The sequence below is a fragment of the Colletotrichum fioriniae genome, assembly GCF_027942845.1.
Source record: "Colletotrichum fioriniae strain IMI 355084 chromosome Unknown scaffold_7, whole genome shotgun sequence".
NCBI lineage: Eukaryota > Fungi > Ascomycota > Sordariomycetes > Glomerellales > Glomerellaceae > Colletotrichum > Colletotrichum fioriniae.
In genome coordinates, this window is record NW_027076843.1 from 1,035,455 (window position 1) to 1,463,681 (window position 428,227).

General features: G+C 53.0%; 106 protein-coding genes and 4 non-coding genes across 110 annotated transcripts; 65 read left to right on the top strand and 45 right to left on the bottom strand.

Moving 5' to 3' along the window:
• Positions 1-6,968: 6,968 nt before the first annotated feature.
• On the top strand, positions 6,969-10,952 carry N0V96_006456 (uncharacterized protein; the record flags this gene model as incomplete). Its single annotated transcript, XM_053194926.2, has 4 exons — positions 6,969-7,577; positions 7,632-8,926; positions 8,980-9,929; positions 9,982-10,952. 4 exons carry the CDS (start codon positions 6,969-6,971, stop codon positions 10,950-10,952), a joined length of 3,825 nt encoding a protein of 1,274 aa, XP_053047497.2.
• A 722-nt stretch (positions 10,953-11,674) lies between these two features.
• Positions 11,675-14,009, bottom strand: FAA4_2 (long-chain fatty acid-CoA ligase; the record flags this gene model as incomplete). Its single annotated transcript, XM_053194927.1, has 4 exons — positions 11,675-11,761; positions 11,835-12,958; positions 13,014-13,438; positions 13,567-14,009. The coding sequence occupies 4 exons, from the start codon at positions 14,007-14,009 to the stop codon at positions 11,675-11,677; spliced, it is 2,079 nt and encodes a 692-aa protein (XP_053047498.1).
• A 4,145-nt stretch (positions 14,010-18,154) lies between these two features.
• Positions 18,155-19,696, top strand: N0V96_006458 (uncharacterized protein; the record flags this gene model as incomplete). The annotated part of the gene is made up of 1 exon (XM_053194928.2): positions 18,155-19,696. The coding sequence occupies one exon, from the start codon at positions 18,155-18,157 to the stop codon at positions 19,694-19,696; it is 1,542 nt and encodes a 513-aa protein (XP_053047499.2).
• A 1,745-nt stretch (positions 19,697-21,441) lies between these two features.
• Positions 21,442-24,694, bottom strand: DOA4 (ubiquitin-specific protease doa4; the record flags this gene model as incomplete). Its single annotated transcript, XM_065757722.1, has 2 exons — positions 21,442-22,368; positions 22,412-24,694. The coding sequence occupies 2 exons, from the start codon at positions 24,692-24,694 to the stop codon at positions 21,442-21,444; spliced, it is 3,210 nt and encodes a 1,069-aa protein (XP_065613639.1).
• A 1,844-nt stretch (positions 24,695-26,538) lies between these two features.
• Positions 26,539-28,897, top strand: VPS27 (Vacuolar protein-sorting-associated protein 27; the record flags this gene model as incomplete). The annotated part of the gene is made up of 5 exons (XM_053194930.1): positions 26,539-26,612; positions 26,661-26,793; positions 26,847-27,131; positions 27,196-27,988; positions 28,044-28,897. 5 exons carry the CDS (start codon positions 26,539-26,541, stop codon positions 28,895-28,897), a joined length of 2,139 nt encoding a protein of 712 aa, XP_053047501.1.
• Positions 28,898-30,202: 1,305 nt separating this feature from the next.
• Positions 30,203-31,100, top strand: N0V96_006461 (uncharacterized protein; the record flags this gene model as incomplete). Its single annotated transcript, XM_053194931.2, has 2 exons — positions 30,203-30,773; positions 30,880-31,100. 2 exons carry the CDS (start codon positions 30,203-30,205, stop codon positions 31,098-31,100), a joined length of 792 nt encoding a protein of 263 aa, XP_053047502.1.
• Positions 31,101-31,261: 161 nt separating this feature from the next.
• CCT5 (T-complex protein 1 subunit epsilon) lies at positions 31,262-33,154 on the bottom strand (the record flags this gene model as incomplete). Its single annotated transcript, XM_053194932.2, has 5 exons — positions 31,262-31,723; positions 31,778-32,894; positions 32,958-33,006; positions 33,066-33,083; positions 33,145-33,154. 5 exons carry the CDS (start codon positions 33,152-33,154, stop codon positions 31,262-31,264), a joined length of 1,656 nt encoding a protein of 551 aa, XP_053047503.1.
• A 554-nt stretch (positions 33,155-33,708) lies between these two features.
• N0V96_006463 (uncharacterized protein) lies at positions 33,709-36,315 on the top strand (the record flags this gene model as incomplete). Its single annotated transcript, XM_065757723.1, has 4 exons — positions 33,709-34,012; positions 34,340-34,810; positions 34,861-35,058; positions 35,111-36,315. The coding sequence occupies 4 exons, from the start codon at positions 33,709-33,711 to the stop codon at positions 36,313-36,315; spliced, it is 2,178 nt and encodes a 725-aa protein (XP_065613640.1).
• Positions 36,316-38,211: 1,896 nt separating this feature from the next.
• KAR2 (ATPase with role in protein import into the ER) lies at positions 38,212-40,509 on the top strand (the record flags this gene model as incomplete). Its single annotated transcript, XM_053194934.1, has 5 exons — positions 38,212-38,346; positions 38,459-38,531; positions 38,609-38,720; positions 38,779-40,267; positions 40,324-40,509. 5 exons carry the CDS (start codon positions 38,212-38,214, stop codon positions 40,507-40,509), a joined length of 1,995 nt encoding a protein of 664 aa, XP_053047505.1.
• Positions 40,510-42,002: 1,493 nt separating this feature from the next.
• On the top strand, positions 42,003-42,302 carry N0V96_006465 (uncharacterized protein; the record flags this gene model as incomplete). The annotated part of the gene is made up of 1 exon (XM_053194935.1): positions 42,003-42,302. One exon carries the CDS (start codon positions 42,003-42,005, stop codon positions 42,300-42,302), a length of 300 nt encoding a protein of 99 aa, XP_053047506.1.
• Positions 42,303-45,114: 2,812 nt separating this feature from the next.
• N0V96_006466 lies at positions 45,115-45,201 on the top strand. The gene has a single exon. It is a non-coding gene; the product is annotated as a tRNA-Glu (tRNA).
• A 4,176-nt stretch (positions 45,202-49,377) lies between these two features.
• Positions 49,378-51,050, bottom strand: N0V96_006467 (uncharacterized protein; the record flags this gene model as incomplete). The annotated part of the gene is made up of 2 exons (XM_053194936.2): positions 49,378-50,756; positions 50,837-51,050. The coding sequence occupies 2 exons, from the start codon at positions 51,048-51,050 to the stop codon at positions 49,378-49,380; spliced, it is 1,593 nt and encodes a 530-aa protein (XP_053047507.2).
• Positions 51,051-57,036: 5,986 nt separating this feature from the next.
• N0V96_006468 (uncharacterized protein) lies at positions 57,037-64,191 on the top strand (the record flags this gene model as incomplete). Its single annotated transcript, XM_053194937.1, has 3 exons — positions 57,037-57,456; positions 57,518-57,633; positions 57,687-64,191. The coding sequence occupies 3 exons, from the start codon at positions 57,037-57,039 to the stop codon at positions 64,189-64,191; spliced, it is 7,041 nt and encodes a 2,346-aa protein (XP_053047508.1).
• Positions 64,192-65,602: 1,411 nt separating this feature from the next.
• On the top strand, positions 65,603-69,065 carry N0V96_006469 (uncharacterized protein; the record flags this gene model as incomplete). Its single annotated transcript, XM_065757724.1, has 11 exons — positions 65,603-65,749; positions 65,831-66,175; positions 66,262-66,325; positions 66,378-66,483; positions 66,549-66,606; positions 66,664-68,033; positions 68,139-68,248; positions 68,304-68,412; positions 68,468-68,555; positions 68,620-68,870; positions 68,939-69,065. The coding sequence occupies 11 exons, from the start codon at positions 65,603-65,605 to the stop codon at positions 69,063-69,065; spliced, it is 2,775 nt and encodes a 924-aa protein (XP_065613641.1).
• Positions 69,066-69,189: 124 nt separating this feature from the next.
• N0V96_006470 (uncharacterized protein) lies at positions 69,190-70,170 on the bottom strand (the record flags this gene model as incomplete). The annotated part of the gene is made up of 1 exon (XM_053194939.2): positions 69,190-70,170. One exon carries the CDS (start codon positions 70,168-70,170, stop codon positions 69,190-69,192), a length of 981 nt encoding a protein of 326 aa, XP_053047510.1.
• Positions 70,171-71,519: 1,349 nt separating this feature from the next.
• Positions 71,520-72,029, bottom strand: N0V96_006471 (uncharacterized protein; the record flags this gene model as incomplete). The annotated part of the gene is made up of 1 exon (XM_053194940.2): positions 71,520-72,029. The coding sequence occupies one exon, from the start codon at positions 72,027-72,029 to the stop codon at positions 71,520-71,522; it is 510 nt and encodes a 169-aa protein (XP_053047511.2).
• Positions 72,030-73,295: 1,266 nt separating this feature from the next.
• Positions 73,296-73,707, top strand: MRPL27 (mitochondrial 54S ribosomal protein mL41; the record flags this gene model as incomplete). Its single annotated transcript, XM_053194941.1, has 2 exons — positions 73,296-73,487; positions 73,588-73,707. 2 exons carry the CDS (start codon positions 73,296-73,298, stop codon positions 73,705-73,707), a joined length of 312 nt encoding a protein of 103 aa, XP_053047512.1.
• Positions 73,708-74,101: 394 nt separating this feature from the next.
• Positions 74,102-76,874, bottom strand: N0V96_006473 (uncharacterized protein; the record flags this gene model as incomplete). Its single annotated transcript, XM_065757725.1, has 3 exons — positions 74,102-75,706; positions 75,768-76,768; positions 76,829-76,874. 3 exons carry the CDS (start codon positions 76,872-76,874, stop codon positions 74,102-74,104), a joined length of 2,652 nt encoding a protein of 883 aa, XP_065613642.1.
• A 957-nt stretch (positions 76,875-77,831) lies between these two features.
• Positions 77,832-78,528, top strand: TSR2 (rRNA accumulation- protein; the record flags this gene model as incomplete). The annotated part of the gene is made up of 2 exons (XM_053194943.1): positions 77,832-77,863; positions 77,925-78,528. 2 exons carry the CDS (start codon positions 77,832-77,834, stop codon positions 78,526-78,528), a joined length of 636 nt encoding a protein of 211 aa, XP_053047514.1.
• A 244-nt stretch (positions 78,529-78,772) lies between these two features.
• On the bottom strand, positions 78,773-80,173 carry N0V96_006475 (uncharacterized protein; the record flags this gene model as incomplete). The annotated part of the gene is made up of 3 exons (XM_053194944.2): positions 78,773-79,140; positions 79,192-79,906; positions 79,976-80,173. The coding sequence occupies 3 exons, from the start codon at positions 80,171-80,173 to the stop codon at positions 78,773-78,775; spliced, it is 1,281 nt and encodes a 426-aa protein (XP_053047515.1).
• A 3,929-nt stretch (positions 80,174-84,102) lies between these two features.
• YAP1 (DNA-binding transcription factor yap1) lies at positions 84,103-85,932 on the top strand (the record flags this gene model as incomplete). The annotated part of the gene is made up of 1 exon (XM_065757726.1): positions 84,103-85,932. The coding sequence occupies one exon, from the start codon at positions 84,103-84,105 to the stop codon at positions 85,930-85,932; it is 1,830 nt and encodes a 609-aa protein (XP_065613643.1).
• Positions 85,933-90,717: 4,785 nt separating this feature from the next.
• Positions 90,718-92,998, bottom strand: PKC1_1 (Serine/threonine kinase; the record flags this gene model as incomplete). Its single annotated transcript, XM_065757727.1, has 7 exons — positions 90,718-91,243; positions 91,295-91,746; positions 91,808-91,963; positions 92,016-92,220; positions 92,279-92,390; positions 92,501-92,623; positions 92,956-92,998. 7 exons carry the CDS (start codon positions 92,996-92,998, stop codon positions 90,718-90,720), a joined length of 1,617 nt encoding a protein of 538 aa, XP_065613644.1.
• Positions 92,999-102,584: 9,586 nt separating this feature from the next.
• On the top strand, positions 102,585-102,998 carry N0V96_006478 (uncharacterized protein; the record flags this gene model as incomplete). The annotated part of the gene is made up of 1 exon (XM_053194947.2): positions 102,585-102,998. One exon carries the CDS (start codon positions 102,585-102,587, stop codon positions 102,996-102,998), a length of 414 nt encoding a protein of 137 aa, XP_053047518.2.
• Positions 102,999-104,116: 1,118 nt separating this feature from the next.
• On the bottom strand, positions 104,117-104,810 carry N0V96_006479 (uncharacterized protein; the record flags this gene model as incomplete). Its single annotated transcript, XM_053194948.1, has 2 exons — positions 104,117-104,721; positions 104,792-104,810. The coding sequence occupies 2 exons, from the start codon at positions 104,808-104,810 to the stop codon at positions 104,117-104,119; spliced, it is 624 nt and encodes a 207-aa protein (XP_053047519.1).
• A 2,527-nt stretch (positions 104,811-107,337) lies between these two features.
• Positions 107,338-108,057, top strand: FMP52 (Protein fmp52, mitochondrial; the record flags this gene model as incomplete). The annotated part of the gene is made up of 1 exon (XM_053194949.1): positions 107,338-108,057. The coding sequence occupies one exon, from the start codon at positions 107,338-107,340 to the stop codon at positions 108,055-108,057; it is 720 nt and encodes a 239-aa protein (XP_053047520.1).
• Positions 108,058-109,378: 1,321 nt separating this feature from the next.
• Positions 109,379-110,240, top strand: FMN1 (riboflavin kinase; the record flags this gene model as incomplete). Its single annotated transcript, XM_065757728.1, has 2 exons — positions 109,379-109,498; positions 109,920-110,240. 2 exons carry the CDS (start codon positions 109,379-109,381, stop codon positions 110,238-110,240), a joined length of 441 nt encoding a protein of 146 aa, XP_065613645.1.
• Positions 110,241-110,692: 452 nt separating this feature from the next.
• On the bottom strand, positions 110,693-112,985 carry ERT1 (Transcriptional regulator of nonfermentable carbon utilization; the record flags this gene model as incomplete). The annotated part of the gene is made up of 3 exons (XM_065757729.1): positions 110,693-110,743; positions 110,800-112,568; positions 112,739-112,985. 3 exons carry the CDS (start codon positions 112,983-112,985, stop codon positions 110,693-110,695), a joined length of 2,067 nt encoding a protein of 688 aa, XP_065613646.1.
• A 2,888-nt stretch (positions 112,986-115,873) lies between these two features.
• On the bottom strand, positions 115,874-118,108 carry N0V96_006483 (uncharacterized protein; the record flags this gene model as incomplete). The annotated part of the gene is made up of 6 exons (XM_053194952.2): positions 115,874-116,037; positions 116,131-116,200; positions 116,313-116,349; positions 116,622-117,144; positions 117,207-117,709; positions 117,762-118,108. 6 exons carry the CDS (start codon positions 118,106-118,108, stop codon positions 115,874-115,876), a joined length of 1,644 nt encoding a protein of 547 aa, XP_053047523.2.
• Positions 118,109-120,545: 2,437 nt separating this feature from the next.
• Positions 120,546-122,737, bottom strand: N0V96_006484 (uncharacterized protein; the record flags this gene model as incomplete). The annotated part of the gene is made up of 2 exons (XM_053194953.2): positions 120,546-122,119; positions 122,170-122,737. The coding sequence occupies 2 exons, from the start codon at positions 122,735-122,737 to the stop codon at positions 120,546-120,548; spliced, it is 2,142 nt and encodes a 713-aa protein (XP_053047524.2).
• A 568-nt stretch (positions 122,738-123,305) lies between these two features.
• N0V96_006485 (uncharacterized protein) lies at positions 123,306-124,574 on the top strand (the record flags this gene model as incomplete). Its single annotated transcript, XM_053194954.1, has 2 exons — positions 123,306-124,482; positions 124,537-124,574. The coding sequence occupies 2 exons, from the start codon at positions 123,306-123,308 to the stop codon at positions 124,572-124,574; spliced, it is 1,215 nt and encodes a 404-aa protein (XP_053047525.1).
• A 418-nt stretch (positions 124,575-124,992) lies between these two features.
• CAP1 (F-actin-capping protein subunit alpha) lies at positions 124,993-126,143 on the top strand (the record flags this gene model as incomplete). The annotated part of the gene is made up of 5 exons (XM_053194955.1): positions 124,993-125,046; positions 125,131-125,149; positions 125,235-125,493; positions 125,576-125,713; positions 125,801-126,143. 5 exons carry the CDS (start codon positions 124,993-124,995, stop codon positions 126,141-126,143), a joined length of 813 nt encoding a protein of 270 aa, XP_053047526.1.
• Positions 126,144-128,968: 2,825 nt separating this feature from the next.
• N0V96_006487 (uncharacterized protein) lies at positions 128,969-129,583 on the top strand (the record flags this gene model as incomplete). The annotated part of the gene is made up of 3 exons (XM_053194956.1): positions 128,969-129,084; positions 129,204-129,330; positions 129,419-129,583. The coding sequence occupies 3 exons, from the start codon at positions 128,969-128,971 to the stop codon at positions 129,581-129,583; spliced, it is 408 nt and encodes a 135-aa protein (XP_053047527.1).
• A 1,576-nt stretch (positions 129,584-131,159) lies between these two features.
• On the top strand, positions 131,160-132,060 carry tfa2 (transcription factor TFIIE beta subunit, TFIIEB, Tfa2; the record flags this gene model as incomplete). Its single annotated transcript, XM_065757730.1, is given in 2 exon segments — positions 131,160-131,702; positions 131,722-132,060. 2 exon segments carry the CDS (start codon positions 131,160-131,162, stop codon positions 132,058-132,060), a joined length of 882 nt encoding a protein of 293 aa, XP_065613647.1.
• Positions 132,061-132,587: 527 nt separating this feature from the next.
• Positions 132,588-133,517, bottom strand: N0V96_006489 (uncharacterized protein; the record flags this gene model as incomplete). The annotated part of the gene is made up of 2 exons (XM_053194958.1): positions 132,588-133,075; positions 133,349-133,517. 2 exons carry the CDS (start codon positions 133,515-133,517, stop codon positions 132,588-132,590), a joined length of 657 nt encoding a protein of 218 aa, XP_053047529.1.
• Positions 133,518-136,815: 3,298 nt separating this feature from the next.
• Positions 136,816-138,258, bottom strand: N0V96_006490 (uncharacterized protein; the record flags this gene model as incomplete). The annotated part of the gene is made up of 3 exons (XM_053194959.2): positions 136,816-137,577; positions 137,630-137,769; positions 137,823-138,258. The coding sequence occupies 3 exons, from the start codon at positions 138,256-138,258 to the stop codon at positions 136,816-136,818; spliced, it is 1,338 nt and encodes a 445-aa protein (XP_053047530.2).
• A 15,432-nt stretch (positions 138,259-153,690) lies between these two features.
• N0V96_006491 (uncharacterized protein) lies at positions 153,691-154,894 on the top strand (the record flags this gene model as incomplete). The annotated part of the gene is made up of 2 exons (XM_053194960.1): positions 153,691-154,040; positions 154,132-154,894. The coding sequence occupies 2 exons, from the start codon at positions 153,691-153,693 to the stop codon at positions 154,892-154,894; spliced, it is 1,113 nt and encodes a 370-aa protein (XP_053047531.1).
• A 9,648-nt stretch (positions 154,895-164,542) lies between these two features.
• On the top strand, positions 164,543-165,135 carry N0V96_006492 (uncharacterized protein; the record flags this gene model as incomplete). The annotated part of the gene is made up of 2 exons (XM_065757731.1): positions 164,543-164,808; positions 165,081-165,135. 2 exons carry the CDS (start codon positions 164,543-164,545, stop codon positions 165,133-165,135), a joined length of 321 nt encoding a protein of 106 aa, XP_065613648.1.
• Positions 165,136-169,797: 4,662 nt separating this feature from the next.
• On the top strand, positions 169,798-171,289 carry N0V96_006493 (uncharacterized protein; the record flags this gene model as incomplete). The annotated part of the gene is made up of 3 exons (XM_053194962.1): positions 169,798-170,638; positions 170,671-170,932; positions 171,019-171,289. 3 exons carry the CDS (start codon positions 169,798-169,800, stop codon positions 171,287-171,289), a joined length of 1,374 nt encoding a protein of 457 aa, XP_053047533.1.
• Positions 171,290-173,023: 1,734 nt separating this feature from the next.
• Positions 173,024-173,706, bottom strand: RIB3 (3,4-dihydroxy 2-butanone 4-phosphate synthase; the record flags this gene model as incomplete). Its single annotated transcript, XM_065757732.1, has 2 exons — positions 173,024-173,293; positions 173,320-173,706. The coding sequence occupies 2 exons, from the start codon at positions 173,704-173,706 to the stop codon at positions 173,024-173,026; spliced, it is 657 nt and encodes a 218-aa protein (XP_065613649.1).
• Positions 173,707-175,431: 1,725 nt separating this feature from the next.
• On the top strand, positions 175,432-176,385 carry COQ3 (Hexaprenyldihydroxybenzoate methyltransferase, mitochondrial; the record flags this gene model as incomplete). The annotated part of the gene is made up of 1 exon (XM_053194964.2): positions 175,432-176,385. The coding sequence occupies one exon, from the start codon at positions 175,432-175,434 to the stop codon at positions 176,383-176,385; it is 954 nt and encodes a 317-aa protein (XP_053047535.1).
• Positions 176,386-178,106: 1,721 nt separating this feature from the next.
• On the top strand, positions 178,107-181,634 carry NIT6 (Nitrite reductase [NAD(P)H]; the record flags this gene model as incomplete). The annotated part of the gene is made up of 4 exons (XM_053194965.1): positions 178,107-178,165; positions 178,218-178,368; positions 178,420-180,428; positions 180,488-181,634. The coding sequence occupies 4 exons, from the start codon at positions 178,107-178,109 to the stop codon at positions 181,632-181,634; spliced, it is 3,366 nt and encodes a 1,121-aa protein (XP_053047536.1).
• Positions 181,635-184,353: 2,719 nt separating this feature from the next.
• Positions 184,354-185,160, top strand: N0V96_006497 (uncharacterized protein; the record flags this gene model as incomplete). The annotated part of the gene is made up of 1 exon (XM_053194966.2): positions 184,354-185,160. The coding sequence occupies one exon, from the start codon at positions 184,354-184,356 to the stop codon at positions 185,158-185,160; it is 807 nt and encodes a 268-aa protein (XP_053047537.2).
• Positions 185,161-185,468: 308 nt separating this feature from the next.
• On the bottom strand, positions 185,469-187,453 carry N0V96_006498 (uncharacterized protein; the record flags this gene model as incomplete). Its single annotated transcript, XM_053194967.2, has 6 exons — positions 185,469-185,513; positions 185,617-186,014; positions 186,129-186,803; positions 186,878-186,962; positions 187,036-187,127; positions 187,183-187,453. 6 exons carry the CDS (start codon positions 187,451-187,453, stop codon positions 185,469-185,471), a joined length of 1,566 nt encoding a protein of 521 aa, XP_053047538.1.
• A 1,414-nt stretch (positions 187,454-188,867) lies between these two features.
• On the top strand, positions 188,868-193,424 carry N0V96_006499 (uncharacterized protein; the record flags this gene model as incomplete). The annotated part of the gene is made up of 1 exon (XM_053194968.2): positions 188,868-193,424. One exon carries the CDS (start codon positions 188,868-188,870, stop codon positions 193,422-193,424), a length of 4,557 nt encoding a protein of 1,518 aa, XP_053047539.2.
• A 1,254-nt stretch (positions 193,425-194,678) lies between these two features.
• N0V96_006500 (uncharacterized protein) lies at positions 194,679-195,551 on the top strand (the record flags this gene model as incomplete). Its single annotated transcript, XM_053194969.2, has 1 exon — positions 194,679-195,551. One exon carries the CDS (start codon positions 194,679-194,681, stop codon positions 195,549-195,551), a length of 873 nt encoding a protein of 290 aa, XP_053047540.2.
• A 6,831-nt stretch (positions 195,552-202,382) lies between these two features.
• Positions 202,383-204,142, top strand: N0V96_006501 (uncharacterized protein; the record flags this gene model as incomplete). Its single annotated transcript, XM_065757733.1, has 6 exons — positions 202,383-202,450; positions 202,511-202,659; positions 202,754-203,163; positions 203,482-203,772; positions 203,823-203,996; positions 204,104-204,142. 6 exons carry the CDS (start codon positions 202,383-202,385, stop codon positions 204,140-204,142), a joined length of 1,131 nt encoding a protein of 376 aa, XP_065613650.1.
• A 2,844-nt stretch (positions 204,143-206,986) lies between these two features.
• Positions 206,987-209,086, bottom strand: N0V96_006502 (uncharacterized protein; the record flags this gene model as incomplete). The annotated part of the gene is made up of 4 exons (XM_065757734.1): positions 206,987-208,044; positions 208,109-208,602; positions 208,664-208,713; positions 208,799-209,086. 4 exons carry the CDS (start codon positions 209,084-209,086, stop codon positions 206,987-206,989), a joined length of 1,890 nt encoding a protein of 629 aa, XP_065613651.1.
• Positions 209,087-220,130: 11,044 nt separating this feature from the next.
• Positions 220,131-221,799, top strand: YOS9 (Protein OS-9; the record flags this gene model as incomplete). The annotated part of the gene is made up of 2 exons (XM_053194972.2): positions 220,131-220,229; positions 220,345-221,799. The coding sequence occupies 2 exons, from the start codon at positions 220,131-220,133 to the stop codon at positions 221,797-221,799; spliced, it is 1,554 nt and encodes a 517-aa protein (XP_053047543.2).
• A 6,723-nt stretch (positions 221,800-228,522) lies between these two features.
• On the top strand, positions 228,523-230,932 carry N0V96_006504 (uncharacterized protein; the record flags this gene model as incomplete). Its single annotated transcript, XM_053194973.2, has 3 exons — positions 228,523-228,553; positions 228,601-229,270; positions 229,354-230,932. 3 exons carry the CDS (start codon positions 228,523-228,525, stop codon positions 230,930-230,932), a joined length of 2,280 nt encoding a protein of 759 aa, XP_053047544.2.
• A 2,378-nt stretch (positions 230,933-233,310) lies between these two features.
• Positions 233,311-235,068, bottom strand: N0V96_006505 (uncharacterized protein; the record flags this gene model as incomplete). Its single annotated transcript, XM_053194974.2, has 1 exon — positions 233,311-235,068. The coding sequence occupies one exon, from the start codon at positions 235,066-235,068 to the stop codon at positions 233,311-233,313; it is 1,758 nt and encodes a 585-aa protein (XP_053047545.2).
• A 4,867-nt stretch (positions 235,069-239,935) lies between these two features.
• N0V96_006506 (uncharacterized protein) lies at positions 239,936-242,515 on the top strand (the record flags this gene model as incomplete). Its single annotated transcript, XM_065757735.1, has 5 exons — positions 239,936-240,081; positions 240,168-240,332; positions 240,413-241,148; positions 241,223-241,474; positions 241,538-242,515. 5 exons carry the CDS (start codon positions 239,936-239,938, stop codon positions 242,513-242,515), a joined length of 2,277 nt encoding a protein of 758 aa, XP_065613652.1.
• Positions 242,516-242,592: 77 nt separating this feature from the next.
• On the bottom strand, positions 242,593-244,488 carry N0V96_006507 (uncharacterized protein; the record flags this gene model as incomplete). The annotated part of the gene is made up of 5 exons (XM_053194976.2): positions 242,593-243,409; positions 243,464-243,632; positions 243,690-243,965; positions 244,086-244,162; positions 244,238-244,488. The coding sequence occupies 5 exons, from the start codon at positions 244,486-244,488 to the stop codon at positions 242,593-242,595; spliced, it is 1,590 nt and encodes a 529-aa protein (XP_053047547.2).
• Positions 244,489-245,258: 770 nt separating this feature from the next.
• N0V96_006508 (uncharacterized protein) lies at positions 245,259-247,572 on the top strand (the record flags this gene model as incomplete). Its single annotated transcript, XM_065757736.1, is given in 6 exon segments — positions 245,259-245,596; positions 245,679-246,255; positions 246,324-246,449; positions 246,505-247,125; positions 247,139-247,350; positions 247,413-247,572. The coding sequence occupies 6 exon segments, from the start codon at positions 245,259-245,261 to the stop codon at positions 247,570-247,572; spliced, it is 2,034 nt and encodes a 677-aa protein (XP_065613653.1).
• A 2,028-nt stretch (positions 247,573-249,600) lies between these two features.
• Positions 249,601-250,353, bottom strand: XYL1 (NAD(P)H-dependent D-xylose reductase (XR); the record flags this gene model as incomplete). The annotated part of the gene is made up of 2 exons (XM_053194978.2): positions 249,601-249,936; positions 250,000-250,353. 2 exons carry the CDS (start codon positions 250,351-250,353, stop codon positions 249,601-249,603), a joined length of 690 nt encoding a protein of 229 aa, XP_053047549.1.
• A 2,250-nt stretch (positions 250,354-252,603) lies between these two features.
• On the top strand, positions 252,604-253,482 carry N0V96_006510 (uncharacterized protein; the record flags this gene model as incomplete). The annotated part of the gene is made up of 2 exons (XM_065757737.1): positions 252,604-252,821; positions 252,876-253,482. 2 exons carry the CDS (start codon positions 252,604-252,606, stop codon positions 253,480-253,482), a joined length of 825 nt encoding a protein of 274 aa, XP_065613654.1.
• Positions 253,483-254,794: 1,312 nt separating this feature from the next.
• On the bottom strand, positions 254,795-255,850 carry N0V96_006511 (uncharacterized protein; the record flags this gene model as incomplete). The annotated part of the gene is made up of 1 exon (XM_053194980.2): positions 254,795-255,850. One exon carries the CDS (start codon positions 255,848-255,850, stop codon positions 254,795-254,797), a length of 1,056 nt encoding a protein of 351 aa, XP_053047551.2.
• Positions 255,851-258,110: 2,260 nt separating this feature from the next.
• On the bottom strand, positions 258,111-259,004 carry N0V96_006512 (uncharacterized protein; the record flags this gene model as incomplete). The annotated part of the gene is made up of 2 exons (XM_065757738.1): positions 258,111-258,934; positions 258,998-259,004. 2 exons carry the CDS (start codon positions 259,002-259,004, stop codon positions 258,111-258,113), a joined length of 831 nt encoding a protein of 276 aa, XP_065613655.1.
• Positions 259,005-259,942: 938 nt separating this feature from the next.
• On the bottom strand, positions 259,943-260,620 carry N0V96_006513 (uncharacterized protein; the record flags this gene model as incomplete). The annotated part of the gene is made up of 2 exons (XM_053194982.2): positions 259,943-260,385; positions 260,440-260,620. The coding sequence occupies 2 exons, from the start codon at positions 260,618-260,620 to the stop codon at positions 259,943-259,945; spliced, it is 624 nt and encodes a 207-aa protein (XP_053047553.2).
• Positions 260,621-262,577: 1,957 nt separating this feature from the next.
• Positions 262,578-263,962, bottom strand: N0V96_006514 (uncharacterized protein; the record flags this gene model as incomplete). The annotated part of the gene is made up of 2 exons (XM_053194983.2): positions 262,578-262,689; positions 262,746-263,962. The coding sequence occupies 2 exons, from the start codon at positions 263,960-263,962 to the stop codon at positions 262,578-262,580; spliced, it is 1,329 nt and encodes a 442-aa protein (XP_053047554.2).
• A 1,484-nt stretch (positions 263,963-265,446) lies between these two features.
• Positions 265,447-267,365, top strand: N0V96_006515 (uncharacterized protein; the record flags this gene model as incomplete). Its single annotated transcript, XM_053194984.2, has 5 exons — positions 265,447-266,208; positions 266,276-266,374; positions 266,428-266,777; positions 266,831-266,982; positions 267,061-267,365. 5 exons carry the CDS (start codon positions 265,447-265,449, stop codon positions 267,363-267,365), a joined length of 1,668 nt encoding a protein of 555 aa, XP_053047555.2.
• A 349-nt stretch (positions 267,366-267,714) lies between these two features.
• N0V96_006516 lies at positions 267,715-267,801 on the top strand. The gene has a single exon. It is a non-coding gene; the product is annotated as a tRNA-Pro (tRNA).
• An 859-nt stretch (positions 267,802-268,660) lies between these two features.
• On the top strand, positions 268,661-269,401 carry N0V96_006517 (uncharacterized protein; the record flags this gene model as incomplete). The annotated part of the gene is made up of 1 exon (XM_053194985.2): positions 268,661-269,401. The coding sequence occupies one exon, from the start codon at positions 268,661-268,663 to the stop codon at positions 269,399-269,401; it is 741 nt and encodes a 246-aa protein (XP_053047556.2).
• A 2,009-nt stretch (positions 269,402-271,410) lies between these two features.
• On the top strand, positions 271,411-272,513 carry N0V96_006518 (uncharacterized protein; the record flags this gene model as incomplete). Its single annotated transcript, XM_053194986.1, has 2 exons — positions 271,411-272,029; positions 272,119-272,513. 2 exons carry the CDS (start codon positions 271,411-271,413, stop codon positions 272,511-272,513), a joined length of 1,014 nt encoding a protein of 337 aa, XP_053047557.1.
• A 236-nt stretch (positions 272,514-272,749) lies between these two features.
• Positions 272,750-275,047, bottom strand: N0V96_006519 (uncharacterized protein; the record flags this gene model as incomplete). The annotated part of the gene is made up of 3 exons (XM_065757739.1): positions 272,750-273,728; positions 273,804-274,898; positions 275,016-275,047. 3 exons carry the CDS (start codon positions 275,045-275,047, stop codon positions 272,750-272,752), a joined length of 2,106 nt encoding a protein of 701 aa, XP_065613656.1.
• Positions 275,048-278,072: 3,025 nt separating this feature from the next.
• On the top strand, positions 278,073-279,180 carry N0V96_006520 (uncharacterized protein; the record flags this gene model as incomplete). Its single annotated transcript, XM_065757740.1, has 3 exons — positions 278,073-278,175; positions 278,657-278,742; positions 278,785-279,180. The coding sequence occupies 3 exons, from the start codon at positions 278,073-278,075 to the stop codon at positions 279,178-279,180; spliced, it is 585 nt and encodes a 194-aa protein (XP_065613657.1).
• Positions 279,181-279,318: 138 nt separating this feature from the next.
• N0V96_006521 (uncharacterized protein) lies at positions 279,319-280,060 on the top strand (the record flags this gene model as incomplete). Its single annotated transcript, XM_053194988.2, has 2 exons — positions 279,319-279,402; positions 279,464-280,060. 2 exons carry the CDS (start codon positions 279,319-279,321, stop codon positions 280,058-280,060), a joined length of 681 nt encoding a protein of 226 aa, XP_053047559.2.
• Positions 280,061-282,901: 2,841 nt separating this feature from the next.
• N0V96_006522 (uncharacterized protein) lies at positions 282,902-284,142 on the top strand (the record flags this gene model as incomplete). The annotated part of the gene is made up of 3 exons (XM_053194989.2): positions 282,902-283,019; positions 283,092-283,499; positions 283,556-284,142. The coding sequence occupies 3 exons, from the start codon at positions 282,902-282,904 to the stop codon at positions 284,140-284,142; spliced, it is 1,113 nt and encodes a 370-aa protein (XP_053047560.2).
• Positions 284,143-288,792: 4,650 nt separating this feature from the next.
• On the top strand, positions 288,793-290,294 carry CBH1_1 (Exoglucanase 1; the record flags this gene model as incomplete). The annotated part of the gene is made up of 4 exons (XM_065757741.1): positions 288,793-289,257; positions 289,327-289,386; positions 289,442-290,233; positions 290,292-290,294. 4 exons carry the CDS (start codon positions 288,793-288,795, stop codon positions 290,292-290,294), a joined length of 1,320 nt encoding a protein of 439 aa, XP_065613658.1.
• Positions 290,295-291,596: 1,302 nt separating this feature from the next.
• SDT1_2 (putative suppressor of disruption of TFIIS) lies at positions 291,597-292,302 on the top strand (the record flags this gene model as incomplete). The annotated part of the gene is made up of 2 exons (XM_053194991.2): positions 291,597-292,038; positions 292,127-292,302. The coding sequence occupies 2 exons, from the start codon at positions 291,597-291,599 to the stop codon at positions 292,300-292,302; spliced, it is 618 nt and encodes a 205-aa protein (XP_053047562.2).
• Positions 292,303-293,027: 725 nt separating this feature from the next.
• Positions 293,028-293,137, top strand: N0V96_006525. Its single transcript has one exon. It is a non-coding gene; the product is annotated as a tRNA-Ser (tRNA).
• Positions 293,138-294,593: 1,456 nt separating this feature from the next.
• On the top strand, positions 294,594-295,088 carry NIS1 (neck protein interacting with septins; the record flags this gene model as incomplete). Its single annotated transcript, XM_053194992.2, has 2 exons — positions 294,594-294,837; positions 294,895-295,088. 2 exons carry the CDS (start codon positions 294,594-294,596, stop codon positions 295,086-295,088), a joined length of 438 nt encoding a protein of 145 aa, XP_053047563.2.
• Positions 295,089-299,603: 4,515 nt separating this feature from the next.
• Positions 299,604-300,839, top strand: N0V96_006527 (uncharacterized protein; the record flags this gene model as incomplete). Its single annotated transcript, XM_065757742.1, has 1 exon — positions 299,604-300,839. The coding sequence occupies one exon, from the start codon at positions 299,604-299,606 to the stop codon at positions 300,837-300,839; it is 1,236 nt and encodes a 411-aa protein (XP_065613659.1).
• A 224-nt stretch (positions 300,840-301,063) lies between these two features.
• N0V96_006528 (uncharacterized protein) lies at positions 301,064-302,594 on the top strand (the record flags this gene model as incomplete). The annotated part of the gene is made up of 4 exons (XM_065757743.1): positions 301,064-301,365; positions 301,576-301,712; positions 302,013-302,188; positions 302,256-302,594. 4 exons carry the CDS (start codon positions 301,064-301,066, stop codon positions 302,592-302,594), a joined length of 954 nt encoding a protein of 317 aa, XP_065613660.1.
• Positions 302,595-304,106: 1,512 nt separating this feature from the next.
• N0V96_006529 (uncharacterized protein) lies at positions 304,107-304,502 on the top strand (the record flags this gene model as incomplete). The annotated part of the gene is made up of 1 exon (XM_053194994.2): positions 304,107-304,502. The coding sequence occupies one exon, from the start codon at positions 304,107-304,109 to the stop codon at positions 304,500-304,502; it is 396 nt and encodes a 131-aa protein (XP_053047565.1).
• Positions 304,503-306,762: 2,260 nt separating this feature from the next.
• On the top strand, positions 306,763-308,136 carry N0V96_006530 (uncharacterized protein; the record flags this gene model as incomplete). The annotated part of the gene is made up of 1 exon (XM_053194995.2): positions 306,763-308,136. The coding sequence occupies one exon, from the start codon at positions 306,763-306,765 to the stop codon at positions 308,134-308,136; it is 1,374 nt and encodes a 457-aa protein (XP_053047566.2).
• A 3,301-nt stretch (positions 308,137-311,437) lies between these two features.
• On the top strand, positions 311,438-311,756 carry N0V96_006531 (uncharacterized protein; the record flags this gene model as incomplete). Its single annotated transcript, XM_065757744.1, has 2 exons — positions 311,438-311,519; positions 311,584-311,756. The coding sequence occupies 2 exons, from the start codon at positions 311,438-311,440 to the stop codon at positions 311,754-311,756; spliced, it is 255 nt and encodes an 84-aa protein (XP_065613661.1).
• Positions 311,757-312,701: 945 nt separating this feature from the next.
• PRB1_2 (proteinase B) lies at positions 312,702-314,056 on the bottom strand (the record flags this gene model as incomplete). Its single annotated transcript, XM_053194997.2, has 3 exons — positions 312,702-313,301; positions 313,357-313,686; positions 313,751-314,056. 3 exons carry the CDS (start codon positions 314,054-314,056, stop codon positions 312,702-312,704), a joined length of 1,236 nt encoding a protein of 411 aa, XP_053047568.2.
• A 4,239-nt stretch (positions 314,057-318,295) lies between these two features.
• On the bottom strand, positions 318,296-318,884 carry N0V96_006533 (uncharacterized protein; the record flags this gene model as incomplete). Its single annotated transcript, XM_065757745.1, has 2 exons — positions 318,296-318,834; positions 318,878-318,884. The coding sequence occupies 2 exons, from the start codon at positions 318,882-318,884 to the stop codon at positions 318,296-318,298; spliced, it is 546 nt and encodes a 181-aa protein (XP_065613662.1).
• Positions 318,885-319,711: 827 nt separating this feature from the next.
• Positions 319,712-320,092, bottom strand: N0V96_006534 (uncharacterized protein; the record flags this gene model as incomplete). Its single annotated transcript, XM_065757746.1, has 2 exons — positions 319,712-319,921; positions 320,087-320,092. 2 exons carry the CDS (start codon positions 320,090-320,092, stop codon positions 319,712-319,714), a joined length of 216 nt encoding a protein of 71 aa, XP_065613663.1.
• Positions 320,093-322,253: 2,161 nt separating this feature from the next.
• On the bottom strand, positions 322,254-323,956 carry N0V96_006535 (uncharacterized protein; the record flags this gene model as incomplete). The annotated part of the gene is made up of 3 exons (XM_053194999.2): positions 322,254-322,935; positions 322,994-323,653; positions 323,703-323,956. 3 exons carry the CDS (start codon positions 323,954-323,956, stop codon positions 322,254-322,256), a joined length of 1,596 nt encoding a protein of 531 aa, XP_053047570.2.
• Positions 323,957-325,026: 1,070 nt separating this feature from the next.
• On the top strand, positions 325,027-326,982 carry N0V96_006536 (uncharacterized protein; the record flags this gene model as incomplete). Its single annotated transcript, XM_053195000.2, has 5 exons — positions 325,027-325,114; positions 325,192-325,378; positions 325,453-325,567; positions 325,629-325,663; positions 325,752-326,982. 5 exons carry the CDS (start codon positions 325,027-325,029, stop codon positions 326,980-326,982), a joined length of 1,656 nt encoding a protein of 551 aa, XP_053047571.2.
• A 1,632-nt stretch (positions 326,983-328,614) lies between these two features.
• Positions 328,615-330,489, top strand: N0V96_006537 (uncharacterized protein; the record flags this gene model as incomplete). The annotated part of the gene is made up of 1 exon (XM_053195001.2): positions 328,615-330,489. One exon carries the CDS (start codon positions 328,615-328,617, stop codon positions 330,487-330,489), a length of 1,875 nt encoding a protein of 624 aa, XP_053047572.2.
• Positions 330,490-331,372: 883 nt separating this feature from the next.
• On the top strand, positions 331,373-332,093 carry N0V96_006538 (uncharacterized protein; the record flags this gene model as incomplete). The annotated part of the gene is made up of 3 exons (XM_053195002.2): positions 331,373-331,468; positions 331,606-331,671; positions 331,740-332,093. The coding sequence occupies 3 exons, from the start codon at positions 331,373-331,375 to the stop codon at positions 332,091-332,093; spliced, it is 516 nt and encodes a 171-aa protein (XP_053047573.2).
• Positions 332,094-332,376: 283 nt separating this feature from the next.
• Positions 332,377-332,940, bottom strand: N0V96_006539 (uncharacterized protein; the record flags this gene model as incomplete). The annotated part of the gene is made up of 1 exon (XM_053195003.1): positions 332,377-332,940. The coding sequence occupies one exon, from the start codon at positions 332,938-332,940 to the stop codon at positions 332,377-332,379; it is 564 nt and encodes a 187-aa protein (XP_053047574.1).
• Positions 332,941-333,615: 675 nt separating this feature from the next.
• On the bottom strand, positions 333,616-334,522 carry N0V96_006540 (uncharacterized protein; the record flags this gene model as incomplete). The annotated part of the gene is made up of 2 exons (XM_065757747.1): positions 333,616-333,927; positions 334,241-334,522. The coding sequence occupies 2 exons, from the start codon at positions 334,520-334,522 to the stop codon at positions 333,616-333,618; spliced, it is 594 nt and encodes a 197-aa protein (XP_065613664.1).
• A 1,995-nt stretch (positions 334,523-336,517) lies between these two features.
• Positions 336,518-339,247, top strand: N0V96_006541 (uncharacterized protein; the record flags this gene model as incomplete). Its single annotated transcript, XM_053195005.2, has 1 exon — positions 336,518-339,247. One exon carries the CDS (start codon positions 336,518-336,520, stop codon positions 339,245-339,247), a length of 2,730 nt encoding a protein of 909 aa, XP_053047576.2.
• Positions 339,248-340,238: 991 nt separating this feature from the next.
• Positions 340,239-341,448, top strand: N0V96_006542 (uncharacterized protein; the record flags this gene model as incomplete). Its single annotated transcript, XM_065757748.1, has 2 exons — positions 340,239-340,246; positions 340,509-341,448. The coding sequence occupies 2 exons, from the start codon at positions 340,239-340,241 to the stop codon at positions 341,446-341,448; spliced, it is 948 nt and encodes a 315-aa protein (XP_065613665.1).
• A 1,055-nt stretch (positions 341,449-342,503) lies between these two features.
• N0V96_006543 (uncharacterized protein) lies at positions 342,504-344,903 on the top strand (the record flags this gene model as incomplete). Its single annotated transcript, XM_065757749.1, has 4 exons — positions 342,504-342,653; positions 342,717-342,832; positions 342,891-342,992; positions 343,052-344,903. The coding sequence occupies 4 exons, from the start codon at positions 342,504-342,506 to the stop codon at positions 344,901-344,903; spliced, it is 2,220 nt and encodes a 739-aa protein (XP_065613666.1).
• A 341-nt stretch (positions 344,904-345,244) lies between these two features.
• Positions 345,245-345,318, bottom strand: N0V96_006544. Its single transcript has one exon. It is a non-coding gene; the product is annotated as a tRNA-Val (tRNA).
• Positions 345,319-347,615: 2,297 nt separating this feature from the next.
• N0V96_006545 (uncharacterized protein) lies at positions 347,616-350,381 on the top strand (the record flags this gene model as incomplete). Its single annotated transcript, XM_053195008.2, has 1 exon — positions 347,616-350,381. One exon carries the CDS (start codon positions 347,616-347,618, stop codon positions 350,379-350,381), a length of 2,766 nt encoding a protein of 921 aa, XP_053047579.2.
• A 4,388-nt stretch (positions 350,382-354,769) lies between these two features.
• Positions 354,770-355,372, top strand: N0V96_006546 (uncharacterized protein; the record flags this gene model as incomplete). Its single annotated transcript, XM_053195009.2, has 1 exon — positions 354,770-355,372. One exon carries the CDS (start codon positions 354,770-354,772, stop codon positions 355,370-355,372), a length of 603 nt encoding a protein of 200 aa, XP_053047580.2.
• Positions 355,373-356,000: 628 nt separating this feature from the next.
• N0V96_006547 (uncharacterized protein) lies at positions 356,001-357,189 on the bottom strand (the record flags this gene model as incomplete). Its single annotated transcript, XM_065757750.1, has 2 exons — positions 356,001-356,494; positions 356,562-357,189. The coding sequence occupies 2 exons, from the start codon at positions 357,187-357,189 to the stop codon at positions 356,001-356,003; spliced, it is 1,122 nt and encodes a 373-aa protein (XP_065613667.1).
• Positions 357,190-359,997: 2,808 nt separating this feature from the next.
• Positions 359,998-361,202, bottom strand: N0V96_006548 (uncharacterized protein; the record flags this gene model as incomplete). The annotated part of the gene is made up of 4 exons (XM_065757751.1): positions 359,998-360,440; positions 360,612-360,686; positions 360,747-361,008; positions 361,062-361,202. The coding sequence occupies 4 exons, from the start codon at positions 361,200-361,202 to the stop codon at positions 359,998-360,000; spliced, it is 921 nt and encodes a 306-aa protein (XP_065613668.1).
• A 1,084-nt stretch (positions 361,203-362,286) lies between these two features.
• On the bottom strand, positions 362,287-363,064 carry N0V96_006549 (uncharacterized protein; the record flags this gene model as incomplete). Its single annotated transcript, XM_065757752.1, has 4 exons — positions 362,287-362,444; positions 362,508-362,604; positions 362,744-362,842; positions 362,924-363,064. The coding sequence occupies 4 exons, from the start codon at positions 363,062-363,064 to the stop codon at positions 362,287-362,289; spliced, it is 495 nt and encodes a 164-aa protein (XP_065613669.1).
• A 2,794-nt stretch (positions 363,065-365,858) lies between these two features.
• On the bottom strand, positions 365,859-367,959 carry N0V96_006550 (uncharacterized protein; the record flags this gene model as incomplete). The annotated part of the gene is made up of 2 exons (XM_053195013.2): positions 365,859-367,358; positions 367,951-367,959. The coding sequence occupies 2 exons, from the start codon at positions 367,957-367,959 to the stop codon at positions 365,859-365,861; spliced, it is 1,509 nt and encodes a 502-aa protein (XP_053047584.2).
• Positions 367,960-368,343: 384 nt separating this feature from the next.
• N0V96_006551 (uncharacterized protein) lies at positions 368,344-370,225 on the top strand (the record flags this gene model as incomplete). The annotated part of the gene is made up of 5 exons (XM_065757753.1): positions 368,344-368,497; positions 368,597-368,876; positions 368,931-369,196; positions 369,281-369,732; positions 369,800-370,225. The coding sequence occupies 5 exons, from the start codon at positions 368,344-368,346 to the stop codon at positions 370,223-370,225; spliced, it is 1,578 nt and encodes a 525-aa protein (XP_065613670.1).
• Positions 370,226-370,901: 676 nt separating this feature from the next.
• On the bottom strand, positions 370,902-372,076 carry N0V96_006552 (uncharacterized protein; the record flags this gene model as incomplete). The annotated part of the gene is made up of 2 exons (XM_053195015.1): positions 370,902-371,751; positions 371,814-372,076. 2 exons carry the CDS (start codon positions 372,074-372,076, stop codon positions 370,902-370,904), a joined length of 1,113 nt encoding a protein of 370 aa, XP_053047586.1.
• Positions 372,077-372,798: 722 nt separating this feature from the next.
• Positions 372,799-374,580, top strand: N0V96_006553 (uncharacterized protein; the record flags this gene model as incomplete). Its single annotated transcript, XM_053195016.2, has 1 exon — positions 372,799-374,580. The coding sequence occupies one exon, from the start codon at positions 372,799-372,801 to the stop codon at positions 374,578-374,580; it is 1,782 nt and encodes a 593-aa protein (XP_053047587.2).
• A 5,756-nt stretch (positions 374,581-380,336) lies between these two features.
• On the top strand, positions 380,337-382,770 carry N0V96_006554 (uncharacterized protein; the record flags this gene model as incomplete). Its single annotated transcript, XM_053195017.2, has 2 exons — positions 380,337-380,483; positions 380,542-382,770. The coding sequence occupies 2 exons, from the start codon at positions 380,337-380,339 to the stop codon at positions 382,768-382,770; spliced, it is 2,376 nt and encodes a 791-aa protein (XP_053047588.2).
• A 462-nt stretch (positions 382,771-383,232) lies between these two features.
• Positions 383,233-385,372, bottom strand: N0V96_006555 (uncharacterized protein; the record flags this gene model as incomplete). The annotated part of the gene is made up of 3 exons (XM_065757754.1): positions 383,233-383,565; positions 384,006-384,920; positions 385,058-385,372. 3 exons carry the CDS (start codon positions 385,370-385,372, stop codon positions 383,233-383,235), a joined length of 1,563 nt encoding a protein of 520 aa, XP_065613671.1.
• A 6,480-nt stretch (positions 385,373-391,852) lies between these two features.
• N0V96_006556 (uncharacterized protein) lies at positions 391,853-392,960 on the bottom strand (the record flags this gene model as incomplete). Its single annotated transcript, XM_053195020.2, has 3 exons — positions 391,853-392,026; positions 392,091-392,444; positions 392,595-392,960. The coding sequence occupies 3 exons, from the start codon at positions 392,958-392,960 to the stop codon at positions 391,853-391,855; spliced, it is 894 nt and encodes a 297-aa protein (XP_053047591.2).
• A 2,641-nt stretch (positions 392,961-395,601) lies between these two features.
• Positions 395,602-396,979, top strand: N0V96_006557 (uncharacterized protein; the record flags this gene model as incomplete). Its single annotated transcript, XM_053195019.2, has 3 exons — positions 395,602-395,796; positions 395,873-396,351; positions 396,409-396,979. 3 exons carry the CDS (start codon positions 395,602-395,604, stop codon positions 396,977-396,979), a joined length of 1,245 nt encoding a protein of 414 aa, XP_053047590.2.
• A 593-nt stretch (positions 396,980-397,572) lies between these two features.
• On the bottom strand, positions 397,573-398,379 carry N0V96_006558 (uncharacterized protein; the record flags this gene model as incomplete). Its single annotated transcript, XM_065757755.1, has 3 exons — positions 397,573-398,172; positions 398,256-398,263; positions 398,376-398,379. The coding sequence occupies 3 exons, from the start codon at positions 398,377-398,379 to the stop codon at positions 397,573-397,575; spliced, it is 612 nt and encodes a 203-aa protein (XP_065613672.1).
• Positions 398,380-400,341: 1,962 nt separating this feature from the next.
• On the bottom strand, positions 400,342-402,001 carry N0V96_006559 (uncharacterized protein; the record flags this gene model as incomplete). Its single annotated transcript, XM_053195022.2, has 3 exons — positions 400,342-401,673; positions 401,732-401,899; positions 401,966-402,001. The coding sequence occupies 3 exons, from the start codon at positions 401,999-402,001 to the stop codon at positions 400,342-400,344; spliced, it is 1,536 nt and encodes a 511-aa protein (XP_053047593.2).
• Positions 402,002-402,532: 531 nt separating this feature from the next.
• Positions 402,533-404,353, top strand: N0V96_006560 (uncharacterized protein; the record flags this gene model as incomplete). Its single annotated transcript, XM_053195023.2, has 1 exon — positions 402,533-404,353. The coding sequence occupies one exon, from the start codon at positions 402,533-402,535 to the stop codon at positions 404,351-404,353; it is 1,821 nt and encodes a 606-aa protein (XP_053047594.2).
• Positions 404,354-405,480: 1,127 nt separating this feature from the next.
• Positions 405,481-406,771, top strand: N0V96_006561 (uncharacterized protein; the record flags this gene model as incomplete). The annotated part of the gene is made up of 4 exons (XM_065757756.1): positions 405,481-405,936; positions 406,018-406,034; positions 406,095-406,441; positions 406,518-406,771. The coding sequence occupies 4 exons, from the start codon at positions 405,481-405,483 to the stop codon at positions 406,769-406,771; spliced, it is 1,074 nt and encodes a 357-aa protein (XP_065613673.1).
• Positions 406,772-406,939: 168 nt separating this feature from the next.
• Positions 406,940-408,739, bottom strand: N0V96_006562 (uncharacterized protein; the record flags this gene model as incomplete). Its single annotated transcript, XM_065757757.1, has 4 exons — positions 406,940-407,390; positions 407,456-407,945; positions 408,001-408,474; positions 408,556-408,739. 4 exons carry the CDS (start codon positions 408,737-408,739, stop codon positions 406,940-406,942), a joined length of 1,599 nt encoding a protein of 532 aa, XP_065613674.1.
• A 1,378-nt stretch (positions 408,740-410,117) lies between these two features.
• N0V96_006563 (uncharacterized protein) lies at positions 410,118-415,081 on the top strand (the record flags this gene model as incomplete). The annotated part of the gene is made up of 5 exons (XM_065757758.1): positions 410,118-410,131; positions 410,401-412,028; positions 412,085-412,302; positions 413,132-413,163; positions 413,503-415,081. 5 exons carry the CDS (start codon positions 410,118-410,120, stop codon positions 415,079-415,081), a joined length of 3,471 nt encoding a protein of 1,156 aa, XP_065613675.1.
• Positions 415,082-421,678: 6,597 nt separating this feature from the next.
• N0V96_006564 (uncharacterized protein) lies at positions 421,679-423,733 on the bottom strand (the record flags this gene model as incomplete). The annotated part of the gene is made up of 11 exons (XM_065757759.1): positions 421,679-422,082; positions 422,134-422,250; positions 422,311-422,324; positions 422,382-422,472; positions 422,613-422,680; positions 422,735-422,761; positions 422,849-422,932; positions 422,986-423,056; positions 423,110-423,217; positions 423,267-423,428; positions 423,491-423,733. The coding sequence occupies 11 exons, from the start codon at positions 423,731-423,733 to the stop codon at positions 421,679-421,681; spliced, it is 1,389 nt and encodes a 462-aa protein (XP_065613676.1).
• A 1,668-nt stretch (positions 423,734-425,401) lies between these two features.
• On the bottom strand, positions 425,402-426,554 carry N0V96_006565 (uncharacterized protein; the record flags this gene model as incomplete). The annotated part of the gene is made up of 2 exons (XM_053195030.2): positions 425,402-426,289; positions 426,378-426,554. The coding sequence occupies 2 exons, from the start codon at positions 426,552-426,554 to the stop codon at positions 425,402-425,404; spliced, it is 1,065 nt and encodes a 354-aa protein (XP_053047601.2).
• Positions 426,555-428,227: the final 1,673 nt, after the last annotated feature.

Here is a 428,227-nt window from a genome sequence, read left to right on the forward strand (position 1 = left end):
ACTCGCACTTGCAGGTCCCTATATCAAAGACAGGAGATGGGAATGGTGTCTACTATAGAAGCAGCTGGGGGCGTGTTCGTAGTTGTGGCAGATGTGCATCGCACAACACCTCGTACCCCAGAATAGAATGCAAAGTATTTTGGCAACAACAACCCCCGAGTCTGAGCTTTCCTCGCCCTGCTGGTGGGCTAAAAATGATAATGCAGACAACCGAGAGACAGGTTGCCTGTCTTTCACTTACCTAACTATCATCTGTGTGTTTCCCCCATAGGCTCGACGTCGAATCGCTGGCGTGTTTGGGAGGGTAGGAGAGAGAGCCGGCGCAGAGACACCGGCGCGGGCCCCTGGGCCGCGTCTGTGGTTCAAACTGATTGCTTTCGGGAAGAAGCACAGCAGGCTCCAGTTGAGGAGTAACAGCAACCGGGAGCAAGCAACCAACAGAGAGCTCGAGAGCAGAGCTACGGCAACTACCACCAGCAACATCCGCGAGGTAAGGTAGCTTGCTGGTTGCTTGCTGTGCTTCCTCACATAGTTGCAGTTCCACCGTGCCGTGGAGTTGGGGGTTGCTTTAGGCCAACGTCGGTGCTGTGCGTCTCCAGCCTGCGCCCGTGCCCCATTCAGTCGACTCAACTGTGCTTGCTCGTGTGCTTGTCTTGTTTGGAGCCTTAGACCTGACGGTCGATCCTTGGTCAATCTCAGGTTTGTGATGGATGTCTCTGGTCAGTGGTCAACGGGACTCGCTGATCGCACGGCGGCTCTAGCCTAACGGGCTGCTTAGTTGCAAAGGTAGTGCGGGCATGCAATGTGGTAGGGAGAAGCCAGGGTATTCGGGAGTCAGGGATTGGGGTCGCCGTCGTGTTCACTGGTCAGGTCAGTGAGGAGAGGGAGAGGAGAAAGCTGAAGCACCAGGGGTCTTGAACCCAAACCTGGAGCAAGAGAAACTAGAGGGAAAAGGTCGACAGGTCGTCTCGGTATGGAAGGGCTAGGTATGCATTGCATTGCTGCAAATCCAGTTCCGTACATAACAGATGCTGTCTGACCCGGCAAGTTGGTGTGGCAAAACAGGAACTCGGAAGCTGGGCGAGCGACGTTGCCTGCAGCTCCCGTTCTGGCAGTCTTGGAAGCTCGAAAAGCTACCTGCTTTGCCATTGCTTACGAAAAAGCTCTCGTATGGGCTGACTGACGTAAGTAATGCATACAGCAATGCATGTCAGGCTGGCGCAGAATGATGTGTAGTCTGTAGATAGAGCGTTGTATGTATGCGACGGTGTCGACAGGAGCGTATAAGGTTAGGTGAACATGCAATGCTGGATTGTAATATAGAGGGAAATGCCTGCTTCGATGCCAGGTTTGATGGAAGATAATGTGAGGGTTGTTCCCGTCTGCAATGCCTTGGCCCGTGGTGGCCGGCGGCTCGGCTTCCCCTGGCGGCTACGTCTTCGAGAAAAGTGGACTTCAAACGAGGAGGTTCGAAATTGAGAAGGAGGGGGAAGGGGAAAGGGCTGGAAGGGAGGGACGGGGCAGAGGGGAAGGCAAGGCGGGAGCAAATTGGAGTCGAAAGTCGAAAGGCGAAAAAAGGAGAGACTAGATGATGGCGTTTGCTTTCTTTTTTTGCCCGAGCTTCTTTCCTGAGGTGCTTGAGCCTTGGGTTGTTTTGTTTGAACTGACGTTATTTCGCGCCGGCAGGGAGATGCTTTCTTGTTGCGTCGGGAATGTCCCAGTGATTGCGACCGTATGGACAGAGATTTTGTCGTACTGGGCTGACATGACATTGGCACCCAAAAAGTAGGAACCGGGAATAAAAAATCATCATGGAGATGAAAAAGTCAGATGAGGCCATCTGTTCGAATAGAGGAAGGCCATTAACCGTGACTTCCAGTTGATTGACACCTTTGTGATGTAGGTACGTACAGCCCTTCATGATGATGTCGGCAGGTAAGGTAGGTAGCGAAATACTTCAGTAAAGGTAGTACCTACCACACTCGGACGTGGGCATTTGGTGGTTTGGTCTCTTCCTTCCGGATAGCCTCTTTTCATCCGTATCGTCCAGCAGGGGTATGCCAACGAGAACTCTCACAACCTATGCGTTGTCTCTGATCATTAATACCTTGAGAAACCTTACGGTCATCTAATTCAACTACCTACCCACGATGGAAATGAGATGCTCTCATGAGGAGGGTCGCCTTACATGGCGATGCGACACCTCATCTCAGGCGAATACTTGCCCAAAGTTGGGGTGCTGAGAATGAGACCCTTCCGACGAAGAATTCTCGCCCACTCATCGGTAACCTTCAAAGCGACCAGGTCTCACTTGGTTTGGCAAGCCACGGGCCGGTCCAATTAACCGCGGGAATGACCGTCATCTTGCGCCCTTCTCCCGCGCATCAGGACATCTTGCTGTCATCTGACGAATGGACGGCGGCCTAGAGTATCGGTACATGCCTCACGGGTCAGAACGAGCACTGCGAAAATGTACAGGTAAGCTTCGGCCACCCGCTCCGTCCGCTCCTAGGTTCCTTGCATCTTCTTTGGAGTTTCCAGCCTGCCAAAAGGTAAGGCACGAATACATTGTCGTCCATCCGCTGCGACGATCTATGCTACTTCTGTAAACTACAATCCCTCGTTTTTGATCGGATTGAGCCGCCGGGCCCTCGTGTAATAATATCTAGGGACCGACTGGTATTATCGCACTGCGAGGCACGACGCTACCACCTTAGGTAAGATCAGGACCAAACTTCCATGTAGGTACAGCCTACAGAGTATGTAATTTGTCTGAGATGCTCTCACGCCAGCCTGAATTTTACGACGGGGCTTCGCTGGCCAATGCGCTTTCCTGGCTTCCTAGGGAATTTGAATCTTTGTTTCAAACCATCGGGGACTTGGGCTTCCTGCTCCACAAAAGGTCCCGGCATTAATGCTTCATCTCTTTGGGTCTCTTTCCGTGGCGTCTCTCTCTCACATTGCAAATGATATATCTTTCAACTCTGTTCTTTCCTCAGTATCCAATCTGCCAGTCACAAGTGTATGCATAGACACCTAGTCCATGAGAACCAATATCATCCCCGGCTGGCTGCACGAATCCTTGAAGAATCACGACAATTGTCCTAATTACCTCCGTCTTCCCGCCCGCCCGCCCGCCCTCCCGTTCAGCGCCGCTCCTGGGCCCTCGCTGATTGGGAAATGATCACACTCCTTGCTCAACCGAGTGATTATCTTGGGCGCGACCCATACTCAACGGATACACCACCACCACCACCACCACCATTTTTCTGTCCATCCCTATTCCATCGTCAACGTCCGTGCGACCTGGTGGTGTGCACCAGCGATAGTGCGCTGGGCCGGGAGGTCGTCTTAGATCTGCTAACGAGGCGTTGAAATGGAGAGGAGGATTTCGAAACCGAACCGTGGCTGGCTCCATCTCCCTTCCAAGAGTAGCGCGGCCGTTGTGATCTTATTTTTAACCCCCCAATCTCTATCTCTCTTGCTTCTGTTTGTAATCAAAAAGCCGTTACACCATCAAGCAAGGTCCCGTTTGCCGCGTACTAGTGTTGACGAAGAGACGGCGGGGGATGCCGAGAAATGCCCACCAAAGCAAACAGGTGGTGCCTGGAGAAATCACTGCAGCTGCTCTGATGATTACCCGCCGCGCCCTGCTCGTCCAATTCATTTGATTGCATCTTGGAGGACATTCAATTGTCTGGAGACAGAAGTCCTTCATCTACACTTGCCAATCTCTTGTGATTGCTTTGGCTCCATACGGATATCGTGCCTTGAAAGTCGAGCAACCCGCAATTTGGTCGTGATATTGCTTCCATTCCCTAACAGTCTTGGTGAAGCTGAGCGGGTTGGGCCTACCGGTTCGAGGAAGGCTATTGTAAGACAACCTCATTGCTGATGTCACGCATTCACGCAATTGTGTGCGGTGGCTTGGTCTCGCATGTGTTCGATATGCAGACTAAGGTGAAGATACACACGAGTGACGATTGGCTTTGTTGTAGCTTACCCCTTTGAGCCTTCAAAGGATCCCAGGTCAGGCCGTACTGTGCTCCAAATGCCGCCTGGCTCAGAATACCCCGCGATTGGGCTTGACAGTCAGGCCGAGGAGACTCATGGATCATCCCTCTCATAACGCGAACTCAAGTGCTCGGGTTTCGGCGGGGTAGTTGACTACCTACCAGCAAAAATGACTGCGATCTCCATATCTACATCCTGAGCAGGGTGCGTCGTGGTCATAGTAAAGAGCCGTCAGGCCGACATCTCCAAGCTGACTGCCGTATTAGACGTGAGTAATTCGGCACTGGAAACTCTTTACGAGTCTAATCGTTTAATGTTTCCTGACCAGGGGAAAGGGAAAGGGAAAGGTATAAGGTATAAGGTTGTGTAGATCCTGGTAAACTCGTCCATACACAGCAAACTTCATCATGCCCCGAACTCTCGGGTGCATGAAGGGTCCAACTCACACGTTCATCTAAGGTATTGGTCATCTGGGGAGTAAAGCCTGAGTCTAAAGGAAACTTTCCCCTTCACAATGCTTTTGTGGGAATAGTCAGTCATCGTTTGTTAGGTGATGAGGACCTTGCCGAGTGGGTAACAACTTGGTGTACCCCCAGTCAACATGTAGATGATTCCCCTCTATGTCAGCATTTCCTATTTTGACAGATCGTCGTTAATACTTTCGAAGGGACTATCTGAAAGGACCATGGAGAGAGTGGGCTTGCAGTTTCTGGCGACGATTGTGACGGCAGTAAGAAGAGGAATCTTGGCCAAGGTGAGATACGGATCCTATCGTCACCCACTTTGCCCACCTTTCGCATAGACTCTTGCTTACTCGCTACAGCGTTATGTTTGTTAACGAGAAATTCGCACCTTTCGCGCTGAAATACCTCACTATATAAAGATTTTTCATCGAATCATGTTCTCCTTGCTGGCAATGTCTCTCCAGTCATTTCGGACAGAAGGAGGCATGATTATTTGTTTGTACCTGGAACTACACAAACCAAAAGCTCTCTGGCGATCGTCACTGCACAATGCAGCTTACCCTTTGATAAGCACTCGATCTTTTGCGTTTGATAACCAGGCGAAGAGAGGCGAGGGTTCAACAAGATTGGGCAAACCATGCTGTCGGTTGAAGATCAAAGAGGTAGAGGTCAGATATCTCAGCTAGAGGTGATTTCTGACGAGAGGCGATTCGGGTATCACCCTTCCATGTGCCAGGCGGGTGGACTGATGTTAATGGAGTCTAGAGTTGCTTGATGTTGTTTTGATTTCTTACAAACCCCGTGCTTGAGGGGTTTGAGCGTTTGATGAGTCCACATACAGCTCCTCATGCTGGAAACTTCGTCAATTTGCCCGATTGGATTTCCCTGCATAGGTCTTCCACTTACAAGCACTTGTGGTCCAACGCTGTCCAGCCATATGACAAAGAAGGACGTACAGATGAGCAAAAAGGATCTCATGACTCTCACTGTTTCTGCTTGTTGGTCAAACCAACACAGGCTTGTTGGCTTGCCATAGTATTTGAAGTCAGGCGTATCATGTACATTGAGGATGTAACGAGGATGGCTACATCTATTTGGCAACCCTTGGTCAACTTACGACGGGCAGTAACAGAGTAATGAATGATCTAGAGAGCTAAGGCTAGTCAGATGTCTGAATTAATGGCTTTTCCTTGTATTACTTGACTCCAAGTTCGTCACCCAAGCCTCATAAGTTTGCATATTCGGACTCCGATAGTGAAAAGTGAGATGGAACGACAACGTCTGCCTCGAGGATATCAGATGGATTATCACAAGGACATTTCTCTCTGCGTCAGCTAAAATTTCCGTTGGCGGCTTCTCAACTCTCACTTTGTCAATTTGAGGAAATGACTTTCTTGCGATTTCCTGAGACATGACCATATTTCCTATCAACGACATCTGAAGGATTACTTGTTCTTGCCTTGTAAATTGTTTGGATAGTTAGATATACGAGACGAGCTGGATACGAGTTAAACCAAGAGCATTGCCAAGCAGAGAGGTCGTTCTACTATTGAAACGTAGGCCACTGAACGTTACCAGCCTCGAAATCCGGCATGGACATCTCAGCTTCGGAATGGGCATGTTCATGAGACGGACCATGCTCCGCGGTGTAAATGCTTGACGGCACTCTTGACGACTCGGTCCTTGACAGCTTCAACGTTCAGAAATTTCACGAATCATCGCTGTCCAAGCGCCGGAGGCCGGAGATATATGCGGACACCCGACCCCGGGCTCAAGTCGGCAGGCGGCCCCACGTAACGCCGGAGCTCTTACCCGGCCATCGTGCCTCCCGGGCACTCTAACAATTTAGGTTGTGGCTGAGGCTAAGTGTGGGGTCATCAAGAGTGGAGTCGATTGGAGCACTGGACCTCTGGCAGGCGGAACCTTTCTGGAAGTAGCACCCCTGCCCGCGCCAGAAATTCCACTTTCCAATTGAACAGCTCGACCATCGTGGAGTCGAGAATCTTCCACCTCACCCTTATTCCCCCCCGAATCCTCAAATCCATCTCCGTAACCTATTCTCCCACCTCTCAAACCATCAATTGGTTGGCCTGTTCCCTTCGCCAACTCCCTCTTCCCCGATTCAACTTCCTGGATACGATTATTGTTGCCGGTTAGGGTCACAATGTTCTAAGCCAGCATCAAAATCCATCTTCCCATCGGTTACTCGCTGCTCTACGGTTTCTCACGCTTCAGTCTTCTTTCATCGGAGGTCTGATTCTACTGGTCTTGTCCCACTGCCGTATATACCATCAGTTGTGAGTGTTTTTATCTTTTTCTTCTCTTCCGGCTTCCTTCCTTCAATGAGCGCTCCTGCCGTAACTGCGTTTTCAGCAGAACACATCAGCTAACTAAGTATCGCTACCCCTTGCAGATATACCGATCTTCTCCTATTCCCATCACACCATCGAACCCTTCTCTCTACCACGAAGACTACAGTCAACTCGCCTCATGGCCTCTACCGATTCCACTGTTGCCAACGGCGCTGAGACTTCAGCTGCCCAGCGCCTCCTCCAAACCCATGCCGACCTGCACCCCACTGTTGAGGACGTCCCCGATGAGGATCTCCCCGTAAAGTCCGGCGACGCTCCTTCCTGGGCCGAGCCCAGCTCGAGCAGAGCTGCGAACAAGCAAAAGGAAGCCTCGGCCTCTGGAAAGAAGATCGACACCCACTCCCATGAGCTTTTCCCCGAGCTCGGAACCTCGAAGGGTAAGAGTGCTGGCCCCAACGTCACCCCCATCTGGGGAGCCAAGAGCAACGCCTCTACCCCCGCCAACGGTGTTTCTCGCTCCTCGACTCCCGCCTCAGGAGCTGCCACCCCCAAGATGTCGATTCCTGGTCGTAACGTCGAGACGGTTGTCCTGGATCCCCAGTTCATCCTCCCGCGCAACCAGCTTAAGCGCCCCATCCCTGATATCATGAAGGACATCAACCGCAAGTCGCGCGCCAACATCACTCTGTCAAACGGACCCAACGGAAAACTCAAGTTCGAGGCCACGGGCCCCCAGGACGTTGCTCAGCAGGCCCTCAAGGACCTCGTCCAGCAAATTGGCACCAAGGTAAGTGGCCAATCCTTTCTCCACCGAGCGCCCATGCTGACGTCCCATTTCCAGACTACCATCAAGGTCCCGATCCCCCAATCTGCCCGTGCCCACATCATTGGAAAAGGTGGCTCTGTCATCAAGTCTATTCAGGAGAAGTCTGGCGCCCGAGTCCAACTCCCTAAGGCGGAGGAGGGCGGCGCTCCCATCGATGAGGATGATGACTCTACCATTGATGTTCTCGTCGAGGGCAATGCTTTATCCGCCGCTTCTGCTCGCAACGAGATCCTGAAGATTGCCGGAGATCGTACTGCCAACCTCAACAGCAAGCTTCGCGGCATCCCGGCTGAGTTCTACCCCTTTATTGCGGGCCCTGGAAACAGCCATATCGGTCGCTACGAGAACAACGGTGTCACGGTCCGCGTTCCTGCACACCAGATCTGGGCTCCTCGTGGCCGCAGCCTTGTAGCAAACGAGGGTGAGCGCCCCGTGTTCGTTCCTGCCGCCGACAACCACATTCAGCTTCAGGGTGACCGCGCTGCCGTCCAGGCTGCGCGCGCTGAGATCGAGCGCCGTGTTCAGGAGCTCCAGAACCAGCTTGCTATCGACCAGTTCAGTCTGCAGAAGGGTCGTCACCAGTTCATTGCTGGCCGCCGCGGCGAGACACTCGACGATTTCTTCAACCAGACTGGCTGCACCATTCTTTTGCCGACTGACGAGGATGACGACTCTGTCACCGTCATTGGTCCCGCAGCTCAGCTCACTAAGGGTGTCGAGACTGCTATGGACAGAGCCATGAACATGCAGTTCTCCACCTTCGACATCGGCAGATTCCACAAGAACGCCCCTGGAGGTGTTAACACGCACGCCCGCAATGTCACCCGTTACCTGCGTCACCGCGATCTGTTCGACGACATTGAGAGTGCTCACAACACTCACATCAACACTCCATTCACCTCTGCTGGCGCTTCGCCCTATGAGCTGTACGCTCGTGACGGTAAGAGCGTTCTCCAGGCTCAGTCGGCCATTGAGAAGCTTGTGCATGCCATTCCTCCTGCCAGAATTGCCCCGATTCCTGTTGACCCCTTCTACCACAACTACCTGGTGAAGGATGTCAGCCCTCGCATGAGAAACAGCCACGGCGTTCACGTCATCCTTCCTGAGTCTGGCGAGCCTGAGGCTCCTGTTCTTCTGGTCTTCGAGGGACCCTCTGCCTCTGAGCCCAAGCCTGAGATCAAGACCGGTCGTCCCTCTCAGGATGAGATCCAGGCCTTCCAGAAGGGCCTGGAGGAGGCCCGCAAGCAGATTTTGGATATCATCAACAAGCAGGAGCAGATCGCCTCTGCCTCAGTTGACGTGCCCCAGAAGTGAGTGTGTCAAACCCATTCGCATGAGCATCTTCGCTAACTGCATTTTACAGGTTCCACGAGCGTCTCCGTCGCTTCATCAAGAAGGAACAGGCCAACCGGGCTGACGACCAGATTCCCATCCGCGTTTCCTCGGTTGGCACCGTTGTCAACCTGCGTGGTCCCGCCTCTGCTGTCAAGAACCTCGAGGCCAAGGTCATCGCCTTTGTCGAGCAAGAGAAGGAGGACGAGAAGGAACGTGGTTTCACCATGTCCTTCGACTTCCCCCAGAAGTACGCCAACCACCTTATCGGAAAGGGCGGCTCCAACATCAAGGAGCTCCGTGATCGTTTCGACGTCGAGATCCAGGTTCAGGATGGCCAGGTCGAGCTGAAGGGCCCCAAGGCCAAGGCTGAGGCCGCCAAGGCGCACATCAGCTCTCTGGGCCGCACTCTGGCCGACGAGGTCACCCACATCCTCAAGGTCGATCCCAAGTTCCACCGCGAGCTCATTGGTGCGGGTGGCAGCGTCACGAACCGCCTCCAAAGCAAGTACAAGGTCTTGATCTTCTTCCCCCGATCCGGCAAGAACACGAAGGACGAGGAGAACGCCGATGCCAGCAGCGATGCTGGCAAGCCTAAGCGTCAGCAGGAGCCCGACGAGGTCATTGTCCGTGGTCCCAAGAAGGGAGCGGATGAGGCCCGCGACGAGATCCTCTCTCTCCTCCAGTACCTCAAGGACACTTCCTTCACTGCGACTGTGTCTGTTCAGCAGAAGCAAGTTCCGTCCATTATCGGACAGGGTGGTGCTGCCCTGGAGGAGCTCCGCGTGGCAACTGGTGCCAAGATTGATATCCCTAGTGCTCGCGACGCCGAGACTGTGGAGATTTTGATCAAGGGTACCAAGCCTCAGGTTGCTGCCGCTAAGAAGGCTCTCGAAGAGAAGCGAGATGTCTTCAACGACACCGTTGTGCAGACTATTGAGGTGGATAAGAAGCACCATAAGTCTCTCATCGGTTCTGGAGGTAAGATCACTTGAACCATTCGGATTTTGTAGCTTCAACTAACAATACTCAGGCGCCAACCTCCGCGACCTCGTTGTCAAGGCTGGTGGATCCGATGACCGCCGCGAGCTTGCGCGCACCATCCAGTTCCCCAAGCAGGAGGCTGATGGCAACACCATCAAGGTTGAGGGCCGCTCCGACATTGTCAACAAGATCGTTGCACGGATCCAGGAGATTGTGGCAGAGAAGGAGAGCCAGGTCACTGAGGTTCTTGAGGTTCCCATCGAGAAGCACAGAACCCTGATCGGTCGTGGCGGAGACGCAAAGCGTCAGCTTGAGTCCCAGTTCACCGTCTCCATTGACATTCCCCGTCAGGGTGATGGCAAGACTGGTGTCAAGATCACTGGTCGTCCCGAGAACGTTGAGAAGGCCAAGGAGCACATCGCCTCGCTCGTCAAGGAGCAGGAGGGAGAGACCCTCCAGGTGCCGCGCAGCCTTCACCACTCCATCTCCAACAACGGCCAGTTCTTCCGCCAGCTCCGCAACAACCACCAGGTTTCGGTCGACCACGCTGGACAGGCCCTTCCTCCCAAGCCCAGCGCTGCCGCCAGCCGCAGCAACGGTGGTGCTTTGCCCTTGATCACCGATGACGAGGATGCCACCGCTGACGCCCACTCCTGGAAGGTTGTGGACAGCGCTGCTGGCGAGGATGGCGAGATTGCCTGGGTGCTTCGCGGCTCTCCCGAGAACCTTGAGAAGGCCAAGGCTGCGATCGCTTCTGCTATTGAGCAGGCAAAGAAGAACACCCACACCGGTTACCTAGTCCTGCCCGACCCCAAGACCTACCGCTATGTCATCGGTCAGGGTGGCAGCAAGGTCAACTCCATCCGCAAGCAGAGCGGTTGCAAGATTAATGTCCCCCGTAACGATGCTAAGGAGGATGCGATCGAGGTTATCGGTAACGCCGATGGCGTTGAGAAGGCCAAGGACTTGATTCTTGAGGCTGTGAGAGAGGGACTTAGCTCCCGTGCGCCCCGGGACTAGAAGTCTGGACGTGATTCTCCAGCGGCAGCAACAGAGGAGGGGTCTTACCAACACTTCAGGGACCAATTAAGCGCCCTTGCTGCTGAATGGTTTGGCGATCCTCCGGAAGCAGAGCCACTTGAGTGGTAGGAAAGAACGAAAAAGGAAGCAAGGCGGCAATAGTATCATGAGATATATGTCGCCTGTCTTCCAAGTGTATGGGGCGAATAGGAAGATGTAGTTATGCGTGAACAAAGTGATATATACACAACCATCAACGGAATAAAAATCTGGATCAAAGTTATCTGCTGCTCCTCAATATGCCGCGCAATGAATCCTATGAGTGAACGTAAGGAGGTGCTCCGTCGACTTATGCGAGAAGGGCAAAAGGGGCAACGATTTTTTTGAGTTTCTTTTTTATTTTTAAAAAAGTTGAATAATGGAACCGGATATGCTCTCCGTCCTGGGCTTTGATTCCAGTTCGCAAAATCACCTACTAAAGCAGCTCAAGGAGGACAAGGCAGAAGTTTTGCAATAGTAATTGGGTAATAGTGTACAGACATATCCAGATAGAATCATTTGGTACGTTGATAGGACAATGACCGATTTATGCCTTTACTTTCCACCTCATCCCCCCCCCCCGACGCCGCTTCACTTCGCTTCCTTTCCATTACTACTGCATTCCCAAGCAGTATTTGCCAACGAAGAAAATTTGCCATCAGTACTTCCAAGCATCGCCCACTTTAGTTGCCAAAGGCCTTGTCCATCTGCTTCTTGTACTTGTCCTTGATCACTCTTCTGTTGACCTTTTGTGTCGCAGTGACGAGACCCTAAGAAACCAGCTTGTTAAATGCTGATGAATGGGACGAGGGGGGATCTGAGGAGGGGGGGGACGAGACTTACACTATCGGGTGTCCATTCCTCCTCGCAAAGGACTACGCCGCCGACAATCTCAAGACCAGAGAGTCCAGCCTTCTTTCCGTTGGAGATGAGATCCTTGAGAACGGCGTCGACGACTTTGCTGTCAGTGTGCATGCTATGCTCATCAACACCAAGCTTCTTCGCTTCCTCAGCGAGGACCTTTTCGTTGGGAGCCACAACGGCGATGGCGCGGGAGTGCTCGCCGTCGCCGTAGACCATGATGTTGGCGACAAAGGGGCTGCCGCGGTAGACGGATTCCATCTTCTCGAGGGCAATGTACTCTCCACCCTGCATCTTGACGAGGTTCTTGACGCGGTCAATGACCTTGACGTGGCCGACCTTGTCGAACTCGCCAATGTCACCCGTCTTGAACCAGCCGTCCTCGGTGATGGCCTTGGCCGTTTCCTCGGGGTTCTTGTAGTATTCCTTCAGCACGGCGGGACCCTTGACCCAGATTTCACCCTGGGGAGGGTTGGAGTCGGCGTAGTAGTTCAAATCGGGGATGGACACGAGCTTCAAGTCAACAGCGGCGGGAATAGAACCAATGGCATCGGAGGTGTACTCCAGGGGGTCACCGAGGGCACCGTTGGCGGCTGTCTCGGTCAATCCGTAACCTGTCAACATAGGCGCCAGAGTCATGGACAGGAAGTGCTTCGTCCCATCCGAGATACCGCTCGCGCCATTCATAATGAAGCGGAGACGGCCACCCGTCAACTCGCGAACCTTCTTGAAGACGACACTGTCAAAGATGGTAGCGCCGGGAAGGCCGTGCTTGACCATAAAGGTCTTATAGTTGAAGGCTCCCCAGAAGAGGGCCTTGATGAGAGGGCCAGAACTGTTGACCTTGGCAATGACACCCTTCTTGACCGTCTCCCAAATTTGCGGCACACCAACCAGGGCCGTCGGCCGGAACTCGCGCATGTCACCAGCGCAGTTCTTGACCGACGTGTCGGAGAGGGTTCTCGGGTTACCATAACCAAGGGTGCCACCCACGAACAAGACGAGGTTTTCCAGCACGAGCTCAAAGATGTGGGCCAAGGGCAAGTATGCCAGGACATATTCCTTATTACTGACACACTCTTCGACGCAGGTCCAGAGACCAGTAACTGAGCGTAACATTTAGCATCTGTAGAACAGTTGGGCTCACGGAAAATGACTTACTCGCAGCCACAGTTCCAGCGTGAGTCATGGGCACACCTTTCGGCGGACCTGTGGAACCAGAAGTGTACATGATGCAGAACAAGTCCTCAGGCTTTGCCTCTACGGTCTCAACGGGGTTCTCCTCGCCCAATGCGCGCACCTCCTCGATACTGACAAGTTTGATATCAGGGTTGGCCTTCTTGAAGGCGTCGACTTCAGAGCCATCGGAAAAGAGGGAGCTGTTGTTGTAAATGACAAACTTGACATTTTCGGCCTTCTTCAGAGCACCGCTTGCCGTCTTGAGGAGTTGAGGGTCGATGTACATAGCATCGGCATTGGACTGGAGCAGCGAATGCTCGACGCCGCTGGCGCCGAGGGTATCGTAAGCGGTGACAATAGAGATGGACTGGGAGCCGCAGGCGTGGGACATGGCCATCCAGTTTGCACTAGATTCCAGAAGGTTGGGTTAGCTTCTTCTCGGCAGGCCCAGACTTTGGGGGTTCGAGTGCGGAGTGCTCGGAACTTGGGACCGGGAGGATAGGTAGGACAAAGAGGGTTCTGCTCTCAGACGTACGTTGTGGTAGCGAATAGGTGGACTCTGCTTCCTTTGCTCAGACCCAGCTTCCGCAGGCCTGAGCCAATCTGGTTGATATAGGTGAGGAGGTCAGCATAGGTCAGGTAGGAGTAACGGGACAGCTCGAAATACTGCCACTCCTTTTCGACCTCTATGACCTCTCCATCGACGTTCTTGGGGACCTTCTTTTTCTCCTTGTGAAGGTGCACGAGCTTCCTGGTGCCAACGGCAGGCTCATTAGGGTAGACCTGGGCACTTCGCTTGACAATGTCGTATACGGTGTGAACGTCGGGATGGGGTTGGGTTCGGAGGCCATTCTTGGCTTTCCAATGGCGACGGGGAAGAGTCTCGCCCTCAACGCGCTCGTATCCAGGCGACTCGACAGAGAAGGGAGGTTTGTGCACCTGATACAAGGGCATAACGCCCGTCGTGTAGTCTGGCATATCGGCGGCGGTGGGGTTCGTAGGGGATCTGGTGTAGAATAGGGCGGTGAGGAGGGCGACGAAGAGGACGAGGACGGCGGTGATGTTGGACGGAATGATGGCAAAGTTCACGGAAGCACCTAGAGATGATGATGACGAACGGACACGGAATTGGCGGATGGGCCGAGGCGGGGGAGGGACTCTGAGGTAAAGCTACGGGTTCCGAGGTGAGCTAGGTGAATGAGGGCAGTAAGTGTGAAATTTGAGGTGGTCGAAGAGGTTGGCCGGAAGGGTTGTAGGGTCGGAGCTTTTTTTTCTCGCAAAGATTTGGCAAAGATGAGGGGGGTTGTTGGACTTTGACAGAGCCGGAGAGGAGGAGCTTCTTCGATATGCTGGCTGTCGGCTGGGTTACGTAGCTGTATCCGTAGCTGTAGCTGCTGGCACACGAGACTCGGGAGCAGTGCGTTGAGTGCGTAAGGTAGGTAGGTATGTGCGTGTGCGGGCAGGAGGCGCAAAAGTTAGGTGCGCAGCAAAGATGGGCGACGGGACTTTGATTGCGTCACGGTTGAAAGCTGGGGAGCATGGGGCATCCAATGGAATGGGGTCTAGAGCTGATAGACAGGCAAACAGCACCCGACTGCAGCAGTGCAGCAGCAGCAGCTGGCAGGGACTGCACTACAGGGTACTGAGGGTAGGGATACCGCAGGTAGGTAGATCCGCCACCGGCCGATGCTTGGGTGGGTCTCCCGCGCACCAAGGAGGGTACGTATCTTACATGCTGTTCCTAATTCCGAATTTCTGAGGTAATTCCCCTTCTCTCATTGCACATTGTCTGGGCACATCTCAAGCACACCTGTCCCTGGGGTGGGAATGCTGAGCCACTAGTCAAGCTCCCTGCGAGGCCGGGCTGCATTTGTCTTGGTGGCCGCAGACATGAGAGCTAATTAGAGCTACCTCTGTCGATTATTATCAGCCTCTAGGTTACCTTGCTTGCAACGTACGACGACAACGGAAATATGGATTGTGGACAGCCACGATAGCTTGGCTGCTTGGCTGCAGCAATGTGGTACAGAATCTGGTTATCAGATCTTGCTCCGGCGATTCCAGAGAGTCTCAACATAGGGCCATATGACCTTTTTTTTTTTTTTTTTGGTCAGCCCTTGAGCAATGGAAGCTGGAAGCTGGAAGAGCCGGAGTGGCATACGTACGCCAGTGGCACAGCACTACGGAGTAGACAGCTCTTCCTCCTCCTCAACCACCACCACACCTTACATCTGCAATGTGAGGCGCAAATCTGGAGAAGAATTTTACTTGCCTCGGCCTCACGAGTTTCAACGGCAGCAAAGACCGAGTGAAATGGCAGCTTCTCGTGGACCAGATGCAACCCGCCAGTCGCTGCTCAGTCAGGACCATTAACCAGCACCAGGGCCGTTGCTAGCGTGCGGATAAAAAAGAGGGGAGGAGACTGGGCTGCTCCTGCTCGGCTTGGCACGTTCCTTGGGCGAGATGCAAGATGCGAGATCGCTCTTGCCTATGATGTACCTTTCTCATTACCTAGTCTCGTGCTTTCCTACAGAGAATATGACAAGACCAATTGCTCAAGTTACAACTCTTTCCTGCCTAGGTATTCCATTTGCACTTAGGTACCTTACTCTGAGTCTGAGTGATGAATCTTACTCGTTCTCAACACTTCATCAGTCAGTCTTTGGAACTCTCCAGATGACCTTCATTCCCCGCCTATGCTGACAACTTGGCAACTTATTCTCTCCAACAATTATCCCCAACGCTCAACAATGCTACACTCCATCAATAATTAGGCACAAATACTGGATAATGAACAAGCACATGACAGAGGCTTCGGTGTCGGCGGCAGCCCACGCTCGAGTCCGAGCAGGGAAGGTCGGAAAATGGACATGATCAAAGGCTGCAGTCTGCAGACAGGATGCAGAGAACTTCCGACGAAGACGGCGTACCCGTACCGCCCGAGGAAAGGCTTTGTTTGGTCCACATCTCGATATCGAAATGGGGTCTTGTTAAATTGTTTTCTGCAGGCCTTTTGACTCGAAAAAAACCGGGACCGAACCACTCGCGCCACGACGCCTATCCAGAGTACATATGAATACTCCGTAGATAACCCCGACCGCCACGGAACACGGCTTCTTTGGTCTCGGAGCTCCTCTTGTCAAACCTCGCCTATCTACGCGACTCTGCTGACAACTGACAATGGCTGGGTTCTTCATCCGCTCACGTGCAAATTCCAGCCTCAATTGCTGACACATGCGGCGGGCATGCACCGACAGCCGAGGCCAGAGCAAACCAAAAAGAGGCTCCCCCCAGTGGGCTCCCTAGGTTCTAGGTGCCACTGTGCCACTGTCTCTATCCACCTGTAGACAAACCCTGCTTTGCTCCTACGATCCTACTCTATACGGGCAGCGTCTTGGGCATATTCCCAAACGACAACCCGTTCGTTATCCGAATTCCGTCCAAGACAGAGTTCGGTTCATCGCACAATTTCAACCAATCGTCCGAGCTTCTTGTCTGCGATCCTTTTGCCTCTGCCTTGCTACTCGCATCTCATCACTTCTGAGGCTATCCCCACGTTGCGAAACTGCCGACATATGTCGTGCTGACGCTCTGCTCAATCCTGCCGAATCGTGCGCCTGAGTCAGATTTGGTCGTCGTCATAAGAAAAGTCCACGGCCAGCCTGCATGAATGTCGCTTGAACGTTGGGGAAGCTATGGCCACAGTGAGCCACCAGTAGCTGAAGCCCGGCTCAGGAGTTTGTAACGTCTTCAGCTTGTTGTTCCAGCTTGATACTGGGAGGAGACCAGAAACCATCAAACCCCTCCTTTACACCATGGCGACGGCGTGCTTTGCGGTGGCCAAGAGAACTGTCGCGGAAACCACAGAAACAAAACAAAGCGGTCGAACACGGCTCAGGTCAAGGTCCGGACCGCACGCGGTGAGAGTTCATCGTGTGGCAGCCGGTCAAAGAGCAATTAATAGCAGCACTTCGTCCATCTCAATCTTGCACACACACTTTATCTCTCTCTTTCGATGCGGGCCGAGCGTTCAGACGGACCCGACCAAAAATCCGGCCCTCGAGGGAACCCGTCTCCTAGTCGGAGATCCATTCGGGCCCCTCATCCCGGTGCAGCAAACGGTCAGCTTTGCCAACCTCGAAATAAGTGTGGGCTAGGTAGGACGTTCGGACAAAAGCAATCACATAGCCAGAGACGTCCAGACACCATAATGCATCCCAATATGCCAGCCCTGTGCCTCATTCACGCACGTGTCCTGCATCGTCAGCTTTGATAAACATGCCTCCCCAGCGTCGAGCCCGTCATTGTGCTAGCGAGATCTACGCTGGTCTAATGGCTTACACTTTGGAACTAAAACAGCACCGCTCGGCACTCCCTCGTACCACAGGGCCGTGTGTTTAGCCTCATCCTCTACAAACAGGAACGCCGCACTCATGTAAACATGCAGCAATCTAGTGGCCCTGCCGTGGTGTAGGCAAGCCAGATGGTGTCCTCTGCTGCAACTAACGGCCATCGCAGTTCTAGAATGGACTTCCCCCATCGGACTGTTACCTCCACCATCGTGTCTCTCCCGTCCCTCGCGCGGGCCAATCAGCTAACACCAGCGGCAGGGCCGCTCGACCTCTGACCTTGCTGCACAGTTCTCGAAATATACTCGTCGTCACCAGTGTCACAACAATGAAACGCCCCTTTTGCAAGCCCCGAGCGTGCGCCTACACAACGTGCCCCAAGAGCCACAAGCACAGAGTTGCCCAAGGGAGGCCTGGGTCCTGTCGCCTGGCGGAAACTCTGGAAGGAGGCGGCGGGGAGGCGCACCTCCGAGACGTGTTGTCGGCACGGCATTGATGATATTAAGATAGAGTTATGTCGCAGCTGTTTCCTTCTCTTTCGAGATGAACTCCTGTCCTGTTTCCCGCCGATCTAGAGCTGCTGACTGGCTCCCAACACAGCCCCCCCCTACTTCCTTTCTCGCGGTAGCCAGCCATCATGTCGCGATTGTGTGGTATGCGCCCTGAAGGGCTGGTGAGTTGCTTCCATCTCCCTGGTCCTTTGCCAGCGTCCTGCAGTTTTGTAGCTAATGCTCGGCCCAGACGGTAGACTCGAGGTTCAGCCCTCTTCCGTCGATGTGTTTCTTCGATACCATCATTATTCCTTTACCGGCGTGGATTCGTCTTACAGTCACTTTCGCCCTTTTCCACTTCATTGTGCCGGTTCTTATCGTCGACAAGATCAAGCGATATACCGTGAAGAAGGAATGGCAGAGGCACGCTCAGTTATCCGTCTATTTCTTCTCCATACTAGTCGTCTTCCTAATGGAGATTATGGAAATGGCTAGACTCGCAGAGATTCGCTATGCTATTGGCCTTCTTCCCTTCGTCTTCGCAGGCTGCGGTGTATGCGCAGTCATGCAGGCCACCCGCGGCATCAAGGGCAAGATTCGCAACTGGCAGGTGGCTAACATCATTTTCTGGATCATGAGCGTCGCTGTCACCATTATCAAGATCCTCACGATTCAGCGCTCCAGTATGCGCTTCCCAGAGTTTCGACGAATGGGAACTGACTATCCGACGACGCATCAGGTGCAGGATTTGGCCGTCATCGCCGGATTCTACGTCCTTCTCTTGATCAACGAGATTGCGCTCTTCTTCCAGAAAACCTGGGAAGAGACTGTCGACGCTGAGAACATCAAGAAGCTCCGTCTCACCAGGTCGATCAGCGACCAGGCCCGCTACGATCTCACCCGGGCTATTGAGGAGGGCTACTACCCCTCAGGCGTCACGTATCTGACCCTAAGACTCGAAGGTGAATCCCAAAGCGAGAAGGCCGTCAGCAAGGACGACATTCTCAAGAAGACGGCCAGCAAGGACGTCTCTATCGCAGGGTCGTCCTCCAGCGAGAAGACGGCTGGGAAGAGGCTCATGGATGAGGATTCCATCGAACCAGTACCCATGATACCCCCTAGCTTCAGACGCAACAGCGAGCGGTGGTCGTCAGCCATGACGCTCAAGGACGCTGCCGGAGACGACATGAACGAGAAGGTTGGTGGCAAGGACAGCAACAAGAAGCGCGGCAGCGAGAGGTGGTCAAATGCCATGACGATTAAGGAGCCCACGGCTCTCCGTGACGGTCATGACAAGCGTGTTTCAAGCTTCGCCTCCCCGATGGTCGCCGACATTGACGAGATCACACCCCTGGAACCCCCTTCGACCTCATCATCCAGATACGAAGACGAGCATGCCGCGCAGAAAGCCATGCTACTCGACAGCCCCTTCCCCATGAAGGAACTTCCCGACAGACGCTCCTTCATGCTTAAGCCATCGCGACCTAACACCGAGAGATGGTCCAACGCCATGACCCTGCGCGGCGAGCCGTCGTCCGGCAGCGGCAGCCAGGAGCCCTCGCCCAAGGAGCATAAAGAGTACATGCCCTCGGCACCACCGGCCGCGGCAACGGCTCCGACCACGCCGGAGCGCCGGGCTTCGGCTAGCGAGCGTAACATGATGAGGAGATACTCTGACGCCTCCACGCGGTCTATCAGAAGGTTCTCTGCACGCAGTGACCTTCGCGAGGCTGCGGCCACGGCGGCAGCATTTGTGGACGGCGATGAGCCGCTCACTTCGCCCACGGAAGCGCATCCTCTGCAGCCGAATCACCACACGCCATAAATGAGTCCAGCGATGACACTACATCGATTCTCTTACTACCTTGACGCAAATTGTTATCCATCATTCTCGACTAGATGAGATGAGGGAGGCTAGTGTATAATGAAAAATATGTAAATCCAATCATCGAATAGGGACCCGGGTAAAGGCGTCAATCGATTGGGATTCAGGGCGCCGCCTGGCGAGGAGGCGTTTGGATATGGGTTCCAGTTTCTTCCTTTGTCGGTCCCCCCCATTTCACCCGACTTTCCTTTTTTTTTATGTAAAACCACAACACTATTTAATGAGGCAATGGATCAAAGTCTCAAAAGATTATTTCTTCTTTTTCGCAATATAGATCGACCATGAGAAAATATAGGGGAAATATTGGATGACGAGTAGCTTATGTTCCAAATATTGTGATGTGCTTAACCTATGCGACGCCACGAGGACGCACTACGGACGTCAATCGATGTTTTCCCCCCGGCGCTAGACCCAGTGTGAGGCTCCTTTCGGTGTGGGATTAGGGCGTCCTGCATTACAGGCGTGTTCGGGACGACGGCAAGACGGGTGGGCGTAGCGGGTAGGTTAGGTAGCGTAGGATGTGAGTGGTTGGCTTGCGTGGCTTACACGGCTTTGACTGATGGGATATTTTTGTTGTGGTCGGTATCCGCCCAGGAGATTGAAAGCGTTCATCCCGGACAGAGGTGAATATACACAAATGGAGTCTGGCTTGGGAATTTTTAGACATCGGGGTTGTGATTTCATTTGTCATGTTCCTTTTCTATTGGTGATGATTCATGGGTATCCAAAATCGCCATGGGTAGTTATCCAGAAACCGATCCGTGGGGGACCCGAACTCATGGGGAATCAAACCCAATGGTACCCAAACTGCCCAAGGTGACCCAAATCGCGATTCCAGCTAAGGAGGAATCAAAAACCCAAACTTCCCACGGGAAATTTCGAATCCATTGGGCACTGTCGTGCTAACGACACCGAGCATGCCTGACTGAAATAGCCGGATCGATAGTCGCTTTACAACCAGTCAACAGCGCGCCTCGGCCCTTCTCCTCAGACCCCACTTACAATCCTGCCTTACTTTACGTCCATCAGATTGCTTATATATAGTCTTACACAGCTCAGGCTACCTCAGACACATATTAACGGAACACTTGATACTTATACAACAATCGCCAGGCAAGACAATACAGCTCTCAAGCATATAAGTATGTTTCATAGTGTTAGTAAATCATTCATTCTCAAAGTCACTCCGATATGCGACTTCTTTCATGTTATGATAAAAGGTTCGCCTCGTGGACAATGATTTCGGTGTCAATAGTTCACTTCCAAACCGACCTCGACAGACAAGCACAATCCAGAATGGCTATTCGGTTATACTGGTTACCCGTAGAAACCGAACCACAACTCGGTCTCGTAACCAAAGTCACTCTAGCTTGCTCATTTCTTAATCAACATAAGCACTTAGAACTCTTTTATTGTATAAACTATATTGTCGTGGCCTCATAGCGAATCCCATTCCCCCACACAAACAAAGGGGCTTTCGACGAACCGCCCAGACGCCATGCTTGTAAAGCGCTCGAAACACATAGCCCCCCTGTTGACTAATACACATCCACACGCACATCCCCGTTCTATACGTGAAAGAAGGAAGAAGAGAAGCACTTTCGAGATAATCCAGAATCTTCCAGTACCTCGCCATGCTACATTCTTCTCCCCTACTCCAATCCTCTATTACCAACACCTACTACTCATCTCCCTGTTGACCGACCGCCTTTCCTTCGGAAGAAGATGAGATACGGCACGTCACTGCTGCCGTTTCTAAACACCGTATCGCTAACGTCAGACCCGCGGCCCGTCCCATCGATTCGAATGCTAGTGACTTTGGAATCGTTGAGCTTGAACCAAGCCGCCGGATCGGGGGTATTGGAGTCTCTGACATAGGCGTAATAGTGTCCAGTACTGATGGATGATCCCGAGTGGACAATCACAGCGTAGCACTCGTAGTCGAATGGGAGCTCAAACTTCTGGTCCGGTGGAGGGCCAACCGTCTGGCGTTCTTCAGGTGGTATAAAGAATTCGTCGAGGTTGAATTTGTTGAAGTCCCACGTAATCTTGCTGTTGTCCTTTGATGCTCTGCCGTAATCCGTGTAACTGAATCGTTTCAAAGAGAGACAAAATAGTTCAGGCATCCGTGCAAGCCTAGACTGCTTTCTGCCCTGTACCTGCTTGTTGCAGTTATCGCACTGATAGTCTGCAAGAATTTCAGGTTCGAGTAACGACCTCACGCAGTCTTCAAGGGTGTGTAGCTTTGAGTTGACGGGCACCGAAAGAAAGTCGTAGTGGGACCAGGTGTATGTGCGGTTGTTGCACTGCGAGCAGACCACAGTTGAAAGCTCCAAGCCTCGCCAGTATTTGTCGACGATGGATAAGTTCTTCTTCTGATATTGGCCCCACCACTCGTAACTGCCTTGCAACATCGATTTGCCGCCCCCCATTTGAGGTGGAGGGATCTTGTCAGGCTCAGCACGGTCTCGACGTTGGTTTGTCTCGTCGTGGAGGTAGGTCAGGAGCCATGACATGAATTCTTGAGCATCCTGTTGTCGACTGCCACCAAACTCATCACCCTTATCCTTTATGCGGCTCTTCTCGCAAACTGATCGAGAATAGTCCTGTTGCTAGTTAGCATTTGTTATACGAACAAGGGCGAGGAAGACAAACCATTAGCGTTTGAGCCTTCATGACGTCAAACTTGCCAGAGTCTAGCCAGTGGAACAAGTTGGATAAGATCCGAGACATCAACTGCGGGTGATCATTCTTCTCGTCGGCCTTCCTTGGCACCTTGTACATGTTTTGCCACTCAAACGAGGCGAGGTCTTTGCCGAACCCAGGCGACATTCGAAGGACTTGGATTGTGCTGTTGGCATAGCACCACACACCGGGGTTGTTGAGACCTGTGATGTGTAAATGATCCTTGGCGGCGTTTGTGACCGAGGGAGAATCTGGACGAGCAAGGGGACCCTGCTTCAGATTCCGGCCTTGGACAGCCATGGCAATACCAGCGTGGGCCTCATGGTCATCCTGGGTCTGTGATAATCCACTGTAACTCGGACGGGGCACAGCCGGTGCGGGTCGAGTAGGCGGTGATGGTAGCTCGGAGTAGATATCGCCATGATTCTGGGGGTAGCCATGATTCGGCCGATCGGGGCTGATTGGCGACTGCATGGATTCCTGCTCTGTGGCTACCGCAGGGAATCTTCTCAAGAATTCCTCTGTACTGCGCACATGCATGAAACCGGGAGACCGCGCCGTCTCAATCTCAGCGTTGTGCAGGGTTTCCTCCCAAAGCTTAACCTCCTCAGGCCTCAATGGCGTCACCTTGTACTTCCTGCTAGGCTTAGAGATGGAGATGGTAGGTTTCAACGGAGATCGAGCTATGGGTGCTCTAACAGCACCGGCAGTTTGTGAAGTGGCGAGGGCACTTCTGCCCATGAGGTCAGTCCAAGCATCCAAGCCCCCTTGCAGCAGCTTAGGGGGGTTCTTCAAGTCTTTGCCGTAGTTGAAGTACGTTAATGCGCGTTGAAGAGACAACAAAGCAGCAGCGTCCATATCGGGAGAGATGTATCGCGGTATTGAGTCCGAATCCTGGTCGTGAAACACCACAAGATCAAAAGCATCCCGCCTTTCGAAATGGTGGTATTCCTGAGGCGGCGAGAGAACCATACTCTCGGCTATTTGCTCCGCTGTGATATTTTCTCGCAGGAGAATGCTCGGTTCGATGCAGATGACCGCTTGCGAAAGTATGTGGCCTTCGTCAAAGTCCTCTCGACCTCGAACATCGATGATTAAGACTTGTAGGGTTGCGGAGCCCCTTTTGATGTAGTTCATTAGATCTTCAGCAGTAATGGAATCGCCCTCGGGTATCGAAATACTAGAGGTCCTGGGAGTAGCGGCAGCATTGGAGGCATTAAAGTAGTCGGCGGATGATCTGCTAGCCGCAACGACGGTATTGATAGAAGCTGAAGAGCCTGTCCGACTGAATAGGCCCCTTGGTGTGCTGGAAGGCAGTGAAGCCGCTTCGTTGGATACAGTCCCCCTAGCCGGGCTGTAGATCGCATCCGGCATCTTGGGCAAATCCGGCAGGCTTGTCACGACAGCCACCTTTGGCTTTTCGGGCGAATCTGGCATCGCTCTCGGTCCTGCCGGTCTCGGGGGCATAATGGGGTGCGTCCGTATGCGGGGGTCCTGACCGGGCAATGCCACCGGTCCTCGCAGATTGGCGAAGCGTGCAGCTAGGTCCTCGGCGGCCTTGCTCTTAGGAAGACCAGGGCCGCCGGCCCCGGAACGTATCACATTTCCATGCAGCGACTGGGGTTTCGGTTGTACCGCCGGCTTCGATTTCGTTGCCGGCGACCCATGGACTTGCGTCCCGGCTTCGGCTCGTGTGGGGCTCAGGACCGGGGGGCTTTGCGGTGTCCGCGGGCGGATGGCATCCCCGTTGCTGATGGAGGTTGGTCTTGATGTGGTGGGTCTGACGCCCGTTTTGTGGTTATCCGCAATGATGTCGGCCTTGATCTTTTCAAAGTTTCCATGCTGTGAATCTATCTTCTTCATGAGGGCGGTGTAAATACGGTTCAGATCCCCGCGGCCGCCCTTGACGGACACGGACTCGGTGTGCATAGGCACGTATTTGACAGCGATCAGGGAGGCCTTGATGTACTCTTTGAAGGCCATATCGGGTCGACCAAAGTCACGAAAGGTCTCGGCTTGTCTCATGGCGTTGTCGGCCATCTCGAGGATTTTGCGCAAGGGTAGGTTCATGTCGATGTGGGGAGCAGTGGATGTGAGGTCATCTATGTGTGGTAGCGGGGGCTTGCCGCCGCGGCCGGCAGAGCCCCCATCTCCGCCCATAGCGAAGGTATGTAATCCGGAGCCGTTGGATAAGGCCGGACCGCCGCCGCCGCCGAGGACGGTTCTGGTGGCTGAAGAGGCCGTGGAGCTCATGTGAACGGAAATGGATGTCTTGGAATCGGGTATGGAGCTTGAATCATGTCGTTGTAAGCTTGGTGACTCGGATGCAGGGAAAGGAAGCTATCGCAGGTGATGTCGAGAAAGTGTGGGAATCGGAGGAGTCGAGGTAGGTAGGACGAGAACGAGGATGGGACGCGGACGCAACGATAGTCGGCGACGGGTTCGTCATGAGTGGCAGTGACGCAGACTGGTTTTGTAGACGTTTGTGTTTGGCCGCAGGACGGTTTATTCGGATACTGCAGGGCGAGGTTGAATAGACATTGTTCTCTAGATTGAGACGAAGCTCGAAAAGAAGGGTCGTGGTGTGGTTGGGTAGGATGGGCGGAAGGAAAGAATGTCAAGTCTTTGATGGATGGAGTTGGATTGGCAGGTGCGCAGCGGTCCTGTGAAAGCCAGATGGTCCGTGGTGGAGGGACAGCCTCGCTCGCTGGCGCTAACAGTTTCAACAATAGCAAGACATTGTGGAGAGGAAACGATACCGTTGCGGCGGCTGTGCTGTGGAGGGGTGACTCGGTACCTTTTCCGACAGGGCCCGTACTCTTTTCCCAGGGCGTTGCGCTGCAGAGCAGGGGAATAAACCACCTTCCACCACAGTGGAGGCCATCTCACTGACGCATCCGGACTGAACAGCGGTTCGGGCACTGGAACTGGCGGGCAGTGCCCTGCTTCTCGTCCACCTCAAGTCACCCGCCCCCGAGTTTTGAGCGGCGACTTGCACTGACGGAGATGATCCACGTCCTTGGCCTTGACAACTCACATATCATGCAGCGCCCCAACCAATATAACTTGGCTTATGAATGCCCACTTTAGGCAGTCGGATTGTTTATTGCCTTTGATGAGAGCATCTGCTCCGAAAGTAAATTACATTGTTTATTGCTCAAGGCCTGCCGAAGAACCATAAATTGGAAGTTGATGACCATACCTTCCGGTAGGCAACGTCAGGCCAAAGGTACACCTACTGTGTACGCGCAGTAAGGTGATGAGGTCCCTTGATTACGTAGCTGCCCACCCGCATGCCCAGTAGTGGAAAGCACCTCAGGTCAAGCCTCAAGAGTCTCCTTCCCACCTCGAAGCAGTTCAGTTCAGCCTCAAATGGCACGCGCCACAGATGCTCCACCGCCATCGTCATAGAGGATACGTACTCCGTACCTGCTCTGGGGGGAACGGGAACGAGCTGAGGTGGGCAGCTGGCCTTGCCAAAATCCCATTCCCTCCCCCCATTCTCAATAATACACTGTTTCTTTTGGGTTTAGCGCGAGACCTCCGTTCGTCACAGGGCCGTGTTCCAAGCGGAGCAGCCACGAGTCCGCGACGACAGCAACCTGAAGATGGTACTGCGGTAGAGTTAGACTCCTCCAACCCAAGGCAGCGACTCTAAATCCACCGTCCATCCACTGCCAGACACATTCCAACCCCTGCTCATTCGTACTAAGCCAACGTAACCCAGCGGGCCTTGACTGTGCTCGACACCACTGCCCGCAGCTGCCCACGCCTCCACTGCTTTAGCCTATGCCGACTACGCCTAAGCCTGCTGCATCTCCAACTAGGCCTTACCTTACTGTGTACGCACACCCGACCCTGAGGCTGCCGCATCTGGGCAACCATTAGAAACACACACACAAGCTTTCCTCTTTGCCTTTCATCCACATCTCCTACATACGCGCAACCCATCTGATCCGCTTTACGTACGACAGCAGAGACGACGACAGCCTCGCGATTGCGCGCCCGCCTCTCTTAGCTAGATAAACCATCCCGACGATCGATAGCCGCCTGTTTGCTCTAGCTCCCCGCCCGACACAACATTTCCAGCCTTCAAAATGATGGGCTGGTGGTCCAGCTCGGCCAACACGGCCTTGGACGAGCAAATTGAGAAAGCCACAGGCAGCAGCTTGTACGATTCTCTGCCATCCCTTGTGATGCTCTTCTAACATCGATGCAGGGAGGATATCGCCCTGAACCTCGAGATCTCTGATGTCATCAGATCAAAGACCGTTCAGCCAAAGGAGGCGATGCGCTCCTTGAAGAGGCGCATCGGCAACAAGAACCCCAACACCCAGCTGAGCGCACTGAATGTAGGTCATCGTTGCTGCCTGATCACGCATGGCTGAACTGACTCTGCTCGCAGCTCACCGATACGTGTGTCAAGAATGGAGGCACCCACTTCCTTGCCGAAATCGCCTCAAGGGAGTTCATGGACAACTTGACCTCCCTCCTCCAAGCTGTCGGACCCGCCGCCGTCAACCACGAAGTCAAGCAGAAGATTCTCGAGCTGATACAATCTTGGGCCGCCGCCACCGAAGGACGTCTCGAGCTGGGATACATCGGAGAGGTCTACAAGACATTGCAAAGGGAAGGTCACCAGTTTCCTCCTAGAATCAGCGTCTCCAGCAGCATGATCGACAGCAGCGCGGTAGGTTCTCATCCACGGCTGTGAATTACCCATCCTTCAGCCCAAACTGACAAACTTCTCAAAGCCCCCCGAGTGGGTGGATTCAGATGTCTGCATGCGATGCCGCACCGCCTTTACCTTCACGAACCGAAAGCATCATTGCCGAAACTGCGGCAACTGCTTCGATCAACAATGCTCGGCCAAGTCGCTACCCCTCCCCCACCTCGGCATCATGCAGCCCGTTCGCGTCGACGACGGCTGCTATGCGAAACTCATGGATAGATCGGCCAAGGGAGGTGCCGCACCACCCTCGCCGCTGCCGCAGGACCGATCTCCCACCTATCCTTATAAGACACGAAGCACATCGGCCATGCAGCCACGCAACGCCCGTGTCGACGACGCATTCGACGAGGACCTGAAGAAGGCGCTAGCTATGAGCTTGGAGGAGGTGAAAGGCTACTCTCAGGGCTACGTTGCACCTACGGCCAATGGTCCCTCGGGGCCCAAGGTCAATGGTAGCTCTGCACCTGCAGCGTCTTCCGGCGCGGACGAGGAAGATGACGACCTCAAAGCTGCCATCGCCGCTTCGCTAGCTGATATGGAGGAGCAGAAGCAGAGACATGCGGCAGTCTTGAAGGAGCACACCTCGAATCCCGGACCAAACCCCACGCAGCAGTTTTCTCTGCCCAAAAACGATTACGAGCTAACACCGGTTGAGGCTGAGAACATTAACCTATTTGCAACTCTCGTCGACCGCCTGCAAACACAACCCCCCGGCACCATTCTGCGCGAGCCCCAAATCCAAGAACTTTACGATAGCATCGGCACACTGCGGCCTAAACTTGCCCGTACTTACGGCGAGACTATGAGCAAGCATGGTAAGTAACCCTGAATTGCCAGCTGTCCGTCTTTGTCTTCTCACACAGCCTCTAGACACACTACTCGACCTTCATGCCAAACTTTCCACCGTTGTGCGCTACTACGACAGAATGCTGGAAGAGCGCCTGTCCAAGGCATACAGCCAGCACGCTATTGGGGGAGGATACAACCTTCCCCCTCGCCAGTCTGGCGCTTACCCTACGCTGCAAGGCAGTGCACCTGGGGGTGCCGGCCCGGCCGAGAACTTCTATACTGGATCACAGCAGATGGACTACGGCCACGCACCGCCACCCCAAGCCTACGCACAACACCCGCAGCACACTCCACAACCTCAGTACGCGACTTTTGACAAGCGCGCATCCATGGCTGGTCCGCCGGGAGGGCCGTACCCTGGCCAAGAGCCTCAAAGAACAGATAGCTGGAGAAGCGGAGCTGGTCCCGTACCTGACGGCCAATACGCACCCCAGCAGCCTTATGCTCCGAGCGAGCCGCCTCAAGCAAATCACCAGAACCAGCCAGGTCAACCTCCGGGCACCCCTTCGACAGACCCCAACGCTTCTTATTACTTCAACCCTCAGCAGCCTAGCGCACCTCCTTCTGCTCCGCCGAACGCGGATCCTAACCCATCGCCATACCCGAATCTTCAGCAGCCAGTGCAATACCGACAGTCCATACCACCCCAACAAACACCTACCCAAACGCCTGCTCAGCCGGCACAGCCCACGCAACAACAGGTTCCGCCCCAGCAGCAAAGCTACTGGCAACCATCAGTACCGCAGCAATCGGCGCACCCCCAACAGCATTGGCAAGGCCAGTACAACAGCGGATATACCCAGGAATCATTTCCGTCTGCTCCGCAAAACGCACCCAAGCAGCCGGCAGTGGAAGAGAGTCTCATTGATCTTTGAAAGACAGGAGAGTAATCAGGAAGCATGCAGGCCATTAGTTCTCGGCGTTTCAGGGTCAGGGGGAGCCCATCACTAGCATCTTCAGACTTGAGAATGAGTTGTAAAATGAAACTTTCATTGGATCATAGTTACTGTCCAACTTATGACTGTAATGTTGATAATGGACCCTGTTTGAAGACTCAGGTCGGAGCATCCAGACAAGGACTTATATGACTGATTCATCCAACATTACTAACACGGACGCTGGTGAATACCACGTCAAGATTCCCCCAATGACATGTGCATTTCCAACACAGGCTTCACGCACATCAACTTTGCGTGCCGAGGCCTTGACTGTGGCCCCAAATTAACTCACACAGCGAAGGTTTTCTCGCCCGTCACGACCTTCTCAAACGATGTTAAAGCGCATCGTCAAAGTCAGTATTCTCTTCTGACTCACAAGTCCGCCGGGTAGCAATTCTAGAAGTAGAAATCCATTCCACCGGCTTTTGACAACATCCTACCTTAAGGTATGGTAAGTTAGACGGCCACCCGCTTTTCTTGCCGGACCAATCATGCAAAGAAGCAACAAAGCCCGCGTCCACCCCCTCCGGCCAACCACGGCACGGCGCCAGCGCGGCGTGAGACTCCACTTCCGCCCCGGTCATCGGCGCCGAATGGTGCGACTGCGGACCGCTACTACAGCACCTTACCTTACTTTTCAGCATTCTTGAAACCAGCAACGCGAAGCGCCCCAACATAACGCACCGTAGAAGGCCCCCTATGGCAGCCCACGTGGAACCCGTCCGGTGTCATGATTTCTCTACTCGGGTCGGGCTTATTAGGTCGGTCCCTTACTCCAGTTCCGACGCTCGTCCCAAGGTAAAGGGCGGTTCATCTGAGTCATTTCTAGACACAGACTTGACAGACTTTCCCGTTCCCTCCGCCGGGTTGTCCACCCACACCAAACAAGGAAACTTTCCCGAGAATTGGGGGGGAGGGCCGCATTACGTAGCTCATCCTCTCAACTTGCTAGAGCTTTTTGTTCATATATAATTGGATCGTGAACCATCCGAACATGCGTTGAGAATGCGCCTTTCCCACCTTCATTGTGAAATCCAGAGGTTCAATTACACCACACACATCTTTTTTTTTTTTTTTCTTCTTCTGTTCACTAGAATCAAAGATATTGTGCCACAATATACACAAGCATCCTACCCCGCCACCCCGCCACCCCGCCAATTCATCTCAAGCTCATCATCATCATCATCATCATCATCATAACTTGGGAAAACTCATAGGAAGCCAATCACAGCCCAAAACAAAATGCCCGTCCAAATCCACCTAGTCCGCCACGCCCAAGGCTTTCACAACCTTTCCCTCGAGAACGAGGCCCTCCGCGACCCCCTCCTCACAGAAAAGGGCAAACAGCAGTGCGCCGACCTCCGCGCCGCCTTCCCCCACCACGACCGCATCACCCACCTCGTCGCCAGCCCCCTCCGCCGGACCCTCTACACCTGTCTCCTAGGCTTCGGTTCCGACTCCTCCTCTTCTTCGTCCCCTGGCTCCTCTCTCAAGGTCCTCGCCCTGCCCGAGGTACAAGAAGTCTCGGACGCGCCCTGCGACACGGGTTCCGCCATCAAGGACATTGAGGCGGAATTCGCCGGCCGCGTGGATTTCAGTAGGGTGCCCGAGGACTGGATCGACAAGGCCAGCCCCAATTCAAGATGGGAACCGACGCTGGAGAAGCTGGAGGCGAGGTCTGCCGAGGCGAGGAGGGCGTTGAGGGAGCTCGTGGGCGGTGATGTCTCGGGGGATGCGCAGGTCGTGGTCGTCACGCACGGTGGCATTTTACACTTTTTGACGGATGATTGGTATGGGATTGCTCCCAAGAAAGGTACGTTTTCTGTTCATCTCTTTTTTATTCTAACCTTGGTTTCTCTCTTGAATATCTTCTTCAAAGAGGTTGCATGAGACGGAGCTGTTACTGACTGCTAGTGTAGCAACTGGCTGGGAGAACACCGAGTACAGATCGTACGAATTCGCAGACGCCACCGGCCAGGACCCCAAGGCCCTCCTCAAAGAGACGCAGGAGAGCTGGCAGCGTCGCAAGGGCGAGGATACCCGCCCGACGCCCGAACAGCAGGCCGAGCTCCGCCAGACCTTCTACCGCGAGATGGAGCCGTATCTCAAGTACAGCCCCGAGAGAGGCTGGATGCAGTAAGTGGCAAGGTGGGCAGGGCAAGCACAAGACGGTTTGTTGCATGGGAGGACAGAGATCATGGTCTCGATATTGTGGGGGCCTCTCTATTTGCATAGTACACAGCTTGGTATAATCCCAAACACCATAGACCTATCTAGAACCTTTTTTACCGTTTTAAACTTTTAAAAGTCTTCCTCGCCGGACCCGGCAACAATGACGTTGTTAACCTTCAGGACCATACGGCATAATTGCGTCGCGAGCTGGAGTTGCTGCTTCTTGCTGATAAGGGGGTCGATGACAAACGCATCCTTCATGTCGTTGCTGCCGCGCTGCATGCAGTCGACACCGAGCTTGCCACGGACTCCGGGACCAGCCTTGACCTGCTGACTCTTGATGTCGGCCAGCGTCGCGATGGGGTTCAGGCCGCTGTTCTCGGCCAGGGCCATCGGGACGGCGTCGAGGGCCTCGGCAAATCCGCGCATGGCGTATTGCTCAAGGCCAGGGGTCTTGGCGGCGGCATCCTCGACCGCCAATGAGCAGGCAATCTCGGCAGCACCACCACCATAGACCACGCGGTTGTCCTTGACAAGGTTGCGCACGACACACAAGGCATCGTGGAGTGAGCGCTTCGCCTCGTCGATGATCTAACATACGGGGTTAGCTTTTAGTTAATCTCAAACTTTTTGTCAGGAACGCACCATCTTGTTGCTACCGCGTACAAAGACGGTCACCGCGCGGGTGTTGGCGCACTCCTCGATGACCAGCATCTTCTCTCTTGTTGTACCAAAGGTCATTTCTCTGACGATACCTGCAGTTCCGAGCTTCTCGGGCTTGAGGTCCTCGAACCGCGGCACGATACGGCCGTTTGTCGCAATAGCCACCAGCTCGATCTCCGGTCCTCCAACCCACCGGACGGCAGGCAGGTCGTTCTGGAGCAGCAGGTGGTTCGCCTCATCGTCGAAACCCCACTGGCAGAGAGCCAAATTGGCACCGGCGTCCTTGATCTGTTGGATCATCTCGATAAACTTCTCGCGTTCGTAGTTCTGCAACTTCTTGTACTCCTCGACGCTGGTGATGTCAAGCTTGTGCTTGGTCTTGGGCTTAGGGGGTTCGAAAGCGCAGGTAAGAATGGCGATCTTGGCGTCCTTGACTTCGGAAGGCATCTGGGGGTGGGAGAAATCCTTGTCAATAATGACACCCTTGACGAGCATGGTGTCCTCCAAAGCTCCTCCGACTTTGCCATCGACCTTGATCAGCTCAAAGTCAACGTCCCTCCGGTCCAGGTCGGCAACGGAGAGGACGGCGTCCACTGCGATCTGAGAGAATTGGTCGTGCGCCTTGGAAACGATCTTGCTGCCCAGACTTGTTCGTGCAACCTTCAGCAGGTTTCCTGTCTCTTCTTTGCTGAACTCGACGACGTCTGAAATCTTGTCAAGCTCCGACACGGCAATGTCGCAAGCCTGGTCGTATCCGTCCGCAATACGGATGGGGTGAATTCCCTTGTCGATCAGCTCTGCCGCCTGCTCAAGGAGAGCACCGGCAAGCACGACGACACCGGTTGTACCATCGCCAATCTCATCATCTTGCGACTTTGAAAGCTCCACCAACAGCTTAGCGACGTGGTTTGAGATCTCCATCTGTTGCAGAATCGTGGCGCCGTCATTTGTCACTGTGATATCTCCGTCGGGGGAGATGAGGATCTTGTCGAGACCGCGGGGACCCAGGGAGGTCTTGACGATATTCGCAACCGTTCTGGCGGCGAGGATGTGGTTCTTGACGGCTTCGTTGCCATATTGTCTCTTCTTCTTTCCTTGGCTGCGGGGCAATCAGTCCTAGGCCTTCTTATCAGGGGTTCGGGGCAAGAGAGGGCGAGCTTACTCTCTGACAACGATGAAGGGACGGCCTTGCTCGTCCTTCATCACGGCCGCTACGGTGTCATTTCGTCAGTACATGTGGTCTCGAAGCTCGGATCGTGGCATTGATTACCATTGGCCATATCAAGGTCTAGACATGATGTTATTAGCTGCATGCAACTATAAATTTCAGAAGAATGGGTACCACATACTCATAGCCATGTTGAAGGTTTTCGCACGTCACTGGGGTTTCGGATGGGTAGTGCGATTCAACTGGGAGTGACGCCGGGGGAAGGAGAGGTATCGTGCGTTGAGGGGGGTTGAGCTCCAAGGACCGGGTCGTGGTGGACCAAAATTTCTGAATAATTGGTGGTGCCTGCCATTCTTGGGAGCCAGAAGCTTCGGTTGCCGGGGTGCAGATAATCCGGCGGCTCACCGCCTGGCAAGGCCTGGAAGGCAACAGCAAGTACCCCGCCATGGATGTGGTTGCCCCTCCATGGCCATTGCGGTGGCCATGACCCAAGCGCCGCAAGCGCCCCACACATGCCACTTCAGGCCTTGACCAAACTCAAGTCCACAGCGTCATCTCCGAAAAGCTGCAAATCCAGTTGTTAAAGAGCTTCAATCCCCCGGGTCAAGTGAATGAATCACTGGATATCACATACCACCCAGATCACTCTCATTCTCTCACCTTGAAAGCTTGGATTTCTGTGACATCTCCTCACGCCAATCCATCCACCAAGAAAACCAAGCTCACCTACCTCAACTACGTCAAAATGTCGCGCCACCAGGCAGTACGCAACCTCGACTATGAGGAGGCCCTCGACGAATTCGAGGGCGAGGATTACGAAGAGGAGGGAGAGGCCGATCAACTCAGCGCAGAGGATCGTGAGGCTATGGCGATGGGAACTGCGACAGTGCAGAGTACCCTTGGCGCTGATGCCGACAAAGTAACTGTGCAGCAAATTCAAGAGTCGCTGTGGCATTACTATTACGACATCGAAAAGACGGTGTCTTATCTACAGAAGAAATTCATTGCACCTCCACCAGCGCCCAAGCAGGAGAAGAAAACCAAAGATGGTAAGTTCACTCTCTTTTAAAGTCATATGAGAGCAGGATTCCCGGAGGAGTGGCGGCAGTACCAGAAGTTGAGCGTTTCGGCAGCAGATGGGTTTGGTTGCGGAGGCATGGACGACAAGATTACGACTTACGACATGGCATCAACTTCGACATATCCAGTTCCCAGGGCGTCGTCACTCTCCCCTGCTTCTTACTTTCACGGCATTTCATGGATGAACGTTCCCAAGAGCCGACAGGCCGTCTTTGTTCCCCCTCGTCCCCTTCCTGGGGGGCTTCTAGGCGGCGGTGATGGTCCGAAGCTATCAAAACTTCAGGCCCTTGCTGCAGCACGGAAGAAGAAAACAACCGAGGTGAACAACACAAACGACAAGGTTGATCGAGCCGAGAAGAGGATGTCAACTCTTGCCATTGATGAATCGTCCCAGGAAAACCAGAGAGGCGGGTTGAGCATACTAGCCAAGCGACAAAAGTTGGCAGAAGACTCCGCCGCAAGGACCCAGACCTCGAAATCAGCTTCGCCCTCGCAGCAGGCCGATACAGCTTCTGAAGCGGTCAGTATGGATGTCGACACGGCCAACGAACTTTCTGCCGATGATCGGAAGAAGACTGAGGATGACTGCTTCGTGGTGTCATCCACAAGGCCATCTGCCTTTGCTCAGACACTGTTCGGACCTGCTCAAGATACTGCCGCCGCCTCTCAGACGTACTCCTTGCCATACATGGACTCCTCCGCCTATGTACCCAGTGCTTTCTCTCAACCAAGCCCTGACGATGTCGTGCTCGCTGCTCAGGCGAAAGGTTCGCGATTCGCGAAGACACAGTAAGATGCTGACTCTAATAATCTCTAGCGGGCTCCAAGTTCGACGCTGCCGCCAAGAGCGCAAGCAAAAAAGTGGTGGCCAAGTCAACTGGCTCACAAACCCCCAATTCCGAGATGAAACAACTTCAACTCGACGACTCAGCAGCACCGAAGAATAAAAAGCTGGATGTTGCGAAGGAGTTCGCTAAGAGCGATAACAAGAGAAGCGCCAGCTTTGTGGTAGTTGGTAAGTGAATCTATACTTTTCGTCTCGCCAACTTACAACTGATACCCAATAGGACACGTGGATGCTGGCAAGAGCACATTGATGGGCAGACTGCTCTTGGAATTAAAGTACATTGAGCAACATCTGATCGATCGTTATCGACGCCAGGGCGAGAAGATTGGAAAGTCCTCATTCGCTCTTGCCTGGGTCATGGATCAGCGAGAGGAGGAACGCGAGCGTGGTGTTACCATCGACATCGCCACAAATATGTTTGAGACGGAAAAAACACGGTTTACGATTCTCGACGCCCCTGGCCATAGGGACTTTGTTCCCAACATGATTGCCGGAGCAAGTCAGGCAGACTTTGCCATTCTCGTCATTGATGCCAACACCGGAGCTTTCGAGAAGGGCTTGAAGGGCCAGACAAGAGAGCATGCTCTGCTTCTGAGGAGTCTGGGCGTCCAGCAAGTCATCGTAGCTGTGAATAAGCTGGACATGGTTGGATGGTCAAAGGATCGCTTTGATGAAATCTCAGAGCAGGTCACTGGTTTCATGAAAGGCAACGGCTTCATACTCAAGAACGTCACCTTTGTACCCATATCTGGACTCAGCGGCGCCAATTTGGTGGAGAAGCCAGCCGATGAGGGTCTCTCATGGTACACAGGTCCGACACTCATCGACGCATTGGAAGACTCGGATCCAATGGCGAGAGCGATTGAGAAGCCCTTCCGAATGTCGATCTCCGAGATCTACAGATCACAGCAAAGTCAACTCACTGTAGCTGGCCGGATAGAATCAGGCACGGTACAAAACGGCGAGGCATTGATTGTGCAACCAAGCGGAGAGTCTGCCTCGATACGATCGATCGAGGTAGACGCCGATGTACAAGAATGGGCCGTTGCGGGACAGAACGTCAACATCGGCCTGTACGGCATCGACCCGATTCACGTACGCGTGGGCGATATCATCAGCACCAAGGCGGCCCCCATTGAGACAAGCGATAGGCTGACAATGAAGGTGCTGGCCTTCGACCACTTGATGCCAATGCCAGTAGACGTCCACCGTGGTCGTCTGCATGCAGCTGGAAGAGTGGAGGTCATTCCAGCCGTGCTGGACAAGTTGACGGGAGCGACCATGAAGAAGAACCCCAAGATCGTGCAGCCAGGCAAGGTTGCGCGGGTTGTTGTTAAGCTTGACTCGAAAGTGCCGTTGGAGGCTGGGCAGCGAGTGGTGCTGCGCAGTGGCGGCGAGACAATCGCGGCAGGGCTGTTGGAATAAAACGGTGCAGAATCGAAAGAAGCAACGTGGCGCGGATTGGTATATAGCAGGTGGTGGGCACTTGACGACCGAAATGAGATATTACCATGCATGGCGTGCGAGTTAAGTTACGAGAGGCGGCGCTGGCATTGAGGCTCGATTAGAGTTGGGGTCACTTGGGTGCGCTGAAAATAGAGTTGGCTGCAACTTTAGTTGAAGCGCAGCCAATGGGGGCGTGCCTAATTCATAACTTAGATATCCGTAGATGCGAAATGAACAATTTTCAAGCACCACGGATCCTTGATTATGCTGGCTCTATTATACGAATCAAGCTGACAAGGCTCATTTTGCAATCCTCCTTCCTTCTTTGAGGGCTGGGGACTCCGTGGGTGACTCTTTGGACCATTTTGGAGGTCTTGGGCAGTGGAATCTGTAATTATGTTCCATGGTACCTGTCTTGCCTCTTGAAAAGGCCAAATTGACAGATTGACATGGCCCCGTCCGGCTGAAGCGACGGAAATGACGCCGTCGTGCCCACGCGCGCCTCGGGAGAGCATGGGCTAGTAGCCAAAGCTCAACCCCTGCATGCCCTCCCCCTCTTTACGGCTTGCGGCCCCTCGTGGGCCCCCCTCATCTCAGGGCAAAAGACGGGATGGCACTGCTTAGAGCACCTTAAGTGAGGTAAAGTGTCGCGTACCTTGCCTTGTCGCCTCGCCTTACCTACGAATTAGCACCTTCCGCTTACCGTATTGTCGCGCTCCTCCTTTCCCCCCCCCTCCCCCCGCAGGCTGTAGGCCAGTGGTGGGAATATTCTCGAAAGGGGAGAGGTGCGCATGGCTCTCCCCGAGATCGAGATGGATGGGGTTGGACCGGTTGGTTTGAGGCCACTCTGTTCCTTTCCGAGCTGCTTTGGAGGTTGAATGGGACAGGTACACCACTAGATAAGTAGAGAACACTGCAAGGCTACCAAGCATATTAGATGCCACCTAAGTAGGATTGTAAGGGAAGTGGCCAAGTTTATTGATTCCCACCTTCGGGGCAAGTAAGGTCATTTTTGCTGGATCGTGAGTCACTTCCAATGGAGATGAACAAGCACGCAAGGTGCCTTTGAGGTTTGTCACACTGCGGCATAGAACTCAACAGAAGTTGTGGAAGCAAAGCGAACAGAAAGGCCACGTTCAAGGTCCCCCAAGTGCCAAACGTCCAGGGGGGACCACCAGTAATCGAAATCTCCAGAATCGCAGCCTTGGTGGGGCAGAAAGGAATGACCCCAGCGCGGACGGCAGGCAGCGGCAGCGGTGAGGCGCACACACCTTGGCTCCGGTGGCTAGGGAAGAAGCCTCGCACGGTACATGCTCACTGTCCTGCTGCAACGGAGATGTGTCCCCCGAGCACCTAATTCCTGCCTGCCATCCCAACCTTGGGTATCTCCATCTGCCGAGCAGCAGTGTGCATTAAGGTACTGCTCACCAGCGTGCAGGTGTTGCTCTCCAAAAGGTAGGTGAAGGCACCAAATAGAGTACGGCTGCACCAAGGGTCCACACAGTAAGGATCCACCAGTGACACCCATAGCCCAAAAGGAAGAGACCCCTGTCACGTGTGGCGCCTCGCAACGTGAAATCTGGCCTTTTGTGCAATCTGGACACCTCGACTTTTTTTTGGAGAAGGCATTCATAAAGGCGGCAGCTCTTCCTTTCCACCGCCGACACTTTACCTCTCCCAATTCACCACTGCCAAAGCCACCTCAACTCGATTGGGTGTGTAAATAGTAGAAGGGAATCCAAAAACCCTCTCTCAACAGCGCGTCTTTGACGTTTTTTTCTCCTTTCTTTTTTCCCCCGACACCAGCTTTCGAGGTACAAAGAGCTATCCCAATACCACACACAGGGGAGCTTCACGGCACCGCCAAAAAAGACAATGTCGAGATCCAGAAACTCGATGGCCTTGGGCTTCGGCCTCTTGGCCTGGATGGCTCTCCTCTTCTCCCCCCTGGCTTTCGTTCAGACTGCCCAGGCTCAGGACACTGAGAGCTACGGAACGGTCATCGGTATCGTAAGTTGCACCTCCCAAGCTTCCCTGGCGACGATTGCGGCCTTTGTCGGCCCTTCTCTGTCGCCAACGGATTTAAATAAATTCGACGTCATGTCTAACTTCTAGTCTCTAGGATCTTGGAACTACCTACTCTTGCGTCGGTGTGATGCAGAAGGGCAAGGTTGAGATTCTCGTCAACGACCAGGGTAAGTCTTGCCACGGTCGCGGCTGCCCCTGCTTGCAACCCCCTGATTCCAGCAATCTTACTGACTCTGCCTCGCAGGAAACCGTATCACCCCATCTTACGTCGCATTCACCGAGGAGGAGAGACTCGTCGGTGACGCCGCCAAGAACCAGGCCGCCGCTAACCCCACCAACACCATCTTCGATATCAAGTGAGCTCCTACCCCGGCCGTCGACCGCTCGAGATAACATTGCTAATCATCCTTTCAGGCGTATGATTGGCCAGAAGTTCTCCGACAAGGCGGTTCAGTCCGACATCAAGCACTTCCCCTACAAGGTCATCGAGAAGGATGGCAAGCCCGTCGTCGAGGTCGAGGTTTCTGGCTCCGCCAAGCGCTTCACCCCCGAGGAGGTTTCCGCCATGATCTTGGGCAAGATGAAGGAGGTCGCCGAGGCCTACCTTGGCAAGAAGGTCACCCACGCCGTCGTCACTGTTCCCGCCTACTTCAACGACAACCAGCGCCAGGCCACCAAGGATGCTGGTGTCATTGCCGGACTTAACGTTCTCCGCATTGTCAACGAGCCTACCGCCGCCGCTATCGCCTACGGTCTTGACAAGACCGAGGGTGAGCGCCAGATCATCGTCTACGACCTTGGTGGTGGTACTTTCGATGTTTCCCTCCTGTCCATCGACCAGGGTGTCTTCGAGGTTCTGGCTACCGCCGGTGACACCCACTTGGGTGGTGAGGATTTCGACCAGCGCATCATCAACTTCTTCGCCAAGTCCTACAACAAGAAGAACAGTGTCGACATCACCAAGGACCTCAAGGCCATGGGTAAGCTCAAGCGTGAGGCCGAGAAGGCGAAGCGTACCCTCTCTTCCCAGATGTCCACTCGCATTGAGATCGAAGCCTTCTTCGAGGGCAAGGACTTCTCTGAGACTCTTACCCGCGCCAAGTTCGAGGAGCTCAACATGGATCTCTTCAAGAAGACCCTCAAGCCCGTTGAGCAGGTGCTCAAGGACGCCAAGGTCAAGAAGGAGGATGTTGACGACATCGTTCTCGTTGGTGGCTCTACCCGTATTCCCAAGGTTGTCAACCTCATTGAGGAGTACTTCAGTGGAAAGAAGGCTTCCAAGGGTATCAACCCCGATGAGGCCGTCGCTTTCGGTGCCGCCGTTCAGGCCGGTGTCCTTTCCGGTGAGGAGGGTACTGAGGACATCGTCCTCATGGACGTCAACCCCTTGACTCTCGGTATCGAGACCACTGGAGGCGTCATGACCAAGCTTATCCAGCGCAACACCCCCATCCCTACCCGCAAGAGCCAGATCTTCTCCACCGCCGCCGACAACCAGCCCGTCGTTCTTATCCAGGTTTACGAGGGTGAACGTTCCCTTACTAAGGACAACAACCTCCTCGGCAAGTTCGAGCTCACTGGCATCCCCCCCGCGCCCCGTGGCGTTCCCCAGATCGAGGTCTCCTTCGAGCTCGATGCCAACGGAATTCTCAAGGTCTCTGCCCACGACAAGGGCACTGGCAAGCAGGAGTCTATCACCATTACCAACGACAAGGGTCGTCTTACCCAGGATGAGATTGACCGCATGGTCGCCGAAGCTGAGAAGTACGCCGAGGAGGACAAGGCTACCCGTGAGCGCATTGAGGCTCGCAACGGTCTTGAGAACTACGCTTTCTCCCTGAAGAACCAGGTCAACGACGACGAGGGTCTTGGTGGCAAGATTGACGACGAGGACAAGGAGACTGTAAGTTGCCATAATGCCATGAATGTCTACCGACAGATTACTAACATGCTTCCTAGATCCTCGAGGCTGTCAAGGAGACGACCGATTGGCTTGAGGAGAACGGCGCCACCGCCAACACTGAGGACTTCGAGGAGCAGAAGGAGAAGCTGTCCAACGTCGCCTACCCCATCACCTCCAAGATGTACCAGGGCGCCGGTGGCGCTGGTGGCGAGGACGAGCCCCCCTCCCACGACGAGCTCTAAATTCCATAGATTTGTTGTTGTTGCTTCGTTTCGGGATTCAAAAGAGACAGTACCCAAAGATTCCATGCAATTTTTCGTCTCTGGTGTTAGCAGGTTAATCGGCGTCGGCAGCATGGAGCATGACTCCACCATTGTGTAAAGTATACAACGCATAAATGAGACCTCTTGAACACATGCTTTATTCTCTTTTGTGATTGTGACTGAGAAGCATCATCTGATGCTGTCGTGTACTCTTCAGTAGTCCAGCTTCTTGACTACGTTATATCTATACTCAATGTATCCGTATCTTGGTCTATCCAAAATTCCTCCTCTACAGAGTTTGATGAAGTACTTACCCGGCATCTGGTGAGAGAATTCGCCCCCCTCTCCACCCCAAGCTGCTAACTCATCCTACACTTCCCGTGAAGGACCCTGAGCAAGATGAGTGCAACTTAACTTTACTTGCCTTGTGGGGTCTCCTCTGCGTATGCGGGATGAGCGGCAGCAAGGAGTCTGGGGCTGGCAGGTTGCGTCTCGTTCAAGAAACTCACCAGAACAGACGACCTTGATTGGCTCGTAGGTCATTGTCGACAAAGCAAGGTGCTGCTCATCAAATGGACAGAGAGCATCGCGTACTTTCGAGGCGGGTCATCTTTTGTCGGGGACGAAATGGAGTTTATCCTGTACGGAGACTTTTGGATGGCTAAATCTCAATCTGGAGTCCTAGACTACTCTCCCCCCAACTCCACGCCAGCGGGCTGAAACTCGTAGAAGCCCTAGAAGGAGGAAGAATCTTTGGCAAAGAAGCGTACTCCATAGAAGAGTAGCGTGAGATGAGACGAACTGTCTACACGAAACCCGGGAACTGAGTACAAAGTAAGAGGAGATGGAGACGACAGGCTTCGGCTTCCTCGAAAAAACCTTAAACCCAACCCGCCTGGACGGCGCCCTACTATATGCTGCGTATGCGTAGATCGCTGGGTGGAACTGGCTTTTTGCTTGTTATTGTGTTTAATATGAGATGGTTTTGAATGACTCGGCGCTGTAACGACGGCTCTCTTAGGTACAGGTCTGTTCTTTTATCGTTCACTCCGGGCTGAGAGGGTCACGGCGCAAATACGTGCCTGAGTAGGGTTGGATGGGAAGTGAACCAGGTCTGAATGACTCGGTTTACGCATGCTCGCTGCGCAGCGAGAAGTGACGGCATTCCCATCTTGCCGCGTACTCTGTACACGGTTTTCGATATACGGGTACAGCTTGGGCAGAAAAGATATAATATGCCTGGCAACTTATAGGCTATAAAGCAATTCCTCTCACGTTCGTGTTCTCGTCGTTGCTATACTACTATCTCTTTCTCTATCACACTTACATTCGCTCACTCAGTCACTCACTCGCCAACACTCTCTTACATCATACCACCAGTATACCCAACCTCCAAACAACCTCACGTATAACCTATACCTTTCACCACTTCTCAACAACAACCACACAGCCAGCTACCAACCGCCGCCACCATGCAACTCCCCTCCATCCTACTCTTCGCCGCCACCGCCGCCGCCCTCGCCCTCCCGGAACCCATCCCCAAACCCAACCCGGAGTCCTGCGACGAGACGTGCCCGAACCCCTGCCGGCAGGCCAACCGCAACACCTACTGCACGGGGGCCAAGAAGTCCGTCACCGGCGGGCCCCTGCCGGCGGCGTACAAGAACCAGTGGAACTGTCCCGCGGGCAGCAGCAACCCGCCCAGGTCGTATATCCAGATGACCCAGAATGGGGGTGCTGAGGGAGGTGTTACTGTTTTCTGCACTATTTAGAGAGAAGAGAGAGAAAGAAAGGAGGGGGCAGGATGAGAAATACTCGGTGCTGTGTGGTCTATGTATATATACGACAGCGCACGCAGATGGGATCTCACCCATTTGCCTTCACCTAAGAGGGTTGAAAGAAAGAGGAGGAGAAGGAGAAGGAGACACGTTCCGACGCGGAGAAGAGCGGACGGGTTTGGAGCTAAAGCGAGAGATACCTTGACATGGTTTTATATACCTCATTTTTTACAATCAACCCATCATCTTACACCCAAGATCGTTCAACCCGTGTAAGTGCCGAGCTCAACATGTCCCAACTTGGCCGGTTTCCCTCTTGAGACACGAGTGTTTTTATAGCTGATCCAGGCATTTTGATGGGGCTTGATTCCCCATCCAGCACGATGCCAACGAGATGAGGCTTGTCGTCGACTTTACTTATTCTCCGACTCAGTAAAAATACACCCCGTCCAGTGGGTTGACGACCATTTTGTTTCTTGCACATTCGCTCAACTGGAGTTGAGTGGTGTCCGGTGTCCTGGAAAATGTATCTTCTTCTGAACCAGTGAAAAGTTCAGCTCAAACCTTGAGCTAAAAGTATGGACGAAAAGATAAAGCCACGAGGCTCGTTTCGTCTCATCTACGTCGAAGTACGCCTCACTCACAGACCGGGAATCCCTGTCTCTTCTTGCAACAGGCTGCACGTAGGAGATAGAGAGTTGGGTCCTGCGTATCATGGAACGGCATGTGGTGACAACTCTTTCGTCACGTGGGCAAATTGCATCTTACTCCAACACCACCAGTAGCCAAACTTCACGATGAACGTCCTGGTCAAGCTGATGTAACACGTGTAATTTGACGTTTGATGGAACCTGGATTTGCCACATGAGACGACCCGGTGTTTTTCTCTTCGACCTTGGCTACTTGGGGGGCGGGGGAGGGGCATGCTTTGGAATAGTAACCTGGAGATGGGCCGATCGCGCAAGTCACTACTACCTCCAGGGAGAACCCGAGGAATCATGGGAATTCATGAGAATATCCACAGCAACGGTAGCACCATTGGCGGGAAAGTCTATTTCTGCATTTGCTCCGCAGTTTCGGGCTTGCTCTTAAGGCTGCTCTGAAGGAGATAGCTGGATAATCGGAGGCAAAGAGAAGTGCAATTTTACCTTGATAACTCCAATTTCCTAGAGCTCACGTATCAGTCCACTCTATTCTAGATTGTCTTTGTGTCTTTCGAGGGAGGGATTCTATCCCAGAATTGCGAATTAAAGACAGAAGTTGGGCTTCCTAGATCAACATGCCTTTGGAGAAGAGAGTCACCCACTAGCCAGGCTTCACCGCGATAGCAAACCAAAAGTATAGTGCAGATAGTGAAGCCAGGCTATGAAATTAGAAGCGGGTGGTCTTGAACGACGCTTAATATAACGACATGGTCTATTCGTGCTCTTATGATGCAGCTATCGCTCTCCTTTTACTTTTGAGGTCACAGATGTTCCAGACAGTTGCCGTGGATGAATGAGAAGCCGCTGTCGACAGGGACGAAAAGGAGTCAGCGATTTCAGGGCCTCGAACTGCAATTGCTGAACACCTTCTCAGGCTGGTGTGGTATACGGACTCTTTGCTATGGCAGTATCGCCAACAGTGGCGGGAAGTGGTTTATAAGAGCAACCGAATAAGTCGGCTTTTTGCAACTATCTTGTCTGGTCGCTGGGCCAACGAACACCGGTTGGGATGGGATGATAGCAGGCCAGGTCGCTCAAAGTTACGTGGTCGTAAGGCCGAAATCTTCATGCTAGGTGACCACATACTGTCGTTTCTTGCTTGGAGATGCGTGCGTAGACGAAGGGACTAGATCACCAGGCCAGACCGTGGCGTGAGTGAAGGTGGTTGTTAATGTATTCACCTAGACATGTTCAAAACTTCGTTTTGGGGAGAGCCCATTGCACGGAGCAGCTTTGAAAGTGCTGGCACGTTGATGGTAGTCGGTGTCGAGAATGAAAGTGCGGTTTCTACCGTAATCCTCGCCAAGAGCGAAACTGCGAAGGTAGGAACAGGGTGAAATACCTCATTTTGAGAGGGCATGATGGGTTACTAGTGTCAGTGAATGCTATGCAGAAGCTGAACCGACCACAACATTGCCGTAAATGTATGCAAACGATTCATCTGATACTCAATCGAGTTCTACTATTCACGTTCCGATTTTATTCGGCCATTTAGTCACTGCAGAAAATTACATGCTGATGCGTAAGATGGCTGAAGATTTCCAAATCAGTTCAACACACAAGAAGAAGTCAAAAGAAGCCTGGAAACCAATTTTCTTGGAACGCGCATTTAGTGCTGTTCCGCATTCCTCGGCAGACAGCGTTCTCCCTTTCAGGAAGCACGAGGAAGCGGCGGGAGCAACCGCTTCCAGGCCCATCGTTCAGCATTCCGATCTGGTGCAAACCATGCTCAACCTAATCGTCACAACTCAACTAAGACGAAAACTTTGAAAACTGGGGGATGTGGCATACATGTGTCGTGGCCCGGATCATATCCGTAATCGAGGTCGTACATGCGGCTCTCTCTCACAAGCTGTAACTCAGCATTCCACAGAACTTTATCGAGACGACAGGCCAATAGCACGGTTCCTTGACGTGGCACAGAATTGAAGAGTACAACAACATAGAGCCGTGGATTTCTTGGACTATCGCATTTACCGAGACTCCTTCCAAAAGGAAGACTTGCAACTCTTGTGTGGTGTTACTACGCTTATTGCTTGTCACGTGCGCTGGCGGCCAACAAAGCTACTAGGCAAGTAAAATTACCTTCCCTGTCAGTAACATCCGATATGGTGTAGTGGCCAACATGATGCCCTCTCATCTCTTTGAGAGGCTAGGCATAGCCCCGAGTTCGATTCTCGGTTTCGGAAACTTTTGATATCTTCCACGATTAGATCGTCCGTTTTGCCTCCATTTTCCGTCTATTGATGCATTTGTTCCGGACACGTCCGTCCCAGTGCACAATGACCACGGCGCATTGGGGAAAAGTAAACCCCAAACTTTTCGGACGAACCACTTAGACATCAAAACTCTAACCTCCAACCCCCTTAGCGACGATGTCGATATGGCCGTGATAGATTGGGACGAGACGCATTAAACGATAGCCTCATCGATCCGTGTCGGACGTCACGCAAGGTGCCTGGCATACGCAGTACTCACTCATTGGCAAAGAGAAGCTCAAGCGAAGTCAGCCTCGTCGCTACAGGGCGAGCGCCTGCGCAGCATGCATGTCTCTAAATCTCGACCCAGAGACGCATGTAATCCTATACCCGAGAACCAGAGTCTCGCTTCAAGCAGGATAGAAGGTGGAATAAGCAATAACTAAGACCTTCATGTCACTGTCAAATGAAGGCGATGAGACATGCGTCCCTTCCCAGAATCCCAAGTTCCCACATGCCGATCCTCGTGGCCTTTACCAGGTTCTCACGGACCAAAGATCGAATTCCCGGCCGTAAGACAGATTGCTCTGTTCGGTAAAATGAAACTTGAACACTGGTGAAAAGAATGGAAATGCGATGGGAAAGCAATAAAATAATTACGCAAAATCCACCACGCGGTCCACGCGAGATGAGGGAAGCGATGAGAGAATCTTAGCAACAGTAGGATTGAGAAAGAAAATGTCCGGCTGGAGCCGGGAGGGTGATCGACGTTGGGCTCTTTTTTCGCTTTTCAAAAATAGGTTTCCTTGCAATAATACCACTTTGCCATCAGTCTCGAACTTTCTGAGAGAATTAAGGAAAGCGGTGTCCATCGACCCATCCAGAGACATTTCCGCCGGAAGCTCTTTCTTGAGAGGGACTCCAACTGCAAGGGAACTCTGCAAGGGTGAAGCGTACTCTCCATAAACGACTAGGCATTGAATGGACGGACGTCTCTTGGCCTCTGGACTTTGATAGGACGGGGCCGAATATGACCCGGGACCCTGAGCGAAGATCGTCGAGGGCCCGAGCATCCTTCTTCCATTGACCTATTCATCTCCATCTTTCAGACAGCGTTGTGCCTTATCATGAGGGAGTACTCCGTAGGATCAGCAAAAAAACAACAACAGCGATCTTCGTTTCTGTTTGCTTCGTTTCCGAGGGTCCGAAAGTCTGGAGGGACACCGGACACCCAATAAAACGGTGCAAGCAACCCCCCGCAGATTAGATAGCAAAGCTCGAGCGCGTTCGATAGCGGCAGCGAGTACATACGGGATATGCTTTGTTTCGTTGGATGGCACGCTGGGACGTGGAGGTTGCATCGTGACAACCTTCCCCACGAAAGGAACCTGGAAAGGCGGCGAGGCCAGAGGCAAACAGGAAACATTGTTTCCCTCCCAATCACCATAAGGAATCAAAGGAACAGTGCCGATATCAATCACGCGGGACTCAACTTTTTTCTGGCTTATAGTTCAGCTTGTGTAGACACACACATGTCTCTCAAGAAACAAAAAGAAAAGTCATGTCTAGAAGTAAGGGAGACGAGAAAGGAGACTGTCATTCGTTGAACCGTCAAGTCTTTCCGTCACGCCGTGATTGCAAGCGCCAAGCCTATTGAGGACACCCGCATGCCGCTCTCAATATCCGCCCCCCATCTCCCCGAGTCCCAGAGACACTCATCTGCCGAGGGGCCTTTGCAGTGGTGATCCAAACAAGCAGGAATCCGAGTATCCTCTCTCGCAGAAAGAAGGAACAACAAAGAGAGGTCTTAGACATACAGACGTCCCAGCCTGGCAGTCCGCCCAGTGGTTCAGTGATCACCCGTCATTATCGTGCCTTGCTTTAGTGACGAGGGGGGATCAAATCCTATCATATTGCTTCCTATGGCAGGGCGCTTGTTTTTGGGCATTTGCATCTGCATCTGCATCTGCATACATGATGTACAAAGAAATCAAGGTCTCAGAGCTGCAAAAAAGGCAGCAAACAAGATTTCTAGACTCTGCGGTGCAGAATAGGTGCCTTTATCTTATGCATGTCTTATCTCCCTCTCTCTCTCTCTAAGGTGTCGCCGCCTCGCGTCCCGAACGCACGGCGCGCGTCGTCCGCGCAGCCCGCGCAGAGCCCATCCCACCCCCTAATCTACGACTCTACCATTGACCACTCAGCCTGCCAAGCCGTCCCTTTTTCGCCTCCGTTTCTGGGCAGTAGCAGAATGCCTATCCGCACCTATTTTCAAGTTCTCCCAAACGTTGACATGATCGAATCGTCCAGATAACTGACCTCATTGGTAGTCACGTAGTTCAAAAAAAAAAAAAAAAAGTTCCTGGTACGGATGGACTGCCCTTTGTACATCCCGTTTTTTTCTTTCTTTTCAGCGAACCATGTTTCGCCAGCCAACCAACGGTTTTCCTTTGTCCCCCTTCCTCCCTACCCCTGGTTTCCCTCCAGTGTCCATGGCCTCAAGGTCCACACCTCCAACGGCCGATCCCTTCGTATCGAACGGCGAGCGAAAAATCGAAAAAAACAGAGTGTGGCCACTGGCTACACCGTGTGCGCGCTCAACTTCAGATACGGAATACTCGTCCACATAAATTGAGATTAAACGTTGCATAAAAGTACACACCCACTCCTTACCCCCCCAAAGCGGCTCCAATAGCTCCCCATAAACTAAGCACTAAGGTCAGGTACAACTCTGTCTTTGGCTTTGAGCAGCTGGGGCTAAAAACGGGGTTCGGTCCGTTATTGTTTTTTTTTTCTTTTCTTTTTTTTTTTTTCCCTTTCTCTTTCTCACGCGCTGAGAGTCTGAATCTCTTTAGTGCAAGGTACCGTCTAGACGGTGGGACTCCGACTCGTCCGACTCGACCGATAGATCGATGGAGCGCCCCCCCGGTTATCCTCCCTCCTCCACCAGCCCCTATTGTCTGTCACTCAACCGTCCCCATTGTAAAAAAATCCCAACTGGTCAAAGGATCCTTTGTCTCTCCTTTTCCATTGGAGACTCCCCCCCGTCTCTCAAGGAAAACTCGGCACAACAATCGGGTAACGTACCTTGAGAGGGTTTGGTTGCTCCACGTTTTACGCTTAAGGATAAGTCTTAGCATAAGGTAACCCGATAAGCTACCTATCGTTATCCAATTTTTTTCCAATCTTTTGTCAACTCACGTGGTGGCTGTGCAAATGCCCAAAAAAAAGTTGGGATACCTATGTATGGAGTATGGTACCCAGGGGAAGGAAAAGCTTGGCCCCAATTAAATCTACGGAGGACGCCGAACCGTTCGGCGCCGGGGAAGGGAAAATTAACCAGAAGGCAAAAGGCAGAAAATAAATAAATAAACAAAAAAACGGGAATTCTTTGGGTGAAGGGGGTGGTCGTTTCGCAATTGCTTCTTCACCGTTCATGCGATTCCCCCTGTCCCATTTTCAATGGCACGATACTATGGACTCGGCTGTTTTCGGCCTCCGTTTAATACTGACCACTTGGGCAGTGATGTGCAGCCAGCAGCCGGCGGGCGAATCTTTTGGGGGAGGGAGTTCACTCCGTAGCGCGTCCACATTGTCTCGATTTAGAACAGCCTTGGGCAGAGAAATGGAACCCCGGCCATCCGCCGCTATCGTGAAGTCTCGCGGGCGGGATGTGCTATCCGGACAGTGACCAACATTTTCAATGATCTCATAGATGGTTACGGATACCTGACACTTGTCTGTTTCGTGTACCAATTCTCACAAAGGGTCAAAGTTGATATTATGACTAATTTATTTTCCGAAAAGATTGGTCTGGTATCACTATGAACAAATGCAAGCAAAATATAAAAAACCAAAGTACAATGTTGTAAAAGGATGGAATAGCATTACTCACCAGACCACGTGAGAGCTTCGTTTGGAACATGCGGCCCGGGTGGGGGGAGGATAATTACACTGATAAGAGATGATGGTAGTCTGCGTCATGATAGCCGCCATTGAATTATCCAAACTCCGCTTGCTTGCGAAAATAAGACTCGACGATGGGAAGAAGAAAACATGTGTCTGGCTCGCAGTACACCCGCCCGAGTCGCGCCCTTTTTTCTTCTCAGATCTTCTTGTGCCCATTTTTTTAAATGTCTCACATTCTCATAGCCAAGCAGGGCTTGCTTATGCGAGGAGCGCAAAAGAAACTGCCATGACGGAAACCAGGACCAGAGTCATGCTGCTGCCGATGAAGCCGGCGGCGCTCTTGCTCTGACCAGCGGCAGTGGTGCCGTTGGGACAGATCTTGGTGGAGTCGATGGAGGACGCAAGGACGACAGCGCGGGGTTGGCCCTTCTCCATGTACAGAGTGACGTTGCCGGTGCCGTCGGCGGTGCTGGTGCCGCAGGTGGTGACCTCGACGACCGCATCGCCGGGGTTGAAGCCGCCAACGCTGAGCTGGTAGGTATCGCCCTTGGAGCTCTTGTTGGTGACGCAGAAGACGACCTGGGCGCCCGCAGGGCCCTTGCGCAGGCAAAGGTGAGTGTTCTCGACGAAGAGCTGCTCAGAGGCTGTGGTGGCGAAGTCCTTGTTGGTGGCCTGGAGGGCGTTACGGGTCTTGAGGAGGGTGGAGGTGAGTTGGTAGATGGGCGCGGTGGTGTCGTACTTGGATTGCCAGAGGGGCTCACGGTTGAAGGGAGTCGAGTTGCCGTTAAAGTGCTGCTCCTGTCCCTGGTAGACGGTGGGGATACCGTCAGTCAAAAGGATGTAAGCCATGGCGTTCTTGGCAAGCTCAATATCCTCATCGTAGACGGCGAAACGGGGCATGTCGTGGTTTTCGACGAAAGATCCAAGGGCGAAGATGTCGGTGCAGCCATCGCGGGCCTGGGAGCGCCAGTCGGCGAGCTCGTTCATGTCACCGCCGAAGAAGACCTTGTTGAGGGGGTAGTACTCAATGTAGTTGGGCATGCCGGGCAACAGGTTCAAGGTCTGGTAGCGGCAGAAGTCGGCGGGGGCTCCGGTCAGGACCTCACCGAAGGCGAAGACGCCAGAGGCGTTGACAAAGGTAGGCAGGAAGGCATCGTTGACGTGCTTGGCGGCATCGATACGGAGACCATCAATAGAGTAGTTGGAGACGAGTTCCTTGATCCACTTGCCAAACTCATCGACAACGGCAGTCTTCTCGGTGGCCAAATCGGCGAGGGCAACACCGTAGGGGTAGAGCCAGCAGTCCTGGTAGTTGGTGCTGTTATCCCACTCGGTGACGTTGCAGTAAGGGTGGAAGTCGGACTCCTCGTTGAAGGGGTTGAACTTGGAGTAGTCGAGCTTAGGGGGCAGGCTGTCGAGCTTCTGGACCATGTTGTTGACGACGACATCGACCATTAGGTACATGTCACGGTTGTGCATCTCCTTGACCAGGTTCTTGAAGTCGTCCGAGGTACCGAACTTGTCGTTGAGGGCGTAGTTATCGAGGGACCAGTAACCGTGGTAAGCCTCACCGACGGCGGTGTCATCATCCATATTCTTGACGATGGGGCTGATCTGGATAGCAGTGAAGCCCATGTCTGGTGGTCGTGGTTAGTTGTGAGGCCCTAGGTCTCTGGGCAAAAGCCCGTGATGCTATCATCTACAGCATTTTACTCACTTTGGATGTAGTCGAGCTTGTTGGTCAAGCCGGCCCATGTGCCGCCACAGAACTTGTAGAGCTCACACTCGTGGTCGGTTGAGCCATCGGTATGGGCGTAACGATCGATCATGACCTGGTAGATGGATCTAGACTTCCACGCCTCGAGGTCGGCAGCCTCGACGAGGGCAGAGAGGGCCGTGACGGCGGCCCACGCAAGTGTTGAGGTACGCATGGTGATGATTGTGACTGATGTTGTCTGTTTGAACGAACGACTGCGCCGTGTATGGGCGTTGAATTAACGATTGGTTTTGCGCTTGGGTGCGAGCGTGATGAAAGGAATGGATAGGGTCGGAGAGGATTTGCGGCGCACACACAACGATATAGACCTTTGGGATGCAAGAGGGACAGGACCGATGAACGAATGGACGGGGAACCCTTCAATGGAGAATGGAGTGGCAACGAGTGACTGGCTCTTGGAGCTTGCAAGTGAAAAAAAAGGGGTGGGAAGCCCGGGTAGATTAGACGAGTGACTAGAGGAGGACGTGGAGTCGGTTGATCGGTTGACAGTGAAAGAAGAGGGGCCAAGCGCGTCAAAACGAGACTCACGCTGTGAACACGAGGGTCGATCAGCAGAGGGACAAAACGAGAGTGTGTGGTGGACTAGGCGACTAGGGACAGTCTACTGGATACTAGGCAAACTCTTAGCAGTCACCAGTGTTGGATGTGTATCTATATTCGCCCATACTCCGTAGTGGTATCCGATAATGTTCCGTACTCCGTACCTTCTGACGGCACTGGGCAGAGGGTTCGGGACTGCGGATGAACCAATGCAAGGTACCAGAGACACAGACGGCGCGGAGAAGCAGACGAAGACAAGAGGGTCACGGAACAGCAGGCCGAGGGATGAATGGGCTTGGAAATGGCTTGGAGGAAATGACGGTTCCTGGCAACTTTGCCGTACTTGGCCGCAAATGTCAATGCCTCGGATCGAATGGGACGACGAGGCCCACACGGGGGGCGCAAGTGTGTCAATAACCATGACCAACAGCTGGTTGACGGGAAATTGAACCCAAGCAGAGGGAAAAAGAGAGACCACCGGGATACGATGGTCGATACGGCGGCCAAGCCGGGGGGTGTGGAGGCGGCCGCGCTAGAAGAGGATAGTGACACTGACGGGGAGCAAACCCGAGCGTAGGGTGAGGAAAGCAGAGTCTTGTGTATGAAGGAGAGAGGGAGAGGGAGCAGGATACTGCAGGAGCGACATGATGAAGTGGAAAGCCATCCAAGATGCAGATGGAGAGGTAGAATTGGTGAAGAGTTGCGTGCTCAGCGCCCAAACAGCGATGTGTACGGATAATGAAGGCGAGGGGAGCAGAAACTGTGTGCTGAGTGAGGCCAGCCAGGATATACCCATAGCGATGCACGACTATGGAAAGGCTCCTGATCGATCATGCATGCCTAGACGTGACAATGTGCGGAAAGGATGAGGATAATTTATGGTGGTGTCGTTGGTCGTGATGGTGTGTGGTCAAAGTGGTGTGGTGTACTCCGTAGTGAAAAGGGTGAAAAGGTGGTGGAAAACTGCCGCCAACGGCGCAGCAAAATGGACGGTGTTGTGATGAATGTGTGAGTGTTTGACCAATAGGAAGGAGCAATTGGAGTATCCGTACTGTGAAGGTACGAGGAAAGACGAGAGACTCGGAGAAAGATGAGGGATGGGATTGGTACAAGGTCGAACCTGTCAAGCCTGTGTTATTTTGGACAGCAACCAATCCCAAAAAGGTACGTATCTGGCTTTGGCCAAGGTACTTTGGCTGCTTGGAAAACCTCGTTTCCCCTGCCAAGAAACACAAAGGCAGCGCCGCCAACGCCGCCAACGGTGCGGCCTTGGGAGAGCCGTGGGAACTTTTTGGATTCGGATTGCGAGCTTATCCCAAAAGGGAGTGGTGGTAACACGACATGGGACGTCACGTCGGCAGTGACATTGGTCGCATTGGACACGAACTGATGGCACCAAAGACTCGAATGGCTAACTGGCACATGCACATTGAGCAGTGTGAGCACTGATGAACAACGTCGACAGCGCGCTCTGTCTTGTTGACGGGTTGACGGTTGGCGCTGGCGACTCTGGTGCAAAGACGTGGCGACGCGACGGCGCTGGCGCTGGCGCTGTAAACGACCGAGATTGGCCCTCTCATGACGAGCCAACTTGGTCTTTACTGTGTACTATCCTGAAGACAGCTGGACGGAATCCTGAGAGGGCCCAGCGTGGCAAACATGTTCTTGGTGTCTTCTTGGCAGCGGCGCTGGACAACGGTAGGCTTGGTGTCTGGTCATTGTGCCCGCGTTACTTAGTGTTTGCTTGTCTGCGCCGCAACTTCTCTTATTAAGACTCTCGTCCAGACGCAAGTGTCTCGATTTGAGACGATATTTGATGGCTTCGGGGCCCGGTTGGCTTTCTCAACTCCTCGCATGTCAACCAGTGGCAGCCGAAATTCGATAGAAAGTGCGAGAGCAAATTCTGCCAGTCCTTTTCCCTCCCTGCCTGACCAGTGACAGCATATCTGGCAGTCGGAGTGCATAGCGTGTCCTGCAGGTGGGCGGGCGTTATATTTTCGTGACAGATGATAAGAAGCCCGTGGTTAATTTGGCAAAGAGAAAAAAAGGAGTCTGTGTGCTGCTGCTGACTTGTGGTTGGTGCGAGTGTCGAGTGTGGGCGCTATTGCTTTAGCTATCTGCTTAGATAATCAACAACGATTGGACCACCGCAGGTTATCAGTCCCGAATTGGACGCAACTGCCACCGTCCTGTCCCACAAACATCCCAACTCCATGGATTCTTGCTTCACCAGGGGGGAGGGGAAGAGAGGGAAAGAAGAGGGGAATACTGAATTGACTGGGGAACTCACTTAAACTCTATAAAGTCTTTCGGGGCAGCCCCTTCGCCGTGCAATACGCGGCCTCTTAGACGGCTTTCGCTTGATGGACCTCCTGAAGGCTGAGTGAGCCCTGAATCGAGTTTCTCGTCAACTCCTGGAAACCGGAACCTGGAAAAATAGCTAAAGGGCATGGGACTCCCCAGACACCAACATCAATCAGTCATGTTTCTTGTCACGATGAGACACAGGGCAGGACAGGGCAGTGAGGCAAAGAAAGAACCAACGCCACCAAAGAAAAGGAGTTCGCATGGCCTTGGGCCCTTGGCTCTCAGCTCGGCGTGGCTTCTGGTTTAGGCGAACAGCACCCCTTCCCGCCTTCCCCTCCAGACCCGTCTCCTTCCTCATATCCCATCAACACGTTCATAGGTACTTGCCCTATTTCTCGCAGTCCCCTATCCTTCCCAGACATCCATCCATCCTAATTCTGGCGACTGACAGTAGCGAACCATGGCATCAGTCCTTCCCATCACTGCGCGCCCAGAAGATGCCCAGACACGCCAGTAAAAAGAACCAAGAGGGCTTCTCTCCTCTGACTCGCTTGATTGCACCGACCGCTCTTGTGCGATACGGCCGATCGTCGCGGGCGAGTGCTGCACCGCGGTAGGAGTCGTGGACTCGTGCAAGGGGGCCCGGCCCCGGTCGGCAGCAAGCGCAGGTGCTCCTCCGACCGACCCCTGGCCCTAGTACCCCGGTCCCAGCCGTCCTATTCGAGGCTACCTCCTCGTGCCCAAGTGGGTCAAGTCCTCTAGAAGTTCAGGTACCCTGCTTCCACCACGGCACTGTGTAGGCACGTACACGAGTACAAAGCACCTAGGTGGACAAGGAAAGAGCTAGTTACCTCACGCAGTACCTAGTGGAGTTTCTAGAGACGTACTCTTTGCCGGCGTGGCAGGTGGCAGACGACCAAAGGAATCCTCAAACTCACAAAGGAACTTATAGACTGGAGTCAAAGACAGCAGGAGCGAGAGGGCTTGAGGGAAGGGAAGCCGCACTCTTCACTGCCTTGTGTGGCTGATGTTGATTGAATGGAAGCCAAGGATTGGCCAAGACATCACCAAGTGGATCTCCCGTGGCTGAGGGGTTGCTCTCACTGCAAAGATTGCAACAACCGTTGTTCGTACTGAATTCAGACGGCCTCCCCTCAGTCTTTCTCGCCAGTGGGATTCGGGAAACATCAGACAGTCGACATTCTCTTCTTCCCGCATTCCAGTCTGTCACACGGCGTCACTCGGGAAAAGTACTTCCAAGCTCCATGTGCAGTTCCCCAGGGCTGGGACCACTCTTTGCTCAGTGTAGTTCCTTTTCTTCGGCTCTGTTGCATCCCACCAGAGAGTACCCTACTTATTCGCATTTTGTGCGACATTATGTAAGCTGCAGTTACGCCTCGAAGCGCAATTCTCGGCGCTGCTAGGGATACTAATGCGCGAGGTCTAGGCAGGACAAGATCAATTTTGATTTGCTTTTCTCGACCTTCCTTCTCAAATCCTTCCATGCCGCCATGGCAGACTTGTCGCTTCCTCCTGCGTTAGCTTCCCCACGAGTCGACGTCACGATCACGATCAGACACACGCGCCCGACGTGTTCCTGTTCCTGGCTTGGCCCAAGTCTACGCCGCACTAAGGCACCTTACTACACAGTACGGAAACACTACGAATACACTACAGCACCTTAGTCCTGAAAGACTTGGTGACTTGTTGGACAGGAAGCAGCAACAGCCGGTCGAGCTAGCAGTAGCCAGTACGGACGGGGTGCCACACCATCGCCCTCTGAGCATAAACGGTTTATGCTAGTTGAGATGAACCCCTCCGATTCCCATCTGCCAACGACGCGGCGACAACGCCCACCCTCAGCCTGCCAGGCGTGCCAGGCACGCCGCACCTCGCACCTCCCGTTGCCCACCGCCTTTGAACGGGTCCGGCCCCTTGAGCCTCAAGTCCCCAACTGTTCCCGACTGGGAAATCACTGTTTTCTGGACAATCTTCGACAGCATGGATCATCCGTCCTGACAGCCTGGTTCGTCTCCAACGTCTCGTATTCTAGCTGGGGGTACCGCCCGAAGCAAAACTGACTCGATACAGGAGAGCACGTCCTTGGAGCCAGGGGCCTGACTGACAGCGGATACTTGGACCGACGACGGAGCTCGCCCGAACCGACCAACAAGATGCACCAGACCGTGCCGGCTTATCCTTGGTCTTCAATACGCTACGCGCACACTGGCCAGAATGACATCCTCGCCCCTGTTCGCCGCTGACCTCGGGGCCACCGTATTGGACAGTCTCTTTTGTGGACATGGTCCAAAATGGTAATTCAAGACGGAGCCCGCCAATCTCCCATCGCACTCATGGTTCGCTCCCACCCAGGCACTTGCCTGCACCCTCTGCATATCCATATTCCAAACTTCGTATAGCCAGAATTAGCCCAGACCACTACACCCCCGGAGCCACATTGTCATGTACCAAAGAAAGAGGGGTCTGACGAACAAGAGGAGCAGGCACAGGTACCTACCTTCCTTTGCCTTTTCTTTACTGTGCTCATACTCCCTACTCAGTACTCCGTGCTCACACGCAGGCTCACTCCCACTCTGGACAGTGGAAACTGGAGAAGAGGCACAGAGAGGTCCTGGTTCCAAGAGGAAGGGCTAACGATTCGGCTGGCCCGTTCCTGCAGAAAGGACCCCATCCGCCCATCACGGAATCGTTGCCCTGCGGCCCTGCGGCCTGCTCGCCTGCATCCCCTTCCCCATCTCCATCCCACTCTCGCCCCAAGACCCAAGAACCAAGACTCGCAGACCTGCCAGTGCCAGACTGGAGCCTTGAGAGGCGAGGCGGACGGAAAGATCCTTTCCATGGACTCTTCTACGGTGGCCCCCCCAGCCACTCTGCTATTGTACCATGTGCCTGTTCCCTCCATTCCCGTGCCTGTGCTTCTTGTGCCTATGCCTGTGCCTTCGCCAGTGATCCCCCTTTCCGCCTTCAGCCTGGGGCATATTGCAATTGGACTGACCCAAGCTCCTACGAGATTACCCCCTTTTCTACCGGTACCAGCGTGGCGTTGACGGCCGAGTTTTCTTCCCATCCGTCCCGCGCTTTGCCTTGCAACCCATCCCGTCATTCGTTCTTGCTTGCTTGCTGGTCTGCTTCGCGGCCTTTCTCTCCTCCCCCCATCCCATCACCACCACACTCCTTCGAGCTTCACTTCGTCACTCATTCCTGTTTGTCTTTTTTTGCTTGTACAATCTTTTGCTCACTCGCCCCTCCCGGCGAGTAAGAGTTCACACAAAATGTCTAATTCAGTATTGGCTTGGGCACTTACACTCCTTACCACATCATCAACCCTCGTTTCCGGCCTCAAGTACACCGCGAGCGAAGTCGATTACAACCTCAACACCAACAGATTAGCAAAGAGTCCTGCCGAATACTCGGGAAAGAGAGATGGCCACACATTCACAAAATCACCCCCCAACTGGCGGTTTCCCTACTACACGTTATTCATCGATCGATTCGTAAATGGCGACCCCGATAACGACAATGCCAACGGCACACTTTTCGAACATGATATCATGAGTAACCAGCTCCGTCATGGAGGAGATTTGGCTGGCCTCGTCGACACGTTGGACTACATCCAGGGCATGGGTATCAAGGCACTCTACATTGCTGGCTCACCCTTCATCAACGACCCATGGAAGGCGGATTCATACTCGGTACGATAATCGCCTAGGAGCACACGATCACGACTTTGACGCGAATACTGACATTTCGCAGCCCCTCGACCTCACTCTACTCGATAAGCACTATGGTAATATCACGGCCTGGCAAGAAGCCATTGATGAGATTCACAAAAGAGGGATGTATGTGGTCATGGACCAGACTATGGCAACGTAAGTATTCGATGGCTCACGCCGGCCTCTTTTCAGTTACTCACCGCCTCTAGCATGGGCGATTTGATCGGGTTCGAAGGATACCTCAACACGTCCACTCCATTCTCAACTTCGGAGCACAAGGTTCAGTGGAAGACATCCAGAAGGTACCTCGACTTCGACATCGGCAACGAATATAATGAGACCTGCACGTACCCGACTTTCTGGTTTGAGGACGGAAACAAGGTTGACGTCTCTTCTCAGCTGAAAGGCTGCTACGACAGTGACTTTGATCAGTTCGGTGACATTGAGGCTTTCGGTGTTTTCCCTGATTGGCAGCGTCAATTGGCAAAGTTCGCCTCCGTGCAAGATCGTCTGCGTGAGTGGGTTCCCTCAGTTCGCCAGCGTCTTGAGCTCTTCTCCTGCATGACAATTCAAACACTCGACATCGACGGATTCCGCATCGACAAGGCTGTCCAGGTTACAGTCGATGCGCAGGCTGAGTGGAGTACTGCGATGCGAAAGTGCGCAAAGGATCTTGGCAAGGACAACTTCATGGTCGTCGGTGAGATTACCAGTGGTAACACTCTGGGATCCATCTACCTTGGCCGTGGCCGAACCCCCGCCATGGCTTCCGCATTGGAGCTTTCCGACGCCACCACCTTGGATTCAAACAGCTCTTCCACCTCCGGCAGCTTCATTCGTGAGCAAGGCAAGAGCGCCCTCGACGCTGGCGCGTTCCACTACTCGATTTACCGTTTCATGACCCGTTTCCTCGGTATGAGCGGTCACCTCGAGGCCGGCTACGATCTGCCAACCGACTGGGTCCAGACCTGGAACCAAATGATCCTCACCAACGACTTCTACAACGCCAACACCGGAGAATTTGACCCCCGTCACTTGTATGGTGTCACCAACCAGGATGTTTTCCGCTGGCCCGCAATTGAGAAGGGAACTGAGCGCATGCTGCTCGCCTACTTCATCACCACCCTGCTTCTACCTGGTGCTCCACTTGTCTACTATGGCGAGGAGCAGAACTTCTATGTTCTGGACAACACCGCCGAGAACTACGTTTTCGGTCGTCAGGCCTTCTCGGCCGCACAGGCATGGAAGGCGCATGGATGCTACGCGGGTAATAACTCCGTCTACGTCGGCTGGCCCATCAGCAAGGGTAAGAAGGGCTGTGAGGACGAGACTGTCGCGTACGACCACCGCGATCCCTCGGCCTCGGTGCGCAACTGGATGAAGCGATTGTTCTCTTTCCGTGACGAATATCCCGTTCTTGAGGGTGGCTGGCTTCTTGAGCAACTTTCCAACAAGACCCATGGCGTCTTGTACGCGGGCAGTCCTACTGCAACCGAGACCGGAATCTGGAGTGTTGCGCGTGGCTACATGAGCAATCAGAACAAGACTGGCGACCCGGTTTGGCTGGTTTACCACAACAGCCCCAACGAGACCACCTACGAGTTCGACTGTACCAACGAGGCAGATGCCTTCCTCTCGCCCTTTGACGGCAACACCAAGGTCAGAAACTTGTTCAGCACCGATGCTTCCATCACCCTCGAGAGTTCGACAAAGGAGAACGGCTTCAAGGGAGCAGGTCACAAGGCCGGCTGCCTCAGCAGCATCACCATGACGCCTTTCGAGTTCCGCGCTTACGTTCCTGATAACGATTGGTTGAAGATTGCTTCTTCCATTACTGGTTTCGAGCCTGGCCACGACACTCCCATTGACTCTACTGATGCCAACGGGAAAATCCCCATCGCTTTCAAGTTCTCGACCGAAATGACCTGCGATGATGTGACCAAGGCCGTTTCTGCCTTTGTCAACGTCGACGCCAACACCCAGACAAACATCACGTTCGATACTCCTGTTTGTGGTGCCATGGATCCCATCGAGAAGGAGTCGTGGACGGGCGCTATTGCTTCAGTTTGGAAGTGGTCTGCCAACCTCCAGAACGTCCCTGACGGCATTGTCAAGATCACCGTCGACGGACTCACAAACTCTACGGATCACTTCCTCCTCCGTTTTGGCAAGCCCATTAACCCTGTTGTTTTCCCTGCTTCCGCCAACTACTCGCGGTCTCTGATGCAGCAAAGCGGCACGGAATACTTTATCAACCATGCCGCCCCTGGTGCTAACAAGTGGCGCTACAGCACCAACTGGGGTTCCTCCTGGAGCAGCTGGATGCCCTACACCGGTGCGAGGCAGCGCATGGTCCCCCAAGCCTGGGAGGGTACCGATCTCCAGAAGTGGGAGGGTGAACATCTCATGGTTCAGTACTTCAGCAAGCCCCTTGGTTCGTCGTCTTTTATCCAGCACGCGGACAACAGTGTCATCCCCTTTTCCCGCCGCTTCCCTCACATTTTCCTCCACGGACCCTTTAACAAGTGGGGTTACGATGCTGGCCTGCCTAACCTGATGACCCAAGTCGGCGACAACATGTGGGAGCTTCACTTCATGTACGAATGGCCCGCCCAAATCCAGCTCAACCTCTGGGGCATCAACCCGGACAACCAACCTGATGCCTCATTCATCTACGGCGACCCCAATGGCGATGGTGTTCTTGATCGTCTGCCTCCCAGCAGTTTGTCCGACAACGTCGTGAACCTGACTTCGCCGCCTCCGATGCCTGCGCTCTCTTACAAGCTGGTTCTCAACGACGCCAACTGGAACTACGTCGCCGTTCCCCAAGGCAACATGTGGATTCAGATTATCTTCTTTTTCCTCCTCGGCCTCATGCCCATTATCCTGGCTGGACTGGCTGGCTGGATCTATATGAAGGGTTTCTACCAAGTTAAGATTAACAAATCAGGATTCTCCAAGAAGGGTTGGTTACCACTCAAGCTCGGGAATGAGTCCAACATTAACTTCGGCGAAAAAGGCAAAAGTCTCGAGATGTCCCAAATTCCTCCGTCTCCTACCGTCACGCCGGCTGCCGTTGCAGCCACCGGTGGCGCCCCCCGAAGGAAGGTCCTCATCGCCACCATGGAGTACAACATCGACGACTGGAAGATCAGCATCAAGATCGGTGGTCTTGGTGTCATGGCCAAGCTTATGAGTCAAGCTCTCTCCCACGTGGACCTGATCTGGGTTGTCCCTTGCGTTGGCGACGTCGACTACCCCATGGACCACGAAGCCGAACCGATGTTCGTTGAAGTCATGGGCGACTCCTTCGAGGTCAAGGTCAACTACCACGTCTACAAGAACATCACGTACGTCCTCCTCGATGCTCCCATCTTCCGCCAGCAAACCAAGGCCGACCCCTACATCGCGCGTATGGACGATCTCGAGAGTGCCATCCTGTACTGTGCCTGGAACAGCTGTATTGCCGAATCCATCAAGCGCTTCAACGCCGACATTTACCACATCAACGATTACCACGGAGCTGCTGCTCCTCTCTACCTCCTCCCTCAGACCATCCCCGTCTGCTTGTCTCTTCACAATGCCGAATTCCAGGGTATGTGGCCCATGAGAACCGAAGAAGAGCAAAAGGAAGTCTACAGCGTCTTCAACCTTCCCGCCAAGGTCGTCAAGGACTACGTCCAGTACGGTTCCGCCTTCAACTTGTTGCACGCCGCCGCCAGTTACCTTCGTATTCACCAGCGCGGTTTCGGTGCCGTCGGTGTGTCCAAGAAGTACGGTGACCGTTCTCTGGCCCGTTACCCCATTTTCTGGAGTTTGAAGAACATTGGTCAACTGCCCAACCCGGATCCTTCTGATACTGGAGAATGGAACCCCGAGGAAGATATCGCCAACTCCACCGATGAGATCAAGATCGATGAGACCTTCGAAGCCAACCGCGCTACTCTCAGAAGACAAGCTCAGGAGTGGGCCGGTCTCGATGTGAACCCCAACGCGGATCTCTTCGTCTTCGTCGGCAGATGGAGTTTGCAAAAGGGTGTCGATCTGATTGCCGATCTGTTCCCTAGCATCCTTGAGAAGTACCCTTCAGTTCAGCTTATTGCTATTGGCCCGGTCATCGACCTGTACGGCAAGTTTGCCGCTCTCAAGCTGGCCAAGCTCATGGAGAAGTACCCTGGCCGTGTTTTCAGCAAGCCTGAGTTCACTCAGCTGCCTCCCTACATTTTCAGCGGTGCTGAATTCGCTCTTATCCCCTCTCGTGACGAGCCCTTTGGTCTGGTCGCTGTCGAGTTCGGTCGCAAGGGTGCCTTGGGTGTTGGTGCCCGTGTTGGTGGCTTGGGCCAGATGCCCGGCTTCTGGTTCACCGTTGAGTCTATGAGTCCCCAGCATTTGCTTCACCAGTTCAAGCAGGCCATTGCTTCAGCTCTTGCTTGCAAGCCTAGAAAGCGTGCTCTTATGCGCGCATGGAGTGCCAAACAGCGCTTCCCCGTGGCGCAATGGATCAGACAACTCGACACTCTGTACAATGACTCTATCAAGGTTCACAACAAGGAGGCTGCCAAGCAGAAGAAGGCCGGCGGCATTCGCAACCTCACCGACTCTTCCTTGAGATCAAGCATTGCCGTCAGCGAGTACGGTGCCGAGCTCACCCCCACTGGCTCGAGAGCTCCCTCTCCTCTCCCGCCGCCAAGCCGCATCGCTAGCCCCGCAGGCCGCCTCAACTCTCCCGACCTCCAGACCCCCAACATGCCGTGGTCGACGATCTCCTCTTCCCGTCGCAGCTCTTTCTCGAGCTCCATTGGTGGCCGTGACAGCATGCTTGCGCCCCGCGACAGTATGTTTGCCAGCGGTCGTGAGAGCATGGTCAGTGTAGACAGCTTCGCGATTCGCGCCCAGAACGATGTCTCCTCTCCTCAGACTCCCGGCTTTGGCGACGCCCTTGGCCTGCCCCAGCCGAGTTTCTACAAGCAGCAGCGCAACAGCTCTCAGCTTTCCCTGCCCGATGTAGTCGGTGACCGCCACGACCTCAAGCTGCAAAACGTGGACCAGAACTTCACTGATAAGAACGGGGAGTTCTACGCCGAATTCGAACAGATGCTCAACAAGCTTACAGCCAAGAACTCGGGCACAGATCTTTGCATCGAAAACTATCTCAAGAAGAGTGAGAAGAAGTGGTTCGCAAGATACAGAGACGCCAAGCTCGGCCGTAGAGATCACAGCAGGTCAAGAAGCCCTGCGCCTGGCAGCCGCCCTGGCTCCAGCAAGGGACTCGGTGCCAAGTTCGACGTGGATGAGCGCGGTCGTAGTCGCACCCCTAGCGGACTCACCGGAGCGTCCCGCTACGATGATAGCCCTGTCGACGACGAGTTCCTCCTGGGCGACAACTACAATGCGCCTACCGGTCTCAAGAAGATCCTGTCCATTCGCATTGGCGACTGGCCCATCTACGCCTTCTTCCTCGCCTTCGCTCAAGTCATCTCCATCAACTCATACCAGATTGTCCTGCTCACGGGCGACACCAACCAAACGCCTCTGAAACTCTATATCGTCGCCGCTACGTACCTAGTGACATCAGCCCTGTGGTGGATCCTGGTGCGCTTCACCAAGTCCGTTTACGCCTTGTCTCTGCCCTGGGTCTTCTTCGGCCTCGCTTTCGCCCTCCTCGGAATTTCGCCTTACCTGACTCCTTGGCAAGCCAGCGCTGCTATGCAAGACGCCGCCACTGCCATTTATGCAGCTGGCGCCAGCGCTGGTGCTCTGTCATTCGCACTCAACTTTGGTGACGAAGGTGGTGCTCCCACGAAGCAATGGATCACTCGTGCCTTGGCCGTCGCTGGTGTTGCTCAGGTCTACTCCCTGATGCTCTGGTACTGGGGATCTCTTACTCATACTCCAGAGACTTCCCCGCTGGCCTTCTTTGACGGTACCAATATCTCCAAGGGTATTGTCGTCTGTATTCCTATCGCCATCATGCTTTGGTCCATTGGGATTGTCCTGTTCTTCGGTCTCCCTGACTACTACCGCCAGGCGCCCGACAACATTCCCGGCTTCTACATCTCTCTCGCCCGCCGCAAGCTTGTACCTGTATTCTTCATCATGATCATCATCCAGAACTACTGGCTCTCGGCGCCTTACGGTCGCAACTGGGGTTTCCTCTTCGCCTCGCAGTTCATCCCTGGATGGGGTGTTGTCCTCCTCGCCCTTGGATTCTTCGTCGTCCTCTGGTCCATCATCCTCTACGTCTTCTCCTTCTTCTCCGAGAGCCACACTTGGCTTCTGCCAATCTTTGCCATCGGCCTGTGCGCTCCTCGTTGGGCGCAGATGCTTTGGGGTACCAGTAGCATGGGCATGTACCTTCCCTGGGCTGGTGGCCCCGTTGGTTCGGCCATCCTGTCTCGCTGCCTTTGGCTGTGGCTCGGCCTCTTGGACAACATCCAGGGTGTCGGTCTGGGTATGATGCTGCTCGCGACGCTGACTCGCCAGCACGTGTTGGCCGTTCTCATCGGCGCTCAAATTGTGGGCAGTGCCTTCACGATGCTGGCGCGCGCGACGAGTCCCAACGCTCTCTCGCCCAACACCACCTTCCCTGATTTCTCCCAGGGCCTGATGCCCGGAGTTTCAAGTTACTGGTTCTGGATCTGCCTGGGCTTCCAGCTGGTGATCCCCATCCTCTTCTTCAAGTTCTTCAGAAAGGAGCAGGTATCAAAGCCTTAAAGAGATCATGCAAATATTACTGCGATGCGAAACAAAAAACACAAATACCCGGGGGCTGCGATGCGCTCTGCGCCGCAAAACAAAAGCGCCGCGCCGCGCCGCGCCTCTTGTCACGTTTGGTCTTTGGGTCAGGGGTCCGGTTCACTTCCGACTTATGGGGCCTATTTTGGTTGTATAATGATGTATAACTTCTTTTTATATACACACACATAACTATCGCGTTTGAACAAAAGCGTTCGTTCATGGTCTACGAATTGGCTCTCTCGCGCGAGCGCCCGCATAGCCGAGGGGGAAAACAGGGACGAGGGGCACAAAAAGAGCCTCCGTCTCTTTGCATGTTATTTCTCATTCATCATTTACAAAACACATATACGCGGTTCTCTGGTCTCGTTGAGAGATATAGAGAGCGGCGGGAGGTTGGGAGGCGAAAACCAATCTTTGACGGCAACAACGCTCATGGAAAATATTTAGATTTAGACTCACGCTATGTCCTCGCTCTTTTTCATTTATTCTTGAATCATGAATAATACCTTTGCAATCACTTCGTTCTTCTTCCCATCGTATCTGCTGTGACTGAACCGTGACGAATATAGAAGACCATCGCCTCGACTTGTTGAGAAAATGTAAGTACGCCCATTACATATTCCTATCCAAGTTCTTATCTGACCTTCATTGGCACGCAGGCTGAGCCGCCGTGGGGAAGGTGGAATCATCCTCCAAGCGAACATCAATCGCATCATACTCCACGGATCAAACCGAAGCAAGCTGCAACTCTGGCACCACTCACCCGAGGAAACTTGGCATTCGAGGCGCGGTACTCGCGATAATAGGCACCCGAACTCCGAAGCCGGCCGGCCCGTTATTTTTTCTGACTTTATCCCTCCGGGATTTCCAGAATACGAAGATGCGCATGTGCTAGCGTGCATACCGAAAATTAAAGATATGCGTGGGAATAGAGTCAAGGTTTAGGTTACCAAGCTCAAGACGGCAGGTCGATGCAAGGCACGGGATATGATACGTAAAGTAGGATTTTGGGGTGTTGGACGCCCAGCCAGGCCCCAGGGCCAAGTGTGGACCGCCATTGCTTGGCTTCCAAGGTGAGGTCGCCTCGGGGGTGGGGATGTCGCTGCGACGACTGCCGAAAGGGGATGGGAGACCGGGGTTTCTTCACGCTGAGTGCATGGCGTGTCGTGGTGTCGACATTGTCGATACGAGATCGTCAAGAGGTCCTCTTATGGTATCACGCGAGAGCGGGCTTGTTCGCTCATGGCTCTCTTTCTAATAAATGGCCCTTCGTCACCCGGCGAGTAATGTCGTGGTGCTGAAGAGAAAGAGCCAGGGACTGACTGGTCTTCTGAACGATCGTTTCGTGTGAGGCTTTACATTCGTTATTCTTACTGACTGACCGACTATGCGTGTCGCGAGTGCCCTCATTTCCATCTTGGCCTTGGCCGGCACGGGAACAGCTCGAGTGTCCCGCCGCGCCGTCGACGAAGATGCTCGTCCTTCCAACGACACGGCCGTCGCGCCTAAGAGGTTCATTGTCGAACTCGAGCAGGTTCGTGATTACTTTCCGAATCTAGAGAACTAGACTATCTTAGTAAGAAGAGATGCTAATACGCCATGAAACGCCTGATAGGGAGCCGACAAGGATGCCGTAGTCCAGCAGCTCCAGGCCAACAACCCGGGCAGCAAGATCCTCAAAGTCTTTGACTCGTCCCTCTTCAACGGCATCGCCGTCGAGTCGGACAGCGAGAACACGGACTCGCTCGAGGCGATCGTGCCCGTCGTCAAGGCGTGGCACTCGACGCGCATCCAGCTCGCGCCCGTCGTAAGCGGCGAGTCGTTCAGCGACGATGCCCAGGCGCTCAATTACTCCATTCACTGGATGACGGGCGTAGATAAGCTCCATGAGCAGGGAATCTTTGGCAAGGGCGTCAAGGTTGGCGTTGTTGATACGGGGACGGAGTATACGCATCCAGCTGTGAGTTTCTTTCTTTTCTGTGTTTTCCTGGTGGAGTGTGGCGAAGTGAGAGATCCCATGAACTGACGAGATGTGAAAAAAAAAAGCTTGGTGGGTGTTTTGGCGAGGGTTGTAAGGTTGCTGCTGGGTATGACTTTGTTGGTGACGAGAGTGAGTGATGACTACTACACGTTGAGCTGACGGCAGAAACTAACTTGTGCAGCAAACTGGCCTTATCCTGGAGCAGAGCGTCAACCTGATGAGGATCCCATGGACCAGGCCGGTCACGGAACACACGTCGCTGGCATCATTGCCGGCAAGAGCTCCGAGTATGTGACAGCGTCCAAGACTATCCTGGCCCGGGAAAGAAAGCCTTAGCTAAACGTGTAAATAGGTTCACCGGAGTTGCCCCTGAAGCCACAATCTACTCTTACAAGGTCTTCGGCCCTAATGTAAGTCGCCCAAGCCTGGTAGTCCTGTCACCCGGACTTCACTGACACCAACCCCAGGAGGGCACAGCCGAGGAAGTTCTAATCGAAGCTTTCCTGCGCGCCTACGACGACGGCGTCGACATCATCACCGCCTCCGTCGGCTCCACCGGCGGCTGGTCCGACAACGCCTGGGCCCTCGTGGCCTCCCGCATCGTCGAGCAGGGCGTCGTCGTCACCATCGCCGCCGGCAACTCGGGCGACGTCGGTCCCTTCTTCCCCAGCAGCGGCGCCGCCGGCAGAGACGTGCTTGCCATCGGCTCCGCTGACGCCTCCGTTGTCTCGGCCCGCCAGTTCGCCGGCACCTTTACTCTCGACGGCCAGTCGAATCGCACCATCCTCGGCTACCGTCCCGCCGAAGACCTCTTCCCCGCCGAGATCAAAGGCTGGCCCATCGTCCCCGTCACGCTGAACATCAGCGTCGAGAACGACGCCTGCTCGCCCCTCCCCGAGGGTCTCAACTTCACAAACACCATCCCGCTCGTGCGCTTCGACGAGGGGTGCCAGGATTACATCCGCCAGCGATGGGTCCAGGAGCGCGGCGCGCGCTTCATGCTCTTCTACCTCACCGATCGGCCCGTCGTCGGCTTCTCGGGCTCCGGCTGGGCGCAGAGCAAATGGGGCCTACTGTCCAAGGACGCGGGCGAGGCCATTGTCAAGACGGTCATTGCCGGCGGCGGCGTCACGGCCGACTTCTCGCTCGACCAGAACAGCAACTATGTCGCCATGTACAACGCCGGCGGCGGGAAGCCCTCGCAGTTCACCTCGTGGGGCGGCACGTTCGACCTCGAGCTGAAGCCCGACGTCACGGCGCCGGGCGGGCGCATCTTTGCTCCGTTCATCGGCCACCGCTACCGCGACCTGTCGGGAACGTCCATGGCCTGTCCGTACGTCGCCGGCGTCGCGGCGCTGTACATCGGTGCGCGTGGCGGTCGCTCCGTCCACGGCGCGGACTTTGCTAAAGCGCTGCACGCGCGCATCGTCGCCTCGGGCCGCGCGATCCCGTGGTCCGACGGCACGACGAAAGATTTCGGGTTCTGGGCGCCGCCGATCCAGGTTGGTAGCGGGTTGATTGACGCTGTCTCCGTGTTGAACGCCACGTCGCAGTTGTCCGGGGAGACCAAGTTTGCGTTGAACGACACGCATCATTTCTCGCGGTACCATCAAGTCGATGTCACGAATACCGGTGCGACGGAGCTCGAGTATATATTCACGGTGCAGAATGCCGCCGGGTTCGAGGCGTATTGGACTGCTGAGGCTGCTGATGCGGGTATCTCGGCTGTGCCGCGCATCAAGGACCTTGTAGAGATTGAGCCGATCAAGATTGGGGCTGTTGTTGGCTTGCCGGCGGGCGGGTTCAAGGTTGGGCCTGGGCAGACCAAGACTGCGAAGTGAGTTTTCTCTCTGATCTATGTTCACTGCCGGAAGGAGTCTCAGGCGGGTTGAGATCTCCATGGGAACCGCGATGATGGCAGGCTGCTAACACAAAGACTCAGGTTCTCCTTCGACATTCCTCAAGGTCTCGACGCTTCGAGACTTCCCGTCTTCAGCGGCAAGATTCTCATCGGATCGGGCGCCGGCGATGTTCTCTCGGTGCCCTACTATGGTGAGCATTGGTTTCCCTCTTTTGCGCCAAGCTTTCACTGACAAAAGGTTCAAAGGTGTCGGCGGTAGCATCAAGCATGACATTGCTGACATGTTCTACACTTCCTACGGATACCCCCGTGTCTCGTCTGGTGTCAACCGGACCCTTCTCTCTGAGAAGTCTAGGTACGGTGTCCAAGTATACAAGTGAAGGGAGACAATAAACTTACCTGATCAACAGCTTCACCTTTGACCTCTCCCTCGCCAAGCAAGACTTTGTCAGACTCCAAGTCGCTCTGACCTGGGGCTCCCGCCAGGTTCGCTGGGATGTAAGCAAAACATTCTTTCTCCTCTCAAAACATCGAGGACTACTAACGCCCGACTTCTCTGCAGGTCTACGAACCCACCTATCAAGAGCGTGAGTGGGCATACCCTCCCGTCGTCGGCCAGAACAAGTACGTCGGCTCCGTCGCCAGCTTCGACGTCTACAACAGCGTCAACTATCCCGTCTTCGACCCGGCTACCGACAGCGTGAACAATACCTTCTCGTACCCACTGCAGGACCAGTCTCGCGATTCGCCCTACGAGTCGTGGTGGCTCGGCAAGCTGGCTGATGGAAGCCAGATTAAGCCTGGAAAGTACAAGTGAGTCATCTGTCGCCTGGGTTATATACCTGCTATGTGGCCACGTCCGCTAACACTCACGGACCTAGGTGGCGTATCGCGGCTTTGAAGGCCTTTGGTAACCCCAAGGCGTCGGATAACTGGGAGATATTCGAGACGCCTGTGATTGAGGTCCTCCCGCTTGCCGGGAGCAATTCCACGACTCTCCGGCGTTGAAAATTCTAGTACGATCTAACATGATATTACTATCCAGCTCCCGTAGATTTCCGGTAATCCAAACCACTTTTTCGTGCGCCACAAGTCCTCCAAATGTAGTCCCATCAGCCTGCAAGTTGTATCATCATTCCATGGCAACCAGCTCATCGCCGGCCGGTTGCGGCCGGCCCGCATCAGCGTCCTTACCTTTCTCCTTACCAAAAATACTCTTCTCGTCAAAGAAATTGACGTCTTGCTCGAGCGCGGCCTTTGCAAGCCGGTCCGCTTCCTTATTCTCCTTCTTCGCCACCTGCCAAAACTCCACCGCCACGCCCGCCTGGCCCAGTGACATCATGGTCAGCATCAGATTATCCCACAGATCCTCGTTCTTGACCTTTTCGCCCTTTGTGTTCTTCCACCCGTTGGCGAGCCACTTCTTCATGTGCGGCGGCTCGCCGTTCCTGCCGCCCGCGACACCCTCGACGAGATACGCCGAGTCGCTCTTGACGACGACGTGGTGTAACTTGAAGGATGGCTGTGGCCGCCGCGATGACGACCGCATGGTGGGCAATCCCTTGGTGGCAATCGTCGTCGCCTCCATCAACCCCACAATGGCGGCGTAGAGGTCCGCGCGCTGCTGCGTGTGCTGCGGGCGGTCGCGGCCGTCGCTGCCGTCCGTGTCCTTCATGACGTGGCCCCGGTCTTTGGCGTCGGGGATGCGGCAGGCGCGGTTGAGCGGGTTGCCGGGGCCGAGGTGGACGCCGACGGCGGATTTGGTGGGTGGTTCATCGGGACTGTTTTGGGGCGGGCAGACGCCGTGGACGGCGATGACGAGGGAGTCGGTGTGGTGAGAGAGCGCCGCCACGAGCTTGTCGTCGTCATCTCCGAATTGGATGGTTCGAACCTTGACGTTGGTGATGGCGACGGTGGTCCCGGTGAGGGCGTTGTGGCAGCGTACGTGGACGAGGTTGAGGGGCCCGTGGGAGCCCGGGAGTTCTAGGTCGGTTGGGTTCTCGCCGTAGAGTTCTGTGTGGTCGTGTGGGAAGCGGCGGACGACGTAGCCGTCCGAGTCTGGCTCGACGAGGAGGCCGACGGGGTGGTTGGCGTGGGGGTCGTGACGAACCATTTTTGGCGGGGTCGTGAATGGCGGTGAGATCGTGTCGTGGATGAGGCCAGGGAATCTGTCTGCGAGGTTGATGATCCGTCTTGAATGTTTGAGCGGTCTACAGTGATGAGATCAGAAAGTTGGTTGATGAGAATGAGAGTGGCAAGCGTGAGAATGGAATGAGGTGGAGATGCAGCGTTCCATCAAAATTGCACTGCCGTTCCGAATTTTCCCCGGTCTGCTTTCTTCTGTCTCTCGACTATCTAGTAGAAAAATGAAATATCCAGTGTTGCCAGAATCGGGTAGTCAATTAGTTGTGAATCATGCTCATATCATTCAAGGATGTAGTCGAATTAGTAGTATTCCACTGAAGATGGAAGACGGCGTTGGAGACAAGGCCCACCAGAACCCGGCAGATAGATAATAGGACCCGGATATCGGCCGGCCCCACTTTGATGCCGTGCCGCACCTTGCTTCGTCCGCAAGTGCAGAATCACGAATGCCTTGGCGGAAAGGCGAATATGTGGAAAAAGCGCACGCCTCTACTAGAACTGGCTCGAATGGATTATGGTTTGACAGGCTCCAAACCTACCAAGTATATCGTGACCTTTCCTCACTCAAGGCAGGCGTTTGATGGATGCTCGTCACGTTCAAGACTCGGTTTACGATCTTGGCTCATGGAGAAATCCGCATTTACAGTGGAGATTCACTTTTCAGGCCATAACAAGCTAATGTAGTCATGTGGTCACCGTATATGCATCTTTCATTGGAAAAGGGGGGAGGGGTCTCGGCCTTGCCCGGCGACCCTGGAGTTTCTAAAGAAACTTGGTTCTTAAATCTATTTCTATGCGCGCCCGATGTTCTTGAGTTCTACCATAGTCATTTATTTCTTATGCTCGCTTGAAAAAGACAACACATAGCACCGCCTCCGATTTCCCACCAGTGCCGACGTCCCGGTAACAGTGCTCAATCTTCTAGTGACGACTTCGAGGGAAACGGAAAAACTTGCCCACACCATTACCGTCACCTTCAGAGCGTTCATAACACTCGATGTTCAAGCACTCTGAAAGACCATCACTGTTTGCGCATGTCTGGCAGTAGTCGGAATCGAAATTGGGTTCTTGGGCATAGAGAAGCTCATGATCGAGGCAGTAAGTCCTGCCTGACTCGGCCTTGTCAACGAAGTTGATGATCATAAGATCTGCATGCTCCTTCCCTTTGAAAGACTTCAAGGATCAAAGGTAAGAGCTCCTGAAGAGTAAATTGAAAGTTGTAGTAGTGCGCTGACTTGTCCATGTCGATGTTGAACTTGATGAGACTGGCGTACAGCTTTGCCATTTTTATTTGCCAGACCGAGGGCTCGGCGCCGTCTAGAACAACTCCTCAGATGGGGGCTCCTGCTCTTCGAATTTCTTGATAACGGCTTTGGCCTCCTCAAGCTCGACCTTAAGACTTGCATGCTCTTCCCGAAGCCGACCGAGTTCGTTGGCGAGGTTGATCCTCGCAGCACTCTCCCTCTTCCACCACTCTCTGGCGATGGTGGGCTGACGCTGGCGCTTTTCCATTCGCTTTCGAAGTAGCAGGAAATCGAGCTCCAGTCTGTCATGTCTGTGTCTAAGCTTTGCGGTCTCGGCGTTCACTCTGCCCGGGGTTTCTGCTTGCTGACGGCCTTCCGTGGTGTTGGTTGCCTGTACGCCGGGGGCGTTGCGGACGGCAGAGCTCTCGCCTCCTCTGAATGAGCGCATCAGTGTTTCGAGTTTTGACTGAGCTCTATCGATGGAGTCCAAGACTTGAGGGTCGGATTGGAATGGCTGTGATGGCTGCGGTTGCGGCTTTGCGGTAGACATGGCACCTTGACGTGGAGTACGCAATTTATGCATCTGCAGTTGGCGGAGGATGGACGGTAGCTCGGTTTGTAAAGAGTTATTCTGGACCTCCACTTGTCCAGTGGGAGTCTTAAGTACCCATCCCGAAGGCATGGGCCGAGTGCTCACTCTTCCTCGACGGCGAAATATAGTACTGATATCCATCTTGGTGTCGCTGGATGATGACTGGCTGCATTGAATGTTGGAGAACAAAAGATACATGGGGCATTGTCGATGTTATAACAGTATACAAAGTTAGGCCTCGTCGATTTCGTGAATGTAAATGCTCATAGGAGATTCGTCCACTACTTTCCGGGAGTTGGAGCCAGGAAGGCCAGGGGTCTTTGAGCAATGGATCGAGAATGTCAGGACAGCCAGCCTCTTAACAAAGACACCTTGCATTTACAAAGATGGAAATGATTATAGAATGTAAGAAGCCTCAAATCCCGTCTTGGATGAGTTGCAACCCCCTTGTTGTCTTGAGACACAGGCCTTTGAGGTACGAAAAGCATGGCAGAAGCGCCTTTCCCTGGTCAAGTGGATGGGGTTTAGATGCTGAGACGAATTTTATTCTTTGGGGGTAGGTTATATTTCGATCTGATAGTTTGAAGTCCCAAATCAGTCTGGGTAGACAGCTTCAAGAACCCAATGGATCTTGCTCAAATGTTTCGTGCATGAAGCTTGTCGATGCCCCGCAGTTTCAATGATATGTGAAACCGTGCTCTGAACCATCAAAATAAGGCATGGAAATGCGACGAATTTCACAATTGTTTTTGGACTTTAGTAATGTAGCTCTGCCCTTCGTAACTTACATTCCTCCCTTCCGATGGCGTGTAAACAGTCCCGGAGGTCTCCGGGAAAGAAGCCCCACCCACCGGCGCCGACTTTCTTGTAAAACTAGCCGACTCCGTGCACCCGGAAGCGCACTTGTCCCCACAGCAAGGGATAGGTAGCGGCCCCCCCAAAAAAAACCCCGACAGGGATCTTCATCGGCCAATGGACCAACCCTTAATCCGTCGCAATCGCGCATCGCCAAAATTTCGGGTCTCTACCAAGCTATCCGTTGCACCACCCAACCCAACCCGGAGCCTCCCATCGAACGAAGGCAAGGGCGTATCAACGACAGAAACCAACCGACGAAAGCAACAAGCGAAACACGAGAAGAGGTCAATTGACCCAAAAACAAAACCCCCAAGTCCAGCCTCAGCGCAACCCCGACCGCACACCCACGAATCCCCCGGAGCTCGGGAAAGAGCAGCCGACGAACCAAACCCGCCCATCATGAGACCCTCACCCGTCCTCCAGGTGCTCAAGTACAGGCACCTGAAGCTGACGACCAAGGACGTCAACAAGGGCTTCTACAAGGGAAACCGGACGGGCGCCATGGGTCGCCACACAAAGTACGGAGGCTACGTGATTGAGTGGCACAAGGTGCGGACGTACGTCGTGCCGGAGGGCTTGAAGGATTTCAAGGTAAGGAGAAACACGGACACACGGAAATGCGGAGGAAGGAGGAGGAGGATGATGCTCGGTTGAGTCGCTGAATGCTGACGTGGTGTGTGTGTATGTGTAGCTCACGCCGTTCGTCTCCGAGGCTGTGCGGCCCCTGAGGGGAGCGTACCCCACGAAAGAAGGTCCCCGCGACCCCAAGCTTTACCTGGAGAACTGGAAGCAGGTGAACGGTGTGGATTAAGGGGGGGGAAAGGCGTGCATGGCGGGAGGATGAGAGAGAAATAAGAAAGGGGATGGGAAGCAACGCAAAAGTATGGGAATTGATGCTCGATGACGGGGAGATCGACAAATCCGAAAACAAAGGGGGGGTAAAGAAACACACTTCTCCCCCAAAAACAAGAGTGTACAAGAGCTGTATATACCCTCGACGCTGTAACAATATGTAAAAAAAAAAACCGAGAATCACATTCAACAACATTCTCAGCAGGGTCTTGCGGAGTATGAGGGTTCACGATTGAGACCCCAGATGCCAGAGAACAGTCCCCCAAAAGGAGAACCATGACGATCAAGAATTGTACACACACTACGATTCAAACTTCTTATATATACTTGTTCTTATTTATACAGCAAACATCTCACGCAGTCTGCTCCAACCCTCCCCTAACAACCTCTTTCCCCTTCCCCTTCGCAAGAGGCAGATCCTCCGCCGCCGTGACGAAGGTATCCAACGGCGGCCTCGTGCTCTCGTTCTCTGCCGGAACCTGGGTACTCGCCTCGGAAGCAGAAATCCCGTTCCCATTGACCATCAGTCCGTCAGTAGTCGCGTCCGTGTCCGACCGGTTCAGCTGCGGCATGGGACTGATCGGCCGGCTATCGGCGCCCGACATGAGCGTCACCATACTCGCCGTCTCAGCGTCCTTCTTGCCCAGACTGAAAGGTAGCGCGATGCCGTCGAGGAAGGGGCGCTTGCCCGCGACGCCGGTACCGCCGGGGACGAAGTCCGGGCTTAGGTGATTCCCACCGTCAGCGGCGGCGGCGACCTGCTCGTTATGCTTCTCTTGTTCTCTCCTCTTCTCGATGAGGGCCGCTACCGGCGTCGTCTCTTCCACTGCTGTAGCTGCTGTTGTCTGGGAATCTTGCACCTGAGTGGAAGCCGGCGTCTCCTCCTCTTCTTCCGTCTGGTGCTCGTCCCGGACAAACCGCCGCCTGCTGCCCGTAGGCGAGCCGAGAGGCGCCGGGTCCTGGTGCTCGATATCCTCAAAGGACCTCGCTCCCTCGCCGCCCCTGGGCGAAGTCTGCGACTCCCGAGTCTGCTGCGACGTCCTGCCGGCGGCAACAGCATCAGAATCGGCCCTCTTTTCTCTTTTTGTAGTCGTCTCGTCGTGCTTGGAGCCCCAGAGCGACCACAGCGCCAGTCCAATACTCTTGGTCTTCTTCCTATCCACCAGCTCGTCCGACGCCTTTCGTCGACCGGCGAGCGCCGTGGGCGGCGGCTGCTCGCCCTCGCCGAAGTCCATGTACCCATCCGCCAAGTCCTTGATGATGCTCTTGTGGACTTTGGCCTTTGTGCTGGAGAACTTCTTATCAAAGGTGGCTTTGGTGTCGAGCCACCGCCTCACGGGCGTGGGCCTGACGACGCCGACCTCCTCCGGCTTCATGACGCAGCCGTCCAGCTCTGATTCCGGGGCCAACTCGGAGACGACGCCGCGCGTGGAGATTTTTTGGCGGATCATGTGCTTCTTGAAGGGGGGCAACGGCATACCCGCCTTGCCCACCAGCTCCGGAGGCGACCCCGCGGCGTTATTCTCCGTCTGGTTCTCCTCTTTATCCGAATCCGAGGCGGAGCTGGAAATCATGGAAATGTCGTCGTCGTCCAAGATCTCAATCTCCGTCTGCTGCGCCCTCGCCAGCGCCCAGGCGCCAAACTGCGCGACGGCGCGGTACATGTGCTTGGCGGGGCGGGTGAAGCTGAGCGTCGGGGCGACGTGGCAGAGGTCGTCCCAGACCTGGAGCTGCACGTCCGTCGGCTTGTACTGCTTCAGCTGCGCCAGCCCCGCGTCGTCGAGGCCCGGCGGCGGGTACCTGGCGGGATTCGCGCACTTGTGGGCCACGTAGATTTGCTCGTCGCGCAGGACCTCGCCGCCGCCTACCATGATGAGGAGTGGGGGCAGGCCGCCTAGCGTCGGTTGCATTACCGGGCTGACCATTGGGTGCGAGAGTAAGGCGTTGGTCGTGTACATCTGGAAAGGGCTATGAGTATATAATGTGGGAGGAGGAAGCTCCTCTAAGAAAGGCTCTTACCTGGATTTGGTCTTTGACTGTGGTAAGTTTCCCGTCAATGGTGACGGAAAGCTGCAAGGCCGTCTTTGTGGGATCCGCATTACCAGAAGAGTCAGAGGTGCCCCCTAGCGTCTCGTTGCCGTCACCCAGCGCGATGGGCGCCGCCTGCTTCTTCTCGAGCGTGTTGAGCTTCGTGGCGCTCTTCTCCTTGCCCGCCCGCGCCTTGATGGCCTGCTCCCTCATCATCTCCATATCGTCCTCGTTCGGCGGTGGCCAGGACCGGGACGGTTTGTGGTGGAAGCCTGACGAGGGGATGTAGTCCATCTGGTTATCCCCCGAGACGCTGGGGAACGAGTGCGTGAGGTCGACCCAAGGGCTGATAAGGACGGCGCCCGCGGGCAAGGGGATACCGCGGTCTCGCAGGATACACAACATCGAGAGCACCATGCCGCCGCCGGCCGAGTCGCCCGCCAGGACGATCGTGGTAGGGTCCTGGACAGTGAGGAGGTAGAGGTAGGCCGCGAGACAGTCCTGGAGGCCGCAGGGGAAGGGGAACTGCGGCGCAAGGCGGTACCGGGGCGCGAGGACCCTCGCCTTGAGCTTGCGGGCGTGCCGCTGCATCTGGTAGCGATGCTCGTCGACGCTGCCGAAAAAGTAGGCGCCGCCGTGGACGTAGAGCATCACCCTCTTTGTCGCACCGCCGTTCTTCTTGCGCTCGTGGTAGTCGGCGCGCATCTCAATCCACTCGGCCTTGAGTGGGCTCTGCGGCTTCCGCCATTTCCACCACTTGCAACCCCCCACGGCCCGTACGCCTCGGGGGCCCAGTTGAGCCTCGATCAGGCCGGCCGACTTCTCGAGCTCGCTCTCGGGGATCTCGACGTCTTCTACCTTGACCCATTGCGGGTGCGGGACCCATTGGGCCGTAAAGGCTTGGAGCTCCTCGACCGTGTGGTGGGAAGCGAATTCAAGAAAGGATCGGACGAGGTGCAGGCCTTCATCGTAGGATAAGTGGGAGTTGGGCCCTTGCTTTGAGGTTTTTCGATTGAGGTACTGTGTGAGATTGGAGGATCAGTCAATTGCACTTGCGTACATGGTCATCGAGCTGTAGCTATCGCGGTGGGGTTGCATTGCGTATTCTGGGACGAAACAAATCCGGCGAAAGCGACATCAAAGGGACGAACTGACGCAATTGTGAATAGGGGATTCGGGAGAGACTCACATGTGAAAAGAGGGTGGATACGACGGTTGGTGTGACCGCCAATGACACCGAAGTGGTATTGAGCTTCAATGGGTTCATGATTTCTCTCTCGCGTCCAGTCCAATCCAGTCCAGTCCGGTCCTCAGATCAGAAGCTGACGGGAGCAACAGGATCTTTCTCCCCTTGGACAGCAGCGGGGGACCTCTTGGCTTTTGAAAGCTCCTCCCCCCTTTGACGAGTTGGTGGACGATCCTATATTGTTTATGGAACAGACACATCACGTCGCTCCGAGGGAGAGCACAGAAGTAAAGCCGCAACCCTGAAACTTCCACCCCCCAGATGGCTAGAGCTCACTACCGGAATAGGGGACCGATGACATCACTTGCAGCGCCCAAGTGGATGAGCCAATGTCCGCTGGGCCTGGTCAACCGACCGTAGCTTCATCACCAGCTGCCAGGATCATGAATAATGGGCTGCCTGGCCGCCAAGATTTGCAGTGCTCTTTCGAGATGATTTATTGACATTTAAGCGACATTTTCAGACGTGGGCAATTGAGCAAGCTGGCAGCTTGCTCGCAAGGTAGTGAAGAAGCTCAGGTTCCCTTTTTATGTGCCCTGCCCGCACCGGGCCCTGGCACGCGCTGGCTAGACCCGAGAGCGGGACCGGGGTGGGTACCTAGAGGCTAGGTGGCCGTGGAAAACCCCACACAGCACAACCGACAGTGCAAATCGTCGCATGCACTATCCACCTGGCAGGGGAAGGGGAAGGGGAGGGGGAAAAAAATTGTGATCTGAAATTCTGGCAACGAAAACTGTCACCGCAAACCCAGCCAGAATCTGCCCCCTCCATACTTTTCGATACCCCGCGAAATAGCAGCATCACCAAACATGGCGACCACCGCCCCCATCACGGCAGGCAAGTTTCTATTCCAAAACCCCAATACTACAAATTCCGTCCGCACTGAGATTTACTAACACCAGAAATGTAGAGGCCTGCCAGTCAACCTTTGAACAAGCCGTCGCCCTCTCCCTCCACATGTGGCCCGCCCTCTCCCTCGCCGTCCAAAACCACTGGGGCGGCCCCGACTCCGCCGACAAACGAGACTGGTTTGCCGGCGCCGTCGCCGAAATCTTCCCGACTTTCACAAAAATCACGGCCGCGGGCCAAGCCATGCCCGCTACCGCGGCGGCAGCCGCAGAGGAGCCCGACACGGGCTACGTCGAGACTATGCTGCTGCAGGTCATGCTCGACGAGTTCGAGGTCAACGTCGACGACGAGACGGGCTACGACGTCGCCGAGCAGATTGTGAAGCTGCGCGCCGAGTGCGCAAAGGGAAACTTTGCCGCCGTCGACGAGCTGCGGACCAAGTGGGAGAGCCGCAAGGGCGCCAAAGTGGAGGGCTTGTACAAGAAAGTGGAGGCCGGCGACCAGGATACCGATTGGGAGGACGACGACAGCGAAGACGACGACGAGGATGATGTCGAGATGGACGATGCGCCTCAGCTCGTGCGTGCGCCAAAGGCAAAGGCGGAGCCGGAGGTCGACGAAGACGGTTTCACCACGGTCACCAAGAAGAAGAGATAAAGGACTTGTCTTATAACCAAAAAAGAAGCGAGAAGCGAAGACAGAGAGAGAGAGAAGAAATACCCCCTCCACCACCGCGACTTTGGTTTCTCCATAAGCAAATGCTTCACAAAGGAGCCCCGCGTGGCTGATGTACAAATGTCCGCATAATTAAGAGCTTGCCATTCGAGCCAAAGAGAAAAAAAAATCCAAAAATCCCATCCCAAATTCAACGCCAGTCAGCAAAATGCAGGCGCTCATCCTCCTACTCCCAGTCATCGTCACTATCGTCGGCCTTGCGGGAGTCCTTGGGGCTGTTGGGGGCTTGGCTGGGGACGCCAGAGGTGGCGCCGACAACATCGTAGCTGGTGTCGCTGTCGGCCTGGGACTTTTCGTCGTTGGACTTGCGTGACTCGGCGGGCTTCAGAGTAGAGGAGGTCTGGGCGGGAGGCTGGATAGTAGTGGAGGACTCGGCTGATGGCGGGCGGGCTTGCGTCTGCTCAGTCTTGGGAGCAGCACCAGTAGCAGGGGCGGCAGTAGCGGCGGCGGCGGTAGCAGGAGCAGGAGCAGTGGTTGTGGTCGCCTCATCATCGGAGTCATCATCCCATCCAACTTCGTCCTCGGCAGAAGCAGCTGTGTCTAGTTAGCAAAACAGTTGTGATAGTCCAAGCTCCCCTCACTCACCCTTGAGCAGATCGCGTCGCCGGGTCTCAGCAGCCTCCAGGCCATGTCTGAGGAAGTAGTATCTCTTCCAGAACTCAGCATAAGGGACCTGGTCGGGCACGAGCTTCTCCATTGTCGTTCGCAGTTCGGGGTACTTGTTCAGATCGTCACTAATCTCGGCCGTCTTCTTCTCCACGTCAAACGTCTTGGTCCAGGTCGCGAATTCCTCCGTAGCAGGGTCCTTTGCGAAGCTCTCGGTGCTCGTGTGGATGACGTGCAGCTGGGCGTCTTGCCGCGAGGTGTGGATGACCCTCTTGCCCTGCGCGTCTTTACTCTCGAACATGACGGCGCCTCCCTGGCTGTTGGCGTCGGTGGGCGGCGCGATACTGACGGCCTCCTTGAGGAAGTTGCTGATATTGGTGCCGAAGCGAAGCAGAGCCTCGTCGGCGGCGTCCTCGGCCTTTTGCAGGTCCTTGAGCCGCTTGGCTGCCTCGGAGCGGAGTCTGGTGAGGTAGTTCTCGGAGCTGCTCATGGCGTCGTCGGACGCTGCTAGGTCTCTGGTCTTTGTGGGCGTCGTCTGGCTGTCGGTCTCCTTGCTCTTGTCTCTGGAAGACTCGTCTTGCGTCGTGTTGACGGTGAGGGATCTCGTTCGGTTGATTATGGAGCTGAAACCCTTGGATGCGTCCTGGCCGAGCTCAGTCACCTCCTTGGAGGCTTCCTTGTAGACTTCTTGTCCCTAGCATCACCGGGTTAGCCGGCTCACTCCTTAATTCCCTTGCACCTCTTGTATGGTGTATCGCCTCACCTGCTTCACGGCACTTCCCAAGAAGCCACCGATGCGCATGCCCCAAGGACTAGACGAGATGGCCTTGTAGGCCTCCTGCAAGTCATCGTTCAAAGATGACTGCGGCTGGTCGGACTTGGTGTCCTTGGCGTCGCCATTCTTCTTATCGGCATCCTTAGGGAGCGAGTTCTCCTGGATGTGATCGTACGCCAGATCCATGGCAAGGGCGGCAGAGTCCAAGCTCCTTTGAGTCGGCGACGCTGGTGGTGATTATTCGGGTAGCCTTTCGAAGTAGCCTATTGCGAGGCTAAAGCTTTGGTAGGTTCGTGTGGAGTGGAGTTTGAGGCGAAGTCGTGTGATGTGTAGACAGTTGAGAGCTGCTGTGGGCGGACGAATGATGTCTGGCTTCTGACATGAGGCTGCTCTTTCCCCTTCCGTTTCCCCCTGACGGGCGGGGTGGTGGACGGCTGCATGGTGGTCAATGCGGGGAGACAGCAGTACGTCCACGTGTGGATCCCCCGGCGCGGCCACTGCCGGAACCTCTTTCGTTTCTGTGGCACTTTGCGGCCTTCCATTGCCTCTTGCACACGGTGGAAGCGAGAGAATCGCTTGCATCAAGGCATTCCATGAACAATCTCTCGAGTCTCACCTGCGGTGCCGCCGCACCCGGGAGCCAAGTACTTGCAGCGCGCAGCACGACCATACGCAGCCGGGTACCATCCACATAGTTATGGAAACACTTCTTCCAAGGCGGCCGTCAAGGTTATGGAAGCGGGCCGATTTTTCTGCACGAAGGGACCTGAAAGCGAACTTTTTTGAGTTGTTGGTCCGCCCATACCTTAACCCCCGCGCCGGGGACGGAATGACCTCAGCGCAAGCGCCTCCCAACCGGGACATTGCGGTACCTTTTCCGAGTTGCTTACCATGGAGCATGGAGGGCATGCGTGGGCACGCAACGGAGACGGCTGCGGGGATGGATTCCGGTCCCGTTGGTCTTATCTGGCTCCGTGGCGACTTGCGGCGGCGAGTGACCTAAAAGGCTCAGATTTGGATACCTTGAGTTGATCTTCGTCTGATCGGAAACTCTATGCCACCTCTATAAACGGCGTGCTCCGTCAATAACCACATGGTAGATGGCAGTGACAACCGATCGTCGTATGAGGGGATGGCAGTGTGGCACATTATACACCCGGCAGCTCTTTACATCCGTTCATCAGCCAAGTACGGCAAGTTCAAGTGATCCCTCGGCGATAGTGTGCAGTTTCGCCGCACCCGCCTGAGCCTCGCGTGCCTCGCTCCTTCGCGCCCCTCCACTCGGATGGACTAGAGGGAGGGGAGGCCAAGCATATTGGCAAAGTCCCGAGACGCGCAGTGTGCAGTCACGCAGTGTAAGCTTTTCGGGCGGAGTAGCGTCGGGTCTAGACGCTCTCCTGGGCTGTGGCGATTTATGCAAGGTAAAGAGATGTAAGCAGAGACTGATCACTTTTGGTCCCTGGACCAACAGCTTTTGCTAAGAATCGCACTGCACTACGACACAATAACAGACAGATGTGGGGGGATGCGACGAGTTGGGCCGTCAAGAGAGCTGTTGCCTCGTGCTTGTGCCGTAGGAGATCATAGATATGCGTTTCCTCTACGGATACGATACTTGTATCCCTGTATGTTGTGATATCAGGGCCGAAACGGTTGCAGAGACGTGTTCGCAGTGTCATTTGTCATCCCAGCATTGACAGCAGTATCCGTACTCTACTCCCTACAAGTTTTTCCCTTGCTCCCCTTGGAGCGGCACGTCCCACGAGATGGCCTGCAAAGACGATCTTTTACATTATCAGATCTAGGCAGCCGCTTGTTTGAGCGACGCCCGCTGCATGGGATCTTTTGCGTGAAGGGCTAGACAAGGCCAAGACGGTCTCGCGGTGAGGAAAGATTAGAGTTCCAGCCAGTCATCCCCAGTTTCCAAAGGACGGTAAACCGTAAAATAGTGTACCTTTCTTTAGGTGTAGCTGCTGGTTGCCAAGCTGGGTCATGGTAGGGGAAGCGTAAGCTCGACATGGGCTTCGCCTGTTGCGCCGGACGCACTCGGAGTTTGAACGGGGCTTACAGCGGGATAACAGGCTATCTTGGCACAGGTATCTGGATGGCAGATCGACGGCTGTAGAGTCGTAGACGCTACCGCGGCTACCTCCGGCGGATATGGACATATGCCGGATTTACAGCGACCTGCAGAGGTTGTGCGGCACGAAGCGGTTGCACAGCAAGCACCCGACAGCAGTGAGTGAGCACTGAGCAGAATCTGATTACACAGTCACACAGTATGATGGCAGGGCCGGAGGATGACCCTGACTCATATCCAGCAGGTCGGGCGCGCCGTTTGAAGAATTGGCAGCCGGGTCAGGTTAGTGTCTTGGACGTTACGGGGGAGAGAGGACCCATTTCCCATGGAAGATTACAGTCGAGGCCAGCAGGCGGAGCTCGCCCTTGGCACTTGGCCGATGACTGAGGTTGTGACCTGCCACTCGCATTATTACGCAGAAAGTGCTATACCCACGTCATGCGCCATATTGGGCGGTTTGGTACGGGCGAGTTCTGGCTAACTGCTGGCTGTTAGGTTGTGGTGAGATACCGGGGGAGCCTGGGCTCAGAAACTGCAGACTCGCGATGAATTCGGTTGGTAACATCAGATGGGATTTGCTGGACTGAAGTCGGCCCTCGGTTGGATAATGTCCGTCCGTCGGGACCTCCACTGTGTATGTGTAAGTCCAGTCATCCTCGTTTCCATCTTGTCGGGCGGTCGTTGCCGTGAGATATGTGTGGGATTGATTCCCACAGTGATAAGTACCGTACAATGAGAAAGTGAGCAAGTTAAGGCCAACGGCGAGGCAGCAAGAAGGATGCGTGGCGAATGTTGTCCTTCTTCTACTCCGTACCTTACTCCATACCCTGGAAGATGGAACAGAACCCCTCGAGGCATCACCAGACTAGCAATCCCTGCAACAGTAGCGCGCGCGGTGCCGCGTTCCTTCTTTCAGGGCGAGAGCAGCTCAGGTGGGCAGGTCCTAAAGACACAGAGTCGCAGTACCTCCGTAACATGGAAGGAATAGCTCCAAATGGAGGGCAAAGGGAGGCAAATGGGGGGAAAGAGGATTGGAAACATGGACAATTGTGCAACAGAAATGGATCCGTCGACGGCTGGATGATGCGAAAACGACACTGGCGGGACAGCTGCGCCCTTCGCCTTATCGGTGATACCGGGCCTCGGAACCAATAGATAAGCTTCAATCGACCCAGACTGGCCCCGTCATCCCCCCGACCTCCTCCACTCTTAGTTCACATGTATACCTGCTATGCAGTAACTACCTTACCTACCGCAATACCTAAGCAGTACGTACTGTGGTATCCGTACCTTCCCCCTCGGCCGACCCCTCCATTTCCCCCCTCCCCTGGGGCCCTTCCTCCATTTGGCGTCCATGACGGCTGACAAATTGACACTGAAGAACGCTGAAATTCTTCCCCCTCCTCACCGTCTGCGGTCGTCCATTCAGTTCGATTCTCTCCACTTCCTACTCAGACGCCTTTGCCGTCACCGCGAACCAACAACTTTTTTCTCACTACACCGCACACACGCATCACCGCACACCCTCTCCCAAGCACGTCTTTTCTCCCGCTTTCCGTGGAATCTGGATCCTGCGAATTCTGTCCACAGAGCACAGCAGGTGGCCCTTGGAGACCGGCCTGTGAGTCAGGCAGCAACTTTGTCCCCGAAAGGCATCAACTTGCCTCCATCCGCATCCCACCCCAGCCAGCGTCGGACCATTGCATTTCGTCACTCTAACCAGTCGGACCACCACTCCCACTCGAGGACGTTATACTATCCTTTCTTCAACCTTTTCCTTGACGACGACGACCTCGACGTCCAAGAAGCCCTCGGTCAAGGACCATAGGTGTCGCCAAGTAGTCGAGTGTTTCCTTGTCCTTTCAGACAACATCACCGTTCGATCCGGCCTATCTAGAATCCAACCCATCTTGACCCCCGGCACCCTGAGCCGCAATCGGCACTCCGAGTTCGCCTCCTTTCATAGCCCTCTTGCACCGAATTGACTCCTGTTTACCTTACCTACACTTCGCCGCCCTCTCACACTCATTTCGCAATGGCTTCCACTACCAACAGTGGTTTCCCAACCAACTTCATCTTGACCCCGCAGCAGCAGAGCCTGCTGTACGCCGCTCTCAACTCCAACAAGCAGCAGCTCGCGAACCAGTCTCCCACCACCAAGGATAACTCCATGTCGCCTTCCTCTTATCAGACGTCGCCGGCGCAGGGCGCTGCCGCCACCGGTTTCCAAGAGAGTCCCTACCTCGACAATTACGATTACGACTTTGGTGACTCGAGTTTCGACTTTGATGTCAGCACCGTGGGCCAGGCCAAGATGATCGGCGACATCCCTGGTGGCGCTCAATCGGCCAAGTCAACCAAGTCAGACTCGACCGAAAACGATGGAAACGACAAGAGATCTCATCCCGACGACGATGAGGACGAGGACTCTCCAGGCAACGACGCAAAGAGACGCGAGGGTAGCGAGAAGGCTCCCAAGAAGCCCGGTCGTAAGCCGCTTACTTCCGAGCCAACATCAGTAAGTTTCAACGATTGTTCTCGCAATATCCATGATTCTAACATTTCCAAGAAACGCAAGGCACAGAACCGCGCTGCGCAGCGGGCATTCCGTGAGCGCAAAGAGAAGCACCTGAAGGATCTCGAGACAAAGGTTGAGGAGCTTGAGAAGGCGTCCAAGGACGTTAACAGCGAAAATAGCCAACTCAAGGCCAAGATCGACCGCATGACTTCTGAGCTCAATGAGTACAAGACAAAGATTGCGGCCATGAGCACCCGCTCAGTCTCCCACAGCAAGTCTCCCATGGGATTTGGAAACTCTGCCATTGGCAACCTTAGCGACGTCAATTTCCAGTTCGAATTCCCCAAGTTTGGTGTTTTGCCCGGATCCCAAATGCCCAACAAGCCGGCGCAGCCCGTAAGATCCTCTTCATCGCCTCTGCAAGTGAACGGAAGCAACCCCGTCAGCCCTCTCAACCACACCAAGGACAACAGCCCTGGTATTATCGCAGGACTTGACTTTGGTACCAAGGACGACCTTGCCAACTTCACATCTCTCTTCAGCCCTTCGCTCGCCAACGGGTCACTGGGCACCAATACATCGCGCGCCAGCGTCGACTCTGGTTCTTACACCATGAACAATGGCACATCGACAAGTTCACCATCAGCATCATCCCAGTCAAATGGAGGCCCCAGCTCGTCTTGCGGAACTTCCCCTGAGCCCTTCACTCAGTCACCAATGGGCTTCAAGCCTGTCGATACCATGACCACTATTGGAGAGGAGTCAACTGCACAGCAGTCATTGTTTGCCGGTATCGACACGAACAATTTTGACTGGCTTGCTCAGCAGAACGGTGGCCAGTTTGATCCCCAGCTCTTTGGTGGATACCGTGAACCGCAAGAAAACATTCTCGCCGCAACTACATTTGACGAAAGCTTCTTTAATGACGCGCTCGATGCCGACTTTATTACACCGTACAACATGGCACCTAGCCCCAACGTTCCGAAGAAGAATCTCATTGATCAAATCGACGCTGCCAAGAACGCAGATGATGATGTTGTCAAAGAGGCTGTCAAGGCTGAGAACTACAACTGCAACAAGATTTGGTACGATATATCCCTTCCACACAATTACGCATCCGACACTGACATTTTCAACAGGGAGAAGCTGCAGACCTGCCCCAGTGTGCAGGCTGGCGAGTTTGATCTCGACGGCCTGTGCTCCGAGTTGCAGAAGAAGGCCAAGTGCTCAGGTCAAGGACCCGTGGTTTCCGAAACAGATTTCCAGACTGTCGTCAACAAGTGGATGGGTAAGGATGCCGCCGCCTGCTTCTCGAACCAGGAGAAGAATACCCAGGCAAAGGCCTGAACCATCATCTCGACGTCTAATTGTACATTGGCATTCACGAACCCGGCAATAGGTTAGGCGGCCACACCAGGAGGCATTTCTGAGGAAACGGATGGGACACTTTGGGGAAAGCAGGCGTTTAATCACGGACCAAAAACAAAGGGCAAACTCGAGGCTGAAGTTTTGACCCCAACGGCAAAGGCGAATGGTTGTATTCATCCACATCGGACATCTAGAGATGGCCGGGGGGAGATCTGGTCTAGTGGTAAGGCGGACACTGGTCTGTATTGTACTTGGCTGGAGACTCCTCCCGAAAGAGAGATTGAGAATGGGTAAGGAGGCTATGATGATGAAATTTCAGGCAAGCTCAATTGGCTGTCTTTTTCGACGAGAAAGAAGGAACTTTGGTTTTCTGCAGATGTAATTCTTTTGCTACAGTATTCGGCTAGTTTGGTTCGACAATGACGAACGAATAAGAGAATCTCCACATTGTGTTTATATGTTTCCGTGTAAGGTATCGTTGCCGGCGAGGGTTAGTGGTTTGCAGGCAACGCTCTAAGTCCTCAATATTCGTTCGGGGAGAGCTGCGGTCCACACTGAGTCCGTAGGTCCGTCGTCCGTCCATCGACATTCAATGCTGAATCGTTGAGAGAGAGGCTGTTCACGAATCTAGTAGCGCAACTCTCGCTCTACCGAGGCTCGCAACTTCTGTCAATTATTGTTGCAGGCTCGGGCCTCGGCGTTCGGACGCGGATGAACAAAGACGGAGGTATCGGGAGTGGTTTGTGGGAGAACCTAGGTTTCCCGGGAAGGAGTGGAGGGTTTATCGGTACGGAGGCATGAGGGCGTGTGGTTTTGCAATCCCGGCCGCGAAAGATGGGGTGCATGCTGCCGGTGTCGTAAATCTTGGGTTTCAGTCAAATCCTACGGGTGAGAGGTACGGGAGGGGGGAGCGCAGCACTAGCTTCTCCCTGGCTATAGGTTAGGTACATGAATGTACATTTGTCTAAGGTAGGTATCAAGGGTTGCGGAGGGAGGGAGGTGGACACGGGATATCAAAGTCAACATGGTATATTTACAGCATGCTTTTTCTGCTCTTTGATGCTTTCACTGCCTCACTGCCCCTCTCTCTCACTCTCGCTCCTTCACTCTCTCACTCTTTGTTACTATCAACCTGAACCCCCTGGGCTCCCACCGGCCGGCCCATGCATATTTCTGAAGAACCAGGACCGAACCGTTGCGGCATATGTTTGCCTTTGCCTTTGCCTGCCCAGAACACCTCCCTCCCCCCGGCACCCGTCCGTTCCCGCCCGCATCCATCCATCTTTCCCGCACCCGATGAGTTCGGGCGTATAAATGAGGCGGGCAAGCAAAGTCAAGAAAGAGATGAAGGGGGGCCGAGCCGAGGCGAGGGAGAAAAGAAATGTCGGCAGGCAGGAGCAGAAACATAACAGAGCAGACCAGAGCAAGGCAGTGCAAAGCAAAACCCGAAGAGAAGAAGCCCGAGGACAAGCAGAAAGAAAGGATCGCGGACGGTACGGAGTACAATGATGGCTCTGGGCAGTTCAAACATCAAGTGCCACTACCATATTGCGTACCTGTCGAGCCTAGGACCTAGGACCTAGGCAATGGCTCAAGACAGGCGGCAGGCAGGCAGGCAGGCAGCCCTGTTCAAGCGAGTGCAAGTACACTCCCTTAAAGGCTTCTTGATAATTCCCGTCCGCTTCGTTTGAGCGAGGGCCGTTGTGCGTGCTGTGTGCTCTTTTTTTTCGTCTCATCGCGTGAATATATCCGTCCCCCGCTTCTATCCCGCCCCATCTCCCCCCGGTGATGGGGGTGTGAGTTTGGTGGAAAGAATGACTCTTGTATTCCGCACACTGCAAGTAATGTCATGTCATGTCGTGGTGCTTGGAGCTGCTGATAACCCGAGGTTTTGTGATGAAGTTTGGATCGGCTGGGTAAGGAAGGTACGGGAACAGGGTATAGGACATCAAGCTTGTAAGATAGTAAAGACGTCTCTTTACTGCGTATGCACATATCTCAAAGACATACGTCCACTCGCCATCCACCCCCTTCTCTATTTCACAGTCTCTCACCCATTCATCCCGTCTAACACCCCATCTATCCGTCCTCGTCCCCAGAGAAAGTTTGGGTTTTGCGGGGGCGGGGCGGTGGCAGGCAACACAAGAAGGCATAATAGAATAGGGAACTAGACGGGGCAACGGTAAGTTGAGATAGCTATTACTACTTCACCCACGCGTACGGTGCCATTGTGTGCGTGCGCAAGCACGTTTAAATGGTGCCATGGTCCGATGGGGTGACGTAGGAAGGCAAAATGGGCAAGAACGGCACGTGGTGCTTTTGGGTTTAGGTATTCCCCTTCCGTCATTCCTGGTCCTTATCGAAGTTCCAAACAACCACCACCCTCTCTATCCCACCCGTCCCCCGCTCTTTGCAGTCTGCAGGAAGCTTGGGCAAACAATAGGAAACAACGGGAAAACACAGAACCTGGAGGAATGGTGTCATGAGCAAAGGAGTTGGAGAAACCGAGGGATACCTAGATGAGCGGTGTGGGTACGCGGTTCGGAGTCACGGAGGATGCCGTGATACACAGATTTCACCCACCCTTTTTCCTTTGCCACCACTCTCATGCTTCTGCTTCGACCTCTCTCACCTTGGATGCTTGGCTATCAAAAACATTGTAAGCGGTAAAGCTCACCGAGCGCCCGGGAGCGGGGGCCCTGTTTAGCGTCGTTAGCATGTTTCTGTGCTTTTCCAACGGCACCGGACACGGAATGTGAAAGTTTACATACCCATTTTCGACTCTGACCTCTGATTTTCGATAGTGTATTCCGTAGCCTGGTCAGTGTATAAAACGCCCGCACGCTAGGTAAGGTAGTTATCGTGGACCCGTGGTACGCTACAGTATATCCGTGTTAAATGCCTGGAGGCTGGAAGCATGGGGGTGGGTGGTTTATCTCTTTGGTGTGGACGGAAACCAACCCCCAGACCCGATAACAACGGGAACCCCCGCATCTGGGGCAGCAGTCAATATGAGAGAGAGAGAGAGAGAGAGAGAGAGAGAGAGAGAGAGAGTCTAGAGAGAAAGAAAACAGATTCAAATGGACTCAAGTGGTAACCTCCCTCAATACCTCGAAATGTGGCCTCTGATACTTTCTACAATATGAACCAAAACCCCCAAAGCTTGAAAGCTCCTTGCCTTGAACATGTCGCAAGTGACAGTAGCATACCTACAAAGTGCTCATCTTATCAAAAACAAAGCCTCAATCAACCTAGCCAAGGTAGCTAGAGCTAGAGCCAGGAGAGAGCTATGCTATCGGGTCCTTTCCACCATGAACCGCCACCCACTCTCCTCCATCATTTTTTCATCAATCATTATCAATCCGTCCCCTTCCCCCCTTGCCCTGACCGCCTCCCAAAAAGACCCCCTGCATCTTGCTGTCAAGTCATTCCATCGTCAATGGCCCCTCCCCGGTGCCTCCATGCCTCCGTGTTTCCATGTTTTCCCCCCTTGTACGTCTGATCTGTACGGAGTAGTCCGAGGTAGAGGAGTCTATACTCCGTACTCGGTAGTGTATGTAGTCCGCCCCATCGTCGGCGCGCCAAGACGGCACCCCCTCGGCATTTGAGGACGAGTAGTGCACCCACGCATCATCGTATCGTGGGGCGTCCCATCTCCATCCCCATGTGCCAGTGCCCGTCTCCATCGAGAAAGAGGGGGGGTGCAAGTGTCACTCTGCCGTGCCATGCGTCTACCTAGCCCAGCAGGTCCAGTCCTCTGGGTTGGCCTGTCACTGTCTGCGCGTGGCACATTGAGAAAAAAAAAAAGGAAATCCGAAAGAAACCTTGGATTTATCACTTGGGAAAAGAGGGGGTTGCCGTGTCGTGTGTGTGGGAGGCAAAGAGAAGAAGGAGGATCTGCAAAGTCCCTCCCCCCCGGCTACCGGTTGCAGCATGCAGACGGCCAATGACGAGCTCGGGGACCGGGGCTACACCTGCTCCAATCGTCCATCGTCATCCAATCCACCCCCCGTCTTTTAGCTGCCGGACCTTGGAAACCTCAACGACACCCATTGCCTCCCGAGTCTCCTGTCTTCTCTCAAGGTACAATCCAAGAGTGACGGAGACGAAAAGAGGCTCCGGACCTTTGGGTCACCGGGAAGACAGCCTCTTTGAAGATCGCAGCTCCAGGTTCATGCACAACACCCGCCCACAATGCATGTACAAAGTAGACTGTTATTACAAAGGGTATATTCTTGATGGTCTGACCTATCTCTCTCCGCTAGTCCACACTACGCCCCACCTGATGCTTCGTGAATTGGTTACCGCCCCGTCGGAATCCTCCTTCTAGATTCTGCCATTAGGTAGGTGAAAATACCGGCCTAGACTTCCCATCTTCTCTGGCCACGACCTTGACGAATGGATCCTAGCTGTCGTGAAAAGCATGCCGACTGCCATCGTCTTTCCGGTCGGTGACGGTCTCACAATCTTTCTTGTGTAAGACAACCCGGGGCCGGCCTCGTGCAACCTCTGCCCGCTTCGGCGTCGCAGTCTATTCCCAATGGAACCTCTACAGTGTAACCCTTCCAGTGGTAGGCACACTGGCTCTAGAATCGGTTGCTGGGATGCCACGATCTAGCCGTCATCTTTTCAGGCCTTTCACAGTGCGTCTTCGGGTAGGCGTGGTTCGGCGATTCCTTCGTGTTTTGCTGAATTCCTCGGGTATCGATCCATCACCTCTCCCTGTGCGTCTTTCCAACTCTTCCCAAGACCACAAAGTGCCTTCTATCCAATGACTTGTCTTGCCCCCTCTTTGCCCAAGACTCCCCTCTCCTTGGGCTTGGGGCTGTGACCTCTTCCTTTCTTGCCCCGAAGGAAGCCGAATACGCCGCTTGAGCTCTCAGATTTACCCTCGCTGATAGCGTTGGCATCTGTCGGCAGCGTAGCATCCTGCCGGGCGAGATCAGACCAGCTGCCGCCACCGTCCAACGTAACCTGCATGCCACCTGTCGGGCTGGTGACCCTCTTTCCTGCAGCTGGTGGTGCCGCTCGTTGATTAGAATATTCGCTAGGATAATACGGTATCGGAGGCGGCTTGGATACTGGTCGACGGGGAACACCAGATTGACTGCTGCCCGGCCGTCTCTCCAGGCTCGAACTCTTTCGTAATGGTCCTGGAGGTGGCATAGGTCTGCCTCCATTCGTAGCCATGGCTGCCGGTGTAGCCTCGTCGGTGGTCAACGCCTGGGGCTGGTTCATGTTGACCATATCGCCATTAACGTATCCGCCCTCCTCACCTTGGCCGGTTATTCTACTGCCGTTAGCTCATGTGCAATTCGCTCTGGAAATTCATGAAACCTACTTTTTGTACGCAGCCAGCGTATAATCGAAGGGGCGGAAGTCGTTTTCAATCATACGGTAAAGCTCGTCTTCGCGGATCTCCTTGTCTGAAGCATCTTCTTTTAACCGCTCGCGAGGCTTCTGTCGTCGGGCCCGCGCTTCCAGAGGAGCCTCCTCCAAGAGCAATTCCTCCAGGTCGTACGTAGCATCAAAGTTTGTCTTGTCCGCGGCTGGGACGAAGACTGGCTCAATCTCTTTCCGCTCCAGCGCCTCAAAATCAATCATCATGAAGAACTCGTGCTTGGTAAAGCTCTCCCATGTCGCACCCATTCGTTGATCACGGTTCGAGTCCAAGGCATCGCGAATAGCGTATAAACAGGGTAAGCTGACAGGTGGCGAAGTAATAGGGTATTTCGGGTTGGCGAGTTGGATTTGCTGGCTAAGGGTGCTTTCCGAGTTGCCATCGAATGGCCTCTGCAGGAAGTTGTCAGTCGTCATGCCGGTGGTACATCTCCCTAAGGAAGACTTGACCCACCTTGTTGTATATGCATTCGTAAAAAAGCACACCAAGCGACCACCAATCTGCACGAACATCGTAGCCCTTACCAGCGTACACTTCGGGGGCGAGGTAGGCCAGTGTACCCGACTTGCTTGACAAAACCTTGCCGGGAATGATATCGGAGGCGACGTTCTGACTCAATCAGCATTCGGGCGCGCCAAGAAATGTTTCCGTCAAAACTTACAAAGTCGGTCAAATGCACGTGGCCATCGGCATCAAGCAGGACATTGTCGGGTTTCACATCGCGATGAATAATGTTTTGACTGTGAATGTAGCGGAGTGCACATCCCAATTCGGCAATCCAGAATCGCACCGCGTCTTCGGTGAAGGTCTTTCTCGAGATGTGGAATCGTAGGTCACCTCCGCTCATCAAATCGACAACCAGATACCTGCACGATTGTTGTCAGTCGGATGCATCAAGCGTGGCCGGTGAAGACTTTGTCCCACATGTATTCAATGTCTTGGAAACTGTATCGCAAGTTGCAAATGAACGGATGGTTCACGTGCTCGAGCATCCGGCGCTCTCGTATGATGTTCCGCACACTTTCGGATCGTACGACTATTATCATGGGCCCGATATCAGCATGGAAAAACATTGTACGAAGGTTGTGCATCGCATTTGGGTTGGGAGGCGTGTCGAGGCGGGAGGAGCAGTGAGGCGGTGTGTACCTTCATCTTTCCGGATGTATTTCAGGGCAAAAGACAAATTGGTGTCTTTTCTCTCGACGATGCGCACTTTGCCAAAGGCGCCTCGGCCGACTACTCGCAGCAGACGGAAATGGTTGAGGTTGACTAAATGGCGGGAAGGATGACGATTAGCTTGGCAACGGGAGATGGAGCAATTGAGGTAGCGATGGCGGCGGTGGTGATGGTGGGGGGGAGAGGGAAAGAGGCGAGATGGAGCCCAACCGAGACTGCGCGGTGCAATGCAGATGCAGCAGCAGCAGCAGCAACCAGCCAATATAATCTCGGTGGTGGTTGGTGTAGGCGGCGAATGTGATGTTTGTGTATGTGTGTATATGTGTGTAGGTGGTGGTTGTGGTGGTGGTTGGTTATGGGTGGTTTCCCGGTGTATTCGTTGTGCTATGCAATGAATCCAGCGAGGGGAGGTGTTCGAGACATACCTTCGCCATCCAAGTCGATGGGCTTGCCCTGGCTGTTGCCCATTTCGACGGTGCAGTCGTCTTTTCAATGGCGTCTCACGTCTGCACTTTTGTTGGATTCGATCTTACGGGAAAAGCTGACGACTCGAGCGCACCATGATCCAAACGGTGGGCGGTGAATAATTTTGGGACGAAGGACGACTGTTGGTGGTGGTGGTGGTGGTGGTGGTGGTGGAGGTGGATGTAAGGTAGGCGTAGACGTGGACGTGAACGGGGAAAGAACGCGGATGGAGGAGGGCGGGCGGTAAATGGGAATTCGGGGCAGATGCGTAAAACGAGAGAGGAACAAAATGGCAAGGAGCGAGAAAGAGAGACAAGAGAAAGAGCGCCGGCAACAGAAATGGAGGCAGATAGATAGGAGTGGAGTCCGTTGCAGTCAGCTGGCACGGGGTGACAGGGGTGCGAGGGAGGATAGAGGGCCAGTTGCCTCGAATGACGGTGTCAAAATCGGGGACCTGTACTCCGTAAGGTACTTTGTATGCTCAGGTACTTTGTACTTGCTCTTCTTTCCCAGAACCCAAGGGCAATGGAGGGCAATGGAAGAGGTACCAATGGATACCCTGCAGACAATGGGAAAGTAAAGAACAGGGCCGTCTGAGGTGGTGCTTGCCTTGCTCACTGTCGTCCAGTAGGTACGGGGAAGGTACTGTATGTCTGGTCCTGCTTGCTGCAACAGAAGGGGAGGGAGGGAGGGATACTACAGAGGGAAGGGGCAATAGGATAGGATAGGATTGTACCGAGTATGAGTGAATGAATGAGAGGGGGGAAGGAGGGAAAGAGGGGAGGATAGGACAGGCCAGACCAGACCAGACCAGGTCGAGGGTTCCCCCAAAAAAGAGAGAGAGAGCGAGCGAGCGACACGGGGCGTGGTGGGAGTGACGGGAGACCAGGGGCTCAGAAACCAAGGTACTGCAAAGTACCAGAATCACGGCCAAAAGGTGCGCCGGATACTGTACTATTCAATGCCTTCTTTCCTATGTATGCAATCGAGGGTAATGATTGTAGGTATGTAAGGTATGTGTGTGTGTCTCTCTCTCTCAAGTAAATCCGTATTGACTAGACGAAAACATGGAAACAGAAGAACGACTCGGGCGGGAAGCAGAACAGACAAGACCCAAATACATGGACAGGAGAGGAAAAGAGAGCAGGCCGAAGCTACTTTTTGTCCTTCTCCCTCATCATACTGAGGCCAGGGCTAGATTCCAAGTTTGGCCAGCATAGGTAAACCAGAAAAAGGATAAACATACACTTCCAATGTTCGTTTACCTCGTCATCCCTTTCTCCTCGGAATGCCTGTACGAAACTAAAGGTATTTGACATGCGGTGAGCACGAGTTTACGACATCATGTTCATCGCTCTTGTAACTCTATCTGGTTACTCCAGGGGCAATGAGGCAGGGCAAGGCAAATACCGTAAGGCTGGGCCACTTCAAGTTCGCCTCAGCAAGACTTTCAACCGCCGCCGGCAACAAGAAAGAAAACAAGAGAGAAAGAAAGAAAGAAAGAAAGAAAGATAGAAAGAAAGGGAAAAAAGGCAGCCACGTCGTTGTCCTGCGCTGTCACAAATTCAAAGCCGCCCCCAAGCACTGACTCCCGGTGGGGGGTAAGTAGGTAAGGTACAAACACTGGTACAGTTGGTATCCCACCTCACAGTATCCCATGTGCCGTGCCCATGGTCTACTACCGTACCTTACCTTGCGGTGAAGGGCCAGATCAGGCCGGCTGGTGCTGGCCAGCCCAATGAAATGGGGAAAAGTAAGGCAAGGCATCGGCAAAACCATAGGTAGGAAAGTACACCACGATAGCTCGCTCCGGACGGTACGTGTGCCATCCACATAACCTTACCGCATCTACCGCGATAAGGTACCTCGCTCGCTCGCGTGCGTCTGCCTGCCTGTGCTTGCCATGAACCATGGAAAAGGTGTGGGCGAGACACGGCTACATTTCTGAATGGCCCTGTTCAAAAGGGGCCCGAACCATTTTGCGGCATCTTTTCTTGATGAGAAGAATACTTACTTACGCTATTACATACGTACTCTATACGTCAAAACGCCCATCAGGCCATATTCAAGAGAGCGCTGGTTCTCTACTATCTAGTGTCGGCGACTACTGGGGACCATGATCCATATCTTCTGCCCGTCTTGTGTCTGTGAACGCAATTGGGACGTGACGCCGCGTCCGCGTTGCCATGTGGAATTGGGGTTTCCGGCTGTTGAAGTTGCACTTCCCTTTTGGCCTTTGATTTTCAGCGGCTCGTCGCTTGATTCACGGCGCCGAGGCTACGACTTTCTTCCGCCGCTGGAACCCTACTACCAACTAAAGGAATGAGTCTACGGATACCTACCTTAACTCTCTGCATGGCAAACCACATCATGGCAAGAAAAGCAAAAAGAAAAAAAGAAAAAAAGAACGTAAGAGACGCCGGGCCAGGATGGACGCAGGATCGGATCGGTAATGTAGGTCAACTAAGGTTAGGTCAGCTTTAGTGCAAGCTTGCTTTTTGCTCGAGGTTCATTGATAGCGTGCCGATGTCCCTTCGGCTGACCATTGCCTTCTGAGTTAGCATGTGCGGATCACGTACGTCTGATGCATGCTAAGGTACGGATAGTATGTAGTGTAGAGCACCTCCAGTCATACCGTATCCTGTGCTCCCCTCGCCTCAGTCTTTAGTCCATCTCTTCTCACGTTATTCTATTCGTGCCTTGGAATTGCAAAGTGGGAGGTGGGTGGGCGGGTTGCTTTGCGAATGGCAGGGGTGGAAAACACAATGGGAATGGACGTGGGAGTCGGAGTGGGAGCGAAAGTGGGAACCGACAGGCTTGTGCAACGAAGCAGGGATCATGGACCGAGTAAGATGGTTCAGTCTCTCTCAGTATTTCTCAGTCTCTCAGAGACAGGCCTGCTCAAAGAGAACCAGCCTCCAGCCTTCCAGGCCCAGTCTCCAAAGAGAGAGAGGGAGAGGGAGAACTTCATGTTTGCTCCTCATTCCCAGCCAGGGAGCATGCACGGTGGGATGATGCTAGTACGCAGCAAAGCAACGCAACCTCCTGCAGCAAATCGAGATACCCTGATCCCGCTGTTTGTTCCCGTTTTCTTCTTTCCGTTGCTTTCCTCTCCTCTCCGTGCCTCCCAGTCTCCCCCATTACGCCTCATGTACATGCCATGGTACCGTGTCATTCCTCAGTAGCACTGCAAGACTGGACAGGGGAGAGACGGGCCCTTGCGAGAACTGGCCCGTTCCCCAGATTAGAGAATCCGAGACTCTCTTGGGGGAAAAGAAAGCAACGACAAGACAGCCACAGACCGATTCCAAGACGCGAAGAATGCCAATGGAAGCCCTGAACCTAGCCAGGTTACCAGGTAAAGTGAAGCGCGATCAGCAAATAAGCAAAGCAAAGCAAATCTCCTGCCCGGGGGCCGGGAAGGAAGGAAAAAAGAAGAGACAAAGAGGCGTCAGGTTTCGGATGGTTCTGGTTGAGAAGACGACGAAGAGCTTTCCAGAAGCGAGCAAAAGAGGAAGATGAAGTCACCGCTGGATCTTTCTTAGCACTGCCGCTTTGAATTGGGATAGTGCCTAAGTATGAGATAGCAAATGCCATTGCATTTCCAATCAAGCCACATTGCGGCGGTGGTGGCAGTGTCGTCAACGGGAGAGAGCACACGAGCAATGAAAGGAAATCCGAGAAGAGAGGGCCCATTGGATGGAAACCTGTAACAAGCGACCGTTTGTTTCTTCCCCTGGTCATCAGTGGTTGACTGAGGCCGTTTCTATTTTGCTTTTGTGACGCGGCTGTCCACTAAAATCAAGCAGAATACGACTCTGTGTCTTTGAAATAGATCCAATGGTCTTTGAAGCGGCGCTTCCCGGCCCTCGGTCTCTGCGCGGGCAACAAAAGCAACGTGGATGTTTGGTGAGGTACCTCATCAACGTTACGGTTGCATGTCAGAGGATATCCGTGGACCATACGACGATGTAAGATACACAGTAGCGGAAGTATCCGCCAGGAACGGATACCTACACGAGAGCTCTCATGTGTTCCTGGGATTGGCAACGTCCTATTGGCCCGGTCGGAGTGCCCGCGACGAACAGACAAGAGGGTAAATTAGGGAGGAGCTGTCCACCTGAGGTCCACGGTTCGGCCAGGAGCAGCTTGTCCGGTGCAAACTTGAAATGGCGTCTGGACTCTGGAAGCCTGCTGAGACGGGCAAGTACTCCAAGGTATCCACATGGTCCAAAGTATCGTTGAGGCCGCGCCTGCTGTGATTTGTCCGTTTCCTTGGGCGTCCTGGGACGCTTCCGAGGAGCGTGCACCTGTCGCCAAAGTGAGTTGGACTGGACCTTCCGACGAGGGAACCTCTCTCATGCGTAGGTACGCGGTATGGTCCTTCCAAGTTCCGTCCAGTCCTCCCTCCTGAGGTGCCTAGTATACAAATGTACTCACCAGATGTCAAGGTACTCAGGTTCATTTCCAGCAAGAGAAGGAAAGATGATTGTTCCTTCTTGCGTAGACAATTGCTGCTGACTGCTTTACCGCAAGGTACGTACGCCCTGTCGCAATTACACCACTTTAGGGCCTCAACCATCATTTCCTCGAATGGCCGCAGAAACAGAGTCTTTACCCCACGACATCGACTACACATTTGACACCAAGTTCGAGTACCGTAAGGGTACACTGCTGCGTCCGTCTCTTTCCTCCATCGGCACCGGGGTTCAACCAAACTTTGAAGCTGCTCTTTGGTGACATTGGGCTCAAGACTCGATTTGAAACGGGCAGCTCGAACGAACATCCAGTCGACCTCAAGCATCAACTGAACCAGCAGCCGCCAGTCTCGACTGGGCCAAATCCCTAGTGTCTCACGGTGTCTGCAAACTCCTCCGCATCTACCTTAGACCGTCCTGTTTTTGTCTCTGAGGTCTGAGTCTGGCCAACAATGAATTGGGGCAAAAAGTCCCAAGAACGACAAAGTCCATTGCACTAGCTAGACATCGGAAGAAGCTAATTCTTGCCTCAGCCCGTAGGCACATCATCCGCTCCCCCGCGAGCCTTGCCAGCTCCAGCCATGGCCAGCCATGACAAGAGAGCATAACGCACGCGGCGTCCCACGCCATGCCCGCCGCTCAGACTGAGGTGCCGTCGCCACGAGGCCAACCGCCGATGAACTGCCCCGGGTCTCGAACGGACCTTGGCCTAGCGAGCCGGCCGAGTCTTCCGAGCATCTTGGTCACCCAGCCTAGTAACCTTAGCTTTCCGTGTTGGTTTTTTCTCCCGATGGATCCATCTTGGGTTTGTTCTGAGCTTCCGAGGTACAACGTTCTCATACCATTCACCATGAGCATCACGGAGCTACCGGGGCATTGAAGGCCCTCGATTCACAATGACACAAACTATCGGCCGCGGATCTGTTGACAAGGAGCAATATGCTTGAATCAGTACGCCGGAATCAATATCTCAATCCATCTAGTCAGATCCACTATTGGCTCGAAAACGCAGTGCTGGGAACCAACAACCCAAAGAGCATGGAAACCCAGCGTCAAACTAGCGCATTCCCGCATTCCTGCGCCCACAGAAGCTGACACAGAAAACACGGATACTACCACAGCCAACTGCATCCCGCCCTGCAAACGGGCGGCGCATAGTAGCGTTGCCGTTTTCAGGACAGGTTAATATGTAGGCGGCAACAGTTCAATGTGACATCCTTGCCAGCCACGTGCGAAGATTGTGCAGATGTATCCGTATCCCACCTCCCGCAATCTTGCTTGGAGTTTTGCGCCGCTCTGCTGCAAACTCGATCACAGAGGCCCAGCTGCTGGCCATGGCAAGCCAGCGTAACAACACTTGTCGACTCTATCAGTGCGACTAAACCCAGCCTCAGTGTGGCCCAGAATATCGTATCATGGAGCCTCGTCGATTTCGCCGTGCCGATGCGTCATCTTGCTAGGCACAACCTTCACTTCCTTCCAGGGCTGGCAGGTCCGACATCCTACGGAGTACGACTCGTGGCCATCGTGGGCCGGATCAACCCTGCAAGAGATGTTTTCCTCCGTCGGCGCGTCTGGCTGTGTGACCGCTACTAATTAGGACTCATCGGCACCGACATTACGCCAAAGCTCGTGCGCACCCGCCTGTATTCGTGCAGTCCACCACCAGACAGGGCTGGTCGACTTAGTAAGGGAATTCCACGGCGGATACATTCCTTTTTGCGTCTCCAACTTTTACTCGAGAATACGAATAGTGTTCTTGCGTATCTTTCCAAGACCTTTTGCGTACGTCGTGCCGTCGTCTTCGCCCTTGACGGATGATGGTTCCACCTTTACAACGAGGTGCAGGGCTGGATCAATCCGAGACATTGAGCCGATGTGGTCCATGGAATAGGAACATTGTGCGGCCTTCTGGAAGAATTCTGCCCCTTAGATTTCCTGCCGTCCCAGATTAGCGACTCGTCTCTTTGCCGCCTGTCCTCCACTGTGCCACGCGGGTCCCGATAGGACCCTGTGCAGACGGGACGTCAGCCTCGACATGCTGAGGTGCTGCGATGGTAACCGCTGTCGGAGTAAAAGACCAAACAAGACAGCCTTTCCGTTCAACGCCACGCCCCTTCATGCATGTCAAACATGCACATGTCGAAATATCCAAAATAAGGAGAGAGAAAACCACCCTTTTGCAACCGCCTTAACCCGAAAGAGACAAGTTTTTGTTGATTCAAATCTCGAATATACGCAGTCCCGAGTGACAAAGATGCCACAAACAGACGTCCGGTAGCAGCGGAAGGCATGGAAGGCACAGTCTTCGCAGTAGGTATGCGCAATGCCGACCACAAAGATCATCCCAACATCTGCAGGTTGCGTTTCAGAAGTTCCAACTGGAGGAGCCTACCCGCGAACATCCATCACCGGTCATCTCCGTGTCAAACACGCAACGCGATCCCCTAGGCTCCCCCTTATTCGACATTTGACAGCTGATGACACGCTGGCAGCCAGGCAGACCTTCTGCCGTCGCGGCTCACCTGAGGACTTTCCGCCGGCAATAACGTTGTGGTGGACTTTTCTTTGCAGGCTTCGCTTCTTAACGCTGCTGATCCCGCAGATCACATTCAAACCCAAAACAATACTGCCGCGAAAGTCGGCCCCCTTCGCCTAGTCTGGCAGGCCCCATATACAGGGGCCAACGGCGCCCCGCGAGTTCCATGGCAGGCTGCACGCATTGGTCGTATCGAAATTTTGACATCTCGACGCGTCTGCCAGGAGCCTCATTTTAAAACTAACCCCGTATTCAATATATTTAAGCTTGCCCACCTTCCATTTTTGAAACGGAGGCGCTACTACTGATACTTGGAAGGGCTTGATGGCTTATGAGAAGTCATGTGAAAGCACCCAAGCCCGTGTCCGCAGCGCGACCCTCGACGTTGCATTGAATATTGCGGCGAGCCGGAACAGCTGCACGCATACGCCGGATGGCCAGCTCCTGCAGACACAAAAATGAGTCTCACGAAATGGGGCATGATGGTTGAATAGGATTCGGTCATGCAGACGGCCAATCAGCCTTCCTCACCACTCGCGTGTCGAGAAGCAAAGTGCTACGCTCTATCCCCTGCTTTAATTCCAACAAAAGAGTCGGAACGCTGTCAAAAATGCTTCTTTGAAATTCCTCCGTTTGAAAATTGGACTCGAGCTCGCCTGGCTAGCGTGGAAACCATGTCAACTTGCTGCGTGGGGCCTGAATTTGACAATGCATACAATCTCGGCTCTCGCCGGTCAGCCGGGAGACACAAGGCCGCCAGGCACGCTGCACCAGGGGAGGAGGGGGGGGCGGCCGGCATTGCTTCCTCAGGACTATCCGGACGACGAGGCTACAGAAGGACAAACGATCATCACAAGTAAGTGGTCATCTTACGCACGACATATCCCGCGTTGATACGGACAGATTTTGGATGAATTGGCCAGCATGATCTCAAATACGGGTCCCATTCCAGTCTCCATATGGTGTGCCATAAGGTAGCGTCAACCAGTGTTGCGCTTAACCTGAAAATGGCCTACAGTCGTCGTTGTCTGCAACCTCATTCTGCACGCGCCATCATCGGCGCTGTGCCGCCTCCTATTTCTGTTGAGCTGGGATCACACATCCGGGCGTTTGGACTATTATCGTCGAGTAACAAATCTCGCGAGAAATAGGAGGAACATTGCAGTGAAAGGACCGGCTTATGGAAACCTTCAAGATCGTTCCTGGAGGAGGCGCAAACGATCGTGGCTTGGTCCTTGTAAGAAATATGGACTCAAAGCAATGGGCACCCCGAAAGTCAGGTCTCGGAATTCGCACAGGTGGTAACGTTGATCTCTGAGAGGATGTAAGTCCGTTTTGGCGACTGCCTTCGGACTTGTCACACAGCCATCCCGCGCCACCCGAGGCAGTCAGCGAATCAAGCACCAATGGGCTCAAGCATCGCTTCGGCCGAGATCTACAGCTTCAGACGGAGGGAGCGACAGCCAGGCCTTTGCCAAGAGCCTGCAGAGCAACGATAACATCGCAACATGGCGTTTGGGCCCCTTGGTCAGCCACTCCCTACGGCTTCGTCGCTCTTGTTGGACGTGTTGCGATCTGCAGCGATTCCAAACGTCAACAGCCAGCAAGAAAGAGCACCAGCCAACACCATCGTCGAGGAATATTGGACAGGAGGGTACTGTCCTATATTAATCAGACTGTCTCGATGGCATGCATACATGGCGCAGGTCGTCTTTGCGACCACAAGGCCAATCACTAACCATCTACCGTAGGCCTTCTCTGTTACCCATCGACGAACACTCGTATTGCCAATTTTCTACCGGATTGGACCGAGATCGAAACGATGTAATAAAGCCAAGCCTTCCATTCAGTGTGTGGCGTCGAGACCAAGTCCGAATGCGGTGCTCTCCAGAGACCGCCATCTGGTCAACTCGGCCGTAAACGCCAGGCGGCGCAAGATTCTGGATCTTTCCGAACAAACGTAGAAGCTCAGTCTCTTGGCAGGGTATCGACTGTCGGCGAGTGAGCCGCTTCAAGGTTGATTCGCTGGTAGTGCAAGGTCACACGAAGAGATCTTGTTGAGCTCACCGGAATAGCTAACGGGTAGCTACGGTATCTCGAGGCATCTTGAAGAGCTACCTACCTAGGTTGGCGCCAGCTCCTGGTCCAATTGCCCGGTACACGCATGTCATTCTTTGCTGACTTTGCAGCCAGTCCGAGGATGAAGGATTGACTTGCAAGTAGGTAGTGAAAATAAGAATGATTATTGATTTGATGAGAATCCGGGGTAAAGCCGCAAGTGGCCAAAGTCGTACCTGTCTGGTCTGGCTTAACGTATGGATGACGTCATGGTCCCGAATGAGAGCATCTCGACGTAGCGAAGGTAGCTCCTCCCTCACAGTCCCATGTCGTGATTGCAATCTCTTTTCTGACCTCTACGCAGAGTATTCCTATCATCCAGGGCTTCAATTTTTCAATTGACATTACAATATCACGCTTAGAAACACGCACCTTCCACTATCTAGCTCACAACGTACTTCTTTGCCCCATAACCGCAAACCACAACCATAAGCCACAGCTGCAAACCACAATCATGGCCTCCCAAGCTCTCCTCCGCTCCCTCAACCTCCGCACAGCGGCCCGTACGCCATTCCGTGCTTCGCTCCCTACGACCGCGACCGCGACGAGACCATTCACAGCTTCCTCGACGACGAGGTTCGCGTACAAGGATACCCAGGATCGCGAGTCCCTGAACCCGGCCTCCAACGAGGGGACCAAGACGGGTCGCGACACTGAGGTGGCGCACGAGAAGGAGGCGTTTGACCCGTCGACGACGCGGCCCAAGGGCGAGAAGAGCGAGGACAGCGGCACGCTTGATGTTTCTGGCGCGAACCAGGCTGCGTCGAAGCCGCAGGGGGATAACCCCGGGGGAAGGGGCTGGACGGAAGGAGGGGGCGGTGAGGGGAGCAGTGGTGCTGGGAGTGCGCCGAAGGATGGGAAGGCGTGAGATGGTATGGGACTCGTGAATCTCAGCTTGGTGTTGGGTTCGTCGTGATGAGAAGGTTGATGAAAGGGGGTTGGAAGATGCATGGCGGGAAACGAAGGAAGCTGGGATCGGGGTGAGAGATGAGGGTGAAGGATGGCACGGCATCGTATAGCGTGGTAACGGAAAATGCTAGTATCATCAGCATCAGGACCGGAAGAGACAACGTTTCTGTCTCGGCTTTAATTTACATGACTATTAAGCATCTTCGAGAGGCAGGTTCTGAGTTTGCCCGATATCTTTCTTGGTGCTGGGCCATACAAAAAGGTCCTTGCCTGCAGTATAAGACGAAATCCGAGAAAGAAAAAAAGTCAGAAGAGCAAAAACAACAGAAGTCAACCGAGGTTCGAACGCAGGAGTCCTGTAGAGTACGGAGAATCACGCACCAGTCAGCACTTCACGGCTTTCAAACCACTCGGTCACCCAGGCCCGGTATTTGTTGTTAGAACAGGAAGGCACAAGACTTCTGATAAGGTCTACTACTGAATCGAGCCAGGTAGATGTGTATACCGACTAATCAGTTCTGGTATAGTCCATGCACACCTTCGCCCCCTAGACATTGACATCTCATGTGCCATACGGATGTAAAGTGAAGGCGGGGCAAGCGTATTCCGCGCAGCCTGAGATATGAACCCACTACTTGCTCAAGAATACTCACCAGACAGCCTCGCGAGGCTCTATAGCCGATGAATCATCACCACTCATTAACATCAAGTACCTGGGCCGCATGGTCAAGGAGGTAATCGGGCTGCAGAGGCCCCGGTTAGGCAGTGAAGTCTCCTGTCTAATTCGGGATCCAAGTTCGATTTCTCGATCGGTCGTCCCATTGTTGTTTTTTGTTTTATTTTTTCATCTTCAGTCTCTTTCTCTTTCTCAAGTCGTCGTAATATGCATGGGGGATATCAAATGCAGCCTCAACGCCAAACCACTCCCATTCGAATTCGAGATATCCCCCACTTCCCTTCCCACCGCGCGCCTGCTGTCTCCCGATTTTCATGCTTGATACGTTTCCAATCCCCAATGCTCTCCATTCTGTGCTTCTCAACACTCAGCCCTTCTCACTGAACCACACTGAAAACCTTTTACGCATACAGCCCATCAGGATCATCATTCTCCTCATCATCATCATCCACCACAACAACAGGCTCCTTCTTCTTGGTCAAATCCTTGCGACACATCGGACAGCTGCCCTTACTCCTCAACCAGGGGCTCACGCACTCGAGGTCGAAGCGGTGACTGCTGTGGCAGGGCAGCTCGACGATGAGCGGGTACTTATCATCGAGGAATTTCTCGGCGCAGATCGGGCAGGCCTCGTCTTCCTTTAGGGATTTTTTGGGGACGCGGTCGAGGGAGTCGAGGTACTCGTGGGACACCCCCGGGATCTCGGTGGGAGGTGAGGAGATGTCTGATTCGAGGGCCTCGACTAAGGAAGAGAGGAAGGCTGCGTTTTGGGTGTTGGGGGCGGTGGAGAAGAGGGTTTGGAATTGTTGTTGGAGGAGGGTGTAGAGAGCTGCTGCATCTACGGGAGTTGGTGTCGCGTGTGGGTTGTGGTGGGCGGCGGCGGCGGCGGCGGCTGCATGGTGGTTGTTGTCGGTTGTGAGGTTTGAGAGGAAAGAAGTGAATGAAGACATGTCGATGCGGCGGGTTCCGTCTTGGGTTGAAGGCCCGGGCTTGATGTTGTGCTCGACTGTTTTGGGGAGTTAGTCATTATTGGATTGAGTTTTGGGGAGAGCATAGGAAGAAGAATGTTGGTTGACCTTCGTATTGTGTAGCCATGGTGGGCGGATGTTCTGCTTGCTTCGATTTGGCAGATCTTCTGTGATGATATTGGGGAGAGTGACGAGGCGAGACTGAGGTTTGGATAAAGGTCCACCGAGTAGATTCGGAAATCGAAGTTTTGGGTAAAGGACGCGGGTGGACGATGTAGCTGGCTCGATTTTCTTGGTGCAAGGATGGAGGCTGCCGCGATGATGTGGCCTAGGCAGTCGTTCGGTGTCGTACGTCTCGGTCAACGCGGGGGTGGTGGGATGGAATGGATGTATGGCAGAAATTGGAAAAGGTGAGGGGAAAAGTAGAGAGCTCCAGCCTCCGCGGGGGATTGGAGTCGGAGCCCACATCAGAGAGCTTCTAGCGCGGAGCTCGGCTGCAGGGATCAGGCACCCCGCGTTAGTCTGGCCGTCGCCTGGTCTTGCTTCACCTCTCTGTCACCTTGAGCAAGCTTACCTCATTGTCTCTTCAACTTTGGCAAGCCCCCATATCTGTAATTTCAATGACATACCCTTCCATAAGGTGACTGGTATTGATTGATCTCCTTCAGATATCTAGGTCGTAGAGTTCATCCCAGTGTTACAAGGTCTCTTTCAATTGTTCGTCGGTTGAACGTTCGACAACAGGTTCCAAGTCAAAACTTCTCCATCAGAGGAAGTCCTACCTCTTCCTGTTCCCGTTCCTTTGGTCATGATTTTCAGGGTTTCGGTAGAGCCGTTGTCAAGGCCTTGCTGATGAAAGACCTCCAATTGAGAGAAATTCCGCATTCTGCGGTCGCGGATTCCGCGGCGGTGGAGTCTACGATTCGGCGGACTGTCCGCGTTCTCCACGTCCGTCCAGCATGGACCTTAACGCCGAAAAGGTGAGACTCACACGATTCGTTGTAAATTTACAGGTTGAGTTTGAAAACTGCGCCTGGAAACTTGGCTATAACCACAGGATTATTATTAGTAGAATGGGATTTAACATGAGCAGTTCAAATAATCTCGGAAAGAACAGTGTCTTTAGGGATACTTGAGTGGCCGACCAGCTCAGGTCAGGACGGAGAGAGAAGGTCCACCATGCCGGCGTTAAGCAGCCCCAGTTGAGCGAGGGACCAGCACCGAGGTCTCCGTGTAAGGCGGAGCTCTGCATGACTTGCGGACTTTCCCCAGCTTGAGCTCTTCCATCTTGGCTTCCCCCTGCCCTTCTCTTTCTCTCTTTCTTCGGTTCTCGTTACCTGTTCCTAAGCACCCAAAACGTCTCGTCGGATTCGCGGTCACAAAAGAGAGAAAGGACCTAGAGCAAAGCCAAGGTAAGGTAGATAGGGCTCTCTAGCCGAGCACGTAGCTGCTAGTCATGTGTGAAATGTGCTTTGGCATTCTTCAAATTCATGCAATGGCCGTTTTGCCTGAATGCGAGATTTTGCTCCACGGTGTAAGTGTAGATGGGTAACCGCCGAGTAATGCCAATACGGACTTCAAGGTGAACCGTGAACCCCTCCTTTTCCCACAATTAGAGACGAAAGCTCGAGACTCTGCGAACCTGATGTGGAACCGAAACCCCGAGCGAGGAGGAGCCGTTGTGATGATCCCGAGGCGGTCTCCCCGGCGTCATTCTACTTCTACAATACTTCCAAAGTTCTACTACCGTGACGGCGTTAAGAGAGTGGGGCCATCTTTGTAATCCAAAGGCATCTGTAATAATCTCTGCCTATATTTGCACTTTCCGCAGAGGGAGGAACTAGACGGTCGAGAGATAAGTAGAAAGCCGCTTCGACCTCCCCAGTCTAAGCTTGAAAGACAAACCGTTCCAACTTTTCGCAATCGTCTCTTTCTTTTCGGTTTTCCCTCTTCCCCCCGCTGTGGTTCGCAAACCACCCCTCCCCATCAAGTACCATCCTAGTTGTCAACGGTCTCCAGGCGCAAACGCAGGAGCCAACCTTTCGTCATATCCAAGGAACATTGCTCGACAGCCTGCCTCTTCCACTCCAGCTCCTCAACCAGTACACGCGTCTACTTTTGATCTCTCCGTCTCTTTGCCTAAGACTTACCATCAAAAGGTACAATAGCCTCACACTTCATCCCTCTGTGCCCAATCTCTTGCACTCCCCCTCAAATAGCCTCGTCTTTCAATCACCACGCCCCCCCCTTCTCACGGCCTTGTCTCACCAAGTACACACAGACATTGCAAAGATCAAGCAAACTTCATTAGGGTTCGAAAAAGCTCCTGCGCCAGCCAAGCTCTCATAAAGCCCGCATCAACATATCCCACAGACTTCCTGCACTCTGCTCTCGCGCCTCTTCCTCAACCTCTTCTCTTCTTTTTCTTTTTCCCACAGACAGGAAAGAAGCGCCAACCGCTGCAGCATCACAGACAACCATACCCGTTTACCACTGCGCCAGATACCCAACCCGTCGGACCCGACATCTTCGTCGTATCAATCATCTCACCTTTTCTTCTTCTCTCTGTTCCTAAGCGACAAGGGGGAAAAGCTACAGCAAAAACACCCAGACTCTCCATTTGACCCAGATTCTAACAAAACAACCAAACTACAATGGCGCACAACGCCGCAGTCATTGGCTCCACCGGCCTCGTGGGCTCCCACATCCTCGGGAACCTCATCACCTCGGAAGCCTTCGCCGCCGTCAACACAATCTCCCGCAGGCCCCCCAAAGCCGGCGGCCTGACCCTCAAGCCCGTCATCGAGCAGGACACCTCGGCCTGGCCCCCCAAGCTCGCCGCCCTGCAGCCCACGCCCACTGTCGTCTTCTCCGCCCTCGGCACCACCCGCGCCGCGGCCGGCGGCATCGCCAACCAGTGGAAAATCGACCACGACCTCAACGTCGAGCTCGTGAAAGCCGCCAAGGCCGCCGGTTCCAAGGCCTTCATCTTCATCTCAAGCGGCGGCACCCGCGGCGCGTTGAGCGCGCAGGCGCCCTACAGCAAGATGAAGAACGGCGTCGAGGACGCCATCAAAGAGGCCGGGTTCGACCACGGCATCATCCTCAAGCCGGGTCTGATCTTGGGCGCTCGCGAGGAGAGCCGCGCCGGCGAGGGCGTGTTCCAGTCCGTCATTCGGGGTTTGGGCATGCTCAATCGCGGGGTGCAGGATACCTTTGGCCAGGAGGCAGAGGTGATTGCCCGCGCTGCCGTGCACGCTGCCGTCCTCGTCGAGCAGGGCAAGGCGCCTGCCGGTCTGTGGGTCATTGAGGCGCCCGAGATTGTGAGGCTTGGGCGGACCGAGTGGAAGCACGGCGCCTGGCCCCGGTCTTAGGTCTCGGGAGGGTTAGACGGGTGTTTGTCAGTGACACCCACAGAGCCATGGTCAAACCTCTTAAAAGAGGACAAGTACGCCCTCATCGGGATCGTTCCTTTTCTCCTGGTCTCACGCAGTCTGTCTCATCCCGCGGGATGTTTCGGTGGTATCACAGCGTGCCGGCCGGTGGCCATTCTGCTCGGGACCCAATGACATCTTTGTCCCGTGGTTACGGCAACGCAGAGACATAGGTCATAGGGTATTGCGGATGTTGGTGACAAACGGTTCAGGTGGAAAAAAGCTTGTTTCGTGTGGAATCACGAAGCTCGTCTTTTCCCATCGTCAGTGGGAACGTTGAGAGATGGGGTTGTCAGCACCATCGTGATTCGTCTTTTTTTTTTCTTTCTTTTTTTCTCTTGTTGATATCATTGGTTTTATTGGTTTTGCTGGAATTTGTTGATATCCCCTCGTGTAAGAAAAAAATACCACCCAACTGTCTTTAGATAAACGAAAAAGTTTTGCGTCCAGGCAACAAAATGTCATATATGTATCTACCTACTTATATAATGGATCTAGTTATTCACAAGTTTTATATTGAAATGGATTGGAAAGTAGTCGACTGCGCTTCCCATGGTCAACCTACACACGTCTTACACTTACACGGGACGAATCAAGTAAATATGTGAAAATCATTGGACGAGAGAATAAGCAAGAAGATGACTGCATTGTCATACAGCAGCCCCCCGGCCTGCCGGCTTGTGCTTCCCCCTCCATAACGCGGGAGAAGGAGGGAGGCCCCACTGGTCGGCGCAACGTCGTGCCCCTCCCGATCGCGAAATCGATAACGCACCAGGGTAGGTCCACAGGTGCACCTGCACCCGCTTTCCCTCGAGAGCCTTATCGATGGAAGCCGCCCGAATCAGTCACACCGGAACGACCTGACGACGACCCCTCCATTTCATCCCCCAGCCCCACCACCACCTTCATCTCATCATCGAAGCGGCTCTCTCTCTCTCTCTCACCCAATGTCGCAATCTGTCTAAACGTTTCTCACTCTCACACTTGAAAACCTTTAAAGATCTTTTCTACAAATTCCGTACTTTCAACTGTAAGCTGTATTGCCCAGTTCAATCTGATCCCTAAACTAACACATTTAGCAGATACCAAGCTCCACCAAGCTTACCTACTGTTGAGAATCTCACTCACTCACCTCGGTGTTGGATTAATCAGCATCGCGACAACCACTCATCTCAACCAACCTCTACATCTCTCAACACAAAGGGCAGTGTAACACAGAAAAGGGAGTCAAGAGAGAATTTAGAAGAAAGAATCAGCAAAAATGGTGGCAACAGAGACAACTCGTCCCCTCATTGTCGGCCCGGAGTCGGGCCCCGAGGCTCCTTACCCGTACAAGATGGAAGGCAAGGTCATCTCTGGCTTCGGCCGGGGGTCCAAGGAGGTAAGTCGGCCACTGTCACTCTCTCTCATATCCTACATTCCTGCAACCCTTTCACCGACGATGCCTCTCGTGCTCTGCCTCTTCTCATGATCTACACACAAAACGCCTCAAACTCACACCTCATGCTTCTCGATACCATCACTTATGACCCCCCCTCCCCCCTCCCCCGAACACAAACATCTCTCGTCGAACCTCCACCCCATACTAACCCATCCCACCCATCCACCACAGCTCGGCATCCCAACCGCAAACCTCCCCTGTAGACGCCTCCCTCACCCCCTGGATCGACACCATAAAATCAGGCGTCTACTTCGGCTGGGCCTCCCTCTCCCTGCCCCCCTCCCACCCAGACCGCGTCGCCGCCCCCGGCACCTCCTCCACCTCCGGCTCCGGTCCCGCCCAACCGCACATTGACTTCCAGCTCTACCCCATGGTCATGTCTATCGGCTACAACCCCTTTTACAAGAACACGGTCCGCTCCGCCGAGGTCCACGTCCTGCACAAGTTCAGCGCCGACTTTTACGACGCACACATGCGCCTGCTGATTTTGGGATTCGTCCGCGACGAGCTCGATTACAAGAGCCTCGAGGCGTTGATTGCCGATATCAACACCGATTGCGAGGTGGCCAAGAACTCGCTCGCCAGGGACGCGTGGCACCCGCCCAAGGCGCTGCGGCCCAAGGGCACGGTGGACGGGACGCTTGATGCGAAGTGGTTGGTTGAGGAGCTGCCCAAGGCTTGAATTCAAGTCTGGAAATCAGAAGCCGAACATCTCTCATGTTCACATCTATCCTTATCTCATTCAACTCTTACGATCACGAACGTCACGTTTTTTATAAAAAAAAAGTCACACAAATACAAATGAACGAAGCGTTAGAAATTTATAGAAGGATGCATTCATTCAAAAAAGGGTTCTGTCTGTCCAAAACATATGGGGTCCTTGGGTATTTCCCCTCTCTCCCCGAGGGGTTCAGCAGAAGTGAAGTGTTGTAAAGGAAACAACGAGTTATGTGACCATCGATCAATCCCCTCCCGAAAGATGCGCCTTTCCCGATCTCTCCCCTTAACGAGAAAGGGCAATGTCAAACAAATGACGAGAGAACACACTGAACCTTTGAATCAAAGTGAAAACGCCTCCCATGCCTTCTCCCACCTCATGTGTGCTCTGATCGCCCCTTTTTAAAATACTGCACCTCACACAGCCAGTCCATGAGTTTCCTTGTTCTGGGAATAACATGGAAGAAACTGTGCATGTCAGTATGATAAATACTCCTCAACTGCTTTATAGGGGGATTACTCACGTTCATAACAATCAACATGGGGATATCGAATACGTCTCGTTTAATCATCCAGCAATACCGGCAGTCCACCTTGCCGTCCTTCTCAATCTTTGAGATGCCGTGCTCGCCATCGATTCGGGTAACACGGTTGCTGAGTATGCTCTTGCGCGGGTCCTGCTGCGGCGTCATATCCGACGACGCCGCGCTCTCCGTCTGCTCTTTCGTGCGGTACTTGAGGATCCGACATGTGCGGTTGACGCTGCCTCGGCTGTCGCCAAAGGCAAGATGCGAAAAGTCGTCATAGAACTCAACCACGCTGTCATCGTCGAGGATCTCGGCAATGAAGACGGGCTGTTTCCGTGGCCCGCTCTCATTCTTGATCTGGTCGGCAAGCGTTGCGGCAGGTGCCTTTGGCGTTGAGAAGCCCGCACGGCCGGTATTGCGGCCACTGTTGGTTGTCGACCCGGTACCGCCGGTATTGACGTTCAGGTTGGGATCGTTCCCGAGGAGAACATCCTTGGTCCAGCCTGTTAGAGCGATGAACTCCTTGTTGACGGCCGCAATCTCGCCCGTACGGCGAAGGACAATAGTGGGCGCCGAGGTGTGGTGCATGAACTCTTCGTACTCGAATAGAGTGCGTTGAAAACACTTCTCCATGAAGATGAGATCCTGACGGCTGAGAGTCTTGGTGCAGGCAATAAATGACGGGCGAATGCTGGCGAGCGCCTTTGCGATGCGCAACGTCATGTTCGCCGAGAAGCGTTTCGGCAGGTAGTCGATGAGAGCGTGGAAGCCGGCGAGGTACGGATATGGCTCTTTCACGGTCTCGTAAATGGACGAAGGGTCGCGCTGCCTCTTGCCGAGCAGCGTGTGAGGGCCACTCTTTTGAGGGGCGCCGGTCTTTGCTTTGGGCCGCGTCGGGGCGGTTATGGTCTGGGAGTTTCCAACAGCGCCAAAGTTCCCACTTGGAGATCCTTCAAAGGTAAAGTTAGTAGGTTGCGGGCTGGCGGTGTTGTCTGTGCTTGGACTATGTAGGCTTGTTGGGCCAGCAGCAATGGCGTAGGCATGTGGAAGGCCATGTTGCAGATTGCCTTGTTGGTACATGCCGTTGGAAGACTGGTCTACACCCATGAAATCGTTGATCATACCGCTATCGTATACTTGGCCAAACTGGTTGTTGCCATTGTTGCCAAAGACGTTTGTGGATCCAAAGTTGACTTCACCACTTGGTCCTGACAGGGAGCCGTCACGCGGAGGGGTCTCCGCTGCGCCTGACGACATGTGCCCTAGCATGCCGAACTCCATGGCGCCATACTGGCTGCCAAAGTTGAGCCCTTCCAGATCAAAGTTGAAGATTGCTGGGTTGCTTGGATCGAATAACGTATTAAAGGGGTCGTTGGCGACCTGCGGCGAGATCATGCCGCCAATGGATCGAGCAGTGTTGCTCGGCTGCGGGAAAGACGGTGATATCGGCGATGGTTGCGCCTGATACGGTAGGCCATCGGGAATGCCGACGGGTGTTTGCTGACCCGAGTATACGGGGAATGACGCGGTTGAGCTCTGACCGAAATACGTGCTGCCTGCTGTCGAGGCCGTATCCGAGGCCCCGCTGTGATGTCGTTGGCCGTTGGGGCGGGCGGGCGCCGCGTTCGGGTTGTAGTTCGGACCCAGCACGGGTCGGAGAGCTTCGGGCGGAGCATCATGCAGATACTTTGCCTTCTTGCGGACGCCGTCTTGGCAAGCCTCTGCGAGTCCACGCTTGATGCATCGCTGACAAGGTCGTTCATCTCCTGTAGCCATCCCATCAGCAAGGTTGCATCGCAGACGGCCATGTGAGTGGAGTAGGCAGCTAAACCCCGGTTACCACGGGGTTTATGTCAAAGCATTACATGACTTCACGGGTGTTCACTTGACCAGAGACTATCGCGAGCCGAACCCTGAGGAATCGGGCAAAGCTTACCGCAAGTCAGATGGGCTCGTTGGCAGGCAAAGCACGCCCGGCGAGCCTTCTTCCTCCTTGGTCGTGATGGATCCTTGGGATCGTACTTCTTCTTGACCTCGCCGTTGGTATCGGCACCACTGTCGTGAGATTCAGCCATCTTTTCGTCGTCGTCGTCTCTTACGGGCGTATCGTCGTCGTAGTCGTGGTCATTATCTGACATGGCATCCGAGACCTCTGGCCCGGTGTCGTCCTGGCCGTCAGGCATGGTGTCGTGGATTTATATATACAAGCCCCCCCTTGGGCAGAAAAGCGATAACGGCGTGCGTGGGAGCTGGCGCAGTGATGGCACGGCACGGCACTGCAAGCCCCGGTCCACGAATGTCCCTGATGGTCTGTTTGCGAAACCACACGGCTCACTTTCAAACGTATGTGGGCTAGCCCGGTGTCGCGCTGGATAGGCGTCGTATAATAGGAAAGAAAGCAGGAAAATCCTCCTGCGTCGGCGTAGAGTGACACACGCCGGGGTTCTTTCTAGCTGGGCTGTTGCCTCGCACACAGCTCAAAGTACACCACCACTGCGTGACTAGCTATCTCCAAGACCCGTGTGCGTAATGGCAGTTCGAGTCTGCGAATAGGAGTCGAGCCGGACAATAGTTTCCCGCGGCGACGTAGTATGAGAGAACAGGGCCAGAAATAGGCGCTGTGCGCTCCCGCAATATAGGCCGGGTAGAGCCTTGTTTTCTCCCTCTTTCTTTGGGTTCCCTTTGCGCCGCAGGCGGGCAGACGGCTTACAAGCAGAACTGGGCAGAAATGACGGAGGCGGCGAGCCTTGAGTCTCCCACAGCTCGTATCCTCAGCAGTCACGAGTCTCCAATGGTAAGTTGGTGGAGAGGAAAGAGGCGTTTCTTGTGCGACGTGCTCGTCACGACAGGTCTAGGTCCCTTGGACTCGATGGTTGGCGCAGTCGTCTCGAGACCGGTGTTCGCGTCGCGGACCACATGAGGTCGCGGGAACAAGGAGGTAGACAAGGTCGTTGGGCGGATAGCCGACTGACGGCGCTGGGCCGGGGTGATGTGAGGGAGGTTCTGAGAGGTCGAGGGAGTAAATGGTATATGCAGGAAGCCGTTGTCCCTGTGCTTGTCTGATGCAAGCATTGACACGCGGTACGGGAGTTTGGTGGGCTACTTTGCAATAAGTAGCACTGGTTGAGCGGATCGCATTCGCAGGTTCTCGATCGCAATCGCAGCGGCGCAATTGAGGGGAAAAGCGGCGTCGTCGGAGGTCGGGGCAGATTTTGGAGTCGTGATGTTTATCCTCGGTCGGGTGGAAGAGGAGCACGCGAGAGGTTTGTCGTCAGAGCTGACGGTCGGTAAAGAAAACGAGAGGGATACCTAGACAAGGTACCAAAGTTACGGGCTGTATCCGTAAGGTGGTAGGTAACATACAGCAGTTAACAGGCCCAAAGAGAAAACGGATGCCCCAGCCTCGCTGCTGTTGGTCAAAGATTTGTGTGCTGAGCTGCGGGGTTTTCTTGGAGAAAATGTCACACTCGTCATTCGTTGGGCCGAGGGGGAATGTGGGTGTATTTTGTGGGTTCCAGCCGAGGAATCCACTATTCGTGCCTCACGGGTAGCTGCTACATGATGCACCACACAAAGTGCGATGCGGAAGATGTACCCAGCACAATGCACACTTCTTCTATCCTTCCCACCTCAGAACGCTGCCGTGGCTGCACAGTCATCCAGGTCCTCGAGTCTCCAGTTGGTGTAGGTTCTTCCCTTCCCGTCGCATCCATCCAAATGGAGGTGACGGACAGTCGGACACACAGTCACCGTTGTGGACTGTGGAAGGCGGTACGGTAGTTCCGAACAGAAACGGAAACAACCCATCTTCGTCCGTACTTCTTAGACTCAATACCGTACCGTACATAAGGTAGGCACTACGGATATCTCAAGGAAGGTAGTTTAAAAGTTGGACACATGCCTGCCGCCTGCTCCTGCAGAATACCTTCCTTACCTTATGCACCTGCCTTGCCATGCCACTTGGACCCAGACGCAATCCGAGCAAAGGTTCCTCAAGACACAAACTCGCACTTTGCATCCTCAACTTGATCCGGACAAGGTTGGCCAGGTCATATCCTGCTCACCTTATCCACGATTTGAATTCCATCATGTCAACTTACATCATCCTCGACAAGACCGAAACCTGAACCCAAGAAACAATGGCCATCCGTTTGTCATCTGCCTCGCCTTGTTGTCAACGATTCCAACATGGCCAGGTTCAGTCGCACGGCATTACGTTAGCGACGCAACTGCAAGCCACTCTATTGGACATCTGGCATTCTCACTGTTCCTGTTGCTGCATGTGAGATCCAATACGATCTCCACATCCAACATCCGCAGTCCGCAGTCTGCCTGGAACCAAGACAAGCCAAGCCGAGGGCCGAGTGACGACTTACACCCAGCTTCACGTCCCTGGACAGTGGTGACAGACCCAACGTGCCACGGCTCGCTGATGATGGGGGTGGTATTATCGCATTAACTAATGTTGGTTCTAACCGACGTGCCGAGCACCGGTCTGTCTATCCATCTGCGGCCCATCAACGGTTCGGGGTATCTCATTACATGTGCGCACAAAATCAACCAAGGCTTCTCGCCCGTCATTGGCAGCCACCGGGCCAGCCCCCATATGCCGCGTTACCATCCAGCCTTCTCGCTATGGCTGCCTGATGACCTTTCCATCAATGACAGCCCGACACCTTGGGCACTTGCAGACGGTTACTGCCGTCCACCTCATGACGATCGACGCGATCAACAGCCGCATCTGCTGCGCGCCGACTCCCGCTCACTAGTCGTCCAATAACGCAAAGTGGCAGCCCAGCTCGACTATCTGGGCCAGGAACGCGCCCGCCATGGCAAAATGGGCACCCTCGACCAACAACACCGGCAGCGAGGCTACATACGACCACTGTCAACCATTCATAGCCATTAGCCAGACAGCCTCTTTGCTGATCCTCCACACCGATGTGGAAAGTCTGTGCGGTGCCGTCCACACCTGATCCTTCACCGGCCTTCGCTGAATCTCTCGTCGCATTGGCACCTTCGTCAACTTTCTTTTTGTCCGTTGTGGACTTCTTCTCTCTGCCGCCTTGTCTTACGCCCGCGTGGCGAACCGACTGCGACTTCTGATCTTCTTGCCATATTTGAAGAAGATGTACGGGAATGGGAGCATGGCCACCGTCAAGAAGGCGAGCAATGACGAAGCCCAAGAATATCCAAGCTTGTTGTACATTTGCGTTCCAAACAACGGGAAAGCGGCTGTTGAAAGAGAAGTCCAAGTCAGCACCGCGTACGAGACACGACACCTCCCAACTGAGTGGTTGAGAGCGTTGGTGCCACGGGGCAACTCACCAGCGAACATGCATCGCACAAACGCATTACTTGCGAGGGCCGAGGCGGCGTATAAAGGATAAGCATCGACCTATAAACCCCAAACTTAGCACAATTCCTGTCGTGTAACCTCCGAGCCTGAGACTGATTCCAAACCCCTGGAACGCCACAAGCGGGGAGTTGGCGGGACATATTCCACTTACAAGAAACGTAAAGATTCCAGTGAAGACGAGGAGAGTCCTGCGACACATCAAGACGGTCAGCTGCATACTCCTGCATGCAAGATGGAAAAACAACATCACCCCACGGTCCGTGGAAGCCTGACAAAGCATACCTAACGGCCGAAAGCACACGCCAGCACATGAACCTGCAGAAGTCTGCAGAGGGCCTGCTCAAAGCAACCACGGGGTTGTCTTGTCACGGCAGCAAGATGCACATGTTGCGGAACCACGGGCCTTTTTCCAACTTTGGGTCATGGTTGCGATGCTGTGCGAAGGAAAATTTGAACTTACCCAGCTCCAAAAATGGCGGATCCAATGATAGGCATGATCCAGTGCACATGAAGGCTCCATCCGAACCAGAATATGCCAATAGGACAGAGGAAGGCACCCAGGATGACTGGTGGAAGACGGAACTCTGGCTCGCTGGCACCCTCAACGCCCGTCTCCTTCTCCAAGTCGGCCATGAGACGACTACGGATACGGTGCCACAAGGGATCCGTCGCGGCGGCAAGGAACATGCCCACGAGGATGCCGAGGAAGGTAAGACCAACTTGCCACAGGTTGAAGCCATGGATCGTTGTGAAGACAAGGGGGAATGCGCCGAAGAAAAGGTATAGAATACCCAAGAGAATGGCCGAGAAGATGTCGAGACTGAGTACCATGGGTTCAAAGGCAATCAGTTGGAAGGGACGCATCAAGGAGATGCCGATTGTCTTGATGACAGACTTGGTCATGTTCTCAACAGGGGCCTTCCACCGCTCGTCACCTGTCTCTTTTCGGATCTTGCGTGCCTTGGTCCGCAGGACGATCGGATCTGGAAGCAAAAGGTCAGCTCTGACAAGCTAGTCCAAGGGCGCACCCTCCATGGACACTCACGATAAGTCTCAGGGACGAATACGACAATGGCTACCAAAAGCGCAAAGGCCCAGATGATCATGACATAGTACGTCCATCTCCAGTGGGCGTTGTAGTTGACGAAACCACCAATCAGCGGGCCGATGCACGGTCCGATGAAGGGAGCAAGTGAGTACATGAGCATAGGGGCTTGAAGCTCATGACGAGCAAACAAGTCACTCACTGTGCCACCGGACACGGCGAGAAAGGCACTGCCAGACAGACCGTCGAAGAATCGGGCAACGATCATGGTTGCAATGTTCTTGGCGACTGCTGACGGGATGATCCAGATGACATACATGGACCAAGAGACGAGGTAGATGGGCCGGCGTCCGTAAAACTCGCTGAGAGGGCTCAGGAACATGGGACCCAAGCTGATGCCAAGAACGAAGACTGATAGGCCAATAGTGCTCACCAGTCGGGAGTTGCCGAATTCTGCATCCATCTGGGCATACGTCGAGGTGTAGATGGAGCTTGCAGCGGTACTGTCTCACACGTCAACATCTCATGGCAGAGTTGATGATCAACTTCACTTACACGCAAAAACTCGCGCACGACACAATGGATACAATGAGCCACTTCCTCGCTTTTCCCAAACTCCGTGGACTCATAGGATCGCTGTCGCCGCCCTCGAAAGTCACTTCATACTGGTCCTTTTCCGGTTCTCTCGGTGAGCTGTCGTCCTCTTGGTAGTCGTCACAGCTGTAGCCGTTTTGTGACCGCGTCCGGGTCAGTGATCTCGAATGACGGAGTGACCGTGTACCGGCGGCGCCCGTGCGGATGGGCTCGAAGCCTGAGTCCTCGTGGACTGTGGCGCTATCATCGTCCTGATTTGATGAATGGCTCTCGGCCTTTTCAATGTCTCTCTCGACTTCGTTCGTCATGGTTGTCGTCAAATACCGCAAGTATAAACAAGCAGCAACGATTCTCGACAATTTTTTTTCCAACTTGGGTCTTACTCAGGACCACTCGATAACGACTTGATATCAAGGGCACAGTAGTCGGCCGATTGCGGATGTCGGATATTTGTACGGATAACCCGCGTGGTTATTATGGGCCGGGTTCCGAGTTCCAGCGGTCGTGTGGATCGTGACAGGATCTGCCAACGGAGGTATGTACAGGGCTGTGGTTTTTATTTGGAAGTGGGAGAAACGGCTCCTCTCTCATTGCAACTCTTCCAATTGTTTCAAAGACGCAGAAGAAGAAACCGCGAAAGGGATGAGTCTGTTTGTGGAAGAGAACCTCTTTTTCATGGATTTTGCAGCTTTCCCGATAACAAGGCAAAGAAAGGTGCGAGGACCTCGATGTGGATGGGATAGTGGGGACCTCGCGCCATCGGCACCGCATCCATTCACACGCATTAGTCAAAGACGACCGGATGGCTAGACGGCGCGACCCGTTTGGCGATTTTTCCCATGCATTTCTCGACGATTATTCAGCCCAGAACGCGGTTCGCTCTTTCGAGAGGAATCACACCCCGGACTAGGGTGGATCTCGTCATCGCGGCGGAAGGGAATAAGAGAGGAGAGGAGAGGAGATGGAGAGGGGCATGCAAGCGTGTCATAGAGCCCCCTGGATGGGTGACAAACTGTGGGATGGATGACGCTGCGTTGGACCCTCCATGGCCTTGGGGATCTTCCAGTCCTGCATCGGAGCCAACAGCATATTCACGAGAGAGCAGATGGAAGGGTCCAATGAGAAGGGGCCTTGAGTTGTTCGGCGTTGGTTCGCGCGAGTTTGCGATTGCTAACATTTTATTAGTATTACGATGACTTTTTCTCTTGGCTGTATTTGTGTTAGCCAAAAGGGTGACTGAAGGACGGGGTTCTGTCGGGAATAAACTGCTATGGATATGACGTCGGAAGAGCCGAGATTCACTACGACCTTTTCGGCTCATTCCAGACTTTCACAAGTCGCGGTTCCTCATTCATTTGGCGGTAGCGGGAAGAGACGGGGGGATCCTCGGCGTCTGGAACCTAGGATCATATGAGACAGGAGGCGCCTGTCACCTCTTGTTACTTCTGCAACGAGTCACAGGTGCTAAAATTGGCCCTGTAACCTTGGTCTGTCGACTATTCGAGCAACATAGGTCGAGATGTGGTGCTGACGAGAAACCCAGCCCGTCTTGGCGGAATTCCACTCACGGCTGTTAGACGCGGCCCGATGGAATGGTTCACAGATTACAGACTCACGGAGGACGTGCGAATCCGCGACAAGCTTGGTGGTCCTCCCCCATCTATCATACTTTGGCTAGCTTCCGACTCTATCCCTCTTGAGATCTGACGTGATGGGTTCAGAGTTCAGACTGCCCGGCATGTGGGCTCTTTGGGTGGTCGATCCCCGCTTTCGCATCTTGTAGGCCCAGCAAAAAAGAAAACACTGGATTGTCACTCTCGCTTCTTTCGTAGAGGGCCGAAGCCGCGAGAGGGTTGTCAGTCACGTTCAATTGTCGGCAGCTTTTCCCGGCGCCGGGCGAGACCGTTATCTTGGTCTCTTGTCCAGTGTCTGTGCGCATTGCCAATTTTTCTGACAGCTTGCCACACAGACAGACACTTTCAATATTTGGGCCTTTCTCCCCCGCGGCGCCGGTTCGCCGATCGGGGCCTTTGGGTGTGGTTTAGCTCTGATGGATTTGATCATCTGTACACAGTAAGGCAAACCACGTGTTTTGATTTGTGGTTTGAGGCGTGGAAATCCTTTAGGCTGAGTATTCCACGGAGTTACGATGAGGATTGGTAATCCAAGATATTCACTACTGATTGTTTGTGATTTACAATATTCAAGCTCACAAGCGCGAGGTAGGTAGGGACAGGTATTCCTCGACAATTCGTGATTCCTTCATCATTTCCTCCATTCTCTCTTCCTCTATCTATCTACTTTGATGGAGTTGAAATCATGTGCAGTCTCCATAAGCGTTATTATCATACATGAGCACCCTTTCCATCTTTTCCTTCGTACCTCTATTTACTTACATGATCGTCATCATGATGAGCCCGCTACTCTGTCTAGTATACTGATGTTTCTCGCTTTCGTTGGATTTCAAAATGCAGTTGCTAAACCCTTGACCTCCAAAAATAGGGGATAAATGACAAGAAAATCAATAAGGATGAAAAAAAAAAAAAATACAAAACACAAAACGCCCATTGCATGCAAAATAGCACACATATATAACCTTCCGGTACGCATGTCGTCGGACAACACAACGCACGTCGTCGACAGAGCCGCACGACCAGGCCCACTCACAAAGCACCTCACCTCCGGACCTCCGGTACGGAATTTCCGAACCCGTGTCCAATTTCCTGTTCCCATCTCTTCTCTTCCTCACATCCGGTAGGTCTCTGCCAGGCTCCCAAAGTCCGGCACGGTCCCGGAGCAGTCAAAGTCCCGATCGTACGCCTTGGCCGGCAGGATCCCGGCCGCGAGGCCCTTTTTGTAACTCCACAGCGGCGCGCTCTCCGTGTCCCACGTCCAGTACCACCACCCCCACCCCTTTTCGAACGAGTGCATCTGCGCCTCGGCGAACATTTGCAAGAACTTCTTGTAGTCGCTGCTGAAGCCGCCCGCGTCGCCATTGGCCGTGTCGCAGTCGCACTTGGAGTCCTCGGTCGGGCACCGCGGCTCGAGGATCGACGTCGTCGCGTTGCCCGTGTTATAGGTGCCCGTCCACCGGTTGCCCCAGCCGACGTTGGTCAGGTGCTTGGCGCAGTCCGTGTCGGCTTGGGACCACTCGGCGAAGAGCGTCGGGCCGTAGCCCGTGGAGGTATCCATGGACTGCTCCGTCTGCTCCGTCCACCCGCTGCAGGCGTACTCGACCTTCTTCTTGTGCGTGTAAACGATTTGATCGGTGTTGAAAATGACGTACTGATGCACGTCGAGCGCGAGGTCGCTGTAGCCCGTCAATTTGCCCTGCCAGTTGGCCAAGCCCATGAAGCCGTCTCCGAAGACCACGACGCCGCCGATGCCATTGCTCTTGACGAGCTTGTAGGCCTGCGCGGTCCACGAGACCACGTCGGCGTTGTTGAGATCCACGTTGCGCGGCTCATTGGCGAGGCCGTAAAAGGCAATGATGTTTTTGTATCGGTCCTGGGCGAAGAACTTGGACAGGCGGTCGTGCATGTCGAGACTGCGCTGGGCGTTGGTCGCGCCGTCGGTGCCGTTCAGCCAGCCGATGGCACCCTGGCGGCCCGAGTGGTTCCAGCCGTTTTGGCTTCCGGGCAGGCCGTGGACATCGAGGTTGACACGGAGGCCGTACTTGCGAGCCCACTCGATGCCGCGGAGGAGGTAGCGCCACGAGGTGCGGAAGAGGTAGGGGTCGCCGTCGTAGACCTCGACGGCCCAGTAGTTGAATGGGATGCGGACGTGGTCAAGGCCGGCGTCGGCGATCTCCTTGAAGGTGGACTCGGTGACGAAAGTCGAGTAATGCTTCTCGAGGACCTCGGCCGTCTGCTTCGTGCCGAGGTGCTTGCAGAGCGTGTACTCGTCAATGATGCCGAGCCTAGAGTCGTAGTTGAAGAGCGACGGGGTGATGAAGGGCTCGAGGTTCAGCCAGCCGCCGACGTTGACGCCGCGGGCGGGCCGCGAGCCGTACGAGCCCCATGCGTCTTTGAGCGCCGGCACCTTATCGTTTGCCTTTTTCGAGTCGTCCCAGTCGGTGTAGAGGCCCATGACGGGCAGATCACCGACCATTTGATCGGTGAAGGTGACGTTGAAGTCGGTTGTGTCGTCCCATGACCACGGGTCGAGATAGGTACCACGCCACTTCATCGGGACGCTGTCCTTATTCCCGTCGTCGAGGGTCGTTTTCGTGTTACTGCTCTTGTTGTTGTTCTTGCTGACCACCACCGCTACTACAATGATGATGATGAGAAGCACTAATGAGACACTGAGACATATCCCTAATGGGTGGTTAGCCAACGTCTCCAGCTCCCGACTCAAAGCAACTTACAAAGCTTCTTCCGCTTCTTGACGGGTTTTGGAGGGTCCTCCATGAGATACTCCTTCTCGAAGCTGTGGTCAGAGCTGTTCCATCCCCCGCCTCTCAAGTGGCCCCTTGACCGTCCCTCCTCCATAATTGCGCCGCTGACCACCCGTTTCTTTTTGTTCTTATGTTCCCTCCTGGGTTTTTCGTAGACTGCCTCCGTATCCACCTCTCGCCGCACCCGCTTTGGTCGTTCTGTAGGCGCATCTCTGTAGGCTGCTTCGCGTCGTGCCCTCCGTCTTTCCCGCCGCTCTGCGTCTGCGTCTGCATCTGCGTCCCTCGATGGTCTGCCAGCACCCGCACCTCTTTCTTTCTTTTCCCTTCTCTTTTGCCTCTTGACGTTATCCTGGTTCAGCTTCGCCAACGCATCCACAGACAGCGTTTGCGACCTCCTCTCGTCCCTGCTTTCGCCCGAGTCTGTGGCCGGTCGTCTCGATCCCTCTGCGCGCGATCGTCGTTTCTTGTTGTGGTGTTTCCTGCCCGATGAGTCTCGTGGTCGATGCGACGACGGTCTCGAAGATTCACCGGGCGCCATCTTCTGTTTTGTCGCAAAATGTCGTCGTCGTTGGATGAAAGTGACCTAGTCGCCGTTGCACAGGAATGTTTGCGACTCGAATGACATTCCTGGCGGTTAGGTAAAATGATAAAAAGGTCTGGTTTTGCGGGAAATACGTATGCGTCGTGTACGAAGTACTCGTTGGCCCTCGCTTGGTGCCAAGGTACCAAGATGTCGTATTCCAATTGCACCTGCCTTGTTTTTGGAGGTGCTTTGGCGCATCGGCTGTTGGCAGGGCAACAATCGACCTGAGCTCTGGCCTCCAGTGACCCCAGCATCCCCAGTACCTCCTTATCAGGGCGTTAAGTGGCTGCAGGGGTCTGTGGCTGACAGGAGCCGCTTCAACCCCGCGAACGCCGTCGCAAGCCGAAGCTTGACTTACATCACCCGCCATCCTTCGGGTTAGCAACGAGGGCCTACCTCGTCTGAGCCGGCTCCCGTCTCTTAATTCCCTTCATCTCTACGGATAGAACGCACACGAAGCACAAGGCATTGGCTTCTCAAAAAGGGTTCTTTGGGGTTCCTATCTCTCTCTGTACCATTCACAATGAGGTCGTCGTCAATTTCATTACGTCCACTGCGGCGAGCGCTGGCGCCGTCGGTATCGTCACAGCTGCTGTCACCCCTTGTTGCGGGCCCCCGGCTCTACTCGACACACCCGCCCAATGCGAAGCTCAACATCCCAGTGGACTACGCGACAACATCACTCCTCGCGCACTCTTCCCAAACTGCCCTCGGCACGGCCGAATTACCGGCGGAGGTGCGCGATGGCACGACAAAAAAGATGAACCTGTTCCAAGCCATCAACGACGCCCTCTCCATCGCCCTGGCTGAGGATGACTCCGTCATGGTCTTTGGCGAGGACGTTGCCTTTGGCGGCGTCTTTCGGTGCACGATGAAGCTGGCAGAGACGTACGGTGCCGACCGCATCTTCAACACGCCATTGACGGAACAGGGCATTATGGGTTTCGCCATTGGCGCCGCCGCGGAGGGTATGCGACCCGTTGCGGAGATACAGTTCGCCGACTACATTTATCCGGCCTTTGACCAGCTCGTCAACGAGGCGGCCAAGTACCGGTACAGAGACGGCGCCTGCGGCCGGAGCGTCGGTGGTTTGACGGTACGGATGCCCTGCGGCGGCGTCGGCCACGGCGCTCTCTATCACTCCCAGTCGCCTGAGAGCTTGTTCACGCACATCCCCGGTCTGCGGGTGATCATGCCACGGTCACCTCTGCAGGCCAAGGGTCTGTTGTTGGCGGCCATACGCAGCAATGACCCGTGCATCTTCATGGAGCCCAAGATACTCTACCGCGCGGCCGTCGAGCAGGTGCCCGCGGGGGCGTACACGCTGCCGTTGTCCAAGGCCGAGGTCCTGAAGGAGGGCAAGGACGTGACGATTATCTCGTACGGACAGCCGCTGTATACGTGCATGTCGGCCATACAGAAGGCCGAGGAGGAGCTGGGCATTTCTGTCGAGCTCATCGATCTCAGGACGCTGTACCCCTGGGATAAGGAGACGGTGTTCCAGAGCGTGCGCAAGACGGGCCACTGCATCGTGGTGCACGAGGCGATGGTGAATGCTGGTATCGGTGCTGAGGTTGCTGCCACGATCCAGGAGGATCCTGATACCTTTTTGAGGCTGGAGGCGCCGGTCGCGAGGGTTGCTGGATGGAGCATCCACACTCCGTTGCTTTATGAGAAGTTCAACATTCCTGATGTTGCAAGTAAGTGTTGCCTCCTCCCCATGATATGCTGCAACGATTTCTAACGTGTCTTAGGGGTTTATGACAATATTAAGCGGGTTCTGGACTATTGAGACGTGGTGAGGGACCAGGAGTGATGGAGAAAGAAAAAAAAAGAAGAAAATCCAAAACATAGCACATACCCTTATTAATGATATGCCATCCAACTTCACAAGCAATGTTCTGCTAGCATTAGAAATGAATTAGATACAAGTGGCAGCGAATCCATCGACATATTCGCTTCGTGATGAGAAAGTACATCATGAGCCCACTTCCTTCAGCTCAAGTGGAGGTCTCGCGCTAACAATTAACCCCCTTTCTCAGCCAATCCGCCCCTCCCCATGTCCCGCCTCCAATTGCCCCGCATTACGTTTCAACGTTCGAGAGAGGCAGACAGCTCTCCATTTACTCCGTCCAGCCGCAATCGTCACCGACTCAACGATCGACTTCGCGTTCAGAATTTAATTCGCCGTACCAGATCACAGCCTCACAATGTCCCAAGTCGAGACCGTGTCCTCCTTTGTGGAGGGCGCTCCCCCAGGCGAGGTACCTTCCCAGCCACCTCCAGCTCCATCCCCTTACCACGCGCATGACGTCGCGAACCACACCCCAGGCTGACGTCGATTGAAGCTCGCAGATGTTATTGCAGGTAAAACGCGCTTGCCTAACCCCGACCCTGCCACGAAGACGAATGGGCCGATAGCTCCGAACGAATTGCTAACCCCGTCGCCAAGATATCAAGTCTCTCACCGTATCCGACCCTGAGATCGTCTCCAGCCTCGAGCCGGCGTTTGAAAAGTACAACGAGGAGCAGTTCGTCACGGTGAAGCTGCCGGGCGGGAGCCAGCAGGTCATTGTCAGCGCCCACAGCTCGCTCGGCGACGGCCAGTACTTTGACGTGGAGAGCTCCACGAGCTTCTCCTTTGACCACACCACACAGAAGGCGAGCAACGTGCAGAGCTACGTTTTGGAAAGTGCCAACTCGGACTTGATGTAGGTTTTTTCCCTGACGGGAATCTGACACACACGGGACGAGATGGGGGCAGTGATGCTGAGAGAGAACTACGCAAAACAGCAAGTCGACGTTGAAGAGCCTCGGCCCCTACGTCCAGGAACACTTCCCCAACGCAGCCTACGGCGTCTACCCGACCGAGAACGATTCCAAGGTGGCAGTCATAATTGTCTCGAACAAGTACTCTCCCAACAACTTCTGGTACGTGCTACCCCTATAGAGCTCTTCCCCTAGGCCTTTCCTACCGCCGTGGATACATGCACTAACACAAGGGTGCGCGCAAAACAGGAACGGCCGCTGGCGATCCGTCTACATCTTTGACCCCTCCTCCGAGGCCCTCGAGGGCTCCGTCAAGGTCGACGTGCACTACTACGAAGACGGCAACGTCCGGCTGCTCACGAGCCGGCCCAGCCAAGCGTCCGTCTCGTCGGGCACGGGCGCGGGCATCGTCAAGGAGATTGCGGCGTCGGAGAAGAAGTACCAGGAGGAGCTCAACAGGGGGTTCACGAGCCTGAGCGAGGGCGCGTTCAAGGGCCTGCGACGACAGCTGCCCGTGACGAGGCAGAAGATTGAGTGGGACAAGATTACCTCGTACAGGCTGGGCCAGGATATTGGCGGTGGCCGGAAATAGAGGGATGACGTGGGGGAGAAGAACAGAGAAAGAGAGAGAGTCTTTGATTGTTAAGGGCTACATATAGAGTGTTTGCTCGACTGGTGCATTCAGCATGCCAAAGCTAGGAATGGTTTAAAAAGCTTTCTTCATCAACACATCACTTTGCTGTCAGGAGAGTTTCCAGTGCAAGTACCTTGGTAAGGACATGTGCTTCATTCCCGCGTGTGATTCTGGGGAAGGGTGTGCATAAGAATAGACTGCGAAAGTCACGTCTTACTTCAAAAGAGAGACTCGAGGATATCTAGCAGATAAGCAATGTAGCTGAACTACCCCTTCAGCTTTCGGGCCATCAGCTTTTCCATTGCAGTAATTGCCTGAAAATTAGAGAAGAAATGGTCGGTAGACGCTTTGTCAATCAAAACCGGCGGGAATTACCTAATCGGGTAACATATCGCGATGACATCTTCACGACCGCCCAAAAAAGAGCTATCGCAGCCGATTATCTAAGAAAAAGTCAAGAGCTGAGGCCCGGATCTCAATCTTTTTTACCCCGCGCGTTCCCCGCCTTTTGGGCTCATACCAAGTCACAAGTGGGAGCCTGTGAGGGAGAGTCAAGGGAAATGACGATACCGGAGACCGGAGACCGGAGACCGCCCGGGACTGCCTCGGCATCATCCCGAATTTCCCGAACGTGGGTTGCGGGATTGGGCGAAATATCCGTACGGCGGAATTGGCCATTCGATATGTTCCATACTACAGGAAAACTTGTCGACCGGGGAATTAAGGAAAGCTGATGCTGACCTTTCTCTTATGTATTCCGTGAGTTTATGATAGCTGGGGTAATGTTCCGTTGGAGGAATTGGACTTCCCGTATGCTCCGTGGGATCCGGAATCTTTTAATGGTCAGTGATGAGTCCGTCCGAAGTGTGCATGCGTGCGTGTGAGCGGCCCTTTATTTGCGATGCTACAGATGCGAGGTACAGATATGCAGTGTAGTGGTGTATCCCGTACGTGTGTGTGTGCCCAGCTGGTCCAGTCTAGACTGCAAGCCCGGTAGCCAGGCTAATTCAGTCCAGCCCAGGAAACCCCGCGGAACGGCGAGATAAGGCAAGATCCGACGGAACGATAGCGTCAGGATTGAGTCGATTGACGACGAGGGGAGGGCACGGCGCAGATGGCAAGGGTGGGAAACGGTATGTATCCCCGTGAAAGCGGGATTTGGGACAATGACCTTGCAGCGGTACGTGTGGGCATTTGCGGGACTTGGTGTTGCAGTCGGGCTGCTGGTGAACCACGAGAAGGCCTGGGAAGCAGCAGCGATTGGCAATGCGAGTTTACGAACACGAATAACTGGGGACTTCGACCCCGGAGACGAGAGACCGTGCCGGACGGACCAGACCCATGTGTAGTGTAAGAGTACAGACACTCGGTGTGCTTGCTCATGCTTGGGGGGGACGTTGCAGTCGGTTTCCTTCAAGATTCCTGTAATACAAGCCGTACCAAATAGAAGGATAGTTTAAAATAATAGAACCGCTTCGGTAGCGGACACCGATGTGATTCCGCCCCGTTGGAGCATTGGAGGGGGCCATGCGTTTCGAAACGAGCTAGCAACGTGCTCTCTCTCTCTCTTTCAAAGTGTTGATCAACCGCGGAAGCTGGGGGCGGTAAAGAGATGCAAGACTACCCCCGGTACTAAGCGGCGAGTGTTTAAGTTTTGCAGCGGCAGCCCTGACTCGACATTTCGCTTTGGGAGTATCAATGAGCGGGGTGAAGTGAAGGAAGACGTGGCTGTCCAGGAAGGGCAGTTTTACCTAGGTCCTAGGTTCCGGTTGATGGCTATGGCAAATCGACACGGGTGTTACAGGTGAGTAAGACTGAAGTATACGAATACCTTGGTCTGAAATCCAACCTAAGGTATTGGGGTAGGTGATCAAGGTGTGCTATGCATCAAACGGTGGCAGCCTTGGAAGGGTGTCAAATGTCAGTCAGTCTGGCTGGGGTTCAATTACCCGAGTGCGATGCCGAGAAGGAGGCCGGCGAGCTTCTCCTCTCTGGTCTAAGCAAGAAGGCCATGGAACTTGTGGAAGTAGTCGGGTTCTTTCCATTGTCACGTACCTACCGGTCATACTTGTCTAAGGCAGTGTTCTGACTCTACAAGGTACCAAGTTCCGCCCAGCTAAATTGGCTCCCCCCTTTCAAATCGCACCTTCTTCCCTGTGCTGCCGCCTACTTTACTGTGGTACCTCTCTCAAGTATTCCCAGCCCACACTTAGTCCAGCGAATCACGGCAACTGTGCACTAATTTCTTCTTCTCCTATTGGCTCGAGGAATTGTCCACCCCTGGGCGGACTGCTGGTACCCTCTTTCCCCCCAAGCCCAGCGCTATTGTGAGGTGTCCACAGCCCATACCTTACTGCGAAGTGACCGCTTGGTCCCAGCGGAAGCTTCCATCAGCTGTCAGTCCCAGTCCGCAAAGTGCTGCGCTCTCCCCCCGATTTTTAACGGGGTCCCGCGATAAAGCAGTGTGAACGGGCTCAACAACATCCGAGGGACCTCCTTCTCGTCCGATTCCTTTTTCCTTACTTCCTCCTGCACTAAAAAAAAAAACCCCCCTTCCTCTCACCTAATCTCATCTCCAAAGCCAAACTTTTCCGCCTGTGATTCTTTCCATCCGCCTTGTGTTGCGCAAACCGACTCGCATTCTTCACACCGAATCCTAGCCAAATCAGCAAGGACCCTCAACAAACTTCCCACCCCTCCGATAAACAAGGAAGGAAAAAAAATAGGAGCCACGTTTACCAACAACAATCCTTTGCGGTCTCTCTACACACAAATCAGACACAATGGGCGCTGTCGAACTCACCTACCAGGATGTTGCTGAGCACAACACCAAGAAGGACATCTACATGGTGATCCACGACAAGATCTACGACTGCACCAAGTTCGTCGATGAGCACCCGTAAGTAACTCGCTAGGCCTGCTCTTGCCTTCCGCCACTCTTGCGCCAGTGTCCCCCTCTTTCGGACCTCAATCTCTCTCTGGCGAGTTCCTCCAACTGACCTCTTTTTCCTTTGACAGCGGTGGCGAGGAGGTTCTTCTTGACGTCGGTGGTCAGGATGCCACCGAGGCTTTCGAGGATGTCGGACACAGCGACGAGGCCCGCGAGACCCTGGACCAATTGTACCTCGGCGACCTGAAGCGCCAGGTGAGTTTGAACAACGATTTCTCCTCTGCCGCGATCGCGCGCGCATAAGCTACAGAGCAATTGTGCTGACCTTTCCCCTTTTCCACAGCCCGGCGACCCTGCCCCCAAGAAGCAGGTCGCTGCCAGCAGCTCAGCTTCCAGCACCGAGAGCCCCGGTTTCGGCATCGGCCTGTACGCCGTTCTCCTCGTCGGCGGCGTCCTCGCATACGTCGCCTACAACTACCAGCAGCAGCAACAGCAGCAGTCCGCATAAGACGCAAGCTGCATTGCTACGGTCTGGACTTCTTTTTACAGCAAAGCGGAAAGTGCTGAGAGGGTTAAGGGGCTTCCCCCAAGATCGTCGCCGCCGCTCCCCGAAAAGGTGGAACGAGGGTGCGCCCGCCGCCGCCACGACGATGAAGGTGGGGGGCTCCGGTCATTGTCTTCAGCAGGCGGAAACTTGGGTTTGAAGAGCGAGAGAAAGGGGGGCGCCAAGGTCTTTCGAGAGCCTTTGTGTCACCTTGAGGTCCTATGGATGTGTTACGAGCTGGCGCAGACGGGTTATAGGGGAGCTTTTATTCAGCGGCAGAGGATCTGGCTGGTCGAGCAACGACCGAGCCGAACCTGCCGGGAGAAGATATGCTTTTAATAGAATATACGTTCTGGTCATGATTGTTTGTTGGAGATTCTGTACTAGATATATGGGGTAGTGGGCGTCGTTACGCAAGGTACATGGTAACGCAACCATTCAAACCATTGCGTTCTCTGATGATTGAACAGGCCGCTCACCAGTAAGATCAATACATGGAGCTCTTGGTACGGCAAGTGAAATTGCAGTCAAGGTAGTCTTTTACGCGAGGAGAGTGAGAGTTGGTGTGCTGCATTTTCACGACTTGCCGCATGCCTGCATCTACAACTCGTCTTGAGAAAGCGACCTCCGCTTCCCCCAAGGCTGCTACCAATCTTGCTTCAACCTGATGTATCCATGAGCAAGCGTGGCTCGTGCAAATCATGACCCGCTTTCAGGCCCCTCGCTCACTCATACTGTCAATCTCGGAGACTCAGTGTGCTGGAACCCATCAGCTCGGAATTTTTATGCTCGAGAAGCGGAATCGGGGCGTCTCCATATTCCGAACCAACCGGATCGCACCGTGGCTGAGATACCTCACTCTCCAGTCTCCACCTATTCACCAGCCACGTCCGTGCGCCACATTATCGAACGTCCCGTCCTGGAGAATTGAACTGACCAGCAGCAGGCAGGTAGCCAGGCACTCTGCAATTCATTACCTTTCATTGTATCGACAAAGCAGCGTTTTTTTCTCTTCTCTCCCACTCCGGCTGCCAACCTTACGTCGCGGACGAAGATTTGCGGGGTAAAAACGAATCGCGACAAAAGATTTCGGATATTCGCAGGCTGATTAGCGATCGACTCGAGGGGAAACGGTCGGCGACTTTGGAGGCTGAAGCTGGGATAGCTCGACGATTGGAAGAGAGAGGACGACGACAACACTGCGAAGCGCGAGCGACGATCGACCTGGATTGACACGAGGGAGTTCGATACGGTCGAGACGAAGGAGGGAAAATTGAGAGGGATTCTTCTGGCAGCATCTCCTTGCGGGAAGGCGGCCCTCGACGTGGTAGCTTTTGAGCTGAAATACGCCAAATCCTCACTAAATCGACCACCTTCCGGCCAGTTACGTTGTGAATCAGCCCACGACTACAACAACTTCTTGCGCCAGGCTTTGGATAGTACCTCTTCCTGACGCCCCTACGAACGGCTCGCAAGGAAAGCCACGAGCTTCGGAAAGACCATCCCCTACGACATCAAACACCCCTCTCTATTGCCCATCATGTCTTCCCTTCTCGAAAAGCAGAAGGCGATGTTCAGCAGCTCGCTGGCCTCGGCCGCGAGCAAGCTGCAGTCCAAGAGCACGTCTCTCGCGCCGCCGTCACCCTCCCCGTCCGTCAGCAGCATGGCGTCGGCATCCAAGAACGATACCACCGCATCGGGCAAGCGGAAGCGCGACCCCAACGCAATTGTGTACTCGCAGCCTCAGAACACTAGTTTTGGTCAGGAGGTCTTTACGCAGATGCAGTATGCGCTGGAGTGGCTCAAGGGCAAGGACGAGCCCAAGACGGCGACCGAGATCTTTGACCACCTGGGCCAGACCCGCAGCACCGACAAGCACAAGCAGCAGCTGGTGGAGGGCATGCGGCGGCACCCCCGCATCCAGTGGGTGCCCGACCCGAAAATGTCGGAGCAGACGTGGCGGACGGGCACGTACGTCCACCGCCCCATCATCCCGGGCGTCAAGGACAAGATGACGCTCCTGCGGCACCTGCAGAGCAAGCGAGACGCCGAGGGGACCAACGTCAAGGACCTCAAAGGACGGGTGGCCCGACTGCGACCAGGCGCTGATGGAGTTGGAGCGCGAGCACAAGATCCTGATTGTCAAGACCAAGAAGGAACAGCACCCGCGCGCCATCTGGCTCGACGACGCGACGCTGCACCACCACGTCGACGACGAGTTTAAGCGCATGTGGAACGTTGTCGAGGTCCCCTCTACCGACGATATTGTCAAGAAGCTTGTTTCCGTGGGCCAGAAGCCGGCCAGCGCTGACCCTAGCACGATCAAAAAGGTCGACTCCAAGAAGCAGCAGAAGAAGCGGGCTGTTAGGCGTACCGGCAAGACGACCAATACGCACATGGAGCATTTGCTCAAGGATTACAGCCATATGGTGAAGCGGTAGACACGAACTACCCAGTGTTTATATACAGGGAAATGCATCTTCGAAACGGCGTTTTGGGTTAGGAGGGCGGAGAGAGACGACGAACGGACGGACACAGTTCATTTGGCAAAAGACCCGGGACAGGTATTGCTATCCTTTTTTCGTGTCTAGTTCTTTTCCCCTTATAGACGGATGGGCAGATTCACAGTGAGCTTTTGTGCCGCAGTCGATACAAAGAACAAGCATTTCTTATGCAGGAGGTAGAGAACTAAGAGAGTTACCCCCAAAAACGAAGGACAGAAGAATGATGAATATCCAACATGACTGCATTCTTTGACGCTGTGCTACGGGAAATGATGTTATTACCACCGCAATGCCATATCGCTGAAAACTCAATGTGAGAATAGATCAAGAACCGAACCAATAGACAGATTATGCCGCCAACCCCTCTCACCTTCTCTCATCATCCTCATTCCTCTCATCGTGGCTTCAGAGAACGGAAATTCCTCTCACGGGGAAAGAACAAAAAAGAACAAAACACCAAAGAATCAACACTCCTCCGTAACCCTCTCAAACACCCTCAAAAACACATCCGGCTCCTGATTCCCACCAACCCTCCACCTCCCTTGCACCGTAAACGTCGGCACGCCCGTGACCCCGGCCTTCCTCGCGCTCATCACCTCCTCATCCACAACTTCCCCCGCGCGATCGCTGTCGAGCGCGGCTTCGACGTCGGACTCACTCAAGCCCGCTGCCTCCGCGGCCGTCTTGACGAGGTAGGCGCGGTCCGAGATGTCTGCGCCGAGTTCAAAGTGGCCTCTGAATAAGGCCTCGAGGAGGGCGTCTTGGGCGCGGGGGCCGCGGGAGACGAGGGCGAGGCGGAGGAGTTTGTGGGATTGGCGCGAGTTGCCGGTGCGGCCTGTGACGTTGAGGGCGATTCCGGTTTGGGAGCAGGCGGTGGTTATGCGGGATAGTGCGGTGGGCAGGTCGCCTGCTAGGGAGAAGCGGGTTGTGTACATTTCGCGTTTGTCGTAGCCTTTTTTGAAGGTCATGTTAGTAAGAGAAATCTTGTTTTCTTTATGTCTTTGATATTGGGATTATGTATGGTTGGTGGTTGCTGTAAGAGGATGAAATGGGGAATGAGGTTGTCGCGAGTTTTTTTGGGGGGTGTAAGTGACGGGGTTAAGAAGCATAAATGTGAGAGTTTCTCCCCCCTGTAGCAACTTACATGAGGCGGAAGACATGTTCTACATTTCAAGAAAAAGGAGAAGTAAAAAGATATGAAAAAAAATTAAAAATTACAACACACCGGTACTCTTCAACGCCGGGCTCAGGTAGAACGGCTTCCATGCGACCTCGAACTCGGTAGTCGGGTCCACGGCGCGGTATTGTGAGATTGCGCGGTCGAGGTTCCTCTTGCCGACGTAGCACCACGGACATAGCAGGTCCGTGACGGCCTCGATTTTGATGACCGTCATTCTTTGTTATTCCGATGGATGATGACCCTCGTGGTTTTTGTTGTTGTCGTCGAGTCTTGACTTATACTGACAAAGGGTTTGTGTTTGTGACTCTGAAGGGTGAGATGAATGAAGTTGGCCGCGCGGTGTAGTGTTCCTTAAGGATAGGCCCATACGATGGTAGACCGTTTGGGGGAAACAAATATGATGGGTTCTGTCGATTATGAGAATACAAGCATTTGGCTGTTTGAGACTGATGAGTAAACGAGTGATTAGAAACAGACCAAGGCGTCGTTTATGCCGTCTGTCGTGGTCTCTCGGCACCCGCCAAGGGCGTATTTAGGGCGAATTGTGTAAGCCTCAAAGGATCGGTCCAGTTTGTCAATCCAAGGCTGAACTTGACAGTTCCTGTATCAAAAACTCTGTTTGGGTTAAACTGAGCTTGCTGCACCCTTCTGGAATTCTTCGGGAACGTCAAGGGCAGCAAGGGTACAGTTCGTAGGGGAGAGAAAGGGGGGAAAGAGAAAGAATAGAAGAAGGTGTGGGTATTAAAGTTTCCTTCCACAATCTGCGCCAACTTTCTGACAAAAGTTGCGGCGATCTTGGGGATATATAATAGGTGGTTTGCCCGTGGTCCCCGTCATCTCATGGCTTTGCACCACCAGTCTAATCCCACATTATTGGCATATGGTGTGTGTGCACATGTGTTTGCGTATGGATGGTGGTGGGCGCGTGGGTTAGGTTGGGAAAAAATCCTTGGAAACGAGGCAGGAGAACCAAGTACCCTGCCAAGCCTGCCTACCTAAAAAATTGAAGACACAAGGTCTGAGGGACGAATGCGTTGACATGAATACTAATCAACGGGCTCGTTGCTTGCTCAGCGCGGCTAAACGATTGATCAACCAACAAATGCGCTCCTGAGAAACGCGAGAAGAGCGAGGACGGACCACTTTCCCCCCTCCTTGTGTTCTCTCCTTCTCGAATGTGTCACCTTCGGGCCAACAGTAAAGAGGACTGGGAACAATAATACATAATCCTTTCCTTCGTCCTCGCCCTCTCCCGAGACACACCCTCATCATCGGGCTCTTGTCTTCTTCTCTTTTTATCGACTACTAATCCAAAGAACAATGACCACTTTCTCCGGTGCGATGTGGGCGTGTCTATTCTCTCTACCCAACCAGCCCCGAAACCCGAGGTACTCGAACATAGGCCGTCACGGCATCACCACCTTTGATTCATAACATTATGGCCAGGAAAAAGAACCATCAAAATCATCAAAAACCTGACTTATCTCGCATCAGCCTTTCGGATTCAACAATGGAAATGTCAGATCCCACCGGATCCCGCCGGCTTCCCCCTCACGTTTGACTTGAACCATGGACACGCAAGGCCACTCAAGAGTCGAGATCCAAAGAAAATTGGCCCAGGGAACAAGTGCAAGTTCACTAATCATTTCCCGCGCGGCTTACCACAGAACTCGGAAAGGCGCAAGTTGATTTGAAAACGGAACTCGGGACAACAAACGCCATGTGCCTCGCTTCCCCCTCCGGCTTTATGATTTTCTGATTATATCATCATTTCTGATTACATGGTACGTGAACAGAAAAAGGTACGGATAGGGAAATAAGAGGACGATGAGAGAGAGAAAATCGCCTCGGATTCGTTTCGTAAGCCTTGGCGCTTCGGTTCCGATCCTGGTTCATAGATGCTTTACCACCAACCATTTTCCTTCGTCATCATTGTTGTCATACATATAACCCAGACCTGGACTTTCACTCTCTCCCAACTTTGTTCCTGCCTCCCTCAACTATTTCACCCATATCCGTTCTTAATCTCGCGTAGAGGCATCTTTTGCCCGGATGGCACCGACGATAGCCACTTTTGGGTAGGTGCTTTAATAGGGTAGTAGATCTCGAGGCCTGGATTTTTTGCGACAAAATCCGACTGAAAGACCTCTTATTTGACACCGAACTCGAATTCACACCATAACTCACACGCTGCCTGTCGACAAGCACCCTTCCAAATGGGTAACACGATGTAATGCCACTCGGTACCTTGGCTCCAATTTCACTGTTCCTACTATACCTATCACTGCTGCTGCGATCACATTACTATTATTACCACTTTTTATCGCCTATACATCTCTCGGAGACACGCTTCCAAGAGCGCAGTACGTAATTACAGTAATGGCATGGATTATAAGCAGGGGCGCCTTGGACCAGCATCCTATGTTGTCAACCCACTTACCTCCCACAAAGATTTCTCATTGAATGTAGGTTCACAGCCTCAGGAAGGATGGATGTGTGATGAGTAAGAGACAACAAGTAGTGAACGAGAGAGAAGGTGCGCGCATGTGTGTACAAGCACAACCAAAAAAGTATGCACAACTAACATCTACCAATCATTTCATAACACCTGCCTAACTTTTCAGAAAACGTGACAACGAACGCGCAACACCCAACCTGTTCGCCTTGTAGTACCTTTTAACAAAATTGGCGACATTTTTTTTTTTCTCGGCTGGGAATTGGTCAATCAATCAACCGCCAAGTGCAGCGTGCGTTAGGGAGTGGGACACACACGCCAACCCCGGATCGCCCTCCAACGGGAGCTAGATTAATTCCCACCTCCACTGATGATGCATAGGCACGCCGCACACGGCAAGCAGAAATGCATGCGCACACTGACCATTATGAGATCGGTCCTCAAGCTCTCCCAGTCAACTTACGGCTCTAGCTCCGTCGTCTTTCTCGTTTTCCAACCCAGGAGAAACATGCATGCACCAGTGACAAGTAGTACGATTGAGGAGAGAAACAGATTGCTACGCGCATTCATTGTCTAGTACAGAGTACAGTGTTGCATACAAAACATTGCATATCAGAAAAGAGAAAAAAAAAAAGAGGCACGTTCCTTTATCGAGCGAGTCTCCGCCAATCCCGTCGGCGTGCTGCTCAAGCGCACGCCGTGTCCTGTCTGGGAACTCCTCCCAACCTTTTTTGCCTCCAGCCAATGCCCATGGAGACCCAGCCATCATGAAGTGTGTGCTTCCCGCCAGTCTATGATAACAAAAGAAAAGGCGGTTGTAAAACGAACCGGATGACTGCCCGCCCCTTGGTATCTTCCTGACCTTGTCCCGGTGCAGCCCGCAATATTAAAGTTGTATGTTATTTACCGTCCCCACCTTTGCCATGCACAAACTTTTCGTACCGCAAAAAGAAGAAGATGAATCCACACCAAGGAAATCTTTCCAGCCATCCGCATGCTGATAACCCCAAAAGGACTTCAGGAGTGTCTGCTGGCGATAGTGTTACATGTGCCGTTCCTAGTGAGCACCTGCCCAAAGCTCGCCTTGACGGCCCTTAATATCATAGGCGCCAGCGGGAGGCTCAGTGCTCTGAGGGCGGCGGACCTGAGCTGGATTGCCGTAGAACATCTGGCCACCGAGCGAAGGCGCAGAGGGGTAGGCGTCGGGGTCGGGGTAAGTGTAGCCATTGCTGCTGTGCGAGGGCGACGGCACGTGCGATGGAGACTGCCATCCGACGGAACCCATGTGAGGGCTACCGCCAGCACTGCCGGGGCCAGAGTGCTGCTCGACACTGGGCTCGAGTGTCGGAGGTGGTCCGTAGCTGGTAGGGTGCGAGGTAGGTCGCATACCAGTGTTGTAGCCCCCGGAAGATGTCGATGCCGGGCTGCCAACGTGCATGTCTCGCTGCAGGTGAACCGGAAGAGAGCTGTTGCCCATGTACTGGAACTCAGAGTTTGCACGGTGCATGCTGTCGGCACTGGGGGACATTGAGAGAGTCCGCTGGCCAGGCGAAGGCGTCGTAAGAGGCGATCCGCGGTTGGACATGGCATCTCCGTCAGAACGGGTCGTGTTCGGCTTGCCAGTAGCTCCACGAGCAGCCAGAGCAGCAGCGGTGGCCGCAGCGGCCTCTTCTACCGTACCGGTATGGTGGTTTTGGTGCCGAGTGAGGGTAGTACGGCGAGTGAACGTCTTCTGACAATCGGCGTACGGGCACTTGTAAGGACGCTTGCCGGAGTGGATACGACGGTGGCGTGCCAAGGAACTGCTGTCACTGAAAGGCTAAGATATGTTAGCACACAGAAGAGAATTCCTTATTGGGGAGTCAGCTTACCTTGCCACAACGCTCACACATGTGAGGCTTCTCTCCGGTGTGGACTCGCTGATGGACAGTAAGAGCAGATCGCTGAATGAATTGCTTTCCGCAGTTGGGGAAATCGCAAACGTGAGGGCGGATTCCGCTGTGGATACGTTCTGGAAGTCGAAAGTCAGCGATCAAGTATTACAGATCCTCATTTGCAACATACCGTGACGGGCAAGATCACTTCGGCGAGCAAAGCCCTTGCCGCATGTGCTGCACGGGTAAGCCTTGGTGGGCTGCTGAGGTGCCTGCTGCTCGGGCGCCTTGTACTGAGGCATGCCCTGAGACATATCGTGCTGAGGGATTCCGGGCAGGATCACAGGGCCAGGTCCCATGTGGGAGACAGGCATCTGCATCTGCATAGGAGCGCCGACCATGGCGCTGGGTGATGGGTAGGAACGCGGGACGCCTTCCATTGTATGACGAGAGTGTTGAGAGTATTCGGAGCCGTGGGGAGAACCGGCACGGTCCATAGGTGGTTCGGGCATGTTTCTTGCGGTGAGTTGGGGGAGTTGATGCATTTGACGTTCGGGAGTAGTTCCGTTGTGAATGTGTTGCATAGCGGCGGCACCTCTTTGATTCATCAAGTTGCCAATGTCCATTACCTCGCCCGGAATAGGCGACCTCATATTACGGCGAAGAAAATCGCTAGCAATAGTCGGGATCCCTGCGTGGATAGCCAGCTTGAAATATGTTTTCGGACGACTCTCCGCGTCAGACGAAGGTGACTTTGAGTTTATAAAGACTGCACTGTCTAGAGAGAAGGTTGTTAGCGTGGTGATCTTCCGAGGGGCAAAGGCTCTGAATAAGGGATATGTGTAAGGGCGAGGTTTTTGGGGGGCAACACATCGCCACGAGTGGGAGCGTTTGAGCAGCGTCCGCAGGCAGGGTTGTGTAGAGTTGTCAAGGGCGGGGGTAGCCTGGGTTGGGTTGTGGCATGACTAGATGTGCCAGGAGCACCTGGCTGCGGGCTATTTGAATCAGACTGACGGGTTTCGCTCGCAGGCTTACCTTGTGCGGATGGTGGATGGAATCCGGGACAGACCGATCACAGATCACAGACCAGTATGTTGCTCGTTCTCGAAGTCAGGCTATCCACTAGACTTGAGCTTCGCCTCGACCGTACTGAAGTGACGATGTGATGATCAATCGGATCTCTGACCGGGACGCTCGTTTGGGCGGTTGTAGTTTGGTATTCCGAGATATATAGCGATCTCCGGCGTCGTCACAACTCAGGATCGTGACGTGGCGCAACAGAAAAATTTGTTTGTCGAAGGCACAGCCCACCACGTATACGCCGGGAAGTCGCGGGGTCAAGACGTATGCTGACCGCTCGTCGTATTTGAGGAAAGAATGAGGATGCCTTTCTTTCGGATATGCGTGGTTGAGCCGACAGGTGACGGAAAAGGAGAATGAGAGGGATAGTCAAGGTATAGAGGGCGGCTCAGTCAATATGACCTAGATGACGCGCCACTGGTTAGTGATCTCGTCGGCATCTAACAGTGGACAATCGAGAGAAAAAGTTGATGTGGCATGCACAGCAGAGCATGTGCGAAAGCCAAAGGATGAGTGAAGAGGAAGAGAAAAAAAAGACTGGTGCCTCCGGACCGAGGGCTCGACCAGTTGTGTCAAGAGAGATAGGGTGGGTGTTTGTCAAAGTTCGCGTGTAGGAGGTCTCGGACGAGAGATGAGGTAACAGGGGCCAAGAAACCTTGATCGGGGGTGCAGACGGTCCGGCAGGGTTAGGGAAGGAAAAGTGGGTCTCTGAGGAAAAGCGCGGGAAAAATTGCTGAAGCAGCAGCACCTGGCAGGAGACGCCAGGGCAGCCACAGCCAGGAGGCGCGGCAGGTGTAGGTGCAGGGTACGTATCGTTTGTGCAGCAACCGGCCAACAAGCCCGCGGGCATAGCCACAAGAATGGAAGACGCGATGACAAAAGATTTCAGTGCTACTGTTTGACTAACGAGCGGAAGCAAGGTGAAGCCGGAAATAAAGCAACATATGGAAGTGTTGCAAAGGTTGAAAGGGAAGCTTTGGGCTGAGACTCGAAATTGACCTTGAAGCGCAATGACGAGGTGTAGACGGCAAGGGATGGGGAATGCGAATGCAAAAGAAGGATAGGGATAGTAGGAAGAAAAAAAATGAAGCTTCACTTACTGCAGAGAGTGAGAGCAATGGGTATCTTAAGGATGGGTATCGGTAGGCGTAGGGGGATTTCTTTTCTGGGGGTTGGAGATGGGAACGTTGCCCGTCGCAAGGAAATGGAGGAATGGGACAAAAATGAAGAAGAAAAAAGAAAGCACGGTTGACTTGAGTTTTGTCGGTGCTACAGAGGCAGAGGAAGGGTATGAATATGTATGGAGAAGGAAGTCAAGGTGAGAGGAGGGAGCAAGGTGGTGGTGTAAGGTCGGCCCTTGACTTTTTGGCGTTGGGGTTGCGAGTTGGCGCGTTGGCGTTGGCGTTGGCGTGCAAAGGGTCGAGGGTCGAGGGTTGTGTGTGCTGTGCGTTGTATGGGAAAGAGCAAGGGGGAAAGGTGAAGGGAAAAGAAGCTGTGACGCAGCAAGCGGAGCGCAGACAGGGACGGACGGACGGGGTTCGGCAGGTGTTATAAAAATGTCAACCACGGAGACGATCCTTTTAGTGAGACCGGGGGAGATGGAAGAAAGGAAGGAATAATGGAAGGAAGGGGAGGGGGGGAGGGTGTGCGATGTAGGGGCACGGCACGCACACGCAGTACGGATACAGCTTGCTGTTGCTGGGCCTGTCCGTATTGCTGCTCCTGCTCCTACTCCTGTTCCTGCACCTGAGGGACTGGTGTGGTTTGCGTAGTAAAACGGATCGGTGAGAAAAAAGAATGGGGTCGATACGTCGAGTCGTCGAATCGAGTCGGTACACAAAGTATCCGTACGGTAGGGTATGTATGACTGGTTTGGCTTTTGGGTTGTTGTAACTTGCTGGATGGGTGGGATGGATGGATGGATAGAGGGTTGGCGTCGGAATCCTTATTAATCTTATGAATCGAACAATGTCGTTCGGATACGCAGGTACGAAAAGAGGTAGACAGACCAGACTATGGACATGAGAAATTGGAAAAAGAGGAAAGAGGACAACGTGTAATATGAATATCTTTCTAGCATACAAATTGGGCGACGATGTACCTTTGCTGCTTGGCCCATTGCTCCCACCACACAATCACACGTATCAGTACCTACCTTACGCACATCTCACAAACCTCAGATATCTTCCGTCTGTATTCGTAAGGTACAGACGGTATGCTCACACATCACACTCACACATGGACTTGCGCACACACGCAACACGCACGTATCGTCAGTCTTGGAACAAGAAGAGAAGGTACATGACATGTCGAGAACCAGAGAGCGCACCCTCCCCCCCAAGTCAGGTCAAGTGAGATCCCAAGTGCGGAAGCTTGGTGAATTGAAACGAACGGTTTAGCTGGGACAACTGGGGGCCATGGACGCTGAAGCAGGAACGAACGGGGGTGCGAGGTAAGGTACGGCAGTACATGGGTACGGGGGTACAAGTATACTTTACAACACACTTCACGCTCAGCACTTTTGCAAGGCACTTGGATACTTGGGTACTTGGTCCGTGGAGACAGACGACAATCATGCTAAGGTAAGGTACCACAGTACCCATCCAGACGTGGCAACGTACTTTTCAGGTCGGTTCGGGCTGGTGTTGCCGCATGGAAAGAGCATGAACCGATTATGGGTAGGTACGAGGGTGCGTGCGGCCTGCCCCCTTCCAGGTTTCCCTTGTTGTCTTGGAGCTCTCCACTCGCCCCTGCCCTGCTGTTGTACCTTCCTCGCCCTTTTCTCTCTCTTTCTGCTTCGCCCCACGTCCTACTACGTAGGTAAGGTACTCCCTCTCTTTCTCTTTCCCATCCTCCCTCTCCTGCCTTGGCTGGTACCTGCCGTGACGATGTTCAATATGTCGAGGCACCTTGAACTGTGCCTGCCACCGACTTCTCTTGCTGTGCCTTACCGATGCACGGTGTACACAGTTCAGACAGTGCGAGGCCGATCTTGTCTCTTCGGCAAGTGGAAGGGGACTCCAGTGCTCAGCGTCCCTGTCTCTGCTCCACACTGCTGGGCCTGCTCAACCTGGAGTCGGCGGCGATCGTCTCTGTGCTGCCGGTTGGGCCACCGCCGACCTCCAGGGGTTGTGACCATCTTACGAGCTCTACCTAGGCTTGAAGCAACCGTTTTTCCTGCGCGTTCCATTTCCTATGCATCTCTTATGGATACCTTAGCTTGAGAAAGAAAGAATGAAAGACGTGACGGCGTCATTTTCTCCTGGACAGATTCTCAAGGCAAGAATAGACGCAGCGGCTCGCACGAGGTAAGTGATTAGAATGGCAAATGCCAGTAACCTGAGAGAGACGCGGCCTTGCACCTGCCTCTGGTGCCTCCCAACAGGTGTACATCATGTCCCTTCTCCATACACCACAAGAAGAGGTACCTACCACGACACCGCACCTTCTTCAATGTGAATAAGGCACTCGTATGGACGTGAAGTGCAACCTCATTCAACTTCCTACTATGCTTTTCCCCATCCGTTACGTCCCCTGTTCTGCCTCTTCCCAATTTATCTTACCTTATGCTGAGGCCCTGCGGCTGACCTTCGTACTGGGTTCATGCCATCGACAGTTTGCGGCTGGCAGCTTGTCAACGCCGACGGAGCACCACAAGGCCACTGCCCTCGAGTCTCAACACCATCAACGCAATCTACAAATGGGCCCTCGACAATGCAGACAAACATCCCGCTCGTTGTCAGACCAATCTGCAAGCAATGCATCATCAATGGACGAAAAGGGGAATAGGGGACCATCTTTCATCACTTGAACCCGCTACCGCTGTCACCTCCGCTGCCCATCATCATCACCCTCAGCCCGCCGCCATGCAGACGCAAAGTAATACTGTACGAATGCATCCAACTCTCAAACTTCTTCGACCCCCTTCTTTTCTTCCATCCTTCCATTCAGCTCAGGGGTACCTCGCCAAATCGACAGGCCTTATTGCGTACCTTACCTTACCGATACCTTTCGGATGCACACAGTATGCCTCCGGCTGGCTGGCAGCTGCCCTCGCCTAGCACAGACCCCAGCAATGCCATTTGGCTTTTCTCTCGTTTTGCCTCGTCATCATCAAACAATCGGGTTATTTCTGCCATCATCTCCACCCCGGTAGTGGGTCGCTCGTCTCCCACTCAGGAGCGAGAATGGCACATCCAATTTACCTTTCGCAACCCCACAGACAAAACCTACGATAGGGCGGACCAGGGGCTTGGGTGCTCGCATGTGTTTCCTATGCCTCGAGAGTCGTGAGTCGAGAGTCAGGTCTTGCCTCCGTCGATTCGCTTTTCCTCCAAGCCAGCACTCAACCAAGCTGCGTGGCAACCCAAAGTACTCTCCCTTGCGTTGCTTTCTTTCGAATGCAACAAAGCATGTTGGACCAGTGATGAAATGCTGAATGTCTTCATCCTCTTAGACAGACATTTACCTCTCTGGCTCTCTGGAGAAGCGTAGCGACTACTATTCATCCGGCACCGCACGCCAATATGCTGCCCGCCTATCGATGACTACGTCCGCAAGCAAGCATCTACGGAGTGCTCCGTGTGAGCGGCTACCCAGCAGCACTCAAAGCTCATCAGATAAGCTAGACTTGGCGGTGCTATGACCCTGCGCCGGACGAATGTTCCAAAGCTTCTATGTGGTCACTTTCCTTCTCGATTGGGCAATCACCGTTGGCGCTGGTCGAGCACCCTCGAGCGTGCGCTGTCAATGAGGACACACAGAGTGTGGTCAAAGCCACTCTATTTCGCAACGCCATTGCGCCGCAGTATCCGTACAGATACAACAAAACGGGTTCCAATATTGACGATACAACTGCCCATGCACTGCAAAGTACCTCGCGAGTCCAAATATCCACCCTTGCTCTCCAATTGCGACAAATTACAGATGGATACAGTGGTGGTTGACCGCACCTCTCTTCACCACTCATCTCCCACGCTCATCAAGACAACCCGAGACCCAGCCGCGGCAGATGCTGTCGCTTCCCTCTTGTTTGCGCTGACTTCTTCTTGGCGGCCGCTTCTACGAGTTCCATTGATTATGCCGTGGGCTGCAATGCTACGACAACGAGGTGCAGAGTGCCATCTAATGAACGCTCGGACACCTCCAAATTGGCTACCGCCCTCAGAGCACGTATCAAAGTCGCGAAACAAAGTTACGCTGGAGCTGTTTGAACGACCCCCTGCTTTTTATTTCTTGCCCATTCCTATCCGGTTCTTGTCACTGACGTTTAGCGCACAGCCAGGTCTTACGCCGTATGGATGCCTTAGCATGGCCAATCTCGATCCAAGGGCCCTGTAAAAGGTGCGAGGGTGCGACAATACAAGGTGCAGGGGCTCCCGGCTGCTCCGCCATACCAAAGATTCAAAGGGGCATGGTCGTGGAAGGGCTCCATTGCTTCTGGAAAAGATTGGCAGCTTGCCAAAAACTCTGTAGAGGGCCGTGTCAATGTCGATGCAGAGGCCAAGCGGCTCGAGATTGACAAGATGGTTTGGCTGATGCCGTCACCGTTGTCATGTGCCCAAATTATTGGAACCGGGGGTCTGCCCACGGCTCTTGGGACGACAAACAGATTGGCCACATCGGAAGAGCGACAGAAGGACAACAGTTGAATAACTTGAAATGGGCTTTTTCTCAACATCCTCGATGGTCGTAATGCTTGCTGCCCCTTTTTTTCGTCTTGATTCTCAAATAAATACCTCGGAAACCTTTGGCGACTCTGTGCGGTTCTGGCCCAGTGTGTCCTTGCCAAAGTAAAAAAAAAATTGCTATACCGACTTTCTCGAGCTCCGAGGGCGAATATTTCTGCACATTAACATCCGGCCGTACGTCGAATGATTTCTCCACGGATTGGGTACCCTTGACCGAAGCCCTTCATCGGCCTCACCTAAACCGGTCAAGCTTATAATTAATATGCATGGCTTGTGATGCCTTAATAGTCATCACGCGTCAAGGTACAACGACGACGTCAAGGCGCAGATACCGTCTATTTGGAGAGGATCTTCATGATCATGATAGAGGACTCTGCCACTCTTGGGGCCGCCCTTTGCGCTGAGGACGATTGGACATCAGAGCTAGGGAGCAACGGCCAAAAAGGGGTGTTGCCATCATCTCTGACCAGAAACCCACAGGGATGTGAGTACAAACCTGGCGCAAAGTCGAGTGCGTGGAGAGGCCTAGTGGCCCTCGCGTGCAGCCAGGAGATTGATGCTAGGCCTAGCGGGGAAGGTTTCCAGAATTCTTCTAGAAGGCATCGACGGCGTGTGAGCCGCCGTGGAATTACATCTGCGTCAAAGGGATGGGCTGCGCCGCCGTCTCGCCGCTTCATCTGCGACGAGGGTGGGGTGCCCGATGTCAATCTATCCCTGGAAGGCCTCTTTCTCCTCTCCACTCCTTCTGCAATACTTCGAGAAGGTTGGACATATACAGGGCCCCCCGGGTAATTGGCCGACGAGCACAAGATTACACGGACTTTCTGCTGCACAAGGCAAGGCCCCAGAGCCAGGCACCTTGTGTCGTATCAGCCTTGAACCGGGGAGCGCGCGCACACTGGGGGGATGTCTCCCACTGGCTTATTGGCTTTACCGTTATAGGATCCATGGTAAAGGGGCGTGTGTCAAGAACGGGCCTTGGGGCCTCAAACACGCCGTTGACAGCGCGCCGAGGGCTTTGGACGTATGTTTGTCGCCCTGGCCGCCCGTTCGAATGCTCGCATGGCTGCCTTGACTTGCGAACGGGACAGCCGGCTGCAGAGGAGGGTTGGATGCTGAAGGACTGGACGATTTGCGATGCAGTGAGGCTCGCAGCATGACCAGCGTCAAGCGTCAGGCGCCAGAGCACTTACGACAAGAGACCAGACTGGTAGATAGGGCCTTGTCGACCACGGTCAAGGTGATGATGTTCCGCGGCTCTGTTCCCGAAAGCTCAGACTGATCCCAAGGTCCATTGACGGCCAGCCCTCTGCGAATTAGTATCCGTATGTACACACACACATACTTACACATACACAGTACCCGTACCCGCCTCGCCAGGGCTCAGCTCAGGCACGGGCGCATCACGGCATCTCCCAGACTCCCACGGCTGAAGCAACCCACGGCTTATTACAACCGTCATGCATGGTCCATGGGGTGGTCCAGGTGACAAGGTCATTGGACTAGCGAGCCTCAGCGGAGATTGCCGCAGGCGACTTTGAACAACGATTGTCTGTGCGAACCGTCCAACTACAGTTACAGAGAGCCCAATCTGTCGAAGCTCACGAGCTTTTGGTGGCATTGACCCCCAGTCCCCCCAGCCTCTTGACCGCAAAGAGGTGGAAGGGCTAGCACACGAATGTGAGTACAGTAGATCAATCGATGTGGCACGGACGATTCAAGATTAAGAACAGGCGCAGAAGCAGATGAGGGAAGCGGTCAGCCGGAAGCAAGAGACTCTGCTGAGATTTGCTGTCAATCGATTAGGCGACAAAGTACGGACATACAGAATACCGTGCCTTACCTCAGCTTAGTACTCTATAGTTAGGGCGAGGTAAATCTGGTTGCGGGCAGTCTGCAACCAACTCGGTGCATCGCGCATCGTCCCAAACGGCAAACATGAGCTAAATCGTGCGTGTACGACTCAGTCTGCGAGGCGTGTCGGGACAATCTGTTTCAGAAAATATGTCCAGATTGGTCACCAAGCACTAGTGGTGACGAATACAGGTTGAGAGTGTATTATCTCGTATGTTTGCCAGCTGAGGAATTGGGCCCAGCCTAGGCCGAGTCTTGGGCGGGTGGCATCAGGTAACGAATAGGATCCGACTCCATGCTCTCTCTGCTTGCCCATCGGCATGCAGGTTGCTGTTGCATCATCAGCAGCAACGCGGGCATCAACACAACCCCTGACCACTTTACCATCTCTTAAGCACTCGACCATGTCAACACGCAGAGCTCTTGAACCGGCGCTAAGGCGAGATGCCTTGCTTCTAGCGCAAATGGCCGTTGCTAGTAGACACGTCGGCAGCGGCTGGCAAGAGATGGAAGATTGGCATACGCCAACCGCCTGAGCTTAGGGGCTTGGAGGCTTGGACAGCTTCCATGATTGTTCCATGCAGGATTCTTTTCTATTCATCCTTCCATGAAGGGTCGCTTACGATTGTGCTACGCGACCCCTGGGCTTACTGCGGCCAAGTTTGTCTCTGGCTTGACGGTGTTCCAAGTTTCTTGGCAGCAGCCAGCGATGCCTTTGGCAGCGGGAGAATTATCTACTCAAAGGTAAGGGCGCACATGTTTCCTTTGTATCTGTGTCTGTACGAAGTACTGAACAATAGGGGATCCTCGACAGTCTACTCAGGCACCCCGCAGTCCGCACACTGTAAAGCCATGACCGGACAGTGCGTCTAACTGTACAAACACATTTGACGCTCTCGACCGCTAGGAAGCACCTTACCTACTAGGCTACTGTACGGTCGACAGCTGCGGGATGCTTCCTCCCGCCGTGGCTTGACCGTGTCCTGCTGCCGGCCTCCTTCGATTCAGCGGCATTCAGCGGGATCCAGCCTCATGCCTTGGGGCTATGGCCAGTGCCTGCCCCTTGCCTGGCAAGTTCTGTTCCATCTACACATCGTCAGCTCCGGCCGGCGGGTGGTGCTTCTTACCCCGTGATGCGAACGGAGGGAGGCACCTGCAGGCCAAGCGCAAGTGGCCTCTGCTCTTCCCTTTCCCGATACTCCGCAAATTGTATCTGTGTCTGTATCCATACGTAGTATTGTCCTCTCACGGCCTCACCCCATTGACCAAACCCAAACATCCTCCCGTACTCATGGAATCCTTGTCTGATACTCACCAGTCTTTTTTAGCCTTGGCAGACCTTGTCATGCTAGCAGCTTCGGTGAGGGCCGCGAAACCGAAGATCACTTCTATTTTCGTCCATTCTTCTTCTATCCGTACGTCTATATTCTCAGGCGCCAAGAAGCAATTGGTATCGCGGTCGTCAACGACGACGACAATTCAACGCATGACTTCGCTCGACGCAGCAAGGCGGCTCTCGGACTATGAAAATTGGCCCTGGACAATTCGAAATCGAAGCCAGTGATGCGCGCAGCGCGCCTACACCCTGCATTCGAGCCTCCCTCACTCACGGATATACGCGTGACACGGAACGGCCTCACGTCCATCACATCCCTTCAATGCAAGAGGAAGAAAACTACCCGTCTTCCAGCCAGATGTCTCCCGTGCCGCACTGGGGACCGCTGGGCTAGGCACAGCAGATGAACTCTGGGCCTGATCGCAACCACGACCAGCGGATGACCCATCACATCTACCGTACGGTCCGTACCCAAGTCAATGCCCCATTCAGAGCCGCCCCCAATTACCCAGGTATCCGTCCAGACTACTCCGTACAGAACGGTGTATCTTGATTTGATGCGGCAGAGACTTCAATGAAGGCCAAGCCTCTGTCAGCCTGACGTCCATCCAGGGGGAACGTATTGTGGCGGATACACGTGTCAGCCAACTGGATGCTTTCCGCCAGCGAGCTAGTCAGGATATAAAAAAATTCAGACATTCATCACGAGGGCGTTATCAATAGTTGCCCCCCCCCCCCTTCAGGCTCTCAATCGCAGCAGCAGTTTGAGTACCTAATCTTTCTCCATCAACGGCCGCTCCGTCAAGAGTCCAGCATTGCATACTTTCGTCCATTTCCGCAGACAATCATCCTTTCTCGATCTGGACATGAAACGCCCGTGCCGAATCGTGGCCTTTGGGGATCTCGACCACTGTCAGTTGCAACACCAATCCGTCCCTTCATTGGCACGACACAGGGAGGCGCTAGCTTCGCCTTGCGTTGCTTGCCTTACCTGGCATCGACCAGGCGAAAGCGACGAGTTACAACGTCAGGTCAAGGCTCACTGGCTCAGGAGTCAGGGGAGTGCCAGGCAAGGCTCCGGCAGTTGAAGGGATGTGCATGTTAAATCTCGTTAGACCCACTCACACGAGGAGACTACGTCTGTTAGCTAAACTTAGCTGAGTGGGATGAACTGAATCCGAGATGACCGCCGGCCGACTATGTTACGCTGGCTTCCTGTGTTCCTTGAAGGGCACAGTTGCACTCGAGAGCTGTCAACCGCTCATGGCCGGGCCTTCGTCAATGCTTGCTGAAGGAGGGTTTGACGGCTATCGTCGAATTATAGGGTCGCAAAGTTCAAAACATCGTGACCTGTTTGCCGTTCTGGTTTCCAACAGCCACCATCAACCACAACGGACCCCCCCAGACAGAAGTGCACACTCCTCTTCACTGGGAAGACGGTGATGCATGGACGCTTCTCTCCCCAGGTAGACCATGTCCCGACGATTTTCAAAGTCTAGGATTCGTCAACCATAAATGGGCGACCCTTGACATCCTTTTCTGCTGGACCACTCTGCGGCGGTACCGGCATTTCCGCTGTTCCACTATCATCCTGGCAGCGAGGCAAAAAGTTGACACACCACACTATGTACATGGTTGTCCAAATCCACTGGTATTCATCAGCTACATCCGTACCCGTACAGATACAAAGCACTTCCATGAGGCCGCGGCAATGGCCAAGCACCTCAGTAATGGTCCATTCATACAAAGTCATCTTGCGGGCGGGAAGAGAACGCGCCGCGGGGGAAACGCAAAGAAGAGGATACAGGGCAGAGATCGGCAGGCAACGCGTCCAACTTTTGCCGCTCCGGAATCGAAACGTCACGCTGGCTGCACACACGCACACACACGCGTCTAAATTTTGTCCTGTTCTTCTATTTGGCTTCTGGAAGGTATCGACGGCGCCGCCGCCACCACCTCCCATAATAGCCACCCGTTGACGAGTCCCGGCCGAACTGGAGGCTGTTGACCTCCACCTTGGGCAGCATCGGGCTTCTACCAACGGTCATCTCAACCTTCGTCTCTTCATCCTGTCCAGGTGCACAGGAGGCGAATTGATCGCTCAAGCATCTTCAAATTCTGAAACCACCATCAAAGGTTCATTCCGGCCGAATGGCGAGGACTGAGTCAAGAATCCTCAAACTTCACAGGCTGAGCCGCTTGCTCCACACCCTCATCGGGGCCGACGGCCGCTGGGAGATACCCACTTCACTCTTCCAGCTCATGGTACGAATACAGTTCGCTCTCTGTCGTATGCGTGGCGTGGCGGTTATCAGAGTTGCCAGTCTTCCTTGTAATAAACAGGCACAAAAGAGGATGTTGAATCGACATGACTCCGTGTCAGGATTGGGCTGTTAAATCCCTCTGGATTTTCAAATACGAGGCTATCATGCCTACGCAGGCAGCCTAAAATGCGACCCATCTATGCTGTTCGGGTGGATAAAGCCTCAAAGATCGAATATCAAGCTTTGTCTGGCTCCATCAGCCTTGCCTTTGACTTGTGAGAGAGCGTCGTAGCGTTCGTCGTGGACCTTGCGTAACGGTACGGGCTCCAGCGGGGAGATCCATGACGATGGCTCAGCTAGGAAGGCTGCCTGATCTGGCCTGACTCCGCGCGGTTTGGCCACTCAACAGGGAACCTCGATCTTACGGGAGCAATGCCGACCCCGGTCAGCCTGGGTCCCGTCCGTCTGGCTGGAATCATCGACATCCGACGCGATGGTTCACCCGTAATTACCGAGTAATATGGTCAGTCGGATGAGCGAATCTGGGCGCGCTCAAACCACCCGAAACCTGCAAGAAAACGCACTCGATGCGCTCTGTGCTTACAGCCCTTCGACGTCGCCAGACGAAGGGCATGTTTGTGTTCGAGAATGAGGGCCCGGCCGCAGGACTCGTTGTTCCGAGGTGCGTGCGGCAGAAACGTTGGCCCTTCCGCTCCAGACTGTGCCACCTTCATGCTTGGATCTGGTTCCAGGGTTTGGCTTGACGTTGCCGAGCGGCCGTGGGCATCTGCCAATTCTCCGAGGCCCGCTATGACGGTCCAACGAAGGTTCCGGGCACATCCTTACCAGAGCGCTGAGCTCACTCAGGGCTGCATTTCAATAATCTTTGCCCGGTTTCCTCATCAGTAAAGGAGTCATTTGACAACGAATCAGCTTCTCGTGGTGCAAATTTCCAGTCGGACCAGCAGGTGTTGCGAGTCACCCGCCAGACAAGGCCCCGATGCGGCTAGAAACAGGCGAGACATCGAGCCTAGGGTCAACCGCATCTCCGCCAATAAGCAAGACTTCGTGACACGTAACATAACCCCTTAGCGGGATAACGCGAGTATGGCGCAGGCGGTTCAAGTGCATCTTCAGCTCTTGGCCATGAAGAAGCATTCTCGTCTTTGAGTCGCGTCTCCAGGCCGGTCTCAACCGGACAGACGATAAGCTTGGGGATTTGCAACAACCCAGGGTTACATTCCGTGGTTGATCTCCACGACCGCAAAGACCATCAAGAGGCCTTGCGTTGTTCGTCATCTCCCTACGGATACTAGGCGGACCGCTCCGTGAAGCCAACCCGGAGCCGGTGCGTAGTGCCCAAGGACGGCCCAGAAACACACAGACCAATCGTGCCGAGTAAACGTGTTGCGGCCGGACAGGATTGAACCACATCCGTATGAAAGGAGCACCTGTAACTCGTCAACTTGGCTTCGCAAAGGCTGCAACTGACACTACGTGCCTATCGATTGCTTTGGCCTGCCGTCCTTGAGAATGGGGCTTGATACGTTGCGTCAAACCACGTGTGAAAAACCTACTGATAGATCAAATGAGGCGTTGAGACAGTCGGAGCTCGGTGAAGATGCAGCTTTATAACTAATACGATAACTCATCCCCCTTCTGTACAAGGAAAATCACGCAAGATAGCCAGTCATATCTGCGACATTGAGACCCAAGATACCCACCTCCCCGGCTTCAGAGAAAAAAGTCTCGAGAGATATGAGCCCGACGTCTTGAATCCGGGGAGCGATTTGCACCTTCTGCCCTACGTGGACGGCAGGTTTGGTTGACCGAGCTTATGCGGCATGGCTGTCAAATGTGCGGGATGTCAGCCCGATTTGACGGCGTCTCGATCAATCAGCCGTGGGGTCGCGTCGGATTCGCTCTTTTGTCTTGACCGAGGAAAGGATATCGGCCGGTGGCCATCCACCCTACTTTCTCCCCCAACAGACCAGCGAGCCAGCGCATATGCGAGAGAGTCCCTTGCGACTGTCGGATCCAAGCTCGTTCTCGTCCCATCATGACCTCTTGTAAAGAGGAAATCTCGCCATATTTATCCGCTGCATAGAGGCAAACTGCAGGACCAATAAATCAGTTGCCGCATCTTCGCCCCCGGAAACCAACATGCAGGCCCAGCATTTAACATGTTTGTGACCCAACAATAGGAAAGCAGGAAGCGCGGAACGTCGGTCGTGGTACCCGCCTCCGCATGATCTACGCCGCCGAGTCCTTTCCTTTTTTCTTTTTTCTTTCTTTCCGACGACCCCCGAAGCGGCCCGGTCCTCACTCCTTATTCGCGTTGACTGCGACCCCCGCGTTGCGGCGTCGGTGACCACCACCACCACCACCGTCCCTTTTCCAACCACACCCCTTTCGTTTTTGTTCCTTTTCGGACGCCATTGTTGTTTTATCGTTCCTCTGGGTTGGGATGGATTGGTCCCGTCCAAACGGTCAAGGAACCAAAAAAAAAAAGGAAAAGAAAAGTGACGTTTCCGAGAAGAGTGTGACGCTCTAAGCGCAGGATAATGGAGGAGGAGGAGGAGAAATGAGACAAGAGGAGACCCGCGCCGGTCCTAGCGCGGGCCCTGTAATCAATGTGTCAAGGTTGTCAAATGAGCCTGACTGGCTTTGCCCCAGCCTAACCACGAACAGGGCTGTGAGAGATTCAGAGACGTCTCATCGGGAAATGTACCCGTCTACGACGAGGCGGATTCGACATCTCACTTACGGACTGGAACAAGGTACCTTGAGGCGCGTACTCTTGTTTGCCTGTCAGATTTTCTGTTTGGGCTGTTCAGCTGCTCAAGCTGCTGAAACCCTTTTTTTGCCTTCTTTTGCAGCCGGGCATCGAATAACGTCAAGTCAAACGTTAAGAGTGGGGGTGCTTGGTTCATTTGGTGTAAGTCAGTGATTTGGCACTTTGCCTCGAATCGTCAGTGGCATTACTACGTGCATGCATCTTTCTCCTTGTCCTCGTGGCTAGCATCCAACCAGAGAGAGAGAGGGGGGCGAGTGGGATATGGCTTCTTGTCAACAAACACCACCACCTCGCTCGGCGCGCGTATGTATGGGTATGTGTGTTTGCCAAGGGAGAGGCGTAAGGAGAGACCTTCCATGCTCACACCCCTCCCCTCACCCCATCCACTTAAATATCGCAGGTCTTATAATGATGTAGTATGTAGTAGTAGTGGTAAGCTACTTGATATTGTACTATCAAAAGACAAAGAGTGTGAATGAGGCAGATCCCCCTTCCTCTCTCTTTTTCTCTCTCGCCGGTGAAGGGTTGGCTCAGTCAGGGCTTTCAGGGATGAGATGAGATGAGGGAAAAAGGAGGGTCGGCGGGGGGGTAAGGGAAGGGAAGGTGCAGGAAAAATGTGAATAACGGCATGCTCTTGATGACGAAGGGGAAGCCCGGTGAGTGATTCAGGAGTTCTTCTCTGGGGGTGCAGAAAGACATGTATAAAAGCATCGACTGGAAGCTCCATCGCCGAGCACTTTCCTTTGTATGAACCCTCATCAACTTCTACTTTACCACCTACACAGAGTCGGACACTTTCTGTCCATTGATATTTTCATTACTTTTACACAATATCAACCCTCCGTCCTTTCTCTCACCGACATTCTAAAGAACCAGGAAAAAACGGAAAGAAACATTAACCAAGACGGCAACCTGCAGTACCAAAAGCCAGCACCCCCCTTTCAAATCTCCCTTTCCGACATCCTTTTACAAGTCACAAGGACAAGTAACAGCAAAAGGCAAAAAAAGAAAAGAAAACAATGCCATCCCAATCGAAAATGTCCAACATGCCCGCTCACGGCAGCGTGCTCGACATTGGCGGCGGAAGCATGTCTTCCACCATCCTCAAGGACCTCCAGCGCGTCTTCACCGTTGCCGCCAAGCAGGCCAAGGACAAGCACAATAATGCCGGTGTCGGCGGCGGCGGCGGCGGCGGCGGCAGTGAAGTCCCGACCATGCCCGACGAGCTGCTGTACAACGACGAGGGACTGGCCATCTGGGCAGAGGTCATCTTCACCCCCGAGTTCTACCAGACCCGCGACGAGATGGTCTTGTTTGAGAAGAATAGCGAGGAGATGGCGACCGTCTACATCCCCAACGATGCGACCATGATTGACTTGGGTGCTGGGTAAGCAGGAGAATCACTCACTTTCCTTTGTTTATGTTATACATTCAGGTATCATTTAGCTGACCAGCTTCCTTTTTTCTTCCATTTACAGTGACATGCGCAAGGTCAACTTTCTCCTAAAGGAACTGGCCAAACATGGCCGCAACGCCACATACCTCGCCCTCGACATCTCGAACCACTCCCTGACCTGCAACCTCGAGGCCCTGGCCCCTGAGCACGCGGCCGGTAGCGTCCGCATGGCAGGCCTCTGGGGTGACTTCAAGGCAGGCCTTGCCTTCTGCGACGACATCCCTTCCCCTCGAGTCTTCCTCTCTCTGGGTTCCGTTCTCTTCAACGACCCCTGGAAGAAGGCCGTTGCCTCTCTCCGTGAGTGGGCTGCCCTCATGCGCCCGGACGACCTCATCCTCGCCGGCATGGATGGCCACGACGTCACTTCGACCAAGGTCTGGGCTGCTTACCATACCCACCCCATCCTCTTTGAGAGATTCTTCCACAACGGCTTCAAGCACGCCAACGTCCTCCTTGGCGAGGATGTCTTCAAGCCCGAGGACTGGGATATCTGTGGTGAAATCGAGGAGGACGAGAAGCGCCACCGCTTCTTCCTCAAGGCAAAGCGCGATGTTATTGCTGATAAAGAGGGTAAGACGCTGAAGGAGGGTCTGGAAATCGACTGGTTCGACGCCCACAAGCGCAATGAGGCGGACGTTCGCAACATGTGTGCCGAGGCGGGCCTCGAAGTCGTCAAGTCGTGGGCTATTGAGGGTTCCGACATGCGACAGTACCTCATACGCACTGCTGCCATTGAGAACTCCATTGACGAGACGGATAGTGCCATCTACGTCCGCGGGGAGTGAAGCATTCTCGATAGCTATACAGGTACCCTATATGTACATAGAGACAGATGTGTGATCCTGGGCCTGATCTCTCATAGTGTGAGGATGGGGAATTCTCTCAAAAGGGAGATGGGCGACTCGAGACATGACGACATGGCGGAAGCGCACTCGCTTCCTTAGATGCACAATAGGAAACAAACACTTGCATAAGAAAGCAAGAATTGCAAATAAAGAGTGCTCCAGAAAGAATAGCGTGACGTATTCTGCGAAATGCATCTCTCTCCAAATGTTTGGTTATCGATGCCCCTGTGTCTCCTCTAGATTAAACACAAAGTGCCTTCGGTAGAAATAACGTGCGCCACGAGTGGCTCCCACCAGGAGTGTCGCTCTGAAATTAGGTCAGGAAGGTCGGAAAGAATGTTGTCATCAACGTTGGCCGTTATCCAGTGACGGATACGCCGAAGAGAGTCGAATGCAGGGGGCACACTCTAGGATGTCTCTGGTTAGAATTTGAACCAACTATAGGATTCTCATCACTTTACTTACCGAGCGACAACTGGTGCTGACGACCGACTGAAACCAATTCAGGGCGCAAAGACTGTGTGCCTCTGTCGTGGCCACAATGCCCAGGAGGAAGACTGGAAAGAATGGAGCTTGTGCAGTGAAGAAGGTGCCATAGGTTGGCATCATGTCAATGCATTTCACCAGCTGGTCAACCTCAGACACAACAGTTGGGTGAGAACGAGGTAGTCTCTCGAGGCGGCAGCGAAGGTAGATGAGGGCTGCTAGACGCCATGCTTCGGCCGTTACTTCCGTCATAGATTCTGCGTCCATCACAAGGCCAAAATCGTTTCGCTTTATGCGATCCTCGATAGTGCGTGTGTCTAATGTATCTCGAGATTGATCCGATCGCGTCGTGGCCGAAGAGGACGGAGACTCGGCGGCGGGTTGAGTCCACTGATGCAACTTGCCCAGATAATTGCTGACCGTTCTGATGCTCGATCTCATATGGAAATTGTTGCCACTAGGGTCCTCCCACAACCATGCTGCTAATTTTGTAATCTGAGCGAAACGAGAAAGAAGAATCGGCGACATGCCGCATCCACCGTGTATCCTGCGAGTCTCTGGCTCAGTTCCCTGGCACAGCCAGGAAAATTTCTCTCCTGTGTCGTTTGAATCAAGAGGAGCCATGGGAAGGGCTAGGATGGCGGCCCTGGCGGCGATAACCATGTTGCCCATCTGCATGTCGGAAGGTTGAATGTTGGAGGGTATCCAGAAGCGATGACCCGGGTCTGACTTATCCAGCAAACGACAGGCGAGGCGAGCACCTTCTAGCCAACGAGGAACCGCACTCGGCGGCCGACGTTGCTCCGGGGACACGACATCAATCATGTTTAGAAGCGTCACGGCGGCGATGAGGCTGTTTGACTCATGCTCCGTGGGGCTGGGATTTCGAGCTTCTTCTCTCAAAGCCATTGTCAAGAGCAGGACGGCCCGTTTATAGTGTGCATTGACTACCTGTCGGATGCTCTCTTCGGGTTGGTAGTCGAGGACATATGTTCCAGCGAGCGCTAGGATCGCGTGCTTGACACAAGAGCTGTCCTTCATTATTCGGGGAATGTTGACCAGCCAGCAATTGGTTTTGTGGAGGACACTTCGACCAGAACACCATGCCTTGACATCTTGATAATGTAAGCCATTCTCCATCTTGGTCAGGTATGTTGAGACTCACAAAACTGGAAGAGGTTTTTGTCACAATTGTCTTCAAGGCCTGCCTCGAGCAAGAACGTTTGAGAACATAATTGTGACAGAAGAGCTTGGGGATCAGATGGTTGTATCGCCGCCTGTCGGCGCGGTAGGTTGGCTGCCCTCGACTTGCCGTTGTGGAACTTGATGTATCCATCAATAATTGTCCCGGCCTGAATGCGGCTTTTGCCCAGGACGAGACGATCCGCATCATCGGCGTTATCCTCGAAGGGATTCGTGAGGTCCAAATCTTCTGCCGAGTCGGCTTCTATGGTAGGGAGCCGTGGAGAGAAAATCACATCTGGCGGCGGGCGAGGAGAAACTGGGGGGCCATACAGTGCACCATGTCTGGTCGAAGTCGTCGAGGGATCAGGGGTTGCTAGTCTGATGTTAGTCAAGGATTCGTTGACAACGGTTCCCAAGACCTTGTATCGTCATCATCTATTCTTCTTCTCGTGTCTTCCAACAATCGCACAATATTAGACAGGAGCGGCGCAGATGACTCAGGAGACGCAAAGAAATCCGTCCAGCTTACAAGATTTTGATCGTGTCGGGGGTTGGCTATCCTCACGGGGTTTAGACAGTCGACGTCTCTGCCGAGGAGTATTGGCTCCATGAGAGAACCATGGGAACTCGGAGTCTCCTACCGGGCTCCATACTTGGGAATCCTGGGCATTGATGTTGGAGTTGTTGTTGTCTCCAGGCGAGGGTGTAGAAGCAGGCGTCGATAAAGGTGTAGTTGTAGGGACAGAAGCGGAGGCTGTTGAATAGGAAAAGAGAGGCGGATCCTCGTCCATGGGTTGGCTTCTCTTCCGCGGCCTAGTAGCCATGGCTGTCGCACCAAGTATGCCCTGGGCGGGGAGGGACGGAAAGCAGCACGGAACACGGGATGCCCAAAGGCATGTACTTTGTCCGGATGGATACACGAGACCAGCGTGCCTAGGTCTGTCCACAGTTCTGAAAGGAGAAAACGAGGTCGTGGGGGAGTGTGTGCACGGGTGCCGGGTGCGATAGTCTGATATTCAAAAGTGGATAGTGGTGGAGGGAGCGCTGCGAAGTCCCACGTCTGTGGTCCACGACAGGGCCAGGGGAGAGGTGAGGTCGGTGTGGGACGCGACCGGGGATACCTTGGCTGAGAGCCTAAGGTAAGGGAACAGATACGGAAAGTGGAGACGACGGGGCGGTTAACGTTAGCGCGAGCCTCCAGGGATGGAAGGAAGGAAGGAAGCGTGGACGTGGTGCAGGTCGGGTCGGGTTAGGTGGGTCCTAAGGAGGAAAGATGGGCCCAAAGGAGAGAACAGCACCAGCACGGTAGCACCTGCCGGCAGGAGCGGACGAGATTCTAGCAACGACCAGCAACAGGCCCTAGCAACGCGCTACTGTCAGGGTGAACTCAGGATGCCTTCCCGCGCCCGCTAGCTGAGGAAAGAGGTGGATACCAATGTTTGTGCACTTGCCTGCACTGAGATAAAGTAAGGTAAGGTAGGGAAGAAATGTGAACGGGAATGGAAGCGAATAGGAAAGAGCCAAGGTAGCTATGGAAGGTAGGAAGAATGGAGTGGGGTGGCAGATGAGGCAACGCGACAATCTGCAAGAGACAAGAGACAAGAAACTCCCACAAAACTTGGTCGAGTGGACAAGGGATTGGGCAACGAAATGCAAGCTCGGATGCAAGTTTCCAGAGGCAAAGAGAGGCAAGCAAAGCTGTAAGTACATACACACGCCGCGCCGTGCGAGTGTACCTAACTCCACGTAGTCGACTCCGCCGTGTACTCGTCCTTCGGGCAAGTGGAGGTGCTGTTGCTGTCACCGAGTACGGAGTACGGAGTACGGACTGAACGGAACCAAGGTGTTGGTGCTCTAATTTAGTTTGGTAGTTTGGTGATGGCTCCACTTGGACTGGAGGATGGTCAGAGCCAGAGTCAGTCGGACACGAGGAGTCTGCGTTGTCCTTTTCCCCCTTGAATTTGGCCCGTTCTTTGTCGCAACGAATCCGTCTTTCAACTGAAATGTTGGCTGCTGGCTGCTAGGACTATGGGGGGAAAGGTAAGGTAGGTATCGAGTAAGTGCGGTAATTTGCTGAGACAAGACAAGTTGAATTGCTGGCCGATGATGTGGGTGAAATTGGGAAGATGTTACTGGATGCTCAACTTGCGGGTAAAAGTCCGTCCAACGGGCGACTCGATCTAAGGTAGCTGCCGTTGATTCGGAATCTTAGATTTCAGATGACAGGAGGCAACTGGGTATCGGTAAGTATGATCGAGTTGCCAACTCGCCGAGTCAACACTGAATGCGCTGTTTCAACGTCTTTGGGCTTGGCTTGCAAAGCACGGGCCGGACGGGGGCCGGCGTGTCTCCCGCGCGCGACGGAATGTTGTCTCTGCTAATCTGTCTCGTCTAGAAGTACCTTAGTTTACTCTAGTCGTTCGTTGTGGATTCAGGCAGGACGGCCAGGGCGTTGTTGGGCTGATGTTGGAGCGGACGGGAGAGACAGCGGGAGCCCCCTCAATGTGCGGATAGGTAGTGCTGCGCCCAGAAAGCAAGACAAGGGCGAGGCGCGACGTGGAAGCGGCAAGTGTGCAATTGAGGCTTGTCAAATGACCTGATGTGCCGGACGTGTCTTGATTTGGCGTCGAGTCCGTGATTTAGAGTTTTAACCCACTGGGACCTTCCCGCTCGTCGGATAGTCTGACGGCTTGCCCGCATGGGACGAGGCGAGACGAGACGGACGGAGCTGGAGACGAGATGAGATGCCAGATGGGAGACCTGTATACGTATTCGTACCTGGCACAGAGCGGAGCGCAGGATTTGCGTGGTAAGGTACGTATGAGACTCTGTGCGGATAGATGGTGCAAGGTAGACGCAGTATCCGTAGAGCCGAGTACCCTCAAGTAATCGTCATGTAAGCTGGCAGCTGGTCTGTTCGGGTCGCACAAGACAAAGTTATCGTTACACCGCGATAGGTCGCCCTGTCTGCCTTGCCTTAGCGTGTCTGCGACTGTGACGCGATTTTTACATTCCTTCTGCTAACGTCCACGCCTGGATTGGCATGGAAGCGAGAAAAGGACGGCGGGGGAGGGGAAAGGGAAGAGACGAAGAAGAAATGGCCGAAGCAGCAGCGGGGTTGGATCCCTTGAATGAGGAGGAAGTAAGACTCAGGAGAGGGGTCCAAAAATGTGTGTATATGTGTCCCACTGAGGGAGGGCATACCGACTGCGGTGCCCATGCAGCTACCTAACATGAGGTAGGTACCTTAACCTGAAGGGAGATGTGACCCAGCACGTGTGTCTCAATTGGCGTCAGGCATCGGGAGCACCTCCGAAAAGATAACCGAGCGATGTGATTTGACACACTCCACGTGACTGTGAGCGGTTGGACAAAAGAGATGGGACCGGGGAGGAAGAGACTGAGGTGGGTGGACGAATTAGATGGGTAGACATCTACTTACCCAATCTTAAGCACTTTGATCTCGATTTCAAGGAGTGGAAGGCCCGGCCTTGATACCTAACCTTACCTAGGTAGGTAGTTCAACAAGGCAGGTAGAAAGATATTCTGGGTGGTAACTGGTAAGGTACCTTACTCTCAGGAAGGAGTCAAGGAGGAGGGCGTTGAGGACCTGGAGGGCGATGCGGAGGCGGAGATTGTGGTGGAGGTGGGCAAAAGAGACAAGAGGAAGAAGGAGGCGACAACAACCTCACGCGGGCAGTAGCGATGCCAGATTCTTTCCTCCCGTCACCAAGGCAAGGTACGGATACCGGTATCTGATCGGGCTCAGACCTCACACGCAGCAGATGCTGGTAGCAGATGCTGAACCTCCACTGGTGACTGGACGTGGGCGCCGGAGCGGTGACGGACAAGAGAGGACTGCGACGGCGACTGCGACGGACTGCAACTTCGGGTGAAAGTGGTCCTTGCTGCGTGCGCATGTCACGCCAGGCGAACTCTAAGTCGGGGGTCGGGGGGTGAGCTTAATTCGACAACTCCGGACCCTTGGAGACGCGTGTTTAGGAATGCGTAGCCAGCCAGTCAATTGTTCGTGTCGTTCTTTGTCAACCAGGAAGCAAGATGATGATAGATTATCATGGAAATCACCTGAGCGAGTCGCACGCGCGGGTAAGATCAGGACGAAATGGATGGCATGTAGGTGGGCAGGTTGTCAAGAAAGCAGAAACCCGCACGTTCTCGAGAAGGAGAAATCAAGCAAGTGGACTGCCTTTGTGGCACAGCAGGAAAATCACACCCAACGCATTTTCCCAAATTGTGCAGTCACGAGTGGTGGGCCCTCGGGGGCCAGCAAGACGCGATAAGGTAAGGTGAAGGAAGCAGTGACCAGCCTCCAGGGCTAGGAAGGTACCTACCTAGAGAATGGAAGAAGCTGAGGGCATCTGCAAGAAAAAGAAAGCATGGCAAGAAGGAGGGAACATGAGCGAGGCAGGAATGTCGGACAAGAAAGTGACTCCCGTCTTGCCAGGTTGATGGTTGCCAGAGCTTGTTGAACGATGAAGGGGTAGGTACCTTCCGAGGCCGATCTTTACCCTTGGTCTTACCCCCTCCTTCCCTCGTGTAGGTACGAAGTTGCAAAGTACCTTAATTGATGGTGCCCCCCTTCCCCATCTTGCCCATGTCGCACTTGTCTCTAGGTATCCCTCGCTAGCGTGGCTTCCCAACTGTGCCCCCTCCCTCTTTCCCCGCCACCAACGACCTGCATCCGCCTGCCTACTGTAATCTGTTAGTGTGCCAGTCTACAGACATGGGTTTTCTGAGGCAGACCTTTCCCCATTTGCTTGCACATGCATTTCTCCCTGGTCCAATGTTGCAAATCGAACCAACCGATCAATGCTGCAGCAAGCGGGCAACTTGCACGTCTGCGGCGCTGCGCCCAGCTTGACTTGTGAAATGGGTATTTGCCGCTTTGCAGCTCGCTCACAGCTCACCAGCTCCCCAGTATTCGTTTCTGTCCTTGCAGTTTCCCACCTCCGTATCCACATCAACTTTCCTCACCTCGCCCGCCCCACGCTCTTCCTGCATTCCCGACTCTGGGGCCTGACCTGACGGGACCTCTCAAGTTCGTTCCATGACATGACCTGACCGCTGTGCCGCCGTCCATGGAGTTCAGGGGGGGATCGTGGCATGTAGGTATGTGTACGTTACCTTGGTCTTTCAGTATTACCCTTACGCTTTCTTTTTCCTCTTCTTGCCTCGATTCTCGCTCAACTGCACGATTCTCCGAAAGATACGACGTGGGGAGGGATTGCCGATCCCTCCTGCAACAAAAATGCTTACGGATACCGACCTGGTAGACTGAGTGACAGACAGCCCCGCGCCCAATGTCCGTACGGATCCCGACGGAGGATGAAGGGTCTGGCAAGTTGCAACCTCAATTCATATCACCTGCAGCACGTCTTTTCTCTTCCTCATGCAAGATGAGAGCAGTTCAGCGTTGCCTCATCCTGGTCGACGGATGGTATCCGTACTTCATTTCCAGTTCCAGCGCGCTGCATTTGGGCAATAATTATGCTCTTTCCCAGCTCGCTTCATTTTCCCATGCAGTTCCTGGATCCTCATACCTTTCTTTGTCTCTCGTTTATCCGCGGCCATAACCCTTAACCCTTGCTGATCTGAGGCGTCTGCTAGGTGCCACTCTCGCCATCGTGAACATCATCACCTTCGTCACCCAAACCATAACCATGACCATGACCTTGACCTTGATCACTTCGGCAAAGCCGCGCAACCAACAGAAGCGGTACCAATGGTCTGGTCGCTATCCGCGGCGGCACCGGCACCAGCTCTAGCACCAGCAGCTCCCAACATGCTGATCGACATCATCGAGATGCCATCAACGGCGTACGGATGGGCACCCACCCTTCGGACAAGCCCCGGGCCCCCATGTCTTGCTATAACCATTTAGTCAGGCTACTGTACCTATGTACGTCTGGTATGTCCACAAAGGCGTTCCTAGGTGTTGACATGCTTCCAACTCCAAACTTACCTCATGCTGCAACGCCCATCCAGATAATTAGTGCGAGGATAAGGTACCTTAGGCAGCGCCATCCTTCCAGCCATGACTGACACCGCCTTTTCTTCTTTGGCATCTTGCAAGTTGGAGGAGAAGGAAGATCGTGACTTGCCTGCCCCGAGTGAGGCACCTTCCATAAGGTAGGTATCGACAAGTATGGACATCTCAACCATCAATTGATCATGCCTGCCATCTGTTGCCGCCTTCCGTTGCTCCAATGCCTAAGGATAAGGTAAGGTACATTGCTTTCCTCACTGCAAGTTATGTAAGTAAAGGTATGGAAGGTAACTTCCATGGTCTCCCTGCGGCCGTGCCTTGGGTTCCATGATCCCCACCCGGTCAACCTGCCTTATGGGTCCCGGTAACGGTGCCTGCCCGCACCCCCCCTCGTCCATGTCTCTCATCCACTCCCACGCCGCAAGGTACCTTAGCACGCTTAGCTATGGAGACTCCAGTCTGTACGGATGCTCTGGACATTTGAACTTCTCGTTCAGATCGGCCGCGTTCTGGGCCCCCCTCCTCCTCCTTCCTCCCCCGAACTTGCCCTGCCTCGAGCCGCACAATTGCTTCTTCCCGTCGCTGCGTCGCACCCATTCCCTCTTTTGTCTCACTCTGCTTACATTCGGTCTGCTTATCCACCACCCACGCGAAGCCAACCGTCAACCCACCATTGGCCCTTGCACCCCTTCCGTCTTAGACATGCAGAAACATGCAGAATGCCACTCCAGTTTCTCCTCATGGATGGCCTCGTTCTCTTTCTTCTCTTCCTCCACTTTCACTTCCCTCTCAGGTTCTGCCGTGGCGGCAGCGGCAGCGGCAGCGGGTTCCTCTACCTTACTTGCCTCACTCGCCGTACCATGTCCTCCTCTTCTGTGTCGTGAGGTGTGTTGCCCCCATCCATCCATCCATCCATCCACCAAAGACTCCTCTTCCAGGCTTTTTTCATCACTGCCCCCTCTCCATCTCGCCCCCCTCTCAGGCTCCTCTCTCTTCTGAGCCATGAGCCCTGAGCCCAAGTTCCAGGGCTCTTTTGCTTGACCGATTCCTACGGGCGTAACGAGGCAAGGGACTGCCATTCCGACTGAGACCGCATCTGCAGCTACTTGGAGGATTCACCACCACTCTCTCATCTTCATTTCCTCAGACGCACCTCTCGCCAATATCATCGCTGTCGCCAACGCGCCATTGCATGCTTGCTGCGTCCTCGGCGAGTCGTTGCCCCCTCGTGCCAGTTTGAGGTCCGCTTTTTGGCCGTCTGCCACTCTCTCCCCCGGCCTCGCCCCGTCGATTGTCATTCTCCATCCATCCATCAGATTGATTCTCTCTCTCACTTTCTCTCTCCTTGCCTTCAACCGCTCACTCCCTTACCTTAGCTTCTCCTCCGGCCTTATCCGCCGTCCCTCGTGTGTTTCTGCTAGACTCGGGTCTTATCTCTTTTCTCTTTCCCCTCCCCCGTCACTTTGTTCAACTCAAACCCCCTCTCCACCCGTCTCCATCTTCCAAGTTCTACTTTCCCCTGCCCAAATCCTACAAACTTTTCCTGAGTTGTGACCAGAACGTTGCCTCTAGCCCTTCTCTAGCTCCATCAACGCCAACGCCAACGCTTGCCTTCTCTCAACGTCTCGACTCCTTGTAAATCCCTCCTTGGCCTGGCCAGCATCACCGAACTTGCTTTCTTCCACAAAGACCCACTTGGTCTGCTTCGGAATGGCTTGCTGAACTGCTGTCACCACTGGTCCTCACTTCAACATCAGAGTTTCGATATTCCACTGTAACGCTCGCTCCAAACGACAAGTTCAACCGTCTCGACCTGTTGTTTTAACTTGGCACGATATACTTTACGACCACCAACGAACAGACACTATCTTTATTGAGTTCATGCTTCGGGCTGCGCCACCATTCTCAATATGCCTCTCGACATCAACTCGTTACTCAACCCCGAGAAGGCCGTCAACCGGGAGACGGAGGCTCTTATGATGTTCACCGGAGTATTTGACGAATTCAGAAAGACGTTTCCGCGGCACAGTCAGAAGGAAGGCGAACTGGCGTACATGGCAGACGTCACGATGCATGTTTTCGACGCCTTCAAGAAGTTTACCGACGACTACCTGACGAAGGAGCGCTTGGAATCGACAGGCCACAATCTCGTAGACCAGGCCTACCGCGCCAATGGGTTCAACGACATGGGCATTCTGGAATTCGCAAAAACTCAACACAAAATGCTAAAGTGCGTACAAGGACTCTTTTCTTTTCTTCTGGCTGTGGGAGGTGCGCAATGCTGACGGCATTTTAGCAATATGAAGGAAGAAATCAACAGCAGTGCGGGCAATCTGAAGACTATCAGAGATCGCGCAGCCCCACCACACCAAACCAGATACCTTCAAGAGTACAGACAACATCATATGGCTTCGGATTCCAGCTCTAGGTCGTCATTTTCCGTTTTAGGATCGAGCTCGACAACAGGATTCTCTGCGGTGGGCTCTCAGGCATCATTTTCTGATAGCTCGCGCACTTACCATCCGTCTGATGGTGACAGGCGATCAACAAGCCCGCCATCTCCACTCGACGAGGAAGAAGAGGATGATGACGATGTCTTGGACGTGGACGACTCGGATGAGAGGAACACGAATCGTGTGGATATGGACTCTCTTCGACACAGAGGTAAGGGCGAGTATAGGTGCCCTTACTGGAGGACGTGTCAAAAAGGGGGTCAAAATATCAACGGGGGACCCAAAATCTTTCACCGGAACTGCATGTACAGGTATGACGGCTGGGTCCCATCCCTGAGATCAAGGCTAATAGGAGCAGGCAACACTTGCAAAAGCATTCCAAACCTCACAAGTGCCAACTACCGGGGTGTCCAAATAAGGACGGGTTCGCCAGGAAGGACCAGTTAGTTCGACATCAGCAAAATGTCAAGCACGACCAGCCCTTACCATTGCCTGGCCCCCGAAGGTAGTATTGCATCTAAGCTCAGGAATTAGTCTGCAGCCGGGTTGAAGTCCGGACCAGCAACCGGGACAGCATCCGGGGCAGGCAGGGCGGATTTCATTTACAGAACGACATGATGATTGGGGGCAATAGCGATTTTTTCTCTCTTTATTTCTTGCTTGGTATAAGGGACAAGCATTCCACGGCGTTGGGCTAGCACAATGTATCATTACTCTCATGTTGGCAGGGGTCAGCGACAGTCATTTTGGATTGGGACGCGCACATGATGCGCCTTGCATGGGAGAACTGGTTGGTCAGAGCAGTCTGGTTTTGACTATTATTCAGTGGTTGGCTGCTGTATGAGAGAGTACTTGAGGGTTTAGCCTACCTATAAGAAATTGGCACGGAAATACGTGCACAAAGTATCAGGGACCACGATCGATGTTGGTCGCCAAATATCATGCTGTTGGCGAAGAAACCCATGCCCGCTTATTGGACAAGCCTATGTATCCTTGCGCTGCGCCGTCTTTCGAAGAAAACTCGGAAAGAGTCCAACAAACAGCGAACGGAGGAAACGTTCCAGTCGGCAACATCTGCAGGTGATGCCGATTGGTAATTCTTTGGGCTTTGCGGTGTGCCAGTGAAACATGGACAATCTCATGCGGGCGCCATTAAAGATGGCAGTCGAAAAGGCGTTGGGCCAAGGTCGTCAAGAGTCTAGGTTGTTGGACATGCCTGCCGAGTAAACCTGGTCGGATAACTGACTCGTTGAGAGAGAACTCATCGACGTCGACGTCGATGTTCCGTATCTGAGTATCACTTGGGTGTGTTACCAGGTTTATTGATTAGTTTTTCCGCTTACTGCGGGAATCCCTCGAACGCTTTCGAGACGGGGTACTGGGACTTGCATGTGGAAAGCAAACAAGAAGGGGGGAAATGGCAGGCAAGACGTATTCGTACTGTACTACTGCCGGCATGATGAGATGCCAGGACGTGGACCGGCAAGACGGCTCAGAGCCTGGTGGAAGGATGACTGGACACAGTCCAAACTAAGCGGGAGATGTGCCGTGGGCGTCAGCTCGTGTGGTGCCTCCTTCCCCCCCGTTGTAAATTCTGGACCTTGAAGGCTTGGTTGGGGAGAGGGGGGCAGGCAAGGCAGGTAAGGCAGGAGAAAGGCTCCGGAGCAATCAATTGTCTATCTGTCTGTCTGTCATCAGATGTCGTGTCGTACGGGAAAAGGAACCTGGCGAAGCCTGGTGCAACGACACCTCGTGGGCAGATCGTCTCCCGAAGGAGATGTACGCAAGAATAGGCTGGGGTTCACTACAGTTTCTGAACCCTTACATTCAATTGCACCTGCACTCATCTGCAAGCGATTGGACACGGGACGGCGGCAAAGGGTCTATGATGGGGGTTGGTTTCACAGAGGACGATTGCCTCACCTTCTGACATGCGCCTTTTTCTCGAACTGGGGTGCCAGGTCAGATCATTGATGGGGGGATGGAAGGGGGATGGAAGAGGGGGGAGAGGAAATATACGAGAACGACAGACGCCGCAGAGAGAAAGAGGCAAATGCATAAAAACGTGGAAGGGAGGCATACGGGACACCAGCACCAGGTAAAGAGAGAGAGAGACGCAGAGAGTGTGTGAGTTAGTTGGTTGGAAGGAAAAGAGACTTCACTTTTTTTTTTCGTTCCTTTACACACTAATGCGGGGAGGGGCAGAGAGAGATGATGGGTGGCGCACCGCAGCAAGACAACCACAGCAAGAAAAGTGCCCAGGCTTGGCCATGGATTTTGATGGAACATGGTATTTCTAATGAGCCTAGGAACCCGTATCTCGAAAATCGAACATGCTGACTGAAGCGAATTTCCGGTAGGGATGGGTATGCAGTCGATCGAGTTTGGGGGGTGGCCCCCCCCAGCCAGAAGCGCGCCAGAGAAGTGAGAAGTTGGTTCTTGGCGGTCGCTAGAGATGGAGGAGAGGAACTGCAAGACAACGCGAGAGAGAGAGAGAAAGACAGGCACAGAGAGACAGAGAGCAAGGGATTGACCAACACGTCTTCTGGATTGGATGCTACGGCAAGAATCCCGCTTCAGTAGAAAGCTGGAACATGGCGTATTTTGGGAAGCACGGTCAGGCAACGAATTACTACTATTCTGTAGGTACCTAGGCGAGGTAATTGAACCCAACACCACCCCAAAAACAACGGTAAAAGCAACGAGAAAACGGCCAGTCCATCCGGAAGGGGAGAAATGTCCGGAAAGAGTCTTGAATATTGTGTAGGTATGCAAGTCCCAAGTTTGCTATCTAGACACCCTTAGCTACTCCTGAGCTTACTCAAGACTACGTCGAACAAATGAGTGAGTGTGTGCTCATTCTAGTTTGAGGCAAGAAGTGGATGGGACTGCTACCTGGATTCGTGGACAGACTTGCGAGAAGGAATGTATCCCCCCCCTCGTGGGCTTTTCTTGGTCTTGGGAAGGAGTTGTTGAGTATCCATCGGCGTTGCGAATCGCACGACGCTGGATTCGTCGTGACCTGCGTTAGTGATATGGAGAATCTTCAAGGGTTGTTGTCCCGCCCTAGGCGTTTCCTGGCGTCTTTAGCATTTCCTCATTGCAGACTCAAGAGTAAGGTATGGAGCACGGGGACGGGAGTATAATTAGATAGTCAGCTGGGCTGGGTCTTGAACATTTTGTCGAGATATCATTGATCCTAGCTCTTCTTTTGCTGAGAAAAGAACGCTAGGCTAGGGGGTTGATGTTCTTGATGGAAGCCAATGGTAAGGTTGTTGAAGCAGTTGAGCTGTGATTGGTCACTTGCAAAGGAAGAAAGGCCGGGCCAATGAGAAGAAACGATACGGTTTGGCAGTCACGAACAAGGCAGGGCCTACGGATACCCATGGCACGATGGGCGAGACCCCTGCCCGTTCTGGATATCAATCTAGGGTCACTATCGAGTACGTACCTCACTGATGCCACCCCCTGACAGTTGACCTGACCCTTCCTCTTCCTTCACTCCACTCCTCTTTCCCCCATGGCCCATGGCAGCTGCCTTACCTAAAGCAACTTCAACTCTTTGAGATCGTGGCTTCCTTGCTCGATTCCAACGACCACAAGAAGCGGAACCGCAAGCGCAACCTGGAAAGACCCGCATCCTCGACGGCAACCACCCCCTGGTCCCCTTCATTACTCGCTTACTGCACCCCCCTCCAAAGTCTCCTCCAACACTCTCGCATCGTCAAGTCACGACACCACTCCACCTCACAAGCCCAAAGCAACGACCATCCATCTCAACGTGGTTTACGCTACACGACCTACACCAGACTGCACTACTGTCTATGTGACCACGGATACCAATCTTGTCAGATCGCAGATCCCCCTCCGTCCCCCGGGAGCCGCCTTGTTTGGTCTCACCTCGCTCGGCGCCGCCTGCTGCCACTCCCGAGACGAATACGCCGCTTCTATTGCGACCTTCTGCCCCTTCGGCCTTTCTTTCTGTCAACCCTAACTCTGATTTTTTCGCCACTCTCTACTGATGTGATGGGATGCGAATCGACGTCGTGTCCTGGCCGTCGTGGGTATACTCTCATGGTTCCAACAACATACCTACCTAGCACAGTACACACAGCATGGCTCCATCCAATGAATGCAAGTCGTAACACCCCGTCCTCCTGCGCTCCTGCTGCGCTGCGCCCATGACCATGTACATCTGGGATTTCCCGGGGCCCGGCCGCCTCCATTCACTTTAGATTCTCACTCCAGGGATTCAGAGTCAGGCCATTCCAGGTCACTTGATTTCCCGCACGATCCCTCCAGGGAGAGAGAATGCTGGCGAGTTTTCCAGACAGATCCCAAGTTTCAACGTCGGTCCTTCCCCGAGTGGACGTGTGTGTCGGCGGTCGGTTGGATGTCGGCATCTAATCTCGTGCGTGCTTGCTGCGCGGGTCCCTTGGAGTAGGACGGATATCCGCGCCTGAGCCATTGATGACGAAGGAACGGATGGACGGAAGAAGACATTGAGGCGTAGACGTAGGCACAGGCGTGTGTATCAAACAGTCTCCCTTTGTGGACAATGCGTTGCTCTTTTCTCTCTTCTTTCGGTCTTCGAGATGCTGACATCTTTATCTATATAAAGACTCGAGCCGTGCCCGGAGTGATGTGAAATTTCCCTCGTGTTAGTCACAATCAGCTAGTAGAAGCAAATCACATTGCAAGAAAAACATATCATGGCCAAGTCAGCGCTCTTCACAGCCCCTCAGGGCACTGGCGTCAAGTCGGAAACCTACATCGTCGTTGGAGGAGGTATCTTTGGCCTCTCCACGATCATCTGGCTGCGTAAATACAAGCCCGACTGCAGCATCGTTCTCATTGACCCTACCGCTCTCGCCAACCCGAAGGCGGCGTCCCACGACATCTCCAAGATTGGGAGGAATGACTACCCAAACCTGCCTTACGCGAAGCTGGCCATCGAGGCCTTGAAGTATTGGGAGACTGACTCCTTCTGGAACCCCTTCTTCCACCAAGTCGGTATGATCCGTGCTGAACCTCATAACAACAAGGATAAGAACCACAACGACAAGGCTCAGGATGTTCATCGCACGCTTGGTCACGAGTCTGGCGCCAGATGGATGACTCCTGATGAGGTGCGAGCCGAATGGCCCGCCTTTGTCACGGCCGACTTTGAGGGACTCGACCGGGTCAGATATAACCCTCAGTGCGGCTGGTTCGAGGCGGCCAACGCCCTCGAAGCTGCTCGCCAGAGAGTTGTCGACGAGGGAGCCAAGCTCATCATGGCCGAGGTCACGAGCTTGCTCTTCAACAGCGCAGGAGACTGCACCGGAGTCAGGCTGGACAACGGTCACGAGGTCAAGGGCGTCGTGTTGCTCTGCACTGGTGCTCGTACCTCGTCGCTGCTCCTGGAGAGTGCCCCTGAGCGCAAGGAGCTCCACGCTGGAGATCGAGTCGTTGCTACCGGTGCCGTAAGCTTCACTACCAGCGTTCAAGGGCCGCACAAGGACAAGTTTGAGGGAATTCCCGTGCTCAAGAACCGTATTCCCTCGGTCAAAGGTGAGTCACTTGAACTGTTTCTAGAAGTACAGATATTGACAAGAGACCAGGCGAGTCCATGTCCATGACTCCGGATGGGACACTCAAGTTCAACTGTGATATGGCTTTCACATATCACCAGTTCCACGCCATGACCGGCAAAACCATGTCACTCGCACCGTCGTCTCCGAGTCTCACTGAGTGGACCAAAGACGGAGTTCCTGAGCGTCTCAAGGAACAAGCTCGCAAGACCCTCAAAGGTCTCTACGGAGACGAGATGGATGGCAAAGAGATTGAAAAGTACCGCGTCTGCTGGTAAGTCTTCTCCCCCCCGTTGCCGTCGTCGTATCACCCGTAAAACTCGGCCCGAGATATGCTTACACCGCCACACAACACAACAGGGACGCGACCACGCCTGGGCACGACTTTCTTATTTCCCCCCATTCCCGCTGCAAGAACCTCTACGTCGCGACGGGAGGCTCGTTCCACGCCTGGAAGTTCTTCCCCGTCATTGGCGAGTACGTCGTCAAGATGATGCATGGCAAGCTGGAGACCGAGTACGCCGATATGTGGGCCTGGGACCGTAAGCCTGGGGGACAGGTCGCCAACGCCACGTATGATATTGAGGGGGATTTGGGGGAGTGGATGAAAGGCGAGAAGCTCGAGTGCTAAGTTCGTCTCGGCCTTTCGCCTCATGATAGGAATTGGAGCAGAAGAAGGGGATGATGATTATGCTGATGACGGCGACGACGACGACGACGACGACGATGATGATGATGATGGATACATACATGCATTGCTGGCGTTATTAGACGAGGTGCATCCTGTGCCGCGGGGTGGCGGGTTGTGATGAGAATTGCATTGATACTTATTCTTGCATCTGGCACAGGGCATTGGGATGGATACACGGCATAACGCATGCGGGCATCATGACGAGGATTATTATATCTGGGGGATATAGGTAGGCAGGCAGTAACAATGCGCGTTGTTGTTTTGTTTTTTTGCTTTTGCTTTCTTTTATTGCAGAAATAGTGTTGCCAACTTGCAAGGTATCATCAGTACATGGTTCGTCAACTGCCTCCAGCAGAAAAGATGGCTTCACTGTCATCGGCATCCCGAACCGAAATGTTGAATACGTGCCGATCTGCAGTGGCCAAGATTTCGGATTTGCCGAAGGCTGGTCAGCCTCAGGCTTCGCATATCAGAACCAACATGGCTTCTCTCTGCGTCCCAGTGGCTTGGTTGGTTGGTTGGTTGGTTGGTTGGTTGGTAGCCCCAGACACGACCGTGGCCGTTCTGATAACCCTTCTTGACATTTTGTACTTCCCCCCAGAATGTCATCCCCCGTATCTTAGTGGACCGCTTAAAACGGTTTTTCCATCTATCTTGGTGGGTGTCTTTGCAACTTGCATGGCTAGAGGCGGGTGCAGTTGTGGGTTGGTATGGATATGGGTTGCGGTTTGTGGTAAACAGATCGTATGACAGATACCTTTGAAGGGAAGGGGGAAGCCAGACCGAAAACCCTCTTTACATTGTTAGGTACTAACATCATCAGAGACTACATGATGTGGCAATGTCTGGATCGGATATTTCATCCGAGCCGCCGCGGAGGGTTCAGTCCGTTCATCAAGATGTAGTGCGAAGGTCGGGTTCATGTGCTGCAATGGGATCATTTCGGAGCATATTTGACGCAGTGGAATAGGTAGGTCACTGGCGAGTTTCTCTTTTGTTTGTATGGCGGTGTGCTGGGGGCATGCCTCGCCCAGTACGTGACTGATGGCTTTTCGTGATATAAAAACGGCGGGATTGCCACCCATTCCATCCTTGGTAACATCCCTCATTCCGCAAATAGTCAGTCCTCATTGAGTTTTGGTACAATCACGTTGGATCGCGTATGAACATTACCCATAGTGCCTGGAGATGTGGTTGCAATACGAGCAAAGAGTATATAATTTTTGAGCGGACCCCAAAGTGCGCCATTGTTGTTTTGTGGTTTTGAGCCGTTGTCTTTAATGGTAACCCGCCATATCCAAGGATAGATATACCAACGTATTTATATACCGCAACATGCAATGCCCGTCTCGTTCGCCTTCTCTCTCCCTCTCTTCTCGGTGCGGCTAGCCCCATGAATAGCCGCACCGGCCCAATGGCTAAGGATATCCTTTTTTTGCAACCTCAAAGTAGTGTTTTCTGACCTTCTCTTAAGCGAGCGTGGCTTCAACTCTCCGCGAGCTCTCCCCCCCTTGCAAAGGTGACCTTTTGCCCATGCTTAATCCTCCAGCTGACAGGGGATGCTCGAACCTACCAGCCGGTACGAAGTAAACGTAACTCAAAGTTCCATGAATGCCGCGGTCCAACAGACCGGAAACCCGACTACGAAAACGACAACCGATCCGCCTGACTACCTTACGACGACCCGTTGACGGCCAGCTTACCCTCCGTCTTCTCGAGGTAATTGACCAGGGCCTCGATAGTGCACACCTTGAGCCCGAACCGCCTCGCAAACTCGATGCACTGCTCGCCCCTCATCATACCAGGGTCCTCGTGCACGGCCTGCCCCTCAACAGGAACACCATCATCGACAATCTCACAAATCGCCGCCGCCTCCTTCTTCCCCGCCAACCTGCAGAAATCAACCGCGGCCTCGGTGTGGCCCCTCCGCTCGCGCACACCGCCCTCGCGCGCGCGCGCAGGGGCAAGACGTGGCCCGGTCTCCGGAGGTCTTGGGGGCCCGAGGCCGGGTCGGCGAGGACGCGGCAGGTGAGGGCGCGGTCGTGGGCGGAGATGCCCGTGGTCACCAGGGGATCGGCGGCGTCGACGGAGACGGCGTAGGCTGTGCCGCGGGGGTCCTCGTTTGTGGAGACCATGGGCGGGAGGTTGAGGGTTTGGAGGAGGGCAGGGGCGAGGGGCGCGCAGACGTAGCCTGAGGAGTGGCGGATCATGAAGCCCATTTGGGCCGTGGTGAGGGATTCGGCTGCGATGATGAGGTCTGCTTCGTTTTCGCGGGAGGGGTCGTCTAGGACGACGAGGAATTCTCCGTTGCCTGTTGGGTTGGTGGCCGAGTCAGTGGGAGGATGTCTATGACGCATTGGAAGGGGAGTGACCGGTGGATGCGCAAGCGCGCGCGGGCGCGCGCGCAAAAGGCGGAAGAGGGTTTGCGGGAGAGAGAGGTTGCGCGGAAGTTCCGGGGTTGAAGGATTACTTACGGAATGCCTCAATGGCGTCCGGAATGGAGTCGAACTTTGACTCGTCTATTGTTGAGGGAAGGCATTGCTGCGGCTGAGTGTATGGAGGGGATCGTTGTGGGAGGCGAGAAGAGGATGAGGTGAGAGCGCGCGAAAGAGAGGTGGTGGTTGAGGTTGCGGTTGCGGTCGAGGCTGAGGTTTCGCTCGTGACGGTGTGGTGTTGGAGTTGGTGGTGGTGGACGGACGGGACGGAGGGGTGAGGAGGGTTGTTGTTCAATTGAAAAGGCCGATCCCCGCGCGCGCGTGTGGAAGACGGCAGAAATTAGGTGCTAGCTTGGGGGTTCTGCGGGCAAAGTTCGGTGGTCCAGAGCCTGGAGGCGGATGCGGGTACGGGTCTGCTTTATCGTATTTTTTCTTTCCCTTTTCTTCAACAGGAACGTAGCCGATATTCCGTCATGCGGAAGGAGTGGAGGCAAGGCAAAACGGGCGGAAGAGGATGGGGCTTTCTTTGAGTGAGTTCTGGGCCGGTTCCGGTTTATCTGATCCTGGAAGTTGGCGGATGATAGAATCTGGGTTGGTCTGTATCCCGGTGATGTCCAAGTTGTTTGTTAATTGAGTCAATCTTGGAACTTCAAGATGCACGATTTATATAACACCAGCCAAATAATACAACGTGTTCAATAGAACAGCTCAACTCGCAATGTGGAGGATTGCCTTTATAAATGTGACATGTCGTCGTCGGCCGGCGCAAGGAAGACAGGTCCCGAGGATCGCTCGGCTTTGACTCATGGGATTCGCCGGCCGACTACCTTAGTCTGCACCTGTCATCCATGTGCTTGCGTCTTGCGTGCGTGCAACTGCACTTTGGACCCCTGGACAATTGTGGTGGGATGAGGAGGGGCTGAATGCTACTGGCGCCGAATGCGCCGAGGAATCGGCCAGCGGGCATGAAATCTCGGGCGGCGGTCGGGCTTTTCAGAGTTCAAGTGCGGAGCCACCATTCCTGGCACCTTGAAGCGTCCGCTCATTAGGTACTCTAACTGTTCGAACAGCTGAGGTGAGATGCCACGGATGCGAAGACATTCAGATGTGACCGACCGGTGCGATCCGAGATCGTGCGGATTACATAAGGAGCAGTCAGAATTACACATGAGGTGGGCGCTGACAAAGCTTCCGAATAAGCACCCGCGCGCGGCCCTGTTCTAGCCAAGGCCCGAATGGCACTGTTTCCATGGTGCGGCTTCGACAATTCTGGGCGGCTATTCCCAGATTCCGTGATTGAGCACAATTGGTCGGTGTGTGCTGTTCAGTGGTTGTTTCTGCTCTGCTCTAATATACGTAAATGCCGTTCTTAACGGAATGCCGCATTTGCAGATGAAGACGGGAGATGCAGAATAACCAGCAGGGGGAAACTGCCGATTCGAATGCACTCTGATTCGGTGACAGCGCCGAGGTCGCGGATAGATTCTCCAATTTCTCCAACCCCCGGCCCCCGGGGCCCCTAGCACGTCACAGCTCTGCTTTGTCATCATTTTTTTTCTCGAAGCTCTCGATTTCCATCAAATCCTCACCAGCACATTCAATCCCCACACCCTTGAATACGATCAGTACCCACGACCACAAATCGCCATGGCATCTTCTCGCCCGGCCACAGCCGCCTTGTTGCGTGCGCTACGGCGGACAAGCACGGCACCCCAACAAGCCCCCCGCGCGGCTGCGACGTCACTCCCCCTCCGGACGGGTTCCGGGCCTGCACCCACCGCCGCTGTTGCCGCTGCGCCGATCCAATTCCGCCGGCCAAGCTCAACCTCGAGCTCGAGCTCGAGCTCGACGTCTTCGACGTACTCCTCCGTCTCCCCCGAGGAAGTCGAGCACTTCAACATCCTCGCCGCCGACTGGTGGGACCCCCACGGCTCCTCGCGCCTCCTGCACCTAATGAATCCTCTCCGTCACAACTTCATCCGCGACTGCCTCGCCAGCCAACCCGACCCGTCACCCACGCCCACACGCTTCCTCGACGTCGGCTGCGGCGGCGGCATCTTCGCCGAAAGCGCGGCCCGGCTGCCAGACACTACAAAAGTCACGGCCGTCGACCCCACGCCCGGCGTGCTCGCCATCGCAAAGGGCCACGCGCGTCGCGATCCGGCGCTGCGGGGCAAGCTGGAGTACAAGGCCGCCACGATCGAGACGCTTCCCGTTCCGAACAAGGCGGAAGAGTGTTATGATGTGGTGTCGGTGTTTGAGGTTGTCGAGCACGTGTCTTCGCCGGCCGAGTTCCTTGATCGGTGCGCGCCGTTCGTGAGGCCCGGCGGGTGGCTTATCGGGAGTACGATTGCGCGGACGTGGACGAGCTGGTTCACGACGAACCTGATTGCCGAGGACATTTTGGGCATCGTACCCAAGGGCACGCACGATTGGCGAAAGTACATCAACGACGACGAGCTCAAGGGCATGTTTATGGGCAAAGGGTGGGAGATGCCAAGAGTAATGGGGGTTGTGTATGTGCCTGGTCTCGGCTGGAGGGAGGTCAAGGGCAGCGAAAAGGTTGGCAACTACTTTTTCGGTGTGAGGCGGGCGGCGTGAGACTTGTCTACACGCATGTACGAAGAAGTTGGTGTAAAAGTAACTGTATAATAATGGGCACTGGTGATACCCCCTTGACCTAGAATTGGCCACAACGCAATGGCCGTGACGGGGCGAATTGACCATTTCAAACGGCCGCATCGGATGGGCGGCATGATCCATGCACATTGCTTGTCTGGACTGAGTGAGAGTTGTGGCTCACGAGGAAACACCTAGGCGATAGGTGAGTGATGGCTGGCTGGCGTGAAGCGTGATGTTGTGATCTGGTTTGTTGAAATTTGTGCTATAAGTTGAGTTTCGGTGGCTAACGCATTCGTATCCTCGAGGTGGAAGTTCGAGAACGTCAGCGAGTCTGCGGTGCATCACGGACGGGGCCGTCATGTTCGCTCCAATAAGGCTCGTCCATATATCACACAACTTTGACCTATTCCTACTACAGCCGATATTATACGGAAGGAGTCAGACGGTACAGGTCCAATCGTAGTCTAAAGGATCTAGGTCTTACAGTTGCAACTGTAACCCGGAGGAACTATATTTTACAGTTGAGACTCTGACCTAGGGGGGGTGGAATTACCGTTGCGACTGTGGTCTACCTTGGAGGAGCTAAGTCCTGTAGTCGCGACTTTAACCTACCTGAGGAGCTGGATCTTACAATTACGACCCTAACCTGGAGGAGTCGGACCTTACAGTCGCGACTGTAAGCTACCTACCTAGGGGAGCTAGATCTTAGAATTGCGACTGTTAACTAGGGGAGGCTGATCTTACAGTTGCAACTATAAGCTACCTTACCTAAGGGGAGCTCGATCTTACAGTCGCGACTGTAAGGCAGGGGAGCTCGGTCTTACAGTTGCGACTGTAGTCTACCTTGGAGGAGCACGTGAGAAGCTGGACCTCAAGTACCTCCCCTACCTTGACTTACAATTGCAACTGTAAGGCGCCCGGTCTCGGTACCTCAGCTTAAGTGGGTCTTGCAATCGCCAGGAGAGCAAGTGCAGCATCTCCGTCTCTCAACATCGTATGCGTGTTGTCTCAGTAGGGTCGTCCAATCAGGCCTGGCTCAAATCAAATAAGACTAAGCTTATCTGCCGCATTACAACGATAGCGGAACCTCGTCTGTCTTTCTCCTAGGAGACTCGAAACAAGTCTCCCCACGCGGTTGGTGGTTTCGGGAGACTATTAACGCGCAGCAGGTGGGAGGGTGGTGTCTCTTTCTCCGCGGCGCAACGAGAGCCGCCCCTTGTGGGTCCGGCAATGGGATCTCTGATTGGCCTGTTTGGCTCTTATCATCCGATGGTCTCCCACCTCGTTATCATGTCACTCGACTTCACGGGCGTACAATTGCTCAATGGTAATACCTACCCGTGCCACCACAAAGTACTTTGACCCCAAACTCTCTGAGTTCTAAACCGTGGAGATGCTCAATCAGATGTCATCGTCTCAGCCCTGCGACCAATCAGCGCTCGTCGCTCTTGGGCACCTCGCGCTGGTCATCCATCTCGCCGGAGATGCTGATCCCAGAGGACCAAGCTTGCACTGACTTCATTGTGCGCCGAGGGAGAATGATGCGGCTTTTATCATGGCCTAATGAGCCCGAAGACCTCCGATATTAGATCCTGTGGGAAGTCCTACTGTTTCCTCGTTTTTCGCCTTTCGATTCTCCTTCGCTCTCTGAGTGCACTCTTCCTGCTTATCACGTCTCGTTGGTGATTTGCATTTTCAATATGGCGGAACGAAAGAGACTCGTTGTTGTCGGCCTGGGAATGGTCGGCATCGCCTTCATGTAAGTCGTGCGAGACATCAAAGGTGTGATCTGACTAACTAACCGTTCCAAGTGAGAAGATGCTAAAGTTGGACGCCCGCGCAAATGAGTACAGCATTACGGTGCTCGGAGAGGAGCCTCACCTTGCATACAACCGCGTCGGCCTTACAAGCTTCTTTGACCACCGAAAAGTCGAGAATCTCTACCTCAACCCAGAAGAATGGGTATGTACAGCTGCTATTTTTCGCCACTGTCTTTGCTGATCCCTTGACCAGTACCACAGCACGCCTCAAGGCTCTTTGGGCTACCACGTCAATACCAGAGTCACTGATATTGACTCCCAAGCCAAAAAGGTGACCTGCTCGAATGGAGAGATCCTACCGTACGACATTCTAGTCATTGCCACAGGCTCAGATGCCGTTCTTCCCAAGCACACACCAGGGCACGACGCAACAGGCGTATTCGTCTACCGGACGATTGACGACCTGATCAACCTCATTGCCTTCGCCGCCCAAAGGAAAGGCACCGTGGGGGCGGTTGTCGGTGGTGGTCTCCTCGGTTTAGAGGCCGCCAAGGCGATGATGGACTTGGACTGCTTCGACAAGGTGAAACTAATTGAGAGGAATCGGTGGGTGCTGAGCCGGCAGCTAGACAACGATGCGGGGTCCATGGTCGTGGACCAGGTCAGGGACCTCGGCCTCGATGTGCTCCTCAGCAAGCGCGTGGGGAAGATTGAGGTGACGAGCGACAATCACGTCCAGGGCGTAGTCTTTGAGGACGGTGAGCGTATGGACTGCTCCACGATATGTTTCGCCATCGGTGTCCGACCACGAGACGATCTAGCGCGGAGAGCAGGCATCAAATGTGCTGATCGCGGCGGCGGCATCGTTGTTGGAGACGACTTAAGCACCAGCGCACCAGACATATACGCCATTGGGGAGTGTGCAAGCTGGCAAAGTCAGACATTCGGTCTCATCGCTCCCGGAGTCGAGATGGCCGACGTCCTGTCCTTCAATCTCACACAGGCCAAGCTGCACCAGCCCCGGTTATTCAAGAGACCCGACCTTAGCACGAAACTAAAGCTCCTGGGTGTCGACGTTGCCAGCTTTGGCGATTTCTTCGCCGACCGAGATGGCCCGCAATATCTGCCTCCCAAAGCGGCAAAGAAAGCGAAAAAGGAAGACGAGCAAAGCACCATCAAGACCTTGACAAATGGCTTACCACCGGCTCCTGTCAAGGCCCTCACATACCGCGATCCGTTCCAGAATGTGTATAAGAAGTACATTTTTACCGAGGACGGCAAGTACTTGCTGGGTGGCATGATGATCGGTGATACAAAAGACTACATCAAGCTAGTACCCATGGTCAAGAACATGAAGGAGCTGGATATGCCACCTAGTCAGCTCATTCTCGGGGCCAAAAAGGAGGGCGAAGACGACGGCGACGACTTGACGGACGACACCCAGATCTGCTCATGTCACAACGTGACCAAAGGCGACGTGGTCAACAACGTCAAGGACGGGACCTGCAAGACGCTCGGCGAGGTCAAAGCGTGCACCAAGGCCGGAACCGGCTGCGGCGGCTGCATGCCCCTCGTGACGACAATATTCAACAAGACCATGCTGTCCATGGGCAACGAGGTCAAGAACTATCTGTGCGCCCACTTCAATTACTCCCGCGCCGACCTGTACAACATCATCCTCGTTAAGAAGCTGCAGACCTTTGAGGACGTCATGCGCGAGGCGGGCAACGACCGGAACTCGCTCGGCTGCGAAGCCTGCAAGCCTACCATGGGCAGCATCTTTGCTTCGTTATGGAACCGTCACGTCATGGACAAGCCCATGCACGGCCTCCAGGAGACCAACGACCGCTTCCTCGGTAACATCCAGCGCAACGGCACGTACAGCGTCGTCCCGCGGGTGTCTGCGGGCGAGATCACGCCCGACAAGCTCATCGCCATTGGCAACGTGGCGTCCAAGTACAAGCTGTACACGAAAATCACTGGCGGACAGCGCATCGATATGTTTGGGGCCAAGAAGCAGGACCTCTTGGATATCTGGCGGATGCTGGTCGAGGCCGGTATGGAGTCCGGGCATGCGTACGCAAAGTCGCTGCGGACGGTCAAGAGTTGTGTGGGCACGACGTGGTGCCGATACGGCGTCGGCGACAGTGTGGGCATGGCGGTGCGGTTGGAGGAGAGGTACAAGAGCATTCGCGCGCCGCACAAGATCAAGGGCGGCGTCAGCGGGTGCGTCCGCGAGTGCGCCGAAGCGCAAAACAAAGAGTATGTTGCCAGATAAATCCTACTCCTGAAGTGAACGAAATCGCTAACTTGTCTCCCAGCTTCGGCCTCATCGCTACAGACAAGGGCTTCAACATCTTTGTGGCCGGCAACGGCGGCGCCAAGCCCAAGCACTCTGAGCTGCTGGCCAAGGACGTCCCGCCCACCGAGGTTATCCCCATCATCGACCGCTACCTCATGTTCTACATCCGCACCGCCGACAGGCTTCAGCGCACGGCGCGCTGGCTCGAGAATCTCCCCGGCGGCATCAAGTACCTCCAGCAAGTCGTCCTGGAGGACAAGCTCGGCATTTGCGCCTCGCTCGAGGCCCAGATGCAGGAGCTCGTCGACAGCTTCTTTGACGAGTGGGCCGAGGCCATCAAGAACCCGGCCATTGCGGCCAAGTTCAAGCAGTTTGACAACACGGAGGAGACGCTCGACAATATGGAGGTCGAGCTCGATCGTGATCAGCCAAGGCCGGTGTACTGGGCGCCCGAATCCGCAAAGGAGGACTTCAAGGGGTTGAAGGAGAGGTGGAGCAGTACAACTTGGCAGCCCATGTTGCCGGCGAGTCACTTTTTCGGCGCGGACGAGACGCCGAATGGCATCTCGGCGACGGTGAAGCGCGGGGATACGCAGCTTGCTGTGTGGCGGGTTCGGGGCCGGTATTATGCCACGCAGCAAATGTGTCCTCACAAGAGGCAATTTGTGCTTTCCGACGGGCTTATCGGCGAGGAGCCCGGTGCTGCGGAGACGTGCGATGATGCGAAGAAGCCTGATTCCGGATGCAACGGCGGTCCCGATACCAACGGCAGCGGTAACGGTAATAACGGGGCGAAACGGCCGGCACCGTGGGTCTCGTGCCCGTACCACAAGCGCAACTTTGACCTCGCGGACGGGAGCTGCAAGAACGACGACGAGGTGAGCATCGCGACGTTCGCGGTGGAGGAACGCGCGGGCGACGGGATGGTGTATGTGAAGCTGCCCCCCGTGGAGGAGCTCGACGCGGCGCTGGGGACGAAGAAGTGGATGGTCAAAAAGGGGGAGGCCGGGGCGGCGCCGTTTGAGGCGCTGGATAAGAAGATTCGGTTCAAGGGGCACCGGGCCAAGAGGCCTGGTGTCAAGCCGATGGGGGCTTTGGGGATGGAGAAGGCGAGGGCTATGGTTGTTGGTGGTGGTGGGGGGTGCGGGAGTGCGCCGGATTGGTGATGGAGTGTTTGGATAGATGGATGAGGAGTTAGTGGGGTTGGATATATCGGTTGACTAAGGTATACAGGTTAGCAAACATGAGCGATTCTGATTTTGAAGACAAATGGTGCCGTTGATCAAGAAGTTTGAGTGACTTCTTTACGAGTTCTATACTACTACGTTAGTCGTACTTTCACCAAGCAAAAGACATCAATTTCTATCTCTATCTTCGAAACTACACTGCTCCATATCAGCATGAAACACCACTACTAAAGTCACTGCATCTCATAGTCAAGACCGAGAGACCTAGCGATGGGGGCTATATAAAGAAGATTTCAGGGAGTGTCGAGTCTTTCGTTGCAGACTGCGGTTGAGGCAGCAGCGGTGCGGGGGTGGAAGTACATGAGAATCGCGCCGGTACGGGCTCGGTTGGCTGATAACGGTATATGAGTTTTTACTGAACACCATCCATCCATAAAAGTACAAGTCCTGAACGGTCATCCAGCAGTCCCCAGCCTACCTAGTAATCAACGTATTCGCTCACGGATACGTTGATGCGAGTACGTGCTAGTACATAGAGTCTGGAGTTAAGGGATCATAAGTGAAGGGGAAAGAAAGAGAAGATGCGGCCTGCTTAGTAGTCTGAGAGAAGAAATAGGGTTCAACCAGTCGTGTCATCTGTCTCTTTACACTGCAGAGTACAAAGATGGCTTTTATGAGTGATTACCGTCGCAAAGATAACCGAATTTATAGGAAGTCATCATCAAATATTAAGTTGAGACTGGCGGTGTCACATCCACCTAAACTCGTTGCGAGGCTTCAGCAGAAGGTTCCCCGTCGAGGCGTGAAATCGTCCCGATATGCAGTGGGAAAGAACCGATGACTTGTTGAGAAGGAGCCATACAGTCAACTGCCCCGTACAGTCACCAGCTGGATATGGTATTTAGGGTGGCTAATTGCTTCATCTGCCACCATCGGATGAGGAGATGCCTTAGCGCAATAGTTGGGACTGCCCACTCCCGACCTCAACGCTGGGCAATTGACCCCGGTGCTTTTTGTTTTTGAAGGTCTCGAGTTCGAATCTCCCTTGCAGAAGGTTTTCGTCGGGCTTCATGCAGTGTGTGTTGTTGAGCGATGTTATCAGTCCTCGTAGCGACAAGGTCCGAGGGTTGAATCTAGGTGCAAAAGAGAGTTTTGGAATGATTCAGAACTAGTTACATTCAGGTTTTTGGAAGAGTCAGCAAGTGCCCGGGGTTCTCAGCCTTATAGCGAGATATTCAGATTGTGTTTGAGTCTTTGAGTGTATTAAACCTCCGCGGAGTACGGCAGAGCGGCACTCGTCGAGGAAGCCTCGGATTCGCATTAGTGATGCCGCATTCGTATCTCCCGCTGCTTCAGCGGTTCCACCCGCGGTTCCCCCACAGTCTTAGCGTGACGACTAGCGGTTTGATCTGCAAGAGATTCCCCGGTAGGTGTCTCTGTCACTCTAGTGTAGAGCTTTGGTGCTTGGTCAGGTTCCTCGTTTACTTCAATGGAGACCTCGTAATTGACTTACGAAATCTCCCCGTATTCGGCTTGTACCGGCCCTTATTGGACAACAAACTTCGTAGCCAGTGCACTTTGATCGTTCGCATTCTCTTTTTCTTTTCATTGTTCTCCCTCATTTCTCTCCCGAGTCCTAACCCTTTCCCAATCTCTTACCCGCCCGCCCGCCCACTCTTACGAATCCGAACCCGCCTCAACACTGAACTTCCAGTCCCACGGAATCCACGGTGTCTCTCTCCACCACGAAAATTCAACCAACGGTGAACCTGAACACAACCCTTGTCCATCCTTGCTCCGTGCCGGCATATCGCGCGCCGCCGCCCATGGAGAAGCGTACAAGGCGCCTCGGTCACAAGAAATCGAGGAACGGATGCCAGCGCTGTAAAGCACGTCGTGTCAAGGTACGATAAGGTCCCCAGTGTGTGTTCGACACGACTCCGTTATCGTTCCTATGTATTAGCCATGAACTCATGTTTTCTTTGTGTGTGTCTCGTGTAGTGTGACGAGGAACGGCCGTGTCAGAAGTGTGTTGCCCATGGGGCACACTGCAGTCTCCTCGATCGTCCTGCATCGGTAACGGCCCCTCTCACGCCACCCGCCGCAGCCAAGCTTGCCCAGCATGAGCAGCGATACGCGCCTATTCAGCAGGCCGCACCGGCGGTGACGACCTCATCAACCTCGTCTTCAAAGCAGTCAAGTCATGGCATGCAAGAAGTGGCGAGTGAAGCAGGTCTCACGCCCATCACTGCAGGTATGATATGATCAAATTACAATCTCACATCACAGATCCTTGGCATCTATCTCCTTAAACTAAACAATTAACCTCGTCTCCTCAGTGAGCAGCACTTCTCCCTATCCCGGGGGCGAAGCGGCGCCAGACCCTCGCAACCCCGCCACAGATCCCTGGGATCTCTCGGAGGATTGGCTACAGAGTTTACGCCTGATGCACCACTACAGCACCAGTACCCGGCACGTCCTGCCAAAGGATGCCTGTACCGAAGAGCTCTGGAAGACGGCTATACCCGAGATGGCTTGCTCTCACGTATGTCAGAACCTTACCCCGACGGGCCAACTATGCTTCCATTCCACACACCCCTTCTACTATCATGGAGACGTAGTGGGGGGAATGGAACGAGAAGAGATTTATGAACCAGTTCGTCTTACTAACACCGCAACTCAACCACAGAAATTCCTAATGCACGGCCTATTGGCCTTATCCGCCCTTCATTACGCCCATGTCCACCCGCAGGAGCGGAAAAAGTACGACATCATTTCGGTGAACCACCAGAACGAGGCGCTGCGCTTCTTCGCCCTCCGCCTTAACGACATCAATAAGGACAACTGCGAGGCCTACTTCTTCCTGGCGACGCTCATCTTCATCGTCAGCATCTGCTCCGTCGCACACAGCGAGGGCGTCGGTAGGTCCATCGCCCTCAGCGACGTCTCGCAGTCCTTTTCGCTCCTCCACGGCGTCAAGGGCATCCTTGACTTCCAGCCCATCGAAGCCTGGAGGCAGCGCGGGGGTCCCCTCGACGGCCTGCTGCGCCCGCCCGTACTAACGCAGGGCGGCTGGGTGTCGACGTCGACGTTCCAGAAGCGCCTCGACGCCATCACCTCGCTGGCGAGAGAGGTGCCCGCGTCCTTCACCGACGTCATCAACCCGCAGTCCGTCTGCGTGCTGGCGCTGGAGGGCCTGCGGAGGGCGCACCAGATGAGCAGGGGCGAGGGGGAGAAGCCCGGCGGGGTGTGGGGGTGGTCGGCTACCCTGCCCGCCATGTTTATCGACATGGTTGCTAGCGGGCACCCTACGGCGCTCGTCATCCTGGCGCACTATGCAGCGCTGGCGAAGCCGTGTGAGAAGGCCGACTGGCTTTGCGACGGGTGGAGCGGCGCGGTGATGCGCTTGATTGAGAGGACGTTGGAGGATGAGTGGAAACCGTGGATCGAGTGGCCGAAGCGCAGCGTCTTTGAGAGGATTGACGTCGATGATATGGAAGTTTGAATTGATACCCCCATCACTAGTATCTCGTCTATAATAAATCCCTGAAATCAAGATCAAAAAGTGGCCAATTCCAGAAGCATCATAAAGATCATCGGCGCTATGTACATTCGATGCGGCCAATTTCAAGATGCCTTTTTTTGTCAAGGAGTCCCGAGGAAGCGGGCAGGGCGGTCCATAACCTCAAAACATATCGCTCGTTACTCGGCACTCTTCTCGGGTGAAAGCAACGCATTATTGTAAAACAAAGTCCATTCCCCTCAAATCTCGTATCCGTATCCGCATCTCAACTTTCGCTTCCATAATGCCCCTTACAGCTTTCTGATCATGATTGTTTTCTTGGGATCCGGAACAGTCTAGCAGTCCACGTCAGCGTCACTCATTCCATTTGACAGGATAATCATATCCCCTAGATCGAAGTTTGAAAAAAGGGGAAGGGAGCAAAAAAAAACCACTCACAGAAGCGCCAAAAGCCAAATTCTCATATCTCTCCGTCACCCCCTCGGGCAACTTGATCTCGTAATTGCAAATGATATTCGCCATAATCATCTTGATCTCATTCACCGCAAAGAACCGCCCAGGGCAGGCGTGTTTGCCGTAGCCGAATGTCAAGTGCGTGGTGCCGACGCTGACGAACTGGGCCTGCATGACGACCTCTGCCGCCTTGGTGCCCGAGGTGGCGAGCTCTTTTGCCTCGCGGAGCTTGTAGAAGCGCAGGGGGTCAAAGACTTCTGGATCGGGAAAGATTTCGGGGTCGTTGTTCATGCCGCCTGCGGGGACCTCGATGAACATCCCCTCGGGGATGGTTTGGCCGTTGGGGAGGGTTACGTTTTTAAGGACTTTGCGGGTGAAGGATGCTAATAGTGAGAAAAGGGGGGGGAAGATGTTAGTTCTTGAATGGTGAGACGGGATGAAAGCCAAGTCTATCGTTCCCATCGGGGACGTTATGTATGTGGCGAGTCAGGACATACCTGCTGAAATCGGGTTGACGCGCATCACCTCCTTGAGGAAACTATCCAGCTTCTTCATGTTCTGCAGCGCGCCGCTCGTAAAGTTCCCACCAGACTCGGCGAGAGCCTCCTGAATATCGTCCCGAAGCAAGGAATTGATCTCAGGCTTCGCCGCAAGCCAGTAAATCGCATTCAACGTCGTCATGGACGTCGTATGAATCGCCGCAAAACTAACACCCAGCTGCGCCATCGCCATCTCGCGATCGCTCAGCTCACCAAACTTGGCCTGCGCGTTAAGGAGCCACTGCAGCATGTCGTCAGGCTCGCGGTAATCATCCCTCTTGGCGGCCTCTTTCCGTGCCGTGACGATAGGGCGGAAGACGGCCTCGGCGTCGACGATGCGCTTGTAGAGCTTTTTGGTGGTGGGCAGCCAGGAGGCGACGAGGGGCCGGAGGAAGGAGGGGACGAGGGCGATGACGTGGACTGCGGTCATGAGGTCTACGGTGTAGGAGATTGAGGCGTCGAGGTAGCGTTCGTCGCGGCAGAGCTCGGAGCCGATGAAGACGCGGCCCGAGACCATTGCGATGATGCGGAGGAGTTTGGCGTTGATGTTGGTTTCGGTCCAGGAGGGGGATTGGGGGAGTTCAAGGCGCATGGAGTCGATGACTTCGTCTGAGATGCCTTCGTTGAGGCGGGCTGTTTTTGAAAGGGGGGATGTTAGCTGGGAGGAGAAGGTTCTTGATATTGGGTGGATTATGGGGTTTACGAACGTAGAGCTGGGGTTAGAGAGGCTCTGACGGCGTGGATGATGATGGGCATGTCGTTTGAGATTTGTGTGTATTTGACTTGCATAGACTTTTGGTCAAGTTAGCTTTCTGGACTGTTGTAATAGCTAGGGGAGAAGGTGAAAAATGGGCACTTCGCGTACCTCGTCGATGGCCTTGGTGAAGCTGATGACATCGTCGGGGACCTTCTTCAACTCGGGGAGGTATTTGGGAGGCACACAAATGGTATCCTTCTCTAATGGCGTGTAAGTCAGCGCGAGTCTGTCTTGACCCATGTCTGCAAAACTCACTTTTGGATGTCGTGATGCGGAAGATGCTGTCCTTGAACTGCTTATACCCGTCGGCGTACATCTGCGGTCCTTTGCCCGCCAGAAACGCTTTCCTGCGTGCCCACTTTCCGCCCTGTCCCACGACGGGGACGTGGGCCACGGGATCGACCTTGAACCAGCTCTGCGCGAGGAGAGCGAAGACGATAAAGACGAGGCCGGCTGTCGCTGCTGGCCAGTGTTGATGGTCGAACGAAGTGCCTGCAGCGGCGACAGGGTCGGTTGCGTTTGTCATGTTGTGTGGCGAGTGTGGCCCTTTCGAGTCACGAGCAGGTAGGTGGTGGGAAGAAGACTGGGTGTGAGGCCCTGAGTACGGACGAACTTGGATGTTATTGAAGGGTGTCTAGTCTTTATGTAGTCGTCTCATCGTCGACCACACACCTACACACCTCCGCACACGACGGTGCCACGGTGCGTATGGGTTCGCATAGAAAACCGGTACGTAGGCCATGTTGTCGCTTCTCCATCATTAGCTAGCCCCTGGCTCGGTCCAGCGCGACTATGACGCTTAGGGAGGGAGACGAGTCGTTTGCTAAAATCACCTCCCGCATAAGCGTAATTCTTGCTTCTCTGATTAGAGACTACGGTGTCAAGGCCCCACAGAGATGGGCTTGGTGGACGGTAACACTCGCGTAGGATATGCCTAGTTGTCGCGATGTTTGGCAATGCAGATCGATGGTGGTTTTGGCGCGGGGGACAGGGGTGAATGGGGTTGACGATGGGTGTGGTTGACGGTTGTCAATGCATGGATGATCGGGTTCGTGTTCGCATTGTGGGGCCGTCTCGTATGGGAAACACGCTGGGACGAACCGACATTCGTCTCAGATTGCACCGCCTAGACGGGTCGGGGGCCGGGAGAGAAGTGCCGGGTGGCAAACCGGATCAATTTCGTGGCCGGAGGCCGGTACTTGGGTCCCGACTCTCGGTCGGAAGCAGAAGTCGGCGGCCCCATATTTATGGATAGACCCACCTCATTATGTCATCGAGGTCGGGTCGTCTCACAAGGTCGAGAGATACGCTTACCTAAGAGATACAACGGTCACGTGAGCTGTCTCCTTCCACCCCAGATACCAGACGGTGCCAGCGGGACAACGGAACTGCGGCCGCCAAGCCCCTCCGATTCGCCGTTTCTTCACCTCTTTGTCCAGAAACAGACCTTGGAGGGCTTGTTCACGAACATACTTCATTGTCCTACCTAACGCAGCGCATTTACCGCCCAATACTGATCACCAAGCATCTGAATGCGGCCGATGGTTTTCTCCCATGTTTCGCGACACAATGCAGCGCTTATCCGAAGATGACACGTGAGCAGTCAGGTGCAGGCATGATTTCGGGAATAAGATTGACAAGGCTACCACTTTTTGCGTCCGATCCTTCGTTACATTAACCAATTGACGCTTCGTTACATTGCCCAATTGACGAATTGAAACCGTGAGAACCTTTGGAGCGGTGAGTTCCGGTACTAGTACCCGACTTTCCAACCTCACTCCGTTATCTGTGCCTCTCCCCGCCGTCCAACCTACACAGTAAGACATAACATAGCCTCCACCCCGCCCCCGCGGTTTTGGGAGCTTGATGGTATCGTAACCACGCTCCGGGCTCCACACTTCTCAGCCGGCAGCAATCGCTGCCAAACTTTTATCAGAAAGATGAGTAGCTTTGTAGACCTGGACGGCGACGGCGGGCGGCCGTCTAGAGGTTTGCCGTACTATAGCTATGTCGCCTTCCAAGATGTCCTCGTCGGCCCGTCTCACCTTCACTCTCCATCACACGCAAAGTTCCAAGCTGAGAACGCGACGACAATCCTGACTACGGCCCAACTTTTCAATGCTTCCAGAGTCATGGATATCACCAACATTTTCCGCGCCTCGGTCGCGGTAGTGTTGCTGTTCCTTGTTCTCCTGAGGCCGCTTCTTCGCAGGAGACCCGCGTGGTGCTCTGGCTTTGCCCAGGAGTCTTCTTACGGGGATACAATGCATCCATCTCTGAAAAAGGCCTGGACGTTCTGGACAGTCTACCTCTTCGCGGTTGCGCTGGCCGGGCTGGTTCAGGGTGTGTCATCTACCCTCGCGCAGCCACGCGGCGTTTTTGACTTGCTGGACTTGGTGCCATGGATCATTGCCGCTTTAATCACCGCCATGGACCGGCCTACCAAGACGCCCAAGACGCTGTTGTTTCTCTACCTTACAATCCTGTTTTGTGGCGTTGTCTCGACGGCGTTCAGTTACAGACTCCATAGAGTAATCCATACGCTCATCCTCGCAGACCCGGTCATCAGCCTGGCTGGTATCGTTGGTATTGTAGCGATGCCGATGCGGGACCCGTCGCTCGGCGACTCTGACATTGCGCGCGCCGAACCCACCGACCAGCTCCGCAGTCCCGAAGACAACCTCTCTCTGTGGAGATTCATGACCGTGTCGTGGATGGCGCCCATGATTTCAAAGGGCTACGAGAAGCAGCTGCACAACGAGGACGTGTGGCAACTACCGTTCGATTTTCAGCATGAGCGCCTCCACGGACTGTTCCACGAGCTTCGCGGGTCCATGACCGCCAAGCTGTTCTCGGCAAACGGCCTGGACTTGATCATTCAGTCATTTCTCGGAATCGTTGAATGCGCTGCTGCGCTCTCCGTCCCCATGTTGCTGCAGCAGCTCCTGCGGGCCATCCAAAGCGGGTCCAGGAATATTGAGGTGTCCATCCTGTACGCCATTGGCATCTTGGCTGTTCGTCTTATTGCCTGCCAGGCTGCCGTCTTTCAACTCTGGTTCTCGAGGCGATGCTATGAGCGGTCTCGCGGAGAGATGATTACCACACTTTACGCCAAGACCTTGTCGCGGAAGCACTTTGGTCAGCCGGCTGCCGAGAAGATGTTGGATGGAGCCCAAGAAGACGGAAACGATGAGAGCGATGACGATGATGAAGACACAGAAGTCGCGACTGACGACAATGAGAGCGGCAGCGAACCTACCAGCCGTCTCGGGAAGCTGCTCAGTTGGTTCAAACGTGGACGATCAACGAATCAAAAGTACCGCCGAGTGCAAAACCAAAAACCATCCCGGCAGCCCGCCACCACGGGAAAGATTCTCAATTTGATGAGGAATGATGTCTACGAAGTTGCCCAGCGCTTCTGGGAGTTCCCGGCCCTGGTCGTGAAACCACTCCAGTTCATCTTCTCCTTTTTCCTCGTCTGGCAGCTCCTTGGCTGGTCGTGCATGTTTGGCATGTTCTGCGTCATGCTTGCTCAAATGCTCAACACCATCTTCATCGCCCAGCTTCTCAAGAAGGAGCGCCTGCGCAGGGCTGCTACTGATGCTCGATTGCAGTCGACATCGCAGTTCGTCGAAGGAATAAGGCACTTACGATGGTACGACTGGCAGTCAAAGTGGCTGGACGCCATCATGGTTACTCGGCGACATGAACTCAGGACTAGAGTCGTGACTGGATTGTGGAGTATCGCAATTTCCACGCTTAACATCACCTCTGGCACGCTTTTCCCGGTTGCGACCTTCTTCGCGTACACGTTCATTGCCGGGAAGACTCTATCCGTTGATGTGGCCTTCCCCGCTCTATCTCTCTTTACTCTGCTGGAGACTAGCTTCAAGGAACTGCCGGGCCTCATCACAGTTGTTCTGAATGCGTCCATCGCCATGGGCCGTATCGAGGAGTTCATGGGCGAGCCCGACAAGGACGGCGTGTTCTCGGACCACCTTACGAACGATATCAAGTTCACAAAGGCAACATTCGCATGGCCTGGATACGAGCAACCCGTGCTCAAAAATCTTGATATCAGCTTCCCGCAGGGTCTCACAGTCATCTTTGGCAAAGTCGGTTCTGGCAAGACTGCGTTGCTCCAGGCGATTCTTGGAGAACTTGACCGGCAACTAGGCGATGTGGTCATCCCAACTGAGCCCATTGGATACTGTGCTCAAAGCTCCTGGCTCCAACACATGAGCATCCGCGACAACATCCTCTTCTCAGCACCCTTTGACTCCACGAGATATACTCAGACTCTTGATGCGTGTGCCCTGCTTCCCGACTTGGCCACCTTCAAACACGGAGACCTGTCCGACATGGGTGAGAACGGAATCGGTCTGTCGGGCGGACAAAGAGCGCGGGTCGCTTTGGCTCGTGCTGTGTACAGCCAGTCTCGCGTGCTGTTGTTGGATGACCCCCTTGCTGCCCTCGACCACAACACGGCTGAATCCATCGTGAAGAAGCTCCTCCAAGGTCCGCTGGTGGAAGGCCGGACCGTGGTGCTCGTCACTCACAGAGTAGACTTGTGTCTTCATCTGGCTGGTCAGATGGTTGAAGTCGTCGATGGCACCGCTCGTGTCTTGAACTCGGAGGAGGCATCGGCAGAAGTCGCCAAATTCCTCCTGGAAGATGAGGACCCGGCGGCTCACCAAGACGAGCACGAGCACACCCTCGACGAAACTCAGCAAGACGCCGCCATACCGTCCAAGTTTATCGAAGAGGAGCACCGTGCCCACGGGGGTGTCATGCTGTCGGTTTACTGGACCTATATCAAGGCTGGCAAGCTCAAGTGGTGGGCTGTGCTAGTCTTGGTCTTCGCATTGTTCAGGCTGGGCAGTCTTCTCAACTACTGGTTTCTCAAAGCGTGGGGTGAGGCGTATAAGCACGAGACATCGACGAAGGGGGCGTCCGACGGTATCGACTTTTCCAAGCTTTTTGCTGGACTACCGGATCCAGACACTGATTTGAGGCCCTGGCTATGGGTGTATCTCGGAATCGCGGTTACTCAGGCTGTGATTTACACGTTGTCGGAAGGACTCACCTTACTCATGATCATTACCGCGGCGAGGGATCTCTTCAAGAGAGTCATCAACAAAGTCGGCCGAGCAACTTTCCGCTTCTACGACGTCACTCCAGTGGGACGCTTGATGAACCGCCTCGTCTCCGACATTGGAATGATCGACGGCGGTATCATGAGACCGCTACGCGAAGTTGCCGTCCAGTCCATCACTTGGTTCTCAAGCATGGTCGTCATAGCCTCCGTCACACCGCTCTTCCTCCTCTTCTCTGTTGGTATGACGCTCTGGTTCGTCTACATCTTCATGCGATTCCTGCCCACTTCCCAGAGTCTACGAAGACTGGAAATGGTCTCCCTCAGCCCTCTCATGTCCAACTTTGGTATCCTACTCGACGGACTCGCAACTATCCGCGCTTTCAAGGCTCAGCACCACTTCCAAAACATGAATATCGTCGTCACGGATGCCTTCCAGAAGATGGATCACTTCTACTGGAGCCTCCAGGCCTGGCTCATGTACAGATTTGATGCCCTCTCGGCCATCTGTACCTTTGCGCTCACTCTGCTCGCGTTGTACAAGGGCCTCTCGCCCGGTCTGACCGCCTTCGTGTTGACGACTGCATCCGCATTTGTCGAGGCAACGCATAACCTCTGCAAGCAGTACGGTACCCTTCAGATGGACTTCGTCTCAGTAGAGCGCGTGATTGAGCTTCTGGACATCCCCGAGGAGCCTTGCGGCGAATTGACGCCACCCACCAGCTGGCCTCACCACTCGGACGACGTCATCTTTGACAACGTTACTTTGAGATACGCACCTCACCTGGACCCCTCCATCTCGGAAGCCTCCTTCATCATTCCCGGGGGTTCCACTTGCGCGGTGCTCGGCCGGACGGGGTCTGGTAAGTCCACCCTAGCCCTTGCCCTCCTCGCGACAATTCACCCGTCCGAAGGCGCCATCCGCGTCGGGAACTACAAGCTGTCAGACGTGGACGTTCACGTATGGCGACAGCGCGTCAGCTTCGTCGCGCAAGATCCCGTGCTCTTCCCCGGAACGCTGCGAGACAACCTTGACCCGCTTCACCAGTACACCGACACCGAGTGCGTCGTCGTCCTCCACCGGGTCCTGGGCGCCGGCTGGGACCTGTACTCCCACGTCGAGGGCGGCGGGAAGAACCTGAGCCAGGGGCAGCGGCAGCTCATCGGGATCGGCCGGGCCGTCCTCCGGAGGAGTCCTATTGTGGTGCTGGACGAGGCTACCGCGTCGATTGATAAGGAGACGGCGGCCAGAGTGCAGGAGGTGCTGAGAAATGAGTTGACTACCAGCACAGTCATCACGATTGCGCACCGGCTCGAGGCCGTCCAGGATGCGAACTACTTTATCCGCCTGGACAAGGGGAGGATTATTGAGCATGGCCCGGCGCAGGGAATTCATCAGTAAGGAGTTGGTAGTAATTCTGCATTTTGTTTTCCAGGTTGTTGTTTGTCCGTTACCATACTAAAAGCTTCTGTTGTCCTTGTTGTGGCTGGGGCTTTAGAGTATGTTTGAGATGAAATGGTCAAAATCCACGAGTTGCAAAACTATTGACTTCGGTCTCGGGTTGTAGAGAGGCCTGCGATTGTTATGATGATCAAGTCAGGTCTCATGCTTGCAGAGTATCGTAGAAGTAAGGGCTTGGCTGAGTAAAAGTCGGTTGTATCGGCTTGCCGTTCGAGTCTCGAGGCCCCGTAAGGCTTGGAAGAATACGACATTGAGGCTCGTGAGAGTCTGAGTGAGCTGACTTGAATAACGCATTGCGGTATAGCTATCGCCCCCCATCAACTCCAGACGTGATCTGTGCAGGACACCCCTGCCATCCCATGTGTCAAAGTGATGAACCAGTCGGGTCCTCCCGAGTACTGTGTGTGTACGAAGAGCCTTACGACTGGAACAGTCCGTTTTGTCCGAACTCCTGCGCGGGGGGTGGTCAACGAGTTGTATGGCCCCCCACTAGTCTCTGAGCATACGTACGGATGTGGCATTTTGACACCTTTTACGGAGCCATCCGTGTTCATCTGAGTGCTGCCGCTTAGCCGACTCAGTCGTCTGGCCATCACGATATCCGGACATACTAAACTCCTTCTTGACTTTAGGTTTTTTCTTCGTTTTCGCTTGCCGCGCGCGGCCCCCCGAGTAAAAATGTCTTCATGAGGCTCTCCTCCCCGGCACGGCCGGCCGAAAAGGCCACCGACTGTGGGCGCGGGCTACGGGGAGGGCGAAAAGTGCGAAAAACTCTAAACCGGGGTTTGCGAACTTGCGTGAGTCGTGATCCCGGCACCACGCCAGTACGCCTCCTATTTTCAGACGTGTTGCTCCGCCACGACTGGATGAATTGCAATTAACTCAATTCCAGCCCTTCGGTTCGCCAAGCGGGGGAAGAGAAGACGACTAGGTATCCGTAACTAGGGGAGATGAAGGAAGTCAAAATGGCAATTGTGTATTTAATTGTACGATGGTTCCTCTGCTGCTTCTAGAATTCTTCCTTTTTTCTCCTCCACCCTCATCAATCGCTTCGCTTTTGGATTTCCCAAATCGCATCGTCTCTCACTGAGTCTCACGCTCTTTCGTGTTTGTTTTTGCCACACATTCTTTTTTCTTAACCAGTCACCACATTCTTTCTTTGTGATTTTCACTTAAAAGCAAACAACCGCCAAAATGCACTTCAACAACGCCCTCATGGCCGCCGTCGCCGTCGCCGGCTCCGTCTCCGGCCTCGCCGTCCGCCAGACCCCCATCTGGCAGACCCTCCCCGCGACCCCGAACCTCCCCACCCCCATCTCCACGGCCAAGACGGCCATCAACGGCATTCAGATGTGGTTCCAGGAGTACAACAAGGCAGCCGGCGGCGTCCCCATCGTCATGGACCACGGCGGCCTCGGCTACTCTGCCTACTTTGGCTCCGTCATCTCCCGCCTCGTCTCCGCGGGCCACTACGTCATCGCCGTTGACCGCCGCGGCCACGGCCGCACGACGTACAACAAGAACGACGTCTTCACCTACGACCAGATGGCGCTCGACATCCACGACCTCCTCGCCGGCGCCGGCGTGTCCTCGTACAACGTCGTCGGCTGGTCTGATGGTGGCATCACCACCCTCGCCGCGCTCATCAACTCCGTCACGGCCAAGCCCATCAACAAGGCCTTCATTTTCGGTGCCTCGGCCAAGCCTGACCAGACCAATGCCACCTTCAGCGACACCGCCATCTTCTCTACCCTGGTTGCCCGCTGCAGGACCGAGTACGGCACTCTCCAGCCCGGAGCCAACTTCACCGAGTTCGCGACAAAGGTTGCCACCATGGAGGGCACCCTGCCGCAGTTCACCGATGCGCAGCTTGAGAGCATTCCTGGTGCCAAGGTCATGATTGCCGGCGCCGAGCACGAGGAGGCCGTCAACCGCGATGTCCCCGGTATCTTGAACAAGGCTATCCCCGGCAGCAAGGTTACCATCCTCACTGGCGTCAGCCACTTTGCGCCCATGCAGGACCCTGACCAGTTCACCAAGGCTGTTACCGACTTCTTCAAGGCATAAAGCAAGGGCTTTGATCGGTTGTTTGTTTTTGATTTTTACTTGTCCTTTGAACTATAGAGAGAAAGTCTCGGGACTCGGGAGGCATTTGTGTTGTAGAAAAGCCTATCGGCGTAGCATTGATGAGATAGCTTGAATCCAACGACTGGAAGAAACTCTACCGTTCCGAACAATGAATTGAATATGACATGCTAAAGAGACTCAAAAAGAAGGAATTGAGGTAAGAGCACAGTCTGAGACCTGGCTCCGGAGTCGTTGCTTCTTGCCACTCAAGGATTTGATTTTAGGAGTCGATATAGCTCCAATCGAGATTCCTAGCTGAAATTCATCTGGTCACTGAAGAAGCCTGCTCAGCATCAATCTGACGCAGCTGGTGAGTTCTTTCGTCAAAGTTCTTCAGATCACTAGCTGCAGGGTACTGCCGAATGGTTCGGAAAACAGGCCGTTAGGGGATGACCTCGCCCTGTGTCTTGGCTAAATGAGCTGCCATTGCCATAGCGTGACTTTCTACTCGGAAGGGATCTGTCGAGGTGTGCGCGAACTAGTAGGCGTCACGGGTTACACGAGATGTTTAGGAAAATACTTGTTTACCTTCTTTCATCAAAGAGAGACTATTTTTCACGCACCAGCGGCATTGGCGGATTCTCGGTCAATACGCAGCCTTCTGTGGCTCCACTGATTTCCAGCGGTATACTACTTTGTCGGACTCATGGCCGCGGGTAGACCTAAGTTAGCGTGCTTGGACTTACATCTTGGAGCATGTCATCAATTTTGAAATCAGTGCGACACGATCTCCTATCTCAACACAACTTGAAGTCTTACTTGCACAACCACTCCGAGGGACACTGATTGCAGAGCCAAATCTCATTTCGATTGAGAGGAGTTTGGTAGGAGAAGATTGTGGAGATCAACCATGACACAAGCCGTCTGATCAGATGAATGTACATTGTTTACTGACACAGATCTCTGGTATATGGTTCACATATTTCAGTCTAATCGCATATGACCGATTGCAAAGGTTTCTAGTGAAATGCCCATGAACGTGTAGAGTTGGCGTCAAGTACTCCGTAATTACTATGGAAATGCTTCCAAGTCCCCGCATGTCAGTCATGGCTCTGTTGCTTTGACACAGTGGGCCAATAAGCCTCATTAGAACCCTCTACTTCAATACCCCTCCACTTAGAAACCCAGTAGACTTTCATCTTATATCCACGATTGTGTATTTCAAACTCTCAATTTGTACTCAAAGTAGGAAACTTCTATGACTGCTCCCAATTGAATGACTTATTGAAGTAGCTTTTGAGTTTCCTGGGAGAATAAGTCAAGGAAGTTGTCTTTTGTTTGGCGAGACTTCTTTGTTCGTCTGCGCCACTCGATCCAGAACCATATTCCAGCAGGGACGAATGTCATGAACATAAGCGGGAGAGTGACTTGGAGAAATCTATCCAAAGCTATTTGTGAGAAGATCTCGCCTTGCTGATATTTGACTACATCAGTGCTGAAGAATGTCTAGCTGACGGTCAGTGATATTACGCAATCCTTGATTTTGAGGGGAGGCTTACGCTGGAGAAGGTTGCTGGAAGGTAAATCAAAGTTACAATAGTTACAATGCGAACCGCGATTGCCTCCATGGCACTTTGGTCTGCTTGCTCGTACATACTTGCAGTAAGCTTTGAGGATATGATGGCGTTCTGTGTTTGAAGATGTTGGATGAGCTGTGATAGTTTTCTGGTCAGTCTAACTCAATGCTCAAACCTAGCTAGGTGGCTCTTACAATTGTTTTCCGGTCTGCTACTACCTTCACGAGATTTTTGGTCCTCGATATTTGCATGTTTGCTTCGCAGATTAACTCCTCTAATTGCGAGGCAAACTTCTTCACTCGTTGCAAGCATACGTGACGGTCTCCCTTTGGAAAGTTCTCGTCCTTCAGCAAGTCCCGATAGAACTTTTGTAGCAACTTCATGATGTTGGCATTGGACTCCATGGCCATCACGGCATCACTGGCCTTTTCTTCCCACTTCTGTACGTCACTGAGAGACTCCGGCTCTAGGTGTTCGATGTGTGCTCTCTCTCTGACTCGAGCTGGCTTGGTCTGAAAGTTTTGAATCAGCAGGGAACCTATGTCGGGGAGTCGAGGTTCTCATAAACTCACCAATTCTTCCGCGCCTTGTTCAAGGAACAACATATGCCATCGCCACTCAGAGGCTGCCCATTGTGCGAATTCGAGATGTATGTCCAAGGAGGATGCAAATCCTTGCTGCATTGTGCTGAAACTGGTTGGGAAGCTGTGCCCTTCTGGGAATATCTCCCCTGTACGCTCCTTGAGCACGGCGTGGGGGTCTCCTACAATCCACATCTGGGAACCCTGGCCGATGTCAAATTGATGATGGACAGCCGCCTGACGAATCTTCCAGCATACCCTGCTCTTCTGCGCTACAGTCTTGAGATTGAAACAAAGCTGATATCTTCTGCCGCTCCTCCCCAGCTCTGGTATGATTGTGTCTGAGATCGGGTTGCTCAAGACCGTCTCTGTTTTGAACCCGCTAAAACGAAGCTCTTTGTCTCTACCATGTGGCGATGCATATATAGAAAGGAAATCCAAGAATTGAGGCATGACTTGGTAGAAAGTCAGTAGACGAAGCAACATTCTGACATGTACTTCTAAAGGCCCAAGTGCGGTTTCTGCACACAAATATCTATTGAAAGTTAGTGAAACCCAGACTAATAACACCGGGAAAAGTCTACTTAGACACTATAAATAAGAGGTAGACTCACACAAAACGGCATCGAAATTGTGGCGTTCGGATCAATGCGGAAGCACTACCACCTGTGGCTGTGGTCTCAGGAATTCCACCGAGAAGATTGCTCAATTCATCATCGTTGAAGACGTTGAGCTTTTCGACCTTTCCATCATCAAGTATATCTCTTACTGGCAGTGTGACCTTCCTTCCGTCAGGGATGCAAATATGCTCTCTGACTTCACTCAGTCTGCTTAGGGCAGCTCTGCCGTATGTTGTAGTTGCAAGGTATCCTGCGGGGTTGCGGTCGAAATCTTGATACAGTGTGGGAAACTTCAAAGCTGAAGCCATGGTATCTACTCCATAGATGTCTCTCTAGTTTAAGAGGGTTGGTAATCGAGGGTGTCTTCGACTTGTGAGCAATATTTCTGAGTGACTATGCGTAGACATTCGATGCTCTCTCGCATAAGTGTCGAGGATATCCAACTCCAACTTGAAGGATTTGGACGATTTATTAGATCTTCTAATCCACCTTAAGATTCAGGATACCCTGCCTCCCTGTGTGTGCCTAGGTCAGATGAGTGTTCTTCAGAAATTTTGACAATGCTCCGCCTCCCCGATGACCCAGGTTGACGCGAGGCTCTCCAGGCTATCTACCCATTCGCAGCTCTCGTCCCTAGTCACCTTGTAGGGGCTGAGAGATCTCGATAGTGCGTCAGTGTCTTTCACCGAAGCCCAGCTTGGGATGACTGGCATGTTGGTGCCCTGCAGTGTGACCACATTTACGCGCTGTGGCGTACCCCAAGCGGCTTGGATTGGACTGTACGGTGAGCACATGGACCAATCAATCTTGAGCAAGGGTTTACATTTTTCATTTCGAACTCATAATCTTTGGGTAATTTTGAAAAGAGGGTCCCATAGACATCGCCTCCGGCCCCTTCAAGAACAACTCAAGTCATCCCTCAATGGCACCCATCAGCCTATTCAGCCCCTTGAGCCCCGTCCAAAATCCAAACCAAATTGCCGCTGAATAATCGGGGGGTCCGGAGTTCTGGCTCTTGTCTCATTCTGCCTATTTTTGTCCTTCTCTGTTGTCTCTCGCAAATTCTTATCTATATATGTTCGCTCGTGCTTGGCCAGATTAGCTTGTCGTATGTCGTAGTGGCATAGGGAATTTTGCTACCTACATCCTGTAATTGCCGAGGCGCGTAGAAAATGAACTCATCGTCTCGCAAGTTCTGGGAATGTAAGCTTTTCTTCTCTCAATCAATGTTCGTACATTACGAAACCACTGTGATCAGAAACGAACCTGGCTTTCACTGAATTGGCCACCTTCCTTCTTGAAGGTATCACACAACCATTGTCGTAAGATGGGCCATCTCAGATTGTACGCATACACGGTCTCCAGAATCCATCCGCTTGGAGGCGGAAAGGTTGTAGCCCGCATAGGTGCCGGCATGGTCTGGGTTGGCTCAGATCTTCTCCAGCTGAATCTTCTCGTCTGTGTGTGTGCTGTGTTTTGCGAAGGCGACATGACAGTGGAAACCAAACCCCGTATCAGGCTGTATTAAGTGATTATCGCGGCGAAGCGCAAACCAGCAAGAAGCAGGCTGTCGGGCGAATTCCCTTATAGGAGGTCGATTTTGCCTCTCCAAAGCAGGCTGCGGCGGGGGCAGTGAACCGGGAGGGTGTCGAAACCATGGGGTGAAATTTCGTACCTCAGTCGCGGGTGGTGCTCTCTTATGAACCCGCGGTCTGACCAACAAAAGGAGATCCGGCGCCTACCCTCGCGCAGGCAGGTGTCTGGGGCGAAAAAAAGCCAGCAGGCTGACAGCAGGCGTCCATCTGCCTTACATCGTCCATCTGCAGTGCCTTATGGTGAGCTCATATCGGATTATCCAATCAAAACAATGGCGCAACACCTTGCAACTTCACAAGACGCAATAGCCAGTAGCGAACTATGAATTGATCACCATCATTGAGCCGCACCAGGGCGAGGGTCAGACTTTGTGCTTCTCCGATCATGGGTCCTGGCGCTTGATCCCGCAGTTATTGAGCAGTGTTTTCAACCTGTTGATACATACACGCTCTTTGAAGCTTAGGCGACATCAATAGGTGAAGAGGAATCATGCGTGGAATAGGTGCAAAAGTCATCGAACTGAAACAGACTACACATTCTTCCATTACTTGGATACAGTAATGCGATTTCGATATTTGCAATTGATATCCTTGAGATTGCAGCTACGGTCAAGGGGCGCTTGAGTGCACAACGAAGATACGATGAGTCATCAGAGAACGGGTATGATTTACCCTGACAGGAAGATAGGAAGTAATTATGAGTGCCAGGCAGCCGGAGGTGGTGTGATCGAAGCGTTGAGAAAAAGCAGGGGGGTATAATATGAGGAGGTGTGTATCTCTGGTCCGCGACCCTTCTTGTGATGGATGGTAAGGTCGAAAGTCGAGAGGGGGGTAAGGACATAGGACCTCCCACTCAGGTGATAGCAGATCCTGCAGCCACCAGGTTGTACTTCTCCACCCTCTTGTCTCAAAACACCATGGCTATGTCGCTTTTTAGTCCGACGACTGTCCGCTTTTGATGTGCCTAAGGTGATCTTTCTTAGTCATGCATCTAGACATTGATAGGATGCAGAGCCAACAATTTTAGCGAGGACGATGTCTTCAGTGGGCGAGCACCATGCCTAAACCTTGAGGTCATCTTGACGGTCACTGGTTATTTGGCAAAACGCCATCCTGCATTACTGCGAGAATATGTGTGCAGACCTAGCTTGGGGTAGCTTCAGCCGCATATCCGTGAGTAAGGTAGCGGGCGCCCTCTGCCGAGCCTTTCTCCTGCAAAGGCCTAGTACCCAGATCGAGGCTATCACCCCTCGTTTCCACTTCACCCCGCCGGAGCCTTCTCTGTTCATATTGCAGGTTCCTCCCCATATGACCTCGCTCTGCCTCGCAGATTGATCTCTCTTCCTTAATTCCTGTTCCGTCTTGTTTCCTCGACCAAAACCTGCCCCTCAACTTCTGTCACCCAAAAAGTTTTTCAAGTCCTACTGTAGGTGTCGTCAAGCTTTGATTACTGCCATGTCCTCTGGTCAAGAAGCCTTTGCGCAGGAGTTCCAAACGGCCCTGAAAGAGTTCCGTGAGCTTCGCAAGCAAGAGACGAGAGTTGCAGCTTGTGGGCGAAGCTTTGTGTTGGTGAGCAACGTCACAGCAAGGCTCACACAACGGTCTATCAGTTGCTCAGACGATTACGAAAACGATCTAGACCGGCTCAGACAAACAGCTTACCTTCGCCATGGGCCTGATCCTCCGCAACTGCAACGGGACCACTACTACGAACACCTCGCGGTTTTCTACAACCTTCTAGATGTTGGCGCACCGAATCTGATTCACGAATTTTGGAACAACAATTTCAACCTTCTTCCTATTGATCGGGACAAGTTGCGAAATCATATACGAGCACCGCCTGGGCTCCCAAGCTTCCACGATGACTTCCATCGCAATCAATTTGCGTGGTGCCCAATTCACTTCAAAATGGATATGGGTGGACCTCATGGGCTTGGCATAATCAGTCCGTTTTCACGCAAGGAGATCATTATGCCGTATCGGGGCGGAAAAGTCCCTCGGGCCAACACTGCAACGTTGTACGCCATTGACGTGCTCGAGGAGCTCGTAGACCCAGACCTACAAAAGCAAATGGCTAGCGCGAAGATAGAGAGGCAAGAAGGCGGTGCATGTGACGGAAGCAAAGGGAAGGTCTGTCGTCCTGGCTATTTTATCCGTGAGTCGGTATGACTTTAGAAAACTGACGGCGAAACAGCGATACCGCTTTGCGTTGAAACAGTTTGAAGCAGCCAAGAAAGACCACTTTTTCAACGAGAGACAGATGTTCAGAAACCTGAAAAATCAAGACGGAATGATACAGTACATTGGCTGGTTCAAAGGCTTCGAACCTGATAATGAGGGAGGGTTCAAAGAGTACTACAATATCGTGCTGGAGCTGGCAGCTTTTGACTTTTACACAGCAATTCGGGAGGAATCGCCTCCAATCTCCGTCGCAGAAATTTCAGATTTCTGGCAAGCGATGTCAGAAATCTCAGGAGCCCTGGCATCGATACACACGGTGGAGATTGACGGGAGAGAGTATTTAACGTAAGTGATTATTCAACACCGCAGGCTACGTAAAGTATATCCTGATCTTTTAACTTTTAGATGGCATGGCGACATCAAACCACAGAACATTCTTCGAGTCAATGACCGCTTCAAATTGGCAGATCCTGGAGAAGCTAGCATGCAACTCAAAACGACTGGCATCACTGAACCTCAGAAGATCAAATCAGCAGGCGGTACAAGAACGTATGGTGGGTTTGCATCCAAGGAAATCTCAAAACTCCTTAGAAGTTTTACTAGCTTTTTGGGCCTTCGATGCGTAGCTGTGCTGACCAACTCTGCTAGCGGCTCCCGAGAAGGCGGCTTTCTTGGATGGGTTCAGCCAGAAGAAGCCAGACGTTCCTCAGACAAGCGATGTCTGGTCTCTTGGGTGTGTCTTCTCCATCGCAGCAACATACGTTGTTTTGGGCCAGCAAGGAGTCCTCATATTCAATCAGTTGCGCAGAGAGGCCATTTTCAACGCAACGGGGAACTCTAGTGATGCCTTCCACGATGGGGAAAACGTTCTAAAGGAAGTTCAGTACTGGCACACATATCTCAGAGAGGCCACTAGAAGGACCGACGCCTACACAGACACGATTTTGAACATCGTGGACAATTTCATGCTGGTCCCGGGTGAGTCTCGATGGACGGCAAAGCAAATCTGGAAAGAGTTCGACGGATTCTTCACCAACATCAAAGCCGAACGGTCTGCCGTTCCAAAAGGCTTACATGATCTACTTCAAAACATTGATCTCCGCTCTGAACAGCTGTACGACCAGCATTCAGGAATCCGAAGAGTTGATTCCGACGATACAAGTAAAACACCCAAGGTGGTACCAAGCTTGCCCCGTACCGACATAGAATTCGAAAGCCGGGAGAAGCTTCTGGAGCAAGTGATACAGCCGGTTGCGCAGCGATCACAGAATCGAAACGGGTCCCCCACCCAATCAAGACACCCGTCAATCAGTTTCCATCCTGCACTGGACACCAGGACTGATGGTCAAAAGTTTCCCAGAGAAGTTGGAAAACAGAATGTCACAGCCCAGCAACTACCCAAGGCACTACAGAAACATGCTATCGACACATCATCGACGCCAGATCAGCCAAACCTCTCTTTGCCGCCCTCCAACCAGAGCCACGATCGGGACCTGATCACAGTATGGAAGGTTCAGCAAGAGCTTCAGAAGAATGGTCTAGATTGGAGGCCTTCTATCAGAAGCTTCAGGTCGCTAGTTCAAAAACAAGAGACGACAGTCAGAGGCAAGAGCAACCTCGAGCTATTGGACCAGCGCTTGGAAACCGAGTTCAAGGACCGAGACATTGTAAGCCCATCATTGTTTCAACTGATCTTTCCTTTCATTAACATAGTCAGGTCTATCTTGTCGACAATGGATCAACGATGTCAGGTCATTGGACCCAGGCGAGTAACCTCCTCAAGGTCCTCGTCTGGCGGTCTATTGGATACGACGACAACGGCATGGAACTGTACTTTACGAATCCCGACACCCCAGCCAATGCAAGAATAACTGAAACGATGAAACAGTCAGTCAGTACGTTCGTCACAGCCATGAAGAATGCAGAGCCTAGCCAGTCGCGTCATGTTAAGACTACAATCGTTCCGGAACTGGCTCGTATCATCAACGGCTATACTAGAGCGATGACCTCGCAGCGCCCACCACGTCCACCACGTAAAAAAACCATCATTGTGCTTACTGATGGGATATGGGAGGGGATGCAAATGGAGCACACTATCGATATCCACCTACGATCAACTTTCCATGAATTGAAAGACTTACACGGGGACTTGTCCTATGTGCAGCCAGGAAAGTCTGATGGCCAGGTTGACATCTCGGCAATCCGACCTGTGACCATCCAGTTCGTCCAATTTGGCAACCACCGAAATGCGACCGAGAGATTTCGACGATTGGACGATGATATGGAGTTATATGGATGCCCGTAAGTACTTTCTCGAAGCCCTTCGCAAGCTTCAAAGCCCACCCTTCGCAAGACCTGCATTTCCTTCTGAAGTTTTCTTTCGCTGACTAGCCACCGCAGTGATCTGATCGACACTGAAAGTGCCGATGGTGATGTCTACAAGATGTTCCTCGGAAGCTTGTGCAAAGATATTGACGGAATGATGCAATCAAACCTTGGCCCAGCTCTCTCTGCTGTCTCCAGCCTTGAAAGGTCATCGAGCCACTTGGACAGGGGGCGAAGCTTCCGACACCAGGACTCCGAGGATACATTGCCAACATCTCAAGTAATAGGAGCAGATCATGTCCTCACGGAAGCTTCGAATCAGTTGAGCAATTCGTCCGTCGACCAGAACCGGTCGCCCCAGTCTGCATCACAACCTCCGCAGTTCCCTAGTTTCTCTAGCGAGTCACGACAGTCGAGCTTTCCCAACCCCGCGCAAAGGTCGGCGACAATCATGTTAACAAGTCCAGCCTCACCGCGTTCTTTATCTTCCCCTGGAACTCCAGACTATGCACGGTCGTCGCAGGCTCACGAAAATACTCAAACGCAATCACCCACGTCACCAACGTCTATTGCATCATCGCCTTCGCCAGCGAGATCATTATCGTCTCGCTTTTCGCGATTATTATCACCACGTTAAGCGCCGTTTTGGTGCTCGCGTAACACGCTTGAAAACCGATGGGCGACGGACCCAATCTCTGCACACATGAGGGTAGTTGAATGAAAAGGGAAGTTCACGGGGGTAAATAACTTGGCGTTGAGGAATTTTGTTCATATGCCGACTATTCATGCTTTCAATGAATGTTTTAGCAGTCTGCCCATTTAAGACACCATTTCAGAAGCGAATATGTATCATGGCGGAGGCGTTCGATGTGGATACTTAGTAGCCAGTCCCAAACTATGAAGCAACTCATCTCACACATTGAAGGTGTTCCTGATTCACATCTGAGACCATGGTTAGATGTCCAAATCCACAAAGTGTCTTTCTAGGATGAGACGAACTAGAAGAGCCAAGACTCCGTGTCGTCGCCCCGCGGCTGCTCAACGTTATTTCTTCGGCATCTCATGACTTCGTCAAAGGCCGTCTCATCAACTAACCGTCTACAAGGCTACCTCACAAGATCTCCGACTTTGAGCCGAAGTCTAGGATTCTGGACCTTGATCACGAGTATGGATCATTGAAAATTTTCAGCAAAGCAAATTTAGCTTTCATGTAACGATCGTCGGGATTAATGTCGCCGCCACTTAGTCTCGAGACAACTTGGCTTCCTCTCGGACCGGGCAAGGGACTCGGATTGAACGCTCTACTTCGGCTGAAGTCATTGACCTATGCAATGTATCCTGAGCTGGACATATTTTGTGTCGTAGACAGCGTGCCTCATCTCGGGGAAACCCAGTGCAGAAACGTTCAAGATGAAAGCCGTTGTGCACATTTTTTTTTCATTTACTTGCGCAAGACAGTTCTCCAGCTCCAAGTAGATTCGTGACCTCAAGCTCGTACACTTTGCTTCACATTGGGAACTAGGCAGATCATGATGTGAAAGGTGACGAACACCTAGTTTGCTTGTTTCGTGCTATACACCCCAGTGGAACATTTGCCACATGTTCTTCGTGTTCCTGAACCCATCCAACGCAAGCGCGTGCTGTACGTCTTGAACCCAACCAGCCATCCAACCCATGTATGTACATGTCTACGGGACGAACCCTTTCGTCTTCCCAGAAAGCGTGAACAGCCCTTCCTAAAGTCCCCAACACCTTGCAAGAAAAACACGATATTGTAAAATTCCAAAAAATGAAAGGCAGAAAACTCTCCTTGCAGAGAGGAAGACAACGCCTGTGTACCACAACGGGACCGGGGGAGCGACGGTTGCCATTCCGCTCGCCTCCCACCACCCCTTTTGATCCATCCGCTGGAAACTGTTTTGGTCGTCCAAAAACGTGGCCGTTTGTGTGTGTGTGTGTGTATATACAGCAATGATTTCAAGGCCTCGGTTGCACCACCGAAAGGCATTCGGCTCTTGATGCGCGAAATGCTATCACCGCATTCCACTGAGCCATTGTGAAACGTATCTCGACCTGACCGATTGAGAAAGATAAAAATAGAAATAGGTCGCCATCGAAGAAATTCTGGAAGTGACTGAGAACCGAAAAGACGGAGCATAGAAACGAATCCGGCTGCGCGGGTGTGACCCAGCGAGTGTTTCCACCCGGCCGAAGACACTGGGCAACCGTGTTGGTACTGATCATGATGTCATGACATGATTGCTGATGGAAGGAAAGTCATTCTCGCTTTTTTTTCGGTGATATCTTTTGTTCTTTTCCTGAGTCGACCTTGCAGAGGTCGCGTGGTGGAGGGCGATATTGGGCAGAGCCGCGTCATGCAGAAGGTCAACTAAAAGTCGGCCCAATGAGCGCCTGAGCGCGGCCCAACAGCCCAAGATCTCAAACCCAATCACGATTCGCGGGAGAGAGTGCGACACGAGTGACACGATTGTGAAAGATTCCGAAATTAAGAAAGAATTAAATCCGTAAGAATTCAAGAACGTTCCCAATTAGTCTTTAGTAGGCAGTGAAGCCATCATAGCTCTCCGCAGTAAGCGGGTCCTGGTGGTAGTTGGTGGGTGTGACGGTGTTTGACGACGAGATGGAAAAGGCCGTCTCGTGCGACAGACCGTTGTTCATTGGCGAGTTCTGACCAAACGGGGAAAAGGCAAAGGCTTCCGACGCGGAGGAGAGCGGCATGTTGGAAACAGCCAGGTACGAGGCCTGGGTAGTGTCGATCGCCGCCAACTCAGGCATGTGGTAGGACTGCGGGAAACCCATGTCGTAGGTCATGTTCTCGCCCATGTGGCCAAGAGACAGGTCCATCGACATGGAGGGGTCGAACTGTTGGGCAGTGGCCTGAGTCTCCTCTTCGTCTTCCTCTTGGGCCTCATCCTCAGCGACCTCGTCGTCGGCAGCCACAAACACCTCTTCCATCCACTGCTTGAGCTCGTTCATAGGGGGCCAATCACCACCGCCCTTGCCGCCGCGCTTCTCCTCGTCGTCGCCCCGCTTGTTCTTGCCACGGGGAGTCTTGGGCTTGAAATGCGTGCGGCGGAGATGAGCTGCAGCGTTGTAGTAAGCGCCGTATTGCTTGCGGGCAACGCACTGCTTGCACTTGGAGAGCGGGTTGATGGCCTGGACACCACTCTGCATGCCGACCGTGCTGGGGTCGCGGCATACAAACTTCTTGACGATGCCCTCGTGCTTAGCGTTGATGTGTCTGCGCAACTCGTGGTCGCCGCGGAAGCCGTCGGGATGATCGCTGCACATGTCGCAGAACACCTTGGGGTGCTTGGGACGAGTATAGCTACCCTTAGAGACAGCGACCTTGCCTTCCTTCTTCGCAGAAGCCGACTGGGACTTGACAGCGTCGTGAGGCTTGGGGCAGATCTTTGTGCGATTCGCATTTTGGATCTGCTGGAGGCGTGCTTCTTTTGCCCTGCGCTCGGTGCTTGACTTGGTGGATGCGTTGCTGGTAGCGGAAATAGAGCGCTCCATCATGGAAGAGCCTTGGCTGAGGAACTGCTCATCGATGGGCGACTGTTGAGGATATTGAGGCGACAGGCTAGTGCCTGCACCGACGTAGGCGAGATAGTCTGACTTATTCGGCGACGTGCCGGAAGGGACAGCGTAAACCTCGGGGGGACATGAAGTCAGCAGCACCTTGGGAGTGTGCCGAGTTGATTCTCGTCATGCCGAACGCGCCGCTAAGCGACTGGTTGTCGAAAGAGCTGTTCTCCCTCGTAAGAGGCATAGTCTCGGCAGCCGATGTGCCAGAGCTCATGGACGGGCAAACCGAGTTGATGAGGCTGGCCTGCGAATTCCGTCCATCGTAGGGCGTCAGGAAGTTCTGCGGCGGCGGGACCATGGCTGGAGACGGTATACTCTCGTCTTGCGCAGCGAGGAAGTCGAGAGGGTTCATGCCGACCTCTGGGAAACCTGCGTTCTCCTCGACAGGCGAAAGGCCCGAGTGGCGTTTATTTGTTGGCGATCGCTGAAGGGATGACTCGAACAGGACATGAGGGTCATCTTGGCTTTGGTAGAAGCGGTCCATCATGGGGTTAGGGTTATTTGACGTTTGGAGGGGTTGTAGAGGGCCCTTGACGACAAAAGGGATAGACTTTTCTGATCTGTTGGAAGCACTTCTAGACATGCCCGTCATGGGCGTGGCGCGGGGGGTGCTGCTGGGACATGACCCTCGCGCGCTTTACGGGATGGGGCGAGTCATCACTTGTGCGCTCCTGGAAGAGATTGTTAGCACGGGCACTTGGTTCACGATGGTCACGAGCAGTGATGATGGTGATGGGAGCTGTGGTGGTGCATTACCATCATTCTTGTGGGTTGGGCAGCGTAGCCCATATTGGACTTGCTTCTGGGTATTGTGGCCCTGCGGTTGAGCAGAGGAGCAGCATTGGGCTGTTGGTGTTGTGTGAAGGCGGCGGCGTCTACATGGTAGTCCCCTTGTGATGGGAGCAGGTTGAAATTGCTCTGGGCAGCTTGCGGTGCTGCTGATGCATTTTGCTGAAGAAGAAGGTTTTGGAGGTTTGCCAGCTCTTGTTGCTTCTGTTGCATCTGCCTCTGAATCTCCTGGACGTTATTGTAAGGATGGTTCATGTTGACTCAAGTCGGCGGAGAACAGCGGGGTGATGGGCGAAGAAGCTAGGGTGGGTATGGTATGGTGAGGAAGAGTGAAGCGTGTCGGGCTACCACTCGGTTGAGGAATCCAAGGCCGTCCGAGTCAAGACGGAGGGATAGAGTGTGGTGTTAGACGTCGGTAGTAGACGAGGTGTGATGTGACACGATGTTGCTGCAGCCTCGTTCTTCTTTCTCCAACGCATTCAAGGTCTCCCGAGTGACGAACTTGTGGAAACCAGGCGGGGAAAATTAATTGTTTTGCTGGGAGCGAGACAAGCAAGAAAAAAACGCTGTTGTTTGGTTCTTGGTCTTGTCTTTCTATGTAATTTGGCTGGTGCTGCGCAGCGAAACAATAAGACCCGGCGGGAGTCAAGATTTGTTTCCTGGTATTCGAGACTCTTTTGGTGGATTGTTGGGGGGTCTCGAAGATTTGTGCGAGCAGCAGGATTCAAGGTTGACTTGACTTGAAGTTTGGCGAGGCGGGTTGAGGCGAGTTGATGTTCGATGGTGCAGGGAAGTCTGTGGCTTCGAATAGGAAGACGATCGCAGGAGATTTCGGGAAGGCGGACGGCGAGAGGCCAGTGGTTTAAAGAAGTCGACAGGATCAGCAGCGCAACGAATGTCCAGTCATGGAAGTGAGGCTTTGCGGCGTCTCCACAGCGAGCTGGTAATGTCGGTGGAACAGGAAAGACAGAGCACGCTAGACGAGCAGGGATGGGGGATGGAGATGGATGTGAGGGTGGATGAATGATGGTGGATGGGAAGGGAGGGGGAGGGGGTGCGAGGATGTTGGTGTGTGGATGGTCGTGGTGGGTGGTGGACGTGCGTTGCGTGTGTGTGTGTGTTGCGATGATGATGATGTGGTGGTGTGCGGGATGGATGGATGGGGGTGTGGGTGTTTCTGTCCAGTGTCTTTTTGGGAAAACTGTGAGATGGTTTGGATTGGCCGAGGATTAAGCAGCATTGGGGTTGGATGGAGGGTGTGATTGAGACTGACGAGTGAGAGTGAGAGTGAGAGACTGACAGAGTGAAAATGAGACTGAGACTGAGAGAAAAGTACGAGTGAGTACGGAGTAGTGATGGTGGTGATGAGCTGGCAGTCAAGAAACAGCCGCCACTAACAGGCACGAGGCAAAACACAATGACCTTCACTGCTCTTTCGGTATTGTAAATGTTACTGCAGTTCCATCAATGTTACAATGGACAGGTAAATTGCGCTGCTCCTCTGCTGCTGGGCTGCTATTCTGCCCGGCGGTCAAAGGTGCGGTGAGAAGAAGACGACTGGAAGGGGGGTGTGGGACGAGCGGTGGGAGGGACGATCAAGACCACGAGTGGTTGATCACCACCGGCACGACCAAGGATGAGGGGACGACGAGAAATGGAACTCTCGACAGCACCACAGCACGCTGGAGTCGAGCCAGCCAGCAGTGTAGGTAGGTATCCATACGAATACCTACCTATCCATAAGGTAGTGTGTAGCAGAAAAGAGAGAGGAAGAAGAATTCGTGGGCGGCATCGCAATTGGCGGCACAGAGCCGGCAGAGAACGAATGGAAGCGAGGAAAGAAGGTTAAAGTGGGTGCAGCCGCCCGCCCGTGGCCCCTCTCACTCTCACTCTCACGCCGGCCTCTCACTCCGCCTCTGGGTCCATCCGTCCCCTCAGACATCAATGAGCTTGAATGAGCTCAGTAGCGTGCGTCAGTGAGAGCATCACTCTCACTCTCACTCTCACTCTGAACGACCACACGTGGACCACTTTACAGATGAAAAGCTGCTCTGCGACTGGATAGAAATCCATACAATTGCATTCACTCCCCAAGGGAACTGAGAGCCGTTTGTCTCCACTGAGCAAGTAGAAAGAAAATAAAAAGGCGTAGTGTAAAGGTAAACACGCAACATGAAAAAGAGCTGACTGGGATCTGCCCGTCAACACATCCGGCCGAACGAAGCGTCGTCGCACACGGCGTTTCCAGTTTCTCCCCAGTCTGTCTGTGGCTCTGTCTCTCTCTCTGTGTCTCCCACTCAACACCCCAGCGGCTCCTGAGAACGTGCCTCCCTCCAACCGCATCTCGGCTTCGGTGACGACTTGTCCCAGTTTCCAGTGGTATTTTTGGGAGGTGTGGGTGTAAGTGCTGGTCACCAGGGGGCGTGTGGACACCGAACACGTCTGCTAGCGCGTGAGAGGCAGGGGTATGACGCCTAATCATCTCTCCTCTCATTGATGCTCGCCGAGTCACTCTCACTCTGGCTAGTGGTCACTCACTCTGGGTATCTCCATCTCCAACACGTTCTCCGGCATTCCCTATCCTGATACCGAGGGATAGGAACAGAGAATTGAACTGGGCAGCAACCTTCTCCAACTCTTTGCCCGGCTGGCTGCCGTCCAGCTCACCCACGGACCTCTCCTCCTCACACCTCCCACGCGGAACACAACATTGGAATATACCACCCTCATTCTAAGCTACGAGGATGAACAAGATGAAGTCGTATTCAGCAACTCCCAGTTGGGCACTCTTCATCTTGAATCTTGTCCGTATTGAGACTGGCCCTGAGCCCGCGGCTCAGGAACCTTGCTCTTAGCTTGGGCTATCACGGCTCTTCTAGACCTCTTGCGCGCGCCTGTCTAGCACCTACTAGGCCCCGTAGCTGGGCAGCTGTCTGTCATTGTCAATCTTGGGCCCCCGGGGCGGCGCGACCTTAATCTTGAGCCCTTACCAAACCCAGCCTGGTGCTGGCCATAACGTTCCCTAGTGCTGGCTATCATGACCTGACCTTCATCAAAAAGTGCCACTGTCCGAGGACAAACTCATATTAACAAGGTCCCCCAAATTTCACTACCGCCAGGCGCCAGCACCAAGCAGCAAAGCACGACACGACGCAACTTTGGGGTTCGGGCCGCCGTGCTGTATGTCTGTCACATTGAGAGGAACCTGGCCAAGAAAAACGTGGACAGCCGCAGTCTGGCCGGGCCTGAAAGGCAACTCAAAAAAGCCCGGCCGTCGGTCTGAGAGCCACATCACAGTACCCTCGTCCCCTTGATGCTCGGCGCCTCTCCATTAGTGACCAAATTATACGGATTCCGCAAGAAACCTGGCAGAATGGGCCGATATCGTGATCGTCCCGAACTTTCACAAACCAGGCCCACATTTGCGGATCCTCCTCGTTGCGGTAAAACGAGATCGCGATGCGATGGAGATATGCCATGCCATGACTTGTTGTTGGTGTCTCTTTTTTGCATTGGACTCATTACCGTCCCTCAACACCATATGCCGTCCAAGCAGACCGAATCCAAATACACCTCACCTCAACCCTCTCGATGCCGTCTCTTGTTGCAAACACCGCGCGTCCATTTCGCATCCATCTGACAATCCGAGCCGATATGAATGACTCTTGTTGACTCTGCTCATCATGCTTTTAATCCGTGCCTGTGGCTTTGATAGAACCCCTCTTCTTGAGAAAGAAGCACCAGAAGAACGATTAATGCCGCGACTTATCCTAAGACGGTGACCATCGCGCGCAACTGTGCGCAAGGAGAAATAAGGAATGCGCACGAAGCAGCAGTTTAGCCGCTTCAAACGGTCGTTCGGCAACAAACACCCACCATCATCACCAACACACACACCATTAACGAAGGCCCCGCATAACGATTGCATGAAGATCGTCCGCAAAAATAAACAGACCAGACCACGATCAAACCATACCAGCCAAACTATGCTCTTGCGAAAACGGGCACAAGTTGCCCTTCTTCCTTTTGTCACACCCCGTTTCCTTTGGTGGGATGCGTGGCTTCGGGAGGGGAAGGGAGCGAGAGGTCTTACCGCAAAGCGCGCCGTTTTGAACCACTTCTTCATACCAAGTTCCAACCGCTTCTCTCCCCGTCACGCCCGTCTGACAAGAACATGACTCGTCCCTGGCGCCATCGACCGTTAGGCTTTCTCTGATGCGGTTGCGGCAGCCGCTAAAGTTGACAGCCCATACAGCCCACGGCAGCCCGAGGGCCAAAAAAGGCAAAACGAGAAAAAAGTCAACCATTCTTTTTGAGTTTCCATGTTGAGTTCCCGCGCCGGGCTTATTCAACGGGACCAAGATAGTCATTGGCCGGGTTGAGATCGTTATCAAGTCTGACGGATATCATCATCATGACTTGCCCGGTTGTAATAGCCGCAAATGAAGGGAAAATGGGTAGAGCAACTCTATTTCATCTGGACTTCTGTAACCCTTTCCCCTCATGTATTCGCGTCCTTCCTCGTCCTTAATTACCCTTTTTAATATCAACATAGCTTCGAGTTCGTTCATGCAAAAGCTTCCCTTGGCTCCTCACAACACACACCACCCCTTTCTCACGACTCTCATCACTTTCCACGCGTCAGTCAACTATGAGCTTCAACTGCTCCTCTCCCAAGCGAAAGGGTCAAAGAGCGAATTGGCTTTTGCTTGTCTTTCGGGACGAGATCGGGATGAGGGGGGGACGGAAACCTTTTTTTCCCTATTTCCCCTTACTGCCTTTGCTTGACACAACCTAGATCCTTGGGTTTTCATCTCATTTCTCGGATCATAAAAATTTCTCTGCTGATTTTCTTCTCAACGGTCCAAACTTCACACACTAAGGCAATTGACCTCCCATGAAGTGTGGGCGATAATTACTCCGTTATTAATGACGATGCGATGAAAGTGAAGGAACTTGTAAGATCTTCAATGACGGAACGTGTCAAACGTTGGACAAGACCAAACATTTAGCAAAAGTTACCGGTATGCGTACGGAACCAAAGAAGAATTCCAATGCAGGCACTTTACACGTTTACCGAACCAAACAACGAGTCAACCCTCTCCTAATTAACAGAGTGCAAGACATCCCAAAACACGTTCTTACGCAAGGGGGCCCGAGGTTTTGTCGAGCCAAGCCCATGCCTGGCGACCTAATCTGATTGATCTCCAAGTCTGGACCAGGGACGGGGGGATCGGAAGAGACTCCGGGCATACAATCCCCCAAGACAACCATTACCAAGACTCACACAACACGCAGCAGAACGCGGGATGTTTGATGCACCACCAGTCCCAAGAGAAAAAGCAAAATTTCAATATGACGGCAGAGGGTTTTTTGTATGTTGCTTGGAATTCCCGACTCAAGGGGGCACGGCGGGGGCGTGGTATCTTAGTGCGATGCTTGCTCAGCCCGAGGAATAAGAAACTCCAACAGAGACAAATTCGTCATTGTAGGTCGACACTTGTGACGTTGGGGGGCACAGGCAGGCAGATCACCACCTCCTTCGGGCCCTTTTAGGCTTCATCCATCCACGCATCTTGTTGCGCACCGACATGCGGCTTGCCGTGGGCCCACGGGCACTTACACATGGAGATGACAGAGGCAAGAAGGAAAAGAGTTGAATGTGCGATGTCTACTGTGCAGTATTCCCACAAACCCTTTCCCTCCCGCGTCGTGCCAGTGCCCATGCCATGCCATGTCATGCCACCCCATGCCTCGGCGCACCCACGGACGCAGCCTCCTCCATGATGTTCAGGCACGATATCCCATCACGGGCATGTCTCCCTGGCTCCCTTTTTTTTTTGGTGTGGTCGGTCGTTGAGTGATTGCTATGGCCAAGGAGATCGTATTTGATGGGCAACCATCGTCAACGACACATTTACTGCGGTCTATGCCTCTTCTCGAAGCGGCAATGATGTGACGCGCTCTGGATCTGGACCCCAGACGCCCGGATGCTGGCTGACCACCACCACTTAGTCCGCCATCCGTTGCCTTTGTATCACATCACGTTGACATCCCATTCGATGGAATTTACAAAGATGCAAGTAGGAAAGCAAAACATTGCAAGATCTAACAAAGTCGAAAAAACGCCTAACCAGTAAAAACATGGCCTGTCGAGCGTTGGCTTGCATGCGGCTTGCAGACTCGTGAGGGAGACAGCAACGCTGTAAACGACCACACGGCGGCCATGGGCACATCGCATTCCATCAGCCCAATCCCCATCCCATGCACAACACCCACAAGTGACGCCGGCCGAATCTGTCTCTTGTGCTGTGGTTGACGATACGGATGACGGTCACTGGACGCATCTCATCCCCATCCCCATCCCCAGTGGCATCGAGTGGTATTTTGGTGGCATCCAATGTGATGCATTGGCGATGTTGGTCCAATCGACAGCGTTTGCCTCGTTTTCGAGGAGTACGTACCTCTCTCTCTCTCTCGACCTTGCGGTACCACTGGTACGTAGTTCCCTCCAGTCATCACTGGACAGCGTTGGAGAACCCCCCACACTAGACCGCCATCAGCGCCGATTTCCTTCCATCATCCGCTGGCAAATCAGACGCTAGTGAAGGATTAGGTACTGGCATCCACTGAAGAGCTTCTCTGTATCCGTATAGACAGCATTCTGCCCAGTGAGCGAGATGAAGTGGTCCACGACTCCACGATGCACACTGCAGCTGTGGCTCTCTTCTGAGTCCCTGTGTCTCATTTTCTACAACTTGGAAGTTCCCCAAAGTTACAGATCCCCAGCTTCGATCCCCACTTTTGGCCGTCTCCAGCTTTGACGAATCACAGCTCGTCCACGTAGCTCCAAAAGAAGACTAGCGTCACAGGGCGAAGCTCGATTGGCTACGGCTTGTTCCCGCAAAGTGAGGCTGCCGCCCCGCCGGCTCCGACGATTGGCTCTTTGCCTTCGGGGGAAAAAAGAGACCCGGTACGTACCTGTCCTTTTCCTCCTCCTCCCGTCCTCCTCTTCCTGAATCCTCGTCTTCCCCCTCCACCAACTGTGCAAGTCCATCACCATCCATGGAGCATGGCGGCATGGCCACTCCCTACACGGCCAGTCTGAGTCTCGTCTCGTCTCATCTGCCCAGGTGTGCCAGACCTTCCCCTCCACTCGAATGAACTCTCTCGCTCGTGACCGACCCGTTCCTGGGGCCATGGAACGTGCAAGTGCCAGTTCTCTCTCCAGTCTCCATCATCACGGCATCGCCCTCACCTAGCGTCATCTCCTTCATCTCGCAACTCCGTCTACACAGTCACCTAATCTTGGCTACCATGATCCATCGGCATTGCATAGATTCAGATGCCAATTTGTCAAAACGTAACGCCGCACGCGCGAACCGCAGCGGGTCCCTTTCCACGTCTCCATTCTCATGGCCCATGGAATCTGGAATTTCCAATATCTGGGAACATCACGAAGGAACTGACCAGCCAAGCCAAACATTTCAAGTCTCCATACCAAATCCCACCTCCAAAAGAAGCTTGGGATCGTCCCGCACCACATCTCGCAACAGCTCCGCCTCGAGGGATCATCGCTGTTGATCCTCTTCGGCTACTTCCAGCTGCTCGAGCTGAATTGGGTCCCTTTTCCCTCCAGGGGCCCCAAACCATCAGCCCGCCCACAGCATGCACCGTAACCCCCCAAGGAAGCCCCCAGCCAGAAGCCATTAGTTGGCAGAAACCCGCAAAGTCTCTCTTACCGCCGGGAGAGTCTGGGAGACAGAGAGATGAGGTGTCATCAACCGCGACCCTCCTTGTAGATGGACCGGTGGCCCAAGCATCTCTGTGACAATCTCCCGTCATCAGACGGCTTCTGGCATTACGGGTGGGGGGTGTCCCCGGCAGGTCCGGGTCGTTCTCCCCAATTCCCCCCCTACCGTCCCCTCACCATCCCAATCCCAAGGTTTGGTGTATTGTTTCCATCTTCTCACCTTTCCCAGTTGGATGGCAGCTTCTGAACGCTGGAGACTGGAGCTGCCCAGAACAAGTTGCCAGAGGCTCTAGTGTATTGCAGATCTGCACTCCGTTTGTCGAACCCTCACCAAACTCTGTTCTGTATCTCGCCAGTCCCTACGGATACAAGCGGCGCCCGCTGAACCCTGCACAACTGCGCGCGACTCAGGGCAAGCCAGCGAGATGCCCGTTTATGACAATCACAGAGCAAAGGACTGACCGCAGTTTGCAACGGATTGGGTACGAATACTGACACGATACGACAATGCACAAGTGGGTTATTTCCTTGTATCTCATTTTCCCCCACGATGCCAATGTTTCCCATCTCGCTTTCGCCGTCGCTTCTAGACTGTCTCACGAATACCACGCTACGACCTATTGAGTACGGGAGTACTCCGTATGGGCGGTGACACTTCATTATCGCCGAAACTGCGCTTACCGCCAAGGATCATCAAAATCATCAATCTTATTAGCCATTTCACCTTGACTCCCTTTGGAAAGAAAGCAAAGAAAACTCCATGAATATCAATTGGACGGATAGCCATCGGCCCTTTGGGTGCAACACCAGCAGAACTCAATCCTCGTAGTGGAATGGCGCCAACTTCTGCCACTCTTGGCACGGCATGCCTTCCAAAGTTCCAAGACTCAGATCCAAATCTGTTTGCCAAAGTTCCATCTCAAGTTCTCAAAGTTCCCTTTCGCCAAGCAACGAAGCTCATCAGTCGTTTCTTCTGTGCGGCGGCTGTGCCAGACACAAGAGGAAGAAAAGAAAATGACATGACACCAAAAGCCCAAGCAAACGTCGGCATGGCATGGCACTCGCATGGCCTGTCTTTCAACTTGATATCTCAAATCAGTACCCACTGCCGAGTGGGCTGAATTATCGTGTGTCTTGAACGGCTTCTGGCATGACACGGCCCATTTCGGTGAGATTCGAGAGAAACTAAGAGAGGGGTAACACCATCAATATCCTACCTTGCCAAACCATCCACCCATCCAACCATTCACACGGGAGGAGACATATACACAAGGCATACGGAGTAGTCCCTAGAAAACTTGAATAGCCTGCCGCCGCTAGGACTCCTTCTTTCCTTACAATCGTCTGCCGTCATCCAATCCGGGACGGCATGAAGACGCGCCTTGGCTTTAACTGCCCAGGGAGCAGATTCATGCCTTCTTCCCTCAAGAGGCTGCGTCCGAGAGCGAACTGTCAACTATGAATTTCTGGAAAGTCTGTACCATACAGCGTCCCTTTCGGATCGCCGAATGGGCATCCGTGCTCTACTCGGCCCCGAGCCGCATCGCATCGCATCGCATCGCAGTGATACCACAACCACCCGCATCCGCATGGCGTAGCGTATCGGCATGCCACCTACTCTTTCACAGACGCAGACGATGCGGATACCACACACACACAATATCTTTGCTGCGTGGTACTTTACCGCACCGCGGCGCAGCGCCGACGTCTGATAGGAGCTTTGTCGGATTCCTTTTGTTGTTCATCTGTTTCGCTTTCTCTTTCCCACCCCGGTCGGTCGCGGCTGACTGGTGTCATGTAAGTCGAGCCTGCAGGAGGAGTGCTGCCTAGTAGCCTGCCGCGATGTTTGGCCTCCTCCGATCACGCGCGGCACGGACGATGCTGTCGGTTCTGCGTGCTGCGGTCAGCATTCTTCTACCATGGACAGCCAATAGACGGGCTTGTCTAGAGGTTTTAGTTTTAGATGTGGCGGCAGCGTGCGGGCAAGAAAAGTACGCTGCGGGATCTGCGCGTGTTGGTCCCTGTCCAGACCGGCGACGGTATAACTGCGCGCGAGTGGCGGGCATGTCGCCGATACCGCGGCGACGATGTATCTTCCAGTACTGGACCGATGCCTTCAATGTTCTTGACAGTGCGGGTTTGAGCTTGGCGGGATGATGTTGAGCCTCAGTGATAAGCCATGATAGTCGCCGCCTTTAGTTACATCTTTGAAGCCTGAGGGCGTAGAATGTGCTACCGCTCACCGTGAAAAGGAGATTCCCAGATACCAACTGGAGAATTTTGATACAGAATCTTAGCTATGGGAGTCTTCATAGCAATTTTAACGCCACCGGAGGTAATCTGGCGCCCTATATCCCTCGTGCCTAGTCGGGACGGGCCTTCCTGTAACTGCGAACTTAGCTATGCCTAGACGTAGAGACTTGGAAAGTATATCCGCTATCATTGAATCTAAATACATGATGCTTTCATGGTCAATACTATACAGTCTTTGCAGCAAAATAGCCATTACGCACCAAACAGTTGTGCGCTTGATAGACAGAATACCCGGTCGTTCGCGTTACTTGGATAGAGGCGCCTAGGCAATAAGTCTCCCGCGAGATTTGAGAGGATAGCCGGATAACCCAAAGCACTAATTTACATGTGACTCGAGACCTGTCAACGAGATATAAGATACCATACATTATTTGTATTCCGGGCAGGTAGCCTCTGGCTTGTTGTTTCTGAAGACGGTGGCTGTGAATATAGCGCTGTTAGGCGGCGTGGTTCGCCAGCCTCGCCCGACGAATCATGATGGCCCCCCGAAGGAAGAGAGGCGGGGTTGATGACAGACAACACAGCATTTTCACTGCAATTTGAACTCTTCTCAAGTGATTCGTACTCACTCGCAGCGCAGTGAAACATCAACAACTCCATCATACATCTGCTGAAGTTAGCTTCATATGGCCAAAATCGGACATGTGCATGGCCCCAAAAAAGCTGGAATCACTGAGCAAACTATGAGAAGAACTCATTGAAGACAGGTCAGTACCCAGCTGGCTCTTGTTGTACCCTTGAATCTGGATTTTGGCGGTTGATATGAATAACCAACTTACAACCTCAACCATGATGCAAGTTGCTGTTAAACCGTGTCAATTGTCATTATAATCGAAGTATAAAACGAACATCTATATGAACTGAGAACCTCTGTCTACAGCACGGATTATGACTTGATATTCCATTTAAACAATTGCGCAACATATTCTGCAGAGATACGACCGTAATTGGCATTCCATAGTCCTCAAGGTGGTTGTTCTTGACGTCCACTAATAGCATCGCGGCACGTGACCGTCTTCGTTATCGGCGCATCCCCACCGGCAAAACACCGGCGATCCTATCTCGGCGGAACCCTGCTGTATGTAGATGACACCTGTGAGCTACGGAACCAGGGCAACCAATGCGCGGCGCGATTGTCTAAGCAGCTTCAAGGTGGCCACACGAGCAACGGCGCCTTCCCACCACAACTTCGATTATCTCTGCATGTGAGCGAACCTTCATTCATACGGCACGATGCGCCGTTTCAATCTACTTTTGCTGGCCACGGCTCAGCTGTGCCGGGCTCGTCATCCTGGCTTTAGTATCCACGATGACCTCGTGGCATATCCCCAGGTTCGTCCGATCCCAAGGAGTTCTAGGGAAGCTCTGGTAGGCAAACTGACAATGAGTGCGCGCGCAGTACGAGATAGTCTTTTCGGAATCATACATATTAGAACACGAAGCGCAGGCGTTATTGGACCGCACGAATCCGCATTCTGCCTACTCGGCCGAGTTCTCAACAGCTTCCGACGTCTCCCAGAACGTCCGAGAGGCCACCGACGCCGACAATGGCCGCACCTCTGAGGTCTTTGAGCGATACGAGCTCATGAACACGGCTGACTTGAAGTACCTCTGCTCAATACCCATCCTGGAGCCCCAGACTCCCGAGAATCACACGGCGACGGAGCTCGCGAAGCAGGAGGAGGCACGCGAGCTGGCAAAGGCCTCGGCGCACGGCTGGGAGCTGCTGGACGAGCTGGACGGCAATTGCTTGTACTTCATGTCAGGCTGGTGGAGCTACAGCTTCTGCTACAACCGCGAGATTACCCAGTTTCACGCCCTCCCGACGGTCCCCAACGGGCAGCCGCCCGTCCGCGACCCCCACACGGCCGAGTACGTCCTCGGCAGGGTACAGAAGTCACCTAGCCAGCGACAAGGCCAAGAGCAGCAACAGCAGCAGACGACAAAGTCGGGAGACCCTCCCGCGAACACGGATCTGCAGATTAAGGGAGACCAGCGGTATCTCGTGCAAAAGATGGAAGGCGGCACTGTCTGCGACCTGACGGGCCGCGACCGGACGATCGAGGTGCAGTACCACTGTGTGCCGGGCACGAAGGGGGACCGCATCGGCTGGATCAAGGAAGTCACCACATGCGCCTACCTTATGGTCGTCAACACGCCGCGCTTGTGCGACGACGTCGCCTTCCTCCCGCCGAGGGCCACGAGCGCGAACCCAATTAGCTGCCAGCTTATCCTCCCCTCCGACGATCCCGCCGCTCAGGCCGAATGGCATCGCCGGAAGACCTTAGAGGCTGAAGAGTCCATGGTCGGCAAACAGGAGGGTGCTGCCGCGACAGACGAGGAAGAGGCGGCAGAACTCCTGAAGCAGGCCCAGCAAGATCCCAACGTGCGAGACAAGGCCCAAAAGGGCGTCAACGTGGGTGGAGTCATTGTTGGTGCGCGAAACGTGCTCGGCGATGCGGACGAGGAGGGCAAGCCGCCGACAAAGCTCTCGCCACCGCGCAGCTACCTGCCCGGACGCGGCCACGGCCCGCTGGTCGAGATTATTGCCAGCGCCAAGAGCAAAGCCGAAGGAGGTGCGACGGAGATGCTCGACGATGACGAGCTCAAGAAGCTGGATCTGAGTCCGGAGCTCGTCGAGGAGATGCGGGCTGAGCTGGAGCGCATCGCCGGGGACAAGGGCTGGAAGCTCGAGGTGGTGGAGCAGCCGGGCGCGCAGAGAGAAATCCAGGGCATTGTTGACCACGGCTCTGACAGCGAGGACGGCGAGGAGGCCAAGGGCAAGAGGAAGAAGAAGGTTGTGGAGGGGGGGAAGAAGACGCAGCAAAAGGGTCAGAAGCAGGACAAGCAGGATCAACAGCAGGAGGGCAGCGAAGAGCAGTTCTTCAAGGAGGAGCTGTAGTGATGCCCTCCCCTGATTTGATGGTCTAGCATTGGCGTTTGTAACGTTTTCTTGTATTGATACGCTGAATGAATACGGAGGACCATGCATTGGCTCTCATGCTATCGAGGGTCTCTTGAACTGCACACGTCTTTCTTTACGGGTTACTACTTGTCTCTATCATTTGACGAATGCGTAACCGAATGAACTCTCTCAAGTACCTTGCTCATTCGGTCCTCAGGCTTATTCAGTTGTGGGAGTTATTCGGTTCTCCGACCTGTTCGGCTCTGAAACTGTTCGGCTCTGAAACTGTTCGGTTTTCAGCCTGTTCGGTTCTCAAACCATCCGGCAAACTATTCCGGTGCTCAAATTATGAGACTATGCTGATGAATGATTAAACCAATCTGCTCCCTCGGGCAGCAATCGGACTTGTCGGAAACTATACGATCAGTGGCAACAATTTGCAACATGGCAGCACGTGGACTCGACCCGAGGCGGTATTCACTCAGCGGGCGTCGAATAGAAATCACTGGCAAGGCAGGCAAATGTTAACTTCTCTCGATCTAATGGCCACGTCGGACTTGGAAGCCATTCGATGTTACACCCCGACTCGGTATCCCGTTCAACCCAACGGGATCCCGAAACGGCAATGTTTTGGACCACTTCTTGGTTAGCTAGACTCGACTGGATCCACAATAGCTGGACTGTTATGATCTTCAGGGTCATGGTGTCGACTGCCGTCCTTCACGGATCTCAATGAGGTCTGGTTTGATCGCGGGTCTAGGCCACTATCTCGATGCTTTGTTATGTGAGGAACTGACAGGGATGTTGGCAACTTCACTACATATAGTTCATATGAAGCAGCCTCGTGCAAAACCGTACCTATCTGCATTAATAACTGGAGACCGAGGAATGTAACGGTCAAATGCATCTTGTTGAGCTGTTGAATATCACCTTCCACGATCAACCCTACAGAACACAAATGAACGAGCCAAACCCTCGGTGCTAATATGCATGGAATATGAACTCCGCTCTGTCCTCTCTGCGGAGACCAACGTTCATATCTCGTCTCGAGCAACGCCGAGACTTCTGCCCACAGCAATGCTTGGCTTTGCAGATAATCTGATTACTCGAGATCCCGCGGCTTCCATGGCATGGTCGTCCGCGGTACAACGTGATTACATTCCCGCCGGACTACCACCGTGACCGGACTGGAGTTGTTTATTCGGAAAGTCACGTCCGGGACCTGCCGGGTTTCCTGGAGATCATAGCTATTGCCAATCGATACCTCAGATCCTGCCCTGACTATTGAAGTTGATAGAGGAAGGCGGGAGGTGGTAACGGAAGGTGTCCCTTTGCTAGGAAGGCACCATCCGACAATGGAAGGACGGGGCATCCCACTTACCGGACCGGAGGGCGGCACCGGCATGACCTCCTTCCGAGACGTGGGAGGAAGGCATCCCCGCCGGGGCGTGACCTTCCCTTTGCTCCGTCCAAAGGAAGGTACGCAAACACGTGCTCATTGCTCAGCCTGTCAGTGTGAGTGAGGCAGGCACCGGTAGCCAGACATCACTGCGTCTCCTGCCGACGCCGTAAACGTTGACAAATAGTACATGGGAGTTGAGGCAGAATATCTGCGATCTGCACATCTCTGACTTTTCTCTCTTCATCCCCAATCTCGGCCCAAATTTCAGTCGTGATCCATCGCCATGGCTAGCCCGCCCCCCTCGCAAACTCCCTCAGACTCCCTCAGCCCTCTTCCCCGGTATCCGGGACTGGCTCCGGGACAAGCTGCCATTCGAAGATTTTCAGCCAACCCTACCAAACCCTGATGGAGAGTTTTCTTTGTTTTGATGAGGCAGAGAATCCGGAGGAGGCGGAGTTACATCGTAAGTGATTGGAACACGTATGCTTCCTTGTATCTTGGCTCCTGAGTCCTTTCATCATCTACCTGCCTGGGCAGTTCAGGCTGTTGAGCTGTTTGTCGCAGATTAGACTTCTAATGGTCATATCGCAAGTGCCCTGAGTACGAGGAAACCTGTGCAAGCTAGCAACGTCAAATGCCCACACTGCATACGACTTGTCGTTTTCGCCTTGACCTCTCGTCGCCCGTCGCATTGCCTGCCGCCCCGTGCACTACCTTACCGCTTGGCAGCCACTAAGTTCTTGATCCTTGGCGGGCAGGCAGTGCTTAGCGTCCTCGAGTTTCTCTCTATCAATCGCAGCTAGAGCCTACAGTAGACCCGATACGCCCCAACAACACAACTCAACTCGGACGGAGACAGTCTTCAGACTTTGAAGAGTCAACCCTGAAGTCTTGGCTTCGACTTCTGCTGTCTAGTCTATTTGGGGCCCAGCCAAGATGTCACGTCTTAAGCTTCTCCAGGATCTTGAAATGACTTTGGAATTGATAATTCAAGGGCATAACCATTCTGCTGGGACAGGTTCTTCGGCATCGTCGGTTCAGGGGCACGCCGCACGCACATTGCACTACCAACTTCGCGGAGTCTCCCTTTCGGAGTCACCTACCGGCCATGATTGCAACATCAACTCAAAGTCGGCACTTGCAAGGCTCAGCAAAATGGGATCGGCACTTTTCCCCTGCGCCTGTCGTATATGCTAGAAGTTTCACTAAACCACCCGACTGCCGATTCGCTATCGTTTCTGGGTGCGGGCCGTGGGCTGCTGCTCCTGAGTCCTCATCAACTGAGTTGGATCGTTGATATGGCCAACCATTGACGAAGCCCGTTACTCCGACCTTTACTTACCTACCATCTCGGACATAGACTTCTATCCGGCGTCCGAAGCCATACTCGGGCTTGTTATTGTAGCCTTGTAGGTCTCAACACAGGTTCGAGATACTATTGCCTGGCAAGGATGGCTTGCCAGTATCATATGCTTTCGGGTCGCCATGTGTATAAGCCACGGATGCGTCGTCCGAAGGTCGGGCTGTTCAATTGTTCAACCGACAAATTTATCCACCCGACCCAAGGCCCTGGCACGCCCCTCGAAATGCAACCTCTTGGTAAGGAGTGATATTGCAGACAAGGTGAATGTGGATTTGAGTGGAGGGCACATTGGGCGGCAGCGCCCGTTGACAAAGTTTATGCTCCGATTGAGCTAGTCTAGGCGATATTGCCAGCTGGAAGAGATTTCCGGCTGCCCATTGTTCATGACAACTTCGACTGGGCAGCAGCATAGAGAGTTCCAGCCAAGTGGATAGGACGACAAAGCGTCAATCCTACAACCTGCCCCTTGCAACTTGCAAGCAGAAACATCACGCCCTCGTTCCGGGTCGGCTCGGGAGCACACCGACAACCCCTTTGACGGCGTACGTATGTCGGTCGGCCGGCGTTTTCGGCCGGCGTCCCTATCTCGACTTCCTCGACCAAGAATAGGCGGACCAGTTAACGAAGCCGCATGCCAGTTCCTCATGTTGGGTCCTGATCATCACCTTGGGTCAGGACCGTTCAGGAGATTCTCCCCGAGTCCGGTATCCACTTTTCTACACTCAAGTCTCTCGGCGCCGTTGGAAGAGGAAACGCCAAGGACATCGCCGAGTCCATCATCGACACCACTGATCTTCTCGGCCTTGCTGGGAGCACGTACCAGCGGCCAGGACTCCGTACTATACTCCGTACTTGTCGAGTAAATCATCAAGTCAGTGCTTTGCCTCGCAGGGCGGATGAGGTCCGCGCGCGCCGCTCTTGACAACGCTCCCGATCAACCGTAGGTAACCGTGAACCCATTGGCGATATTACCTTCAGAGCACCCATCGGGGACTCCGGGACTCGATATTGGTTTCGAAATAGACCCCAACTTCTTTGCAACGCTATGATACCAAGCTTTTGACACCACTGTCGTCCAAGACTGATTGACATTCGAGCTGGGCGATCCCTGTCTTGTCTTTACAGTTCGATGAGCCACCTCCGCATCATGTCAGGGGCCGTTGATATGGATGCCGCCGGCATCAGAGCAATTTCCCTGAATCGGATCGTTCTGGAATGTTCAGGACCCCGGAAACCCCTCATTTGAGCACGTACAAGATTTTGACAGCTGCAAATCGACAGGCATTGAGTCGTAGTAGACGGGGATAGATCGTCGACCCTATATCGTCTACAAACCGCCTCAACCGCGCAAATTGCATCGAGTCGCTATGCATGCAAGGTATACAGTGATGGTCAGGAAGCCTGTCTGGGAAGTTCCGCATTCGACTCGAGTTTTGGACATCTGATGCAACGCGAACGCGCGCTTTTGGTTGCGGACCCCGGAGGCTCTGTCGATGGCCACGTACATTCCAACAAAAACGGCATGATGCGGCAACCCCAGACCAGACCATAACAAAGTCCCAGGCATGCAGTCGTATCTGGACCGTGAAGTGATTCAAAGGTCTCGGGGACTGGTTCCCGGAACGAGGTCGAAACGTGGCATGGTAAGCAGAGTTTGGGCACCCGAGGAGAGAATTAAGCATCTTGGATCTCTGGAGCTCGAGTCGAGCTTGAGTCCCTGACGCTGGAGTCAACGCAGACGCAGCCCACGACGCGGTTGCCCCGGGGCTCCCTGGCTGGCCGTCACGAACAAAGCTCGCACATGTGGTCCATAACGGCGGGGATGGTGCCTGCGGTTAGCTCCGCTCGGCGGTACTCAGTGGAGGATTTTGATGGAGCTTGGCATGAGCGGGCGGATGCCGGGCACGTCTCCAGGAGCCAGACAAATGGCTCCGTTCGCAGAGGGGCCGGAATAGCGCCGCAAATCATTTTGATCCAAAATAGCTGCAGGTCCCTGGCAAACTTGGGACTGAAGAAGCTCAGGTTCAGCTGAAGCCCCAAACGAGAGAAGGGTTACCAACAAGGGGGCAACACGGACTCGAACGTCTTGGACTGACGACTTATTTGTTCCCTCGTTTCTTCTGGCCATTTGCCTTATTTTGAGCCGTTGCCTTGCCGTTCCGTTGTGCAGCTCATCCGAAGTTGATTGGCCTCGAACTCTTTTCCCCCGCACATCTCCAAGGTCATCCGTCGATTTGGTCCAAGGTCATCATCAGATCGATCTTTCTTCTCAACTTCTTCTTTCATCAGCTGACTCACAAGACGACCACCTCACACGACATTTTACTTCAGCTCTACTACCTTACTATTACTTACCTTGGTACGCACGCAGTATACCTCACTCAGAACGGATACAGAAACGGCAGCAAACCCTCCTTTTGCTCGTGGCCGCCCCTCACTCATCCTTTTCCCCCCTTCTCTCTCTCCGCTTCTCATTCGCCTTGAACTGTCGTTTCTTTTTTCCCCGCATTTGCACAGGCAAGCCGCAAGCTGCACGCCGCACCGCACCGCACGCCGCACGCGCAACGAAAGACGAGAAAGGAAAATAGACAGACCACTGGACGTCCAGACGAGACGAGACAAGACTGGACAGAAGCTGGACTGGACAGGACAAGACAGGACAGGACAAGACCGGCAGCCGATCCCGACGGTCATTTGAGCAGACATCGGACACGGAGTGAAAACCTAAGCAGCAACCAACACCTTCATGCGCTAGCGACGACCAACAAGACAACCCCCCGACGCCATCCCACCAGCTAGCTACCGACACCTCGACTGATGAGGCGAGGACAGACGAGACGCTACCTCCGCTACGCTATCCGTACATACATTTCCTCCTCCGTACCCTACGTACCTCACCTCACAGCTAGGCCACACCTTACCGACCCTACCTTACCTTAGCTTCCTTCCCCTTCCCCTTCCCTTGCCGGTGAGGGGCTGAGGCGGCCGAGAGTGGACTGGAACTGTCTTTTTGACCGGGGGGAGGCTGGGCTGCAGCACTGTCCGAGTCGAGGCTTGTTGCTCCACGACAGTTCTGCTTCTGGCACTGCACTGCTTTTCTGCTGGACTGCGACAAATCATCACTCCACCGCGAAATCTCTCGCTCAAACTCTTTAACGGCCGTCACCCCTGTGACAAGAGTCCTGAGCCTGTCTCTGCCCTCTCCCTTCTCTCGACTGTTCCCTTATTCTTATTGCGTCATGTTTTGAGTGATGGACGACACAGATTCCGCGAGAAATGCTGCGAGCAGAGCAGGCTCTGCAGAAGTGAAGGCCGAGTCACCAGGCGCGACCACTACCGCCGCCACTCCCAAGAGCCAGCAGCAGCACCACCACCAACAGCAACAGTCAGCGCCGCCAAAGAGGACCGTATGCGATCACTGTCGAAGGAGAAGTATGCTGTTCCACTTCTCTCACGTTACTATTATCGTCGTATCTCAATTTGCATCCCCTGCCGTCCGTCCGTCGCATTCATGAACTTTCGTGCGATTCTCCCTCTTCCCAGCAGTCTGCCGCCCGGGCAGTCCATCTGTCGGCTTCATGGTACCACCATCCCGCCTTAGCTACTGCTGCTGATGCTGCTGCTGACGTTGACGTTGCTTGCTGCACGTCATCAGCATCTTCATATCCATCACCAAGAACCGTTCATTTCATGTCCGCAACTCACGTCTCTTGCCACGTCTTTCATTCTTCTCGTTTCTCATACGATGGAGCTCATGAGAACTAACTGGCCATAGGAATCCGTTGCGATGGCAAGTTCCCTTGTGAGCAATGCGTGCATGCTTCACTCACCTGCAAGCGCGAACATGTCCCCAAGAAGAGAGGACCGAAACGCGGCCATGGACGGGTCATAAATGAGTTACGCGCCCGGGAATCGTCCCAAGGAAAGCAGCAATCAAAAGTCCAGAAACCTTTCAATGCAGAAACTGCGCTCGAGAGTCCTACAGAGTATGTGCGGCGTCGATTATCAGCAGCATGCCCGCCGCTGAACCTAGACAGCGTCGACATTGGGATGAGCGGTAGCGACCTCGGCGAAGCGACATCTCAACATTCGTCCAACGCGTCCGCAGCATCGACCCCGCCGAGCTTTTGGGCCGCCGTCACCTCGAACCCAGGACACAGCAATGTACCGGAGCCCAGAGGCATCTTCTCGAGCGATGAACTACGACCGAGAACGCGGAGCTATTTCCACATGATTCCCCAGCTGGTCGAGCTATACTACGAGCACATTTACCCCATCATGCCCCTCATCTACATGCCGACCGTCCGCGAAACGATTAACCGACCCATGACGCCGAGCGAGAAGAACCTGATCTACGCCCTGTGCGCCTTAACGTCGATGCATATGTCTGGTAAAAGCATCGGTGCGCCTGGACCTACGTCTTGGGAGGTTGTCGGTCGCTTCTTCCTTGACGAAACCATTTCTACGAGGCAGACGTACGACTTTCTCGAGGATTTGTCCCTGTCCGCCGTGATTTCGTCGTTTTACCTGAGCACATCCTTCTTTGAGATCAACCAATCGCGCAAATCGTGGTACTACCTCCGGGAAGCGTTGACCAACGCACAGGACCTAGGACTCCAGGACGACTCAACATACTACGGGCTGAGTCGCGAGGAAACGTTATGTCGGCAGAGGGTTTTCTGGATCCTCTTCGTAACGGAAAGGTTAGTGACAACCGGCTACTGGGCTACGCCAACGTACAATGTGATGCCACAACCGATATACTAACGTATCCTGTGCAACATAGGTCTTTTGCGATTCTCCGCAATAAGCCGATTACGTTCAAGAGAACACCGTCGCTACCAACAACGCGGCATCCCTACGAAGGCCCCGATATTCATGCCGGTTTTTTGCAGCTCGTTTCATCCTACACTCCTCTGGACGAATCGTTCGTGACGGCTTGGAATGAGGGGTCTGATCCCCGCGTCAGCGCAACAACGTTTTTGGCTCTGCAAAACCTTCTCTCCCTCCCTCCCGCGTTTCTCCGCCCCCATGGGCGATCATCACCACCAACCCAGCCTCATGGACAGCTAATGGGTTCCTATGGTTCAACGTCAGCCTCGAGAGATGCTGGGGCACCAGAGCCGACAGATATTCAGAAAGCCGATTTGCTCATCACGCAACAATGGCTTCGACTGATTGTGTGGCAGTCGTCGATGAGGCAAGGCCTTCTGAGTTGGACCAACCCGGCCGACTCAGGAGGTGGGGTATCATCGGGCAGCGGTGTCGGCGGTGGGAACAGCATGTGTTTCTCATTTCCTCTGACAGTTGCACGCGATACAGCCTCGATCTTATCAAGCTTGCCTAGCAAAGCTGTTGAGGTCCACGGAATGGGTATCATGGAGAAGATTTTCGAAATCGGAACCTGGTGCGTTAATGTCTTAGGGGCATGCGAAAGTGTTGGCTTCTCCACTGCCATGGACTTTACGTCAGGCGATATGGGTGTTCTGGGCAGCGGTCGAAAAGGGGCGAGTTTGGACCCGATCGAGTTCTTTGTGCGTACGCTGAGTGCAAGCGACAACTCCCGGAAACAATTCGCTGAGAAGCTACTCACCGCTGCCGGCGAGAACCCGGGAAGTATGAGGACACAACTCAGCCCCGCCATGTCTGGTATGAGTTCAGCCGCCGCGGCGATGATTGCCGCGGGTCAGGCGCACCAAATGATGGAACAAGGCTGGGGGCAAGTCGGTCAACAAAGAGGGAGCGTTGTGGGCGAAGTCTTCGACGACAACGAGGAGAACAATGGCAATAACCAGCAGCAGCAACAGCAGCAGCAACAACAACAACAACAAAGGCTAGACCTCGGAAGTAACTCAATGCACCATCCTTCCACTATACCAAGCATGGGACTGGGAATCGACCTCGGGTCCGATCGCTTGACTGGTGGCATGGGTGGAGTCGATATGGACGCAAGCAGTGTCGATCTCATGAGCCCACTAGGCCTTACTCGAAGCAACACCTCCGATATGGCAGCGATGGGCATGCCCGTATATGACACAGCCTGGAGCCCTAGCAGTGGTGGGACGGGGCCGCGAGAATACCCAGAGCATAATTCTGGACCTTATACCAACCAACGTGAAGGAGCCCAAGGCTACCCCGATATGGGGAACGGTATGTTGATGCACGATCGGATGGCAACCGGTACCGGCGGTCCCATGGGAGGCCCCGTTGGCGGGGAGAATCCTGGTATGGACCCGCGGCAGCAGCAGCAACATCAACAGCAACAACATCAAGGGGATAATGTCGGTTATGACGGACGGAGACCGGAGGACAAGAACGGTGGATACCCAAGTGGCGGCAGGGTCGGTCTATGGTTAGGGACATGACGAGCCTGTTGCCACGTTGTTTGATGTTTGACGTTGGACAGACAGGTGGATGCTCTAGACCAAAGTAGGTCGGATGTACTCATACTTCAACACAATTGGATAGGAAAAGGGAATAGGACTGGGCGGGCGTGAACTGGGAGCATTTGCACAATCGGAACTAGGGTTTTGCGTCGGCCACGGTTTATTGTCTATTGGCAATCCGGGCAATGCTGGTGTTCATAGCTACCGTTTGCACGCTGGATGGCGTGTTGCAGCTGACCTAGGTGTTTGGTGACCCTTTGGGTGGGTTCGGACTCGGCGGCTTTCTACGCGTACATGTATATACCTCTGGTGGTGACATTGGATGAAAAGTCTCACCAATATACCTACTGTAATCACTCCACCTCTTTTCTCAATTCATTGACCTGCGTGCGCCTTTCCGGGTAGTTCCACATCCCGCTGTCAAAAGTAGGATGCCTCCGCGAGTGTGGAGAAGTGCCGGCCGACGCGGGGCCCGGGTATCCGGCAGCAGAATGAAGGGGGATATGCAACCTGCGGGCGAAAGAGCTCGGACCCGGTTGTTGCAGGACTTTGCAGCAGTGTTACGGCGCAGTCTTCTGACTCTTCTTGACTCTTTGTTGTTCTCGAAGGATGCGAAACCTTGTCAAGATCTCCCCCAAGCATGAAATACGGATAGATGAGCTTTCTTTTTACTTTGCTCGTCACGAGGGCAATAATTGCCGATCTGACCCCCCCAGCTTGTAGAGGTGTCGGGGCCCTTTGCTTTATTTGGAAGAAAGGTCAGGAAATTGCTCGCTTGTTCCAACTTTTACACAGTAGCGTCCGCCCTCTCCTCCAGTTCCTGAGATACCTTACCTGTGCGCATGCAGCATCGTTGAAAAGCTTGGCCACGCCACTTGCCTAACGAGGTAATAAGATTGTCCACATTAACAAGTTCCGGAGACCGCACCGGAGACCGCACTGGAGACCGGGGGGGTTAGGGGATGGTATATTGAATTCGATTCGACTTGATTTGATTTGGATGATGGCAACGTCGGCGGCGGCAGATTTGGCTTCGATGCCGCTGCAGCATAACGTCTGCATCGCGACGGGGCGGTTACGGCTGCGGCCCGTGGAGGCGGGTGATTTACGTGCGATTCATCGGATGAGGTTGGATTCTGAGGTTATGCGATATATGTATGAATCACATAACCTTCGTTTTCGATATATCCTCCATTTCGTCTCATCCCACCGCATCCCATCCCATCCAAATTAACAAGATTTAGTTTTTTCGGGTCATTTCTGTTGCTTCTACGTGGCTTCTAGATTGTTTGATCTGACCTATGTTGGGTCTGATCTGATCTGATATTAATGCAATTGAATTGTACAGGCCCGGCGTCGAGACTGTGGTTGTCGCGGAGGAGAGTCGACGGAGTATCGAGAGGGTACGACTCATGATGAAGGAGGGAGGGTTCTCATTTGCTGTTACGCAAAACAAACACCCGACAGATGAACCAACCAGTAGTAAAGCCGATAACGACACCGACGTGAATGAGGCATCATTGGAGACGGGCGTCATTGGCTTCATCGGCATCACGAGCCCGCCGCAGATATTCTACATTTTCCAACGCGAGTCTTGGGGGATGGGGTACGCCACCGAGGCGCTGCGGGCGTTTGTAGAGGCGTATTGGACTCGACAAAGAGGTTCCGACGGGACGGAATGCGGACCCGACGGCGGACGGAGATTCTCTTCGAGACGGGAGGGCAGCAGTGAGGTAGGAGGGGGAAGATGGCATGGAGAAGAAAAAGGAGAAGGATTTGGGGACGTGTTGTTGGAGGCGCATGTCCATGATGGAAACGTGGGCAGTGAAACGGTGCTGCGGAGGTGCGGGTTTGAGTTTGCGTGGGAGACGGTCACGTCTGCGCATGGACGGGACGATGTTAGGTGTATGGTGTATCGAATAGAGCGGCCAATGGCTTGAGGGCTGAAGGGTCTCGATTGAGGACGATGTCACGTACCGCCGGGTTCACTACGATGGTGCTAAAGGCTCAAATGTTTGGGTTGCATGACGAGAGCGTCTCTGGGGCTTTCTCTCACTCTCTTTCTGTCTTTGGTCTCTCTATGTTTTTGTCGTGTCCAGGCGTCATGTATGCCTAGTAAACTTTTCCTCCTGACTTCTAATAGCGAAAACCCATCGTCTATACCGAAAACGCCGGCCACCAATGCCTCCAGATGTATGTCTGTATCCCAGGTATACGAATCCCCGTATTTCCCCGTCGTAGACAGTTGTATGAGGGTATCAAAAGTTATGTAGTGCTGCTGTAAACAAGCTCAGAATGTGCCTCCCCAGATAAGAAGACTGAGAAGTCAAGACAGAGGGCTGTGAACGTGTGATGATCTAGAAACGTCCACCACGTCTTCCACCGCCGCGGCCGCCTCCACCGCCTCCACCTCCACGGCCGCCAGAGCCAGCGGGACGGCCTTCACCACCACCGCCACCGCCGCCGCCGCCGCCGCGGTGTCCGTGACGGCTCTTGGGCGCATCAGGAATAACGACCAAGCCTCTGGTTCCGCGGAGACCCATCTTGCCAATGGTGCTCTTCTGGATCGCGGGCGTCTCGGGGCAGGCAAGCGCATCACGGGCAAAAGTGTTGCCCTCAGCAACAAGCTGATCCTTGTCCCACTTCAGAGGCTTCATCCAGTTCTTGTAGTAGCCAAGCCAAGCCTGGTAGATCTTGGCCTTTTGCGCCTCGTCGATGCGCTTCTCTGCAATGTCGTACACTGCCTCAGCGGATGAGAGGTCGGCGGGACGGGTTTGGAAAGTGATCTCCTTGAGGGTCCATTGCGGGAAGAAGCCCTCGACCTCGGCAACAATGAAGATGCCACGGCCCTCGGCGCCGGCGCGGGCGGTACGGCCGAGACGGTGGATGTAGGACTCCTTATCGGCGGGAATGCCGACCTGGAACACGGAGGTGACGCCGGGGAAGTCCATGCCGCGGGCAATAACATCTGTGGCAACGAGAATGCCGGACTTAGAGTCGCGGTAGTCGTTGGTGGTCTTTGTACGCTTGCTCTGTGAGATACGGGAGTGCAGGACAGCGGTGGGGGGCATGCCGGGCACGTTGGCGAGAACATCGCCGTAGAAGTCGGCGAGTGCGGCCGTGGGAGCGAAGATGATGGCCTTGAAGGTGTCCGGGCCAACGTGGGCGGCCTCCTCGCGAATAGCACCGACCATGGCGGGGGCGACGGCGGCGAACGTGGGCACTTTGATGAGGTGCTGGGGCACACGCTCGTGAGTGTTTGCCTCGCCAGCCGGGATGGTGGAGATGAACTTGTAGCCCTGAGAGAGGACGAGGCCGGCGACCTGCTCGACGTGGGAGGCGATGGTAGCTGAGAAGAGCATACCCTGGCGGTTGGTCTTTGTCTTATCGGGAAGAGCGCGGACGATGTCCTTGAGGGCGGGCATGAAGCCCATATCGAGGAGGCGGTCGGCTTCGTCAAGGACGAGAGTGTCGAGGTGGCGGAAGGCGTCCTTGATGTACTCGTTCGACATGTGGTCAATGAGACGGCCGGGGGTGGCAATGAGAATATCACAGCCGTTGAGAATCTGCTTCTCCTCGCGGTCTTTGTTGGTGCCACCAATGGCGATGCATACGCGGTATTGCTTGAGGCGCTGGAGGAGGGCCTCGGCCTCCTTGGCGATCTGCATAGCAAGCTCGCGGGTAGGGGAGATGACGAGCAGGGAGATTCCGGCGCCGCGACCGCGGTTGTTCGCGATGAGAGTCTGTATGGCGGGGAGGAGGAAGGCAATCGTCTTGCCGGTGCCGGTCTTCGCCTGTACGAGGCAGTCACCGCGCTTGGGAGGGAGGAGCTCGCCCAGGGTAGCGGCCTGAACGGGCATCATGTGGTCGAACTTCAGATCTTGGGTGATGGCCTGGACGAGAGACTGGTCAACGCCGGCCATATCGACGAATCTCGGTGTGTCTTGAGGGACAGGCTCGGTGAGAGGCGGCGCCGTTGCTTGGGCGGCTGCTGTTGCTGATGCTACCGGGGCCGACGCGGGCTGGCCCGATCTGGGAGACTCGTTGTACGGCGCATCGCGGCGGTCGCGTCGGGGACCGCGCTTCTGGTTCGAACCTCTTCCTCTGCGATCCATGATGTCGGGATTTTTGGGAGCTCTTTGATTTTTGTCCTCAAACGGCGAAGAATCGTAGGCGCCGTGGTGAAGAGGGAGTGATGTTGATTGGAAAATTTCCTGGAACAAGCAGGGACCTGACGAAACTGCTCTCACCTAAGCCTAGCGTATCTCTGATAAGCAGCGGCAGAAAGAGCGATAAGAGTTTAGGGGTCCTACGCATCTGCTCACACCGCCCGACTCACTCTGCCCCTCCCCCGCTTCAATGGAGTTCCTTATCTTACCTAAGCATGTATGCCCCCCCCTGCTCCTCTATCGTTCATTGGGGACTGCATACAGGAAATTGAGAATGGTACATCAACTCTATATTGAGACAAGGATTCAATACACATCAGGGAGAAATTATGAGTAGATTCACACTGCTAGCCTCCGGTCGGGATTGGAGTTTTGGGGTGGATGGGGGGGTAATGTATGTGTCAGGTCGTAAGATTCCTAGTATCCTGACGTTGGATGACACCTCCCCGAGGCCTCAGCAATTGCCAAAGTGTGGTCATCGCCCCATAACCAAAAAAGTAGAAAAAAAAGTTTTCTTTTTTTTTTTTTAAGAAAACATTATTTATTTGAACCTTTGTGGGTCTTCGGAATACCGCTATTCGATCGACTGCTGGAAGGCGTCGATACATCTGTCTCCAGTCTGTCTCTACCTACTATCTGCCCTATTTCAGAATTATTCATGGGCGGATATAAGCGGAAAAGGATCAAACAGGTCGTTTTTCTCCTCATGAATGTACGTATATATGTATCGACGCCATGGTGCAGTCAGTGGGATACTGAAGCGGGAGCCGTCCTTCCCCTGAGCAGACCATGCGATGCGGAAAGGGCGGCGACGTCGTTCTAGACGTGATGACTGTAAGGAGGGCCGGAAAGCCTCGAACCGATGCCCCTTCGCATTATCAGACCCGTTGTGCTGTCCTGCTTGAGCCACGCAAGTATGCATGATGGTATTCTCTGTCCGGTAAAAACGAGACACGCATGAAGCGATAGCCTGCTTGTACGGGGCATGCTCTTATTTCACCAAAGTGGTAAATATGGTGCGACCACACACGCTTGATGTACGTTGTGTTATTGGTTCTAGACAACTTGGGCTGGATGTACCTCAGAGGGCGGTGTTATGAGTCTCATAATTAGTGACCAATAAACCCAGGCGACCGTCCGCTCTTAAGCCCGGCAATTTCCCCTTGAATCTCTCCTCTGAGAGGGAGCTTACTCCTCTTCCTGCTGCCTGCTAGCGAAAGCGTCTGAGGCAACCATCACTGCATCTCACCTCTACTGTTCTCAGGGCAACACTATCACACCAAAATGTCACACTGCTTGGGACAGTAAACTCATAATATCATGTTTAGAAGATTCAGCTGGGGGAAACCCGACGATACATCAGCCCAAGTCGAACCGAAGCGGACATGGAGCTTTCTTCAAAAAGGGCAAAGAAGAGACTCGACGGCAAACTCGGTAACGCAACCCCCAGATGATTGGGTGATGGATAGCGTCTCAGCATATAACTTAAGAGCGTCGCGGCTGCAAGATTGGTTGATCAAGCGCTTCAAAAGCGAAGGAGGCGAGGCGTACCTGAATCAAAAGCTGGTTTGTTTTCAGCATAATGAGATATGAGCCTTGTTTACAACTCTTGCTGATGAGAAATTTACAGCATTTAAGTTCGGACTCGTTCTTCTTTCGTGTTCCGCATCGACTTTCTGAGGTATGCCGAGATCCTAACAGTTCCAGCAAATGCAAGCAACCTACGGTAAAACGAGCTAATCTTTTATGCAGAACGATAAGCAAGAAATTGACGGCCTGAGAGAACGCCACGAGGATGATCTAGCCAGACAGAAAGCGAGGGATAGGCATTCTCCTGATCCGTGACTCGGATATCACACTCTCGGCAGAAAACGGTGGGAAAATTACCAGCAGGAATTCTTTATCACTGAGCACATATTACACAATGAAAAGATACTCCGTCCACCGAGACGTTGCGAGGGTGTGTATAGCTGCATAACATCGCTGGCTCCCAATTGGTCCGAGGCACATAATATTGAACTTCTGCATGTATACCCCTCATGGTCTGCTAGGGGTGGTGAGGCCGACATGAAGGCTGCGTCTCGAGCAGCGGTTTCTCAGAGCCTGCTCTTTGTGGAACCGGCTGGAATGGAGGACGCAGGTAGGCTGAGGTAGCTCACCCAAAATGTTCCTCAAAAGCACCACCCACCGAACAGCAAATCTCGTGCTGATTTATTGTGACCTTCAGCTTTCCCCAATATTTCACCAGTAGAGCGGTTTCCGCGTGAGCTGAAGACACATCTTACGCGCCTTTCTAATACCTGAACAACTCAGGTTTAGTCGAAACATTCTCCTGAACCACTGAGTACAGGCAAACCATGTTTCGAACTCTTCCAAACTCAACATGATGAGCCTAGACGCGCTCCCGCCAGATTTTGAGCAATCATATCGTGATTTCAGTTCTTTCCCTCTGAATCATATCGAGGCTAGGTCTTATGGACAAGGCATACATCAAGTCATGCCCCATTTTGTCGACTTCATATGTTTGTATGGGTCCCCTAACAGCGAGTCTGGAAATTTGCGTTTCAGTGGTTTCAGAAGCAAAAAGGTGCTGAAGAACCCGACGCCGGCGATGTGTATTCCCGTAATGGATCGTAGTGGAAGACTCTTCCAATTAAGCTATAACCTCAAAGCGGCTAGGCTCGGAGAAGTCAACAAGACCTGGATTTTCGAGCAATATGCCATCTATCATCACTTTGACGTCGGTTCCGGAGTTCAGCTGTGGATGATTGGCGATACCCATGGAGTAGCAAAGACTCTCATTGGAGATCTTCTCCACGAGAGAGGCACTCACCAGCGAAAGTTTGAAACAATCGACCAAGCACTGAAATCGTCGCTTGACGCGCACTTGGTGCTGGCAAGATGGGCTACGTCTCGATGGAGATGGACTGTGCAAGACTTTGAAAAGACAATCGACGATCTGGTAGGACGCTGCATTATTATTCCCTCGTAATCTAATCGACGACGTCTAACTTGGAAGATATAGACTCTAAAGATTGTCTATATTGAAGAGACTTCCGTTCAGAAGAATTTGACTTCAGCCACTCTAGGTCAGGTGCAAAAGTGGGAGGATAAAACAAATGAGACTGTGATGATTATGGCTTCCAATGTTAGCATTCTGAAACTATTGAGGGAGTTTTACAAAGGACTTGTCCGGGATGATGACTTTCCCAACCGAGAGCGGTGGGCTTGTCAGCAGGAAGTCAGTAACTATGCTCTACAGGTCGATGAGGTCATCGACGAGGCCGAAATGCTTGTTTCGAGGGCAAAAGTATTGGTGAAGGTTATAGCCAACAGGAAAGCATCAGTATGTATAAATCCCACTTCAAGCAAACTTATCTTTGGCACTGACATCTTTCGTCTCATAGTTGATGCAGCATCTTCAAGGACAAACTGCCGAAGTTGCTTATGACTTGAACACCAGGATGTTCGAGCAAGCTAATCAAAGCGCCACGGAAGCAGTTGCGATGCGAATCATAACGGTCGTCACCTTGATATATCTTCCGGCAACCTTTTCTAGTGTGAGTCCACCAATCATCCTTAGACCTGATCAATGTTTATGAATCATGGCAATCCCATTCAGAGCTTCGATTCATTGACAATATGAACCCAGACGTTCTTTAGCACGGACATTATCAAGTACCAAGACGGCGAAAGCTTCTCTTGGCCTGCGCTTGCTAGATTTATGCAAGTCACGTTTCCATTGATGTTTTTGACATTTTTGATCGCCGGTGGCTGGTTCTACATGGAATCGAAAAGGAGAGCCTCAGAGATTCAAAGGAAAGAAATGGGAGACAGCATAGTTGGGTAGAGCTCTTGATTTTCAAGGAATTAGATTTAGGTGGAATATCCATACAAGCACAAATTTCACATAATTAGACCGGTTGATCATTTTCTTCCTCTCATTTCTTGGAGGCAACTGAGTGCTCGCGTCAAGACGTCGATATATAAGTCACTCCACCTTACAGTAATTATTATTATGCTCAAATACAGGGAACGTGAAAAGAAGAGAGACCATTGTCATGGAACCAGATGGATCCAAATCAGCTTCATGTTAGATCTATCGCCCTCTCTAAAAACGAGAAAACAGAAAGGAGCAGCCGAAGGGACTTTAAGGAATAAAGCCCGTAATCTAGATGAGGGTGGGGTAGGCGACCAATTCGGGTGGTTGTGCTCGTAATACTTATGGACATGTGGTATGAAGACAATCGCTATGAAAGGCCATACTAAACAAGCCTGATCATGTAACCCACCTCATCTTGTCAATATGGGCAGGGGAAGTGACGCATCAGATCGCTGCAAACAGCGCACTGACTGTCGACAACATCTGACTCGCTCCATTTCTCTCCCTGAGACCCATGCCTCGTAGAACGAGCGGCAGACTAAGAATATCAATGCCGACTTTTTCGAAGAAGAGAATATAAACATAATGAAGGCCAAGGGAAAGCTCACCTGTAACTGCTGGATTAGTCTATCTGTTTTGCGTTTGTCGATTACAAACCACCTTGCCCAGAGCAGCACTCGGAGACGGGATACCTTAGTTATCGCATCCTGATGTGCCTGGGCCTTGATTAGTGGCCCGGAAGGGCTCTGCTGATAAGGGGCGGGCGTTCTTTACTAATAACTGCCGGAACACCCCCCTCCCCAATAGAACTCGGAACCATTCCTTTACACCATCACCACAGCACACACCCACCGATTCCGACAGACCTCATCTGTTCCGCGGGCCTGCGACTGCGCCCCCGGCTGCGACACTGTAAGCGAAGAGTGCAACATGGGCCCGGACGCGGACGCGACAGAGGCCGTGACGCCGCCATCGACGGCCGCGGGATCCGCATCGGTTCAGAAGCGTCCTGCCCCTGCGTCTGCATCTGCCGAAGTGCAACGGTCCAAGAGAGCCAAGTACACCCCCGTCGCCTGGTAAGGAAAGACATTCAATCCACACCGTCGGTGAGGTAACAATCGCGTCGGAACGACATTTTGCTGATAGAGGTCGACTAAAAAAGCAACGAGTGTAAGAAGCGGAAGCTCAAGTGTATTAAGGATGACCATCAGGCCGTGTGTCGGCGTTGTCTCTCCAATGGTGCTGAGTGTATCTTCATTCCCGGCCCGCAGCAGACGCCGCTGAGAGATCGCGAGGCCACCAACGAGAGAGATGAATCCATCAATCCGTATGAAGCACTCACATGGCCCAACCACCACCAGCCCGGGAGACTAACAGTCGTGACAGCTCACAATACAAGAACCTAAGCGACGAAGTGGCAACTCTGCGAGAGCAGGTTGCCAGCCTAACCTCGTCCCTTCGAGAGCTCACCGGAAAGATCACACAGATCAACACCCGGTCGCCCGCAGCCCTCGGCGGTCCGCAACATCCGAGTCCTCTGTACACGAGCGAATCCAACAGGCGGCCTAGCGAGCCGAGGGAGCCACAGTTCGTCGGCCCTACCAGGTCGGCCTTTAGCCTCCGCATCGCGGAGTCCTCGCTCTCCCGCGTCCACATCCAAACGCGCGATGCGTCGCCGACGAGCAGATCCGCATCGCCGGCTGCCTCTGCGAGGGCGGTATCCGAAACCTCAGACGGCCCTGCCTCGCGTTCGGCATCGCAAAAGGATCTGGATTGTCTCCTGACGTTCGAGGCTGATGAGGTTTTTCGGCTCCTTGATGTTTATCAGGATGACGTTGAGTCAGTGTACCCATTTACCAATATGAACGATGTCTCTGCGAACTTGCCGCATATCCTCGATTTCGTTAGAGCCCAGCAGAATCCAACGGGAGCGGCAGATTCGGCCGCTGCAGGGGACCGACCAAAGATTGAGCTCAAGGATGTACAGATTGTCAAGGTAGCGATTGCTACCTCTATAGTGATGGAAGCTCAAGGGCAGAATGCCATCAGTACGAAGCTGGTAGATGCGGTGGAGCCCATCGTGTGCCGTGTGTCTGGCGAAGCCTTCATCGATCTGAAAGAGCTCCAGATCATGACTATGCTGGTGAGTTTCGCGTATCCTGTGACCTGGTTCAGGTGATCACCGGGGCCTTCAATCCTTTGCTAACTCAACATCAGAGTATCTACTGGTTCCACTGCGGCGAGGAGTTGCTGGCATGGAGATCGATTGGCATCTCTGGACGGGAAGTATTGGAAATCGGTCTTCATCGTCGCGCGATCCTCCTCGAGAACTTCAAGGACCCCAAAGAGAGGGACCTAGCTCTGCGGTGCTTCTGGTGTGTGTACGTACTAGACCGCCGTTGGAGCTTCGGCACGAGTCTGTCTTTCGGGCTCATTGATCGTGACATCGATCCCGAGTTGCCGGAGCCGGTGAGTTTCTCTGCTCTTTGATCAACTTCTTGGAAACGATAGTACTCACTATAGTTGATAAAGGGAGACGAGTATCCTTATCTGAGATGTATGGTTGCCTATGGCAGGCTTTGTTCGAAAGTCTGGGAGGCACTGCCGCCCTTCGAGTCACCATCGCAGTTCATCCCCAAGGATACAGTGGCGTTCCTCGACTTCATGACACTGAACTGGCTCAACTCGATACCGGAAGATTTACAGCTTCGGCATCCCAGGCTAGGACTTGCTCCCAGGGTCCAGCCCCGCAGCGTGCATCGCCTCCGTACTCTACTCTACCTGCGAGGGAACCACATGCGTACGCTCATCCACCGCCACCACGTGCTGAGCACAGCTAGTATCAAAGCAGACATGCAGAGCGCGAAGCTCGTCACCGAGATTGCTCTCGACACGATACAAGTACTTGTCCACTTGAACGAGACAAGCGACATCTATGCGCGGCAGCAGCACGCTTTCAACTACTTCCTGATGAGCGCCTTAGCGGTGATCCTCTTGGCTGTGTGTCACGCACCGGGTGTCTTTACAGAACCTTGCAAGGAGAAGTTTTTGAAAGCTGTACACCTGGTGAAGGGGTTCTCCCGCCACGGGCATGCCAGTCGGAGGCTGTGGAAGACGATTCGAGGTCTCATGCCTAGCATCAAGTCGTTGGGCCTGCGCAATGACCCTGAGAAGGGCGATATACCCCAGCCAATCGATAACGGGGAGGCAGATCCGAATGAAAGCCAAGTCAACGGATCGGAGCAGCCCAGTGGTCAAAGCGAGCGCGATGGGAGGCGGACAGAAGCCACGTGGGATGCGTATGAGGCTGGACCGCCGACAGCAAGCTCTATGCCGGACATGTTCAACATGGGCAATGATCTCATGAACCTCTTCGATGCGTTCGGGCATGCGAATTCTGGGCACCCGGCGCCTTCGGACTTCCCTGTCGGCTTCTTTGGAGGGAATGATCAGGGGATGTCACTCGGGGATCCGGAAGAGATTTCACGGCGGTTTCAGGGACTAATTTGATACACAATCACAAGAGACCTATAGGTTCCATCGATTCCCATCTATTCAAATTCCAACTCTTGATTCCCGCTTATTTTTTAAACTACAACTTCCGTGTGAACGGAAACACCAGTCACAACGTTATCAACCGCGGGTACCTCGAACTTCTTCCGCCCAAATGAGATGTAGTAGACCACGCCAAAGGTCAGCCACCCAGCCATTACAACAATCGAGTAGTTCATATTCTGCGGGGTAACAGGCATCGCCGAGGGGAAGGTGCTGAAGATGATCACCACAGTCATCCAGATCAAACTGATGACGTTCAAGATGGGGCCAACAACAGGACCGAGCTTGAAGGGGCCGAAGTCGGAACGGCTCAAGTTCTTCCTGCCGTGCACCAGCATGTAAACGATGGGGATGATATAGCTCAAGTACATTCCGATGATAGCCATGGACAGAATGGCGTTGAAGGCGGTCGTGTTGCCGAGGTAAATGAAACCGAGCAGCATCTGCAGGACCGTGACGAGAACGACGGAGTGAACGGGGATCTGCTGGCGCTTATTCACCTTGCTAAGGTAGTGATCGTACGGCGTGGCCTTGTCTCGGGCGAAAGCCCACAGCGTCCGCGAGGTGGACGTGATGCCGGCGACGGTGGCGGCCACGGCGGTGAGGATGATCATGAGGGACATGAAGGTCGCGCCGCCGTAGGACTTTGTCACGTCCATGAAGATTTGCATAAAGGGAAACCCTGTCGGGGTCGAGAGGAGGGCTTCGAGGGGACCTGTGCAGAAGAGGAGGACGGTGCCGTAGACGAGGCCCATGATGCCGTTGACGACGACGCTGCCGACCATGGCGATGGGGACGTTGCGGCTGGCGTTGGGCATTTCTTCGGCCAAGTGGCATGCGGCGTCGTAGCTATGTAGATTTGTTAGCGCTTGTACAGTGGTACAAGAGGGGGGTTAAGCGTACCCGAGGAAAGGATAGACGGCACTGATGAGTCCGACAAGCCATGAGACGCCGTCACTCTCCCAGCCGCTGGAGTTGACGAACTCCGTAAAAACGAAGGAGGCTGAATTCTTGGGCGCCATGACGCCCAGAACGATCAAGATCGAGAGGAAGCCAACGACATGGAGGACACCTAGAGCTGTTAGTGGTGGCTCCTAATTTTCGAAGCCAATAGTATGGAGTTGCTTACCGGACATGAGATTAGCAGTGGGGAGAAGTCTATGACCCCAGATGTTCATAACCATTCCATACACCAAGATCGCCCAGTAGAACAACATCCCCTGCCATCTTTGTGGGATATATGAATCATCGTTGAGGATGATAAGGGCCTGTGTCTGGAGACCGGCTGCGAAGGCTGCCGAAGAGGTCAGGACGACCTGGCCACCCACGGAAATCCATCCGGTTGTAAACGCAGCTGCGGATCGAGTCGATGGTGGGCATAGTGCGGCGACCCAATGGTATTGACCTTGAAAAGGAGAAAGTCAGTCTTGAACTTCATGCAATTGCACTTTATCGCCTTCTCAAGTTGAGAACTGGATCAAGTTTCTTCGCAACAAAGGCTTCAGCATTAAAGGGGAAATCTTACCTCCAGCAGTCGGATAAATTGAAGCGATTTCTCCGAGCGATGAGGCGATGCAAATAGTGCAAATAGTGGAAATGATGCTTTTCACGATGTTAGTCTTCCGGCTCTCGCCTAAGTGGTCTCGCCAAGAATCCTCAGTTCCTATCTCAACTTACAGGTTGTAGAACAAACAAGGTGCGCCCCCGCTAACTAAAGCTGGCGCAACGACTGTTGACAATGCCTCCCATGTTGCCATGAGACAGAGGCACAGAGCTCCTAGTGCCGGCAACGAGAATTGTCTCTTCAACTCCTGTGTGTGCCCGAGTTGGGCGAGGCGCAGGTCGTCGCCATTGACAACGTCGGTCTGGGACTGAGAGTCGATTCTTCCCAAAGTCGCGGCGGTATCTTTCTTCATGTCGTTGTCCATGATTAAACGAAACTGTGAAGTAATTTACTTTGTCGTCGTACGATCCTATTGAGTTGACCCCTGTGTATCGGGCGATTCTCGAGTTATGTACGCCATGGCTATTACATACAAAGACGGTCCCGTTTTCTCTTTGATCTTATCACCGAAAGAGTTGTCAGATCTTTCAACCAAAAACAAGCCTCAAAACCTGGCTGCAGTGCCGCGAGTTCCCCCAAAATGGAGACGATATCCTCTACCGGCGATACCGCAGCAGCTTCCTGGTCTACCTTATCTTCAGCGCAAGGTCCAATCATCAGCAATGTTATAATCAGTGACCAATCACAAGAGCTTCTAGCAAGCTTCAACGCTGGAATCTTTAATACACTAGCTTCTGTCAATGGCTTATCTAGGCCGGGGTTGAAGATAAGAGAGCGATGGGGGCGTTGTCTTGACTCGGTGGCGTTCCGTCTTTCCGAGTCCTTTCCGCGCCATACACCTAAGAGTGTGCTCGGAAAGTCTTCCGAGGGCATTAAGAGACAAAGCGTCTCGTCTCATTTAATGGGCCAGACTTTCGACGTAACATCTATCCATCTCTATCACAGCATCGCTATCAGCAAAATCAATTGAGAGCCTCTTATAGGTGGTTCCGAAAGTTTTCTGAATTCTTCATAAAGACACAATCTTGCTCAGTCTCGACAACCACCCTGTCAACCACTTCCGGCCACACACCTCTTCAGCACCCCTCCCCTCCCTTGTTCCGACCTTCCCTACTCGACCTCCTCTCTCCCACAATGGCACCCATTCCGCACCCCTTGTCCGCCCTGTCTCCGGAAGAGACCAACCGGGCGCGAGACATTGTCCTTGCGGCACACGGCGGATCAGTTTTGGACTTCAGAGTGATTTACCTGTGGGAACCGCCAAAAGCAGATGTGACCAAGTTCCTGGAGCTCGAGCACTCTGGTAAACTTACAGCCTCCTCACCGAGACCGGCGAGATGCGCACAAGCCTTTTACGATGTCATTGGCGGCGCCAGCAAAGCCCAGTACACCGAGTCTATTGTAGACTTGGGCCTGGGAAAGATCGTTGACCAGAAGGTCATTGGTTCCGAGCACCAAGCAAGTCTGACTGTGTACGTCTAGCCCTCAAACCATCCCTACCTAGCCCCCAGATTTCCATTGAGTCCTGCAGCGCTAACATGCATATGTGGTAAGCTATGAGTTCGAGACCCTCGCCCAAGCTGTCGAGCGTTCCCCGCTCTTCAAAGAGAAGATCGCTGAGCTCCAGCTGCCAGAGGGCTTCGAGGTCGTCGTTGAGCCGTGGCCCTATGGCGCACCCGATGCCGCGGACGGGGACAGCCGCTTCTTCCAGGCCCTGATCTTCGCTCGTGACACGAGGAGCGGCAACCCGGACTCCAACTTCTACGCCTACCCCCTACCCCTCATCCCCGTCATGGATGCGCACACCAAGGAGATTGTGCGTATCGATGATCTGGCTACCGGTGGCAAGGGCGACGCCCTCCAGGGCAAGACCCATAAGCCCACCATTGTCGACCACTGCCAGGAGAGCGAGTACGTGCCTGAGCTGTTGCCCAACGGCACGCGCAAGGACCTGAAGCCCTTGACTGTCGTCCAGCCTGAGGGTCCCAGTTTCTCCATTACGGATGGCAACCTCATTGAGTGGCAGAAGTGGCGCATGCGTGTTACCTTCAACCCTCGTGAGGGTGCTGTTGTTCACGATGTCCGCTATGATGGACGCCCGGTCATGTACCGTCTTAGCATGAGTGATATGGTAAGTCACTATAACACTTATACTTGTTTATTGTCCAAGAGCTTTCACTAACACGACCCGTGTCCCAGACTGTACCTTATGCTGATCCTCGTCCACCTTTCCACCGCAAGCAAGCCTTTGACTTTGGTGATGGTGGTCTTGGTAACGCAGTCAACAACTTGACCCTTGGATGTGATTGCCTTGGTGTCATCAAGGTATGTCTCGATCTTGAATCTGTGTATCATCGCCGTCCACTGACACAAGTAACAGTACTTTGATGGTGTTCTTACCGACGCCAAGGGAAGTGCCGTTGAGACGAAGAACGTCATCTGCCTTCACGAGCAGGACAATGGTATCAACTGGAAGCACACTAACTGGCGCACCGGCCGTGCCGTTGTCACCCGCCGCCGTGAGCTCGTCATCCAGTTCATCATCACTCTCGCCAACTATGAGTACATCTTCAACTTCAAGTTCGACCAAGCAGCCGGCATCGTCGTCGAGGCCCGCGCCACGGGAATCGTCTCCGTCGTCAACATCGACCCCGGCAAGACTGCCCCCTGGGGCAACGTCGTCAGCCCCGGCGCCCTGGCGCAGAACCACCAGCACGTCTTCTGCGTGCGCATCGACCCCTCCGTCGACGGCCACGAGAACACCGTCGTGCAGGAGGAGAGTCTGCCGCTCAAGATGGACCAGCGAACAAACCCCAACGGCAACCTGTACGAGGTCAGGCAGACACCCATCACGACGTCGGCGGGCTTCGATGCCGCCCCGATGAACAACCGCGTCTTCAAGATCCAGAACCTCAGCAAGCCGAACCCCATCAGCGGCAAGCCCGTCGGATACAAGATCACGCCGCCGGCGACGCAGCTTCTGCTCGCCGACCCCAACAGCGTGCAGTCCCAAGCGTGCGCTGTTCGCGCGCCACCACCTCTGGGTTACCAAGTACAAGGACCACGAGTTGTTCGCAGGTGGTCGGTACACCCTGCAGAGCAAGCTCGAAGTCGGCGGTGTCAGCGATGCTGCTGACAGAAACGAGGACGTCCTGAACCAGGATGTTGTCGTCTGGAGCGTCTTCGGCCTGACGCACAACCCTCGCATCGAGGATTGGCCCGTCATGTGAGTATCCCCCTTGATTGACAGTTATTCTGTGATTACAGACCGACTAACAATGAAATTAGGCCTGTCGAGATGTTGCAATTGCACATTACTCCCTCTGATTTCTTTACTGGAAACCCTGCGCTTGATGTGCCCTCAAACAAGGACATCGGCTCTCAGTTGACCTCGGGCAACCAGAGCTGCTGTGCTGAGAAGGAGGCTCCCATCAAGAGCAACTTGTAGACAGGCTGATCAGATCGACAATCAGTCTATGTATTTTATGAAAAAGCGCTGTTTTTAGATAGAGCATGAGACCCATGATATCAGAATCATTAGTTACAATTTCATCTCAAGATTACTACATTTCTGGACCTTGTGAGTGTGAACTGAATTGAATGTCTTGGATATGCTGAACCTACCTGGTCTATGATTTTGACTACTTCTTAAGAGTGTCTGTATTTCTCCAAGTCTTCTACTTTCTTCGCACGTTTCCTAAGATTTAAATTTGTCACCGGAGAATTGAATTACTACAAAAGACTACCAAAGTGATGGAGGCCCGTACTAGACTACTGTCATTCCTGAATCTAGATGTAGCATTGAGGTTTTCATTTGGTGACTTAACCGGCGACACCATCATTACTGTCCTCATGGCCTGCAATTCTCAAAATATTCATAATACCACTTGAAGGACATTGTCCAACCGTGATGCGATGGTCAAGGTGCCATAAATAGACCGTCACATGTGGCAACCATTCAACTTATCGGCCGAATCTGTATCCCAAAGAAGTCATGCTTCAATCTTTCAAACACGCCATGGTGTTATGAGCTACTATCTCTGGTGCAACCCCAAAAAGTTACATACGTGATCCACTGCTATCGTTTGCCTCCCCTAGATACCTAAGCTTGGTGACCAACATTAACTTTTCCCTAGCCTCCATGTGTCGAGGATCGGTGTCAATTCACATTGAGATAAGATAACCCTAGGGGTAGGTTGCCATCGGAATGATTCCGGCGAAGCAAAACGCGTCAATGAACCCCCACAGAGATAAGAGAAACGCACAGCTCGGAACCGGAAAGCACTTATTTAGATGATAATATCGTGTGATGGTGGCGTATCGCCGACGAGTACAACGACCGTTTCCACAAGGAAGTTAGGTCTTAGTCCGAGATCGGGGACGTCCTCAAGTTAGGTAGGAGCTGTGGGATACCGATATCTGCCATAAATGATCCTCTATGTTCTCCATACTTAGCTTTCATCATGCCCGGTATGATTTTTGACAATGGACTGCTCTACCTGACAGCCACAAATGCTCGACCAGACAGGTAGTAATCAACTAGTAGGTGCGTCAAGGACTCGAGCATTCTAGCTAATTAACAGGAACATTGCCTATATGAAGCTCTTGCTCAATGTGCTATGACGTTCTGCGTCTCTCACAATGCCCAGCCGCAATTTCCCCTCTCTTTCAATTCTAAATCTCGCTACTTACCTACCTTATGCGAGGCCAGGAGAGCGATGTAGTGGGTGGGCTCAGTCGTACTTTCAAATCGACAATGGATATCTGGCATGTGTCGCAAGAGAACCTGCAATTACATCGCGATCGGTACCTTAGCAGGTAAACACGTATCGGCGGCCACTGACAGGCTGACGACAGGCAGAATTGATGTCATGACATTCGATGCGAGGGCCACTTGGTTGAGTGCAGTCTAAGTTTGGTGTTGCACAAGTTATCCGACATCTAAATGTGATCTTCTGCCCATCCGGTGGACCTGAAATAAGGTCTAGTGCACTCAGTTCCCATCGACTGAATTTGGCGACTCGCCCGGGGGGCATGTCGTGTTCGACAAAATTAGGCTTCTTGAGTGGATTCAATATATTTGTTTTCTATAGTGCTCGGGCACGAGGACTGAAAGGGAGGCCGAATTAACTCCCCTATCCCAAATTTTCAACCGCCTGAATTACTACCCATATTTTACAGAATATGAGGATTGAAACAGCATGAACGCTCATTGATGGGAAATAGATGATTCATATTGTAGACAGCACTTGGATCTGGAGTGATCAAGTAGAAGAAATTCTGCCTTTTTAAACAGCCGCAAGGCCCGCCCTCCGCCTGAAGGCCATCTTAATTTCCATCGTGATCGCTGTGCGTCCGACAACCCCTGAAATTCCCACGTGCGCGACAATGCACGCTTTGATCATCCCCAGGCCCTTTAGCCCCCCTCACTATCGCCCACACCAAAAACACACGACGGTTCGAAAGTGTTCTGCATTTAAGCAGCGGTCTCGACCTTGATGCTGGCCGAGCCGGCGGACTGGTAGCCCTCGGTGGCGACGATCATGTAGTCAAAGGAGGTACCGAGGGTCATGCCGGCGGACTTCCAGGCGTTGAAGAAGTTCTGGGTGGTGACGGTGCCGCCGACGCGCTTGCTCTCGCGGATGGCCCAGAACTGCTTAAAGGTCTGGGTGCCGTCGATGGACGGGGCGTTGGTACGGGTGCTCTCGTACAGCTTGTAGACGGAACCGTCGGAGGTGACCTGGCCCTTGAGGGTGCCAGCGCTACCAGGGTTGTACTCGCCGTGGTTCTCGACGATGTAGTACTCGATGAGCTGTGAAGGATTGGGTCAGCGAGTTTGCTCATATGCAATCATGTGGTGATGGAAGCTACTTACAGGGTTTCTGGTCCATCCATAGACGGTCAGGTAGCTGTTGCCGTTGTTAACGGGGGACCAAGTGCCGGAGTACTTGATGCTCTTGGCACCACCAGTCTTCCAGCCCTTTCCACCGACAAAGTTGCCGCCAGACTGCCACTGGATGCTGTAAGCGCCAGCGGCGCCGTTGGTGTAGGTGACGGGGGAAGCGCCATCGGTCCAGAAGCTGTAGAAGTAGCCGTTGCTGGTTCCCTGGGAGGAGGGGGTCGAAGCGCGCTTGATGAGGTCGGTGGTCATGGGCTTGTCGGTGGCGGGGGCGGCGAGGGCGCCGACGACGGCCAAAGAGGCCGTGAAGAGAGAAGTGAATGAAACCATATTGACAGGTTGGTTTTTGATATGTACAAAAAAGGTCAAGAGAACGAATGTAGCGGTCGGAGTATGAACAGAGAGGCTGGTGAGGCTGGGAGAAGAGGGAAGGAGAGCATCGTAGGAACGGCGAGGACGAACCCCGTCCTTTTCAATCTAATTCTTTCTCGATCGTTTCTCTGGGCCCAGAGCAGGAACCGATGATGGGATGACAGGGGAAAACGGAGATTCAAGTGCCGTTTCCTATGGGTATTTGGGCATCGGTTGCATGGGAACTGGGGGTTGTTTTCTCGAGGGGACCGCCTTGCCCAGAATAAACTAACGTCGACCCACGTGGGTAACATCCTTGGTACCAGGTGGGAACTTCAAGAAGTTGCTTTCTTAGCAGAGTTGCGCGAAGTTTACGAGCTTTTCGGTTTTGGGGTGACAAGAGCCCATGTGTGGTTCACTGGTTCATCACCAACCCCTGGGAAATCTTTCCCAAACGGTCGACGAGGGGCCGGCCGTGATGGACCGATGAGGAACTGTGGGGTTCCGCCAATGGACGTGTCGAGTTTAGGTCAGGAGTCGGATTGAGTGGCCGCATCGTCGGGAGTAAATGAACCAAGCCGGGGCCGATGTTGCATGATCCTTGCTACGCTCTCCGCAATTTACGCAAGGGGCATGCTCCGGCACTGCGGCCGAGAAAGCGGTTCCTCTTTTATTTTCTCGGGAAAAGAGTCTTAGAGGCAAAGAGGCAGCTCGTCCGTCCCCCTATTACACATGACCGCTTGTTTAGCCGGCCATGCCGGTCTCCAGGATGGTATTTATCCTGAACAAATGACAGCTGAGATGATCCCAGAAACCCATCTTAAAGTCGGACGGGATCTCGAGCATCATTGTTAAAACAAGCTGTTAAGGTTCGGGATGGTGGCACTAGCAGCGGCCCGTGAACGATTCAGCGGCACTTGGGGGCATTCCGCGTGACTGCTGATCTCGAGGTGGGAATAGATCTCTTTACCCGTCGGCTGAAATCATCTAGTGCTGTCCGGAGAAGAGGAACGGAGGCTGCGAATCTTAGCGTACCAGATTCACTGCATTCTCGAACCTCGCGAACAGTTAGCTTCCATGGTGTCAGTGTGGGGAAGAGCATGAACGCCGAGGTCTGCTCGGCCGGCTTAACATGGTCTCTTATGATAGTACCGGATTTTCTTGTGCAGCCGGACCCAAGCTTTTGTTCAACCTTGTAATAATCTCGAAACTCGATTCCGGGCCACATTCATTCTAGCCCGCGAAGCAACCACGGGAGTCATGCCGGTACTTTAATGAGATATGTTGCACTGCTTTTGCCGCCGGATCTGTACGTTTAAGATAGACGCCGCAGCGTACGTACTGTGTAAATCTCTCTTGCTCCCTCATACTTTCCTAGGCGCGCAGTCCCATCTGACGTCAGTTCTAACTCTGAGTTGTCCCTCACCATATAGCTCCTAAGTTGTCCACACTCATCTCTTGAGGGTCCAGAGCGAACGGAGCTCTAGGTACGCCATGATGAACCGGGTTTGTGTGGCCTCTGCCGATCCCTGATCTACGCCACATTCCAACGTGTGGCCGTTCTCGACCAAGCCTCCAAGTCGTCCAACGCCTTGGATCCCCTCTGCCATAATGCCGATTTCCACGTAGTAGGATGCTTGGTGGGATCAAGTGCTGCCCCCAAACCACTTCCTCAACCAATCGATCCTGTGCCACCATCCAGCCGCTAACATGAGCAAAGCAGCGACGACAGCGCCAGGACACCCAGCTCGCTCTTCTTTGCATTAGCGGATGGCAAGCGAAGGACCCTGACTTGCACAACGGGGCGCTCGGCCTGCACAAACCCCGCATTTCGACGCGTCCAGACTTTCCCCCTTTCTGACCAGACCTCCCCCAGAAACGAAAGGGCAGCAAAGACACCAGACGAGACGACGTCAGTGCAAACTCCGATGGCACCACCCTCCGCCCATTGGTCACCCTTTGTCGTCCTGTAAGTGAGAGGTGGCTGTCATGCTTCCTCATCAGATCATAAGTCGCACCCTTCGAAATGCGGGGTGCGTCGACCGCCGTCTGCTGCGGATGAAGCCGTGGGAGCAGCAGAAGTGGCACAACTCAACGTCGCAGGCGGTGAGGAGTCGTGGTGACAGCCTTCCCTGGACATGCCATCAGTCAGACTCGTCGCCGACGACGTCGTTCATAAGCAGACGCAGTTTCCATACTTCTGGCTATTATCGCGACTCTGACGACAAGATGATGCCGATGTTGTCCATAGGGGGATTGCCCCGATCAAACTCGTGCAAGACGCACGCAAAGGCGCGGCTCAAGGAAACTCTCACGCCTGATCTGCTTGAGAAGCTCCGTCGATTCTGGTTTAAGCACCTCAAGACCGACGATGCCTACGTCTTACCCCAGAGGAGCCAGATGGGCCGATGGTTCTACTCCGACGTTGACTTTGATGAGGCTTGCGTGTATGCTGTTCCATTGGTCGCATCGAAGGTGATTCTGCTAATGCGCACCTACAGGAAGAAGTTCCGCCCTGTCTTGGAGGCCATGAAATCAGCCAAGATCACAACTCGAGACATTCTCACAATTGTGAGGCCATTCACACCTTTGCAGTGGCTAGGTTTGGTCCTCCTCCTAGACCAAGTCCCGCGAAACATCTACCGGGGCCCAGAGTCATCGACAGTCTTCAAGTTTTTTGACCCTATTGCGCGCGAAATCGCACGCCACGCCATCAACGCCGGCGCCGCGACCCACAACAGGATCAAGTACCGCGTGGCCTACCGCATGTGGTTCTACCTGCCCTTCATGCACTCCGAGGATCTGGCGCTGCACGACTTTGCTGTGGCGCAGTATCAGCAGATGAAGGACGATTTCGAGGAGCTGATGGCTGAAGACGGGGAGGCCGGGAGCGACGATCAGCGCAAGTGCTGGGGCGTGTTGGCGGTGCAGAAAGAGGCGGCTAGAGACCTGCTGGAGACGAATTGCGACTTTGAGACGAAGCATCGCGACATCATTGTGCAGTTTGGACGATACCCACATAGGAATATGGCCATGGGCAGAGAGTCTACTGCACAGGAGAAGAAATATCTTGAGACAGGAGGCGAGACCTTCAGCGCTGCGAGCTAATCCGGTGGCCCTTTTTTTGTACAACACTACTAGTAATCAGCCGTGATTTCTTAACGATGGTAATGGCATTGGGTAGCATTGGTTTCATGGGATGGTTGCAATATGTAATAGCAGCTTTGAGTTATTTGGTTAAACTATGAACTATTTTCATCAATCATGAACCTGCTGTTTGTAAACCATTCCTCAAGTGCACAATTGGTCTAGTCAGTTATCTGTGATGTGGAGTTGCATATCCGAAAGAATATGTGGAACCCTTCCTGTTGTGATCTATTCTGTCGCCTAAGAGAATTCTAAATTGATTACGATGAACTCGCTTAGTTTGAAAGCGTCGGACTACTCAGAAAATATGTGGCTTGTTGCGTAGAGACTGGAAGTGGTCGCATCGTAGGCTTGCCCTATGGTCCCTTGGCTTTGTGACCATCAACATCGTGAACCCACGAAAACTTCAAAAAACATACAACACCAGGTATTCGCTGGTCGTCACCGACCCAACTACTAATCCGGCCCTCATTGGCTTGTCTATGGGAGAGCGGACGGGATCCCGAATTTTCCAATGGGAATGGTCGTATGTGGTGGTTGTTGATCGTGAGATTGCTCATCCTCGACAGAGGCGCTCTGAGTATCGGACCTGAGTACTTCACCGATCTTGCCTCCCGTGCCCAGCTGGTAAACTTTGACGTGGCTCGGGCTTGATACAGAAGGTTCTCGGGTATTCGCTTCGTCACTATCCGTTTTTAAGTTCTTCTACGCATGCTGTCGAGTGCAATGTGTGGCTGGTTTAGAAACATGAAGTCATCCCTTCTTGGTTCAGGGGTCCGGGAAGTGATAATTTCTCTCTCATAGTACGCAGTGGATGCTAGCAAATGTGGGACCAAACGTCCTTCGGTCCTTCAGTCCTAATTAGAGTAATTGAGTAATAGGAGCGTCCTTTTTTCGTTATTCGGCTGCCCGAGGATTGGACGAAACGTGCCTCATGTTGAATTGTCAAGGACAGCTGTGCATGACTAGGAAATGCTTCCCCCACTTCTTAATAACGTTCAAGACCACTGGCTAAGACGAGTTGGATTATTACGACTTTCTGAGGGTGCTGGAAATCCTGTTCTTTGTAGTACAAATCTACCCATCGGCATGGGCTGCTCACTATAATGCTACCATGTCGAAGAATCTTGGCCTTTCATCGAGACATTCACTCTCGGAAACGCCTGTGGCATAATCATTGGACATAAAATAAGAGATTGAGGATCATTATGATTTGACAGAAAGTCCTTGATGAAAATGCGAGCTTTGTTGTTCTGTTCCTCTTCTGCGATGATTATCCATTGTCAGTCACCAATGGCTTCTCATGTATCGACACTGTTGCCTTGTCTTCTTCTGGGCTGATATCCAAATCTCCGTCCCTCGTTCCCCTTCTGCTTCTTATGCTTATAGGAGACGTCCTTCCGTCAAAGATGTAGTCTTTCCTAGCTGTCTGCCACAATGGAGAAAGTGATCCATTGGTCTGCTCGATGGCCGGAAGTGCCACCATCACCCCATTGTTTCCAACTTTTGTTCGGTTGTTGCTGTCGGCTAACGTGGCAGAAGGTATGCTCTCGGGGCCTCGACAGTCGCAGGCGCTCATTCGAGTGAACGCCAATAATTTGTTGAGTACAACGAATTCGACTTTGAGCTTGACGCTGTAGACGAATGGCTTGCACATCGTCTGGATCTCGAATTTGTCGCTGTATTCGAGGATAATCAGACCTGTGTCTAGTATAAAGACAACAGCGAAAAGTGAAGCCAAGTGGCGGACCATGCTCGTAACGGCCTTTGGTTTGATTGCGCTCAACGGCTTGAGACTTTTGTAACCTTCGTAGAGAAAAAGAGATGCAATGATGGTCTCCTGAATGGTGAAGACTACAAGCTCGACCTTTTCGTATATCTTGAAGGGCATTACGTATTGCTTAGGGCTGGTGTTAGCGAGGAAGAAGATCACCGTCTCCGGAATATGCATCGTGACGGCGTTGAAAATGATCATCGTCAAAATCCAGCGGATCTTTCGTTGGCTGTGAACAACCAGGTGTAATCGCGACCAAAGTACAATGGCCTGGCCTGTGACCATCGAGTACCAAGCGATCGGGATAATAATGCTCGATGCGAATATCGCTTTCTGGTAGTAGCCGAAGTATCGCAAAATGAAGGCAATCACGTTGACGTTGATGCCGGCATTAGACACGACCATGCTCCAGAAATATCTTCCTCGTCGGCGCTTGAACGTCGTGAATATGGAGAAGAAGGTTTCGATCGTATTGTAATACGCGGTCGCGGCGAATGCAATCATAACCATCGCCTGAACCTGCGAGACCGAGATGGTGCCCGTCTCCCCGGCCATCTCTCAGTCGAGAAGTCCAACTCGGTAAATCGACGGCGCCAGTGGTAGTTCGTACCTTTGGGAAGGCATTATGCGGGAAGAACACAACCGAGCGGCGGCGGCGTCGTCATCAAGACGGGATGGAAGATGCGATGGCGTACGCAGTCTTACTACGTAGGGTAGAATGGATGCTCGCTAGTACTTAAGACGAGCGCGATTCATCTGCCAGCTGCAGACTGCACTCCCATATGCAGGTTCATGACCCCGAGTGCTGCCACAATAAGGTTTGGGAACCACCTCACATAGAAAGCTTATATGCTGTGTGGGTGCTACCGATTCGCGTCGACAGTGAAACCAAAAAGATCGCAGAGCCAGTCAGGGTCTTGTTACTGACTCGTTTGATGCTCCAGCTCTCTGGAGGAGAAGTCGAAGGGGGCGGCGGCGGTAAGTTGCGTGTAACCTCCGTACACTGCCTGGTCGCCGTGAACTTGAATTACACCGCGGGGTTGCATAAACTCAATATGCTTTTCAGGAAGGTCGAAGCAGCTCGCCTCCAATTATTGGTTCCCAAAGACATGGCAAGCTTGATGGGTTGCCCCGTTGCTTTAGGGTCGCCGGGGGAGCGTGGACAAGTGATTAGTTCTGGAGGGTTCACACGGACGAAGACTGTATGTGGGTTCGAAGCTGTTCTTTGTGGAGTTCAGATGGCAAACAAGTTTTCCGGGGTTCGGAAACACCTTTGAGATCTGGCTGTTTGAAGCGCAGGATGGGTTCTGCCCACTGACCAGAGCATGAAGACTACTTTGGTCGAGTCTGACGTCTTTGTCTGCAGATCATTGCAACATATTGCTTAGCTTGAGACATACAGACTTCCCAAAGATCTGAAAATACATTTGTCGACGACGTGTAGATCAAAATCGAATTCACATTCACCAAGTACTAACTAAAGTAACCTACCCGCGGCTCCACCGTTAAGGAAGAGCTGAGACTAATGATGATACTTAAGGCCGATTCGAATACCTCGACCTTCAAGTAAGGTATCGATTCACTTTCTGCAAGAATATTCTGTAAAGAAAGATCCGGCTCTGTGTCGGCTTACTTTCAAATGCTTGATCAAGTTTTTGACAAACCTTTCGAGCTGGGTCTGATAGCGCGCTTGAACTCATATCACGTAAAAGGAACGCTAAACTGCTCTCGCCTCTATACACACTGTTGCTGCCACTCAGACTTGGGAATTTGACTCAACCTGCGCTACCTGTAGACTCGTGTCTTAACTCTATGTCAAGCACACAGCCCGATAGAGTTATCTCCACGTTCATCGTTGAAAGCTCGAACTCGGTTTCAGGCGTGATTTCTGCTCGTTGATCCTTCAGATACGGGCAGAAAGTTTCATTGTCCCTCTACATCGAGGCTTCATGAATCAGTAGTTGTTGATGAGGGAGAATAGTTGAGTCGTAGGAGTGGTCGTACACGTGCACCCAGCGTAGTAACCGAAAAACGTCATGACAGAAGAGAGACTACACGACAGTTGGGCTACCTGGTCGTGAATTTGGAGACTAGTCATGCGTTACGATTGTACTCGCGAAATACACTGCTTGATTTGAAAGGGTTGACTTCATATCTACGATATCGAACTTAAATTCCGATCTATTAAGATAGCGATACTTTGCTGGTGACACTATAGCTTTCTTGTTCCAGATATACACCTCAGAGGCCCGCTTCACATGCTTCAAACATTTGAGGTGTAAATTGTGCCCATCTTTGTTCAAGTTTGAAGATGAATTAGGGTCTTTGAGACAAAGTCACGAATCCTTGGCAATAGCTTATTCTAAGTAAACATCCAAGTAAGTGCTCGAGGACTGCTATTCAGTAGCAAGATATTATCACAAAGGATAAGGCATCTTAGTGCTCCCAACCGCTCTACTTGTTTCAACGGCACCATAAAAGACATGCCAGTTGGATCATAACTTACAATCACAAGGGATCAGTTCCGGAAGGAGATGTTTCATATTCAAATCCTCTTCTCAAGTATCTTAGATCGATTCCTTCGGAGCTTTAGGATTTTAGGGTAAATGACAATTCCGCAAATCGCACCATGTTACAAGTCATAATTCTAAATCATTGTAATTAGTACGTGTAGAAACAACCACTCAGAGGTATAATAGTTGATCCATTTCCTCAATCATCGACAACTACCATACTCGAATGAAGTGGCCTGAGATTCACCTGAATTGAGACATTCTGTATTGACTATTTCTTATCCATAGAGCATATCCCTTCACTAACCAGTCTTTTCTGCAGCAATCGACTGAATGAGACTTTTCACCTCATCATCCGACATCTCTTTGACTCCAAGCATAGGGTTGTCGTCCTTGGGCCAAGGGCGAGAGAAGTCTGGCCTGGAGTTCGCATAGCGTATCATGTCGCCAAAAACCTTCATGCTGTAATTACCCGCCTGGAACTCTTTCAAGGCTCCAGCAAAGACTTGATCCATATTCAACTTTGACTCAGTCCAACCGTCAGTCCCCAGCGCCTCCTTGCACAGGTCCACCATCTGTTTTTGGCTCTTGTTGACAGAATGCACATAAACAGGTTTGTTCTCGGTCTCCGCTGGGCGGAGCAAGGCACCTGAAACGGCCTTGCCAGTTGATTCGAGTGTGGTCCAGACGTGAACATTCTCCCCCTCGTTGATATAGTCAACTTTCTTGTTGTAGATGTCGATGTTCATGAAGCCAGTCCGTAGGTTCCAATCTAGGAACGCTCCGTTGCAGATAACGCTCCAAGTCATCCCGGTCTCTTCGCACTTCTTCAATAAGTGCTTGTCGTTCATGTCTTTCTTGAAGAAGACGGGCACCGAATGGACGTTGCGATTGTTGAAATCCAGGCTGAAGTCTGATGGAATGAAACGATATACCCCAGCCGCAGCAGCAGCATCTATCAATCTTGTTGGAGTGTCGTCGTGAACAAGCGTACAGTCTACAAAAGCCTGGTGGCCCTGTAACGCATCTTTTATAGCGCTAAAAGAAGTGAAGTCGACGACCTTCACATTGACACTGTCAGGGAAAGAGCCCTGCTTGCGGACCAAGACAGTCACATCAAACCCATCTGCAAGCAGTGCTTTCAGAGTTGGTCTTCCAACATTTCCAGTTGCCTTTCACTGTTAGTTACGAACCATTTGCCTAGACGAAGCTTGGGACACGAGCTTACTCCTGCGACAGCGACTTTCTGAATTTTAGGTACCATGGTGAAAAAATGTTGACACTGGTAGGAAGTAAGTAGTAAGACTTAGATGAGCAAATCAGTTCGAAATCCTGTATCGACGATGATTTTGGCGCATCAGTACCGCCTCCGTCTCTGAAGAGGTATTTATGCCGCGCGTAGAAGAATACACGAAATTATCTGTTGAGGGCTCGCGCCCATCAAAGTAGGCTACATGTATACTGGTGGCCACCCGAGGGAGGCATCAACTGCGTCAGCAATCACGCATTCAAGACGTTAAATGTGAGAAGTCGTGGTATCTGAGTCTCGAAGACACCGTTCGCCTACTATGTGTAAGATTGACCATTGGGCCGGACCCCCGGTTTGACAGACGCATCCTCCCGCCCCAAGTCCGAGCACAAGTTGCACAACCTTGTTGTTTGTCAAGCAACGTCACTTGTTGAACCCACCCTCATTCGCCAGGACAGATCATTCTCGCATTTCGGCGCATACTTCCGTCCGGGTCTGTCTCAGACCGTCCGATGTATCTCGGGCTTGTCGGCCACTTAAACTTCATGTCACGGCAGAGGTCCTGCGGGAAGGGAGTCCCGTCCCCTTCTTTCGGGAATACGTGCGCGGTAGATCAATCTTAATGCGTAGACCAGGCGTCAGAGTTATCTTGGCATCTGAAATAGCGTCGAGAATTTCCTTGAGGCTTCTTCTTGACGTCTTCCGCATGGCTGCAAGTGCTCACGAGACCCTCATAGGTTAGACGAACTATGAACAATCGTAACACGAAGCAACCGTCACTCGAAATTGTGGCTTCAGAAAAGTCAATTGCAAGCTGCTGGACTATCGCTATCGGCCAATGATCCTTCTAGATACCCCAATCAAAATGCGTCATGAAAACCTCATCTAGTGGGTGTTGGTAACAGAGAAGCCCTTAATGGGGTAGTGGAAGTTGACGTGGTGAGATTCAACCTTGCCGCTGGCAGGAATGTAGACAGACTTGTCGGCGGCTCTGCTTTTCTCCAGACTCTCCCATCCCAAAGCCGCGACAAAGACCTTGCCGCCACCGTCTACCTCTTCGGTAGAGAAACCGCTGGCAAAGTCGTTGAAGCCATCCATGCCGCGGACCTTCTCGAACTGAGCTCGCATGTCGTCTTCGGACATGGTAGAGCCGCTGATTGTGATAGTCTCGGCGATGGGAGAGTCGATGGCAGCTCTGGGTGCGTACGGGACAAACTTGATGAAGTAAGACTTGACGGGGCCGTTCATGACCGTCTTGAATTCCTCCATCGCCTTCGCGCACTCAGAGGACGCGAAGAAGCTGTCGCGGGACTCCTTTGACTTCCAGCCTACGATGAATTAGAAGTATTCTGGTTATATAGACGCACTGAGTATGGAATTACCAGAAATGAGATCAAGAACCTGCTCGTTCTCGGACCAAGGTCCCCATCGTGTGCGAAGGTAGCCGTCTTGGGTCTTCAGGGCGAGAAGGTAGGTCTTGAGAGGTTCCTTCCAGTCTTCCTTGGTACCCTTAACGGGGATGATCATGCGCTCAGTGACGCCTCCGGCAGGTGGTGCAGACATGTTGGTTATGTTTGATCAGGGTGGATTGAGAGTAAAGTTTGAGTGATTCGTTGATGGTTGTAGGTAGTCTTTGTTTGGTTATGTGGATGTATTTGTTGATGATGAATGATAATGATACAAAAGCTCTGCTAGAGGTGATTGAAGGTTGATTATATACTGACAAATGCGGGCCCGTGTTTTTCGGAGCCGTTTGTAAATACCCATAATATTCTCTAGATGCATGACATCGAAAGCGCGAGTCCGACAATGATCTCACGGCACGACACTGCGGCCCGGCGGCTTTCGGTGGAGTGACACATCCTATGTCCGTTTTGGGGGACTCCCGCGGCTGCCACCACGTCAGGCCATCCACGCCTAGACCCTCAATGTCAAAGATTATGCTATCCGGAGTCAAAGTTGCGGCTGTCCTGCTGTGGGGTTGCCAAATATGGCGATCTTCTGGAAGGAAACACTGCTCTGGGTCCTCGAGCCGCGTCGTTGGCGCCATTGCGAACCCAGGGCCTTAGCTCTTCCGCGATGTTTCCAGTTGCGAGATAGCGCTGTCAAATGAGGTGATGGAGCGTGAGTCCCGAATAAGAGGTTTCAAGCATTTCTGCAAAAGTTCAGACGAACTTGACAAGGGTAGCCACTTGCCTTATAGGGAGCGGGAGCGGAAGCTCTGCATCTCTTGTGAGACTACTGCAAGTCAGAACACAGACGATGCAGCATGCGGGCTATGACGTCGGACTGATTGGAAGGAACAGATAAAAACCAGTGGTAGACTTCGCAAAGAGAAGCTTGCCGTTTTGGGGTATCCGATGCTTTCGAAACCACACGGCGGACAAAGCGGCGATGAGGTGGGGGATCGACGAAGGACCTCCGCAAAGTCTAAGAGTTTCATAAACATACCAGGAACAGACGGGAAACATTTCCACACCCTGGCTGCTTGACTTGAAATGGTCCGCACTCTTCGGCACTGCCATCCTGTCGCGTTCTCGTTGATCGCTTTCGCACGTCGCTCCGGGCTACATCGCTCCTTATTACCTACCTTGCATCCGATGCTCCGTCAAGCTTGCATGGGCGCCGGCCACTCGTCTCCTGGAGCCTGAAAATGCCACAAGAGTGAAACCAGGGGCACCGACAGCCAACGTGGCTTGCCATAGAATCTCCTCAATCACTACGGCATTGATTCGTTTGCCCCGATAGCCCCCGTTGATCACCCCGGCGGTCGTCGGGGAAACACCAGTGCCCGGCCCTCCGCAGTCGCGGACGGCATCAACTCGGCGGGTCTGTGTCCACGGACTCATGTCCCGTCCGATGCGATGCGAGAAACAGGGGCAGTTCAGCTACGTCGGCGATTTGTCTCCGATCTTGAGTCGTAGCTGTTTACAATGCCACAGTACCCAAGTGACCAGGCAGAGACCGAAGTCTGCACAAGTCATTGTACAAGCCATGTAAGTCCGTAGGTCCTTATGTTTGCGAATGAATCTCAACTCCCGGTAGTATCAGTTGAGTAATCACAGCCCACGAACCATTGTCACCGTTTCCAAAACCGTTTCGTTTGACTCGAATACTGTCTGTTATGAGAACTACCCTGTCTCATTAAGAAAAACGTATTTGCACTCACGCGTGACTATGTAAGGAACCTATTTTATGGGTTGTCTTGGTAGTTGGGGAAGTTGGGACTAGTAGTGCTCAATGACTGAACAACTGAAACGTCTGTGATAATTGAGCATGAAGGCTTGAATAATTGGTTTCCATTAAGTAACGTACATGTTCTTACGTACTGTATTCTATGTCATATTCCAATAATGTCAAGTAATGCGTCTCTGATTCGTTATACATCAAATCCATGGAGAAACTCCGAAGAGTTCAAGCTTCTCCTGCTAACATCATGTTGCCAAGTGGCGCCTCATCATCGACCCGTTTCTTTACCAATACAAATAGCTAACCAGCAGCTTCGTCACAAGGTGCAATATTAGTCTCCTTGAATCTTTGGAGAGAAGTAGGAAGACATGTAGGGCCCAGTCTCGTTATAATTGTAAGAGACGTAAGACAATCCACCAGGCTTAGAGTAGTCCCTACCAGGTCTAGAAATCCATTAGCTCTTGTCAAATGTTGTATGACACGACTTGAGTCAACTTACAGTTTGGAGGTCTCTGTGGCACCACGGTAGAACTTGTCTGCAGACTCGTCCCATCCCAAGTTTCTCAGAGCTTGTGCAAAGTTCTTCATGGTCTGCGCATCGCTGCTTGCAGTCTGGCCCCAGGGCAGATGCGCCTTGATATCGATGCGCTCCGCTCCAGGCTTCAACTCGAATGCAAAACAGATGCCTTTGTGCAGATTTTGCATATCTCGAGCGTCTTTCCGTTGATCCGCCGTCATGCCTTGGGGCTCATCCAGGAGCAGATGCCACACCTTCTCTGCGGTCTCTACACCTTTCAAGGTGGCTTCATCGGTCTGAGCCCCACCAAGTGTGAAGACGTCTGCCAGCACTGACTTTGCGTTTGAAGTTGTTCGAGCATAGACCTTGACGCGCGCCTTGTTTGGGTCGATGCAGTCGACAGCCATCATCTCAACTATGCATGGCTCCTTGCATGTCGTCAAATACGTTTGCAACTTTGCGGCCGATGCGGCGAGTCTGTCTCCACAAGGCTGCAGCTTGGGAATCATGTCGAAAACGAGATCCGATGTCGTCGCTCCTGTCGCGAAGTGCTTGAGGACGGGAAAGTGATAAGATTTAAGAATACGCTTCGAACGCTTCATGTCGTAGGCGAGGAAGAGTTGAGGTATACGTTTGACGAACGACGGCATCGCTTGACGAGCAGCTATGGCTTCTTGGGGCGTGAGAAACCACGCGTCGACGAGTTGCTCGTACCATCGCATATCGACGTCGGAGGAGACTTGAGAGAGTATTGGAACCATGGACCTGCCAATTTCTCCAGCGAAGGGGTCATCGGTAGAACCGGCAGTGTCCCCCAAGGGCTCGAACGTGTAGCGAATTACACCGTCATCACCCTTGGTGAAGTTCCACGATGGCTCAAAGGTAGATCCATCGTAAGTCAACAGCGGCCTCACTTTTGCCTTTGGTGTTGGGATTCCGAACGAAGGTACGACAACGTCGCGGAAGACACGCAAGTGATCTGCTTTCTCTTCCGGTGTATATGACTCTGCGCTGTTGAGCAGAGTGTTGAGAAGTGGTGCGCATTTATCCCACCACCACCGGTGCTTTGGGTTGAGGGGAGGGTCGATAGGGATAGTGCCGTCGTTGACACTTGAGGAGAAGGCGTTGAACTTCTGAGGGGACCTTAGAGGTGCTTCGAGACTATCCTTTACAGGATTGTAGATGGCTGCTGGTGCCATGCTGAAGTCAAAGGAAGTATGTGCAGCGCAAAAGTTCAGAGGATTGAGATGGAAATACTAACTAGTCATGCTCAGATGACGCTGACATGCAGGAGGTAGGGCATCCTTTAATCTTTATAGCTTCACCAGAGTCTGGGCATCCTAATTAAACACCGTTCGCCTCAAGTGGAAACTTCCTAATCAGATTTACGTTACACTCCTTCAACCGAGATACTCGTGGACATGGAAATTAGACCGAGGGCCGAAGGCTACTGTCTTCCAGTCGGTCAACTTTGTCCGTCGTCGTGCTCAAAAGGTCGCCGTTTACGTTCAAGGCGAGAACCAACATTGAGTTTGATCCGGTATCAAGTCACGACAACGTCACTGCAATGCAGCTGTTTGGTGGACTATCGTGCTGCGGGCAGTGCATGGATATGCTGACTACTTACAGGCACTCACTCAGTCCTAGTAACCTTTCATCTTGAAGTTGAGCAAGGAGGCTGTGGCCTGCCTGCTGTCAAGCTTAGATAGCCGGAAGCCGCGTGCTCAGTTAAAACGCGGAGACACTTCGAAACAAACAAGGACAGCCTAGTCGTATAGTTCTACAAAGATCAGGCGAAACCATAAGCCATGGCAGCGTATGATTCACTTCGTCAGCGAAACACTCGAATCCGTGGGTATTCGTATAAGGCAAGTAAAGATGGCTTCTTGTCGGCGCCCGTCACTTGTCTACTCAGTGTCATTTTGAGAAGCTTGGCCGAGGGCTGAAATCCGAGTTCGGCAACTTAAACACAACTCTAAACATCCCACTTGATCAGACGATAGGACCGCGGCAGAGATGGCCATGATTATGAATTCGCCGCACCTTCCGTAATTATCGGTAGTTTACCATTGCCTTTTCAATGAGACATGTAGTCTTGAGCTTTTTCTGTACTTCATTAGTCAGGTGAGGATGATTATACGGACGTTCCCATCGGACTCTTGGAAGTTTGATTCAATGCCACGCAGCCGGTTTGGGGAATTCCAGGAGAGACTCTCTCATCAGGAACGGGCCTTGTGATGTAGAAAATGTTTGATATCAAGCAGTCCAAGTGCTACTCCGCGCTTGCGGCCCCGCGCGGACTGGATTCGCGGTCATCTGTGGAGGCCGAACTTCCGAAAATCCGCCATGGTATGGATATTGACAAGAGCTCATCCTGAGCTCTAGATCTCAGTGAGGTATAAGCTCACGGACGTCATAGACTGGAAGCTCTCGTCAATAAATGAACTGTCCCCCCTCTTCTAAGCTGAAACTTTCGAGTCCAACTACGTGATTACATACGACAAGATTGTCGAAGATTGTATCATCTTCCAAATTTACTTAGAATCGCATTGAATCTTCAACATCATTTCAAGACTACAAGACCATCTATATTAACATGGCACCAGGCGTCACGTCGGCTAACGGGGGGCACGCATCGAATGGCGGGGCGCCGGCTCCTCGGTTTCTGCCTCCTGGAGTTTCCATGGAGAAATTCCATGAGTTCGCAGCAAGCCTTCAAAAGGCAGTCGGAAAAGACAACCTCCAGATCATTACCAAAGATACCCCGCTAGATGATGGCGACTATCAGACCGTTGATTGCCAGACACACGACATGCACTCCCTCTACGAGCGTGAGGAGTTCGTCGGCAGCGCGCTCATTCACCCCCGAAATGTGACAGACATTCAAGCAGTCATCAAGCTCTGCAACGAGTATCTCGTTCCTGTGTGGACGTACAGCAAAGGTCACAACATCGGCTATGGCGGTGCCGCTCCGAGAGTATCCGGAAGCTTGGTGATGAACTTGGGAAAGCATATGAATCGCATCATCGAGGTCAATGCCACGGACTGCTACTGCCTTGTTGAGCCTGGTGTCACCTATTTGCAGATGCAGAAGTATCTCGATGATAACGGCCTGCGGGACAAGGTGTGGCTGGACTCGCCGGAGCTCGGCTATGGCTCCATGATTGGAAACGCACTGGACCATGGCGTGGGCTTCACTCCCTACGGCGATCACTGGATGATGCACTGTGGTATGGAAGTCGTGCTGGCCAGCGGTGAGGTCGTTCGCACGGGCATGGGTGCGATGCAGAGTCCCGAAGGCCGCAAGCAGGCAGCCCAAGGGGTACCGCCCCAGGATCAGCATCAGAACGAGTGTTGGCAACTGTTCCCTTACGGGTTTGGTCCAATCAACGACGGAATCTTCTCCCAGAGCAACAACGCAATCGTCACGAAGATGGGCATGTGGGTGAGTTTGGATCCATGAGAGCAGGCCAATTTGGTCACAAGATGAGGCAAAGCTAACTGATGGATAGCTCATGCCGGCACCGCCGGGAATAACTCCCTTCATGGTGACATACGAGAAGGATGAAGATCTTGAGGCCGTCGTCGACATCATTCGTCCGCTTCGTGTTGTAAGTTGCTGCCCTGAGGCCTGATGAGTAACGCAGCTCACAAAAGTCTACAGAACATGGTTCTCCAGAATGCGGCCAGTCTCCGTCACATCTCGCTCGATGCGTCGCATTACCACCCCCGCACAGCCTACACTGATGATCCCAATACCCCACTCACGGAAGAGCAACTGGATGCTGCGGCGAAGAAGGTCGACCTTGGCCGCTGGGTTTACATTGGTGCGGCCTACGGGCCCGAGCCGATCCGCAAAGCCCATCTCGAAATCACTAAGCGTGAGATGACCAAGGTTCCCGGAAGCCGATGGTTCCTGCTTGAGGATCGTAAAGAAGAGCACAGCACCTTGCACTGCCGTGCTGACACTATGCGAGGCTTGCCGACATGGGACGAGCTAAGGTGGCTCAACCAGTAAGTGCCCAAATGCCACATTTCCAGGTTACAGCTTTGACCAGTGTACTCAGATGGATCCCTCACTGCACATTCTTGTCGTTCTCGCCAATTTCTAAGGTTGATGGCAAGTCTGCCATGAAGCAGTACACGATGGCTAAGAAACGCTTCGCGGAGGCAAAGTTGGACTACTTTGGTATTCTCAGCATTGGCATGCGTGAGATGCGTAAGTCATCCATCACCCAGCTTGCCGCTTGGTCATCATGAGGCATTGAAGTTTGGTTACTAACGCGAGGTTGCACAGACAACATTGTGTGCATCGTTTATAACAGGGAGGATCCCGACATGCGTCGCCGTGCGCAGTGGCTCGTCCGTACCATGATCCAGGATTGCGCAGACAACGGCTGGGGCGAGTTCCGTACTCACGTCGCTTTAATGGATCAGATCGCGGACACGTACGACTTCAACAATCATGCACTTGGCAAGTTGAACCAGACTATTAAGGACGCGTTGGACCCGAATGGCATTCTGGCACCTGGAAAGAGCGGCGTTTGGCCCAAGAGCTACGATAAGTCGAAGTATGTTTTGAGCAAGGACTACATCAAATAATTTATAGCGGGGCCCGACCTATAGTATCATAGTCACATCACGCACGGCTTAGCAAATGAGAACCTTCACTTGATATACTAAGGTTTTTCGAAACAATGACTGGCTTAATTGTGAACGATGAGTAAAGTCTGATCGCTTGTTCAGTGAGCGTTATACTTCGGGATACCCTCATCCACGTTGCGAAGAGTCACTGGGGTTATCGTAAACGGTTGGGGAGCGCCAGCATCGGACACAAGGCAATGTGTGCAACATCGCATTGTCGCGCCATTTCTGCGCCACCCGCTACTGCAATCCTTGATATTCTACTGCAACAGTCTGGATTCCAACAAAGCAAGTCGCTTAATAATCAGCCCTGATGGTCTAGCGGTATGATTCTCCCTTAGGGTCTTCACGACACATCTGGGAGAGGTCCCAGGTTCGAATCCTGGTTAGGGCCCAATTCTTTTGCTTTTGGTCACTAATTGACTGGCACATCTTATTATTATGTGTTCTTAAGTTTTCGTGTGTTAAGTTCAAAATGAAGTGGACAATTTGCTAATTGGAGTCAGACACAACTAGTGTGACCACACAAGAAATTAACTAAGAGATTCCAGCCCCTGTCTGATCTTGTCCGTCATACGAGCTGAGGCTTTCCTGGTAGCAGCTTTGTGATGATTCTCACTTCCATTAGTAATGACGATCGGCTTCCAGCATGAAGCGCGAATATCCGTGGCCTCGGTTTCAGATCACCGACAAAGGTTCTCAGTTCCCAGCACTTCCGGACTCCGGATACGGGCCGTGTCAAGTTGATCAAGTTGGGACGAAAGCCCACGCTGGGGAAGGCCTGCATGGAATCTTGGATGCATCAGCATGACCAGCATCTACATTGGGTGAAGGGTTGTTTCGGCATCGGGCAAAAGCCAATAGACTTTTCGTATGTCAACTTTCCAAGAAGCTTTGCTAGCAGGCTGACCTGACTCCGGTCTTAGTCCCGGTTGTCGTTCATAGCCTCCCTCATGGGAACATATCAGGCGTGCGGGAGTGCTTTGAAATAGCGTTTTTGACCTGTCGTCATTCTCAGAACTGAAGTTACGACTGACGAGACGTAAACACCAAACCGCGTTTGCTCCTTTACCTTGCATAGATCTGGCTCACCTTATCGTCCTTAAAGCTCTCACAAACACCTTGGGAAGCTTTCTAATCGACACCATCGTATGGTAAACCTTGCCATTTCAACGGCGAATAGTATTCTTCTTCAGAATCTAAAAATTGAACTTTTTGAAGATTAAGACCGAGAAGTGGAAGCAGATTACAAAATGTCCAGAGAGTCCGCAAATCCAACAGTGGCTCTGGTGACTGGAGCCAACCAGGGCATAGGCTATGAAATTGCCAAGCGACTTGCCTCGGAACATCCAGATTACCATGTCTTCATGGCAGGGCGACGGAAGGAAGCCATCGAGAAGGCAGCTTCGGAGCTCCAGGAAGCCGGTTTGAATGTCGAGCCTCTAGTTCTCGACATCACATCCGATGACAACATCGACTCGGCCGTCGATACAGTCCGCACAAAATTTGGCCGTCTCGACGTCCTCATCAACAATGCGGGAATTCTCTTGGGCAAGCCCGATGACTCGATCCGGCAGAAGCTCGCGACGGTCTACAACACCAACGTCTTTGGTTCTATCGCTGTCACAGACGCTTTTATCCCTCTCCTTCGCGAGTCTTCCAAAGTGAAGCGCGTCGTCTTCGTCAGTTCGGGGCTGGGGAGTCTTGCGATTCGGACGGATCCTAGTCTGGGACCTGTGAGGGACTTTATTGAGTATGGTTCCAGCAAGGCCGCGCTCAACCACGCTGCGATGACTTTTGCGTCCAGGTACAGGGACGATAAGATGTGGAAGTTCAACATTTGTTGTCCTGGCTACTGCGCGACAAACATGAACTCGTACGAGGGGCCTGATGAAGCGTCGTTGGGATCGGTTCAGGCGGTGCACTTGGCAACCTTGGGACCTGATGGCGCGAGCGCAACGTTTTCGAACCGACATGGGCCAATTCCATGGTAAACTTCCGATGATTTGGTCAGGTAGCGGGATGAAGGTTGGTAGACACATGTTGAGTTAATACTCCAAATAATGATCCCACATCGACACTCTCTTAATCGTACCTTATGATGGATCAATGGGCCTGACCACGGGAACCAAGAATGAACGATGAAAAGGTTAGGGAATCCCTATTAAAACAACTAGCAAATCAGTGCTCAGAGCGCGATAGATCGTCAATTGCATCCAATTCCTCATTCATCACTTAGCGAAGTAATTGCTGTGTTGGCGTAACACCACTATCGTGGATTGGCCTGAATGAGCTCAGGGTTTGACAAGGGAACAGCGAGAGCGCGCCAATTGGGCGAATGTCTCCATGTTCTTACAAAGGCGCAGCTGCACCAGGTTCCCCGCTCCAAATCATCTCACACTTCAACAAGAAGTTCCCTTACCCGATTGCATCTTCAATTACTTCCAGCAATAAAAGTTGAACAGACCCGCAGTCTTCATGATGGATGGGCAAATTGTTAGACGACCCTACAAAGGCTCATGCCATTGTGGTGCGACGCAGTACATCGTCTTCCTCTCATTTCCACACACTCTACCTCCGGCGCGTGTCCCCAGGGCCGAATCGCGAGCCCATCAAGACTTCTACAGATGCAACTGCACCACCTGCCACAAGGCCGGAATCTTTCACATGCGCCTTGCATCGGCCCCGGATGACTTTCTCCTCTTGAGGCCCCTCGATCCGTACAAAGACTTGGGCGACTACACGGCCTATGAGAAAGACCTGCACTTTCTCTTTTGTAAGAGCTGTGGCATGCGATGCTTCACTTTTATGGGAAAAGGCGAGGTGGTGGACATAAATCTAGCGGCCCTAGGAGTCGGTGCCGGGGCCGACCCCAGATCGGAGGAGGAAGGGGCCCACAGCAAAGACGGACCGGCGGCTACGGCTGCGGCCGGCGAGAAGAACATGGCCAAGGTGTGGAGACCGAAGAAGGAGGGGTGGGTGGAGGGCAAGAAGTTCGGAAGCTATTTGAGTGTCAACGGATATTCCGTCGACGCCGGCCAAGATGGTTTCGATCTACGCGAGATAACGGAGAAGAAGTGGGTTGGGTATTGTGATTGGCTTGAGCTGCATTCCGAAGGGTCTCAAGGGACTCGACATGATCGGCCCTGGGAAGGCGGCGCCTATTGAGCTGGTGAGGTTGGTTCGAAATGGGCCGGTAAGTCAAATCCCGGAGTGATAGGGGAATGAAGCGAACGCGTTGAAGTGGAGTTGAGCTGAATGGCAGGCTGGTTGAAACCTGGCATTTCTTGGTTACGCCCGGTAGGAGGGGGCTCATCGGGGTATGGATTTCCTCCGCATCCATAAAAGGATTCCGGCCCCTGATACGAGCATCGATTCTAACTTGCTCCTTTCGTTCCTTCGTAGTATCATTTCGTAACAACTCTGCCGATAGCTCTGATATCCAAAATGATTAGCACTATAATAATGCACTATTGACATCCATGCTCGAGTCGTGTGCCTCTGGATATTGCTGACGGAGTATCACTGCGGAGGTCTGCATTCCGCTCCCGGCTGACTGCCGCGGGGCCAACGGAGGCTTAGCGGAATTCATGATCTATCATTACCCCCCCTATGACAGTCGCATTGTGAAACGATCTCCTTGTTATCAAGAAGACTATGAAGATTAGCAAAACTCTAACCCCGCATTTTCCTTATCATTGGGTCTGAGTTGCATGGAGAAAGACGAACTTGTAAGGAGGAATACCTTGGCGCTATCTTCATCAGGTAACGAACCACCCTGTAGTATTGCAGCTATTACATGCCGCGCCCACATCCGGTCAGCCAGCAGCGTCGTCTAAGAGATATATAAAAGGAACCCTTCGAAAGGTCATCCGAAATCAGGCGAGCCTGTCAACCTTTTTACTTTTCACCTGCAGTTGCATCTCCTCTTCACATGTCTTTGCTCTCAAACCTTGCCTTACGTATCACCAACTCCACCCCCGCAGCAACAGCAACACCAACAATGACCAACACAAGCAAAGTCGTCAAGGTGGCCGTCACCCAGGCCGAGCCCGCTTGGATCGACCTCCCAGCTGCTGTCGCAAAGACGTGCCAGCTCATCGCCGAGGCTGCCTCTAACGGGGCTCAGCTCATCGCCTTTCCCGAATGCTGGATCCCCGGTTACCCCGTGTGGATCTGGACCCGCCTCATCGACTTTGATCTCAACGTAAAGTACATCAAGAACTCGCTGCAGCTCGACTCGCCTGAGATGGCCACCATCCAGGCCTGCGCAAAGGAGAACAATATTGCCGTCTCGCTCGGATTCTCAGAGAATGACAACCACTCTCTCTTTATCGCACAGGCCCTCATCGGTCAAGATGGCGAGATCAAGGTGCACCGCCGCAAGATGAAGCCCACGCACATGGAGCGGACCATCTTTGGCGACGCGTCGGGCCACTGCTTGAAGAGCGTGGCTGAGCTACCGTTTGCGCGAGTCGGTTCTCTGGCTTGCTGGGAGCACATCCAGCCCCTTTTGAAGTATAACACGATTGCTCAAAAGGAGGAAATCCATGTCTCGGCATGGCCCAGCGTCACGCCTCATTCCGGCGGTGGCCCGGACATGTGGTCGATGAGCGCGGAAGGTATGTCACCACTAATGCCGTTCCGGGCGGAATTCGTTATTCCGATAATTCCGGAGACTTCACGAACTTGACCTAACCTGGATGATTAGGATGTCACAACCTCTCCCGCACATACGCTATTGAGTCAAACGCCTTTGTTCTCCACAGCACGGCGCTCATCTCCGAAAAGGGCATCGCGGCGCACAGCAGCGCGGGCGGCGCCATCATGTCCACCCCCGGCGGCGGAACCTCTGCCATCTTCGGCCCGGACGGCCGGAGGCTATCGGAGCCCGTCGATGAGAACACGGAGACCATTATCTACGGCGAGCTAGACTTTGATGCCATCCACAGGACAAAGATGTTTGCCGATTGCACCGGCCACTACAGCAGACCGGATCTTTTGAGGCTCAATGTGGATAAGGAGATTAAGATCCTGGTCAGGGCGGATGGTAGTGTCGCTAAGGTGCCGAAGGAGGAGGAGGAGGAGGCTGTGCTTGTTCTCTAGATACCTATTTCATAATTGCCATTTCTGTCCTTTTAGCAAACCAAACTTTTCATTCAGGAAAACTTCCGTCGCTTCGCCCGAGACTTCCTGGTCATTCAATCGCTACATAACACCGAGATTGCCACAAAGACCTTCCGAACCACTACAGAGTCTACGGAGTTTCGCAGTACCGATACATGGCATCCATGAGCCTGACGCTATACATATCCGAGACAATTTCCTGTCTATTGATTCGTTCATAACCCATTGTTAGTCGAAAGCCAATTGAAGTCTTCGCAATCCGTGAGCCCTTGAAAGGCCTGGAGAAAGTCAACAGTGCCCATAGCATTCGTCCGCTCACCGCTCAATCCAGAAACATCGAGAGTTCCCAGAGACGCAAAGGAGCTCATGTCCAAGGTGCTAAAGTCCACGGGTGGCGCATCAGCCGCAGTAGCGCCGTAGCCATCCCACTCATACTCAAACTGGACCTGGTTCACACCACCCAGATCCGCCTCGCCCATGTCCCTACTCCTGGATTGCGTAATATTCGCGCCCAAATCACTCTGAGCATCAGGCGCCATGGCAGCAGTCTGCTCAATCTGATAGCTAAACTCGATGGGTAAAGCCCTCATGACGCCCCACCGCTGCGCGAGCACGCGGATAATCTTGATGCTCTTGATGGCGCGGACGGGCCACGAGACCTGCAGCTCGCGCAGGAGCTCGAGACATTGCCGGAGCCAGTAGGTGCTCTGGTGCCGCAGCGCTGGTGTCCAGCTGGTCGCGTTCATGAGGTGCACGATGGCGGCGCTGAGGAGGTGGTGGATGATGACTGGGTTCGGGGAGATGTCGAAGCCGTGGGCGCGGCGGTAGGTCCGGACGAGGCGGGAGGTTGCTGTCGCTGCTGCGGTAAGGGAGCGGAGAACCAGGAGCATGAATTCCGAGTTTTGTCTCTTGCTGCTGCTGCTGCTGCTGCTGTTGTTGGTGTTGGTGTTTCCTGGCTCGGTTGTGTCTGAGGTTTGTGAGATTGCGGCGAAGATGCGGAGGAAAGGGGGCATGGTGATGAGAATTGTCATTTGGTAGGCTAGGTGGAATTGGATGACGGGTTTCGGGGTCGAGTCGCCCGAGAGATGGAGCCTATCATCGCGAGAGCGGAAGAAGGCGCTGAGTGCGTCTTGACTTGCTACGAGGATGCGGACCTGTTGCGGTATGGGTAGAGATTCAAAGTTTGTTGAGAAGCTGAGATCGGTCAATATCACTCACAAAGGTCCAACTTTTGAAACTTGTGTGGGAGACTGAGGAAGCAAGACTTACACCTGGTCCATGTACTGGTCATGTAGATACCACAATTTGCACTGCCATGCAAAAGATACTTGACCTAGGCCCGCCTTCGAGTTCTCAAAGGTCATCTCAAAGTCCGGCACGTTGACTCTGCGCCACGGCAATGCGCAATTACGGCCGAGAATCGAAATGGCTGTCCGGTCAATGATGTAAAACATCCAAAAAGTGCGAATCTCCTGCTCTGTAGCTTCCAACTGCCTGGCTTCGCACTCGTCTAGCGCCAGAACGTGCAGTCTCAGATGTACGCACACGCCGGCGGCCATGGAGATGAACATCCAGCCAAAGTGGTCTCTCCCCATAGCCAATGAGCGCCAGGACATCATTGACAGCCCCTGGATGACCTTGAGTGTGGGATTCTGCCGGCAGCAGGTGAAGATGAGGCTTTCTGCAAACTGCGCGAATGCATCTCCTATGAGGGTGGCATCGGGTCTTCGTGTGAAGGTTGTGCCCGTTGCGATGATGGCACTGTGTAAGAAGACTTCATCAGGGGATTGGTAAGGGTAGCTGTGTAGAAAGTCGGTTGTCGTGTAGGGCGTGAATTGGTGTTCTTGGTTGATGTTTTCCAAAAAGAGATCCGCCATCTCGTGAATCAGGCCCTTTTGTCGACAGTAAACGAGAACCTGTTCTGGAGGGATGACTTGATGGGCCATGGGTACAGGTGGTCGTACGGGATCGACTGCGTAGTGAGACCCAGTGGCAGGGTCGTCGATGATGGTTACCCCGTCACCGACATTGGTTCTCCAAAGCATTACACACAGCTCTTCCATTGCCATCTGAGACCTCTCCTGTGTCCCTGAGTCCTTACTTGCACTACCTCCGTGGTCTTCTATGGAGACAACGTCTTTGGTGTCCTCGTCGTCGCCACCGACTGCGAGACCTTCAGTGGCGTCACCTCCATCGAGACTTTCTCGGAGGGTTGCATCGGGCTCTACCGACTGAGATGCTCGGTCACTTAGAGACAGCGCTGGTGATGGCTCTTTCTCGACGCTTTGCTTCTCCAAGGCCAATAGCAGCGATTGTACTTGAGCTTCGAGGGCTCTGACGTAGTCCTCATCCCAGTATTTCCGTCTGGATGATTACGTTAGCGACATTGTCCGGTGGCTACTTAGCATTACTTGTAGTTGACGTGAACTATAGGTAACTAGTAGGTGACACACTTTCTGGGGCGTTGCTCAGTGTAAACACATTCCCTGTTCTGCCTGCTGCACAAGGAGCATGCAGGACGGGCAGCATCGCACTGCCGACGGGAGAAACTCGTTAGTCACGGCAGTTCACGAAAGGACTAAGAGACTAGCAAGGGAGCTCGGGGAAGTTGGTCCTTCCCCGTGGGGTCTAGGATGGAGTCTAGAAATGGAGCAAAACTTTGGGAGAGTTCTTCTTCGCGTGCGGACGACCTACTTTTCGCTTCCCCGCCCTGCACCGGTCACAAGCGAAGCTTGTTGGTTTCTGGGACATAGCCGTGTTGGGAAGGGACCTGCTTGAGGCACTGGGGGGGGATGTTTGTCGGATCTCAAAGTTGGTTTCTCTTCCCGGACACGCGCAGCGCCGAGCAAGTAAGCTTACCCTTTCCTTTCTCGCGTCTGCAAAAAAGGGGCCCGCGACGTTGGGGCGACTCACTTTATCCGGCTGCCAACGGTTTATTTCCTTTCATCTGTGTAGATCGACCACACCCTCTCTGCAGGCGGATGAATCTAGAAAGAGGGGGGTGCGAGACCTTCTGGAAGACCTGATGGCAGGGCTTGAGTCGTTCGAAATGACTCTGCTGGCGAGCGACTGACGTCTCACGTAGGCGGTGTTGTTCGGTGGTTTATCTGCGGGGTGGAGACCTCCGCAGGATAAGCCCAGGGCGGACGGTGAATTGAGCATGTCATAAATGTCATAAATGGCACCGGGGCGGAGATGAGGGGTTTGCGAGACATTTCCCAGGGCACGAGGGGCTGACAACCCTGATATGCTGAGTGGCTACGGATGGTCGGAAAGATTTCCGATGCCCACGCTATAGACTTCCCAGCTGAACTCTGTATCTATATGATGGTTTCTTTTTGTTCTGTGAAGAAAGGGGCCTTATCTTGGGGGATTTCTCAGATAAAGACCTCACGAGCGCGGGCCACAGCTCAGAAATAGTCTCGATGCGGAGAGTCAGGGTGGGCGAGTCATGTGTTAAAGAGCTGTTGGCAACGCCTGACGAAGCGAACACCAGTGGTTGGTGTGCGCACACAAGACCACTGTGAAGGTATCTGTTTTTTTTATTTATTTATTTTTTAGCTGTGTAGACAAAATCATTCATATAGAACAGATCGTAGCTGAGTGCGCTATCATAAGGCACGCCGCGAAGCATTGATGGGCTGGAAAACAATGCGGTAAGAGGGGCTAAATTTAAGAACGTTCGACGTTGTTAGCAGAAAATCTGCTCTTGGCACGAGATGGTCTGAACCTACTCCGTGCATAGAGGAACATGACGAATTTAATAGGTCTCTCTCGATTGGAACGCGTGTTTTAATTGGGCGTAATAACAATGCCTCTCATCACTTCGGACCCATGCGAGTAGGAATGTATGAAGTCAACAGTGTGGAAGCAACATGTGTTGTTATGTCGAAGTCTTCTCTTCAATTCTTGAATGCGTCGCCTGTTAAATTCTGAATGGCCTCAAGTCGTCCGCTCACTTGCTGCTATTTACTTTATGCGTGAACTCTGTATCCTTGAGTTACACGGCAGCGTTAGTTCACGCTGGTGTATTACCTATTCAAGATGACTGAAATCATTCTGTGTGAAAATATTGAGGCATATTTATCCACATGTCAGCATTTTCTTGCAAGTAAAGGGGTGACAACGCCCATAGCCGCGCGAGACAGACTGACAGAATTAAAACAAAACCTTTGCAGTCTACCTTGCTAATTACTGTGCGCGCATATCATTCATATGTAATGTTTTTCGAGAAAAAAAATAACATCATCATTGAAGTAGAGGGCTTCATTGACTGAAGTAGCGGGTTGCGAACACAGCCGTGACCGTGCAAGCTGATGTGGGAATATAATGTTTCTCAGCACATTAACTCTGTGTACTATCGAGCCCCCGACAATGTTCACATGTGCTTAAGGGGGGTTCGTTGTCATTTTCGGGCCAGATAGAAGTGGTAGTCACACTAGGATCCTCAGGACTTGTAAAGTTGAGATTATCATTCACCTTGGTGCCAAACGAAATACCGAGAGAGAATTTGAATAATGCCAAAGCAAGCAAGAATAAGCCTTCTCTTCATAAATCCCGCATTCAAGGGTGATGTCTAGGCCAATCCTTCGAACATCAACCACGGGAAGCTGCCATCCTCCTCACTCGTTGGACAAGATCTACCCCAGTAATCACAAAACTTTTACCGAACAGCATGAGGATCAATCGCGAAGTCATCGCAACATCAGATCCTACGGCAGTATCACTTCAGAATTCCACGAATAAGCATGCAGCATTCTTCTCAATCCTTCTATAAAGTTCCTATGGTAGTCTTGGCGGCTCACGAGGTGGTATGGATAAGCGGCTTTACGTAGGCTTACTGCATTAGGACGTACGAGCCTATAAGATGTCGATCGAAAGTGACGTTCGAAGCGATGACTTGGAGCGCATGTCCAGATAGTCTCCAATGTCATGATCTCCCCAATCCGGCTAATGTCAAACCACAAGCGACCGTGTTGAGCGGGCCAATACCTAGTATCGTGTATGATCGAAGGTGTTGGTCACAAGATACCAGCTCCTTCCTCAGAGAAAATATGTCTTAGCGGTATGATATGAGTTTCCCCATTCGTGGAATATGTCGTTTGTTTGAAGGAGCCAAACGTACACACGATTGGCCACAGAGTTGCGCGCCTCGCAGCTAGAATTTGCAAACCCCCTCTTAGAAATTGACACAGAGGGGGAGGCAAATGGCTCAGAGCAAAAGCGATATTAATACAGCTGGGTATAAAGAGGCGCAGAATCCTCGTTTCCATAGGCATAACTCAATCCTGTCAAGCCATCATCATCCCTGAACAACACTGTATTCTGGTTTTCAAGTTTGATTCAACTTCATTATTGTAGGTTCCATCGCTGTCAAACCATATGTATCTCAAACGATTCACTGAATAGTTTCAATTACGTCAAATAAGCATCGCAACAACTAAAGTTGTTCTAACAAATTCAGGTTCCCACAACCGCTCACACCCATCCGAAATGAAGTTCATCGCTACTGTCGCTGTTGCTTTGGCGTCTTTCGCCATGGCTGCGCCTAACCCCGGAGGCCAGACAACTTCAATCAAGCTCAGCAAGGACTATGTCGACGCCATTATAGCCGCGTATCCCGACGTCCATAAGCGTGACTGTAGCTTCGACTTCAGCTGTGGCTGCATCTTCTGCGTCTAGTGTTGCTTAAGGCAAGGCTACAGGCGTCACATAGTTGTTGAAGGGTAGTCTGCTTGGTAGGCTCTAGCGCGGATGGACACATGTATATCTACGGGGAGCTTACGAGATATCAATGTATCATGGAATCAACTAGGATTGAGGTTTCCAACGGTTGATTGTCTTGTAGGCGTTGGAGATACTGTTGATAGTATATCACGTTCTTGATGGCAACAAATTCAAACAGACAAGTGTGAATGCGAATGACTACTTCATTCTGCCTGGTCTTGATTGTATCTTAGGTACCTACCTTAGTAGACGATACATGTAGTCTATGGCTATAAGGAGGAAGAGCAAAGCAAAACCAATTCGAAGAATGCAAATTCCATTTAAAGCTGCGACAAGCACATTATCTTATCTGGTTGCAATCTCTAGCTTTTCGAAACGGCGATTGCGCAAACCAGCGCTTACGCGGTTCCCTCGTACCATTTCACAGTCCAGTCAGGCCAGCATCCGTTTCAAACTTTTGGTGGAGATGATTGACTGCAACGTAAGTCGGAACGGTCGATCACCGACGCGAATCCGAGCACAGAGCATTGTTCCGCTCTACCGGCCGACAAGCTCTGCCCCTCCTCGGCGCCGACCGATCGGAGTCCGGCAGCACACGCCAAGGCTAGGACGGGAAGACCCGCGCCGGGAAACTGCTCCGGGAAAGCGGGGTGGCCTCCGCCTGCCGCACGTGGACGCCGAGGAGAACGGGCAGGAGACGATGCTCCGCCCTCTTCCTTCCCCCCTGCCCGTGCAGCTGCCCGTGTTCGCAGATTCTCCTTCCACGAGCTGCTGTTGGTGTTTCCATCTCATTCTTCGATGCCGCAATGATGATGAAATCACGGCCGAGGAGTACGAGTACCGCATTGATGACGTCAGGAGGGGAACTTTGGTCTCTGTCAAAGCCAACGAATTCCCCTCAAACTCCACCAAGGAGTGAAGGGAAAAGGCACGATATTATGAACAAGTGTTAAACCTGAGCAGATCTCGTTCAACCTCAAGCCCGAGTACCCAAGTCTTGAACGAATCGAGCAGGTAATTGCCTAGAGCATCACTGCAATCTCGCTTATCGAACACGATGGCTACCAAGCCGGACGCAAATGCCGGAGATCCCATCAGCACCAAGAACCAATTGCTCAATGCTGGCGCTTCGGTAGTGCAAGTAAGTTCTCACTCTCTGACGGATTGCCATCACCATGTCACGATCTCTGACACTAGAATAGGATTTCGCACCATTAAGCAATGTCTGCGCTCACCTCAACGCCTTTCACGCATATGCCTCTGACCCCACACGCGTGGTAGAGGCAAACCATTACTGCGGGCACTTGAACGAAGACGTCCGTCAATGCATACTCTACGATAGCCCTGAGAAGAATGCACGCATCATAGGCATCGAGTACATGATCACCCCTAAGCTCTACGAAACCTTGGACTCGGAGGAGCGTAAGCTCTGGCACAGCCATGTGTATGAGGTCAAGTCAGGCATGCTCATCATGCCACAGGGAAACCTGCCGGACCTGGCTTGGCAGACGGCAGAGAATAAGGAGATGGAGCAGGTCGTTCAGCTATATGGAAAAGTATTCCACCTCTGGCAGGTCGATAAAGGCCACCAACTGCCCTTGGGCGAACCGCAACTCATGACAAGCTTCACTCAGCCCGGCCAATTGGACTTTGCCAAGTACGTTGGCGACAGAGACAGAAGGTTCAACTCAGACTATAAGCAAAAAGAGGAGGTTCGGAAGCATATTGCGAGCCCGTCGGTTCATCCCGACGCTGACCAAGCCTGGAAGGAGGACGACAAGAACAAGGGAGTCTCGTAATGAAAACTGTCAAACACTGATGAGGTTGATGCGACAACGATTACATCGGGGCTGTTGCATGCAAGTAAAAAAAGGTAATCTGCGAGGTTGATGCATCGCTTCCCGCCGAGGATACCACCGTTTAACATTATCAACTATTGACCAGTCGCATAAGGTTGCAGGCGGGTCGAACAGGAGTTGTTCCTGGCGGGAGGCGGCGGAGGGGCGGCGGACATTGCAGGTAATAGGTTAGTCATATGGGCAAACACGAGCTATTTGAGAGATCAGAGACGAGCACTAAGGTTTTACGGTTGCGGAGGGCAGCGCGAGGCGAGATTGATCCCATCTAAAATCCCATTATGATTTATTTCAACCCCCCTCCCGGAGGCTAGGGGCCCGGTCGCGAGACCAGAGGTTGTGGACATCAGAAGCCAGACGGTTGGCGAGTGACGAGTGACGACACAGAACAGGCCCAGAGTAAAATGCCGAGCTATCCCCTTTTACTCTCTCATGGCTCGATGTCGTTGCTTCAGATTCGTCTCGAAACGTCCCTTCTTTTGAGTCCATTCCCCCCCCTCCACCTCCAGTGACCAGTCTCCTCCCTTCACGCTCGACGCAGCCCACTCACTTGAGGCTGCTGGTGATCGAATGACACCTGCTCTTGGCTTCCCATATGTGGGCCAGGGGTGAAACGTGAAGGGTAGATCCTGGTCTGAAGATCCCAGGCGCCAGCAGGGATGGGACGACTCCTTGCAGCAATCTTGTGGATCTCGCGCGTCTCCTTTCCGTTACGGAGAATTTTTAGGGTAGTGGTGCCAGCGGCTGGCAATCTACGCGGAACCGCTCGCCGGAAGAGAGAGACAGAGAGCGTGAGAGCGTGAGAGCAGGAGGAGGTTCTGGACTGATGCTGGCGGACAGAAGAGCGCGCTACTTGCCGGTGCGGCACCCCGAAGCACGCGAGAAAAATGAAGTGTACGGAGCATTCCAGGTCCCCTTCCCACACTTCCAATGCATGCTATGCAAGGTATGCTCGCAAGCCTTCAGGTACCCGTCCGCTAAATTGTACCTTAAGTGGCATACGGGGATGCCGGTGGGAGGAGATAGATTGCTCCCCAGACTCACCAAGAACAGAGTTCACTATCGGTAGGGCTTCTCTGCTCGATAAACTGTACTCCAACTCTCTCTCCACGCTCATTACTGGAGCCAAGTGGTCTTGGCTACATATCAAGCAAGTCGAGTCGAAGCTGATCTCCCGAAGCGCACTCGTCTTACCTATCAGTAGCGCTGATCACCAAGGACCAAGCAAAATGAGGCTCAGCTGAACAAATTGTTCCCCCATCTTCTCGTCCGTCGGACTAGCGTGTACGCCACGATCTGGGTTAGGATCTGACGGATTACCCGTCCCGTCGCGCGTCCGTGGCTCCTTTTGGGCTACAATGGCGACCAGCCTTCGGCCGGTCTCCGAGCGCGAGTCTCAGAATGGGGGTAATACACCAGACGAGTTCCCACGTTCTCTGCTTCCTACCCGCGTCGGGAAGAGCCCACGCTTGCGCCTGTCAACGTCAAGGCCTCAGGAATGGGACGAAAGGGGGAGGGGAAGGGGGTAAGGAGACGAAGAGAGAAAACAAGAGCGAGACTGGGAGACTCCAGAGACTGAGAGCGACGAGAAGCGTGTGAGAGCGTGAGAGCCGGCTCACCTCGCCCGTCTCGCCGCGGCACCGCTTCTGGCTGTCGTATGCGCGCTTTGGTGCTTTTGTTCTTGGCGTCTGTATCACCTCCTCGAGTCTGTGACCCCCTTTGGGCCGAGGAGAGATGGGACTATCCTGGGAAACAGACGAATGGGACAGCGCTGACCCCCGGGAGAAAACAGGGCCGTATGCGAAATCGTTGCTCAAAGCGTCCAGAGTTCAGCGAGCAAACCGCAACCTTTCAACTCTCGCCAGGCTTCCCGCCCTCCACTCCGTCGACACCGTCGACTAGGAAGTCTGCAGTCCGCTGCCGTTGTCAGAATTGCTTACTATGGAATCTCCTAATGCTCTATGAAACACGCTCGCCTCTTCAGAACAGCGCCCCCCCAGCGCGTAATCGTCCGACCTTTTTCTTTCCATCTGTCTCGGCCCTGCCAAACACGGCTAGTCGCCGTTTATGAAAACTAGTGGTTGACTCGCCGTCACTATGTCCGTCAATCGACAAGGATCATGAGCCAAAACCCTCCTTCAGATCCACCGTCACTGAACTTCTGCCCCAGTGTGCCCCCATGTGAGCCTCCTCCTCCTCCTCCTCCAACCGCCTCGCTACCGGCCGCTTGACCAGGTCTCGAACCAACGCGAACTGCACTGCACCATGGTGACCATGCTATTGCTGCCCATACTGGTGGCCACTCTCATCCACTTCGACCTCGAGTGAGGTCCTGACCCCCAAGGTTCCATGGCTCGTCCCTTTCTCCCCCTACCACACACCACCACCACCACCACCCCCTTCAGTCCCCTACCCTCCATCTGCCAAGATACGTCGGGTTCAGGGTTAGGTCGCGACTCCGCCCAGCACCACAGCCTTGCGACAAGAGGTGTTGCAGATGATCTGAGCAGATCAGCGTACATCATGGGCTGGTCGACGTTTGGCAGTGTTTGCGTCGTTTCGGTCCTCGACCGCGAGCCTTCGTATAAGACGACCTTTTCACGGCCTCGTCTCGTGTTTAAGTTTCCCTTTCCCTTCTCTCTACCCACACATCATATCATCCTCCTCTGCGCCTACGCTCTTTCACCGGGCTTTTCCGTTTTTCCTTCTCTTCTTTTCACTTCTCCCTTCACTTCGTTCCTTTAATCGTGCTGGCACATTCCGACTTAGTCTCTGCGAGACAAGATGCTTTCTTTCACGGATATTGTAATCGGCTCGGCCTTCCTGGCCGTTGCCCATGGCCACGCTGCCATTCTCGGTGCTCAGGGAGACGCCGGCTCACCTGCTAGTGTCGGGTTCCTGGGTATGTTTTGCGCCGAAGGGGAACGAGCGGAAAGAGGATATCACGATCTTTGATACTAACCCTAATATTCAGTCGACCCGAACATTGCCCGTAACTGCACGACGATCAACCCCTGCCAGCAGGACGCCACGATTATCCGTGATGCCGAGATCAACAACAACGTCGTCAACGAGTGCGGACGCACCGAGATTGCTGGCAACATCGACATTGGCGAGAACACCGAGAACGCCCTGGCAGCGAACCAGGTTACGCAGGTTAAGGCGGGCGGCACGGTCACAGTCACTATTCACCAGGTCAACGCCGATGGTGCTGGTCCATTCTCATGCGATTTGGATCAGACGAGCAACTCCCTCGCCGGCACCGGCCAGATTCCTCTCGAGGTCACCAACAACGTCCCCGGCACCAACGGTTTCTCCCAGGCAAAGGCTCAGCAGTTCAACGTCACTGTCAAGATGCCTGCTGACATGAAGTGCACTGGAGGTTAGTCGAGCAAAACTCTTCGTCAGTTTGGTATCAAAACTAATATGACTTCATAGCCTCTACTGGAAACGTCTGCACTGTTCGCTGCCGTAACAACGCCGTCGCCGGTCCCTTCGGTGGCTGCTTCCCCGTCCAGCAGACCGACGTCACTCCTACTCAGAACACTCCTCAGAACATCCAGACCGCCGCCAAGTTGAAGGGTGTTCTCTCGCAGGTTCAGCAGGATATCCAGGACTTCCCCGCCGCCGCCGCCGCCAACCAAAAAGACGGAACCCCCGAGCAGCTTGCCGCCACTGACGCCGCCAACAAGGTTCTGGGCGCTCCCCCCGTCACCGTCAAGGAGTTCCCCGTCGAGAACACCGGCCCCAGCCAGACCGGAGGCAACACCGCCGCTGCTCCCCCTGCCGCTGACCCCAACGCCGGCAACGGTAACGCCAACGCTGGCAACGGCAACGCAAACACTGGAAACAACGGCGGTAACGCCGGCAATGCCGGAAACACCGGCGGCAACGGACGTGCACGCGGCAAGGGCCGGGCTGGCAAGCGTGGCAGAGCCGCCAAGCGTGAGGAGAACGGATCCCTTCGATGGGCTAAGCGCTACGTCGTGCCCGGTGCCGACTTCCAGCCTGAGGTCATGCCATGAAGGGGATCTTCTTAGAATGAGAAGTTTCAGCTTCTTTGCTGCCAGCTGACGGTAGACGAGCGCTCTGAGCCGTTTCTTTCCCTTTTTTCACGTGGTAGTCGTCAAAAAATTGTGGTTTTTCCTCCTAATTCAAAGTCTCACTTACAAGTACAATCCTCTTTGTTGAGCGAGCGCACAGAGACACACAACCGCGGCGAACTCAAATCTTGGGAAGAGGGGCAAAAGCGGCAAACTTTACTTTGCTTTGCTTTGCGGAGGCCTGGAGAGCGGTTGCGAGTCTTTTTTTTTACACCCAATACATCTTTTTTTACTCTTTATTTGTGTGTACACATTATAAAAAAATTTCATAGCCATGATTTGATGCCAAATCGTCTGCTGTGCTCTTGTGCAATAACTTGATGATGTTGAGAATTGAACAATACTAACACACTGGGAACCGAGGGCTCTGCAGCAAACTGTCGACTCCCAACTAAATCCGGCAATGACGACGAATCCGAGACGCTCGCACAGAGGCAGAATTTCCTCTTTCCGCCTTCACGCGGGTGTTTTTGCCAATATACCATAAGCCGGGGCCTGCAGCCGAGCTGTGCATCCCAAAAAAGACGTGACTTTGCGTTCCTGAAACCGAGGTGGTGGAGTTCCAAGAGTCTTTTTTTCCCTTTCGCCCGGTGTTAAACAAACCATAGCCCGTTATTTCCCTGCTGTGCCTCCCACCCCATCAACCCGTCGTGTTCGAAGAGTCCCGTGCTGAAACGCACAGATGCTACGGATAGTCAGCGATGCAGGGCCGGCCGGATAAGACCAGGCGCATGGTCGTACGATGGGGGAGACATGCAGTCTTCTCCATTGGGAATGCGAGGCGGCGAGTTCAATGCTACAAGCATGTGGCAATCCCGCCGGTGCTGATACAAGAAAGACAGGTAAGAAGGAACAAAGCGTTCAGTGTTCAGTTCCGGTTTCCTGTGATTTCCCTTTTGCAGAAAGATAAGAGAGAATGCCCGGCAACTGGTCCGCCACAAGAGGTGTTCCAAAGTGCGATGTAGGTATCCGCAATGTTTCGGCCGGGGAGTTTAAGGGAGGGAAAAGTCTGCGGCACCGTATTGCATAACATGAATTCTAAGAACCCCTCTTAACGAACGACAGTCCGTGACTATGGTTGTTGGTGTGGGTGTCGTTCTTGGCAGTGTATATAATCAGACTTTCTCTCCACAAGTGATTGATCTACGTGTGTATGCCAATGATTCCACTTATGTGATTCGCGAGGCAGCGCTGCTTCTGCGACGTTTCTGCTAGGTTTGACTATTGCAATATGCTAAGCCTTACGAGCGGGTTTGGATTTCTTGGCTTCAACGATGAGTCCAGGTATTATCCTCAGGACCTGCGTTAGCCTGCGGGGGAAAGCATGGAGATCCCCCTCAGCGAGTCCGGTTGGTGGACACTGAGAGGGACTGCTAAACTTGAGCAACCTCGGAAGCTTACTTATCATTACCTTTAAATTTCGTTACCGTCGTTAACTGCACTGGAAGTTCCCGTGTCAAATGGTGTATGGACTAGTCCGTCTGCATTTGATACAGAGTTCATTCGTACTTTATGTTGCATATGATTGAAAGTCAATGACGATGTACCGGCATTCTTTCACATTATTGATGTTCCCAATTACTATAAACTGAAGAACTGCTAGTCCCTGACAAGATCACGCAGATTTCTATCGCTCTCGCATCGCAAGAATCATCTCGTTGTTGCTGAATCCCATCAATGCAGCACCAAAGACCTGGTTGATGGTCGGTGATCGTTCGGCGTCTGTTCTCTCAGTCATCGTTTCAACCGTTTCGACGACAGACTGGGGAAACCTAACAATTGCAAAACTCTGTCCTTTCGTCTGCTCATCTAGTCCAATCGGTAGTTCATCGAGAAAGGATGCACAGTAGATCCCGGTGAGATGAGAGAGTCAGTCACAACTGTAGTGCACACCAACCTTTCTTGCCCGTTTGATTTGCTGAGCATGATTGTCCGTCCTGTTTCTGAACTTCAACCTTGACCTGAGGGACTTGCACCACTATAGTGGATGGTGCAACCAAGAGTCGGGGGTTTTCTGTGACGAAACAAACGGCTGATCATAAAGTTGACTTTCAAGACGCAGCCTGACAAGAAACTAACAAAGAGGGAGGTTTCGTCGGAAGAATTTGCTCTACATGATAGGTCTCTCTTCAGCTTGCGCTCGCCCCTTCAAGTCTGAATCTGGGTCAGTATATAAAATCTTGAGCCTCAACCTTCATCGCGGAGGGCGCGATGTTCCTTTATCTTCCTACTTTACTTTATAAGCTCAGAACATTGCTGATGTCACAGTTTGTCGACAAGGCTTAGCGCACCGCATCCGTATTTTGATGGACCACAGCATCGCACGACTCTTTGAACAGCTTATTTTAGATCAGCTTCACCTCCTCAATTCAATCATAGTTCCAACGGCGCGGTAGCATCCGTGACCTAGAGTTGCTACTAGTTCTCCACCCGAGTTGCCGGCTCGACGGTCAGATAGTGTGGGACGAAGCTTAATGATGCTCGCTATTCACTAACGTTTAACTCAGAGGTGCTCCACCGTATTGCTTGACGTTCCGTTAGTTTATGGTTCTAAGATCTGTTTCCTTGAGATGATGCGATATCCATGCCAAATTGGGACTACATCTAAATGACTTTGTATTTCGGCTCCGAGATCTCAAGCCATGAGTAAATGGAGACCGAGCATAACCATCTCCGAGCCATTCTCTCTCTTGGATGACCACGCGAGCATGGGCCTTCTCCCGTGGCCAAGGCGAGGCCAAGCCGTCAGACTCGGAGCCGCAAAGCTTCGGCATTCACACAGGAGGCGCGGCAGAGGCGGGTAAAAGTGATTGAGGCTGATCATTGACAATCCGAGAGTGCGGTATGCTTCCTTCCGTGACACGCATCAGCAGCGTTAGCACTCTCAAGGGTTTTTGCATGCGTTAGATTCCCGGGGCCCGAAATTTGGAGAAACCATGGGACTTTTGCACGAGATAGAGATTTCAAATATGGGTATCTAGAGTAGCATTAACTACGTAATGAATCCCTATACCTCAACTAAGCAGCGCCGTACTTGGGAGAAGATTAGAACTGCACTCGGCTGGGTGACTCCGATAGGTGGACTGTTCTTCACGGTCCGTCATTCCGTTCGATGCTCCGTGGGCCCGTGGCCCCACTACCGGCAGTGTGAAGCCGCGAAACAGGCATGTCCTGACTAGGAAAAGGGGGCCAAAAAGTAAATTAGACTAAGGGGGAAGATTGAGGAACGGGATAGAGAGAACCTAACTCTGTTTACTCCTCAGACTAATTGGTTCATCAGGCGCAATTGCAAGCATAACGGTAAAGGTTTGGTCACATTGGGTTGCCGTTGAATCTAAAAGTGGTGAGCCAAGACCCGAGGGCATTGCCATTTTTGACCGGATGTCGGCGGTTCAGCACCCCACGTTGGATGACTGTGCACGATGGTGGGCCGAGTTCCTAGTGAGAAAGATTGAGGCAAATACTATTAATCGCAGAGCGGATGAAGCAAACTAGGATCTCTTGCTGGTGAGCTAGGGTTGGAAATTCTCTTTCCACGCGAGTTTGCTGAACAAGCAAATCTTCATCGATAGCTTGCCACGCTTGCTAGTCTAACTGAGACCAACACAACCAGTGCCGCACATAAGTTGATTGTTGGGGTAACTTGACGCCGTCACACCCGCATCAGTAGCTTCGGTAATGCTCAATAAATGCCGTGCCCTCCGGTGGAAGCAGGGGAGGCGGATGTTACTCGTCCAATCGCATGGAGACGCTTCTCCCAAACGGAGGGCGGTGGGAGATATTCCGCCCGGGTGCCCCTTGCATAGACCCCAACTTGGCTTTGCTTGACTTTGCGGAGAAGAGACACAATGTCACCTCACAACGGGTTGCGGCAAACATACGCTCTCCTAACTCGCTCATTCAACTCCCTATCCCCGCGTCACCAGCCCTTTGGACCTTGTGGTAATTAATCAATATGTTGCAGACGGCTGCTACGAGAGAACCAAGAGAGCCAAGTTGCGCCCCTCCCAGATCAAGCTTCGCCCAGCGAGCTTGGTTTGCCTTGGTCCCTTTGAGTCTCCAAGAAATGGACTCTGACCACGTTCGTCCAATCCCACCTCCCCGGGGCCTCTTCAAGACAGACTTAGGCAAGGCGGGAAGACATCCGATCTTGCCCATCCAGGCCCACTAGACCATCATTAACTCTCTAATGACCGATGTATCCCGGGTTACTGTTCCCAATTGAATGCATCACGACTCACTCCGAGCCGTTCGCAGGAGCTCCTAAGCCCCTAGACGGAAATTAAGCAGTTTGGAAGGAAGTGGAAAGAAGAGGGGGCTAAGCGCAACCATCTCATGATAGTTTAACCTTGAACGGGAGATCGAAACAGTATCTAAGAGTCTATATAATGTGTCCGAGGCCATCCGCTCACTTTTGGCTTTCGTCTCCTCATCCCAAGCCACCCGCGACATTCTTTTCCGGCACTCCCATTCATTCTTTTATGTTTAGACCCGTCTGATCACCTTTCTATACTCTTTTCTCTCTCATCCGTTCTTTATCGACTTGACGTCCGAAGATATATCATCATCACCATGTTGACCAAGGTTTCTGCCCTCACGGCCCTCGTGGCCGCTGTTCGCGCGCAGCAGGTCTGCACGCTCAACGCGGAGACCAAGCCTGCGCTCACCTGGTCCAACTGCGCGGCCGGCGGCGCCTGCACCAAGGTCGACGGATCCGTCACCGTGGATGCCAACTGGCGCTGGACTCACAAGACCGACGGCAGCACCAACTGCTACACGGGTAACAAGTGGGACACCTCCATCTGCACCACCGGCGAGGACTGTGCCTCCAAGTGCTGCCTGGACGGAGCCGACTACTCCGGCACCTACGGCGCCACCACCAGCGGCGATGCCCTCAACCTCAAGTTTGTTCAGCAGGGCCCCTACAGCAAGAACATTGGTTCTCGCATGTTCCTCATGGACGGAACAGATAAGTACCAGATGTTCAAGCTCTTAGGCCAGGAGTTCACCTTTGACGTCGATGTCTCCAACCTTGGTGTAAGTGAAAGCCTCAACCCCATTTAGGGAACGTGCAGGTAAGCAGCTTGACTAACACGGCGATCATAGTGCGGTTTGAACGGCGCCTTGTACTTCGTCTCCATGGACGCTGATGGCGGCATGTCCCAAGTTCCCTACCAACAAGGCCGGTGCCTCCCACGGAACCGGCTACTGCGACAGCCAGTGCCCCCGCGACCTCAAGTTCATTGACGGCAAGGCCAACGTCGAGGGTTGGGTGCCTTCTTCCAACGATGCCAACGCCGGCGTCGGAAACATGGGCTCGTGCTGCTCCGAGATGGACATCTGGGAGGCCAACTCCGTCTCCACCGCCTACACCCCTCACCCCTGTGAGACGGTCGGCCAGCTGAGCTGCAACGGCGACGCCTGCGGAGGCACCTACAGCTCCACCCGGTACGCCGGCCAGTGCGACCCCGATGGATGCGACTTCAACAGCTACCGCCAGGGCAACACCACCTTCTACGGCAAGGGCTCCCAGTTCGCCATCGACACCTCCAAGAAGATCACCGTCGTCACGCAGTTCGTCGAGACCGGCGGCGCCCTTACCGATATCAAGCGCTTCTACGTCCAGGACGGCAAGGTCTTTGCCAACTCCAAGTCTGACATCACCGGCGTCGAGGGCAACTCCATCACCACAGACTACTGTACCGCCCAGAAGAAGGCTTTCGGCGATGAGGACGTTTTTGCTCAGAAGGGCGGTCTTCCGCAGATGGGCAAGGCTCTCTCCGAGGGTATGGTTCTCGTCATGTCCGTCTGGGATGACCACCACTCCAACATGCTCTGGCTCGACTCCACCTACCCTACCAACGAGACCGGCCCCGGCACCGCTCGCGGTACTTGCGGCACTGACTCTGGCGTTCCCGCCGATGTCGAGTCCCAGGCCCCCAACTCCAACGTCATCTTCTCCAACATCAAGGTCGGCCCCATCGGCTCTACCTTCAACAGCGCCGGAACTGCTGTAAGTACCAATGTATAGATCTCTCTTGTTGCTGTTGCTAATCATATATCTGTTGTAGTAAGTTGTTGAAAGATGTCATCCGCGGACGCCGTCATTCCAGCCACAGCTTTATCTCTCGTATGGTTGCGAAATGAATATTGGTCCCGTGTATGGAGATGAGCGTGGCATATATCCTTCTTTCGGTTGTACATGTTTTCTAGACATTTCATTGTATATAAATTGCGCATGGCTCTGACCCTTGCAAAGAGTGCAAGAAAAGTCGGCTTACAAAAGTCTTCAGCTAACGTTTTGACTTGACATGAACGCTGCCTCTTGTTTTGAGTGCGAATGTTTGCCATGTTGTATGTGCGGAGCAAACAGCAGGAAAGACAATCAATCCTATGACTTGATGTGAATCCTTACTCCACCCAAACCTTGGGACATGGATGTGTCTTGAGCCTGTGTTGTAGGAGGTTCTATAGGACAACTCCTTATAACATATCTTACTCTGCTCACAATGATATGTCTAATTTTCTTTGTTTCCCTGTTTGACTTTCTTTATAGAAGAAAACAATCAACTTTGGTGTAATGATTCATGTCTTATATGCCTTGGGCTGAGACTAGGTTCCCTGCCCAACAACTGGCTGGAGGAGTTCTGGGCAGGGCAATGAGTCATAGACCAAATACATGTGTCCAAGCTAGGTCCTGCGTGTAAGGTCTCGCGCCCAAATAATACATCGTCGCATCTACAAGATACAGTTCAGGTTATTTTGACAGGAGCTTGTCCTTACAGATAGACTTGAACATGTCTCAACCTTTTTCCGCCGCTTTTCTCAGCGCAATCTGTGGAGGAACGAGCCAAGTTAGTAGTGCATCATGACACAGGACACTACAGTGGATCTCTGGCCTCCAATGACTGATTCGCAGGGCAAATTCCCTTATGACGCTAGCCCCAAACAGTGGCCAAGTCTCTGTCGCAGACCATTTATAGATACTAAATAGCTCCCGCGACTTTGCAGATGTTCCAAAACCTTTCATAATCTCAGAATCTTATCCCGGCGCGGGGTTTTCGCATCAAAGAGCTTCAAAAAGGATACATTTCAACGACGGCCACAACTCACAGAAATCTCATGATGGCCGATTCAACAACAGAGAGCGCTACGGCTCATAAGCCAGTGTTCTTTTTGTAAGCTTAATATTATATCAATTCCTAGAGTTGAGATGCCCAGCATACAGGCGCATGCTGACTCGTCAGGAAATAGCGACATCGACAACTGTCTGTACTCTAGAAGTCAGTCGATCATTTTTTATCTCGCTCCAGAACCCTCCCCAGCTCCAATGAACTTACTGGCGATTTTCTTCAGGTCACAAGATTCATAATCTCATGGCGACGCTCATCGAGCAATACTTCTCAACACACTTGTCATTGGGAGAAGAGGAAGCCTCCAGGTTGACGAGAGAATACTACAAGACATACGGCCTCGCTATCGAAGGCTTAGTCCGCCACCACGAAATAGACCCACTAGACTTCAACGCAAAGGTGGATGACGCATTGCCTCTCGACGACATCTTGAAGCCCGATGCAGACCTCCGAGCGCTGCTGGAGGATATCGACACTAGCAAGGTCAAACTTTGGCTGTTCACGAATGCCTACGTCAACCACGGAAAGCGAGTTGTGCGACTTCTGGGAATTGATGACCTGTTTGATGGTCTGACGTACTGCGACTACGCCCAGTACCCATTTGTCTGCAAACCAGCGAAGGAGATGTTCCGCAGGGCCATGGAACAGGCAGGGGTTGAAAAACCGGAAGACTGTTACTTTGTTGGTAAGCTCTTGACTCCGGAAACCTGTGGCGCGGTGGATGCACCACTAGTCTCACCTCCTAAACAAATGACTTGTACTAAAACCTGCAGACGATTCCTACGATAATTGCAAGAGCGCGAAAGAGCTCGGATGGACGGCCGCCCATCTCGTCGAAGAAGGTTTGCCTATTCCCGAAACACAGGCTTCCCAGTTCCAAATTCATCATATAAGAGAGCTTCGCGACGTTTACCCCCAATTCTTCAAGTCCAGCGCTTTGAGGAATTAGATTGAAAGATAAAGGCATTTCATTAGATATCTCAGCAGGTTACATAGAGAGAAAAGACTAGAATTTAGACAGATCACAAAAATTGCTTTTCGGAGGATGGGTAAAATCAAATGCCCTCATCGTTGCAATTTAGTCTCAAGCAAATAGTAAATGGCGTTGCCTCAACCTCGAGATCTTCAGTTGGAGAAATGGCAATAAGAACATTAAGTGTTCGGATGTTGACGGCTCTTTCCAACTTTAGGTAACGCAATCCCTCTTACTGCTTTAAGCTGACCCATATTCTTCTGAAGAGCTCCCGTGAGACGATGTAAAGACATTTCGGCAGTTCATAAATGAAGTGCCACACTGGACGTTGGATCGACAGTTCCCGACTGTATGAGGGTCAAGGGAACGAACAATTCAAGGGAATACGGTGCCAACCGTGATTAACATGGTATTCTTACCCGACTTGGAAAACTCTTGGTGTGATAACTTGGCGTTGATATGCCCTGGGCAACAGAACATGCGCTGCTTGAGGACTTCACGGTTCCAGTGCATATTTGACTACCATACAATTATGTACAGCGTGCATAAAGCGGCATTCACCATTATGCGTTAACAACCGTTTGTTGTACGGATATCCCTTGCATATTAGGAGAGGGGCTTGTGGATCTCTTCCCGCTGGCAGCTCCACGGTCAATGGTCTATGGTGCACTTGTGACGTATTATTTCTCAACAACCAGCTTGTCACCTTGCCAGAGTGGTTAATGGGCTGGCCTGCTAGTTCGGGATTTGTATCCTAGAGAGCTGATAGCCAGTGGCTTCGGTCGCGCAGGTTCGAATCCTGTGGGTGACGATGATATCTTTTGCTTTCTTCACATCGTTCTATGATGTTTTCTTTTTTCGCTCCGCCCTATCTCAATGCAACGAGCGGTCTTCTCTTTTCTTGACTCATGTCCCTAAAAGTGCTTGTCGCCTGTCCGAGCGGAATTGCAAACGCGGCAATTACTGATTCTACACATACATAACGTATAGAATGTATTCAATGAATGCACAATGATGCAGGACAATGTCAATGAAGCCTGGTTGAGCACACAGGCCAGATTCATTCATGTTGGGAAGACTCTGCAACAATCAAGCTGGGCCAAGGCGTAGTAGATTCCATGTCCGCTGGAAGCAATCTAACACTTTAGGCGAATTGGACCCCTAAAGTGGCGCATCTCTAACTGGGTTCCCCGGCCCTCTTCCATGGTCCGTCCCCCGTTGCTCGTGTTCTATTGCGCCATGCTTTCCGCCCACGCCGTCCAAAGTGCTGGCGTTCCTAGCAGGACCATCTGACGTGTTAGGGTATTCGCTGGCGTTGAAACGTTACCGTGATGGACGTAAAAGAAGCCAAACCCGGCGGTTCTCTTCGTTCTCGTAACCCGTGGGCTCGTTTACTTGCAGCGAGTCCAGGCGCTGAAAAGCAAACCACCTGATACCACTGCACAGTGCCACAACCGGACCAATGCCATCATCTCTAGTTCGGCTCCTCGAGTCCTTGCAACAGATATACGAGCCTTTGTCATCATCCAATTCATCAATGTTGTTTTTATTTATAAAGATCGACCAGATCAGCGTCGAGCACTTGGCCAAAGTTTGATTAGTGTCCTGCAGCTTCGCCCTGTGGCCCACTCCCTTTCCCTGGTCATCGCATTATCTCCCCCATGATTTACCGGCACCCGACGCCCCGACATGTTAAATCCTCCTCGCACTTTGAGGTGAAAGTAGTAACTTGTTGGTCGCGGCGGAACCCGTGGAAATGGCGGCAACTACCAAGAATAGACCAAATAGGAACATTCCTAGAGTCAATAGTACTGCTCACATCATGCACTAGTCTCAACTGCCCAGGCCGTTTACCCGTACCATTGAGTATGTTCTAGAAACATAGCTTTGATGGCGACATGAGCCGCAGCGCCACCCGCTTGAGTCGGAGCCGTGCATTCGGCAGGCACGGGTGACCCGGGACCAACCAACGATGTCATGCCCAGGCGATTTTCGCCTACGGAGATATTCTTTGGGGATCCTGACGTCGGCTCGTACGAAAATAGACATGGCAATACAGACGACAAGGGTCTCTCGTCACGTTCATTTGATGTTTATTATGAAAATGCTTAAAAACATCAGACAAACCCCTCCTCAGCTACCTCGCTCCCTTCTCACAACAATCAAACACACACTGAGCAACTACTCCCGATCTATCCAATCATCGCAGCTACCCTGTACAACCTAATCAACTAAACTTAATACAATCATCTACGCAAACTCCCAAAATGCAGTTCCGCGCTTCTCTCGCTGCCGCCGCCGGCCTCTTCGCCATGGCCAACGCTCGCATCTACGGTATCGCTTTCCCCGAGACCGTCAAGGCCGGTGACGAGGTCCAGGCCATTATCGAGACCGAAAACTACATCCAGACTGTCGCAGACATCGCCATTGCCTTTGGGATCGCCCCCGAAGCTTCCGCTTACCCCGGAACTCTCGGTCAGAACGTCTTGGGCTCATTTTACCTCGGACCTGGTATGTTTTCCAAGACGGCTACGCTGATACTTTGCCGTTCTCTAACACGTGGTATAGAAAAGTCTAATGTTCTCGACAACATCACCGAGACCGTCACGATCCCTGCTGATCTCGCAGCTGGCAAGTACGTTGTCTCTGCCGGCCTGTACAGCTTGTACGGCGCCTCTTCGTCCTCGACCCTGTCCAACTTCAACGTTACCATCACTGTCAGTGACGCAACTAGCGAGAACTACGTTAGCAGCCAGCAGTAAATACGATTGATAACGATCACAAGAGCATCTCATTGCATATAAACGGCGTTGGACTTTTATTTCTACTTTTTAAGCTCCCAAGGGCTCATTGCCCAGAGTCGAGCAACTTTGAGCTGAACTACTTTATGTATTTGTAAAAACTTAAAGTTCGCACATTCAAGGCCACATTGGCCATGATCACAAATACATTCGAGACTGCCATACCTAGTGCCCCTGTTACTGAAAACCCGCATGACCTCGATCTTGAAGCTCCAGCCCGTTCTGTTCTCACTTGCATGACAACATCTGGGAAGATAGGATCAGAGCTGGAACTGGGCAGGTACCCGCAGCATCACTCTGACGGAAGCTCTGCAGCCGCTGAAGCCCACCCCACTGAAGACCTCGTCTCATGATACTCGTCACAGAACCATTTGAACGTCAACATGACGTTTTAGCTACCAGGCCCTGATCCCCGCAGAACGCTTGCAGTACCCCAACGCTAAGTACAATCCCGCCTCAAACGTTCATAAGGGTGAAGACACCGCTCCATCATACATGTAAGTGCGCGGGTCATAAGCAGTGACGCAGCGACACTGGCTCATCGGGTCCTTCCTTCCGGTGTGCCAAGTTGTAAGCGTCTGCAGGTTAAACCCTCTCGGTGGCCGTCATAATGATCGGGTTCATATGAAGGATGTGCCGTTCGATGTTTCTATTTACAACGGTCTGATCAGCCACTTTCTAGGTTTGCTTTCTTTTCCCCAAAGAGCACGAAATACAGAGTTCAAGAAAGCAGTGCGTATCTGTAGCAGCTCTTGATGAGTTCTTTTGATACTGTAACCAGCATCGTTTACTCCCAGACTGGGTTGCATGGCCCTAGCCCGTAAATGAGTCGTACCTTGAGAATCACGTGGATCGACGTTGCCGAGAGATCTTGATCATAGATTGATGGTCATTTATACCATGATTGAGTCACAGAGACTGGAGTTGAATCTATTGCAGATACCATCGGTCTATATGAAGTTACCGGGGACACAATAGTCACCAGTTTAACTCTGCGGACTCGTTATAGGTGTTTGCTTCCATAAATCTGGAACCACGGCTCGTCGTTTGGATTAATCTCCGAACCCAGTCACGACGTCTTAATTAAGGTCGTTTGATTGCTTCTCTAGCTCCTCAGGTACTCGTGATTTCTCAGAATTCAGACGGCTGCCATTAGTAGATATATTCTATTTAGTATAGTGTATGTGCTAACTTTAGGAAGTGTTTCGAAAGATCTCCGTCTCTAGTCGCCATACATAACATCGTTAGAAAGCCCTCTCTCTGCCTAATTTAGCACTTCTTCCCCATCTTCACATTGGCTCAACTACACTGTCTACATTTTAGATCACAAATGCTCGCGCGGGGTGTCTGCGCGTCTCATTTGTCCTGAAAGTAAAGAAAGGTAGCATGAGATTGATTGTATCAACACAACAGATGGTGGAACAAACACCTATACAGTCCAACTGAGGAACTCGGGATTGCCCGATTCAAAAGCGGACTAAACCGACGGAATCGACCTGAAATTCAACACATATTCTGCATCATCGTTTCCGGCCAAAGTTTTCCGATTTTCTACCGTGCAGCTAGTCGTACGGCGCATGGCATGGACCATGCATGGTGGATATTATAACGTATGTCGGCCAGCCTTGTCTTTCAAATCCAAATCCAAGACCAAAGAGCTGGGCACTCGAGGGCTCAAGTTGTCATCCTTGCATGATAGCAAGATTGAACATGATTGTCGTCACATCTGTGAAATGCCTCAGCCTGTGCCCTCACTGAAGGTACATGCGATGGAGGGTTCAATACCTCACAGCATGCCAACGTTGATCTGACAGACGTGAGGCGATAGCTTGTGCCTCGACCATGTGGTTTAGAATTCATACCGCACAATCAGCTAATGATAGTTCTGGCCATCGCAGTTGATGTACCCCGTAAGGTGTTTTTCGAAATCTCCACATGAGCCTAAACGTCAAATATAGCAGCTCCATAACACCAAGAGCGCTGTGATTCGCAATGATTCTACTAACGGGCCTCCCCGGGTCGGAGAAAGCTAGTGCGAATAGCAGGAAGCCTTCTTTTACATCTTTTCACTGGCCGTGTCTTGTGGGGGCCACATATACTCTCAGAATGGCTGAACCGGGCCGGGATACCAATGCGAAATTCTGTTGTGGCGTTCCATGGCAATTCTAGGTTGAGGTAGCCAACCACACCAAAATTCATTCCAAGGACCTGAATGGATACGTCCCACGTCAAGAGGTTGAGTCCATGTGTTCACCTAAGTAAGGTAGTACATTGAGTGCCACGTGAGCGCTCCTTGCTGACTTTGGATAAACCCCACGAAAGTCATCCCAATCTTTCCTTTGTCCCCAAATCTGGTGGTCACTTCTCACTTTCCAGATCGATCGTGGATAGATGCTTATTCCTCTGCTGTGGTCACATAAGCGCCGGGAAGGTTGCATTGGCATTCCTGGTCGCCGCTGTCACTTTACGGGAATTTTCACTTGGGCATGAAGACTGGACCCAAGCTCCATTTCTAGGCTCATGTTATTGGTCACTCTTCCCACTTCCCGTAGCTAATGTTGCGCACGCCCCGATCAACTAAATTGAGACGAACCCATCCCTACCGAGTTGCAAGTTTGTATGAGTCGGACCGAGGTCTGATCCCAGAAATTCAGGGACTTCAGGGCTGGGATAAGGCACACATCGAAGAAAGAAAACGCTGGTCGGATCCTGCTCCGTCGAGTCAAGCCTTCACAGCATCTTCTGATTCTTGAGCAAGCAAGCCAACAAGAAAGGGTTTCCAACTAGCCTGGAGAGGAAGCTAGGAAGCTTGGGCGCTGCGAGACGGAAGTGTTTACCAGCCCGGATCCTTCACTAGCCAACAAACAATTCTTCAACGCTCGAGCCCCATCATCGTGTCGTCATGTAGCACTCGATGGCCTGGCCACAGGGCCACACCCATGTGTGCAGGGTTACATTGCATCCTCCGCGTCACCATTCATCTCACGGCCATCTGGCTGAGAGCCAGAGAGAGAGAGGGCGCTCGGGCTCTCGCGGATGATTGAGATTGCAGCAGGTATCGCGACAATCACCACGGTAGGCAACTATGGAGGTATAGACCATCGCTGATATTGACACATGAGATGCCGAATGGCACGTCATTCCCGGTACCCGAGCAAAATAACCGTCCCAGAACGCCATCTTGCGGAGCAAACATGCTTCATCTCTACGCGAGTGGATCAAAACGTTGTTGTGCATAGTATTTTCAGAGGAGAGTCTCTTGGCGGACATTCCTATTGACCCGGACTGAATTGTTTGCGAGTTGGAGACCAAGAGTAGATCGGCGATCCTACGTGCGGTCGCAGCGAACATACTCTGAGATCCTCGGAAAGTAACAATCGCAACACAACCTTTGGCGAATCGCGAATCACACAGATCTACATTGTCGATACTGTAACAATGCCAAGCGCCGTTGAATCTGGCGTGATCTGGTCACATTTATTGTCTGCTAGAAAGCCTAGTTTTCGTGTTGATAGGAGTTGAACCGGCTATCGATGGCAGGTTTCCACCTCGGGTATCGGTGATCTCCTAATCCCTGTTCAACAACACGAGGTGATGTGCACGTTGACGCCCATCTCCGACGAACCCCACAATCTCCGGGTTCCTGACATGAAGGGACTCAATCGTCGAGTTGTCAGCAACGATGCCGCCGCCCCGTTGGGCTGGAGAAGAAGGACGGAATCTAGGCCTCAAGGACGGTCTGATAATTAGCGCAAAGGAAGCACCGAACCCTGAGCAGCAAACACAGCCTCGGATGGTGGGGATCCCACGTTCAACAGGAGTCTTTTCCTTCATGCAAAAACGTAGTGATGCTAGAGCAGCCGGACTCGAAAATCGGGGACGGGACCAGGTTCCGGAGACAAATGTCACCCTGTTTTGCAAGCTACACCCAGCCAAACGCCCACCAAGTCGCGGTCCAAGCACAAGCTAACGAGGTACCTGGACCGCGGATTTCTGCCCTGTCGTCCAATCTTGCGCTCAATTCAGCCATTCGCTATCACCAAGGCTCCTCTGCCATAATAGTTCGCGGAGGGTGAAAACAGGTTTCAATGGGTCCAACCCCTCTCTCCGTGGCGAGCATTCCCCTGCTTGACGCCAAGTGCCGGAAATGTGGTTTGGGACGAGACTGCTCGAGCGTGCATGGTAGGATGGAGATATCAAAATTCTTGCCGGGGCTTAGGTTGCGCGGGCTGGCTCCGTGGCATGTTGGAGCTGGTTCAAGAAAACGCCAAACGCCCTCTTTGTGTTCCTCTCGGAAAGGCTTTTCTTTTTCCTTCTTTCTCTGAAAACGTCCACTCACATGGCAGCAAGTTGAGACATTCGCGTGCCATCCGAACGAGCAAGGTTTTGCTTCCGCTACTAGCGAAGAAAGTATTGTCCTCTTCTGATTAAGCGACATTCTTGTTTTTGAGCCAAAGAGCAGTCTTTCACTAAGCCATGGCGCCTGGCTATGACGTCGATCATGACGGTCCGCCCTACTCTCGCTCCGGGAATGGAAACGCTGCAAAGTCAGTTCCCACAGGGCCCATCGACGACGAGCTCTTCACGCGGGTCCTGCCACGGGTAGACACCACGGCCATCGAGACGGCGCGCATCGCCATTGGCCAAGACTCTGAAGACAGCGATGAAGAACATTCACGTCCTCAGTTCCGGCGGTCTCTATCGGAGTCTAGTCTGATGCTAGGAGGAACCGGAAAGGACTCCGATGGACTCCGGGATACCGCCTTAGGAAGACAAGAAAGAAATGGGACAACGGGGGCAAACGGAAAATCTCATTCAGCGAGAGACAGCACAGAACTCAGTCGCCCTTCCCGTCCTCTGTCTCGGACAGACATCGTATCCCGGGATTACTCACCATCACGGCGGCTTTACACCAAGTCTGACAGGGACACCGTAGCTGTGCCTCCACGCCAGTCTTCTCGTCCCGATCGAGCTAGCATTGACAGCCCCGACCGAGTGTTTAAGCGACACGATTACAATACGCCGCAGCGACCCCCGCGCGCCGAGGAGATCGAGGCTGCAAAGAGACTCTTGGCACAAGTCGCAGAAGACGAGGAACTCTCCCATCAGAGCATGGTGCGATCCTCCAGTGCTGTCCGCTCAGCAACACCTCCCCCGATAGGAGGTCGACGACCACACAGGATCATCTACGACGACTCTGAGGAAGAAGAGGACCAGCACCAAGACCGCGTCGACGAGGAAGAAGACCACGGATACCACGACTACCACAATGACACGCGCAATGGGCACCGAAGCATAGCAACGACCCCCGTCACTGCCATCCACGTACCGACGGAAGACTCTCGGCCGCCGCCGGCGCATAATCGCCAGACCCGTGGCCGACCGACCACCTCGAGAACTACGTCGCGTCAATCATCTCAGCCACCTCCACGGTCTCGAGCAGCTGAATCCCTCGCCGCACACAAGAGAGAGCTCAGGACGCCGGTGCTGGATCATCATCGCTTATACCTGGACGCCGAACCTCCACCAATCAGCCAGAGACGCCCGCATCAGACGTCGCGCGCTGCTAGAAGGCAGACGTACAATAAGCAGCAGTACTCCGATATGGAAGAGGAGGCTTTAGACTACAGTGTAAAGAACGGTCTCGGGGGCTCGACCCCTGACGTCAGATTATCGACCGTCGACGGCGGCACGGAGGGCAATGAGCGATGATTCTATTTCGGTTTCGAGACAATCAATCTCGAAGCAAAGCATCACAAGCAACGGGTCGTCGAACCGTACTGTTGATTTCTTCGGACCTGGTATCTTCCAGGTTGTTCTGCATAACCCAACGACTGTGCATCAATTGCTGAAGTTCAGCGAAGCTCGTTTCTGCAGCGAGAGTGTCGAATTTCTCAAAAAGGTGAGTGATTAATACCAGTGCAGTATCTCCAAGCATGGTCACTGACAGCGCCTTCACATTACAGGTTGAGCAATACCAAACAGTTCTCAATGACCTTGCAGGTGTTATGACGAGCATTCATAAGGACTTCCTCGCCGACGACTCGTCAAAGCAGATCAATGTCAACGGGGAATTGAGAAAGTCCGTCCACGGTGACATGAAGTCGTTGGTTACAAAGACACTTCCATCCATGGAAACACTGTTTACAGATCTTCAGGAGAGCGTTGAACAGGATGTCTTCTTGGATATCTATCCTCGATTTGTGCGCTACCAGATGGCACTCAGCGCGACGAGGGCGTTAGCTACCAACCGGCATAGCTATCAAGGACTCGGTGACTGCTTTTGCTTGACAAATCCTGGGTAACTTGACGCCTTCATATGCCTCTCTTGCGCATGTTTGCTAATTCTTGAGTAAAGTCTTGCAGATAACCCAATTGTCTTTGCGTCAGATGGATTCATCAAAGTCACTGGCTATACTAGACCCGAAATCATTCCGCGAAACTGTAGATTCCTCCAGGGAGCACATACCGATCGCGTTCCTGTCCGACGATTAAAGAACGCTATCGATGAGCGCAAGGAGTCTGTTGAACTCATCCTGAACTATAAGAAGAACGGAGATCCTTTCTGGAACTTGCTCTATGTCGGTAAGTATATGTAAACTTGGCCGAGAATGACGGCGATCCTACCCAAGCGCCATGTTACAGGCACTCGAATGAGCACACATACATCTTCATGTCAAGTCTTAGTTGAGCTGACCTGATTCCTCTGCACAGCTCCTCTCTACAATGAAGCCGGGAAACTAGCCTTCTTCATCGGCGGCCAGATCAATTGCTCAACGACGATTCATAGCAACGCGGATGTGATGAGAGTTCTGTCGACATCTACCAATGACGACGTACAAACCCAGGATACCAAGGTACCACCGGCACCACTACATCGCGCAGGTTCTCAACCTTCGGCTCGAAAAGCATTCCTGAAAGCCCTCGGGATGAAGGTCAGCGACGACCATGCACCAAACGGGATCGCCGCCGACCCGGGCATGGAGAGCAAATTGCTTCACAAGCTAGAAGGACGCGACTTGAGCGCTCAGATGAAGGAGTTTTACACTGCTTATTCGAAAGTGAGTTGCTCCCCTGAGCTTGCTACCTCCTAGCAGTAAATCATCCTTACTAATTTGAACGTCTCAGTACCTGATTGTCAGCTACGACTCTTTCATAATCAAATTCTACTCCGAAGGTGTCCTGGAAATGCTGCACCCCGCCAACAATACAGTCGGCCTAGTCGCGGGCCAGGAGGTCTTCCGCTTCCTCAAGCAGAACATGGTCAACCACCAGTCCGACTACAAGACGCGCGTACGCAACGCCCTTCGCACCGGAGCGCCCATCAGCGTCGAGGTCCGACTACAGACTCGAAGGAGTGCGCTGTTCCGTGGCGACGAGAGGTTTGTCACGCACTGGACACCGTTGAAGGATGAGAAGTCTCAGGTGCATTGGGCAGTCGTCACTTTGGCGCCCGCGATCGAGTAACGGTTCCACTGGTAGGGGTGGAGAACAGCTGGACCTGATAAAGTCGATGCTCCCGAAAAGCGCTTGTTAACTTTGTCGATCCTATGAGTTAAATACCCTTCTTTTTCTGGACGGAGGTCAGAGAAACGGATGTGTCAAACTGTGGCTGCTTTGTCCCATTTATATATAGACTACGTCTCGAAGCGACTACCTAGGTCTCAGGCTTTAACCTGGTATGGCCCTCAACGTTACAGTAATATCTTTATCTGAGATGAGGCTGGCCAATGTTATAGGTTCCATGATGTTCCGGCGCGGATCAACAGAGTTAAATTACGAATTCTTTCTTTCCTTTAGTGCAAGGCGAAAAGTGTTGGAGAAAATTGATGTCGCCTTTGACCAATGATGGCATGCCCTTGGCGGGAATGATCTCTCGAAAAGGACTGCTATCGCGCCGATGGGGAGGCCGTTGGTAGATTGAGTTCATAGCCCAAAGCTAAATGCGCGTCTTAATATGGAGCTATCCGCGTACACGTATTCGTCCCGACATGAGTCAGGGAGCGCAATGTCTGCGGGAGGCAAGTAAGATTACAAGAAGTATCACACGTATCACGGAGTAAGGCAGTTGACTTTGACAAGTGAACTAGGTAAAGTGACTTCGCCTCATGGCAAAAGTGTGACGCGGGTGGGACTTTGAACACACCAGATTCCTTGAGGCATAGAGCCTCGATGTGGTCCTCGGAAATCTCTTTGGTGCCTCGTCGTTGATCTAATGGTGAGAACTCTGGTCTTTAATGTTGATCGAAGATCATCTTAGGAACTAGGAACTCCACTGTCTGTCCTAAGTACTTATGTGTTAGACAAATGACGAGCTTCGCTTCTTATTTCGGCCCCGGACTCCAGGCCCGGTCTAGCAGAAATTTGAGTTGACCGCATTGCGAGTCATTGCTGTAATAACCCGAATCTCACGATATTACAACGAAGTCAAAATCGCTGTTGAGCACGGTGCCAAGCCTTTGGCCGATAGTTGGTGCGATTCACTAGACCAGTCGCGACAACAGAGGAACTGTCAAGTTGTCTTTCAATTTACTTGAGATTGAAGGATTGCAATGTATCCGAATTGAACGAGGCTGGTCGAGCTTGTCATTTCAAGCCAGCTCTGCATCCCGAGACGAGGCGAGTCTGCAGTATTGAGGAGTCAGGTTGTATCTAACAAGCTTTAAGCTATGACAGCGGCCAATTTAATCCAGGACATGCTCTTAGAGTGGCATCCAGAGCGTTGGAATATTTGGTGGAATTGTTAACTATAAGCCAGCATTTCTGGGTATATGTACTGCTTGTGAGCCCCTTCGAATCTGTAATGGTACTTGTCTGACAGGCTACTTCCATCTGTTGCAAGACATCACACTCATTAGTAGGCTTCTACCAGAACCACATTGTCATTCATTTACAAGTCAGTATGCCCCCAAAGAAGCCTCGATGATACAAATACTGACATCAAAAACTGAAATATCAGATCCCACGGTCTCTACAAAAATGCAAATCTCTGCCTCTCTCCCTTTCTTCGCCATCCTCGGCATGGTGAGCGCCGCAGCGGAGTGCCCTCGCAGCGGAGGCGGTGACGGACCTTACCTGCACAACAAGTATCGCGTAGCACCTACAAGAGTCGGGCAGACAAACAACTACGACTGGGCCGGGACAACCATCTCCGTCAAGATGCAGAAGAGCAGAGACTCTTGCGATCCGGACGGCGACTGCGACGACGACATCACTTACAACTTCAAGAACAGAGGCACCAAGTCGGTTCGTGTCCGCATCGAAGAGAGCTACAACGATTTTATGGGACTCGTCCTCGCGCCTGGGGCGGACTGCGATTTGAACCGCTACTTCACCCGCGGGGCCGGACCTTACCAGATTTCTTTCGCGAATTAAATACGACGTGTTTCTAGTCAACCTACCTCAGAAATACGAGACTTATCAGATTTGAGGGGGGTATTGGGAAATACAGGTCTACTTTATCAAGTTCGCAGTACCGTTCATCTTTCAGGAACTTTTCCCCTAGGGATACCTCGAGCTCGGTGAGGAAGATGTTTCCTAGTTCTAATCGTTCGGAGCAGCAATGATATCTCAATACACTCTGAAGGCTTGCAATCATCTCGTGACACTCAGTTTGTAAAGACGAAATTATGGTGCATTAGGTGATGCTCCTACCTTAAATTATGCTGTAGCATTGGTCAAGCTTGAGGTGTGATTAGACCACGAGCCTAGCAGTCACTTGAGTGAAGATACCTGATTCAGCTTCGATTCAGGAACTTGGACAGGACAGGCCGCGCATGGAGTTTTATCGGTCTTGCACTGAATATACGTGTAAAATTAATGATACCGGGTTCAACCGGTGAGCTTTGATATCTCCGAGCCAATTACGACGGGGCAGGAGTATTAAGGCAGTTGTTATTATCATATATGGATGACATTTCATCTCTACGATGAAAGGTTGACATCTTCACAAGGGTATTAGTTAACTGCGTGCGGCCGGTTTTCGTATATTTTGCCTTGTGTCAATTTCTCTACTCATAATCTTATTTGAGGAATAGTCTGGGTCACCACAATGCGTTGCTCGATTATCTCTCAGTCGGTACCTTTGTTTTCATGTTCAGCGCTGGGGTCAATAGTCAAGGCAGCGCTAGTGGTAAGTTCAATCTTGCCTGAAGTTAGCTACGAAAAAGTTGACGTGTATATCTTACTGATGTCTCACCTAAGACTGTGTCCCAAAGATTCAGACTGTCTTGTATGTCCTAACCACGGCACTGGAAGACGGCTGTTTTATGAAGTGTGGATTTACTTGCATCTTCTTAGCAAATGGCTGGATCCTACAAGTTACTGACATTTAGCAGCTAGAAATGGTGGAAAGAGATGCAAAATCAACGAGAAATATGGTAGATGTGGGCCGCAAGAGTGAATGCTTAGCCATAATCTGGATTCCCGCCGCGTTGAGGTTTGAGAATGGCAGTTGACATGAACTTACCTAGGTAGTATGAGAGTTAGACACATAAAGCCTTTTTTATTGGCACATGGCGAAGTGCGTTGCTATATGTCATGCGGCTAAGGTGTAACATGCTGTCATTCTCCGAGAGATAAGGCACAGAACAAACGATAACTGCCTTCACAGTTCCTCCTTTCAGTTCCCCTTATCATGTTTATCTCATATCAAGCGCCGTTAGTTCAGGTCGAGTAAGGTAGTGTACTAAAACTTCGAAGTCTTTGATTCATCCAATTAATAGCAATCATGTAAATATGATGACAAAGACGTACGCAGTCAATACCATAATGGCCCTGCCGATATCGGTTGTATTGTCTCTCATTCCGCTTTCTGGCTAAAATCGAGCTTAATACTTTGATATTGAATCGCTCAATAGTCTTCCATCAAATCATTCCGGTTCCCTCGGCCACCGTAAACCGGACTTTGCGGGGCCTGTTGATAAGGTACGCTTTAGATCGGAGCATTTCACAGCCACTGTCAATAGACTCGCGTCCCTCTCCACTCGACGTCATGCAACCATCCTATTGGCGGTTCGACCTGCTGGAATGGGTTAGTTGATGATCACCCCAACCTGCCATGCTGCTTAAGCTACGGGTACATCATCTGATTTTTCTTTGGATATGAACAAGGGAATAACCTTAAACTCTTATTCGCAAAGAGACAGAAATGTTTCAAGGACGCCTTTTGATATTCTTTTTGTCCATGTTTGATAATGTTGACGTGCAGGAATTCCGTGGTATGAATGCAAATTTTGCCACGTTGGAAACATGAGGCGCCACCAACAGTTTCTCCCAGAGAGCCCATCCCATCAAGAATATCGGTCATGAATCGCTGGGAACTCTTTAGTTCCACATTCAGTAGTATACTGTATGCCTCGTTGCCCCTCACGGCTCTTCATTGCATGTCGCCAAGAGCCCAGCATCTCGCTTACAGAACCGCAACGTCGTGGTGAATGTGGACAACCCTTACCTAGATAGCCATTCATTGAACTGGGCTACGGCATCTGATATCGGCCCCCGGCATCGGTACAGTTGCTTTGGGGCGATATAAAGATCAGCTCGCAGACGCCAGGTTTTCTCGAAGTTCCAAAGCATCAAGCTCTTCAACTCTGCATCTCTTCTCCTCATCTCCTCACTCTCTTTTCGAATCAAGATGGCTATACGGTCCCTAGCCCTTGGGTGGTTAGCCATCTCATCACTTCAAATCAGCGCCCAAGCCCAAGACTTTCGCAGCAACTGTGATGAGAACTGCGAAGCTGCGTACCGTTCTTCACTAGCTATCGAGACCAAGGACTGGGTCAATGTGGACGTCAACGTCGATCCCTTCTATGCCAACCCCTCGAACCTCTCAGACTACGCTGTCGGAGACTTGGTCAAATGGCAAGGCCTAACGGGCACCCAGGCCGCTAAGATCTGGACCGTCCCCGCCGGCATGTCCCTCTCCCGCTTCTTCTACATGAGCGAAGATATCGACGGCAAGCCCCTTCCCGTTACCGCCTTCGCCCTGCTTCCATGGTCGAACCCCCAGGGCAAAGACAAGCCCTTCCGTACCGTCGTCTGGGCCCACGGAACCGCGGGCTACAGTCGCGAGTGTGCGCCGACCAATCATAGAGGACTCTACTATGAGTGGGAAGCGCCCTTCATCCTCGCTCAGGCCGGATACGCCGTCATCGCGCCCGACTATGCTGGTCAGGGTACTGACATTCCCCAAGGCTTCATGTATGAGTCGGGAGCACTTCATGCTGCTGATGTCAGCCACAGCCTTCAGGCAGCTCGCAAAGCCCTTGGTGAGCGGCTGTCCAAGGAATGGGTCGTGGTTGGACACAGCGAGGGTGGCTTGACTGCGTGGCGCACCAACGAGAGAGAGGCAAAGGCTGGAAAGGCCACTGGCGGATTCATCGGTGCCGTCTCGGTTGCGCCCGCGCTTCGGCCCTTGTCACTCATCCCCGAGTCCTTCAGTCGCGCGAACGGAGGCCCCGTGGGAGATGTGGTATCCGTTTACTTCCTCCAATCTCTGTCAAAACTCTTGAAGTCGATCCGGATAGAAGACTACGTCAGCGACATTGTTGCTAGCCGCATTCCTCTATCGAACCAGGGATGTCTCAAGACCGGCGGCACTATCTATGGCAGCTTGACCGAGACCCAGCTGTACAAGAATACTAGCTGGCTGACCCATCCCGACGTCATTGACTGGCAAGAACGCTTCAACGGAGCCGGCGTACACCAGTGGGCAGCCCCTATGTTGGTAGTCCAGGGCACGAAAGATATTCTCACTTACGCCGAGACTATGGAGCAGGACTTTGATGCAACCTGCAAGGCTTTCCCAGAGTCGCCTGCCGAACTGCTTCTGTATCCTGAGCTCGGTCACGACCAGGCTTTCCAGGCGTCGCATGTCGATTATTTGGTGTGGGTTGCGAATCGGTTTAATAACGTTTCCGTTTCCTCTGGTTGCAGCAAGAGGACAATTGAGCCTGCGACCAACCACCCCTCGCTCATCCACCAAACTTGGCAAGGAACCCCGCAGTAATTCAATGCAACACTCCTAGACAAGATATTTACTGGATCAAAGTGGTCGTTCATAGCTCAGATTCTCTGACAAGTTGTATCTGTTTTCTTCCAGAGGCCATCGAGGTCTAAAGCTCTTTCCACATCTTCTTGTACATAATTTGATTTCAATCGACACTTTGAACTGAGAAACACTTATTGTACAGATCATTTCTAAATCATGATCTTACCTTAATAGATGGGATATCTGAGAAATGATAAGGTCCAAAATGAAAAACAATGGATGCGTAACACGTCTTCTCTTGAAGTCTTTGTCCAAGCCAAACACCAAGGCAAGAGAGTTCCAGCTGGAGGAAGATATTGAGAACGGCCAAATGCACCGCATCTGTGGCCCTGGTATGCCTTCTTTAGGGAACGTTCGTGGCGAGATGTGATCTTGTTGTGTGACACATCGGCAATGACATGTAGGTCAAGATGGCGAGACGTTGCACCCGCAAACAACTGCAGATACCGAGCCTAGTTGAACCAAGGTTGCGGGACTCGGTCCTACCCGATAGAGTTCAGCGACTCTCGGCAGATCTACATTACTACACCGGATGAACCGACATGGTGAGACAAGCTGGAAGCTTAATCTGAGTTTTGAGTAGACGCTTGGGTAACAACTTAGCACCTTCTTCTAGATGTATCAAGGGATTCCTGGCTCAAATGGGCTTCCTGCCCAGGGACACAACGATAGTGGCTTTGCGTTTCCACTAACGTTTTGTGTGATAGCAATGGCCAAGTCCATTTACGTGAGTCCCTTGTGACAAAGCTTTCGCCTACCTCAGGTCCCTTCATTTGCGTGCCTCTCTCGAAAAACGGCTCAGGTGGGATGAAGCAAATGAACGGAGGCTTTGATGTACACGTGGTGTCTTTGCGTTAACAAGAACACAGCATAACTTAAGGCATAGATATTCGTAACACGACAATCCGTGGAGTGTCAAGCATTCAATGAGTGAGCCGGCCAGAGAATTATCGAAATGAGGCTGTCGACACGGAGTTTTGCTAATGCCATGTAATGGCTACTTACTGAGCTCAATTTCCGGCAATCTATTGGCCTCTCTCGCTTGAGCAGAGCTCATAGCTAGCCCCTTGGTGGATCTCAATATCCGTGCAGACCAAGATAGAGGAACTGCATCTCAAGGGGAAAGCTTAAAAAGAGAGGCTAGCCTCATTCTGGTGCGCAAAAGGCTGAGACAGCGTTATGTTGACTCATGTGAGCGCCAAAGCTGGCTAAAGCTGGGTAAAGGAGTTGTTAGAGACCGAGTCAATCGTCTAAAAATGATAGAATTGACAGTGTGACAATTCGCTTGACTCGAAGATTCTATGAGGTATATGATGTAGAGCTGGACCTCTGCATGGGAAACAGGAAATGTCTAAAGGTTCTCATCGACTTTCCGCTACGACTCTGCAAGATATAGTTGAAGACAGAAACCCAACTCAATTTCCAGTATGCACTCAACCCCCACAAATGACGCTACAACATATCTAATTACTATCTGTCTGAAGCCATGCAGTTCTCCGGCTTCTCTAGTGCGCTTGGCGCAATGTCACTCCTATTTAGCATCGCCGAGGCAGGGTGCGCTGAAGTTGGTTCCGGCGTCGGAAACAACCCACTAGGATGCAAATCATACTCCATCCCGAGAGACATCGGCACTAGCGTCACCGTCGGCTTGCAAACCCTCTCGATCGGCAGAACGAACCCAACCCAAAAGACTTTTGAGAAGGAGTTTTTCTTCTACGATATGAAGAACGAGGTCAACTACCAAGTGAACTTTGCTGTGCAATTTTGGAACCCAACGACCAACAAGGTGAGTAAAAGACATGTCCCGAAGGTTTGATTTCGCGGTGCCCACGCGCAAATATGGTGGGGACGTGGAAGCAGTAAGGCTGACTCTCGACATTATACAGAACGCGTGGAAATCATACAGCTTGGCAGCAGGAGAGAAGTGTAACATCAGCTTCCAATCAACTTTACAGAATGTCAAGCTCACTTGCTAAAGAGCTTTCGTGGGGGTGGGGAGTTCATAGAGAGTCGCTTGTTGACAACTTCTTGACTTGAGCGTTCAATGTTGGCTGGGAATTATGGAGTTGCAACGGGAAAAAAAAAAGACAGCGAAGATACCATGCATATGGATAATTCAGCGGAATTTAACCTACTTTCCCACTCCACAATATTGAAGTTGCTCGTCCGGGCATGAGGGAATCCCAAGTTGAAGTTTTGGTGCGATTCTGAAATGACTCGTAGAGTGGCTGACGCCCTCAACTCAGCTGGGTTGCAGGCATCAGCTGACGCTTCCAGCACAGAGGAAGCACAGAGACAGGCGGTAAGGGCCGAAAAGGGGTCTTTCGGCGCTGCCGGAGTACGCATTTGCCGTTGTGTTCTCCGTTCTTTCACGACACAAATGCTCAAAAAAGAGAAACACGAAAACAATATCGTCGGGCCATGATATTTCCGTGCAAGCTCCAACAGCGAGCCTGAAAATGAGGCATGACCTCACTCCTTCCGGCCCAAATGACGCTCGGCGAAGTCCATGATACCATCAATCCAGGCGTTCCGATCGACATGGCCCGACACAACACCTTCCGAGGGACTGGACTGCTGCGCCGCGAGGACCCGACGAATGAGAACACATGCTTACGAAGAGAACCCGGTATGCATCGTTCGACTGGCAGAGTCACGCTGAGCAAAGCTGGGCAGAGACACCACGCAGAAAGGCTCAGATCTTCAAAATCCTTCCAACCAACGAGGGATAGCGCAGGAGTAATCAGGCTTAGTGCAAGATCTTGCCCCCATTTGGTCCCAAAGGAGCCATGAAAAGAACAGGGGTTCCGGCCTTCTCCATACCCAAACTTTGACAGTTGGGTCTTCTGCAGCTTGGAGGGAACCCCCCGGAAAATGAGAAAAATGACAGACCCGCGCCATCGGGACGCACATCACACCACCAAACCGCCAGATCCGGCCGCAACACCGCACCACCCTCGAGCAGAGTCGAACAATCAACAGACAACACCGGGAAGGATGACCACGCCAACCACACCACGTTCGGGAGAAGCAGGTGAGAGGCAGACGACTGCGAATACATAAATGTCTTCAACGAAGATGAGGGGAAACACGATCTTAGATGCACTCCAGTCTCACATCGACCTCACAAAAGCAAGCTCAACTCTCCAGTGTTTCAATTACACAAAAGTCCACTGCAACTATTCCCCGGTTTACCTGAACCCACACCACCACACTCACACAATCTTCCACCACCTCACCTCAACCCACAACTCTCACAATGGTCAACCAACCCGCCAGAATTCCCACCACTACCCCGGCTCTTGCCAGGTTCCTCCCTGCTGCTATCACCGTCGGCATTGGTAAGCCCAGTTTTCAGCCCTACCACCTCTCCAGTAAAGTCAACTAACACAGGTGGCCTCTCAGTCTCTGCCGTCGCCCTGAACATCCGATCCCAGCTCAAGACTGAGTCCCAACAAATGGATCGCTTCTTCTCCAAGTACAACAACCCTCAGAGCGAAGCCGCCCGCCAAAAGGTCTTTGAGGACCCCTCCGAGGACCCACGCAGGAGCTGGTTCAACGCCCTGGGCCGATCGTAAATCCTCGTAGCTGAGAGCTACCTCGGGGGAGATTCTTGCATATACTATTGATTGATGGGGCGTTTTCTATTTGTTCAAGGAAAGGATGATATCATTGGTTTGGGTGGTGAAGGCGTCTTGCTTCACTTTGTTTTGTAACTACCCTTGAGGCATACAAAGAGAACATAATATATGGAGGGGTAATTTCTAGCCTAGACAAGTATTGGTCGAATATATCGTTTCGAACATAAACATCAAACAGTCAAATCATCAAGGTCCCATTCGTCAGGCACAAATATCATCGTAATTGGGATATGGCAATGCTCAATCCCCTTGTTTATTGAAAAAGCGGGAGTGTGCGCATGTTAAGATGAGTTGCTTGCCCGCACTAGATCAGCGTCTCTTACATCCCTCTGTAGACGACATATGAGATGTAGGTACCGGTGGTGGGGTACTTCAGATGAGAGCCTGAGACCTGGAGGGGTGAGGATGCACTCTATATGCGATGAGCTATGTGCTGTGTAACTTTGCGTAACCTTTTCTGAATGAGTATCTGAGGTATTGTAAACCGACTTGGATGTAATTACGTCGCATCCCCGAAGATGCTTCGCATCGCTCCGATGTCAACAAGACAGCAGTCAACTGATATCCTAAAAATGAATCAGTTCATGATATGGAGCATTGTGTCAATAGCGTAAATTCTCAACGGGCATAAATGCCTCACGGCTCAGTCATCAAACACATAGGTACTTCCATCAGCAAATGTTTTAGTGTCACCGGAATTGCAGCGTTCGAAGTGGAGAATCAAAGTTCTGTGAATAAGACTTATTGAATTAATCATTATCCTAGTTCCCATCTCCATCAACTACTTTATTCTAGCTCGAGAATGGAGATCTGTTTGTATCTGATATTATGACACTCACATTCCCTTCAAGCTATGCTTGAGTAAATCAACAAAGGTTGAATTTACGCGCCGTTGCCGTTGTAGGCAACGAGGTTGGGGCTACCGGACAGAGTGCCGGTGACACGGCCAGAGGTGCCGAGGGCCTTGATGCGGCTGGTGACAGCAGCGGGGGTAGAGAGACCCTCAAGAGCCTGGAGGTAGACGGCGAGACCAGCAACGTGGGGGCAGGCCATGGAGGTACCGCTGATGGTGTTGGTGGCAGAGTTGCCGCCGATCCAGGCAGAGAGAATGGAGACACCAGGGGCGAAGATGTCGACGCCAGCACCGTAGTTGGTGAAGGAGGCCGGGCGCCAGCTGGAGTCAATGGCGGCAACAGTCAGTGCGTTGGGGGCGTTGGCGGGGGACTGGCTGGAGACGGGGGAGGGGTTGCCGTTGTCGTCACCGTTGCCGGCAGCGACGACGGAGAGGACGCCCTGGGTGTAGGCGGCCTGGATGGCGGAGGTCCAGGTGGTGGAGGCGGGGCCACCGAGGGACAGGTTGATCACAGAGCGGGCGGCGCGGGACTTGGAGGTGATGTCGTTGACGGCCCAGTTGAAGCCAGACAGAATGGAGGAGGTGGTGCCCTGAGCGCCCTGGAAGACCTTGACGGAGATGATGTTGGTCTGAACATGGGGTGTTAGTATCAACTGCGCAAGAAGCTCAAAGATTGAAACTTACCGACTTGGCAACACCGTAGGTAGAGCCACCGATGGTACCGGCGACGTGAGTGCCGTGGCCGAGGGTGTCAGTGTGGGTGCCGGTGAAGGCGTTGAAGCCGAGGGTGACACGGCCACCGAACTGGGTGTGGGTAGAGATGACACCAGAGTCAACGACGTAGGCGTAGGTGTTGGCACCGGCCGAGGTGTCGTAGATGTACGAGGTAGAGCCGGAGGTCTTGTGGGAGATGGATCCCAGACCCCAGGGGGCACCAGACTGGGTGGTGAGGGCACGCTCCTCAACCTCGAAGTCGGAGAGGTACATGTAGTAGTCAGGCTCGACGACAGCAACCTGTTCCAGAGTGTCAGAGGCATGGTCATGTAATATTTTGGGTGGCGGATATTCGTCAACTTACGTCGGCGCTGGCCTTGATCTCCTCGATGGTAGCCTCATCAAACTCGCCAGAGTAGGCGTTCCAGTTGCTGATGTTGAAAGTGTTCTCAACACCGACAGTGTCACGCTTGCTCAGGGAGCGTCTGTGAACGTCGGCAACCCAGTTCAAGTGGGACTCGACGCTGGCAGCGGCACCCTCCTTGAGGGTGACGATGTACTTGCCGGGGGCGGCCGCGGGCTCAGCGCGTCTGTTGACGGCGGCGGGGGCGGCGAGGACAGCCGGGAGCAGAGCTCCGACGGCGAGAGCGAGGCGGCGAAGGGAGGCCATTGTGATGATGAGGGGAGAACCGAGGAGGAGAGGTGATCAGAGGAGAGCGGATGGGGCTGAAGAGACAAAAGCTGAAGATAGGGCGGGTGTAGTGTCCATCTTTATACTGGATTTCCAAGATATCGACGGAGGCTGAGATGCATGGAGTTGCTGTAGATCCCATCTTTGACATTGCGCATATCGGTGTAGTATCTTGCGTGATGTCCCGCCAAGCCCTACGGTCTCCAGCTTGGAACTGTCAAGCTTCCTAAACTGGTTCTAGAGCGGGAGATGCCAGGTGCTTGAGCAAGGAAAGCTGCGGATTCCGCGACTCCATGGGAGCACGCGAGAACGAAACATGCCTGTTCAAAAGCTATTACCTTCCAAAAAGCTAAAGTTGACCTACCTCTTTACCCGCTATTTTCAAGCGCGCCCAGCTTTTGGCTTGCTTGTCTCGGGCCTCCTCCCTGGTTGACATCTAGAAGTTGGATCTTTTGTTATGCTGTCTATGTGGTTCTTGCGCGGGTACCAGCTCCGACTACGGCATCACAGTCAAGCGAGAAAGGGGTCCCGGACTTTACGCCGATGAATCGAAATTCGAAGAACATCAAACCCGATGATTCAAATGATAGGACCGGTCACCACTAGCCCCGCGGAGGCAGTATTATGGTTGGCTGGAGGCATGATTGACTCAAGCTGACTTGCCATTGAATGAGACATTACAAGGGGATTCCGGCTGTTGATTTGCCTGGGAGTTGTTTACCAAGACCGTTGGAGGTTACCTTAGTAGAGGAGCCATATTAGTCCAACTTATGCTTAATGTGGAAGGTCGCGTGTTGACATTGGTTGGGCGACCCGATGTAGGGATTATGAACGGACCAGGACTTAATTAAAAAGCTACGCAAACTCCACACACGCCCTAAGCTCTTCCCGCCTGCCACATCCGTCTTGATTCCCGACCGTAGAGGGGGTCTCGCAATAGACTATCTGGAGGCGGGAGATCCCCATATGGCCCAAATGCCGGCCAAAGAGCACTGGCCTCGCGGTCTAAACTAGAAAGTTGCCCCGATGCGGTCTCTGATCAGCGAGGTTCAGGTACATACAGGACCATGCGTGATGGTGGGTGAATGGTCTGGGGCAGGATATGCGGGTAAGCACTGTTGCATTCGAAGGGACATGGACTCGGGCGCAACTCTGCAGCTGCGGCCTTCTGTGTTGGGTGAAAACACCAATAATGACATATTGCCTTGTATCACGACCTCGTATTCCTATCGATCAATGTGGGCTCGGATTCTGGATTCGAATTCGGAAGATGGAAACGGTCATGCGAACCTCGAGTTTGGGAAGTAATCTCGAGACGAGTAAGCCGATGCGTTCATCCCATGTCTGCGCTAGCAACCAGCTTCCTGAAATGATTATCAAGCCCTTTGATGAAGGTGCTTTTTCCAATTGGAAATTGGAGTGTAAGAAGGTCTTGCTTTTCCGTGCTGACTTGTGGGGAAATGTGCTCGGATTTCTCATTCAATACGTGCAGCAATGACAATGGACATGCCAGCATCAACAATGCCACAGGAAGCTTCGCCCAAGAGCGCGCCACTTAGAAGCGAATAGCGCCCGACTTCCCCTGTCCTGATAGTCGACTTACGCTGCGGAGTCTTTGCCAAGAGCCGCAACTAGGAAGCTCGGCTTGCTTTGTTGACTGGGGTCAACTGCCGTTTAACGTTTAGGACTAATTCAAGCGAAGGAAGAGGAGCGCGTTTGGAGGGGGCCTCTCGGGGATGAGAGTGAACTTGAGTGGCTGAGGGTTCAAAGAGTCTGGTGGCAGCGAGAGAGGGGGGGAGAAGGCCGGATGGGCTCGGTGCCGCCCGATCGCGCGACTCGCGTAATCATACTCAGTGGCAGGCTTTATCTTGGCAGAAGCAAGCAGGATATCTGCCTCTTGCTCGTCTGTGCAACATATTCCCCTCGATCTCTGCCTTCATCTCTTGGTCTTCTCGTGTGATTAAAGGTTGACAATCCCGCTGCGCGGGCCATGGGTGGCGGCAGCGGCAGAGAGATTGATGAGGCTTCCGAAGAATAACGAAAGTGAGGGGCAAAAGAGAAATGACGGCATGCCGCATGCCCGTCTTGGAACCAGCGGTGGATGTCTCCCGCCCCGGCCATAGCTTCCCCTGATATTTCTCGGCACTGCGCAGACATCGCAGATGTTCTGGGGCCAGGCCGGTACGGTGGAGGGAAATAGGAAGGAGATAAACCACGTAGCCGCGCTAAGGAGCGTTCGCTCAAACTCCGCTGAAATGGCATCACAAAGTTAGGCCATTCGAAGAGAACTTCTTGGGCATCTTCCCGCGGATAGCTGCGCGGAGCGCCGAGGTGTCGTGCTCGGATTCGATTTTTCCACTTATTTACTAGGACAATCATGCAGCTGAACCACCTGTTCTGCCTTTTTGACGGCAGCGTAGTTTATGTTAGAGAACAGAACCACAACGGCCCGGTGGGTTGAATCCGAGAACCACATAGTGCGCCGATGCGTGGCACGTGAAGACTCCATCGATCCTCGGGGCCCCAATTTGGCGAGGTCCATTGCCAGCTTGCCAAGCAACAAGCTCTGTGGGGCCGATAGGGATTGAGTTCGTATTGGCAATGGCTTGGCACAGAAATCACAGTGTCAGCATATTGCTGGGCAAGAAGTTGAAGTCATCACGACCTTGTCTTTTGGTTGAAAGCTCCCAAACTTCATGGTGTCGTCCATGAGGCTCTGCAGAACGCTCGGATCCCGGATCAGTTGTTCGCCTCTGAAGCTAAGGTAGAAAACAAGATGCATGTAACCTGTGGTACTGGTGGGTTGCACTGCCTAATCAGGCAGGCTGATGTCTGGGACTCTGGGAGCATGCCGATAACCTCCCACATGCCGGCTAACCAGACGGCCCCCCAGTCGCTGTATGCAATGCGACGATAGATCCCACCGGAAAGAGATGCTTCAGTGCCCACGAAGCAAACGACGAGTATTAATTGCGTGAAGAATTCGAGGCGCTGACTTGACTGTGCTCTCAATCCAGCTCGTTTCTCGGTGCTCGAGGCTCACAGTCTTCAGTATAATCGTTAACTCAATATTTTGCTCAATGCGCCTATCCTTCCAAAAATACGACTGCATATCAGCCTTGGTTACGCGCCGGAGGAGCGTTCTTGGGTATCCCGGCGAAAGATAGCGAACCTGCCATAGATAGTTGGCGGCCCCGTGTCCAGGGCGTTGTGAATGGGACGGCGCTCTATCTGCATTCGCAACCTCCCAGACCTCTGGGGTCACAACAAAGGAAGCTGCCCTACCCAGAGGGCTGGGTCACCCTACGTTTCTGGCAATCTCTTTTCAGCCTTATAAGATAAGCTTGCATGCGTGTTGCGCTGGTGACTGGGCCCTCGGCGTCGGATTCCGGGCTGGGATTACGGACATTCATCGTAGATCTCGATTACTGATCCCGACCAAAGTGCACAAATGTTAGCAATTGAATGATTTAGTTTCCAGACTGAGAAGGTACGCGACTATGTGATATGGGTGCAATTACCTAGATAAGGATGATATTTTGTATGAACACTTCGATCGCTTGAGAATGAGAGACGAGCGCGAATGTCGAAATGATTCGCAACTGGTTGCAGAAGACTAGAACTTGAGCCGCCGGTCAACTAACTTTAGATCTTAACATATCCCGCCTATTTTGATATTTATATTGTTGAATGTACATGTATTTATTGAGGCGTCTTTCTAGAACTGTGTCCATGAACCAGATGAAGTAGTGACGTTAATAGCGAGAGTCTTGAAGATATCGCAGATATGGTTATCAAATCTGCCTTAGGACATGTGGCTAAGTAGACGGCATCATCGTGCAAGTCCTCAATTCCTGGACAGAGCTTTGCTATTGATTCAAGATAAGTACGAGGTTGAACACAATGCGATGAAATCTAGGAAGGATTTACCAGGTATTCAGATGAATATTCGTACTTTCGATAGCTGAAAGTGCTCAAATACAGATTATCTACAATCCTCAGACAAAGATCCTATATTCCATCTGTGAGTTGAGATCTCTTTGGGTCCATACTCCACGGAGGTAACTCCAAATCCATCTCTACGCTATCAAGTGGAGGTACCAGAGGCTCCATTGAGGCGGTCCTTGGTGTTATTACTTGCGTTACCCTCGAGCTACATAAGATTGTTAAAAATCATTAACTGGCCTCGCTCGCAACCTTGCGTGTCTTGAAGGTCACTTAACTTACCCCAATGAGCATGCGCTTATCTCCAGGTACAATCATCTCAAAGCGATCGTTGATAACACCGTACTCGAAGTACCCTAGTCGGGCAATTGGATTGGTCTTGGAGACATCAATCCTCCCATCCGTCAAAACGCTGTCATCGATATGAACGCCGACGACCTTGCCAAAAATGACATTGACAGTCCCCATCGGCGGTTTCCCGGGAAGGCGCACTGTCTGCATATACTCGCACTCAAAGCGGACAGGCGAGTCGGCGACCATGGGTACGGACGTCTTTAGACTCTTTGACCACGTCTTCTTAAGGCCAGCTCTCTCAAACTCGTCTTCGTTAGGGCCAATTGCTTCCGCCGATATGTTGACGCTCTCCCGGAGGGGGTACGTTGCGAGCTGCCAGCAGAAGCTCCCGGTACGCTCAATGTTGTTGACGGTGTCTTTTCGGTCTTCGGAGTACGTCTGGTTGGCGCTGAACATGACCATGGGCGGGTCAAAGCTGACGTTTGTGAACTGGCTGTAAGGGGCTAGGTTGTGCTCGCCTGTGGGTGAGACGGATGAGATCCATCCAATTGCACGAGGTACTACGCATGCCTAGATAGTGTATATTCAGTGGGATGGCCGATGGCGTCTTTTGGAATGCAATGGGCAACTCACTTTGAATGGATCATACGGTAAACCATGATCATCAACACCGGGTTGGTAAAACATTATTGACAAGGCCGTGAACGTCGAAGGAATGCTCAGTGGACTACAAGTGTGAAAACGGTACCCGCAGATAGAAAGGCCGGTGACTCTAGATTTCTTGGCAATTTATAACTAAAGTCAGGTTGAAGTCCGAATTCTCCTTGGTCGGTGAAGCCAACTGATGAAGTGAGGGGTCTACTGAACTCCCGCTGTCGTCCGACACTCGGAACCGTTTGACGTCACTGGGTCGGAGTATTCGGTGCTTTAGCAGCAACGCTTTCGGACAGTTCGGACCCAATTTCGCATGCCCACTTGCCGATTTGCCGTCATGCCTGACTGATAACGAGACAACTGTCCAACGTAAAGACGAAGGGGGCCCTCAAAATAGTTTGTTGGCAGACGTCAATCACTTTGCCTTGCTCTTACCCATAATGATCGTTGACATGTGCACAGCTTCCACCGAAGCAAATACTAAGTCGAGCATCTGGTACACAGCCTCAGAGACCACATGACAATCCCCAGCAAGCAAATTTAGATAACCTCAGAGGTAGTACTATCCAATATGATAGATACGATGGGTCATAAAGTCTTTCGGGGGTACGTAAGATCAAATCTGATTCATAGTGGTATCCTAAATGAGCGCTACTAAGTTCACAAAGCCGGACGACATTTTACGGGATGGCACATATGCCCTGCAAGCCCTCGTCGGCAACAACCCGTCCTCTTAATAACTTAGGCCACCCAATCTTGAGGATCGACAGCTCTAGGCTTAGGGGTAGCCTGTGCCGTAGCGGCGGGCGAGGACACGGAGCTGGTGGAGGCGCCGGAGGTGGTGTCAACGATACAGTCGCCCTTAGCTCCGGCTTCGACTTTTGTGCACTCGTCGTTTGTGAATCTGGAGGGCACCTTGACGCACAAGCCTGCGCTCTCGATTTCTCCGCCCTTGGAGGTACATAGGCTTGAGATACCTTCCAGGCTCACATCAAAATTGCTCCCGCTCGCGCAACGGCATCGGAAGATTTCTTGAGAGACTGCAGCACTATAAGTTGGTTAACATGTGCGTCTTTTCAAAGCATAGGGCGGGTTTACTTGCCCCAAGAAAGCCACGGTCATGGTAAGGATGGATGCCTTCATGGTGAATATTCGAATCGATTATTTGAAGATATAGAATTTGGAGATTGGGTTCGTAAAAGAATGTTTGTTTCTCTATCAATGTGGGAGGTTTGTGTTTTGGCTGCTCGAGAATGTTGACTTGGGTTGCCAAACTTGAGAATCTATCCAGGCCGGGCCTGGGGTATTTATCCCACATGAACCGTGATTTGTTATCAGATAGATCTTCGGTTCGCTGCGTTACCTAAATTGCACCTCATGTTCTCGGTCGTAAGACTTGGGCGCAGCTGACTGGGTGCATCACCAAGCACCGTGTTGACTGACTCGAACCATGCCGCCCTGGCCGCCAGGGCGCCCAGAGACTGCTTCTAGAAGCCGGTGCTGCCCATACGAAACAGGAGCTGCCCTGCTGATGCGAAACTGACTTTTGAGCTGCGGGTCAATGCATAGTGTCTTCGTTACTAAAATAACGTCTGAAGCAACTGGAAGGGCACCGGTATCCGTACCCAAGTTTTCCATACTTGACAGCGGGCGTCGGACGATCCACTGGAGCAAAGTCGTTCACTCGGCGGCGCTCTTGGCAAGGCGGTTGCGCGCTGTGTTGTGCATCCCGAGGCCGCCAGCGATCGTTAGAGACGTCCTTGGTACAGCCCGGAAAGTGGACTGATGCAAACTCTATTCTGATGAACCAAGGTCGAGATAGGTGATGATGTGTCAATCGCAATATAGCCGAGACTTTGGAACAAGCAGGCTTTCTGATTTTGACTTCCAAGTCAAATTGAAACACCGTCTGCCGAGGGACCTTTTCCGCCGAGGTGACAGCCATGTTAAAGTGTTCGACCTAAGGGTCAATTGATTACTTTCATCATCACATTTACGAGTGTGGAAGTCTTGGGCTTGACGAAGTATATGTATCTTAGTTCGCCTGCACAAACAGAATTCTTCAGCACCTATACAGCCCTGCTCTATTACCCAAGTGTTTTATGTTCTGGGTCCTGCGGGGCCGGCCAATCCGAGGCTTCAGTAAGCTTGGACAGAATCTCTAACTTGCTCTCGGCGACGACCGTCTTTACGCTGCCGCGCAATTGTATTCTCTCTTGACCCAGCTTCTCACCGAGTTGACTTATGTGTGCATAATCGTACTCATTGAAACGCATCGCGCTAACTTTAGTCTGGTCGAATCGGTTATGTTGACAAAACATGGTGCCAAGGAGGATTCGATTTGTAAAGGGAGTTGCTTGACTCCACGGTGTCTAAACAAATGTTATCGAAGAAACAAAAATTTCGGAATAAACAGACATGGGGAGGCGTCACGTTGAGTGAATGTGACATGTAAGTAACATAACTTGAGTTGCATTTCAGCATAGGCTAAGATTCGTAAATGACATGGTGTTGCAAGAACTAATTGGCATGTACCTAATGTAGATGCCAATGCTGTACAAAAACTTTATGTACGTATCCAAAGTCTATATTTAAAATCAGTCTATAGTGCTTTCGCTGAAGAGTTCATATCAGTCTCGTAGCTGGTCGGGTGACATCTGTAGTCTGCCTTTTGCCACCAAGAGCATCTGCCCATTGCATTGCTGTTTGACGCATGGAATCCGTCATAGATTGGCATATAAGTTGCATTACGATCATGATATAGCAGACTCACACCATTTGGGCTGCCAGTCAATGCACAATACGTTACGTACGCTCGCAGTGTGACTGCCGCAGACACGTTCAGGGGAAGCCCAGTCCAACTGACCTCCAAGTTGAAAAAGGTATGGACGATACCCGTCCTGTGATTAGCCCGGCGTCACTTCGATGAGATAGGTGTATGCATGCCCTCTCAGAATGAGCCTCGGCCCTTGATGAGAAAGTCTTATCGCAGATGTATCAAACCCTATGCCGGGCATTCTCTGCGGGTGTACGACCGAGGGGCGTCTCTCGGGGATGAGTACCATGAAAAACCGCGGGGTAGACATTTAACTCAGTCACGAGAAGAATTAAATTCTGATTCTATGACTTATGATTTTGGGCGCATCACTTCGTTCAGGATTGAGCTCTCATTACTAGCGTGTTAATGCTGTATTGTGTAACGTGAGTAACAGTGGATACCCAGGGACAAGAGTCAATGGACATCTTGTTAAGATGTACGACTGCCTCAGCTCCGACCCGCTCACTAATGATTGTTGTCTTCTACAATATGCTCATGGGTTCCCAACGCAAGCTTCTCCGTCTTCCGAGCTACTTCTTCGGTCAATCTCTCCTCGTTGCCATCAAGAATGACTGCAGTCTCCTCCAAACTCATCTTTCCGGTCTCAACAAAGAGGAAGTAAACCACCACGGCCTCAAAGGCCAGCCAAACATCGTACGTGACGTAGTACTTCCATTTTGAGTTCGTCACGCCAATCGGATTGGCATACTGGTTAAAGATCAACGCCAGTGCGACGAACAGGTTATATAGGACCAGGCCTTTCGCACGCAGGTTGAAAGGCAGAATCTCCACGACGTAGGTGACCTGGAGCGCGCCCCATCCCACTGTGAACGTGACGTTGTACAAGAAGATCATGGCCAAGACACCCTTTGCGAGGCCCGGGGATCCTGTGCCAGTGAGGTCGGTTTGCTTTTCGTATGTTGCTTGGAGTGCTGTCCAGATGACATAGCACACGAGGGAGCCGAGAGTCGAAGCGAGGAACATCGTTCGGCGACGGAAGCGGTTGACGAGGACGGAGGCGAGAAGGCCCCAAAATAATCCCCAAAGAGTGATGAGGGCATTGATCAGCGTCTGTGTATCTTGAGAGGTGTATCCGATCGAATTGAGGATCAAGGTCAGGTAGTAGCTGATCAGACCGTTGCCGCTCCTGTGGAGATAGAGTTAGATGGTGACGGTCAGATAAGTTAGTAAAGCGTATGACTTACCACTGTGAGAAGAAACCAACAGCAAGAATGATGAAGAAGCGACGCCGGTTACCTGGTGTCTGGAAGAAAGCCATGTACGACGTAGTCCGCGATGCTTCCGCCTCCAGTCTAAGCGCTGTCCTAATCTCCTCCATCTCCAATGGAACGATGAGGTCGGACGCATCGCCGTTGGCGTGATACTTCACCAACAGCTTTTCAGCCTCCGCATCCCTCTCTTTTGAGATGAGCCATCTTGGTGATTCCTCGATGAAGAAGCACAACCCGAGCTGCACAATACTCGAAAGCCCTTGCAAGATGGAAGGTATCCTCCAAGCCCACGTATTCCCGATCCGAAACGTCCCAAAGGTGATCCACGCGGCGCTTAGGGCTCCCAGTCCCCAGAGAGAGTTGTAGATCGATACCAACGGAGCTCGCTGGGACGGGTACGCCAGCTCCATGATCATCAGGGGCGCGGCGGTGATGTTGAGCGCGAGTCCGAAGCCAAGGACGCCGCGGGCGACGATGAACATGGCGACATTCTGGGCTGCTCCCTGGAGGGCTACACCGATGAGGAGGATGGAGGCGCTGACTAGGAGGGCGGGTTTGCGTCCGAAGCGATCGCAGAACCAGGCACAGAAGGGGAGTGCGAGGAGCTGACCCACGTTTTGGATTGCATTCAGTCTGTTCAGGGTTAGAATGGACTCAGTGTTGGATGAATGGAAATACTAACAGTCCCAGTTCCTGCGCTCCAGGGTTATTGAATGATTCCTGCCATGTATCCAGGGACTGAAGACCGTTCATCATTGACCCATCGTAGCCGGTTGCGTAGCTCGATACCAAGGAAAGTGCGATGACACAGTTCAGCTTGACTATTCCCGCATTCGAGAACCAAGCGAATGCGCCTCTCTTATTTGCGATAGCGGCGTCAACAGTGACGGGAATGCCGCCGGCCGGCTCACTTGTCGCGGCAGCGTCTTGCGACATTGCAACGGTCGAAGGACGAGATGTTGCCTATCAATCCGAGGACATTCCACCTCGAAAGATCCCGAAGGGACGGGGGATACGGGGCTGTTATTATGCTACGAGCTCCGAGATAACAACCAGCCAGGCCCGATCCGTTCGTATCCCACTCGGCTACCGATAGCAGCTTTCGATGTTACCATGTCCGGCTAACCTCCGGGCCGGAGTCTCGTAGGACATCTCGCAGAGTAGAAATTGTTGGGGTCGTGTAAACCTCAGCCTGCCGATAGGAGCTCCCGAGGGGAGATCAGGAGATACCGGCGGGGTTTCCTCGAAGGATTCATGGGCTCGGGTAGGCTGCGCCTATCAGCCACTGGCGAGATACTCGGGCGAAATACTTCCGAATCAGGAGCGACAACAGATATGCCGCTGGTAACATGACCTCCGGAGAAGTGGAGGCTGTACCCTTCCCTCGGAGACCAGGTCCTTTACTATCGAGTCACGCAGCTATACAAGCACTCACTATCGGGTTTGCCCCAGTAGCCTCTTTGATCTTCCCGATGTTTATCCCCGGCTCTCTCATGGTGCCATTCCCGAGACCAACGCGTGGTTCTTGGGTCTCACCCCGCAAACCCGTTTACCTAGACCCCGCCCAAGCGCAGCTCACTAAGACCAAAGTTGGGGTATGTAACCTCGCCCGGGGTACGGCGATGGTCCACCGGTTCCGGCCCGGTTCGGACCGGGGCTTGTCGAGCTGGAATTGATATTTTTGATTGGCGGACCTGCAGAGAGGCGAGGGAGGCTAGGAACAGTTCGGTCGAGAAGACCTGAGTGAGGTTGGCGTGAGGGGTTGATGATGGTGTTTCTTGGTGAATGGTGATCTACCCCCGGCTAAGGATGTTAGCGATGCTCGTGTGTGAACGGAATAATTGATCAATTCCCTAATGGCTTTGCCGTGATATCCACTCTGTGATTGTCGAGGGTCACTTTTGGTATATAGTAGCAGGCATGATACGGTAGGAGATGGATGAGTCTGGTTGGAACGCGTTCTCCGGCTTCGTTCAGTGTTTCTCATCGTAATTTACACACGCACGATGCATCTCAAGTTAATAGCTGCTTCGCTTGTGGCCTCTGGCGCAACGCTGGGGTCCGCCGCGACCAGTAAGCCAAAGCTTTCAGCAAGTAAGCAAACGACAAAGACCTAGGAAAGATCTAGGATGTCAAGCAGGTAGTCCAGATTGACTTACACTACTGTCTAGATGCCCAAAGTCTATTCGACTTCTCTATGGGGGTCCAGGACTCCAGATGGGACGACTCGTACAACCTTATTTGGTACCAAGACAAGGGTCCGTGGTCCGTCCGCTTCACGGCTTGGTACACGGCGGGTCTGCTCCATCGCAACGAGGGTGACGACGTGGAGAACGCAAAGGCGGCGATTGAGAACATGTCAGTCGGTTGAATGCATACTTCTTACATGAAGAAGAGTTAAGAGTGCTGATTTGCGGTCTGCGATGATGCAGTTTGGCGAGCCAGATGACCTCGGACTACGAATCGGCGTGGTATGGCACTTTCAAGCTATCGCCTGATGAGCCGGATCCGACGCCGGATTCTGAGCTGTACCCTCCTAAGATCTATGTGAGCATCTTCTAAGTGCAAAAGCGGTGGTTGGCAGAAAGTCGACTGACCAAGGATCTAGACTACTTACGACCCCAATTGGAGAGAATTCATAGGGTGAGTCCTTGGAAACATGATGGAATCCAACATCATGGCATTTAGAAGGGCACGAGCACGTACAAGGATCCATACTAACACGACCCAGGACTCAACTAGTACAAGACGTCGAACTCTACTCCGATCTCCTGGGCGCAGACCTCGTCAAGAAAATCGAAGATGCACTCGAGATTCAAGCCATTGGCGCAATGAGGCGTAACGGCAGCTACCCCGAAGGCGATAACCTCATTCTCGGATACTCCAATCCAGGCCTCATGCGTGCCCTCACAGTAGGCTGGATCGGCGCCCGCCGCAACAATGCAACCTTTACCAACTTTGCAAACACCCAAGGGTCCCAGCTACTGGAGCTCTTCAAGTCCAACGGTTCAAACACCCTCGGCGAGTACAACGCGCCAAACTACTACGGCATGGACGTCTGGGCTCTGGCCGCCAACATCGCCTACGGCCCGCGCAACGCGACACTGACCAAGAATGCCGAGTACATCCTCACGAAGCTGTGGGATGACATTGCAGCGCACTATAACCCCTACCTCGGCAACCTCGTCGGCCCTTATGACCGCGCTTACACCCGCGACATGACGAAGCACTCGTCCATTCTGCCCATGTACTGGTGGGCCGTCTTCGGGCGCGAGTACGGGCCCCAGCCTCCCAAGGGCGAGGGCGATTTGCTGTTTGACGTGGCGCAGGGCGCGGCGATCGCGCTGGTCTCCGACACAGTGGCCCGGCACATCTCCAACGGCACCGCGGCGGCGCTGAAGGCGAAAGGTCCATGGACCGGCGAGCGCAGCATCACGCGCGAGGTCAGAGAGGAGCTGGATTCGGACGCCACGCGCACGACAACGTCGTGGGTTAGCGCGCCGCTCATGATCGGCGGACAGGAGCTCGCGGAGACCAAGAACCGTGGGGATCAGTTCGTGCCGGCGATCGTGCACTGGGCTTCAGACCCGTCGCACACGCCGTACCCTTACATCGGCTTCTTCCTGCTGTATCCTTCGGCGTCGACGATCTCGGCCATGGCGGGAGAGAGGTCTCTCAGCGTGTCATATCCGAACAGCACGCAGGAAGGGTCCGATATCTTCACTTTTGCGCTGTCTGGGATTCCGCCTTCATGGACACTGGGCGGGAAGACGATTACCGGATTGGAAGAGCTGCCGTGCTTGAGCGTCAATGTTTCGGCCCCGGGGTTGGACAAGTTGCCGATTTCCTATGGGCATCAGTTGAGGAACCACTGGTATTACAACGTGTCGTATGCGGTTCCTGCCGGGTTTGAGGGTGTTCCCCGGGTTGATCTGACGATGGAGTATACTTGTGACATCTGAGTAGAGTCTTTGACAAGGTATTATTGAGAACACGGTCCTTTGACCGAATGAATATCAGTAATTGAGTTGAGCGCATGACAGAATCAACCAGGACGCTAGGTCCATGGCTAGCTGTCACGACGCCTCGCAGAAGCAGTCGACCAAGCCCCTCGATTTTTGATGATGCCATAATTTAAAGCAGCGTTAGCTAGAACGAACTGAACCTGAGAGGAACTGTCACATTAATATCTCCAGAGACGCGGGATGTGTACCCGTGAGCATGTGAAAGTGTCTAAATTCTTGAGATTGACTCTGTGCTGCATCGTGCCAATCTCCTCGTCGACCAAGTGATTCTGCCATTCATAATAATTATGATGCAGATTCAAAGTCAATTGATGTCATTTGGAGATTTGACTGTGCTGGACCGCGCGCTAGAAGCCACGGTAGCAACGCTTCGTTGGTGCCTCGGGGCCATCCGTTCTTTTGGTTTGAGGCTTCTTCAGCCGCTCAAGTGAGGCTAAATAATCCGCCCTCGCAGTCAGTGTCACTCTGGAAGTTCCAAGATGAGAGCGACGTTTGGGTTCTCAGGCCGAGATTTGCCCTCCTTTACTTTGCTTTGATTTGATTTTCGCACCCCGACTCACCGCCGATTCGTATCGATAGCTATATTAGGCTCATCTTGAGCTAAAATTTACCCTGTGAGACCCTGGCCAAGGCGCCCCTTGTTAGTTTCAGATTGAGTAAGCCAGATTCAGGTCGCTGGCTTCGGAAAACCCAACCGAAAACGATTGCTAAGCTTCCTCCTCCTGTCCTTTGAAGACTTGAGATTCATCTTGGATTCTTCAAGAGACTTGTGAACCAGTCAAAAGGGCCTAGGTGTTGACAGTTGTTCGCTTATCAAAGGATGGAATCCCAGTGGTCCAGACAAAAACATGGCAGCAGGGGAGCGAAAGGAAGCGCACCCCGACGGCGCCGATTAACCGCAGCAGATCCCTGGAAACATCTCCACTGTTTGTCTCAGTTTGGCGTCTCGTCTCCCTCAAGAGAGAAAGAAGCTTTGACGCTCGTGTCGCAGAGGAGGCAAAAGACTGGAAGAGCGGCAGAGTGAGGGCGAGGGACTCGAGAAGCGTGGCATTTGGGGGGGACAGCAAACACGGCGGCTCCCCTCCTGAGCGTAGCGCGCCCCTCCGATCCTTTCGATCACCGTACTAATTTCCACCCTTGAAGAGCTCCTATTGAGGCTTTTGGGTGTCCCATTTTATGATTTGGGAGGCGTTCGTTGATGGCGGCCTTGTTCTCTTTGTGGCTCTTGAAAGTCTAAAGTTCGACCACGTCGCCTCCGTTAAGCGCCGGCCGTCACCTTTTCTTCCTTTGTTTCTTTGCTGCCTGTTCGGGATCTTCCCACCCCCTGAGAGTTGAGCGGGAAAAAAACACAGCCTTGCTTTTGCTCACTCGTCATCTGTCAGCAACTCTTGGTCGATTTTCAATTCGGACCCTTTACTTTACTCACTCACTCAATTGCACATACGTACTCATATGTACTCGTAAACTGACTCGGTAAACGCCTAATCTGAGAGAGAACACGCCCCGGGAGGTGAGAGAGACAACGAGGCGAGAAGGCCAAGGGAGGGATCGGTGAAGGTTGAAGACAGAATGGGCGCCGGCGATGGTCCCCGCGTCGGGGACCGCCCGTTCAAGGACATGGACGACGACTATGACGCGTCGTCGCGCCGGAGCGCCGACGAGGAGGCCCAGTTCCTAGCCGACGGAGAAGAAGGCTACGAGCTCGAGGAGAGCACATCCAGCACGCCCTCGCTGCTCTCGCAGCAAAAGTTCGGCCCTCACGTCCCCCACAAGCGGCACTGCCTCGCCGGGCCCCAGCCGCCGCGCGTACACATCATCCGGCCCGTCCTGCCCGCCGTCCAGGAAGCGCCGCCGCGCCTACTGGACCTCGTGGCGCCGACGCCGCGCCGGAAGGCCGTTGTCCTTGCCGTGTTCCTGGCGCTGTGGGTCGTCGCCTTCTCCATTCCCCTCGCGTCGTCCCGGGCGATCAGGGATGAGCTCGGTAGAGATGTCATCAACTTGGACTGCGGCGACACCCTCTGGCGCTTCAAGAATGGGTGCGGGCTAGACGGTGCCGACTGCCGACCCTTTACGAACTCTTCCTTTTCTTTCAGGTGTCCGGCAAATTGCATGGCTCACAAGCTCTTGAACCCCCACGCTGTCGGTGACCGGGAGATCGTCTACCAGCCGCTGGTCGTAGGCGACGAGATCTACCGCGGTGACTCCATGATCTGCGCTTCAGCGATCCACGCAGGCATCGTAACGGATCTGAGCGGAGGCTGCGGCCGTCTGCATCGCGTCGGTCAGCACGAAGGGTTCAACAGCACGACCAAGAATGGCGTCGAGACCGTCTCATTTGACTCGTACTTCCCGCTGTCGTACAACCTCACGTCGGACCCATCCCTCCAGTGCGGCAAGCGTGACCCTCGCCAGGCTCTCCTCCCGACATCCATGTTCTTCACTTCCATCTTCTCCCTCTTCACGACGAGCCCGGTGTGGCAGTTCTTCGTCTCATTTGTCGGCATCTTCGCCCACGTCAGCTTCGGCTCCGATCCGCCCACAGCGTCACGGCACGCTGCATCCGTTCTGCCGGATCGTATCTCCAAGTTCACGGGCCGTCTACTGCCGGCACTCTTCTGCGCCGCCGTGCTTTATCGGCTTTGCGTCAGACGAACCCTCACGGATCTGAGGGCTCAGTTCGAGAAGACGACGCTCTGGTTGGGAGGGTTCTGGTTCGGCGCGCTGTCGAACTACACCTTCGGATGGATGCCTATCCAGCGCCTCACGGCACACGACATTGAGCACCAGCCCGGTGCCAAGCCCGCGCTGGCCCTCATCTTGATTATCCTGACGTTCGTGATGGCCAAGCAGGTCTATTTCTTCTGGCTCGAGGGAAGACTACCTCGGTTCCTAGCGCTGTATGTGCTCTTCCTAGCTGCCGTCATCGTCGGCGTCTCAATCCCGGGCGTCGACCTCCGCGTGCACCACTATATCATGGCATTCTGCCTACTGCCCGGCACAAGCATGCAAACGCGGACGTCTCTCTTCTACCAGGGCATGCTGCTGGGCCTCTTCGTCAACGGCATAGCTCGCTGGGGCTTCGACTCGGTTCTTCAGACGCCCGATGAGCTGCGCGAGGACGGGCCCTTCAACTCGCTGCTCCCGCAGATTGCGAAGCCGATCTTCTCTACGGGCTCCTTTGAGCCCAGTGTAACCTTCAGCTGGCTTGTACCGCCAAACATCTCTACCGAGTTTGACGGTATCAGCGCTCTGGTGAATGACGTTGAGCGGTTCCGGTACTACTTTGCTGATGGCCCCAACGACAACGAATTCGTGTGGTTGAGGAAGGCCAAGATGGTGCTTCCCGAGTATTTTAGATTTGCGTACATGAAGGACGGTGTGACGCTAGATTATACACAGGCCGGGACGTGGTTCTCAAACGGGTCGTGGGTGATGCCCTCATAGTAGACTTTAGCATAACATTTGCATGACCGGATAGAATGGACGGGGGCGTTTAGTTGCAGATACTTTGTTTTTTGGGCAGCGACATGGATCCTACAAGATAATCAATCACATTCTTACGAGCATCTTTAAAGTTGTTCATTGGTTTAGACGGGGGCATGTTCGTACATATAAGCACCAGTGACATTGTCTTGCATGAAGATACTCCCAGTCTTCGGGTTCGGGAAGCTTACCAGTCGCGGGTTGAGTGGATTTTGTCTGTAGCCGGCTGGCCCTCATTTCAGGTGCTACACTACCTGGCTACCTCGAGGGCCATCCCAAAACGATTTACGAGCGCCCGAGGAGTACTATCGAGCTGCTTCTTATGGCCTTTCTCTGCTCCCTACACCCATAACCCGCGCGGGATGATTGTGTCCTTAAGCGCCCCACAAACGCTAACGTAACCCGGCTCGACTATCCTTCCCAGGTTCCCCGTGTGTGTGTGTGTGTGTGTGTGTGTGTTTGTTGTTTCCAAGTGGCCGAAGCCGAAGAAGGTTCCAAGAAGCCGGCCGAGTGAATTTGGTGTTCTCCAGACCCGCCGACCGTCTCCAACCGAACATACCTAATTATCAAAGAGCGAGAGTCTGGTAATCCAGAGGGAATTAGGCTACATTTTACTAATGACTCACCGTCACGACATTCCTTCAAAGTGCACTTATTTAATTTAAAGCTGAACCCCAATCCTCTCATTTAAACCGACAGTACGGCTTGTGTTTTTCTCCCGGATTTTGATCAAGGATATCCCACTACCTCGATTGGGCGCGAAAGAGGTAGTGTCAGCACAATGTCGAGAGCCAAAGTTGAATTGATCCCTTGGGATCCCAAGTCCCCGGACCACGTCACGAGAATGATAGATCAGAGAATAGCATGCGGCTGGGCCTCGGACCTAGTGCCGCAATGGCAGGAAAACCAACGAACCGGATTCAAGTGCATCTACTGGCTTGTAAGTTTTTATCTTCACAAAGGGGGTGCTATTCGAGTTGCTAAACACAGCGAATCATTGAGATTGGCGCAACTCTTCTCGATCCCCATCTTGACCGTCATGTTCCATCGCAGTGCATCTACTAACCGCGCTCACAGGTACTTGCAGATGAGGATCCTGAGCGAGAGGCAAGGCTAGCAAAGCACATCGCCGAATACCCCAAAGTCAGTTCAATCCCAACCCAATCAAACCTCTCCGCTCCCGTGCTTCAGTACTCACATTCGTCCCACAGGAGAAGAATCCCATTCTGGATACAGCAGAATTTATCAGCGCAACCCCGCGAACCCCAACAGGTGCATCATTCCACCCCGTCGGCCACATCTCACTCGACATCGACAACCCCGCCGCGGCGCCCCTCAACCTGCCGATCCCTAAGGAAAACGTCTACTGGATTAAGAGTCTCTATGTATCTTTTGCACTGCAGAGCTGCGGCATCGCCAGGGCCGCCATGGATCTGGTTGAAAGCATGGCCACCAGCGAGCCGCTGTGCGCAAAGACACTCATGTTGGATACGGTCTCCAAGGAGGACCAGTTGAGGAAGGAGTCCATGGTGGTGGCGCAGGGAAAACTTCCGCCCGTGAGTTGACTGTTCTGCCTTCAATATAGGCACGAGTTGTGTCAGACTGACAATGATGATTTGACCTAGACGCCGACACATGCTTGGTATGAGAGGAGAGGATATAAACTGATACACACCATCAACAACTTTTACGGGTTCCCGGAGAAGGATCCAGATGGCAACTTGCTCATTCGAAGGACAGTGTTCTTACGTAGAGATCTCGTCTGATTTGGTCTTCTAGGTGCGGCGCGTAACATGTAAATAGATCTAACTCCGAATACATATGTCTACAACTCGCAGCAATGAACCTTTAATCGGTCTTTTCCGTATACCCGGGGGCTCCCTTTCCCTTCATCTGCATGATCGCTTGGCCTCCCGGCTGCCCGCCAATCACGCTCATCTTCATCATCTTCTCGTAAAACGGCACAGACTTATCCCAGCTATCGGTGGCCAACACGCTCTTCCTCAGGTACGGCATCGGCTCGAGCACCTCCTGCACGCGTCCCACTAGCCATCGTCCCAGGCCATTGCCTTGAAGCGTGGGGTCAACCCACACGTCCGTGGTGTAGGCGAAAGATACAAAATCGGTAACGATACGGGCGAAGCCAATCAATCGGTGGTACTCCTTCGACTCTGCGTCGCTGCTGCCGCTGGGTTCTTTTTGAGAAGTGGTGGTGTCGTAGAGGCCGAAGCAGAGCGAGTTTTGTAGCATTTCTCTCAGGAAAGGCTCCGGTATGGCTTTGGTCCAGTAGACGGCTTCCGACGCCAATGCAGCGTTGAGCTGGGCGACGGAGACGAGAGATGCATCTGTCGAGATGAGGTACGAGTCTCTCGTCCAGCGGCGATTCCGCATTTCGGTGCTGGGCGAGGCCATGGCGGAGGCGTGTATCTCGGGATGATGTTATTGGTTGAGTGCGTGGGTAGATTTTGTAAATTGCTCGGAGTTGCGCCTTTCGAATGACGAGTCCCACAGTTGGGCGTTGTCTTTTGGAATTTCACGAAAGACGATGACTAAAGTATGGTATGAATTGTGAAAACTCAGCCAGGCTAAGAGAAAAACTAGCCATGTTATATCTGTATTTGCTATCTACAGAAGGAACTTTAGTACGTGACTCAACTCGGCTCTCGATCCGGTCCCCGGTATCGACGTCGGAAGGGCCCCACATTGGCAGATGGTCTCGGTCAAACTGTAAGTACAAGCAAGCCGAGGCCGAGGTGGAGAGGGTTCAAGCCGGGAGTCGTTAACTAGTAGGTGTCCATCCAAGAAAGGCTGGGGAGTATTCTACTATGCAAATTTATTAAAAATTGTAACGAAATCGTAAAGACATCGACAATGATCATAGGGCACATCTCAAACCAGTCCGGCGTATCGGGCGTATATCATATTTAGCGTGCTTGAAAGCACGCCATAGGTGCCAAGCGCTTCTGCCAATCTATACATAGGAGCGTTTAAGCGTGACTCAACGGACTTTACGAATACGAATGCGCGTTTTCAACGATAGGAAAAAAGACTTTAACAAAAAACATATTCCCCCAAGTGCTCAAATACCTAGGGAAAATTGTCATCCCTTACTTGATATCGTGACCGTCGCTTTGGACCTACGTCCTGAGTCTCGTCGCGGCTCTTGTCACGGCTCCTGTCTTCAAAGAACTTGTCTTCTTGTGGTCTCAAGAACTTGGCCTCATAGTAAGCCTTCTGGAAATGCCACCACACTCGCCAGCCCATCACGATGGCGATGGTCAAGGGCAAGCTGACGGCCCAGTAGATCCAAAATTGTGGCACAACGATGGGCTCAGCACCACCGCCGTCTCCTCCTGATGATGAAGCTTGCCAGTTGAACATGGACATGCTGAATATTGTCTGTTGAGGAGACTGGTCAGCGACGCTTCAGCACTGGAGAATGTGCCGTGCTGGACATCTTAATCCTACGAGGTGGTTTCACTTACTGCTACAAAGGTTGGAGGGAGAAAAACCATCGTTACTACTGCCATTGTCTTCATAGCTGTGCTGTCCATTCCTGCTTGCGTTGCGACTTGCCCGGCCTGTGCTGATAGCCGCATATTGAGGATATTTCCGGCTTGGCCGACGAAATTGTAGAGCTGACGTGCGTCAAACATTAGCGATGTTGTTGACTTTACTCTAGATCTCATCGATATCTCTCAAAATTTCTTACCACGTTGAATTGAAGGTCCAACCTGTACTGCATCCTGGTAGCATATGATGAGACAGATTGTGCATCTTGCTCCAGGAGGTCGATGAAGCGACACAGCTCCAGATCTGCCTCCGATGGCGTATGCCCCTGGCGACGGCGAGCCTTAAAATCGTCGTTGACCCGGCGGAGAAACTTGACGTATGCTTCGTCCCACTCGAGAGTCCCCTTCATGTTAATTACATCAGTGACCGTGGTGCTAATTTGTGCGGTTGTTTCAATCCTCAACTTCTCGCTCATGACCATTTTGTTTACGTCGTCCTCGATGCGTCGATGTTGGACGGTCTCCCCGGAATTCCGAGCTGTTTTGGTGACCCCAATATCCTCTTCAATTTTCGCCGTCAAAGAGCTCAGTTGTCTTCTCATGATCTCTGCTTTGGTCAAGTGCCGGCGAAGAATCATGACGGGAAGAAGTAGGGGATGGGATAGAAGTCTGCGTGATGACTTGAGCATCTCCTGGATAGCTTCGATGTGAGGTACAATCGGTTTGTTGGTAATTACTGACTTGTCAGAGAAGATGTCCCAGCCGTGAATGAAGGCAAGAGTTGTGCGGGTTTCAAAATGGTGGGACATCGCCATGCCCAGATTTCCGAGCTGGAACAGCTGAGGCTGCTTGATTGTCAGGACTGGAACTGAACGTCATCAATTGATCACTCGCGTGTAGTAGACATGTCGTTATAATGTCCGTACCTAATGACTCTAGCGAGGGTATCGGCCCACCGCTCAAGTCTTCCTTGAATCTTGGATGAGCGTGCTGGCTTCCAGTGCTCCTCTCCAATATCGATAGAGACACAGAGGGCAGCCCGATGGCGTGTTCGACCGATAGAAAAGATTCACGGCTCATAGCGAACCATAGAGGCCGAAAGCCTCGGCGTTCGCATAGCAGTATACGGACTTGCGCCCTTGGACGGGACTGTCGGCCTACGGGTGAAAATCTGCCCCTTTGACGAAGCCATTCATCAACTTCGAAGTCTTCTAGAGCTCCAGCAAGTATAGGCACCTCTTCAAAATCGCCTACCAAGTAATATCTTATCAGCAGGGATTCGACTGTTCAGCGTGGCACAAAGAGGAAGTTGAGATCATACCGTCCTCCCATGCCTCCAGGTACGCAAGGTGCCCATCTCCTGGAGACCACTGTGACCGGTCTTTCCGCTCCAAAATCTCGCGACGCTCTGAGTCAAACATTCAGAATGAAGAGAATGAGGCAATTGATGCACAGGTTAATACTGTCTCACGTCCGCCACGATTGAGTTCAGGACGGAGCCTGATGATAAGCCCAGTCGACGTTGCACGAGCATGATGTGAGATTTTGGGACAGGTCTACATGCCCTGATTAACGTGCATAATCTCCTGCTTCTGGCATCTCGTATCTGCGCAGAAATAATGTGCGCACCCACGAAATTAATGAGATGATGCCATCACAACAACTTGACCTAGTAGTAGAGACTCTCATGCGGTAGACACTAGAGAGAGTCCAAGTTGCGGACAGGCATCTGGGACATAGTCTGTACTCATGGCCACATGCCGTAAGGATGCATTGAGTGCTTAACATTATTATATGTCGCGCTAGCCTGGTCTTTTGCTCCATCGACCCGACAAGGTGGGAACATGAACCCTTCCTTTCTCTCATCACGCGAGGAAATATTCTACCGGTAAAATCAGCACGCAAGAATGCCATGACTCCGTCATGACCGGGAGGTGGGGGTAGACACTGACTACAGAGGCGATCCCCAACTCCCCAAGAGCTTTTTAACTAACTTTCGCCTAGGGGATCAGCCAACTCCAAAGAATATTCCCCTCGGCCCCCTCTTAGCGGTCACAGGCGGCCCAATGACCACATCAAAGCAGAGATTCAGGCTAAATGCATCGTGGAATTGCCGTTGATGAGCGCCCCGGACCCCTGTACCGTCGTACTACCGTGCGGAGAAACGCGGGGTGCGGAGGCCCTGGAGTCTTTTCACCCGAAATTGGACCCCATGGTTCGGTGATTCCCCATCAACAATAGTCAAGCAAAGCCGAGGGATGATGGACTGGTGCGATGGTTTCGCGGTCTGTTCGTGGAGTCTACTAGGAATCCGTCGCCGAACAATGGGGCGGAAATAAGTCAAGGAAAAGTTTCCTAGCTTGGCCGACGGGATACGAACATAAACACCACATCATGGCCTACCATATAAGACAATATGGTAGGGCGCGCCATGGTGGTATCACAATGTCACAGTCACTTCAGAATCACTTCTCAAGATGATGACGACTTCACGGCGGTCCTCGTTGCCGACGCGAGCCTTCGGGCTGACTCTTTTGAGCCTGCTGCTGCTCATCCTCAGCCCCGCGAACGCCCTCACCATCCAGCCCCGACAGAACTCGTCCACGCCGACCACTGGCGGCCGCGAGCGTGTGAGCATCAACAAGGGATGGCGCTTTTGGCGCTCAGAGTTCAATCCGGACGGCCTCATTTACGACCAGCGTCCGGACCTCGAGAACCTCACCGACACCTTTGCGCTGAAGCCTTGGATTTTGCCGTCAGCCAATGACTTCATCAACGACCCGGCTAAGCACTACGAGCGCCCTGGTAGCGAGCCCTCGCGCAATGTCTCGTATGCCTCGACGAGCTTTGACGATGGATCTTGGGAGAGTGTCAATCTCCCTCACGACTGGGCTATCGCGGGCCCGTTTTATACCGAGGAGAATCCCATTATTGGTGGTGGAATGGGCCGCTTGCCTGTACATGGCGTGGGTTGGTACCGTCGCTCGTTGACGGTAAACCCCGAGGATGAGGGCAAGTCCATTTTCCTCGATGTGGATGGTGCCATGTCCTACGCGATGGTGTGGCTCAATGGCTACCTGGTCGGTGGCTGGCCATACCCGTACAACTCGTTCCGCCTCGATCTCACGGCGCACCTCAAGGCTGGACAAGACAATGTTCTTGCCATCCGACTCGATAACCCTCCTGACTCGGCCCGCTGGTACCCTGGAGGTGGTATCTACCGCAATGTGTGGTTGACAAAGGTGAACCCGGTCCACGTCGCGCAATGGGGAACCTACATCGTCACAAAGGACGTCTCCTCAGAGTCCGCTACCGTGGACTTGGTGGTAGAGGTCGAGAACAAGGGTGACTCTGACCAGGACGTCGAGGTCTCGACCGGAATCCACCTTCTCGACGCCTCAACCGACAAGCCGGGAGTCAAGGTAGCCGAATTGCCCAGCTCATCAACCTCCGTCACGGCCGGTAGCAAAGCACAAGTCAACGGCTCAGCGATTGTCACATCTCCCCTTCTCTGGGGCCCACCACCAACCCAGAAACCGAACCGCTATGTGGCCATCACGACAGTCAGCCTCGCTGGCGCTGTCGTTGATACCTACGAAACCCGCTTCGGCATCCGCACCGTGACCTACGACGCGAACCGCGGCCTCCTCGTCAACGGCGAACACGTCCTCATACAGGGCATTAACAACCACCATGACCTCGGCGCCATTGGCGCAGCCTTCAACACCCGCGCCGCCGAGCGCCAGCTCGAGGTTCTCGAGGAGCTCGGCTGCAACGCCATCCGCATGTCTCACAACCCGCCCGCCCCGGAACTCCTCGAACTGACAGACAGCCGCGGGTTCCTTGTCATGGACGAGGTGTTTGACTCGTGGTACCGCAACAAGACGGCAAACGACTTCCACCTCATCTTTGAAGACTGGCACGAGGCAGACCTGCGTGCCATGATGCGCCGCGATCGCAACCACGCCTCCGTCATTATGTGGAGTTTCGGCAACGAGGTCTCGGAGCAGCAGATTGGTGACCCGGGCACCGTCCCCGCGCTCGAGCTTCACGGCATCGTGGGCGAGGAAGATCCCACCCGGCCATCCACCGCATCCATGAACTTTGCCAAGCCGAACATGTCCTTCCCTACCGCTATGGACGTCCTCAGCTTAAACTACCAGGGCGAAGGCATCCGCGACACACCAAACTACTCCTTCCTCCCGGGCGTGAGGACGCACCCCCTGTACGCCGATTTCCACGAGGCCTTCCCGGACAAGATGATTCTCAGCAGCGAGACGGCCTCGGCGCTCAGCACGCGCGGGACCTACATGTTCCCCGTGACGGGCGACACGGGCGCCCCCGTCAACGACACCTCGGGCGGCAACTCCACCTCGCAGCAGGTCAGCGCGTACGAGCTCTACTCTGCCAACTTTGGCTCCTCGCCCGACAAGGTCTTCAAGGCGCAGGATACGCACCCCTTTGTCGCGGGCGAGTTCGTCTGGACCGGGTGGGATTACCTCGGCGAGCCGACGCCGTACTACACGGCGCGCAGCTCGTACTCGGGCATCATCGACCTCGCGGGCTTCAAGAAGGACCGCTTCTTCCTGTACCAGGCGCGCTGGAGGCCCGACGTCAAGTTTGCGCATGTGCTGCCGCACTGGAACTGGCCAGAGGACCGCGTCGGCGAGGTTACGCCCGTGCATGTGTTTACGTCGGCGGACGAGGCCGAGTTGTTTGTGAACGGGGTCTCGCAGGGCAAGCAGACGCGCGCGGAGCTGACGTACCGGTTCCGGTGGGACGACGTCGTGTACGAGCCCGGTGAGATCCGGGTTGCGACGTATAAAGACGGCGCCGAATGGGCCGAGACGACGGTGCGTACTGTTGGCGCGTCGGCGAAGCTTCGCGCGTCTGCGGATCGTACGACGATCAAGGCCGACGGCGTGGACTTGTCGTTTGTTACTGTTGAGGTGCTGGATGCGAACGGCGACGTGGTGAGGTTCGCGGATGATGAGATTACCTTCTCTGTTAGCGGACCTGGTGAGATTGTTGCGACTGATAACGGTGACCCGGCGGACTTGGTTGCGTTCCCGTCGTTGGTGCGCAAGGCGTATAGCGGTCTTGTGTTGGGTATTGTGCGATCTGAGGAGGGTGTTGCTGGAGACATCACCGTTACGGTTTCTGGTGCGGGTCTCGAGGGGGTTGAGGTTGTTGTGAAGACACAGTAGAGATGTCAAAATTTGGTGTAAATGAAGCCTTACTCTATAACTATGTGGAGACAATCTCATTCCAAAGAACGTTCAAAGATGTATAGCCTTGGAGCCATTGAATTGACAATCATCGTGTGCTGAAAGTTTGGTGGTTTGTACTCGCTTTCGCAAATAAGTCGCCTGATGCTCCGGGCATTGGGCCCTGGAAGAAGCCAAACAAATGGGCTGCAAAGGTTAACAGAGTGAACAGAGGCATGACAGGGGCTGCCACAGTACGAATACAAGTGTGGCTACCTCATTAGAACCACGCGCAAATGGGATGAACTATGGCTACGAGTCAAGAGCCTCTGGACTCAGCCCCCAACTAACTGTCCGTTCAGCAGAGGTAGGGCTGAAGAAGAACGAGAAGATCGGAGTTGAAAGTCAAGATTGTAAGTAGTATCTCCCCGTGTTCGGTCCAGCGGCTGATCCCCTCGTACTTACACCACGCCTCATCCTCTAGACTACATCCACTGCCAGCAACCACGTCGCCACGCTCGACGGCGCCGGCGAATTAGGTTAAAAGCGAAGGGCGGAGCAACACGACTTGATGGACGAAAATAGCAGCAGTTCACCCTATGGCGAGCGGGTTTGTCAACTACGGAGTAGTCCGGCACTGAGGTGGGCGTTGGACGGGTCGACTCTGGAGGGAATCCCGGCATTGTCGAAATTGACCTTCCCCACCAAGGCTCCCTGTAGCATCCGCCCTTTACGAGGTTGCAAATGATCGCCATAATGCGGGACGATGGGCACATCGAAGTAAATAAGCTCTGCTATTAAAGATGGCTCGTGTATCCCGTCGGGCCGTTCATCTGATCGCCCCCTTCTCGCTGCACGTTCTGTCAATCATTTGGATACGTCAGTTTTCAGATCCTCGGAAACATGTCGCCCGTTACTCGTTTCTTCTCGGCGGCAGCGGTCGCGTCTGTTGCGACCGCGGCTGTGCTTGACCTGGGCATCATTGTCGACAATGGCTACGTGAGTCTCACCTGCCAGGTTTGGCAATGAGATTTAGTACTCACACATTCATCACAGAAAGTTGTCGAGTTTGGCATCGGGACCCCAGCAAAGACATTCCGTCTGCTCTTCGATACGGGAAGCTCGTCTTCGTGGGCGACCGACAGCCAATGTCTGGCCAGGGGGAATTGCAATAACGGGAGCGGGTGCGTGTCTCAAACCATACTCTCTGGGCATGATAATCCTTCAGGTTCACTGATACGTGGAATGGCAGATATGATAGAACTGGCTACAGCATCAACGCCTCAACCAGCGGCCACTACACGGGCGAAAGCGCCGTAATCCCCTACCTCGGAGGCGACGTCGCCGGCCCCACGGTCGCCGAGAAATGGACCGTCGGCAACTTCTCCTGGGACCAGTCCTTCATCGCCGCAAACGAGAGCAACTGGGCTGCGCTCGCCGCCGACGGCTTCATGGGCCTCGGCTTCAGCTCCATCATCGACGGCGGCGCAAACACCGTCGTCGAGACGCTCATGGCGGAGAACCGCCTCGACGCGGCCAAATTTGGAATCTACTACGGCACCGAGGCCAAGAACACGAGCGGCGTGCCCGGCGATGGCGTTCTGACGATTGGCGGCTCCCGCGAGGATGAGTATGTTGACGGCGACCTCGTCACGATCCCCATCACCCGCGTGGACGGCACCTACGATGTCTGGCGGTCGACGATCCTCAAGGTCAACGGCACGCGGACGACGAGCAACGGCAGCGTCATCGAGACGGAGACGGATTTCGATCAGGCGCGCGTCGTCTTCGACACGGGGGCGGGGTCCATTACGCTACCGACGAAGCAGAACCTGGCCGTGTACGAGTCTATCGGGATGAACTACACCAAGATCCTCAAGGGCGAGCACATTCCGCTTTGCAGCGAGTTCAACTCGTCGTGGTCGTTCAAGTTTACTTTTGGTGACTACCGGTACCCACAGACGATTGAGATCCCGGGCGACCAGTTGGCGAGACCTGGTTTCGCGTACCGGGATGACGCGTGCTGGCCTCCATTCGAGGGTGGCGCGCAGTCTGGGTTCGTGCTGATTGGGACGCCGTTTTTGAGAAACTTTTACACTGTGTGGGATTATGGCTCTGCGGCGAATGAGACGGTGATTGGGAAGTTTGATCCAACGTTGTCGTTTGGATACTTGAAAAACAAGACTACTACAGCGGAGTGAGAGGGATGATGAGTTGGGATGACAGTGATGGGGGTGAGAATGTAAGTCACAAGGGTGGATCATATCAGAGCCGAATTCCTGGAATCCATCAAAATCAAAGATACCATAGGAGCAAATCTTGGAAATCCTTCACATTGACAGGCCGGGGGGCCATGCATCGATGCGATCGTGAGCTGAAGATCTTGGATCGCACGTGGAGGAGGACCAGCCAATCCCACCGGAGGGGCACCCAGCTATGCGGATCTGCATCGGGCTCGTCTATTTGACTTTCAATGTGACGTGCCGCGCCTTGCAGAAGGTGGAAGGTGAGTATCTATCACAGGGCTGTGATTTGACAGTAGAGGTATTGGACATGGACTGGGATGGATGGGTTGATGTGGGTGAGAAAGTGCCCAGACCCAAGCTGATGGGGGTGATGTGAGTGAGTAAACCGTGAGTGAGTGGCTGAGAAAGTGTGAGAGAGGGTGAGTGAGTGTGCGAGTGAAGAGTGTGAGTGAACCCGTGAGTGAAGGGTGAGATGAGAGGCCCCGACGTCAAAAGTTCGAGGTGCGGCAACATGACGTCGTCGGTGACGTCTTGGCCAAAGTTGCGCCCTGTGCCATTGGCTCCCGGCGACGACGCACTCGCCACGCGCCCACGCAACTTTCGCAGCTTCGCAGAGGAGAAGGTGTGGCTGGGAAAAACCTGGAACAAATTGCACTGGAGGGGAGGGAAGGCGTTGCACATGCACGAACCGCTCAGTCAATCGTCACTGCTCTGCATGGACTGTCTGGTTGGTCATTCATCCGCTTGGTGGTGTAAGAGAGAGGAAGAGAAATGCAGAAGGAGGGAGAGAGGGGAAGGGAAGATGCGGGATATTACTCCATGAGCACCAGTCGTCCTTTCTTGGCTGCTACGGATGTGTTCTCCTTCATGATACCCTTTACCTACGAAATACCTAGCATTACTCTACTTACTTTCCTGTCAGTTTTCACCTATCCGATATACCTAATTGTTTCTCAAATCCCTACTAGCTACCGTACCCTAAATTAAATTACCTTTGGTAATCTTCCATCATGCCTCGGACACTGCTTCTGTGTTTCATCCATGGCTTCAAAGTGAGTAGTCAGCAACAACAGCAAGCCATCGATGCGCCGGCACAGCAAGCAGCTAACAAGTACAAATTTTACAAGGGGAACGAAGACACATTTCATGACTTTCCAGATGTGAGACTGTCCCGACACTGCGCGCCGATTTCTTTCCCTTCCATACTAATGCTTCTGATGTAGGACCTGAAGCGATCAGTCACCAAGCAGCTCCCGGATCATCGTGTCGAGTCCATTGTGTACCCTCAGTATGAGACCAAGGGCGAGCTGGCGCAGGCCACCGAGGCGTTTCTCGCATGGTCAGTCTACTCATCACTCGCAGTCGTCTTTACCGTGAAGTAATCTAATACCACGTAGGCTCAAGGAGAGGGTCATGGATGTCAGAAAAGCCAGCGTAGAGAAACCCTGGCCACCAAAAGACAGAGAAGTCGGAGTCGTTCTCGTCGCCCATTCTATGGGGTAGGCGCCGTCGAAAGGTCTGCCTTTCCAAAGATGATCAAAGACTAATGCCACCTTAGAGGTTTCGTCGCCGCAGATTCACTCTTCCTCGCCATCAACGAGCGAGCACAGTCCAACCCGTCAGAAGACGACCCAATCTTCCCCCTCATCCAGGGCATCCTCACCTTTGACACCCCCTATAATGGTCTCGCCCGCTCCATGTTCGTCTACGGCGGCTTCTCCAACTACCAAAAGGTCAGCAGCGTCTTCAACGTCATGACGGCCCTCTCGGCCGCCGCACCCTCGACTCTCGCTCGCCTAGGAACCCGCCGCGCCGCAACCTCGGCCGTGACAACTACCGCCACCCGCAACCCCGGTTGGAAGACGTGGCAGCTCGTTGCCGTGAGGACAGGCACCGTGGGCGCCATCGCAGCCGGCGGCGTCGCCGCCTACGTCAACCGCGAGGCCATCATGAAGAGCCTCAAGGGCCTCAACAAGAACTCCGTCAAGGAGGGCTACCAGCAGAGCGTCGATGCCCTCGGCCAGGGGCTGGCGTATATCAATCGCGGCAACGTTGGCCAATCCTTTGCGTGGCTGTCGGACCACTTCACCTTCGTCGGCGCGCTCATGAAGCAGAAGGAACTCAACCGCCGCCTCGAGCGAATGGGCGCGCTCAAGGGTGTTGGCATTCACGACTTTTATGCGTCGCTAGGCGAGAATGGGTACTGGCAGGGTGGCTACTTTGTCCCGGAGCGGACGTTCTGCGCCGTGCCGGAGGAGAGCCATCCTGCATCGTCGCTCTTCTCGCGCCAGGTTCTGCCAGAGGTTGACGACGAGGTGGCCGCACACATGGCCATGTTCCAGCCTGCGAAGCACAAGGGGTACGAGAAGATGACAGACCAGGCGGCAAACCTCGTGATTGATTGGTTCAAGAGCGAGGAGCCGGTTGTTGACGACGCCAAGTTCCGCGAGACGCCGCCTGAGGAGGTCGCAGAGGACGCCGAGGTCGAGGAAACGTTGGAAAAGGCAATTTCCAATACCGAAGCACCGGAAGACAAGTCGGACGATAAGCTTGACGAAAAGTTCGATGAGAAGGAAGCGTCAAAGTCGGCGGACGACGAGATGCCCGATGAGTCGCCTATTGACATCGCCGCTGCCGCCTCGCTTGTGCCTCTCCCTGCCGACGGCGAGGGAGATTTGGTCGGCGATATCAACCCGGAGAACATGACTACCGAGGAAAAGCGGACGTACATGCAGCACCTCTTCCGCATCGCGCAGTCAACAGGCACAGGCGTCAAGGGGTGGCTTCCTGGTATGCCCAGTATGCCAGGTATGCCCAATATGCCGAACATGCCAAATATGCCCAAGGTTCCCACCTCTGTCTCCTCTTTGGGACAGGCATCGCTGCCTAGCGTCAACATCTTCAGAAAGTCAACTCCCTCGCAAGCGCCGGCTGACGGGGAGAAGCCAGAGGCTGAGAAGGCGGCCGAGGCTGGAGATGTCGCCAAGACGGGAGACGATGTTGCGAAGACCGATCCAGCTGTCGCTGACGACAAGAAGGAAGATCAAGAGACTGCGAGCGACGCTGTCGGCAACGAGACTGCGCAAGCGGCCGCAGCCACCGGTCAACTCGAGTCTCAACCTGCCGAGCCGGCCGCCGACGACAGCAAGAAGAAGGGCTGGTCACTGCCGAGCGTTAACATCTTTAGAAAGTCGACACCGTCACAGGCGCCGGCTGCTGATGCGAAGGACGCTGCAAAGGTTGAGAGCGACAAGAAGCCCGAGGTGGAGGTTGCTGGCGATGGAAAAGCCGAGGGTCAATCGGCCCCAGGAGCTGAGGCTGCTGGCAATGAGGTTGCACAAGCAGCGGCTGGGACCGGCCAGCTGGAGACGGCTGAGGGTGGCGACGATGCGAAGAAAACAACCGAATGAGAGCGAAGGCATGCGAGAACCACAGGGATCTGTTTTGTTTCGGGAAAATACGAGCGCGGATTGATAGCATCGAGACCTAGTTAATCGAATTAGCAATACCGAAATAATAACTGAATTATTACGATTTCCTCCGACGTTGGGGTTTCGGATGATGTGGCACGGGAGTGGCTTGTCGAGCGTTGACTCCAAGAAAAAGAAAAAGAAAAAAACGACAAAAGTCTAAATGGCGGGTGGCTGAACTTTGAAAGAACATTCCCCAACAACACTCAAATAATTCTGGCAATGTCAAAAATCATGTCGATAGCATCGTGAAGTGATTGGTATCGGAAAGCAAAAGGAAATGATTTCGCCCGGACTTGAACCGGAGACCTTCAGTGTGTTAGACTGACGTGATAACCAACTACACCACGAAACCGGAATAACCCTCTCCAGGTTGAGATCGTTGTTGTTGTAAGCCAGCAGAAAGCCAGTAGGGAACCAAGTTTCTTCTTCGACAGCGCGCCTACCAAAACGCTGACGTTGGTGGAAGTCGCTAAAAGGTCTAAGGTCTTTATTCTCGTCGTCATGTCTTTGACGGAACTGACGTGGCTATGATATAGGTTACACCTTTCTCTTTCCCCTTCCCTTTTGGCACCCAATAACATCATTTGGGTATTCTCCTGGGAATACGACGTTGTTGCCAGCAGAACAGAGTCCATTCCAGAGGGTCAGTGCTAGGAGATGTTAAGTATCCTATTCCGTAAGAGGAGAGTCCTGCGACGACATAGACAGCGTTCTGAACTTGGCTTGCTTCGATGATCGACATGCAAGAGTATTAGATAATGCGTGGAATGGGAAAATGCAATGCATATCAAGAATGCAGGAGGTTCGGGAAGTTTGATAGTTGGGTATACATATGACAGGCCTTCAGATTCCCCCACCTGGGTTCATGAATAGCTTCTTGCCCATGTGCCTCGAATATCTCATCTCACAGTCCAATATGCCAGCTAGATGTCGTATGTTTTCTTTACCTTCAGCAAACTATGTGACAGGTTGTCACCGTCTTCAATTATTCGATATACAACTTCAAGGCGCATGCAAGCTTCGACAACTAGCCGAGATTCGTCCTACTTCTGTGTGAATAGACAAGTTCCGAGCGGTCCGCCTTGTTTAAATCACTGTCCATGAGCCTGGGTAACCGATACGCGATTTCTTATCATCGTATCCTTGCGGTCCCCTGTAAAGATTATGGTGTCATCCCGAAAGCCGAAGGCGCGGCATGGGCGGGCGGGTCAAACCGATGGTGACGGCAGCGCGTGGCTAGTTGGCTACACGCGGTGAGTCTCGGTGGCCGGGCCTCAGAAAACATAAACTGATGACAGTAGGACATATATTAACGGTCCTGTAGTCTATCTCTCAACGTCGAAAACATGATTCTGTGTATCGCGGCTTGACTCGATCCGCCAGTGCTGCGACTGATGGAGGAGAGCCCGTGGATGAGGCATGTGACGGAGATGAGATGATGAAACTTCAATTAGAGCTGTAGAACCTGATCACCCCTTCCAAATTGAACATGGCGTCTTTGATAAGAGGCGATCTCAAGATATGGCTTCAATGAGCCAAAGACAAGCCTACATTACGAAACTTCGTGCGAGCCCCGTGCAGTTCGAGATGATTTTCGGTGGCATTCCGGCCCCATGTCTCTTTCCGGCAGTCTGGTACGTTCCTGCGTGCATGTCCCTGTCACCGTCAGGTCGCGAATCTTGCGCCGGTTTGGAAAGTCATTTGTTTCTGCTTATTCTTAGTCGAAAAGGGCTCTCGAGAAAGTTAACAGCGGTCCCAATCACTTGATTCGACATGAGATGACAATATTGCGTGCTCGAGGTTGCAATAAAGCTCGATTACCTTAGCTTCCTCCTACAACGAGCTTCCCCTGCATTCATCACCTTGCGAATATGCATATTCAAAAGTCTAATCTCGCTTCTTCAACCTCTTTCACCATCAAGCACCAGAAGCCGTTTACCCCGCATCCTTCTCGGCTCTTCCCCATTGGATCGCAGTTGGGAAGCTTGGGAAAAAAAAAGTCTTGGAATTCCTCGGTCTCTCGGTGGAACATGTGCGGGACCTGCATCCCGGCCCAACTGCCCCGTCTGGGAGGTGAGAAAGTGCCCCTGAACATTTCAAAGTTGGACCCTTTCCCCGGTTCCGTTCCTCCGCCATCGGTGCAATTGCACCGAAGATGAGAGCTTCCCCTTCACCCTCTGCAGCTCTCGGAAGCTAGATCGGCACAGAGCTTCATATGGCTCTTTCACTCTCTTGAAGTTATGTCGCTCCGTGACCCAAGTCGAGAGAAAGAGGGGAGTCCCTTGGCCTCATCTAACCTGCAGATCTAGTGGCCACCAGCAGCGTAGCATCCCCCTCGATTGCGGGCGACTCTCCGAGAAAGATGGAGCGAACGGATGGCATCATGCGCGCTGAGATCGCGTCGGGCCAAGTCTGAAGGCATTCATCCGTCCACTCCCACGACTCAAGATCATCGCGTCGGATGATGCCATCCACAGGCTGTGCTGCGAGCCAAGACTCGGCGGATCACGCGGTCGACTTGATATCAATTCCTTTCGCTTCCGGTTGTACCGAATATGTCTTTCGCTCTTATTAGAGCAACACCGTCGCAGCTGTTGTAACGGTGCGCGGTCAGACGTCTTGAGTTCCTCACTCTTTGTTCTTCCAAGAATGTCTCGGCTCGTTCTTGGTCTCGTTGCCCTCACTGGCCTTATGGGCCCGGCAAGCGCGCAACGCTTCGACAACAGCACCAGTGACAGTGCCACCGTCAAATGGCTCGGCAGCACTCCCTCTTACACATCCGGTACAACGTTCGGCCTGCCCTGGGCCCGCAGCAAGTACTTTCCCAACTCAACCGAGTTCTCTCTTTCGGGTGGCGGCTTGCTGCAGACATGGGTGACGGCATACTGGTCTGACGGCTCCATCAAATGGACTGGCCACGCGATCCCTGAGTCCGACACGATTCTGGATGAGTACACAGTCAGCGCATCCTCGTCGTCCAACTCGACGACGCGCTTCTCCCGTGCCAGACGGCAGCAGTCTAGCGGCCTCACGGTCGCCGACTCAGCTGATGCCGTCACTGTCGATACCGGCAAGCTTGCCGTCACTTTCCCCAAGTCGGGCAACGTCGTCGTCGGCGAGATCAAGACCGCTTCTGGCAAAACTATCGGCCAGAACGGAAAGCTTGTGCTGCACTCTCAATCTGGCGTGGAGGACCAGCCGGAGTTGAAGGGTCAATCTGCCATCAACTATTTCAACTTCGAGAGCAACATCGAAGAGGTCACTGTCAGCAAGGACAACACTGCTCGTGCCCTCGTCACCGTCCGTGGCAAACACTCCGGCGACGGTAGCCACAATGACTGGCTCCCCTTCATCCTCCGCTTCTATCTCTACCACAACTCCGAGGCCGTTCGCATCGTCCACACAGTCATCTACGACGGCAACGCCGAAGAAGACTTCATCTCTGGGCTCGGCATACGCTTTGAGGTTCCCCTCGAAGGCGAGGAGCAGTACAACCGCCACGTCAGAATCTCTGGCATTGACGGAGGTCTCCTGAGCGAAGCCGTGCAGGGCATCACCGGTCTCCGTAGGGACCCCGGCGTCGACATCCGCAACGACCAATTCGAAGGCGTGGAGCTTGCCGATCCCGCGACGTGGGACCAGAGAGTCACGACCAGACTCAAGTGGATTCCTACTTGGAGCGACTTCAGCTTGACCCAGCTCTCTCCTGACGGCTTCACATTGAAGAAGCGCACCAAGGCTGGTCAGTCTTGGGTCAACATCCCCGGCGGCACTCGCTCGGGCGGTCTTGCGTACCTCGGCGGTGCCACCAAGGGTGGTCTCGCCGTTGGCCTGCGCAACTTCTGGAAGCGTTACCCGACCGGCATCGACATCACCAACGCCGCCACGGATAAGGGTGAGATTACAATCTGGATCTACAGCCCCTCGGCACCCGCTCTGGATATCCGCCCCTACCACGACGGCCTCGGCCAGGAGACCTACGCGGAGCAGCTCGACGCTCTCGAAATTACTTACGAAGACTACGAGCCTGGCTTCAACAACCCTTACGGCGTTGCCCGAACCAACGAGATCTTCCTCTACGGCTTCGATCAGACCCCCAACCGCACCCTCCTCGCCGACCTGACCGACCACACCAACAACCCGCCCGTCCTCTTTGGCGAGCCCGAATACCTCGCCGAGACTAAGGCCGTTGGCAACTACTGGGCCCCTCCGGCCGAGTCGCCCTCAGGTCTCGCCGCCGACATTGAGAAGCACCTCGACTTCCTCTTCAAGTTTTACGAGGGCCAGGTTGAGCAGCGCAAGTGGTACGGTTTCTGGGACCACGGTGACTTCATCCACGCCTACGACACGGACAGACATCAATGGCGCTATGATATTGGTGGCTACGCCTGGGATAACTCGGAGCTCTCCCCCGATCTCTTCTTCTGGAACTATTTCCTCCGCACCGGCCGCGAGGACGTCTTCCGCTTTGCCGAAGCACAGGTCCGCCACACCGGCGAAGTCGACGTCTACCACCTCGGCAAGTACAAGGGCCTCGGAACCCGCCACGGCGTCCAGCACTGGGGCGACAGCGCCAAGCAGGCACGTATCTCGACGCCGCAGTACCGCAAGGTCTTCTTCTTCGTCACGGGCGGCGATGAGCGCACCGGCGAGCTCATCGAGGAGATCCTCGACACAGACAAGACCTACGGCGTCCTCGACCCCAACCGCAAGGTCCGCACCGACGGCTGGGTCCCGACGCCCAACTCCTCCGTCGCCGTCGGTCTTGGCACGGACTGGTCCTCCCTCGCTGCTTCCTGGCTTCTCGAGTGGGAGCGCCGTGGCTCTCGCTGGGAAGAGGCTCGCACGAAGCTCACCAACACCGCCGCCAGCATCGCCAAGCTCAAGAACGGCTTCGTCACGGGCTCTGGCCTGTACAACCTCGCCGACGGCACCCTGGGCCCCCCGCCTGCGGATCCTAACAACAACGGCACCGTCGCCGTGTCCCACCTGTCTGCTGTCTTCGGCCTCATGGAGGTCGTTGCCGAGTTCATTGAGCATGCTGGCGACGACGTCCCCGAGGGCTTCGAACAAGCGTGGTACGACTACAGCTACTACTACAGCGCCAGCGCCGCCGAGCAGACGGCGCGTTACGGCAAGGGATTCGGTAATACGAGTCTCAAGCAGGGACACTCTCGTCTCACTGCGTACGCTGCTCATCGCACGAACAACGCGACTCTCGCGGCTCGTGCTTGGAATGAGTTCTTCAACACCGATGGGTTGAAGCAGTCTGCTCCCTGGAGCACTGTGCATTTCAACGGCAGCGATGTGTTGGCCCCTATTGATGAGGCGTCGTGGATTTCTACGAATGACGCTGCTTTATATGGACTGGCGGCCATTATCGACTTGGCTCTTGTCGGTGAATACCTTCAATGAAGTATCTGAAGCGTTCGACCTTGTCGCTCGGGGCATTTTCTTAGCATAATTCTTCGGGTACTCTGACGTTGCCCAACACTGTAATTACAAGCAACCAACTACGTCTACTTATTCGTAACTTTTCATGTATATATGCTCTTTTTTTCTCAGAAACTTCATCTCAAGACATTGCATATAATTAGGGATCCGCGTGCTGCCTAGTGACAGGTGTGTCGCTTATATGTGAATGCCTCCACCGTTGTGACTGATTGCCAGAATTTCGCCACCGGACTTGCACAAAAATTGTCACCTAACAGCATACTTTATCATCTGTATGGTCCCGCGGGACTGACTTCCATCTTAGCTATATTATAAGATAAACGAAGAAATACTTCCACTTGTCGACCCAGTGGGACTCCTCGCATAACAAGGAAGAGTGTAGAGCTTGCAGCGTTCCAGCCGCAAAAGGGCAGGAGCAGTAGATTCATCCAGAGCAGTGTCAACCTGAGCATTATGCTCATGAAATCAAACAGCCTCAGAGTGTGTCTGTTGGAATTAGAATGATGATGATATTGCTCATTCCTCGGGGCTGGCTGTATTGTCTCAGAAACGGCAACCAGTGTGGCCTCGCTCTCCATTGTTTCCCTGGAATCTAGTGATGGTACGATTGCAGACATGCTCTCGTCACTCATTGTGTGAAAGAGGGGGCTGGCGATATCAGCCTCAAGACTTGACTTCCAAATCGTCAGAGTAAGTACGATGGCAACATCGGGATGAGTCTAAGGGTACATACGGCTCCTTCAACTGTCAGTTGGTGAGGCGTTCAAGTCGACGACAAATAGTTGAGAGGCTAGGCCGAGCAGCACTTGAAAGAGGATCTAGCTGGAAAGGAGGCGGGTATTTGAGCTTCGAACCGGCCGTGATGTTTATTCAGGTCGTCTCCTACGTTTGATGGCCGTTTTCGTCATTTCCTCCAGACCGGGTTGAGAGGCAAGAAGGTAATAATTTATCCTCAAATCCTCAGCACGAGTCGCCCGACGAGCCAATCACGCGATACCCCTGGGTATCAGTTTTCGGGACGTTGAACGTGCCAGGGATAATGAGCAGCGGGTGACGCGCCACCGTCGATGCAGCTCGTCGAGAGTGGCACAGTGCCGGAAAAGAGTCTCATATATGACATGGATTGCGCAGGTCGATCAAAATAAGTCCTTCTTCGGGGGCTTCACGTGTGACAAACCGATCACGTTTGGCCGAATGTAGCACAACGTAAAGCAGCTGGGTCGATTATCATCACATGGACAAGTTTGGTCACGAGGGTCATTTGGTAATCAGCCGATGATGGACCAAGACACTCTCGAGCCTACATATCATTATGGGAGAGGCCTCACAATTGTTGGTTCATAACACTGTGACCAACTATATTCCAATACTCCAAGAAACACTGGTGCTCCGTATTGCGAATAATTGACACTTCTTGAGGGCTTCAACTTGTTGACAAGGGGAGAGAGGTGGTCGTGGGGCGTTTTTAGGATTCTCGGAGGGCTGCGCCACACAAGACACAAGGTCTCATTGCTGGCCATTTGGGGTGCGTCAGCATGTGGCTCAAGGTCACATATTTCTGGAGCATGCTTTTGTTACTTTAGATTTGCCAAACCCATATTTGACACTTTGGTCCATGTTCACCGTGTCGGGAGGAATAATGAGTCAGGCTGCCATGTTTGGATTGAAAGCTTCAGAGACTACAGTTACGTGGACTGTTATAACTGTATCGTCCGCTGGCGTAAAGAGGCAAGCACTAACGATTCCCACTAACAATAAGCCCCCAGAACTGTCGCGGGAAGCATCCTCACGCAGTTGCTATTGATCCCTGGCAGTGGGCACTCCTCGCGGCATAGGAAATATGAGATACAAAGGCCGACAGTGTGAGTTAAAGCAACGGCAACTGCAAGGCTCCCTGTAAAGTAGGTTGGCATTTCAACAGCACATGTCGCATGCTTGCTTGAAGCGACATCCCTTGAATGGTGTCTCTTCATCCACCACTTCACGCCCCTTATATCATGTTTTGGTGTGCACTTCGCCTGCTTCAAGATTAAAGCGGCTATACCAGAGTCAAGCAGAATAGGTCAGTAGTCGAGCATTGCTGTATTGTATCAAGTCGGAAGACGTACCACAAAGGACATGTGTAAGAGTGCTTCAGGAGCCAAAGCTCGATGCAAGCCGAGCAGAAGACATGACCGCATGGCAACTGCCCGACAACACTTCCAGCGACAAAGTCATCCAAGCAAACCGGACACGTCTTGGTCTCGGCGACTTTTGCCAACGACTCGAGCTTTCCCCGGATCAGCTTTGGCATGCGGGCTTTTCTCGGGAGCCGGGGCAAGCTATAGGGGCTCAAAGTCGATGCGTCAGGAGAATTATGTCGACTGCCGTGATTTCCCGTTGTTGTAAGACTCAGAGAATGAGGTGGGGAAGGCGGCGGAGGATGTCTCAACTTCCTGATCTTCTTCCATCCGAAGAGGTAGAGTCCGAGGCCGACTAGGAGTGCGAATGCGACACAGAGTGCTGCTGCGACGGCACCTGGCTGCTTCTCGGGCACCCAGGTGGTTGAGGCATCTGTGACAGCGGCATCTGGAATGCTCGTCGGGCTCATACGGATGATGTCATGAGGAATGTATCGACAAGGAGGTTGAATGGCGGAAGGATGTCAAGATGAAAAGAACCCAAGCGCATAGAAACCAGAGTCCTGCTGTCAAGCAGTTTTTAAATCCTACAAATAGCCCATGCAAATTATTGATTGCGCCGTGTTTCATGTCAGCATTGCTGAAGTGCAATCTCACCGACTCGAAAGCCATGTGATGTCTCGGTTGAGGGATTAAGAACTTCCTGTTGCTGCGTGCATTCATATCCGGGTTGCCAGATCAGGACCTTCGGATGCGAGTGCAATCCGTAGGCTTGGCGGCCGATTGGAACAACGTTGAGATTATTTGGGTCTTTTTGCGCCCGCTTCCCATGGGGAAGCAGTAGCTTGTAGGTAATTTTAACGTAATGGTTGTCCATCACCACCGAATCCGACCGTGCCTGTGTTGGCCTTTTGTCTATGAGCGATTTTCTCTTGGCACTCAGACCTCCTTGCCTCTCCAGCCGGATCGGGCCTCGTGTAAGTGAGCCTCGGGAGGCCAGCCGCCAGAGGAAATTGGAGTTACGAGGTAGTAAGTTACCGTTCCAACTGGTATTTGCTTATTTCAAACCAACTTTTAACAATTAGAGCGATAGCGCATTACCTACGGGCTTGTAATGAGAGGCATTTAACGTCAATCAGAACGAGGGAACCTAGTAGGGTTTATTTCCAGCTCCCACTGATGATCCTTCTATTACTTCTTCTTTCCTAATCCTGTTATTACTGGAGGCTCCAGTCTCATTGAAAGAAAATCGGGGGCTTGGCTGCTCTGCTGGCTGATTCACGAGAAAAGGGTGCCGGATCAATTTCAAATCGTCACAATCTGCCTCTGATTTACCTCGAAGAAAGCGAAATAAGCACGCGATTATCTCAATGTCCTGCATCTTCTATCTTAATCTTGTGAAGCGATCAACAATGTTCGATACCTCCGGAGTACTGAGCGTGGCACCGATTTTATGTTGAAGCACATAACACTGTGTGTCAACCTCAATGAGCTCCATGCCGATGCGCTTATTCCATTTCGCAGGCAGAGTAGACTAAGTAATAAGAGGGGGTGGAGTTTTGAACTTCAAGATAGGAAATAGTAGCCGGCAAAGCAATTCTGCGCTTGACCCATTGCTGGAAACTATCATGGTAGTGATGAGCTTGTCTGACAGGAAGACCACCGATGTCATTGATGGAGGATCCTTTAATGTCATCCTTTATGCAATCATGCCGCCGAATATATCAACACAATCGTCAAATAGCAGTCAGACGCCATGCTAGAAGAGAACAATCTGATTAGAAACGTCGACATTAGCGGTGTCCTAATAGTTACGATATCCAAGTACGATATCCGAGTACGATATCCGAACCGAGTTTCGTATTTATCTTCAAGAAGAAAGCTAGTAGTGGCATGGGAAAACTTAACAGAGGTGAAAGCTGCGAAGGGCACTGGGTCTACTAGTGTTGGTTTGCCCATCATGGTACATGTTGTATCAAAGTGTTGGTGTGAGCCGTGTTAGTCTGCAGCCCTTGTCAACCTTTTTGTCTACTCACATGACAGAGGTATCTCCGAAGCCCTCGAAAACATTCCCCATATATAATGTAGCCATACTCCTCCATTGTCACCCACGCGGAGCCGCAAATATTCACTAACTATCTAACAATCCCGCTGATCTGAGATCTCACAACACTCTTTGATCAACAAAGTCATCTCGCCTTGAGAAACGGCACTACTCGAGCACACAATATGGATCTTCTTCACGAGCTTGAGTCCATGGCTGTGATCCAACAGGACAAAATTGAACCGGAGTACGACAAGATCAAGAGGTGGGAGTCCCTTTTCGGCTACACATACTCCGATGCTGCACAGAAGATCCAGGATCATCGATCCAACTTTGCACGAGTTCAAGTCTCTGAACTCCACTGGGACATGGTTCGCGAAGAGAAAGAATCACAGGGCTACGACAAGGAGTCTTACGAGTATTCTTGTAACCTCCCGCGAACCCAGACATCGCACGTCGAGCAAAGTACTCAGACCAAAAAGAAGAAGAAGAAGTCCGATACCTACCTCCTCAGGCTAGAGAGACCTTTCTCCAGCCCCGGGGATGTTCAAATGGTCTGCGGTGCTTCTTCCATGCTGCCCTTGAGATTTAGCGGCACAGACGACGACGGCGCTGCTGCCTCTTTCTGCAAGGTTGACGAAGCAATCATGAAGATTCTCCTCAATCACCTTTCCGCCATCGGGTCAACCTTTCAACCCACATTCATCCGCTACGCAAAGGCGGAGAAGAACCTTTCCGCGAACTCAATTCATCCTACTCTTGGATCTGAGGCCACCTTACCTCATTAACGCCCAAGTACCGAGTCCGACATTAAGTTCGACCAACGACTGCTCCCGGCTCAGGACCAGTACCCAGTCTGGTACTTCTTCTATGGCACCCTTGCGGATCCTAACGTCCTAAACAATCTTCTCGGCATTGAGACAGTTTATCGAGCTGCAAAGGTTCGCGGTGGCCGTCTTGTTACCTGGGGTGGAAAGTACAAAGCCTTGGTGGATGCGCCAGCCTACAATAAGGACTGCGTATATGGACACGCTTTCCTTGTTAAGAACAAAGATCAGGAGGATTCACTACAATTATACGAGACTGACAACTACGAGGTGGTCCGGTGCGTGATTGAACTGGGAGGGGAGAGAGAGGAAGAGGTCAGAGGCCTTACATTCCGATTCATCGGTGAAACGGATGTGTGATATGGGCAGGAGCCAGGAGAACGAAAACTCGAGCCCGCGAAATATGTCAGGAGGAAAGACACATGCGCCTGGAGCGTGAGTTGGTGATTCGAGAAAGCGATAAAGATCATCACGCATGCCGAAGACACTTTGGTTTGCTAGACAGGAAAGAGGCGGTCTTGGCGGCGGCCACAAGACTCCCAAAACCGTCTCGTGCTGAAAGGTGGTTTAATCACAGATAGTATTAGTGCTACTTAGAAAGACCCGTCTTTTGCGCCTGCTTTTGCAAATATTCCTTGTGCTTTGGCTGCACAAAGCTCATATCCCCCCTTAGCATAAGCGACCTCTCCACACCCTCCCGCAGCCCTGACTGCAGCACATGCTCGCAAGCGCTCAAAGTGAAGCCGAACCGCGGATGTGTCGTCTGCCCGAAGCTGAATGATGTGGACGACGGATGCGAGAAGCCCGAATGGACCGTGAACAGCTCGAGCTTGAGCAGAACTGACTGAAGCGCCGAGGCGCTCCCGCGGTACGCTGCGACGGGATCCGGGGCCGTGAGATCGATTGTCTGCGCCGCGAAGGATCGAATGAGGGAGCCTAGTAGGATGCTATCGCACCGTTTGCCGCCCGTGGGGTCTTGCGGCGATGACATGCATCGATCTCCGTGTTTGAGCGTCATGTAGAGGCTGGCGTAGGGTTCTAGCATAGTGGTAAGGAGAGTCTTGCGTATTGTTGTGGCATCATCTAGACCTCGAGTTAGTTCCTTTCATTGCGGAGTCTCTACAAGTCAGAAACTCATCGAAATACGTACCGACGAAGCCAAATGGGAACAGATATTCTATGTGGCAAAGCTTGTATGAGTAAGTTTCACGGTTCGCTCCGCTATAACCAAACACCAAATCTCCATCGTCGTCAACTAAGCACTCAGTGGCAATCTTCATCGCCATGTTATTGAACATTTGGGCGTCCCCAAGTTCATAAGCAACGCCAAGAAGCAGCGGGTTCTGCATGCTCGTCTTGACTGCTTCCATCCACCCGCGGGCCCATGGCCGCGTGATACTAGTCGCGTCATATTTCTCAGTGACCACAAGGAACTGGTAGAGACTCGTGAGTTCCAGTTGTTCGGGAACCTTTTCAAAGCGCCCGTGCGAAATGTTCAGTAGCATTTCCAAAGCCTCTTGCCGGTCATCGGGGAGTTCCACAGTCCAATCTCGCGGGGCGCCATCCATATGATGTGGTCGCGACTCAGCGAAGCCGCCATAGAGCATCTTTCGAAAGACTGTCGAGGCTCTCGCGAGCGCTTTGGAACATACAAAGTAATTTTTGGGCTTTTCTTCAACGTCTTCTCCTACAAAGAGGTAGAGATCCCCATTCGAGTCGATGACCTCCAGGCCGCCGAGACTCCGGATCGCCGGCTCGTGGTCGGGATCTTGGTCCATTGTCGTCATGACACGGAGGAAATCTGGAGAGCGTTCATCGACTTTTGCCGTGTTCGTACCGGCTTGGAATGGTTGTATGTTTGTCAGATGAACTTTGCGATTTGCTCTGACTGGTTCAAACCAGCCCGAATTTGATTGTAAGTTTCGGGGATCACCAGGTTGCCCCCAGTCTGACTTGTCCACACAAAGACGTTCCAAAGGTGGTCAGATTGTGGCCCGTGCACGTCACAGAGGTCGTACAACGGGTGAAAAGGGAGTGTTTTGAAGTCGGTCGGTAACTGTTGGGCAGAGGGCGGGAATAAGGGGTGGTTGACTGAGTTGAGGGTCCTGAGGGCTGGGATGAGCCAGGGTTTGGTGCTGGTAACCTAACTGAATGAAGACATGTTCTGACAGAGGAAGCAGAGACCATTCGTTTGACAGAACTCTCGCAGATGGGCTAGGCTCGGAAACTGATGGCTTCGAGACCGTCCCTGGAGCGAATGTTATACGGGCGATCGGCATCATCCCGGCCCCCGAGGCCCCCGTGCGGGCAGGGCAAACCCACCACGATAACGCTCAGTAGCGCTTCGCGTCTCGGGGCGCCCAGTCCCGTCACGGCATCCCACCCCTGTGCGGCGCGGCGCAAGACGCTTTGTTGACCCAACAATCCGAGTGGTGTGCCGAGAGTCTCTCAGTAAGCGAAATATGTGTCGGGCAGAGAGGAGATAAGACATTTCAAGGCGATAGTGTCTTATTCCTGGCCTCTCTTTCAGCCAGCATAGATACTCGATGGCTTAATGGAGTTACTGATGGTTGCTGCGCACATGGGTTGCAGCTAAGCTTCCGAAGACTCACTTAGCATATATTAGGCTCTTGGACACACGTGTTTGATAGAGGTGAGAGGGCGTACGCCGTAGTCTCAACCAAATCATCAACGTCGGTCTTCCTCTTCATTGGTCATTAAGGACTTCAAATCTTGCCACTTCAAAACGAAGTTCAACGAAGTCATAAAGGCTACGTTTCCAAAATATATATATATATATATATATATATATATAAAGAATTGGAGATCTCATGTCCACTTAATAGATTCGTGAGAACTCCTATTCAAGAGCGGATAAGTAGGGTATGTGACTAGAAATGTATGTCAGTAGATAATGATTGCCGCTGTGCTCGCTTCTTTATCTTGGCGGTCGGCTGAGTTGGCGGTCATTGGCCAATTTGCGACTTCATAGAGAGCTCGAGGCCCTTCAAAGCTACCTAGTACATGTAGTAAGTGTACAGGATTCTAACCCTGCAAACCAGCACGATCTCGTGTCCTGGTAGCTGACTGTGTGTGTCATTTCCGAGACACTTCGGCATCCCACTTTCCCTGTGGGCGACATGTCATTCTGTTTCTATGTCTGATGTGTGAGTGAATGATATTCAAATTCCAATGTTCCTGGTTTCCCATGCCTCTGGACTTACTAAGCACCATGAGTTCTCATATACTTTCACCTCTAAAGCTGAGATGGAAAGCTTCATTTCGAGGTAGTTTGAACTCCTTGTCAATCTCAGTAAACTGACAAGCCGGTGGTATGCTTACCCAATTTCAGGGCGGGACTGATTCTATTCTCGCACGAACTGTGTTGCATACGCACTCACTCCTCGGGGCCCGACAGTTCCCGCTTTCCGCGATGCAACGACGTTATCTATGCCAGATATCAACATCGACAGAATCAGATGCCACAGTTTCGGAATCTCTCCCGCCCTGCAGTACCGGTGCTCTAGCACTTTAAGTACGAAGCAAGCCCGGTGCTTTCTTTCGCCTTAGGCCACCAAATAACAGCGAGTGCATGGTCCTGAGCGCATCTTCGATTGGCACGGCTGCCAGGCGGTTGCAAGTGGGCGCATGATTGTTTCCTCAGTTATCTCGTATCCCCAGTGATCTGAAATTGACTTCATACTTTACCTTGCATGCACTCTACGTTGTCTATTTTTCAGTCGATAGATTGTTGGTCTTCCCTGTGATTTATCCAGCTTGAGCCCCGAAGGGCAAAGGCTACTTTGAATCATCGGGCACGCTGGTGCCTGTAACTCTTGCTCCAACTTGAAACCTAAATTAGAAAGTCTTCCCGACCAGTGGAGCAATAGATGGCAATGAAGATCGGAGATCGGGAGGCTCCATCATGTGGCCAGGGTAGTCCAAACTAGACGGTGGGTCTCGGGGGCTCTATCTCTCTTCGAACAACTTCCAAAGTCGAGATAAAGAGATTATACAGAATACATAGCTCACTTTCAAAGCCGCGAAACAGATTCACTAACAGTGCATATGTGTAGAATTAGATGCCACCTATTTCTTCTGGTGGTCTAGTACGCCGCTGAAGGCAGTGTTTCAATTGTTTCTCTGATACCTTGCCCGCAACATTATATAGAGTTCGAGTTGTCTGCGCATGCCCAGGCAGAGGAGCGATTTGGGCCATTGTAATCATCGATGATTCCCACGATGGAACTATAGGTTCCTGCAACCATCAAAAACGTTCCCGAAACCACAACAAAAGCAGCCCAAACACACATAGCGTACCATCTCAAGGTAGGGTTCTGTTTCCCCTTCGTCCAGTTGTCGTAAAACCACATGCACCCCATTGGCTGGAAACAGATCAGTGTGCCAAGGAGCGCACCGATGAGAGAAATGAGACTGTTGAATACGGGAATGCCGCTAGCAACCAGATAGGCCACCAGTGCGACAGTGAAGGTACAGCCAATCCATGTTGCCCAATGGGTAAAGGTGTTAGCTGTCAGGTGCCTTGAGCCTCTTAGAATTCGAACGAACACGTGCTTGCTCGGTAACTACGACTTGATCAGCACACATACAGCCTTCTGTGTAATCAAGACACTCACATGAAGCAGTACAGCAGCCGAGACGATAAGACCGGGAAGACCGAGTCCATAAGCAACCTTCTTGACACTTGGCCCAGCAGACCCGAGGGCGGGCGAAGACACGTATGATCCACAGTAGTAATAGACAACAGCACCTACAGCCACGTACACGAGAGTGACAACAGACTGGCAGAGAATGAGAGCCCGGGTATAATGCTTAGGCTCGCGCATCTCTGCCACGATGGAGAAGAATGCTGGCGTGCCTGCATATGAGAAAACGAGTGCAGAGATGGCGGCGATGGCTTCTGTGAAAGTGGGCGAGCCTACGAGCTTGAAATCCGACTTCCAAGGAAGATTCTTCGGTGCTGCCGCAGGCCTATCTTGCAGGCCAACAGCAATGGTCACGGTGAGCACTAGAGAAGCTATTAGATACCGCAGGCTTTTAAGGAATAAAAGTCTAGACTTACCGGCGACAATAATACTTGTAACACCAATCCATGCCAGCCAACTGATTCGTCCCAGCGTTCTTATACTAGAAAAGCCGAAGCCGATGATGGCTGCAACTGCCACAAATACAGCGGTACATGTTGCGTGCATGGAAAGAGCATTCAAGGCGATGGAGATACTCAGCATAGCGGAACCTGAGGTGAACGTGAAGACTGGGGGGCAAATATTAGTGACTGCATGTCAATGCCGTTCCGCTGTTACAGAGCACTCACAGAGACAAAAGCCGGCACCGAATAATTCACGGCCAATCCAGCCAAACATCAACTCTCCCGCATCATCAACACCGTAGACTTCGGGATGGCGGAGCTTAAAACCACCGACAATGAAGTCGGACCAGGTAGTGATGCCGCTGATTACGCAAATGAGGATGACTCCGGGAATGATCCCCATAGTGTCGAGGATGGAAGGGATGGATAGAACGCCGAGACCCATCTGAGTTTTCATCATTAAGACGGAAGTACCCAGCCACCCGACCTAATGCTAGTCAGTTTCTACAACTCTGGAACCACCGGAAAGGAGTTACAAACACTGCGGTAGTTGGGGCCATCTTCCGTAATCTCACCAAAGACGGCATCGTGGGCAATCGCGTTGTCTGCGGCAACAACCTTGCCCGTGTTTGACGGCGCCTCACCCAGTGAGCTGTCCTTGATCTCTCTCGTGTCCGACATGACGGTGCCTGAAAGCAAGCACTCAATCTCAAAGATGGGTCGAATCGGCGGGAACGCGGTCAACAAGTGGACAAGACTAGCAAGGCAACGGTAGAATGAGCATATTATTATACTTGTTGAAAATTCCCCAGATCGTCCTGCAAGTTGCCGAGCATTTTTCCGGAGAGATGAAAATTCTCCCCACCTCGCGGGGTCGCTTCTTTCGATTGACACATTCCTTTATTAAATTTCAATGGAGTCAAGTGAAAATCCCTTCTCGCAAGTGCGCCGGTATCGGAGTGTGTAAGTCCGAGCCTTGGCGAACTTATATGGGCACTGACTGGGCAGTCGAAGGCTATCTTTGAAGACTTACGCAGCAACTTCTTTGCTGGATACTCAACTGAGAGGCGAGGGGATTCAGCAACTCCACGAATTCGGAATAAGGGCAACACGATAGCTTCTTGCTTGCGGAGAATTGGGTCCATCGCGGACAACATCCATCATTTCTTCCGCCCTAGATCCCGCAAAGGGTTGTCCGGGGAAGTGGGGACATAAATGGGAACAATCACCAATCAGATTCCGTTCTCGTTATGGCCTTCCTCTTTGGATTAGACAACTGGTGAAGATATCTTTCCGTTAATAAGAGACTCCCTGGTCGATGGAACTCTTGATATCAATTGCATACAACCTTGATTGGCTAGCCGTTTCCGAGGCTCCTCGAGATTCTATATAATCTGTGGCGTAGGAAATGGAAGTACCCACTAGTCAGAAGTCGCGCGTAGAATTCAGCGTCAATATAAAAGTTGTCCGTAGATCTCAGTAATATCATGTACGCACGTGATGGAGCTTGATTCCCATCATCAACTTGAACAACTGATAAGTTTTCCGAGAGAAACTTACTTCTACATAGTTGACAAAAGCGGAACCAGCGAGGAGTTTTTGCTTTCCATGATCCACTTGTACCGACGGGATGCACAAGTAAGATTGAACACTCTAAAGCTTCCATTGTACGTCCGAAACTCTTCATTCCACCCGAGAGCCGTGCTTGGTTTCAAATGACGGTCAAACAAACGCAATTGGCCTTGACTCCTTCGTCCTGAATGTTCTAGTTGACCTTTGCCAGGCTTACAGTCTGTGGCGTAAACGTCAAGGGCACGTCCGCAGGGCTTTGGGCGATGATATCTTGCACGATGGGACCGAGTTGCGCGTCGATAGGTGTTTTGTTAGGGGACCAGCCAAGCTCGACGGGAAACCTCTCATTGCCTGGATATTGATGTGTCAATTTTTCTTGCCTTCATGTAAACAGCTCGCTTGCATTAAACATACGGAAGAAGTACTCCAGGAAGGTTCTGTTAGCAACAGCAACATCTGGGTCGCCAAAGATTGCCAGCAAGAATGCATTCTCGCCAACAATGACTGGGATCTGGGCATCGGTAATCCAAAAAAGTCGGGTTGATGAGACTCATATCATAAGCGTGTCTAGCTCGGGCGTTCGCGATCATCGTTATATTAATGGCCCCTTCATCTCCAAAGTAGTTAACAAAGTTGTCGAAAGTCCCCACGTCGAAAGGGTTGGTGGGGTCGAAGATGGCATCTTTGCGAGACAGACTACCATCATGCTCGATGACGTTGTGGGCGTGTAGCATTTTCAAGTCAAAGAACTATTTATAACAACATCAGCCCAAAGGAACTCCGACTAAGCACATCATGCTTTGGTGATAAGCGAACTAGTAACGACTTACAGTTGCGTTGGGAGTAGGATTGACCACCAGAGCATTGTTGAAGATGTTGAGAGCTGGCGCCTCGGGCACATTCAGCGTATCGTTGAGGGCCTTGATGAGAATATCTTTGGTAAGGTCGGCCGTCATGGGGAACGAAGCCATGGTTGGAGAGGGTATTCATGACCGGGCACGGGGCTCGTTCTACATCCCATTTGTTTGATTAGCTGCGGCCTGGACATCGTAGGTACATATCATGAGACTCACGATCATTAGGGCCCGGGGGACTCCATGTGAAATGATTCGGCTTCAAAGTGCCCCAAGATTCATTTCCCGTCTTTAGTCCTTTCAGTCCCTTACTGGGCGGCAGAGCAAAGCGAGTGTTCGGGTGGGCGAAGTGATGGAAGGCCTGGACGACAGAGGCAGCCCCGACGATGGTTGGTAAAGAGAAATGCATGTCTTTGTTTGTATAAAAGATGATTCTTATCAGTAAAAGAGGGACTAGATTGTTTGTGGTTCAATATGGCAGGTGGTTGAACGGTGGTTCGAAATCTAGCTCTCTCCTATAATGCCAGTTGGAGGTAGCAATGTATTTATACAAATCTCACATATTGAAGTTCGAATATCAACTCCGCCTATAGTTTGTAATCTTGAACATGTTATTAGCTAGTTACTCAATCCTCACTTGAGTCCATAACACCCCGTTACAGATGCTCTAGCTGATTCACAAGGTGGAGCTACCTGACCAGCGCAGTGCTGCTGAGCCACTGACATGGACCCACTCGACAATGACAACGAAAACGAAAACGAAGATGAGGCCCTCCTCTGCCATGATCACTCCAGATCGCTGCGTAACTATTATCATTCTCGTTCTCAAAAGGCTAATAGATAGTGGCAGCTAATATGATTTCAGGAGTTGTAATCTGCCAAGTCCTACGCATCGTCCCACGTACGGCCTCCGTGGCTCAGCGCGCATTCTATCCCATTGTTTGCTTGGCGCCAGTGAGACCCATCGCCAGTCTATCATCCTAGTCTAGGAATGCAATATGCAATACGGACGCGCCCTGTGGATATGCCCTATGAGAATTGATCAGAACATAGGAATCTCGATGACACACAAGTCGTGCCTCCGATAAGTCAGCACCGATGTTCGCGATAGGTGATCACTGTCTGCCTTAATGAATGTGTAGTTGACATTCTTTCTCCTAGAAACTGGCAAGGTGAAACTTAGCCATTGGGATAATGGTCTAGCTTAGTAACAGTAGTGACCACTCACGGCAGCCGGAATACGAAGCATTTATTCAAGCATAAAGTTGAAACTGCGGGCCGATCAGTCGCTTCTAGAAACATGGTCCCTTAGCAATCAGCGACTCAGGATTCGCAGGAACACTGATGACTTGATTCGTTGGAGATGATCAGAGGGCTTAGGCGAGGGCTGCTTAGAGTCAACCCACAAGCCTCTCCTTTAATTGCTTCCATTCTAGACGGGTCGTAGTCACAATAGACTTATCCTGGAACTCGTCACCGGTTCTCTAGTTTCTACCAGACATCATGATTCCAACGACACCCTCTGACAAATCCACTCCGCCACCATTTACACTGCTCCGCTCTGCCTCGTGCAGCATTCTTGGACTTCATAGGCTCCAAAATGACCGAGGTGATTTCGATGTGCTTGGCGGAACTATCCTCCCAGGGCTTCCGGGCTCCTGTACTGAGGGTGGATCCAATATCTGATTGCCTTACTCATATCTCCCGGCAAGGAGCCAGAGAAACTCTCGATCTATATCGTCATATCTCATCAAGCAGCCAATACCTTTGTTGAGATACTGTTGCGACATCAAACCTTGCACCTGCTTGAATCCATGACGCGGCATGAGGACAAAGTCGACATTGATTAAGCCAGATTAGGTGCGGTCAAGGCAACCTGGCACGGGATTTTAGGTGAAGGCCCCACGTATAAGCTTCACTATGGTTGGTACTGGTCGGTGAGAAGATGAGAGAAGCACGCCCAGTCCCATCCGATCCCATCAGACAGACTAGGCGACCAATCGTCGCTAACCATGGGTATCTCGCCAAACGAGTCGAATCCGAATTCGGTCCCGCCAGGAAACCCGTTTCCTTGGTTGTAGAAGGGCATTGTAGAACCAGGCACATTGACACCTGATTCCCTGCGGCGGCTATCGTCACTGCCAGACCATTGAGCATCTACCGATCTGGGGGTCGGCGTCTCCCCAGCGTTCTGCCAAGGGCTGGCGTCCGGCATCGACCTCGGAGTCATAGATGGCAAGGTAGTAGTTGTCCGGTTACCTGACGATCCGGGCGTCGGTAGCCCCTTGTGAAGAAATGAGTCGATTTTTTGTAACAGCATATCCAGTAAGCCGTCGCCCCGAAGCCTCGTGTATATCTCTCTCATAGAGTCTGAGGCGGTTTGGATGAGCTTGAAGCATGTCAGTGTCGTCAAGATGATCGCAGAATAGCTGCTTACGTGTAGGTCCATCGTTGAGATGCGGGAGTCTGGGTGTGTTACGACGTGGACAGCTAGTGTTGTGAGTGCGTGGAGTGGCGCAAGAAGATTTGGGAGAATCGCATTCGACTTCGAGTCTACCGCTTCGACGACTATTCTGAGCACTTTTCGGGCGGCATTGGCGGCGAGAGCTTGCCCGTTTCGCATGATGTAGTCCCACGGTTTGCCTTTAGCAATCAAGTCAGCGCCAGAAGTAATTGCCTCTTCGCTTATGAGAAGGCTGTTTCGGGAGAGGATCACGAGCCTGTGATACGTTGTGTTAGTGGGATGTACCTGTTACGATGGGACGAGATGCCTACTTACGCATTATTATAATGCATCGATATGAATGATGCGAAGGGGCACTGTTTTGAGCCGATCAAGATGTCTGATATCGGCCTAGAATCGAACATCGTCAGCTTTACCTATCCACGTGTCGGTATTCATGAGGCACGATCAAACGTACCTCAGCTCGTCGGGCACTGATTCGCCCCATCTGGTAAGGAGCAGCTGTGCCTCCCCCGTGGTCTCAACCTTTTCAGCTATGATAGCCTGTAGTGCGCCGTCTCGGAGTCCGTCCTCCTTCCGGCTGACGATGACGGCCTTTCTTCCGATTTCGCTGAGTATCCTCGCAAGGTCGACAGTCACAGCAAACGCCTTATCCTTTGACGAAGTGCCGTTGCCCGTGGGCATATCGACATGAGCCGGGTAGCACTCCTCATCCTCTATTGAAGAAAGGCGGCCCAACTCGAACGCTAAAAACTTTTCAAAGGAATAGATGCCGAGCCAAAATGCCTTACGCTCTTCATCATCGGCGAAGTCTGGCCTTTTGTCGGGGCGATTGTTCTTGCCTCCCCGACACGTTCTAGGTTTGTGCAGCCCCAGCGACGTTGCGATGGAAACCGCCGTGGTGAGAATATTCCAAGCCCCGGCGCACTCATCATAGCAGTGAAGACACAATGAAAGAAGCGTCAAGGATCTGACAGTCTCAACGCCGTTGACAGTGACAAGGTGACCAATGAGAGTTTTGCAGTATATTACATAGTCCCCGGGATCAAGTGTTGGCTCTGATAGTGCCGCGGAAGCAAACGCGATAGACATGACGAGGTAAACCGAGACCAAGGCCGCTAGCCCCCTGGCCTCAGCGAAGTTTATTGGGCCGAGTTCCACGGCTGTCTCAATGTCTCGCGTGAGGCGGTCTGGGGTGAAGAGAGGATAGACAAGATTGATGCCTTCGAGGTAGCGGGCAGCAAGCTCGCGGGCAATTTCTTTGGGAGGGAACGAGCAGGGTTCAGACGACAGAATGCGGTAAGCCGGCGGTCTGTCTATGCGTGTTGGCATGCCGCGCCTTTGTTGGATCCCTAGCCGACGCGCAGCAAGGTCCAACCAGTCGCCGAGGATCTCGACCGAGTTGTTCCCGCGGCTGGGGCGTACTACAGGTAACTTTCCTTGATACTTGGGCGGGGCCTGGCATGCGGGAGGCTCCTCATCTTCCAGAATGATAGTGACGGCAGCATCCTTGGGAACCGTTACGAGCTTGGGAGCCGCTACCGAGGCTGTCCGGTCACGGCTGTAGAGCAGCTCTATCGACGGCGAAGTCTTGGTGCGGGCGTCCGGCAGTGCCGGCAGCGGCGGCGGTTCGGAGCTCTCGACCTCATCTCGAGGCGAGTGTGGAGACGCGACGGCCGTCAGCGAATGCGTCAAGGACGCGCTGGATGCCCGAGACAGCCGGCGCTTCGTCTCCCGGCGCTGGACTTCGACGCCGGGCCTCCGGCGGTCCGTCGTGACGCACTCGATGCCGGCGTTGATGCAGGCTCGGCATGATGGCTTCTGCTCATCACAGCGCGTCTTTCGGTTGCGGCAGTAGTTGCAGGCGAAGTTGATACGTCGCCTCTTGGCTACCGAGGCCGCCGCCCCCGAGGTGCCCTCGGAAGACTCGACGACGACGGACGAGGGCTCGGCAGCCACCGGGGGTGGGTACGGGGTTCGTATATGATGACATTGCCGCGCGTTGCCTGTGAGGTGTGTGGAATTTCCTCACATAGCCGATACCTGAGTATTCTCCACTGGCTTGGCTGGACTGGTACGCTTACTGGCTGCTGACTGACTGGGTTGTTCGGGAGCTGGAGATGAGGGTTCGGCTGGGTAGGTTGAGATGCCGAAGCGCGTCGTTATGAGGAGTACTTTGGCGTTTCCGAAACGTGCAGAGACGGCACGGCCCAGAAAGAACGAGGAGATCGAATGACTCGCGGAAGCGTTTCGGGAGGTTCTTTGGGTGGTTTAGGTGGTGGACACTGCGCGCAGGCCGACCGGCCCCTCGTTCCGGTTGACGCGATGATCAGCTCGGAATAGTGGGGGAGGCAGAAGATGGGGCGTTTACCGTTACTCTTCACAACGACATGTCTACTCGACCAAGGAGGCTCCAGAAGCGGTTAGGCTCTTAGATCTTCCCCATGGGGTTCACAATGCAAGCAAACATGGGGAGCCGTACATTTGGCTTAGCCCCTGCGATCGGTAGGAATGCTATTGGTCTCAGGCACGCCTCTACCTTGACCATCGGGAGTTGATGGGTCTGAGCCGAGCCGACAGCCCAATGAAGCTATTCTCTGATAATGGTTCAGCTTTGATTGGACCACAAGGCGTACTACATTCATGTAACTTGATGAGACTCAATAGAGTCAATTAAAATGGCTAGTAGGATTATAGACTGTCAACACAAAGAGATCTTGAAGAGACAGCAACACCTCAGACATCAGTTTGTATATAGCCAGAAGCATGGAACCCCTTCAACCGGCCATTGCCGGCATCACGACTTTAAGTTTGCTGCTTCGGTCTGTGCTACGACAATTTTCAACGTCCCATCAACTTTCCTGCTCGCCTCACGCCGAAAAGCCGATCGCCTTATAAGTTGCTGGAAGTATTTCTGCCTACGTTGCCGACCATGCCTGGCACCAAAGATGATGGGCCACATGTCGAGACCATCGAGGGATCGGCCACAAAGGTTACTACGCAGGAATACCAGACATACGGAACCGTGCAGCTACTCCAAGGCGGTTCAGTTGTCTTGATTCCCACTCCTAGTCCTGACCCCAAAGGTAAGGCTACTGAGTTTCTTATCTTGCCCAAAGACCCTCGCCGACTGGAGGGTGCAGGCAGCGAAGCGGGACACGCCTAATGCTAACGGCGGGAGACAGACCCTCTTAACCTTCCGACATGGCACAAGTACCTCATCATCTTTGTCGTCGGCTCATACTCCGCCATCGCCGTCCTCGTCACATCCGGGCTAGGCGCCGTGTTCCCCTCCGTGCTGAAGGAGTACCCTCCCGAAGATGCCACGCGAGCCACGGACCTTCTCACCTATCCGACGCTGTTCATGGGGATAGGAAACCTTTTTTCCATGCCGCTCTGCGTGACGATTGGCAGGCGACCCGTGTTCCTCATATCATTGGTTCTGCTGGTCTTGTCAGGTTTATGGTGCGCCTTCTCGACGTCCTTGAGCAGCCATATTGCTGGTCGCAACTTTTACAGCATCGCCGCTGGTCAAAGTGAAGCACTCGCTCCCTTCATAATTGAAGAGATTCATTTCCTCCACGAGAGGAGCGCCAAGCTATCTTGGTTCATTGGTGTTCAAACTGTAGGCACGGCGGCGATGTTCGTTGCGACGGCTTACATCGTCCCTTCAGTGGGGCTCAAGTGGTGGTACCTGATCATCACCTTCATCAACGCCGCTATCCTTGCTCTGGCTTTCTTCTTTGCCGTAGAAACCAAATATGATCGGCCAATCGATGCCGACAGTAAGTTCCGCCTGAATCTTGGGGGCCCCAGTCAGCTGGTACGTGCTCTTGCTCGGCACAAATACTAATACAAGTTCACTATAGGGGGCGCGGTACATCTCAAGTTAGACGACGAAGGCAACGTCAACACAAACGGCGACAACGAGATGATCATCCAAGTCCTCACACGACAAAACCATGTTCTGCAACCCGAAGTCTTTGGGCCCCGAACCTGGCGCCATAATCTGAGAATCTTCCACTTCAAGCCCGAGTGGAAACACACAGTCATATTCTACAAGGAGACGATGCAATCACTCTTGCTACCGAACATCGTCTGGATGTTGTTACTCAACGGTGCCTTCTTGGGTATCTACGTCTACCAAGCTTCGACATTTGCGACCATCCTGATGGCCCCTCCGTACACATTCAAATACGACTGGCTGGGATATGTTCAACTCGTTCAAGTGCTCGACTGTGTCATCTTAGTACCTCTCCTCGGCTACGGATCTGATATGCTTGCGCGCGCCATGAGTAATTGGAAGAGCGGAACTTTCCAGGTGAGCAACTTTTACGCGCCCTTCAATATCTGTATCGAGTCGACGCTAACTCATGTCGTAATCGCAGCCTGAGTACAGACTCATCATCCTGAGCGTCCCCATCCTATCAGCCATTATCTCCTGTGTCTTTTTTGGACAGGCAGGCGCGCACCCGAACCGCTGGCACTGGATGACCATCGTGGCCCCGTACAATCTCGGATACTTTGCCTTCCTGGGAGCGAACCTCGTCGGCATCACCTACGCCATCGACAGCTTTCCAAGCAAGGCCGGGCCGCTTCTTTTGGTGCTGTGTGCAGGACGCGGCTTCATCTCGTTTGGGCTTAGCTACTCCACGGTTCCGTTGATCAACCTTATTGGATATCAGGGTGCCATGAATATCTTCGCCATCATTGCTGGCGTTTTAGGTGTTATCACTGTTCCTGTGTATCTATTTGGGTCACGTATCAGGATGTGGGCTACGAAGAAGATCTGGCCTGAGATCGCTTCTGAGTGACGAAACAAAAGTAGTCCGTAAATATGACTAGGGCTATCCGAGATGTATAGTGAACTATCTATAGCGTGATTAGGCAGGTACTCTGAATTGCAGATACGGTGTTTCAACTTTCAGGTGTACTTGAATTTGAGTATGTGGCCTGCCCGGATTTAGTGTGCCCCTCATCATGTGCCTGCAACTTACCCCATTTGAATGGTAGCTCAAATCACGCATCATTCTGAGTCGTTCCTTATCAAAGCCGTGTCGTTTAGATTTTATGTATTAGAAGTCGTGGATAGGATTAGAGTTGGCGAGAATCGAAGAATCGAAGAGTTTTGTATATCTTAACGACATCCAGCACTCGATAAGATATAGTCTTCTTAAAGATTCTCTCGGGTGCTGTTCTCGAATTCACCACAGGCAGTCATCACATAGGACAAAAGCCTTTATTCCAATCAAGTGTTTTTTCGGTTCAGAGCATGTACAATGTGGTAAGTTGGTCTTTCGAGTTTCCTCGTCAATCCGTTATTATATCACAAAAAATAATCATTCCAGGAGCAAAGTCAACGAGTATTCAAAACTTGATTGAAAATAAACGGATGACATTTTGCTTCAAACAATGAAGACAAACAATTTGATGGCTCAATCAAAACATAATCCTCCACGGATATCTGCCCCATTCTCACAAAACCCAGACTCACTCCCCCAAAGCATCAATAGGCACACCCTGGATATACGGAATACCAGTCAACTTGAACCCCCTCTCCGAAAGCTCCGGCACCCGCCTCGGCTTGCCTGTGTTGTACGGACACGGCTCCCCATCCCTCAGCACCGGGATCCCGCCAACATGCATCGCATTAGGCCAGTGCGTCGTGCTCTTCAACTCCTCAAACGCACCCTTCTTCCTTACCAAATCCTCCTGCGTAGCCTCGACGACCGGCATATAACAAGTATACACGCAGAACCGCGGCGACGTGCCCTCCGGGCTGAGATTATAATGCGGCGTCCGGCTATCCCACAACAGCAGGTCGCCAGGCTCCGCGTTGACCTTGATCCACTCGCACCCGCGGTCCTTCAGCCACTGCATCCCCTTGTCCGTAAACCCATACCACTCCTTCGTCCAAGCCCAAATCTTATCCTCTTCCCCGCGGAACGCCTCGTGAAACTCCTCCGAGAGAAGGTGCGCGCCCTTGCAGACGATGAGCCCGCCGTCGCGGTCCCCGTTGGGCAGGAGGTTCACCAGGCCCTGGAGGCAGCGGAAGCCTGGCTTCTCCGGGTCCTGGTCCTGGTGCGGCCAGGGATTGTTTGGCTTCACGTCGGGCCGGTTGGGGAAGGCCATGTTGACGGCGTCGAAGGAGACGATGAGGTCGGGTGTGTCGTAGACTTTCTCAAAGGCGTCGACGAGGCCTGGTTCTTGGCGGACGGCCCAGGTGAAGGACTCGTGGGCGACGCCGTAGCCCAGGCACATTCCCTTTTCGGTGATGATGGGGAGGTTGGATTCTTTGACGGTGGAGGGGTCGTTGCGGTTGAAGCCGAGACCGCCGGCGCTGTTTGTACTTGTTAGCGTGTAATTGAAAGAGAGGTCTGGGGTGAGTGATGAGGTACGTACAAGTTCTCGAGGTAGGACATCATTTCTTCGCCGTAGGCGTCTGCTCTTTCGCGCGGAATAGCGCCCTTGACTACGACGAAGCCGTCCCGAAGGAGATCATCGCGGAAGTCTCCAAAGACGGCATCTTCTTGAGAAAAGAGTTTGTTGGGGCCCGCCGGCTGAGGCTTCAAGGGAGCCGTGGCTGATGCAATTTTGGCAATCTTCTTTCCGTCTGGGACCGGGATGGTCGCCAAAGGCTTCGCGAAGTCGGTTGCGATGACCATGGTTAGAGCGTCAGATAAGAAACTTTCTGTTGAGTAGGGTATGTGTGAATTCAATGCCTCAGTAAAACTAATTTGTTTCGAAATATTACTCGTGTATATTGAATGGAATGGATCGTTGTGTTTATAGGCAATATGGATGTTTGATGACCTCAAGTGTTCAACCGATCAAGACACTTCCTGCCCACCGAGCCGTAAGTTCATAGACTAGTACCCTAAGCTCGGGCAGATGCAATAACTCTACAGAATGTTCCGCTATCCTCCCGACAACTACTCCTAGTCTCTCGGAATAGTCTAGCTTAATCCCATCGGTACGGGGCGGGAGAGTGGTGGGGGATATTCACTACACTAGCATAGCACATTCGAGGGGAATGGTTCGGTTCGGCATCGGCTGGTAGCCTGGTACAATGTTGGTCGCTCGGTTCGGGAGTTGGCGGGCCTCTTTACTTCCCGACTTGGACGACACTCCAACCCCACCCCTGTGGGCGGCCGGAACAGTAACTTCTTCCTCTCATTACCGCGGAGGACCGGGAGAGGAGGGGTGAGAGACTCAATTAGACTCAATTGGAATTTGTGCCAACCGAAGTCATGAAGCCGTTGAAGATGGCGTTTGTACAAGTAGACCGGGACTTGCAACTGGAGGTTAATGGTCTCATTGGACACTCTGTAGCAAAGCGCTTTCTGACCTAAAATCAAATTAGCAAGAGAAAAAGGCCGTTGCTACAATGCCGTCTCCTAGGTTCTCCGGCATCGAAGTGCCCATCGAGCCACTGAATGCGCCAACAGCCGGTCGCGATGGCTACGATGGCCTCAATCCACACACGGAAACCCTGCCCGTGGGTTGGAAACACCCACATCCAGATGCGCGCCCGTTGCCCTCCGCAATCCTACTAGAGCACGACGTCGCCATCAAAGTCAGGGACGGAACGACGCTCTACGCAGACGTCCTCCGGCCATCAAACACCACAGAGAAGGTCCCCGCGCTGATATGCTGGTCCCCCTTTGGCAAAAAGTTCAACGGCCTCACGTCGCTGGGCTACATGACCCCATGGAACCTCGGCATCCCGTCTGGCACACTCTCCGGGCTGGAGAAGTTCGAGGCGCCCGACCCGGCGGACTGGGTTCCCCGCGGCTACGCCATTGTCAACATCGACACGCGCGGCGCCTTCAACAGCGGCGACGAGAACACGCCAATGGTCATCATGGGCGGCCAAGAAGCCGAAGACGGGTACGACGCCATCGAGGCCGTGGCGGGGATGTCCTGGTGCAGCGGCAACGTCGGGCTCGCCGGGAACTCGCACCTCGCCATCGCGCAGTGGTTCATCGCGGCGCTGCGGCCGCCGAGCCTGAAGGCCATTGCGCCGTGGGAAGGGTGCGGAGACTTGTACCGCGAGCAGTTTGCGCGGGGAGGCGTGTACGCTGGCGACTTGTTTGACGAGCTCATTATCAAGCACATGCTGAAAGGTCGCGGCGGAATCGAGAGCTTTCGCGAGATGTACGCGCGGCACCCGCTTGCTAATGCCTGGTGGAACGACAAGAGGCCAGATATGAAGCGGATCAATGTGCCGACCTATATCACGGGCACGTGGACGAACACGATGCACGGTATGGGTGCCATCCGGGCCTGGTTGGAGGTGCAGTCGAACGAGAAGTGGCTGAGATGGCATCCTTGGCAGGAGTGGTTTGACCTTTGGGGGAACGCGCAGGCCAAGGATGAGTTATTTGCGTTCTTTGACCGGTATCTTCAGGGCGTCGAAAATGGATGGGAGAAGACGCCCAAGGTGAGGATGTCTTTACTGCGGTTTGGTGAGAAAACTCCCCAGGCGATTGAAAACATTGTAGAGGATGACTTCCCGCCGGCGCGAACGCAGTACAAGGAGTTCTTTCTTGGCACGGAAGAGACGCTTATCTCCACTACTGCGCCAGAGAAGAAGACGACGGTCAGCTACGACTCAGAGTCTGGCGGGAACGTGAGCTTTACTCATACCTTCACCGAAACCACCAACATCATGGGCCTACCCAAAGCTGTACTGTATATGTCCTGCCCAGATCATGATGACATGGATGTGTACGTTATGATACAGAAGCTCGACAAAGATGGCAAGCAGATGAAGAACCTCAATATTCCCTGGAAGGGCATACCCGTGGACTCGTTCGAAAAATTCAAGCCGGAACAAGAGACGGAAGTCGTGCTGTACAAGGGCCCCGTGGGCATCCTCCGGGCTTCTCACCGAGCGATCGACGAGACCAGGAGCATGCACCCACACTGGCCGTTCCATCCGCACGAGAAGGAGGAGAAAATCCCGACGGGTGAGGTGGTCAGGCTGGACATTGGGATTTGGGCGCTAGGGGTCGAATACGAGACCGGCGAGAGTCTGCGGGTTGTCGTCAGCGGACAGAGCTTTGCCGTGAGTAATTTCGGGAAGAATCATACTCTGAATAAGGGTCGGCACGTCCTGCACTTGGGAGGAGACCAGGCAAGCCATATTGTTCTTCCTTTTGTATAGATAATATTACGCTTATCTGCTGGTGTATACCTCAACTGGCCTTCATTTTCAATATCTGATGCCCGCCCTGCTTTGTGCGTTCTGCCTGACAACTCGCCTTCGTGACCAAGCATCAACAGGAATTTAGACCGTTTAGGTAGTGATTTGTCCTCCATACACGGAAGAGTCAAATCTGGCGTCCAGAGGGATCACAGCCTAAGTGGCTTGTAAGGCCGATGCGACGCGCTCGGGTTATCTTTTCGCTGAGAATGACAGTACCATTGTCTGAAGATGAAGTGCTCGCATGCCACAAGGCGGAAACGAGTGGGTCACGCCGCACTGTGCGCGAAATCAGACTTGGCCTCTGTCTAGATAGTCACACGGACATATATGAAATAGGTAGCCAGATACTCTCTTCTAGCGACGTTGATGTCGTATGTCTGAGTCGACAGTAGCAGCTCTGGAGCACACATTGAAATGCAAGATTGGAGGGGCATTTGGCGTCGCGTTCGTGTTCGCCGTGTACCCTTGCAATCAGCGAGCTGTCCGGGGTTGATGACAACAGGGATATTGAATCCTCTGTTGGTTGCAGTGCTTCACATTGAGTGCTTCCTTGCCCGGATTCAGGGAAACTTCCACCTCCCCATGGAGGCTTGACGTTATGAGGTGTGACAGTGATTGAAGACATGATGACACAGCCAATCTAATCGAGTAACACCGGTAGGAGGGAAACGTGACAGACGGCACTCTCAGTTTCAAGTGATTCTTAATTGATCTGCGGACTTGTAGACCGCCGAGCTCACCGCCTGAGGTTTCATCGGCCGCTGCGTAAGCGTACACGCCGGCTCTAAGTCGGGCATGCGCAACGGGGCGCGGCGGGCGTGTCCTCTGTCACATCGCGGGCCGCACTCCAGACGCCGGTTCGCAATTTGAGTTCGAGCAACGGCTGCACCGGTTCGTTTCCTGTGCTGCGTGTCACGCGAGGATCTTCGAGTCATGGAGGGACATGGAAGGGAGAACTCAATCTGCTGGTTCCCTCACATCGATCGGGCTTGCATGGTGTGGACACTGGACAGAACGGTTCAGATAGAGGATGATGAAGACGACAAACCAAGGGCAAGAGAAGGCAACCGGGCCAGGCGCGCGCACAGTCTTTGGGCAGAGGCTGGTGGGGCCAGCGGAACGTTAACCAGATTCCGGGAACGCTATTTTGGTGTTTTGGGTGTGTTGGTGTGGGCGGGGGGGCCTTGGGCCTCGGGGACGGTGGCCGGAGGCGTCTGTTGGATGCGTGGAACTAACCTGGGCAGGCCGTAGGATGCGTAGTTTGGCGGGCATATCCGTAGAGGTCGCAGATTGGGCTACGTTGGTGGCGAGATGGCGTTGGAGATGGGTTGGCTTGTTGTAAGAGAAATCTGGGACGCGGAGTCTCAAGTCATGGACAGATAAGAAACATTGAAGGCGACGTCCGTCGAGCTCGTCGGGGAGCGTTTGATGAGCCTGGCATGATGTGTATCCGTACGATAGTCTGCTAGAAGTTCGATAGAGGAGCTACTGCAGACTTTGACGCGGCAGAAGCAGACGGCGCAGAGTCAAAAGCCGACGGCTCTGGCCGAAGGAAGCAGTTGCATCGAAATGGGCGGAGATGGAGCGGTTCACGGCTCGGCGTCGTGGCGCTACCCAATCGGCCTTGTACGAGATGAGGGAGCTGTCAATATCAGGTACTAATGTGACCTGCCGCTATGTCTATCGACGGGCAGCCATAGGACTTGTTGCGCTTTGACGGTGGTAGTAAGGGAAGCGACTGCGACCTAGACCCTGGAATCGCCATCGGTTCTTCTTCTTCTTCTTGATGAGAAATGAGACTCGGTACGGACGTAGCAGTCGGCGGCCGGATATCCGTCTTTCGTACGACACTGCCTTGGTATCTGCGAGGAACTGTAAGCTGTTGTCTCTAACACCAACCTCCTTCTTGCGAGCAAGGCTTGCTGTTGGAGAGAAACACGACGACATCTTGCCTGCAGCTTTCTCAAATCAACCCCTCTTCGTTACCCCTTTTGCGAGCGAGTGTGATGGATCATGGTGCGCCCCTTGAAGATGCACTTGGACGGCAGAGTCAGCCTGCAGTCGGGGAACTGGGGAAGACCTTGCTTCCATCACGTTGGAATCGCCTCTTATTGGGCGTGAAGGGAGAAGATGCAGAGGAGCGAAAAAGAACAGCAAGGATGGCACCTCGGAGGAATTGGACGGCGTGCAGGGGACCCACCAGAGGGACGTACCCCTGCATAACGCGTGCACAAACTCAAATGACCAGGGCTTCTTACATAATCACGCACACAGGTCAAAACTGCTGACTTATGCAAGGGAAGCTCGGGTCATTTGTAGTGGCTGTTAGCGCCGGCGCCCATTAGGGAAAAAAAAACAAGGAAAGAAAAATAAATCGATGAGAAAATGCCCGAGCTTCAAGCTTTCTCATATTAGTCGGCATTTCCACATTACGCATCTGCATCTTCACCGCAAAGGAATGCAAGATTGACAATGTCTGAGCAGAGGTCATAGCGATCGATTACCGACCTGAGGGATAGAGGATCTGACAGCTGCACGAGCTGAGCAAGACTTGGGTGGTCAGATAAACATTGGATGAGGATGAGATGATAGCAGCGTCAACAACATCACCAACACGACATATTCGTCTCGTGACTTCGTTGCTGCCCAAACAGCTTCCCAGAACCTGGAAGTCAACTCACTCATGTCACTGCGTCTGCTGGAGATGTCGATCAATGGCAAAGTCACTACCTAGGTACTGCGTGCTCATGCTTTTCACTTTCTTAGCTAACACGCTTTGTGAGTAGTTCCTCACGCAACGTGCCGCTAGATGAGAGACTAGCGACTGACGGGTGCCGGTGGTCGGCACTAACAGCGGCGACCTCTGCGCCAGGTAATCTCCCCTGTCCGATGCTATTCCTGTTCCTGACCTTGCAAGCCTGCAAGCTTGCGCGGGCGCGCCAATTATGAAGGTTTGGTGAAGATCCGACCAGGACCGAAGAAGAGAGCGACGGACAATCGGGCACCAAGCGATCAGAGTGAGGCGCGCCGCGCAACCGCTTGGCTGAACGATTCGATTCAATGTTCTCGGACACTGAGAATTGGGCTGGCCCGCACGCTTGGAAGAGGCGCGCTGACGGATGAGAAAAAGCAAGAACGTGGTCTACCTGCAGTAAGCATCTGCGCCTACCTATTCCGCTAGTTTTGTTCGTCTTTTCTCTACTCGACTGGGTCTTGATTGATGGTCTGATGTCTTTCTTTTGACGCATTGGACCGTGAAAGAGGCGCACCTTGTTCCACCTGCACTTGCACTTGCTCAACTGAGGTTCTCACACCATTGTAGCTCACTCACATATCATCTTCATCCTGAGACTTAAGGTACTCTCACTCTCACTCTCACTCTCACTCTCATACGGCCTTACTGTTCCAGCCATCTGGCTCATTCTCGTTGCCTCCAACTTCCAACCAACTTCATCACCAACACTAAAGAATACATCACCAACAATCATCTTGCATCATCGCGTCCTCCAACCGTCCAACGACCTTCGCGGGCCCTTCCCCCACCGCGACCCTTGCACCTATTGGCCTTTGGCTCGGCTGCGCATCTCCTACCTCTGTCCAACCATCGCGTCTGGTCCATCACATCCCACCTCATCCCACTCTTCTCACCTGCAAGGGTCTGCGGTCTCCCACATCTTGTCACTCGCTTTGCTGCCCATTGGCGAATAATTCAACATTGGATTTGCTGCTCTTTGGCTCCCCGCGTGCCTGCAGTTGGTCCCGTCACATCCACACAGTTCCACACCCTTAAGCCCCCTGCAGCTACCCTCGTCACTTTTGTTCCGTTGCATCAGACGCCCTTCCCCTTCCTTCTCCTGCGTGTGCGTGTGCGTATTCCCGTCACCCAAGGTTCCCTTTGCGCCGCCAGCCGTGGCTGTCTCTTTCTTTTTCCGACTCGCGGCCGATCATTAGCAATAGAGAGAGGGCACAGAAAGAAATGTGCGACCTGCTCCGTCATCCTCACCATTCACCATTTCCCATTCCACGAACTGTCATCGCCAGATTCTCTGTGCGAGGGTCACCACAACCACTGCCACCACTATCATCAGTCATCTCGACCAAGAGACGAGCCCTGTCGCCGTCTTCGCATCGCTAAACTTCAATTGGCCAACATAAACTCTCAAGATAGCCCCGTCGATCGGTCGCTATCTGCTCCCTGGAGCTCAAGGGTCTTTTTTTCGGAGCGAGGTTCTCAAGCAGTCTAGCTACTTTTCCACCATTATCGACCAGGTCGCCTGTCATTTGTTAGAAGACGCCGACATTGTTGTCCATCGCAACACCAGCATTGCTCGCGGACACGACATTGACGGTGGCAATTGGCTAAGGACCATTCCATTTCGTTGCCAGCAATCATCAACATCATCATCATCACCACCACCATCAATATTCCTTACTTCAGCTCAGTTCCAGATACCCAGTATTTCTTTGCTTGCCCTGCGTTCCCAGCCTCTCTCGTCAGCTTGCCCGGGTTCTTGCGATCAGGACCCTCCGTTTGTCCCGCCAAGCACCACGCAATCGAGACATTCCAGCATCGCTGCCCCTCGTCAATTGAGACATTCCTGCGCCATCGCGACAGACATTTGCGCTGCGGCGGTACAACGTCTGCGACACGGCCCAACCTCCAACGCTGGACTCAACTGCCGATCCGACGTTGTGGGAGAGAAAAGACCCGACTCGAGAGTTCACCCGCTTGCCCTGCCTTTCCACGTTCCCATCGGTTCATGGCGAGCCATCCGACGTAACGCAAACCTCCTGTCTAGACAGCCCGTCGGTTCTCCCCTCAGTACTCCGTATCACCCAGAAAGAAAGAGCATTCCACGGCACTTCCACCACATGCCGCCATCAGCAGTCGCGTAGGCTCAAAGCTGCAGAAACCAGGTCCCGGCCTGTTCTCTCGCAATAGCAGCTCTCTTATACCTTCAAAGCGCATCCACAGCCACGACTCGACGGCTTTGCTACTACTGCAATTTTCCTCTCGCTGCCGCGCCGTCCCCAGGGATTCCTCTCCTTATTATTCAGTTACCAAGGACGTCGGCTGCCCTTCCCGTGCTCATCCCCCCCTTCAGCTGCGTTAGCTCGACGCAACTGCCATTCGCGCTTCTGCACCTCGAACAGGCATCATCCTAATTCACGACGTCTTGCTGTCGCCCAATTCGGTCACTCACCACTCCAATCCGACTGCCGGCGTGATCCTTTGGGCCAAAGAGTCGTCTGATAATACGAATTTCTAGGTCGACTTGCATACGGGCGATTATTCTCGTGCAATCGGATCAAGCACAGCACGCCGTAGTTTCTTTTCCCTAGACACGATGGACAGTCTTGCGCGGACACAGTCGCGCGACCGCGAGAGGTCACTTCCCTCTCCGGTCTACCCACGTCCAACTTCGAGATCAAGTACAAGTACCAGTGCGACCCGACGGACCCCTCGAAGCGCAAATAGTTCGACTTCACAGTTCGTTACCTCGCCAAGACCACCCAGTGCTCATCCTGCCCACAAGTTCCATCATAGCTCTTGCACTCCGTCGATGGTGACCTCTCGGCCTGGATCCGCTGTGTCAAGAGACCGAGTCTCCGACTCTGGAAGGCAGAGCGCCGCGTCCACCTATCTTCAGGACAAACTCCAGAGGAGAAGGGAGGAAGCCGACAGGTTGGCCGCGGTACGGTCAACACAAGACATGGCCGCCGCCGTAGAATTACCACCAAGACACGCGCAAAGCTCACCCGTGAAAGGCGAGTCCGTTGATGGACGTCGGCCAAGATCAAGTGGAGGCAATGGAGAATCTACAAAGGGTAAAGGCATGGGCGCTAAGGAGATGGAAGCAGTAAGTAGCCCTGGATTACATGTTCGTACACTACCCTTGCTGATAGCTGCCCCGATAGACTGTTTCCACCTTGCACAAGCAAAACTTTGACCTGAAGCTTGAGCTCTTCCACCGCCGCGAACGACAGAATGCGCTCGAAGAGCGTGTCGACGCCCTCGAGTCCGAGAAAGCACAGATAGACGACGTGAACGACAAGCTACTCGATGAGTTGGAGAAGCGAGACAAGGCTGTGCAGGAGGCGGTCCAGATGATAGTGACTCTTGAGGCCCAGGTTGAGACGCTACTAAAGGAGCGGGAAATGGTCCGAATGGTCGACGCAGCCGGTTTCCTACCCCTCGACGACCTCGAATCTCGCCTCAGAAGCCCCACGCCCAAGCCTAGAATAGCGGATCTGGCACGACTTGAAGATGATGCCAAGACGCTCAACCGCATGCCGAGTTTCTTGTCGGACTATACCGAAAATACCGAGAACCTACGAAAAGTCTACCTCAGCTCGCGCGGTAGCCTACTCAGCTTACCAAGGCTCAACACGGAGGGAGTGGATGAGACGGATCCGCGTCGTGGTAATGGCATGACGAGCCCGAGCCTGAGCGTCCTCAGCGAAAGTTCCTTTGTAAGTGTGTATGGCGAAAAGGAGGACCAGGATCGAACGATTGTGGCCGATGCAGACGAGCCACACTCTATGGATGGTGCTTTACCACACGCCGCGCCACCTCGAAAGGCATCATACGGAAGCGACCAGTCGAGGATACAAAGACCACCAACCACCATGTCAACACGATCCAGTCGCCCGAGTAGGTCCAGTTCAACTAGTCGGGCTCCTGGTCCAGGTCAGTTTCAGTCGCTTCACGATATCATCGACCACACCTCGCCTCTCCAAAAGCTAGCGAGGCTCGATCATACCTATCTGGACAGTCTGCCCGCCCAAGACTCTTCTCCGATGGCAGGAAGAGGACACTCGCAGAAGCAGGCTAAGGACGCGAAGCGTGAAGCATTGCGGAGAGTGACAACAGATGCGCCAGCTTCACGCCCCGGTGAAGGTCTTCCTCCGACACCAGACACCATCTCCACATCAACGCTTCGAAGATTCAAGACGTCAAACGACACGCTCTCGAAGCAACGAGCTGTGTCGGATCAACATAGCTATCGATCAGTGTCAAGGGGAACGTCCAAGGATGATGAGGGGGATCATGGCGGAGGTGCACCGGTATTCCAACATACCCAATCCTCTGCATTTGCTGGACACGAAGAGCCAGCCAGTGCTCATTATTTCGACTCACGGCCGCCTTTGATTCCCCGTCCGAGGTCGGCAGATGAAACGACAATATCAAACCACAGGGAAATGGAATGGGACTCTGATGGAGATTCGATGCACTCCCTTGACTCAAGCCTCGACATTTGGCTACAGCAAGGCAAGGACCCAAAGTACATTGCTCAACACCGGAGTGAATCTCCGGACCTGTTCAGCTTTCCTCCGTCCGGCGGATGGAATACGGCTGGCATGTTCGGTTCATCTGGTGGCGCATTCGAGGTCCCGGGCCTCCCTCCGCCGCAACGTAATCCGGCCGAGGATGCTCTCTTCCAGGATGGGGTCCAACCCCTGCCTCCGCCAAATAGGAGGTCGAGCTTGGGTGCTAAAACAGGCCAGACTTCCTCGAAGAATATGCCCATCAACGGCAAACTTCGCAAGTCGCCTTCACGAAGCGGATCCAGGCGCAACAGTGTTGATGCGCAAATGATCCAGCTGGCAGAGGCGGTGGCAAATAGCCCGCAGCATGATCCAAAGACTGGTGCTCGCTCCAAGGACAGCAGCCACTATCCCCCTTCTTCGACTGCTGCGCCCCGTGGGCATCGGTTGAACTTCTTCAGAAGATCCATCGGAGGCAGCACCGCTCCGAGCCCTGTCCAACATTCAGCACCGGTAGCCGAGCCACCGGCACCAACTCCGACCCAAGCCGCTCCCATGGGTGTCCCATCATGGGTGCAGCGAAACCACCCAGGTGAGGAGGATAGAGCCAGCGCGACACCGCCCCCCATCTTACGAAATCCTCGTCCCGCTCGTTCTGGCAGCTTTGACGAGGGTGCGCCTGTGTATGATCACAGTCCTGCAGCTCCGGCAACACCTATGGCAAACCACGCTCCGAACCTGCCGAACACGACTGGAACGCCTGCTTCGGCAGAAACCACGCCCACCAGCAACTCTGCGAGCGGTGGCGCGCCCTTGCACAAACGAAAATGGTTGCCGGGCTTTGGTCGAGCCAGCAGTCTACGGAATCGTGCTGGCTGAGGAATCTAGCAATCATCAAGCCAATCGCTGCCAGGAGCTGGTGAAGACCAGAAAAAAGTCCCCGATCCAGGAAATTTGCCATCAACGGAAATCTGGCCTAATGTAGCATATTTAGCCCCTCCGATGGGCTTATTGTAATACCCTTGCCTCCCACGTCCCTAAGATGTGGGATGTTAATGACGCGTTGTACGATGGGGGTGAACAAAGCAGGCAATGAATCTGGAATTTTGGTTTAATCCCGCCAAGAGTTTCTGAACTGCGGCGGGAACGGGTGGGAATGGCGTTGAATAGCTACGAGCGAAAAAGTCTGGCACTGCACTTCAGTCTATGGCAGACAGTGCTTTCAGGGTATCGATTCATCAAAATAGAACTTGAAATATTCTTTCTTTCACAAGAGTGTTGTATTTCTGCGCTTACATCGTGACCCTGGTCGGTATCCACGTCTTACCTAGGTAGTCACCATCACCGCTTGGTCCACCGCAAGCATACATCCTCGGGACGGTTCATCTGTAGTGTCAGCCTAGGCTGGCTATCCTGCATCAAGTCCAATAGTCTCTGTCTAGCCTGTGCTGCTGCCATCTCGGTTGTTGTCGTTGATTGAGTAGTAGTACTTTCATCACCGTCTTCGGGGACTGGCTCGATGGTGCATTGGTGGAAGAGCGTCGCGAGGACGGTGACGAATTCGACTTGGGCCATCTTTTGGCCTGGGCAGGTGCGGGGGCCTGAGGACCAGGGGAGGAATGTGCCGCGGTGAGGTTGGTTGTGAGGCTGTGGTGATGAGGAGGATGAGGATGACTGGGGTGTGGTGAGCCATCGGGTTGGCTTGAAGGATAGAGCGTCGGGGCCCCAGGTTTTGGGGGAGGTGTGGAGGGCTACTGTGTTTATGTAGACTGTGCAAGGGGGGATTGTGTATGAGGAGTTGGATATGGATGGTGGTGAGGTTGATGTTGAGTATTGTGGTGTCGTTGGATTTGAGATCTGGCTGGGGAGGGTTTGCGTTGTTGTGTTTGAGCGCATTAGATGGGTTAGAGGCGGGAAAAGGCGGAGGGTTTCGAACTTGGAGAGGTTCGTTAGTATAGACTTGATTCAACTTCTGTCTACCTAAAGGGTCTTTTTCTTCCACATAGGGCTGTGGAAAAGAGGGCTCGTGGATAGTACAAGGAAGACGAGAGACATGGGAAGGAGAGGGGAGGAGACCGGGTAATGGGCAAAGTAGAGACAGTGAAAAGACTCACCATGACAGCAAGACACCGCGTCAGTTTCGGAAAGACAATGCTGTAGTCTGTCAATTCTCGATCCTCCTGCTCCGGGGAGGACGATGGTGATGGTGCGGGAGGGCCCAGAACGACATCGAGCTCGGCCTGGATCCAGGCTTGCCACTCAGGATACGCTGCGAGGAGAGTGACGGCGTATGCTAGGGTATTCGCCGTTGTGTCGAAGCCTGCGGCGGTGAAGATGAAGAGGTTACCTGCGATTTCTTCTTCTGTGAGGTATGATTTGGGATTGCTAATGCTGTTGTTGACGCTGGTGCTAGCTTTCGAGGAAGGCTCCTTGTCTGAGGCAACGGCACGGCTCTTTTCCTGGTCTGAAAGGCGGACGAGCATACTCATAATCGTATCCGTCTTTCCCACCGTTGCCGTGGCCAAAATCTCGTCCGAAAGACCATGCGAAGATGATACCTCGGCCAGCCGCTGCCTCTCACGATCCAGCATGTCCACCGTCAGACCAGGCAGTCGATGTAACGCCGCCCCTAGCGTCTGAACTACGTTGGACATGAAGGGGAGCCGCAGGATGGGGATAGGGATGAAGGCGGCGAGGTCGAGGAGTTCTGTGCAGAGAGAGATTGCGTCGACGTAGGACATGGGTGCCGAGGGGTCGCCGGGGAGAGGGGTGATAGCGAAGGGCTTGTTGTCGCCGTAGGCTATTTTTGTGAGGACGTTTATGGCGATTGTGCGGAGGCCCTGGATTGTTGTTGATGTTGTTGCTGTTGTTGTGGTGAGACTAGGGGTGCTGGTGGAAGGGTTTGAGAGAATGTCGTTGACGAAGGATTCTGCTTGTTTGGCTGTGGCTTTGTAGACTTCTGGGCTGATGCGTTCGTTTAAAACGGGGGCTACGACGCGTCTTTGGCGGGACCAGGATTCACCGTTGGACTGAAAGATGAGAGAATGTTATCAGCATGGGATTCTTTCCACCATTTATGAAACAATACACTCAGCAGCATTAGTTCCAAATCTGTTGAGGTCCAAAAACAGGGGTTTGATCGGCTTGTGGAAGGCACTCCACGTACCGTCAAGATGTTAGAACCCAAGAACCCCATGACCTTGCACACGATATCCGGCTGGACAAACTCTCGCCGCCCGTTCAGGATGGCGTGCGCCATGGTCGGGTCGGCGCAGATGAGCTGGTTGAGGCCCGTGGTAACAAGCATGAAGGCCGGACCGACGCGGTCGTGAACGGCGGACTTGTCGCGAAACTCCCAGCCCACGATGGTGAGTTCTACCGTGGCGAAGAAGGTTGACGGAAGGAAGCGCTTGAGGAGAGGCCGGAAAGGGACAGAGAGGACGACGTGAAGGAGCTTGAGATGTGTCAGTTGAGAGGTCATCGATTGACGATTGAGATGTTGTTGAGGCAGGTTCTGCGTGCTTACATTTTCTGGGTCATATGGGCATATTATGATTGGCAAGCCTACGGTGAGAGCTGCTTTGTAGTTCGTGTATAGAGTCCATATATGAGAGGCGATCCAGAGGAGCGGGAGGGCGATGAGCCCGGTGAGTATTGGCCCCATCGAGGCGGTTTTGTGAGGCGGGCTTGACGATGTTAGTGTGAGTTTGGAATGGAGAATGCGAGTGAGAATGAGATTGAGCCCTGATGCTGACAATGAGATGAGTTGAATGGATTAGGGGCAAGGGGCTAGTTCCATCACGTGTGCGCTACGATATGCACGATCCTTCAGACGAGATCCTTTAGGCACAAGAGAGATTAGACGAGAATCTGCGAAACGGTGACACAACGTAAGCTGGTTTTGACATGGCTTAGCTTGGTGATAGCTTCGACGGTCTAAGGCAGCACCCTGGGGGATCACAAAAGTGACTCAGTTTCTGGGGAGTATGAGACACAGAGCGACGGCGGATCGTCTGGCTGCTGAGATTCCGAGGCCAACTTGACCGAGGAGGAAGCGATAATCGAACGCATGTAGTGCTCAAATGGACGACTCTAAGGGATCTCGAACTAGTAATAATACTCAAGCGCTGACACCTGATTCAAAAGATTATGCGAATAATCCATCTTAAACGCGTTTAGCCTAAGCCAATCGGTACCGGGTTCGAATTCGTCTTTAAGCTTCGGCGTGGCGATTGGACTCCCGTCTCTGAACACAAATTGCCGCGGGTCACCCCACTCCGGCGCGGGATTTATGGGGCCTGGCGGGGGATTGACGCCGTAAGACTACACTGCGGGCCCGCTGGCCTTGAGAAGGTAGTCAGTATCATCTGGGTGATATAGTAGGGAGAGTAACCATTTGCGAGATCAATTGACCTCATTTTGTTCTATCCCGGCCATTGGAATTGGTTGGTGGACTCACGTCTCAGTGAGCTAGTCTTCTTTGGCGTTGAGTCAGCACGGGAAAAAAAAAGGAAAACTCATTTGTGTTGTGGCTTTCTCCCCTTGCATTCAAATCCAGCCTCATATCACCCAACTACTGGAACGAACACTCACCGTGGTCGCTTCAATTGACCTACCTCAGTCTCTGACCTTTTAGTAGAGATCGAATGAGGGACATCCGCCCTCATTCACGACGCTCCCAGCGCGGAAAACCCTGTTCAGGCCACGATGGCCGATTCCTCACTTTCTCGCCAGCGACGGCCAGAGGGGTCAGACTCGCTTCGCTTCAATCCTTTGCCAACAGCATCTAAGCATACAACACCACCGCAGGAACAGCTCTCTACAATAACCGCCCGGCACAGAAACCCAAGGGCTACCGACAGGTCTCTCTCCGATGACCCATTCGCTCTGATCCCAGCTGCATCGTACAGCGCGCTGGCACAGCTTGACCACCTTGTACGGCCCTGCGTAGGCGATCAATCTCGGCTCGCGCGTCTCATTTCACCAGTGCGTCAATCGAGCTTCGCACCAGCAGCGGAGTCACTACTTGGGGACGGATATGCGCACAGCTTCGCGGTCGTGGTGTTTGCAGTGCTGGTGAATCACGTTAGGAGGATGCTTGCGCCAGCGCTGGGCGTAGGTGCCTTCGGGGGCCCAATCGCGACTCTGAAGCTTGCTGTGGGCAGTCCAGCGCTTTTCCTTGAGGAGGAAATTCAGATTGGATTTTTCGGAAGAGTGTTTACGCCGCAAGGGGCATGGAAGCTTCTTGGAGATGTGATTGGGACTATCGTTTTTGAGCGCATCTTGGTCCGCACTGCTGCGGAATTGGGCTCGATTAAGGGATATGGCCATGTCAAGCCAGGTGATCCAAGCACAAGCAAGAGAGGGATGGGTGCAGATGAGGTTCAGGCCAGGGCAGCCGAGAAGCGGAAGATTGCCGCCCTTGTCGTTTATCTGGTATGGATTCTGGGATGCGCCGAGTATCTTCACGCGAGAGCGGCACATATCGTGGCCATCTGCATCGCGTACTCCAAGCTCTTGCGGGGCGGACTACTACATAAACAGGCTCTATGGGAAGTTCTACTGCCCTTCACCTCGCCCAAGACTTCGTCGCTCATCGAAAGTGTTGGGGGGACTCTCAGCGTTTTTGGATTTCATCTCGAGCTGGCATGCTTTGTCGCCTGGGGCCTCTATCCGCTCATGAAACTCGCCATTCTGTCTACGCTCAGGATGGATCTGAGGAAGAGCAGACCTGAACTGGTGATGCTGATTGCTGCTTGGACGTGGGGTACTGGGTATGTGACAAGGTACTCGAATAAGTACTACATTGGCCTGGAGATGAGCGGGCTCCTGCTCGTGATGTGGTGGACTTTTGCATATGGAATACTGAGTGGCTTGTATCTTTTCTATTCTAGATTCATACGGGCCAGACGAGAGCTCAACTGAGAAGTAACAGAAACAATAGTCGATAACATCTCTTGTAACCACTTTCAGGTGCCACAATCATACAGAAGCTTCCTGCTCACTGACGCATAGAATTTGGTGAGGTGCCTAAATTAGAACAGTGATGTGAACTCGCTTTCGGTGCTGAACTGCCCACCAATGCCATTTGTTGTTCATGTATCAATGATGTGTAATGCCGTGGTAAGGAATGGAGCAGGGATTCTTCCCCGCTTTGGAACAAATCACTCATTCAAACTCTAGGCAACAACAACGACGACGACAACCTCGTTATGACTTCTATATGGTCCCTACAATAGTGATGAACACTAACTCTGGCTCTCATACATACCCCCACGGAAACTCATACCAGTGGTTGTACTCTAACAACTCAATCATTAATGTCGCCTTCGCTACCTGTCGCTTTCGAGGCGCTAGGAGGTCCAGCCCTTTGCGAAAGATGTCTCCCCGTTCTCTTGAACGATAGCATCGATGATTTCGTCGAGGGAAGTTCTGATACGTCGGAGGCTTCTGTAACACTGAGACACAAAGCTGAGGGCGGGGGTGAGATGATTATGTTGGGATCGCCTTGCCAGTGGAAAGACTCGCTGCCTTCACTGCCGGTGCTGGCTGAGTCATCTGAGAAAGGCTGCCATTTGTGTACTTTCGTCCGAAAACACGTCATTAAACGTGGTATAGACTATAGGGGAGATGTCTATATCAATGGCGGATACATATGGGGTGCTGACAGAGACGTGTTTGGCTCGAAACCGAACGAGGAAGGTCTTGTATTTTGGCGATGTGAAGTATACAAACGCCCCGAGCAGGAGCTTCTTGCGGCTATTACCTTCAATATCGAATCCGATAGCGGTGGGTTTCCAAATTTTCGACCTCGCTGTTGCCCGAGCTGACATTCCCATCTGAGCTAGACAGTGTTTCGGATTGGTTGCGAGTTGACGACAAGCGACGTCCTCGATTCCTTGATCCCACCAATATCGACTGGATGAAGTACGAGCTCAAACGATGCCAGAACGAGTGTGATCACTTCAAGGAAGACACGGCTTTCATTCCAACAAGGCTCATAGACGTTGGCAGCACTGACGTAGACGTCCCTCGCCTTGTCACTTCGGATATCTTGTACAAAGAAAATGAAGAGAAACTTCACGGAGTTGAGTATGTGACACTTAGTTACTGCTGGGGCTCCAAAGAAGATGCAGCTGAGCAGCTGAAGACCACCAGAGAGAATATAGCAGAACACCTTAGGGGTATACCACTCGACTCTATGAGTCCGGTTGTGAGAGACACCGCCATCACCTGCAGAGCTCTCGGTCTACGATACCTTTGGGTGGATGCTCTGTGCATCATTCAAGGAGACGTCAAAGACTGGAATACGGAAAGCTTGACCATGGGTCGTGTCTACTATTGCTCGACTCTGACCATTTGTCCGTTGGCGTCTACGTCCTGTTTGCAGGGGTACCTTGGTGAAAGGGCCTCGGGTTTTGACGTGCCATTTCAGTCAAAAAGACGCGAGAGCGTACGCGGGACCTACACATTCTTCCCATCTTCGGATGATCGGAAGCCTATCTGGAACTCTTCCGCACTGATTAATGATTTGAAGCAGGCAGTATGGGAAACCAGGGGCTGGACGTTTCAGGAGAACATGTTGTCAACCAGACTGCTCTTTATCGGGCCTGGGTTGTGGCACTTTGCCTGCGAAAACGGCTCAACATCTGAGAATTCATACGTGAACCTCGGGTCAGTCGTTCACGGATCCTTGAGACCTCTCGTCAACATAGCGCGAGAGCCGAAGCCAAATGATCCTATCGACGTTTGGCGTAGAGTACGCAACGCCTACGCCCGATGGGAAGAGATACTGGAGATTCAGACAAGATCGTGGAGCTACAGAGATGATCTCTTAGCTGGCATAGCAGGATTGGCCGAGGAATGTGCCAAGATTACGGAAGACACCTACCTTGCCGGTCTATGGATGAATGACCTGCAACACGGGCTTGTTTGGGAAATACTCAACCCAGATGTTGGTAACCTCGAGACAACACTCCGGCAGAAGAGTGATCAAAAGCCTTACGTTGGGCCGTCTTGGAGTTGGGTTTCTCAGCTACGGCCGTTTGAGGTTTTGCCATGTCGGCGTTACAATGTGGACGATCCTAGGCCACAGGAGAAGCTTTCAAACAACCAGAAGCTCATGTCATTATCAGACACACTGCCAACACATGTTCGAGCCGAATACACCATTACCGGAATTCACATGGAATTGCAATGGCGCAGCCCGTTCGGTCGACTTAATCCCAATTCATACCTTCGAATGCACGCATCATTGGGCGATTTCCCCTCAGATGTGAACATCGAACCCAAACGCAAGGGGAACCCCCCGATCGGATACTTCTCTGATGGGAGTGGCCTCTGCATGTTTGACTGGTCCGTAGACGCCGCTACGATTCAACAGCCAGGCCATATGAAGCTCTTGTTGACTTCTAGTTGTTGTTTCAAGACCAATAATTGGGGTAAACTGCGATACCTATCTAGTCTGCGAGACGGGCCTGGGAGGTCTTTCCCTTTTCCAGAGAGTGAAACAGTCTTCAATTGTGAAGACTGGCGAAGGACAGAGCAGTGTTTCTTCTGCAAAGATAGCGAGGCTCCGAAGACCGTTTGGGGGCTCATCGTTCATCCGGCGGATCGCCTCGAAGGCTATTATCGAGTCGGAATATTTCTGATTTTCTCTGTGGGTGCTTATGGGCGTGTCTTTGGAACTGGAAATAAGCAAAGCGTTCTCTTACTTTAGAAGTCCTTGTGGGTTGAATATATATAAGTACAGTAAATGTTTTGCTCAAGACATTGGAAGGCACCTTACAGTAGTGCCTAAGATAGACGTCGATCCAAACTCTCAACTCCCAGGGGAACGAGTTTGCCCGTGAAGTATCCGCAATCACGCAATCCGCCACTAAGACATAGGAACTCCCCTTTCTTGTCACTGCTGCCTTACGTACATCAGAGTAGCTATAAGAAGGGAGACTTATGCTGTTGCCCATGAGCGCAACAGGGGTAGCAGCCACTGCCATTGCAATCATAGTAGTCATGTCGATAAAAATAGGTTGTCGGGACTTGATGAAATGAGCGGCAGATGACTTTGTCATGTATTATTTGACACTCTCACACACTGTTCACCAACATAATGATAGATCAGCTGCAACAGTTGCGAGTATTTGGGCGATGGTTTGTGATAACTCACAACCAAAGTCCAAATTGCCTCCCAATGACTCGCGGCAACAGGTCGACTCTGGCTCGTGCGACTCATCGGCTGACAATCAGCCAACCAACGCTGTAGTACGCGCGTAGGGTCGCCTATTTCGCTGCGAATCGCTCGCTCGCTGGGCTCCCCGTCGTTGCCAGTGTTTCCCCATTCGAGCAAAGCCCCGACTTTATGGTTATTTTCTAATGAAGAGCCAGCCCGGACCTGGTTCCCCGGCCATATAGGAATCGCAACCCAGCTCGGTAGTGTGGCGACGACTTTTCAGCCTCACGGCAGTGCGTGTGTCACGACCGGACCATGGCCGAATATGACTGAAAAGCTGGAAGCTAGGACACTCATCAATGCGCTGTTGAGGCAATTGGTCTGGTCGCATTGGATGAGGGTCTGTTAACGTCGCAATTGAGGTGGCTTTTCAATAGCTGACGCTCGGATCGCTAGATCGGCGTGGAAACCCCCCTGACTGGCGACTGGGCGCTTGGGAAAGATGACATGTCATTGTGTTTCCTCCTTGGGATGGCAGATGGGATACGGACTGGACCCCATACTGACGGATTTTTGACCGGGGCACACCCGGACCACGTTCAGATGTGATCAAGCATTGGGGTTTTCATTCATCTTCCACGATTGCTACGAATACTTTATGTTACGTGCTTCTTGCCCAGCATACTACTTGGGGGCCATTTAGCATTGCATGCTTTTCTCGCCTATCGTGCTCACGACTCATGATCATAACGCCATAGTTCATCCCGAAAAAAGTACAACGAAGACTCGGTTTTAGGCGTACGTCTTCACCATCTTCAGCAGAGCCTCCTCAACCTCCTTCGGGCTGGTGGCGTTCAAGTAGTGGCCACCGCCTTCAATCAACGTCACCGTCGCCTCCGGGGCGGAAGTGAAGAGCTTGATCTGCTCACCGGGGATGTTGACACCGAAAACAGGGTCGGCGGTTCCCTGAGATTTCGTTAACGAGGCGCTCAGAGATACAAGTCAGACATTCAGCCGGATTATCACATACCTGGAGCCAGTAGACGGGGCACTTGACGTCTCTCAGTCTCAACAGCAGGCCGTCTCTCGACAAAAGGTTACCCAGGGCCATCTTAAGCTTCTTGCGGCCCTCATCACCCTTGTAGACAGACTTAAGGGTCTTTGTCCAGAACTCAAGGGTCTCGGGTGGGACAGTGCCTGAGAAGCCCAGGCTGCCAACCATGCCGCACCAGATATCGTCAACGACGAAGTCCGGCGTCGGGGTGGCACTGGACCACCCGTCGTAAAAGGCCAGGAGCTGGGCCTTGGGATCCCAGCAGCCCTTGACACGCGAGTCGGCTGACTCGTAGTCCATGGATGTGCCCAAGGGCAGGAGACCCAGAATCTAGATTCGATGGAGTTCAGCACAGTCCAGAAAACTCAATAATCCCATGGAAAAACACCGATCCTCTTTGTCAAAAAGGAATCGCGATCCCAGGAAAACAAATTTACAGTGTAACGGGGCCATTGAATGTCACGTGGCATCGAAACGTACCCTCTCAGGGGCCAAAATGGCCATACGGGTGACCATCCATCCACCTTGACTCGTGCCAAGAGCAAAAGCCTTTTGGACATTGAGCTTGTCCATGACCTGCAGGGCCATGATGGCAGTGTCCCAGTAGGTGAAGTGCTCGACCGGACAGCTGGTGGAGCCGTGGCCGAGCGGCTCGACGGCCAGCAGGTTGACGGCGTCCGTCAGCGTCTTGCTGTTGAACTGGTCGTTATAGAGCGAGACGGTTGTGCACATGGAGTTGATGAGGACGACGGTGGGCTTGGCGGGGTCGACCTTGTCCCCGGAAAGGCGGTAGCCGGCCGTGATGCCACCGAGGTGGGGGACTTGGATGGTAGTTGTGGCTGCCATGATGTGATTTGTGTGTGTAGTTCGTTTGTGCCTTGTTGCTCTGCTGTCTGCAAGTGTATAACAAGCTGCTTTGAGTTTGGTTCGGTTCCGGGAGGTAAGAAAAAGGTGGCTTGGACAAAAGTTAGGTTTAGTAGTAGGTTTGAAAGAGATGCAGATTTCTACATGTACTAAGCACCTCCTGAGGGGTTCTGGAGATCCTACCCCTCGTGGCGCCAGTTGCGGGTTGCATTGGGTAAACTTCAGAGGCGGCGGTGTATCTCAAACGACCGACTCCGCCGACCAGCCTCGGGAGCTCAATTGAACGTAACATCTGTTGCAGTAGACCACGGACTGGTTTTCCCAAACGAGTCGCCTCACGGTGAGGCCTGTCCCTGTTTCGGTGAGGTGGAGATGGCAGAAAAAACGGTCATGGACGACTCCAGTTTGAACAAGTCACCAAGTATTCACTATTCGCCAGTTCTGGTCCCTTGGAGGGGACACTCAACGGTACCCGACAACAAACTTCTTTTGACAAGTGGAACAGACTCCAGATAGGAGCTTGTTGTGATCAGCGACCACGCGTTGGGCTTGGATGTCTTCCAGGAATATCCTTTCGTCACTCGTGCTATCGCCGAAGCACAGACATCGGGAACAGGGACGGGACGTGACTCGGGGTCTGCTTTTTGAGGGGCGAAATGAGCAACCAGCTTTAGTTTGGCGGTGGCCACGTTCTCCCCAGCTAGCGTCCTCGCTGGCGCTATTGTGACGGACGACCGAAGAACCCGAGAACAACTCTACCTGAGGTGCCATTCTTGCTCGGTCATCCTACCGCTAGAAAGGGGGCTTCACTCGTCGGCAGCGGGGCCGGCTCTGAGTGTCGTTGCGGTTATGGTGTTGAGAAGTTCATCTCATGCCATTTTCGGGTTCGTGGCGTCAGGGTTGATAATGGCGCCGTCGTTTTAGAAGAGACAGGACCGTTGAAAGTCAAAAAGTCAATTCCCTTTCCCGCCCGTCTAAGAGAAACGAACTGTCGGGAGGGACGGGTGCATCCTTCCTCTAGTGTTTCTTCTACCCGTTTGGTATTTCATAGACATAAGGCGGGTGGGAGGCCGAAAATGTCTGTGAGTAAAGTGGACGGGGACGGGTTGGCCAGGCTTTAAACGCACAACATGTCTGGCTCTGATGCGATGAATTCGGGAATTCTTCAGGGGAATTCTTCAACCGGCCGGGGCCGATCGTTTGACGCGAAGCATTCCTTCGATCCCCTTCTGCCGCCCCCAATCCCACACGCCATGCATTTCATCTGCGACGCATGCGGCTGCCGAGGCTTCGACTAGGGGGGCAAGCGAGCCCTTGTTGGAAAGTCTGGTGTTCCTGGCTCTCGCAAAAGCTCCAAGCTTCAAGGGCAAAGCCGGCCAAAACCCGGATGCGGAATTGAATGCGTAAGAACAACCACATAATCAAAGGCCAAGCCGTCATGAAATCTCCCGACAACAAAAGCCCCGGGCCGACCAGGGGATATCAACGCTGGGCAGCGACAGAAAAAAGTGTTAGTGGCTCTTGGAGTCTTGAAGAGCCGAAGGAGGGGTGCTAGCCGATGCCCATTCGAGGCACCTCTAAAGTCGGATCCCAGCACCGGGCGAAGCAATCCGGGATGATCCCCATCCAGCCATGTCACTTCGTCCCAGGGCATCGCATAATTCAGTGGAGAACGACGCCGAAATCATGAACGTCGTTCGACCTGCAGAGGCCTGTCATCCTTTGGCCGCTAGCAACCTCGGTCCACAAAGCGTGGAAAAACACTCACTTATTGTGGGCTTTCTTTTCCCTCTTCACTTGGGAAACGAGGCGATCAACATTGCGGCGAGCAATGGCAGTAGCTGCAGTACGAAATAATTCAGGAACGTGCATACATAGACAGGTGAGAGACCAGGGGCCTGCCTGCCTGACATCCCTCGTGGCATCGAAGAATTTACCTCTTTTGTGAACCTTGCAGGTCTATCAGATATCCTTTCCTGTCAGTCCAGTGAGTCCACTCACTCGTTTGCCTCTCCTGTGGATGATCGAGTTCCCTTTTCGGTTGCATATCTCGTTTGACATATATGCGGACTTCTCCTTGGCCGCCGTTTTAGGAATGAAGCAATGGCGGCCGAACGGAGAGTTCCATCAAACCCTCGCATAGTGTTCACCACCCTCCCATGCCTCGCATGTGTTTAACCAAGAACACACGGTCTTCCCTCCCCAGTTTTCCTACCTTTTCGTCATTCCCACGTTGTCCAGGGGCTCGTCTCTTAACAGGCTTCACGTTGTTTTCAGGGGTCAGGGCTATAGGACGGCACTTTCTTGCAGAAGGATTCTGCCCATGCTTCTGGTCGGTACCTGGGCAGAATAAAGTGATCCAGTTGCCCTGCTTTTCCTTATGGAGTTCTCTTGCGAAGCGAACTCGTTCGGACTGAAGAGAGATTGATGAATGCGTGTTGACCCGTCCCCTCCTCTGGCAGTTGATCAGAACCCCCCTTCTTTCTTTTGTTCGAAGCTATCAGATCAGGCTGGGTCCTCTCACCCCCATTCCCGAGAATTTGGTTCCCCCTTCTCCGCGGCATCTGTAGAATTATTCAATACATCGCCGCAGTAGAGTGGAAGGCACTTTACTGACGAAAAGATGTCGACCGACTCGGGTCCGTCACCGTTGCCCGGCCTTCCTGGATACGACCCTCAGAACATTCAGCCATGGACTGTCGAAGTTGTGGTTTCGGTGACCGTTCTGGCCGTACTTGCCGTTGTTCTCCGCCTCATCAGTCGTCAAACGAAGGGTCAGAAGCTGTGGTGGGATGATTACTTGATTGTCTGGTCAATGGTGCGTTTTCCACCAATGTCAAATCTCTGACGACAGATCTCCCTTTTGGGCACGAGTGAAGCTGATGGTGTTGTAGTTATGGAACCTCGTTGTTGTTGGCTTCATCTTCGCGATGCACTCGGTGGGCATGGGACTCCACGCAGACAAGGTCGGCGTCGACAACATCGTGTTGATGGCCAAGTACCTCGTCGTGGCAGAGATTCTCTACGCCTGGAATTTGGGCTGGACCAAGCTCAGTTTGATGTTGATGTACTACCGCATCTTCCACATCCCATTCTTCAAGAAGATGACGTGGTTCGTCATCTCCTTTGTCTTCGCCTGGGTCATTTGCATCACCTTCCTCTTCATCTTTATCTGCGTACCTGTCGAGAAGCTCTGGTATCCCGACATCCCGGGCAGATGCATCAACCAAGTCGCAACCTGGATCGCCAACGCGGCCTCGACTATCTTCACCGATCTTCTCATCTTGTTGCTGCCTCTTCCTCAGGTGTGGAAGCTGCAGCTGCAAAAGGCTGAAAAGATTGCCTTGACCTTCGCCTTTGGTCTCGGTTTCTTGTAAGTGCCTTCTTCCGCAGGAACCACAAGCACTCGGTCTTGCTCACCGTATCACAGCGTTGTCTTCACTTCAGCATATCGAACGAGCGTTCTCTTCACCTACAGTGGCACCGACCCGAGCTACACCCTCGCCCCAACAGTCGGCTGGACCGCCATCGAAATGTCCGCCGGCATTGTCTCCGCCTGCCTGCCCACCATCCGTCCCGCCATGCAGCGTATCGTTCGAGCCTGCGGATTTAAGGGCAGCATGGGCGGCATGTTCCGCAGCACGACGGCGCTGGGCTTCGGCTCTAGCAAGAACAAATCCAACTTCAGCAACGGCATGTCCTCGCAGGACCCACACATGACCAATGGCGGCTCACAAATCACCCGCAATCTCTCGACGACCAAGCACGGCGCCGGCGAAGATGCATTTTATCGCTTGCCAGACGATAACGGCTCCGAGGGCACCAGCCGCCAGCCTACACCTCCTTTGGAGGACTCCAAGTTGAGACCAGACACTACTGGGTTTGGGTACTCGGTTTCGAGTTATCCTGTCAAAGAGAGAGACGACAAGAGCGAGGACGAAATTCCCCTTCACGCCATCCGAGTGCAGAGAGACTTCAAGCATACAACGGAACGAAGCTAAGGGAGAATCGGATTAATTGTATGAGGCTGGGCGCTATAAATAAGGAATTCTGGGCAAAAATGATCATGAGATTTCCGTTGGATGGGAGATCTAGTATTAGCCCCTACCAATCTCTTAATTTTGGTGTATGAGTGATTGTCGATGGTCAAGGGTTATGCGACGGCGTTGAATAGGAAGGAGTAAAGGAAAACCAATCCAAAAGTCGGCTGCTAGTTCACAAAGAAAAGCAGAAAGTAACCAACTACGTCAGGAACGTAACATGGCGACAATGCGCCAATCCTGTCATGGCTAGAAGTATGCATTGATTCAAAATAATATTCCTCACATGACGAGATAACGTGGCTGTATTATTGGAGCCATTCTTCTGATAGACTGAGGCGCGACATCTGATCTGAATTCCAAAGCTCCGACGAATCCATCCGCAAATTCCACCATCTTATTTAGTCACTTTTCTACTTTAGGTGCTTGCAATGTCTTTTGCGATACAGCTATTCCTCTTCCGTTTCTGGCTTTTGGCCGTACACAACATTGCTATACGAAAGTCAGTTCGTAAAGAATCAAATCGACCATCCATTGAGTGGTGAAAACACTTACTAGTGTAGCCATGCATGAGCTTTTCCAGTCCTCAGCTCAGTGCGCACCCCCGTCAGCAATAATAGAACCTCCTCCTTGGTCCAGCCGAGGACGCCACAAAGGAGTCTCAGGGTGAAAGCTTCCAAGCCATCCAGCATTTGAATAAGATTGCACATGCCGATGTCCTTCAGGTGAGGGTCCTTCGCCCAAGGCCCAGCGGGGATTTTGAAAGGTTTGTGGACGATGTTTATCAGGCCGGTGTTCTCCCTCACCAGCGTCTCCAACTTCGGCCCGACCTGTCCATCACGGCCCAGAACCTCGCAGGCTTCCATAAAATAGCCCATCCAGCGAAGGAGCTCTGTGCCTTCAGTTGTTCCGTCATCTGAATAAAGCATGTAATCCCAGTCTTGGAATTCGGCCCAGCCTCCAGGGTTCAAGTTCCTGAAAAATTGTGAGTACTGAAGGTAGACAATATCAAATCTTATCGGGACTTGGACGTACTCGTAGACTCTTCTGACGTAAGTCGGCCAGTCTGCCAAGGCGCCAGCCATGTAACGGCTGAAAATGAAATCGTACTTGTCCTCCCCAATCCATTCACTTTCCACGTCGTCGATCTCGAACTTGACGTTAGGTGGGACCCTGCAACATGGTGTATGGGCTTAGTCGATGGTCAAGAGCAAGCGAATCTAGTGAGTAAACGTACCACGCTGGCTGAATGGCACTCAGGTCATTTCCAAGGATCTGCATCTTTGTTAGAGATCAAAGCGTCAAGAGTTACGCGTATGGGATGTTTCAGTTACCTCTGCGTTTGGAAACAGATCACCCATTTCCATAGCCCCTGCGAAGAAAGAGAAAATGATGAGCCTGGCGTGACATCGACAAGCGCGATCAAAAGTGTAATCACTCACAAATTCCAGTCCCAGTGCCTACATCAAGGATCCGGTGAGTCTTGTGCTCATCAATAGGGGCAAGGAAGAGTCGGTTTCCAATGGTCTTGACCAGTAATGTGTGAACCACATCAAGTCTGTCCATTTCAGTCTACGAGCAACCTTTCGTGTCAGCGTCTATGTGACTGTAAACGGGTCGCTACGAGTGAAAGAATGTACCTCGTCGTTAGGGAACACGTAGGCTGTTTCATCGATTAGCATGAATTGGAGCTTTTGGAAGTATCTCATGTCCCATGACTATGGTATGATCTACTATAAGACCAGTATAGGTGACACGATGCCACATGGGAATTTTACACTCACCGCCAGATCGAAAGGCATGATAACGTCGGCCGTATTCGGTAGGATAATCAACGACGGAAGATGACAATGATGCAGTGTATGAGGAACTACGGAGTGGGCATTAGTACACGTTGCAATTAGAAGCATTCTCTCCATGCAACAGAATATTGCCATGTTGAAGAAGTCGGGGACTGGGGGCTTCAATACATTCTGTCATCGATGGTCGATGCATCATCCTAATGAATTGATTAGCCTCTGACTTTGTGCTGTGGAAAGCGGATTCTATCGAAGCAGATGAACGTACAGTTGTTCCGTCGTCAATCTCAATCGTGGCCGGGGTCTCGGCATCCTCGGGAGGAGACTGGGGGGCTGGCGTCGCTCCTGTGCTCGCCGCAGATGCTGGAGTGGCTGCTGGTGGTGTTGCTGCCGTTGCCACTGGCGTTACTACTGCTGGGCTAGTCGCAGACGCTGGCCCGGCGGGGGAAGCGGCCGACTTTGGCGGTGAATTCGGCGTCTTAGGGGACTTCGCTGACTTAGGAGAGCCTGTCGGCGGGCTTGCCGTTGCTTTGGGAGTTGAGTCCGCCATGATTATTGGCGACCGAGATCAACGTGTTGGCCTTTGCTACGGAGTTGAAGCACACACATCGTCGCAAGATGGTCGCGAGAGCGACTGGAGATGTCGCGGGGTTTTGTAAAGCCACGGATAACAGGCAAACCCCCGCAGCTTGGCAGAATTCGATGTCGTTGGTCATGTTGGAACCAACTGCATTGTTCGATATTCTTATGCGAGCCGCATGCGGACTAGAGCGTGCAGAAGACCGACCTCCTTCCACAGTTGTTTGCTTCCTCGTAGGTGGGCTGTTTATCCGCCCACAATACGAAACGACACCCGGAGTTCCACAGCCTCGAAAGTTGCGTTGCTGCTCGTCTGAACACTACTAACTCCCATCATCATGGCTAACGATGATAGCTTGGATGACCCTGGACCCTCCAGATCCCTTAGAACCATCAGCTAGAATCTTGAAAAACTTCAAGCCTTTCAACAACGTGTGGGCATCGTTGAACTGGAGCAGAGTTTGAAGAGCAACCAGCATTATCACCTCTACCCCACCCAGTCTCTAGTTCGGAGAGACAACGCCAAGTGGGGGAAAGGGATCAACGGCCGTTTAACCATCCACCCTCTTGGGCCCTTGGCTTCGTGTATCGGACTTGTGAATGCTAAAAATCTCAGACAGGTTGCTAGAGACAGGTCATATACTTAGGTTTAGCGATGTTCAAGTGCTCTTGATGCGTGAAGTATAGATTGTCCCACTAGCCCCGGTGGGGATATCATCAATCGCCCTCATGTCCGTGACTACCAACAGGGAACTACGATAGGGTCCTACCCGTTCCGGGCAGCGTAATGCGATTCAAACTGTGACTAGCTCCAGGATATAATGCACAATCCACTGTCCAAATTTTTTTTTTTTTTGAAGTAACGGATTGTAAATTAGCCAACAATGCTGGCTAAGGTCGGATCCACTTGCACATGAATGGCTAAAGACTCGGGAGCCCAATGGTCTATTTTGCGGGCAGAGGTTGAAACTCATTCACCCACTGGTTTCTCGGCTTGCTGAGAGTGCTCTTACCACGCCGCAAGAAATTGCCATATCCCATATCGCTAACGATACCGCTGCCGTCGCGGTCCCAAACCACCTTGCCGCGCAGGACGGTGAAGCGCGGCCAGTTGTGGAACTTCATCCCCTCGAAAGGAGAGTAATCAATGTCGTGATGCAACATCGAGTTCTCCAACACGAAGGGTTCTATCTTTGCAGAGCCCGTCCCGCCGTTGGCGGCAACTTGCTCAGTAGTGGGGTACCAAATGACAAAGTCGGCATCATATCCCGCTGCAATCGCGCCCTTGGTGTCTCCCAATCCATAAAGCTTTGCCGGGTTCGTCGCAGTGACCTCGACAAACTTCTGCGGCGTCACTCTACCCGACAACACCCCGCCCTCGAATAGCAGCGGCAGTCGCGTTTCCACGCCGGGAAGCCCATTGGGAACCTGGTCGTACCTCATCGAGCCATCTTCCTTGCCCAAGCCCGCCTTTTTGCCGTCGGGATGATCATATTTACTCGGAGCGTGATCTGAGCTGAACGTCGTAAACGTACCGTTGGCGATACCAGCCCACATAGCGTCCAAGTCCATGCGGTCCTCGCGCAGCGGCGGACTGCAGATATGCTTCGCGCCGGAGAATTCATCAGTGGCCGGGTGAGACGGCTTCAGGGCATCGGCTGTGAGATAGAGGTAATGGGGGCACGTCTCCGCGTGGATAGGCAGAAGTCTTGTCTGCGCGCTCCTGACGTGCGCGGTAGAGGTCTTGGACGACATGTGGACGATGAGAATGGGGATATCAGAGAGCTCGGCAAGTGCGATGATGCGGTACGTTGCTTCATCTTCGGCGATGTTAGGCCGGCTGATAGCGTGATAGTACGGAGCCGTGAGTTTCTGCTCTGCAAGGCGGGCTGTGATCCAGGTGATCATGTCGCTGTTTTCGGCGTGGACCATGGTCGTCATGCCCAGGTTCCTGGTAGCCATCATGACATCTAGGATTTCGCCGTCTTTGAGTTGCAGAGGCTCGTAGGTCATGTACAGCTTGACGGAGGTAATACCCTCGCTAACAAAGAATGGAAGCTCATCGCGAAGGATGGTGGGGGTTGGATTTGTGAGAATGATGTGAAAGCCATAGTCGCAATACGACTTGCCCCTGGAGCGTGAGTGATAGTCATCTACGACTGGATGAAGAGACTGGTGGGTGCGTTCCTGGGTAGCGAAGGCGATGATCGTTGTTGTGCCTCCTGCAATCGCTGATCTAGTGCCGGTCTCAAAGTTGTCTCCTGTTGGAGAGTTATCCTGATACTGAGTTAGACTGGGGGGTTGTGTTTGAAAATCGAGTATACTGTTTTCTCACCTGGTCAAGGTGTACGTGGGAATCCACGCCGCCCGGCATGACGAAGCCATGTTGTGCATCTATCACTGTCTTGGCCGAAAAAAGAGACTTAAGGTCCTGGCCTACAGCTAAGATTTTGCCGTCGCGGACCACGATATCTTGTCGCGTGTGGACATCAGATGCCGTCACCTATGTGTTGTTGCATCAGTCGTCTGGCCAATGGGTTCATGGGCACAACATGATTCATGTACTCACCACTGTGGCATTCTCAATGATGAGATCAACCTCCATGTTGCTTTAGTGTGCTAAGAAAGCAAAAGTGTCTCAGTGTGCTAAAAACGAGTTTTACGGCGTTTGAACAACAATGAACTTCGCTTCAGTAATTCGTAAAGTTGCCTCAATCCGTTCTTGAGTTTCCCTTACCACCATAGGCGGTATCTACAGAGTCATTGACGACATCTACACTGGCTGTAGACTTGATAACGCTGTTCTTGCGAAGAATAAATAGGCCTATCTGAGATAAAGATAGGCAGACACGGCAAACTGCCCGACGGCCTATCGGCGCTTATCGCCCACAACTTAGACTACCTCAGGGACATGGAGCTGCAGGGAATAGGACGGACTACGGAGTATTACACGCTGATCCCAGTGCATGAGGGGTAGACTCAGCACCACTTTATTGGAGATTCGGAGAAGAGCTCAGCGATTTCTCGTGATGAAAAGAATAAGTTTGGACTGAAGTTTGCATAGTTGAAGGAAAAGGGGAAAGCTGAGAACATAGCAACTTGACAGCTGCACGAGAAAATCAGAGAATCATCAGCAATGCCATCACGAAAGCTTCGCGTGGCTGCGGCCCAGATGGGCGCAACGCATTACAGCGACCCCCGACCCAAGACACTGAATCGCATGATATCACTTCTTGAAGACGCAGCCGCAAAGGGAGCACAGCTGGTTCTCTTCCCCGAAGCCGCCTTCACAACCTTCTTTCCCCGGCATCTGCTCAACGACCCCTCGGAACTCGACTCCTTCTTCGAGCACGGCGATGTAGCGACTCAGCCGCAGACAAAGCCGCTATTCGATAAGGCCAACCAACTGGGCGTCGACATCTCGGTCGGCTTTGCCGAAAAGGCCGACAATGGCGAAACCTTCAACTCCTGCATCTACTACCACGCGAAGAGCGGCTCCATCCTCTCAAAATACCGCAAGGTTCATCTCCCGGGCGACTTTGAGCCTTTTGCGGATCCGGACGCTACCAACCAGCTCGAGAAGCGCTACTTCAAGCCCGGAGACCTTGGCTTCAATGCCTTCCGGGTACCCGATCTGAGGGAGCCGGAGGCGGCGCCGGAGCGCGGGGACCCCATTTTCGGCATGATGATCTGTAATGACAGGAGATGGGCCGAAAGCTGGCGCGTCTTGGGTCTGCAGGGCGTCGAGGTCGTGCTCTGCGGCTACAACACGGCCGGCTTCGCGCCGCATCTCTGGGGGACCAGCGCCAGCATGGATCCGGACGAGGCGCGGAGCAAGGCACTTTTCCATCACAAGTTGGTGATGCAGGCTCATAGTTACACCAACGCCTGTTTCAGCATCAGCGCTGCGAGGTGTGGTCTCGATGACGGGAAGTACGACCTCATTGGCGGTAGCTGCATTACAGGTCCGGAGGGCGAGCTCATCGCAGAGGCATCTACGACGGAGGATGAGGTCGTCTATGCGGAAATTGACCTGGCTGAGTGCCGGCCGGGCAAGGAGCGCACATTTGACTTTGCTAGACATCGTCGCGTGGAGCATTATTCTCGCATCACAGAACAAACGGGCGTCGTGGAACCTCCCAAACTCTCATCCTCAGCCGAGTACCACAACGGAGCTGCAAGCAATGGCATCACGCCCCCAAAGACTCAAAAGAAGGTTCGCATCCTCCTCATCAACCCAAACAGCACCCGTGCCATGACCGACGCCTGCGTCGCCATGGTCGAGAGCCAATTACCCCCAGACGTCCTCGTCACAGGCTTCACGGCGCCCAGGCCGGCGCCCTCAGCCATCGAAGGCAGCTTCGACAACGTAATGTCCGCCGCGGCTGCCGCTCGCGCCGTCCTGCCCCTGGCGGCGACCCATGATGCCGTCTTAGTGGCGTGCTACTCCGACCACGCCCTAATCCGCATGCTTCGTGAAGAACTCCCTCGCCAGCCCGTCATCGGGATCATGGAGGCCTCGCTTTTCGCGGCGCGGACGCTGGGCGGGCGGTTTGGGCTCATAGCCGTGAGCGAGCGGTCCAAAGTATTGCATGAGGATAGCATCCACCACTACGGCTTCTCAACGTCCTGCGCTGGCGTGGTCTCGTGTAAGCTGGGTGTGCTGGACCTGCACGAGAAAAGCCAGGATGAAGTCATGGGAATCATGGCAGCCGTCGGGAAGAAGCTGGTGGAGGAGAAGGGGGCCGATGTGTTACTTCTGGGGTGCGCGGGTATGACGCCGCTCAAGGCGGCCGTGGAGGCGGCTGTCGGGGACGGGGTGCAGGTTGTTGACGGCGTGTTGGCCGGGGTACATCATCTTGTTGGGTTAGTTAGAATGGGCGGTGCCACAGCTAAGAGGGGCGTCTACAAGAGCTCCGGTGACGGACGAAAGGCGAGAGGACAGGATTGGATTTAGTTTCTAAAGTTGGCCGCGGGAATAAGAACATGAGCTTGAATGGAATAAATATCAGCCGAAGCTTTATCACTCACACACCATGGAGCTTGTTGCTATCGAAATGCAGGGTTGTTTTGCTAATGATCCAATCGGCCAACGCCCCGTTATCAGAGTCCGATAGTTTGCAGATCAACTCAGAGTCTCAACCAACATGGAATCCTGGGGAGACGCGGGGAACGAAGTCCGCAACGACATCAAGTTTCTTAACATGCTTTCCATCTTTGAAAACACACCATGGAGATCAACTTGAACGGCCAGACCAAAAAGAGTAGTAGGAACAGTCATCCTTGCGACTTTTGCCGTTACAAGCGCGCAGCTTGCTTGGTGCACGAAGACACGCCGCCATGTGAGCTCTGCCGTCGATTAGGAAAAGAGTGCACATTTGTTGGGGGCCCTAATAAGAGGAGACGGCTATCCGAGCGGCGGCAAAGCGGCTCGAGCGATGGAATACGGAGTCCCCCTCACCGACATGATCGAGCTGCCTCCGGAGCAGAAGGGAGGTTCCCGTCTGCGGAAGTTTCGCCCGTTGCCGATTCCATCTTCGTGAGAGGGCTTATGGACTCTGCGAGCCCGATATCACCACACGCAGCGTCTTCGCCAGATGTTCCACGTCGAGAAAATGTCTTCGTACCGTCGTCGCTGGATGCGGACCCCGATTATAACGCTCAAGTGATTGGCCTCAGCGGTGAATCGGACCCGTACCTGCTGAACCTGTATCACTTCGACGATAGAGACGAATGCACGTTTCAGCAACTCCGCATCAGGAATATGGGCCCTGAAGATGGGGTTCCCATTCAATTCATGCTGCAGCGAAACTCACAAGCAAGTAAAGCGCAACCAGGCGGGCTGGGAGCTACCGCGGCGGACCTCAGGGGCGAGGTCTCGAGCTTGGTCTCTGAGAACGTTGGCCAAAGGCTCATCACCCTGTAAGGATCTCACCAAACCCTTGCATACTCAATTAAGACATGTATGAGGTCGGAATGAAGTCCCGTCTGACCTGTTACAGTTTCTGGAAATACGTTCAACCTTACTTTCCAGTCGTATCCAAAGAAAACACCATCCAAAATCTCAATGGCAGCCCCTCTGCAATGCCAATATGTCTCCTCGCCGCAATCTACGGCCATGCCCTCCCCTTCTGCGTCTTCGATGACATTCTTTGCGTAGATGTCGACACTCTCCCCTCAGCGGACCACCTCTTCAGACTAGCTTGGATGTCCGCCCTCTCCGAGTTCCACACCCCGTCCCTCGCCACCGTACAAACGATGCTTCTTATGATCCAGCGGCGGCCAACGAACAAGCACGTTGCCGATACGCCGTTCAAGTGGACCATGCTCGCGGACACTGTGGCGCTTGCCCAGTGTCTGGGGCTTAATCTGGATCCGTCGGATTGGGCGATTCCGAGCTGGGAGAAGAGGTTGCGGCGGAGGCTTGCTTGGGCGGTGTATGTCCAGGACAGGTGGCTGAGCCTCAACTTTGGCAGGAGTTCGCACATTCAGGAGTGCGACTGGGATGTCTCACAACTTGGGCCGGATGATTTTGGTGATGTTTGTGGTTGTGAGGGTGAAAGGCCCTTGGTGTGTAGGCATTTTCTGCACTTGGCCTCTCTAACTGAGATTGTGTCCAAGATCCAACAAAACATGTTGTGAGTTGCATCCAAATACAGAGTCCCTGCTCTGTTATTGGTGCTTACTGACCATTGTAGCTCCATCAAAGCCACCAGAGCTCTCTCCAAGTCTCTCGAAACAACTTTCGAAGTTGCCCGGCCCTTAAGGATTGAGCTTGCAGAATGGCTGCAAACCCGACCCGACGTAGGGGAACAGCCCTCGGCATCTCTGCCAGAATGCGGCCTAGACGGAAACGGTAGTCTGAAGCTCGCTTATATCACTGCAAAGATTGCTGTTTTCAAAGCCCTTCTCCGACCCAAAAGCATCGAAGTCCCGACCGAGGCCCGCACGGCGTTGCGCACCGGCTCAATGACTATCGCCCGAGAGATGCACGACTTTCTCGCGAAACTAGAGGCTCATCATCTCGAAGCTTTCTGGCATTCATGTAAGCGTTGACCCAGCGTTCACAGGAGACGTGTGCGTTCCCCGGAACTATCCGCTGGATAGCTGACCATGGCTAGATTCCCGCGTCAACTTTGCCATTGCGAGCAACTTTATCGTCTTGCTCTTCGCTCTTTCTCCCACACTATCGGAAGCTGAAGACGCCCTTGCTCTTTTGATTCAATGGAGGGGCCTATTGCGGATCAAGTCGAGAAGCTGCGACTTATTGAACTTGAGCCTGTTGAGACTTGATGCCATCTTCGTGGCTGGACTGGGCAAGCTGATTGAATTAACACCCGCAGCAGCCGAGGCAGCTCTGAACCGGGGCTTGTAACAATGGGCTATTTCATATGTATGATTTACGACCAAGCCCGCGACAATTCTCCGCGGGAACTACAATGAACTAGGCCAGGCACTGAGCTCAAAGCACGTGGTCCGAACAACACTGAATAATGACTTGTCTTCAGCGAAAATCAATGATAATGAAAATCTAAGGTCTACCTCATCCCATCTTCACATCTTGGTCTTTCCCTTCCAAGCCTTTCTCCGAACCAATCGAATCCTCCACCGTGGGATATCCGTCAACGTACAATTGCTCCCGGCTGTCGTCCACGGGGAATGGCTTGATTTTCCAACACACCCAATACGTGAAGCTCGCCACCAGGGTACTGACAAGCCAACTCAAGCTGTAGAGATAGATGGCCCCCTTAGGAACCCCTTTGGCCCCACAAGCAGCCGCAAGACCAGGCATGTTTGGAATAATGGCAAAGATGAAGGCGATAACCGCCCGGGAGTTGACGCCAAAGGTATAGTAGTGTATGCCCCGCGGATCAAAGAGGGATGATACTGCCATTGTACGCTTGCGGCAGATCCAAAAGTCGGTGATGATGATGCCGGCGATGGCGCCTAGGAAGAGAGAGTATCCACCAAGGAAAGAGGAGAAGGATTTGGCACTGCGAAACGGATCAAAGGTTAGCATGAAGGCTCGGCTATTGAACAATTCACACCGACAACTCACCTGTACTGGATATACCAAGGCACGGCACATACGCCAAACACGGCGCAGATGTACGCTCCACGCCTGTTATTGATGTACTTTGGAAACCATAGTGCCAAATCATTGCTGAAAGAGACGCTATTGGCGCTGATATTCGTGCCAATCACGGCAAACGCCCAACAGAGACCCGCGAAGAACTGAGCAGCGCGGTTGTCCCACAACCGTGCGACTTCCAGGGGATTCCAGGTCACCTTGCCGTAGATCACTTCAGAGGCGCTGCTTACAGTCGCACCTAGCACACCACACATCGTGACTAAGACGCACAGGCCGACGGCTTGCGTCCAGAAGACTTGTCGGGGCTCCTTTGCATAGCGTGTGAAGTCAGGCATGTTGAGGGCGAGTGTTGCTTTGGGACCAATGGCGCTGGTGACGCATTGGAAGAATACGACGATGGCGGGGGTGCCGTCCTTGATGAGGGTTGGCTTTGAGAATGTCGGGCCGAAACCCTTGCCTGGGAATAAGTCAGATAAGTTTCCCTTGAATCTGTCTGCGTTCGGGGCGCATACCAGCAACGATGGCCCAAATGAATAACGTCAACCCAAAGATTGGCATAATTACAGTCTTGACCATGAACATGTACCTCAAACTGCTCACATGCAACCAAAGCAGTGGCAACTGAACGATGATGAACAAGAAAAAGCACAGCAGCTCGGAGCTGGTGACGTGTGCGCTTTCGGCAAGGTGGTTCGGGAAATTATTGAATGATGGCCAGATGGCGGAGATCATGACCTGCAGACACTGCCCACCCTGAAATGACTGGGTGCCAAACCAGATACAGGCGACGACGCCGCGAACGAAGACGGCGCCATAGGAGCCTCGGAGACCAAATGAGGCTCTGGTGAAGACTGGGAAGTTGATGCCAAAGATGCAGCCAACGTAGCCGTCTAGCATTGCCGGGATGCAGACTAATACGTGACCGATGAAGACTGCAAGGATTGCAAGACCTGGGTTCAGGCCTTTTGTGACAGAGGTTGAAGAGACTGTTGTGATTGAGGACGAATGTTAGCAGACGTTTCGGGTTACCAGGTTGTATCCCAGCATGAGACTATGGGAACACTTACCTTGATACATCGAGATCGAAAAGGCTTCTGCGATCCAGAAGCCGAGCAAACTCGGCCAGCCCCAGGTGCGCTCCGGCGAGCCCATCGGAATAGGGTCCATGTCCTTGTTCGAGAGCCGGCCTCCCTCCGTGCCGAGGTCGGCGCTCTCGGAGCGGAGCTCCAAGCGCTTCCGTAGACCCATCATTGCAGCGACTGATGTGTGTGTAACCGCAGGTGATTCTCGAGTCTCGACTACCGACACGTGAGCTTCACTTTTAGGAGAAAAGGGAAGGTCAGGGCGATCAATGGCACAATTGGAGTTGCTAATTGTGCGTGCGGGGAGCCGGAATAAACGATGTCTAATTACTTTTACGTTGTTGCGCATCCGGTCTCATTTCAAAGACGAGGCTTATCAGATTCCCTTTCCTTTCAGCTATCCTGCTATCGTCGTTGCCGAGCGCCATGGTCGTGCGATTTCCGGATGCGTGCCACGCCCATAATGTTTGTGATAGGCACGCGATAGGCGTGGGTTGTTATCAGTCCGATTATCGGGGATATCATTGGCCTATCCTTTTCTGGTGTTGCGTTACTCCAACAAGGCCTATGGTAAGCGCTGCATAATCTAATCGGTTGATCACCGTCAGCATAGTTCAAGTTGTAAGAGAATTGCTCGACTCAATAGGTTTGATCTTGAGTAACAGCTTATTACGATATTGCCTTTTGATTCGGTGGCGGTCCGGAGAATAAGTGTGCTACTCGAAAATTGACGAAAGGACCCTGACGGAGTGAATCCCAGTCTCAGAGAGTCAAGACAACATTGGAGACTTCCTTTCGGGCAAATTTTGGCAAAATGGCACCGATCGCAATGTCTGACTTGAAGTCACCTTCATCAATTGCTGCTGTCGACCCTTCCGTTTTCCCTGCCCCAGGTGCCGATGAGAAGTTGAAGAAACTATGGCAACTCCACGGACATCCTCATAGCTCCAGGTACTTACCAAGTTTCTGAACTACTTCAGCCTCCAAAGACCCAGTGGCTCTAATCCTGAATTTTTAGATTCTCTGACACAAATTTGACGAGCATTGCGGCCCTTGTCGAGCACAATGCAACCACTCAGCCATCAAAGCCAGCCTTTATACATCCCATAGGCAACTCATTTGAAGTCCTTGACTGGGCTGAGCTTAATCATCTATGCCATTCAGCATCAGGATTCTACTCTAAGCAGTTTCGAGAGGAAATTGCTACTGCCAATGAATCGGGTCAACAAACCACTGTCGCTCTTCTGGGTGTCGGCAATTCGATTTCGTATCTCATCACCCAATTCGCATTGAATCGTCTGCACCTTCGAGTCCTTCTACTAAGCAACAAAAACTCACCGGCAACAAGAGATCACCTTCTCAGAGTGTGCAATGTTGTTGCGATAATCACCGACGAGGCGAATGAAGCTTCACTCCACGATGAAAGTTCATGTCGACTCCCGGTGACGAAACTCATCTGCGTAGATGAGTTGAGAGAGAATAACCTAGAAGCTTTTGAAGAACCCTGTACCGAATTTGAGACTGATGATGAGTGGAATCTTCAGTCAATGATCATTCACTCGTCTGGTTCCACTGGAGTGCCGAAACCAATTATCCATACCAATCGGAGTCTGTGTCATATTGCGCGGATGTACAGACTACTTCCAGAATTCTACATTGAGAACTGGTATCTGTGTTTCCCCTTGTAAGACCTTGCACCTCCCTGTCGTTCCTTCTATGTTAGCTCATGCATCTTAGATTCCACGTAGCTGGGTTGTCAATTGCCCTGTCAGGACTCCCAACCGGCCTACCTACCTCGTTGCCTCCAACACAATGGCCGCCAGCTCCAAGCTCTATCCTCTCTGCATGGAAGTCTTTGACAAGCCTCGGCTATCCGATCGACTGCCTGCACTGTGCGCCCTCAGTCATTGAGGACCTCTTCGAATACATCACTCTCACCACCAAAGACTACACTCCTCTGACGGACTTGAAGGTTCTACAACCCGGAGGAGCTCCGCTGTCCCCCTCAATGCTTTTCAAACTTCAGAGCATCGGCGTCAATGTCAAAACAACATACGGTACAACCGAAACTGGTCCGCCGCTTCGGACCATACCGCACACAAGAGACAACCCAGACGTGTACCGCTTCCGCAACTTGTACCCAGAGTCGGAATATGTACGCATGGAGTCCATTGCGGATAACCTCTTCGAGTGTGTTGTATACCGAGGATTCCCTCTAGCCGCAGAGCTCTGGCTCGAGGAGACGGCACCGAACCCATACCGTACGGGGGACTTGTTCATTGAGGATCCCCCGAGGAGCGGGTATTTCGTCCTCCAAGGCCGGCGAGATGACATTCTCGTGCACAGCAATGGGGAGAAGACACATGCCGCCGCTCTCGCCATGACGCTTGAAGAAGATAAGACGGGCATTGTTGCGAAGACTGCAGTCTTTGGGACAGGAAAACCTTGCCCCTCCGTTATTGTTGAGATCGATTGGTCTGAGGTGGAGAGGCGGTCCATATCAGAAGCTGATCTTGCTGAAGAGGTGTGGAAAGTGGTGCAAGTCTGCAATAAGGATTCACCGACGTACTCACGAATTCCTCGTCAAGCTGTTCTCATTCTACAAATTGGGCAGACGTTACCAGTCACTCCAAAAGGGAACGTTCGACGAACGATTGCCTGGGAACTGTATGGAGATAGGGTGGAAGAACTCTACAACTCATTTCTAGGCAACCAGCTTGACTCTGATATGGACGCCAATCCAGTTGCTGCTAGGAACCTCGGGACTTTGGATCTTGAAATCATTCAAACCGTCGTCGCTGACGTGTTCCGTCTCTCCGTGGAAGAGTTGACGCCAGACCAAAACTGGTACGAAATTGGCCTCGATTCTATGCGTGCCGTCGAGATACGATCGAGACTCGCGAAGCCATTCGGAGCTTTCCCTTTAATGTTCATCTTTGAATATTCCACGACAAGGAAGCTTCTCGAGTTCCTTCAGCTGTTCAAAGGTGGTCTTGATAGCAACGTCTCGGCGGCTAGCAACCATCATGAGTGGATCCGGTCGACCATCCACCGCATGAATATCGAGATCGACAACTGGAAAGTGACTCAACATCAGCAGGGAGGCTTTAGAAACGAGGGGGAGGTCATTTATCTCACGGGAGCTAGCGGTGCTCTAGGCAACGCACTGCTGGAAGTTCTGGTCCAGATGCCGACTGTTCGAAAGATTTACTGCGCCGTACGAGGAGCAGATCCTCAAGCTCGCGTCTTGGGCTCCCTGAAAGAGAGAGGGTATCCTGCGAGCATTTACCAAACCGAGAAGATTGTTTCCGTCAGCTACGACATGAAGGATGGAAAGCTAGGATTAGATGAGCAGATGTATCAACGTCTGGTGAACGAGGTAACCGTTGTGATGCACAATGCCTGGAAGCTAGACTTCAATCAACCCATTCAACAGTTTGAAGACGATTGCCTGAGAGGTAAGGTCCATTCGATGTCAACACGAAGTCTCTGAACTGACGAATATCTGTTTTAGGAAACATGCATCTCATGTCTTTTTGCCTCAAGGGGCGCAAGAAGACGTTCACCTTCATGAGCAGCGTCGCTGCAGCAATGGGAAGTCCCGCCGGCACCAAAGTGCCAGAACTTCCGCTCTTCCCGGATCCTGCAAATGCCCTTCCCACCGGATATGCGCAGTCAAAGTTCATCATCGAGCAAATCACGCAGCACTACGCCTCTACTCACCAGATTCCTGTACGCATCCTCCGAGTTGGCCAACTTTGTGGTCACTCAAGACTGGGGGCATGGAACAATACCGAAATGTGGCCTACTATGATTATGGCCGGGCTAGATCATCTTGATGCGATGCCGAGCTTACAGACGAACGTCGACTGGCTCCCCGTCGATTTCTGTGCTGAAGCCATCAGCGATGTAGTCTTTCATAATACTGCTGAGGCGTCGTATGGTGTGTGTAATCTTGTTAACCCGAGCGCTATCTCGTGGGAACAGCTTGTTCATTTGCTGGAAGAGGCCTACGGACGAAAAGTCCAACGCGTTGATATAAAGGAATGGGTGTCTAGGTTAGAAGCAACCGCAGAATCAGAGAGCTTAGGTGTGAAGGAGCTGCCAGCTTTGAAACTCCTAGGCTTCTTTCAATCCATGGCTGAAGGCAATGGAAATGGCCAGGGCGTGAAATTTGTTGCGGGAAGCGTGGAGAAAGGTAGACGAATTGGGGTGGACATGGTCAAGAGGTGGCTGGAAGTATGGCGTCGAAAAGGTTACTTGAGAGAATAGAGAGCCGACTTCCTTGGTATCTCAGTGACGGATTCGACGAAAGGGGCCCAATTTCGGCTTCCGTGATGTCACCTGCAGCGTCGCATTCAACCCGAATAAGAGGGATTCGGCAGTTGAGGACATGGCACTCTCCGATGCTTTGACAGGCTCCCGCGATCTCCCCACGGAGTCCACGCGTTCCGTGGTTGGTCGGAATGCTGAACGGCGTCCGGAACAATGCTTTGGACATCACGAGACGCCATTGTCTTTAACGCGCGGAACTTAATCACTAAATACTCTGTTGTTCTAGGTTGATCCAACAATGCTTCGCGTTGAATTAGGGTAGGGTAGCAGACATGTTACCCGTTAGGCACTATGCGCGCCACCAAACCTGTTGGACAAACATGTAAGCCGAAACCCCAATCGGAAAGCAAACCATTCTTAAGCGAACGCGGCACGCTTGCATGACAGCCTGTGCGAATTATTTAAGACTGTGATGTCTCTTTTTCAGGTACCCGGATGATCTTATTCATATTATTTACGTTGGCACACAGCCTCTGCGATGCTCACCTCACGCGCGACCTCGTTCACTGCCCGCCACCGCTCAGCGCACTTCAGATTTGCTACCATATGCTACCACAAGACACGTTCCTTCCACGCTACCTGTTCAGTGAAATTCAGCCGAGAGCATGACATAATTGTCGCCGGTGCCGGCATCGCCGGAGTCTGCACAAGCATCGCAGCCGCAGAGAAAGGCGCCAAAGTCCTTCTCCTAGACGATGCCCACGGCGGCGGAGCATCAGCGCTCTCCGGAGGCGTAGTCTACGCCGGCGGGGGAACGCGACAACAAAGAGAGGCCGGCTACGGCCACGATACCCCGGAGAACATGCTCGCCTATCTCAAGGAGGAAACGGGAGACGCAGTCGACGAAAAGACTCTCCGGCGCTTCTGCGACGAGAGCGTGGCGCGGCTCGAGTGGCTCGAAAAGCACGGCGCTCGGTTCGAGGCGTCGTTGTGTCCTTACAAGACCAGCTATCCGACGAATAAGCATTATCTCTACTTCTCCGGGAATGAGAAATCGCACCCGTTTAATAAGGTGTCAAAGCCGGCGCCGAGGGGACACCGGATGGTGCAGCCGGGGTTTTCTGGCTCTGCGCTGTGGCAGGCGCTCTTTGACTCAGCGATCCGATTAGGAGTCGACTTCAAGCCAGCGTCCAAGGTTCAGCAGGTTCTCTTCAACGGAAACAGAGATAAAGTCAGTGGAGTTGAGATCAAGACGTTGCCGGTTACCAACTCGTTGTTCCAAAAGCACAAGGGCCTCACGCAAAAGACGAAGAAATTCCAGCTCATGGCGTCCCAGCTAGCCGATATCTATCATCGGAAGGCAAACAAAATCTGGCAAGAGCACTCCACCTCGCAGACCATACACAGTGAAGCGGTGGTCTTGAGTGCCGGCGGCTTTGCTTTCAACTCCGAGATGAGGCAGAAACACCTCCCTGAGTTCTCCCAGGTCGCCCCGCTTGGCACAAATGGCGATGACGGGTCCGGTATCAAGATTGGGCAGACAGCGGGAGGATCAGTCTCAAACATGAACAATATGTCTGCGTGGCGGTTCCTGTATCCCCCAACGGCCCTGCTCGAAGGCGTTGTGGTATCTCAGGCTGGAGAGCGAATGGGTGCGGAAGATGTCTATGGGGCGGCACTCAGCGACACCATGATAAGACAGAATGGGGGAAAAGGCTACTTGATTCTCGACTCGGATCAATGGGCGAAAGCAAAGAAACAAGTCTTTCAGCAGACTAACATGCCTCTCTTGATTCAGAGACTGCATTGGCTTTACTGGGGTTACGAGAAAGCTGGCTCTTTGGCTGCGCTCGCCGGCAAGTTCAACATCTCGGCCGACGGTCTGGGCTCGACGGTCAAGACCTACAACGATGCGATCGCTCGCGGACAAGAGGACCCGATGCACAAGGAAGCAGACTACTGCAGCCCGGTATCGAAGGCTCCATTCTATGGCGTCGATATATCTTGCCGCACTGAAGGAATTCAAGCTGTCAATGGACTGACGCTTGGCGGACTGCGGGTGGATGGCGAGACTGGGCTAGTCTTGACCGAAGACGGTAGTAGAATCGACGGGTTGTACGCTGCTGGGCGAAGTGCTGCTGGAGTATGCGCCAACGGGTACGTGAGTGGTTTGTCCCTTGCCGACGGCGTGTTTTCGGGGAAGAGAGCAGGTGAACATGCTGCTCGACGTTCATAGAGTCTGTTACGAATTTTCTTCGATTTTCTGGGTCGATAGTGTAAATCTGCCAGGATGCAATAACCGGCTCGAAATGAGGGAAAGCCCAAGGAAAATGCTGTCCTTCGAGGTGGCGTCGAACAGTGTGCTCACTAATCACCGAGAATGTTGGCATCTGTTCTATGCTATCTATCGCGTTCGCGTGGACATCTCCACCAGAATCGGGAACACCGCCGGCATTCTGGCCATCACCCGTGCAATATGGACAAATGAGATCCCGTCCCCATATTCATCCCTTGTAATCCAGCAATAACATGATAAGTTCGGACAGCACTACGTAGCTGTACGGATAAAAGTCATTTCAAGATGTGGACACGGGCCGGCACTTAACTATCGTGCCATGTTGGTGAAGAATCGGCGCATTGCCGGTTGAGTATTGACATGTGCACTGTCCATTCTGTGCCAACCGACACGCCGAAGAACAGAAACTGACCCTTATTTCAGTGTTCAGTTCCGGGCGCTGTACAGTTTAGATATCTTATTTCTTGGGCCATCAGCAAGGGAGGGTATGGATCAAAATTCTGTCTTCGTGACGGTATCCGAAATCAACGTCAACGTCTTGTCAACGATGCCTGTTTGGAGAGAACAAGCATGTGACACCTTCGCTGTAGTAGAGCCAACAAGGATGTGGTGTCTGACTTTGTCCAGGGAGTTGCGGAGCCAATTTCGCGAAAGCGAAATGCCACTGGCTGCGAATGAAGCCAGCCGCCGCGGATTACCAGCGGCATCTGTCGCCAGACTACATACGCAGTAGTGAGGTAGTCGGTAAGTTGGTGACTAAACAGGCTGATAATGTATCCTCGATAGTCGGAAATAAGTCTTAGTCGATATGCATAACGGAACATGTACCCAAATATGAAAAGCAAGGATGGAACGGCAGACGGTCGTGTCACCCACCTGGCGAGCAACTTTTGTGGAAACGTGAAGTGGGTGACTGACGGAAGCTTAAACGGAGGTTTTGACGGAAGGTTATCAAGTTGCTGAAAGAGACAAACCGCTACTAAATTCAACGAATAATGCAACGGTCTGGTGTGCTATGCAGCCCACAACTCCCACGGGGTGAAGCTTGCAAATGCATGCTAATTGATAGGTATGTGAGGTATGTGTGGATGCAAACACCAAGAAGGATTAAAGCTGAGTTGACATTCACTAGGATACATAGTGTTGGTGGGGCCGTCGAAAAAACTTCGAGTCGGTGCAATATTCTATCCGAACAGCTGAGGCCATGTCAATTATTTCGATTCGCCTGAGTAACACCCAAGTACTATAATTCAGTTGTGTGAAGCCACATCGATCACAGGCTTAACAGACTGGCTGTACCATCATTCTTGTGATGACCATTCCTGATACATCGAGTTCTCTGCGTGACTTTTGGTGCCCAACGTGAACTAGACGGGCAAAAGTGGCGCAATGTACGTCGACAGGGATTCGGCCTCAACGTCTCCAGAACTAATTGTCCCGACGGCGTGTCACAACCTCGGCAGATATCCACATATTCATTCAGGGATGTCCTCTTCGAAAGAGAGCTTCTTTCTGTGGGAATGAAAAAATTCAAGGAGCTCGGCCCCGAGTTGTCTGAATGGGAACTGTGTCTCCAAGATGGTGCTCGTGCCCGAGCAGCTGAAGCTCGTGGCTTCCATGCAACCTCTGCCGTATGCTCGTCAACTTGCCCGATCCATGCCACACCAAAGTTGACAATCAGGAATTTGGAGCCATGACTGCATGATCCGTTGCTGGGCAGTACGCGTGACTGAAGTAACATCACTCCGAACTGGTGAATCCAACGAGACATCCTCAGCACGAAATGGATCGCGAAGTTCCCCTACGGGTGGCCGTTGTCGGCACCGGACTAGCCGGCCTCACTACAGCATATCTTCTACAGAACGACAGACAGCAAAGATATGCTGTGACTCTTTTTGAACGGGTAAATACCAAATATGTTTGACTTTGAGTTGCTGATCAAGATGCACAAGCTGACCGCCGCAGGCCGAAAGCCTCTCATTTGACTCGGCATCCGTCGCAATTCGAGATGAAAACTCCGGCAGCATTGAGCGCATCGACCTCCCCATGCGTGCTCTTGCTGGAGGCTATTACGCCAACGTGATACGCATGTACGATCACTTGGGTATTCCATATCATCCTGTCCGATTTCTCTTCTCATTTGCCAGAGCGAAGTCGGCTCATGAAGCCGATGCGGGAGCATCAGCAAAGACGTCTGCAGGAAGAGAGCCCGGAGAGTATTTCGTTCACGCCTCAAATCTGCACCAAGTCCCACCTTGGCCAGGAAAACGCGGCGTTCTTGCACACTTGTTCGAGGTTCTGTACTTGGTTCTCTGCCAATTCTGGTTCACGGTCGCGTGCTTCGTGGTGCGCCCTTTGTCGAGTGGCTCCGAGGGAGGCGAGACGTTGGGCGAGTATCTGGAGAGAATCTGGATGCCACGGCGCTACACCACGCATTACTTGCTCCCGATCCTCAGCGGCGTGTCAACATGCTCTCATGCAGAGCTCCTGGCGTTTCCTGCCAGTGATGTTGTCAACTACAAGAAACTCTCGCACGGCCAGCAGCACTACACGGTCTGCGGCGGCGTTCATCAGGTTGAAGCCAGATTGGCAAAGGAGATGAAGGACGTCCGCTTAGGAGCATGCGTTGCTGAGGTAGCGCCGTCTACTGACGGATGGGTTGCAGTTTGCTGGCAGTCGACGAGTAATCCGGCCGGTCCAGTCGTGAGTGAAATCTTCGATCGGGTGATCCTCGCTGTGTCGCCCGATGTCGCTCGCAAGGTCTTCAGTCCTTTGCGTGAGATCCTCGAGCCAGTGCCGACTCTTTGTGTGGAAAGTTCAGTTCTCCATCCGGCTAGCGCATCGGCGGGCCAGTCCTTCACACTCGTGGAAGATGAAGAATGCCGCCCGCCCACCTGCTCACATCATCGTGGGGATATGAGTCCACCGCAGGCAATGTGCCTCAGAACCGAATTCGGTGGCGAGACGGCGCAGACGGAGGCATTACATACAATGCCAGGAGGGGTGGTTGTGAGCACTTGCCCACTGGATCCACAGGCCAACGCGAAGAGAGTGCTGAAGACGGCGAGGTTCACAAGAACCCTAAGGACGACAGCGAGCAGAGCAATAATTCAGGAAATAATGGGTAAGAGAGTCCCCGACAAGAAGAAAGACACCCCTTTTGCCACTAAGAACTGGGTGAATGGGCAAGGAAATGTATGGTTGTCTGGGGCATGGTGCTGGGATGGGATGGTTCTTCTTGAAGGATGCCTCATCTCTGCAATGAAAGTCGCGGATGACTTTGGGGTAGAAATCCCATGGCGGATGCACAGCGTGAAGGGTCTATGAGCACAAGACGCTATAGAGACCCGTGCGTATGAGATAAATAAATGGAATGAAGTTGAATTAAGCGTCTTACTCCTTCAACTGATGGGGGCTGTGGTCAGTAGCAGGTGATATCAGACCTTCGCGTGTGCGCAGTTTTCCGGACCCTTGTCGTCTTTAAATTCCAAGTTGCCCATCCTTCAGCAATGTCGCACCTGACAGGTGGCAAATCACTGGGGCAGCTGCTTTGCGGCCCGCGCATAGTTGATATCGAATCTTATTAATTAGAGAAGTGATACTGTCATGTCCCGCCTACTTAAGACGACAAGATGGAGTCAGTTACTAGATCTTGAATCTCAGGGGCACGAACAGAATTTTTGGAGCTCACAATCATCAATGCCATGGCCTTATTCTCAGTCATAGAACACGGTGTCTTAGGCAGGAGTCGAGGTTTTGTCCTGTGATGATGAGCACAGATACCCACCAAAGGTTATGATTATCATAGATACCTTAGAACCGATGAGCCAAGCACCGTTCGTGTGACGCATGTCATCAAAACGTCGGGTTTCTACCTACAACGACACAGCTCATGTCTAGCCTGATTCGATGTTTCATTTTCAAGGGCGCTTATATGCAGGCGCTGTCACATCGCTAACGATCCCTGCCACTCAGTTTAGTGTATGTTGGATGACAACAACCAACACCAACCAGCGGGGCTATCTTGAATTTGGGCCGTGTTCCGCCCCAACCTGTGCTTTCTCATGCTATGAGATCTGATATGGGGAGGAAAGGATTTCTGACCAGCCTACTGTTGTTCACTATTCAATTCTTCAACCGAGCTGCGCTGGTCGCCCATTTCTTCGGCTCTAAGTCGCGCGCGCCGTCAATCTTAACGGTCGATGCTCTCATCACGACCTGAACTACTAGCGAGCGTTTGTCCTTCGTTTCTCGTACATGGACCTATTGACCCCGCCAAACACTAAAGCAACGCCGAGAGATGGATCGACGATGGTGGGGGAAGCATCTCGACCTGAGAGCGTTCCTGGTCTTTCGTCGCATCATGCGATTTTACAATACGTTTGTCATTCTCGCCGCTCTCGTCAGCGGCCTAGCCGTCGCCGCTCTGACATTCCCCGACTTCCATCCCAGCACCGGAGTAGGCCAGGTTGGCGAAGGCTTCCTCTGCAGTGCAGCTATCACAGCCGTCTTGTCCGCAGTCATAGGGACGATGCTGCTCTTCGCTTTTGAGGGCGCCGAAAAGGCGACTCGAACGGATCTTGCTGTGGCGTGGTCACCGTTATTTCTCTTGGACATATCAATTGTTGAGTTTCTCGTTGGGATGACGTGCTGGTACTGCGGCAAGAACACGCTCTGGAGGGGAATGCTGATGGCGGCAGAGCTGATCGGGCTGATGTTGTGCTGCGTCGCGCTCTCGGTCTGGATGTGGCTTCATCTTAATCGAGAGGGTGGACTTGGCGTAGAGGAGAGGCAAGCAGTGAACGAGCAAAGACGAACAGCGGATGACTAGATCACGCACTTTCGAAACTGGAGGCCTGGGATCCGGTACACATTGGATAAGGGAGGCATGCCAGCCTCCGGAGGACGATGTTTCTCGTCGAGCAACCACCGCGTCCAGCTCGACACCTACGACGTTTGCCATCCGAATTCAGATTCGCTGTGGACTTACAGCGAAGAACCTGTGAACGCCAGGCAACCTTGCTGTTGGGAAAGGATAATTAATATGGAGACATTATTCAAGCAATATTCTTGAACTTGTAGAACCGATTGTGCAAGAGTACTACCTTACTCTAGAGACCCGACTTATTGGCCCAAGAAAACTCATGAAGTTCGAAACCTTGAACCCCGAATAGACGATGAAAGCTCAGAGAATAAACAGGACAGCAAGTCCAACCTCTGGAAATCAATGTAACCTCGTCTTGCGAATGCGGAAATACCTTCCGATTCTGCACATGATACGAGTACGCTCCAGTGGCTAGTGTACATGCTTTAGTCTATCGTTCCCTGAGATCGGCACGAAGTTCAAGTTCAGAGGCATGATATGCTCTGCTGTTTGCAGCTTCAGCGTTTGAGATCATCAGGAAGAAAATATACGGGAGTCATACTCAGACCCAATTCGTGTGCGATGGGCTTCACTAAGACAGCTTCGAAATAATTCTGACACAGAGTGCAACGGGAAGGAACTTTGCCAAAAGTGCGCTGCAGTTGCACATTCTTGCCCGCGTCACGGAAATGCCTGGGACCAGCATCGTACCCAACGACAGGAAAATATGAAAAGAGCTGCAGTCGATTATCTTTTCAAATCTGCGTGATAGTGCGTTTCCCGATCATTGTTTCACACTACTAGCATGTAGTAATACCTTGTGCGAAGATTGACCTTTCCTCGAGGCCGCAGAAATCACACGTCCACTCCGACTCTAAGATAAGGTACGTGTGAGTTAGAAGGACTTTATCTCTCCATGCTTATGAGCCTTACATTATTCGCAAAATTCTCTTTGAATGAATAAACTGGTGCGTGTCAATGATCATTGGGGCCATCCTGATCTCGCCGGGCTAGTACGTGAAGTGAAGCGAGGTACACAGGTACTATCCATCATGTGGCGAAACGGAAGTCGAGTCTACATTTAGCAATAATTAGTCAAAATCATGGAGTTTTGCTGACCACTGAGACAACTTACCGTTTGTTCCCTTTGTCTGTCGTGTTTGCACGGTAGTCGTGTTGTTGCTCTGGTGTCATAGCATCCCACTTCTTGGCTTTGCTGTTGTTCCGCCACCGATAGTAAGTAGGTGAAGGGGTATTGTACAACCTACAAACCATATGAGCTATAAGACACAATCTTGTGGTAGGCTGATCGTCTACTTACACACATCCAAATGCAAATAACGAGAAGGCCCTTGTTGGCTTTGAAGTATCGAGGGGCATCACTTGGTTGGTAGACTTGGCCAGTCAGCATTTAATGTCATCGTATGAGTGAAGGAAAGTCACTTACTATTTGCGCCGATCATGCCACTGACTTGAACCCACATGTTGTACAGGCTGTAGGCATAGTCTTAAACAGATGTCACATCAGCGATGAGAGTTATAGCAACTTACGATGCGGAGACTGTCCTGTTCTGGACGGATCCAGCATTCCTACTCGTCCAGGCAACTTGAATAGGGTGCGTGCTGGCAGGGATTAGCAATTGGAAAAGACGAATCGAAATCCTCCGCACTCACTAAGGGAAGGACAACAACACTGTCGCAATAGCAAAGTAAGCCCAAGGACTTGGGTTCGCTATCACAATTAAGGCGATAAAGCATGGCAACAACCATGCATCCTCGGCCATGGCGACAAAACTGCGGTTGTTGCATAGCTCGCTAGCAGCCGTGATGGCCAACATGGTGATACTTGAGCCGATGATCCACGGAATTGAAAGCAAGTTGGTTTGGATGACGTTGAACTTGAGGTCTCGGAGTGACAAAGTGAGGTACTGGTTGACAGGGTACTTCGGCAAGCCAAAGAGCAAGCCAAGAGCGTACAAGGGCCACATGTCGTAATCCTTGGAGCATTCCCAGATCTGCTTGACGGAAAGACCTTGTCTGTTGTACATGCCGCCTTTCTGGGGATCGTCGCGGATAACTAGCAGAGATATTAGCTGTGAAAAAGGTTTTACCTTCCTGAGGGACGTACCGGAGTTGACAATGATCTTCTCCTCCTTCTCGTTGAAGTAACCCTTGGGGTTCCACCAACTCTTCGTCTTGGCAGGGCATTGAGGCATAAGGAAGAACGAACACAATCCCACACAGACTAGATAGATGTTGTCAGCGATGTAGCTGAATGATTATGAAGTGGTTCTTTTTGACTTACAAGTGAAGGCGCCTCTGTTAACGATATGTTAGTAAGCTGACAACATCATAAGTTTATCATGAAAGGCTTACTCGATAAGAAACAACCAACGCCAGCCCTCGTGTCCCAAGATACCGCGCATAGAAACCAGGCCGACAGCAGCGAATCCAACACCGATGTCAACTAGAAAGGCCGATCAGTCAGGGTTGCTCAGTTGAACAGAGCTTGAGAGCAGTGCAGAGAAAAGTACCTAATTGCGAAGACATCCAAAACCAGGCCAGTCGAATTGGAAGCTAGAAAAAGACGTTAAAATAATGTCCTACAGAAGGCCGGGACGGGATTGCTAACTGAAGTGCCTGTGTACCAGTAACTCAGGTAAAGAATTGTGTCTCTGTCAAGGAGTTAGTCGAAAGCTTGGACAGGCTTGTCAAGGGCCAAGACTTACGGGATGAAGCCTCCCTGGAAGGTTGCGCTAGACATCGGGTCATAAGTACACGTGATCTACTATCTCAGGGGCAATAACCACACTCACATGAGGTATCTTGTCGCAAGAAAGGACGCCCGACCCTTTAGGAAGAATTGCGCTCCAGAGATGATAGAGAAGAGGCAAATCTGGATGGGGATCCAGAGATCGGGTCCAATGCTGCATGGCTGAATCAGTACAAGTTCACAAGTTGACAAACAAGAACTACTGACCGCTTGGAGATCAATTGCGATGGGAGCTCGGCAACCAGAAAGCCAACCCGGGATATCGTTTGACCAAGGTTCTAGGTCGTATTAGCGGGTATCAGAGCAGCCAGTCTCCCAGTCCGTAACTCACATAGTCGCCTCGCGTCAACCCAAGATCGTCAAGCATATTGTCGGATACGGCGTTGGAGATGTTATTCCGGTCGATATTGAGGGCGGCGAACATCACACAAGCCCAGACCTATGGGTTATCAGCTTGCTTTCTTTGTTGGGTGTCTAGGTCATCTCACCATGATTTTCCAGTCCACTTTACGTCTGACAGCACGTTCCTCTCTCCATGTCCATCGAAAGCTAGGATCAAAAGCAGCCCAATTCTCCCATTGCGGGTGGATGTAGAGGCTCTTGTACTCCTCGACATTCTCGGAATCCCAGATACTCGGTTGCGTGGCAATCTGTTGAGCATGTTAGACGGTATAGGGGTTTTTCGAAAGTTAACATGAGTTGATATACGCACCGCATCGAGGTCATACTCTTCCGCTTTCGGCCCTTTTCGAATTCTGAAGAATCGGAGGATAGCATCGCCCATTGCCGCTTCCATGCGTTGAGTCTGCTGCGTTGCAAGCGCAGGCGCTGTCGGAGGCGCGGCATCGACGATAACCTTGTCGTCAACAGCTGATTTGGAACCCAGGCCGCCATGGTCAGACGACGTATCAGACCCGGCGGGCGACGGCTTCGCGACCGGGTGTTGCGAGGACATCTTCGTCGTTGGAAAACGGAGCAATGACGCACGGTGTCTACACAACGCAAGAGTCCGGAAAAAAACCCAGACCGTATGCAGGACAAACGAACCGTTCTATATAAGTGTCTTTTGATAAAACTCTTTCAGCAGGGGTTTCAACATGCGCTGCGTCCCGAGCAAATGGCTTTCTATCCAGCCAAGCTGTCATGGAACGTCGCCACAAGGCGTGACGAGCATTTGGGGGTGCTAATAGGTAAGAAAGGGGCATGCTTTCTCCAAATCTCGGTCTGATACCGAAGGGCGATCCACAGGTAGATGACGACAGGCTACCTATTCAGTAATGCTGACCCTCCAACAGCAGGTTAAACGGTTGTATTCCGAGGAGATCCAAAAGTTGTGTGGGAAGCCCATATCTTATGCCGTTAGTTGTGGCACTTGTCAGAGCTTGACCAAGAGTAGCTGCATTTCCTTGAGTTTTCATAGGACTCCGCGTTGAAGCTAAGCCCTATGCAACCAGTTTGCAATCTCGTCATAAGCTTCAATCTACTCCTTATGGGCATTCTTTTCTGCCCACGGAGAATTGTCACTCGAGATTGAATTCTTACAGTCAATGGCGTTGCTGCATGGAAAGGACAAGGAACAAGTAATAACTGGGGCTGATGCAACTGTGCGGGTGTCTAGTGTGTCGCGTCAGCTTGCTTGCAGCTCGCGCAATTGATTCACCATCGTTGGAGTCGATGGCGTGCTACACGTGACTGTCTCCTGTTGAAGGACCCCAATCTGTGCAATCACTTTGCAATTGACTGTCATCCGGAGAACCAGGGTTCCTCCGCTGACGATTCCATTGTATGTAAGAAACGTGTTGATCTCATTGCCAGATTTCGAGTTGGTGCTTGGTGCGCTTTTCCATTCTACACACATTGTCGTGCCCCGAATTGCTGACATCCATTTACTGTCCTTGAGTATCTTCCTAGAAACAGCCACGGGCCTTGAACAGCATTTGTTTCTTCAGACTGAAACTCCACTAGAAGCACTTTGGATCCCGGCCGCAGCCACGGCCAGGTGTGTCCTAAGGTTCTTGGCCACTAGAGTTCTGGGTGTTGTTCTTCCTGAAATCTTATCGTCATATGGCCAGGTAGAACGAATCCAGCTCTGAAAGCTCAGATTTTATTATTCGTCAGAGGCGCATGTTTTATTAGCACCTGCAGTCTTTTTCCAACCATATTCTGAGAGGCCATGAACGCGTGTTGCCTACTAAGCACTTTTGGTAAGTTGATGACAATGATAGAATGTCACTCAATATAATGGCCCTATTTCTGCCTGATTTATTACTACTATTGCTACTACAACTATCACTACTGCTGATGCTATTCTTACTACTGCCTACATATTCGTCGCGGAATTCGCTACAGGGAGCATGGTGCGACAGCTAGAACGATAGCAGTGGCTATAAGAAGGTGGCCACCTAGTTGTGTTTCCCGGTCTCTTACTTTGACGCCCACCTTGCTATGAAACATGAGAAAGAATGCGTCCCACCAGAGTAATTCAACATCCAGAACAAAGAGCCATCCCTTTCGTTCCGCTGCGTGAATTCTCAGGAGTTCAAGCCCGACAGATGACAGTTCAATCGTTGGTTTTATTGAAATATTGATGAAAAGTAAAGGTCAACCGCAACTGGATGCTAGTTTACAGCGTCAGAACGTAACGATATCGCGCCTTTCCAGCTTCAAAATCCACAATTCCTTGGTTTGCTTCCGTCATGGGCCTCTCCTGAACCCAAAGCTTGATTCCTTTATCAGCAGCTAAGTTTAACATCTCACGAATCTCCTGTCGAGACCCCGTGTTTGACCCCGTGAGTTTGATCCGTTGCGACACGAGCATGAAAGCGTTGACCTCAAACGACCCGTCTTCCGGCAACCCGACTTGAATAAATGTGCCATCTAGGCTCACCAAACTGAGATACTGGTTGAAAGGAACTTTACTCGTGCCAATGGTGTTGATGATGATGTCAAAGGCACCAGTGTACTCAGTCGCCCAGTCCAATCGCTCGGCCGTCGCAATATAGTCGTCCGCACCCATTTTCAGAACTTCATCTCGTTTCGACTCACTCCTCGATATACCCACAACTCTATCCGCCCCAAGAGCTTTGGCAAATAGAATACCGCAATGGCCTAGACCTCCGATTCCAATAACACCCACAGTCTTTCCTGGCCCACACCCGTGCAATTTCAGCGGCGAGTACACGGTGATACCCCCGCAGAGCATAGGCGCAACTGACGCTGAGTCCAGCCGGTCATCAATCTTGAAGACAAAATACGAAGGACACCGATGGTGAGTCGCATACCCACCCATCGCTTTACCACCGTTGTAATGGAAAGCACCGTAAGTGTGCACGGATTTCTTGCAGTACGACTCCTTGCCACCATCGCAAGCCTTGCAAGGGCCAAAACGGCCGAGACAGGCGTTTGCTTGGGCGCGCTCCCCGACTTTGATGTCTCCGATTGCTTTTCTCCCGACGTGGACGGCGATGCCGACGATTTCGTGACCGACGCAGATCGGGTAGGGAGCCGGGTACTATCAGTTTACATGGTTTATCAATAACGGAGACAGGCAGGTATTGAAGCAAAATTGGCAGCTTATTGAAAGAGACATGTATGCATACCCAGCCACTGCGTAACGTGTGCAGATCTGTCCCGCAGATGCCGCTGTGGGCGACTTTGATGTCGATATCCGTGTCCTCCCATTCCTTGGGTTCAAACTCCTGCCAGACCATGTTTCCCTCCGCTGCTGACTTGTCGAGTCCAAGCCAGCCTTCAAATTTGTAGTTGAGAGCTGACATAGTGACTAGGAATGTGAACGAGGTGCCGCCGAGACTACATGTAGCGGGTGTTGACGAGTGGTCTTAGATGGCGCGCAAGAGGCGCTGGATTTAGTCAAAGAATTGACGATCAGGTATTTTCTCGTTTCGTCGAAGGGACATGATGTTATATACTTGGGTAAGTGACAACTTGTGCATAAGAGGAGAGCATCGTTGCTTGATCTGGAGGTTGCGCCGCCTGAAGAAATTTCCACCCGTCAAGACATAAGTATGTACTTCATAGTGGTTCCAGGGGTGTGCCCATTTTCGACACCACTTTGTGTGATTTTAACCACACAAAGCCCCTGATCTTTCCAGCGGTGTATTTTTCAGACTGCTGTATTGCTTTCGGTCCCCTTGGGTTGGACTTCCAACGGTCTCAAGGTCTTGGCTGCACGACTTGGGCCACAGGTCGATACAACCAACCGCATATGCATCTCGGAGCTATTGCCTAACAACGTTTAACACCTATTTATCGTCGTATTCGATACATAGAGCCTTGTTGCTAGGCTTAATTATTATCCAGCCGACTAGGTTATATCAATGCGCATTGTCCCATCAAGTGAACAGCAACAATACACGTGTTCTCTAGTCTTCTCCATCTCTGCTCTTGCAGGATTTTCTTTTCTATATTTATTGTAAGAGATAAGGGAAATAGGGTTGCATCAACGTATTATTATCTGTTTCCCCTCACATAAATGGTCCCTATACATGCACTGGCGTTATCTCGCAGTTGCACGATGAGATAGAGTCAATAACTTCCACAACCTAGAGACTTCGATCTCGTCATGTTCTACTATCGATATCTAGAGTGTGTGATTCCCTAAGGTAAGTTCTGCTGACGTCAAACGAGTACGATCACGTGGAGAAAAGTTCTTTCTTTCCAAGTAGTATGCAAGAGCAATGAATAAATACACATGAACTATCGCATGTCTAGCCCCCATATGTAAATGTTTTTGTTAGAGCATAAACCTGATGTATTTTGATCCGATATTAGGGCTGCCTCAGGGGCCATTGACAAATCATTGCTATCCCTTCATTCCACGGCTTGAACATGAACTGACCATCTTAAAAACTCGAACTTGATATTTGTCTCCATCCTCTCCTTTAACCATACTTCTTTCGACAAACACATGCGGCGGTTCAGAGAGTTTGAACAAGCCTTATCGATGCAACCCTTATGCTGTTGCATATGTTCATTGCCGTGGTATGTGGTTGGGTCAAGGCAGCGAACCAACCGCGACATTTCCTGCCTTCCCTTCAGGCTAAGTTGTCTTTTATGGGTATTTTGATGGAACATACTGATCCCTACAAAATAATGTTCTCTTGTGAACGTAATACGATTGGAATCAACACCCCATCGATATGTTGCATGGCATAGTCTACAAACGACCTGATGCAAGGAATGGCCACATTTGCTAGCGAGGCTTGGCATCATGAGAATACCTGTCGCATCTGCGTGCTTCGAGCTGTTACAAGCGCAACACTGTGAACTTTTGTGATCCCTGATTTTGCTTCGATAACATTCCGGCTCCTCCGGACTTGCTTCCCTAAAACAAACGCAATGCTCCCAGTTGAAAGGCATCATGAGTTCTTGGTTACTGAAGGTAAGATGCGGACATAGGTATTCGTTACCAAAGCGCTCTTCCACGTCT